This window comes from Delphinapterus leucas, chromosome X (genome assembly GCF_059928025.1).
Source record: "Delphinapterus leucas isolate spDelLeu-1000000601 "Yukka" chromosome X, BTC_Dleu_Yukka2, whole genome shotgun sequence".
Taxonomy (NCBI): domain Eukaryota; kingdom Metazoa; phylum Chordata; class Mammalia; order Artiodactyla; family Monodontidae; genus Delphinapterus; species Delphinapterus leucas.
In genome coordinates this window covers 112,862,738-113,439,453 of record NC_143150.1, presented here as the reverse complement: position 1 = coordinate 113,439,453, position 576,716 = coordinate 112,862,738, and the positions used below count along the sequence as shown (strand labels likewise).

The 576,716-nt window shown below is 41.2% G+C and overlaps 7 protein-coding genes across 15 annotated transcripts; 5 read left to right on the top strand and 2 right to left on the bottom strand.

The window, feature by feature from the left end:
* The first annotated feature begins 1,460 nt into the window (after positions 1 to 1,460).
* Positions 1,461 to 2,582, top strand: LOC111171376 (melanoma-associated antigen B4-like). Its single transcript, XM_022566942.3, has one exon. The coding sequence runs from the start codon at positions 1,461 to 1,463 to the stop codon at positions 2,580 to 2,582; it is 1,122 nt and encodes a 373-aa protein (XP_022422650.3).
* A 108,003-nt stretch (positions 2,583 to 110,585) lies between these two features.
* On the top strand, positions 110,586 to 111,761 carry LOC111171391 (melanoma-associated antigen B4-like). Of its 2 annotated transcripts, XM_089904682.1 has the most exons (2): positions 110,586 to 110,664; positions 110,704 to 111,761. In XM_089904682.1, exons 1-2 carry the CDS (start codon positions 110,586 to 110,588, stop codon positions 111,654 to 111,656), a joined length of 1,032 nt encoding a protein of 343 aa, XP_089760808.1. In that variant the 3' UTR covers positions 111,657 to 111,761. The 2 variants fall into 2 exon arrangements, with proteins under 2 accessions (XP_089760808.1, XP_022422660.2); XM_022566952.3 differs by having other exon boundaries at positions 110,586 to 111,761.
* Positions 111,762 to 220,860: 109,099 nt separating this feature from the next.
* On the top strand, positions 220,861 to 275,784 carry PTCHD1 (patched domain containing 1). The gene is made up of 3 exons (XM_022560442.3): positions 220,861 to 221,284; positions 257,071 to 257,731; positions 268,971 to 275,784. Exons 1-3 carry the CDS (start codon positions 220,934 to 220,936, stop codon positions 270,623 to 270,625), a joined length of 2,667 nt encoding a protein of 888 aa, XP_022416150.2. The 5' UTR covers positions 220,861 to 220,933; the 3' UTR covers positions 270,626 to 275,784.
* Positions 221,057 to 468,270, bottom strand: LOC111167506 (uncharacterized). The gene is made up of 8 exons (XM_089904681.1): positions 468,097 to 468,270; positions 466,415 to 466,478; positions 459,757 to 459,997; positions 446,440 to 446,656; positions 380,129 to 380,210; positions 323,693 to 323,752; positions 316,399 to 316,445; positions 221,057 to 227,735 (listed from the first exon to the last, which is right to left on the bottom strand). The coding sequence occupies exons 1-3, from the start codon at positions 468,253 to 468,255 to the stop codon at positions 459,777 to 459,779; spliced, it is 444 nt and encodes a 147-aa protein (XP_089760807.1). The 5' UTR covers positions 468,256 to 468,270; the 3' UTR covers positions 221,057 to 227,735; positions 316,399 to 316,445; positions 323,693 to 323,752; positions 380,129 to 380,210; positions 446,440 to 446,656; positions 459,757 to 459,776.
* Positions 468,271 to 468,397: 127 nt separating this feature from the next.
* On the top strand, positions 468,398 to 486,391 carry PRDX4 (peroxiredoxin 4). The gene is made up of 7 exons (XM_022560476.2): positions 468,398 to 468,744; positions 472,982 to 473,099; positions 475,899 to 476,015; positions 478,526 to 478,648; positions 481,983 to 482,113; positions 483,131 to 483,165; positions 486,277 to 486,391. The coding sequence occupies exons 1-7, from the start codon at positions 468,501 to 468,503 to the stop codon at positions 486,325 to 486,327; spliced, it is 819 nt and encodes a 272-aa protein (XP_022416184.1). The 5' UTR covers positions 468,398 to 468,500; the 3' UTR covers positions 486,328 to 486,391.
* Positions 486,392 to 490,967: 4,576 nt separating this feature from the next.
* ACOT9 (acyl-CoA thioesterase 9) lies at positions 490,968 to 563,761 on the bottom strand. Of its 8 annotated transcripts, none has more exons than XM_022560466.3 (17): positions 563,506 to 563,761; positions 554,877 to 555,316; positions 543,186 to 543,388; positions 520,826 to 520,923; positions 518,989 to 519,034; positions 516,741 to 516,911; positions 516,445 to 516,482; positions 511,337 to 511,420; positions 510,862 to 510,965; positions 506,054 to 506,127; positions 500,842 to 500,909; positions 500,042 to 500,153; positions 499,789 to 499,879; positions 499,526 to 499,611; positions 499,026 to 499,113; positions 498,726 to 498,876; positions 490,968 to 498,302 (listed from the first exon to the last, which is right to left on the bottom strand). In XM_022560466.3, exons 3-17 carry the CDS (start codon positions 543,257 to 543,259, stop codon positions 498,214 to 498,216), a joined length of 1,374 nt encoding a protein of 457 aa, XP_022416174.1. In that variant the 5' UTR covers positions 543,260 to 543,388; positions 554,877 to 555,316; positions 563,506 to 563,761; the 3' UTR covers positions 490,968 to 498,213. The 8 variants fall into 8 exon arrangements, with proteins under 8 accessions (XP_022416174.1, XP_089760802.1, XP_022416175.1 ...); XM_089904676.1 differs by having other exon boundaries at positions 554,877 to 555,309; XM_022560467.3 differs by lacking the exon at positions 563,506 to 563,761 and adding an exon at positions 562,376 to 563,415.
* Positions 563,762 to 564,115: 354 nt separating this feature from the next.
* SAT1 (spermidine/spermine N1-acetyltransferase 1) lies at positions 564,116 to 567,124 on the top strand. Its single transcript, XM_022560482.2, has 6 exons — positions 564,116 to 564,364; positions 564,591 to 564,642; positions 564,733 to 564,816; positions 566,239 to 566,340; positions 566,435 to 566,475; positions 566,604 to 567,124. Exons 1-6 carry the CDS (start codon positions 564,299 to 564,301, stop codon positions 566,772 to 566,774), a joined length of 516 nt encoding a protein of 171 aa, XP_022416190.1. The 5' UTR covers positions 564,116 to 564,298; the 3' UTR covers positions 566,775 to 567,124.
* Positions 567,125 to 576,716: the final 9,592 nt, after the last annotated feature.

Genomic DNA, 576,716 nt, shown 5'->3' with positions numbered 1-576,716 from the left:
CCTCCGAAAAGAGGCGGCCACACAGGCCCCGCCCACCCCGCCCCTGCTCTCGGCCCAAGAGGCGCGGGCCTGGCTGTTAGGCCCAAAGTCCATCCGCTTCCCCCGCGGGGTCTCGGGCAAGGAAGTCCTCGCTCTGAGGCTGGTGGACCCTGGCTCAGCTCAGTAGAGGGAGCGCCCCAGGCCCTGTGGAGTGAAGGACGGGAGCCTCATGGGGACCGCGGGGCTCCACACCCCAGAATGGCGGCCACACGGACCCCGCCCCTGACGTCGGCCTGGGAGCCTCCGGGCAGGTCTAAAGACTGAGGGGCTCCCTCAGTGCGAACGCGGACGGACGGACAGACGCGGGAGACCCAGGGAGGAGGGGGCCTTGTCCTGAGGGGCTGGCCGCAGGTCAGCAGAGGGAGGATTTCCAGGGCACGGGAGGAGTCAGGGCGAGGACCATCCTCACCGTCGCAAGGGCACCTCAGAAGCCCTCCCCTGTTGTCAGCCGCTTCCTTCTGGCCACACACGTAGGAGGGAGGGCTGCTGTCTGAGAGGGCAGGTGCAGGCCAGCAGAAGGCGCGTCCCTAAGCACTCCCAAGAGTCAGCCCAAGCCCTTGAGTGAGGGCCAGTGGGGCCGCCAGCCACAGGGCCTCGACCTGTCTGCCGCACGCTGCAGGCTTGGTAAAACTCTGCCACGTGCGGCCGCGTGGTCACCCTCACTGCCTCCGAATGAGACTCAAGGAGGTGCCGGCACTGGTGCGAGCAGATGGCCCTCGGGGCAAGAGGAGCTCCAGGCTGCACCGGCCGTCCAGGGAGGACCCCGAGTGAGGACTAAGGGAGTCACCCACCCCGAAGAGAAGGGACAAGAGAGGATATGGCCCGTTCCCCTCCTGTCAACCCTTAGACTCCCAAGAAAGGCCTGTGAGGCTGAGACTGCCCGTAATTTCCCCTGCCAGGTCCGAGGGAGGGTAGAGCTTTGTTCTGAAGGGGCAGCCACCAGGCAGCAGAAGGGAGGGTCCCAGGACCCTTCGGTGGTGGGCTGAACGCTCCCTCCTTTCCTCCTCCTGGGTGTCATGGAAGATGGTGGTGTCAACTTCAGAGCAGCAGAGGGGAGGGGGTGGGGGTGTCTTGCCAACAACTGTCATCCTGACTCTGAATGGGAACCGTGGGGACCTACCTCCCCTGCCAGCCTCCACTGTCACCCCAGTACCGCCCAGGCAGGGCTGGCTGGCTGTGCCCCAAGGCTCACTCTACCGTCCTCCACAGGGGTCTCAGGGGACAGGCTGAGCAGGAGAACAGGAGCCCTGTGGGTCCTCGAGCAGTGCCCTCAAGGACCCTGCAGAGGCGGCCTTGGTTAAAGCCAGGGAGGAATCTCCCCGCTGAAGCTGCTCACAGCATCTCCTTGTCCCTCCCCCAGGTGCCCTCGTTGCCTGCCTTCCTGCGCACACTCCCGCCTGCTGGCGCTGACCTGTGTCATCATGCCTCGGGGCCAGAAGAGCAAGCGCCGTGCCCGCGAGAAACGCCACCAGGCCCAGGGGGAGACTCAGAGTCTCAAGGGTGCCCAAGCCACGGAGACGGCGGAGGCGGCGGAGGCGGCGGCGGAAGAGATACAAGAGTCGCCCTCCTCCCCCGATTCTGTTTCGCGGGATACTTCCCAGAGCTCCCCTGCTGCAGGCACTTGCCAGGAGCCTCAGGGAGCCCCAGCCACTACCTCTCGTGATGAAGGGGTTTCATGCCCAGGATCTGAAGAGGGTGCCCAGAGCCAAGATGAGAAAAGTGCAGGTACCTCCCAGGCAGCACCTTCCATTCGCAGCAGTTGCAGAGATCCTCTGACCAGGAAGGTCAGAATATTCGTGCAGTTCCTGCTAGAGAAGTACAAGACGAAGAAGCCCATCCTGCAGGTAGCACTGCTGAAGACTCTCAACAAGAAGTACAGGAAGCACTTCCCTGAGATCCTCAGGAGAGCCTCTAAGATCATGGAGGCGGTCTTTGGCCTCGAGCTGAAGGAAGTCGACCCCAGCAATCACTCCTACGCCCTCATCAGCAAGATGGCCCTCCCCAGCGACGGAAGTCCGAGTGATGAGTTTGGGCTGCCCAAGTCCGGTCTCCTGATGGTTCTCCTGGGCATGATCTTCACGAAGGGCAACCGTGCCACCGAAGAGGAGCTCTGGGAATTCCTCAATGCATTGGGTTTCTATGCTGGGAGGAGGCACTTGATCTTTGGGGAGCCCACGAGGTTCATCAGCAAAGATTTCGTGCAGCAGAAGTACCTGACCTACTGCCAGGTGCCCAACAGCGATCCTCCGCGCTATGAGTTCCTGTGGGGCCCGAGAGCCCACGCTGAAACCAGCAAGATGAAAGTGCTGGAGTTTGTGGCCAAGATCATTGGTACCGTCCCCAGTGCCTTACCAAATCTCTATGAGGAGGCTCTGAAAGATGAGGAAGAGAGAGCAAGAGTGAGAGTCGCGGCCAGGGCTGCAGCTGTTGCTGCGAGAGGCCCTTTCATAGCCAAGATCCACAGCTGCCCCAAATGTAGGGGGGTAGGCCGCGGGCACTTTGCTTACTTTGTTCTGGCAGACAGCAGTAAGGCTCCTAAATAGTGCAGAGTAGTAGGGGTGGAGGAAACAAAGTATAGATCTTATTTATCTTCCTGTTTTAGACTAGTAACTTCTACATATTATTGATTGATTGATTTAGGTTTTTTCAAATGTTTTTTTCTTCTAATAGTGTGTTTTCTTAAGAATAGGAATTCGTGAATGACATTGCTTGCATATTTACTGCTGTTTAAAGAGTTTTAAAGTTAGTTTTGGTATATGTAAAAGAAATTCACGAACCATCTATATTTTCTGTATGATCCAGAAGTAGAAAACATGGCACTGCAATAGACATTGTCATGGAAATGTGAAAGGCGACCACAGAAAATATTTAGGAACAAAAAATGGAGAAAACAGAGAGTAAAAGCCATTTAACTCGTGGTTTGTCTTATTTCGTTTAAACTTTCTTTAGGTAGAAATAAAAGATACTTTGATTTAGCTCATTTGTGAGTATTTGTTTGTCCTAGTGCACCGCATATTCTCTGCTACCTACTGGATTAAAAATAAACTCTGATGGGAGGGTGGTATTTTGGGGGTTCATAATAATCATATCATAACTGCCATTCATCAAAAACCCAATATTTCTTAATGAGTATGCCACTGCTTTACATGTAGTACATAACATTCCAACATTCACGCAGGATAGGATTTAGCAGACTCCCTTTACAGATGACTAACTTGCAAATTTCTCAAGTTCACAAGACTGATTAAGTGACCTTGCTGGGTCTAGTCCCCTGGTCTGGAATAGTCTACAGCCTACACTCTTCCACTCCTCCCAGCCTAAGCCAGACCTTACGTCTTTTAATTCATTTTTCTTCTCACCACTACAAAATGTATATCATGGGATAAAAGGGGCCCTGTTCCCAAAGCACTGTTTTGGAATACTGTAATAGGAACACTGCATCAGTGAGTGGTATGAATAAAATAATATTTTTCGCTGACAGTGGGGTCTTCTACATATGCAATGTCAGATACCCCGAAAAGATCAGCATCTCCTCGCTTACTCTTCAAGTTTCTCAGGGACATAAAAGCCTTGGTTTAAGAGCTGTGTCCTCAGGTCAGTGGAGGGAGGAGTCCCAGCCTCTGATAGTTACTCAAGGTGAGGACCTTAGAACAGAAGGGGGCCCCACAAAGTCTACCCTGCTTTCTCCCTTGTGTGGCCATGCGCAGAGCTGTCTGTCTGAAGGTACCCCTTCTTTTCCTCCGGGGCAAGGGTGGAGAGGTTCTCAGGGAGGTGAGTTCCTTGGTCTTGTGGCAGCATCTCCAATTCTGCCCAAGCAGGAGATCCTAACAGGCCTTAATTTGCTTCAGGGTGAGGACACTGGGTGCCGATGAGTGGACTCCCCATAACAAAGGGGACCACACAGAGGCCCCCGGCAGGGGTAGCCAGGGAATAGTTCTCTTATCTCCCCTTCTGGTGTCTCAGGAAGGTGAAAGCCTTGGCCTGAGGCTGGCAGACAGACAGTAGGGAGGATGGAGTCCCATATGCTACCTGAAGTCAAGGTAAGAAACCTGAGTTAGGACTGGGGCCACATGACTCCAGAAGAGTGGGGCCTTGTAAAGTCCTGCTCCTCAGAAGACCCCGACAGCTTTGGACAGATCTGGTTCATCCTGACTTCCAATTCAGAATTCCCAAGAAGGTAATGCCTTTGTTCTGAGGAGCACAGCTGCAGGGGAGTGGAGGGTGGAGTCCTGGGTCTGGTCAGGCATCACGATGAGGACCCTGAATGAGGAGCAAGAGGACCACTCACTCCAGAACAGAGGAGAATGCAGAGTCCCGCCCCTGAGGTCAGCCCCAGGAGGCCCAGGACAAAGCTTTCTGGCTGACCTGCCCCCTCTTTCCACTGGGGGTGGTCTCGGGGAGGCGAGGACCTTGGTCTGTGGGGAACAGCCTCACTCAGTAGAGACTGGAAATCTAGTGACTCTAAATGAGGATAAAGGGACTCCACCTAGAGCAGAGCCCTGCCACTGGATACCTCCCCTTGGCAAATCCAGGAATGTTGGCATGATGCACCCCACGCCTTTCCTTTTAGAGCGTCTCAGGTAGATGAGGCACTTGGTCTCAGGGGCCACCCTCAGGGGAGCACACGGAGGAATTCCAGGTCATGCCAAGGAGTCGAGCAGAGGACCATGAGGACTGAGGGAACCACCCAAGTCATAAAAGTGGGGACGCCACAGAATCCCTCCCTTACTGTCGGCCATGAGTAACCACAGGCAGTCATGCCCACGTGAGGCAACCCTCACATCCTCCTAGGTGGTCTCAGGGAATTAAAGGCTGTAGTATGAGAGCACAGGCCTCTCTAGGTCACGGGAAAAGCCAGCGTAAGGACTCTGAGTGAGGACCAAGGGGAACGCCCAACCGAAAAGAGACAGGAACAAACGCATAGCCCCACCACCCTTTCGGCCCGGGGAAGCCCCAGGCAGGGGTAGTTCGATGTGTCACCCACTTGCCTCTGGCTCTGGAGGACTCAGGTCGGTAGAGGGAAGAGTCCCAGATCCTGACAGAGTGAGGACTATTGAGGTCACAAACCCCAGAAGAGCGGAGCCCGGGGAATCTAGCCCTCTGTGTTAGTCCTCAGAAGCCCCTCAGAAATAGCTGTGGCTACACGTGGCCTACTCTGACTTCTACTTCTGGGGACTCAGGGTGGTGAGGACTTTGCTCCGAGGCTGGCTGACTCAGCACAGGGGACATTTCCAGGTTGTGCTAGGAGTTGGGGTGAGGACCTAAGGCTGGAGTGGAGCATGAAAACCATAACAATGGGGGCAGCACATCATCTCTCCCCTGCTGTCAGTCCTGGGAGACGCCTGGAGAGGTGTCAGGCTGAGCAGAGGTAACCCTTAACTCCTCCCAGGGTGACAGAGAAGTGGGGACAGTAATAGGTGAAGAGGGGGAGAAATTATAGGTCTTCCCAGGAGTCAAACTGAGGAAGGGCCTGAGTGAAGACCCGCGCGGCCAAGCATAATAAGGCCTGGATCTGCCGGCCCCAGCTTCCTGCCTTCAGAGACCACAGGTAGACGTGGGACATCAGGCTACCCTCACTTTCTTCTGTTGGCTCTCAGAGAGCGGTGGGCCTTCCTATGAGCACATGTCCTCAGGTAAAGAGACAGGAGCCACAGGCCTTCCCAGGAGTCAAACTGAGAACCCTGAGTGACGACTAAGGGGAACATGCCCCACCCGCTGAGCTGTGGGGACGACAAAGAGTCTAGCCTTGCCCCTGCTTTCAGCACTTGAAGGCTCAGGACAGGGCAGTCGGGCCGAGGCTCCTTTACATCAGCTCTAAGGGAGGTGAGACCCTTAGCCTGAAGGTAAAGCCATCAGAGGGCAGAAGGGTGGGTCCCAGGCCGTACGTGAAGCCAACTGAGAGCACTGAATAGGGACTGAGGACCCAGTGATCCCAGGATAGAAAGGACTCCACACAGCTGTCAGTACTGTGTTCCCCCTGTCAGGCCGGTGAGCTGGGCCATCACTCACTTCCTCCTCATGGGTCCCCGGGACCACTGAGGTGTCAACGGCAGAGCAACAGAGGGGAGGAAGCCCAGGTCCTGGCTGCTGTCCACCTAAAGATCCTGAAGATGAACTGAGCAGACTCCCCGCCCTAGAACACGGAAGGTCCCACTGGCAGCCCCTTCTGTCACCCCAGTACCGCCCAGGCAGGGCTGGCAGCCTGTAGCCCAAGGCTCACTCTACCGTCCTCCACAGGGGTCTCAGGGGACAGGCTGAGCAGGCGAACAGGAGCCCTGTGGGTCCTCGGACAGTGCCCTCAAGGACCCTGCAGAGGCAGCCTTGGTTAAAGCCAGGGAGGAATCTCCCCGCTGAAGGTGCTCACGGCATCTCCTTGTCCTTCCCCAGGAGGTTTTATGACTTCCTCCCCCAAGTTATATAACCTAAAGTTATATAACCTAAACTTCCTCCCCCGCTTCTGTTTCTCGGGGTACTCCCCCGAGCTCCCCTGCTGCTGGCACTCACCAGGAGCCTCAGGGAGCCCCAGCCACGAGCTCTCGTGATGCAGGGGTTTCATGCCCAGGATCTGAAGAGGGTGCCCAGAGCCAAGGTGAGGAGAGCGAGTCACACATGAGCGGGCCTGCCCCATCCTGGACGGTTCGCCTTTCCCTCCCCTACCTGGACACTGGTGGTTGCAGCATGCCCAGAGATCCTGCCTCTCGTGGTCAAGGACCACTGCTAGGTTTCCAGCCATACCAGGACCAAGCAAGACAAAACCGCCAGCACAGGTTGACGCAGGCGCACCAAGACCTACAAGGTGACTCAAGGTAACCCAGGGTTCATTACGCCTCATTTGAAATAACTTAGCATTGCGGCTTTTGCTTCCCCGCCCCACCCCATGGTTTCTGCTGGGTGCTTATGGGTAAGTGCCTGCATACTAGCAGGAAACTTATATAACCTAAAGCTGTCGATCAATTTGTCAGTCAAATAACACAGGACACAGGGAGGGACCACCACTCTACAAAACACAGCCCTACCCCATTGCGGGGCTGCTTCTGGTTTCCAGACAGCCCGCTCTCCTGCTTTCTCGGTAGCGTACCTTTGCTCTGCTTAACTGAACTCTTGCTACTTAAAACTGCTCTACGCCTCTCGACTGAATTCTTCCTCTTTGGGAGGGCAAGAACCCAGGACATCGCCATTCTGCTGGTGACAGTATGGATCGCATATTCATTACTTTTACCAGGTACAAGTTAAAGTTTTGATATTTCATAAAACCAATTTAGAAACCTTCCATTCCTTTTTATGACCTAGAACAAGAAAACACAGCAATGGAAGAGGGATTTCCATGGAACTGTGAATAGACTCGGCAGTAGAATCATGTGGATCAAGTAAAAAAAAAGAAAAGAGTAAACGGTGGTACATTTTTGGTTTGTTTTATACTTTTAGTGCTTCTTTTTGTAAAACTGAAAGATGTTTTCTTAGATTATTCAAGATTGTGAGAGAAATTAAACAATACTAAAATAGACATCCTTATCGTTGCCATTCTTATTCCCAACCATTAGTTGAGCATCTACTCTTTGAAAGGCTCTGTGGCAGAACTGGGGATGGTAAGAAAAAGAAGACTGAGCCACTGTCCGGAGACCTTCAGAGCCTAGGAGCTGCTGCCATATCAAGAAGATGGTGAGACACACTCTGAGACCTAAATAAATGGCAAGTTAAAACAAGGGGTGAGAAAGAGAGGAGGTTCCAGTTGAGAGCAGTCAAGCGTAAATGCTCTGAAGCAAGGAAGTCTGGAGCTTTGGGACACTGCAGTTCCCTTGAGGAGGTGATTTTAAGTTAGGTGGGATGGTGGGCTAAATGAGGCTGAGTGAATTGTGGTGGGGGAGGGTGGGACCCTTAGATGGTGGGCCTCAGAGTTGACAGACTCAAGACTGGAATGGAAGCTTACCCTGAATTTTTACTTTGAGACTGTGGGTAAAACAGAGACAATCTGCACCTGCGGCAGGAATAAAATGGCTTCCGTGTTCCTGTCCCAGTGCAGGTGAACACAGTGCACAAACTAGGTGTTTTAGTCCCATCGCCTCCAGGGAGTTTCTGAGAAACAAGGATGATACTTCCTTGAAGTGAGATGTCAAGAAGCCACTGTGATAGCACTCTTTGCACTGGGGTCAAAGGGCCAGAGGCCACTCCATTAAAGGGATGTTCTACTACTTATCTTAAGTGTAATCTGGGGAACTCCAAATGAAGGCTACATTTTTGGTGGTGGTGAAATTATAATGAAAATAGGGGTGGTTTGAATGAAAAGACACCTTGGAGGGAAGCTGTTGGTCCTTGACGCAAATTCTAGAACCTCTGAGTAGCATCCAGCTGGGAGAGATCCCTCTACACTCAAATGACATATTTACAAATGGGGAAGATTTACATAGTTTTACTGGCTAAGCAGTTTTGTTCGTTCCAAAGGTGCTGTGTATCATATTTTCTGACATCTCATGAGATTAAAGAAAAAAATCCCAAAGAGTTGGTATTACGGTCTGGGGTCATAGTTATCGCAGTAATAGATGCCATTCTTGAAAGACCATCGTTGCAAGTGCTTTACAAACACCACGTATATTACGACAGCTCTACAAGGTAGGGCTTATCAGACTCACTTTGCACATGATGAACTTGCAATTTTCTCAAGTTCACAAGACTTGTGACAGAGCTGGGACTAGACCCTTGGTCTGAACTCGTCCAGAGGCCACACTGTTCCACTCTTCCCGGCCGGAGGCAGACCTAGTATCCTTTAATTCACTTGTCTCCTCACTACTTCAAACTGTATTTCAGGCAATTTAAAAAATAAAAAGCAAGCAAGCAGACAAAAAACCCTGTAGCCAAAGGACTATAAACAGCCCTGATGAAGGAAGGTTAACACAAGAATAAACCGTAATTTGGGGATTGTCTGTGGGCTTCATTTATCTAGAGTCCTCCTGCCCCCCGCGCCAGGGTTCCCTGAAAGCTCACTGCCCTGGTCCCGGCACGTGTGTCCAGCTCCAGCACTTTCCCACGTTAGAGCTCCTTTCTCCTGAGACTTCCCCAGTGTGCCCTCAAGTCCAACTCTGGAATCTGTTAATGGTGTGTTGAGACTGGCCTCTGAATAAATACACCAATGAGTGAGCTTACCTAGGAGGTCAATATCCAAAGCCTCCCTCATAAGTTGGAGATGAGGTCCTGAATAGACATTTCTACAAAGAGGATACACCAGTGGCCAAACAGTACATGAAAAGATGCTCAATATCATTAGTCATTAGGGAAATGTATACAAAAAAGACACAGTGGGATACCATTTCACTAGGTTGGTTATAAAAATGGAAGATAACAAGTGTTTGCGAGGATATGAAGAAATTGGATCCCTCATACATTGCTGGTAAGAATGTCAAATGGTTCAGTCTCTTTGGAAAACAGTTTGGTAGTTCCTCAAATTTAAACAAAGAATTACCGTATGACCCAGCAATTCCATTCCTAGGTATATAACCAAAATAACTTAAAAACTGTATTCAAACAAATCTTTGTACCCAAATATTCAAAGAAGCATTATTCATAAAAGACAAAAAATGCAAACAACGCAAAATTCCCATCAGTGAATGAACGGACAAACAAAATGTGGTATATTCTTATAATGGAATATTATTCAGACGTAAAAAGGAATGAAATACAGATAACTGAGAGACCATGGATGAACCTTGGAGACATTATGATAAATGATAAATGAAAGGAGTCAGAAACAAAAGGTCACATATTGTATGACACCATTTACATGAATTGTCCAGGATAAGCAAATTCATAGAGACAGAATTCACATTGATGGTTGCCCAGGGCTAGGGAGAGGTATGAATGAGAAGTAACTATTTGAAGGGTAAGAGGTTTTGTAAGCAGAGATAAGGGATTGGGAAGATGGCGGAGGAGTAAGACGCGGAGATCACCTTCCTCCCCACAGATACCCCAGAAATACATCTACACGTGGAACAACTCCTACAGAACACCTACTGAACGCTGGCAGAAGACCTCAGACCTCCCAAAAGGCAAGAAAGTCCCCACGTACCTGGGTAGGGCAAAAGAAAAAAAGAATAAACAGAGACAAAAGGATAGGGACGGGACCTGCACCAGTGGGAGGGAGCTGTGGAGGAGGCAAGGTTTCCACACACTAAAACCCCCTTCGCAGGCAGAGACTGCGGGTGTCGGAGGGGGGAAAGCTACCGAGCCGCGGAGGAGAGCACAGCAACAGGGGTGCGGGGGGCAAAGCGGAGAGATTCCCGCACAGAGGATCGGTGCCGACCAGCACTCACCAGCCCGAGAGGCTTGTCTGCTCCCCCGCCGGGGTGGGTGGGGCTGGGAGCTGAGGCTCTGGGGTTGGCGGCGTGAACCCAGCCTGCAGGGGATTAGTGCACCACGGCTAGCAGGGAGGGAGTCAAGGGAAAAGACTGGACCTGCCGAAGAGGCAGGAGACTTTTTCCTCCCTCTTTGTTTCCTGGTGCGCGAGGAGAGGGGATTAAGAGCGCTGCTTAAAGGAGCTCCAGAGACGGGCGCGAGCCACGGCTAAAAGCTCAGACCCCAGAGACAGGCATGAGACGCTAAGGCTGCTGCCGCCGCCACCAAGAAACCTGTGTGCGAGCACAGGTCCTATCCACACCCCCCTTCCGGGGAGCCTGTGCAGCCCGCCACTGCCAGGGTCCCGAGATCCAGGGACAACTCCCCCAGGAAAACGCACGGCGCACCTGAGACTGGTGCAATGTCACAGTGGCCTCTGCCGCCGCAGGCTCGCCCCGCACTCCGTGCCCCTCCCTCCCCCCAGCCTGAGTGAGGCAGAGCCCCCGAATCACCGGCTCCTTTAACCCCGTCCTGTCTGAGCGAAGAACAGAGGCCCTCCTGCGACCTACACGCAGAGGCGGGGCCAAGTCCAAAGCTGAACCCCGGGCGCTGTGCAAACAAAGAAGAGAAAGGGAGATTTTTCCCAACAACCTCAGGAGCAGCGGATTAAATCTCCATAATCAATGTGATGTACCCTGCATATCTGGAATACCTGAATAGACAACAAATCATCCCAAATTGAGGAGGGGGACTTTGGAAGCAACGATATATATACATTTTTTCCCTTTTTCTCTTTTTCTGAGTGCGTCTGTGTATGCTTCTCTGTGTGATTCTGTCTATATAGTTTTGCTTTTACCATGAGTCGTAGGGTTCTGTTTTTTTATTACTTTAAAAAATATTCTTTTCTTCATAATTATTTTTTATTTTAATAAGTTTATTTTATATTACTTTATTTTATTTTATCTTCTTCTTTCTCTCTTTCTTTCTTTTCTCCCTTTTATTCTGAGCCGTGTGGAGGACAGGCTCTTGGTGCTCCAGCCAGGCGTCAGGGCTGTGCCTCTGAGGAGGGAGAGCCAAGTTCAGGACACTGGTCCACAAGAGACCTCCCAGCTCCACATAATATCAAATGGCGAAAATCTCCCAGAAATCTCCATATCAATGCCAAGACCCCGCTCCACTCGACGACCAGCAAGCTACAGTGCTGGACACCCTATGCCAAACAACTAGCAAGACAGGAACACAACCCCGCCCATTAGCACAGAGGCTGCCGAAAATCATAATAAGGCCACAGACACCCCAAAACACACCACCAGACGTGGACCTGCCCACCAGAAAGACAAGATCCAGCCTCATCCACCAGAACACAGTCACTCGTCCCCTCCACCAGGAAGCCTACAGAACCCACTGGACCAACCTTAGTCACTGGGGACAGACAACAAAAACAACGGAAACTACGAACCTGCAGCCTGCGAAAAAGAGACCCCAAACACAGGAAGATAAGCAAAATGAGAAGACAGAGAAACACACAGCAGATGAAGGAGCAAGGCAAAAACCCACCAGACCTAACAAGTGAAGAGGAAACAGGCAGTCTACCTGAAACAGAATTCAGAATAATGATAGTAAAGATGATCCAAAATCTTGGAAATGGAATGGAGAAAATACAAGAAATGTTTAACAAGGACCTAGTGGACCTAAAGAGCAAACAAACAATGATGAACAACACAATGAAGGAAATTAAAAATTCTCTAGAAGGGATCAATAGCAGAATAACTGAGGCAGAAGAACGGATAAATGACCTGGAAGATAAAATAGTGGAAATAACTACTGCAGAGCAGAATAAAGAAAAAAGAATGAAAAGAACTGAGGACAGCCTCAGAGACTTCTGAGACAACATTAAACACACCAACATTCGAATTATAGGGGTCCCAGAAGAAGAGAAAAAGAAAGGGACTGAGTAAATATTGGAAGAGATTACAGTTGAAAACTTCCCTAATATGGGAAAGCAAATAGTTAATCAAGTCCAGGAAGCACAGCGAGTCCCATACAGGATAAATCCAAGGAGAAACATGCCAAGACACATATTAATTAAACTATCAAAAATTAAATACAAAGAACAAATATTAAAAGCAGCAAGGAAAAAAACAACAAGTAACACATAAGGGAATCCCTATAAGGTTAAGAGCTGATCTTTCAGCAGAAACTCTGCAAGCCACAAGGGAGTGGCAGGACATATTTAAAGTGATGAAGGACAAAAACCTACAACCAAGATTACTCTGCCCACCAAGGATCTTATTCAGATTTGATGGAGAAATTAACAGCTTGACAGACAAGCAAAAGCTAAGAGAATTCAGCACCTCCAAACTAGCTTTACAACAAATGCTACAGGAACTTCTCTAGGCAGGACACACAAGAGAAGGAAACGACCTACAATAATAAACTCAAAACAATTAAGAAAATGGTAATAGGAACGTACATATCGATAATTACCTTAAATGTAAATGGATTAAATGCTTGAACCAAAAGACACAGACTGGCTGAATGGGTACAAAAAAAAGACCCGTATATATGCTATCTACAAGAGACCCACTTCAGACCTAGGGACACATACAGACTGAAAGTGAGGGGACGGAAAAAGATATTTCATGCAAATGGAAATCAAAAGAAAGCTGGAGTAGCAATTCACATACAAGACAAAACAGACTTTAAAACAAAGACTATTACAAGAGATAAAGAAGGACACTACATAATGATCAAGGGATCAATCCAAGAAGAACATATAACAATTGTAAATATTTATGCATCCAACATAGGAGCACCTCAATACAATAAGGCAAATACTAACAGCCATAAAAGGGGAAATCGACAGTAACACAATCATAGCAGGAGACTTTAACACCCCACTTTCACCAATGGACAGATCATCCAAAATGAAAATAAATAAGGAAACACAAGCTTTAAATGATACATTAAACAAGATGGACTTAATTGATATTTATAGGACATTCCATCCAAAAGCAACAGAATACACATTCTTCTCAAGTGCTCATGGAACATTCTCCAGGATACATCATATCCTGGGTACAAATCAAGCCTTGGTAAATTTAAGAAAATTGAAATCGTATCAAGTATCTTTTCCGACCACAACGCTATGAGATTAGGCATCAATTACAGGAAAAAAATCTGTAAGAACTACAAACACATGGAGCCTAAACAACACACTACTTAATAACCAAGAGATCACTGAAGAAATCAAAGAGCAAATAAAAAAAATACCTAGAAACAAATTACAGTGAAAACACAATGACCCAAAACCTATGGGATGCAGCAAAAGCTGTTCTACGAGGGAAGTTTATAACAATACAATCCTACCTTAAGAAACAAGAAACAGCTCAAATAAACAACCTAACCTTACACCTAAAGCAATTAGAGAAAGAAGAACAAGAGAACCCCAAAGTTAGCAGAAGGAAATAAATCATAAAGATCAGATCAGAAATAAATGAAAAAGAAATGAAGGAAACGATAGCAAAGATCAATAAAACTAAAAGCTGGTTCTTTGAGAAGATAAACAAAATTGATAGACCATTAGCCAGACTCATCAAGAAAAATAGGGAGAAGACTCAAATCAATACAGTTAGAAATGAAAAAGGAGAAGTAACAAGTGACACTGCAGAAATACAAAGGATCATGAGAGATTACTACAAGCAACTCTATGCCAATAAAATGGACAACCTGGAAGAAATGGACAAATTCTTAGAAATGCACAACCTTGTGAGACTGAACCAGGAAGAAATAGAAAATATGAACAGGCCAATCACAAGCACTGAAAGTGAAACTGTGATTAAAAATCTTCCAACAAACAAAAGCCCAGGACCAGATGGCTTCACAAGCGAATTCTATCAAACATTTAGAGAAGAGCTAACAGCTATCCTTCTCAACCTCTTCCAAAATATAGCAGAGGGTGGAACACTCCCAAACTCATTCTATGAGGCCACCATCACCCTCATACCAAAACCAGAGAAAGATGTCACAAAGAAAGAAAACCACAGGCCAATATTACTGATGAACATAGATGCAAAAATCCTCAACAAAATACTAGCAAACAGAATCCAAGAGCACATTAAAAGGATCATACACCATGATCAAGTGGGGTTTATCCCAGGAATGCAAGGATTCTTCAATATACGCAAATCAGTCAAACAACCTAATCCAAAAATGGGTGGAAGACCTAAATAGACATTTCTCCAAAGAAGATATACAGACTGCCAACAAACACATGAAAGAATGCTCAACATCTTTAATCATTAGAGAAATGCAAATTAAAACTACAATGAGATATCATCTCACACCGGTCAGAATGGCCATCATCAAAAAATCTACAAACAATAAATGCTGGAGAAGGTGTGGAGAAAAGGGAACCCTATTGCACTGTTGGTGGGAATGTAAATTGATACACCACTATGGAGAACAGTATGGAGTTCCTTAAAAAACTAAAAACAGAACTACCATACAACCCAGCAATCCCACTACTGGCCATATACCCTGAGAAAACCATAATTCAAAAACAGTCATGTACCAAAATGTTCATTACAGCTCTATTTACAATACCCAGGACATGGAAGCAACCTAAGTGTCCATCAACAGATGAATGGATAAAGAAGACGTGGCACATATATACAATGGAGTATTACTCAGGCATAAAATGGAACGAAACTGAGTTATTTGTAATGAGGTGGATGGACCTAGAGACTGTCATACAGAGTGCAGTAAGTCAGGGCTTCCCTGGTGACGCAGTGGTTGAGAGTCCGCCTGCCGATGCAGGGGACACGGGTTCGTACCCCGGTCCGGGAGGACCCCACATGCCGCGGAGCGGCTGGGCCCGTGAGCCATGGCCACTGAGCCTGCGCATCTGGAGCCTGTGCTCCGCAACGGGAGAGGCCACAACAGTGAGAGGCCTGCGTAACGCAAAAACAAACAAACAAAAAAACAAAAGAGTGAAGTAAGTCAGAAAGAGAAAAACAAATACCGTATGCTAACACATATATATGGAATCTAAAAAAAATTAAAAGAAAGAAAGAAAAAAATGGTCAGAAGAACCTAGGGACAAGACAGGAATAAAGATGCACACCTACTAGAGTATAGACTTGAGGATACAGGGAGAGGGAAGGGTAAGCTGGGACAAAGTGAGAGAGTGGCATGGACATATATACACTACCAAACGTAAAATAGATAGCTAGTGGGAAGCAGCCGCATAGCACAGGGAGATCAGCTTGGTGCTCTGTGACCACCTAGAGGGGTGGGATGGTGGGGGGAGGGAGGGAGATGCAAGAGGGAACAGATAATGGGACATATGTATATGTATAACTGATTCACTTTGTTATAAAGCAGAAAGTAACACACCATTGTAAAGCAATTACACTCCAATAAAGATGTTAAAAATAAATAAATAAACCCAATTTGGTACTGGCACAAAAACAGACATGAAGATCAATGCAACAGAACAGAGAGCCCAGAAGTAAAGCCATGCACTTATGGGTCAATTAATCTACAACAAAGGTATTCAGAACATACAATGGGGAAAAGAGAGTCTCTTCAATAAGTAGTGCCAGAAAACTAGACAGCTACATGTAGAAGAATTAAATCAGAACATTTTCTCACACCATATACAAAAATAAACTCAAAATTGATTAAAGACCTAAATGTAACACTGGAAGCCATAAAACTCTTAGAAGAGAACACAGGCAAGGGGCTTCCCTGGTGGTCCAGTGGGTAACACTCAGTGTTACCGGGGTTGAATCCCTGGTTGGGGAACTAGATCCTGCATGCGTGCTACAACTAAGAGTCTGCATGCATGCTACAACTAAGAGTCCGCATAGCATAACTAAGACCCGGCGCAGCCTAAATAAATAAATAAATATATTTTTAAAAGTGTTTAAAAGAAACACAGGCAAGCACTCTGACGTTAATAGTTGCAATATGTTTTTGGATCTGTCTCCTAAGACAAAGGAAACAAAAGCAAAAAAAAAACAAATGGGACCTAATTAAACTTAAAAAGATTTTGCACACACCTGAAACTAACACAACATTGTAAATCAACTATACTCCAATAAAATTTTTTTAAAAAATAAAAAGTAAAAATTAGGAGCTTCTCTGGTGGCGCAGTGGTTGAGAGTCCGCCTGCTGATGCAGGGGACACGGGTTCATGCCCTGGTCCGGGAAGATCCCACATGCCGCAGAGCGGCTGGGCCCGTGAGCCATGGCCGCTGAGCCTGCGTGTCCATAGCCTGTGCTCCGCAACGGGAGAGGCCGCAACAGTGAGAGGCCCATGTACAGCAAAAAATAAGTAAATAAATAAAATAAAAATAAAAAAAATTTTTTAAAAGCTTTTGCACACCAGAAAAAAATAATGAAAAATCAGTCCACTGAATGGGAAAAAATATTTGCAAATGGTATGACTGATAAGGTGTTAATACCCAAAATATTAAAACAGATCATACAACTGAAGAGCAAAAAACACAAAAAACAACAAAAACCTGACTAAAAATGGACAGAAGAATGGAATAGACATTTTTCCAAAGAAGACATACAAATGGCCCAAGAGGCACATGAAAAGATACTCTACGTTGCTAATCAGAGGAATGTAAATCAAAATCACAGTGAGATGTCACCTCACATCTGTCAGAGTGCAGAGTGGCTATCATCAAAAAGACCAGAAACAACAAATGTTAGAGAGAATGAGGAAAAAAGGGGAAACCTGGTTCTCTTTTGGTGGGAATGTAAATTGGTACAGCCACAATGAAAAATTGTATGGAGGTTCCTCAAAAAACTGAAAACAGAACTACCACATGATCCAGCAATTCCACTTCTGAGTATGTATCTAACAGAAATAAAACAAACATGAATTCAAAAAGATACATGCACCCCAATGTTCATAGCAGCACTTTCTACAACAGCCAAGATACCGAAGCAACCTAAATGCCCATCGACAGATGAATGGAAAAAGAAGATGTGGTACATATATACCATGGAATATTACTCAGCCATAAAAAAAGAATGAAATTCTGCCATTTGCAACAACAAGGCTGTAACTAGAGGGTATTATGCTTAGTGAAATAAGTCAGACAGAGAAAGACAAATACTGTATGTTATCACTTATATGTGGAATCTAAAAAATAGAACAAAACAGAAACGGACTCACAGATACATATAGAGAACAAACTAGTGGTTACCAGTGGCTAGAAGGAAGCAGGGAGAGGCAAAACAGGGATAGAGGGTTAGGAAGTACAAACTACTCTGTATAAAATAAGCAACAAAGGTGTACTGTACAGCACAGGGAATATAGCCAACATTTTATAATAACTTTAAATGGAGTATAATCTATAAAAATATTAAATCACTATGTTGTACGCCTGAAACTAATATTGTAAATCAACTATACTTCAATACCAACAACAAAATGAAGGATTCTGTTCAATGACAGAGTCAGCAGATAGATGACAGAACAGGAGAAATAATATATAATATCTAAAGTTGACAGGGACTAACATCTAGAACATAAAAGGAACAGCTTCTAAACAAAGACCCAAAAGAAAATGGGCAAATAAAACGAACAGGTAATTAATTCAAGAAAGCAATTAACTCAAGCATAATATGAGATGCTCAAGGTCGCTAGTAATTAGAGAAATTTATCACTTTACATTTATATCAGATTAGCAAAAATTAGAAAACTGGCATTCCTGTTACTATCACTGTATAACAAATTAGCACAAAACTTAGTTGCTCAAAACAACCACCACCATTTTATTATTTTTCATGGTCTTTGTGGGACAGGGATTCAGGAACAATTTGGCTGAGAGGCTCTGGCCCAGGGTCAAAGGTGTCTGGAGCTGGAGAAACCAGGAGATGAGAGACATCTCTCTCTCCTTGTATGGCCTTCTCCTTGTGGTCTATAACATGGGCTACTTTGGTATTCCTCAGAGCATGGCCTCAGGGAAGTCAGATTTTGTACATGGTAAGCTCAAGGATTCATGGCAAGTCTTCTACCAAGCAAGAGAGAAGCTGAACCACCTTTCATAATGTGACCTCAAAAGTCACATAGTATTACTTTTGCCATATTATTTTCGGCCAAAACACTCACAAAAGCCTCCCTACGTTCAAGGGGAGAAGAACTGGACTTGACTTCCTGACAGTAAGTGGCGAGTTTTCTAGAGAAGAATGTGGGATGGGAGACATTGTTGCAGACATCTTTGGAAAATGCAATATGTCACAGCTGGATAGTTCCAAGTGTTAAGGGACATAGGGTAATATAGAGTATAGACAAGCATGAATAGTCTAGAAAGCAATCTGACAGTGCTGAGACAGATTAAGTGTATGTATACCATTTGACTCAGAATCCTCATTCCTGACTATATATCCCTGAGAAATTCTCTTACAGTCTCTAAGAAGACATGTATAAGGATGGTTATCACAGCATTGTTTGGGGCAGCAAGGAGTTGGAGATAATCTACGTTTCATCACCAGGGGACTGAGTAAGTAAAATATGATCAATGCTTACAATGGATTATGCAGCAGTTTGAAGCAACAGAGTAGATGTACACACAGTAACATGAATAGAATATTAAAAATTATGGTGCTGAAAAATAAGAAACAGAATGAGATGCATAGCACAATGTTACTAACATTTTTGTTTATTAAAAATTCACGCACTTAAAACAATGTAAGTTTTCTAGAGCACAGAGAAATGAAGGGTAGACCTTACCAATTAAATGTTTGCCTGTGTCCAGGGGAGGAGACTGGGAGTAGAAATTGGGGAGAAAAAAGGAAAATGAAGCGACAAAACAAGAGAGGGACATTACACTGGCCAATTGTGTGCCTTGAACTGAGGAGTATAAATAACTCTACTCTTTTTTTAAATATGTTTTATTTATTTATTTATTTATTTAGGCTGCCCCAGGTCTTTGTTGTGGCATGTGGGATCTTTAGTTGTGGCATGTGGGCTTCTTAGTTACGGCAGGCATGTGGGATCTAGCTCCCCGACCAGGGATCGAACCCGGGCCCGCTGCATTGAGAGCGTGAAGTCTTAACCACTGCACCACCAGAGAAGTCCCTAACTCTACTCTTTACATCTGATTTAATAACAATCTCCAAGGGCAAAGTGAGAAGGGTTGTACTAGGTAGGACTTTAGTCAATAACCTTCTAAAAACTTAGAGTGACACATAGACCAAGTTACAGATGTTTCTGTAACTCAGTCTATTCATCTTTCAAAATGTGATTTGAAATAAAGTCTATGATTGGAGATCAATGAAAGGTGTATTTTCAGGCAGAAAAGGTTTTTCAGAAATCTTCAACTAACAGATCACATAGATGTCACTTTAATTAAGGCTAGAATTTGAGTATTCGAAAAAAAATTTAACAAGGTTTCTAAATATATGGTGCTAAGGAAAAAAGAAATGAATTAGATTTTTAAATAGCCTTTGAAGTAAATTAAACTGACATACGTAAAACAGCAATACATACTTTGCAATAAAAACACATTAAAATGGCTGCCTATGGGGTAATGAGAAGGGAGTATGGGGGAGAAATAGTTCATTAACTAGTAAGTTGTCATACCTACATTTGGATTTTAGATGAGGCAAATAAATATTTTACCGAAATAATTACAATTCTGAGAAAAATATATTTTAAACATTCCATTATTCCTATTATTAAAATATTTTAAGTTCTATGATGTCTCAAGGGATTGAATCTGATTTAACACAGTTAGGAAACAACCACAGGCCCAAGGGCAGAAAGCTGGGAAACAGTCAAAGACCTTATTTCATTTCCTTGATATAACCTTGACATCTGAGTTCAGTGTCAGTTTGACTGGCCTGTGCCTCTTTTTGCTTGGCATTCTCATTTAATAATGTAGTTACAGCTATAAAACTTGAGATACTGTCACAAGAGACAGAGAGAGCTGAAGCTGAACTAAAAAGCTATGAGAACATTAGCCCTATGGGGTGAAAGAAATATTAAAATGTCAACCAGGGCCCTAGGTTTCCACACCAGAATCCTTTACAGATTTAACAAAAGGCTACTTTAATTTGCAACCCCCAGAAGACACCCTTAATGAGACTGGAAAAGAAAAACTGCCCTGCATCTCTCATTCTCTCCCATTTGAAACCTGAGAAAAACTGAGCAATTTGCACATTTAACCTCTTTCTCAAGGTCACTGACAATAACATTTGTTTACTGGTTTTTATTTTCTAGGATTTTGAAGGGGAGGGAGAGGAGAAAAAAATCATAGATCTGAATTAGCTATACTTATGAAATTCTTTTAAAACTGCCATTGCAGCCCAGAGCTTCTAAGTGCTCTTATCTGAACATTTGTGATGGGCCTCAATTCAACACAAGCAGACAGCAATCCAGGAGATCCAACTTCTATTTCCAATAAAAATTTAACTTTTTTTTAAACTGACCTCACACTTTGAGTTGCCTCCGTTTAAGTGATATTAATATTTAACAATTTCTTCAACATCGCAAAATAATTTGAGTTGATATAATGTATGAAGAAGAAATACATTTTAAAAAATCTCCCCAAATAAAAAAGACATTTTCCACAAATCTCTTTTTTTACAGTATGAATAACCCTACCTTCATTCTTTAGCCTTTACTTGAATTAAAAATATAATATATATATTAGGGTCTCCTCAAGAAAAGATGCATCGAGAGGTAGGCAAAGCGAAATTCAGCAACGTGCACTTTTTTCCTGGCTGGTAGTTGCAACTGGAGGGGGAATTCCAATGATGATAATATGAACAAATAAACATGTATTAACTTTGGTAAGTACTTAACTATGTGCTAGACACTCTTTTAAGTACTGTAATGTATTAACTCATTTAACCCCTACAACAACCAATGTTATCCCCATTTTACAGACGCTTAGGAACTGAAAGATGAAGTAACTTGCTCTAGGTCGCAGTGTTAGTAAGTGGTAGAACAGGGATGCAACTCTAGGCAATAACATTCTTAATTTTTCCTTGTCTTCTATAACCACTGTCTGAATCATGTATCCAGTAAGTTACTTAAAAATCCCAGGCTTTAGTTTTCTTATCTCTAAAATAAAGATATCGCAGATCCACAATCCACAATTCCAAAATCCAAAATGCTCTAGAAACCAAAAGAATTTTTTCATTCGGCTAATTCATCTGACCTGAACGCATTTGACAGTCCCCTCACCTTTCCTCCCTCATCCTCCTGTCCAATCTTATTTTAGGAAGCTTTCTCTGGAGCCTCCTGCTCTTTCCACGTTGAGCCAAGTGGGCCTCCCCTGTGCTCCAATAGCATTTCAGATTAGATTTTGACTAGGTGGGAGTGTGTTTTAGTCAACAGTCTTCTTCACCTACCTACTCTCCTCCTTTCCTCATCCTTTTAGTTAGAAATCATCCACAATGCTCTCCTCAGAGATAAACGATATTCAAATTCAGAGTTTAAGTTATCTAAAGTACAAAAATTGTTAGAGTACAAGTAAGACAAAATGTGGTCTTAGAGAACCCTAATAAAGTATCCCTGGATGCAAGGGCATGTAGGGAAAACATCGCTTCTGTCTCTGAAACTAGCAGTAATTAGTTTCAATGTTTAATATGGTCAGAAGCCAGGGCACAAAATTCATGCAGGCACATTTCTACAACTTATACCAGACTGTTGGGCGCTGATGGAAAAAGAATGACTATAATAGTCAGAAATTATTACAGAAGAAGAATTCCATATTGAATATTCAAGTAAGTCAGGTAGGTGATAACCATTTTATTGAGAAATATTGTTTTCATTTTTTCCTAGAAAACATAAATTACTCATAATTGACATAATTAAAAGGAAGTACAAAAATATCACAGGTTGTTACAGTTTCATCTGTGGACTCTATGATATTAGTTTTTTTTTTTCTTGACGTGCAATGATTTTAAAATGGCAGTTTGTTTTACAACCTGTAGGTTTTGTCATTTAATACATGGTAGTTTTAGTTTGCAGCTCTCAGCATGATCAGCACAAAGAGAATAAACCATCAGCTTTCGAAATTGTGACTTCACTGTAGTTCTCAATGCCTCTTTATTTTTATTTTCTAATTTTGAAATAGACAGACAAGCTGGTTGCTTTTTTTTCAAGTACAACGTTGGCGCATAAGTGATGCCTGTTCATGAACAAATCACATGTAACACTAATAGCATAAGCTGTAAAGTTTGAAAAAGCCTTTTGAGGGGTTGAATGCTGAATTTTTCTGCAAGGTACAAAATGACTCAGGTAATTCGGTTTATCTTAGGGAACAGTTGTTCAAAGTTAGCATCATATGAGATGACAAGTCCATAAGATATGGTGGTATATGAAGTCAATTCCTTTTAATACTGTTTCATTAGTTACAACATGCCATTCAAGGGTTGATTGCAGTTTGAAATTTGGTTTGCTCAGCTATGACAAACAAATGGAAATAAACCAGACAAATCTCCTTAATGAATTCAGTGGTCTTGTCTAATTGAGAGCTTTCCCTCCTTTGTTAATGATAAAATTACTTTCATGCTATGTTTCCCTAAGTAATGTAGCCAGTATCTAACCAATACGGTGGTTCTACTCATTAATAATGGGCTTACCTGTCTTGAATAAGTAACCTTTTGGTCTCTTTTCTCCTTGCTTCTACTCATTTTTCTCTCAGTGAGGAAAAGTCTTTGCAACAGAATGTCAATTTGCAAATGCCTTGTTTATATCTTTATGCACATTTTCCTTTATGTCGTAGTTCTCCCACCACTATTTTCTCATTTCTACCATGGCTTATTCTCTCTTCTCTGGTCACACTTCAATGTGTCATATGGGTGACGCAAAGCTGAAGTGGCTTAGTTTATAGACCATAAAACTTTGATGATGGTTAAGTTAATTTTGCATGAAGATCAAGGAGCCAAAGCTGCAGAACTCATTCACAGAAAACAACTCTGCAAGTGATAGGTTACTGTCTAGTTAAACTGGGCCAGGCTCTTTGCCCAATATTATTTCAAACAGCATTATTCACAGTGTACCTCCTGCTTGTGACAGTGTTTGCCTTTCTAAAACTGTTATGGTTTAAAAAATAACTGTTTCTGTATGACTGATTCATTTATTCAGTCATTGAAAATATAATACCGCTCTCTAAAATAAAGTCTGGATCTAACTTGATAGTTAAGCAGGTGAAAATCTTGGCTTTTCTTCTTACAATTACCAAATTTTATTTTCCAAACACCCATAGGCTCATGACTTTCCCAAAGACTCTGTGTAATTAAGTCTAAGAGAACCCATTAGTAATTCCAGAATAACGGCTCTCAAGATACAATCAAATGACAGAGATTCAGTCATTCACTGATTTGTTTACAAAAAAGGAACACAAATAATGCCCTTGGGGAAGCAGCACCCTAGTGGGGAAAAATTCTTTTATCCGTCACATAAACAAAATATTTTATTAGGCATTTATTGCTGTATTACAAATTACTTTAAAACCCACTGACGTAAAAGTAAACATTTATTATCTCACAATTTCTATAGGTAAGGAATTCAGGAATGGCTTAGCTAGATGGTTTTCACTCAGTCTCTCATGAGGCTGAGGTCAAGCTGTCATCCAGGGCTGTAGTCATGTTAGGTTGACTGGAGATTCCAATTTACCTGAGTCAATCCTGGTTATGCCCCTTTTCCTGGCATAATTATAATTAGCATTCCATTTCATTTTCAAAAGTGTCCTAGATTGTAAAATACATTAATCACTGAACTAATTAAGAAGCTATATCCAGAGTGGACTATTCCTAACATGAAAAAATGTCTGCTCTTTCAATTTCTTATCCTTTCACCCCCTCTGCACCCCAAACACATACATACAAAGTAGCTTTCCTTCCTTTCTGATTTCAAGTTATTTCACCCTTCCATTAATTCTGAGAGCATCCAATATCCATTTAATAAATTTCCATTTGTTTAAATTAACCTAAGTCAAGTTCTGTTGCTTGCAGCTAAAGAATCCTAAACTGATAATGACCATGTTGTGGTTATTCTGTTTTATGCTAATAGCAATGTATATTTATGAGAAGGTTTTAAATCTACTGAGGTGATGGTAAGAATTATATGTACACTTTTAAACAGTTGCTTATTTGCTATAGTGCAGAGAAGAATTAGAAGGATGAGATCAGAAATGGGAAAGCTAGTTAGGAGCTATTGCAGTAATCTGCTTGATACCAGATGATGTTGTAGACTAGGATATGGGTTATGAAGACAGGGAGATGTAATGGCTTTAAGAGATTTAAGCGGTGAAACTGACAGGACTTAATGGTGGAATCAATACAGAAAGAAAAGGACACATAGATACTAAGAATGATTCCTATGTATTTGGCCTGTCTAGGGGATGTGTGATGAGTCTATTAAATGTAACAGAAGACACAGGAAGAGAAACAGATATGTGAGTTTGAGGTTCCTCTGAGATATTCTAGAAGGGAAATTGAGCAGGCAGTTGAACACACATAAGGGTAAGCACTGAGGAGTGGTCTGGGCTACAAAAATATTTGCATGTCATCTTCCTACAGACAGTAAAAAAAAAAAAAAAAAAAAAAAAAAAGCCATGAATAGGGTGAGATCACCTAGATCAGTCCTTAACCCTGGCTGAACATTAGAATCACCTGAGGAGCTTTTTGTTGTTGTTTTGCTTTGTTTTCTTAAGCTCGTGCCTGGGCTCAGAGATTCTGATTTAATTGGTTGTGGTAGGACTACTACGTTTAAACACCTCCACATAAATAAAGATTAGAGTAGAAATAAATGAAATAGAGAACAGGAAAACAATAGAAAAGATTTTAAAAAAAACCAAGAGGTGGGTTCTTTGAAAAGATAAACACAATTGACAAACCTTTAGCTACACAATCCAGGAAAAGAAGAGAAAGGACCCAAGTCAAAATTATAAATGAAAGAGGAGACATTACAACTGATACCACGGAAATACAAAGGATCATAAGACACTATTATGAACAACAGTTGACTCTTAAACAATACGGCTTTGAACTGCATAGGTCCACTTATACGTGTATTTTCAATAAATACATTAGAAAAATTTTTGGAGATTTGTGACAACTTGAAAAAACTTGCAGATGAACCACATAGCCTAGACATATCAAAAAAATTAAGAGAAGTTAGGTATGCCATGAATGTATAAAATGTATGTAGACACTAATCTATCCTTACATAGGCATAAGATGAGTAATGTAATATAAAACTAATAAGGTGTTAGTTTTCTTACTGTTTTATAACTTTGTTTTCAAAGAATTACATTACCTCATAGAACATGTCTCTCATAATTGGAAAAACTGTGTATTAGCCTATGGTCACAGGTAAGTTTATTTTTAATGTAACAATGTTTCCAATACTGTATTATGAATATAACTGTAATACTATGTATCATAAACATTTTATAATGATTCATTCACCAGTGAATAGGCTAAGCTACCATGAAGCAACAGTATTGAGTACACTAGGGTGCTATAAAGCAATCATATTGCTGCTTCTTTCTTGTCAATGCATGAATCATTAGACATGTAAATAAACATGAATTTCTTTTTCACATTATTTTTCCATTTTGAGTGTTAGTGACACATATAACATCTACAGTGTTTTGTATAAGAAAATATCGATGTCGTCATTGATAGATGGTTCATCTTGTAAACAGACAACATAAACTTACAGTATCGGTAAATACAATACAGTACTATAAACGTATCTTCTCTTCCCCATGACTTTAACATTTTCTTTTCCCTAGCTTACTTTATTGTAAGAATACGGTATATAATACATATGACATACAAAATACGTGTCAATGAACTGTGTATGGTATCAGTAAGGCTTTCAGTCAAGAGTAAGCTATTAGTAGTTCAGGTTGGCATGAGTCAAAATTTCTGTGTGGATTTTTTTTTTTTTTTACTTTGTGAGGGAGTCAGTGCCCCTAACCTCCATTTTTTTCAAGGGTCAACTGCACATGTCAACAAATTGAACCTAGAAGAAGTGTATAAACTCCTAGTAACATACAACCTACCAAGACTGGATCATGAAGAAACAGAAAATCTGAACACACCAGTAATGATTAAGGAGATTGAATCAGTAATCCAGAAGCTCCCAAGAAAGAAAAGACCAAGATCAGAATTCTTCTCTGGTAAAATTTTACCAAACATTTAAAGAAGTATTAATGCCAATCTTTAGCAAACTATTCCAAAAAACCAAAGAGGAGGGAACGCACTGTCAATCTCATTTTAGGAGGCCTGCATTTCCCTGGTACCAAAGTCAGATAATGACACCATTAAGAAAAGAAAATTACAGGCCAATATCCCTGATGAATACAGACGCAAAAATTCTCAACAAAACACTAGCAAACCAAATTCAGCAGCACATCAGAAGGACCATATACTATTTTCAGGTGGGATTTATCCATGCATGAATAAACAGGATGGTTCAACATACATAAATCAGTGTGATATATCACATCAACAGAACGAAAGATAAAAACCACAAGATCATCTGATTAGATACAGAAAAAGCATTTGAAAAAATTCAACATTCATTCACAATAAAAACTGTCAACAAATTACGTATATAAAGAATGTACCTTAACATAATAAAGGCCATATGGCATAAGCCCACAGTTAACATCATACTCAACGGTCAAAGGTTGAAAGCATTTCCTCTAACTTCAGGAACAAGAAAGGGTGCCGACACTCACCACCACTATAACATAGTAGTAGAAAAGTCCTAGCGAGAGCCATCAGGCAAGAAAAAGAAATAAAAGGCATCAGAATTGGAAAGGAAGGTATAAAATTATTTGTCTCCAGAGAACATGATTTTATATACAGACAATCCTAAAGACTCCACTCAAAAATTGTTAGATGTGGGCTTCCCTGGTGGCTCAGTGGTTGAGAGTCCGCCTGCCAATGCAGGGGACATGGGTTTGTGCCCCAGTCCGGGAAGATCCCACATGCTGCAGAGCGGCTGGGCCCGTAAGCCATGGCCGCTGAGCCTGTATGTCTGGAGCCTGTGCTCCACAACAGGAGAGGCCACAACAGTGAGAGGCCCGCGTACCGCAAAAAAAAAAAAAAAAAAAAATTGTTACATGTAATCAACAGTAAAATTGCAGGATATAAAATCAACGTGCAAAAATCAATATAATTTCTATACATTAACAATGAATTAACTGAAACAGAAATAAAGAAAAGAATCCCATTTACCACAGCATCAAAAACAATGCTTAAGAATATATTTAACCAAAGAGGTAAAATATCTGTACACTGAAAACTATAAAATATTGATGAAAGGAACTGAAGAAGACAAATTAATGGAAAGATATTCCATGTTCATGGATAAGAATTAATACTGTTAAAATGCCCATGCTACCCAAAGCCATCTATAGATTTAATGCAATCCCTATCAAGAGGTCCAGTGGCATTTTTTTTTTTTTTAAAGAAATAGGAAACACAATCCTAAAATTTGTATGGAGCCTCAAAAGACTCCAAAGAGCCTAAGCAATCTTAAGAAAGAACAAAGCTGGAGGCATCACACTTTGATTTCAAACTATATTACAAAGCTTTAGTAATCAAAACAATATGGTATTGGCATAAAAACAGACACATAGACCAATTGAATAGAATCAAGGGCCCAGAAATAAATGCATTCATATACAGTCAAATAATATTTGACAAGGGAGCCAAGAATACTCAATGGAGAAAAGACAGTCTCTTCAATGAATAATACTGGGAAAACTGGATATTCACATGCAAAAGAATGAAACTAGACCCCTAACTTACACACTCACAAAAATTAACAGGAAATAGATTAAAGACTTAAATATAAGGCCTGAAACCATATAACTAAAAGAAAACATAGGGGAAACGTTTCTTGACATGGGTCTTGGCAATGATTTTTTGGATGTGACGTCTAAAGCACAAATAAAATCAAAAACCAACAAATGGGGGCTTCCCTGGTGGCACAGTGGTTAAGAATCCGCCTGCCAATGCAGGGGAAATGGGTTCGAGCCCTGGTCCAGGAAGATCCCCCATGCCACGGAGCAACTAAGCCCATGCACCACAACTACTGAGCCCATGTGCCGCAACTACTGAAGCCCGTGCTCCTAAAGCCCATGCCCCGCAACAAGAGAAGCCACTGCAACGAAAAGCCCGTGCACCACCATAAAGAGTAGCCCCTGCTCGCCGCAACTAGAGAAAGCCCACACGCAGCAACGAAGACGCAATGCAGCAAAAAATAAATTTTTAAAGAATAATACATATCTGATATTTAAAAAAAAACAGTGGGACTACATCAAACTGAAAAGCCTCTGCACAATGAAAGAAACAATCAACAAAATGAAAAGATGACAAATGGAACAGAAGAAAATACTTGCAAACCACACATCTGATTAGGGTTAATATCCAAATTACATAAAGGCACTCATACGACTCAATAGCAAAACAAACAAATAATCCAAATTAAAAATGAGCAAAGGACCTGAATAGACATTTTTCCAAAGAAAATAATTAAATGGCCAACAGGTACACGAAATGGTGCTCAACATCACTAATTATTAGGGAAAGGCAAACCCAAACCACAGTGGTATCACCTCACACCTGTTACAATGGCTTTCATCAAAAAGACAAGAGATAACAAATGCTGGCAAGGCTGTGGAGAAAAGCAAACCCTTGTGCATTGTTGGTGGGAATGCAAACTGGTACAGCCAGTATGGAAAACAGCACATAAGTTTCTCAAAAAATTAAAAACAGAAGTACCATATGATCCAGGAATTCAACTTCAGGGTATATATACAAAGGAAACAAAAACACTATCTCAGAGAGTTATCTTCACTCCCATGTTCACTGCAGTATTATTTACAATCTCCAAGACAGAAGTGTTCATTGACAGATGAATGGATAAAGAAAATGTGATTACACACACACACACACACACACACACACACACACACAGAGGTACATATATACAGTTCAGCCTTAAAGAAGGAAATCCTGCCAATTGTGCCAACATGGATGGAACTTGAGGGCATTACACTAAGTGAAATAAGTCAAAGACAAAGACAAATACTTTATGATCTCACTTGTATGTGGAATCTAGAGAAACCAAATTCATAGAAACAGAGGTCATATTTGTGGTTGCCAGAGGTGGCAGGTATGGGGTGGGGGATGGGGGATTGGGTGAAGGTGGTCAAAAGATACAAACTTCCAGTTTTAGGATAAGTAAGTTCTGGGGATGTAATGTACAACATGATGACTATAGCTAACAATATTTTTTATATTAAAAAATATTTCCTAAGTACATGAGGTGGTGGGTGTGAACTAAACTTATCGTGGTAATCATTTCACAAATCTCAATCACATATATATCAAATAATCACATTGTGCACCTTAAATTTATACAAGATTATATGTCAATTCTCAATAAAACTGGAAAAAATCTCTATATGATAATCATCCAGGGTTGAGAACTACTACATAGTAAGCATATAGAATGTGAAAAGGGCTAAGACTGAATCTTGAAAAACCTCAACATTTACTGGCCAGTTAAGACAAGCTGGCAAGCGAGACAGAAAGGAAGCAGCCAGAGAGATAGGGGAAAAAACAAATGAACAGGAGGTGTCAAACTGAAACCCTGAAAAGCAAAGCATGGATATTTAAGCACGGAGAAAATGGTCAATTTTTCCAAATGACTGCTGAGGCGTAAGCTCAGATGGTAACTAAGAAATGTCCTTCATAAATAGTGATATTGTTGCCCTTATGGACAAAAATTTTAATTTACTGATAACACTGAAAGCCAGATTGAAGCGGACTGGGAGTACGTTGGTGGTGAAAAATGGAGAATGAGGGTAGGGACAACTCTTACTTGGAGAGAGAGCTGGAGGTAGCTGAGTAGTCAAGTAAGGTGTTTTGCTTGTTACATATGATGGACCTGAATTAGTTTAAAAGTCAATGGAATGCATTCAACTGACGGAAAATAAAGTATGCAAGAAAGGGATAAATACAAGAGAGCATAAAGATCGTGAAAATATGGGATCCCAAGAACAAGTGCAGGGCTTAACCTTAAGTAAGGAGAACATCTTCTCCATGCATCTAGGAGAGAAGAGAAGTGTGTAAGAGCAAATACCAGTGAATATATTTTGCAGTAGAAAGATAAAGTTCCCATCTGATAACGTACTTTTTCTCTAGAGTAGAAGGCCAAGTATGGTTTAAGAATAGGGTGGGAGGGACAATGTGGTGGGCAAAAGTTTGTGGAGAGCAGCAAACTATTCGAATGGTTTTTATGGAGAGTGAGGAATTGAGCTGCTCAGAAAAATGGAGTGGAAGTGCCAAGCAGTGTGGAAGACCCTTTTAAGAAAAGTTATCATTAATTTATAGAGAAGCAAGTACAAGAGAACCAAGTTCATCCAGAGATGGATTTTTTCTAGATAGGAGCGACAAAAAAGAATGGGAAACAAGAGAGTTCCACATGGTAATGGAACAGAGTTATGAAAATGGCATGCAGTGGAAACTAAGTTGGATGAGGAGAGAAAGAAAAAAGACAAGTGATGGACTGGGGGAAAAAATAGAAGCCCTGATAGGGTCTAAGAAGAGACAAGGTCCATATGGTTGTTTTGGGTAACTTTTTAATTATAAACCTCAGCGGTGTTTCATCAAAACTACTGATATTTAATCAACAGAAGAGCTTTCCTGTTTTGTTGTGACTATGACAGTGTGAGGAAGGAACGGGCAAAGAGTCTTCACTACCTTTCATCCAAAATTAGTGGAACTTTAAATCTCTTGATCAAGAAAAGTAACGGAAGGAAGAAAGAAAGTAACAGGGAGAGTGGCACAGTGGTGCCACTTCCCTGGTGGCACAGTGCCTGAGAATCCGCCTGCCAATGCAGGGGACACGGGTTCAAGCCCTGGTCCGGGAAGATCCCACATGCCGAGAAGCAGCTACGCCCCTGCGCCACAACTACTGAGCCCACACACCTGTAGCCCGTGCTCCGCAACAAGAGAAGCCACTGCAATGAGAAGCCCGCGCACCACAACGAAGAGTAGCCCCCACTCGCCACAACTAGAGAAAGCCCGCGTGCAGCAACAAAGACGCAACACAGCCAAAAATAAAGAAAATAAAGAAAATTCTATTTAAAAAAAAAAAGAAACAGGGAGAAAAGAAGAAAACTACAGTCCTATAATTTTAAGTGGACAATTCCAAATTAAACCAAGTGTAGTATAGAAATAGAGTATTGTGTTGCTGTAAGCAGCCAAATTGCTTATCAGTCAGCCATTAAATATGTGTGATGCTCCTATGGAGTGCCTAGTTACAGGCTCTGCTGTACAAGCTAGGTACACAACATCCCATCCTGAAAGAGACATAGTTTCAGGACTGTCCAGGAACCTAGAGATCAGAAGGCACCCCAAGGCCCACTACCACTAAAAAATAACTTGGGGCCTCCCTAATCGGAGCCTGTAAGATCCAGGATAGCTTTGGAGCTTCGTAGCTATTTTTTCTGAATAGTTAGGCATAAGAAATATAAGTGAACCTTGAGAAAGGCAGGTAAATATTAGTTGATAAATACTTTCATAAAATTTTCTATATTCCAGTCTTAATACTAGGTGCTAGCAATACTACAGTTGACAAGACAGAAATGGTTATTTTGTTCATGGAGCCTAAGAAATACACAGGAAGACAAATATTAAATCATTGCAAATATTAAAGTAAATAAGCTGTCCAAAGGGCTACAGTGAAAGAAGATATACATTCAACCGCTATTTAGGAACACTGGGGATTTATTAGTCCTGGAATAAGTGGAGGAGGTAATAGAAAGAATTCAACAAGGATGCCTGGATTTGGGGATCAGGCAACTTGGTGGTGTGGGTGGCATTTACTAACATAATGAATCTAAAAGAAGAGCCACTTAGGGAAAGGAAAGTGCTGAATTCAGTTTTGAACATGTTACATTTGAGATGTTTGTTAAACAACCAAGTGAAGATATATACTAAATAGTTAGATAAAAAGGATCTAGAGCTCAGCACAATGATCTGGGCTGGAAAGATAGATTCTCTCCTCATTGCCACTTTGCTCAAAGGAGCCACAGATCTAACTACTGCTGCCGTCAATGTCCAAATGATGAATGAAGGCAGTGTGGGCAAAGAAGGGAGAGAGCCTCTTTCAGAATTCCTTTTACCACATAACAGTCCAGTTGAATAATCAAAGCTAGTCTTAAGGAAAATTATGACAGAGGCAACAGGTATCTCCTATACATCCTCCAAGCCGTACCATGGTAATCTTTCTAGAACATAAGTTTATGATGTTACTTCCCCTCTGATCCCCAAGATAAAAATGAAGTTTCTAAATGCTCGGTTCAGGATCCTTTCTCACCTGGCTTGTTTCCTTCCTTCCCCCCTAATCTCCAGGACCCATTTCATGTCACACACTTTTCTTCTACAACCACATCAACCTCCGTGCAGTCCATTTAACACTCCACGCTGGCTCAGGCCTTTTTACCTTGTTCATGTTGGTACTTCTCAAGTATCTTTTGCCCCCTTGTTCTGCCTAGAAAACTCCCAGTCTTCACTTAAGTTCCTGTTTCATTTATTTACTCTTTCAAAGAATATTTTTAGCCCTTCCGGTATGTCATACACGCTGTTAGATCTCTGGTATATAGAGCCATACACAAGAAAGCTATTATCCACCCATCCTATGTTGTACACAGCCTACCAGAAAAGGACACACAAAAGGGATGTGCTATATACTTCAGTTTTTCCCCATTGGGAGATGGTAAAAATCCTTATATGATATACTCAGAAACTTACTTTATTGCACTGTTTGCTTATATGTTCTGGATCTGTCTTCTCCTTGCCTTGTCCAAATTCTGGTGATCTTTTTTCATAAGTTTTTGACTCATGCCGGTCTGCCCAGCTTTACCATTTTGTTTTACCGGGTCATTTAATCTTACTATTTGCTTTTTTAATTGCTCAAAGTCCACTCTGACTTCTATGAAAGTTTACTGATTCCAACTTAACAAACAAAATGCCTGCCACTACTTACCTAGGGCTGGCCTTTTTTTTTCCCCTCTGTTTGCAAGACTGCACTGACCAATATGTCTCTCTCAATCTCTTTCCCTGTGTATGTGTGCATCTGTCTCTCTCTTCTAAGTATTCTGAATTATTTCCTCATTGGACAGACACATGGACTATATACATTTTCATATAGCATCAATAGCCCAGGATTTCCAGGGTAACCGTTCAATGTCCTGTCAACTATGTCCTCATGTAGACCACTGCTTTCTTTACCTCCTAGTAACACCAGCCTTATCAGTGTTGACCAATTCAACACACCTTGGCCCCCCCAGCCCCCCACCTCTCAACTCCCTATATTGGCCACAGACATACTATGTGCTCTGCTTCCTGGCATCAACAGTTGGAGTCTGTACCACACTGTAGAGAATCCTACTTCAGCATATCAATCGTGGAAAAAAGCCAAATGTAAAGTGAAAAACTGACTTCATTCTGTTTTTAAAATTACTGTCACATATTAAGAAAGATATATTTGTCTCTTGGTTGCTTGAGAAGCCCTGAATCATCAAATAAATGAGCTATCTAAAATGTAACAAAGACCATGTTACTCATGCACATTAAGGAGCCAAAGGCTGCATGTCATCACATGGGCCTCTGGGAATTTTAATAACATTTATATTTCAATGATCTTCACATTATATCTCTTTGAAGGTGCTTGGAAATAAAACTACTACAGAGCTGAACTTACAGACTTTGCTTATAGATTACAGCTCTTCTTCCCAGTCTAGTTATGTGAGCAACTTAAGAAATGGCAGTGACAGGAAAACTGTAAACATAGGTAATTTGTAGGAGGAGAGAATGACAATCCTGAAGGTCAAAAGGTGGCCCTTCCTAAATAAGTGAGATGTAGAGAAAAGAAGAAAGGACGTATTTAGATAAGGGGTTTGTTTAAAGCCAACACCAAGTCTCTTCATGAAACTCAAAAGTTGATTTCCATAAGTCATCCTTTATTTCAAAAATCTAATGCTGATTCATTAGTTAGAACAGATGCTATTGTGGCTAACGTCATGTAATTAAGCCCCTGAAATGAGGATAAATTTCATTCTGTTTCAGAACTGTACCCCGCACTGAGTCAGTCATCTTGAAATTACATATCTTTGATCATACAAAACTGGACAGGACTGTCTGAATGATCTAAGTCCAAATCACTCTGGCTGAGCTGGGAAAACGGTCAAAAGTACCCACTTCTCGGGCTTCCCTGGTGGCGCAGTGGTTGAGAGTCCGCCTGCCGATGCAGGGGACACGGGTTCATGCCACGGTCCGGGAAGATCCCGCGTGCCGCGGAGCAGCTGGGCCCGTGAGCCATGGCCGCTGAGCCTGCGCGTCCAGAGCCTGTGCTCCGCAACGGGGGAGGCCACAGCAGTGAGAGGCCCGCGTATCGCAAATAAATAAATAAATTAAATAAAATAAAATAAAAATACATTTCTGTTTAAAAAAAAAAAAAAGTACCCACTTCTCAAGGCAGTGTTTTTTAATAAAAGAGAAAAACACATTAAAAACTCGTCTATCTACAGATTAGGTGGTCATTTTATATAAGCAATAAAAATAAGTATATACCCAACACATAAAATGCTTACTCTATCATGCAAAGTAACAGCAACAATAAAAACTGAACATATACTATGATTACAATTATTTTTAAAGTATATATTCAGATAAATACTGAAAGGGCATATATAAATATGAAAATGTAAGTTACAGTATTAAGGAGGGCAAAATTATGGCAAAATATCCTCTATCTTCCAAAATGTTTATAATGCTATTACTTTGTCTATACAGAAATACGTAAAGGCCTGCCAAACTGACAGGGCTTAAGGGGTAATATCTGTATATACCATAGACAGTACTTTATTATTGCCAAGGGAAGCAGTGCTGCCATTCTATTTCCTTCTAAACTTTAATTAAAACGGGAGAATGATCCTGCAACAGTCCAAGACCAAATAAATGTCAGCTCAGCATTTGTGGAAAATGCTAAGACTAGAGGACAACAATGAATTAGCCTAATTCAGAGACTAATAACATTACAGAGTGAACTGTCATCTTGGTGCTTCCATGTAACATGTCTCAGAGAAGCAAATGTGGATGGATGTAGTGGAGGATTTCTACCTCCATTACCAAATGGTTGAGGTGTTGGTGACGGTTTATAATCACAGACCCAGATTTTATTAGCTTTAGCTATCACAAGCATCTAAGGAATAATTAAAGCTCACTAGTAGGAAATACTCTAAATTGATGGATGCAAGACTGACAGCACTGAAAATGAGGATTCTAGGTTTTTATGGAAAGACAACAATGGAAAAATGAGCACAGAATTACAGCTTTTATAGTCTACATACACTTAATGTAATAGAATGCACACATCTATAGCTGTGGTAAGTCAACAGAAATAATTGTATCACTCTCTGCGCTTATTTTTTTCTTGAAAAGCATTTAAAATGCTAGATTAGTGCCCATAAAACTTAATTTTTTTTTTTTACCATTTATAATGGTACTGATAACTACATTTTGTAGAACACTTTATAGTGTTTAAATATATACACTTATTTTATCCCATATGATCATTTCATGAACCCTCTGAGGACACAGGGCAAGCACTGTTATCTACATCTTACACAGAAGAGAAAAAGAATTTAACTGACTGGCTGCCACTCAGCTGGAAAATGGCAGAGTGCAAGGTTAAATCCAAGGCACCTGCCTCCCACAAATAACATTAAAGCAAATTAGAGAAGAAAGCTAATTTCCAGCAAAATTCAAATTTAAGCCACAGCTTTGACGCTCCTCTCAGCTCTCTTCCTACTCAGAATTCCTATATGCTCAGTGAGGCTCCTCCCTCTGTGAGGGAAGAAAACTCATTCACGCAAATATGTTAGGAAGATACTATGTCCCCAAGTTTGCCTTTATACTGGGGATGCTAGGAGAGAGCATTCTTTAACAGAATGAAATGAACTAATGGTGGAATTTCTAGAACTACTAAAGACAGAGGAAAAACACTTTGGGGGTCTTCAAATCATACAACTGCACAATCATTTGTTCTACTTAAGAAGCTGATTCTGTACAGCATTGTCATCAGCTTGGGATGCCAGCTGTGATAAAGTACCAAGAAGAAAATAAAGTTTAGCCCTACCACATACAAGCAGTGTGACCAAGAATAAACAAAATCAAATGACTGCAAGCCTCCATTTACTCATCTGAAAAATGGAAGTTTTTATTTACACTGTTGGAGTGAAGATAAAATGAGATAAAACTTCATCTCAGGACAGTAGTGATCATTGCTCTTAATATTTTCAGCCGGTTGTTTTTAGAGGCTTTTATCCTCTAAAATCAAGTTACTTCCTCTACCAATGTTGTTTTTCTAGAAGCAGCCTCATAAATTTTACAATTTACTGTTAGCATTACAAAGAAAAAGCAACTCATCTAATATAATGAATGTGTTATAAAATCCATTTTTATAACTTTGAGAATTATCTAGGAAGCTTGGGAATTTGCATGACTTCAAAGTATTCAAAACATGTGGGTTTTTGGTTTTTTTTTTGCAGTATTTCCTTATCACAAAGAAGGCACCTAGCTTATTCAGAATAATTTACGGTGCTACTGATTTAAATAGATACATGTAGATATTATTATGTATATGTATCATACACACATTCAACTTCTAAAGTATAAACCCATCAAGTTTATTAACTCCATCTCATTCCCCCACCCCCCGCAGTGACTACCATGCTCCAACAGTCCTTAGAGCACACATCTGGCAATCTGTCTTACAATATTAATGTTCTCCAACTTTGATGGTATGTATTCATCTGCCTGTGTGGTGTAGATTTGAGGATCCCCAGGAGGTATGTCCTATCATATAATTTCTTCTGTCTCCTGGCCAGCATAAGTCTTGTACCTTGGGTTAAACATACATTAAATGTCTAACTACCATCTACATAAAAATACAAATATTCCTTGAAGGTATTATCATTTTTTATCATATCTTATCCTTAACTCACATAGCTTTTTCAGCTCTTAACTAAAAGAGAGGTCCTGTGAAGATGGGACACAGAGAGGTACCTTCGAAATTTGGGAGATTAGTGAGTTAGGTCTAGAATGTAGGACACTTACAAGAGTAGGTACATATGGGTGTTTTAGTAAGAGCGCAGCGAAAGAGACGGTAACATTAGAGGTTGTAATATACAGTGTTTCCTTCCTACTCAGCATCTAGTCCCTGTTCCACCCTCCAAACAGCACCCCAATTTGGTCCCTTCTCCTTACATAGCCCAGTGTGCCTCAAGGGGAGCCAGATCCACCCCCTCCCAGGTCTGGAAATAGGCCGAACTGGACTAAAGGTAATCTAGTCTTCTTCCTTGCAAGTGATTGGTTCAGAAATGGGCACCTGACTCCTTGAAGGCCAGTGAGATTTCCAATGATGGGCCTTTGGTTGCGGGGGGGGGGGGGGGGTGTCTCAAGACAATTATTCTTCATTTTTCTGGGACAGCTTTCATAGGAACTCTTTCTTCTTTTCCTTTTGCAAGCTGTCATGCACAAATATGTCAAATCCAGGAAGAAGCCCACACTTCGAAGGAAGCAGAGTGAAGAGAATCACGGGGAAACGGGACCAAAGACACTGGATGAAGCGTCCCTGAAGCCTGTCTCACCTTTGCATTTCTCTATGCGTGAGCTAGTCTATTTCTTCACTGTACATACCTGGTGGAGTTGGATTTTCTGTGACTTGCTGCCCGTGCGGCCCAAATGATATGGAGCCAAAGACAAAATGTGTTGTGTGGGTCCCACAACTACCATGCTCTGAGGAGGTAGGTTTTTTAAAATTCACAGGCATCTATACCATTTGTCACTTGATAAACGTAAAAGCTAGGGGCTTCCCTGGTGGCGCAGTGGTTGAGAGTCCGCCTGCCGATGCAGGGGACACGGGTTCGTGCCCTGGTCCAGGAAGATCCCACATGCCGCGGAGCGGCTGGGCCCGTTGAGCCATGGCCGTTGAGCCTGCGCGTCCGGAGCCTGTGCTCCGCAACGGGAGAGGCCACAACAGTGAGAGGCCCACATACCGCAAAAAAAAAAAAAAAAAAAACAAGTAAAAGCTAGACAGAGAAAAGTCACGTGACTGTCCAAAGCATTGCTGTGCAACTGACAAAATCTAGGTTGAAATATTCCTCTCTTTCCTATCTTGACACTTTCAGTTCCCTGGATTGCATTGTTTTTTCACCATTAATATCATCTATAAATTGGGGAAATGTTCTACAAAAACGTCACCTTCATTTTGCAATAATTTGAATATACAATTATTCATCCATCTAAGAAAAACAATCCATTTTAGAAAATTAATTATTGAGTGTATAAAGTGCTTTCATTCTTAGAATCCATAATGTGAATTGGCTGGATCATAATTAATGCTTTCTAGCATTATTCTTATAAAGGTGTCTCTCCAGTCAGACCTAACAGCCTACTTGCCCAACTTGGCTCTTATGCCTCGAAGATCTTAATAGAACAGAAATGAACTTGAAAGTTGTTCCAAATAGGAATGTAAAATTAAATATAGCATTCTTACTTGATACCTAATATTTTAATTTATGTGATATTGCTAATGTCATAAGAAGAAGAAATAGAATTATTTTAAGTAGTTTTTGCCTACAGAGCTATACATTAATCCCTTACTAAAGGAACAGTTAGATCCTGAATGGGGGTAACCTTAACACAACTGTATTTTGCAATCTCTATTTTTTACTCTATTATATAAGTATGGCTTTATTTTTATAGTAAAAGAACATTTATAATGGTTGTACCAATTAACATTTTGCAGGAAAAATATATAGTATAATAAATTACTAATAGTATAGTAAGTATATAAAATTCTATCTTGCTCCACATCCAGTGGACTTTATTTATTAAGCTATTGAAATTGATTATAAGACAGGATTTCTGAGTAGCTGATACTCTCTCATCACTGTCAACTATTTGGGAGAAGACAAGCAATATTTCAATATGTATCTATAATTCATAAATTTTTAAAGTTTTTTAACTTTGTATAAATGCTGCTATTAAAATATTACACTTCATTCCCAACACCTCTACACAGGAGCCTACATTTGGAGCCTCTACCTTAAGAGCCTTCCGGAGGCAATTCCATCTGATAATATAGTTTCCACGCTTATAGTAAGCTCTTCGACTAACATTGCTCATGTGAGTTTATGTTAAGGTTCTGGTGATCCAATGCGCTACCTTGTCTAATGAGGATTTCTCTCAGTCTGTTGCTGCAGGTTGTATTTGTCTGATTGCCTGTTTCAGGTAAGGACATTATCGTCCATCAGATTAAGAGACAGATGCTGGTGCTCCCAAAGGTCAACAGAGAAGTGTGAACTCGTATGCACACCACCCAAATAGGTCCTCTATATCTTTAAAACGCAGGGACTCAACCACAAGTAAGAAAATTCATCTGGCCAGGTATCAATGTCATCCTTAGGCCAAGAACAAGGCCATATTGGTCTTAAGCAGTGTTTAACAGTAAAAGAAAGAGAGAAGCAGTAACCCTTCAGGTAAATTTCCCACATTTGCTTGCAGTTTTCATTCCCTGTTTACATTCTTTTGCAGACATGCTCAGATAGACACACTGACTCAGCCTCAGGAGTGAGTTAGTGAATGAGGTTGACTGATAAAGTTGCAAGAGAAAACTTGGGATTTAATGTATTTGCTTTCTGCATCTAAAAGTCCTAAGTAAATAAGTGTCCACAAGCAAGGGCCTCACTCCACATTATTCTGAAGGTTAAGCAAAACAATGATGGAAGAAAACCTCAGTTATTTAAAACTTATCTTTTAAACATATAAAGGTTTATCCTCCAGAGATATAAAACATTAATTGCTACAGTGCAGGTGGTTTCTCTGTTCTCTAACTACTACTATCAAAATGACTTTGACAAAAATACTGCAGTAAGGGAATCTAATTAATCTAAAACCAGAGGGATTGGGAGTTGGGTATAAAAGATGAGCTGCTGACTTATGATTTTAAACACTCAAGATATTTCAGAGGAAGAGCTTTAAGGATAAAGATATAAAATTACCTATCCTCTAAGAGTTGGGTCTACTACTAATCTAAGAAATAATAAATGAAATAGGATTCAAGAAGGATACCGAGACACTGCTTATGAAAACCAACAAACAAAAGGGAAACAACTTGTTATATTTCTATGAAACCTCTAGGGGATGTTACTTGGTATCCAGTGGAACATTATAATCACTGTAAAATAGGATTAGCGGAATTTGCAAAAAAAAAAAAAAAAAAAGGCACCTACCCTTTAAGAAGTGGGGGGCGGGGTGTCAAAAAGATTTAGATAATTTGCTGAACACATAACATTTGCCTTTCTATTAAAATCTCTATCATGACATAATCCATTAGCATGAACGCAGAAACCAAAAAGAAAATATTTTCAGAGTCATGCGTCAAATCAAATTACATTCTTTGGACAAATAAGGTTTAGGAGAAAGAGTCTTGTGAAAAATGCCAGGAATTGTGAAAAGAAACCTTATTATCATGTAAAATACAACCAATAAAAAAACATTTTTAAAGACAAATGCTGGAAATCTGCCACGTTTGCAATACAGATGAATTCCCAAATACCTAATGGTCCAGGTGCTTTAAAGTAATCCAGTGGTACCAAAACCTGTCAAAACATTGGATTCCATACCATATGCCCATTCTCCCAATACTGTAAAGTGGAAGTTCTTTCCACCTGCCTCAAGTCTTACCTGAAACTAGACCATGGAGAAAGAAGCAAGGGAGGGGTTATAAATCACTGCCCTGTCAAGTCCAAATTGAAAGGCAAGCGTGTAAATCGCTGAGGCTAAAAAACGATTCCTCCCTAAGGCAGAAGAAGAATGTTTGCTTACACCTTTATAAATAAAGTTCTGTCAAGCTGCGAGGAAAATATACTCATATCCATAGGGGTAGCCCTGTGAATCTCCAACGCAATCTATTTCCACACAAAGGACACTCTCACCAGCTTCCTCCTGGGACAGTAAATAATCGCTAATCATCCCAGATGGTGTGACTCTACACTTATCAGTGACAGATAATAAATCAGAGCATTCTGATATGTGCCATGCTATTACAGTTCCAATGATTTCACACCAATGGGACATTCAAACTGCTAAGTAGCGTAATTAGTTACACATAATTCCAAGACATCAATCATGCTTGGGATAAATCCTTGGAACAAACATTGAAAATATTCTTTACCATATATACAACTAAATGCCTGAAAGGGACTAATTTGGTACCGGGCTTATAAGCATGCAGGCATTTAAGATGAACAGCACTTTTTTTTTTTTTTTTTTTGTCGGTACGCGGGCCTCTCACCGTTGTGGCCTCTCCCGTTGCGGAGCACGGGCTCCGGACGCGCAGGCTCAGCGGCCATGGCTCACGGGCCCAGCCGCTCCGCGGCACGTGGGATCTTCCCGGACGGGGACACCAACACGGGTCGCCTGCATTGGCAGGTGGACTCTCAACCACTGCGCCACCAGGGAAGCCTGAACAGCACCTTTTAATACCCAGAATTGATATTCCACAATACATTTTATAAAATTAAGTACTCTTCCACAACCACCTTTTTAATTTCTCAAGTTTTGCTCAAACAAGACATTTTATATTCAAGAGAATTTTAATTCTAATTTTATTCACCTCAACTATTTCATTAAAAAAAAAAAAAAGAAAATCAACTGTTCTCTGATGAAGGAATGCAATACCCACCCCGGGAATATTTGTAAAAAATGGGTTTTGTTTTGGCATCTTCTCCTAGTGCCTACTTCAACATTTTAGCTTACTTTTGTGAAACACGTCCTGTAAAGCATACCTGGAGTCCTTCCACCTAGTGCTCCATGCAAACTTGCTTTCTCTGGAATAGACCTCTGATCATTTACTATTCTCAGTCTGCCTTCGAAATTCACTGCTCCTATGCCCCATTCTCTCAGAATCTTGATCTTCACTAGCTACTCTCAGTAACCAAGCCACGGGGTATTAACAACTGAGAACAATTAAAGCGCCCCTTCCAATATTATAGCTGCATTTTAAACTGTTAGGCTTGAAAATGAAGAGAGAGTTTTGGATACTTTATATTGGTCTAGGGGAACCCCACAAATCATGATACTATATGAGCAACTAGCTTATGTCTAGAATTGGTCATGAGGTTATAGGCAAACCCAGGCTATGTGAGTTACCGACGTGAGATGTTGCAAACATTCAAAAGCTCTACATGCTGAGAAAGCCATAGAGCACTTACGTGGGTTTCCTCTAGACGTTCCATAAATTGTCTACCGTCCAAAATCCTAAATCTACTCTTCCAGCTCATGTATCCTTTCATGTAATTTATGGTGATTCCCTAATCCGGAACATTTTAACTTTTATGAAATTAAATCTGTTCATTCTTCTTCTTTAAACTTTGGTGTTTTAGGTAACTGTTGTAAAAGTCTCCCATAAATTAATGGAAATATTCCCTTGAGTCATTTTCTAGTAATTTTACTTTTGTAATTAATATTTAAATCTTCAATCTATCTGGTATTTATTGTGGCTATGACACGAGCCAAGTATATAACTTTATATTTTTCCCAATTTGTAGCATATTGTGTTAACACCTTTAATTTTAAAGAAGTCAACCTTTTGTTCCAAATTCCCATCAACAGAATATAGAGTAAGTTAATTAAAGCTTATCTACATGATGAACTACTATGTAGCTCTTTAAAAAAATGAAGTTGTTCTATATGTAATAATGCCGACAACGCAGAGCTTGAACAGTTACAATGAGAAAAGCGTATATTGAAGAAAAGCATGCATGATATAATCCTATTAAGAGTACATCAGGACCTCCCTGGTGGCGCAGTGGTTAAGAATCTGCCTGCCAATGCAGGGGACACGGGTTTGAGCCCTGGTCCGGGAAGATCCCACATGCCGCGGAGGAGCTAAGCCCGTGCGCCACAACTACTGAAGCCCGCGCGCCTACAGCCTGCACTCCGCAACAAGAGAAGCCACCATGATGAGAAGCCCGTGCACCGCAACGAAGAGTAGCCCCTGCTCACCGCAACTACAGAAAGACCGCATAGCAACCAAGATCCAATGCCCTCCCCCCTCCAAAAAAAAGAATCATCTCTCCAGATAAATAACTATATATACAATTGTCTAAATGTTTTTAAAAATTCTAAAGGCATATAAACTGTTAATAGTTTTATCTGCGGATCAGGATTGGGGATGGAGGAGTCTACCAACTATTTAAACTTATATAATTTAATAAATGCATTTATAGAAGCATATACATCTTTTGCATTTTCATGCAAATTTTGCAAACCAGAAAAATTCGTTGAAGTTAACCAATAGTATAGTCGAAAATGTATACCCTCCACGTCACTAAATGCATAGAAAATTTGATAAGAACCTCCTATCTCTTTCTTCCTCTGCTGGACCGTGACTTGAAGGAGAAATTCACCTTTATTGAGTTTAGCCTCAGAGGTTTTGGAGTTGTTACTTCAGTTAGCCTATGGTGACTACTTAAATACTATGTAGGAAAATAAGATATGCATATGAAAAGTTAAGAGATCAAAGCAGCATATGTATACAACACTCCCGATAGTAAGGACTGTAGGAATGAGATTAGGAAGAAATCCCCAGTAGAGTTTCATAGAAAGGAAGGGATAGAGCTGGTCAAGTTTTGGTGACATGAAAAAGAATTGTGGAGAAAGCGTGTGAGAAAAGTTCAGAATCAGGAAAGTAAACATATTAGATATGTATGTGTATAACTGAATCACCTTGCTGTACGTCTGAAACTAACACAACATTCTAAATCAACTATAGTCCATATATAAAAATAAAATTAAATAAAAATTTTAAAATGGTAAAACAAAAAAACCAAAACTCCATGCCCTCCTTATATATTTCAAATAAAATCCAAATTTCTTAATCAGAAAAAAAAACAGATGAGTCTCATTGGAGTATTCTTATTAAGAAGCAGTGGAGTTAATTCTGAAAATGTAGAACTTAATTACAGAGAACCTCCAATGTCAGCCCAAGGGTGTTGAACTTTGTCATGCAGAACCAGTATGACAAATAGGTATTATTTCCTATGTAAATGCAAATTGCTGCGTGTTGGGGGGGTGGGGTCTACCTTTCAACTAGGTTGAGAAAGATTCTCAAGTTATAACTCAGTAGGAAATATCTTCCTGATCAATTAGCAAGGTCTGATGTGGGCTAGTGAGAGGGGCGCTGCATATTTGCTAAGTCCGCTGGAGGCAAGGAGGTTTCTGAGATGTGGAGAAATGGATGTGACAGTTTTCTTGAAAAATAAAATAAACAGGACTTAACGTTGATGAGACAAGAGAGGTGGTATAATAGGACCTGACGAGGCTTGAGGAGTCAAAGGTGAGCCTAGGGTTTTGAGCTTTGAGTCTTTAGAATGTTAGCAGCATTTTAAAAAATAGATAATTTAGAAAAGAGTTCATTTTCAGGGAGAAGGTAAATGAATTCATGTTTATTGAGCTGGTGGCCTTGTGAAAATGCCTTGCAAGGCGTTTGGTGCAGGATATTGAAAATGCAGAATAAAGAAAAAGAGAAACTTTTTTTTTTCCTTTCCTCTTCAGGAAGGCAGATTGTTGGAAGAGAAAAAAATTCACAACCTACTTACGAATCATCCCAATTTCGAGTTCCAAGGAGGGGATGGTTTAGCAATCCACTGGGTAGAATACAATAAAAGACTGTATTTTTCCCTCTCAGAATTTTTTTAAAGGATCACCGTTTTGCAATGCAATGATAGTTCTTTTTAAATTTTACTACAAAAATTACAAATAAGCTATTTTTATAATTTCCCAAGTTCATATTACTTAAGTTTAGCTTGGCTTCCTTTTAATCAAATTGAAGCTTTATCTCAACTTTAAGTTTACAATTGGAAGAAAAATCCACCTGTAATTAGGCCATATATGTGCATGGTGCATGGTACAATTCAAAGTCCTTCCACAATTGCTTGTGTGACCTTCACAAGTCTCCATGAGGGAATAAGCCTGGAGTTATAACCTCCACTATACAGATGGATTCAAGTGGTACCTCGAAAGGGGATATTGTTCACCTGAAGTCTACAAAATAAGTTAGTGATGGAATCAGGGTAAGAATTGAGGTCTCGTAACTCCAAATCCAGTGTTGTTTATAGAACATCACAGACTTTCTTCCATATTGAAATATTTAGTTTCATATTGGCCTTTTAAAATGTTATATATTCTTATTTTTCATAAATAGTGTGATAGTGGGTTCCTCTTCTAATTTTTCTATTAAATTGTGTTTACTTGCCCCCATAAGAATAGTTATGCCCTTTATGAAAGCTTGAGGCATAGTCTATAATGCTCTCAAGAAAGATTTATGATCTCACACAATATTTAACTGCTATCATTAAAAATAAGTGGTGAGATAAAGCGGTTTCAATTACACAATGAAAGCGTTGCCCTATTTCAAAGGCAGACTGAATTCAAACTGCTTGAAACAATCAAGTTACTGTTTTCTCTTCTGTTCCAAAATATCTAACAGAATCAGAATGAATGATTTTTTTGTTTCTTCTATTGTTTATAGTCAACAAATACTGCATATACTGGAAAAATAGTAATTCACTACCAAAGCGTGTTTTTTTTTTCTTTTTGCCGTTACACCATTGCTCTATGGCTAAATGGTACAGTTAGGAATCTCCAAGGCTGTTTTTCTACAGGTTTTTAAGTGGTCTGTTTTCCTCATATCATAAGGTTTATTTAGAATCTCTTGTACTTTACCTGACAGGATGTGACCCAGGGTGAAGGATAGAAAAGCTGATTGAAAGTTTATACCTCTGAGACCTCCAGAAGACTGACACCTATTTTCAGATTTGTTTACAGTTGACTCTGAGAAATAAAATGCTTCCATTTTTCTCTGGGGTTAAAAATATCATCTACAAGGGCAAAGACCATTACACATGTGCCTTTGAGGATTATTTTTAGTTTCTAATACAGTCCTAAATATATAGTGACCACTCAATAAATGCTTATTTAATTGATTTCGATAATAAAACTTCAAAGCTTTTACACAGGAAAGGAAACCATAAACAAGACCAAAAGACAACCCTCAGAATGGGAGAAAATATTTGCAAATGAAGCAACTGACAAAGGATTAATCTCCAAAATTTATAAGCAGCTCATGCAGCTCAATAACAAAAAAACAAACAACCCAATCCAAAAATGGGCAGAAGACCTAAAGAGACGTTTCTCCAAAGAAGATATACAGACGGCCAAAAACACATGAGAGAATGCTCAACATCATTAATCATTAGAGAAGTGCAAATCAATACTACAATGAGATATCATCTCACACCGGTCAGAATGGCCATCATCAAAAAAACTAGAAACAATAAATGCTGGAGACAGTGTGGAGAAAAGGGAACACTCTTGCACTGCTGGTGGGAATGTGAACTGGTACAGCCACTATGGAGAACAGTATGGAGGTTCCTTAGAAAACTACAAATAGAACTACCATACGACCCAGCAATCCCACTACTGGGCATATACCCTGAGAAAACCATAATTCAAAAAGAGTCACGTACCAAAAGGTTCAGTGCAGCTCTATTTACAATAGCCCGGAGATGGAAACAACCTAAGTGCCCATCATTGGATGAATGGATAAAGAAGATGTGGCACATATATACGATGGAATATTACTCAGCCATAAAAAGAAACGAAATTGAGATATTTGTAATGAGGTGGATAGACCTAGAGTCTGTCCTACAGAGTGAAGTAAGTCAGAAAGAGAAAGACAAATACCATATGCTAACACATATATATGGAATTTAAGAAAAACAAATGTCATGAAGAACCTAGGGGTAAGACAGGAATAAAGACACAGACCTACTAGAGAATGGACTTGAGAATATGGGTAGGGGGAACGGTAAGCTGTGACAAAGCGAGAGAGAGGCATGGACATATATACACTACCAAACTTGGGGAAGGGTAAGCTGTGACAAAGCGAGAGAGAGGCATGGACATATATACACTACCAAACTTAAGGTAGACAGCTAGTGGGAAGCAGCCGCATAGCACAGGGAGATCAGCTCGGTGCTGTGTGACCGCCTGGAAGGGTGGGATAGGGAGGGTGGGAGGGAGGGAGACGCAAGAGGGAAGAGATATGGGAACATATGTGTATGTATAACTGATTCAGTTTGTTATAAAGCAGAAACTAACACACCACTGTAAAGCAATTATACTCCAATAAAGATGTAAAAAAAAACTAAAAAATAAAAATAATATATAAGTAGGTTCAGGGTAGCAGCACACTCTACTGGGTACGGGTGGAGCTGTTCAGGAGTGGTAGATCCATTGTAGAAACAGTCCCAAATCTCTTTTACTCTATTCCCACCCTTTGCAACGTGGTTTGGAAGCTTCTCCAATCCAGAGGTGGTGTCTATTTCCCTATTCTTTGAGTCTGAGTTGCCCCTGTGACTGGATTTGGCAAACAGAATGTGGCAGAAGTGACACTGTGCCAGTTCTGAGCCTGGGCCTTGCTCTCTTGCAAGTAGTTACCACCTGAGCAAGCCTGGGGGCTGAGAGACCTCATGGAGCAGAGACAAGCTGTCCCAGCTGATGTCCTCCCAGACCAGGCAGCAATCACCCAGTTGACCCAACAGCTAACCACAGACACATGAGAAAACTCAGCTGAGACCAGCCCAAACTGCTGACCCACAAAATCATGGTTTTTGTTTTAAGCTGCTAAGTTTGGAGGTGGTTTGTTACACTGCAAAAGCTAATTAACGCATAGGAGAAAGACTGGCATAAGAAGAACCCAATATTCCTGTTCAGAAAAGAGCTTCTGCCAAGAATTTCACACTTTCGCAAAGGCCTTAGGGAGGAAACCACCATCTTTCTCTCTATCCTTTATTCATTCCTTCCCAACAGGCATAGCTAGCCTGAATGGTGAAAAGCTTGACACTGGGCTACATTTTCCGGCAACAGGAATAAGAAAGTTAAAGATGGCTGGTCTGTGCTACTGCTTTCACCAGCTTCCTCTCAAGTGGAACAAGCCCTCCTTCTCTTCTGCTCCCTAATGCTTTACGACACATCCTTCTGTGTTTGTCGGTACGGGCAGGGGTCCACCAGTGTCACTCACTGTCCTGCTGGTTATGGTGTGTGGAGCAGGCCTGTGGTCCTTTCCCAGTGGCCTCTGAAACTGCCCTCCAAATCCAGGTCTCTTCACAGGCAAGTCCAGATTCAGGGTGGAAGCAGGAGTGACCAATAAACGTCAGGTACAAACTACATTTGCTAACACACATCAGCAGCTGGATGCCATTATGTCCATTCTGACCAACAAAACCCTGAGAGGAGAAGGGACTGGACTTAGCACTTCCCTTTTAACATCCAATAGCTATGAATATCAACCTGAAAATTTTAAATGTATAATGAAATGGAATTATTGCTTGGATTTTCTAGGTTACAATTCCACTATTTTTCATTTTAGGTTTTATGGGATTGTTATTATTAGAATATAACCTTAATTCTTTTATATTCAATTTTTCTATAAAATGTCTAGGTAAGAACCACACAAATTTCCAATCACTCTATTTTGGCCCTTTTATATGTAGAGATGAGAAGTTACTTCGATCAAACAAAAGCAGCTCTTCCTTTCCAATTGTCAGATTTCTGCTCTATTTTAAAAACTCAGCACTTGGTAGTGTAATGTGATTTTTTTTTTCCCCAGAAAGAGAATAGCATATAAAATTAGGTAATGGATAGCAACTCAATTTAGCATGTTAAAAATGTTTGTTTCACACAGAAGCACGCACACACACACACGCACATACACACACAGCGTTCTTTTGGAAAGTGTACTAATGAACAATACAAAAATAAACCTTTATGTATTTTTGTTTCACCTTCCAAAAAGTTTAAGGATATGATGTAAGGAAATAGTTGACAGTGTAGAATAGATGACACCAATATCGGGAGAAAAGTAGCCTAGATTCCCACTTCATGTTCAGTTCAAAATTGGACATTTTCTACATCCCAAGAGACGCTACTTTCGGTCTTTTATAACCTCTGTGCATATGGAATTCGAAATAGAGCCATCAGAACTTCCTTTTAAGAAAGCAGTCACATTTGCAAAACCAGCCTAAGCATGTCTACTTCTCTCTACTGTTTACATTTCTTTAATATTGACGAGTCTATTTTTTTCTATTTCTTCCTCAGTTTTGGCAAACTTAAGTTGTTCATTCTAATATTCAAATTTACTGACAAAATTGTTCAAGTATACTTTATCTCAATATTATTAGTAATTATGTCTTCTTTTTCTTTCCTAATATAATGGATTTAGGTTTTTCTCTTGTTCATTATTTTTGTCAATCTTGGTTGAAGTTTATATATCTATTACTCTTTTAAAGGAACTAACTTTGGATTTTTGTTGATCCCTAATGAATTGCTGTTTTCTCTTTCATTAACTTATACAATTATCCATATATTATTTCCTTCATTCTACTTCCTATAAGATTATTCTCTTTTTAAAAAATCTTATGTTGTCTTTAGATGCTTAGTTCATTGATTCTCAGCCTCTTTTTCTAATATAAGCATGTTAGGCTGTACATTTCCTTTTCAGTATCTATTCAGCTGCACCTCACATTTTTGATGTATTCAACTTTTATTACATTTTATTTGTAAGTATTGATAAGTTTGATTCATAATTCTTTTTTAACCCATTAATCATTCAGAAGGATATTTAAATTCTTGAAATATAAAAAGGTTTTCTAAATTATCTTTTTACTTATCCTTAGCTTAATGGCGTTGTGATCAGGCTTGTTTTATGAATTAGCAGACAGTCGTTTTGTTTAAATTGTATTCTGCAGGACTATAGTCTGCAACTGTTGAGTGCAGGATTCTAAATATGTCTATTAGATCAAGACTGTTCACTGTGATGTTAAAAATTCTCTATTGTTAATAATCTGTCTGATCAATTACTGAGGGAGTTGCATTTGTCAATTTGTGGAACTTTCACTGCATTTCTACCCACTTTCGCTGTATTGAGGTCATGTCGTTAACTGCATACATTGAGGCTTATATATTCCAGATGAACTGAACACTTATGTTTATGTAATGATCTTCTTCACGTAAGGCTTTTTGTTTCAAACTGTCAGATGTTAATATATGTACTGTCCAGTTATTTTATTTTATATTTGTCTTATGTCAGGTAGTAATACATGCTCTGGAAATAAAAGTAAGAGTAAGAGGATAGAGAGTTATGGAGGTGTGCTCTGGGAAGCCTCCCTGCTAAGGTGAGTTTTGAGCAAAAAATCTGAAAGAGGTGAGGATAAAAGCCATGTGAATATTTGGGAATAAAAGGCTTCAGGCAGAGGGAACAGCACAGGCAACTGCTAGAACATGCTTGGTGTGTGTGCAAGCCAGCAAGGAGGGTAGTGTGGATGCAGAGGAAGAAACAAGGTAAAGATGACATCAGAAAGGAAAGTGGGCTCGATCAGGTAGGGACTTGCAGGCAACGGGAGGATTTGAGAATTTATTCTAAGAGGCAAAGCTGTTAGAGTGTTCTGAGCAAAGAACGGACATGACCTGACTTACATTTTAATATTATCAACGTTGACTGTCATGTTTAGAAAAGATTATGGGGCTGGGGTAGGGCATGGGTCAAGAGTAGCATCGGATTAACTAGTTGGAAGACTTTTGAAATAATTCAAATGTGAGATAATGATAGTTTAGATCAGTGCAGTAGCAGCAAAGATGATGAAAAACAGTCTAATTTGGGGGGTATATTTTGAAAATTAGAACTGGCTGGACTTGCTGATGGACTGATATGGACTATGAAAGAGAAATCAATCCTATATGCTTGATATGAACAATGAACACCACATGGCACTGACATTTACTAAAATAAGGATGACTATAATAGGAGCTGGTTTGCATAAGGGAAATGAAGACTTTATTTTATAACCTGCTAAGTCTGAGATGCTTATTAGTCATCCAAGTGGGGATGTCTGGTTGGCATTGGAGTTCAGTCTAGAGATGCAGGCTAAAGATACAATTTGGGAGTCATCACATATAGGAACAGTCTTTAAAACTGTGCAATGTATGAAAAGCACCTAGGGAATGAGAGAGGATAGAGAAAAGAAGAGATCTAACCATGGAGCCCTAGGGCACACCAATGCTGAGAAGCAGGAAGATGAAAAGAACACAAAGGCAAGTGAGAGAGAGCCATGTCCTGAAGGCCAAGGGGAGAAAGTGATTTAAGAAAAAGAAACTCCACTACATCTGAAAAGAGATGATAGGTCAACGTAAGATGAGAACTGAGAATGTTTAATTCTCGGGCTGGCAATGTGAAAGTCACTCAGGCAACTTGAACAAAGTCATTTCAGAGGAGTGATTAGGAATGAACGCCACATTGCAATGTGTTCAAGTGAGAAAGAAGAGAGAAAGGAAGGACAGAAAGTAGAGAAAACAAGTTTTTGGTTTTGGTAAAGGGAAACAGAAAAATAGAAGAATCAAGATAGGTATTTTGGGGGCTTCCCTGGTGGCGCAGTGGTTGAGAGTCCGCCTGCCGATGCAGGGGACCTGGGTTCGTGCCCCGGTCCGGGAAGATCCCACGTGCCGCGGAGCGGCTGGGCCCGTGAGCCATGGCCGCTGAGCCTGCGCGTCCGGAGCCTGTGCTCCGCAACGGGAGAGGCCACAACAGTGAGAGGCCCGCGTACCGCAAAAAAAAGATAGGTATTTTTGTTTTATGTTTTAAGACAGAAGAAACTACCGCCTGCTATTGGCAATGATGGGAAAATTGATTATGCGGAAAGAAAAATAATTACAGGAGTGAAGTCCTTCTATTCCTAAGGTCCAACTGTTTTCTGCTAAGGGCCAAATAGTGAATATTTTAGGATTTATGGGCCATACACTTAACTCTGTCACTGCAACCCACAAAAGCAGCCACAGACAGTATGTAAACAAATCAGCATGGCTATGTTCCAATCCCACTTTATTTTCAAAAACAGAAAGCCAGCTCGAATTGTCAGTAGTTTGCCAACCCTTTTCTCGTCAATAAATATTTTCTGGATTGGAATTAAATTCCTTTGAGTAAAATGGAAAGCTATTTACTGTATTAGATGAAACTAAACTCTGTTTTATAATAAGATTCTGGATTAATGAGTTGTCGTCACCCTACAGGGAGGTTCCTAGATCTGGACCACATCACTCTTAGTCCAATTCTGTTTAATTCTCATCAGTACCTATCATAAAGGTAAAGAAAATGCTTAAGATTACATACAGCTGAGAAGAACTTTTTTTGACACTAGAAATATAAAGAAGTCAATTAAGCAGAATACTAGGGCAGAAACTAACATTGTAGAATAAAACTTAAACTAAGAAATAAATCACACAATTTCAGTAGACTTAACATAGAAACCCCTATACAAAATACATGATGGTCTCAGCTAACTGGAATTTAAGCTCCATATTACTCAAAAGAGTGACCTAATTTCCAAAACAGATCATATTCAAAATTTGCCTACACTGACAAGTATCTAGCATCCAGGACAAAAGAGAGAATCATCCCAATGTGGAGATTTACACAGTATTATAGAAAGTACATTTTAAAGGGGGGAATCTGATTTGTTAGAGCTCATTCACAGGTGAATGGGTCAGAATGGTGAGAGGTAATAGGTGCACAATAAATGTTAATATCACTAAGATTGAAAAACAGGCACAACATATATTGTCTACCTCTTAAGGAATTTGCTAATTGATTTGCAGAGGCTCTTTTGATTTTTTAAAAGGGACTCCAGAAAGGTTAAGATTGGATTTAGGCAGCCCCTAGGAAGTAAACAAACCATGGAAAATAAAACACTCAATTTTTTTTTTGTCATTCAAGAGGCTCTTCCATCATGATTTTGTTCTGCCCGTTTTTTAGATCTTTCTGGAAAACTCCACTGGCTGGAGCTCTGCCTGGGCTGTCTACCGTAGAGTTCAGCAACGCAACCACCATGCCATCATTTTTCCAACTCATTAGACCACGTTATTAGAGCCTTTGCCACGATGGCTTTCATACCTTAGGGCATAAATGTCTGAGCCTAAGTTTGGGAACTTAGAGCTTATCCTTTGTTTTCTTCAAGTTTATTTTATGTTATAACACAGGAGGAGGATATTCTCTCAAGGCTTGAAATTATGAGTCTTTTGTCTTAACATGTTTTTGCATAACCAGACTATTTCTAGGAGAGGCAGAAGCAGCATCTTCTTGGTGCTTCTCCATTAAAGAAAAGGGCAGCTCATGTATTGCTGGTAGCCTAAGGTGGCTCTGAAATCATCTGTCAAGCACGCAGAATGCCAGGCTTTGTTTTAACATCACAGAGAAGAGAAGCTCCACTGGGCTCTGTTTGGCACTTTCCTGTTCCAAATGCTTTTCTTACCGTTTTATTTTATGGCTGAATTTTATAACAAGATGCAATTGTAAGGGCTGACTTTCTTCAGGGGACTTGCTTAGATGTTCACGTCTCACCGTTATTTGCTTTGCCCCTGGAATCACCCAGGGTAAAAATCTAATCGCAGTTGTTGACACTCCTCTGACCACTCAGTTTTCAGGTACCCAATTATAAAACTATACTAACAACACAATCGTAACTAACAGTTGCATGGAATTTTATCACTGATAAAGCTCTTTCATGTACATCATCTCATGCGAAATCCCAGAGGTCGGAGCTTATTCGATCAATGTTATCATCAGAAAAGCATTTGTTAGAAGACTGCACAGCAGAAATAGTTGAGGGTATTTTAAGGACAAGCTAGTGAGATGAAATCTGTACTACCTATCACAATAGTTCACAGTAAACAACATATAAAAGGCCAATGTGCCTAGACAGATTCTGAGTCAATGCAAGTGTTTATTTTATGTGTGTCAGCCATATGTCCCAGCTATATTAGTTTCCTAGAGCTGCCGTAACAAAATACCACAAACTAGATGGCTTAAAACAACAGAAATTTGTTCTCTCACCGTTCTGGATTCCAAAAGTCTGAAAACAAGGCCTTGGCAATGTGGATTCCTTCTGGAGGCTCTGAGGGACAGTCTAGCCCATGCCTTCTCTTAGCTTCTGGTGGTTGCCAGCAATCCTTAGCACTCCTTGGCTTACAGATGAACCATTCTCATCTCTGGCATTGTCCTCACATGGCCTTCTCCCCGTGTCTGCCTGTTCTTCTTATAAAGGATACAAGTCCTATTGGACTAGGGCCCACTCTAATGGAGAACCAACTCATCTTAACTTGATTAAATCTGCAAAGACCCTCTTTCTTAATAAGGTCACATTCACAGGAACGTAGTTTGGGACTTCAACGTGTCTTTTGAGGGGACACAATTCAACCCACAACCCCAGCCTTACCAGTGACAACAAAGTTCTCTCTTGTTATACTCCAAGTGTTATAATCCCTTCTTGCCACAGACCTACTTCTTGTGACTGCCCCGAGTCCCTGCCATCTTTGTATTCTGGAACACAGAATACTCTACCAAGAGCCCTCGCTTTACTTCTGCTCTCGTCTTCCCATCCTGTTGCCATTTGGCTACCCAGGGTTCTGATGATCTTTGTGAGAAGACCATTCTGCCCCACACAGCTCCATATGCTGGTGATTGCTACCAAGTCTCATTCTACCTCAGGTTTGGGCATATTGTTGATAGGACTGGAGCTCAGATGCACCTGCTTGAGGCTAGAGGCTCCAAATTTTCTGCCTTGCCAAATCCTTTTGGGCATATTGCTGCTACTGCTACCTTTGCCTTCAGTGACAAATAGAGGTGGAAGGTTGACCAGCCTGAGTCTATCTCCTTATGTTCAAGGTAACTTGACTTACAGCACTGAAATCGCACCTGCCCTCTTTACACCTTAGAGTCTGCGCCAAGTTAAGGCTCCTTGCATACCAGAACAATAACCCACTTCATTTCTTGTCCTAGGATAAACAGCTTTTCAGGGGGACAGACACTGTGAACATCAGTTGCCCTTGGAAGAAGCCACCACTCCCCATCAGGGTGTGATCTTCTCCCATGGTCTCAATCAGAAATGAATCTACTATTCTGTGATTTAGACAGTGAGTTGGCTATGCAATATACATTCTTCCCCTTTGCTTGGTAACAGAACAATTATTTTGTTGGGTATGGAAAGAGGCCCAGCAGTAAAATATGTATCCAAGCTTCCATTGCAGATAAAAGTGGACAATGAGATGTAGACACAAGTCTTTCAGCAGGGCTGTTGGGAAATGTCTTTATAGGGGCCTGACTCAGCTCCTTCTTTTTCTCTCCTGGAACATATGGCTGGAGCTGCAGCAGCCATCTTCCCACTATGAGGTAACCCTGAGGACGAGAATACCACATTAAGGATGGCACAGTGAAAATAAATAAATAAATAAAAGCAAACTGATTGTCAGTGACATTGTGGAGCCACCAAAAGGAGCCCTGAACTTCATTTACATTGTCCCCCAGGGCACATTTAGCAATGTCTGTTAACATTTAACAATGTTTTAATTGCCAAAACTTGAGGGGAGGGGTGGGTGTTATTGGCACCTAGTAGGTAGAGGTCAAGGATGAAGCTAAACATTCTGTAGTATACAGGACAGCCCCCACGGCAAAGAATCATCCAGCCCAAATTGTCAATAATTCTGAGGTTGAGAAGGCCTGCATTTAAAGATTAAAAACCTCTGTTATGTCAAACCTATGTAGTTAGCAGTCAAACGTAATTCCTGGTACGCACTGGAGCAATTCTCAAAATCGAGGTTGTTTCATCTTTCTTGCTGTTATGCTGTCACATACATAAGAACTAGAGTGAATGTTAAACAAAATGTTTGCATTGTGTGACTCAGGCTTCTTTTATTTAAATTTAGTATTTCTACTGCCAGGAGAGAACAATAATTATGAACACTTTAAAGTCCTGCCAGGTAAGGCATCATTAATAAAGTTATTGTATCACTGCTCTCTGAGTTCAAAGCAATAGGCTTGGTGCCTCAACAAGTTAAACATAGCATTACCATACAACACAGCAATTCCACTCCTAGGTTTACATCCCAAAGAATTAAAAACAGGTACTCAGACAAATACCTGTACACGAATGTTCACAGCAGCACTATCCACAATAGCTAAAAGGTAGAAACAACCCAAATGTCCATCAATGGACATTTGATATATACATAGAGTGGGATATTATTCAGCCATGAAAAGGGATGAAGTATTGACCCATGCTACAACATGGATGAATCTCAAAGACATTATGCTAAGCGACAGAGTCGGTCACATATTACACCCTTCCACTTGTATGAAACGTCCAAAATAGCTACATCCATAGAGACAGAGAGCAGATCAGTGTTTGCTAAAGGCTAGAGGGAAGGAGAACACGGAGTGACTGAGTAATAGGTATGGGGTCACCTTTTGGGGTGATGAAAAGGCACTGGTACTAGATAGAGGTGATGGTTGTACAACACTGGAGTGTACTAAAGGCCATTGAATTGTATACTTTAAAGTCGTTAAAACAAGGTCCTACTGTATAGCACAGGGAACTATATTCAATATCCTGTGATTAAACCATAATGGAAAAGAACATTAAAAAAGAATGTATATATAGGTTTAACTAAATCACTTCACTGTACAGCAGAAATTAACGCAACATTGTAAAACTATACTACTTCAATAAAATTTGTAAAAAAAAACAGTTAAGATGCTCATATTTATGTTACATGTACTTTACCACAGTTTTTAAAAAGCAATAGGCTAATACTGGTTGTCTCTGGTTCTCAGAAATAGTTATTCGGGACCCACCAAATTTCCTAAGGGACCAGAGTCTTTGCCTAGAAATTAGATTGACTGAGGGAAAATTCAGAGTAATAGCATTTCAATTTGAAAAAATTAAAAGGTCTATAATAGCAGTAATTTGTAAAGTTTGGGAACTGGTCACCTCTAATTCCCAAACCTTATCACAATAACTGCTTCTTCACTGAAGGGCTGACGGGCAGAAACTGGTGGAGTGGAAATTTTGAAATATTAGCAGCAGAATCTTTGCTGGGAGACTGGGTGAGGGTCCCAAGCACCTCCTTCTACAAGGGTCTTCCAAATTCCAGTAGAGTCACACTGTAACTTGGTGATATTAAGGTCATCTCACTCTAAATAAATCATGCTATTTATCATTCTGGTAAAATTCCTTCATGTTATAAGAGCTCTATTTAAAGGTTCTGTTGAGCACATTTCAGAAATCTATGAATAAGCTAGGTTTGCATGTCAATCTATTTGAAACCAGAATTAAATTCACTTTTCAAAGAGCTTTTTTCCAACTAGGTTGTTGGCGTAACTCTTAATTTGAAGTGAAGTGGGAAAATGCGTAAACCTTCTAACTTCTTTTAGTTATTTATGGATAAGGAATCGTGGGAAGAATGTTCATTTCCTCCAATTCTGCAGAAGAAAAAACACCCCCATGTTGACCTCAGGATTTAATAACTGATTTATGTTTCTCTTCTTTCAAAATGTGACTTCAAACAGGAACACCTTGCATTTTGAGTTTTTTTCTGCCTCCATGCAGTGACTGGTTGTGGCTACATTCATACAGGAACAGTTAAAAAGAGCAACGAAAAAAAAAAAAGAGCAGAGGGGAAGATGGAAGGAGTCTGGGTCCCTGAATGACCGTGTGGAGGAGAGAAGCATGCCTTTCTTAACCCACGTGAACTGTAATGTGATCTTACAAATTAACTGTGCCACTTAGATCTAGAAGTTTCTTAGCATTATTAGCCTACATTGACTAATAAAATCAGAAATAATGAAAAAAATAAAAAGAGCAATGCTCATATGAATATATAAAGGCAAATTCTAGTTTTCAAACTAGCCCACATGAATCACAATTGACCAAGTATTGCTATTACCTATGATTCTTGGAAAGAATTTAAGCATTAATTGGTCATACCAAACACTGTATACATACATGTATTTCTAACCTTAAAACAGTTTTAATTTTACCAAACTACATTATGAGCTGGAGATAAATGAGTCATCAATTAGTTACATTAATGAAGTTTAAAAAAATGAAGAACCAACCAGCACTGAAACTAAATCTGAGATAGTTTTTACCACCCCATCTTTTGAAAATTCCTTTTAAGTAACTCAATTAAATCTGTCAGCACTCAACCACTCAGCCCCAATTATTTTGCACCCATCCTCATTTAAGTAAAGCATGTGAACCCAGATTCAAATTTTTAAGTTTAATTTTTGTCATATAATTGGTCGCTTTCATTTTTAAACCAAGAGTTTTTATGGCTCTAGGTTGTTTAAGGGCAGAATATATATTTGTTTCTTCACCGTTTAACATTTAAGGTTTGGTGCATGAATGGCTGGTAGTTGACAGAGGAAAGCTGTAAAATCAATGGTATGCCAACAACTTGGGAGGTAAAATGCTGTACCAGATGTTGTCAGTGTCCCACCCATAATGGCCACCCTTATCAGTTCCAACTGCCAACATCTACATTTCTTTGCCTGAAGGCTTTTTCTGGCCTCCAAAGCTCACACTTTCCGTGTGCAGAAAACAAGTCAGAAGTGTCAAGGAATTAGCACTTCACCGGGAACAGCCCTCCAATAATGGCTGTCAGGAGTCGGTGTGTAAACACCCCTGCTCTCTTGTCTCTCGGATGTTGTTATGTTGGAGGCATGTTCTGTACTGCTAGTTACACACATACGCAAACATGACTTGCCACAATAGAGTCCACATTTCCCAGTCTCCCTTGTGGATAAGTGCGGCTGTTTCCACAAGCTGTCTTTCCTCCTCCCTGCCAACAGTAACATGGATGTTCCAGAACCCAGCTTCAACCAAGCAGATGAGGACCATGTTTTAGTTGACGGAAGAGGAATGACATCAAAGGTCCCTGAAATGATGACACAGAACAAAAATGTCTTGCAACTGTATTTTGTTCTCTTTGTTAGAGTCACTTTTCTTTTACCCTAATACAGTATTCCAAGAACAGAAGAAATCTTCATCCACAAGATAGCATTTCAGGATATGACATCATTATAGGGTGAACCTCTAAGGAAACGCCACATCTACACAGTGATGCCATCAGCTCTGCGACTCTCATTTCTCACTGTCATCACATCTTGACTCTTCAATAGTCTCCTAAGTGTCATCTCCAGCTCTCAGGAGCTTTGACATGCTGAGGGAAGCATGAGGCCCTTTGCAGGTACTTTAGCCACTCAGTACAGACTTCAGGCTTGCTTACAATCCCCCAGATCCCCCAAGGAGCTAAGCACAAGTAAGAGGACAATATGGAAATGTACTTCAACTTGTTAAACATTTCTCTAATGTGCTCATAATGTCAGTTCAACCGAATTAGCCACATGCTAACACTGACATCATCTGAAATGATGTCATTCTCCCCACTAAAAGCCTGCATCTGAGTGAAAGGCTATACTCATCAAGATAGATGGCTAAGGAGGAGAGAAGAGATATTCATCAACAAAACTGTTTTCTAAACTAGATCAGAGGACTTTTGGTTGCCCAAAAGAGGAGAGTTCCAAAAGGCAATAAGGAAGGATACGTGAAATATGCCGAGCAGGTACAGTACTCTTCTGTAAAGTAAGGATACAGTTCACAACTGTACTATTTATGAGTAATAGCTTTAATATTGATAAATTGTGTACTGATCTCTCTTCCAACAGAAGAAAATAACCAAGCCAGTTTGATGAAGCATAAATACTTAATGAAATTCAACTAAGAAATTTGTTTAAGTTACAGTTCCTCCCAAGATTTAGTGTCACGCTTTACTCTCTTGACCAAACCTACGCCTTTCTACAATTACTCTATATGATTAAGTTACAAAAAAAACAGAACATATTTGCTTACTACAAATACCAAATATTCCAACACTGTATGGACACACAGACCTAGCCCCAGTGCCACTATATCACAGCTCACTAGGTACTAATGACAGAGACTCAAGCTTATACTCCTGAGTGGTTTCAATACTTTGCTCATCCTGGAACCTAGTAATTCAATTATTCAAAAAGCTTTTTGAAAGATTATTTCTACGGCAACAGGTCTCAACCTTGACTGTACATTAGAATCACCTAGAGAAAATTTAAGTCGCTACTGCCCAGGTCACACCTTATTCTAATTAAGGAAAAATTTCTATGAGTGGGTAGTAGCCAGGTATCAGTATTTTTTTTTAAATCCTCCCAAATGTTTCCAACGTACAGCAAAGGCTGAGGATGCCTTGAGTAGGTGAAGTTCTATATTTAGTTGGCTGTAACTCCTGGGCTTCCTAACATTTCTAAACGAGGCCTTTTGACTAGATCTCCAAGCACTGAGAACCAATTCATCAGTCAGTAAATAATCATAAAGTTCCAACTATCCTCGAGGCTCTGTGTTCAGTGCGAGAAATGCAAGAAGGAAAAGACATCTTGGGTGAGATAGAAAGAACAGAGCTTCTCAAACTTTAATGTGTACATGAACTTGGGGAACTTGTTAAAATGTAGGTTCTGATTCAGGAGGTCTAGGGTGGAGCCTGAGACTTTATTTCTAACACGTTCCCAGGTGACATGCCAGTGCTGCCGGTCCATGGACTCCACTTTGAGTAACATGGAGAACTGCAAGGTGAAGCAGTGAATACTATAAAAAGCACAGGGTGCTCTGGCATGCCTAAGAATGAACAAAATCTACAATTCCGTGAATTGCTAGTCTCCTGCAGTTATCACCTTTACCTTACAGAGTTTGCAAATCTTCTTTTAAATTCATTTGTATACTATCCCTGGTCACCTTTAGAGAAGGTTGTAAGGATTTTATGAGTTGCTCAACAATAAGTCCACATACATTTCCACAAGGAATATTTTAGGAAACAGTGTAAAAAGTTAAGATTTGCCAAAGCCAACACGTGTGAAATTCAAAACGGAAAGGCAGGCAGGCAAGATTTGGAAAGAGGAAGTGTGTGGCACAGAAACACAGAGCTGGAGGGGAGCTGGAAAGTCAGCCTGCCCATTTCCTTGTCCTGCTGGTGAGTCCATAACTCATACTTTCCCCTTTGTCTAAAGGAAATGAAAGGTCATTTGCACCTGAAGGCGACACTTAGAAATGTGCCTTCAAAATCCCCAACAGCTAGGTTTTTGCAGTAACTTTAAAGCGATGCAAATTTTTCAAGAGTTCAAACTAACATTTCAATTAGAGTGAGAATGCTTAATAACGATTCACCTTTTTATATTGATTCTTCAGGCAAAGGAATTAAGTGATTGATAGAATTGGATCCTTAGTATCAAAAACTGAAAGCCAGTTTCCAAGGAAAAAGATTCTCGCGGTGTTTGTGGTTGGAGAGTTCTCTTTTGGCACACAGATTTGCAAGTTAATATTACATTCTTGTAACTTGTCATTAATGAAAAGAGATTCCTTCCTGACTTGTACTTAGTATTCACTGGATTGAGTTCTAGCGTCAAGGGCAGTATGACGTGGTAGAAAATGAGTGATCTCTGGTTCTAATTCCAGCTCTGTGTCTTCCTAGATATGTGTGGTTTGCACTTAAGCCAATTAGTTAAATTAATTCCCTGCGCTTCAATTTCCTCCTCCATAAACTGGGGGTAAACATGGCTGGATTGTTGTTAAGAACTAACAACTCTACATTTAAAGTGTCTGACACTTAAAGTTCTTTAAAATTGTTATTACTATCTTCTAATAAAGATCATAAGCTTGTTTGTTTTGTCATTGTAATGCCCTTTGCATCAGGTGAACGTAAGGAATTAATGATGTGGATAACCCAAGCATTTGTCTAAATATGATATCCTCCTATTGTCTCTCCACTCTCACTGACATGAAACATTTAGGCACCGAAGCAGGCAAACAGGAGGCTTGTGGGCCCAGTACAGTAAATAAGCTTTGTTTGATTTGCACAGTGCTCATTACAAATGTTAAGTTAGTCGATGGCATTCGAAAATCAGAAGATTTATTATCAACGTCTAGATTTCTAGCTTCTTTTGAAAAATCAGAAAATCGGGCAACATTTCTCTAGCAATCATGTTTGGCTGCCATCAGTTGGAGCTGAAAAACAACTACTGACCCCTTGAGATAGGACACGGTTTCTCCAATTTGCCCCTGTCTCCACGATTCATTTTATTCAAGTTAGGTAAGTGGCCCCTGTAACAGTCATTTGAGTTTGAGACCCTTAGTCTAGAGAGAAAAAAAATATTCAAAAAGCCTATAAGACAATGTGACAACAAAAGTGCTTCTCTGATATGGCCCAGTTTTAAGGTGAGTTTGGAAACACGGGGGAATTTTGGAGGAGTATGTTTTAAGAGGAGCTAAGGAGTTCCACAACAAGAGAGACTCGAGTATTGTCTGTCAATTCAAATTATCTTCCCTGGCCCTCCATCCCTATACTCACATCCCACATTAGAGTGAAGATTGTTTACAAAGAGAGGGAAATAGTAAAAGAGCTGCAGAGCAGGCTGTCAGCCATTTTGATGCCATTAATCTCAGTAGCAACAGAGGCTAATGCCCTTAGTACAGATGACAGCACCTCAACAGCTATCATGGCCACCCCCTTGAGGTAGATACCTGGCAGAAGCAGAAGGGTGTGACCTCTTTGTGGGCACTAGAAGCTACAGAGCCTTCAGTGAGCCTTGTTAGCAATAGCTTTTGACATTTTCAGCAGTCACCATAAACGAGAGAGGAAGAAGAAAATGGCAGATGGGACAGAGAAGTCAATGGGTTTGTATTTGGTGCATACAGTCGACATCCTGAACCCTTTCAGAATTATTTGGGCTCAATCTGAGAGCTACATGCCATTTGACTGGGGAGGGGACTGGAGCTAGAGAAATGCTGCTCAGTGATTATGATCCAGGCTCTAGGCTCACACACAGGATAGGGTACAAAATTAAGATGCAGTTCAGCAAATTTTATCAGTTGCTTTGCTAACTTGTCACTTGATAATTACCAATCTCCTTTGTTTTTAAGTGTGCTTAATGAGGAGTGACTTAAGTATTAATCAGAAAAATTCTGACTTTCAATGCCTAATGGTCCACCCTAGATCGTCAATACACTGAAGGTTTTCCCTTGTTCTGTACTGGCAAAGGGCTCCACTTGGATTTTGGTCACGTTCAAGAGTAAACACTGTGCCTTTTCTTCCAGTTCTTTCCTTAGCTTGTTGGAAAGAAAAAAGAGGAAAAGGTTTGAGTCCCATTGCTTCGTAGGAAATATCCTTGGTGGAATTCTTGAGAGTTTCCTTCTAAACAAGTCTTTTTGACCCAAGTCTGCCTAATTCATTGTGACCAGCATCTACGGAAATTCTAGGAATAGGAATAACTAAAGGGTAAAAACTACTTCACAAGGTGGGTGAATGGTATAGAGGAACTCACTGTACTATCTTCTTTAAGTTTACAACTCTTCTGTAAATCTAAAACTATTTCAAAATAAAGTTTTTTAAAACTTCAGTTACTTCCTGTTTATGTTGGCAAGGATAAGATTTACAGCAATGGAGAGACTAAAGAAGTTGGTTAGAAATTTCTTCCCAATCAATGTTTAAATGATGTATTTTCATTGTCTAACAACAAAAATGTATCTGCTATTATCACTCGCATTATATTTTAAATTATACTACAAATCAATCTTTGAGACTCCGTCATAAAGCAAACTCCCTGTGGTTGATGAGTTTAACAGTAAATTAACCCTCAACTGGAGGAGGGGAACTGTGGGTGCAGGGGGGCCAATTGTAAATTATACGACAATTTTCGATTATATGGAGCGTTGATGCCTCTAATCCCCACGTTGTTCAAGAGTCAACTGTAATATTTCGAAAAGCCTTACACAGAAACTTTTTTCCTTTTGGACTCTTGGCAGATACCACCATATTTTGAAAAGCAATACTGGAGGGGCTTACATTCATTTAACACTGGAGCAAAGTATGCACATTACTAATCTATCAAGGCACACAGCAAAGACTGAAGGGCCAAGAATTAAGATTCAGAAAAGACCTAAGCTATGGAAGGAAAGTGCTGGATACAACAATTCTATTTTAAAGTAGCTGTTCTAAGGAGAGCTCTAAGGATATTCTGAAATTTCTATTTAGTTCTCCCCTGTCCTGATGAGGGCAGACATATTTGAGACCTTAAGTATTATATTAAGGGACAGACATTGTGCTAATGGTGTCAACTACATTATTTCATTTAGCTCTTGAGACAAACTATGAAGTCGGCAATGTTTATTGTTCCTATTTTATCTAGGGTCAGTAAGATTTTGTTGCATGACATGTGCAAGAATGCCACATTCCTTTATTTTTCTAAATCAAATTAAGTCTGGTTCTGAATGTCCATCTGTATGGTCAATTTGTGGGTCCACTGAGGCTTTAGTGGAGCCAGGAAAGAAAAGGAAGTCCCAGAAACTTCATTCACTGTGCTGCTATCTATGATTGTCACTGCTTCGTCTGCTTCAGTAGGGCTCTGCCAGCTGCTGACTACTGCAGAGACTGCCTTGTTGACCACAGGCTCCTACAGAAATCTTCTCAGCATAGGGTTGGCAGGTTAACCAAAGGAAAATACAGGATGCCTGGTTAAATCTGAATTTCAGATAAATACTTTTTAGCATAGGTATGTCCCATGCAATATTTGGAACGATTACTTGTTTATCTGAAATATAACTGGGCAACTTGGATTTTATGGAACAACCCTGTCAGCAGCCATCAAGGCCAGAACGCTTAGTTTCCAGCCTCTTCTTCATGCACCTCTCAGCCATTTCTCATCGAGGGACAGATGCAGGAAGGGCCATGTGATTCGGAAAACACCCGGGCTGTATCCAGTGCTCTGTCCCCCACTAGCACAGCCATGAGGAGATCAAAGGCCTGATCAATACTGACTAGCCAGCTACGTGCTGAAAAAACAAAGTAGCAATGGAAGGAAAATCCCTCTGTTGAAGCCTGGTGTCAAGGGGTTAACTCTGTGAGTTTGCAGAGGCCACATGGCAGAGAATTCAAGCAAACCTGCCTGAACCAGATTCAGGTCTGATCCCCTAAGGACTCTGCTGGCGGCTCTCAGACTAGGAACATTCTGAGTGTCGCCTCCATCCCCCCACCCTGACAGCTCACCTGGAAGCTCAGCCCTGCAAATGCACTTGCTGAAGACCCCAGCTGGCCATTTAAAGCAATAGCAACTCAAAACAAAACATTTTTCCTACTGCCCGAGTAGTAGATGTGTGGAAGTTTTTAGTATTTGGTTTCCATCATGTTACTCTTTTATCCCTGTGTGTGTTCTTTTAGCATTCCTTTAAAAAGCTTTTGCCTTTCACATTTAAATTGGCCCAGCAGAAAGTACTTATATAAAGGATGCATGAGAGGGATCCTAATCAAGGGACGCTAGAGAAATACTTTCCCTCATATTGCTCTCGGGTGCTGCTCCGGGACCATGACAATTCCATCCCTAGATAAATACATGGACACTAAGACTAACCGACAAGGAAAGGCCAAAAGGATCATCATAAGAATCACCTTCACTTACTAATCTATAGAGGGAAGCCCTAGACTTCAAACTAAATCATGGTAACAATGCTTTAAATAAAATTTGGCTGATTTCTTAAATATACGGACCACATAGCTCTAGCTACAGGACAAATACTGTAGCCAGTCTCTCCTTAAAGACAACCTAGATCATGGTGTAATGACTGTTGATCTAGTGATGGCAATTTGCTTAACCAAACTGGAAGACTTTGCAATCATCTGGTCAACTGTTCATATAAACTACCTTTTAAAAAATTATCCCAACAAACATAATTTATTGTATTCAGGGAATCTGTCTCTAAGTACTTGATTCAATCTCTTTCTTAATCAGATTCTTTAAACATTTTTGGGGAAAAAAATGGCCAATAGTAATGAAATCTTTCCCTTGTAACAGAAAAAATGATCCATCTTCTATTTTGCCTCTTTTCTCTTATCGTTTTTGGCCTTTTCGGTTGGAGAACAATGGCAGATAAGAGGAGGCGATTTGGCAACCTCAGCATGCGATGAATATATTGTGCATTTATAGGCCCCTTTAACGTGTGTGCTCTGGTTTTGAATCAGGTGGTGATGACCATTCATGTAAGAGTGATAGAATACCCGTGCAGGTTTTTGTTTTTTTTTTTTTTTTAACCAGAGTTCGTCATTTCAGGCATTATCCATCCTTGCTATTCTGTTCTAGATTCCAAATGGCAACTTCAAACAAAACGTTGGAAAAAAAAAAAAAAGCATGTTGGAAAATAAATTAGAAGGCAACAGAAGGAAAAGCTGAGAAATTCAGCTGTTAAGAGTTCACCACGTTTTTTTTTTTCCTTAGCCTTTCTTCTCTCTCAGCCATGGTGGGATCTGACTAAAGTCCATTATTTACTGTCAATCACAAAACTTTTGTTAAAATTATCAATTAGGTAAGGAAAAAAGATAGGGGGAAGATGGAAGGAATTAGAAAAACACTTGGACAATTTACATACCATAAATCTTTCCAATTTCATCTCTAAGCAGAAATCCTCTGCAAACTTCCTGAACCAAATTTCTAACTGTTGATCCTCATGCTTCGTGATGATCTAACAAAAGCCAGAAGGGCATCTCAGTTAATCATTTCCATGTACAGTTTTATAATTCATTGATTTGACAATTTTACCGTAATCAGTGATGTCATGATAATTTAGTATAATAGAGAAATCAAAACCTGAACTATTAGTCTCTGTAATTATATTTATTGACTTGAAATCTATTCTAGAAAAAAGTCTGGGCCTTATACTAAACATGTATCACTTGGTAATTAGTCAAGATTATTGTTACTATCTTCAAAACAACTAAAATCAAGCTGATTTGTTTCTTTCAATAATAGCTACATTTCCAGCTAATGGTAGCCTGAGAAAATCAATTTAGCCTCTAATAGTTTGCCAACTTCCTCCAAGAGTTTGCCAAATTCCAAATTCCTGGGGGAAGGGTGGTCCTTTAAAATTTTTTAAAGCCCTGGAACACCTGCTTTAAAAAAATGTACACAGGAGGCCAAAGCATAAAATAAGTAAAGCAGGCCCCTGTGACTGAGATGGGGAAGCGGAGCAGAGCAGATACTAGTAGCGCCCAACCCTACCTGCTCAGCCTCCCTGCAGGTCCCTCAGAAGGTTCCCATATACTCAGTGGCTTCCTGCATCTCTCCACTGGTCAAGATTTTCCACCCTCAGCAACATGTTTGGTCCATGCATGGGGCAGCCTGGAGATGCTGAGTGACTAATACCCCAGGAGCCCCCTCCACCAGTGAGGGATGGGGGGGGTGGGCAAATACCCCACCTTCCTCACTCCTCAGTAGAACAATTCTGAGGTGTGTTCTCTAGAGTTTCTCAGAGACCGCCCAGAGGAATTGAGCCCAAGTTTTCCATAGCAGCATCTTGCTCATTAATGTACCTTTTATTGGCTTCCTCTCTGCCACATCTCACCTCTCCCAGGATCACCTTACAAACAAATGGGGAAGCAGACAGAGCCATACCCATCCTACTATCACACCCCAGATGGCCCCTAGGAGTCCTCCGCACTTTGAAAATCAGAGCTGCTCTAGGTCACGTGCTTCATCTTACAAGTGGAATCAGGCCTGCTACCCCGAGCACTTGCCAGGTTCACAGCACAGGCCCAAGTAGTATGCAACCTTGCTGTCTGTTGGCAGGTACACCCTCCTCAAGTCCCATCACTTCTCTGGAGGTAACGAGTGCCCTACATCCCTCAGCTACCTCCACTGACAGGCTAGAACAGGCCAAGCAATCAAATGAAACAGTTATGACCTTAAAGGAATACAGACATCTACCTCAACATCAGCAATAAATTCCTCAGTTTCCCATTATCTGTTCTAGGACTTTCTCACTATTTTAAATGAGAAAATAAGTCACATGTTACATTTCAACCTAAAAGCCCAAGCAATTTCTTATAGCATACATGAAACACAGTAAAATGCATACACACAAACGATAGGATGTACAATGCTCACACTCTTGCTTTACGATCACCAATTCAAAGAGTTGTTAGCACATATTTTCTTTGCAGTAACACTGATCTCTCTCAGCAGAGGCAACACAAAGCCAGCACATCTCTTTCTTGACATTTTGGTGCATGTTTTCAAACTTTTACATGTGATTCTGACATTCTACCATATTTTTGGCACCCAACTTTGGCTACCTATTAGGATAACCTGGGGACCTCTCAAAAATCCCAATGACCAGGACACATCCCAGAACAACTGACTCAGCATCTCTAGGTGGGGTCCCAGGCATCCATATTAAATGATTCCACCGTGCAGCCAAGGTCAAGCACCACCATGCCGGATGAATTTGGAATGCAACTCAAATCCTGCACATCTTTTGTTAACAATGCCGTATTGGGTTTGGAGGACAAGATGTAAATTTTGCCAAAGGGATCACTGTTAGCAAAATATTGGGTTGAGAGATCCATGCATTCTGTGAAATGCTGTAATAAAAAGCAGGAAGTGTTCTACCATGAAAATAGTAACCAGGACGCCTTCTGTGGGGTATGTCTGTAATTGTTCTATGGAGGCTTTAATTATGTGTAACTGTAGCAAGGGATTTTGATTGTGGTTATTATAAATTACTAGTAAATCTTTTTATTTTATTTTGCTCCAAACTCCTCATGTTTGGCTTATCTCTTCTCTATTTTATTCATAGTCTCCTTTTTAAAATAAGTTTTATCTGAGTGCAATAGTAAACTACTATACTTGAAATCTTACAAATGGGCCATATTCTCTCTCACTTCCAGGCCTTTCCCTTGCTTCACTATCTCCTTCTCCTAGACCACTCCTGCTCATCCTTCAAGCCTCTGCCTACAACGTACCCACAAGGGAAAACTTTCCCCAAAACTGAATGTTAGATTAAGTGCCCCTCTCATGGGTTCCCACGGCAGCCTGCACTCACCTCACTGTATTACGATTGCTTTATCACCTTTAAGCTCCGTGTGGTCAGGGCTTCGGGGGCCTGGCCCACAGGAGGCGTCATGTTTGTTAATAACTGAATCAAGGGCTATTCATCTCCAGCACCACTACCACCAAACCCCAACCTCACCAACATCTCAATCAAATAGTGCCCCTTGAGTCACATGTCCTGGCTACAGTTAAATCACACGTTATAACATTCAAATGCTTAATTACTCATCTAGGTAGTATGATTCTTGCTGGGGATGTGTCAGCAAGCAATGATTTGGAACTATACTTCTACATATCACTAAAGTATTTCTTCCACTCCCCAATTTGTGTTAAGTCCCTTCTGTAAGACTCTCCATGACCAATGTCTTATTGCTATCTTTGGCTCAATTGTCCCAGCCCTGGGTAAGATGGACAGCCTTGGTACTTATTATTCCAGGACATCATTCCTGCCGAAGCTTTCCCAGCACACACTATAGTTAGTACAAACCCCTGACCCTCTGTCAGTTCTTGACTTGCTCAGGTGGGACATAAAACACAAATACTAATTCATTTTGTGCTTGATACCATCAAAGCCCATCTGCCTTTCTTAGGATAAAAGAGCTTTCATCCTTAAATTCTTGATGTCTCTGGTGATTACAGTATTGTAGTCAAAGGCAACATCAGGCCACTAACAGCGCTGAGCTGTACCCAACAATGAAATTCTTAATAATATAATGGTGAAGGAAAAACTGAGGAAAAAGGCAAAAGGAAGACGTGAATGAGCATGGAATAAAGGAACATATTTTCCCAAGTTGAGAATGAGTTGGAACTCTGTAATATTTAAGTTCATGATTCAAATAAAGTATTTAGTGCTCAATCTTATTTCTTGCTGACAAATTCTGCCTCTTCAAACTAAGGATAAAAGCTGGAAAAGCTTTTTCACAAGTTAACTGCCTACGCAAAACATCCTAGCCAGTGGGCCAACTCGGCAACAAAGTCTTCATCAGGAAGAATATCATTTGTACATATACATTTGTTATTTGACTCATGGATTCCTTTTCTCAAAAAACAAAACAAAACAAAACAAAACAGGAGGGGCTTCCCTGGTGGCGCAGTGGTTGCAAGTCCGCCTGCCGATGCAGGGGACACGGGTTCGTGCCCCGGTCCGGGAAGATCCCACATGCTGCGGAGCGGCTAGGCCCGTGAGCCATGGCCGCTGAGAATGTGCGTCCGGAGCCTGTGCTCCACAATGGGAGAGGCCACAACAGTGAGAGGCCCGCATACCGCAAAAAAAAAAAAAAAAAAAAAAGGAAAAGATGGAAGGGAAAGGGGGCTTGGGGACAGGCATTTAGCTCTATCTATCATGTTTTATTTCTTTAAAAAAGAGATTTGAAACAAGAATGGCAAAATAACATCCATCAAATCTGGCTGGTGGGTATGTGTGTGTCTATTTTATTATTTTCTGTATGTTTGAGAATAACAAGTTTTTGATAAAAGCATGCAAACAATATATCATGGTAAATAAGACCATGGGACTTGGTTTCAGTTATCTGGTTCAGCTGTTTACTAGTTCCATGACCTTGGCAATCTCTCTAAGTTTCAGTTTCCAAATCTATAAAATAAGGAAAATATGAACTGATTCCCATCCGAAGGGTCAGTGCTATGTATTATTTGGAGAAAAGACGTGTGTATATGTCTTAGGTTACATTCCCCTTAAAAGAGACTTTCAGACAGATTTGTGTGGGACTTTCACTGGGCAGTGCTCTCAGAAACACCACCAGTGGGAGCGTCAAGGACACCAGAGGAAGAGAGACAAGTTGAGCTGCAATGCTCCTGCAACAGAGGCCTCAGCCGATCCCATGGGGTGACACTGGAGCTGAAATGGCCCTTCAGAATTAGCTAGAATCCAGGTAAGGGGGCCATACCTTTGTACCTCTATGTCAAGCTCCCAACCATTGGATGAAGGCTACCCGTAGGGAAAGGACATAACCTTGGGTGAGGCAGAGCCCGTCAGCCAAGTACAGCGTCTAGAGAGGAAGTAAGATGACAACCATCAGCAACCACCAGCTGGGGAACGAGGGTCTCAACCCTGAAGGCAGGATCTCGGTCAAGCACCGCAACATCCACTACAGTCAGTGACTGGGACTCATCCTCAGTAATGGAAGGAACGTGGTGCAGAAGTGGAAGAACAAAGAGCCAAGGGATGAAAGGGGCAGGCAGTTAGGTCCCCGGGCCCTAGGTGACACGGGACGGCGTCTGAAAGCCTGCGAGAGAAGGTTGGCTATGACAGGATCACAGTCTTGTGTAAGTCACACTCTTCACATTCCTTGTATCTGTGGTATCTCCCTGCTGTCCTCTACTATCAAATTTATGTGCAAATTCCAGCCAATTGTTCCTCTGGCCACAGAGTTGAAGAGAGAAGCACCAGACACACCTACTGTCAGTGTAACAGTGTCAACCAGAAGCCAAAGCAAAGAACCCAAGAGAAAGGTGAAATTCGGGAGACCAAAGCAGGCCACTGAGTTAGCCATCCCTCCTCCTCCCACCACACCCATCTGGGGAGAGACACTTTCCAGAGCTAAGCCTTGGAGTCCTGCCTTCTGTATTTAACAAAGAGGGGGCTCTATTTATAGTACTCCGTTGTCATTGAGAATTTTATCGGTAAACTGGGGCAACCATTTCACATTTCAGGAGGAATGGAGTATTTCTCATTTTTTTAAACCACTTTGAAACATTCATCCTTTTCAGAAAAGAAAAAGATATTTAAAATTTAACGCTAGACTATATTTAGCCAAAAACTCGTCTCGAAAGTCAGGGCTGCTTTCTCAAGCAGACTGTGGAATCAAAGATAGCATGGCTTCTAAGGAAATAATTTGTACATGAAATTCAGAAATTGCATTTAATTCGGTTTTTAAACACCATATTTGAACCTACCAGTTTTATTGTAACTAATGCCTGTCACTTACTTCAGACCAATGTCATGTGCTCATTTGATTGCACATAAATTGATGACTCCATTTGGATTCAGTATGTTTTATTTATTTGTAAGGCCTCTGAGAACTTTGGAATTAAAATAACGAAACATCTGAGAGAAAGGCCATGGAATAAAGAGGAGGTTCTGAACCAGTCGACTAGTGTGCAATGTTTCCAGGGGCTTTTAACTAATTATGCAATCCACTCAGTCTACACTACTGATTGAATAGACTTCAGTTTAGTATTTCATTCCTGATAACACGATCGTTAGCCTGTCACCCAGCTTGGCTGACTTAATTACCTACACAATTCAAAGCCAAATACATTGCATGCCTGTTCCTGTAATTCATTCATACAAATGAGAGAAAACAAATAAGCCACCATAAATTTCACTTTCTCAAGATGACCCATCTACTCCCCCTCCCACCTCCACCACCACCACTGGGAGAAGCTCGACAAATCCACGGTAAAGCTTTTGTCAAAGAGAACTATGCTTTCCAGCTCTGCCGAAGCTAAGCTGCACATGTACACACAAGACTATCTAAGAAGAAACACACTGGAAAATTCTTTCCCCTCCTTTAGCTTTTCAAAAGCTTTGTAAAAGCTATTGTTCTTATCATACTCAATTATGGTTTTCCGCTTTGCTAAGAGAAAGCAAGGATGTGGGTGGCTTGTTCTCACTAATCTTTTCAACATTAAGTGTCTGACCTGACATGCTCATACACAATCAAATACAGTGGCCATAAAATCCGGTTACCACACTGTCCCTTTCCCTAGGAGCTACAGTCTTGTAACACCACTGATAATAGAGAGCTGTCATCAAGTAGTATTCTTCTTGGGATATTTTTTCAACCATTTAGAAATGTAAAAACCATTCTTAATTTGCAGGCTACCCAAAAACAGGTGGGCAATGGGCCAGACTTGGCCCATGAGCCATAATTTGCCAATCCCTGATCTAAACCACTGATTCCCCAAGTCTGCCCACACAATCACCCATGGAACATTTTAAAATTAATACTCAGGTCACATACCAAACAAATTACATTAAGTCCCCTACGTATGAAACTTCAAGTCGAAACGCAGCAGTGATGAAGCTGGTACGCTAAGAAACGCCAGCCGCTGTACTGTACTACTGTACTTTAAGGTACTGAACTGTAAAATTAAAAATGTTTTATTTTTTTTGTTTTTTATGAGCCATTTGTGTGAAAAGTATTATAAACCTATCACAGTACAGTACTGTATAGCCGACTGTGTTAGTTGGGTACCTAGACTGACTTTGTTGGACTTACGAACACACTGGACTTAAGAACTGCGCTCTCTGAATGGAACTCATTCATACGTAGAGGACTTACTGTAAATCACAATCTCTGGGGGATACAAGCAAGCATTGATAATTCTGAAAGCCCCTCAGGTGATGCCAGGGTGCAAACAATTTGGGATGCACTGATCACTAGATGATCCCTTCAGGTGCTAACCATGTAGACAGTTTGCTTTGGCTTCCTTAGTCATTCCTAATATCGCAAACAAAAGACCCTGTGTTACCCCACTTTCACCAATGGACAGATCATCCAAAATGAAAACAAATAACGAAACACAAGATTTAAATGATACATTAAACAAGATGGACTTAACTGATACTTATAGGACATTCTATCCCAAAACAACAGAACACACTTTCTTCTCAAGTGCTCATGGAACATTCTCCAGGATAGATCATAGCGTGGGTCACAAGCCAAGCCTTGGTAAATTTAAGAAAATTGAAATCATATCAACTATCTTTTCTGACCACAACGCTATGAGACTAGATATCAATTACAGGAAAAAATATGTAAAAAATACAAACACATGGAGGCTAAACAATACACTACTTAATAACCAAGAGATCACTGAAGAAATCAAAGAGGAAATCCAAAAATACCTAGAAACAAATGACAATGAAAACACGATGACCCAAAACCAATGGGATGCAGCAAAAGCAGTTCTAAGAGAGAAGTTTATAGCAATACAATCCTACCTTAAGAAACAAGAAACATCTCAAACAACCTAACCTTACACCTAAAGCAATTAGAGAAAGAACAAAAAACCCCCCAAAGTTAGCAGAACGAAAGAAATCATAAAGATAAAAAATAAATGAAAAAGAAATGTATGAAACCATAGCAAAGATCAATAAAACTAAAAGCTGGTTCTTTGAGAAGATAAACAAAATTGATAAACCATTAACCAGACTCATCAAGAAAAAAGGGAGAAGACTCAAATCAATATAATTAGAAAAGAAAAAGGAGAAGTAACAAGTGACACTGCAGAAATAAAAATGATCATGAGAAATTACTACAAGCAACTCTATGCCAATAAAATGGACAACCTGGAAGAAATGGACAAATTCTTAGAAATGCACAACCTTGCGACACTGAACCAGCAAGAAATAGAAAATATGAACAGGCCTATCACAAGCACTGAAATTGAAACTGTGATTAAAAATCTTCCAACAAACAAAAGCCGAGGACCAGATGGCTTCACGGGTAAATTCTATCAAACATTTAGAGAAGAGCTAACACCTAACCTTCTCAAACACTTCCAAAATATAGCAGAGGGAGGAACACTCCCAAACTCATTCTATGAGGCCACCATCACCCTGATACCAAAACCAGACAAAGATGTCACAAAAAAAGAAAACTACAGGCCAATATCACTGATGAACATAGATGCAAAAAGTCCTCTGCAAAATACGGGCAAACAGAATCCAACAGAACATTAAAAGGATCATACACCATGATCAAGTGGGGTTTATCCCATGAATGCAACGATTCTCCAATATATGCAAATCAAGCAATGTGATACACCATATTAACAAATGGAAGGAGAAAAACCATATGATCATTTCAATAGATGCAGAGAAAGCTTTTGACAAAATTCAACACCCATTTATAATAAAAACCCTCCAGAAAGTAGGCACAGAGGGAACTTACCTCATCATAATAAAGGCCATATATGACAAACCCAAGGCCAACATCGCCCTCAGGGGTAAAAAACTGAAACCATTTCCACTAAGATCAGGAACAAGACAATGTTGCCCTTTCTCACCACTATTATTCAACATAGTGTTGGAAGTTTTAGCCACAGCAATCAGAGAAGAAAAAGAAATAAAAGGAATGCAAATCAGAAAAGAAGAAGTAAAGCTGTCACTGTTTGCAGATGACATGATACTATATATAAAGAATCCTAAAGATGCTACCAGAAAACTACTAGAGCTAATCAATGAATTTGGTAAAGTAGCAGGATACAAAATTAATGCACAGAAATCTCTTGCATTCCTATACACTAATGATGAAAAATCTGAAAGTGAAATTAAGAAAATACTCCCATTTACCACTGCAACAAAAAGAATAAAATACCTAGGAATAAACCTACCTATGGAGACAAAAGACCTGTATGTAGAAAATCATAAGACACTGATGAAAGGAATTAAAGATGATACAAATAGATGGAGAGATATACCACGTTCTTGGATTGGAAGAATCAATATTGTGAAAATGACTATACTACCCAAAGCAATCTACAGATTCAGTGCAATCCCTATCAAACTACCAATGGCATCTTTCACAGAACTAGAACAAAAAATTTCACAATTCGTATGAAAGCACAAAATACCCCGAATAGCCAAAGCAATCTTGAGAAAGAAAATTGGAGCTGGAGGAATCAGGCTCCCTGACTTCAGACTATACTACAAAGCTACAGTAATCAAGACAGTATGGTACTGGCACAAAAACAGAAATATACATCAATGGAACAGGATAGAATGCCCAGAGATAAACCCACACACATATGGTCACCTTATTTTTGATAAAGGAGGCAAGAATATACAACAGAGAAAAGACAGCCTCTTCAGTAACTGGTGCTGGGAAAACTGGACAGCTACATGTAAAAGAATGAAATTAGAACACTCCCTAACACCATACACAAAAATAAACTCAAAATGGATTAAAGACCTAAATGTAAGGCCAGACACCATCAAACTCTTAGAGGAAAACATAGGCAGAACACTCTATGACATAAATCACAGCAAGATCCTTTTTGACCCACCTCCTAAAGAAATGGAAATAAAAACAGAAATGAACAATTGGGACCTAATTAAACTCAAAAGCTTTTGCACAGCAAAGGAACCCATAAGTAAGACCAAAAGACAACCCTCATAATGGGAGAAAATATTTGCAAATGAAGCAACTGACAAAGGATTAATCTCCAAAATTTACAAGCAACTCATGCAGCTCAATATCAAAAAAAAAACAACCCAATCCAAAAATGGGCAGAAAACCTAAACAGACTTTTCTCCAAAGAAGATATACAGATTGCCAACAAACACATGAAAGAATGCTCAACATCATTAATCATTAGAGAAGTACAAATCAAAACTACAATGCAATATCATCTCACACTGGTCAGAATGGCCATCATCAAAAAATCTACAAACAATAAATGCTGGAGAGGGTGTGGAGAAAAGGGAACACTCTTGCACTACTGGTGGGAATGTAAATTGATACAGCCACTATGGAGACCAGTATGGAGGTTCCTTCAAAAACTACCAAGAGAACTACCATACGACCCAGCAATCCCACTACTGGGCATATACCATGAGAAAACCATAATTCAAAAACAGTCATGTACCAAAATGTTCACTGCAGCTCTATTTACAATAGCCAGGACATGGAAGCAACCTAAGCGTCCATCAACAGATGAATGGATAAAGAAGATGTGGCACACATATACAACGGAATATTACTCAGCCATAAAAGGAAATGAAATTGAGGTATCTGTTGTGAGGTGGATGGACCTAGAGTCTGTCATACAGATTAAAGTAAGTCAGAAAGAGAAAAACAAATACCGTATACTAACACATATTAATGGAAACTAAAAAATAAATATTAAAAAAAAAAGATGGTCATGAAGTACCTAGAGGCAAGACGGAAATAAAGACGCAGACCTACTAGAAAATGGACTTGAGGACACGGGGAGGGGGAAGCGTAAGCTGGGACAAAGTGAGAGAGTGGTAGTGTATATATAGACATATGTACAGTACCAAATGTAAAATAGATAGCTAGTGGGAAGCAGCCGCATAGCACAGGGAGATCAGCTCGGTGCTTTGTGAGGAGCTAGAAGGGTGGGATAGGGAGGGTGGGAGGGAGGGAGACGCAGGAGGGAACAGATATGGTGATATATGTATATGTATAACTGATTCACTTCGTCATAAAGCAGAAACTAACACACAATTGTAAAGCAATTATACTCCATTAAAAACGTTAAAAGAAAAAAAAAGACCCTGTGTTAGTGGAAGGGTAGGTTACACAATCAAAATGTCATACTAACAAAGTAAATTCAGTCAAGTTTGAAGTATGGTAGGCGGGGAGGTTGGCACGTTTTTTGTCTTAGCCTAGCTGTCCCTCTGCAGTGCCCCTCAGAAAGCAGAATCTGAGACAAGGTAGTTCATTTGGGGGCGTGATTCCAGGCATTAAGAAAGGGGGACTGAGCAGAGTAAAACAGAGAAGGAAAAGAGCCAAAACAAGGACGAGTTATCCAGCTGTTCACTGCAGTGGGCAACTGATCTTAATCCCACTGAGATCCAGTGAGAAGCTGTGTAAAACACATTTCAGAATTTTCTGTCTGGGAAAGGGAAGAGAGGAGCAGTTACCCACTGACTCCTATCCCCTACTCACCAAGGGCTGCCCCAGGGATTAACTCCTTTGTACTTCCTAGTTGTACAGACTGGAGTGCAACGCAGCCAAGCGCCAAGCAGCAACCTCTAGGCAGCCAAGGCCACTTGCTGTAGGGTTACATGTGCCAAAAGCAATGGCTGGAGAGAAGATGGGCTAAGAGGATAAGGGAGGTTCACGAGAGGAGTACAAAATACCACTCAAAAGTCATCAGGAGCCAATGTTTTAGAAAGTTATGACTACTGCGATACAGGACTCAATATAGGCTTAGTACAATGCCATCTTAAATAAATCCTCTTTCTCTGAAGAAAACAATGTCAACAACGATACACCTCCAATTTTAACATGAGAAAATGTGAACGTCAGACACAATTTATCCAAGTTGAATTTAAACTCTTCCCTAAATGCCCCTGTCTATTGTCATTATGCCACTTAACAGTCATATCAAGCTTCAGTCCAAATCAGATCATAAAGTCAAAAGAACATAAAATACACACTCAAAATCCTTGCACATGAAAATAACTACTGTTAACAATTGGCCTTTTTTTCTTCCAGTCTTTGCCCAGATATGTTTACATGGTTGAGATAATTGTGTGTCTGTATACATTCTTGTTGTTGATTTCCATTTTAAAACATAATTAAAGTTCTTAACTTTGGATCTTGGCAGACACATCATTTCCCGCGGCACTTCCTAACTGCCCCCTCCCACATCTCCGAATGCGTTGACCATTCCTTCCTCCATAGGAAATCTACACCCTTTTAGACTCCTACCTCCCTTTCAAGACCCGGATAAGCTATAACTTCCTAATGATCGTTTCTTCCAGCTCCCTCCTCTTTGGTTATTTCTCTCTCCTTTTAATTCCCACCGTCTTTTAAACTTTCTGGTTTTTATAATTCTATTCCAATCACAGAACACACAAGATTGCTGTATATATTACAGTGTCTGTGGACTGTATCCTCTTCCCACGCCCAGTCCCCCATCTGTATCTTAATTGATTGCATTTCTGTGAGGGCAGGACTTGTATTATCCACCTCCTCTTTTCCCCCCACAGTGCTTTAGTGCAGTGTCCTGCCCATAAAAGCACCTCCATAAATCCTTGCTGAATTAATGAATCAATTTTAAAATTGTCTCAGCTGTAAGCAGGCATTGCCAGCCTTGATACTTGTTAGCTATACCCAGGCAAATATTAAAACCCTGAGGGACAGTATCTGTGTGCCACTGTAGATATGAAAAGCCACAGGGTTTCCAAATGCATTTCACTTAAGAGGGTTCCTGTGGTAATATCACAGTATGCCATGGATGCCATTAGGACAAAAGCATTCAGAGCAATACTGCTTGTACCTGTTTTAAATGAACTATTTCCCCAAGCATAAAGCCTAGACGTACAAGGGCACTCTTCACAGGTTTCAAATCAGCAAGCAAGCTAGGCAAGACCACTTTCTTCTCCCACCTTCCAATCTCCTATGGGGGCCTCTCTTTGGCAGAAGCCAGCCAGCAAGGGTCTGGGTGGTACAGTTCAAAGAAGTCCGCCTCCGTGGGGCACACAGCAGGGCAGATAGCAGTATAGAGGCTATTTTTGGACAGAGGGAACGCAAAGAGATTAAGAGCATAGTTGATAGTGGGATTCATGGCTTCCACAGTTGCATATGAGCTGGAGCTTCTCATCTGGATGAGACATCTACTGTGGTTAGAATCTACGGTAAAGTGGTTAACACAGGACCTGTGTGTCTTACGTGCCAATCCTGTCTCTCTCAGGTCAGTATATGGTCATACTGATGCTTTACATCGGGTCATGACTATTGTCATGCAGAACAGATTCCGGTCATGTACCTATTCAGTTTTCAGTTATTACGACTATGTGATCCTAAACCCAGAAACACATCACGACACACTCTATCCTGATTGTTCATGATCCATCAGGTAAGGAAGAACACGTGAACATTCCTGTGAGCCAAAGTCATGGCCGTAGTTTGGAGTGCAGTAACTTGCTGTATTGTAAGTTCAGCATGTCAGCTAGCTCTTCATGGTTTTGACACAGCCCTTGCCCCAACAGAAGTTTCTCCTAATCATTCCTCCCTGGGTTTTCCATTTTCCAGTCATTCTATCAAACCCATTTTAACAGCCAAGATACCTGGATATCATGGTGTTATGATTTCCTCTTAACTGGTTTCTTCACAGGACTGTAACAATTATCTCTGTCCACTAAACTGGTTTCCTTGTCCTCCTATCTGTCCTGGGGCATCAAATTATTGAGCAGTTACAGCCTTCCAATAACATGCACTCTGAAGATGCCTTGTTGCCTCATCGGTAAACCATACTAGCTCTTGCTGTTCCACAGCCAATGTCATTTGGGGGGAGGGGCTTAAGGAGGAGGAGACATGGAAGGCTCCAGTGCTCTTCCATTGATATATTATCTGGCACTTTTCTGGAAGGCACAAACCTCTGTAGGAACAGACTTAGCCAGTTCCTGGGCATACCATTTCTTCTTGGTCATGGAAGGCCTTTAGATCTGGTCAACCTTGAGTGAGAAGGCTCCTGCATTGCCTAACCCAGAATGGAAATATCCAACTGAAAGGTTATGGAATACCATTAGTATTCCTTCCCACAGAGACCCATAACCAACAACATACTCAACAGCTCTCTCAAAATCTGAGTTTCCACGATGTGTCACATTCAGCACTCTAGGGGTCACTGGTTTAGCTCTCCTTACTGGATTTGCCAAAAAGTCAAGTAGGCCTGATTGATATCCACTTAGAGCTGTGAAGTCATGGTGTACATGTATGTACACTCTGCTTTAATTTTTTTTCTAGAGCAGTGACCTGTTCCACTACCCACTCAGATTCATGTCTTCTCAAAAGAGGTCAGTGATGGCGGCCAGGAGTTCCCCAAATGGGGTCATGTGTTCTCCAGAACTCACAATCACACATGTTTTAAGGTGGGTACTATTAAAGCTCTTAATTTATTCCAACTGGTAATAGTTTGCTTTTCCTATCCACTGAATTTCAAAGAATGTAACAAAGCTTGAATTTATTTAATTTTCCATTCTCTGCACTGTATATGGTCCACCACTATGCTAGACTGTGTGACACCGTTATCTCCACCTCTCCATTGATCAGAAGTTCACTGGTGTGGTGAAAGACTTATCTAATGGAGAGTAGTTTGTGTCCTCTAAGTCTCAAAGAATGTTTTCATAACCCTGTGGCATAATGATGAAAGGAATATTGTATACTTTCCCATTTAAAGGCAAAGTGAGGCTGTCTGACCTCTAACATTGAGACAAAGTAAACATTTGCCAAGGCAATTACTTCAGGCTGTGTACCCAGGCCTGGGTGACCTGGTTCTCAACCATGACCATGTTGTCCCTGCAGTTAACAACATTCAAGAGTAGGAGATGAGAACAGCAATACACCCTTTCCAACTTGTCCATCTGTTTGCTCAACAGCCAGTCTCTCTTCCTTAAATTTAGGCTAATGAAATATAAGCCAGTAACTCCTGGGCAGAGAGAAGAATGTTTATTTTCAAAGTTTTCTGTGAATACTGGAATCTTCTTTACATAAACCACATGAAATCGCCGGTTTTCCAAGTTAAAGAAAAGTGTTTGAATATTGGCAATTACATGTAGCTCAACTATGTTCTCATCACAGGAGACTGACTACTTCACCCAACATGCATGGAAGTATCAACATTACAAGAATGGATTTGTTCCTGAGAAAAAGTAACGATTTACGATTAACCTGTTTAATTAACGATTAACCTGTTCCAGGCCCCATGTTTTAAATACGTTACCTGTTTTGTTTTGTTTTCAAATAAGTGTTGGGAAAAGGGGATACTTTTTGAAGAAGGAAGTACGGATAGTCACCGTAAACTAGATATTGATTATAAAAGGGTAGAAAATCGCTAACTGGAAGTTTTTCTTCAACAGTAATTTGGTCTTTGGTTATTCTACTGATAGTTGAGGTTATTACATCTTATCAGATACATATTTGGGAGGACTTCCCTGACAGTCCAGTGGTTAGGGCTCCGTGCTTCCACTGCAAGGGGCACGGGTTCGATCCCTGGTGGGGGAACTAAAATCCCACATGCCATGTGGTGTGGCCAAAAAAAAAAAAAAAAGAATTAAGTGATTTAATGAATGTGCTTGGTACAATGTAAGCCCTCAATAAGTGGTAACTATTATCATTATTAGTGTTTTATTTTGGAAATATGCTCAATCCTTATTATTCATGGATTCCATATTTACACATTTGCCTACCTGCTACAGTGTATCTGTAACCCTAAAATCAATACTTGTGGTATCCACGGTTATTTGCGGATACGTGCATACACAGAGCAGTGAAAAATTTGAGTTACCTGAAGTGCATTCTTCAACAGTAATTTGGTCTTTGGTTACTCTATTGACAGTTGAGGTTATTACATCTTATCAAATACATATTTTGGCCTCACAAAATGGATGAAAATTATGCTACATTACGTCTAAGTGTATTAGCTCAGTGCAGCCCATATACACATTTTCTCCTCACTGGAACGGCAATTTTAGTAATTTTGACTTTGCACACCTTTAGGTGGGGCATCTATTTTCCACTTACCCCTAGTCCTTACCACTCCCTATTGCCTTATATGTAGCCACTTTACATACTTGTTAAATGTATGACCCATGAAAGCATTTGAATTTGAAATCCTGCTATTCATAACGATGTGCACATTATGTAGGAACTATTGACTTGATTAAAGTGCCAATGCCATTCACTAAGCCAAAGAAAATCTGAAGAGCTTTTCTTTAAACAGCAAGCTCCTCCACTGATTTACAAATTGGTTCAACTTGAAAATGACTTGTTTCACACAGAACTTCTTAGAAACACAACTACTGCATGAAGTGAAATACTTGGGAAATTTAATCAAGAGAAAAAATAAATTTGAAAGTCAGAACTGATGTGTTATCAAAAAAAAGACAAAAGCATTTAGAAAATCAAATTTTACTTGCAATAAAATACAAGTCAGACTTCAGAAGGAATAGTTTGAAGGGGTGTGTATGTGTTGTGTGTGTGTGTGTGTTAAAGAGAAAAGATTGCCATTAGTCTGTTCATGGTAGAAAAATAGCAACTTTCTCATGTGATTATCATATCCACAAAGGTTGTACCATTTCTTCAGACATCAGTGTTACTAAAGTCAAGGCTAAAGTTCTAGCCAGATTAGTCCAGTCTTACAGGTAACGTGCAAGATGTCATTCATTGGGGGATCAGAACTAGACAGGGAATCTTATTTTTGGCTTATTGCAGGGAACAAAGTGGTTTTTCCCCATAACTGCTAAGCATGTTGCACATGCTTATTTATAAGAGAATCAGGGCAAAATGTCAGTTTTGACTTCACAATGAAGAGGGCTTTCGAATTAGATAACTGCGAGTTTGGGTCCCAACTCTGCTGCTTACAAGCTGCTAGTATTCAAAAATATCCTTGCTCTCCTCTCCTTCCCAAGCCCCACATCTAGACTGCTTTCCTCAGCCTCCATCATAGTCTACTGAGGCGCTGTGACCAAGTTCTGGAATAGAAGTGATGTGTCCCTTTCCAGGTCTGGCCCATCAAAACCTTCCAAGACCCAGAGGAGGGTGGAGACAAAAGGGAAAGAAGCCTGAAGAGCTGCATGGAACATAACTCCATTTCCCTCAGTCCTCCCATCCCTACTAGCCTGCATGGGACTGGATATGAGCAAGAAATAAACCTTAAGGCCACAGACATACTGGGGTCGTTTGTTACAGCTCTTGGCCTATACTGAAAAATACACTGTGTGATAGCAGTAGAGTTACTGAACTTCTCTAAGCCAAGTATCAGCATCAATAAACTGAGAACAACAGTGTATCTAATTTGGGGGGTGGAGGAGGATTTACTAAGAAATTGTCTAATACCTAGCATAATGCTTGGCACACTGAATAGCCAATAAATACTACCTACTAGAATGGTTCTAGATAGGTGTTAGCTATTACAAAGTTACATGAATTGCAAAAAAAAAAAAAAAAAAAAAAAGGACATCATTTCTTCTGCTTGGTAATCTCCCTCTATACTTGGTCACATACAGAACCCAGTCCTTACATGTAGCCAATTCTAATATACCATATACATACATACATACACACACACAGACACATACATGCTGATTAAGTACTCCTTTGAAGATCTGGAGTCCCACAGGGCTGGGATTAATTTGAACTGGATAAGTCACCATTACAATAGCTGCGTGAACCACCAGAGTGTACGCAGTCACTCTCCAAATTGAAAACTCTGAGAGGTCACTATTAGGCATTATATCCTCAAGCACAAAAGCTCCCATAAGCTTCAGGCCACCATGGAGTCAACAGAATACCAGGCTACCCTGAGACAGCACCAACTAGAAAGATGCTGCCTCTGCTGTCATCAATTACAGTGTATTAAGGTGCCACAGGGTGCAGTACTTAATAAATGGCCTTGCTTAATAGATGTTAACTAATTACACCTAGAAAATCCCCATCCGCCCAAGGCAAGTAATACAATATGCCAGGTGGGGAAGGCTGGATTTCTGATTTGGATCCTTTGAATGCCTCTGTGTGTCCCTGAGGTAGGGAATGGAGGCAAAGGAAGAGTTTTCCTTCTTCGAAGGTTGCCCTAATCTAATCCCTACATCAGGCACCTGCACGCCTTGACACAAACTTCTTTATCACCAGGCTCTAAAATCAGTTTTTAGAGAATGGAAATCAGGTTAAATTCCTAAAAGAGGAGGAAAATAAGTTAGACCCCAACTTGAGGTGGTTCTCAGCTTGATTTCATCTGACTTCTCAGGTAATGGGCTGTTCATGTCCCATTATAATTTTACTTGGGCACAGAGTTCTGATCCTCATAGTGTAGAACATAAGGGAATGATTTTAGCTTCCAGTGGGAAGCAGGATCAGATTTTTTTGAGCACTTGATCAAAGTGAGGAATCTCTCCAGAAAAAAATTAAAGGAGTTTACAGACCCTCCCATTCTCATCTGTAACTGGCAAAAGACGATCTCACGCCTAAGCATGAATATGAATGAAAATATCTGGAGAGCTTCTTACAAGAGAGGGCTGGGAGCCACAGCCACAGCTCACGATTCACTGAGTGGCTGGGTGGGGCCTGATAATTTGCATCTCTAACAAGTTCTCAGTGTTGCTGCTGCTGCTGCCATGGCCCTGGGAACCATCGCTCTAGGACTCTGCAGTCCAGGTTGCAAACAGCTACTCCCAGGAGCCTTCTTGAGAGCATTCCAAATGCTGAGAGCGGGGACCCATCAAAAAGTAAGTCACAGGGCGGAAGATATAAGATGCAAACTCTCAGCAACACTGGGCTCTGATCTGTGACCTCCTGGCGACACACCCTTTAGTCAAAAGTGAAATCTGTGGCTTTGCCTCTGATTCCTCTCCTTCCCCTCTCCCTGTCCTCCACACCTTTCTTTCCCCATTTCTATACCAGGGCTCCTTCTCCTCCCCCATCTGTCCTAGTGTGCGCATGTGTATGTGTATCTAAATGATTGAGTTTGCTTCTGTCCCTGTTACTCTCCCTGATTTCTCTCCCTCTGCACATTATTATAATAGGAAATGAGTTTCAGATTTTACGATTTGTTGTAGCTATTCAATAAAATTTTATGACTCATATTCTTAATTTTGAAGCAAGTAAATGGAATATTTTATATTCCTCTCTAAGGACATAAAATTCTAAAGGCTCTTGACATTTTTCCTAGGCTAACTCACATCTTGCTTAATGGAGAAACATACTCGCATCACTCTCTATACAAGCACTATCCAACAGAACTTTCTGTGATGGCAGAAATGTTTTGATTATGCACTATTTAACCCAGTAGCCACTGGTCACATGTGGCTACCGAGTACTTGAAATACGGCTAGTATGACTGAGAAAGTGAATTTTTAAGTGACGTTAAGTAAGCCACATGTTGCTAATAGCTACCATATGGAAGAACACAACTCTGCTTTATATACCTTAAACATCATAGAGGACCTTCAAGATGGCAGAGGGGTAAGACATGGAAATCAGCTTCCTCCACACAAATATATCTAAAATACATCTATATGTGGAACAACTCATACAGAACATCTACTGAACGCTAGCAGAAGACCTCAGATTTCCCAAAAGGAAAGAAAAGGAAAGAAACTCCCCCACGTACCTGGCTGTGTAGCTGACAGGGACTTGGTGCTCAAGCCTGAGCCTCTGAGGTGGGAGAGCTGAGTTCACGACACGGGACCACCAGAGACTTCCCAGCCCCACGTTACATCAAACAGCAAGAGCTCTCCCAGAGATCTCCATCTCAATGCTAAAACCCAGCTCCATACAACAGCCAGCAAGCTCCAGTGCTGGACAACCCATGCCAAACAACTAGCAAGACAGGAACACAGCTCCACCCATTAGCAGAGAGGCTGCCTAAAATCATAAATTCAAAAACACCCCAAAACACACCACCAGACACAGCCCTGACCACCAGAAAGACAAGATCCAGCCTCATTCGCCAGAACACAGGCACCAGTCCCCCCCACCAGGAAGCCTACAGAACCCACTGAAACAATCTTAGCCACTGGACGCAGACATCAAAAACAACAGGAACAATGAACCTGCAGCCTGCAAAAAGGAGACCCCAAACACAGTAAGATAAGAAAAATGAGAAGACAGAGAAACACAGCAGATGAAGGAGCAAGGCAAAAACCCACCAGAGCTAACAAATGAAGATGAAACAGGCAGTCTACCTGAAAACGAATTCAGAATAATGATAGTAAAGATGATCCAAAATCTTGGAAACAGAATGGAGAAAATACATGAAACGTTTAACAAGGACCTATAAGAACTAAAGAGCAAACAAACAGTGATGAACAACACCAAAAATGAAATTAAAAATTCTCTAGAACGGATCAATAGCAAAATAACTGAGGCAGAAGAACTGATAAGTGACCTGGAAGATAAAAAAGTAGAAATGACTACTGCAGAGCAGAATAAAGAGAAAAGAATGAAAAGAATTGAGTACAGTCTCAGAGACCTCTGGGACAACATTAAACTCACCAACATTTGAATTATAGGGGTCCCAGAAGAAGAAGAAAAAAAGAAAGAGACTGAGAAAATATTTGAGGAGATTAGAGTTGAAAACTTCCCTAATATGGGAAAGGAAATAGTTAATCAAGTCCAGGAAGCACAGAGAGTCCCATACAGGATAAATCCAAGGAGAAACACACCAAGACAGATATTAATCAAAGTATCAAATTAAAAACAAAGAACCAATATTAAAAGTAGCAAGGGAAAAACAACAAATAACACACAAGGGAATCCCCATAAGGTTAACAGCTTATCTTTCAACAGAAACTCTGCAAGCCAGAAGGGAGTGGCAGGACATATTTAAAGTGATGAAGGAGAAAAACCTACAACCAAGATTACTGTACCCAGGAAAGATCTCATTGAGATTTGACGGAGAAATTAAAACCTTTACAGACAAGCAAAAGCTAGGAGAATTCAGCACCACCAAACCAGCTTTACAACAAATGCTAAAGGAACTTCTCTATGCAGGAAACACAACAGAAGGAAAAGACCTACAATAATAAACCCAAAACAATTAAAAAATGGTAAAAGGAACATACATATCAATAATTACCTTAAATGCAAATGGATTAAAAGGTCAATCCAAAAGACAGAGACTGGCTGAATGGATACAAAAACAAGACCCATATATATGCTGTCTGTAAGAGACCCACTTCAGACCTAGGGACACATACAGACTGAAAGTGAGGGGATGGAAAAAGATATTCCATGCAAATGGAAATCAAAAGAAAGCTGGAGGAGCAATTCTCATATCAGAAAAAACAGACTTTAAAGACTACTACAAAAGACAAAGAAGGACACTACATAAGGATCAACGGATCAACCCAAGAAGATATAACAATTGTAAATATTTCTGCACCCAACATAGGAGCACCTCAATACATAAGGCAAATGCTAACAGCCATAAAAGGGGAAATTGACAGTAACACAATTATAGTAAGGGACATTAACACCCCAGTTTCACCAATGGACAGATCATCCAAAATGAAAATAAATAAGGAAACACAAGCTTTAAATGACACATTAAACAAGATGGACTTAACTGATATTTATAGGACATTCCAACCAAAAAAACACTTTCTTCTCAAATGCTGATGGAACATTCTCCAGGATAGATCATATCTTGGGTCACAAATCAACCCTTGGTAAATTTAAAAAAACTGAAATCATAACAAGTATCTTTAGCGAACACACCGCTATAAGACTAGATATCAATTACAGGAAAAAAACTAAAAAATACAAACACATGCAGGCTAAACAATACACTACTAAATAACCAAGAGATCACTGAAGAACTCAAAGAGGAAATCCAAAAATACCTAGAAACAAATGACAATGAAAACACGACAACCCAAAACCTATGGGATGCAGCAAAAGCAGTTCTAACAGGGAAGTTTATAGCAATACAGCCCTTCCTCAAGAAACAAGAAAAATCTCAAACAACCTAACCTTACACCTAAAGAAATTAAAGAACAAAAAAACACCCCAAAGTTAACAGAAAGAAAGAAATCATAAAGATCAGATCAGAAATAAATGAACAAGAAATGAAGGAAACAACAGCAAAGATCAATAAAACTAAAAGCTGGTTCTGTGAGAAGATAAACAAAATTGATAAACCATTAGCCAGACTCATCAAGAAAAAAAGGGAGAGGACTCAAAACAATAGAATTACAAGTGAAAAAGGAGAAGTAACAACTGACACTGCAGAAATACAAAGGATCATGAGAGATTACTACAAGCAACTCTATGCCAATAAAATGGACAACCAGGAAGAAATGGACAAATTCTTAGAAAAGCACAACCTTCCAAGACTGAACCAGGAAGAAACAGAAAATATAAACAAATGAATCAAAAGCACTGAAATTGAAACTGTGATTAAAAATCTTTCAACAAACAAAAGTCCAGGACCAGATGACTTCAAAGGTGAATTCTATCAAATATTCAGAGAAGAGCTAAGACCTATCCTTCTCAAACTCTTCCAAAATATAGCAGAGGGAGGAACACTCCCAAACTCATTCTACGAGGTCACCATCGCCCCGACACCAAAACCAAAGATGTCACAAAAAAAAGAAAACTACAGGCCAATATCACTGATGAACACAGATGCAAAAATCCTCAACAAAATACTAGCAAACAGAACCCAACAGCACATTAAAAGGATCGTACACCATGATCAAGTGGGGTTTATCCCAGGGATGCAAGGATTCTTCAGTATACGCAAATCAATCAATGTGGTACACCAGATTCACAAATTGAAGGATAAAAACCATATGATAATCTCAAAAGATGGAGCAAAAGCTTTTGACAGAATTCAGCACCCATTTATGATTTTAAAAAACTCTCTAGAAAGTGGGCACAGAGGGAACCTACCTCAACATAATAAAGGCCATATATGACAAACGCACAGCCAACATCATTCTCAAGGAATTTTTAGCCACAGCAATCAAAGAAGAAAAAGAAATAACTGGAATCCAAATCAGAAAAGACATAAAACTGTCACTGTTTGCAGATGACATGATACTATACATAGAGAATCCTAAACATGCTACCAGAAAAATACTGGAGCTAATCAATGAATGTGGTAAAGTAGCAGGATGCAAAATAAATGCACAGAAATCTCTCGCATTCCTATACACTAATGATGAAATATCTGAAAGAGAAATTAAGGAACCACTCCCATTTACCATTGCAACAAAAAGAATAAAATACCTAGGAATAAACCTACCTAGGGAGACAAAAGACCTGTATGCAGAAAACTATAAGACACTGATGAAAGAAATTTAAGATGAAACAAACACATGGAGAGATATACCATGTTCCTGGATTGGAAGAACCAACATTGTGAAAATGATGATACTATCCAAAGCAATCTACAGATTCAGTGCAATCCCTATCAAACTACCAATGGCATTTTTCACAGAACTAAAACAAAAAATTTCACAATTTGTATGGAAACACAAAAGACTCTGAATAGCCAAAGCAATCTTGAGAAAGAAAAACGGAGCTGGAGCAAGCAGGCTCCCTGACTTCAGACCATACTACAAAGCTACAGTAATCAAGACAGTGTGGTACTGGCACAAAAACAGAAATATACATCAATGGAACAGAATAGAAAGCCCAGACATAAACCAACACACATATAGTCACCTTCTTTTTGATAAAGGAGGCAAGAATATACAATGGAGACAAGACAGCCTCTTCAATAAGTGGTACTGGGAAAACTGGACTAATGCCTACATGTAAAAGAATGAAATTAGAACACTCCCTAACACCATACACAAAAATAAACTCAGAATGGATTAAAGACCTAAATGTAAGACTAGACACTATCAAACTTTCAGAGGAAAACATACGCAGAACACTATATGATAAAAATCACAGCAAGATCCTTTTTGACCCATCTCCTAGAGAAATGGAAATTAAAAAAAAAAATACGGGCTTCCCTGGTGGCGCAGTAGTTGAGAGTCTGCCTGCCGAGGCAGGGGACACAGGTTCGTACCCCAGTCCGGGAAGATCCCACATGCCGCGGAGTGGCTAGACCCGTGAGCCATGGCCACTGAGCCTGTGCGTCCAGAGCCTGTGCTCCTCAACGGGAGAGGACACAACAGTGAGAGGCTCCCGTACCGCAAAAAAAAATATAAACAACTAAATAAACAAATTGGACCTAATGAAACTTAAAAGCTTTTGCACAGCAAAGGAAACCATAAACAAGACCAAAACACAACCCTCAGAATGGGAGAACATATTTGCAAACGAAGCAACTGACAAAGGATTAATCTCCAAAATTTACAAGCAGCTCATGCAGCTCAATATCAAAAAAACAACCCAATCCAAAAATGGGCAGAAGACCTAAAGAGACATTTCTCTAAAGAAGATATACAGATTGCCAACAAATACATGAAAGAATGCTCAACATCATTAATCATTACAGAAATGCAAATCAAAACTACAATGAGGTATCACCTCACACCAGTCATAATGGCCATGATCAAAAAATCTACAAACAATAAATGACGGAGAGGGTGTGGAGAAAAGGGAACCCTCTTACACTGTTGGTAGTAATATAAATTGATACAGCCACTATGGAGACCAGTATGGAGGTTCCTTAAAAAATTAAAAATAGAACTACCATATGACCCAGCCTTCTCACTACTGGGTATATACCCTGAGAAAACCATAGTTCAGTAAGTGTTATGTACCACAAAGTTCATTGCAGCTCAATTTACAATACCCAGGACGTGGATGCAACCTAACTGTCCATCGACAGATGAATGGATAAAGAAGATGTGGCCATTATACAATGGAATATTACTCAGCCATAAAAGGAAATGAAATTGAGGTATCTGTTGTGAGGTGGATGGACCTAGAGTCTGTCATACAGAGTGAAGTAAGTCAGAAAGAGAAAAACAAATACCATATGCTAACACATATATATGGAATCTAAAAAAAAATCGTTCTGAAGAGCCTAGGGGCAGGACAGGAATAAAGATGCAGATATAGGGAATGGACTTGAGGACACACGGAGGGGAAAGTTAAGCTGCGACGAAGTGAGAGAGTGGCATGGACATATATACACTACCAAACGTAAAACAGATAGCTAGTGGGAAGCTGCTGCGTAGCACAGGGAGATCAGCTCGGTGCTTTGTGACCACCTAGAGGGGTGGGATAGGGAGGGTGCGAGGGAGATGCAAGAGGGAGGGGTATGGGGATATATGTATACATATAGCTGAGTCACTTTGTTATATGGCAGAAACTAACACAACATTGTAAAGCAATTATACTCCAATAAAGATGTTATTAAAAGAAAAAATAACATTGTAATGAATTTTAAACAAAAGTTTCTTAGTTAAATAATATCAAAACACGTACTAATGCCTAATGTTAGTTTGTTTTTAAAGAAATTATCTTTACAATGAAAATAAAAGTATATATATAGGGTACCGATGCCTTTTAAAATGTCTCAAGCTATGCTACATCACCTTGACATCAAAAGAGAAATTGGAAGTGCATCCATTTCTGTAATACTTTCATGAATCTAATTCATAATTGCACGAGGAATTATTTTTTGATTTAACATAAGACTTCTAGTAGTAGTAGTACTAATAATGTAACTGTAAATAAAGCCATTTCACATGATGAAGAGATTTTTGTACCCAACCCATCGGAACTGAAATCCTTTTCTCCAGGGAGTAATATAAGCATATGTGTGCATCAGATGGACCAGCTCTGATTGTTCCACTTGAACAGGGCCTGGGAATTGGCAGCACGAGCAGCCCAGTCATCCATTAGTACACACAGCCAATCACCCTGAAACCTGCTGGTCACTAACCAGCGAGTCTTGTTGTAGTCTCTAAACAAGTGACCTCAATTCCTGTTTTGGTGATGCCTTGGGCTCTCAAGGGATGTCAAAAATTCTAAGAACTCCTCAAAACAAGATTACTCTGAGCTCCCTTTACTTTCAAGGTAAATAAATACATGCCATGCAGCCCCTTTTCAAAGTTAATGTGAGAAATGAGGTGAACTGAAAAGATGTTATAGTTTCAAAAGGATAGTGGAAACACTGTCCAGTCTCACTTAAAAACTCCTCAAAAAGCAACAAAATCAGAAAGAAGTAAAACTATCACTATTTAGAGATGACATGATATTATATATAGAAAAGCCTAAAGATTCCACCAAAAAAAACTGTTAGCAATAAATGGATTCGGTAAAGCTGCAGGATACAAAATCAATATACAAAAATCTGCTGCATTTCTATACACTAAAAATGAACTCTCAGAAAGAGTAATTAAGAAAACAATCCTGTTTACAATGGCAACAAAAGAATAAAATATCTAGGAATAAATTTAACCAAGGGGGTAAAAGACCTGTACATTGAAAACTGTAAGACATTGAGTAAAGAAATAAAGACACAAATAAATGGAATAATATTCCATGCTCATGGACTAGAAGACTTAATATTGTTAAAATGTCCATACTACCCAGAGCCATCTACAGATTCAATGCAATCCCTATCAAAATTCTAAAGGTATTTTTCACAGAATAAACCATCCTAAAATTTTATGTGACCACATAAGACCCCTAATAGCCGAGGCAATCTTGAGGAAGAAAAACAAAGCTGGAGGCATCGCACTCCCTGATTTCAAATATCACAAAGCTACAGTAATCAAAACAACATGGTTTTGGCATAAAAACAGACCCATAGAGAAACTGAACAGAATCAAGAACTGAAATAAACCCACACATACACGGTCATTTAATTTACAACAAAGGAGCAAAGAACATACAATGGGGGAAAAGACAGTCTCTTTAATAAATGGTGTTGGGAAAATTGGACAGCCACACGCAAAAGAATGAAATGGGACCCTTATCTTACACCATCAACAAAAATGAAGTCAAAATGGATTATTAAAGACCTACACGTAAGACCTGAAACCATAAAACTCATAGAAGTAAACATAGGCAGGAAGCTCCTTCACATTGGTCTGGATCAAACTAAAAAGCTCTGCACAGCAAAGGAAACCAACAAAATGAAAAGGCAGCCTTCCAAATGGGAAAAAAAATTTGTAAATCATGTATCTGATAAGGGGTCAATATCCTTTATATATAAAGAACTCACACAACTCAATAGCAAAAGAAAAATCTGATTAAAAAATGGGTAGAAGATCTCAATACTTTTCTAAAGACAACATACAGATGGTCAACAGGCACATGAAAAGATGCTCAATATCACTAATCACCAGGCAAATGCAAATCAAAACCACAGTGATCCCCTCACACCTGTTAGAATAGCTATCGTCAGAAAGACAAGAAATAAATGTTGGTAAGGATAGGAAAAAGGCAATCCTGGTGCATTGTTAGGGAGAATGTAAACTGATGCAGCCACTAAGGAAAACAGTATGGAGGTTTCTTAAAAAAAAAAAAAAGTGAAAACAAAACAACCATATGATCCAGCAATTTTGCTTTTAAGTTTTTTACTCAAAGGAAACAAAACACACTAACTCAAAAACATGTGTGCACCCCTACATTCATTGTGGCGTTATTTACAATACCCAAGACGTGCAAGCAACCTAAGTGCCCATCAATGGACAGATAAAGAAATTGTTTATATATATATATAATGGAATATTAATTAGTCATAAAAAAGAAGGAAGTCTTGGCATTTGCAACAACATGGATGGACCTTGAGAGCATTTTGCTAAATGAAATATATCACACAGAAAAAGACAAACACCAAATGATCTCACTTATGTGAAATTGTAAACAAACAAACAAACAAAAAACCCAAAAAAACTCATAGATACAGAGAACAGATTGGTGGTTGCCTGAGGCAAGGGGTGGGGGGTGGGCAAAACCAGTGAAGGAGGTCAAAAGGTACAAACTTCCAGTTACAAAATAAATCCTAGGGACATGATGTACAGCACAGTGACTATAGTTAATACTGTATTGTGTACTTGAAAGTTGCTAAGTGAATAGATCTTGAAGTCCTCATCACAAGAAAAAACTTGTAACTATGTATATGATGGATGTTGACTTGGCTTCTTCTGGTGATCATTTCGCAATATATAAACATCAAATCACTATGTTGTATAACTGAAACTAATAATGTTGTGTGTCAATTATACCTCAATGAAAAAATTAAAACAATAGAAAACCTCTTAGATGGTGCAGGTTCAGATTCTCAGTCAAGCAACTGCAATTCTTCCTGTCCCTTGAGTTTTGAGCTCGTTTAGAAAATGTAAAAATTAAATCTTGTTAGAGACTACACCTACCTGTGAAGGCCTTGAAATCCATGCCATGAAGATGAAAAACAAATCAGATCTCACTCCCTATCTTTAACTGTTGTCCAAGAGTTCTGCCCACACCAAGGATTCACACCACTGACCAAAGTTATTTGGGGGAAAGCTGAGTTTTCCCAATGCTTACTAGAATATCTCTGTTTATGGTAAGACCTTATGTTTGCATGGCACTTAACTTATTGATCACTGTCATCTCTGCTGACCTTCAAACCTCACCACAATTCTGGGAGGTGGGTATTACAGCCTCACTTACACAAACGAAGAAATTTCGGCCCAAAGGGTCTAACTGATAGGGAAATGATCCAATGACACAGACTGGTAGTTAGAAATGAAATCTAGTTCTAATTTACAGAAAACTAAGCTTGGGTTAGAGGGCTGAGGAATCATATCAAACTCCTCACTGTCTTAAACATAATACGTTTTGAGAAGTGGAATTGCCATTTCACATCAAATTAACCACATGGAACCCAGCCCAGTTTATCCCAAGGCAGATTAATGGAAGCAGAATTTGTTAAAATGCCTTTGAGGCTTCTTGAAGTACATATTATTGTATGTAAAGCTTTTACAGATTTTTTTTTTTTTTTTTTTTTTTTTGTGGTACGCGGGCCTCTCACTGCTGTGGCCTCTCCCGTTGCGGAGCACAGGCTCCGGAAGAGCAGGCTCAGCGGCCATGGCTCACAGGCCCAGCCGCTCCGCGGCATGTGGGATATTCCCAGACTGGGGCACGAACCCGTATCCCCTGCATCGGCAGGTGGACTCTCAACCACTGTGCCACCAGGGAAGCCCAAGCTTTTACAGATTTTTGCTTTTAGTTTTTTTTTTTTCGTAATCAAGGATTGGCACATTGTATGAGCTTTATATAAAGGCAGAGCTCTTTTCCCTGATAAGAGTCAGAAGCCTAGAACTTCATTAAATATTTACCATAATAAATCGCTTTAACATATCTCAGTTTGCTAAGTTGTTATCCATTAGTGTAATGTAAGCCAAGTCTGTGGAAGGAGGTAGCTGAACTCAGTTTAAACCTATTAAGAAAACTTACTTACCCCTGAATTGACCTGTTTTGAACACTGAGCCCTATTTTCGGGAACAGACTAAGAAACAGATTCCAGCCTGAATATAACAGACTCTTTTTCCTTTAAATCTATGTGAGAAGCATAGAACTTTTACAGCTTTTATTTGAAGTTGCAACATGAAGTGATATTCTGTTGAACATTTTTCGGGTAGCTATGGCAACAATAATTATCACCACATACTACCAACCAAAATACCACCTGCATCCACCGTCTATTCTAAACCCTTAATTAAAAAGAAAAGCCCAGTTCAAATTTCCAGTTGGTAAATTTGGGAGAAAACTTCAAAAAAATGTTGGGAAACCTATTTAGGCTTTGCTTCTGTGTTTGGTTCATGGAGGTTTTTTTTTCCTCTCTCCCTTTCAGGACAACTTAAGTCTGACTATCTCTTCCTGCCCACACCAGGCCCACCCACACTGTTAAGTTTCTGGAGAAATAGAGGTTTCAGCATTTCCTTTTCTAAGGAGTTAATCAGTAATGAAAGCTCCAGGCACCAAAAGAAGAAAAGTACTCCTTTCAAACAATTATCTATGTGCATATGAATTTTAGGTATGTTTTTAGTTTCTCTGTAGGAAGGAAGGAGAGAAGGTAGGGGGATGGAAAACAGGAAAAGGAGGTGAAGACTGAAGAGAAAGGAAGCTAGGAAAAGGAAAACAGAGAGAAGGCAATTGGGTGAAGGCAACAAGGAAAAGGAGCCCATGATCAAAAAAGAGAGCAAGCTGTTTAAATCTGTGAGGGCAAGGCAAGGAGGGAAGCATGCATGATCCATGGCAAGTAACAAAAGGCTTCAGACAGGCTGAGAATGGAAGATTCTACAACAGACTGATTGCAGAAACTGGATCTCGTTCTTCACTCCACCCAATTTCTGTGCCCTTTGCTCCGTAAGTTTCCAGTATCCACCTACTCCTACTCACTTTGACTTGCATTCGCCAATAGGATAAGCAAACATGATGCAAGCAGATACTCAACAAGTGCTTGTGCAAGTAGGCTTGCTTGCTCCTGTCCTTTGCCATTGCTTCAAGAACATTCTTGGGCCAGCCTGCTGGAAAATGAAAGACACGTAGAGCAGAGCTGAAGTGCTCCTGTCTTTCCAGCCAAGGCCATCTTAGATCAGCTAATAGCTAGCATACCAAGATACGTCTGAGCAAGCCCAGCCAGTATCAAGAAAGCTGCCTTGGTTAAATGTCACCTGACTAGAGACACAGGAGCAAGCCCTGCCTGGATCAGCTAAATAAATTTATGTTGCTGTATGTCACCAAAAACTTTATTATGCAGCATTACTGTGGCAACAGATAACTGATACAGGTACATACCCTGTTAATCAAGGACTTTCATGCTATCCCCAGTACATTAAACACTTTCTCATGCATAATGTTGTAAATCAGTGTCAGAAGTTCATAGGGGAAAAATAGAAGATAGAATGATCCCAAAATAAGTACAGTAAATGCAAATTTTTGAACATGATAGGTGTTGCTAGCCACCAAAATAAAACCCAGGGCATTCTCCAAAGTAAGGTCATTAAGATTCTAGAACTACATACAACTTGGAAAGGACCCAGCCAATCCTGTTGGAGGTTAAATTGAATTTAAGTAATTAAAAAGATACAAGCAACCTTTACTCGCAGACACTAATGCTGCACCAACTAATGGACTGAAGAGTTCACAAATTCTCAGGTGCCCTCTTAATTGCAGCTGAATAGCTTTAACAATAAAAGCAGTTTTCTCCAACTGTGGGCTTGAGGGTCAACAGGGTAGGTGATCTCTGGTGAATGTGCGCTGCCAACTGCAAGAACAGAGGGTAGCAGCTGTGACCAACGCCACACTCCCAAGCTTACCGTATAAGTAACAAGTGAATTGTCATTGGAGCAAAAACATACCTCGAAAATATATGTGGAAGAGCACCTGCATTCACCTTCTGGAAAGTGTACTGTACAAAGAAAAACATAGCTGAAAATAGATAATATAAGCAAGTAGGATGAAAGTGTTTCTTTTCCTATAAAGCTGGGTTAAATTTTCTTTCAAGTGAGAAGTGCTTCTGGGGGTTGGGGGGGGATTAGAGGGTCATCTGCAAAGGGGAGGTCTGTGTACAAAGTACGTAAGACAATATTCGCTCAATCCCAGACCATGTGCTTAATCAAAGACCCTCTTAGGTATGCAGCTGAATAAACCAAGCACCATCATGTTGCAATAACATAAAATGGATTTTTGATTGACTGCAGTAATCAGGGAACAGTGGCATGAACAATCCCTGCATCATTTTATTATGACCTTGGAATGCACTTTTTTGATTGACAGTAACTTGAAAGAAGGAAAAAATACCTTCGGAGAATCTAAAGCATTTCCAATTTTGTATTCTGAGCCTTGTACAACTCATACGTGGCCCCCATGGCATGGTAGAAATCACTAGTATCTCTCCTCAGCAGCTGGAACCCTACTCTGTCTTACACCTTCCTTGGGTAGGTGGTAGAGGATGGGGAAGCTAACTGTTGGGTTTACAAGGTCTCTTCTAATGTTGTGACGGGTGGTAAGACGGCTGACTCTCACTCCTTGAACCCCTTTCCTTCTTCCATAGTTATTAATGGTTTCCAGATACCAGCAAAATAGTTCAGAGGACATCAGAGGACTCCACTGAAAAGCAATGAAGCTTCAAACCCCTTAAGATTTGTTCATTCTTCCATCCATCCATTCAGCAAACTCAGTTCAAACACTGAACACCTACTGTGTGCCTACCACGTGTAAAGTGCTGTGGAAACACTGATGGACAAAGCTTATGACCTTTTTGGAGGACATTCTAGACAAGTGTGTGTGTGTGCCGCGCTGGGAGAGAGACAGAGAGAGAGAACTAAGTACTTACAATACAGTACTGGGGTACCACAGTGGAGAGTGTATAAGTGGTTATGGAGGCATTAGGGAAGGACTCCCCAAATTCACCTGAGGAGTGGCATTAGGGAGTCTTCAAGGTGGAAAAGAGAAAAGAGGGCAGGCCGCTCTTTAAGAGTAAGCAACAAAATCAGGCAGACAATGAAAAGTTGACATAAATGATACATTAAAGTGGATCTGGTCTCAGAAGTCCAACCAACTGACCAACCCATATTGCCCTTAGACCTCCATTAATAGGCTCTAAAAGCTCAAATTTTATAACTTAGAACTATGGATGTATGTGAATATAGAAAAGTTTTAGCCTGAACAACTGCTACAATTACGTGGGCCTGATTTATTTGTTGGGGATCTGTTAGATTCCAGAAACTGTGCTAGTTATGGTGCCTTATTTGTTTAAAAGAAGGGTGGGTGCTTTGTTTTATTTCCTTCAATTCACATGAATGAGATTTACAATGATAGATTTAGCAGCCTTTTCATAACTATTTGAACAATGAAATACTTTAGATTTAAATTTTGCTTTCTAAAAATAAGATATTGCTTTTATTTTGGGGGAAAAGGGTAGGTTAGTAAAGAAAACTAAATGAGGAATTTTCTTGCCACTGAAAGTATGACTTTAAGGATGTTACAGGGCTAGTCAGGTAGACTTTTAACCCCAAATATTTCTTTTTCTTTTTCCCTGGCGAATAGGTTTTCTTTTTTTGCCCTTAATAAAGGCTAAGGAAACTTGCCACTGGCTAAGGAGAAGGCACACAGACTCAAATACAGTGCCTTTTCTTAAATGAGGTCCTTGGATTTATGGGTTAACTGCATTACAGGGCCAGGTAAGTGCATTTTGTCATTACCATCTGACTTTTCTGCTTCTTCACTTTGTGGAGAGCAAATTCAAAGCTGACTACAAAAAGCCAACTGCGACACTTTCAAGAACATTCCCAAAATACACTATGGACCATAAACAAATTTAAGCCAAGGAAAAGATAAGAGGCCATATTTTACAGAGTAGAGACTATAATTTAGTGTTTATGGGATTTCTCTGAAGTTGAAAATGAAGAGTAGTCAACCTGTGGATGCCATTTAATCCATCCAGTAATCCCATGATGTAGGCATTATCACTATCTTACAAGTGGGAAAACTAAGGCTCAGCCAATTTTAGGCGAAAGCTGTTAAGTAGCCAAGACTGAGCTATAGGACTCATAGGCTTCAAAAACCATTCTTTTTGTAACATTCCCTATAATTAATCCATTTTCTGTTTGATTTGATAATTAACTTACTCGATTCTGGGGATGCTGATGAACTAGTTATAAGACTGCTACATCTGGAGATTGATAAAACAAAACATAGACTGAGGAGCTTCAAGATGGTGGAAGAGTAAGACGCAGAGATCACCTTCCTCCCCACAAATACATCAGAAATACATGTACATGTGGAAAAACTCCTAGAGAACACCTACTGAACACTGGCAGAAGACCTCAGACCTCCCAAACGGCAAGAAAATCCCCACGTACCTGGGTAGGGCAAAAGAAAAAAGAAAAAACAGCGACAAAAGAATAGGGTCAGGACCTGCACCAGTGGGAGGGAGCTGTGAAGGAGGAAAGCTTTCCACACACTAGGAAGCCCCTTCGCGGGCGGAGACTGCGGGTGGCGGAGGGGGAAAGCTTCGGAGCCGCGGAGGAGAGCACAGCAACAGGGGTGCGGGGGGCAGAGAAGAGAGATTCCTGCACAGAGGATCCATGCCGACCAGCACTCACCAGCCTGAGAGGCTTGTCTGCTCACCCGCCGGGGCAGGTGGGAGGTAGGAGCTGAGGCTCGGGCTTCGGAGGTCGGAAGCCAGGGAGAGGACTGGGGTTGGCTGCGTGAACACAGCCTGAAGGGGTTAGTGCGCCACGGCTAGCCAGGACGGAGTCCGGGAAAAAGTATGGAGCTGCCGAAGAGGCAAGAGACTTTCTTCCCTCTTTGTTTCCTGGTGCACGAGAGGGGATTCAGAGCACTGCTTAAAGGAGCTCGAGATGGGCGCGAGCCGCAGCTATCACTGCGGACCCCAGAGACGGGCATGAGACGCTAAGGCTGCTGCTGCAGCAACCAAGAAGCCTGTGTGCAAGCACAGGTCACTATCCACACCTCCCCTCCCGGGAGACTGTGCAGACCGCCACTGCCAGAGTCTCGTGATCCAGGGACAACTTCCCCGGGGAGAATGCAGGGTGCACATCGGGCTCTGCTGCTGCAGGCTCACCCCGCAACCGTATGCCTCCCTCCCCCCGGCCTGAGTGAGCCAGAGCCCCCGAAGCAGCTGCTCCTTTAACCCCTGTCTGCGCGAAGAACACACGGCCTCAGGCGACCTACAGGCAGAGTTGGGGCCAAATCCAAAACTGAACCCTGGGAGCTGTGCGAACAAAGAAGAGAAAGGGAAATTTCTCCCAGCAGCCTCAGGAGCAGCGGATTAAATCTCCACAATCAACTTGATGTACCCTGCATCTGTGGAATAACTGAATAGACAACGAATCATCCCAAATTGAGGAGAGGGACTTTGGGAGCAACGATATCAAGTTTTTTTCCGTTTTTCTATTTTTTTGTGAGTGTGTATGTGTATGCTTCTGTGTGTGATTTTGTCTGTACAGCTGTGCTTTTACCATTTGTCCTAGGGTTCTCTCTATTTTTCTTTTTGTTACTTAAAAAAATTTTTTCTTAATACTTATTTTATTTTATCTTCTTTCTTTCTTTTTTTCCCTCCCTTTTATTCTGAGGCGTGTGCAGGACTGGCTCTTGGTGCTCCAAACAGGCATCAGGGCTATACCACTGAGGTGGGAGAGCCAAGTTCAGGACACTGGTCTACAAGAGACCTCCCAGCTCCACGTCATATAAAATGACAAATATCTCCCAGAGATCTCCATCTCAACGCCAAGACCCAGTTCCACTCAACGACCAGTAAACTACAGTGCTGGACACCTCATGGCAAACAACTAGCAAGACAGGAACACAATCCCATCCATTACCACAGCGGCTGCCTAAAATCATAATAAGGCCACAGACACCCCATAACACACCACCAGACGTGGACCTGCCCACCAGAAAGACAAGATCCAGCCTCATCCACCAGAACACAGGCACTAGTCCCCTCCACCGGGAAGCCTACACAACCCACTGAACCAACCTTAGCCACTGGGGACATACACCAAAAACAACGGGAACTACGAACCTGCAGCCTGCAAAAAGGAGACCCCAAACACAGTAAATTAAGCAAAATGAGAAGACAGAGAAACACACAGCAGATTAAGGAGCAAGGCAAAAACCAATCAAACCTAACAAATGGAGAGGAAATAGGCAGTCTGCCTGAAAAAGAATTCAGAATAATGATAGTAAAGATGATCCAAAATCTTGGAAATAGAATGGAGAAAATACAAGAAACGTTTGACAAGGACCTGGAAGAATTAAAGAGCAAACAAACAGTGATGAACAACACAATAAATGAAATTAAAAACTCTCTAGAAGGGATCAATAACAGAATAACTGAGGCAGAAGAACGGATAAGTGACCTGGAAGATAAAAGACTGAGAATAACTACTGCAGAGCAGAATAAAGAAAGGAGAATGAGGGCTTCCCTGGTGGCGCAGTGGTTCGGAGTCCCCCTGCCGATGCATGGGACACGGGTCCGTGGCCCAGTCCGGGAAGATCCCGCATGCCGCGGAGTGGCTGGGCCCAAGAGCCATGGCCGCTGGGCCTGTGCATCCGGGGCCTGTGCTCCGCAACAGGAGAGGCCACAGCAGAGAGAGGCCCACGTACCGCAAAAAAAAAAAAAAGAAAGAAAGAAAGAAGAATGAAAAGAATTGAAGACAATCTCAGAGACCTCTAGGACACCATTAAACACACAAACATTCGAATTATACTGGTCCCAGAAGAAAAAGAGGAAAAGAAATCGACTGAGAAAATATTTCAACAGATTATAATTGAAAACTTCCATAATATGGGAAAGGAAAGAGTTAATCAAGTCCAGGAAGCACAGAGACCCATACAGGATAAATCCAAGAAGAAATACACCAAAAGAGATATTAATCAAAGGATCAAAAATTAAATAAAGAACAAATATTAAAAGCAGCAAGGGAAAAACAACAAATAACACACAAGGGAATCCCCATAAGGTTAACAGCTTATCTTTCAACAGAAACTCTGCAAGCCAGAAGGGAGTGGCAGGACATATTTAAAGTGATGAAGGAGAAAAACCTACAACCAAGATTACTTCTTACCCAGCAAGAATCTCATTCAGATTTCATGGAGAAATTAAAATCTTTACAAACAAGCAAAAGCTAAGAGAATTCAGCACTACCAAACCAGCTTTACAACAAATGCTAAAGGAACTTCTCTAGGCAGGAAACACAACAGAAGGAAAACACCTACAATAATAAACCCAAAACAATTAAGAAAATGGGAATAGGAACATACATACCGAGAATTACCTTAAATGTAAATGGACTAAATGCTCCAACCAAATACACCAACTGGCTGAATGGATACAAAAACAAGACCCGTTTATATGCTGTCTACAAAAGACCCACTTCAGACCAAGGGACACACAGACTGAAAGTGAGGGGATGGAAAAAGATATTCCATGCAAATGGAAATCAAAAGAAAGCTGGAGTAGCAATCCTCGTATCAGACACAATAGACTTTAAAACAAAGACTATTACAAGAGACAAAGAAGGACACTACATAATGATCAAGGAATCAATCAAAGAAGAAGACTTAACAATTGTACATATTTATGCACCCAACACAGGAGCACCTCAATACATAAGGCAAAAACTAACAGCCATAAAAGGGGAAAATGACAGTAACACAATCATAGTAGGGGACTTTAACACCCCACTTTCACCAATGGACAGATCATCCAAAATGAAAATAAGTAAGGAAACACAAACTTTAAATACCTTAAACAAGATGGATTTAACTGATATTTATAGGACATTCCATCCACAAACAACAGAATACACAGTCTTCTCAAGTGCTCCTGGAACATTCTCCAGGACAGATCACATCTTGGGTCACAAATCAAGCCTTGGTAAATTTAAGAAAATTGAAATCGTATCAAGTATCTTTCCGACCACAACGCTATGAGACTATATATCAATTACAGGAAAAAATCTGTAAGAAATACAAAAACATGGAGGATAAACAACACACTACTTAATCAACAGATCACTGAAGAAATCAAAGAGGAAATCAAAAAATACCTAGACACAAATGACAATGAAACCTGACGACCCAAAACCTATGGGATGCAGCAAAAGCAGTTCTAAGAGGAAAGTTTGCAGCAATAAAATCCTACCTCAAGAAACAAGAGAAATCTCAAATAAACAACGTAACCTTACACGTAAAGCAATTAGAGAAAGAAAACAAAAAAGCCCAAAGTTAGCAGAAGAGAAGAAATCATAAAGATCAGAAGTAAATAAAAAGAAATCAAAGAAATGATAGCAAAGATCAATAAATTTAAAAGCAGCTTCTTTAAGACAAACAAAATTGACAAACCATTAGCCAGACTTATCAAGAAAAAAGTGAGAAGACTCAAATCTATAAAATTAGAAATGAAAAAGGGTAACACCTGACAATGCAGAAATACAAACGATCATGAGAGATGACTACAAGCAACTCTATGCCAATAAGATGGACAACCTGGAAGAAATGGACAAATTCTTAGAAATGCACAACTTTGCGAGACTGAACCAGGAAGAAATCGAAAACATGAACAGGCCTATCACAAGCACTGAAATTTAAACTGCGATTAAAAATCTTCCAACAAACAACATCAAAGGGCCGGATGGCTTCACAGCGAATTCTATCAAACATTTCGAGAAGAGCTAACACCTATCCTTCTCAAACTCTTCCAAAATATGACAGAGGGAGGAACACTCCCAAACTCATTCTACGAGGCCACCATCACTCTGATACCAAAACCAGACAAAGATGTCAAAAAGAAAGAAAACTACAGGCCAATATTACTGATGAATATAGATGCAAAAATTCTCAACAAAATACTAGCAAACAGAATCCAACAGCACATTAAAAGGAACATACACCATGATCCAGTGTGGTTTACCCCAGGAATACAAGGATTCTTCAATATATGCAAATCAATCAACGTGATACACCATATTAACAAACTGAAGGAGAAACACCATATGATCATCTCAATAAACGCAGAGAAAGTTTTCGACAAAGTTCAACACCCATTGATGATAAAAACCCTCCAGAAAATAGGCATAGAGGGAACTTTCCTCAACATAATAAAGGCCATATATAACAAACCCACAGCCAACATCGTCCTCGATGGTGAAAAACTGAAACCATTTCCATTAAGATCAGGAACAAGACAGCATTGCCCACTCGCACCACTCTTATTCAACATACTTTTCGAAGTTTTAACCAGAGCAAACAGAGAAGAAAAAGGAATTCAAACAGGAAAAGAAGAAGTAAAGCTGTCACGGTTTACAGATGACATGATAGTCAACATAGAGAACCTTGAAGATGCTACCAGAAAACTACTAGAGCTAATCAATGAATTTGGTAAAGTAGCAGGATACAAAATTAATGCACATAAATCTCTTACGTTCCTATACACTAATAATGAAAAATCTGAAACTGAAGTTAAGAAAACACTCCCATTCACGATTGCAACAAAAAGAATGAAATATCTAGGAATAAACCTACCTAAGGAGACAAAAGACCTGTAGGCAGAAAATTATAAGACACTGATGAAAGAAATTAAAGATTACACAAATAGATGGAGAGATATACCATGTTCTGGGACCGGAAGAATCAACATTGTGAAAATGACTCTACTAACCAAAGTAATCTACAGATTCAGTGCAATCCCTATCAAACTACCACTGGCATTTTTCACAGAACTAGAACAAAAAATTCCGCAATTTGTATGGAAACACAAAAGACCCCGAAGAGCCAAAGTAATCTTGAGAAAGAAAAACGGAGCTGGAGGAATCAGGCTCCCTGAGGTTAGACTATACAACAAAGCTACAGTGAACAAGACAGTATGGTACTGGCACAGAAACACAAATATTGATCAATGAACCAAAATAGAAAGTCCAGAGATAAACCCACACACATATGGTCACCTTATCTTTGATAAAGGAGGCAAGAATATACAGTGGAGAAAAGACAGCCTCTTCAACAATTGGTGCTGGGAAAACTGGACAGCTACATGTACAAGAATGAAATTAGAACACTCCCTAACACCATACACAAAAATAAACTCAAAATGGATTAAAGACCTAAATGTAAGGCCAGACACCATCAAACTTAGAGGAAAACATAGGCAGAACGCTGTATGACATAAATCACAGCAAAACCCTTTTTGACCCACCTCCTAGAGAAATGGAAATAAAAACAAAAATAAACAAACGGGACCTAATGAAACTTAAAAGCTTTTGCACAGCAAAGGAAACCATAAACAAGATGAAAAGACAGCCCTCAGAATGGGAGAAAATATTTGAAAATTAAGCAACTCACAAAGGATTAATCTCCAAAACATACAAGCAACTCATGCAGCTCAAAATGAAAAAAACAAACAAACCAATCCAAACATGGGCAGAAGACCTAAACAGACATGGCTCCAAAGAAGACATATAGATTGCCAACAGACACATGAAAGAACGCTCAACATCATTAATCATTAGAGAAATGCAAGTGGAAACTACAATGCAATATTATCTCACACTGGTCAGAATGGCCATCATCAAAAAATCTACAAACAGTAAATGCTGGAGAGGGTGTGAAGAAAAGGGAACCCTCTTGTACTGTTGGTGGGAATATAAATTGATACAGCCACTATGGAGAACAAAATGGACGTTCCTTAAAAACCTAAAAATAGAAATATCATATGATAGTTGGGATAGTAGCAATCCCACTACTGGGCATATACCCTGAGAAAACCGTAATTCAAAAAGAGTCACGTACCAAAATATTCACTGCAGCTCTATTTACAATAGCCAGGACATGGAAGCAACCTAAGCGTCCATCAACAGATGAATGGATAAAGAAGATGTGGCACATATATACAATGGAATATTACTCAGTCATAAAAAGGAACGGAACTGAGGTATGTGTAGCAAGCTGGATGGACCTAGAGACTGTCATACACAGTGAAGTAAGTCAGAAAGAGAAATACAAATACCGTATGCTAACACATATATATGGAATCTAAAAAAAAAAACAAAACAATGGTCATGAAGAACCTAGGGGCAAGACGGGAATAAAAATGCAGACCTACTGGAGAATGGACTTGAGGATACGAGGAGTGGGAAGGGTAAACTCGGACAAAGTGCAAGAGTGGCATGGACATATATACAGTACTAAACATAAAATAGATAGCTAGTGAGAAGCAGCCGCAAAGCACAGGGAGATCAGCTCGATGCTTTGTGACCACCTAGAGGGGTGGGATAGGGAGGATGCAAGAGGGAGAAGATATGGGAACATATGTATATGTATAACTGATTCACTTTGTTATGAAGCAGAAACTAACACACCATTGTAAAACAATTATAATCCAATAAAGTTGTTTAAAAAAAACCAAAAAAAAGAAAAAAGATAATACACCATAGACAAAAGCAACAATATAAAAAACATACCTAGAAAGAAACCATACAAAAATGTATATAATCTACATGGAGGCAACAATAAGAATTTCCTGATTGACTTAGGAAAAAGAAGTCTCAACCAGAATAGTATGTTATGTGTATTCGTGAGGCACAGATATTGTAAGAATGTCGATTTTCCTTTATTTATTTACAGATGTAGTACCTCATCCATAGCAGGTGATGACAATCAAACATGGGCTACTCTTTCCTGTACCCAAAATCAACCACGGAAACATTACAGAAGGAACAGAGAAAAAACATTAACAAACACAAAAACACAAAACTAAATAATCCCTGAGGGACAATAAGTCTCCACTGAACTAGAACCTGAGTGTGGGCAGGTAGGGGGATGCCCTGAATTCGAGACAGGTCTGTAGCCTGCAAGAGAGGCAGATGACAGGATTGATTACAGAAAAGCCTATAACGTTGAGCCCTTGATTCTTCCACTGTGCTCTGGGACCATGAATCTGTACTGCTTCACTGAAGGAATCTGAGGCAGCATTTCAGAGCCCGCATGCCAGGAGCGTGGGACACCAAAGATTGGGCTGGATGTGGCAGTATGGTCCACAGACTGTGAAATAACCATCTGAAACTTTCTTAGTGCATGACAACTGGCCTTTTTAAGTGATCATCTTAATAGACTATCGCACACGGACTAAAAGACAAAAGCAAGTAACACAGTAGTTGTACAAAAGGACAGGAATTCATTTCTGAACTTTTGGGCAATGCCCCTGATGTCAACAAACAGAGACCACAGTGAGAAGTGTCAGGCTAAGGCACCCCTTCACTAACTCCTCTGGGATTCTGTGGGGCGTGGTTGGGGACAGGGATGGATTCATACCAGAGAAGGAAGGAATCCCAGGCCCTGCCAGCAGTCAACATGAGGACCTTGAGTGAGACCTGACGGGCTCCAAACCACAGAAGAGTCTCGCCTCCTTTCCCCTCAGCTCATCTTACCTGCAGCAGCCATCTCTGGGAGGCTCCAGGCAGAAGTGTCCAGATGAGACGTGCCTGCACTTCACACCAGCCGTCTCAGGGAGTTGATGTCTTTGATGTGAGGCCCTGGCCTCAGGTCAGCAGACGGGAGGTAGCCCAGCACCTACAGGGAGTCCAGAGAAGACACTGAGAGAGGATTGAGAGCAGCATCCGCCATAGAAGAGGGGGCCCCAAAGAGCCCTCACTGTCAGTCTCGGGGGACCCAGGCATGGCTGTGAGGCTCAGGGCCCCAGATACTTCCGGCTGGGGGCACCGACATAAATGAGAGCCAAGCTGTGACGCCTCCGTACTCAGCTCAGCAGAGGGAAAAGTCCCAGGACCCGCCAAGAGTCAATGAAAGGCCCTCGTGCCAGGCCTACAGGAAGCTCCCCCGGAACCACCCCCCACCCCCCCGTCCCGCCCTGCCCCTCCCCGGCCCCGCCCTGTCCCGCCCCCGCCCCTGCTGTCCGCCTGGAGCCCAGATGCGCATGACCGGATGTCACGTCCTCCTGACCGCACTGTGGGGGCGCGCCATTTTTGAGAGCTGCCAGCCACCGAGGGTGAGCCACGGGAGGAGAGCCACGGGAGGAGAGCCACGTCTCATCAGGTGTCAAGGTGTGAGGTGACCCCAGTTAGAAGTGCGGGGACACGCCCCCCGACACCCCCAATCCCCATTCCCTCCGAAAAGAAGCGGCCACACAGGCCCCGCCCACCCCGCCCCTGCTCTCGGTCCCAGAGGCTCGGGCCTGGCTGTTAGGCCCAAAGTCCATCCGCTTCCCCCGCGGGGTCTCGGGCAAGGAAGTCCTCGCTCTGAGGCTGGTGGACCCTGGCTCAGCTCAGTAGAGGGAGCGCCCCAGGCCCTGTGGAGTGAAGGACGGGAGCCTCGTGGGGACCGCGGGGCTCCACACCCCAGAATGGCGGCCACGCGGACCCCGCCCCTGACGTCGGCCTGGGAGCCTCCGGGCAGGTCTAAAGACTGAGGGGCTCCCTCAGTGCGAACGCGGACGGACGGACAGACGCGGGAGACCCAGGGAGGAGGGGGCCTTGTCCTGAGGGGCTGGCCGCAGGTCAGCAGAGGGAGGATTTCCAGGGCACGGGAGGAGTCAGGGCGAGGACCGTCCTCCCCGTCGCAAGGGCACCTCAGAAGCCCTCCCCTGTTGTCAGCCGCTTCCTTCTGCCCACACACGGAGGAGGGAGGGCTGCTGTCTGAGAGGGGAGGTGCAGGCCAGCAGAAGGCGCGTCCCTAAGCACTCCCAAGAGTCAGCCCAAGCCCTTGAGTGAGGGCCAGTAGGGCCGCCAGCCACAGGGCCTCGACCTGTCTGCCGCACGCTGCAGGCTTGGTAAAACTCTGCCACGTGCGGCCGCGTGGTCACCCTCACTGCCTCCGAATGAGACTCAAGGAGGTGCCGGCACTGGTGCGAGCAGATGGCCCTCGGGGCAAGAGGAGCTCCAGGCTGCACCGGCCGTCCAGGGAGGACCCCGAGTGAGGACTAAGGGAGTCACCCACCCCGAAGAGAAGGGACAAGAGAGAATATGGCCCGTTCCCTCCTGGCAACCCTTAGACTCCCAAGAAAGGCCTGTGAGGCTGAGACTGCCCGTAATTTCCTCTGCCAGGTCCGAGGGAGGTTAGAGCTTTGTTCTGAAGGGGCAGCCACCAGGCAGCAGAAGGGAGGGTCCCAGGACCCTTCGGTGGTGGGCTGAACGCTCCCTCCTTTCCTCCTCCTGGGTGTCATGGAAGATGGTGGTGTCAACTTCAGAGCAGCAGAGGGGACGGGGTGGGGGAGTCTTGCCAACAACTATCATCCAGACTCTGAATGCGAACCATGGGGACCCACCTCCCCTGCCAGCCCCCACTGTCACCCCAGTACCGCCCAGGCAGGGCTGGCTGGCTGTGCCCCAAGGCTCACTCTACCGTCCTCCACAGGGGTCTCAGGGGACAGGCTGAGCAGGAGAACAGGAGCCCTGTGGGTCCTCGAGCAGTGCCCTCAAGGACCCTGCAGAGGCGGCCTTGGTTAAAGCCAGGGAGGAATCTCCCCGCTGAGGGTGCTCACGGCATCTCCTTTTCCCTCCCCCAGGTGCCTTCGTTGCCTGCCTTCCTGCGCACACTCCTGCCTGCTGGCCCTGACCTGTGTCATCATGCCTCGACGCCGGAGGAACAAGCGCCATGCCCGCAAGAGACGCCACCAGGCCCAGAGGGAGACTCAGAGTCTCAAGGGTGCCCAGGCCACTGAGGAGGCGGTGGCGGCGGCGGCAGCGGTGGCGGCGGCAGAAGAGATAGAAGACTCGCCGTCTTCCCCCGCTTCTGTTTCTCGGGATACTTCCCCGAGCTCCCCTGCTGCAGGCACTCACCAGGAGCCTCAGGGAGCCCCAGCCACTACCTCTCGTGATGCAGGGGTTTCATGCCCAGGATCTGAAGAGGGTGCCCAGAGCCAAGATGAGAAAAGTGCAGGTACCTCCCAGGCAGCACCTTCCACTCGCAGGAGTTGCAGAGATCCTCTGAGCAGGAAGTCCACAATGTTCGTGGAGTTCCTGCTGGAGAAGTACATAACGAAGGAGCCCATCCTGCAGGCAGCACTGCTGAAGACTCTCAACAAGAAGTACAAGAAGCACTTCCCTCAGATCCTCAGCAGAGCCTCTGGTATCATGGAGGCGGTCTTTGGCCTCGAGCTGAAGGAAGTCGACCCCAGCAATCACTCCTACGCCCTCATCAGCAAGATGGCCCTCCCCAGCGACGGAAGTCCGAGTGATGAGTTCAAGATGCCCACGTCCGGTCTCCTGATGACTGTCCTGGGCGCGATCTTCACGAAGGGCAACCGTGCCACCGAAGAGGAGCTCTGGAAATTCCTCAATGCGTTGGGTTACCATGCTGGGAAAAGGCACTTGATCTTCGGGGATCCTGGGAAGCTCATCAGCAAAGATTTCGTGCAGCAGAAGTACCTGACGTACCGCCAGGTGCCCGACAGCGATCCTCCGCGCTATGAGTTCCTGTGGGGCCCGAGAGCCCACGCTGAAACCAGCAAGATGAAAGTGCTGGAGTTTTTGGCCAAGATCATCGGTACCGTCCCCAGTGCCTTACCAGATCTCTACGAGGAGGCTCTGAAAGATGAGGAAGAGAGAGCAGCAGTGAGAGCCGCGGCCAGGGCTGCAGCTGTTGCTGAGGGCAGAGCCCCTTCCAGGGCCCAGGCCCGCAGCTCCTCCCACATGTAGGGAGGGAGGCCGCGGGCAGTTTGCTCACTTTGTTTTGGAAGAGAGCAGTCAGGCTCCTAAATAGTGCAGAGTAGTATGGGTGGAGGAAACAAAGTATAGATCTTATTTATCTTCCTGTTTTAGACTAGTAACTTCTATATATTATTGATTGATTTAGCTTTTTTCCAATGTTTTTTTCTTGTAATAGATAGTGTGTTTTCTTAAGAATAGGAATTTGTGAATGAGCACGGCTTGCATACTTATTGCTGTTTAAAAAGTTCTAAAGTTACAGTTTTGGTATATGTAAAAGGAATTCACGAACCATCTATATTTTCTGTATGATCCAGAAGTAGAAAACATGGCACTGCAATAGACATTGTCATGGAAATGTGAAAGGCGACCACAGAAAGTATTTAGGAAGAAAAAATGGAGAAAACAGAGAGTAAAAGCCATTTAACTCGTTGTTTGCCTTATTTTGTTTAAACTTTCTTTACGTAGAAATAAAAGATAGTTTGATTTAGCTCATTTGTGAGTATTTGTTTCTTTTGCCCTAGTGCACTGCATATTCTCTGCTACCTACTGGATTAAAAATAAACTCTGATAGGAGGGTGGTATTTTGGGGGTTCATAATAATATCATAACTGCCATACATCAAAAACCCAATATTTCTTAATGAGTATGCCACTGCTTTACATGTAGTACATAACATTCCAACATTCACGCAGGATAGGATTTAGCAGACTCCCTTTACAGGTGAGTAACTTGCAAATTTCTCAAGTTCACAAGACTGATTAAGTGACCTTGCTGGGTCTAGTCCCCTGGTCTGGAATAGTCTAGAGCCTACACTCTTGCACTCCTCCCAGCCTAAGCCAGACCTTACGTCTTTTAATTCATTTTTCTTCTCACCACTCCAAAATGTATATCATGGGATAAAAGGGGCCCTGTTCCCAAAGCACTGTTTTGGAATACAGTAACAGTAACGCTGAATAAGTGAATGGTATGAATAAAAAGAAAAATTTTCGGTGACAATGGGGTCTTCTACATATGCAATGTCAGATACCCTGAAAAGATCAGCATCTCCTCACTTACTCTTCCAAGTTTCTCAGGGACATAAAAGCCTTGGTTTAAGAGCTGTGTCCTCAGGTCAGTGGAGGGAGGAGTCCCAGCCTCTGATAGTTACTCAAGGTGAGGACCTTAGAACAGAAGGGGGCCCCACAAAGTCTACCCTGCTTTCTCCCTTGTGTGGCCATGCGCAGAGCTGTCTGTCTGAAGGTACCCCTTCTTTTCCTCCGGGGCAAGGGTGGAGAGGTTCTCAGGGAGGTGAGTTCCTTGGTCTTGTGGCAGCATCTCCAATTCTGCCCAAGCAGGAGATCCTAACAGGCCTTAATTTGCTTCAGGGTGAGGACACTGGGTGCCGATGAGTGGACTCCCCATAACAAAGGGGACCACACAGAGGCCCCCGGCAGGGGTAGCCAGGGAATAGTTCTCTTATCTCCCCTTCTGGTGTCTCAGGAAGGTGAAAGCCTTGGCCTGAGGCTGGCAGACAGTAGGGAGGGTGGAGTCCCATATGCTACCTGAAGTCAAGGTAAGAAACCTGAGTTAGGACTGAGGAGCCACTGACTCCAGAAGAGCGGGGCCTTGTAAAGTCCTGCTCCTCAGAAGACCCCAACAGCTTTGGACAGATCTGGTTCATCCTGACTTCCAATTCAGAATTCCCAAGAAGGTAATGCCTTTGTTCTGAGGAGCACAGCTGCAGGGGAGTGGAGGGTGGAGTCCTGGGTCTGGTCAGGCATCACGATGAGGACCCTGAATGAGGAGCAAGAGGACCACTCACTCCAGAACAGAGGAGAATGCAGAGTCCCGCCCCTGAGGTCAGCCCCAGGAGGCCCAGGACAAAGCTTTCTGGCTGACCTCCCCCTCTTTCCACTGGGGGTGGTCTCGGGGAGGCGAGGGCCTTGGTCTGTGGGGAACAGCCTCACTCAGTAGAGACTGGAAATCTCGTGACTCTAAATGAGGATAAAGGGACTCCACCTAGAGCAGAGCCCTGCCACTGGATAACTCCCCTTGGCAAATCCAGATGTTGGCATGATGCGCCCCACGCCTTTCCTTTTAGAGCGTCTCAGGTAGATGAGGCACTTGGTCTCGGGCCAGCCTCAGGGGAGCACACAGAGGAATTCCAGGTCATGCCAAGAGTCGAGCAGAGGACCATGAGGACTGAGGGAACCACCCAAATCATAAAAGCGGGGATGCCACAGAATCCCTCCCTTACTGTCGGCCATGAGTGACCACAGGCAGTCATGCCCACGTGAGGCAACCCTCACATCCTCCTAGGTGGTCTCGGGGAAGTAAAGGCTATAGTATGAGAGCACAGGCCTCTCTAGGTCACATGAAGAGCCAGCGTAAGGACTCTGAGTGAGGACCAAGGGGAACGCCCAACCGAAAAGAGACAGGAACAAACACATAGCCCCACCACCCTTTAGGCCCGGGGAAGCCCCAGGCAGGGGTAGTTCGATGTGTCACCCACTTGCCTCTGGCTCTGGAGGACTCAGGTCGGTAGAGGGAAGAGTCCCAGATCCTGACAGAGTGAGGACTATTGAGGTCACAAACCCCAGAAGAGTGGAGCCCAGGGAATCTTGCCCTCTGTGTTAGTCCTCAGAAGCCCCTCAGAAATAGCTGTGGCTACACGTAGCCTACTCTGACTTCTACTTCTGGGGACTCAGGTGGTGAGGACTTTGCTCCGAGGCTGGCTGACTCAGCACAGGGGACATTTCCAGGTTGTGCTAGGAGTTGGGGTGAGGACCTAAGGCTGGAGTGGAGCATGAAAACCATAACAATGGGGGCAGCACATCATCTCTCCCCTGCTGTCAGTCCTGGGAGACGCCTGGAGAGATGTCAGGCCGAGCAGAGGTAACCCTTAACTCCTCCCAGGGTGACAGAGAAGTGGGGACAGTAATAGGTGAAGAGGGGGAGAAATTATAGGTCTTCCCAGGAGTCAAACTGAGGAAGGGCCTGAGTGAAGACCCGCGCGGCCAAGCATAATAAGGCCTGGATCTGCCGGCCCCAGCTTCCTGCCTTCAGAGACCACAGGTAGATGTGGGACATCAGGCGACCCTCGCTTTCTTCTGTTGGCTCTCAGAGAGCGGTGGGCCTTCCTATGAGCACATGTCCTCAGGTAAAGAGACAGGAGCCACAGGCCTTCCCAGGAGTCAAACTGAGAACCCTGAGTGACGACTAGGGGGAACATGCCCCACCCGCTGAGCTGTGGGGACGACAAAGAGTCTAGACTTGACCCTGCTTTCAGCACTTGAAGGCTCAGGACAGGGCAGTCGGGCCGAGGCTCCTTTACATCAGCTCTAAGGGAGGTGAGACCCTTAGCCTGAAGGTAAAGCCATCAGAGGGCAGAAGGGTGGGTCCCAGGCCCTACGTGAAGCCAGCTGAGAGCACTGAATAGGGACTGAGGACCTAGTGATCCCAGGATAGAAAGGACTCCACAGAGCTGTCAGCACTGTGTTCCCCCTGTCAGGCCGGTGAGCTGGGCCACCCCTCACTTCCTCCTCATGGGTCCCCGGGACCACTCAGGTGTCAACTGCAGAGCAACAGAGGGGAGGAAGCCCAGGCCCTGGCTGCCGTCCACCTAAAGATCCTGAAGATGAACTGAGCAGACTCCCCGCCCTAGAACACGGAAGGTCCCACTGGCAGCCCCTTCTGTCACCCCAGTGATACTCAGGTAGGCTGGCAGCCTGTAGCCCAAGGCTCACTCTACCGTCCTCCACAGGGGTCTCAGGGGACAGGCTGAGCAGGCGAACAGGAGCCCTGTGGGTCCTCGAGCAGTGCCCTCAAGGACCCCGCAGAAGTGGCCTTGGTTAAAGCCAGGGAGGAATCTCCCCGCTGAAGGTGCTCACGGCATCTCCTTGTCCCTCCCCCAGTGCCCTCGTTGCCTGCCTTCCTGCCCACACTCCCGCCTGCTGGCCCTGACCTGTGTCATCATGCCTCGGGGCCGGAAGAGCAAGCGCCATGCCCGCGAGAAACGCCACCAGGCCCGGGGGAAGACTCAGAGTCTCAAGGGTGCCCAGGCCACTGAGGCGGCGGTGGCGGCGGCAAAAGAGATACAAGAGTCGCCCTCCTCCCCCGCTTCTGTTTCTCGGGGTACTCCCCCGAGCTCCCCTGCTGCTGGCACTCACCAGAAGCCTCAGGGAGCCCCAGCCACGAGCTCTCGTGTTGCAGGGGTTTCATGCCCAGGATCTGAAGAGGGTGCCCAGAGCCAAGATGAAGATAGCGAGTCACTCATGAGCGGGCCTGCCCCATCCTGGACGGTTCGCCTTTCCCTCCCCTACCTGGACACTGGTGGTTGCAGCATGCCCAGAGATCCTGCCTCTCGTGGTCAAGGACCACTGCTAGGTTTCCAGCCATACCAGGACCAAGCAAGACAAAACCGCCAGCACAGGTTGACGCAGGTGCACCAAGACCTACAAGGTGACTCAAGGTAACCCAGGGTTCATTACGCCTCATTTGAAATAACTTAGCATTGTGGATTTTGCTTCCCCGCCCCACCCCATGGTTTCTGCTTGGTTGCTTATGGGTAAGTGCCTGCATACTAGCAGGAAAGTTATATAGCCTAATGCTGTCAATCGATTTGTCAGTCAAATAACACAGGACACAGGGAGGGACCACCACTCTACAAAACACAGCCCTACCCCATTGCGGGGCTGCTTCTGGTTTCCAGACAGCCCGCTCTCCTGCTTTCTCGGGAGCGTACCTTTGCTCTGCTTAAATGAACTCTTGCTACTTAAAACTGCTCTACGCCTCTCGACTGAATTCTTCCTCTTTGGGAGGGCAAGAACCCAGGACATCGCCATTCTGCTGGTGACAGTATGGATCGCATATTCATTACTTTTACCAGGTACAAGTTAAAGTTTTGATATTTCATAAAACAAATTTAAAAACCTTCCATTTTTTTTTTATGACCTAGAACAAGAAAACACAGCAATGGAAGAGGGATTTCCATGGAACTGTGAATAGACTCGGCAGTAAAATAATGTGGGTCAAGTAAAAAAAGAAAAGAAAAAGCATACATGGTGGTACATTTTTGGTTTGTTTTATTCTTTTAGTGCTTCTTTTTGTAAAACTGAAAGATGTTTTCTTAGATTATTCAAGATTGTGAGAGAAATTAAACAATAATAAAGTAGACATCCTTATCGTTGCCACTCTTATTCCCAACCATTAGTTGAGCATCTACTCTTTGGAAGGCTCCGTGGCAGAACTGGGGATGGTAAGAAAAAGAAGACTGAGCCACTGTCCATAGACCTTCAGAGCCTAGGAGCTGCTGCCATATCAAGAAGATGGTGAGACACACTCTGAGACCTAAATAAATGGCAAGTTAAAACAAGGGGTGAGAAAGAGAGGAGGTTCCAGATGAGAGCAGTCAAGTGTAAATGCTCTGAAGCAAGGAAGTCTGGAGCTTTGGGACACTGCAGTTCCCTTGAGGAGGTGATTTTAAGTTAGGCGGGATGGTGGGCTAAATGAGGCTGAGTGAATTGTGGTGGGGGAGGGTGGGATCCTTAGATGGTGAGCCTCAGAGTTGACAGACTCAAGACTGGAATGGAAGCTTACCCTGAATTTTTACTTTGGGACTGTGGGTAAAACAGAGAGAATCTCCACCCGGGGCAGGAATAAAATGGCTTCCGTGTTCCTGTCCCAGTGCAGGTGAACACAGTGCACAAACTAGGTGTTTTAGTCCCATCGCCTCCAGGGAGTTTCTGAGAAACAAGGATGATACTTCCTTGAAGTGAGATGTCAAGAAGCCACTGTGATAGCACTCTTTGCACTGGGGTCAAAGGGCCAGAGGCCACTCCCTTAAAGGGATGTTCTACTACTTATCTTAAGTGTAATCTGGGGAACTCCAAATGAAGGCTACATTTTTGGTGGTGGTGAAATTATAATGAAAATAGGGGTGGTTTGGATGAAAAAACACCTGGGAGGGAAGCTGTTGGTCCTTGACGCAAATTCTAGAACCTCTGAGTAGCATCCAGCTGGGAGAGATCCCTCTACACTCAAATGACATATTTACAAATGGGGAAGATTTACATAGTTTTACTGTCTAAGCAGTTTTGTTCGTTCCAAAGGTGCTGCGTATCGTATTTTCTGACATCTCATGAGATTAAAGAAAAAAATCCCAAAGAGTTGGTATTACGGTCTGGGGTCATAGTTATCGCAGTAATAGATGCCATTCTTGAAAGACCATCGTTGCAAGTGCTTTACAAACACCACGTATATTACAACAGCTCTACAAGGTAGGGCTTATCAGACTCACTTTGCACATGATGAACTTGCAATTTTCTCAAGTTCACAAGACTTGTGACAGAGCTGGGACTAGACCCTTGGTCTGAATTCGTCCAGAGGCCACACTGTTCCACTCTTCCCGGCCGGAGGCAGACCTAGTATCCTTTAATTCACTTGTCTCCTCACTACTTCAAACTGTATTTCAGGCAATTTAAAAAATAAAAAGCAAGCAAGCAGACAAAAAACCCTGTAGCCAAAGGACTATAAACAGCCCTGATGAAGGAAGGTTAACACAAGAATAAACCGTAATTTGGGGATTGTCTGTGGGCTTCATTTATCTAGAGTCCTCCTGCCCCTCGCGCCAGGGTTCCCTGAAAGCTCACTGCCCTGGTCCCGGCACGTGTGTCCAGCTCCAGCACTTTCCCACGTTAGAGCTCCTTTCTCCTGAGGCTTCCCCAGTGTGCCCTCAAGTCCAACTCTGGAATCTGTTAATGGTGTGTTGAGACTGGCCTCTGAATAAATACACCAATGAGTGAGCTTACCTAGGAGGTCAATATCCAAAGCCTCCCTCATAAGTTGGAGATGAGGTCCTGAATAGACATTTCTACAAAGAGGATACACCAGTGGCCAAACAGTACATGAAAAGATGCTCAATATCATTAGTCATTAGGGAAATGTATACAAAAAAGACACAGTGGGATACCATTTCACTAGGTTGGTTATAAAAATGGAAGATAACAAGTGTTTGCGAGGATATGAAGAAATTGGATCCCTCATACATTGCTGGTAAGAATGTCAAATGGTTCAGTCTCTTTGGAAAACAGTTTGGTAGTTCCTCAAATTTAAACAAAGAATTACCGTATGACCCAGCAATTCCATTCCTAGGTATATAACCAAAATAACTTAAAAACTGTATTCAAACAAATCTTTGTACCCAACTATTCAAAGAAGCATTATTCATAAAAGCCAAAAAATGCAAACCCAAAGTTCCCATCACTGAATGAACGGACAAACAAAATGTGGTATATTCTTACAATGGAATAGTATTCAGTCATAAAAAGGAATGAAGTACGGATAACTGAGAGACCATGGATGAACCTTGGAGACATTATGATAAATGATAAATGAAAGGAGTCAGAAACAAAAGGTCACATATTATATGACACCATTTATATCAATTGTCCTGGATAAGCAAATTCATAGAGACAGAAATCAGACTGATGGTTGCCTGGGGCTACGGAGAGGTATGAATGAGAAGTAACTGAAGGGTAAGAGGTTTTGTAAGCAGAGATAAGGCATTGGGAAGATGGCGGAGGAGTAAGACGCGGAGATCACCTTCCTCCCCACAGATACACCAGAAATACATCTACACGTGGAACAACTCCTACAGAACACCTACTGAACGCTGGCAGAAGACCTCAGACCTCCCAAAAGGCAAGAAACTCCCCACGTATCTGGGTAGGGCAAAAAAAAAAGAATAAAGAGAGACAAAAGGATAGGGATGGGACCTGCACCAGTGGGAGGGAGCTGTGAAGGAGGCAAGGTTTCCACACACTAGAAGCCCCTTCGCGGGCAGAGACTGCGGGTGGCGGAGGGGGAAGCTTCGGAGCCACGGGGGAGAGCCCAGCAACAGGGGTGCGGAGGGCAAAGCGGAGAGATTCCCGCACAGAGGATCGGTGCTGACCGGCACTCACCAGCCCAAGAAGCTCGTCTGCTCACCCTCCAGGGCGGGCAGGGCTGGGAGCTGAGGCTCGGGCTTCAGTCAGAGCGCAGGGAGAGAACTGGGGCTGGTGGCGTAAACACAGCCTGCAAGGGGTTAATGCGCCACAGCTAGCCGGCAGGGAGTCCGGGAAAAAGTCTGGACCTGCCGAAGAGGCAAGACACTTTTTCTTCCCTCTTTGTTTTCTGGTGCGCGAGGAGAGGGGATTAAGAGCGCTGCTTAAAGGAGCTCCAGAGACGGGCGCGAGCCGCGGCTAAAGCGCGGACCCCAGAGACGGGCATGAGATGCTAAGACTGCTGCTGCCGCCACCAAGTAGCCTGTGTGCGAGCACAGGTCCTATCCACACCCCCCTTCCGGGGAGCCTGTGCAGCCCGCCACTGCCAGGGTCCCGAGATCCATGGACAACTCCCCCGGGAGAATGCACGGTGCGCCACACGCTGGTGCAACATCACGCCGGCCTCTACCGCCGCAGGCTCGCCCCGTACTCCATGCCCCTCCCTCCCCACCCCCCCAACCCCCGGCCTGAGTGAGCCAGAGCCCCCAAAGCAGCTGCTCCTTTAAACCCGTCCTCTCTGAGCGAAGAACAGACGCCCTCTGGCGACCTACATGCAGAGGCGGGGCCAAATCCAAAGCAGAGCCCCGGGAGCTGTGAGAACAAAGAAGAGAGAGGGAGATCTCTCCCAGCAGCCTCAGGAGCAGCGGATTAAATCTCCACAATCAACTTGATGTACCCTGCATCTGTGGAATACCTGAAGAGACAACGAATCAACCCAAATTGAGGAGGTGGACTTTGAGAGCAAGATTTATGATTTTTTTCCCCTTTTCCTCTTTTTGTGAGTGTGTTATGTGTATGCTTCTGTGTGAGATTTTGTCTGCATAGCTTTGCTCCCACCATTTGTCTGAGGGTGCTATCCGTTTTGGTTTTCTGTTGTTTAAAATTTTTTCTTAATATTTTTTATTTTAATAACTTTATTATATTTTACTTTATCCACCAGAGACCTCCCAGCTCTATGTAATATCAAACGGTGAAAATCTCCCAGAGATCTCCATCTCAACACCAAGACCCAGCTTCAGTCAATGACCAGCAAGTTACAGTGCTGGACACCCTATGCCAAACAACTAGCAAGAAAGGAACACAACCCCACCCATGAGCAGGGAGGCTGCCTAAAATCATATAAGTCCATACACACCCCAAATCACACCACCAGACGTGGACCTGCCCACCAGAAAGACAAGATCCAGCCTCATCCACCAGAACACAGGCACTAGTCCCCTCCACCAGGAAGCCTATACAACCCACTGAACCAACCTTAGCCACTGGGGACAGACACCAAAAAACAATGGGAACTACGAACCTGCAGCCTGCAAAAAGGAGACCCCAAACTCAGTAAGATAAGCAAAATGAGAAGACAGAAAAACACACAGCAGATGAAGGAGCAAGATAAAAACCCACCAGACCTAACAAATGAAGAGGAAATAGGCAGTCTACCTGAAAACGAATTCAGAATGATAGTAAAGATGATCCAAAATCTTGGAAATAGAATAGACAAAATGCAAGAAACATTTAACAAGGACCTAGAAGAACTAAAGATAAAACAAACAACGATAAACAACACAATAAATGAAATTTAAAATACTCTAGATGGGATCAATAGCAGAATAACTGAGGCAGAAGAACGGATAAGTGACCTGGAAGATAAAATAGTGGAAATAACAACTGCAGAGCAGAATAAAGAAAAAAGAATGAGAAGAACTGAGGACAGTCTCAGAGACCTCTGGGACAACATTAAACGCACCAACATTCGAATTATAGGGGTTCCAGAAGAAGAAGAGAAAAAGAAAGGGACTGAGAAAATATTTGAAGAGATTATAGTTGAAAACTTCCCTAATATGGGAAAGGAAATAGTCAATCAAGTCCAGGAAGCACAGAGAGTCCCATACAGGATAAATCCAAGGATAAATACGCCAAGACACATATTAATCAAACTGTCAAAAATTAAATACAAAGAAAACATACTAAAAGCAGCAAGGGAAAAACAACAAATAACACACAAGGGAATCCCCATAAGGTTAACAGCTGATCTTTCAGCAGAAACTCTGCAAGCCAGAAGGGACTTGCAGGACATATTTAAAGTGATGAAGGAGAAAAACATGCAACCAAGATTACTCTACCCAGCAAGGATCTCATTCAGATTTGATGGAAAAATTAAAAGCTTTACAGACGAGCAAAAGCTGAGAGAGTTCAGCACCACCAAACCAGCTTTACAACAACTGCTAAAGGAACTTCTCTAGGCAAGAGACACAAGACAAGAAAAATACCTACAATAACAAACCCAAAACAATTAAGAAAATGGTAATAGGAACATACATATCGATAATTACCTGAAAGGGAAAAAATATTTGTCTCTACACTTCTATTCTCAAGGCTGTTGACACCAAATGTATGGGTTTTTTATTTTGTTTTGCTCACACAAACCAATTCTCTACCACCAGCTGAGTATCCTACAATTCAATTCAATTCTGACAATATGTACCTGCAGTTACCATCAGATCCCACAAGGTAAGGGCTCATTCCCACAGGATTGCCCCACACTTAATCCAAACCCAGGTCTCCCATAATTCTGACTGACTGACTGGGGAGCTCCCACAACCCCCTCCCTGGGTTTGGTAATTTTCTAAAATGGCTCAAAGAACTCAAGGAAACAGTGTACTTACTAGATTACTGGATTATTATAAAAGGATGTGACTCCCTAACAGCCAAATGGAAGAGATACTTAGAAGTGAGGTGTGGGGAAGGGGTGTGGAGCCCTCATGCCCTCTCCAGCTGCATCACCCTCGTAGCACCTACGTGCGTTCGCAAACTGGAAGCTCTCCAGACCATTTTGGTTAGGATTTGTATGCAGGCTTCATTACACAGGCATAACTAATTAAATCATTGGCCACTGGTAATTAAGTCAATCTCCAGCCCTTCTTCCCTCAGAGGTCACAGGGCAGGACTGAAAGTTCCTAGCCCCTGATCACATGGTGGGTCCCCCAGGCAGCCCCCCACCCTTAGGGGCTTTCCAAAAGTCACCTCATTAACATCAACTCAGGTGTGGTTGAAAGGGGCTTGTTACCAGCAACATGAAACACTCCTTTCACCTTTCTTGCTCTTTTCACTTAGGAAACCCCAACAGTTTTAGCAGCTCTGGGGACAAAGACCAAATATATATTTCTTAGTATAAATCACAATTTAATTATATGCAGGGGTAAAGAAAGGGCCTTTGATAAAAATTTTCCACCAGTCCATGGTAATAACTTTTCGCAAACTCACAGTAGTAGGGAATTTCTCTTCTGTAAAATCTATACGTATTAAGCATACTTAAACGTGGAATGTTACCAGAATTCCCAGTAAAATAAGAAACAACAGACGGATATATGGTACCATCTCTACTATTTGACAAGAATTTTCCTGCTCTGCCACATGAACATCTTGGAAGTCATCACTCCCATCCTCACAATGACAAAAAGCTGAACAAACTGGAAATCAACAACTCTTCTTAGATCCATCAGAGAATTGAAGTTACAGGGAAAACCAATGCTTCAAAACTGAAGAAGCAGGCAAATACACGGAATCACAACTCACTGGGAGCAGAAAGTCCTGGATCCAGGAAGGAGTAGAAAAATATGCATTGTACTTGATGCAACACTGGAAGCTATGTGTGACAAGCTTCAGAGCCCAAAACTCCTAGGAGCCTAGTCTTAGGGGAGCCCGCACACTTCTGTGAGTTTTACCTTCTGGGGTCCTAACAGGTTCTCACGGTGAAGATCCAAGAAAAATGTCCTCATGCTTCTGGCATGAGGGGGACATAAACCCTTTTGATATACACCTAGGAAAAAGTAACCATTTTGAAACACAGGCCCAGATGTTTCTGTTCTGTGTACTTTCCTACACCAACTACCTTGGATGAAGGGAAGATCCTAACTCCAGCCCCCTCCAGACCTCCTATGTCACATAACAGGGGAGATAAAAGCTGAGTAGCATTTGTAAAGGCAATAGCCCAGGGGCACAGAGCCACTAAAACATGGACAGCTAATCACAGGATTATAGAACACTTCCCAGACAACTTATCACTGCATCAACAAGGTTCCAATATAATACCAGAGGATTACTGCTGAAAACTGCAAGGCTTAGACTACTTATGAAGGTGTTCCTAGGGAAAACCAAAGACAACAAGAACACTCAAGGAAATTGAAATCTCAGGCGCCTAGAGTAAGAGCAAACAGTAAACACGACATAACTCTTATGCAGATAAACACAAACTCTCATGCTAAAGGTCCTTTACATTGGTTCCCATTATCCAATACATTAAGTCCAGCCTTCAACGAAAAATTGTAAGATATGCTAAAAGGCAGCAAAAGCACAGTCTGATTAAACAACGCAAGTAAATTAACCACACTCAGGTATAGGAGATAATCTGGAATATCAGACTAGGATTTTATAATACTTATGATTCATGCGCTAGGCCTCTAATGGAAAAAGTGAACAACGTGCAAGCATAGTAGGTAATGTACATAGAGAGACAGAAACTGTAGGAAAGCATCAAAAGGAAATGTGAGAAATCAAAAACATCGTAACTGACATGCAGAATACCACTGACAGGCTCACCAGTAGACTGCACATGGCCAAGGAAAGACTCAGTGAAATTAAAGATATACGTTGGTAGAAACCCCTCAAACTAAAAAGCAAAGAGAAAACAAAATAATTTTTTTAAAAAGTAAAGAGTAACCAAGGATTGTGGAACAATTACAAGAGATGTAACATATACATAGTGGGAATAATCTGAGAAGAAAGAGAGAAAGCAGCAGAATTTTCAAAGTAATAATGACTGAGAATTTCCCCAAATTAATGACAGACAGTAAACCACAGATCTAGGAAGCTCGGAGAACACCAAGCAGGATAAATAGGAAAAAAAAATCTACACCTAGGCATATCATACTCAAACTGCAGAAAACCAAACAAAAAGAGAATTCTTGAGACGAGCTAGAGAAAAAAAGAACTTACTATAGAGGAACAAGGGTAACAATTACCAAGATTTCTCTTCACAAACGATGCTATCAAGAACAGGCTACAGTTAAATTTAAGCATTGAAATGAAAAAACCCAACAACAACAACAAAAACACTACCACCAACCTAGAATTCTGTGGCCAGGGGGAGAAAATCCTTCAATGGTAATGAGAAATAAAGACTTTCTCTGACAGACAAAAACTGATGGAAATTTGTCACACAGATCCACTTTGCAAGGAATGTTAAAAGAAGTTCTTCTGGGAAAAGGAAAATGATATAGGTCAGAAGCTTTGGCCGACATAAAGAAAGGGAGTAACACAAGGAGTAAATGAAGATAAAATAAAGCCTTTTATTTTTATTATTTTCAACTCATCAAAAACGATAACTATTTCTTCAAAATAATAATATGACAGCAATGCATCCAGTGATTATACATTATGGATAAGAGAAATAAATGGCAGAAATGGTATATTTGCACTGTTACGAGATACTTGCACTAACCGTGAAGCAGGATAGGGTTATTTGAAAGAGGATTGGAATACGTTGGAAATGTATAACGCAAACGCTACAGAAACCACTGGAAATTTTTTAAAAGTATAACTGACATGCTAAAGAGGAGAGAAAATGGAATAACATTAAATCTTGAATTAAAACTAGAGAAGGCAGAAAAAGATCAGGGGATTAAAAAGGAAACAAAGAGTAACCTCAAGGAGTAGAAAACAGCTACAAATATGGTCAATGTTAATCCAACTGTATCAATAATCACTTTTAATGTGAATGGTCTAAATATAACAATTAAAAGGTAGAGATTGATAAAAAGAATGAAAACAAAGAAGACCTAACCCTATGCTGTTTATAAGAAACCCACTTTAAATATAAAGACATGAAATGTTTAAAAGTAGAGAGATGGGTACAATAGCTTGTCATGGAAGCAACCTAAGCACCCATCAACAGATGAATGGATAAACCAGATGTGGTACATATATACAATGGAGTATTAGCCATAAAAAGGAACGAAACTGGGTCATTTGTAGAGACGTGGATGGACCTAGAGTCTATCATGCAGAGTGAAGTAAGTAAGAAAGAGAAAAACAAATATCGTATATTAATGCATACATGTGGAATCTAGAAAAATGGTACAGATGAAACCAGTCTGCAAGGCAAAAATAGAGACACAGATGTAGAGAACAAATGTACGGACACCAAGGGGGGCAAAGTGGGGGTGGCATGAATGGGGAGATTGGGATAGACAGATATACACCAATATGTACAAGAGTTACCTAATAAGAACCTGCTGTATAAAAAAATAAAATAAAATTCAAAAAAAAAGTAAACGGATGGAGAAGACTATCATGCTAATATGAGTGGGGAAAAAAAAACACCTGCTCTAGCTATATTTATTTCAGACAAAGCAGTATTCAGAACGAGAAAGTCAGGAATAAAGATGGGCATTACTTAATGATTAAGTGGCCAATTCTCAAAGAAATCATGGCAACCCTTAATGTGTATGCACCAAAAAATTCTGTTAAGATACACGAGGCAAACACTGATGAGACAAATCTACTCTTATAGAAGGAGATGTCAACACATCTCTTTTCATAATTGACAATTCCACTAGGCAGAAAATCAGTAAGGTGCAGTTGAACTGAAAAGCATCAATTAACTAGATATAAATGACATTCATAGAATATTTAACAGAAGCATAAAGCACATTGTTTTCAAGTCCACATGGAACATACACCAAGATAGATCACATTCTATGCCATAAAACACACATCATCAAATTTAAAAGAATATAAATGATACAAAGAATAATCTCCTTCTGCAATGGAAATAAACTAGAAATTGATAAAAATAGCAAGAAAATCAAGGGTATTTGGAGATTAAACAATATACTTCTAAATAACACACGGGCCAAAGAGAAAATCTAATCAGAAATTTTAAAATATGTTTAAATAAATGAAAAGAAAATTACAACTTATCAAAAGTTGTGCAATATAGCAAAACCAGTACTTAAAGGGACATGTATAGCATTGAATGTCTATACTAGAAAAATCTAAAATCAATAATTTAAGCTTCTACCTTAGTAAACTGGTGAAAGAAGAGAAAAAAAGCAGAGGCAAAAGAAATAATAAATCAAAGTAGATATCAATGACACTGAAGAAAGGGAAAAAAAATAGAGAAGAACAACAAAACCAGAAGCTGTCTGAACATATCCAAAAGAAAAAAAAAACAAGGTAACAGTCTAACCAGGCTACTCAAGGAAGATAAAAAGAGAGAACACACCAATTAAATCGCTAATAGCAGAAATGAAGGAAGGGCCATCACTACTGATTGCACGGACATTAAAAGGATAATAAATAAATGTCATAAACAACTCTATGCGTATAAATTTGAAAAGTGAAATCGACAAATTACTTGAAGATACAATTTCCCCAAACTATACAAGGATAAACAGATAATCAGAATAGGTCTGTATCTATTAAAGAAATTTAATCTATAATTAATAAGCTTCCAATAAAGACAGCACCAGGCCCAGATGAATCCACTGATGAATTCTAACAAAAATTTAAGGAAGACATGAAAACAATTCTCTACAATCTCTTCCAGAAAACAGAAGCAGAGGGGACACTTCCTAATTCATTCTAGGAGGCCAGCATCACTCTAATGTCAAAACCAGAAAAAGAAATTAAAAGAAAGGAGAATTGACCACCAATATCTCTCATGAACATAGATGCAAATTCCCCAACAAAATATAAGCAAAACAAATCTAACAATGTATAAAAGGAATTATATACCACAACTAAGTGGACTTTATTTCAGGTGTGCAACATTTGAAAATCAGTAATGATAACTCATCATATCACTAGGCTAAAGAAAATAATCACATGACCATATCAATAGAAGAAAAAAATTTTGATAAAATCTAATACCCATTCATCATAAAATTTCCCAGCAAACTAGAAGTAGAGAGGCATTGGCTCAGCTTCAGATACTGAATAGAACATCTAAAAATAAAAACAACAACAACAGGTAAAACATCCTACTCCATACTGAGAAGATAGATGCTCTCACACTAAGATCAGGAACAAGGCTAAGATATCCCTTCTCACCATGCCTATTCAACACTGGACTGGAAGTCCTAGCCAATGCAATAAGATAAGAGAAGGAAGCAAAAGATATACAGATTTGAAAGGAAAAAATACAACTGTTTTTGCTCACAGATGACCTAATTGTCTATGTAGGAAATCTCAAATCATCAACCACAAAAAAACTCCTGGTATCAATAAGCAAAGGTTAATATTCAACAGTCAACTGTTTCCCAATAAACAAATGGAACTTGCAATTGAAAAACCTAATGCCATTTACATTACCACCAAAAAAAGATTGATTATAAATAATTCTTAGAAAAATATAAGATTCATATGAGAAATACAAATGTCACTGAAAAAAATTAAAGAAGATCTAAATAAATAGAGAAACACTCCATGTTCATGGATAGGAGGATGCAAGATTGTTGAGATGTCAGTTACTCCCAACTTGATTTATATACTCAGTACAATTCTGCTCAAAACTGCAGCAAGTTATTTTGTAGATAGCAACAAACAATCTGAAGTTTATATTAAAAATGAAAAGATCCATAATAACCAATTCAAATCAATACCGAAGAAGATCAAAGTCAGAGAACTGATATTACTGGATTTCAAAACGGACTTTAAAGCTACAGTAATCAAGACCACATACTATTAGCAAAAGAAGAGACAAATAGACCAAGGCACAGAATAGAAAACCTAGAAACAGACCCCTCATACAGTCAACTGATCTTTAACAAAGGAGCAAAGGCAATTCAATAGAGAAAGGAGTCTTTTAACTCACACTGCTGGGACAACTAGACATCCACATACAACAAAAAAGAATGTTGATACAGACTTTACATGTTGCAAAATCATTAACTCAAAATGGATCACAGACCTAAATGGAAAACTCAAAATTAAAAAAATCTAGGGACTCCCCTCGCAGTCCAGTGGTTAAGACTGCACTTCCACTGCAGGGGGCATGGGTTTGATCCCTGGTCAGGGAACTAAGATCCTGCCTGCCATGCAGAGTGGCGAAAAAACCAGAAGGTAATATAGGAGAAAATCTTGGGTTTGGGAACGAGATTTTAGACACAACTCCAAAAGCACAATCCATGAAAGAAAAATGATAAGCTGAACTTGATTAAAATTAAAAACTTCTACTCTGTAAAAGGTACTATTAAGAGAATGAAAAGACAAGCCGCAGACTGGGAAAAAATAATTGTAAGACACATATCTGCTAATAAACGTGAATCAAAAATATACAATGAACTCTTAAAAAACTCCACAATAAGAAAACATAAAAGTCAATTTAACAGTGGTTAAAAGAGCCTGAACAGACGTCTCACCAAAAATATACACAGACGGCAAACAGCATACGAAAAGATGATCAACATCACATGTCTTCAGGGACTTTGGGATTAAAACAACAATGAGATACCTATTAATATGGCTAAAACAAAAACAAACACCTGACAATACCAAATGCTGGCAAGGATGGGGACGAACAGGAACTCTCATTCAGTGCTAAAGGGAATGCAAAGTGATAGAGACACACTGGAAACTGTCTGGAAGTTTCTTTTAAGCTAAACATAATCTTATCATATGATCTAGCAATTAAACGCCTAGGTATTTACTCAAAAGAGTTGAAAACTTATGTCCACCCAAAAGCCTTCAAACAAATGTTAATAGTACACTAATTCATAGCTGCCAGAAACTGAAATCAACCAAGATGACCTTCAGCAGATGAATGGGTACACAAACTGTGGTAGTCCACATGATGGAATGCTATTCAGCCATGAAAAGAAATGACATTTCAAACCACAAACAGATATAGAGAAACTTAAATGTATACTGATTAGCAAAAGGAGCTAGTTTAAAAAGCCTACATATTGAGTTATTTGTAGTGAGGTGGATGGACCTGGAGTCTGTCATACAGAGTGAAGTAAGTCAGAAAGAGAAAAACAAATACCGTATGCTAACACATATATATATATGGAATCTAAGAAAGAAAAAAAAAGGTCATCAAGAACCTAGGGGCAAGACGGGCATAGACTTACTAGAGAATGGACTTGAGCACGTGGGGAGGGGGAATGGCAAGCTGTGACAAAGTGAGAGTGTGGCATGGACATATATACACTACCAAATGTAAAATAGATAGCTAGTGGGAAGCAGCCACATAGCACAGGGAGATCAGCTCAGTGCTTTGTAACCACCTAGAGGGGTGGAATAGGGAGGGTGGGAGCGAGCAAGACGCAAGAGGGAAGAGATATGGGAGCATATGTATAACTGATTCACTTTGTTATAAAGCAGAAACTAACACACCATTGTAAAGCAATTATACTCCGATAAAGATGTTTAAAAAAATAGATAAAAAATAAAAATAGGGCTTCCCTGGTGGCGCAGTGGTTTATAGTCCGCCTGCCGATGCAGGGGACACGGGGTTGTGCCCCGGTCCGGGAAGATCCCACATGCCGCGGAGCGGCTAGGCCTGTGAGCCATGGCCACTGAGCCTGCACGTCCGGAGCCTGTGCTCCGCCACAGGAGAGGCCACAACAGTGAGAGGCCCCTGTACCACAAAAAAGAAAAATAATAAAAATAAAAAATAAAATAAAATAAAGAACACAGCCATGTCCTCACCACTAATAGTTCCTTCTAATTAACATATTTTTATACTTTTTAAAAATTTTGGTAATTCTACATAGATTAGATATTCATCATTTTTTTCTTTTTTCACTTCAACATATGGCATTTTTCTCTGTTGTTATCAAAGCAACAACATACGTTGCTTTTAATCCTAGGAAACATTCCAGTAAATTTTCTTAACCACATTTCACTTTAAACAATTAGCTTGCCTTTTGTTATGCTAATTATGCCAAGATAAATATCTTTGTGTTTTTTCCAATTCACAGATAATCTCCTTAGCCTAAATTCTAGCAGTGAAATTACTAGTCAAAGTCATACAATCAGTGAATAGCAGGGCCTGGGTAGAGATGTGGTAGAGTTCACAAGTGCTTATTGGTAAACTTTCAGGAATTTCCTAAGCCAGTTGTTACAGACATCATTAAAAATTAAATTTTGTAAATGTATTATTAAATAAATTTTAAATAAAACAAATACTCAAAATTCAAAAAAAGATGTACCATATATATAGACACACACACACACACACACACAATGGAATATTACTCAGCCGTGAGGTAGGAACAAAACTGAGGTATTTGTAGTTAGGTGGATAGACTGTCATACAGAGTAAAGTCAGAAAGAGACAAACAAATAGCATATGCTAACACATATATATGGAATCTAAAAAAGAAAAAAGAAAATGGTCAGAAGAACCTAGGGGCAAGATGGGAATAAAGACGCAGACCTACTAGAGAATGGACTTGAGGATATGGGGAGGAGGAAGGGTAAGCTGGGACAAAGTGAGAGAGTGGCATGGACATATATACGCTACCTAAACGTAAAATAGATAGCTAGTGGGAAGCAGCCGCATAGCACAGGGAGATCAGCTCGGGGCTTTGTGACCACCTGGAGAGGTGGGATAGGGAGGGTGGGAGTCGCAAGAGGGAAGAGATATGGGGATATATGTATAGCTGATTCACTTTGTTATAAAGCAGAAACTAACACACCATTGTAAAGCAATTATACTCCAATAAACATGTTAAAAATAAATAAATAAAGGATTTGGAGTTAATAATTAACTGAGAAAAAGTACTTCATTGCATCTCAGAATATGATTAATACTTTTCTCTAAAACCCATTTTCTGTTTCCCCATTGCTTGATGTTAGATTTAAGAAAGTACTAAACATACAGGAGATACTTAATGTGTCCCTTGAGAATGAGGCCCTAAAAAGGCCTGCATAAGAATTTTATTATTATATTTAGGCAAGCTTGGATGTGCCATCTATATTATTAGGCAAAATTCCTATGGTTCAGAATTGTATAATACCATGATCAAACCTCAATTTCAGGAGCTTACAGTAACAAAAATCTATTTTTCTTGCCTATGGGTTTGTGAGTAGGGTGCATTTCTTGACCAGGCTTGGCTGAGCCAATTTAGACTCCAGGCTTCATATCAAGTTCATGTGTGTAACACGTGTCTTCAACATTCTGGGGCCAGACACTACTTGTGAAATGTTCTTCTCATGTTCTCTCTCCAGCAAAATTGCAAGAGACCAAACCAACCTATCTGAGCACACTGAAACCTTTTGCTCATCTACCAGCTGATATTCCACTGTCCAAAGCAAGACACATGGCCTGACATCAATGCAGTGGGAGATAAACTCTGTTTCCTCTATTGGGAAGTACCACAAAGTAGGCGCATTGATTTATAATTCTATTACAAGAAAGGAGTGATGAGCTGGGAAACTTAATTGTATCTACAAATGGGAAATTTTTATGTCAAAGCTGCAATAACTACAGTTATTAAATAACTGTTTCCTTATTAAGTAACTTCGTTTCCAAAAATACTATTTCAAAATTTGTTGTTCGAGTGTTGTAGTGTAAGGGAAGTACCCAGAAGTGAGGTTAGAAAAGTTAAGTGTCAGATTGTGAAAGATCTTGAGTATCACGCCAAAAAATTGAGCCTTCGCCCCAAGGATAATGGGAAGCCACTGAAGCTACCTGTACTTTGTACTCAGAAATCTCAAAACACACCACCTCCTATATCCCGTAACAATACTGCCCCAGGAATACATCCCAACCACGTTTGTTTCATCCTCCTTGCCCATACCTGGACCTGGTGGGTCTTTCAGTACACTGGGAAGATCGTAGTTACACAGCCAATTTTGCTGGTTTATTTTAATTAGAATTAAAATAATAAAACTGAAGAAAAATTATTTTGTTATTTGTATTTTAATTAATTTATGTGAATGATTTCCTATGATTTATTTTAATTAGAAGTTGAGTGGTAGAACTGAGGGAAAATGATGTTTTGAACGGTGTCTGCCCTATTTCTACTGAGATCTTGCCTCAGAGGATTTTTACTTTGTCTTTTTTTTCCCTCCTTTTATCTGTTCCAACTTTGCCTGTCTTCATTCCCTTTCTCATCTCACTACTGCCTGTTATATAAACAGGCCGATGTACATGACTCAGAAGGTTCTCCAGGGCCCAACTACCAAGCATCCCACTGTTCCTATCTACCTGAATGCTACAGCGATACGTGTGATAGAAAATATAAAGAATTGTATACCAGGCACATATGTCATACTCTCTATGCCAGTAATACTCCCTCTGTCTTCTCCTGATACCCTGACAAATGTAGTCTCTTTGCTTCCCTAAAGTTGTGATAAGGACATGGGTGAAAATCAACTTGCTGAGTTTAACCCTCATAAAACAGAATGCATTTTGATTGGCAGAGCAAAACTGGGAAGGTCTGACCATGTAAGCATCTATTCATTTTATACTTGAAAAGATTAGGAAAGCTTTGACCCTCTAACTACAGATATATTTCTTGAGTCCTTATTCAGTCATTCAACATACTAATTAAATGTCTACAATGTTCCAGGCATGGCAGTCCCAGGCTAAGACCTAAAAATTCTATTATGACCCCAGACAAACAGCTCTGTAGCCGTAGGACCAAACTAATTGGTATAGAAGGGTGGGGGGAAGGACTTCGATACAAAAAGAGCAATGGTCTCTCAAATACTGGCCAAGAGAGCTTAAGGACATCATTTTAGCTCTCTGATATTCTACTTTCTAGTGTATAAAATGGAGATAATGATATTTAGTCTCCCTTCCTACCAGGGAAAACTGTATCAGTTGTCATTTATGTGCGAGCACAGAACAAATGCCTTATATCAATATTATTTTGAATTTTGAACAACAGAACGCCGTAGAGAGATCACTCTAATTTAAGGACTTTGATGTAATATCCATCACCATTTCTGTGTAACAGAAGACCACAAAATCTCAGTGGAACAGAACATGGCCATTCATCTTTATTCTCATAGGACTAGGGTCAGCTAGATTAGCTCTACTTCAAGCTGCAGGTTCACCAGAATGATTTTGTTCCATGTATCTCTTATTGTACTGTGGCCAGTGGGCTACTAGGATGGCATGCTGTTTTCAGGGCAGTGGCAGAAGCATAATAAAGATAAGGTGAAAACATAAGATGCTTCTTAAGGCTTACACTCAGAACCAGTGCACTGTCATTTACACTCACATTCCATTGGTCAAAGACAATCGTGCGGCCAAACCCAACATCAGTGAGATGGAGAAATATATGTCCACGGTGGCAGGGAAAAGGGAATAAATATTTTCTGAATAATCTAAATCATTCCAATTTTTCTTTTCTCTAGTTAAGACTTTTCTGAGAACAAGCTTGAGTAGGATGTATGCTTTCAACATTCCATTTTCCTGGTCAAGAACCACAATTTCTCTGCAGCACGTGTTTATTAACTAACCCAGCAGACATTACTAACTCCTTTCTAGCTTGACATCTCCATTAGAGAAGCTGAAAAGCCCAATACTTCCTTCCACAGCTTCCTTTACCCCCAAGTGTAGGCATGAGGCCCAGTTCTGTCCAGTGAAACAAAACAAAGTCTGACATAGACTTTTGGAAAAGCCTTTGATCCCTTTAAAAAGGGACAGGTATGAGATGAGAGCTGGCTGGCATCACCATTTCCATTTTCCCAACATGAATGTAGAAGTGATGCCTGGACCTACAGCAGCCATCTCATGACTATGACGTAGCAAGCATGAGAAGAGAAAGCCAACATGTTCAGGTCTGGTTCCCTGACAGCATCAATGGGCATGTCATCATGTAAGCAAAGTAAACCTTTATTTGTGAAAGTCACTTTTGTATTACTTTCAAGTGAATTCATCCTACACCGGCTCCCAATTCTCTACTAGATAAAATCCAAACTTCTGCCTGACTTTCTATAGCCTCACTAACTTGGTCCACACCTGCCTACCCACCCTTTGCACATGTGCTCCCTCAACTCAAGCCAGACTGTTCTCCTCATACATCTCACTTCACATTTGCCAATTACAATCCATCCTTCAACACCAATTCCATATTCAACTTCCTCCATGAAGTTCAACTCACAGTGAACTCCTCCCTTTTCTGAAACCCACTATGCACTGATTTTCTAGCAAGAACCCAACTTAGCTTTTGTGTTCTCAATATTACTTAGGTGGCTGTTTCTTAACACATAAGAAGAGTGGGGGACTTCCCTTGTGGCACAGTGGTTTAGACTCCGCACTCCCAAAGCAGGGGGCCCGGGTTAAATCCCTGGTCAGGGAGCTCGATCCCACATGCATGCCACAACTAAGGAGCCTGCCTGCCGCAGCTGGGCAGCCCACGTGCTGCAACTAAAGGAGCCAGCAAGACGCAACCAAGACCCGGTGCAACCAAATAAATTAAATATTAAAAAAAAAAAAAAGAGGGAGCATTTCTTATGGATGGATGCCCATGGTTTCAAATGGTACAGGTCCTATAGCATGGCACAATGTACATTTATTATTACATATAGGACATAGTCTCCAAATTACAAACAGACTGGTGTCCAAGTAGGTTTTGGTTGGTCAGTTGTAAGTTAGGATATATTTTCCATAAAATATCCAATCTACTTACCTAGATATGCAAAGAGCATCTCCTCATCTTTCCTTTGCCCTAGGCCAGCCCTAAGCAATATTCACCTGTTTGTCCATTCATCCACCAATTAAATAATTATCAGGTACCTACATCGTGTAGCAACTTATTTTGATGAGCTATCTTAACGCATCTATCTCCCTCTCTACTGCTTTCTAGAACACCAGCTTTTTACTGCCATCCTAAACTGCAACTCCGACTTCTGTCTTCAATGCTCCTACATTGCCAAAGTGATCTACATCTCCTACCCTACAGAGCCTTTTTTTCCATACAGTGATCTTGGTTACACATTAGGAGAAAAGCACTCTAACTGCTCATTCACACCAGCTATGAACCACTGAGAGCCCCTTATGGGTCCCCTGTGCTCTGGCCTCTCTTGTTCACATAAAATAATCTTTCAATTCTGAAGAATTTCACTCCAGGTGCAAATCAAGGAAGTTCAGACAATGTGGAAGAAGTCATCAGGAAGCAGGTAAAATACCTCTACTCTGAACCCAGGGGCAAGTCAAACATCTATTATCCCTCCACTTCTGAACCTAAGATATCCTTTTAAAAAGGGTTTTCTTAGACTTCCCTGGCGGCACAGTGGTTAAGAATCTGCCTGCCAATGCAGGGGACACGAGTTCGTGTCCTGATCCGGGAAGACTCCACATGCCTCGGAGCAACAAAGCCAGTGCGTCACAACTACTGAGCCTGCGCTCAAGAGCCCACGAGCCACAACTACTGAGCCTGTGTGCCTAGAGCCCGTGCTCCGCAACAAAAGAAGCCACCACAATGAGAAGCCCACACACTACAACGAAGAGTAGCCCCCACTGGCCGCAACTAGAGAAAGCCCGCGCACAGCAACGAAGACCCAATGTAACCAAGAATAAATAAATAAATTTTTTAAAGGGTTTGCGTTAGGTATGGTTGACATACAATAACCTGCCCACATTTAAAGTGTACAAAGATAATGTCTGATGTGTAAATACTCATAAAATCATCAAGACTATGAACATTTCCATCACCTCGAAAAGTGTCCTGTTTCTTATGTAATTAACTGATCTGCTTTCAGCCACTAGAAATTAGTTTCCATTTATGTTTTTACATAATTGGAATCAAATAGTATAGATAGATGGAGATAGATTTTTTTGACTTCTTTCCTTCAGCAGTCATTTTGACATTCATTCACCATGTTCTTAAATGTATCAATAGCTCATTCCTGTATATTGCTGAGTACTATTATATGCTCTTATCCATTCACCTGTTGATGGATGTTTGGGTTTTTACCAGTTTTTAGTAGCAGCAAAGAAAATTGCTATGGATATTCATGTACAAGTCTTTGTGTGGACATATACTTTCATTTTTCTTAAATGTCTGGGAGTGGAATGGCTGAGTTATATGGGAACTTAAAATACCTTTGAAAACTGAAGACTTTCTCAATTTCTAATATATTAGCATCAGAGGACCTGTTAACAGATTCATGGGTGAGAGGCATTTAAACATCATGTGTTTGTAACTAGGGAATTTCTTATGGCTGGGAAACAATTCACGAGGATCTCGCATTCCGGCATGTCCTCTGAGCAAAGGCACTAACAGCTTTTGTTCCACACTATCTTTTCAGGCATGTTTGTCTATCACAGAACCAGGACTCCAGTGAGGCTAACACAGCACCTAGGATTCCAAGTTCAAAGAAACACTCGCTCTCAGGGTTGCGCAAGTGTAGGGTCAGCACTTGAGCGAGTATCTCCTTAATGTTATGCCATAGGCACCTCACTTGCCTCACCCTAGCCCTAGAACTATTTAGCAGACAGCCTTAGAAGGTAAGAGATAGCGACTACCTCCTTGCTCTCTAGGATAATAAAGGTATTATCTCCCTTTGGGGCAAAGGCTGGGCAAGTTTGCTAACAGCTCCCTTTCAAAAAATTGTGCTTTGTTTGTTCAGGGCTCCTAACCTGGGATGCAAACCCACTGTGTGTGCAACGTCTATCCGGGCCCACTTCTGTGTCACTTCTATTGGACTTGGGGGAACTGGTACAAACATGAAGCTCATACTGACAACTGTACCATGAGTAATGAAGTCCTTTGTCTCTGGCCACGGAGCCTGATATTTGCTTTGGCATCCATGAAACTATGGCAGGCTCACTTCTTAGGTTGCAAGCAGGGAAAAATCTTAAACCCTTCAGTTTTTGACACCTATTCCCACAGAGTGACACCAAATCCATTATCTTGATCCTCAGCCAAGGGAGAACTTTTAGGGAGTACAAGCACCGGCTGAACGCTCTTGGGCAAGAAGCTTGACAGAATTTATCCTAACCCCTCTGTATACTCCATTATTTCACGCCATTTATTCTTCCAGCAAGCATTTAGTAAACTCTAAATGTATTCCAAACACTACTGAACAGTGATAGAAAATGAATATAACTTCTACCCTCCTGGATTCACAACCTAGTGGAGATATTTGACAAGCAAACTAAAAATTATAATTTAAGGAGATTACTGCTGTAACCAAAATGCATAGTCAGGGAAGGCTTCAGAGAAGATGAGGTTTGAGTTGAGGCTTCAAAGAACCATAGGCACTCACTGGATGGCAATTGGGTGGAGAGAACAGGCAAAGTCATTCATGTATGAAAAGAGTGTTAAGTTCAGGGAATGATAGGATTACCGTGGCTAAAGAATAGGCTGCATGTTGAGGGGGAGGCCAAAAAGGAGGAGGGGCCGTGGAAAAAAGAGTGGGGTGCTGGGCAAGAAACGGAACAGAGATATGAGAAAGGTCTGAAATGCCAAACTAAGGAATTGGGGCTTTAATTAAAATGGATGCTCCCAAGTTGGCTTTCACTTATTTGTTTTGCTTTGAAGTGAGGAAGTCAGGGGATTTATGTTTAACACATTGAATTATGACCATTTGCATCTATAAGAATTTCCCCTGCTAGGTTTGAGCTTTCTGTGGGACTGAGGGACCCTATATCGTTCACCTTTGCCCTCCAAGTCCACTCCATGAACAGAGCTGCCACTCAAAAAAGCTACTTGAACTCATTAATACATCTTAGCAAATGAGTTACTCAGCAAAAACTAACTTCCCCTCTCAGATAATCCATATGTATTATAGGTCTCAAAATATCCCCTGTAAATAACTAAGACATATCATTTGTTCAAAAACATCTCAATTCTTCACTTATCACCCCAGGTTATATCTTACAATTTCTCTCTCATTTTCCGTGACGTTATTCATGAGACAGCACTTTTTTTTAAATTACTTTGTGCAGGATACTAATACAGTACTTACCTCTACTCAAATGAATTTCATATTCTTTTCATTAAATATACTTCTTTCAAATGTATAAGGTGTCATGTATTACTCATTGACAAGTCTTGGCTTGTGTTACTGATTATATATAACTTTTTCCATGTATCATAAGTGGTCATTTAAATGGAAATAAAAATTATATTTAATTGAACTCATAGCTGGTGAATTATTTTCTCATTCCAAACATTTTCTGGCCACTTGTCTCTGTCAAATATTATAGATGAAAAATCTTTCATTAGGACACTTATAATAAACTCATGTACCAATATTTTTTTTCTCTTAAAATATTTTCTTGAGTCTAAAAATTGCTAGGTTAATAGACTATGGAAAACTCTGGAGTCAAAATATTTCCCTTATTTACAAAAGAAGTGAGATTATATGTAGGTATATGGTCCAATGCAACATTACCAAACTCTAGATTCACTTAATTCTGCCCTTTTTCTTTCAGTTCAAAGTTCTTTGTTCAATGTACAATTATAGAGAACTTCTTCCTAGTCAAAATTGTTTTAAATGCATTATAATTTTAAGGAATTCTTTATTTGATTATACATAGATACATAAATATATATTTTACATCTATGTATAACCAAATCACTTTGATGTACACTGGAAACTAACACATTGTAATAAATCAACTATATTTCAATTTAAAAAAATTTTTTTAAGCTTTTCAGTTTGGTATAGTTCCACTTGTTTATTTTTGCTTTTGTTTCCCTTGCCAGAGGCCACATACCCCCCAAAATATTGCTAAGACCAATGTCAAATAGCATACTGCCTATGTTTTCTTCTAGAAGCTTCATCCTTTCTTTTGAGTTTATTTCTGTCTATCATATGAGAAAGTAGTCCAGTTTGATTCTTTTGCATGTAGCTGTCCAATTTTCTCAACACCATTTACTGAAGAGGCTGTTTTTTCCCCATTGTATATTCTTTCCTTTGTTATACATTAACTTCCCATATAAGTTGGTAATTAATGTTTATTTCTAAAGGGCAGTGTAGAGCTCAAATGACACAATGCAAGGAAAAGCAACTTATAAATTCAATCTAGTTTTCACTTTGCATTTTCTCCTAAGCATATGTATTTTCACCATGCCAAAATTATACTCATACATACCCTCGTTTAAACACACAAATGCAAAATCCTCTTGGCCCTCCAGCCTCAGTCACATCCATTAACTTCCCTTTCACTGAGCAACCATTACCATGAGTTCACTGTGAAGCATGTTTTTTGGGCATCTGACCACATTGACTGTACAGAGAGATCTACTTCTTTACCCTTTAACCGCAGTTTGTTACTCCATTTTGTAAAGACAGTGCATTTTTTTTTTCTCTCCACAGAGATTTATGGAGTTTCCTATTTTATTCGTATAAATGGGCCTGAGATTAACATCCTTCTTTGGTCCCTCCTTGTGCACCGGTTTGAAGGCATAGAGCATACACTTCGAAGTGGAACTTCTACGTCGTTAGGGTACAAGTATTTTATACTTGTAACTCATGCTGGCAAAAACCTTTCCAAGGTAGCTCTACCAATTCACGCTCTCACCAGCAGTGTACCTCAGAGGACCCTTTTCCTCATAGCCTCAGTATTTTTACACTTAATAGTTTGGTCATTCTGATGAAGAAAGGACAGTTGATTAGTTAATAGTGAAGATGAATTTTTTTTTTTACATATTGGATTAAACACTTGAATTTCTCTGAATTCCCTCTGTACAGTGTTGGCTCATGTTTCTGTTACATTTTCTTCCTTTTATTGAGGTATAGTGGTTCTTAATGCATTTTGGATACTAATCCTTTGTTACATAAGTTAAAAAGTATCTTCTCCCCATCTGCTGCCTGTGAATTTTGTGTGTAATAGCGTCCTTCGACTTACAAAAGTTTACGTTGATGTAGTTGAAATTATTCTTCTTCCATGCTTTGTGCTTTTAGTAAATTGTACTATTAAAAGTCTTCCACTCTCTGTGGTCATAAAGATATGATTCTACAATTGCCTGTGAATATTCTAAGGGTTAACTTAAACATTTAATTCATCTGGATTTTTATGAATTTTATGAATTTTTATGAGGCAATCTATTTTTTCATATGAAAGTAATTTTCCCAGTGTGATCTATTGAATGACCCATCACTTCTCCTTTGATTTACCACGTCACCTCCCTCATAGAATTTTCCATTTCTTTCTAGATTCTATGATCTATTTGTCTCCTCCTGCACCAACAGTACGCTATGCTAATTACTACAGCTACACAATATGTCCTAATGTTTATTAAGTTCCTTTCACAAACATCTTTTCTGTTCATTTACTATCCTACAAGGATTTCAGAATGTTTGGTTGAGTTCAATTAAAAAGCTCAGTGGGATTTTGGGTATTACAATGAATTCATAGATTAATCTGTGGAGAACTGACATCTTTAACAACAGTGAGTGTTCCAATTGAGTAATGTTGCTTGTACCTGCATTTATTTACAGTTTTAACTCCTTCAATAAAGTTTATTTTTCCTTAAAGATCTTCTATATATTTTATTGCATTTGTAGTTCTACCAGGTTTGTATTTGTTATACCAAAAAGGATCTTTTTTCTTTCATTGCTTACTGCTGGTATATGAGTACACTATTATTTTTTATACTGTTCTTATCTCAAGAAACTTACCTTAGCTATTATTAGTTTTATAGTATGGGTTTATCCTCTTGGTTTTTTTTCTTTATTAACAGCCTGCAAATACAGAGGGTCCCCGACTTATAATGGTTCAACTGTAGGTTAATCCAAGTGCTCTCCGCATGTTTGAGGTAGGCTAGGCTAACTTTCGATGTTCAGTAGGTTAGGTATATTCACTGCATTTTTGACTTAACAGTATTTTCAACCTAAGATAAACTTATCACAATGTAACCCCACTGTAAACCAAGAAATATCTGTAATCAAAGTTTGGGCTTCTCTTAAGTCCTTATACTTCTTTTTTCCCTGTTTTATTAAATTGTAAGACCTCCAGTACAATATTAAGTAGGAAAAATGGAGCCATTCTCATCATGTCCCAATCCCAGCCTCAATGGGAATACTTCTTAAATGTCAGCATTAATTATGATGTTTGCTCATTTTGTTTCTATTTACGAGATTTTTGTCACTAATGACTTTTCAAATTTGTATCCTTTTTTGCCATTGACTGGGATAAATATATACACCTGTTTTCTTTTAATTTGCTAAGTAGTGAGTTCACTGATAGCTTCTATGTTGAAGATTCTAGCATTCCTGGTATAAATTCCCACTTGATTTTACAGCTTTGCTATTTATCCAATTTTTTTTTTAAGATGTTGGGGGTAGGAGTTTATTTATTTATTTATTTATTTTTGCTGTGTTGGGTCTTCGTTTCTGTGCGAGGGCTTTCTCTAGTTGTGGCAAGCGGGGGCCACTCTTCATCACGGTGCGTGGGCCTCTCACTATCGTGGCCTCTCATTGCGGAGCACAGGCTCCAGACGCGCAGGCTCAGTAGTTGTGGTTCACGGGCCTCGTCGCTCCACGGCATGTGGGATCCTCCCAGACCAGGGCTCGAACCCGTGTCCCCTGCATTAGCAGGCAGATTCTCAACCACTGCGCCACCAGGGAAGCCCCTATTGGAGTTTTTTTTAAATCAGTGTTCCTAAGTGATATTGGCCTATGGTTTCTGGTTGACCCATTGGCTTTAGTTACAATCATATAAAGTGAGTTTTATGTATTTTCCTTTAAATATATTCTACAGCAAATCCTGAAGAAACGAGTTGTCTGTTCTCTTAAATTTTGGTAAAACTTCACTCTTAACTCTCTAGTCTTTGAGTTTTCAGGGAGTTAAGTATTTCAAATCTGTTTTAATGACTTGTTATCGAAGCTTGCTACTTTTGAGTCAAGATTGTGTACGTGTGTACATGTATGTACATACACAGGGTATATATGCTTATTTCTAGAAAATCTCTAATTGTCCAGGTTTAAGTTCATTGACCAATTTCTCTAAGTAATTTACATTTCTGTTGTTGCTATGAGTTATGCCACGGTTTTTCATTCCAAGTATTTTTTTTCTAATTTTCTAGATCACTCTTGCCTGAGATTTGCCTGTATCATTTTTTCTGAAGATTTAGCTTTTGGTTGTATACATCTAAAATGATTTTTTAAATTCCATTCTTTTCCTGTATTTACTTCCTCACTTTGGCTTTACTGTTTTTGTTTTACCAGTTTTCTAGAGTTGTATCTTAAAACTTATTTGTTTTAAGAGAAGACCATGAACTGAGACTTCCCTGATGGTCCAACGGTTAAGAATCCACCTTCCAATGCAGGGGATGGTGGTTCCATCCCTGGTCAGGGAACTAAGATCCCACATGCCGCGAGGCAACTAAGCCTGCATGCCACAACTGCTGAGCCCACGTGCTGCAACTAAGACCCGATGCAGACAAAAATAAAATTTATAAAAAATAAAAGGTTATATAAAAAAATAAAGACCCTGAACTTCCCTCTTAAAATTTCTTTGGCTGTATTCTTTAAGTTATGAAATACAGGGCTTTTACTACCCTTCTAAATACTTGCGTTTAGAGGAGTAATGTTTATTGGAGTTAAAACCATCCTCACTTCTAACTGTTTTCAGATGTGTGAAGTTAAACTGCTATTTTATTTATTTTGAGCTGAAAAATGGCCTATTGGATGTTAGTTTTAGGAATTTGTTCAGACTTAAGATTTTAGCCTTGTCTATGGTCTGTTTCTTAAAGCATCCTATGTACACTGTGAAGAATGCATATTGTTAGGTACAAAATTCTGTCATGTTTTGAGGCTCTGTTGTAAAGTCTACTTACGTTTGTGACTGCTGCATTTCATGAATTAGTCCTATCATTTCTAAATGTCCTCCTTTGTGCCTTTCAATGGTTTTGTTCCTGTAATCGTATTTTCTGATTAATCTAAGACAGTTTTCTTCGGGTTAATATTTTCCTGGTTTATCTTTTGTGTGTGTGTGTGTGTGTGTGGTACGCGGGCCTCTCACTGCTGTGGCCTCTCCCGTTGCGGAGCACAGGCTCCGGATGCGCAGGCTCAGCAGCCATAGTTCACGGGCCCAGCCGCTCCGCGGCATGTGGATCCTCCCGGACCGGGGCACGAACCCGCGTCCCCTGCATCGGCAGGCGGACTCTCAACCACTGCGCCACCAGGGAAGCCCTTCTTGGTTTATCTTAACCCCAAAGCTTACCCTTATTTTTACATCTTCTCTTGTAAGCTGCGTATAATTGGCTTTTATATTCTAGCCTGAGACTCTTAACTGAGGATCTTAGTCCACCTGCATTTTTGTGATTACTACATTTGAACTCAATTCTACCACATTTTAATTTACTGTGCTTTCCCTTTATTTCTATTTTCCTGCCTTCACTTTAACTGACACCATTTTTTCTTCATGTTTTTCTCCCTGTTACTAGCTAATAGCCATAGTCTCTTTAAGTGGTGACAAAGTTTTAAAAGGTACATACTTGAATTGGTTTTTCTACTGAATATTAAGTTAAACATTACCTATCTCTGTACCACAAGGCAAGAAATCTGACCATACTTTTCCTCCAAATTCCACTGGAATACAAAGATTTACTGTTGTTTGTTGTCAATTATCTCTTTGTAGATAATGTCTTTCCCCCCCTCTGGTAGCTTTTGTGCTTTTCTCATCTGAGACGTTTTGAAGTTTTATTCCAGTGGGTGTGGATATTTTTTAAAGTCCTGCTCAAAACTTGGAGGGACCTTCAGTTATTTCTTCAACTATTAGTCCCTATACCAGTTCTGCTTTGAAAAGCCTGTGATAGGTTAGAACCTATTTTCCATCTCTTTGTAACTATGCTGTATTTGATCTATGATTACCTCCACACTGGTTACACAAGTCACACGAGATAGTTCTTACAGTGGCCTCCTCTGCGTGACTCAGTTTGGGGCTTATATTTGGCCTAATTCCAGGTTTTTTGGCCCATACATAAAATTAGTTTCAGAATTGCAAAAACATTTTGTCAAATACTTGAGGATTTTCATGGTTAAAGAAGGCATGTTTTATTCAACTAGCAAAAACTAAGGAACAATCTTAGATGCAGGCAGAGAACAGGAAATTGTCATTTATCAAAACTTATAAAATCTCTCCACCTGTCTGCGTCATAGAAAAAAGTTCACCTATAAATGCTTCAAATTATAAAGGCAGTCATTACATGAATACAAATTATTTTATGAAAAATGCATTTTGCTAATCCTCATCCATTCCTTTGGGGCCAATATCCTTCCAATCTGTCATCATGCATGTCCTTATCTTAAAGGCAATCTCCTTGAACATGAGAATTAACACTTGCCAAATGTCAATGAAATCATGTCCTGAAAACACCCATCTCATAAAATAGTTGTAAGTGCTTTGTGTGTGATGTGTTTGTCACACTTTAAGAGAGCGAGACTTAACACAATCACAGTCACTTGAATACAGCAAAAGCCTTGAAACCAAGTTGACTTGCTTTCTTGAGCCAAGCAAAATGGAGTCTTAGAGGGATTAACTTTACAACATCAGAGTTCTAATGGTTACAACAGCTCATGTTTTTCTTCAAATTTAGTTCTTTTAATAAAAAAAGAAGGTTCTAACCACAGTTGGATGAGGTTAACTCACTCTTGGCCATATTAAGATGGGTCAGGGCTTCCCTGGTGGTACAGTGGTTGAGAGTCCACCTGCTGATGCAGGGAACACGGGTTCGTGCCCCGGTCCGGGAAGATCCCACATGCCGTGGACCGGCTGGGCCCATGAACCATGGCCGCTGAGCCTGCGCGTCCCGAGCCTGTGCTCCGCAACCGGAGAGGCCACAACAGTGAGAGGCCCGCGTACCGCAAAGAAAAAAAAAAGATGGCTCAGTCTTGTAAAAGTTTATAGTTTGCAGTGTGCTTTCATATATATTAAAGCATGTAGCCTCCCCAAAAAGCCTGTATTGCTTTGCTGAGACTAAGTGAGGTTAAGTGACCTGTGCAGCCACACAACCAGTCAGTGGCTGTACCAAGACTCCCATTTATGCCACTCAGCCCTAGGTTTTTGCCACCTAAGTCCAGCTCCCTAAGTCACCTCGGTGAGAAAAAAAATCACTGTAGCAAACAAGACCTGTAAGATTCACTTCATGACTCCTTAGTTTACAGTTTACTACAAGATTTCACTACCACAAAAAATCTAGATTTTATTACAAGCATATCTAACCTGTATTTAAACAGACAAACTTTGGAGCAAGATTTAAGAGATATTCCACCCCAATGAGATAACTTCGTTGAGGTATCAGCAACAATCACAACTCAGTTCTAGAAGATTTCCATCCTTTCAATAAAATCTCTTGGCCATTTACATTTATTCCCTTCACTTCCCTCACCTCCTTGCCTAAGCAACTACTAGTCTACTTTCTGTCTATAGATTTACCTCTTCTGGACATTTCATATAAATAGAATTATATAATATGTTGCCTCTTGTGTCTAGCTTCGTTCACTTAGAATAATGTTTGAGGTTTATCCATGTTTCAGCACGCATCAGTAGCGTGTTCCAGTTCATTGCTGAATAGTATGCCATTGTCTCAATTTACCTCATTTAACTAATCACCAGTGGGTCAACACTTGCGTTGCTTCCACTATTTCACAACCCATTTTTACTGCAGTTTGGTAGCATATGGTTCACATTCTATGTCGTCTCTAAAACTCCAACTTCCTAAACAGCTGAGTATGCCTGTAGGACGTCAGATCTGATGCCTCAGCTCCCTCTGCTATCTGTGACCCTCCTCACCCCCCAGTCCAATGGGGTATAACAAAGCCAGATTTTAAGGACCAGAAAGGCCATAATATGACTATCACCTTGGTTTTTCATAATCAACTATGAACAGGGTCATTTAAGGCATTTCTCTAACCTCTAAATCTGTGGTTATGATCACGCAACTCAATTTTACCAAAAGGCATTGAATTGTGCACTTAAAATGGGTAAATTTTATGGTATATAAATGACCTCGATGAATTTAAAAATCAAGGTTAGGGACAGCAAATGACAAACCTAGGGTACAGAAACCTAAATAAGGTTCAAGATGTCAACCTGAACAGACACCCCCCTCCAAGGCCCACAGACAATCCTGAATGAGTCCGTTAGGAGTTAATTAGTTGAAGGGTAATCTTGCTGGCATAAACCCAGTATCTGCTGAGCTCCGGACACTCACATGCCAAGCTTCAGCCTCTCCCACATTGGCCAAATCCACACAACTGGAGTAAAAGGGCAACAGCATACAAGGTGAAGAGAAGAAGCTTTGAACTATCAGAACTACTTTCAAGTTTTGCATTTGCTACTTTTTAAGCAAAATAAGTTACCCAAAGTTTAGGGCAGATTTACCTAGTGAATAAGTTACATTTGAATTTCAGATAAATAATTTGTATATATCTGTCACACGCAGTATTTGAGGCATACTTATACTGGCACACACTTGATACATTCTTACCGAAAATTTATTGAAGTTGTTTGTTGTTTATCTGAAATGTAAATATAACCAGGTATCCTGTATTTTATCTAGCAACACTGAAAGTTACATATCCCCTTAGTAATACGAGATTATTAATAAAGCAAATTATAGGAATGTGAGGTTAAATACATTAGCAAGTGACCTCCAAGAATGAGCTTGTCATATAATGGTGCTTCTGCTTCACTACCTCTTTAGATGTTCAATCATCCTCTGAGTGTGGAGGCTCATCCTGAACAACAGCTGGCTTTGATGGGGTGTCAACCAATCATTCAAGTCTTGGTAACCTCATCTCCTAATACATGAAGTCCTGTAGCCCCACCACAAACCACCAGTATACAACAGCTAGTCATTCATGATAGACTAAGTCCTAGGCATTTCACAACAGGTAGTTCCTGTCCAGACAGAGGATCTAGTCTGGTATGGGGGCGGAAAAGTACTTAGAAACATGGAACATGAATTAAGCAGGTAAACACAAGGATCACAGCATAGAGAAATGAAGGAAGCAGTCTTTAGGTACTGAGTACAGCTCTAAAACCAGAACACTCCCGCTGGAGTCTTCGATGCCACCTCCCATTTATACTGCCACTGTTCTGTAATCACTTCCCTTCATGGTGACATCAGGCCAAGTCAAGCCCACATGTGCCAGGTTTTAGACGCTATAATTGAACCATCGCTCCCAGGCTGTGGAGTAGCAACAATGCAAGGCTATATTCATTCACCTGCCCTGACAGTAACAGCTTCACTCAAGGCATCAGATCATTCAATACATTTTTTAACTTTCTGATTCTAAGAGCAACAAAAAGTGTAGTCAACATAGATGACAAGACAGAGGACCCCAAGCCTATTACCCAATAACAACCTATGAGAAAAAGAAAAAAAATGCTCCATGTGTTTTTGTTTTTTTTTTTTCTTTTGCGGTACGCGGGCCTCTCACTGTTGTGGCCTCTCCCGTTGCGGAGCACAAGCTCCGGACGCGCAGGCTCAGCGGCCATGGCTCACGAGCCCAGCCGCTCTGCGGCATGGGGGATCTTCCCGGACCGGGGCATGAACCCGTGTCCCCTGCATCGGCAGGCGGACTCTCAACCACTGCGCCACCAGGGAAGCCCACCCATGTGTTTTTATAAAGCTAGGATCATACTCTACTTTTCTATCTTCCTTTTTTGCAATAACATTATTTTCCCCAAATATTTTCAAAATATGATTCTTAATGAGTACCCAGTATTCCATAGAATACTAGAGTAACTGTTCTATTTGTTCGTTGCTCATTTCTTATTATCTATAATAAAATTAGTTATGTACTACTTTTATTGGCATTAACATAATTTTCCTTATGACAAGCTCCTGGAAAGGGAGTAGATAGGATAACTGCCAGATTTCTTTCTAGGTAAGTTTTACTAAGTTATATTCCCATTAGTACTCAGGATACATAGGAGGCCTACTTTTCCACGTCCTCCATGTCCCAGCCATAAGACTTCTTCAAATTTTAAGGGGAAAATCGTTTATGGTTATTTTGAAACCATAAGATAATGGATTTCTCTTTACACCCGGCCCCAGAATAGTCTTGGTCTTCACAGACGAGCTGAGAGGAGGAACCACAGGAGGGACCACTATGACTTTAATAAAAGTATGAGGCAAATGTCTGCTCTCCATCATCTGGTGGCCTATAGAGCTCTGTGAACAAACAAAACTTACGTAACACTTATTACTGGACTTACTCTATGGAGTCGAAAGTAGACATATAGTCAGGAGTCTGAGAGTAAGGCCAAGTATGTGCTCAGATACTGGAGCTCCAAGAATCTATCACCAGATGGCCCATTCACACTGGGCTCTGTCCACTGGAGGATGGGCTACGGTAAACAAGAAGCATGGAGCTCAGAGAGGTTAAAGCCTAAGAGGTTTAGTAAATGAAAGGAGTCAAAATCCATAGTTTGGTCGGAGAAGAAACTAGCTTGGGGTGGAGCATTTTGGGGGTTTTGTCTGAGGAGCCAAGCAGCAGGCGTATTTCAGTCTCTAACTAATTCACTGTATATGACCAGCCAGCTACAGACAGACGTAGATTTGTTTGAAGGGCAAGATAAAGAACTTTCTAGAATGACAAGGAACAGGTGATTTTAGTTAGTGAAGACTTGTTTAAAAAGTCCTTAGAACCAAAATAATTTTAAGACATGAATCGTAGGTCCTAACAGAGGAGGACTTGGAACAGGATAAAGTAAACCTTCTTTAGAAAGTAGTATCAACTACTTAGATGATGTCTGAGCTTTTGGAATAAGTGGACTTCAATACCAAAACACAGGGATACAGTAGCTCAGAAGTCTAAGGAAGACAGTAAATGCTGCAAAATGCCGTATGGTTGATTCAGGATGCCTTTGGGAAGGGTATAGCTATCCCATGTAGTTACCTAGTATTCTCTAGCAAGGCTGGCTCAAGGCGACGGAAGTCTTTCAAGATCAGATAGGCAATCCTGTAGATCCCCCAGCACCCAGTTACGTGGCATCAAGACAGTCAGAACATACAGATCCTGGTGGCCTTAGCCAGCTAGTGGTTCTGCCTGGCACAGAAGAGTTTTAAGTACATACTTTTCTAAACTTAGAGTCCTGGCCTCTCCCAGTCTCAAGTATTCAGTCTTTTTTTTTTTTATGGGGATTTTATTTTTAAAGCTTCTCTACACTTTGTAAATTGAGTTATACCCACAAAAAAAGAAAAAAAATACAGACCATAAGAACATATTCTGATCATTAAAAACATTTAGAGTTGTAAAAAGTATTATCGCTTGGCCACTGATTTAATAAATGTATAATATGACCCACTTATGCTGACATTTGTGGGTTTTGGGTGTTAGAGTCCTTAAGGATAAGTAAGGAAGTATTCAAATCTTGAGCTAGTAACTTGTGAAGAGTTACTGGGCTTTAACGTGTCTCTGCTGCGTACTCTGGAGATTTCCATATTATTTAACAGCCTTTACACACAAATGTGAAAATATTTAATCTTCTTCCCTTTTCAGGCTACAGGGCCCCAGAGCAGCACAGACAATGCAACAGGAGTAAAGAGAGCAACTTTTGCTTTTTAATGTATCTTTCATCCAGTTGAAGTTTGTATTTTGTTTTCTCTTTACCCCTTACCTCCCTTTTAAGTGTTTTGGAAGAATGAGTCAACATGATCTCTGGAGAAAAGTAGCAGCTGGCTAGAATTTAGACTCACAGCAATTCACTAGATTTACTCATTGTTGTTCAACCGCTGGTGTTCACTCTTCACTTTCCTATGCTTAAATTAGTGTCATAGATTTGTATTAATACCATATGCCATCAGTATCCATGGGTTAAACAATTTCATTTTAATATAACTGTTCGCAGAAAAAGCGGAGTGAAAGAGTACCCAATACAGAATATACATATCTAGATCCATTTCTGCACAAAGCTTGGAGCAGAACCCTCAGTTCTATTTTAACGTTCATTAAAATATCTGTTGTTGAATCACTATCTGTTGCTTAAAACGTAAGTAAAGCCAAGCTGGGGAATGGGATCAAAAGCCTCTGAAACAATCGAAATCCATACTGATAAATGGTTATCAATAGCCAATAAACTCAATTGTTCCTTCCTTGCTCAATTTGCCATAGTCTGGAAGTCAAAATAGGGCCTTTACAGGCCAAATTCAACCTAAAGAGGTATTTAAGACATTTGACAACTTTTCAAAATACTTATGTCACACTAGGGCATGGGGGAGGAATCTCCCTGTTTGGGCTTCTGAAAATCTGGCAGCTCCAGGCTACACTCTTACAGGCCACCAGTCTCCTGGGGCTCCTGACTGCTGTCCTGTCTAGACATAGCACATGCTCTCCCAATGACCAGAGTCATCGCTCCTTCCCCACTTCCCTTATTTATGTATCACTTGCTCACCACTGTAGGTATTTGAACTAGCTCCCCACTGTCCTAGGCAGACTGGGCCTCAGGCTTCCTGCTTCTTCCATACAAAGGGCCCCTTAGCCCTTAACAGCCCCTAACCAAGACAGTGGGGCTAAACAAGACCTTAAGCCTGAGATTTACAAACCACCAGCAAACAGATCACCCTGCACCCCATCTCCTACCCGTCTGGCTGAGACAAGAAGTCTAACTCCCAGGCTTAGGATTAGACCCAGTATGTACGGAGAAAAAAAAGAGGCCAGAAAGGTGAGGAAACCAGTCCAAGGTCACACAGCTATTCAAAAAGCTGTGTTTGTCGAGGACCCAGGTTTTTTGCTTTGGGACTCTACTCGGGACCAAGAGGCAGTGAGGAATCTTCCCGAAGGATATTAGAACAGCTGCTATGAGGATTCATGGCTTAGATTTAGGGAGAATACTTGCCCCACCATGGAATATTCTGTAGCCTTTAAACCCATCTCACCAGTGACATGTCACTGGTGTACAGCAGGCTCTACAAGGTGAAGAAGCCAGCTGGGAGGGGAAAAAAAGGTCTACGAGACTCAAGCTTAACATTTGTCACTTCCATTTTTGTTTTCTACTCTGGTTTCCAACAAAGGGATTCAAGACTTGAGCAACAAATCAAGCAAGTATCTGGTGGCTGGGTTGTCTAGCTTTCACCCAGCCCCCAGGATGTTAAAAGGAGAGACTCCTAAGCTTGGGCATAAAGAAGCCTCTTTATTTTCCAAAACTGCCTTAGCCAGAAAGGCATCCAAGCCATGAGGCCTTTGGAGTAAGGGATAAATCCACTCTAGGCTGACAGGAGGGTCACCTTGGCCATTTCTTCCTTTACATTAGGGAAGATAGGTTAAGGGAAAAGGAAAGGTGATCAATTTTGACTGACAGAGTGTCACTAAATGTGGGAGGATAATCACACTACAGAAAATGATGTAATGGAAGCAGCCTACTGCTGTGTTACTCAAACTGGGTCCACAGTACTGAAACTGCATCCACAGACCAACACAGTATCACCTGGGAGCTTGCTGGAAACGCCAATTTTCAGACTCTGCTCCAGATCCACACAATCTGAGGATGGGGTCTTGGAGTTAAGTTCAACAAGCCCTTCAGATGATACTTATGCACAACTTGAATGAGAAGCACTAACCAAACATCTCAATAGCAGCCACAGTGAAACACATAGGACTCCAGGAGACCTGAAAGACCCCCATCTGGTCCCTGGGTGACATCTGGTCTTCTTCCATTGGCACAGGGTTCTGGTACTCACATAAGCAAGGCAAGTTCACTAGCAAAACAGATAGCATACAGAAAGAGCCTACTCATGAAAAAGGATGTTATACATCTAAGAATTATTTTTAAAAAAAACACACACAACACTTCAGTCTGCTTTCAGACTGAAACCTTCACCTGTAGGATCTTGGTTCAGAAAGGGATTAACAGTCCCTTTCAGTCCAGATGCTACTGAAATCTTGAGATTCTGTACCAGGTCCTTCCAAGGTTTAAGAGCAGGGATAAGACTCAACTTTGACTTTTAGCCTTAGTCCATCTCCCTCATCACCATGGCTCAAGCTCACTGATTGCCTAAAGTTTATATGGTAGGTTTATATGGTAGGCTGCACTTGAATTTATGCAAGTCTATAAGTAGCCATACTTACATAGGCTACATACAATCATGAAAATCATACTCATTAATCGAACACAGGGAATTCCCATTAAAGTCCCTACTGTTCTAGAAACACCTGAAGAATTTCAATTGCCATTATCTGCAGGGGTATCTACTTCAATTCTTCCTATTTACAGAAGAGACTGAGGCCCACAGTAACATGCCTACTTACCAAAAGACACAGAACTCAACAGCAGCCTAAGTGTAGAATCTAGCCTTCCTGACTACCAGTGCCCCACACTTCTCAGTGACGTTTTTTAGTGCAGCCAATTCCCTTGAACTGCTACAATCACCTTCTCCAATAAATCTAACTATGAGCAGCTGTGCTTTGAGCACACAGGCTCCATTCTGCCCAGATCCTGGCCAACCAAGCAGTCCACTAGATATCCAATCCCCCAACCAATCAGGTCAGAATTAGCCTTGTTGCTCTAACCTTGGGAATTCAAAGAACCTGAACAGCCCTGAGGTCTATGTGCCTCTATTATAAAAAACATATTAGCAACTACCATTTAATTAAGCATCTACTATTTGAATCCCTCTATAAGACCCTTTACATGCAGTCTCATTTGACTAGGAGGACCATCTGAGGTTAGTTAAGTTAATTAAGGTCACACAACTAGGAATAGGCAGGCCTGTGATCCCGACTCAGGTTAGATTCTAGAACCCACTGTTCTTTCTACTGCCCTGCTTATGAAGAAGGGCCTTTCCACCTGGGTCTCCAAGTTGATGTTGAAGTTTCTTCCCTTTGGGGCTGGAGCCCTCACCTTGAACTTAGGCAACCTTGACTGAGGCCCTGACATCATACGTGTCTTAACAGCCCTCTCCCTGCAAAGGCTGGACCTAACTTCTGGTCTTTGAGTCACTGGCTGGAGTCCTGCTCCTAGAGGGATGGGCATCTGGCAATAAGGCCGGTCACTTGTCACTGTCCAGACCACAGCTGCTGGCTCCATCTACTACACAAACCCTGGGGGAGAGTTAGTTCACCCAGCCTGATCCACTTTCAACACTTTGCCCATGGTTACCTACTATGGGCAAGCATTAACCTTAAGCACCTGAAATACAGTGCTGTGGTACTCATTCACCCTGGACTTAGCCTGCCTCTCATCCACGACCACATAAGATCCTGACAAAAAGCACGCTGAAAAGAGATCAGATTTGGTATTACCAGAGGCGGGGGTTTGGGGGAAGGGAGATTGAATGAGGGTGGCCAAAAGGTACCAACTTCCAGTTATAAGGTAAAGAAGTACTAGGGATGCAATGGACAATATCATAAATATAATTAACACTGCTGTATGATATATATAAAAGTTTTTGAGAGCAAATCCTAAGAGTTCTCATCACAAGGAAAAAAATTTATATATTCTATTTAAGTTTTTATCTATACGCGACAATGGATGAACGTTCATTCAACTTACTGTGGTAAGCATTTCATGATGTATATGTAAGTCAAATAATTACGCTGTACACCTTAAACTTATACAGTGCTGTATGTCAATCGTATCTCAATGAAACTGGAAAAAGCCTACTCAATAAGTTATTTCTTTGGTAGGGGGACATAGTTGGAAAGGCCTTGCCAAAGAGATAGCTCAAGAAACAACAAATCTCAAACATATACAGCGAGTTTCTGGGTGCCTGCAGGATCATGGGTTGTTCATCATAGTTCATACTGTCAGAAGGAAACAACCAACACAGGTCTGTAGTAATTACATCAGTAGCTATAAGAAGTTGAAAAACTAATGACATAGCTAAGAGAGTGAGGCACGTTGAGTCAGGTGGTAGCAGTTCATCCTATAGGAGCTATACCACAGATCAGTTCTTTCCTATGTGCATAGGAATCACCTGCGGCTCGTTAAAAATGTGGATTCTATCCCACTCCTGAGCATATATCCAGAAAAGATGAAAACTAATTCCAAAAGACACATGCACCCCAATGTTCACAGCAGAACCATTTTAATAGCCAAGGCATGGAAGCAACCTAAATGCCCATCAACAGACAACTGGTTTAAAAAAGAAGCATTACTCAGCCATAAAAAAAGAATGAAATATTGCCGTTTGCACCAACATGGATGGACGTAAAGATTATCATACTAAGTGAAGGCAGAACAGAGAAATACTATATATCATTTGTATGTGCAACCTAAAAAATACAAATTAATCTATAAACAAAATAGAAACAGACTCACAGACACAGAGAACAAACTTACGGTTACCAAACGGGTAAGGGAGGAGAGGGAGGGAATAGCTAAGAATATGGGATTAACGGATACAAACTACTATACGTAAGATAGATTAGCAACAAGGATTTACAGCATAGCACAGAGAACTATCTTCAATATCTTGTAATAACGTATAATGGAAAAGAACCTGAAAAATAAATACATATGTATAATTGAATCACTTTGCTGTACACCTGAAACGAACACAATATTGTAAACCAACCATATTTCAATGAAGTAAATGTGGATTCTAATTCAGTAGGTCTGAGGTAGTGCCTGACGCTCTGCATTTCTACCAAGTTCCTCTAACGTGCTAACACAGCTGATCCTCAGACTGCGCTTTAAGTAGCGAGCCCATAAACCTCATTGACCCAAGTTTAAAACAGAGAAAAAATATTTTACTTCCTTTGATTTAAGTTATGTAAGTAGATGGCACTAGAACCTTACAGCCAAGTTGCATGACCTTACCATAAAAGTAATCATTTACATAAGAAAAAAAGACAAGCCAGCATTGAGTCTCAGGGTGTGAGGGGGAAGGAGGTTGAGGGGTTTGGAAACACATATGGAAATCAAAAGGGGGAAAAAATAAGCAACAATCATATAAAGAGCAACAAAGTCGTTCACTTGAATAAATATTCAATGTTTATAAAAGCAGAGAATAAGGTACCTGCTAAAGTCAGGCCCAGCTCACACTAAGGAATGCCAGATAAGAACTAACCAGGCCTGGGACACCAGCTCACTGGCACAGAGCAAGCAAATCCCAAAGTCTTAACAACGGGAAGAAATCAGTGCGGGCAAACCAACGCCAAGGTAAGCATAGGATCACAAATACAGATCTAGGCAAACCGATAGATGCCCGCAAGTGGGAAAGAAACTGAGCTTCTGACCTTCAGCTTCCAAAAGGAGCCAAGACAGGGAAATCCAAGTACCTTAGTCCCACGGGAAATAGTGCGTCCAGCAAGGAATCCAGGAAGGGATAAAGCCTGGGAGCTAGAACACCGAGCAAAGGCCCAAGTGTACGTCGCACCCCGAATCAGCCGTGAAGATACGTGGTTCTGAGCCAACGAAAGGCCTTTTATGCCTTCCCGAGGGCGGGGGCGGAATCAACGTGTGAGTTAAGTGGATACAGCTGTGAAAACTGTCAACTACTGCCAGGCCTGTTAGCAGAGCAGTGAGTCTCAAAGTGTGAGTCCCCTATCAGTATTATCAGCATCACCTGGGAGCCTGTTAAGACACGTACATTCTCAGCCCCACTCCAAACCTACCGAATAAGAAGCTCTGTGGGTGGAGCCCAGCAGTCTGTGTTTTAGCAAGTCCTCTAGGTGATTATGATGCACGCTTAAGTTTGGGAAGCATTATAGTAAAGTCTATGGAAAGCATAAGTGGAAAGACAGGGCCAGGTGTGACAAAGGAAAGTCATTATAAGCAGCCCTAATAATGGTGCTTTTATGAAGTTGAAGGCTAAAGCCAGTTTACAGGGGGGAGAAAACCCAGTAGAGAGAATGTGAAAGAATAATTAATAAAACCTGCTCAGAGGTCAACAAAGTTGGGCAATGAAATTCAGTGGTAGAGTTTTATCAATGTTGAAGAATCATCCAACCATGTGTATAATACTCATATTTAACTCTGATTAACGACAGACATTGTGTCAAGAGGGGTCAACTCATAATGTGTTGGAAAATTTGCCCTTGCTGTATTTTCAAGAGACTCACCTAAAAGAAGTGCTATCTGGTGCCAATGCTTGTGAAGGTATCTTCTGAGGGGGGTGAAAACAGAGTTGAGAAAAACCAACACGGTGGTAATGTGACCTATTTGACAAAAATATTGAGAAAGAATTTTGTTTTAAATATGGACACAGGTGTCAGACACAAAACCAAAAACGCGGAGGTTTTTAATTATACTGATTGATTCACAAAACATGTGTTGAACATCTACTCTATTCAGACACTAAGGATGCAAGACTGAATAAAATATCTCTCTCAAAATATTGCAGTAGGGGGATCTCCCTGGCACTCCAGTGGTTAGTACTCCTCACTTCCACTGCAGGGGGCGCGGGTTCGATCCCTGGTCAGGGAACTAAGATCCCCCATGCCGTGCAGCACGGAAAAGAAAAACAAATCACAAAATACTTGCAGTATGGTGATAAGGGCGGGGTGGAGGAGACAACAATAAATTAACCGTTGACAGAGCTGCAGTAGAGGTTCACCCAAGGAGCTGTGGGGGCATAGAGCTTCTCCAGAAAGCATCAAAGAACTCTTTTCAAAAGAGAGCATCGCTTAGTTTGGCTCGGAAGAACAACAAACTGAAAGACCATCCTAGCAGAGGGAATGGTGTGTGGGAATATGTGGAGGCTTGCACTGGGTGGGGGAGAGGACGCGAAGCTAGAGAACTGACCCTGGGTGCCATCCGGGTAATACTGGCAAGCCAGGGAGGACCAAGAAGGGACGTGCCCTTCAGAAACACCACTCTCTCGCGGTCATACGGTGAGTGGATTCAAGAGAGGGCCAGAAAGGAGGCTGGCAAGATCAGTAAGGAAAAGACAGTCACAATTCAAGTGATGGACTAGGACATTAGAGCTCAGAAATGCAGAAATTATGCAGTTCAAAGGGATGATAAGGCCAAAGATATGACAAAGCTGAGACACACTGACGTGCCAGGATCAATTGGGGGATGGGCCCTAGTAATTTGTAACCGATATTAGCAACAAGTTGGCGATCAATTTCATTATTTTTATAAACTAGAGATGATTCAAGGCTATCCCTGCAATAATGTTGGTTTAACATTTCAGTCTGCTCTCTGGAGTGGGAGAAGAAGGGCTCAAGGGAGCCCACAATAACTGCTGAACATCTTCTCTGAGCAACACATTTGAGCACACAGCAGTAACAGGATGGGAATGGGTGCCCTCCATCCTGGAGCTCACCAGATGCTGCTGAGGGGGCGCAGGTTATATACCTCACAGGCCAGGAATGGAGTTCGCATCACCGGCAGGCCATCTTACCTATGTTCCAGCACATCGCTGAGGGGAAGGAAAGGCAAGCAGGCCACAGCCGTCTTCTCTTCCCTCTGATCTCAAGGGGGAGAACTCTGGCAGACATCAAGGAAGGTTATCTTTAGGATCCAATAGACCAGTGTTCTGGCCATAGAGGCTTCCGTGAAAGGAACGACACAGGTAACCCTTTTCTTTCTCCTGGCGCTGAATCCCTTCCCCTTGGTGGAATTAGTATCGAGAGATGGAAACTATGGGTGACTTCAGCTTAGGAAGGGAGTACCCTTACCTTGGAAGGCCAAGCAGGGCCAAGCAGGGGTTCTCAGGAAGGGATGTCAGCTTGGGGCTGGCCCTGCCCCAAGTCTCAGGGAAAAGTAAAGGTAGGGGGAGGATACAAAGAGATTTTTTGAGATTTCTGCAAATTCTGGACCAGCCCATCAGATAGGAAAGAAGATGGGCATTTGCTCAACACAGAAGTCTGGACCAGGGAATTCCCTGGTGGCCCAGTAGTTAGGACTCCATACTTTCTCTGCCGAGGGCCCAGGTTCAATCACTGGTGGAGGAACTAAGGTCCCACAAGCTGTGTGGCGTGGTCAAAAAAAAAAAAGTCTGAACCATAACAATGGAGGGAGCATATGGCTCAGGTTCCTTTGGTCATATCTCAGACCCTCCAGCACAGGACACAGACACTCCAATTCTGCTCCCACGGATATAACTAACACCAAGGAAGGTCTAGAGGACGGGCCGTTTAATATTGAGGAATAAAAAGTTCAAGTGTTCAAAAGGCCCTGGAGGGATTTACAATAAAATATTAAACAGCAGTTTTTCCTGTATGTCAGGATTTCAGGTGATTTTTCAATTTTCTTCTCTTCGATCATCGGAAACTTCTATAATGAGTATGATTTCCATTAGTAATAAAATTATTTAAAATATTATTATCATGCTGGACAAAGAACCCAATGTTAAAAAATTGATACCATCCCACAAATATAGGATAGGTATATGAGTACATAAAAAAAAAAGCAGATGTAAAGTGACGAATCTATGATAGGAAGTAAAGATTTTAGAATAACTGGTCATAATTGAAAATACTGTCCATTCTGTGGTTCAAAGATATGTAAAACCTACCCAAATGATACTAAAAAGATTACTATCCATAGCTGAGAATGTGTAAATATGTAAATGTAAATTCTCATATGTAAATTCTGATATGCTAGAATTCTGTTTCAACACACTGAATTATGTTGGCGTCCTTAGGTGTAGGAGCTATAATAGAAAATCAGCACCTCAAAGACTAACAAAGGTGAGGTAAAAATGGGAGAGAATGAAATAATAATGGTTAAATAAACTCTGGTCCATCCATACAATGGAATATTACTCCACAATAAAAAAAGGTACAGATTATCCACATATGCAATACCCTAAATGGATTTAAAGGGCATGATGCTTAATGGAAAAAAATCACTCTCAAAAGGTTACATACTGTATGCTTTCATTTACATGATATTCTCAACAAGATAAAACTATAGAGATACAGAGCAGATTGGCAGTTGTCAGGCATGCAAATATAAAGGAGTAGCACAAGGGAGGTGCTCTGTGATGATGGAACAGATCTGCATCTTGATTGTGATGGTGGTTACATGGACCTACACATGGAATAATGCTGAATACAATTACGCGTGCGTGCACACACACACACACACAAATGAATGTGTGTAAAAACGGTGCAAACTGAAGATCTGTAGTCTATTTAACAGTGTTGTACTGATGTCAATTTCCTGGTTTCTCATTATACTCCAGCTGTGTAATATGTCACCAATGGGGAAAGCTGAAGGAAGGATGCACGGGATTCTATACTACTTTTGCAACTTTCTGTGAGTCTATAATTATTTCAAGATGAAAAATTTTTAAAACATGTCTCAATTGGCAGACATGGACACACTTTCTCTCTCTTCTTTAGCAAATGGGAAATTTCTCATAAAATATTTAATATATTAAAGTAATAACGTATAAGGGTGACCACCATACTAAATTTAGTACTATAGCTTAAGAAATGCTCCTTTAAGAATTGGTATATGATAGCACAGGGAGATCAGCTCAGTGCTTTGCGACCACCTAGAGGGGTGGGATAGGGAGGGTGGGAGGGAGACGCAAGAAGGAGGAGATGTAGGGATATATGTATATGTATAGCTGATTCACTTTGTTATACAGCAGAAACTAACACACCATTGTAAAGCAATTATACTCCAATGAAGATGTTAAAAAATATATTAATTAATTAATTAATTTAAAAAAAAAGAATTGGTATGTGAGAACAAAGATGAAAAATAGGAACCTGATACAAAATGCACCCACTGAAGAAACGACCAAACACAAATGAAACGAAGTTAACTATATTTTTTAAAAATTATATAGTATACCAATCCTTCCTATCTCCCACATTGTCCATGCATCAAATCCTTATAGCTGTGGTCTTATTTCTGTTTATAGAAACAAAGTATATATATCACTCTTCCTAGGAGAGGGTGGGTAACAATGAATACACATTTTTTAAAGAGGAAACTTGAGGTTGTAAAGAGAACAACGAATTCAAGTGGACGTAATGTTTTTAAGTGCTTCATACTGAAAAAGAGACAGAAGCCCAAACTGACTAAAAAAGTCAGGTAAGGTAACACCCAGGCAAAAGGAGACCTGTGAAAAGATGTTCACTTCAACAGTGTTCACAACAGTGAAAACCTGGAAACAACATAAAGGTTCATTGATAGGAGGATAGATAACATACACTATGGTGTATGGTCCATAATGGCCCAGTACAGAGAAATTAAAAGTTTATATAAATCTTCATGAGCGTATGTCAAAACAAAGATAGTAAAATTGAAAAAAAAGCAATTTCCTTAAACTAGATGTACAGAATAATGTTAATACTTACCTTTTGCTATATGTGGTAAATTAAAAACCATACTCAGTAAAAAAAAATAAAAATAAAAAAATAAAGTGGATGGCAGAGCAGGAGTGGAGGGCTTCATTGTGAAACTGAGGACACATAAGCTGAAGGGATGCAGACCTGGACCCCCTGGCAGCATCTGGGAAAGAGGGAGCAGAGACGTGCTTAGAGGCCTGCCCGAGAACAAATGCTCAGGGCGGTTTCTGTGGGACCACAATGGGACCCTGAAGGAATCAGACAGGCAACAAGCCTTTGGATAGAGAATTTGCATATTAGCCTGCAACAAAGCAAAATGGAAATACCGACATCTTATTGAAATTCAAGTTCTACCTCAGAAGCAGCCCCCTAACCCCAACGCTATACACAGTCTCCAGGTGTTTCTCACCTCGGCCCTTCTGCCAAGTTCTGGGAAGGGGAGGAGGGGTGGGTTGTTGGTCTCCTCTGGGGAAGTTCTGGAGAATCAGTATACATGGGTCTGGTCCACCATTCTGATGCAGTTTCACATTGCCCTTGGTTGACAATAGGTTCTGTTCCTAAACTTTAACCCCCAGTTTCTAAACATTATATGTCTATAAGAAGTATTGGCAGTAATTTTGAGGCTAGTTTAATTCCATATTAGTCCTTTATGAGGCCCTGATTCTTTCTTAATCTTGACAGAATCCATTGGTCTTTAGCCTGAACATAATCCAAAAGGCAACAACAGATGCATGAAGAGGAATGAGATACTTAAAAGGTATGATGGGAAAAAATAATAGCAGGAGCATTTATTTAGCACTTACTAGATTTCCAGTTCTAAGTGTTTTCACGTGTTAACTTAGTTAAGCATCATGACAACCCTGTGACGGAAGCACTATTATGATCACCATCCCCATTTTACAGATGAGGAAAGTGGAAACACAGAAAGGTTAAGCAACTTCCCCTAAATCACATAATCATGAATGGAAAGCTTTCATTTAAACCCTGTCTCAATGGAAATGAAAAAGCAACAAAGAACTAGGAAATGGGGATTGTCTCCCAAAGGGATATTGTCTTCAATCAAGTATTTGTCTGTGTCCTAGCGCTCGTATTTCCTACTTAATCCCACATTTTGAATTCACAGGAGCACTTTTCAACAAAATGTTTTCTGCTCAGAAAACAACTTCAAAGAAAATGAGTGCAATAGGCCAAAAATATAGGTCAGGGGCAAGGTAACCAACATAAAAGGAGATATAAAATTGTATTTTCCCACTTTGAGTCATTCAGCTTCAAACAAGCCAGTGTCTTGAAATCAGATATCCTGTAACAGGTCCTATTCCACACCCCAGAAAGAAAACACAGAACATGATTGAACCGCCACACATATCGTACATACAGTTGGGCCTCTGCATCCACGGGTTCCACGTGTAGATTCGGAGGGCTCTATGCTCCGCCATTTGATAGAAGGGACTTGAACATCTGCGGATTTTGGTATCTTCAGGACAAGGCGGACGATCGTACTTATCCAGTGAGACGGTGTACTGTTGGTCCACAGCAGTGATTCTCAAATAAAGATTTGTATCAGGATCGCATAGAGAGCTGATGAAGGACACAGAGGCCCATTCTTGTTAAAGTGAGGCAGGGCCTGGGTCTTGGTATTTGACTAAGTTCCCGGTTGATTCTTACATCCACCAACGTTTGAGAACCACTGGTCTATAGGACTCTGGGTTCTGGTAACTGGTAGAAAAGAGTCTGGGACAGTAAAAGTGCTCTTTTAGCAGACATAAGCTTCATGCATCATAGCTCCATGCCACCCCTTCAGTGTGTGCGTTCACCACGGCTCTCATCAGCCCCACGTAACTGCAGTTTACTTGTCTTCACCTCCCAATGTAAGCTCTATCTTGCCGAGGGCTGTGTCTCCAGAATGGAGCCCAATGTCTACACATAATAATTACAAAACAAATTTTGTTGAAAGAATCAATTGACGCAAATCTACCATCATTAAAATTATAGAATGGGAATATTGAAGATAGTATTGAATTGTCTGTAAACCTAACTGCAAAGAGCACAGAATTCAAGTATTTGAACAGTTTTGTAATGTACGCAGCCACTCCAGGGGTTATTTCCTTTCAGTCCCTAGGAACTGGTCGGATAACTAGTTAGTGATGCTGAATTCTAAGCCTGCATTATCTCTTTCAGTGGGGAACCTAGGTACATATTAACCTCCTAGGGTTTCCTTAACCCCTCCCTAAAACATAGACTACTCTATTACTCACCCACCACATAAGGAGTATTTGAACTAATCAATTAATGACCTGGCCATTTTTTAAAATACCAAGTGCTTTCCAAATGTTTATTATATGGTCCTGGGTCTAATAAAAATGCTGCTCTGAGAATTTCTTTCATTGAATTAAATGTTGTTTAAATATAAAAGAGTGACCTTTTAATCATGAAACAAACGAACTGCCATCAATTGAACAAGAGTGATTTTTTTCACGACTTGAAATAATCCAGCCTAAAAAATCAAATACAAAGAATGCATGCAAAAATGGTCCCACACTCACGCTGAAAATGGTTTCTACTGAACAACAGAGAAGATCCCAGCTCTCATGCCACCCTGGCATTGCTGTCCACCAATGGTGAGGCTGTGTAGGAGTGGTTTAAGGACGTGGGATTAGAAACAGTGAGATCGAGCTTGCTTCAAGCTTGGAAAGTCACTGAACTAAATGCAGCTTCGATTTCTTCATCTCTAAAATGGGGGAAGTAATTGTATCTTCTTTAACGGGTTATCAGAGGAGATCATGCATGCAAAGTGTTGAGCTTAATGCCTTGCACAAAATAAGTGTTCAATAAATGTTGCACTGTTGTCACCGTCGTTCTTTCCATGTTGATTGATCGGTGTCTAGGGCTTGGATGATAATCAGTCTATCCCTATGCCTGTTAGTTCCTTCCTATCCTGTCACAACTCTATCTAAGTCAGTTCTATCCTACTGGCCTAGACACTTAGGGAAAGGTTTCTGTAAATGATAACACTTGAACTAGACCTTAAGAGATGAGCAAGATAGACCAAAGGGCCCCAGCTTTCACGCTCATCTATGGTCTAGTCAGCTGTGGCCAAGGAGAACTGGGGACACATGGAGCAGAACATGGCCACCTAGGTGAGTTTCCTTTGAGTGGGGACAGTGTCCCTCAAGGGATGTCTTAGAATGTTCTGACCTGTCCAGAACGCCCTGCTGAGGCAGCCTGACATTCTTACCCATCTTCAAGCTTAGTGAGCTTTCCACACGTCCTTGGCACATTTGTGTGCTTGTGTGTGTAATGAACTAATAGAAAATTCTGGTAGCCAATCCCTTTATGTTTTACACAGACTTAAAGGCTTTCCTTGGATCTGTAGCAGAGGAAACATTTCCATTTTCAGCACGGGCTGCCATCTGTCCAAAGACTAGCTTCTACAGCGCCACCTTCTCTCCATTGCTCTTTCTTTCCTACCACACGGGTATAATCTCAACAGAGTCTCCCACAGCACCATAGGCAATAATGACTGCTACTTGCTGGGTGCCTACTGGACGCCTGGCACTTTACATGTGATCCCTTGAGGTTTGGATAATTATCCCATTTTACAGATGAAGAAATCAAGGGCTCTGAGAGGTTAGGAAATTTTCAAGATCATAGGGCCTGGTAAAGCTGAGCTGGGGTTTGAACTGAGATCTGTTTGACACAGTAGCAAGGGCCTTTTCTCTCCCCAGTGCTTGTGGGTGGGGTAGGGAAAGGACGTTTTGCTTTGAGATACGTTTAAAGCATTTTTTCAGCCGGCTGTGTGGTGCTCATGTCACTTTGTTTCACCACAGCCACATAAGCAGAAATTGCTCTGGAACCTTCTGTCCCCGGGCTGGGCTTATATCCAGCTCCGAGCTACACTGGGAGAAGCAGTGCTTCTATTAAATTAATGTGCTCTAACACGAGTGCATCATTCCGGTCACCTGAGAATAGGAAGAGCCTTATCAAGAACTTGCTATTCATTTTAAGCCACTTTAATGCCCTCCAGTTTGATGCAAATTCATTTCATTAATAATTAACCGTACTTGGCAACGCTTTCTCTCAGTCTCAGTTCTCGGGTCGGCATTCCACTTTGCTGAACCTGAGAGAAATCAGGGTCGAACCAAGGGAGAAAAGAAAATGAGAGCACCAGCATCTAGCATTAACCCACCCACCCTGACCCCCTATGGAAACAGCAAGGTAACTACTGAAGCAACAGATATTATTATTATTATTATCTGTGAGGCGGTCTGGATGATCCCTGTAGTTCATCTTCTTAATATTACATGTTTAATGAGCTCATCCATGCTTTGATAGTGTGGCTTTAAACCCTCCTTTTGGGTAGATATTATAGATCCGTGGTTTCCAGCCTTGGCTAGGAATCAGAATCACCTCTAGAGCTTAAAAAATGCACATACAATCTACTAAAGCTGAACATCCGCATACTTTATGACCCAGCTATTCCACTCTTAGGCATATGCCCAACAAAAATACACACGTATGTGCGCTAAAATATGTATTAGGATGCTCATAGCTGCACACGGTAGCCCCAAACTGGAAGTCACCCAAATGCCCATCAACAATAGACGGGAAAATACCATCTCAGACGAAAAAATAATGTACAGCCTGTGAATGAATGAGATATTGGGCTGGCCAGAAAGTTCGTTCGGGTCTTTCCATAACATCTTATGGAACAACTACACACAACAACATAGAGGAATCCCACATACCTAATATTGAGGATAAAAGCCAGATACAAGGAGTATGTACTGTATGACTTTATCTGAATAAACAACAAAAACATGCAAAACTGATCTACAGTGTTAGAAGTCAAGATGGTGATTTGAGTTGGGGGATTAGTGACTGGAAAGGGTTTCTGGGCTTGTGGTTATGTTCTATTTCTTGTTCTGGGTGTTGTTGGTTACTTGGGTGTGTTCACTCTTGAAACTTCAACCTGTACACTTATGTGTATGTGCCTTTCTGTGTATATATTACCCTCCAGTACAAAGTTTAAAATACATACACATATACCTACTGCTCCCAGCCCAGTAGCTTCCACACCCCCGAAACACACATACACACCCACTCACGTGCCCTGTGGAAACTAATTCAGCAGCCTGGGGGCTTTTACACCCTTTCCTTAAAGCTTCCCAGATAATCTGATACCATCAATGTCATCTCAGTATCCGCAGTTTACAGCATTTGCAGTAAATTTTGGTGGGAAAACAATATAATTCCATTACCATCTGCATGATATTAAAATGTGGGAGCTGAAAAAAATCAAATCAATTTATTGAAGAAGAGTATAAACTGAGAACACTGTAAAGCTCATTTTCAGCTTAGAAAGGAGCCATGGAGGAACTCGAATGGTTTTGCTCTATGGGCCTAATGAACATGACATAGCCTTTCCTTTTTCCTAACAACAGTCACGTAATAATAACAGTTAACACTTACACAAGGCATCGCTGTAAATGATTTACATAAATTTACTTATTTACAACTCATAGCATTATTTGAGGCAGGAATCATTATCTCAGTTTTACAAATCAGGAAACAGGCACAGAGAGGTTAAATAACTTGCACATTGCCACGCAGCTAATAAGCCCCAGAATCGTAATTTTAATCCTAATAGTTTCATTTCAGAATCCATGCTCTTGACCACTTCACTACATTTCTGTGTATTTTATGTTGTTTAGTGTTTTGTTTCCATTTTAAATGGACTATATTTATAATAAGTGGCAAACTATGTCCACTTGGATATTGGCATTGCTGCTAAAAATTACTGATACATGTGAGGTGACTGAAATCAATAATACAGGTTTTACATCAATTCCTTTTTTGCAGTTTTATGGAGATGTTATTTACATATAACATATGTAGTTGAAGGTGTACTGTGTGATGATTTGATACACATATATAATGTGAAATGTTTACCACAGTAAGGTTAGTCAGCACCTCCATCAATCTCACATAATTACCATTTTATTGTGGTGATAACATTTAAGATCTACTCTTTTAATAACTTTCAAGAATACAAATAATACAGTATTATTAATTATAATCACCATATGCTGTACATTAGAGCCCCAAAACTTATTCAACTTACAGTTGCAGTTTGTACCCTCTGACCGATATTTCCCCAACCCCCAAGTCCCTGGTAATCACCATTCTACTCTCAGTTTTTATGAATTCAGCTTTTTCAGATTCCATATATAGGTGAGAACACAGTGTTTGTCTTTCTCTGTCTGACTTATTTCATTTAGCACAATGCCCTTAAGGTCCATCCATAGTGTCCCAAAAGGCAGGATTTCCTTCCTTTTCATGGCCGAATAATATTCCATTGCAAATATATACCACATTTTCTATATCCATTCATCCACTGATGGACAGTTAGGTTGTTTCCATGTCTTGACTACTGTGGCTAATGCTGCAATGAATATGGGGGTGCAGATAAATCTTCAAAATAGTGATTTCATTTCCTTCGAATATATACCCAGAAGGGGGATTGACGGATCATATGGTAGTTCTATTTTTAATTTTTTGAGGAGCCTCCATACTGTTTTCATAGCGGCTATACCAACTTATAGTCCCACCAACAGTGCACAAGGGTTTGCTTTTCTCCACATCCTTGCCAACACTTGTTGTCTCTTGACTTTTTGATAATAGCCATCCTAACATGTGAAGTGATATCTCATTGTGCTTTTGATTGGCATTTCCCTGATGATCAATGATGTTGAGCATCTTTTCATGTACCTGTTGGCTATTTGTATGTCTTCTTTGGAAAAATGTCTAGTCAAATCCTTTGCCCATTTTTTTTTTAACATCTTTATTGGGGTATAATTGCTTTACAATGGTGTGTTAGTTTCTGCTTTATAACAAAGTGAATCAGTTATACATATACATATGTTCCCATATCTCTTCCCTCTTGCGTCTCCCTCCCTCCCACTCTCCCTATCCCACCCCTCCAGGCGGTCACAAAGCACCGAGCCGATATCCCTGTGCCATGCGGCTGCTTCCCACTAGCTATCTACCTTACGTTTGTTAGTGTGTATATGTCCATGACTCTCTCTCGCCCTGTCACAGCTCACCCTTCCCCCTCCCCATATCCTCAAGTCCGTTCTCCAGTAGGTCTGTGTCTTTATTCCTGTCTTACCCCTAGGTTCTTCATGACATTTTTTTTCCTTAAATTCCATATATATGTGTTAGCATACGGTATTTGTCTTTTTCTTTCTGACTTACTTCACTCTGTATGGCAGACTCTAGGTCTATCCACCTCATTACAAATAGCTCAATTTCGTTTCTTTTTATGGCTGAGTAATATTCCATTGTATATATGTGCCACATCTTCTTTATCCATTCATCCAATGATGGGCACTTAGGTTGTTTCCATCTCTGTTTGCCCATTTTTTAATCAGATTGTTTGGGTTTTTTCACTATTGAGTTGTATGAGTTCCTTATATAATTTGGATATTAACCCCTTATCAGATAGATGGTTTGCAAATATTTTCTCCCATTCTATAGACTGATTTTCATTTTGCTGACTGTTTCTTTTACTGTGCAGAAGCTTTTTAGTTTTACGTAGTTCCACTTTACTTTTGCATTTATTGCTTGCGCTTCTGGTATCATTTCCAAAACAATCATTGCCAAGACCAACGTCAAAGAGCTTTTCCCCTATGTTTTCTTCTAGTAGTCTTACATTAAGTCTTTAACGCACTTCTAGTTGATTTTTGTGAGTAGCATAAAAATAAGGATCTATTCTACTCCACTGGTCTATGTGCCTGGGTTTAGATAGTTTTATCATAATGTGTCTTGGAGAAGATCATTTTGGATTGAAAGTTCGGGGTCACCTGTTAGCTTCATGAAACTGAATGTCCAAATCTCTCCCCATATTTGCAAAGTTCTTAGCCATTATTTTTTAAATAAGCTTTCTGCCACTTTATCCCTCTCTTCTGCTTCTGGGACTCCAATAATGCATAGATGCTTTCTTTTAATAGTGTCCCTTAATTCACATAGGCTACTACCTTCACTCTTTTTCATTCTTTTTTGCTTATCTGCTTAATGATTTCATATGATGTGTCTTCAAATTCACTAATTCTTTTCTCTGCTTGGTCGAGTCTGCTCATGAATCTCTCCATTGAATTCTACAGTTCAGCTGCTATTTTCTCCAACACTAGAATTTCGGTTTGGTCATCTTTAATGGTTTCTACTTCTTTGTTCAACTTCTCATTTTGTTCATGCGTTGTTTTCCTAAAATCATTCGGTTATCTATCTGTGTCTTCTTGCAGTTCACTGAATTTCTTTAGGAGAATAATTCTGAATTCTTTGTCAGACAGTTCATAGATCTCCATTTCTTAATTTCCTTAAAATAAAGAACTTCCTTTGGTGGGGTCATGGCTCCTTGATTTTTCATGATCCTTGTGGTCTTACACTGGTGTCTACAGCTTTGAGGAAGTAAACGACTCTTCCAATGTCTACAGACTGGATTGGCAGGCAAAGCCCTTCCCCCATCAGCCTGTCTAGAGATTCTGGGTGGGCCATCTGGTGGTTCTGGTGGGCATTCTTGCTGCTGAAGGCCTTGGGCAGGCAAGTCTGGTGCCTGAGTCAGTAGGTGGACAGGCCTGGTACATGGGTATACAGGGACCAGCCTGATGACTGGGTCCATGGAACAGGCTTGGTGCTAGGCCTGCCCAGGAGCCTGGGTTCACAGGGGTGATTGGGGACCTGGGGAACTGCCCAGGGCCACAGGAGCTGGCTAGTGCTGGGATATTCCAGGAGCCTGGTGGCGTGAGAGTTGCCCGGGGCCATGGCAACCAGCCAGTGCCAGAACCCAGCTGAGAGCCTGGCTTCGCAGGAATCCACCGGAAGCCTGGTAACACAGGGGTTATGTGGGAGCCTGCATTTTCAAGAGTCCTGTAACCACCGGGAGCCTGGTGCCAAGGATGCTACCTGGGGCCACAGGAGCCACCTGGGGCTGCCGGAGGCTGCCAGAGCCAACATGCACCAAGGTGAGAAGGGGCCTGGTTTCCCAGGAGCCTGCTGGAAGCTTATATCAATCCTTCAGCTGTTGGGAGAGACAGGCAGGTCAACCATGAAGTGAAAATTCCCTGACCTCAAGGACACTCATGTAAGTGTAGTTATTCATTCATGAGCAAACACTGAGTCAGCGCCTCCTCTGTGGCAGGCACTGTGCTAGTGCAGTGGACCCAGTGGTGAGCACAGTCAAGGGCAAGACTCAAGCCTCCCAACAACCTCCCCATCCAGCAGGTGGACTGTTCAAATAGCAGAGGAGTTAGTGTAAGTGATCACAGTGCCACAAAAGCATATAAAATAGGGAAGCGTCCTAGTTCGAGAGGTCAGGGAAGCCTTCCCTGAAGAAGTGATGATAACATGAAATCTGAAGGATGAGTAGGAGCTGAAAGGGAAGGCGAGTGGGGCTGTAGAAAGAGTTTAATGTGCATGTGTAAATAACTGTAACGCAAATTAGAATGAACAAGTACTGTAACAGACATACAAAAAAGCACAATAGAACCTTAGGGTCTTTTTCCTTTTTTATTAAATAAATCACCTGAAATTATCGTATTTCAAGCACGAACCTAGAAACGCTTGTATTAGATTTGGAGTTGCTCTCAAAAGCCTGGAACACAATGAGACAAAATCCCTGCAGGACAGGAATTTGAAATAGTACTTTCAAATCAGCCTATGCTGAAGGATTCAAGACATCAAAGTGAAAAAAGAAAATAATGGTGTTTATCTTTTCTGGGAGAAAACTAGCAACAAAGAAGGAAAAAGAAAAGACCCTAAGATGCTGAAGTCATCAGTCACAGGAAGTATTACTGCAACACCGTAGGCCAGAACCCCCTCAGTCCCCCACCCACCACTGCTGTGCTTAGCTCTATCAGAAAAGTAAGGGCATCCCATTAGGCCAAAAGGCTTCGCGCGATATACGAGAAGTATGGTTAAGTGCAAGTTCTGAGACCGCCCAATAGCCTCAGAATAAATCCAGGTGCAAAAACTAAAGATAAAGCGGCTCCACACCACCTCCTGATATGACCACCTTTCAAACTGTTCTCTAGTCACCACAATCAAGCAGTGTGATCTTTTGAAATATAATTCTGTCATGGGTTGTAAAGCCCACCAAGAACCCTTCAATGACATCCATTGCTCACAGGGTGAAAAGACACTCCTTAAATTAGCCTACAGGTGCTGCCTGCTCTAGCTTCTGCCAACCTCTCCAACCTATCTTGCACCCAGCTCGCTTTCTCTCTGTGTGTGTTTCCCCAGCGACAGCCTTCTTTCAGTCCCTCCTTCTCACCATATGCTCCACATTAACGCACGGGCCTTGCTCCTTCTAACTGGAATGCTCTCTTCATCCTCCTGTCTTTCACCTAGTCAGTTCCTACTCATCCTCCAGCTCTTGGCCCCTATTCAAGACAAACCATCCCTGGTCTCCCTGACAGCGTCAACCCTCCCTATTACAAGCACGGGTAACCCCTCCTCCCTGGCGCCTGCTGTAGATGAAATTGTACATTCACTGTCTTGACCATTTGATTATTATCAGTCGGCTCCTTAAACGTAAGTGCTGAAATCTTATCTGGTTTTGCTGACTTTGTATACACGGTCCAAAGCATACTTATTGACTCATATTAAGGGCTTCACCAATATCCATGGTATGAATAAAGAGGCTTCATGGAGCTTGTCAGTTCCTATGAATCTTTGGTTAGCATACCCCTATGCTTCCAGGTCACTCTCATAAGAACCATGTATAAAGCAATATATTTTTAAAATAACAGTATATCATATCCCTGCAAGAGGAATGAAGGAAGGCAAACAAAAGTTGACGGTTTGCTACTCTAGTCAAATAGCATATTCTAATTATCTTGGTTACTCAGAAGTACAGTCCAAAGTCTTACAGCGGGAATGAGAAGGAAATAAATATTTAGTTGTTTTAACCTAATGTTAATCAAACAATATTCTATCTATAACTGGATGTGGCGGTTTCGTCATTTAATCCTAACATGTTTGAGGAATCCTTTTCCTGACATGAGAAAACACTAACTTCTTGCTCTAAAGGACAAAGAAAGCAAAAGAAGGCAACACTGGTATTCCAGAAGGGCCTTTGCTGCTAATACTTTACATTTTAGACTAGTGTTTGTTTTCCTCTTTTATAAAATTGAACATAATTATCTGTACTCCTCACCTGTCCCATTGGGAGGTTGGTGGAATTAATGACATGAGGTTTGTGGAGCGCTCGGAGCCCCTTAGATACACTATTATTAGAACTGTTAAGTAAAACATTGCTTCTGGTAACCCATGGGGTGACTTCCAGACGAGCAAGGCTGACACCAGAAAAAAAAAAGGAAAGTGAAACACTGAAGACAAAAATTGCTGTTTGGACAGCACTACTAATCCAGTAGCCACTAGCCACATATGGCCATTTAATTTGAACCAAGGAACTATATTTTAAATTCAATTAAACTTTCATTTATTAAAATGCAAATAGCCACATTGCAGCAGCTTCCTCACTGGATAGTGAGCATTTAGAACATTTCCATCATCAAAGAAAATTCTGTGGGACAGAGAGCCATGAATCTAGGAGGGTCTTCTCCTTTCAGCTCTTTGCATGTCACTCCTGTTATTTGACACTTTTTAAAACCCTCACCCAGAGCAGTGATTTGGAACTTTATCAGCTAGAAGAGAGATTACTCATAGAGCTGAAGAGAGATTGTTCTTGAAAGACAAAGGGTTCCCTTTCAAACTCATTTGTTTTGCCTTTTTGTGCTGCCTTCGCCTGGTTAGCACTGAAACTAAAAGCAAAGCGGAATGGGTTAAACGTTTCTCATTTTCCCCTGTCTCATATTTCTCAGTGTCCAGATAGGACATATAAGTGCTGAAGTCTGGGCAGAGAGTAAATAATCTGAGTGGCCATGATAACAGAGTTTCATAGCTAGAAACTACGATGTCTGGTTATCCATAAGATAAAACATAGATCACTAACATATTCTCATAGGGAACAAATCCCATCTTGCATGAAATGCTGCTGCATCTCATTTTTCTCTGTATACTATTTTAATCTTGCTGGATTGGGGGGAGGGGTGGGGAACAGAAAGGAGCCCAATGCATTCTAACTTTGTGTGGGTGTCTCTCTGGCTTGGTTACCAAAGAAACCATTATGTTCCACACTATTCAAATAATGGCTCTACTAGCGCTCTAAATACTTTCTTCTTTTCTAACCTGACTGCACTGCAGATTTAGAGTCACCATCTGTTGGCCAGCAAAAGAGAAGGGTTTCTGAAAATGCTACGGTCCTTTCCACACTGTTTTAAGCCTTGGTCTCAAGATTCCAGACTGAGAAGTCTGCTTCCAAGGCCAATATTTCCCAAGCTAACCCAGGATGCCATCTCCATGCACCACTGCACTGCCAAACTGCCTAAGTGAATGGTATTTGCAGACATCCCGTGAGGCTGCCAAGACTCCTGCCACCCATGCTGTGACGCTCCTCTCCTGCTGCAGTTTCGAGGGCAATGCTGCTCCAGCCCTGAAGTGCGGTAGGGGACCTGGTTCGCCCGTTACTCTGGGCTCTGGAGTCAATCATGTCACCCACCCACGGAGCTGATTTCCACAGCAATGAATACAGCAGCTGAGACCACCTCTTTCCATAGCTGCCAGGTTGGGCTGTGTCCTCCAGAGCCTCCCACTCCACAGAAGACCCCAGGAAGGAGCCCAGGATGCTAATGCCCCCATGAGGGATTTTCCGGAAAAGTATTTGGTTTTCACCCCCTATTGACATTTGCCATTCCCCACCCACATTTTTCCCCAAGTTGTTTATTGAGATATAATTGACATGCAACATTGTATAAGTTTAAGGCGTGGTGTAGTGTGATGATTTGATACATGTACATAATGTGAAATGATTACCAGAGAAAGGTTAGTTAACACTTCCATCACCTCACATAGCTAACCTCTTTTTGGCGGGGGGGCGGCATGAGAACATGTAAGATCTACCCTCTTAGCAACTTTCAAGTATATAATACAGTATTGTTAACTATAATCACCATGCTATACATTAGGTCCCTGGAACTTATTCATCTCATGGCTGCAAATCTGTATCCTTGGATCAACTCTTTATGTGTATAGAGGCACAATGCACTTGGAAAATTCCCTATGAATCCGAGGCAACAAGGAACTAAGGAAATGAGGTCTCTTGCAAACCTCCAGGTCTTTGCAACAAAGGGTTCTGAGCTACTCTCCCAAGCAGCACAGCCACTCATTTAGAGGTTTTACATAGATATTAAAGGGCTTCCAAATTTCTCTCCTTTGGGCATCCAAGTACAAATCTGGTGAAATTTTTCAGTTTGTCCAACCACAAGAGTGTTACTGATGGCAATTTAAACACAGGCGAGTTTTCTTAAGGCTAGTAGTTGCTTCCACTTAGAAAGACCCACATTACCACCACCTCTTTCTAAAACTGTACTTTAAGCCAGGGGTCTCCAAACTATTTGGATCAAGCGTCCTCCAAACTACTTGGATCAAGCATACAAGAATTTTTTTGCACACTCCCAAGTATATGTACCCTTATTTATAAAGTACTTACACTAATATATTATCCCATTACAAAACATGCTCCCCAAATTGAAACCTTAAAAACATTAAAAATGAAAATGCAATGTTATTTTTAAATTATGCTTAATGTTGTTTCATTTATTAAAAGTACAAAAGTCCCTTTTGCTGTTACTGGGAAAATATGAAAATTTGGGGAGCAATATGATCAAGCATGCTTTTTAAAATGTTTTTAAATTTAGCTTCCTTCAAAAGTCTTGTGCTAAGTTCAGTTTATTTTGATACTTGGATTTTAAAGCTATGACAGCTAAAAAAGAAGAGAGAAAGAGACAGATCCCACAAAGATACACAGATTCAAATGGAAGAAGTAAGGGTAATTGTAAAACTTGATAATACATGCTGTAAAAGAAATCTAATATCTTTATAACTAAATATCTAATTTATAGTTATCTTTATAACTAAATATCTAATAATATGTTTAGAAAACAGATGATATCTATAAGCCCCTTAACAAGGTACACATAAATGTCAGTAAGTGGCAATTTCCTGAAAACGCATACATGAGTCATGGTACCACTGTCAACTCCTCTTTCACTTCAGGATATATGATAGGTGACCAAGTAACATATAGGCAGAGTGTGGGCATCTATGTCCATCTGGATATTAAATACTCGTACAGTTGCCATATTTTGAAAATAAAATTATCAGATGCCTAGTAAAATGTGAATTTCAGATAAACAACACAACTATTCTAGTATAAGTATACCCCATTGGAACATACTAAAGAATTATTGTTTATCTGAAATTCAAATTGAACTGAGCATCCTGTATTTTATCTGGCAACCCTAAATACTAGAAAAGCTTAATTTGTTTCTTCTTTTTTTTCCTTCATTTTTTACCAAAAGTAAATACAAATAGGAGTTCTAATATTTTTTTCCTGCATGCTTAGCAATGGAGACCACTTCTAAGAAGCTATATCACCGGAGTCCCTGGACAAACTAGTATTCTCGTCAAATAGCTAATACAGCCAATTGCTAATAAGAAAAACACACTCTCCTTTCATTTAAGTTTCTGAAACTACTCCCTTCCCAATCCCCTCACTATATTTTAATAAAATCCCAGGTCAGTGCTATGACTTACTGATACAGAATCTTCCTCATTTTTCCAGCCAGTAAGTCTACTCAAAGGGAGAGAGAAAATTACAGGTACAGCAGAAAGAAGTTTGAGCCACAAGTGCGGGTATGTGTGTCAAGTCCCCCTTCCCTGTTCTACCTCTGGTTTACAGGGGTAGCAGCAGGTACACTTTGCCCTCTCCAACCCCAACACTGACACCCAAGATGTTATCAACATTGAAAGAGATGGCTCTAGGAATGCAGTGATTATGGCCTAAGGAGTTCAAGAGAACACATGGCTGGACAATGTGTCCTTTTGCCTTTATACTATAAGATTCTGAAAGGTAAATTTAACATGAGCAGAAAGTGACTTATCATTCACACTTTCCTGCATACTTTGAATAAGTCTGTTCAGCATCAACAAAGCATGGTAAACAACATCTGAGAGAGTCACTGGAAGCCAGTATTTATGGCAGCATGATGGCTGAGGCAGTGTCATGGGTAAGGAAATAGCCAGCATTAAGTAAAGCGTTTTAGGGAACTGCAGGGCAATAAGATCTACGTTGTTCCAGTATAACCAGGTTCCAAAGAGCCCTGGCACTCTGAGTGTGTCTTTCTCATGAAGGGAAGAGGCGGGTGGGGAGGTGATATTATCCAGGAATGGTGCATGTGACAATAAAAAACACTAATAGATGGGACCTAAACCTGAGCAAGTAGAGATTATAGCTGGACACGAGGAAGAATCTTCAGGTGTATTGATTTGACAATAAACAAATATGTAGGGCTTCCCTGGTGGTGCAGTGGTTAAGAATCCACCTACCAATTCAGGGGACACGGGTTTGAGCCCTGGTCCGGGAAGATCCCACATGCCGCGGAGCAACTAAGCCCGTGCGCCACAACTACTGAGCCTGCGCTCTAGAGCCCACGAGTCACAGCTACTGAAGCCCACACACCCAGAGCCCGTGCTCCACAACAAGAGAAGCCACCGCAATGGGAAGCCCGCGCACCGCAACGAAGAGTAGCCCCCGCTCGCCGCAACTAGAGAAAGCCCGCGCTGCAACAAAGACCCAACGCAGCCAAAAATAAAAATAAATAAAATTTTTAAAAATACCAAATATGTATCTACTGCATCTCTACCCATTATCCTCAGCCTTCATCAATACACTGCTATACCTCACATGGGTCCGTGAATTTTTATAGTATGTTTTACACTGAATCACTTACACAGATAGAGGTCCCACACGAAATATTCGTCAGTGCCCCACACACTTTAGGGGTGGCCCTAGTGCCAAGCAGTCCCAAAGTTCTCCTGTGCTGCTTGACTATGTAATTTGGAAATGGCACACAGCCTCAGGACATTCTCCTGGGCAAGGTCATCCTCCACGTTATAAGGGGTAACACTTACTGAGTGCCAACTCTGTGCCTGGCTCTGGGCTCAGGGCTATGCATATATGAACTCATTTTGCACTCACATTAAATCATGGGAAAGAATAAGTTGCTTTGTTTTAAGCCACTGCATCTCAGAGTGGTGTTAAGCAAGCAACGTATCACCGAAATAGGTCAGAGTTTTTTGTTTGATTCATCCCCCCGAACTGCTGTGGAACAGGCAGATCTCGGACCTTTTCGTCTCCCTTTTACAACTGCACAAATTGAGTCCTAAGAAGGCACAGGAGGGAGACTGGCAAGGGTAGGCCAATGGCTTTCCCCTGAGGAGGCGTAAAGACTGCGGAACCAGAACGAAGGCCTCAGCCTCCCAGACTAGACCCAGGCCCTGCCTCCCAACCATCTTGCCTCACTAACAAACAGGGGCAGTTCTGAAGTGACCTGACTGCATAGGGCTCTGCACCCCCTCGAACACACTATGCCCAGACCAGGAAAGCATCTCTTCCTTTCCCCGGAGCTGGAGATGTAGTGCCCTGGCTGGGGTCATCTGTGATCTCTGTAATGCCCCTTGTCTTATCGAGCAAACCTTCATTCTTGTTAACTCACACCCTTCAGAGGCAAGAGAGCAACAGAGAGCGAGTGTGAGCACTGAAAACACATGAAGACCAGCTAACGTGGGGTTGGGGGCAGGCAGCACGAACAACAAGATCCTTGCGAGTTTCTCCAATCATTTCAGCCCCAAATCTCAGCATCACTTGTTGCCAGCTCCCTTCAGAGAGAGAACACCAGACAGAGCCTATCTCCCCTCATCATTTGACCTCTACCAAGACGATCCACCAGGTCATCATTAGCGCCTAGTGCAGGGACATGGGGACCATTTCCCAACAAGTTCACATCACATGAGAAGCTCCAGCACAAGAGACAGGGGGATATCTGGAACTTTGTCCTTTCTCCTCCTTGCCAATTAGTTTTTTAACTTGATTACTAACATGCATTTTAATCCAGTAAGACATGGTCCAAACAGAACAGAAGCCAACCTATAACAATGTACACATGCAGCATGTGTGTGTTTGTGCGTATGTGTGTGACAGTGAGAGAGAGAGAGAGAGAGAGAGAGAGAATAGCGGCTAAAAGAGGAGTAGAAGCGTCACTGTCACTGTCGCTCTGCCTGTTTATTTCTCTACAAACTGAACAGTTTGGGAGGAATCAGAAGATCAGAGGATACGGCAGTGAATGGAACAGACAAAAATTCTCATAGAGCTTACTTTCAATTTGTGGGGAGAGGTGCAAGAGATAGGCAATAAATAAAAAACAGAAATCATATGACGTGTAAGATAATGATAAGGCACATGGAGGAAGATGAAGCAGGAACTGAGGATGAGGAGTGCACTTTGAGGGGGTGCATTTTTCAGTAGGGTGGGTAAGGCAGTCCTGAGGGGGGATATATAATAAAACGCAACATTTACCAAACTCACTGGCCCAAGGAAACTGTCATCGAGCAGCTCAAAGAAGTTAGAAGAGGTTTTGGTTTTTTTTTTAAAAACATCTTTATTGGAGTATACTTGCTTTACAATGGTGTATTAGTTTCTGCTCTATAACAAAGTGAATCAGCTATACGTATACAGATATCCCCATATCTCCGAAGAGGTTGTTTTAAAAGGTAGTTTCAGCTAGGGAGGAGGAGTGTATCAATAAGCAGTTGTATTTGGCCACTAGTAATTAAAATATAAGTGGTCCAGGGCTTCCCTGGTGGCGCAGTGGTTGGGAGTCCGCCTGCCGATGCAGGGGACACGGGTTCGTGTCCCGGTCCGGGAGGATCCCACGTGCCGCGGAGCGGCTGGGCCCGCGAGCCACGGCCGCTGAGCCTGCGCGTCCGGAGCCTGTGCTCCGCAACGGGAGAGGCCACAACAGTGAGAGGCCCGCGCACCGCAAAAAAAAATAAAAATAAAAATAAATAAAATAAAATATAAGTGGTCTGAAACATAGTGGCCTAAACATTTCTTTTTCATTTGCATAAAAGAAGCATGGGGATAGGCCATTCAGAAACATATGCTGCCTCCATGCTGTCATCGGAAACTTGGGCTCCTTTCACCTTTCTGCTCTACTCTCCCGAGTCCCTGAATTCCTGGTTTCCATCTTCAAGCTCGCTTCAGGCCAAGACAGTTGCTTAATCTCCAAGCATCACTCCTGTGTTCCAAGCAGAACTGTCCCTCTTACAGTCTTCTCATAGGTCCTGCTTTTTTAACCAAGGACAAAGAATGGCAATTAGCCCATACGGCTCAGGAAAGAAGGAGGGTAAGATGGAAGAAGCGATCCAGTCTACAAAATGACCACTTTCTATTTTAATGCAGTGGGTAGTGCAGCCTCCCACGGATCAGTACCGCAGCAGCCGAGCCCATGGTACCTATGGGAGCCCGTGGTTAAAGCTTTATAGGACAGAGCCTCCAGGAGCCAGGTCACCATCTCCCTATCACTAGGATCAATGCCCCACCCAGCTCTTGTTTTGTCTTTCATCATATCACTGGCCCCTAAGTTTTAAGGAACCCTAAAGTTCCCCACCCAACACTTGAATCCTCCCTCAACATTCCAAAAATATTTCCAGCCGGTAGTTCAAGCTAAAAACCTAACCTCCAAAAAAGATCCATCAACTGCTTCTGCCTTCTTATTGCTACCAGTTTCTACAAGCTCCATCATCCTTCACCTAGTGGTTAGCAGCCCATAGCTGCTCTCTCTGGTTCCACTCTTGCATCCCTTCATTCCACTCATCACACGGCAGCCAGAATGCCATTTCAATAATGTAAGCCCAGCCGTGTCACTTTCCTACTGAAATCTCTCTGGTGGCTTCTCATCACACAGAGTAAAATCCAAACACCATCATCTGGCCGCTCCCCATCCCTTTCACTGCTTCTTTGCCGCCCCTCCCCTTTTCTCAGCAGCTCAGGGGCTCACATCCATTATCAAGTTATAATACTTGGTAATCCTCTAAATAATCCATTTCTTTCTATATTCCATGTGTAGCATCTGTAAAATTATCATTTCCCAACTTCCTAATGTTCACACTGGCCTTTTTGTCACTTGAACACACCAAAGTCCTTTTCACCTTACGGCTTTTATCTGGAATGCTCTTCCCCACGTGGCTGGATCCTTCTAATCATTCAGATCTCCACTAGAATATCCCACCTCCTCAGAAAGACGTTCCCTGACTTAGCCAGTCTAATGAAGTCCTATCCTTACTAGATACTCCCTAGCACATCACTCTATTTTTTTCAGATATGAAAAAATTTAACATGCTCATACATTTATTTCCTCTTTCATTATTACTATTATTAAGTTCCATGAAGGGAGAAACACTGCTTGTGTTGTTCTCCCCATATGTCCAGCACCACAGTGAATGGGACGTGATAAGCCTTCGATACTGTTGAGTGAGCGATGTGATGTGAAATGCCCTCACTCTCCTAGCCACTCTTCTCTGAACGTCCCTCAGTTGGCTATAAGCCCTCTTAAACAGGCTCCAAAAAATACAACTCAATTCTTAGAATAGTATCATTAGCAAAGAATAGCATGGCACTCTTGGGCATTATATAATGTCCTCTAACATGGTTCAGGGGCTAATTTACAAAATGAGTTTTGCATATGGGTTCACGGATCCATTTTCAGAATTTTCACGGGTGTGGGAACCCAGGTCACAAATCACTGACCCCTATCATGCCGTGTGATGATGTATGATCATGAGTAAAGGGCCCCCCACAGCGCAGTCTCCCTAAAAGCAACTTGGGATGCACAGATGTATACTGGCGGCACCTCAAAGCCAAAATGTTAACCACATAACCATTCTTCTGATTTTAATGGTAATTTCCTATTTTAAGAAAAAATCTAGAAGAGTTTAGACTTTTCATTGCATACTATTTCAATTTTTAGAGGTGACACAGAGACGTCTATGCATTCACAAAATATCATTTCTTTTCCTCCCGGGCATATAGCTGGGTCACAGTTAGGAGGGACCGTATTACTGAGTTCCCACTGGTGAAATATGAGTGGAAGTGATCTATACCACAGCAAAGAAAGGGACTAGGTCCCTGAATGACTGAGTGGAGCAGAGTCACCTACACCCCCTACCTGAGTTGGAATGTGACACGAGCGAGAAATAAAATCTTGCTGTAGTAAGCCACTGAGATTTTTTGAATGGTTTGTTATGACACTTACTCTACCCTGATTTATACAGAGAATAAAATAAACACCCTGTGGTAATAATAATGCTAAATGTTCAAAGACAGACAATTCAACTTTCTGCAATCTCAGCCACTTTGGGCTGTTACAAATTATGTAGTTTTAACATCAGTGGGTGACAAGCAAAAAGCTAGTGGCTTCTTAGATGACATAAACATACTGTATTTGCTTTTCAAGTGCTGGAAATGTTTCTAACTAAAATATGAAAGAAATATCTTAACAGGCTGACTTGGAGGAAATGCTCAACATGAAGAGACCAAAATGTTTTCCAAAAAGGGAAACAACTAAATATGGTCCCAAAGGCCTGCCCGGCCTTTAATAGAGGGACATCCAAAGTAAAGTAAAATTGCTGAAATTTAAGGGAAATTTTCTCATGAGGGTAGGATGCTATTAATTATCATTTAACTTAATGTTTATTTTTCTAAAGTGATTTTTTAAATTAAGGGAACTCTCCAAAGTCTCTATCCTGTCCTTCTGGGGATTCATAGGATGAAACTGAATCACTCTTTTACATGACCACCCTTCAGATATTTCTTGCTAACACCGTATATTCAAGCCCTTAGATCTTCCTAAGAATCAGGAGACATTTTTCGGTGTGATTTCAGTTTTTCCTACCTTGACTCCTTCTTTCTATATTCCAAGTGTAGCATTTGTAAAATTGTAATTTCCCAACTTGCTAATGTTCCCTGGACTACCACAGCCCTACTCACTAATTATATACTACTGTATATATATGTTAGATGCGTTATAATGTATTTTATTTGTAAAATATGGATGTATCTTACCAGAAGAGCAAAAGTATCAATTATCTCTAACAAAATTTAACTTGCAATATTTTTAAAATACACTCATCACACTTCTACAGATTCATTTCTTTAAATTTTTGTTTCTCTTAGCATTTTCATTATGCCCCATTCTCTCATCCAGTAGTATCAAGTTTCCAGGTTTCCAGCTTCTGGTTTGAAATCCATGGCCTGTAAATGTTTTAACTAAAGCAGAACTATAGAAAAATATACTAAATGAATACAGATGAGAAGGTTGTCTTTGGGTGGTGTGATTGCTTTCTGATTTGTGTTCATTTGGGTTTTCCAAGTTTTTTGCATGGACCATATAGTTCATTTTGTAATTAGAGAAAAAGTAAAAAATCAAGAATTAAACATAAAGGACTTCTTTTAGCCACTTAGCTTTTGGTATGCAATTACATATAAAAATTGGTTTTGCTTCATATTGGTCTTAGGAGTCTCTTGTCCTCAATTTCATACTGAAAAGGAGTGATACAGCAAAATGCACTGCACTGAGCAGAATTCTTCTTCCTCCAAAGAAGACTGTTTAGAAACGAGCATCTTTTGGAAGCACCTGTTTCTTTTCAATGGGGACAACAGATAAAGTTTGACTGAGAGAAATGCCAGTCGTGTCATGAGGCAGATGGATTAACTTTCTAATGTTTCTTTCCTGACAGGAAATCTCAAGTTTTACTCCTAGGCTTGGCAAAATATTTTTAGAAATATCATTTGTTCAATAGAGATGATGCATTTTACTACTTCTTAGAGCAAATCATTGATCCCTATCACCGTGGCATTAGGTAGGCATCGCAAATCATCCAGGCATCTGCCCTCAGCCTCAAATAAATCACTGACAGAGCAGTAAAGAAAAGGGAAATGCCAATCGGAAGTAGGGAGTCAAGAGGAAAAGATTTTGTGGTATCTCTATTTATGTCATTGCCTTTCTCTTAAAGGCTTTGGTTATTCTAATTTCTTTTGCACTTTCCTCTTGAGGACTTCTCTCATGAAATATATTTGAGCCTAGTACGGATTTTCCCAGCAGGTATTTTTGAGTTCTTCAAAAATTCTATGTAGACTCATGTTAAATACCATCCGAGGTGCATTTTAAATTAATAGGTCGAGCAGTGATAAAGTGTATGAACTTTACGTATATATACACCTATGCACACATCAGTATTTATTGATTCAATTTTAAAGTTCCTATTTTAAAAAACTATCAATTCTCCAACCTAAAAATTCTCATCTAGTTTGTTTACATTCATTTTATTATCAGGGAGGGAAGTTCCAGCTGAAGTTGGCCTCTTTCTCACCCCTCCCTGGTAACTTCCCCATGGTGACTTGCTGTTGCGACTTCCTCGCTAAGCTGGCAGCCCTGCTGGAGGATACCAACAGGAGAGTTTACATTCTAGCCATCTCCCATGGCACCCACTCAGACACAGGGAAGTCACACATTCTTGTCACACCAAAGGGTGGGAATGTTGGCTGCACCTGGCACTGCACCTCTCAGTTCTGACATTTCACCCTTACCATTACCCTGTGCCCCAGAAACATCAGCCCAGAGCAATGAAGCACCCTTCTGGCTTGGTGGCTCAGCAATCTTGGTCCAGGAGATAATCTTACTGTCAGATTTGGGGTGAGGAGGTTGTGTGGCTCAATCTGGTGGAAGGAGTAGGTAAGTTACATGTCCCCCAGGAAGAGGAGGGGGAGGGGATGGTCGCCACTCCATGAATCTCTATCCCCCCACCACACACACCAAAGATGGCTTCCCACCCTACAGCCATATTTTACCTGATGGAGGAGGAAGCAAGCAAATAGGGAAGGAATGTTGGTGCGTGTTCTGCTGAAACGGGGCCTCTCAGCAGGCAGACTCCGGAGGGAGGTGACTGTTCCTACAGACTGGCAATTCCTGAACTCAAAACGCAGGGGACTTGGTGCCTTTTGTTCTCAGATGTGAGTTCTAGTCAAAATTTCATGGAAAGCCTACTTTGCACTTCACACCATGACTCTAAAATGATTTCTTTCTCAACTGAAGCTTTGACATTTTGGAGCATTTAACTTGATTTCTGGCTGCCTATTCTGTGGGGTATCTCCGAGGGAAAAATAGCAGTCCCTTATCAAAAAGCCTAACTATTCCTTACAGATAATTTCTACCATCCCATCCAGGAAAATTACTAACCTTTGGACATACAGCCCTGCAAAAAGCAGATTTAGAGCATTTTTACTCTTGATGTTTTATCTAGGATAAACGTAGAAATGGCTATGTGTATTCCATGTAGCACGTGCTTAGAAACTGTCATTGAACCGAGCTAAATTATTTAGAAGAAATGAGGCTTTTAATTGCTGTATATAATTTTACTATGAACCTTCCCTCCAGTCCTTTGGGAAGATACTTGCTTAAAAAATGTGTCAATACTTTTCTCCAAAATCATGTCTGGGAATCCCCAAATGAGGTCCAAAGTCTGAGGTTCTAATAAGAGTTTCTTTGGGAAATGCCCATTTTATAGAGTAACATGGAGTGGGACAGGCAAACACACCCCTCCCACATACACATACACGCACAATATACCTAAGTCTATATATTAACAATAGTTCTGTAAGTGGTAGAATTCTGTTATTTTTAAGTTTTCTTTATGCTGTTGCATATCTTACAAATTCCTACAATTAATATATATTAATAATGAGATGAACGATGCTACCATTTATTAAATTCTTATATCTGCCCGTCACTGTGATACACTTTCTTACTTTCTTAAACCTTGTTTAAACCTCAAAACAGGACAAAAAGTAGGAACTATGATTAACCTCATTTTACTGATGGAAAAACTACAACTTAGAGGTTTTTCATGGCACACCTGGAAAGATGGAACGGCTAACAGGTGGCAAAGTCAATATATGAGTCCATGTCTATCTGAATCTACGTTTGTATTCTTTCCACTACACCATGTGATATAACTGATGCGAGATAACCTTCATTGGACCACACATTAGAAGTGCCTCACCATGATCAACGTGTCCACATTTATCGCCATGAGGTGGGATGTAAAATATTGCCCTCCATCTGAAGGCAGAATAGGAGATAGGAAGAAGGGACGCAAAGTAGGCATCTGAAAAGTTGGCTTTGTTTCCCCTACAAAGCATATAAAGCAATGTGGAGTGAAGGGAGATAGATGAATTGAGTACACGCTCAAGACTATACTAACGCACAGCTGTGGATGGGAGGCCAACAGTTCAAGAAAACCTCGCCTACTCAGAGGTCCGACTTGCAGCAGCCTCAGGCAGTTGTAACCCAGGGGACCTCAAAATTAGTTTAAAGGACATTTGGGCACCACAGATGCCCCAAAGAGCTTTGAAATTAATAATATTAGAAATATGTACAGATACCACTGGTCTCCTCCAGATAACCATATGTGTGAAAAACAGCGACGGATTAGATACAGAACTCATTGAGAGCTAAAGAAAGTCTACCAGTGGCAAGGAACAAGAGATCAGCAGAGCAGGCAGAAGAAGTCGAAGTGTCCAAGCAGAGCGGTACGGTGAGGGTGGACATTCAGTGAATGGACCATCTGAGTCCTCCATGCTTCAACAGCCCCTAAATATATTACAATATTAGAACAAGAAAGGACACTGGAGGTTATTGGAAGTCACCTTAGACCCTTCCCTATTTTACAATGGAGTTGATGAAGTGACAAAACTATTGCTGCTAAAAATTATAATCCCAGGTCATTAGGAAGAAGTAATGATCATGTCAAAATACTATGTTTAAGAAGGCTACGAAAAGTAAAAATAAATGTAATGGCATTTACACATGTAAACTTATATTTTCCGAAAAATGTTCTTTTGTGAAATATCTCATTCTCTGATGAGGTCAGATATATTGGTCATTATGATAAAACCTAGTAACAACAGTAGTAGAGGACATTCAGGTTTTCAAAGTCTACCATCTCTTTTCATCTTCATACCCTCCCTATGAAATTGCCAGGTATTTGGTACAATTATCCTCACTTTATAGATTTGTCTCAGTGAAGCCACTCATAGTTGGCAGAGCCACTATTAAAACCTGGACCTCCTAATTCACAGTTCTGGGCACTTTCTTCCACGTTTCATTGCCTGAAAGCTTCTTCTGAGGAGTGATGCTAGATAAAAGTAAGTACCTAAGAAAAGGTGGCCATGCAATATCACTTATACATTTATTCTTTCAACAAATCAGTTAGCCATTGCCACAAAAAGACTACAGAAAACACCCCAAACTAAGTGGCTTCAAACAATAGTCATTATACTCTCACAAATTTATGTGTTGGTTGAGGGGTAGATAATTCAGGATGGGTTCCGCTGGTCAATTCTGCTGGTCTCAGCTATGGACTGGCTGGCCTGGCTGGGACTTGGCTGTGGTGGTACAGCTCTTCTCCACGTCTCTCATCCTCCTCCTCCTGGGGCCGGACAGTGAGCCCAGGCATGTACCTCTCGTGGCAATAGTAGAGGTACAGGAAGATAAGCCTCATTTTCAAGTATTTTCCAAGCTTTTGGTTGGCCCTCCAAGCCTCTGACCCACGAATATTCCATCGGCCAAAGCGAGTCACATAACCAAACTCAAAGCCAAGAGGCAGGAAAATAGATTCCTCCTCTTTAATGGGACAAACTGCCAAGTCAGATGGCAAAGGATATGGATATGGGAGGAGTGAAGAATTGAGCCCATGAACGCAGTCTACGACAGTACCTACCATATTCCAGGCACTGTGCTAGGCACTAAGGAAACAGTGCTGATCATGATAGAAGCTGGCCTGCTAGAGCTTACAGTCAAAAACTGATCATTAAACATCTACCCACACAGACTCCACTGCAGTCTGCTACGACTATAATCAAAATTTAACAATAAAGGTAAATCTGTTACCCTTATCTTATCCTGCATTTCTAGGAGGAATAAGTGCTTTGAGGGATTCTCCATTATTTTGAAATCCTTTCACCATTGCTCCCCTTCTGTTGTCATGCATATGTCATATGGTCTCATATAGATATATTCGTTCAAGTAAATCATTGAATTTATTTACAGAACCAATGGAATAGCCTTTCTCAGCTCTTCTGGCTATGGGTCTATGTGAGAATCTGTGGGTAGGATGGAAAATTTCTCACTTTAAGAAGCTGAAGACTTGCATCCCAGGGCTCCACCCCTTTCGAGTACCCTGTCTGTATCACAAAGTTGTTACTTAATTCCAAAACATTTACTTAGAGCCATCTACGTACCAGGCTCAGTGATCAGGGTTTTTCCATCTAATGATTCATCTAATCCTCATGACAATGTTGTGAGTAAAACTAGGAGAAAATGTTCCCCGTATTCAACACATGGTTATTAAAGCACTAATTATATGCCAGGCACCGGGCCTGCCACATGAGAAATACATATATTTCTGGCCTTCAGAGAGACAGACCTGTAAACAATACAATTAAAATATAATGAGTTAAGAGCCCTTATAGGAGACAATGCACTTTAAAACGTTATGCAAATATAAGGTATTATAATTAAGCATAGCTGTAGGTCTCGAAGACTGCATCCTGTTTTCAGAAGCGCCTAATTTATATACAAGGAAGTCTGTGGTACTGAGACAATCTGAAGTGAATGGAGGAATACCCTGACCCCAAACCATGTGCCACCATTGTTTCCATCATTCTGAGAAAATCCAATTAAAATAGAAAAAAAAAAAGCATGATGCTTGCCAGACCAGCAGAAAAGTGACAGTCTTTGCAGATTCAAGAGAATACTGAAGAAATATATGTGCCCAGGACAGGGGATAAGGAAAGATGAGTAAACACTCCAAAAATCACATCGATTGAGGGAACTCAGGGCATAAACCTAAAAAATTAGAGCGTGGAGTGATCTTATTTAGGCATTGGTTCCAATTTCCTTGATATGAAATCAATGCCCATGAGTTCCAGACACACAAAAAAAGAGTCTATCAGCTCCAGCACTTCACAAAATAATTGTTTAAACATATAATCAACCTAAATACTTATCCTTCTCCCCATAAACTTTTTCTCTACTTCTTTCCTTCCTTCCCCAAATATTTCCTAAAGTAAAGCATGCTAATTGCTGGAAGGTACCTTATGACATCAGCCACTGAGTCAGCTTATCTTATCAAAAACTTTCACTGACAAATAGAAAATGTTTTTAATAAAGCACATACCCTCAGACATAAAAGGAGTTATTTATCACAAATTTCAAACCCCCATAAAGCCCAACCACTGATGACTAGAGATGTTACTTAGAATATCAGTGCCACAATCTCAGCACTGCTTTCACTAAATGACTTTGCCAAAGTTATGAAACCTTCATAATTCCATGAAAAATGGGTGTCTCTAACACTACCATGTATAATTAAGCATACACTGCTGTGCAGTTGGAAAATTCCATTGTCACCTGCATCAGCCTCAAAGATCAATTTGCATACACGGATCAAAGGGAACCTTACAGCCTGCTGGTTCATTTAAAAGTGAACCAGGACAATTTTAAGACCTTATTAAATCTCTCAAATTCCTCAGAATAAGAATGTTTTGACTTGTAAACAGCAAAGTACTTTATAAGGGATTATGAGGGAGATGCATTCATCGGTTGCTTGAGTTGAACTTTTCTGATGTGTTTGTTTTCATTCCTGGTCTCTCTCAAGCCTCAATATTCTAGAATCTTGTTCAAATTAATGGTATATTTTAAAACCAAATCGAATTGATATTATTGCATTCAATTAAACATCCAAAGCTTCGCCAGCTCCTCCGGAAGTGCAGGAGTGGAGAAAATATTGCTGACATGAAATAGAAACCAAAGCCCCTCGCACCTTCATGTTGTGCAACATCCTTCCAGGGGAACCAAGCAAGGGACAAGCCAGGCTGGGGAGTTATTCATGGCCAGGATAGAGGGAGGGAATGGAAAGCAGAGACCAGGGTCAAGGACAAAGGCCCACTTGTACTGGTGATAGAGGGTCACTGTGACTGTCCTTTACCTATTACCTCTCAGCTCTAAGATCCCCTTTCTGTGAGCCTGGAGCTGGAACTCTGCAAGACACAATTTTCCAGCACCCTTGCTAGCTGGCTTCCTGTCCAGTTTTCCCAGTGGGAGACTGAACGTGGAGGAGCTCCTAGAGAAAACTGGAACGTGGGAGGAGGGGAAAGGGGACTTCCTACTTCTTTCCCAGTCTCTGTCACCATCACTCCAACAGCAGCCTCACCCCGCACCCTGAGAGGTGCCAGGAGCGGCTGGAGGATCAGTCATCTGTGCTCCCTCACTCCCTGGGCCATGCTACCTAGGCCATCAGAGCACCCACTGGATTACCCCCTTATTGGCCCCAGTACCAGCAGCAGGGCATCTGCTCCACGGAGGTCCAGGCACCAGTCACAACCTGCTCCTTTTCCAAGCCCCTGGGCTCTAAGACACCCCTTGTCCCTCTTGTCCTCTCAGCCCAGGGTGGGAACAGCTCCTACAGCTGTTCATCTAGGGCCTCCCTAGGCTTCTCCTTTTGTTCGCTAGCCTTCCAACACCCGTGTAACCAATTCCTGTATTAAATCCCTTCCATTTAAATTCCTAGTGTAGTTTCTTTTTTTCTTGACTAGATCCTAATTGATATTCTCACCAAGGCAGCGACTGTCAATGAAGAAAGAAAGGGGAGTTTTCCATTGCTGGTGAGGGACTGGGGAAAGGATCAATACGTTATTTTTGGAAGCTGTAGAGGTGATTCTGATAATATTGCCATTCCCCACCATTATTCCTTCTGCCATTCTTCCTCCTTTAACTGTAATGTGGTTTCTGGGCCGTCTTACAAGGGCATACTGTGTGCATCTAAAGGTAGCTGCAATGGAAGAGATCTATGGGAGTCTTCAAGGAGTTCCTTTACCCATTAACCCCATTGGTCAATCCACCTACCACACAGGTGTCAATAGTGGTGATCTGTAATGATGCTAGACCATATACGACCATACTTCTGTCACTATTCATTTCAAAGGCTGCCCTCCCCAGCCAGTCATGGGAAGGGCACACGAGCTACCAACCCTCACAAGAATTAGAGGCCACACATGTAATTGTGCCTATACTCTGGCATGAGGATGCAGTCAGCCCACACAGGAGCCAAGTAAACAGAACCTTAGCCCAGGGCTTAGGAAAAGGTTCCCAACCCAAGACATTGAACAACCCCACCAGCAAATGTACTTTCAAAACCGGACTAAACATCTTCCAGCCCAGCAGAGATCATAGCCCAGAAACAAATTCAAGCTAAAAACTCATTTAGAAAACTGGAAACTCTTTAGTATTGGTTTTTACACATGAATGCCATAATAACGTTGTTATATCTGTAGGGTATCTTTATTTCTCTAGTGTTTTGGTTGTATTGTATTTTGATTAAATATTAACCAACAAATATTTCAAGAAATGTAGGAGGATGATTCCCTGAATAAATAACTTTGGTTTTAAAAAAGATCACTTCTAGAAATTATTAATGCAATGAATCGAGATGAATACTTTAAAACCGAACTCTGGCAGATGTTCACTGCAGCATTTAGCTTCCCTTTCTGAGCATCACTGAGCCCCTCATGCCCAGAGCTAATACGACCTCAAGAAAATAAAACCAGTCTTGGCTCAGTGATTTAGAGGCAGTGGGGGGAGCTGGGAAAAAATGCTAATGGTTTTCAGTCAAACCCAAAGCAAAATACAAGGCAGCCAAAGCAAATATGTATTTTTTTTCTTACACTTCCAGCTGACATTTGTGTGGCAGGATAAGGTCTTAACCCTGATAAATAATTTTTTGAGTTAACAGCCCCTGATTCGGTTTATCTTTCGGCTGGACGGAGGGGGGGGGTGGGAAGGTGGGAAACACATGAAATCACAGGAAGGAAACAGAGGATAAGACAAATGTTTCACAATAGTTCTATTGTATTTACCAATCTCTTAGGCTAGCTGCTGGCTCATCTTCAATTCTAGTCTTTACGCCCACCTAGCCTCCACCACACACGACCCACATCTTCACACATCTAGAGCTCTGCACATCAATATTTTCTCCATTATTTACCAGTATTCTTCTCAGCTCTTCTACATTATATGCCTTTCAAGTAGGGCTAACCCCTAATTTATAGGACAACTTACATTCAGTGTGACAGCTCTTAAACTTGTAGCAAACAGGAAGAAAAAATATTTTTTGATAAATGTATCCGTTTAAATCCACTCATACTTTCCCTGTTCATTGCTGGAAAGTTGTATGTAAAGTACGTAAATGTAAGGATGCACATTTTTCTGGCAATCGTCTTGTGATGTCTCTGATATTCCTTAAATCTGCCCCCAACCCAAATCCTGCAAGTTTGTCTATAGAAGGGAAGGGAGCTAGTGCTGACTCAATTTGCATTCAGGGTACATTCCTTCTTAATTTATCTACTTGTTTGTATTTGCTGAAGATAGGCATATGTCCTGAACATTTACTCTATATGATATGTTCTATGTATCTGCCTGAATGATCATGAGTTTAAACCCATGAGCCTCCAGAAAAATATTTAACTTTTATTTTTGCCACTCCTCGCAACATGACACACAGAGAGATCCTCAGTATAGCAGATATGAGAGGCTGTTGGCACCCTGCCCACGTCCTCTTGTCATCCATTATTCTCTTACATGCCTTTGGCTTTCAAGGCAAGTCCCTGTGGCCCCCTGCCTGAAAGGCCACTCTAGCCATGGAAGCATGCTCTGTCCACGCATGGGGAAGGCCTGAAGGGCTAGGAGTTAATGCTGCCCCCAGTGGCTGTCAACAATGAAGGATGGGAGTGGGTGGATACACACCCCAGCTTCCTTACCCCTGGGGTGGAACAACTCTGAGGCATGTTGTACACTATCTTGCAGAAGCCCATGACAGAACTGACGGTCAGTCACCCACAACAGTAAGGCTCTCGTGAGCTTGTCTCTGTATTGGCTTCCTTCCCTTCCATGTCTCACTCTGCCCCTTTCCTACCAGTGCTTTCTGGGATGGCTCCCAAATAAACTACTTGCATCCATATCTTGTCTCGAGGTCTCCTTATGGGGGACCCTCTGCTAAAATCACTCAGCAAATGTTTTCAGTGATATGTATGGGTCTTTCTGCCCCACAGACTTGAACAATGAAAGGTCTCATACTTGGGAATGGGGGAATAAAAATGACTTTAGAGCTTTGTTTTCTAAATACACCACACACTCCCCCATAGGAGGTATGGGCAGGCACCAAAGCCATATTATATATTGCTATCAGTATAACCTCTCTTTTGACCAATAGGCCAGTAAAGCCTTCGATAATGAAACACCTTGACTAAATCAGGGCCTGGACCGGCAGAGTTGAGTCAGGCACCCTAGCAAAGACACTGGTGATACTGCTGGACAAATGGTCCCCACTCCTCAGCCCATGGATCAATTCACAGCTAGGAATTAACATAGAAGCACAGGAGTCTCTTGGAAAGAACAGCTTAAGATTCCAACCATTTCTGTGTGAGGTTCAACATGATTGAAGCCACTTCATGGCCCTGACCACGGCCAGATAACAGAAAAGTGCGTTGAGGTCATAAGGAAGGGTGGCCGGGAGTGACCACTTGACTGGATTTAGCAGCAAGGACTCATGTTGGAAGAGGACCGTCACTTGCAGTCCTCTGGGAGGCTGGCGCTGGAATCCGTCCGCACCCATAGTCCACTCCTGATTGAGTCTAACACTTAGGGAAGACACAGTCACCATTGCACTTACTCAACAAATACTCTCGTGCTGGGCGAGGTACTGGGGATTCAATGGCCTGCAAAAGAGAGGTGTCCCTGCCTTTGCAGACCTTACAGTAGAGTGTGGAAGACACATATTAGACAAGCAGGAAAACAGGCAGCTACCTACAAAAGGTGTATCTAAACAATATCAGAAGTCAGAATTTCAAGGCAAAGGGGATGTAAAGGAAGCAGGCTGGAGAAAATAGCATGTGTGAAGGTCCTGAGGGGGCAGGGAAGATGGGATTTTTAATGAAGAGAAAGAAACCCAATGCAGTTAAGGTGAGGAGAGAAAGAGAGAGCGAGAGAGCGAGAGAGAGAGAGAGAGAGAAAGAGAACAACCTTACTAAAGTTTTGCTCTTCAACCTAAGTCCTACAGGAAGCCACTGAAGAGGTCTTAAATGGGAGCTCCACATAGAGGAATTCAAGGTCTAGGAAGGGGTCCTCGCCAATGTCAGCCACAGAGCCATAGTAGTGAAACAGGTAGATGACAGAGAGGGAAAGAGAGAGAGAGAGACAGAGAGAGACAGAGAGAGAGACAGAGAGAGAGAGAAAGGAAGGGAGGGAGAGAGAGGGAGAGAAAGGGAATTTAGAACACTGTCTGACACATAGTAAGTACGCAGTAAATATTAGCTATTGAAGGACTCTTTTCTTTAAATAGAAAGGCCCTCAGCTCTTCAAGTAACTCCATCTTGGGGTAAATTTTTACAACCCCCAATATTTTTCTAGAAACGCTAGTGCCTACTTGATGGTCATTAATTAAATTAAAATTGTCTACCAATTTAACAGGGGATCTCAAACCTAGCTGCTCATTATAACTACCTGGGGAGCTTTTAAAAATAATGACTCTTGAAGATGGCAGAGTAGAAGGACGTGCACTCACTCCCTCTTGTGAGAGCACCAGAATCACAACTAACTGCCGAACAATCATCAACGGGAACATACCGAACTCACCAAAAAAGACACCCCACATCCAAAGACAAAGGAGAAGCCACAATGAGATGGTAAGAGGGGCGCAATCACAATAAAATCAAATCCCATAACTGCTGGGTGGGTGACTCACAAACTGGAGAACACTTATACCACAGAAGTCCACCCACTGGAGTGAAGGTTCTGAGCCCCACGTCAGGCTTCCCAACCTGGGGACCTGGCAACAGGCGGAGGAATTCCTACAGAATCAGACTTTGAAGGCTAGTGGGATTTGATTGCAGGACTTCGACAGGACTGGGGGAAACAGAGACTCCACTCTTGCAGGGCACACACAAAGCAGTGTGCGCATTGAGTGCCAGGGGAAGGAGCAGTGACCCCAGGGGAGACTGAACCAGACCTACCTGCTAGTGTTGGCGGGTCTCCTGCAGAGGCGGGGGGGTGGCTGTGGCTCACCGTGGGGACAAGGACACTGGCAGCAGAAGTTCTGGGAAGTACTCCTTGGCGTGAGCCCTCCCAGAGTCAGTCATTAGCCCCACCAAAGCGCCAGGTAGGTTCCAGTGTTGGGTCGCCTCAGGCCAAACAACCAACAGGGAGGGAACCCAGCCCCACCAATCAGCAGACAAGTGGATTAAAGATTTACTGAGCTTTTCCCACCAGAGCAACACCCAGCTCTACCCACCACCAGTCCCACTTGCACAAGCCTCTTAGACAGCCTCATCCACCAGAGGGCAGACAGCAGAAGCAAGAAAAACTACATTTTTTTTGTAGTTTTGTAGAATTTTGTAGAAACATTTTGTAGAATGTGGAACAAAAACCACATTCACAGAAAGACAGACAAGATGAAAAGGCAGAGGGCTATGTATCAGATGAAGGAACAAGATAAAACCCCAGAAAAACAACTAAATGAAGTGGAGATAGGCAACCTTCCAGAAAAAGAATTCAGAATAATGATAGTGAAGATGATCCAGGACCTCAGAAAAAGAATGGAGGCAAAGATCGAAAAGATGCAAGAAATGTTTAACAAAGACCTAGAAGAATTAAAGAACAAACAAACAGAGATGAACAATACAATAACTGAAATGAAAACTACACTAAAAGGAATCAATAGCAGAATAACTGAGGCAGAAGAACGGATAAGTGACCTGGAAGACAGAATGGTGGAATTCACTGCTGCAGAACAGAATAAAGAAAAAAGAATGAAAAGAAATGAAGACAGCCTAAGAGACCTCTGGAACAACATTAAACGCAACAACATTCACATTATAGGGGTCCCAGAAGGAGAAGAGAGAGAGAAAGGACCCGAGAAAATACTTGAAGACATTATGGTCAAAAACTACCATAATATGGGAAAGGAAATAGCCACCCAAGTCCAGGAAGTGCAGCAAGTCCCATATAGGATAAACCCAAGGAGAAACACGCCGAGACACATAGTAATCAAACTGGCAAAAATTAAAGACTAAGAAAAATTATTGAAAGCAGCAAGGGAAAAATGACAAATAACATACAAGGGAACTCCCATAAGGTTAACAGCTGATTTCTCAGCAGAAACACTACAAGCCAGAAGGGAGTGTCATAATATACTTAAAGTGATGAAAGGGAAGAACCTACAACCAAGATTACTCTACCCAGCAAGGATTTCATTCAGATTCGATGGAGAAATCAAAAGCTTTACAGACAAGCAAAAGCTAAGAGAATTCAGCACCACCAAACCAGCTCTACAACAAATGCTAAAGGAACTTCTCTAAGTGGGAAACACAAGAGAAGAAAAGGATCTACAAAAACAAACCCAAAACAATTAAGAAAATGGTCATAGGAACATACATATTGATAATTACCTTAAACGTGAATGGATTAAATGCTCCAACCAAAAGACACAGGCTCGCTGAATGGATACAGAAACAAGACCCATATATATGCTGTCTACAAGAGACCCACGTCAGACCTAGGGATACATACAGACTGAAAGTGAGGAGATGGAAAAAGCTATTCCATGCAAATGGAGATCAAAAGAAAGCTGGAGGAGCAATACTCATATTAGATAAAATAGACTTTAAAATAAAGAATGTTACAAGAGACAAGGAAGGACACTACATAATGATCAAGGGATCAATCCAAGAAGAAGATATAACAATTATAAATATATATGCACCCAACATAGGAGCACCTCAATACATAAGGCAACTGCTAACAGCTATAAAAGAGGAAATCAACAGTAACACAATAATAGTGGGGGACTTTAACACCTCACTTACACCAATGGACAGATCATCCAAAATGAAAATAAACAAGGAAACACAAGCTTTAAAATGACACAATAGACCAGATAGATTTAATTGATATTTATAGGCCATTCCATCCAAAACCAGCAGATTACACTTTCTTCTCAAGTGCGCACAGAACATTCTCCAGGATAGATCACATCTTGGGTCACAAATCAAGCCTCAGTAAATTTAAGAAAATTTAAATCATATCAAGCATCTTTTCTGACCACAACGCTATGAGATTAGAAATGAATTACAGGGAAAAAAACGTAAGAAACACAAACACATGGAGGCTAAACAACACATTACTAAATAACCAAGAGATCACTGAAGAAATCAAAGAGGAAATCAAAAAATACCTAGAGACAGGGCTTCCCTGGTGGCGCAGTGGTTGAGAATCTGCCTGCCAATGCAGGGGACACGGGTTCGAGCCCTGGTCTGGGAAGATCCCACATGTCGCGAAGCAACTAGGCCCGTGAGCCACAACTACTCAGTCTGCGCGTCTGGAGCTTCTGCTCTGCAACGAGAGGCCACGACAGTGAGAGGGCCACGCACCACGATGAAGAGTGGCCCCCGCTCGCCACAACTAGAGAAAGCCCTCGCACAGAAACAAAGACCCAACACAGCCAAAAATAAATAAATAAATAAAAATTTAAAGAAAAAATACCTAGAGACAAATGACAATGAAAACAAGATAATTCAAAACCTATGGGATGCAGCAAAAGCAGTTCTAACAGGGAAGTTTATAGCAATACAGCCCTTCCTCAAGAAACAAGAAAAATCTCAAATAAACAATCCAACCTTACACCTAAAGGAACTAGAGAAAGAAGAACAAACAAAACCCAAAGTTAGTAGAAGGAAAGAAATCATAAAGATCAGAGCAGAAATAAATGAAATAGAAACAAAGAAAACAATAGCAAAGATCAATAAAACTAAAAGCTGGTTCTTTGAGAAGATAAAGAAAACTGATAAACCATTAGCCAGACTCATCAAGAAAAAGAGGGAGAGGACTCAAATCAATAAAATTAGAAATGAAAAAGGAGAGGTTACAACAGACACTGCAGAAATACAAAGCATCCTAAGAGACTACTACAAGCAACTCTATGCCAATAACATGGACAACGTGGAAGAAATGGACAAATTCTTACAAAGGTATAACCTTCCAAGACTGAACCAGGAAGAAATAGAAAATATGAACAGACCAATCACAAATAATGAAATTGAAGCTGTGATTAAAAATCTTCCAACAGGTCTTCCCTGCTGGCTCAGTGGTTGAGAATCCGCCTGTCAATGCAGGGGACACGGGTTCGAGCCCTGGTCCGGAAAGATCCCACATGCCACGGAGCAACTAAGCCCATGTGCCACAACTACTGAGCCTGCATGTGGGCCTAGAGCCAGTGCTCTGCGACAAAAGAAGTCACCACAATGAGAAGGAGCCCGCACACCACAGCGAAGAGTAGCCCGTGCTCGCCACAACTAGAGAAAGCCCACGTGTAGCGACGAAGACCCAACACGGCCAAAAATACATAAATAAATAAATTTATTTTAAAAATCTTCCTACAAACAAAAGTCCAGGACCAGATGGCTTCACAGGTGAATTCTATCAAACATTTAGAGAAGAGTTAACACCCATCCTTCTCAAACTCTTCCAAAAAATTGTAGAGGAAGGAACACTCCCAAACTCATTCTATGAGGCCACCATTACCCTGATACCAAACCAGACAAAGATACTACAAAAATGAAAATTACAGACCAATATCACTGATGAATATAGATGCAAAAATCCTCAACAAAATACTAGCAAACAGAATCCAACAACACATTAAAAGGATCATACACCATGATCAAGTGGGATTTATCCCAGGGATGCAAGGATTCTTCAATATACACAAATCAATCAGTGTGATACACCATATTAACAAACTGAAGAATAAAAACCATATGATCATGTCAATAGATGCAGAAAAAGCTTCTGACAAAATTCAACACCCATTTATGATAAAAACTCTCCAGAAAGTGGGCATTGAGGAAACCTACCTCAACACAATAAAGGCCATATTCAACAAACCCACAGCAAACATCATTCTCAATGTGAAAAACTGAAAGCATTTCCTCTAAGATCAGGAACAAGACAAGGATGTCCACTCTCGCCACAATTATTAAACATAGTTTTGGAAGTCCTAGCCATGGCAGGCAGAGAAGAAAAAGAAATAAAAGGAATACAAATTGAAAAAGAAGAAGTAAAACTGCCACTGTTTACAGATGACATGATACTATACATAGAGAAGCCTAAAGATGCCACCAGAAAACTACTAGAGCTAATCAATGAATTTGGTAAAGTAGCAGGATACAAAATTAATGCCCAGAAATCTCTTGCATTCCTATACACTAATGATGAAAAAGCTGAAAGAGAAATTAAGGGAACACTCCCATTTACCACTGCAACAAAAAGAATAAAATACCTAGGAATAAACCTACCTAGGGAGACAAAAGACCTGTATGCAGAAAACTATAAGACACTGATGAAAGAAATTAAAGATGATACCAACAGATGGAGAGATATACCATGTTCTTGGATTGGAAGAATCAATATTGTGAAAATGACTATACTACCCAAAGCAAGCTACAGATTCAATGAAAACCCTATCAAATTACCAATGGCATTTTTTATAGAACTAGAACAAAAAATCTTAAAATTTGTATGGAGACACAAAAGGCCGCAAAGAGCCAAAGCCGTCTTGAGGGAAAAAACGGAGCTGGAGGAGTCCGACTCCCTGACTTCAGACTATCCTACAAAGCTACAGTAATCAAGACAGTATGGTACTGGCACAAAAACAGAAAGATAGATCAATGGAACAGGATAGAAAGCCCAGAGATAAACCCACGCACATATGCTCAACTAATCTATGACAAAGGAGGCAAGGATATACAATGGAGAAGAGACAGTCTCTTCAGTAAGTGGTGCTGGGAAAACTGGACTAATGCCTACATGTAAAAGAATGAAATTAGAACACTCCCAAACACCACACACAAAAATAAACTCATAATGGATTAGAGACCTAAATGTAAGACCAGACACTACAAAACTCTTAGAGGAAAACATAGGAAGAACACGCTTTGACATAAATCACAGCAAGATCTTTTTTGATCTACCTCCTAGGGTAATGGAAATAAAAACAAAAAGAAACAAATGGGACCTAATGAAACTTAAAAGCTTTTGCACAGCAAAGGAAACTACAAACAAGACGAAGAGACAACCCTCAGAATGGGAGAAAATATTTGCAAATGAAGCAGCTGACAAAGGATTAATCCCCAAAATTTACAAGCAGCTCATGCAGCTCAGTATCAGAAAAACAAACAACCCAATCCAAAAATGGGCAGAAGACCTAAATAGACATTTCTCCAAAGAAGACATACAGATGGCCAAGAAGCACATGAAAAGCTGCTCAACATCACTAATCATTAGAGAAATGCAAATCAAAACTACAATGAGGTATCACCTCACACCAGTTAGAATGGGCATCATCAGAAAATCTATAAATAACAAATTCTGGAGAGGGTGTGGAGAAAAGGGAACCCTCTTGCACTGTTGGTGGGAATGTACATTGATACAGCCACTATGGAGAACAGTACAGAGGTTCCTTAAAAAACTAAAAATAGAATTACCACATGATCCATCAATCCCACTACTGAGCATATACCCAGAGAAAACCATAATTCAAAAAGACACATGCACCCCAATGTTCATTGCAGCACTATTTACAGTAGCCAGGACATGGAAGCAACCTAAATGTCCATCAACAGACGAACGGATAAAGAAGATGTGGTACATATATACAATGGAATATTACTCAGCCATAAAAAGAGACGAAATTGAGTCATTTGTAGAGACATGGATGGATCTAGAGACTGTCATATAGAGTGAAGTAAGTCAGAAAGAGAAAAACAAATATCGTATATTAACACATATATGTGGAACCTAGAAAAATGGTACAGATGAACCGGTTTGCAGGGCAGAAGTTGAGACACAGATGTAGAGAACAAAAGTATGGACACCAAGGAGGGAAAGCCGCGGGGGGGGGTGATGAATTGCGAGATTGGGATTGACATGTATACTGTCATGTATACTGATGTGTATAAAATTGATGACTAGTAAGAACCTGCTGTATAAAAAAAAAATAAAATTCAAAAAAAAATAATTATGACTCTTTGACATCCTCCAACAAATCAAATCAAAGCCCCTAGGAGGTAGGGTGTGAGCCTGAGTATTTTGGAGAGCTCCCCAGTTTCTTTTATATGTGTCCAGCTTTGAGAATCAGGACATCTTAACATGATTTAGTGTATTACTAAACAGCTAGCCAGTCTGTTCCCAGCCCAAATGGGTTACAAGAGAGGTAGATTGAAGTTGGGATGAATTTGCTGACAGCGTGCTTTGGGCTGGGCATTTTTCATCCACTGTGTTATTCAGTATCAAATAAAAATGAAGGGAATTCCCTGGCGGTGCAGTGGTTAGGACTCTGCGCTTTCACTGCTGAGGGTGCAGGTTCAATCCCTGGTCAGGGAATTAAGATCCTGCAAGCTTCGCCTCACGGCCAAAAAAAATTTTTTTTTTTAATTTGATGAGACAATCCTTTTCATCCCATTTCACAGATGAAAAACAACTGATACTCAGAGAAGCAAGTTGCCCAGGTCACACAACAAGTAAATGGGGGGAGAGATGCAGGATTCAAGCTCTAGTCCCTTTGTGTTCCAAATCCTACCATCTGTCTACTACTCCCATACTGCTTTCTAAGACAGAGGTGGATGGTTGAGACCCTTGAGAAGCCAAAAAGAAAATTAGAGTCTGAGAAGGTGGTGGCATTGAGAAGGGTCATGGAGGGAAGTATCAGAGGACACAAGACACACTTTCCATAAGTCACTTTTTCCCACGGACAGTGCTGCCAGCTCTGGCAGACCTCTAGGCAGCCTCCCCTCACTCAGAACCCTCTCCCCGGGTTAGTGAGGCGTCATCCATGATATTCGCTCTTTCTCTCACACCCCTCATCTAATTCTTCAGTTTTAACTCTTTTTTTTTTTTTAAATCTTTGGCTGCAGCGTGCGGCATGAGGGATCTTAGTTCCCCGACCAGGGATCAAACTCTCGCCCCTGCAGTGGAAGCATGGGGTCTTAACCACTGGACCACCAGGGAAGTCCCTAATTCATCAGTTAAGTCCTATCATCTACGCTTTTCAAGTATCTCCAGGATCTAGCAACTTCTCACTCTCCACGCAGCTACAACCCTAGACCGAGTCGGCCCGACTCCCTCCCAGGAGACCGTGTGAGCTATGGTGGGAAAGAGAAATCGAAATCGGAGCGGGCTGATCAAGCAGGCAGCTCCCTTTCAAACCCTCCAGGGCCTTCCCATTTCATCCAGACCACAATCTCGACCCCTCACCGTGACCTCCGGGCCCTCCAAGCTTCTGGGCCCACCGATTTCTCCAGCTCCATCTGCTGCAGTGCTCGCTCTCCCTCTGCCTGGCCTTCCACCTGTCCTGCGATGCTTGCTGCCCTCTCAGGGTGTCCCTGCATGTCGTTTCTTCCCTCTGCTTCTCCTCACTTAGCTCTCAACTCCACTGTCACCTCTTCAGAGAGGCCTCACCTGGCCACCGGAGCTAAAGAGGCCCTCATCCCCACCTTGCTGGTCAAGTGCCCGGCGTTCAATCACCACTTGCTTACTGGTGGCCATGCTTTTAAAAGTGTAACTGTGTCCGTGGCCAGAAGGATTGTGATTCTTTGGTTGGAAATTCTACTCATCATACTCCGACCTGCTCTTCAGCGTTGAACTCATCGCCAGGCCTCATTCTCTGCTTGCAAAATGAGAAAAATGATTAACGTGAGTCTTCAGGCGACCTTCTGACTGAGGACTCAATGTCTGTCAGCGATTAGGCTCCCAGTGCCACGTTCAGAAAGAGGGACCACCCAAAGCCAAATCTTTATCTTGCACCTTTCCTTTGCGTTTGATGTTGGCTTTTCGTTTGCATTTAGCACATTCGGGAAGGAGGCAAATAAACGTTACACTGGCTGACACTGTGTGAACATGCATCAGATTCAGTCAGGGCAGGAAGGCTGGGAGCAAACTGTCCCCAGAAATCCCCACAGGCTTGGACCAGACTCTAAATCCATTAATCTCCTGCAAGATAACCATGTCTACTGCCAATAAAACATTAACAGCACCATTTCCTGGACTTGGCATTATCTAAGAGTCCAAACAGACCCAGAAAATGGAGCACAGCTTCTACTCCAGGCCGTTCACGAAAGCGTGGATGGTGCATGGGACAAACGACAAAGCTGCCCTTGTGGTTAGTGTCTGGGCTTCTGTCTGCCCTCCTTAATGGCAACATTAACCTGCTTTTCTCCTCTTTGTGGTCAGAAGTTCTAAACCTGTGGACCACCATGAGGTCTATGGGTAGATTTCAGGGGGTCCATGACTGTTTAAAATATTTATTTATTTATGTATTTATTTTGGCTGGGCCAGGTCTTATTTACAGCTCGCGGGATCTTAGTGGAGGTATGTGGGATCTAGTTCCCTGACCAGGAATCGAACCCGGGCCCCCTGCATTGGGAGCGTGGCGTCCTAGCCACTGGACCACCAGGGAAGTCCCAGGGGGTCCATGACTTGAATGGGGAAATTTTTACCTTTTTGTTTTCATTCTCTAACTGAAATTTGGCATTTCCTTCAACTCAACATAAGCAGGAAACCTCAGCAGTACTAGCACTGCCTGTGACTTTGTCACCAATAAAATTCAAGGTCGTTGTCATATCACATTTTGGTTGTTGCAGAGCTCAAAACACAGTGAACACCCATCACTACTTCAAAATTACAACGGTTATTAGACCTATCGCTAGACCTCATTATTTCCCACGTTGATAAAGCAGGACACATATTACTCTAGCACAAATCTGGGGGGGGGGTTTTAGTATTTTGACAGCAGTATTTCTTTTTTTTTTTTTTCTGGCCACACCGCACTGCTTGTGGGATCTTAGTTTCCCAACCAGGGATTGAACCCAGGCCCTTGGCAGTGAGAGCACGGAGTCCTAACCACTGGTCCACAAGGGAATTCCCATACAGCAGTATTTCAATATAATTGATTTCCTTTGTTATATGTATTTTATTTTATGTATTTTAAAACATTTTCTGAGAGGAATGCCACAAGCTTTGCCAGACTTCCAAAGCCTAGCTCCCCCCTCAGATCCTATATTAAAGTGGCCAAATCCTCCCACTGATACTTCAGAGAAGTTTTTGCCTTAGGCAACTTTGCAATGCAGATAAGTTTATCTTATTTGTCTCCACACCACACCCCACTCTGTCCTGTGTCACTGTCCCTAGCAGTGTTTGTTAGCTTTTGTGGGCCATGCCACCTTTTAATAAACATTCATGACCACCTTTAATGATGGTCTCTGAAATGCAAATGAAATGCTCTCTGAAATGCAAAACAAATTAAACACTGTGATTAAAAACCACTCAGTGGGGCAAAGTGCTGCTTTGTTTTAAACCGTCACATTTCAACTTTGCCAGAGCTTCTGATTCCCCAATCTCACCAACAACCTTCTAAATGAATGCCCTTGTGAGAGGATACACACCTAGAAATCACCCTGTCCTTGGCTACCCTCTCCAAGGTATTTACCTCACTAAGCACCCTAGGCCGACCAGAATTGCAGGCTAGGACAGGCTGGCTTCTCCCATTCCTGGCCCAGGATGTAAGGGAGAGGGGCTCATTGGTGTGATGTGGGCAACTCCTCTTTTGCTTTAGTTCTGAGATGACAAAGGTAGGGTTTCTGGAAAAGTTTGCGAAGACACTAAAGAGAAAGGTAGAAACCATGTAGAAAATGCAAACGTACAGAATCACTTGTCTTCACGGAACGGATTTCTTATCCCAGGGTGAGTGCAGTCTGGCTTCACACTGACTGGCCTGGCCTGGATCATTGGACACTCAAGCCCCTGATAGTTTACTTCCCTCTGTCTGGCTGGGATGTGAGACTTGGCAACTCTGAACCCTACCCAGAGGGAGCTTATGGTTGGCACAGCTTCTAGGTCTGGCAGGAGTCAGGCCCTGCCAGTGTCAGCTTCCTGACTCCCCTCCAGGTGTGGGAAGAGTGAGAAAAGAAGGGGGCCAATGACAGAATCGAAAAGAAAGCCAACATTTGAGGGGCAGGCCGAGGATATGGACTCAAGGGAGCAGTACAGAAGCAACAATGGTGGAGACGAGCCACCCGAGGGTCAAGAAACGAGCACTGTGCGGGGGCCCAGCCGAGTGTCCTTCTCTTTGGTTCCCCCTTTAGGCCACTACTGGTACTGCACCTAGTCGTGCACCCCAGCCGGGGTACAGGTAGCCCTGCCCAGGCCTGCAGACACACACACGTACACCCTAGTTCCTGCTTAGTCCTCCCAACACACATTTCCCACCTCCTTCTCCCTTTTCTGACAGGCGTAAAACCCTAATCTCTTTCCCAACCTCTCTTGGTTTTAGGAGTAGCCACGTGCTACAGGTCTGGCCGTGCAGACATAAGGGGAAGTCTGCTGGGGTGCTTCTGGAGAAAATATCCCTTTCCTTATTAAAGGAACAGGCGTAACTTTGCCCCCTTTTCCTGCCTGAAATGAAATTGCGATAGTCATATTTCAACCATAAGGCAACAAACACGAAGGGAAGGCCAGGAGAAGGGCACAGTTGCCATCTCTAATGCTCTTGAGCCACTGAACCAAAGCCCAGCGGCCACCTCTAGATTTTGGATTATGCCGGAAAAAATCAGTCCCTTTTTGCTGAAGCCGCTCTTAGCTGCATCTTGTAACTTGTGGACAAAAGCATTCCTAACTCATACACCACAATAGTCTTGTCCTTCCAACATCTATCCATCAACTCAAGGTAACAACTCTGCTCCATTCCCAAACCCATCTGCTGTGAGGCCGACCCCTCCCTAGCAACCGCTGAGACTACCCAAATACTGATGCCACAGGTGACAACCCTTGGATAGCGCTACTAACTGGGTTCACATTCAATGTCAAATCCTTCTCTTCTGGTTAATTATATCTAGCTCCAACCTATCCTAGATCTTGGGTTTGTCTTATCACCCAACGCCCTACAAAGAGGTTCCACAGCACACAGTTGCAGAAAGACCAAGTACGTGAAGTTCTTGACATCGATTTTCACTCAAACCTCACTCCTTCATGAAGTCCTCCCTCATCAACCCAACATGAAGTGACTTCCTCATCTTTGAATGCCACTACCATTGCACCACTCATTTAGTGCTGAACACTTACGGCACTCTTATGCGTTAGTCTTAATTATCTTCCACATCCAGCAAGCCTCCCCAACCCTCTCAGTCTGAGTTAGTCACCCCTAATACCAACTCTTGCAATGCCTTACGCATTCTTCTATTAAAGTCCTCACCAGGTTTTTGTCACCTTCTCTACATCCTCCAGTAAAAGTATGACCTTCTTTAGATAGGGATGCTATCTTACTCACAACATTTATCAGTTCTCAAGTTGGACACGGTACATATTAGGTGCTTAATAAATTTATGTTGAATGAATGAAGAATCTCATCTCCCTACCAACATATCAAGCTCATTGAGAACAGGAATCTAGATTTTTGCCTCCTTCCACCCACCCCTAGTGATACACACGGCGGGCTTATAATAGATATTTGGTCACTGATTTGTACAGACAACCATGTTTTACTTCAATAACTTCTACTTGACAGCTAAGGAACATGATTTTGCTTGTATATGCACATATATAAACATGTAACCGTGAAATATGTATGTACAAATATATACAACACTTAGTCAAGAGGTGCCAAATGAAAGCTTGGCTTGGGGAAACTTTTTTCCCACCAAACTGCCTGGTGGTTTGACTCAACCCTCCAACTGTTCTTCCTGCATGCATACGTAGCCTCTATTATTTTCTCACTAAAAGCTTTGCAACAAAAATCATCAACAATTAAAAGGAGCCACTTCTGAAGAAGTTCTCAAATGAAGCTGATCAAGATAAGAGGGTTTATCGCCCGTAAGAGCAAGGTGCCTTCTAAGGCCAGTTTAACACTGATACAAATACCCTGTGACATTACTCAGGAAAAGTCTACCAGGGCTTTGCTAGTGATGTCCTCGGGAAAGAGATAACCTTGCAAAGCATAATCCATCACTCACATCAAGGGCTGACCACTGAGACACGATGGTTCTAACCGAGACGTTTAAGATATTTAAAAGGATGACCTCCATCCCCTTTCTTCCAGGTGGGAAATGGTAGTCAAGTGATTCTCCCGAATCCAAATAGAAAGGCACACAAGGGTGAGGATGGGGTAGAGATGGCCATGGCGTTGCCTGAGGAAGTGGACGTTGGCAGGTAAACTGTTTTCAAACAAAGTAGAAGGGAAGACTCTGAAAGCATAATTGTTAGATTAAAATTATGAAAATTCATGGGGGGGAATAGCTCTTATGGGAGAGAGTAATTTTATAAAAAGTAAAAAAAGAAAATACCCAGGAGTCATCTGAGACAAAACTTCAAATTGGACTGGAAAACATACAGAACATACAAAGTAGGAATTTTCTTGCATTATAATCTTCAAGCCAAGGGGAGACCTAAAGCACTCTCAAAAAACATGGGAGTCACCGATGTTCAACTTTCTCTTGGACCCCAAATCTTAAGGTAACTGTTAGTCCCAGTCCTCTCAAATATGGAGAGGAGGCATCAAGAGGGCATTAAGTGAAAAATTAGTATTTTATGTTGTTAGTGTCTAGTTGACAGCAGATTTCTACTTTGCCCTTATCTTTACCCCAAAACATCCAAAGATGACTCCTCAGGGCTTCCCTGGTGATGCAGTGGTTGAGAGTCCGCCTGCCGATGCAGGGGACACAGGTTCGTGCCCCGGCCCGGGAAGATCCCACATGCCGCGGAGCGGCTGGGCCCATGAGCCATGGCCGCTGAGCCTGCACATCCGGAGCCTGTGCTCTGCAACGGGAGAGGCCACAACTGTGAGAGGCCCGCGTACCGCAAAAAAAAAAAGATGACTCCTCATATATGCATTAATATATAATTGTTTTCTCTTTCTGACTGACTTCACTCTGTATGACATCCACTAGGTCCATCAACATCTCTGCAAATGGCACAATTTCGTTCCTTTTTATGGCTGAGTAATATTCCATTGTATATATGCGCCACATCTTCTTTATCCATTCCTCTGTCAATGGACATTTAGGTTGCTTCCATGTCCTGGCTATCGTAAATAGTGCTGCAATGAACACTGGGGTGCACGTATCCTTTGGAATTATGGTTTCCTCTGGGTATATGCCCAGGAGTGGGATTGCTGGGTCATAAGGTAGTTCTATTTTTAGTTTAGTTTTTTTGTTGTTGTTGTTGTTGTTTTTGCAGTACGCGGGCCTCTCACTGTTGCGGCCTCTCCCGTTGTGGAGCACAGGCTCCGGACGCACAGGCTCAGCGACCATGGCTCACGGGCCCAGCCGCTCCGCGGCATGTGGGATCTTCCCGGACCGGGGCACGAACCCGTGTCCCCTGCATCGGCAGGCGGACTCTCAACCACTGCACCACCAGGGAAGCCCTATTTTTAGTTTTTTAAGGAACCTCCATATTGTTCTCCATAGTGGCTGTATAAAATAGGTAACTAATGAGAATCTACTGTATGGCACAGGGAGCTCTACTCAATGCTCTGTGGTGACCTAAATGGGAAAGAAATCGAAAAAGGAGGGGATATACGTATACATATAGCTGATTCACTTTGCTGTACAGCAGAAACTTACACAACACTGTAAAGCAACTATACTCAATATAAACTAAAAAAAAAAAAAAAAAGATGACTCTCGCCAGAGCTCATGGAGAATTCTGGTCCTCTGTGGTGGTGGTATTAACCTCTATACTGGAACAGTAATCTATACCAGATGTGATAGGCTGAATTGTCCCCCTCCTTCCCCAAATTCATACATTAAAGTCCTAACCCCTAGTACCTTATTTGGAAGTAGGATCATTGCAGATGTAATTAGTTAAGGTAAGGTCATACAGAGTAGAACAGGCCCCTAATTCAATATAACTGATGTCCTTATAAAAAGGAGGAATTTAGAGACACACACACCCAGGAAGAACACCCTGTGAGCATGATGAGACTACACGGAGGGATGCCAGAGGTTGCCAGCACACTGCCAGAAGGTAGGAAAGGAGCATGGAACAGATTCTCCCACACAGCTCTCAGAAGGAACCAACCCTGCCAACACCTTGATCTCAGACTTCCAGCCTCCAGAACGGTAAGACAGTAAATTTCTGTTGTTTAAGCCACACAGTTTTGGGTATTTTGTTATGGCAACCCCAGGAATCTAACACACCAGACTAATCATTGAAGCTTCCAATATTTGAGTTCCCAAGCGCCAGCTCCTCCGTACATTATCTTACGACCGCTAGAGAACTACCACTGCCACCATTTTCAGAGTTATCTTTAAGTTGCCTTCTGCCTCTGGCCCCTTCTTATGTATTTACTTCTTTCCACAGTTAGAAAAATCTGTGTTTACTAATTTCTAAGATGGGCTTGATGCAAAGCCGTCTGTTAAATGAGAAAAATCCCTGTATATATGAGATAATCAACAAATATGGTTCCAATCAATGATTTTTAAATTACCGTTTAAATATTTACTTGGATTGTGCCCATATGATGTCAAAATAACCGATTTGCATGTGAATATTTCCGTCAAACAATTAGCTGTTTTGTCTATATAATGCCAAATCATGTGGTTGGTTGTTGTTCTATTACCATATTGACTGGACTGACCGGTGGGTTTTGGCATCATAAAGCATAGCCTGGATTCCTTTATGAGTACCAGGAGACTAAGCCAGAGACATAAAAAGGTATTTCTTTTCTTTAAATTCCCAAGGACTATTAATAATGAAATATTACAGTGGAGGGAATCTTCACTAAGAAAGTATCACTTAATAACATTAGTTAGTCCTTCCTGTGGGATTCTGTCACCACTTAATTTCACCTTTATTGTTCTATAGGGGAGTTCATTACCATGACTTAGGTGATACTACTGCTTATGGAGACCAAAGTGTTATCACTTCAGGTGAGGCAAGTTAAACAGAATGCCTACCGGACTGATAATAAATAGGGAGGTGCAGAAGTGGGGGAAGGGTCATGAATACATATGTTCTTATTGTTCTCTTTTTCCCATTCCTTAATTTTCCTCACCAGCCACTGGCCAGATTGACGGGGACCGGATGGATAAATGTAGGGTGGAACTGGAAGGAGTAAATTGGGGTGAGTAGTTTCAACTAGAGAAAGGGGATAAAGTGAATTTGACAAGCTTCCAAGTGGGTCCAAACCAGACCCACTATTGTACCTCAGGCACTACCCCCCTCGGGCTACCCTCAGAGCTATAAACGACAGTTGGCACATTATGTCTTTGTGGCCTTCCCACAGCTCCCTCTGAGTCTTTCATCTCCTTTTGGCCTCGCCCTCCTTTCTTTCCCATTCTGAGTGTAAACTGAGAGAGCATCCTAGTGGCCCCAACTGCCATCTTTGCTGTTCCATGGCTTAAAGAAATCCCCCCAAATTGGAGATTCTGTGGAAGGTTTGGGCATCCCTGGTAAGATGTGGACATCACAATCTGAAATTCAAAATCCCCAAACAATGAGCTTCCACATGTATCTAAGTAATACACTAGTCCAATCAAGTATATTTTCCAGACAATCTCATCATCCGAATTTTTATTAGGATATTACAGGGATTTTCAAGTAACATTTTGAGATGTAAAAAAAAATGTCTTTCATCACAAAGGGAGAATTTAAAAGACAGACAAATCCGGGGGGTGGGGGGGGGTGGGATGAACTGGGAGACTGGGATTGATGTATATACACCACTCGGTATAAAATAGATAACTGATGAGGACCTGCTATATAGCACTGGGAACTCTACTCGGTGCTCTGTGGTGACCGAAATGGGAAGGAAATCCAAAAAGGAGGGGACATGTGTATACTTACGGCTGGTTCACTTCGCTGTGCAGCAGGCGCTAGCACAACACTGTAAAGCAACTACACCCCAACAAAAACTAAATAAATAAAAGATAGGCAAATCCAGAAAGAGACTGCAGAAAGGTTTCGTGAACTACCATCTAATAATAAGCAGAGAAAAAATTAGCATAAATATGATGGAAACAAACAAGCAAACAATCAAAAAACATTGCCCGTGCGAATGTAAAACGGTTCAGGCCCTTTGGAAAACCGTTCAGTAGTTCCTCAAAATGTTAAGCATAAAGTTACCACATGACTCAGCTATTCCATTTCTAGGTATATAGCCAAGAGAAATAAAAACACATATCCATACAAAAAACTTGTACACAAATGTTAATAGCAGCATAACTCATAATGGGACTAAAAATATTTCATTAAAATGGTCTAATATTTACAGTGCTCCCATATAGGTGACAGTGAAAGAATGAGTGTCTAACACTATAAAATGCTGGTGCCTGTTTTCTTCAATGTGATTGCTAATTGTGTAAATTAAAGCACCCACACATGGCATATGGGTGTGTGTGTTTCCTAACAAAAACATAAGTTTCTGCCAAGGAATGGGGGCCTTATGTATAGGGTCTGGTTTTTGGTCACCTTCGGAGATGGGTTCTAGAGGGTCATCAGAGGGGAAATTCGCAGGGGTGCATTATAAAGATGAAGAGAATTGAGATAAACCAAAGAGGGAGGTTTCTGGGAAATCTCACCCATGAAGGCCATATATTTCATTTTCCTCCCACTGCCCCTGTCCCCACCACCTCCTCCTCATTTATCTCCTTTTCCTTCTCCCCCCAGTGAAGTTGTCTCATTTAAGCAACTGGCCTTAAGATATAACTCAGCTCCCTAGGGAGCAAGGACATTCATCAATCCACATGAATCACCATATTACAGACTTGACCTAATTGACTTTAGCCTCCACATTGTGGACTCCTCCAGGCTACTGACCTCTCTTGTCCAACTCTCATGTCCAAACCATTACATTCAATCCCCATTTGCTGTAGCTTAGAGCTTAACGCAGTCCATCTTTCCTCTTCCTCACCCTGACAAGGAGCTCTGTTCTCCAGTAGAATTGGTAACAATAAACTAATATCTCTAAGGTTGGATATGGTTTAGCATAGCTCTTTGCAATGAAACTGTGTCTTCAGAAACCATGATGCAGTGCCTTAGCTCCATTCTGCAATCACCTCAGTCCTGTCAATTCTATCCCCCCCAAAAATGTATCAATCCTTCCCTTTCTCTCCATCCCACTGGCCTCCACCTTGCTTCAGGCCCTAATCTCTTCTTGTTCTAATTGTTATCATGACCTCCTAACTGGCTTCTTTGCCTCTAGTCTTGCCCTCTCTTTATCCACCCTCCACACAGCCACTAGAGTAACTTTATAAAACATAAACCTGGCCATAAACTCCCCTGTTTAAAGCCTTGAAATGGCTCCCCGTCACCTTCAAAATAAACACCCAGCTCTCTATCTAGGCTTATAAGTCCCTTTTTAACACGGCCCCTGTCTACTTTTCCAAGTTATTGTCTATCCATCTTGAACTGTCTGTAGCTACCAAAACAAGCTAAGCTCTTCTCTATGGCCATCTTTATAATTTCAAACGTTATTCTCTCTGCCTGGAATATTCTCTCCCTCCATGATGGGTTGGCCAACTCCTTTTTTTTTTTTTTAGACAAATTTACTGAGGTATAATTTATATACCACTAAATTCACTAGGCTTGACTAACTGCTAACCTTTGAGATGCCATTTGGATGTCATCTCCTGTTTTCAGATGGGCTCCCCCAAAGACAGATACTGAAACAAAGATGTGGGCACAGACAGTTTATTTGGGAGGGGATTTCCAGAAAGCAGAGTGAGGGAGTGGAGAAGGGAGAGAGAGAAGAGAGAAAAGCCAATAAAAGGTGTGTTCACAAATGGGCAACCATGGGGTCAGCTCTGCTGTGGTGTCTTTGAGAGCCTGCGTGAAACACCTCTCTGAGTTGTCCTACAGAGAGGCAAAGAAATTTGGGTATTTCTTTCTTTTTCCTATCCCTCACTAACTGAGGGCCACTCCTAAGGTTGTTAGCTCTCTGGCACTTCCAGCCTGCCCCCCGTGGCCAGAGAATATCTCAGACAGAGAGAAGCAGGAAGCCATCAGCATATATAGGAACTACCTCGAGTGAACTTCTAGAGCAGGCCAAGAGGCTAAGGTTGGAGCACCAGACAGCACCTCTACACATACCCTTCATAGCCTTTCCAAACCCTACCTCTGCTTTTCAGATTGGATTAGAGGAACCTTCTCACTGGTCGCATAGCACCAACGTCCTTGCCACACTACACAATTTTGTTGTTGCACTTGGTGGCCCCAGTCCACTGCACTGTGGACACTTCAAAAGCAAGGTCTTCACACGTCTTCTTTCTCCACATTTAGCAAGATGCCTCGGACTTATCAAGCCCAATAATGAGTATGGTCATTTCAAAGCCCTTTACATTCATTATCATGTTTTCTACCTGAAGATCTCCTTACCTGGGAGATAGCATCATCATCTTTATCATTCTGATTTTTATGAAGAGAAATCTGAAATACGGTGATGAGACAGAGCTAGATGGAAGACCATATTTGCTGATGGCTAGGCCAGTAGCCAAGCTACTTCAGTTTTTGCTGCTAGGCGGACCACAGGAGGTAATGGCATTCACCTGAGGCTAAACCTTTCGACTCATGGAAGAAAAGGCTTTTCCACAACTAGAATAATCCCCTTTACAATATTCAGAAGATGCCTGAAGGTGGAAGCAAAGCAGCCCCAGAAATGCCAAGTCTTGTGCTTTTTCTGAAAAAGGATTCTTTGATTTTTTTTTTCTTCTCTCACTTAGACCCTCCTAGGAGCTGCCTCCGATGTAACTTTTCTAGAATTCTAATATTTGTGAACATGTAAATCAGATTTTACTATTAATTAATTCACCAACATAATGCCATTCACTAGAAGGAAGTTATCAGCCATGGGGAACAGAATGCCTTGTAGCTCTGTCATTTTTAAAAGTCAAAGCAAGAAGTACACAGTTCTAATAACAGAAGAGATGAAGCGCTTTGTTCTTAGGTTATGCTCTGGAGTACAATTTTTAAGGGGATTAAATATATAAACATCAAAGAAAGACTGCCCCGAAGCTAAGAATTGTATCAGGAAACCCCCTGCTTTCTTATGTCCCCTATGCTCATACATAAGACAATGGATCTGGTGATTATAATGGTCTCTGTTCACTTTACACAGTAAGTAAAGGAAGAGAATTAAAGAATCTTTCCTTTGCAGTATAATGACTACTGGTGAACCACTAAAAAATGGAAGAATTTCAACAGGCATAAGGTCAGAGTCTATTTGGTTGCTTTTTCTGCTATGTATTTTGGAACCACTTGACAGTTTTCCATTTTAACATTTTGAGGGATTTTTCTTGGTAGAATCCAGACAAGGACTGCAGAAATTTTGCCATCTGCAAAAAGAGTGGGTTGGATTAGATCAGCAAACACTTTGGGTTCCATAACAATATTTTTGTTGGTCCACAGAGCTCCTCTAAGGAATACCAACATCAGAAATGAATACAAACACTGAAAAACTGATTGATGGATAGGCCATTGATATTGACACTTTACAACACTATTAAATGAATAGTAAATACAGAAATAGCATGAAATTGTTTATAATATTCATAGCACATTATATTAGCTGATAGTGATGTTTTTTACACTTCATGATATTCAGTCAAGGCATTTTAGAAAAGGAATCAGGTAATTTTCTGCTTAAAAGAATGATTGAACAGGAAAACATGGATTTAGGTATCAGATAGGCCTGGATTCTATTTATACTTCCATTACAGTGTAACCCTGAACAAGACAGGTAATCTCTTTAATCCTCAATTTCCTCTCTTTAAAATGGGTTTGACAATACTTACAGCCCACAGAGTGATTTTGCAAATTACATGGACTAAGATAGGGAAAGTGCCTAAGGCTAAACTTAGCACATAAAACACAGGAGAATATTCTTTTCCTCATTTTCTATCATTCCTGTGAGTTTTCAGCACAATCACTCCTAAAATTCAAGAGACTGTAGTTTAGAATTTGTTCTAACATTTTCCTTTAAATGTCCCCCCTCAATACAAACACACCACAAATGCATCAAATTATTGGGCACAATTTTAAATATGATCATATTGGATTTAATGGTCTACCAGTTTAAACTTATTTCCATTTTAAGTGACCTGGCTTAGAAAAAAATGATCAACTCCCTGATTATATTAGTTTAAAGAAACTCTTTAGCTCTAAAATTTCCCTAAAACCAATTTAGAAGTGATAGAGGCTGGAAAGGGGAGGAGTCACTAGGTTTTAATGGATCTGTCCCTGGTGCTGAAAGTGAATAAAGTACCTAAACTCTCCTCATTTAGATGCAGTGGAAGGAAAGCCAGCTTCACTTAATGAAAAACCTGAGTTGCACTTAGATTTCAAGAAAGTGGCATTACTCAGGAATTCCCAGAATGAGGAGCGGTCATCTTTGACCAAGCGCAAAACTTTAGGACCATCCCAAGGGAAGAGAGAAGGGGGCCTCTATCAGCCCAGCCCAGTGGTCAAAAGCCTATCAAAAACTGATACATAATATTTACATCTCATTAACGTGTAGGTATCTATAACATTAGATAACAAAGAAGCTCAAAACAGCAAGGTGCTAGCTCAAGGCTAAAGGTATTCTAAGGCTGGAAACCAACCAGATATCATCTATGCCTTTTTTGTTGCCTCTCCTCTAACCCTTAACTCTGGTTCCTATTTTAATTCTCAGTATATTTATCCAACCCTATTAGACTAAAAATTTCTTGAGAGCAGGGAATCCCTCACTCAATTTCTCCTAGTTGTTGACCTCAGTAGAAACTTGCTCACCGAAATAATTCAAATAAAATTGTTCAATCAAGTTAAATTAATCAATGTTGTTTTGGCAGTCAGAGAAAGCTTATTAGATATATGAGCTAGGATTTTAAGAGAACCTTGAAGGACGGAAGGATTTTGAAAGATGGAGAAAGGGCAAGGCCACGTTTTCTGTTTCTGAGGAGAAAAAAAAGCAAGCAAAGATTTGGACCCGGCCATCTCAACCTACTGGTGGCATGGTGAGCCCAGACACCCAAACAGCGTCTTTCAAAATGTTTCTCCCTGAATCGATGCATGAAATACCCCTCTCTTAGCCCTGGAGTCCTATGTTTGTTTGTTCAAGAAAATTACTTTGCATGACTTTTTCCCCTATGTCACGATTGATCATTTTTCTACAAGACTCATGATGATATTGAGAGCCTACTGAGTTGGCAGAATATCCTGGAAGACTCAGATATCCAATCAGCACACTTTTCAGAGGGGATCATCTACACACAGCAGCGTGCCTCTTTATCTTAAGCAACCTATTAGGACTGGCCACACACATGTGTCCTCTCTTCAACTGCAAGTTTAAACTATCTTTAAAAGTCTCCCTTTGTGTAAACTTTCTGTGAATACAGTGTTGCTCTGCATAAAACGGTTTTTTGGTCAAAATAGGGCTGAGTCCCAGGAGATATTTTACGGAGGCATCCCCGCAAAAAACACTGATGTTTGCCAGGGGACCCTCCCCACTCTGAAAGGAAAATGCTTGGTACACTTTTTCCTTCCCTGCATCTGTTTCCATTCTCCAAGAAATCTTACCTAGATGGCATCTTTTAGGATGGCAGAAGCACCCACCACTTAGAAATCTATCAGGCTTATTGAGATCAGGATAGTATAAAGTGACGATAAACACACCATGCTACGTACTGCCCTAAACTGCAGCCACCCAACTTTCCTATGCATGACCCTGCTGTACATGAGATCATGTACAATGATTTCATGGTTGACATAGAGCAGTTTAGATTTAAGATATACGCATGAAAATAGTTTGTTGTTTCTGAGGCAGAAAATGGTGGTGTGATTATTGAAAGCTAATGTTTGACATACTTGCGAGACCAGAGAATACCCTTGTTTCTAACCTTTTCAAACCAAATAAGCTTTTCCTTTGGGTCCACACTCCTTCCACACCATGATCGATCCCTCTGGCATCTCTGAGCAATACTGAGCCAAGAGACTGACTCCAAATGTAACAGATGATAGAAATCCCCTGCCCCCAAGCAGGAATACTTCATTTATTTGACCAAGAAATGTAATCCCTGTGAAGGAATGCCCTTGTCCCTTCCAATTGAACAATAATCAGAAAGACATTGGTTAGGTAGGAGCTGTCCACTTAAAATGTAGTGATGGATATTTGACCCTAAGAAAATAGAGATGCAGTCAGACATTCACCTACAGGCTGTTCATCTCACTGCTATTTACAAAAGTAAAAATTTTAAAAACCTAAATGTCCAGCAATATGGTACAAGTTGAAGTTTCAGCCATATGATAGAATTCTACGCAGCCATTAAAATGTCTTATAGCAATATTAATTGACTATGAGAAAATGCTCACAATCTATTCAATGGGAAAAATGTTTATCAAAGAGAATGTTTATTATAACCCTCTATTTTAGAAAAAGGCAGTGTGTAAACATTGTATATGCACTGCCAAAGCCCTCCTGCCAAAGACCACCAGGAACGTGCCAATAATCGAACACGTTGGCTTTATTTTTCATTGCAGCCACGGAGAACACGCACCATGGAGAGCTGAGGGGCGTCTCAATAAGAAGGTGTTAGAGAAGACTTCTCATAGGATTTGGGCTCGTGTTAATGATTTGGGTAAGGTTTAAAGCAGTGGGGCTTGCTCTGGTTTGGATGCTCTCGGGAAGCAGGCATAGTTTTATAATTGTGTCTTACTAAATCTTCACCTGGAGGGAGAGAAGACTAGAGCAAGGCTAAAGCTGTCATTTGCTTTTCAACACACCACAACAGTCACTCATATTAGCCAGGGTAGGAACATGTTTGGTCATTTTTGTGGTTTGGACAAGGTTCCTGTTTTGTCTGTGTTCAGACATGATTATGGAGTGTCCCTAATTTTGTCTGGATCCATCACAGTTACAGAGTGACCTTATCTGCCATTAGTGTTTTGGGAATGGTTTTTGCTCAACAGGAGAACACCAAAGCTTAGTTGTGAGCAGGTCCTAGCAACCCCAAGTCCCAGCAGATTATACCAGGCCAGCTTCTGCATGGCAGGGGCTGACTTTCTTTTTCACACACGCACACACACACACACACACACACACACACACATATTCAGTCAGAGAAAACTAGAATTGTAACAAATATCATTTACTGTTTGTGATATTCCAGGCACCATTTTAAGTGCCCTACATTTTTAACCCATTTAACCTTCACGGCAACTCTATGTAGTAAGTACAATCAATATTCCCATTTTCCAGAAGAGAAAAGTATGGCATAAAGAGGTTAAGTTACTTACCCAACAAAAGTAGTAGAGCAAGGATTTAACTTAGTGGCCATGGACCAATAGCCTTAACCTCTACATTATGTTGTCTATGTGTACAATAAATTATTAATAGAGGTTACCTTTGAAAGGTGATGAAAGTACAGGAATACAGGTGTCTTTCTCTTTTTCTTGTTCTTATTTTCTAAATTTTCTACAAGTAATATGTATTAATTTTTAACCAGAAAAAGGAATAATTTACAAATGTACTTATGGAAGCTCTGTACCCAAGCCAAGGTCATCGTCCTAATGCAAACCCAAGTCTTTGGTGGCGGCAATGCTCCCCTGAATGTCTGAATCAAAAGAGAAGACAAATCAAATCGGGAGGAGGCAACGCCCTCCCTGAGCGCGCGCGCTCTTTCTCTTAACTCCAACTCAATTTAGACAATTTCCGCATTAAAAAGTGGCAGGAAGACCCACTCTCAGGCCGGTCCGTGTGTCTGAATTAAAGCCGGTAGGGTATGTTCCCCCCAGTATACCGAAGAACAATTAGGAACCGAGTTGGGAGGACTAGAAGCAAATGTCTCGGTCTCCAAGGTAAGGCCCTTTCCTCGTGGGAGAAAACACCCCCAACCGGCCCGGTGAGCACCGCTGCGTTTGTCCCGCTCTAGGACTCAGCCCAGGCACTGAGAGCGGGGATGCCAGCTCTTCAGACCGCGTGAAGGCTTATAGTAAAAGGCCGAAAATTCTAGGGACGGGAGGGAACCATTTGGAGGGACAAAGACTTCAGAATGCAAAGAGCTTTGCCGAAATGTTAAAGGCTCCCCAGCAGACCTGTCGGCTGGTTTCCCTTCTCTTACTTCTGGCGCTGCGCTGGCACCAGAGCAACAGGCAACATCTTTGTTTGCTCCCCGCGCAGAGACCGACTTTAGGCCTCCTGAGACGTGCCCACCCACCAGCTGCCGCCGGCTCGGCCGCAGAGAACGGTGCTCGCAGTAATTCCCACTGCCACCGTACCCCCCTCCCTCCGCCGGCCCTTTCCTTCTTTCCGAGTGCCCCGGCCGAGAGCCAGGCGAGGCATCCACCCTGCCATTTAGCACCTCGGCTGCGCAGTGGTGGGTGGTTTCCCAAAGCGTGTGCCCTCGCAGCCGCTCGCGCTCGAGTCGCCGCTAGCAGGGGCACAAGTCAATGAGGCTTTTCCCTCCGCGATCATCGTGAATCAGCAAAGCGCTGCAGAGCAGCCGCGTCTCCGCGAGCAGAAATTAAGATGACGGGGGAAGGGCACAAGTGGAGTGTTGCAGGGGAATTTCGAGCCCCTCCCGGGAACGGCAGTTCTGAGGGGGTGGGGGGGAGCGCTGTCGGCTGGAAGCTGCTGGTGAACCAGAGGGAGCCTTTGGAAACAGAGAGCGGTGTGGGGAACAGCGAGGTGGAGCTGAGAAAGTGGACGAGAGTACGGCTGGGCAGAAGGACCTAGGGAGCGCAGGCAGAGCTGAGCGGGTGCGCCTCCGGGGTGGGCAGCGCAGCAGTTGCAGGTGTTGCTGAGGGAATATAGGACGGAGGGTCTGGTGTGGGGAAAGGGAGAAGAGGAACCAAGAAAGGAGGATTTCCTGGCCCACGACTTCCTGTTTCTGACGTGCAAGTTCCCAAGTTCAGTTTGAGAAGTGGAGGGCCGCTTGGCATTGGGGAATCTGGGCTGGGAACGTTAGGGAAATACCCCCCCTAGTCGCGGTCTCCCATCCATCTCCCTCTCCCTCTCCCTCTCCTCCTCCTCTCTTCCTCTCCCTATCCCGTCTTCCTTCAGCTTTGATTAATATGCATGCCCATGCTCAGTAGGGCGGGCCACACTCCAGGGACCGCGCCTCCAGTCACCGCCGCCTCTCACTTGACCCTTGGCACTAAAAAGCTAAGCAGGAGCGACCGGAGGCGTGGGGTGGGAAGGCCGAGCGCTCAAAGCGCGAAGCCTGGGGACCCCTCTCCGCGCCCCGGTCCCCACCCCCCTGGCCGGACCTAGCGCCCCAGCGGCCCAGACTCCGAGATCCCGCTTCGGTCTGCGTTGCAACGGATGGACCCCGGGGATTGGAGCGCACAACGAACCGCGCTAAATTGTACCTGTGCGTGGCCGTTCCCGCCGCCGCCGCAGGTCTATCCCGGGCCCGAAGCCGGCGCCCGCCTTCTCGGGGAATTCTTTGGAGGGGGTGTGCGAGGGGAGCCACAGTGGCTGCCTTCTAGCTCACGGCTGGCGCGCACAAGCACACGCCCAACTTTGCCGAGCCGTCGGCGCCCCCCGGGTTCCCCCGCGCCCCCTGCGGCTCGGCACTCTCGGAGACCACATCTCTCCAGGTCTGAGATAAGGTGTCCCCCGCTCCTACACTCGCCCATTTGAGGAGGAGAGGGCGGGGTGGAGGAGAGAAGGAGAGTAACGCTACAGACTCACTAACCAGCTGTTCACAAACACTCTATGCCCGCAGGGGCGCCCGCTCCAGCCCCGCCGCACCAGGTCCCCCAGACCCGCCAGTGACGACAGAGAGAGGAGGAGGAGGAGGAGGAGGAGGAGGAGGAGGAGGAGGAAGAGGAGGAGGAGGCGGCGGCGGCGGCGGCGGCAGTGCGGAGAGGCGGGAGTCCGGTAGCAACAGAGCCCTGGCGACCGGCGGCTCCACCGACTGACCATCATTATCAGCACTTTTATTACCGGGGGACGGTGTGGGGAGGTTGAGGGGCGCGCAGCAGAACTGTCCAACCCACTCTGGAGTGCCCCTAATTGAGAGCGAGAAGAATCTCCAGAGGCGCCTTTGGAGCGGACGTGCCCCAGACGCACAACCGGACTCTGTGGTCCCGCGGAAGCTGCAATGTTGGGGATATTTTAAATGGCTCTTACTTGAGAGGAGGCGTGATTTCCACGTTCGAGCGTCTTCGCTCCCCACCCCCTCTCCGCACCAGCCAGTGCGCGCCACCACCTGAGCCTGGCGAGAGAGCCTGGGCGCACGCAGTCTTCAGCCTCTTCCTTTCCGCCTCTGGGGGGATTCGGCTCTGAGCGGGTCCGCCCGACGCCCCCCGGGAAAACTCTTTACTTTTTGTTTGGAAAATCGGGGCCATTTCTTTATTCATCTCTGGGTCTCCCCGGAGGAGGACAGGGGAGGGGAGGGCGTGCGCGGCGGGCCGGGCCGGGGGAGGGGAGTGCGGGGAGGGGAGGGACTGGGTGTAGCCTGGAATTCTCCGTCCTCGTGCTCCTAGGCTGGCGCGCAGAAGCTCCCCGCGATAGCGCCGCCGCCACTCCCCGCGCCACCCCGTCGTTGGCCTCGGGGGTCGGGTGAGTGGGGTCATGACGCGCCGCGGGGGCTGCCCCGGGCACCTCCGGCGCTGAGCCGGGACGCTGCCCCGCCGCTCCGAGCCCCTCTGGCGGGGAGTCGGCGGGGGGTGGGGAGGGCGCACGGGGTAGGGCGGGGTGGGGGCGGCGCGGAGGCCGCCAAGCTGGGGGGCTCTCAGGGCCGGCGCGGCCGCGGGCAGGAGGGCGTGTCTCCGGCCCGAGGGGACCCTCCCGAAGCGCGGCGCGGGACTCCCCGATGGTGGTGCCGCGGCTCCGGGAGAGCACCGGGTCTCGCCTCCGCCGCCGCCGCCGCCGTCGCCGCCGCCGCGGGCGCCACCACCGCCGCCGCCGCCGCCGCCGCCGCCCGAGCCCGCGCCGAGCGTGCGCCTCGCCCTCCTCCCGCGCCCGCTCTGCTCTAGGATGCTGCGGCAGGTTCTGCACAGGGGCTTGAGGACGTGTTTCTCCCGGCTCGGCCACTTCATTGCCAGTCACCCTGTCTTCTTCGCCTCGGCGCCGGTGCTCATCTCCATCCTGCTCGGCGCCAGCTTCAGCCGCTACCAGGTCGAGGAGAGCGTGGAGCACCTGCTGGCGCCCCAGCACAGCCTCGCCAAGATCGAGCGCAACCTCGTCAACAGCCTCTTCCCGGTCAACCGCTCCAAGCACCGGCTCTACTCGGACCTGCAGACCCCTGGGCGCTACGGCCGGGTCATCGTCACCTCCTTCCAGAAAGCCAACATGCTGGACCAGCATCACACCGACCTGATCTTAAAGGTGAGAGGGGGGCGGGCACGGGCAGCCTCTGCAGGCGCCGCTGCCGCGGTTGGGCTGGCTGAGCGCGGGGGTCCGGGCTGAGAGCGCCTCCTCTCCCATCCCAGGCGACTGCCGCAGGGGCTCTGCTGCACCGCGCGCCCCTCGAAGGCCGCCCGGAGCCTCCCAGTCTCCCGGGCGGGGAGCGTCCGGGTCCGGGCCCGGCCCTGCCCTGGCCGCCGTCGCCGCCACGCCGGCAGCCGCTGCAACAGTTGGGGCGGCGGCGGCTACGGTGCTGTGGTCGGTGCGCTTGTTTTGGTTGCAGTGGTCTTGGGGGCGGGGAGGCTTTGGGGTAACTGGGCCAGAAGGAACCGAACTAGAGAAGACATTCTAGAAAGTCCTGCTACTTGAAAACAAAATACCATCTTGGGGGGATTCAGAGACCCCTCTCCCGTGTCCTCATTTCTTCTCCCTTCCTCTGACCCCGGAGTGTTTTGGAAAAGGCTGCTCGGAGGGGCTGTGAGCGGGATGGTAAAGAAAATGCCTCCCATCCACCAGAAAGAAGTGTGGTCCTGGAGAGAGGACAGGGGCTGCCCTGCTGCCCTCTTCCGCGGGCGAGGTAGCCATCTCTGACTTCTAGGGTGAGAGAGAACGTTTGTAATTCGCAGTTGTTTCATCTTTCACAGTAGCTCCTCTCCTTTGAAATGCAAAAAGTTCTTTGGGAAATGAGGGATTCGACTGATGCACTTTCATTTGGGTGTGTTTGGGCGTGAGGGTGAGGGGCAGAGCCAGAAGGGTGAGGACAGAAGCCAGGCTGTGTGGCCCTGAGAAGAGCACAGGAAACCGAGCAGCTGGTTACAGGGTGACACTCAAAGAAACAGGGTGTGCTGTCAGCCTGAGGTGGGAATTTGATGTAAAAAGTGAGGTTAATGGTGATAACTTTCAGGAAGTTCCTAAGAAAAGCAGAGGAGTGAGGACTAGAGTTGGAAAAGTGGAGACCTTGGGAGAGAAAAGCAGAAATAGGTGAGAATGTTCCATCCAAGCCCTGGTGGGGATTCTGGGTCTTGTTTACTTAAGATACTCCTCTCGGGAGGGCAGACAGGAGCCAGTCCCAGCTGGAGCCCTGGGGCGGAGGGATGGAAGGTGCTGGTTTTGTGTGGGTCCCTGGTCCAGATCCAGGATTGGAGGCTGGTTAGATTTCTAGTCTACTTATCCCACCGGGAGTCAGCCAGTGAACCTGGGGGACTCTTTCCTTCTCTTTTACTCTACAGGTAACCCCCTAGAGACAAGCGAATTTTCCCCCCTGTATTTGTTGACATGTTATCAATCAGCAATTAGTAATGAGGGGAATCTGACTAGAGACTCAGTGGAATTAGGACCTTCCCACATTGGGTGGCTCGTGGTATTTTTAATGGCACACACATCATCACACATACTCACCACAGAACCTTAGTAACATTAATCCCGAGTTGTTTCTTTCTTCATGATTATGCTTCCAACATCGAAGTGGGTTTTTATTCCCCCGATACTTTAGTTACCGTATTTTGACACACAGATAAATACTGCTCCAAATGCTTTCCCAAGAAAACATGTAGTAGTTTCATCATAGGCTTAAGGAAACTATAATTTAGCCAGTCCTGACATTTAGAAAGCTGCCCCATCTTTTGACAGATGATCTACTAAGTGATGTTTCTCTTTTTTTGTTTTTTGTTTTTTGAGGTGATGTTTCCACTGGCTGGTTTTTTGGGGGTTCTTTTCCCTGCTAACCGTCACGCCACTCTGACGGGCAGTCACCAGTTCTGTTCACTCTCAAGGTTAATGAGACATCAACAGGCACATCAGATGTCTTTTCAACTGGACTGTTTCTCTCCTATTTGATTTTGATCTGTTCAGGACAGAAAACCGTATTAGAAGAGAAAGTTGGGACTGGCGAGCCAGGGAGGCTGGCTTTGCCTTCATATCTAAAGGGCAACTTTAAAGGACGGCGATCTTGTGAGTGAATTGTTTTAAGAAATGGGATGTTTTTTCGTGTTCTAGGTTTCTGGGGAAGATCAAAACCAAGTGGCATAGTGGTCAGAACTCACTTGTAGCTGATGGGTCTCTGGTGAAAATGAATTCACAGAGCTTATGAAAACCCAGACTCATGAAACTGAGGGAACTGCCTTCAATTTTATATATCCATCTTTTTCTTCTTATATCCAACGCCTATATTTGGTAGGTATGGAGCTGGGGGACAGAAAAATGGACCCTCGGTAGCCATGGTACTGTAAAGTGTGGGAACAAGCACTTACTTTTTTCCTCTTTTTTTCTATTAGAGACATGAAAGATTTGTCCTTTACACAAGATGTTAGGAGTGAAAGAGTCACTGTTTCTGCCCTTACTGGTGTTATTCTGATACTTTGTTGTTGGCATCAAGGGTAGCACTGACAGTTAACATTGTACACAACACCAGCCAGCCCCTGCCTGTTTTATAACAGCGCACTGGAAGTAAAGTGGACAAAGCATAACCAGGGTTTGAGGCTTTCTCGTGCCCCACGACAAAAGTGAAGGAAGTTAACTTGCAGGGCTGTGTCACTCACTCCTGGTGCCCTGGGGTTGTACCTACTCAATGAAGGCGATCCTTCTTGCAATATTAGTCCAGCTACTTTCTGATCAAAAATAGACTGGGAAGGGATGATGACAAAAGATGAAAATCCAGGTTGTTTTTTTCAAAAACATAATTGAGAGTATCACAGAAAAAAATAATCCACCTTTGACAACCCCAGCTGATCTGCTTTGGAGGAGCTTTCTCAAATTCATGCAAGCGACATGACTGCCATACTCTGACCTCTGCAGCGTTAGAATCTGACCACAAACTATGAGACAGGTGACTCTCCCTAGCAATGGTTTCCTCTGAAGCCTACAGGGCAAAGATGTAATTTTGGGTGAAAGTAGGTGGGACCTGATGGTACTGGCAAAGGATCAACCATTAATTTCTGAACCCCTTTAAATACATGTTGATCTTCAAAAGTCTTCATTTCACTAGAATATTAAATTTAACTCATTACTATATTTTAACAAAAATCCATGATGTTCATCTCAGAGCGAATTTCAGAGTAGTGCCTCCTGAGCTTTTATGGATATGTTTCTTCCTGATCACCTAAAGTGAAGTGTAAGCAGGTCTTAGTTGATAACTGATCTGGCTGTGACCGAGTCAATACTTGATTTGTTCCATCTGTGTAAAGAACCAATTTAGCCCATTCCTTATAATAATGATATCACCTTTATAACAGCTTATAAGTTATAAGCACATAGTATGTTTAAATACATCAAACACCTAAGGGTAGGCAGGAGAAATGGTGTGATTCCATTTTACCGATGAGAAAACTGCGCCTTAGAAATTAACCGAATTATCTATGGAAAAAAAGACAAGGACAGAGCCAGGACTGTGACCCAGGGCTTTGACTCCCCGCCCAGTGCTCTTTTCACTATCATTTACTGCCTCCCATATGATAAACTACTTGAATGATTTTAAATGTACATTTTTGGTATCCAAATGAGGTATATTCAACCAAAGTCTCATCCCCACCGTATACCGTTGTTCTAACAGTGGCAGTTGGATCATAAGGACATTCTCTCGACTGATGCTGCCTAATGTCAATGGAAATCCACTTACACAAACTCTACATGCCCAAAGTAAAGCATAAGATACTTGTAATTAGCAATATACAAAGACAGAAGGATAGACTATTTTACCGGAAAAAAACCTCTGGATGATTGAATGCAGCGATTTCCTGTCTCAGTGCTGTTCACTGGCCAGGTCCAGGTGAATTCAACTCCAGTGCCTCACTCACACAGTCCCTGGCACATAGTAGGCCTTCAGTAAATATCTGTCCAAGGGACGTGCCCTAGTTTGCTCAGACATTTACGTGATGGGCAAAGAAAATTCCACAGAAACTACTCTGAAATGTATTTTCAAAATGACATTTTTATGTGTACAACTTTATAGGCAGATTCTAAGGCTTCTCTTTATCCAAGATACCGTTCTCCCTTTCTCTTTTTCCAAGATCACCTCTGTAGTCATATCAAAACACTTTTCAGTTTTGCAATTGCATAGGGGCGTCTCCTTTGCATAACGTCCTCTTTTTCGGGGGGACCTCATAGGCTGTTTTATTCCAAACCAAGGGAAGGACACATACTCACTATGCAGACATTCTTCCTTTTACTGGGGGATCTCATTTTGTTCAAATATTCAGTTTCTACTTTATTTAAACTTTTCATGTTTAATTATATTAAGGAGAATTTAGTTGCAAAATGAGATTGATAGAATTTAACTTGGAATTATTTAATTCAAGCTTTCCACGAAGGGCAGCACAACAGCTAGCTCCGGGTCACAAAGACCTGATAGTTGGATCAAGATCCCATTTTTCCCAAATACCGTCTCAGCACTTTCAGTCATTATGGGAATCGCCATTACGTCCTTCTCTGCAGTCTAAGGATCGGCAAATTCCAGCCTATTTTTGAGCGTAGGAGTTTTTACAGTTTTTAAAGATTGTAACAAAACAAAACAAAAACAAGGAAGAATATGAGACAGAGATGGTCTGAGACTCTCAAAGCCTAAAATATTTACTCTTTGGTCCTTTACATAAAGAAGTTCCTATATTATATTCCAAAACCCCCTTACCGGAGCAATTTCAGGAAGTTTATGCTGTTAAGTAATCTCTAAGGCAGTGGTTCTCAATCAGGGGCGACTGTGCCCTGCAGGGGACATTCAGCAATGGTTGGAGACATTTTAGCTCATCACAACCAGGGGTGAGTTGCTACTGGCATCTAGTGGGTGGAGGTCATGGATGCTCTTAAACATCCTCTGTGTGCAGGACAGCCCCATCCAGCAAAGAATTATCTGGGCCCAAATACTGCCTGAAAGGGTTCATGTGTGTATTTCCTTTTGTTCTGCTAGGATTTTTTCATCTGCATTGATTATGTAAAATGAAAAAATGCCAAAGAGAAGTTCACATCCAAAAATCTTATAGAAGTTTGACTGGGGACAAATACTACAACCTGTGAGGAGATGCTCGCTTGGGCAATTGGCCAAAGACCAGATTTTCCAATGTAACCTTCCCCAAGATGCACTTATCTTGCTCTCCCAGAGCTCTGTCCTTTATGGTCTAAATCCCAATGTAGAGGAACCCAGGAAACTGAATACGGTCTAACTGCTTGAATGATAAAGCTGCTGAATTGCTGCTGGCCTTGGGACTTGTCAGAGTGCCCACTGCTGGCAGGCCTGACCCTCAGTCTGTAGCAGCCACCCACCAGGCCGGGCTTCTCCTGACAGTATGTAAGACCCCACTGTGAACAGTGACCTGCCGAGGAGACAGGAGGCCGTGCTCTGTTGCCTAGTCCAGCTGCTTTGCCTTTCTGAACATAAAATGACAAACGAAGAGCTTGCATCCAAAGGACAGGGGATCAAAGACCCTTGGGTTTGGAAGGCACCTTAAAGGTCATCTCCGCAGACACCGGAATGTGCTCTTCGCATCTCAGGGTGCTTTGTCTGGTGACAGGTGCTATGATGCCTTGGGCAGTCCTGTCACTTCGATGAGTTATCCAGGTGGCATGTACTCTTAGAAAAGATTGAGGCCAGGCCTGAAAGGGCAGCATTCGTGCATCTGCTGGACCAGCCAGTTGCCTTTTGCACTTTATTTTTACACTAGGAGCAAAGTAAGGAGAGGGTGAGATCTCGTTTCATTCTCCTTGCATTTCATGGGAGGTGCATCCGAATAATCCAAGTTCAATATCATTCTAGGGTTGTCTGACTTCTAAGCACATGTCATTTGTGTGACTAGTATCCTCCAATGCCCACTCTGTTTGTCTCATTTAGATTTGGGGAGCAATCTTTGACTTTCCCATGTAGATAAGCATTGGGAAAAAACTTTGGGTAAACTTCTAATTTAAACTGAAATTTAAATATAAAGCTGTAGTGTGAGAGGAAGCCCACCTTTTTAATGACTCAGAGTATCTTGACAGATGCCGTATTAGAGTTAGAGATGGATGATTTTTTTTTTTTTTTTAACGAACACAAAGACTGAACCTCTCAGGATTCACCAGACTTACAAACCTCATCCAACAGCTGAGCATTTAACCGGTGACTTCTTGTAATAACTAAGAGAAGGAGAAGTAAGCTAAAAGAAGTTACCTGTTTCCTACCTGAGAGGTTGCAGCATCCCTTGGCGCAGGAGCTAGGGGATCTGATCAGCTCTGACTTTGTGGTATATGCCATCTGGTACCTGACTTTGGGGCTCAGTATGAGCCCCAAGTGATACCTGAGATAGGCTTGAAGCAGACCTTTGAAGTCACCTGCTTGGTAGCACATCACAGCAAGCAGGCCTGTCTGCCGCACTGCCTGTACTGCTGCCGCATGCCCGGAAGGCCACAGAACTTCCGAGGTATTCTGCCAGACTGATTTAATGACCAGCAGGGGAGGTGAGTAATCTCTAACCTTTAAAAGACAAAAACAAAAAGGAAAATCAACACCAGTTGTTATTTCATGTGGGAAGCCCTGAATAATATGTCGCGCCTTCAACTTCCGAAGTCATATTTTGAACGAAAGAAGGCAGTGAGGGGACAGGGAAGTTATATTTATCTTCTTGCTCTCCAGGAAATCCTCTTGAGAATATTGTTTCTGGTGTTTTGAAAGACCCCCATTGTTAGGTCTTCTACTTTAGGTTTCACTTGTGGGCTTCAAGTCCAGAGTCGAGATGAGGACTTGAGTGCAGGCAGTTACCTTGGGGCGTGATATCCAAAAACATCGGTAAGGAAGTGAGGACAGGAAATAGGGAGTGGCAGGAAGCCAGCCAAGGCAGTGTTCTCAAGCCAGTGTCCACTGTGGGCACCCAGGGCTCAGTCTCACTGGGGAACTCTGGGAGACACTGGATAACCTCCATCCAAGTTATCCCAACTGTGGGTGAAGGACCTGGATAATCTTCTCCCAAGCCTCCAGCCATCATTAGTTGATCCGGCTGCAGCCCGGCACAGTAAATAAATCTCTAGCAATTCCAGATGCTGTATGTGTTCCCATAATCAGAATTGTTTTTGTTGTTTTGTTGTTGTTGTTGTTGTTTTCCGGTACGCGGGCCTCTCACCGTTGTGGCCTCTCCCGTTGCGGAGCACAGGCTCCGGACGCGCAGGCTCAGCGGCCATGGCTCACGGGCCCAGCCGCTCCGCGGCATGTGGGATCCTCCCGGACCGGGGCACGAACCCGCGTCCCCTGCATCGGCAGGCGGACTCTCAACCACTGCGCCACCAGGGAAGCCCCAGAATTGTTTTCTGTTGTTGTTTTATAAAAGCCACAGGCAAAGAGCTGCAGGTGCTCACGGTGAGCGGCCTTGACATGTAGAGGTGAGTGTGAGTGGAGAGAATACAGGTGGAACCCTGAGAGCATCTGCACTAAGGGTCTCACACCCATCTAGAGACATACCTCTAGGAGTTTAGGGCCCACATTGCTAAGGGATGTTCATCCCTTCACTCAGCAAGATGGCCATGACCCAGGCAAGAATGACCCAGCATAGCTGTTCAATTATTCTTGAATTTGATAAGTAACTGCCATTTTCATTTTGGCCACTGGATGGTGGTAAAGATGATTCCAAGCTGGACCTGGACGCCACCCGGATTTGTGGTTTTATATCAAGCCCTCACATTTGAGTGGCCTGTGTCCAGCCCCTCTTCCCTTCAGGAATACAAGAGGAGTCTGCAGGCCCCCCTTTCACAGCCCCCATCTTCACACATCTACCTGTGTTGCTCTCCCCCGCTAGAAATGCACTCGCTGCTTACTATGAGATCAAACTCACATGTGTCCTACTTTGTGAGGCCTTCCCAAATTCATGGCTCCCTCCCTCCCTTAAATCTATCTGGCTTGCAGTTGTACCCACATTCTTTAATGCTTAACTAGATACTATTCTATAATTTGCTGTATTGTCATGTGATGCTTTCTCTTAAGATCATAAAGCTCTTCAAGGGCAAGACCAATGTCTTATACTCCCACATCTCTCCTAGAAACTAGTATAATGTGGAATGTACAGCAGGTGCTTAATAAATTGTTGCTGGTTGATGGCTTGTAGGATGGAAAACACGCTCTGCCTTCCCTGTTCATTTATCTTGCTTGAATATAATTTTGCCGGGGAGCATGACCATGTGATTTCTTTAGATGTGTCTTCACCTCTCATCCTTGATGAATTTTGGTTTCAAACTTGATAAGCAATAAGCATCCATTCTGCCTTAGGATCTGTTGATACTTACTTTATATGGGGAGAAACTCATAAAGAAAAACCAAAACCAAACGCCTGACCACCTCTTTTGGTTCAAGTAGTTTGGAAAGGTGTAAATTGACCTCAATCTCCAGTGGTCCATTCCCATTTGGGAGGGCAGAGCCCTCTGCAGTTCCCAGCAAGTACCGTCAAAGTCACCTCTCCACTACACGTGTCCTTATGTACATGAAGTAAAGTCTCAAAACATTGGCCCAACCCATACTCAAATGTAAACATGAAACACATTTTTTTTAAATCAAGGACGAGTGGTTTTCCCAGTTGTAGCATCAGTGTTCAAGAGATCACCATTCTGATGTCATTCAGCTTTGAATTTCTCAAGAGGGAGCCCAGGGTAACAAAGACTTGTTCTAAGAGGCGAACTTAAAAAACGATGCTGGTACAAAATCAGTGTATCTCTGGTGAGTTTAACGGAAACACCAGAACTGTTCATTTCTCAGCATTAAAGGGGAGATTCCTTTGCTCATTCTTCCATGGGCTCCACGAATTTGTCAAATACCATGGCTTTGTCAATTCCTTCCAATTGTCTCAGTAAAAACCGTATCTCTGCTATACAACTAGCACAAGTGCTCAAAAAAAAAAATCTTCGTAATACTCAGGACCTTAATTTTTTGAGTTTTGCACTGCTGTCTCGTTTTTATTCTGGTTTTGGTATAGCATGTAGGCAAGTGGTCATACTGAATAAACTGACTGCTCTTAGACTCTTTATGCCCACACATCACCTGGGCATCTCAGGAAAATACAGATTCTGATTCAGCCTGGGGTGGGACCTGCAATTCTGAATTACTGACAAGCTCTCAGATGATGGTGATGTTGCTGGTCAGTGGAGCACACTTTGAGTAGCAAGGCTCAGAACCTCATCTTCCTGCTTGACAGGGCTTTGCACACAAAGGAAGCGTTCACTTCTTGTACAGAAGTATCTCTGGAATGAAAAGCTCTGGGAGTCTGTGGGCTCCAGTTTCAAGGTTCTCTCACAGCCCAGCGTGCCAGAAAGGGATTCTCCAGCAGTTTAGGTGAGCGAGTTGATAACTCTCCTCTGTCACTTAATTTACATGACTACAGTGTTTCCCTGGGAAACCTTCCCCACATAAGTAGATCCACAAGCCCTTCAAAGGGAAGAGTGTGTCAGAATTGGCAGAGATCAGGAGAACCAGGCCAAGTGATAATAAGGCCCCTTGAAACTCTGAAATGTAAAATTTTGCTGACTGGGGATTTTAGTCATTTAGGTCAGTGCATTTCTTCACCTTCCCTTGTCTAAAATTTCTTTTCATAGGGTTATAAAAGAAACCTACAATTATTTAGGATCGAAGAAAATTTCTCTACCTTCCTGGTTCTCTATGCCTAAACTCTTCAAACAAAACTAACCTCAGTTTAAGTGAAGATTAGCAATTTTTCTCAAATCTGAATATGTTTTGGAATTCCCTGGGAATTTTATTAATGTTCATATTCTGATTCAATAGGTCTGAGACAGGAGGCCTGAGCTTCCGCATTTCTAACAAGCTCCCAGGGCTACTGCTGCTACTGCTGGTCTGAGAACCACACTGACTAGATCAGTGGATTGGTGGACCCAAAGAACCTTTGCATAATATATCCTGACTAATTAATGCCATTTAACTGCCTCCATACTCTAAAGCAGTGGTTCTCCACCTTGAGTAGGTATCCCCTGGAGGGCCTGTCTAAACACAGATTTCAGATCTCACCCCCAGAATTTCCAATTCTGTAGGTCTGGGGTGGGGCCTGAGAATCTGCATTTCAAACAGGTTCCCAAGGTGATGCTGTTCCTGCTGGTCTAGGGACCAAACTTTGAGAACCACTGCTATAAAGCATCCTAGTAATTAGCTGCCAGGACTAATTCTAAAAGTGCAGTTTCTCTCTCTCTGTAGAAACCTGGACAACAGATACAGCAGGGTGAAAAAGTTATTTGTTCAGCCGTTAATTTTGAATGATGCTGTCATTCAAAGGAGACTACATAAGCCTAAACCTTTAAGTTTGCGCTTTAAGGCAAGCATATTGGACAGAGGGCCCTGCCCCTGCCGCCTGTCTCCAGGAGCTGGAGTTTAGGAGAAGGGGGCTGAGTAGAAGAAAGGATGCTCAGAGATGAGGGGGGGAGAGAGATAACCCCCCACTCCACACACATGCAGTGTGGATGTTGTTACTACCATCAATGTGATTACCAAAGCTTCCTTCCTTCCAAAGACTTCCCACACAGGGTCACCTGCCATTTGCCTTTGCAGAAACATAATTTACATCAGACCAGAAGGCACACCAGGTACAAACAGGAGCGACATGTTGTGTTTCTGAGACAAGAACCCAGCTCTGTGGTTGCCAGAGGTGAAGTGTCAATGGGGAGGACCCTGGTAGCTAATGTTCAGTTTCAACTACTGACCGATGTCAGTTCTGTTAGAGAGAGGTAAAGTAGAACTGGAGTGAAGTTCAGTAAGTACTGATTTTGGCATAGTAGGATTAGCAGGATTCCCAGGGGAGAAGACTAACCACCTTAGTCACTCAGTTGACACATTCCAAATCACCGTCTCCTTTTATAAAAAGTATCTGTACAGTCTGTGACTACCTTTTACTAACCAGAAGCTTTGTTGACATGGCCTCGTGCTCCCAGATGATGTAATATTGCATCAGTCTATATTTTTAGTTTGAATTACTCAAGGAGGATTTTAAAATAGCATATCTGATCACCCATCGTCTCCACTTCTAAAGCCTTAGACCTACACTGTCCAATTCAAAAGCCACTAGCCACATGTGGCTATCTGATTTAAGTTTAAATTAATTAAAATAAGAAATTCATTTCCTCACTTGCACTAGCCACTTTTCAAGTGCGCGGTAGCCCACATGTTCCTGTAATGGACAGGACAGATAACATTTTCATCATCAGAAAAGTTCTATCCGACAACACTGCTTTTCACGAAGAAATCACTGATGCATCATACAGCTTAACTAATAAGCAGAGGAATCAAGATGGAAACACACATCTGGCTTCTAAAGCATCAGTAAAAAATTAACTCCACCACATTGCCCCCAAGAAATACAGAAATAGATGAGCAAGGCGTGGCCCCTGGTGCCAGATGGCCTTGAAGTAGTATTTCAATCAGTAACAGAGTAAGGAGGAGCTTTCGGTTTCAGCTTCGACATGAAAAGAGCTTGGAAGTTGTCATCCCCATCCTTACAACAGGAAAAACCTAGACGAACTGAAAATCAATGATTTTTCTCAAGCACATCAGAGAACTGAGGTCACGGGGCAAAGTGCCATCCCCAAATCCATAAAGGCATGGAAACAATCTGCTGACCTGGAGCACATGTCTCTGGTAGAAACACTTAAATGGTAATCCTGACGTACTGCCGGCAGGGAGTGGAAGAAAAGTAATCCTCCTGAAATTCACCTAGTCTTCTCCATAAGGAAGGGTACTCTCCAGGGAAAAAGACTTTTGCCAGAGCACAATTCTGAAACTTTATCCTAGGTTCCTCCTTCCCACTGGAGCCCCCTTTAGCTTTTGTCTGACGTAAGTTGGGGATGCAGAGTCCACAGGTGTCAGGGCTTCGAGGAAACAGATTAGGAGTGCAGCAGCCAGGAAAGGGACTAGGAGGCAGGGGAAGAAAACTATACCACTGGAGAAATATCTGTGAAGGTCATAGCCCCAAGGCACAGGCCCACTTAAAGACTGAGATTTCTTCAAAAGATTATATACCATTTACCCTCCCATCACCTTACCACCACACCAACAGGGCTCCAATATAATAATAGTGGATTATAGCTGAAGAGCTGTAAGACACAGACTCTCTCTGAGGAGGAGTACTTAGGAAAGACAAAGTTAAGAGGAGAGACAAAAAGAATGACAATAGAGAAATTTGAAGCTTCTGGTACCTATAGCCACAACAAACATTAAATACATCCAAAGTCCTAGATTAACATAAGTCCTTACTATAAAATTCTATTTACCTCAGTTCCTACTAACTGATACAACATGTCCAGCTTTGGGGGAAAATTTACAAGGCATGCAAAAAAGAAAAAAATATATAGTCTGAAGAGACAAAAGAAGCATGAGAACCATACTCAGATATGACACAGATGTCAGCATTATCACACAAGAAATCTAAAGTAACTATGATTAATATGTTGTTGACTTTAATGGAAAAAGTAGGCAACATCAAGAACAGATAGATAATGTTAGCAGAGAGATGGAAACTCTCCAGATAAATCAAAAGGAAACGCTAGAAATCAAAACTTGTAGCAGAAATGAAGAATGGTTTTGATGGACCGTCATCAGTACACTCAACACAGCCCAGGAAAGAATCAGTGAGCTTAAATACCGGATGAAAGAAACTTCACATATTGAAACACAAAGAGACAAAAGAGTGAAAACACCCCAGAACATCCACGAGTTGTGGGACAATATCAAAATAACATATACGTAATTAAAATGTCAGAAGGAGAAGAGAGAATGCAACAGAAGAAATGTTTGAAATAATAATGGCCAAGAATTTTCTAAAATTAATGATAGACACCAAACTACAGATCCAGGTATCTCAGAGAACACCAAAGAGGACGAGTACCCATAAAAGCACACTTAGGCATATCATATTCAAACTACAGAAAACCAGAGACAGAGGAAATCTTGAAAGAAGACAGGGGATTGGGGTGGGGGAACACCTTACATATAGAAACAAAGATAACAACTACATTAGACTTCTTATCAAAAACCACACAAGCAGGAATAGTGGAATGAAATGTTTAATGAGTTGAAAGGAAAAAAACTCAGCAACCTGAAATTCTATAATTCCACAAACTTATGCTTCAAAGTGAAGGAGATACAGATACTTTCTCAGACCAAAAGCAAAAAAAAAAAAAAAAACTGACGGAATTCATTGCCTGCAGACCTGTTCTGCAAGAAATTCTCTTCAGCAGAAGGAAAATTACATAGATCAGAAACTCCGATCTATATAAAGAACAGTGTTAGAGAAGGAATAAATGAAGGTAAAGTAAAATCTTTTTAGCTTTCTTATTCTTAATTGATCAAAAGATAACTTTAAAGCAATAATAGTAACAATATATTGATTGACTATAACATATGGATAAGTAGAATGAATGTCAGCCATGTCACTAGGGACAGGAGGGAGGAATTGGAACTACTGTGTTACAACTGTACTACATATGAAGCATTACAGTATTATCTGAAGGTGAACTTAGATTAGGTATTGATATATATTGTAGGTGCTAGGGCAACCACTAAAATTTTTTTAGAAAAAGAACAAATGCAACAAATAGAGAATACTTACAACTATGGTAGATATTAATCCAACCATATCAATAGTTACTTAAAACATGAATGGTATAATGGTATATTCCAATTAAAAGGCAGTGACTATCAGAGTGGATCAAGAGAAAACAAGACCCAACTCTGTGTTGCCTACAAGGAACCCACTTTAAATATAAAGACTCAGATAGGTTAAAAATGAAGGGATAGAGAAAGATGTACCATGCTAACACTAAGAAAAGAAAGCTATTATTAATTTAAGATATGGCTGACTTCAGAACAAGGAAAATTATCAGGAATAAAGAGGGACATTACAAAATGATAAAAGGATTATTCTCCAAGAAGACATAACAATCCTAAACATGTATACACCTAACAAACAGAGCATTAAAATACATGAGGCAAGAACTGATAGAACTGAAAGGAGAAACAGACAAACCCACTATTATAGCGAGAGACTTCAACATTCCTCTGTTAGTAATTGATAGAGCAAGCAGGCAGAAAATCAGTAAGGATTTGGATGACATGGACAGAAGTAAGGGGCAGGATGTCTAATACTCTGGGGAGAGTCATGACCCAAATTTTATAACGACAGTTCTTAGAGAAGTATAGAGGTTAAGTTGGAGAGGCAAGATACTGGAGAAGGGGAGATCCCCTCCTCCACCCAGGAGACTTATTTAAGTTTGTAAGCAAGAGGCTTTGAGAAGAAAAGCTGCAGAAAGAGAAAAGATGGGGGCTAAATTAGACCACTATTTTCCAAAATGTGCTTTAGTAAAAATTTCCTGTGATGCGGCAAAGAAAATTGGCTTCTGTGACCAAATAACTTTGGGAAACGATGCATGTAGTAGCCCCATATTGAATGCACATTAGCATATCAAAGGCTTTTAAAAGCTCCTCTGTAAAGAAATCTATTTAACTCTATCCAGTTCAGCATTTCTGAAATTTGATCATGAATACTTTTTACTTTTTTGATGACCCTTATTAACAACCCAAGGAACTAACGTGCTTCAGAATACAGACTGAAAATACTATCCCCAAAACAGGGAGATGGTATCAATAGGATTTGAGGTTCCCTGGATCTGTGAGTAAACAAAGGGAAAAGGGTCAAGTTGGCTTAAAAGTTTCCACCTGGGTAAGCAGAAGGAGGAGAAGGATGTTAACCATAACAGGAAACAGGTGGAAAAACAAATTTGGAAGAAAAGATTCAGCTGTTGGATATATGCCAGTTGAAATATTGCCATAATATGTATTTGCAAATCATCAGGAGGCAGATGGAAATTCAGATATGGAGTTTGGAAGAGAGGTGAGGCATTGATGTGAACTGGGGATTGGTCAGCATAAAAATGACAAGCCAAACCATGGAGATGGAACTCATTGCCCAAGAAGAGCTTATGAATGTGACAAGATCAGAAGTGCCAGAGATAGAATCTTGAGTAGTATCAAATTTACAAGGTAGGTAAAGGTAGAGAAGTCGGTTAGATAGACACTGGAAAACCAGGTAGAGAGGTAGGAGGAGAGGAGAAAATTGTCTCATGGAATTCATCATGGGAGAGAGGGAGGGTTTTGGTCAAACCACACATAGTGAGCACCTTTGTTTGCCAGGCACATAATCAAGGATGCAGCAGTGAAGAAACCATGCCCATGCCTTAATGGAACCTATTGGATTCCCACGAAAATCTCAAAAATGCCTAACCATCTTAGATATGTTTAAAGTACTATTTTGACTTAACTGTGTGTATCTGCCGAGGGTTCAAAAAAATGAGGACTGAAAAGTAGTCACTGGATTTACCTGCTTAGAAGTCATTGTGGACTTTTGGTTGAGTGCTGGGATACAGTCCAGAATGGAGTGGTTTGAGAAGTGAGTGGGAGGTGAGGAAATGAAGTTAGCAGGCGTGAATCACTCTTTCAAGTGTAGTTGGAGACAGCATATGTAAAGAGCTTCTTAAAGAAGGGGAGCTATGGCAGAAGTTGGGAGGGAAGCGGGGTCAATGAGGCCTTTTTTAATATGGGAAAGACATAAGCCTATTTCAAAGCTCATGGGAAGGAACTAGTAGAAAAAGTTTGAGGCCGTGGGAGAAGAGGGGATAAACAATACTAAGAAGAAGGAAAGGAAAGCCAGAACCCAATGGAAGCAATTGATCTTAGAGAGAGGAAGGGTCATGGCCTTGATCTTCACAGGAGGGGGAGGATAGAAACGAATGGATGTGGGTATTTTTAGAGATATGGTGGCAGCAAGTTGAGGGTAATTTCCGTCTGATGGCTTGGGGTTTTCTCTGCAAGACAGAAAACAAGTTCAGTAGCTGAAAGTCTTGTCAAGTGCTGAAGAAAGTGAGCGTTTGTCATTATAATATCTATGGGCTTGGAGGCTAACTGACAATGGAATGAAGAGACTAGGTGGTAAACTGGAAACAATCTCTCTGGAATTTGGGTATGAAAGTGAAGAGACAGTCTCTTCCTCCCTTTTGTCTCAAGATGGGCAAAAGTATAGAGAAGAAATTAAAGTGGAAGTGAGAGGCAAGCTGAGAGAGCTCACACTGGCTACATTTACATTTTAGAAGAATATGGATTACACAGAAGCAAGGATTTCTTAACTCCAAGAGTTGTTTGGCCTCTGAATGGCTCATCAGAGGAGACTGAAATGACCTAGAATGGTTCAAAGAGAGGTTGGGATGGTGTGATCTCCAAGGGTAACATGGCCTTAGAATTCCATCACGTATCTCAGTGGTCCTCAACCCTGGCTACATGGTAGAATCCCTGGAGGAATTCAAACATACCATGCCTAGGTCTCACACCCATAGATTCTCATTCCACTGGTCTGCCAACAGGGTGGCCCACTCTAAATGTGGTCCTCACACTGGCAGCAGCAGCAACAGCAGCATCCCCTGGGACCTTATTAGGACAGCAGGCTCCACCCAGGCTCCATCCAGACTCCACCCAGACCTACAAGATCTGAATCTGTATTGTTACAAGATCCCCAGTTGATCTGTGTACATATTAGAGTCTGAGAAATGCCGGGCTAAAGCATGGCCTAGAGCAGGGCCAGTCATGGGTACTTTTTAAAACTCCCCCAGGAAATTCTAATGTGCAACCGGACTTGAGAACCACTGCTACATAGAAAAAGAGATCCTTTTGAAACCGTATTAATTAAGCTCATGTGATAAAATGTCACAGTATTACACACACACAAAGAGTGCACGTAGAAACCGGTGAATCCAAACAAGGCCTGTAGTTAAGTTAATAGGATTGTACCAAGTCAGTTTCATGCTTTTTATCATGTACTATGGTTATGTATGATATTATCATTAGGGGGAAGGTGAGTGATAAGACACATGGGAACTCTGAACTGTATGTACAACTTCTTGTGAGTCTTAAATTACTTTAAAATAAAAAGTTAAGAAGAAAACATTTTAAGCGAAGAGAACGCCTGCCTAGGATAAGGAGCAGCTGTTGTCCATCATCATCTAAGAAATAAACGGGCTCCATCATTCATTCGGAGCGGAGCCATTGGAGGATTTAAAGCAGAGGGATGACAGGTTTGGATCTGTGCTCTAGAAAAATAAATCTGGTGGCAGTTTGGAGGATTGACTAAAAGCAGAAAAGATGAGTTAGGAACCTGTTTCTGTCATCCAGATGGATTATAAGGGCTAGAACCAAATCAGGAGCAATGGAAATGGAGCACGAGAGGATGGATTTGAGAGATTTTGGAGGCAGAATCCACAGGATGTGATGAATGATGCAAGGATTCGTCAACCTTGGCTGTGTGTGTAGGCCCCTGGGAAGCTTTTTCAAATACAGATACCTGAGCCCTTGCCAAGGGATTCTGATTTAAAGGTGTGAGGGGGAGCCCAGGCATCTGAGTTTGTAGAGTTCCACAGGTGGTTCCCATGGGCAGGGTTGAGAGCAGCTGGCTCCGACTGAGGAGGCGGGAAGTGCAGGGGAAACCTCACAGGTTTTCAGTCCAGTCGTGCTGGAACCACAGAGGATGACGAGGAGGCAGCAGAGAGGCAGCCAGGATAAATTAGGGAGGTAGCCCTTCCTCTTCCATTTGTTTTATGTTGAGTAAAACTGTAAGACTCTGAGTTAAAACGTGTAAAGCCATTATCCTTGCAACCTAGCTGTCTTCCCATGGCTTGTCTGAACATATATTTTTTAAATGAAAATAAAACCTTAGTTCGTTTGTGCCATCCAGACACAACTTCAGCTTATTTAAAAACAACGACAGGGACTTCCCTGGTGGCACAGTGGTTGAGGGTCCGCCTGCCGATGCAGGGGACACGGGTTCGAGCCCTGGTCCGGGAAGATCCCACATGCCGCGGAGCAACTAAGCCCGTGCGCCACAACTACTGAGCCTGCGCTCCAGAGCCCGCGCGCCACAGCTACTGAGCCCACGAGCTACAACTACTGAAGCCCACGCACCTGGAGCCCGTGCTCCACAACAAGAGAAGCCACCCCAATGAGAAGCCCGCGCACCGCAATGAAGAGTAGCCCCCGCTCACCACAACTAGAGAAAGCCCGCGCGCAGCAACAGAGACCCAACGCAGCCACAAATATATAAATAAATAAATGTATTAAAAACTAAAAACGATGACGGCAGAAATTAACACAACACTGTAAATCAACTATACTTCAATTTAAAAAAATACCAACGACAACAGCAACTTTCTGTTAACCCCAAATTTTGAAGGATTTATACAAACAAGTCTTCAGGAGGCTAGGCTAAATGCTTTGAGAACAAGGTGAAATTTCTTGTTTTTACTGCCGTTGGCCCCTCTGCATATTCTGGAAGCCCCTCCCAACCTTTCTCCCAAATCCACGCAGATGCTGTTCCCGTTTTCCTGTGAACAAGTCTTTCCTTTGGGGTTGCTGAGGCTGCTTTCTGGAATCCATCCAAAAGCTTGCTCCTGCCCGCCCCCTGCCCTCACCACCGCCACCACCACATCTCCTGGGTCACCAGGCCAGCAGGCGCAACGGAACCTCCGCAGTCGGTGCTCACTGCTAATAAGCCCCCGGATTCCACAGAAGGGCTTCTGGGGCCGTGCACCATGCCCTCAGAGCTTCAAGTCAGAAGTAGCCGATGGCTAGTGGTTTATCTTTTTCAGGGTGACCCGCCAATGCCACCAGTCTCCAGCTCGTAAAAACAATCTGGGGTTTCCCCACTGAGAGCTGCTTGCTGCCTACTGGGATCTCTCTTCATAAAGCTGTGTGCAAAGCACCATGAAGAAGTTTCCGTCTCAAAATGGTCTGTTCTTTAGCATTTCTGTTTTCCCCATTAAAGACATTTTTGACCCTTTTTTAACTTAAAAAGAGAAGTTACAAAGCTCACCGATATCCATTATAATAGTGCAGAAGCACCTCATAACATATAATAAGCACATTACAGAGTGTAACAATGATTTAAGTGGTTAATGTGAGATGGAAAACACTAAGGTGACATTTACAGGGATACTTCTGTGTTTATGTCGCAGCTTTCTACTAGCTATGTTATTTACAAGGTAACAGAGTAATGCCTAGGCTCATCCATTTCTTAAATAAACCCGAACTAACTTTGAGATCTGCAGGCTGGTTTATATTGATTCTGATAAAGCTACTTCAGCATGGCAAAGGGGAGAGGAAATAATAGACTCAGAATTTTTAAATCTCCTTATTCCAAATTCCAATGTCCTGTTCTTTCTAGAGCTGCCTATATTAATAACTGCCTGTGTGTTCCCTTGAGAGCTGGGCTGGAAAAGCATTACAGGGCTGTTTTGTGTTTAAACTGTCACAGCATCTTTACTTTTAGACATAAAAGTACATATACTCATTGTAGCAATCATCATTCCCCACGTGTTCTGGTACCTCTTGCTTGTCTGTTGGCCTTTTTGTTTGTTTTGCTTTCCCCCCCACCCCACCCCCCGAGTATTTGAGAACTACCTAGTTCTTTTGCTTGATCACTTCTCAATACTTAACTAGGCTTTAGGCCATGCAAGTGGAAGCTGTTTAAAGCATGCTGGTGCTGCCAAGGCGATTTGGGCAAGAGTGTGTTGGCTTGTCCAGAACGTTTCTGCCTTAAGTACTGTGTGCCTGCACTGTGCTGGGAGTGGGGATATAACAAAGAATAAGACTCAGAGAGCTGAAAGAAGATGTCCTTATAATATGGCAGGTGATGAGACAGATGTGTCCACACGCAGGGGACCAGAGAGCACCTTGTCTGCATTTCCAGGGCAGGCTTCCTGGAGGGGGTGATGCCTGAGCTGAGTCCATCGCTCCTCACAAGTCCAAAGTCCCAGAAGGGAGGGCTGGGGACCACAACTAGGCTGCTCACTCGGCAGCCCTTTCCAAAGCAGCCTCACTTTCTTATTAGTCCTGCTCTGCAGCAGCTTCTCCCCCTAAACAGAGAACATGGCTCTAAAAAGTGCCCTGCAGATCCTTCCTGCCTCACATCAAATAAGGCACTGCAAAATATCATGCTTAGGAAACCTTGCCATCGTGCCTCCCACAAAAAGAGAAATGCTACTTCTCACAAAGAATAAAGCCCTCACATCATGAGACAGGCGGTAGCATTATGACAAGACACCACTAGACAGCCAGGGAGAATATGGGATTTCTAGGCATGAAAACCATCATGTGCCTCGTGACTAGAAGCTCACAGGTGATTCTGACTGAGATGGGGCGAGGCTCCAACATTTACTAAGAACCTGTGATGTGTTCCTCTGCCAGGCACTCCATCTACATTGTCCCATTCAGAAACCAACAGCACTCTAGACAGTAAGCCCATTTTGATGATGTGGAAACTGAAGCTCAAGAAGGGCATATGCGCAACGTTACCAGGTAGTCACCAGCTTGGCTGGATGTGATCACAAGTCTGTGTGGCCCCAACGGCAGGCTCTTTTCAGCATGCCAGGCTGCCTCTGGAGCTCTTCTTTTTGGCTTTCTTTACAAGCCAGCCCCACTTGTCTTGAACTTACATATTCTCTTAAAAATCAATAAAGAAAAGACCCAACAACCCAATAACCAAAGGGACAAACAGCTTGGACAGGCACTTTGGAAAAGAGGATAGCCAGATGGCTAATGAGCATATGCAAAGGCGCTAAGCTTCAGGCATCATGGAAGTGCACATTAAACCAAAATGACGTACCAGTACACACCCACCAGAATGGTAAAAAATTTAAAGACTGATAATACCAAGTGTTGCCGAGGATAGGGGGCAACTGGAACCCTCATACATTGATGGCGGGAATGTAAAATTGTACAATCACTTTGGAAAACTTAAACCAAATATATGCCTACTCTCTGATTCTGAAATTCCACTCCTGGTCTCTGTACCCAGTGGTATGCTGAGACTGGCTCCCACTGGCTCCTGAAAGCTGATGGGGCACATCTCTTCCTAACCCACATCCCCTTGGTAGCTTGAAACTGGTCATGGTGGCGGTATTTACAAATCGTACAAGTCAGAGCTATTTTTGTTAGAGAACTTACTGTTACACATTTACCAACACACCACTGCATATACCTGAGAGAAATGAGTACAGATGTCCACAAAAGGACTTGTACAAGAATGCCCATCGCGGTTTTATTGATAACAACCCAAAACGTCCACCGATAAGAGAATGAAAAAATACACTGTGGTATGTTCATGCAATGAAATACTATGCAGCAAGAATTAAAATACAAGCTATAGATAAACACAACTGGGATGAATCCCAGAGGCCACGGGCCGAGTAAAAGAAGGCAGACACAAAAGAGTACAGCTGACCTTTGAACAACACAGGAGTTAGGGATGCCGACCCTCTGCACGATTGAAAATCCATATATAACTTTACAGTTTGGCCCCCCACATTCGTGGTTCTACATCCACAGATTCAACCAACCACAGATCATGTAGTACTGTAGAATATACTTACTGAAAAAAACCCCGAATGTAAGTGGACCCACACAGTTCCAATCTGTGTTGTTCAAGGGTCAGCTATACATACTGCATGATTCCATTTATTGCAAACTCAAGAATAAGCAAAGCTAATCAATGTTGATAGAAGTCAGAATAACCTTCCCCTGGGGGTTGTAGGGGTATTGACCAGAAAGGACACAAGGGGGCCTTCCGGGTGCAGTAGATGTTCTGTGTCTTGATCCAGGCAATGTTTATATAGGTACGTACATATAAAATTCATTGAGCTGTACACTTAAGATGTGTGCACTTTCCTATATACGTGTTATACCTCAATAATGAACACTGTACACACATACACATTCTATTCAGTGACCCTGTTAATAAGGCGGAAGCGTTAGACCACCATCCCAGCAGAGCATCCAACAGTGGTGAGGACCGACATGCAGAAAAGCAGTCTGAATCTTGGCAGGCAAATCGGCTCAGTTTTACTGACATCTGACACACCACCATCATGGAGACTTTCAACACCTGTACTGGCAGCACATACTCCCTGGGCACATCACTGCCTGGGAAGGAATCCAGTGAACACATCAGCTGTCTCTCCCACACACCTACCACCATAACAGCAGAAATCCAGAAATGTAAAGATAGGGACTCTCATCCAACATGAGTGACATTCCAGCACTTGCTGTCAACAGAGAACACTGAAGCCTGAGACCTTACCTGCTGAGATGTTCCAGAAGCATGCAAAGAGGCTGCTAACTGTGTCTCTGAGTGGTTTTTTTTTTTTTCCAAATAAAGGAAAGCCAAAGAAATGCCTGCTTCCTTTACCATCAGCAAGAAAGATGAGAGATCATGTCATCTCATAGTTCATTCCTGGCAGGATGTAGGCCTAATCCTTTCTTGAGGGGTTACCGTGCATTCTTGTCACCAATATACCCTGGACCCAACATGTGATTAGCTATAAACCTTAATGAAGGGAATGAACTCTGCCCCAAATGAGGGAGAAGTGCTGTTGGTAGCATCCGGACATTTACATTCATGAACATATCAGAGCCACTTGAGAAATATTTGCTGCATACCTACTGCATGCAAGTTGGCAACATCAAAGAAATGTGTCCACCATCAAGAGAAGAGAAGCTCAAAAGATCATAAATTTACTCCCTAAGGGTTGAGTTTTGACATAACCATTACTTGAATACACAAGAAACTGGAGGGTTGGTTTTAGAATGCTTTAGTATTTTGAGGAGACTTGGAAACTCTAATTCCAGAGGCTTTGAGTGTTATTAGATATCTTAGTTTGGGTTTCCCCAGAAGCAGACCTTAAAATAAGAAATCAAGTAAAGGTAGTTTATTTGGGAGTCGAAGGGCAACCAGAAGGGATGCAGGGCAGTGAGACAAAGGGGAAGGAGCCTCAAAGGTATGTGATCAAGCAGACGAAGGCTGTGGGCAACTAGAGCACAACCCACTGGGGAAGCTCTGGGAGCCAGTTTAAAACACACTCACCCATAAGTAATCCCACCCATGGGGAGGGAGCTGGGTATTTCTATGCCAACTCCCATCTGTCATTGCTTGAGGTCTGCTCCCAGGGGATGTTAATTCCCCAGAACTTTTGGCCTGCCAAGCAGATGGCAAAGTGGGCTCTCTGACAAAGAGGGGTGGGTACTGGGATTCAAGGTTAGGTAGGTATGTTCTCAAGAGCTAAGGGCTGGAGGATATGAACAAGGTGCCAACCACATCTGCTACAGAGGAACTTGAAGCAACTGGCCAAGAACTTCCGCACTTGTATGGTCTATGACTGCACTTTACAATCATACACACAGAAAAGTGAAAGGCCACACATCGGCTAGACCTGCACGTCTATAAACATGCAGTTGATAGACGACACATTAAGACCCAAACCTAGGAAATGCAGTTCAAGTGTTTAATCAGTACTGCAGATTTAAAAGTTGTCATCGGCTTCTACTACCTGACTTACTCCCTGGGCTAAGCTGTCCAAATCTGTAAAAAGGTGGAGACATCAACCTTCTGCCTCCTTCAAGCCAGTATGACTACTCACTACGGTTCAGATCTTCATTTCACCAATGAACTAGTTACTGCATTAATATTTTAGTCCAGTTCCCCACCTCCACTCTCCAGTTTTCCCATTCCAGCTACCATGTTGCAGACAGAGTGATCTTCCTAAGACACAGTTCTGATCACCTCATTCTGTTTGAAACCCTTCACTGGCTCCCAAGTGCCGACAGGACAAAGCCTGTCTTCCAGGTTCAGCAGACAAGGCTTCGTGTGGTTTGGACCTTTCCTCTCAGTTCCCGGACCAGCCTGAATCACTTCTTTTTCCCCGACATCCGTTTTGTGCCTCAAGATTGCCCATGCTGTAGCCTCCACCTGATATACTCTCCCCACCAGTTCCAGAACCCATGCCAAGCCTCTGCCTGTGGTTAATTTCTTCTCATTCTTCAAGTGCTAATTTAGAAGTCACTTCCTCAAGAAGACTTCCCTGGTGCCAGCAAGGTTGGTGTAGGTGCCCTTCCCTTAATATCCAGTATTTCTCCCATCTTAGGACTCCATGCAGATTTTGTAATTGCCTCTTTGCTTGTCTGTATCTCCCATAGTTTGAATGCTCCGTGAGGGCAGAGCCATACCTATCTTGTTCACATGGCTTGATGTAAGATTTACTAATAGTTACTAATACATATTTGTTGAATGTGAAAATTCTCCCTCATCTAGCCCGTCTCCTCTCCAACTTTGTATTTCATTGTACCCCCCATTGCTACACACACACACACACACACACACACACACACACCAACATACTAGACTCCGTGTACTCCCCCTTTACTCCTATTATAGAACTGTAGCACTTTACTTCACTCTATGGTTCGCCTGTGCTAACCAATTCTGACAATCTGCCTAAAGCCCCTCTACAATACTCTAAGTTTATTGAGGGTAAAACCATGTCAATATTCTTTATCTCCCCAGGGCTTATATTCATGCCCAGCATAGTGTAGACACCTAGTACATGTTGAGTAGACGGTTCACTGCTTTAACTGGTGATGAAATGCCTAAGACTTTTTCTGTGTGACCTCTAACTCCCAACGAAGCAAAAATGCTCTGGCCTCCCACCTGCCTGCGACCCATCACAGTCTTCACATCTGCGAGCCTTGAAAAATTTCATCAGCCAAGTCTGAGCGCCACTGTCGGCCTTAAAGCAAGATAGAATCACCCAGAGTGACACCTTTGGACGTGGAAAGCAACCTCGGCTCCTGGCTGGACGAAGCCACATGTCAGTAAGACAACCAAGGGGAAGCTATCTGTCAATTCCAGCAAGGCCAGTGTGCTCAGGGCAGGAAGATGGAATGTTCTAAGGGTACTATGGATGCACTCCACCTCCGCAGGAGTGAACAGAACTAGGCTATGTGAGAGCTGAATCTTGCAAAACATCAGAGCCTTGACATGGAAAGAAGCTGCAACGGTGCGAAGGTAGGTGTGGTTGGAAGTAGATAGAGACGCAAGGAGTTTCTCCAGATTCCTTTCCCAGAGGCCTGTCTGATGACAGGAGAGCATCACCTGCAACGGTCTAGGTTCCATCAGCAGTGATGGGTCTGCAAACCAAAGGACTGCCATCTCATGCCCATGGTGAGGCATGAATGGATGAAGTCACATCAGTGCTTACCCCCTCTGAGACCCCCATACATAGGGAGAACATCCTGCTTTGCTTATGATGGTCCCACTCTATGCCTGGCATCCCTGTGAAACTACCAGTGCCCTCTTGCACTCTCAAAAGCGTTCCAGTTTGCATGATAAATGATACGGTCACCTGCACGGACAGCATTAACACCAGGGCCAGAAGCTTCAAACAGACATGACACTGGATATAGGTGCATGGGAGTTTTTATGTTAGTCTCTAAACTTTTCTGCATTTAAAAAAAACCTTTTCCCCTCCAACAAACAAAAACACTAGAAAAAATTCAAAGTACTCTATAATTAAGCATAACACATAATTATTTTTAACACATAATTACCCAATTATTTTTTAACACATAATTACCCAGTCTCCTACCTAAATTGTTTCTCTGCTCTTACATTTTTTACATTGTATTCTAACCATATCCGTCTGTCTAATGAGGTCAGCCATTTGTCTGCAGTGTGTAAGTGACAGGACTAAATTCAATGTCATCTGTTTATTTAAGATGGAAATGATATGCAGGTAGAACAGTAGCCTTTGGGTACAAATGAAGTATCATTCAATGTCACCAGAGAAAATATAAATCAGCAAGAAGGAACAAACACTGAAGGTTCAGTCAGCACGGCTTTGTCGGGCTTCCTCTATGTACCATACAGTATGGAGTGAAACAGAGTCCCTGCCCTCATGGAGCATTTATATTCTAATGTTAAACTGCCTTTGTGGCGGAGTGATAGCCAAATCCTGTACACCCCCAACTTAAATCTCATGTTTTGCAATAAACCCCCAAATTGCCGGCCCTTTTCACAAACATGTTCTATAACGTATTTTTTTCTTTTTCCTTCTGCGTGTGTGTATGGGGGGTGGGGGGGAGAGTCACATAGAAAACACACAAGATGCAAAGGATGCTATCTGGACCGATGAAAGGCTTGTCCTCATACATCTGTTTTCGGCATCTCCAGCTAGTGGCATGTGCTTGTCACTAGTAATGAGATTGTAGCTTCTCTCTGAGGTCTCTATCATAGATAGCTGGCATTTGCTGGGTCTCACTGTTCAGTACAGGTCAGAGTCTTGCTGCTTCCCCTAGGCTGCTTTGTCACGTTTGACCCCTTGATTTTGCTACGTCATCACCACTTTTAACTCATAACTGCCCCTAACCATGTCATTCTGTGGCTTGACCATGCTTAAGCCTAACACCCCAAAACAAGTTTATCAATATCCAAATGGCCAAAGCACAGAGGTGAAGGGGTAAGGTCTTTACTGTGCCAAAAAAAAACCCACTGGGAGACAATCTTATGAGCCCAAGATTTAAATCTGGGCTGATCCACTTACTAAATTTGTGACTGTGGGCAAGTTAAGTTCCTTGAGGCTCAGTTTCCTCACCTGTAAATGCAATGTAACACTGACCTCTCTGAACTGCTGTGAGGATTGAATGAGATGATAGATGCAGCGTTCTCTGCACAAAGCCCAACCCTTCATAGGCAGCTAACACCTTTTAGTTTCCTTCTTTCGCCCACACCATAGTCCCCTTCCTAGTCGGATGTGCACGGTAATCTAACTGGGAAGCTAACCTGAAAAAGGTGGAATGGTTTCAGGCTGGGAGCTTATCCTGGAATTAGGGAGTGCAACTTGTAAACACATACAGTCCAGCTCTTCTCTTCAATTATGTGTACTGATGCATGCTATTAACCCCATTTACCCTTTGGTCTCTAGTAAAGATGGGAGCAAAAATCTGTCACCTTTACATCTCATTGAAGATACTTTTCAAGAAACACTGAGGAAGTTCTATGGGTAAAAGAAAAAAATTAAGGGGGACAAGGCAAAACAGAGGATAGAAAGGGGGTTTTTTGTTTTTTCATTTTGGTTTTTCTGCTAACAAACCTTTAGTGGGTAGCACTTGTGTGTCAGAGACTATATCGAGCAGTTTCCATTCAATTTCTCACTTATCCTCCAACAATCCTAAGGAGATAGGTACTATGATTGACCCCATTTTACTGATGAGGAAGCTGAGGCACAGAAAGAGCTATTAAGTAACAGCTTAGTGTTCAGGATCACATATCTACTAAGAGCCACAGCCGGCAACTGAGTCCAGGCAGTCTGTCTTCTCCACGCCACACGAGGCCACCGACATTGGCACCTCCCAGAAAGGTCAAGGCCCTAGCAAACTGAATCACAGAAACTATCGTGGCCTTGACCATTTGCTCTGTAAGACTTCTTTTCAGATCTGGAACAGGAGGGCAGCAGCTGAGACACTCCTGTGATTTGTAAGGTCAGCAGCTTTGTAAGGTCAGCAGTTTGGGAAACAGAAAAAAAAAAACCATTTCCAGGAAAAACATGCACTATCAGGTAACACACTCTTTTATGAATTAAAACAAGTACTTGCTCTTATAAAGCTCATGGTCCACCACTCAGGAGTGCCGCCGCCATGTCATTAGGCGGAACTTTTCCCTTGCTCCGTGCCCATTACAAACTTAGTGAATCCTTTGAAGGAAAAAAAATTGCCAGAGATCTCGTCTGATGAAGACGCTTGTTCATAATTTTGTAGATTTAATATTGTTATCAATTATTTGCAGTTCCAAATAGTTCAGGGATGTGGGTTATATAGCATTTTCTTCCCTTAAGCTGAAAACTGCTAAAAGTGTGCATTCCAGTTGCATGCAGGGACTCATGGCCACAGTATCTGCAAGTCTCAGTTTTGCTCGTGGAAAAGGGAAGGAGTGGATATTCTAGCCCCAAACTGTTGTCTTTTTCCTAAAAGCCTGTCCTGGTACCACCAAACTGGTCCTTGGAAACCAAATAAAATTGTCTGTGACCCCCTCCCCCCAGGGGAGTTCTGGCAGGACTCTTGGAAAGGAGGAGGGGCTAAAAGGGGAAAGAACAGACCCTCGCTGAAGGTTAGGTGATCCACATAAAATTGCCAATACTGAACCACTCTTTTACCTATAGAAGTGGAAATTTCATACGGTTTAACCCAATATTAAATGCCAGACCACACTCCTTTTTTATGTTATCACACTTGATCTTCATAATGACCCTATGAGGTCAGGTTTATCCCCATTTTACAGGTAATGAAACTGAATTAAATGCCTGAAGTAACTGTCTTAGTTTGGTTTCCCCCTAAAGTTGACGCAGAGTCAAGGAACTGATGCAAGCAGTATATGCCGAAGACAACCCCAGGAAGCACTGATAAGATAATGGCAACAGGAGACGGGGAAGGGAAGAAGTAAGTTATGGGGACATTGTCAAGCCGGTTACTCTGTGGGCAACTGGAGCCTAATCCCACTGGGCAACTCCAGGAGCCAAGGAGGAACACATGTTGCAGAGTCAGCCCACCTTGGGGACAAGGGAGCTGGGCTATTTATACACAAACTGTTTTGAGTCATCGATCCAGGCTGCTTGGGATTGACATGGTACGTTAATGCTTCATTATTTCCACATCAGGCTGGAAACAGGGCTGGTGTGTACTGAAGTGGTAAGGAGATGGGGGCAGCTATCTATGCCCTGAAAGCTAGCACTGAGCAGCAGGATTTGAACTGGTGGCATTCTGACCTCATAACCCGTGTCCCTCCCACTACAGCGCAAGATGTTGCCAAATCGTGGGAAAGATCACGGGCTCCAGGAGAATCAGGAATCAGTTGTAGGGTTGTGTCTGGACAGCTGGAAGATACTAACCACTCCATGCTTCCCTGCTGAATAAGAACTACATTTGTGTAGCCCTCTAGAGTTTACAATATGCATGCACATCTATCACCTCATTGGCCCTCATCATGCCCATGAGACAGACTAAAATCCATTCACTCACAAGATTATTATAGTCATGTGTTTACTCCATAACTATATGGAGTATATGTTTCAGGAACTACATAATGGAGATGTAGAAGTAGACCAAAGAGACAAACACTCCAGCATGGTAAAACATATTCTAGTGGGGACAGCAGAATAAAGAAACAAATACGTATATATTACATATAATGTAATGCCATATCATAGTTGGTGCCGTGAAAAACTTAAACCAAGCAAAGATGATGGTGATGACGAGGGATGCTATTTTTTAACTTGGGGGTGGAGTCAGGGACGATGACTACATTTGAGCAGGGAAGTGAAGGAAGTAAGGCTATCTGAAGGAAAGACATTCCAGGCAGACGCATGGCAAAGACAGGCAGTGTGACTAGGGCACGGTGAGATATGAATCCGTAGAAAGTGCCAGGGGCAGTGGATCATCTTGTTGGCTACAGTCAGGACTTGGGTTTTTGCTCTCAGCACGATGAGGAGCCACTGGAGACTTTAGGGCAGGGAAGTGGCATGGTATGTGTTTTCCAAAGTTCATTCTTTATTTATCTCTAACTCATGTGGCCAGCAAGACCCAGAACAAGGACTCAAACTGAAGTCTTCTGACTCCTGATCCAGTGCTTTTCCCACTTAGGTTCACAGTTGTTCTCCAGACCTAGACGTCCTCGGTATCCTTTTTTTAATTTTTTCTGTCCCCTTGCATAGTTATTTGTGGTCTCCTGACCAAATCTTAAAACGGTTGTTGGCAGTTCCCCAGGCATTCGGCTCCTTGGGACTTCTCTTTGCCTCTTAGCCAGTCAGCTTTAATATTCTTCCATTTCTGAGAGCATCCTGTTCTCTTAGTTACCTAGCAAAACTCATGACCCACAAACTTGCTCAAGCAGAGATGAAGCTTGACCATGAAAGTCAAGTGAGGACAGCAGGATTCAAAAATAACCACTTTAATCAGAAAGTTTAACTTTACAGATTTCCAGGAGTCCTCATATCAAGGAATTTTTTTTGGTAATCAAGAGCAAGCCAAATTTTCTCCCAGACTACGGGCAAAAAGAGAGTATTGAACCTGTGGTTCATTGCATTCTGTCTCATCCAGACCAACGTGGAATCAGGCAAAAGTTGCAATGAGATATTGCAATTGCCTTTTCCTTCGTCATTACTATATTTTGTTTGGAAAATCGCAGATTTATTTGCTTCAGATCCAAAGCTGCAATGTCTTTTCAGTCAAGGCTGCAAAGACAAACAACCTGTTTGGGGAATTATAATGTGGGGCTTTTAGTGTCAGCACCCGCAAAACAGTGTTTACCCCCTGGTAAAGCAAGGAGAGAAACAGAAACATTCCACTCTCCCAGACCTGCACTGGCACTGCAGTACTGACAAAGGTAACCATTTGGGTTTTTTGTCACTGGAGCAGGTCAGCATGACACCAGGCACCTGTGTGTAAAGGAAGCGTGTGGATAGTCACTTGTTTAGCTATATCCACAGCTTAAATTTGGTGTCCTCCGAACACGTTATGTTTCAAAGGCAGAATGATATTTCTGTCCACTTATTAAGGCATGACTAACTTGCTTTTGGCTGCACTACAAATGAATCACAGTAACAATCCCCAACTTGCGACTGATGTTCTGATGTAATACACTTCTATTAAAAGAAGAGGAAAGAGAGTGGGTGAGAGTGAGATCATGCAGAGACAGAACATAACACCGAGGGAGCTAGCGTAATTGATGAACTGCAGAGACCAGATCCATCCACTTCAAGGTGCTTTCTTGTGTCCTGGGTGAGGATACCTTGCCAGTCCGTTCCTACCCACTTACAGTGGCAGCATATAGACCCTGATCAAGGCCTGGAATTTGGAGGGGACTCAGTGAAGAAAACACTTCGTTCGGGCATGAAAACCAGATATTCCTTGAAAGCATTTTAAAGCAATTTTGATTTAGCATCACTTTGAAGGTAATATTTGGGGGCAAATGATATAGGTTAGAAAGGCAAACCAATAAGCTCCCCTTTTAAACTGTTCCCATGTGTGCAGCTTATTTGGGAGTGGCAGAAGGAGGGGGCGGGAAGGTCAGATAAGGAAAGGAAGGCAGCTGATAAAGGTGGTGCCATCAGACTGATCCCCCCTGGGGACCCCCCACCTCCTCTGAGCCTCCCGGCACAGCTGAGCTTGCTGGGGGACAGCTTGAGGTGTTAATTGCCCTGCCTTAATGGCCTTCCTGCCTTCTCTCTCCCCTTTTTCAACGAGAAACAAATACAAAAAGAGCTGGAAGGTATGGAAAAGCTCTTCTGAACCCACAGGTATTTTTCCTATGTCAATTACCACTCAGGAGCAGACACTTCCTTCCTCCCAGTTCCCTTCTGTACTCTCCTCTACAAGGTGCCCCTGCTGTCTTCTGAGGAAGATCTGAGTGTGCCAAGGAGAGGCAGAGAGGAAATTAGACTCTGGCCTGTCGTGACCAGCAGCCCACACTGGCTTTGTCCCAGGCTCTGGCAGAAGGGGATTATAAGAGCCAGTGCCTCCCCAGCACGGGAAATCACTCAGAGAAGGGAATCTTTTTTTTTTTTTTCCAGTAAACCTATTTTCCCTATCCTGTGGTTTTCTTTCTGGGTTTCATCTACTATCAGATCTGTCACTGACCTAAAAAGAACTTCAATGTGTTGGAAAAGCATACTTCAAGCAGCTGTAATAAATCTCAAGTTGATATTTATGAAGTTAACTTTCTCTCACTGAGGATCTGATTGTATACTTCGTGGGTGTCACTCATCTTCGAATCATGTCATGTTAGAACCAAATTGTCCGTGGAGATTAGCTAGACCAACCTCCTTTTTTTACTGAAAAATCTGAGACATAAAGGAGCAGAGTGACATTCCTAGGGTCTCCGACACTCCTACCTAAGCAGCAAAAGCCAGACTTGAAGTCAAAACTTCCTATTACTGGATTCCATTATGCCCCCCGGTCTTTTTTCTTGGTAAGGCGGTTTTAGAAGTTTCATTTGGCAACTAAGGAGGCTGGATGGAGAATAAGAAAATTCAGTAAGTTCAAAACCCATCCCCTTCATTGCCTGTTAACATTGCCATGTTCCGTTGCTGCCTAAAGATGAAGTTTGGCTGTTTGGATTATTTCTGGTCTCTCTTAATGGACCCCAGATCCCCAAATGTGGCCATCCCACAGTTCAGTCACATCAAGGCCGGTCATTTGAACCAGGTGGGCTGACAATTCTTCATTCTTCCCCAAAAGTTCTAAAGCTGCCCTGGTCTAGACTCTTTCGGCCTCAATTGCTCCAGCTATAAAACGGGAATAACGATGTAACCATGTCCATAGAGTCTCGTATTGAATAAATTTTGAAAACTATATAGAGAGTGCTTAGCAGACTAGTTACTATTACTGTCATCATTCTTAGCCTGAAGGGTGATGAGAGGAAAGAATCTAACAGTTTAAACAGTATGTCCAGAGCCCTAGAACGAATCTCAATTTAACATTCACTTTGGCCTCTTTGGCGGCAAATACAATAACAGTAAACATATTGTGATCAAGACTGACATTGGATTAGGCTTTACTAGAGCGCTCGGCATTGTTAGAATAGTCCCTTTGTTTTGGACGTCAGATCTCTTATGTGATTTTCCATGTGTAAGTGTGAGCACCCTAAATTCAGGGAAATTATCCTATTTTGACAACACAGTAGATTTGATGAGTGCTTACTGAGTGTGTGTTGAGTGAATAATCCAAAATCTATACATAGTTATAGAAACGTGGATTATATGCTGATTCACATGACAGATTCAGACTATATTAAGGGTCAGGACTATGACTTTATGTCATTTCCCTCTCCTTTTCTTTTCTGAGGGTCTCTAATAATAAGCTTACAGGGATTGAGATTGTCCATTTCATGGACTGAGGTGTCTTGGTCGCCATCTCACTATCATGCTATGATGTCTTCCTATCTTTCTTTCCCCCTTCTGCCCCTAAGAGCAAAGATTAATTTAAAGGCAAAGATGAAGTCACTGTAAACTAACTTGTCATCGTTTTCACGTTGCTTTTCTTTTTCAGTGCAGAAATTTAAAGTGAGTATAAACCAAAAAAAAAAAAAAAACATAGCTTTGATCTCTGGCTTCCATTTTCCCCTGTGAATATAATCTAAGGTCACCTACTAATGCCTCTGCTGTCCTGAGTGGGGCTCCTTTAGGAAAGTAAATCAAGGCATTCTAAAACCCTGTACAGGTAGATGTCCAAGTAGCACGTGTAGTGTGTCTGCCCGTGGCTCTGTGGACAGCCAAGAGTAGAATGTGTGTGTACCTGACGTGTAGGCATAAGAACCACCAAGATCAGAACTGAGTAACCCCAAAAGTCCCAGGAGGGAGTCTCCATTCTCCTTTCCCATACCTCTCATTATCCTCTCACCTCTTATCCCATAGTAGAATCCCAGTAGACTCCCCCTGCCAGGTGGGTGGCCTCAGCCAACACCCCTTCTCTGGCTGCTTTTTCACCCAGCATCTCCCTGCCACTGAGGAGCAAGAGTGACACATGTTCTACCCACCTTCCCTTCGGAAATTCAAAGCAGGTGAATCTCACAGCAGTTCTGGTACTGAGAGTTAAGAAACCTTCCCTCTCAAACTTCAGTAAGGTTCCCATTTTCCAAGCCTCCCTCCTATGAGCTGGTGGTACAGGGGTTAACAGCATGTCTGCTTTCTTTGGTCTGTGGTCCCAGGGGGTCCCAGCAGTAGATCGGCAGAGTTGGCAGATCACTAAATAGTTTACAACTCCCCACCCAGTGTGGCATGGTCGCCTTAAAGAATGGATGGAAAATATCCCCTTGCTATAATTGGGTTCAGCCCTGTGACTTAGCACCATCTTATTTGGCAATCTTTTTCTCTTGACATATTTAGTAATCACTCTAAGGGAGATTTATTAGACTGTTCATGGGAACAAACAATGCACTAAATATTACACATATGCATGCTTTCAATACCACTCCTTTTCTAGCCTATTCTGAAGCTTGCCCCCAAAGTCTTTCTTTTAACTCCCTCTTGTCTTTAAATTCCTCTTGGTTCTTCTCTCCTCCAAAGTAACTTTTCATATTTTGGGATTTTTTTTGTAGTTAGGAGTTCTTTTAATCAAAATTCACTGGGCCAAGCTTAGAGAAGAATGGATGAAAACACACTCCCAGTGTTTAGAACCATTCAAGACATTTTGCTCTTCATCAATCCCAAAGCATCAAAACAAAAAATTAGCATATGGTTAGAGTTCTGTGAAAACAGTCTCCTAGGTATCCCTGGGACATCAACTCGTGTGTGTGTGTGTGTGTGTGTGTGTGTGTGTGTATGAAGGAAAGGACTCAAAATATTTCAGCCAAATGTGATACAATGAAGTGTCTCCTGAACCTCAGGGTTGGGGCCCGTGAGGAGATGTGAGGAAGGAGGACTTTGACAGCTGGTGCCCCTCAGACATTTTCAAAAAACATAGTATCCCACTCACCCTGGCACATGCATGCACAGGAAAATGTCTCAGCAAATAATCCACCTACAGCAGATTTAAGAGCAAATCTATCAGGGTCATGGAGACGCTCAGAAGGTTGAGTTATAATGGCGCAGCAACAGTATGGCAACTCTGGATACGAGGCTTTTATTCCCTTTAAGTGTGAAATGTTCTTCGTTCGTCAGGTATGTAATAACGGCTAGCTCTGCTCTTGGGGGAGCCCTCTCAGTGCCAGGCATGGACCTAGATGTGCTCATTTGTTTAACACTCAGCTACATGTCCACTAATGGCCTCATTTCACAGAGAGAAGGCCTTATTTTCTCACCTTAGACTGTAGATTACACACGCTCCTACATATCTGAACTTGAGCCCTTGTAATTTTTTAGAGGTGGGGCGGTGAAAGCACAAAACCAGGATTTAGTTGCTAGCAAGAACCTTCATCTAGCTTCTGGTATTGCCAACCTAGAGGCGTATAGTGAGGGGCTAGGCGCACAGGTTCTGGAACCAGGCTGCCTGGTAGAGCCCAGCTCTGTGTGGCCTTGGGCAAGTGACTTGGCTTCTCCGTGTCTCAGCTTCCTCGTCTGTAAAATGAGGCTAGTATTTGTACCTGTTTTAGAGTTTCTTGTAAGGATTAAATGACTTAATCCATATAAAGGGCCTAGAACTGTGACTTGCACGTAGTAGGGGCTGTTAAATGAGTGTCTGTATTCCCACGTGCACTTGGATCACAGGCATACAGAACTCGGGCACAGCAAATGTGATTTAGGGCGAGGTGTGCGGAATAAATCCTACTGTGTTCCCTTAGCATGACTGCCGTGTATCCCAGCCAAGCTCTGCAGTTACAGCTCCCTTCCCACAGAAGCAGAGAATACAAGGGCCCTGAAGGTGAACCGCTTGTCTTTTATGTCACAGAGTGATTACGTTGAATGGGGAAATCATTTAGCTGCCCTACAAATCGGCAGCAAGGGATGGGCCTACAGGCGACCTGTGCACTTGGAATTGCACCTTAGTTCACTTTTGACATTTTCGACGGGAGACCTTATACTGGGGTGGACCAGTATAAGATTTTCAGATATTTATAGACCAACTGAATCACACATAAAGAACACACAACATGTAGAAATAATGGTGGTGCTCCTCAAACTTTAGCTATATCAGAATCCCCCGGAGGGCTTGTGAAAACCCAGATTCACCCCAGAGACTGTGACTTACCAGGTCTGAGAATTTTCATTTCTGACAAGTTCAAATCTGTGTTTTACATCCTTACTACCCACTTCTGATGTAAGGTTATAACATTTAATTTGAACTCTTTAGCTTAGAGATGGCATGAGTGACTCCCTTTCCCCTCCCCCACAAAAAATAGAGACGTTTGAATCCACAGAGCTAATGTCACTTAGTACTGTCTTATTTTTGGTAATCAACACTGACTCTCATTTTTTCCCCATAGTTGCATGCTGCTGTGACCAGGATCCAGGTTCCAAGGCCTGGATTTAATTACACATTTGCTCACATATGTATCCTGAATAACGATAAGACTTGCATCGTGGACGACATAGTGCATGTCCTGGAGGAGCTAAAGAATGCTCGGGCCACCAACCGGACCAATTTTGCTATCACGTACCCGATCACTCACTTAAAGGACGGGAGGGCAGTTTACAACGGGCACCAGCTCGGAGGCGTCACCGTGCACAGCAAGGACCGAGTGAAATCCGCAGAGGCCGTCCAGCTCACCTACTACCTGCAGTCAATCAACAGTCTCAACGACATGGTGGCAGAGAGGTGGGAGTCCAGCTTCTGCGACACCGTCCGACTGTTCCAGAAATCTAACGGCAAAGTCAAAATGTACCCTTACACGTCCTCCTCACTGAGGGAAGATTTCCAGAAGACCAGCCGCGTATCAGAACGCTACCTGGTCACCAGCTTGATCCTGGTGGCCACCATGGCCATCCTCTGCTGCTCCATGCAGGACTGCGTCCGCAGCAAACCCTGGCTGGGCCTGCTCGGGCTGGTGACCATAAGCCTGGCCACTCTCACTGCGGCCGGGATCATCAATCTTACTGGCGGCAAATACAATTCCACCTTCCTGGGAGTCCCTTTCGTCATGCTAGGTAATTACTACCCTTTGTTTTTCTGTCTCCTCCTTCTGGTGGTGGTGACTGGGTTCCTAAAAGGCAAGGAGAAGCCGTCTAACAGGTTTGTTTCATTTATGGCTTCCTCCTCTTGCCCAGAAGCCCTGGGGCCAGTACTATAAGGTGGTGTTGGGTCACAAGAGGCAGCTTTATCTGGTAAATGTGCCGGAAGTCCAAAGTCCTGGGTTCCAGGCCTGGTTCTCCATTAAGTAGCTGCATGGTGCTGAGCAGATATTAATCTCTGTGCTCCAGTGCCTTAGGCTGGGCTTCCCCAGAAGCAGACCCTGAGACAAGGATTTAGATACAAGTACTTTGAGACCCCAGCATGGGAGTGAGGACATGAAACAGGGAAGGAAGATGATTCGGGGTAAGCTAATCAGCATAAGCTGGGGGCACCTGTGGCTTAGTCCCACCGGGGACCTTTGAGAGGCCTCAGAGGTCTCCTTGAGGGGTGAGGAGGCTGAAGGCTGCGCAGTGCACCCAGAAACCCTATGTATGATTCATTGAGGGTTCTCCCCCGAGTCATTAACTCCCCAGCACTTCCCAGGGAAGACCGAGCACATTCCTGCAGCTGGAGAAATCCCTCAGGTTACCAGTATTTGGAGTAAGAAGACTTCCGTGAGCTCAAGAATGGGGAACGGGAGGGCACAGAGGTCGGGCACGAACAGTGTCCACTGGCCTCGGTTCCCCTACCCGATGGACTGAGTGGATGCGAACATCACACAGAACGATATGGTAAACGTACGAGAACTTTGAAGCCAACAAGTGAGACATAAATAAGAAGGTAACTCTTTCCTGTCTTTGCTATGAACTCAGGAGAACGTTTTAAAATGATAGTGTGAGAATCCCACTATGTTCTCTCTTGGAGGCTGCAGGAACTTCCTGATAGAGATAATTGTCAGCGTAAAGCCGTAGTGGTCATAACATAATGTCAGTTGCTCTGTCCATCTGATTTTGAAGGTGCCATGCCCAGCAAACCTGATGGCAGAGTTCTTGTGGGCCAAGGATTCAGTTAGCTTCCCCCTCTTCTTTGGCAACTTCTCATCAATCCCTTTAGCAAAATTAAAATGTCATTTGGAATCAGATACTGACATGACAAATGAAGTGACATTTCTCATTGGCTGAGGAAAAACTATGGTGGAGTTCATTAGTATGCCTTGTGTCCTGTTTGGGGATAGTAGAAAAGAAAGGAATTTACTCGGGAAGTCTCAGCTGCATGATGGTTAAATGATAACGTGCGGGGCTGGCGGAGCCACAGAATTACGTGCGGCCTTCCATGCTCTGCGGCCTGTGGGAATTGAAACCCAGGCAATAAACACAGACTAGCAGCCTTTGTGGAAAAGTGGGGCACTGTGCGGAGACTGAGCGTGCTGCGAATTTCCCAGATCGGTTTACTCATCACTGCCGAACTCGGCACAGGAGGAGGCTGCCATACTTCCTCCTGAACTCAGTCTGTTAAGATGGCAGCATCACTTGCCTCTTTAAGATAACCCCAAGACAATGTGGGTCAACTGTGGAATACAGGGCGGCTCCTTGAGGCGTGAGTAAGGGCTGGTTAGGAGGAGCTTCCACGGAGGCCTGAGTCAAGATGTCAATTAAAATGTTCTGCTCATAATTAGTCAGATGCTTGGGGGGTTGTTTTGTTTGTTTGTTTGTTAGCTTTTCATTTTAAAAATAGTGTATTTTTTGCTGTGATTGTTTTTGTGGGAGGAAGATAAACGGGGATAAGGGTTTATGGGAAACTGAAGGGAGACAGGTTCTTAGGGGGAGGAAAAAAGGATGTCAGGGATAGAAAAAGGACTATCATTCCTGGTTTTATGACACTCTTAAGTAGTTACCAGTGAGCTCAAAGAATGATACAATATTTAAAACTTCCTGAAAATGAACTGCATTCATAAAACAAAATTTCAATATTTAGAGGTCCTTAAAATTAATTTTTAAGTAAAACTAAGCAGTAATATTCAAAACTTCTTCAAATTAATTTCACTAAAAATCAATTTCACTATAAGTAAAATGAAATTAAATATTCAAAACTTCTTGAATTTTATTAAGTGAAGTAAATTACAGTATTTAAAATTTCTTAAAACTGATTTTTGTACTTTTTTAAGTTTTAAATATTGTAAGTAGAAGTCAACACAAAAAGGAATACAGCAGGTAGTGCTGGTGTGGGGAGGGATGTAAGAGATGGAAAGATGCTGTTAGCAAGGGAGACCCAGTATCGGTGAACTTCACATGAATTCAATTCAGAAAAATCTGGCATTTGTCGTGAAAGAGATCAAGCGCCACAGTGCCCCGTACACCCTTGCTCGTAATTTGTGAGGAATGTTACATGCATTGATTTGATGGCAGTTTTCCCTGCTGACAGTCAGTAGGCAACCTTTCTGTACATTTTCAGCTCAAAGAGATCTCAAATTACTTAGTCACAACATGAAAGGAAGCTACGCATTTTAGTAGCTAAGGCCCATTTGCAATAAATACTTTGCATCACGTAATGGATGCTTAACATGCTCGTAAAGCCAACAGCGTCCGGATTTAGGATAGTTGCCCTTCTGTATTTCTCAGATAAACTCTTCGTTCTCAGATTTGATTGTAAAATGGAATATAAGCCAGAGCATGTTCATAAATGCTGCTGCATTCAGGACCAATGTTTAATTCTGGTTTTTTGATGACCAGTCCTAAAATGCCAATAAATATTTCAAATGACCAAGAAGAAATGCAGTGCAAAGCGTTTTGCACTATGAGTCAATAAACTTGTCCAGTTTATAAACTAAGCAGATTTAAGCAAAACTTCCTGATTTTCTGTGATATTAATATACGATCAAATAAAACTTTTAGAAATATATGGCCTCCTTTAGAAGGAAAAGTATCTTAGAAAAAGTCTCTTTTTCCTTTCCAGACATTTCCTTGGCCGACAATAGGTCTATAATGTGATAAACAATTATAGGTTTAAAATTCAACAAACTAAACAGTCTCAGTGTGATGCCAGTCACATAAGGCCAGACCCAGCCAAATGCCAAAATGGCAGTAGATTTAGAATGGAAAATTTTAAGACCATGTGTGTCAAGCAGTATTAACCTGACAAAATTCCAGAATAGGAAAGAATTTGGATAAACTCTGAGAGTTCACCATAATGGGATGTGACTGTGTGTTTCTAGCCAAGACGGTACGTGACATCTCTGGCAATAAGAATATATCCTACACAGATGAATCATTTTGGCAATGATGTAAGCATAGATACATCAGGATTTAGAATGTTTTTAATCAGTGTCATGCATATTAGACAACCCCACTTCTGCCAAAACCCCTGTCCATATGAGTCAGATCAGTTTATTTAGAGCTGAAATTCTTAAAGGTCTACAGTATCATAAATGCTCATTGACATTTTTTAGTTGTTATAATTTGGAGAGGAGTTTATTTCATCCATACCCCTTATGCGTAACGTAATATCCTTTCTTTCCAAACTATGTTAACACCAGGTACTGAGGTACCTGAACTGCCATTTGTAAACATCTCACACTCATCACGTTAATCCGTTATGGAATTTCCTTTAAAGGATGAGGATTTACAACGTTGCCCTGCAGTTGGGTATGATTTAAGAAATTGGCACAGGTTTTGCACATGCAAGCTCTCCTTACAGGCTTAATATTTCCACAGCTTTGCTGATCAGACACAAATCAGGAAAGGAATGGAATGCTGGAGAATATAGGAGGCAACAGAAGGAAGGTTTTCTTCCTTCTTCATCTGGCAGGTTTGGTGCTTCATGTACATTCTGTACAGCTAAAAGGGGAGAAGTGAAGTTGCGGTGAAAGATACTTTGGATATTACTTTCTATGTGGTAATCTAATTTATAAGGGTTGCTTTGCATTTATTAAGATACAAGAGACTCAGAGCCCAGATGTGACGAAAACTTTTCTTCAAGAAAAATATTCTTCAAGCCCTTTCACATGTTTGGGATTTTGAGACAGTCTAATGTCAGATCCAGGGTTCCCTCTTCCTTCTACATTATCCAGCCAGGCCACTCAAATTCAAGGACAGGAAAGGAAGAAAGGATGTGATTAAGTGTTAGGAGGAGACTAATAGCAAGGATGTTTGGCTTTGTTCAGGTTTCTAAGATTATCTATATTTAGCAGAAACCAGAAGATCAGGCTCAGTTCTATGAGAACTGGTTCTTATTTGCTGCCACCTAGAATCTGACGCAGTATACGGAGCTCAGGCTTATAAAGAGGTAAAAGTTCCTGTGCAAGAAATTTCGTTCTAACGGAGAAATCGGAACTCTTAATTATCTTGGCTCTAAACTTAAGCAAACCTGCAAAGTTTTGCTTTCCTGGTGAGTATTCTGGTATATTTCTAAAGTCATGAGAAATGTGGGAGGGAAAAATCAGCCAGATAATAATAAAATACAAAATTGTCAATATTCAACCATTTTTCACCTACAGAATTGGTACCAATATCTGACCATTTTTGAACGACAAAAGTGGTCATTTCTTATGGCTCAACCTACTACGTTATCGTAGAAGTCCATTATTTGCAACAACAGGACAATCTACATGATGGAGTAGAAGTATGCTAGAATGCTGTGGAAATACTCTGCTTAGATATAAATCACTAAAAGGTTCAGTAGTTTCTAGAAAAATAATTGATTTATAGGGGGTTTGTTGTTCCCACTGTTGTTTACATCTGATTTGAAATAAGAGAGTAATTTTTCAAAGTTTTTTCCTGAATAGCTTTTTTCTAATGACCTGTGCTCATTGTGGGACTAATTTACAAGGCTACTGTGTAATCAAGTTTTGTGGCTAGTTATCGGCTTTTTATTCTTGTGCTCCACCACTCCTTACAGTAAGGGGTGGGTGGGGAAAAATAGGTTTGAGGGGATGGATCAAACACGTTTTATTGTTCTATCCTTAACCATAAAGGAAGACAAGAACGGGACTAGGGGCACAGTCCGGGAGGGCAGAGCCCAGTTAGGCAGAGGAATGCAAGGGTGCTTCATCTCTGACCCAGGTCTCTTGGGTATCCTCTGGGTGGTCTAGCCAACTAGTCTAGGGAATAGGAGAGTGGCCAATTCCATGAGGGTCTGGCAGCTGGAAGCAACAGCTGGAAGGACATTGAGCTGGTTAAAAAAAAAAAAGACCATGAGGAGAGACACCTAGTTTGTTGTTGCATTTGGATTAGCATCTCAGAAAGTCACTGCTGGGGCCCGGCAGTGTTGACCACATGGGTCTACAGTAGCTCACAACGCAAGCAGATTCATAGTCATTGTCAAGGATACCCTGCATCTCACCTAGGCTACTTCACCAGCCAAGAACCAAAGTGTAGATGGAACTTAAGGGAGGGATTCTAGCCCCTTCTCTGCACTGACTGGTGTAGCAGCACTAACACTTCTCTTCCTCACCAGTAAAATAAATTTCATATCAACTTACTAGTCATCTTGTGTGTATGTGTATGCATGTGTGTGTGTATGTGGGTACATGTGTGTGTGTCTCTCTGTGTAATCTGGGTGCACAATACATATTATATATCACATTACCTATATTATATATCATATGTAATATGATATGTTATGCAGTAAGTTCATGTTTATATACATTTTTATGTGTTTATAACCTTACATATATTGTTTAAATGTCTGAATAGAAATACTATATATTTCTCTCTATATTACATAGTATATATTCACACATTTTATATGTAAATATATAAAATGTGTTTGAATAAGATATGCCACATATACATATATTTATATATTACATATGTCTTCTATATGAAGAGATATTACACAATGACCATATCATATATTATGGGCCACAGTTGTACACACTGATTTTATATAGTGCATGCGCGCGTGTATACACACACACAGAGTATGTAAATACTTTATCTTTAAACAAGGAAGAGCTATTAGCCAATTCATTTCTTGGACTCTTATTTGCACCTCTCGAATGAAGGAAAATCATTTCTCAGATTAAAACCCAATGCTGTGATTAGAATTACCAAAATGTGACAAGCCTCTGGTAGAAAGAGTAAGATGTGTATATTCGCCCTGATGTGAGCATCTGTCTTAACTTAAACAGAGTACACCTTTACTCTCACTCTTAACTGTCAGACAAAACAGGCTGTGATAAACCAAACAATTCAGCTTAGAAAGTAAATGTTCGTAACAGGCGAAGTGTAAATGTAACCCAATTAATGAACTTCTCCCTTAAAACAGATGTTACTCAGGCCAGACATATATACACTTTAAATTTCTTCTCAGAAAAACAAAAATCATGAATTTATGTGGATGTCATGGAAGGAAAAGCTTTCTATAAACATGAGCTACTTAGTGAAACTTGTCTAAGAATAAAATATGTTTTAAGCAGATTTTTCTCATGCATTCATTATACTCCATGGATTTTCTAGAAGAATGTAGTGATTTTATTTCCATATATGAAATCTGGCACTGGCCAGGCATGCTATAAACGGCTTCAGTGTCTCCTGATATTAAACGTTTTCCCATTGAAACTGGAAGCCATCTCATTTTACCTCCTCCATCTTCTTAGTTATTCCTTACTTTTAGGAACTCAGGATGAGGAAATCCGGCTCGGATTAAAGGATTAAAATGTGAGGAGCACCCAGAGGCATCAGCCTCCGCGCTGTGGTTCTGTGTGCTGGGGAAGGCAGGAGAATCTGGGCCTGAAGAAAAATCTGCCTTACAAAGTCCAAATGTACAAAGTAGATCGATTTGCCTGTGATATTCATTGGCCAAAAAAAATAAATAAATAAACAAATCACCCAGACTGCCTCTGATAGCAAAACCATTAAATACGTTTAAAATATAAGTGACTTCATGAACAACTTTCCGGAAGTGTATCTACTGGGTAAAGTTAGGTTAACTCTCAACTATTCACTTGTCGATTCCTGCGTCGGTGGATTGTAAACAATCCCAAAGGCTTTGGTCAGGTCCCAGAAAAGAGTCTGGGTGAGAGTGAGATTTAATCTGTGAGTATTCCTGAGACTCACCCTAACTGACTGGAGGATTTTCCACCATTAGTGTTATTTATCATCTGTGCTGCCTTGTCTCTTCATTGCCTCCAAAGCCTGCAAGCTAACTGCACATAAAGATAGAAAATTCTTTGGAAAAGAAGAAAAATGATTAGCCTAAATCCTTCGGTATTTGACTTTACTAGATGAAAATCCCAAAGACTACTGCTAATAAAATTTAAATTGCACTCCTGGTATAAACTGTATCTGAACACTGGTGAAGAGCTCTACTGTCCTTATCCCAGGGCCTGGCTAAAAGCCTGCACTGCCACAGAGCATCCACTCATGAATAATCAGAACTTGGACCTGTGTGTGTGTCTTGACACACTGATAGGCATGTGTTCATAGGCACGTAACTATACAGACATGCGACGAACCAAAACAAACATCTTGAATGTGCTTTTCAAAGACTAAGTGAATACTTTAAAAGCTTCTTTATCTTCAGAATTTGATAGAATCAGTATGTATTGTTTAGCAGTTCCCTCTGGCAATTCATCAGCCCTAACCACTCTGGCTGTAAGAGAGGGAGCGCGCTAGGATGCTGGGCAGTTCCTGGCAGGCTCACTACCACGCAGCAGTCTTTGACTTCCAGGTCTCAGGCTGCCCCAGGTCTTGGACCTGCCCCTTGGATGATGAGCCCAGGCTCCCATTACGTGCAGGGCTTCTGGTCACCAAGGGCTAAATCTATTTGTTGACACTAAAGAAAGGAGGTAGCTGCTGAGAGAGGAAAGTGAGGAGGAACAGAATGTACCAAAATCTTTCTTCCCGGCCTTTCCTTGGTTTTCATTGGCCCAGTTTCTGAAATGGATGTAAAAACAAAGACCTGGGCTGGCTGGAGGAAAAACTGGGAAGGAGTTAGTCTCTGTGAGATCCTCCCTACCTATGATTTCCTCTGCACTCCCTCCCCATCTCGGTTCTCTGTCCCATTCCCCAGCTCAAAGGGAAGCTGCTTCAGTAGACACACTATTCCAGAGGGGGCTGCATTTAAAAGAATACCCTTGAAGGCCAAACCACAGGGAATTCAGTTGTGATGATGGGCAGAGCAGACATTCTTGGGGGGCAGAGCATTCCTCATGTCCTACGGCTCTTGGAACATGCCTCCCCTTGAGTCCAGGCCAGAAAACAGGGGCTCCACAGTTCCGCTTTCCATTAGGGTAATAGACCAACCTCTTCAACATAAATACCCAGCTGTGAATCAGGTCTGGTGCCAGCTAGGCAGTCCAGGCTATTCATCCCTGGGAGGCACCCGCAGCTATGCTGGCACTCATCTCTCCCTTGATTGACTGAGCTTCAGTAAGGAGGCCCAGGTATGGTGTTAGCAGTTGTCCCTGAAATCCAAAGAGCTCTTTGAAGACACTGCACAACTGCCATTTGGAGTCTAGGGTGTAGGCATCTGCTAGAGGGGTGTGGCTTGAGAATCAAGAATCTAGCCTATCAGGAATGAAGGTGGGGGCCTTTGCAGGCCAGGCCAACAATGACTAGCAACAAACGCTGAGTGATCGGGTAAAACAGATTCTCTCTCAGGGCTTCCTCTTCTGGCCTCTGCATCTGTATGCACACCCCTGTAGCGAGAGGAATGAAGGAGAAGCATAAGCCCCTATGAATAAAATCAGAATCCTCTGGGACTGCCCCCAGAACCAAGAACATGTGATGTGCAAAAAGAGTCAGGACTCAATAAAAATGATCAAACTACAGAAGGATAAGGCATTTAAAATGCAGCAACAGATCTCAAGAGACAGGCGAACAGCTTACTTCCACCTCTCCTTGAGTTTGATTATTTTCATTCTGGACCCTCAAATGCCTTATTCTTTTCACCTAATAGCTCTGTTAACTCAAAGTCCTTTCCTCGATTAGCTTCTAAGATCATCCAACAGCAAGGTAAGAAAAGGATTCTTACTGTATTTTCCAACAAGAGTCAGGGTCAGATAATATCATTAGAAAACATCACACCAATTGTAAAAAAGGACTGCAAAACAGATTTAATTCAAATCCTACTATATGAGTAATTCTAATCCTGCTCTATGCATCTTTATTTTCTTACCATATTTAATGACTCAGTACCAAAGCCCTGTTTTAAAACTTTTTTTTTCTTTCTAGCAAGAAAACACATAAAATTCCATTTGCCATTTTCAGTGAAACTCTAAAGTGTGTTTTGCCCACCAGAACTTATTCTACATGGCCCCAGATGAAATGGTCAGTATTGTTTCCCCAGGATGCAGATGCCTCGGAAGTACTTTTTTTACCCTCATTTCAAGGGATCAGTTATTTTTTTATTTTATTTTATTTTTGCGGTACGCGGGACTCTCACTGTTGTGGCCTCTCCCGTTGCGGAGCACAGGCTCCGGACGCGCAGGCTCAGCGGCCATGGCTCACGGGCCCAGCCGCTCCGCGGCATGTGGGATCCTCCCGGACCGGGGCACGAACCCGTGTCCCCTGCATCGGCAGGCGGACTCTCAACCACTGCGCCACCAGGAAAGCCCGGGATCAGTTATTTTAATCAAAGATCAGCTGGTCCTTCCTGAGAACACAGTGGCAACAAACTTAATAAATAGTTTGCCCTGGTAAGACTAGACATTAACTATCTAAAACATAGTTAACAACAGTATGCCAGTCAACGAGTGCACTTTTTACTTCACGTCTGGGGAGTTTAGGTGCCTCCAATTGAATAGGGGCCACGGTGCTAGTTATCAAATTGACAGTCTTGACCTGACCTCTAAAAGTGGCTGTAAAGCAGCGCCTAGTAAATTAAGATAAATGCCAAATCTCTCTGAGGAAACAGGCCTATATCGTGACTATGAAATGGGCATTCGGGTTTGAGGCCAAGACTTCACAATGCATATATAAATACCAGCCTGGGCACGAGGGAAGACAAGCGCTCAATGACTGAACACAAGGTAACAGTGACTCACTTTACTCAGTATTACGATTGGCTGGAGATTTTAAATTCATTTTTAAAAACCAGACTATTGTACCACAGGGTAAAGATTTTATTATCCTCAGTAATGGGATTGTAGTTATGCCAAGGTGTAGAAGCAGAAAATGAGATCTGCCGATCTCAGTGCCAAGACAGGGGTGATAGAAAGCCACAACAGGTCACTTTGTGGGTCTTTTCAATGTTGCAGCGGCCTGGAAACCTGGGGAGGCCCGTCCAGGAAATGTCTGGCTCCAACTAGGAAAGATGGGAGAAGTTCAACTAGATCTGGTTTTAGGCAGTAGAATAAAGTCAAAACGGGCACTTACTGTACCTGTGCTGTTCCAAGGTTACTGGAATACTAACCAAGGAGCCAAAGGCACTAAGTAGTTCAGGAGAGAGGTTACTGATCTGGCCCGGTCCCTCAGAGGCCACTGCCAAAGAGTGCAGAGAAGCCAGCAGGGTCACCGCCTGCTTGAGACGCCATCCATAAACAACCAAAACGGGTCAAACATCCCCGAAGACAAGAGACACGCCACAAACTTTCAACCTGAATTTTCATTTTTATCCACTGAGTTCATATGAATCTTGTTCCTTCTTCCATCCTTCCTGTTCACTGAAACTTGTCCCTACTTATTTTGCTTCCCTCTGTTTCGCAGATTTATTGCTTCCTGCATTGATATTTGGGGAAGAAGAAAAAAGAGGCTGTGATTTAGGTTCCTGTGAAGGCTCAGATTAAATACAGTGCTTCTTTCTCCCTAAAGCCTTCTACTTGGCCAAACTTAAATGAGGTGATGAGCCGTTAACTCAGAACCCTCTGCCCACCGCCTTAGTCTGTGCTGACCTCCAGCCAGACTTGTGGGGATGACAAGCAAAATGATGGGTGGCCAGGCATCTTCTCTGGAGTGTTCCACCAACCAAGGCAAACAAATACTCTGCAAACTGCACCAACAACCCTAAACTATCAATGTGCATAATCCCCAAAAGACATAGGCACACGTCTACTCAGATTTTTATAGGCAAAAGTCCACCCAGCTTTCTTGAGCCAGAAGGAAGCCATGAAGATCTCAGCTCCTCTATCTTCCCTCTATCCCTTAACATTTATGATTCACTAAAACACGAGTTTCTCTCTCCACAGGAGAAATCAGTGACATTTACTGTCACCTGTCACCCCTAGGACGGGTTATATTTCCTTTGACCCAGTAGGTCCCCAGGACCAAGGTGTTTCCCCTCTTTAGAGAGATTAGCCTTTAAAATTTTTGATCTGGTCTTTTTCTGCCCCCTCAGGTCATGGATTATATGGGACTTTTGAAATGTTATCCTCCTGGAGGAAAACTAGAGAAGACCAACACGTTAAAGAGAGAACTGCAGCAGTCTATGCAGACTCCATGCTCTCCTTTTCTCTCACCACTGCCATGTACCTGGTCACCTTTGGCATAGGGGCCAGCCCTTTCACGAACATTGAGGCAGCCAGGATTTTCTGCTGCAATTCCTGTATCGCAATCTTCTTCAACTACCTCTATGTACTCTCGTTTTATGGTTCCAGCCTGGTATTCACTGGCTACATAGAAAACAATTACCAGCATAGTATCTTCTGTAGGAAAGTCCCAAAGCCCGAGGCATTGCAGGAGAAGCCCGCATGGTACAGGTTTCTCCTGACGGCCAGGTTCAGCGAGGACACAGCTGACGGCGAGGAAGCGAACACTTACGAGAGTCACCTATTGGTATGTTTCCTCAAACGCTATTACTGTGACTGGATAACCAACACCTATGTCAAGCCTTTTGTAGTTCTCTTTTACCTTATTTATATTTCCTTTGCCTTAATGGGCTATCTGCAGGTCAGTGAAGGGTCAGACCTTAGTAACATCGTAGCAACGGCGACACAAACCATTGAGTACACTACTGCCCAGCAAAAGTACTTTAGCAACTACAGTCCGGTGATTGGGTTTTACATATACGAGTCTATAGAATACTGGAACACTAGTGTCCAAGAAGACGTGCTAGAATACACCAAGGGGTTTGTGCGAATATCCTGGTTTGAGAGCTATTTAAATTACCTTCGGAAACTCAACGTGACCACTGGCTTGCCTAAGAAAAATTTCACAGACATGTTGAGAAATTCTTTCCTGAAAGCCCCCCAATTTTCACATTTTCAAGAGGACATCATCTTCTCTAAAAAGTACAATGATGAGGTTGATGTAGTGGCCTCCAGAATGTTTTTGGTGGCCAAGACCATGGAAACGAACAGAGAAGAACTCTATGATCTCCTGGAGACCCTGAGGAGACTTTCTGTCACCTCCAAGGTGAAGTTCATCGTCTTCAATCCGTCCTTCGTGTACATGGATCGATACGCCTCCTCTCTGGGAGCCCCCCTGCACAACTCCTGCATCAGTGCTTTGTTCCTGCTCTTCTTCTCGGCATTCCTGGTGGCAGATTCTCTGATTAATGTCTGGCTCACTCTAACGGTTGTGTCCGTGGAGTTTGGAGTTATAGGTTTCATGACATTATGGAAAGTAGAACTGGACTGCATCTCTGTGCTATGCTTAATTTACGGAATTAACTACACAATTGACAACTGTGCTCCACTATTATCCACCTTTGTTCTGGGCAAGGATTTCACAAGAACGAAGTGGGTAAAAAATGCCCTGGAAGTGCATGGGGTAGCTATTTTACAGAGTTACCTCTGCTATCTTGTTGGTCTGATTCCTCTTGCAGCTGTGCCTTCAAATCTGACCTGTACACTGTTCAGGTGCTTGTTTTTAATAGCATTTGTCACCTTCTTTCACTGCTTTGCCATTTTACCTGTGATACTGACTTTCCTGCCACCCTCTAAGAAAAAAAGGAAAGAGAAGAAAAATCCTGAAAATCGGGAGGAAATTGAGTGTGTAGAAATGGTGGATATCGATAGTACCAGAGTGGTTGACCAAATTACAACAGTGTGATAGCATCTGCTTGTTATATTTTCACCCTAGGTCTTATCAAGAGCAAAGGGATGATGTTAATGGAAACAAACTGAAAGTTTTTCTTTGGTTTTTAAGAATAAGAAATAGGCATTGCCAAAAAAAAGTAAAGGACAAGGTGGGGAAATGGGCATTGCATATTTTCAATCTTTAAAACAAAAGGCTGTCATCAGAGGAAATTTACACACACACACACACACACACACACACACACACACACACACCCCCTAGGAGACTCATAGTCTCTTAAACTAAGATCAAATAAGCAAAAGCTTATTAGCAAGCAGAATCCTCTTTTATTCACACTGCAGATGTTGCTGGTATTGTGACAAAAACCTCCTGATTGAAAGGTCAGCTGCCAAGGCAGAAATAGCTTTGAGCATTGCTCAAACAATAAAGCTTCCAGAACTTCTGCAGAGCGGTAGCTCCAAGCAGGGTCTGTGGTTTAAGGTCTAAGGTCTTTGCCATCTCATCTATCCCCCCAACACCCCAAGGAGATGTTTGTGAAAGTTCTGGCCACCAAAAGCAAGCCAGAACCTCAGAAACAGACACATGGCGGAATGGCCATCACCCATGGACTGAAACTGAGTCACCTCTAAACTCACCCAGGTGAGGCAGTTTTGTTGTCCAGAATGAATTTATCATACGCCCCACCCACCCACCATCAATATACTTTTAACATTGGTATGGTTTGGCTAATATACCTTTAAACCAATGACAGCTCCAGCAATGCAGAGTTAAGGCAATTCTATTTTGGTATATCTTGTTGCTTGTCACCAAATGGATCTGCTTCATTAGTTACAACTCTTGGCAAGAGGCTCTGAGTACCCAAAACCACAGAGCCAAACCCAAATACCTGGCATGATGAAGGAAAAGCAGGTGTCTACTTGAACCCACAGATAGTATTTCCATTTTGACAAAAAAAAAAAAAAGGCCAGCTGGTACAGCTGTTTGCGGTTTGGCCCTACATGCATTTTTTTTTTTTTTTGCATGGATGCCCAGAAATAACATCTGCCCACACATAGCTGAGGAAGGAGAAATGAACACTGACATGGTTATCTGCCACAGCTTCCCACTTGTAGTGCCAGTCTGCCTTCGCTCAGGAGACATGCTTGCTCAGAGATACAGAGAAGAAAAGTCCTGAAACTTTATAAGTCCTGAAACTGAGAACTTCAGGCAGACATAAAGGGCTGAAAGTGAGATAAATGGAAATGACTGGAAGATGTAATCACCACCATAAATCTATCAACGATGACAGTCAAGCTTTCCTGCTAACCTGGCTGCACTTTCATCTTCCTGGTCCCCACACCCCCCCACCTTCGTTGGTACCCCTCTACTTCCTTGCACGGCCCTTCTGTACATTATCGAGCCTAGATGTTTATACTGTTGACTTGCAGTATCTACAGGATCTAAACAGAAATGGTTTGATCTGAAGAGGCTGTGTATGTTGCCCCCGACCCCTGCATTTCTTTAAGTCTATAAAAATGAAGCTAAAACCTGGTCACACTTGAGGTAAATGTCTACAGTATTCTTCCCTTTTAGAGACGTAGCTTATTTAGACATCTGTAGTGGTAAGCATTTCCCCAAAGCACCTTACCTTTCTGGACCTTAGCGGATGTACTGTGCAACTTCCCCATCCCCTGCAGAGGAGGAAACTGAGACCTAGGAGAATAAAGTGACTCACCCAGGGTCACACCACTGGAGGGTTTCCATCATTTTAGCATGCCTAAGACAGGGCAGGCCAATTTTAGATCTTCTCATAAGAGGGCTACTACTCCCTTCAAAGTACATTTCCAAGGAAGAAACATAGGACTTATTGGCCATAAGGCAGACTTTTTTTTAATGTCTGGGTAATGTTTGGGATTTAGGTTTACCATTGTCTTTCCAGACAGCAAAAATTCCCAAATGATTCAGATGTAACTACACCAAGTGCAAACCTGTGCTTTCTATTTCATGTACTGTTGTTCACACAGTTCTAAATATATGTGCAGGGGATCATAGCTAGTGCATTACACACTTGTTCAATCTCTCCTGCAAACACACTAAGTGATCATACCAATGTGTTATGCACTCAACTAGAAGATAATGAGCTTTAATCTAAGGACAAATGCAATCCTCGAAAAAGGGCAAGTTCGCATAATAGATCTGCGATCAATTCTCTCTCCAAGGGGCCTGCAACTAGGCTATCATTGATAAAACACAGCTGAAGAGGGGATTGGTTTTATTCTTAAATCATATGTTGCTAAATCATTTTCTGAAGAGCGTGTTCTAAATCAGCCATTGATTTAGTGCCAGCCACGTGGAGCACCTTGGGTTACAGTGACTCCACAAAACTGATACAACACATACCAATTAAGCAGATTTTGTTGAGAATTTAACCATTCAGTTTGGTCAACCAGAATGACTTACTGTGGAACTTTATTTTATGACAGATAGTAGTTTTCCCTCTTGATTGGGTCTCTGCACACCTTGGGATATTGTATTTTTAAATGAAGGGCATTTTCAGACTTGTCAACTTCTCTTTTCAGCACTTGAAATCAAAGCTTATGGAATTCTGACTGTGGAATGAATGAATTATTTTGGGGGGAGTCTGCATGCCAAGATTGACTACTTATTATTTATTGTTAGATCATTATTACTTATTTGTTAATATTCATTGTTAATAATTGCTCTGATAGCATTGGTTTAGCCCCACCATGGAGAAGACATTTTGAAAATAGGTCAGAATCACATCCCCCCAAAATTTAAGTCTTTACTTCATGAAGTTTTACTTTTTCAATTGCTATAAAGAGGGAAGAACGATCCTAGCAAACACTTGCAAAAGTTTTATTTTTCAATTAATTCCAACCAAGACATTAATGTCCACTTTACCAAAGAAACTTATTTGGTTGGTTTTGAGTTGGTATTTATTGTTTGTTTACCAAAGAAAATATTCCATTCATCAAAAATAGTTCCCCTGCTCAACTAAAAAAAAAAAAAAAAAACTGTGATACTTGGGCTTTCTTGGCCATTCATAAAGAAAAAAAGAAAAGTCAGGGTAAGGGTGATATTCTCTCATTGAGTTAAACTCAGCAGAAGATGTAAATTCACAAGAAGCTTGGGGTTTGCAAGAAATAAAATGACACTTGAAATAGGGCATTATTGTTAAGTCCTATAGCAATGGCCCAATGAATAGCATGAGGGCTCCTCGGGCTAAAAGGAGCATATTTGTTGCACAGAAAAAATAAGATAATCGCCGATGAAACTCCTTCGCCATTGTTCCAGCTCATAAGTTTAGTTTGGGGTTTGGGGGGGTTTTAGGTTTTGGGGTTTTGCTTTGCTTTGGTTTGTGACATTTGTTTGTGTTTGCTTGTTTTGCTCCTACCTTTTCTACCATTTCTACCCCCTCAATTTTCAGGCAGAAGTGAGCTAATCAGATGCCATCCTCCATGGCTACAGTTATTTGTGCAAAATGCTGCTCTGAACAAGGCCCTTGATAACCCTTTTATTTTAACTAACCACCACCCAATTGTTCTAAGTGGCATTCTGGGACCATGACATCACTTTCCTCCAGCCCCAGCAATGGAGCGTGGCTGTGTCTATCTCAAGAACGAGTGGGCTGGGCAGCCGCCCTGGGGGTGTGGCATGAGTCAGAGCCTCTTGGACACAAATGATATGCTCCTTATAATGGCTTTTTATTCCTTCGGATCCTATTAAAGTAGCCCTGCAGCTTACAGTAGTGTTTGATCTCTGTGAATCTCTGTTTTCTCATCTGTAAAATGGCGATAATAACAGTTACTATCTTTCAATTCAGCAAATACTTACTGAGTGCCTAATATCACCCAGATACTGTTCTAGAGACTGGGGACAGCAGTAAACAAATCACATAAAAAAAAAATCTGCCCTCGAGAGCCTACATTTGAGTGATATTGTGGGTTTACTGTAAGGATTAACATGAGAAGATGTTCAGAGAGCACTCGTGGCAAGGCCTGGCATAGAGAAGGAACTCAAGACATTATTATTTGTAATCTGTCCATCCCACACAGTAGCACTAGAGCTCAGGATGGAAAGCTACAGAGAAGCAGATTTGTGCAGATCAGAGCCCAGGATTAGGGCTATGTAAAAACGCAGAGTTGTCCTGGTCATTTTAAGACATTCAAAATTTGGCTGGATCATCACTTAGTGGAGTGAGTGTGAAGGTGGCACAAGCCCTAGATGGTGGAGTTGGATTGTAATCCTTGAAAGAAAGGGATACAGGCAGTTGGGAATGGAGTGGGGAGGGGAGGGCGCTTATTTCATTACTATGCCCGGCTTGTCTGAAGACATTTGAACATTCCTTTGGGGTAATTTGCTTTTAAGTCTGTGCTACATAAAAAGCACCAGGTATTTAAAGACAAAGTTCCTATTTTTTTAAAGCATGGTAAATCTGCAACACGAAGGAAAATATTAAATTAGTACTACCAGATTCTCTGGCAAAGAACTGAGAATGGCTTCAGCCAACACATTGCAGAGTACCTCCCCGTGGTGGTTACAACTGTTTATTTCTGTTTCATGCCAGTCCAGGAGAAAGCAAAGAGGAAAGTGAATGAGCTAAAATCCATTCACCTGAATAGGCAGCGTCAGGCTGTCCTCCCCAGCCCGCCTCTCACCTGCCCCCCTTCTGCCCAGGTGATGTGTTTGAAGTCCTCTGATATCTGTGAGGGCACCATGCAAGGAAGAGGAAGTGAGGTGAGCAGACAGCTATGGCCTGTGTGTCAATTTTCAGGTTAGATTAAAATGAGCACGGCAAGGGTTTGGAGGAGCCGACCCGGGGAAAGAAGGTTTCTTTTCAAAGTACAAAGAAAGCAACGTCTACCAAGGAGGCGACCCGCAGAGGGCCCTTGGTGGAAGGAATGCTGTTCCTGTGGGACACGCCAGCCTCTTCCCCCTCCAGAATGTTGACACCAGATGAACCGTTGGACAGAATTAAGCTTACCCTCCTGTTTTTCACTTAGGAAAATGGAAACCTGCAGAAGTGAAATTACACACACAGAGCCAGTTAGAAGCCAGTTAGAAGCAGATACAGGACTGTGATTGAAGTCTCCCAGCTCCTAGCCTCAGTCCTTTCTCCATTCTGCCACTTTACTGCCAAATTCTATGTGTCTAAATTACGGGCTCTTAACCTGGGGGCCATGAATGAGTTGGTGGGAGGGCGGGACTCTGAACTCCTTAAAATTGAATTATACGCAAAAATGTGTATATATGTTCCATATGTGCATTTTCCTAAAGAGAGTTCATAGTTGTCATCAGGTTTCAAAAGAGGTCTGCGACCCCAAAAGGGTGAAGAACAACTGTCCTCAATTAATAAAGACCTCATTGGGAGTGTGATCCTGGTGTCCTCATTTTGGCTAATGGGCAATCAAGAATTTCTCAACCATCTTTTCTCCAAGGAGCCAAAACTGCTTCTAGGTATTGGTCTCTTCATGCCCAGCCAAGTGCCTACTACTCTTCCTTTATTCCTCATTCATTCATTTATTTAATCTGCAAACATGTTTTCATTGTCCAATCTATGTTCTAGCACCAGTTAAACACACTCTCCAGGGTGAGACTGGGGAAAGGACCCCTCTGCATCATGCTTTTATTGGCAGAAAGAATACTAGGCCGCTACCACATTCTTACTGTTGCACCAAAGGAATATATAGCCTCAGAATTACAGTAACCACTCCGCACACATAGACACACACAGAGGGGGCAGCCAGCAAAGGTGACATGTGGATGTGGGCCCTGTTAAAGAAGAAGAAGCAGAGCAGCCTATTTCCAAGCTTTACAGGTCTATGCCTGTGGCAGCAGCATGCCATCCTTGAAGGGGTGCTCCCAAGTGATCCCTATTCAAGAGAGGGAGAGAATGTGTCTCATTCATCTCGGTAATACTTGTAGTGAACACATAGGAAATCACGGCCATGGACATATGGTTACATTTAAGGACAGATGTGTCTTGGACACAGATATACAAATTGAAGCCCAGTTCTCTTGACTCCCAACCATCAGCTAGATATCGTAGACATGGATGGAGGAAGCTAGAGAATAAACGACTCTACGTGTACCTGTTAGTTGTGCTTCCTCTGGCATAACTTTAGGCACAAGGAATGTACCTGGGCTGTCCTAACGGCAAGGCTGCGGAAGCACTGCTTAGCCCTCCCTGAAGCACAAAGGAGGCACGGGTGACTGAACAGTGCCATTTACAGAACCCTCTGCCCAGCCGTGAAAAGGGAAGCCTTCTGTTGAGGTGGAGGGATATCAGCCCCACTTTGTAGCATGTGATATGAAGTTTGAAGACTTTGCTCACTGAGATCTATAAAGTGCTTCGTTTAATTCCCACAAAATGGCAAAGACTCGGCCCATTCCTGTTACCCACCCATTCCAGGCTCATCCTGGGGAAAACCCATATGATTCTCTTTGGCAAAACAATGTACTTAATTTCCAGGGTGAAACTTCAGCCTGTTTGGCTCAGACTTTCACATCTTTATTCTTTAAATTAACGTTCTGCCAGAATTGCTTTTGCCCCCTTCCAGAATCACCAAGGCAAATTCCATGATGCCTCCCAGGACCATAGGTGACTGGCCAAAATTGGTAATGACCCATTAGCGCTGCTTCACACACACACACACACACACACACACACACACACACACACACACACACCAGGCACACATAATGTACGTACACTCACACCTATAACACATGTACACACATAAGTACATACATGCACAGGCACATTGCCTTTTACAACATACCTGACACATTTGAGGCACATTAAAATGCTTTAGTAGGCCCAGCCCTGTGGTTCGGTGGGATTTGGCAAGCCAAAGGCTTCAGCTATCTGTAGGGAACCATAAAAAATATTATCTTCCCCTTTTATATGTTTCCTGTGCGTGAGCATGTCTGAGACCAGCCATATAATACACTTTAAGAAAAAGAAACCTGAGGAAGTGAATGTTTCTTGGAATCTACAAAGTGCTAACAGCTTTATAGTGGAAAACTGCATTTGATGGAATTTTTCTAAGTCATAGGTGAGAACAGCAGTGACCCCAAACCACAGAGATCTCTCCCAAAGTCTGGAATTGTGGAAATTTACCTAGAATTTTTGCTTTGCAATCCAGACAAGGAGAAAAGGAGTGGAGAGGAAGGAAGAAGTACATATGGGGTGGTCACTTCGTTTTGCCAACTCCCAGTCTTAAGAAGGAGTGGGCATTTGCCGTTTATCTGCAGCATTAGTTTGATGGGAAAGCCAGTACCTTTCATCCACGTCAAGGAAAGGAGGTGCCACCCAGGGAAGCCTAGTGATAAGAAACATCAGTTTGGGAGAAAAGTCACACAAGTAACAGAAAGAACTATCCAACACCAGAAACTTACAGCCACCCCACAACACACACACACACACACACACACACACACACACACACACACACAAACACAGGGAGGAGACATTAAGAGAACTTGGGGGAGGGGCTTCCCTGGTGGCGCAGTGGTTAAGAGTCCGCCTGCCGATGCAGGGGACATGGGTTCGTGCCCCGGTCCGGGAGGATCCCACATGCCACGGAGCGGCTGGGCCCATGAGCCATGGCCGCTGAGCCTGTGCGTCCGGAGCCTGTGCTCCGCAACGGGAGAGGCCACAACAGTGAGAGGCCCGCGTATCGCAAAAAAAAAAAAAAAAAAAAGTCGGGGAGAGGAGCACTAGTGCAGTTCCTAAGATTTAGAGTGTGGCAGGAAAAAAGGTAATTATTGGGAAGGTGAAATGAATCAAATTTGTGTGCAATGAGTAGAAACATGAGCTGAGAATAATGGAGTTGTTCAGGAATCTCCATAAGATAAAAGATATGGAGCCTGAATCTATACTTTTTAAATAAAAGGACCCCACATTTTCTGTTGAATTCTCGATCCATAATTCCTCCTTAGTAACTTTATGAGAACACACTCAGGTTCTATTTTTATTGTCTATGATCCCATAATTCACCCGCCCACAGTTACGTATTCACACTCCAGCTTAGATTCTGTGAGGAGAGTTGTTGAATGCTAGGCCCAAACAAGGACAGTTTCAACTTGGGTTTAATAATTCCTTGGCCAAATTTCTCTCATTCCTCTAAATGTGCAGATGTTTCAAAGCTATAAAAAGGATGTCTAGATAGCCAATGCATTTTTTTAACATCAAAGGTAACTCCTGCCAACAATGATTAACAATGAAATAGTCATAACAGCTAAACGTTCCTTTAGCAGTCCAACTTCAGTGGGTGACAAAAGGGAAGAGAATCTGTATCAAACATTTAGTGATGCTGGGAAAGATCCTCACCCTAGACATAAAATAGTTTAGATAGCAAAATGTGGTCCCTCTCTTATTGTCACAGCTAATGAAAGAAGTTCCTGAAATTGCATATTATTCTGTAAAGTTTGGGGCTAAATCACAATGAATTTTAAAGTTGTATCCATGGCAATTGACCTGAAGATTACATCTTGTCAGTCAGATTAATCACTAAATTCAGCCTTCAGAAGTCTTATCTATTTCTTCAACAGAGACCCCAGTGTTACCCTGTGTTCCCCACTATTTTAGTTGGGTTTCTTCACAACACGAAAGCAGGTGATTCTGAAAGTAATAAATTACTTTTAAACTAAAAAGGAATATTCAAATCCTAGAGCACATTATTAGTTCAGCTTGGTCAGATTTGAGACAGGTAAGCATCAAACCCTACTGGGAAAAATACCACAGTTGCAACCCGCGCCTGACAAAGTGTGAGTCACACCACTTTGATCCATGGCAGGCAACACCTGCTCAGGTAGAATTAATTGAACACTTGCCCAGAAAAATTTCCCACGAAGAGTTAAAACACTTGTCTATCAAGGAGAATTAACCAACTATATATTTTACCTAAAGTCAAGGCATGTTAAAGATGTTTAAAGAAAATCAGGAATAAAAAATGACCAACTCCTTCAGGAAACAAAAAATGATGTCCTATATTCTGTAGCACTTGAGTTCCTCTGACACCTAAAATATGTATTTACGTCATCTCACACCTACACAAAAACAAAATCAGCAGGGAAAACCATCCCACTGATGATTGGCAATCCCACAGTTCCTCTCCATCTGACCAGCTTTCACCAGAGGGCAATACTTTAGGCTTACACAAGGAACTTATAGGCTGTAGCAGCCGCCGAGCCACTTAGCACACTAAACCTGGGAAATGCCTCATGCCAAATACATTGAGGCCTTAGCTGACTATCCTTTCATATTAAAACCCCATCTTCCAATAAAGCATCCTGTTTTCAATCTTGAGAGCAAATTCCAAGGGTAAAGAAGATTTCAAACTTACTGCTTTCACTTTTTCATACAGGTTTCTAATCTTCTGATAGACACCACCAAAGAGAGAAATATGGCAGTGGGCCAGGGAAATACCTTCAGTTTTACTTTTTTTCCCTTTCCTTTCTTTTTTACATTCAGATATTTCAGTGCTTTTTAAAAGCAGTTAGTATGTGTTCTTTTTCGTTGTTTTTTTTTCCAAATGAGCAATCAAAGAAGTTTATATGACTTAATGTCTTACAGATAGAGGTTTGGGTTTTTTGTTTGTCTAGCAGCAGATGTCGTTTAATAAAAACCCTGTATATGGTGCCTTCTTTGGCTTTAATGGTCACAGTGTTACATCTCTGTCTCTGGAGAAAGAAAAGAAAAACGCATTTCCTGGCCTCAGTTTAATATATGATCACAAACAGTTGAATAAAACTGTAGCAGGAAGAATCCTATGTACCTACATGCCTGGGCTCAAAGGAAGTCAACAGAGGCCAAAGAAAAATATAAATTTGGTCTCTCTTTTCCATAGAATTCTGATCTCCCACAGGCATTTAGAGTTGAGAAGGAAATGCTCGGTGTAGGTCAACACCTACATGGAGAGGGAGCAGAAAAGCCTGCGAGGGGAGTGACAAAGCAGTATATATGCGTGCAGTGTCAAATCAGTGGTTGGGGGGTGTGGTGGGGGTTCATTTGAGTTTATTTCACAGGGCTAACTGAATGGATGCTAACTGAATGGATTTCACCATCACAAAGAAAGTTTGAATCCAAAATTATATGTCACAGGTACCAAATTACAATATTGATCTTGTAAAAATGTAAAGGATTGGAATGATTTCAAATTTTCTCTCAATAGTTCTGAGCTGGGAATAGCAAAGAAGTTGCACTCATACTCCTGTCTGTTAAAGTCCTTATTTAGCCCATTTCCATGGAAACTGAAATCAGATCTCTCTCTCTCCCTCTCTCTGCCCCCACCCCCTTTGTTTCTCTCTCTCTCTCTGTCTCTCTCTGTCTCTGTCTCTCACACCCCCCACATACACACACACACACACACACACACACGCACGGGAAGGGTGCCTGTGTGTGCGTGTGTGTAAACATCCACAGGCCAGTTTCTGTGTGGACACTCTCTCATCAGTGGTAACTCTCCAACAAATGGAATAAAGGCCAGAACGGCTTCCTTTTTCAGAAGCCAACCTGTAATGCAGATAAAAAAACTTAGGTCAGAAAACCAGGCCTTGACTAGCAAATCCTTGAAGAATTCCACTTCACAACTGCATGTTCCATTAATTTAGTTAACTAACTTGGAAATATTTTATGGCAGGAAGACATACATAAGAACTAAATTTAATCCCTTGGATTTTTGCCACTTTGCTCTACTCTCAAGCGTCAACATTTCCCTAAATAGCCCAGAAAATAAGGACCAAGGGGAAAGCGAACATGAATGAGCTCATTTTCATATTTCAGCATATACTTAGCTAAGTTTCAATCCTAATGGCAAAACACGCCCACATTTCAGACTTACGGATATTTAGTAAATGATTCCACCTTAGTCCAAATCTCCCTTAAAAACAGACCAACGCTCAAGCTGCTGCCTATAAAAGGGCACTGCTACAACTTTCAGTAAGGTTGGAAGAAGAACGAACACTACCCCTCTCCATACTCCTGCGATGATGCCATCAGGCAACCTGGATGCCTTCAATACATGGACAATTTCTGATAGGGGAAATATTTTACTTTCCATTTCTGTCTTTGTTCCATAGGAAAAGATAAAAACGGGATTTCTTTTTAAAGAATTTCACTTAAAAATGAATTGTAGATGATAATTTTGGAGCTCAAAGTAGATTCTTTTACCACACCCCTCGGTAAAGGTGGTGAGTTCTGTAACTCATGAAGTATTCTAGCTTTTGCTGGAATCCAAAGCAGGATGGAAAGCTGTATGTTTTAGCAAAGATCAACATGAGACTTCTGTTTTCAACCTCACTGAACCACATTCTCATTTGCGTTTATACTTGAATGGGTGGTCTTACACAGGCATGAGGGGGCTGACAGTCTGTAATCAAAACCTGGGGGGAGGGGGAGGCAAAGATTTTAAAATGGAAAAGTCATTTCTTAGGATTAAAAAAAAAAATCAAGAGTGAGGGTTGGAAAAACTAAAAATTCTCATCACCGAGGCATGACTCAAGATGCCAGGCCCCTCCCTCTTGGGAGCAAGTGTCATCTTCCCCAGGGTATTATGTTGAGATGACATTTCATCATCTATATGAAAATCTTCATTTCTGCAGAAGGCATCACTGATTCACAAGAATATTAAAAAATTCCCTTGAGTCATAGCACTTAACTCACCAAACTCAAGAGGATCCACTGAGAGGGAGCCCTAAAAGAATGTGCAATAAATACTTATCACAACAGCTTGAACAGGAACACGGATGTGGAATCTGTAAGAATGTTGAGTCCCATGAACTGGAGGTCATTAAATAAAAGATCCCAGGCTGTTATATCTGTCTGCATTTATATGAATTAAGAAATGTGAGGTTGTTGGCAAAGGGTCCCACTTAATCCTTCGCTTTTGTTGACCTTGTATTGTAGAAAAATGACAAAAAAAAAAAGAAAAAGAAAAAACCCTGGAAGTAGTACTAATGTTGTTAACAGGCCTTGCCAATTGACCTCCCGTGGTTAAAACGCAAATTTTAGAAAGAATCAGTACTACTGAATAATTTTTATAAATATACATACTGAATCCAATGCTTAAACTTGAAATAACTATAGTGTGGTAGTCTGAGATTTGTACCCCTGCATGCCTCTCATGAACGCAAAAAGAATATCCTCTCCATCCCTTACTCTTTTACTGTTTTAGATGTTCCAGAAATATCCCTAGACTTGAGCCATTGTGGCTCAAATACTCCCCAAACAAACTTTTGCAAGTGTAAGCACTCAGGGGTTCCACTAAAGCTTCCAGACGAATTGTACCCTAAAAGTTATAGAATTATGCATCAACAGCTAAAGGACACAATTATAAGCTGAAATATTGTGACACACTGTGTAATGCCACACAATCAATGCAATGTTCAGTAAACGTATATCTTTTTGTCATTTTGTATTTATTTATACAGAATTAAAAATAAAGCACAGGACTAAAACCAAATATGTGTGTGTCCCTTTTACTTCACTTTGATGCTGACAAAGGGAAAGCAACAAGCACCACTGCAAAAATGTTTGGCCATCACACAGCATTAAAAATAAGGAGATGCCAACTTGAACATTTATTAATATGTGATCTGCCAATCAAGAATCTTCTTTGTCTTGGTATTATAACTCAAGAATTTTTCAGAATGTAGTTCATAAGTGCCTTCCATTCTGCTGTTGGCATAAAAATGAGGGGGATGAGTGTCTTAGGCTGGTTCTTCCCCAGAATTAGACCCAGAGACAAGGATGTGGGTACAAGTCATTTATTTAGGAGGTGATTCCAGGAGCACCAGCAAGGGAGAGGGAAAGTGATATAGGGAAGGAAGATAAGAGGGGATATGTAAATAAACCGTTACCTCTCTGGGCAACTGGGACTCAATCCCACTGGAGACTTCTGGGAGATAGTTGTGGAAAATGTGCCAGAATTGTTCCACCTGAGAAATGAGGAAGCTGAGGGATTTACCTTACAACTGCCATCAGACACTGGAGTGCAGGTGTTCTCTGTAGATGCTGTTGGCATACACTAAAATAGTGAATGTCAAAGGATATGGACAGAGCACCAGTAATGTCTGCTACAAGGAGGAGCATTCTTCAAGATACACACAGATAATGAACAGAATCTTATTTGATTCTCTGAGACATCATGGGTGTTGAAGCTGTAGTGCCATAAGCCAGGACTCAAGGCAGGCAAACTGAGGCCTAGTTAAGGTCTCCAGCAGAGTTAACACCACCAAGGGAAAACTAAAAACTGGTCAAGGATATGGAAGAACTAAGGCTATAGGCACGGTCAACGCAGATAAAGATCATGGCCCATCAGGTGCCATGGCAGCTAGGTCATCGTGAAGTATGAACAAAATAAAGAAACCGGATGACTCCAGAAAAAACAGGTCTTCAGTGTTTGGACCAAGAAGAGTTCCAATTCTAGGTTTACCTTTGTATACACAAGAAGCTTCATATCCAGTGGTGTGCTGAAAAACTTTAACAACTGGCTTTCTGGGGAAGTGGGTGGGGTGGGGGGGGCGGGCATAGCCAATTTCAAGCTATTCACAGTTTAGTAACTAGCTCAAAAATTCCTAAAAGTTTAATAATTATCTCACAAGCTAGCATGAGCCGGCTCCAGCACACCACTGCCTATTGCTCTCCACCCAACATCCAGCCACCGTTTGAGGCTTGAAGGGCTAAGGGCTAACCACTAGAACATATCCAGATCCTAATATGAGAGGTTATCCTGTAACTACCTCAGTACCTTTGTGGGTAGAAGACACTACTGATTTGGGTTTTGGGGTTACTCAGTGGAGACTGCCCTCTTGGTACTCTCTGATTCCCCTTCATTGTTATCTTCCTTAGAGCCTTTGAAGCCCTTTGTGTCTGAAATTAAGATGCTGGCAGAAGTGCCTCTGGGTCAGACCGTGGCAGTCCTTTATTCCCACCTGCACATGGGCATCTATAATGTATTTATTTCATTCCATGTCTGTTCCAATAGCTTGTTCCCTAACATCTGCACCATGTATTTATGAGAAAATCAAACTATAGTCATATCCAAAAGCAGAAGAACCTGGGACTGGCATGAGTACTTAACTTAACGAACTCTTACTGCCACACCCCTGTGCACAGCCCTCTTCTGGATATTGTAGTTGATGCAGATTGTATCTGCCCCAAACCATGAACAAAATGTTGCACATGTAATTCAACTGAGAGACATGTTCAGTTCACACAACATCTAGCTTCTACCTCACAGAGAGGACAGGGATTCCTGTCTCTCCCCCATCAGAGTCACTGTCAACTTAAAAGCTTTTGCACAGCAAAGGAAACCATAAACAAAACAAAAAGACAGCCCACAGACTGGGAGAAAATATCTGCAAACAATGGTACCAACAAGGGATTAATTTCCAAAATATACAAACAGCTTATACAGCTTAATATCAAAAAAAACAAGCAACCCAATCAAAAAATGGGCAAGGCTTCCCTGGTGGCACAGTGGTTGGGAGTCCGCCTGCCGATGCAGGGGACACGGTTCGTGCCCCGGTCCGGGAAGATCCCACATGCCGTGGAGCGGCTGGGCCCGTGAGCCATGGCCGCTGAGCCTGCGCGTCCAGAGCCTGTGCTCCGCAACAGGAGAGGCCACAACGGTGAGAGACCCGCGTACCGCAAAAAAAAAAAAAAGAAAAAAAATGGGCAGAAGACCTAAATAGACATTTCTCCAAAGAAGACATACAAGTGGGCAACAGGCACATGAAAAGATGCTCAATATCGCTAATTATTAGAGAAATGCAAATCAAAACTACAATGAGATACCACCTCACACTGGTTAGAATGGCCATCATTAAAAAGTCAACAAATAACAAATGCTGGAGAGGGTGTGGAGAAAAGGGAACCCTCTTGCACTGTTGGTGGGAATGTAAATTGGTGCAGCCACTATGGAGAACAGTATAGAGGTTCCTTAAAAAACTAAAAATGGAGTTACCATATGATCCTGCAATCCTACTCTTGGGCATATATCCAGAAAAAACTCTAATTTGAGAAGATACATGCACCCCAGGCCTTCCCTGGTGGTGCAGTGGTTAAGAATCTGCCTGCCAATGCAGGGGACACAGGTTCGAGCCCTGCTCAGGGAAGATTCCACATGCCAGGGAGCAACTAAGCCTGTGTGCCACAACTACTGAGCCTGCGCGCTAGAGCCCACATGCCACAACTACTGAAGCCCGCGTGCCTAGAGCCCATGCTCCGCAACAATAGAAGCCACCGCAATGAGAAGACCGCACACCCCAGTGAAGAGTAGCCCCTGCTCGCCACAACTAGAGAAAGCCCACGTGCTGCAACGAAGACCCAATGCAGCTAAAAATGAATAAATAAATAATTTTTTTAAAAAAGAAAAGATACATGCACTCCAGTGTTCTTAGCGGCACTATTTACAATAGCCAAGACATGGAAGCAACCTAAATGCCCATCGACAGATGAATCAATAAATAAGATACGGTGTGTATGCGTGTGTGTGTGTGTCTGTCTATATATATATATATATATATATATATATATATATATATATATATAAAAGGAATATTACCCAGCCATAAAAAAGAATGAAATAATGCCATTTGCAACAACATGGATGGACCTAGGGATTATCATATTAAGTGAAGTCAGACAAAGACAAGTATCATATGATATCACTTATAAGTGGAATCTAAAAAATGACACAAATGAACTTAGTTACAAAACAGAAATAGACTCACAGACATAGAAAACAAACTTATGGTTACCAAAAGGGAAAGGGGGAGAGGGAAGGATAAATTAGGAGTATGAGATTAACAGATACACGCTACTATATATAAAACAGATAAACATCAAGGACCTACTGTACAGCACAGGAAACAATTTTCAATGTCTTATAATAACCTATAATGGAAAAGAATCTGAAAAAGAATATATATATGAATCACTTTGCTGTACACCTGAAGCTAACAGAATATTGTAAATTAACTACACTTCAATTTTAAAAACGGTTTAAAAAAAAAGCAACCACTTTTCAAGCAATGGCTCAAACGCTGCATGCCACTAACTGGCATTCATCACAGCGTTCACATTTTAAAATAATTATTGCCTTCCAAGTGATTTATATCACCAAAAACCTGTTTCTTTAACTATTAAGTTCTACATTTTTATAAACTCCCTGAGAGCCACACCAGTTCTGTTCCGGATTCATGCTGAATTGTGTTCCAATTTCTTGGTTGTTTCTCCTCCATTCAGAAAGCAGGATAGATCTAGTTTCAAAGTAAAAGATTCCCTTTTCTCTTTCTCTGGTCTTCCATAAGTTTAAAGTTACTAAGACACCTCTCATATACTCTTCAGATTTCTTTGCACCTCAGTAAATTCTCCTCACACCTCTCCCCTGCTAAGGTGGCAAACTGGAGTTGAATTCTTGCGTTCCCATGTTTTATGACAAAGGACTTTTAAATTATGTCTATTGGAGTACTACACAATAAAAGACTACAAAGTTCCAATTCTTTGTATATTGCTGCTTTGCAATTTCTAGCGTTCAGAAGGCATCTCAAGGAAGGCCTGGAAAGGAAGGAACCATCCAGTTCACAATTCTTTACCTTTCTAGGGCTTCCCTTCATGGTAGCTGCCCCTTGATCATAGCCTCTAATCAACGCTATGATTTTAAACTTCTTTGTATAATTTTCTGCTCTCATCTGAAACCTAGTAGCAGCAAATAGCAATGTCATTCACAACAAGTTTTCAATTAAGTTCCAACATTTCCTCAAGATGCATTCAAAGAGAAGTATTTCTTTACTATTCCCTGGCAGATTTTCCTTTGGAGAAACTGTGACCTATACAATATTTCATTTTCTATTACATCTCTCCCATCCTTCTGTCCACAGCAGCCCGATAGTACTTATTAGTTGAAGAAATAATCAGACAAGAACAACTGGCCTTTGAACAATGAGAAATACTGCCTGATATATTTTTCCCTATTACTCACTCTTGGTTCCAGGTAGCAAGAATGTGTCAGCTTTAACATTTCCCAGCATCTTAAGTCCCAAGGCAACATTTCTAAACCCCTAGCTTCATCTCAAAACTGAACTAAACTTGAGGGACAGTGATAGGATGCAAGATAGCAGGCTGTCACTTAGGAATCACCACAGGATTAGAGTATCTGGATAGGCAAGAAGGAGATGAGACAGGGGGGTGGGGGTGGGAAGAGGAAGAGTGGAGCGCCTAATCTGTATTTAAATAAACTTCATTATTTCCTTAACACAGTATTTTTTACAGTATTCTTTTCTCATCAGGTGTTTGGCTGTTTGGAGCTGTCATCTCTATCCTAGAACTTGTCAATGGTGGAAGAATACCTTTTTAAAAAATATATAATATTGTTAAAAGATACCTAATTTTTTTAGGTGAAGGGAATTAAGTGGCACAAACTACTAGGTATAAAATAAATCAGTTACAAGGATATAATGTACAGCACAGGGAATACAGTCAATATTTTATAGTAACTTTGTATGAATATAATCTATAAAAATACTGAATACTATGTTGTACACCTGGAACTAATATAATAAGTCAACTATACATCAATAAAAAAGATACCTAAATGGATTTTTTTCCTGTTGAAACCCAAATGATTTATGTTATCATCCCAGAAGGTTTTTTCTTAATTTCAAATTAATTTTCAATTAAGTTCCTCTTGGGTTTAAACTGTTCTGCTCACCAGTCTTTTGACTAATGATTGCCAGACAAATTCCTTAATGAACTAGGGAGGCTGCTATTTCAAAGAATCCCTTGGTTAAATGGAATCACAACATGTATCACTATAAAAGAGAGGTGCTATGGAGTAAGGTTATTTCCCCCAACTGACAGGAAGATTTAAAAAAACACTTCGTTGATCTGATTTCAAGCTTTACATCTTAATTGGCCCATGTGAAAAACAGCGTGTCTGGCAAAGTGGTCCTCTGTAAGGAGTGAACTTGATTATTAGCTATTGCACACAAATCATAATTTTCTGCCACTATTAATTAACAATTCCTCTTAAACTCCTTGCATCCACGCACCCATGAAACATTCCAAGCTCCTACATAAAAGTCACCTAAGTTTTCCTCAAATCACTCACCAAAGAAAACACAAAGGATACTCAGAATCTACGAGACTTGTGGGAAAATGCAGTGGGAAATTAAGTGGGGTTTAAATATTTCTCCTGCCCATACCAGCTTCTAATTTACCACTAATATAATAAGTTGCTTCAGATGATGAAAAGTGAGAAACAATTCTCTGAAATCAAAGAAGTTTTCATATCTCATGGAAAAGGATGCTTGTAAATATTTGCCACTGCTGGAAAACTCCAAATTTAGCTCATTTAATCACAGCAATGTTAGCTTTCATTTCTGCCATCATTTCTGATACATCTGTATACAGCTATGAATATAAGTCAAAATAAATGTTATAACAAATGAATCATTAACAATTTTATTTAAATCTTGTGTAAAAGCTTTCTCTGTTATATTTTATAAATTGTTTATCTTATATAGAAGTAAATGTATGAAAAATTCAAACCAAACGGGGATTTTTTGGATACTTTATATATTAAAAGTCTTAAAATTGTTTCTTGCCTCTAACCTGGTAATTCCATAAAATAGATTACATTCATTGCAGCATTAACTTGGAGGCCTACTGTACCATTTGTTTCGAAAACAGATACTAAGTAGATTATTTTTAAAGGCAAGTCTACTCGGATCAACTGTTGGCCCTATGTTGTGGTGGGCATGAACTGTGATGGGACCCATGGTGAGGACAAGAGGGTGTGAAGCGTAACATGGGACCCCCTCACCCAAGAGAAACACACCTCAGTCATTTTACTGGAAGCAAGTATGTACTATCAGCATCTTACAGGAGTGAACACTGTGTTATTTGTTCTTGACTGGTTTTACACAAAGTGGAAGTTCCTTGATACACACTCATTCAGGAATAATGAGTATATAGTACAAGTGACACTGAAAGATGCGGGGGTCAATATAGCTCAGAAAAGAATTAAAGAGGGCAAGGGAGTGACAAAACATTTTGAAGGCAACTGCAACAAGAATGAAGGCTTAATTTGTGCTGCCTGCCCTTCCTCTGCTCTGTGGCACTATCTGTTTTCAGTGTCCTACAAAGGGTCATCACCCATAATCCCAAAGATCTACTCTTCAGTAAAAAGCCCAAATGACTCAGAATCCGATGGACTGTGGAAATATGACCTTTTTGTGACACTACTAAATAAACCAAGAAGTGAATGGAGGAGGTGCGCATGCTTTCTCAGTAGCATAGCTTTGGTTTCATGTAATTGTATGTGATAGTCATTGAGTATCTGCTCAATAATAGGTAGCTATGGGAGAAATTCAGCCTACAGGGGAACCTATACCTAGACAGAAAAAGAGGATACGCACATCAATAATAGCATCCAAGAGCCTCACTCATGTCTGCAATGTCTTCTACTAGCCCCTTCCCCTCCTTGAAATCTTCCACTCCCAAGACGTCTCCTCTGTTAATTTGGAAGCATAGTGGAAATTTGTCTTAATTAAACATACCCCTCAAATCCCACTTCCACCCATTGTATTATCAGGATGAATTAGGTTGCAAGTAACCAAAGAGCCAACTCAAAATAGGTTAAACAATAAAAGGCTTGTGTAATTTGAAAGTTCAGTGTTAGGGCCTGCAGGTTTCAGGGCAGGTTTGGCTCAGCAGTTCAACAGCGAAACTGAAGTCCTAGGTTCTTTCCTCCATGTGTCAATTTTATATTCAGGCTGTTTCCCCTTTCTGGTCTCAAGGTAACTCTAGTGACTCCCAGAGCTACGTCCCCTTCAAGATATGGAGAGAGTCAACCCAGCTCTAAAGGGCCTGGAAGCTGCTTACCCAGGAATGCCTATTACTGTGTCACAATTCCACCCGTGAACCAATATCTATGACCAAGGAATGGGATTACTCTGAGGAGCTCAGGCCTAAGTGGCAGATCTCACCCCTAGTGCCAGGGGTAGGGTCAGTTTCCCCAAAACTCTCACAGGTGAGCAAAAGCTATGCAGAAATACACTTGTGCTTACTAGGCTGAAGAAGGAAGCCCGCAGAGGAGCACTCTTCTCCTACGAGGAGAAGCCACCAGCCACACTCGTCCTTCCTCATTGCTTTCCTCATACCTAAGCATCAGGAGAGCTCAGATTGGGTGTTTTGTGTTTTGAAAGATAAGAAATGGGTGAGGGCATGGCAATGTACAGGGCTGAGTTCAGAAATATTCCTTTCCTGTTTAACAAAATGAGCCACTTTTAAAAGCTGGATGATTTTAGTCAATAGTGGGTCACAGGCTAGACAGCGTCAGCAGGGGCTGTGGCTACTACAGGACTATGACTGACACACACAACACACCAAGCAATTCTACACACCAGTGATTTGGGGACCATGAGCACACAGAAAGGAGCTGCCCAGCAGAACGGCTGTCAAAGGACTCAAGAACGTAGGAGAGTTCTGTACCATAGCAAAGGGTGGAGGCAGGCACCATCGAAGAGTAATTCCCAAAGCGCTCTGCTTGTCTGGGAGCCCGCCACTTTCATCTGTGGCCATCATCTCTTCTCCACTTCCCTGCCATCCTCACCACTTCCTGCTCCGAAGGCTTCACCTCTCAGCAGCAAAGAGGACAAGAGCACCCATGTCAATAGAGGGGGCATCACCTTACTGCTCTTCTGCTCTCTCATCAGGCATGGCCTCACTTTAGATATTTTAATCCTTGTACTTATTTTTCAAGCAAAAACTGGAGGACCTACAGGTGTCCCACTTCATCAACAGATGAAGTTACCGAGGAGCAAGAAGCTATAACACCAGTCATAGGAATATCTCACTGGCAAGAAGGGGGAAGCCAGCCCCTCTTGTGTTTTCTGCTCTGGATGGACATTTCTCTAGGGCCCACAAGGCACATCAGGCCTTGCTTCCAAAATACTTTCCTCTGAAAGGAGTTAAGCCAGCTGGTAGTGAATGTCCAAGCCATAATTTATGCCTGTAACTCTATGCCCTAGCACTGGAAAAACTACTCACATGACCTATCCTAGGGCAGTGACAGGATCACCAACAGTATCTCCTTATACGGAGGCCAACGTGTTACAAGGCCATAAAAAGAATTACTTCCTTCAGGGGGATTTTCTCTATGTTCTCTTGTCTGTGCCACTCCAGATCCTTGTTTGTCTTTCAAGCTTGATAAATGGAGGGGCTCATGGTCAGAACAGTTATTTTCTATCAGCAAAATTTAATAGCACTCAGTTAATTTGTAGGAAACAACAGGCTTCATTAAATGCTGAAGTCTACCTGAATCATTCACCTCTGCAACAGAGGTGTGCTTGGCAGCTGATGGGTTGTTTTTGTTTTGGCTGCATTACAGCAGGTGGCCCTGATATTATGTATTGCTCCAAAGGAGTGAAAGCTAATTCAAGAGGGATCTGCACCGTGGAAGTCCAGCATGCTGTGTATTTATGTGGTCCCATTCAGACTTATTTATCATGTCTGGTTTGTGAGGAAACGTTTTTATATTAAGAACTATAATTCTAATTATACCCCAATAAAGATGTTTAAAAAACAAAAAAAGAACTATAATTCTACAGATTACAATTGAGCATGGGTTTACAGTGAAAACAACAGTACAAGTCATGTTTACATGTATAAATAGTGATATAATCATAAAATATTCCTGGCCAACACTGAGGACAGTGATTCTAAAACCTACAAAGTTATGCCATCCTTCTGTTTGTTTCTTTTCCAATGGCTCCATAATCTGCCCAGAGTGGATTATTTTATTATATTAAAATTAATTTTGTTTTGAGGTTTAATTTTTTTAGAATTCCATGACAACCTTCAAGGACACTGAAAGCTCCAGGACTGTCATAAAATCTAAAGTGAAGGATCAGTGATTCGGATTTAAACTAGGCCAGCGTTCCTTAGGTTTTCATGGCCAAAGTTTGACTCTTTCTTTAAAGCATTTTGTTACAAGTCACCCGAATTTGGCAAGATTCTGGATTATCGTCTTTCTCAAACTCTGGCACAAGAATCACCTGGAGAGATGCAAAACACAGATGGGTGTCCCTCACCCCCAAAGACTCTTCAGTAGGTCTGGGTGCAGCGCAAGAATTTGCATATCTAAAAACTCCCAGTTGATGCCGATGCTGCCAGCCCATGCATCAGAGACTCTAAAGGATTCCTCACAAAACTAGGGTCTACATTATGTGTTAAGATGAAGCCCCAAACTCCTTACCTTTTTTCATGGGGTATAATAAGGACAAAGGAAAAAGCAAATGCAGTATTTGCTCTCATTGTCACTGTCATGAGAGCTATAGGGGATGCATCTAGAGACAATGACCATATCCACTGAGGATGTGGAAACAATGGCAACACTAAAATCAGGTTCCAGAATCAGCTATTTAGGTTAATACTATAGGCCCAAGGAAAGGGTTGACCATTTGGTTCAGGTCAATTTTGACTACCTACTTTCCTGCCTCCATTTCACAAATCCCTATTCTTTCATTTAGGGCAGGAAATTCTGTGGACACAAGAATATTACCTGGAAATGTGAATGTTCCCTAGGAAGAGGTAAACAAACCTACACAATAATGCCAGCAATGTGAGTCCAGCCAGATGCAGAGTGAAAAATTCAAGCAGCTGTGTGTTCACTCTCTGGGACGCTGAATATACAGGTTGATTAATTTTTTCTTCATTAAAGCGCCACTAAATTACCTGATCAGCAGGAGTGGGGAGGTGATGAGGAAATAACATTTGGGCTTCATTAAAATGAGCAATTGTTGTGTTGTTATTGTTGTTGCTGAGGAAGTACACAGGCATTTGCTAGCACCTCTAAGTACCAGCCCTGCGTTCATTCCATGAGCAGGTGTGTTTATTATTTTCCCCATTTACCGCAAGGAAATTAAGGCTCAGAGAGCTTCTATAACATGCCCAAGGTCAGTATGCTACTAAATTGCAGATCTGGGTTTCAACAATATCACACTTTTTCCTCTACACATACGAGCCCTGCTGATGCAGCTTCTCTTACTATTAATAACTAATATTTACTGAGGGCTTCCTGAGCATTTGTACATATTATCCTCCAATACTCACAACAACCCTGTAAGAGAGGCACTAATATTATTCTCATTTTACACATGAGAAAACGGAGATGCTGAGAAGTTAAGTAACTTGCCCAAAGTCACACAGGTAACGAACGAGTGGTGGCGCTGCAATTTAGGATCTAGGCCCATGGTCTCAACTACTACTATATTACTACATTGGACAATAGAAAGGGCACAGCTTGGAAATGATTAAAAACAACCAGTTATTAATAATACACCATCAACTAAAGACTTGAGACTTAAGACTCTAAGTTGGTAGTGATGGAAGAGAGAGGGAGTTCATCTTAGAAGACTCTGAAGGGTTAAGTTTTGGGCCAGATTTTGAGAGAACTGAAGGACAGGGTGGGTTGGGGCAAGGCCCAAAGGCAGAGGAGAGAGGTGGAACCATGGTTATAGAGGGAAGACAATCCTGGGAAACATCCTGGCTTCATCAGAAGGTTATGAAGTGAACTAGAATACATCATTGCAGCATCTGAGAAGGAAATATTTTAAGACTACCAACTCTTCTGAGAAACAAAGCAATGTGTCTCCATTCCACTGAGGTATAGCCAGTTTCTACACTGCAAAGCTACTTTTCAATACATACAAGAGCTTATTGGGAAAGACACCACTCAACTTGTCTTTCTAGAGACTCCTTCTTTTCCTAAGAGGCCACTTAGATGAGTCTGCATATGTTAAGAACATGCTATGCTCTGTGCCATGATTCCAAAAGAGCAGACTCACACTAAATGTTCAAAGCTGCAAAGCAATTTGCCAGAAAGAACATTAAGTGTCACTGTCTATCTTTGGGACCTGTGCTTTGACTGTTGAGAGCACTGATTTCTAATTTCTCTAAGTCATTTTATTCCATTGTTTGCCATCACTTCCCAATTTATACCTCAGGAATATGGTCTCTAATTTCATTTGAGTCCTCATGGGGCAATTATCTGTTCCCCTTCACCTGCAATATTTGCATCCCCTCACCTGGAATGTCCAGCTTTGGAAAGCTGGAGACTTGATTAACAGAAAATCAATACTCAATATGGCAGAAGAAAGCATGAAAACATTACGTAATACATACACATGGAATAAAGATAGGATGGGGATGGAAGGTCAAACATCTAGGGGAGATAGCTTGTTTAATGATAAACCATTAACACCGGAATTAGGCCTCACCTCCAGCCTCACTCACAGTTCTTCCTCCATGCCAATTAACTCACCTTGTTTTCTCCTAATTTGGCTTGCTCTGAAACAAGCCTATGCCCTTAAGAAAGCACATATAGATTTTTGGCTGGGGCAAAATGTGCCTTTGTTCCAGGATCTCCTTACCATAGTCTGATCAGCTGTTTTCACATCTTGCCTCCACCTCTGGATTCTGTCCATTCCCCATGCCCTGACTGCTATCCTAAGTCATTTAAAAATTTTTCTTACTCTTTTGTAAGAACCCTTTAAAGTCCTGTGATTCAATTATTTTGCCTTCTTAGTCATAAGATTTTTATTCTCTTTTCAAACACCTCTTACGTGATTATTGGTCTATTAATAATTATCCTCTCTTTAACTTTTTATGCTATTTTTCTAACCCAATTTTGATATTACACAAGCAATTGTGAATTTGACTTTTGTCACTCAGAATTACAAAACAACCATTTTGCCATCATGGTGGTTTTAAAATGCGTCCACAAATTCTTTCACACTCTTCCATTCAAAGAGTAGAGCCTGACCATCCCCTCTCTCTAGAGTGTAGGCTGTATTTAGTGACTTGCTTCCAAAGAACAGAATATGGCAACAAAAGGTGTAGACTAGGTCAATAAAAGGCACTGTGGCTTCCTCTTTGCTCACTCTTTCACATCAGTCTTTCTGGAGGAAGTCAGCTGCCATGTCATGAGGACACTCAGGCAGCCCAATGGAGAAGTCTCCTGACAAAACCAGTACTAACCTGCCATGCATGCAAGTGAGCTACCTTGGAAGTTCATCCTCCATCCAACTCCTTTCAAGGCTTCAGATGACCGTAGCCCAGATCAACATCTTGACTTCAAGCTCAAGAGGGACCCTAAGTCAGAACCACACAACTAAGCTGTTGCCAGATTTCTGACCCACAGAAACTGAGTCCAATAATGAGCACTGTTTTAAGCCACTAAGTTTTAGGGCCACATGTGATGCAACAGTAGATAATGAACACGGCTATGTTATAAATTTTTCACAAATATTAAATTAATAACTGTGCTTTATATATGTTTTATATGTGCATGTAAGTATACATACCTATTTTGACAGAAAGTTATCTATTTTGACAGGTGTAATGTTAACAACATGAAAAATCAAAAGAAAGTCTCAGTTTTTTCCCAATACTTTTTGTTTCTTCTCCAAATCTCAACACTGAAAGAGTACTTCCCTAGCTATTATAAAATGCTGGCTTAGATCTTCAAAAGTCTCTTTCTTCCCATGCTACACTTAAAAATGCAAAGAAAACTGTAGTCTTCATATCTGCAAGGAAGAAAAAATTAAAACAAAATGAAAAATAATTTCTCTCTTAAAATATTTCTTTTATGTTATGATCAGAGAAATGATATATTCTTTCTACTCTCTTTCAAGAGCTGAAGACATATATGGCTTTTTTGATAATTACATTGTGATTCTGACTCATTCAACTTATCCTAAAAAAATAAAAGTATGAACTGTGAAAATACATCAGTTCTGGAATTGCTGTAGAAACATATCTGCCACACTAACCACTGGGAAAAAACATTATTCATTCACACAGTATTATCTTTGAACAGTTATTTATATGACAAGCATGGGGGTACAGTTATGAACATGGCAGACATGTTGCTGCCATCACAAAGCTTACACCCCAGCATGATATGCAAATAAGTAAACAGGTTATTAAACTACAGAGTGTTGAGTATTCTAATGTACATGGAGTAGGATGCTATGAGAGCACACAGCGGATGCACCTTATCCACGCACTGCAATAAGGTAAGGCTTTCTAGGTGAAATGACCTTTAAACCAAGGTAAATGCAGTGATGTCTTGGTAAAATGGCTTCCCAGGAAAAAAAGCAAAAGCCGTGATTTCTAGTGTTTGCCAATTTCCATAGTGTAAATACTCCCACCGTGTAAATACTCCCACCATGGCCAATTGTAAGCTACTAATGTGAAGTCACAGATCACGGAGTTGGGGAAAGAGGTACAGAATCAGCTACCACAAACTAGTACAAACCAGCTCCAGCAAACCACTGAAAATGTCTCATGAATTATTTTATCCTCTCTTCCTTTATCCCTCCACTATGGCCTGTGTTTAGGCCTGTATCATACCTCATCTAGATTATTGCAATAAACCCTAACTGACCAACCACGGCCTACTCCTGGTTCTCCTCTTAACCTCCTCCCAGCTGCACTCCCATCATGCCTCTTCTGTGCATAAAACTTTGAGTGACTTGCTATCTTAGTCTGTTGAACCTGCTGTAACAGAATACCAGAGACTGAGTGGCTTACAAACAACAGAAATTCATTTCTCACAGTCCTGGAAGCTGGGAGTCCGAAATCAGAGTGCCAGCATGTTGGGTTCTGGTGAAGGCCCTGTTACAGTTTGCAGACTGCTGACTTCTCACTGTGTCCTCAAGTGGTGGAAAGGGGCAAGGGATCTCTATGGGATCTCTTTTATAAAGAAACTAATCTCACCTCCCATAGTCTCCACCTCCTAATACCACCACCTTGGGTATTAGGTTTTCAACATATGAATTTTGGAGGGACAAACATTCAGATCATAGTACTGACGACTGTATATAAAATCAAAACTTCTTAACATAGCATATAAGACTCTTCATGGTCTCATCTTCAATGCCTCTTCAACCTCTACTCCCACCACCTCTTCCCATGCCTGCTATGTACTAGCCGTGCTGAGTAGTTATCACTGACCTGTTAGTCCTAGAACACACCATCAGTTCTCCCAGCTCCCTCAAGGATAATAACATAAGCTAATATTCATTGAGCATTCACTAAGTGCAGGGGAGGCACTAAACACTAGAAACACAATTAAAAATAAGACACAATCTCTGAACTCAGCCATAGTGGGATGGGCAGACAGACATGTAAATTCCTTATTACAGCGGTTTGAGATGAACACAGTACCTACAGGGATAGATGCAACACATAATCAGGAACAGTAAACATGAAATGATCCCTATAATAGAGCATGAAATGTAGTAGGTGCTAAATAAGTATGTTAATTACATGAATTAGTGACATAATGTTGGATTAGGGTACCATTTGAGTAATGTAGTACATACGAGAAGTATTATAAGCACTCAGAGAAGGGAGAGCTCACTGCTAACTGGAGAGAATACCAAGAGCCAATTTTTATATGATTTATAAAGAAGTGAGTCCTGAGACATCTCTAACGGCATAATGAGCCTCCAGGTCTTCAAAGCTTTGCAGATGTATGCAATAAGCTATGGTTTCCAAGGTTTCCCAGTGCTGGCTGACCATGAGAATCACCTAAGGAATGTTTAAAGTGAAAAAGATTCCAGCAATCCAGCCAAATCTCTTAGAGGTACTTCCCAGGCATTTTTATTTCTAAAAATCTTCCCTAAGTTCTGATATGCATCCCTAATTTAGAACCACTGCATAGATCTTACACCTCCAAGCAAAAAGCAGCATTCTGATTATTTACTGAGAGGAGAAGTGAAGGGAGACAGAGGGACTCGGCAAGGCCAAGCTTTTGGTGACCTCCTTTCCCTAATGGCAGCTATTCACAGATGTTCCCTGCGGCAAAGGCTAAACTGCTGAAGGCCTCAGCTCACCAATATTTTAGGTGAGGCTTGTAGTCATTATAGTTGCCTTAAACTGAACTTGGAATGGGTTAGTTATTCATTTTGATTCTCTGAATATGCAAAACAAGGTGTTGTCCAGAGGTCCCTGAGAAGAAGGTCTCAAGTATCTGTTCTTGTTATAATGCTACTGTTTAACAGGGCACAAAAAAGAGAAGTGGAAAAACAGGGAAGTGGGAAGGAGTAGGGAAGAAAATATTCAGCCACACCCCCTCCCAAAAAGTGTCACTGTCAAGGTGTGTGTACACCACTCCAATCTGATATGGACAAAGCTGAGTGTCCTTCAAAAGGGGTTAAACTCAGACAATTTTTGGTCCTTCCCCATTTTTCTTTCTGCAAAGACTCTTCAGGCCAGGGATTTCTTGTCTACCTTAGTTATTTACAGTGATTAAAACAAGGCCCAAGGGATCCAAGATAACTATATTAAATGTGGGTACTTTATGGAAAAGTTACTCTTAATTTTCAATTTTACTCAAAATGCAAACCTTCAGTGTCTTTTCATAGTTCAAAGTAATATGAGTTCACTGTAAACAAAAAAATTAAGCAACACAAAAAAGAAAAGAAATGAAAGCAAAGCCCCATCCACTGCCAAGAGAAACTTCTCTGCTATCTGTTAGTCTTCCTAACTTTTATATGCATGTAAACTAAATGTGCTCATTCCATACACACTATTCTGTAGCCTTTTGAAAATGTACAAATGTTCACTGCAGCTCTATTTACAATAGCCAGGACATGGAAGCAACCTAAGTGTCCATCGACAGATGAATGGATACAGAAGATGTGGCACATATATACAATGGAATATTACTCAGCCATAAAAAGAAACGAAATTGAGTTATTTGTAGTGAGGTGGATAGACCTACAGACTGTCATACAGAGTGACGTAAGTCAGAAAGAGAAAAACAAATACCATATGCTAACACATATATATGGAATGTAAAAAAAGAATGGCTCTGAAGAACCTAGGGGCAGGACAGGAATAAAGACGCAGATGTAGAGAATGAACTTGAGGACACAGGGAGGGGGAAGGGTAAGCTGGGACGAAGTGAGAGAGTGGCATGGACATACAAAGACTACCAAATATAAAATAGATAGCTAGTGGGTAGCAGCCACATAGCACAGGGAGATCAGCTCGGTGCTTTGTCACCACCTAGAGGGGTGGTATAGGGAGGGTGGGAGGGAGATGCAAGAGGGAGGGGATATGGGGATATATGTATACATATAGCTGATTCACTCTGTTATAAAGCAGAAACTAACACACCATTGTAAAGCAATTATACTCCAATAAAGATGTTAAAAATAAATAAAAATTTAAAAGTATGAAGTAGCTTGTGGTATTACTCCCATGTCAATGCCTATAAATATAGCGTGGTTTATTTGTTTAAAATAAACACCTACTTTTCTGTTGTATGGATGGACCCTTGGGTTCATGCCAAACTTGCTATTCTATACAACACTGAAATAAAACACCTTTGGGATACTTATATGATTACCTCTTTAGACTAATTACCTAGAAGTGAATTCTTCAGTGAAAAATGGTAAATAAATTTTAATGCAAGTTTGCCTTCCAGAAAGGTTAGTCAACTTAGACTCTGCCTCCACAGGGCAGGAGATTGCCTGTTTCCCGGCACCTTCATCCACTCTGGCTATGATCAATCTTTTTTCATCTTTGACAGTATGGTACCTGAACAAAGTACCACAATATTGCCATTTTAATTTGTACTTCTCTAATTACTGTGAAATTAAGTATCTTCTCTTGTTTATTGGCCTCTACATGAATTTCTTCTTTTGAAAATTGCCTATTTAAATCTTTTGCCCATTTTTCTATTTAAGAGTTCATCTGTTTTATTAATTTCTAAAATATCTTTATATAATAAGAATATGTTCTTAACCCTGTGACATCTTTGTTTGTTATGGGTTTTCAAAATTTGTTTTAGTGTTGTCACGTCAATGATTTTAATACTACTACTACTATTATTATTACTATGGTTACTACTACATGGTCAAAGTGATACAATTTTTCTTTAATATAGTAAAACCTTGGGGCCAAACTGAGAAAATCCTTCACCCCCTCCAAAAACTGAAAATGATTTCCTAATTTTTCCTCTAATAATTATATGATGTTATTTTTCACATTTAAATATTTAATCCTTCTGGAGCTTACTATTGTTAATGGTACGAGGAAGAAACCAACTTTTTCTTTCCAATGGACAGTGAAATGTCCCAACACTATTTTATGAGCTATCCTCCTTTTATTTTCAGATAGGTTCATATGTTTAGCTACATTCATCTTGTAGGTAAGGATTCAACATCAGTAAATTTAGTCTCAGATATTGCTTTTTCTTCTAGTTTTAAGTTTACTTCCTTTGGGTTATGGGAGGCCAGGAGTAAGTTCAGTAGATCTATGTATCACACACTGAATTCCACAAAAGTAAATGGTCTTATTATATAATCCATTCATACCAGGTAATGCTCAGTAGAAAGAACACTTACATAGTCTACTCAATTGCTTTCCAAACTGCTCTGAAAATACACCAGGCACATAATACCGAGTAATGTGAAAGAAATTACATTGATACTAGATGCGACTACAACACTGAACTAGCTTAAAATCAGACACTCTACCTTTAAGGAAAAAACCTAATATTTTCCTTAACTTACTTTTCTAGATAAGGCTTCCCATTCTCCAGTATGAGACATTTTAAAGCAACATTTGATCAAAACAAGTGTCAAAGGTCAAATGATATTATGAGAATTTATTAGTACCTATAGTATGTTCAGTGGTAAACTAGAGTATTCAGAAAATAATTCCTGGAAATATATAAAGATGAAAATAATCACAGTGCTCATTTCTGAACATCATGAAATATACGTATATGTGATATATAAATATATATGTATATACATATATATTTTTAGCCATTGCCTAGATACCAATCGTTTTTCAGTCAATGTATGAACTTAGGCCTATGGAGAAAAATCTTTCAATGATAAATCATCAGTGGGCTTCAAAGGGCTGGTTCCACTAGCTCCCAAATCATATCCAACTTTTTTACATCTATTAAGACAAGTAGAATTAGTTTGACCTCTAAGACTAATGGGCCATAGATCTTTGGGGTTCTGAGGAACAGGTATGAAGTTTTAAAATCTGAACACTTTCACATGTCTCATACACAGATATTTTTCAGATATATGTAGCTACTGCTTGTTTAATAAAACACATATTCATTTTAAAGCAATTGTGAAATTGTAGTAGCTTTGGGGATCAAGTATTTTTTAATTAACAGATTAAGGTGCTTTTTAATGTTAAAATAGTTAATAAATTTCACTTTAAAATAGAGTTTCACCCTTTGTAAGTCTGGGACATGCTATTTCAATCCACTATTTTAGTTATCTATTGCTGTGCAACAAATTATCCCAAAATTTAGCAGTCTAAAACATGAGACCATAAAACTCCTAGAAGAAAACATAGGGAAAAAGCTCCTTGACATTGGTCTTGACAATGATTTCTTGGATAAGACGTCAAAGCCACATCAACAAAAGCTAAAATAAACAAGTGGGAGTACATCAAACTAAAAAACTTCTGCACAGAAAAGGAAACAATCTATAAACTGAAAAGACAACCTATCAAATGGAAGAAAATATTTGCAAACCTTATATCTGATAAAAGGCTAATATCCAAAATACATAAAGAAATCACACAACTCAATAGCAAAATAGCAAATAATCCAATTTTTAAATGGGTGAAGGACCCAAATAGATATTTTTTTCAAAGAAGACATACAAATGGCTAAAAGGTACATGAAAATGTGCTCACATCACTAATCATCTGGGAAATGCAGATCAAAACCACAATGAAATATTATCTCACACCTGTTAGAATCGTTATTACCCAAAAGATAAGAAATAACCAATGTTGGCAAAATGTGGAGAAAGGAGAACCATTATACCCTGTTGTGGGAATGTAAATAGGCACAGTGATTATGATAAACAGTACAGAGGGTCTTCAAAAAATTAAAACTTGAACTGCTATATGACTTAGCAATCTCACTCCCGAGTATATATACAAAGGAAATGAAATCAGTACCTCAGAGAGGTATCTGCACTCCCATGTTCACTGTAGCATTATTCACAAGAGCCAAGATACAGAAACAACCTAAAATGTCCTTCAATAGATGAATGGATAAAGAAAATGTGGTACATAATGATACAATGGAATATTATTCAGCCATACAAAAGAAGAAAATCCTGCCATTTGTCACAACATGGATGCACCTGGCGGACATCGGGCTAAGTGAAACAGGCCAGGCAGAGAAAGGCAAATACTGTTTGGTATCACTTATATGTAGAATCAGTTTTTATAGTAAATTTCATAGGTTGTGGCCAAGATGGCAGAGTAGGAAAACCCTGAGCTCACCTCCTCCCACAGGCACACCAAAATTAAACTATTCACAGAGCAACTATTGACGAGAAAGACCTGAAGTCTAGCAGCAAAAGTCTTCTACAACTAAAGATATAAAGAAGGAACCACAATGAAATGGGTAGGAGAAGCAGAAATGGGGTGTGGTCAAGACCCATAACCCCAGGTGGGCAACCCACAAATGGGAGGATAATTACAATTGCAGAGGTTCTCCTTAAGGAGTGAGTGGTCCAAGCCCAACATCAGGTTTCCCAGCCCAGGGGACCCGTGCTGGGAAGACGTGCCCCCAGAACATTTGGCTTTGAAGGCCACAGGGGCTTATTTTGGGGAGAGCCAGTGGGTTGTGGGAAATAGAGACTTCACTCTTAAAGGGCACACACAAAATCTCGCACGCTCCAAGGCCCAGGGAAGAAGCAATAACTTGAAAGGACCCTGGATCAGACCTACCTACTGATCTTGGAGAGGCAGAAGGCAACTAGAGCTCACCTTGGGGATACAGAGGCTGGCAGCAACCATTTTGGGGAGGACAATGGTGCTGGAATCCATTTTGGAATCCTCCCTCTAATTTATTACCACCAGACCCAGCCACATCCACCAGCCTGTTTGCACCAATACCAGGATGCCTCATGCCAAGCAGTTAGCCAGGCACAGACAATGCCCCACCCACCAGAAGACCAGCTGCCTTAGGACTCCCTGAGCCCCCAGCTGCCCCCTGCAGGACCTGGCCTCACTGAAAAGCAGACCAACACGAATGCCGGAATGCACAGGGCCCTATAACTAGAGACCCCAAGACCTGGTTCCACCCACCAGAGGCTGGCACTAGACCCAGGAACCCCTAGGCCCAGGCTGTGACCACCACTGGGCTGATACTAGCTCCAGGATACCCAGGCCCTGCAGCCAGAGATCCCAGGACCTGGCCCCACCTACCAGTGGGCCAACACTTAGCCCCAGGACCCGGCCTCACCCACCAGTGGGTGGACACCAGCTCCAAGACCACTGCAGCCCACAGCCTGCCATGTCAGTACCCAACCCACTGACCAGCAGCCTAACACCAGCCCTGGAGCCCCCAGGGACCTGGCCTCACCCACCAGTGTACCTACACCAGCTCGGGACACCTTGGGACCCTCAACCAACCACGCTGGGTTGCAGCCCCAGCCACCAGTGGACCAAAACCAGCTGTGGGATATCGCAGACTCCACAGTGAGCAGTATTAGAAACAAGCCTTACCCACCAGCCAGCCAACACAAGCTCTGGGACACCCAGGGCCCTGAAGACAGAGGCCCTGCAGACAAGGCTCCACCTACCAGTGGGTGGGCACCAGCCCCAGGATCCACTGGGCTCCAGCCACACCTGCCAGCAGGCCAACACCACCTCCAAGACACCTTGTGAACCTCAGCCACCCAATCCCAGGATCAGGCCCAACACACCAGCAGGCTGGCTCCAGCTTTGGGCCACCACAGACCCTGCAGCCAGCCATGTCAGGAACTGGCCCCACCCACCAGCAGGCCAACACCAGATGAGGAACAAATGGCCCTGAAACCACACATTGCAAAACACAGCTCTACCCACCAGTGAGCCAGCACTAGCCCCAGGACCCATGCTGGGGTCCAGCTGCCTTATGACCCAGCCTCTAGCATTAGCGAACGGCAACCTCCACACAAGGCAAAGCTTAGCAACCAACTGGACCAGGGGCCAGCCATGGCTTCCAGAAAACCCACAGAAGTCAGGCCAGTACACCAGAAGAGTACATGCAACCCATATACAGGGCACTCCTAGAGCATATAGGTCTGGTGACCAAAAGGGAGTGAGCTGCTGGGACGCATAGGACATCACCTAAAAAAGTCTACTTCCACAAGATCAGGAAACATAACTGACCAAATACACAGAAAGAAAAACAGCAAATTAGGGAAAATGAAATGATAGAGAAATATGTTCCAAATAAAGAAACAAGACTCAAGAAAACAAACAAAGTGAAGTGGAGATTTAAAAATCTACCTGATAAAGAGTTCAACGTAATGATCATAAAGATGCTCAGAGAACTTGGAAAAAGAATGCATGAACAGAGTGAAAAGTTTTGAACAAAGAGACAGAAAATATATTTTTAAAAAGAGTTGAAGAATATAATAACTAAAACAAAAATACACTAGAAGGAATCAATAGTAGATTAGATGATACAGAGGAACAGATCAGCAAACTGGAAGAGAGAGAGTTAAGCCAAACAGAAAAAAGAAAATATTTTTTTTAAATGAGGATAGTTTAAGAGAACTCAAGGATAACATGAAGTATACTAACATTTGAATTATAAAGGTCTCAGAAGGAGAAGAGAGAAAGGGGCAGAGAACATTATTTGAAGACATAATAACTGAAAACTTCCTGGGAAAGGAAACAGACATCCAGGCCCAGGAAGCACAGAGAGTCCCAAACAGGATCAACCCCAAAAGAACCACATCAAGACACACAGTAAGGCACTTCCCTGGTGGTGCAGTGGTTAAGAATCCACCTGCCAATGCAGGGGACACGGGTTTGAACCCTGGCCCAGGAAGATCCCACGTGCCACGGAGCAACTAAGCCTGTGCACCACAACTACTGAGCCTGCACTTTAGAGCCCACAAGCCACAACTACTGAGCCCACGTGCCACAACTACTGAAGCCTGTGTGTCTAGAGCCCATGCTCCGCAACAAGAGAAGCCACTGCAATGAGAAGCCCACACACTGCAACGAAGAGTAGCCCCCACTCGCTGCAACTACAGAAAGCCCCCATGCAGCAACAAAGACCCAACGCAGCCAAAAATAAATAAATAAATGTTTTTTAAAAAGACACACAGTAATTAAAATGGCAAAAATTAGAGATAAATAGAGAATATTAAAAGCAGCAAGGGAAAAGCAACAAGTTACATACAAGAGAACTCCCATCAGTTGACTTTTCAGCAGAAACTCTGCAGGCCAGAAAGGAGTGGAATGATATATTTAAAGTGATGAACGGGTAAAATCTACAACCAAGAATACTCTACACAGAAAGGCTTTCATTCAAATTTGAAGGAGAGATCAAAAGTTTTACAGAGAAGCAAAAACTAAAGGGGTTCAGCACCACCAAACCAGCTTTACAAGAAATGTTAAAGGGACTTTTCTAAGTGAAAAAGAAAAGGCCACAAGAAACATGAAAAGTACGAAAGGAAAAATCCCATTGGTAAAGGCAAATATAGAGTAAAGCTAGTAAATCAACATGTATAAAGGTAACAGAAAGGTTAAAAGACAAAAGCAGCAAAGTCATCTATATCCACAATAAGTAGATAAGGGATACACAAAACAAAAAGATGTAAAATATGATGTCAAGAGCAGTAAATGGGGGACAAGGGGAGTAAAAATTCAGAGTTGTTAAAATGCATTCAAACTTAAGAGATCAGCAACTTAAAATAATCATGTATATGCACAGATGCCCATATATAAACCTCAGGGTAACCAAAACCCAAAAACCTATAATAGATATAGACAAAAAAAAGAGAAAGGAATCCAAACATAACAATAAAGATAGTCATCAAATCACAAGGGAAGAGAGCAAAAGAAGAACAAAGAACTACAAAAACAACACCAAACATTTAACTAAATGGCAATAAAGCACATACCTATCAATAATTACTTTAAATGTTAATGGACTAAATGCTCCAACCAAAAGACACAGAGTGACTGAATGGATGCAAAAACAAGAGTCATATATATACTCTGATAAAAGACTCACTTCAGATCCAAAGACACACACAGATTGAAAGTGAGGAGATAGAAAAAGGTATTTCATGAAAATGGAAATGAAAAAGAAAGCCAGAATATCAAAACTTGTACCAAACAAAATGGACTTTAAAACAAAGACTGTAACAAAAGACAAAGGAGGACATTATATAATGATTAAGGGATCGATCCAAGAAGAAGATATAACAATTGTAAACATATATGCACCCAACATAGGAGTGCCTAAATACATAAAGCAAATATTAACAGACAAAAAGGGAGAAACTGACAGTAGCACGATAACAGCAGGGGACTTTAACACCCCACTTACATAAATAGACAGAACACCCAGACAAAAAATCAATAAGGTAACGCTGGCTTTAATAACATATTAGATCACATGGACTTAAGAGATATATATAGAACATTCCATCCAAAAGCAGGAGAATACACATTCTTTTCAAGTGCACATGGAACATTCTCCAGGATAAATCACATGCTAGGCCACAAACCAAGTCTCAGTCAATTTAAGAAGACTGAGATCATATCAGGCATCTTTTCTGAACACAACACTATGAGACTAGAAATCAATGACGTGAAAAAATGCAAAAAACACAAACCATGGAGGCTAAACAATATGTTACTAACCAACCAATGAGTGTGAAGAAATCAAAGAAGAAATAAAAAACACCTGGAGACCAATACAAATGAAAACACAATGATCCAAAATCTATGTGACACAGTAGAAACTCTTCTAAGTGGGAAGTTTCTAGTGATACAAGTCTACCTCAGGAAACAAGAAAAATCTCAAATAAATAATCTAACCTTACACCTAAGGGAACTAGAAGAAGAACAAACAAAACCCAAAGTTAGTGAAAGAAATAATAAATATCAGAGGAGAAATAAAGGAAATAGAGACTAAAAATCAATAGAAAACATCAATGAAACTAAGAGCTGGTTCTTTGAAAAGATAAACAAAATTGATAAACCTTTAGAAGGACTCATCAAGAAAAAGAGAGCGAGAGCCCAAATCAATAAAATCAGAAATGAAAATGGAGAAATTACAACTGACGACAATAAGAAAACCCAGAGAGATTATACACCAATAAAATGGACAGCCTAAAAGAAATGGACAAATCCCTAGAAATGTACAATCTCCCAAGACTGAACCAAGAAGAAATAGAAAATATGACCAGACAAATTACCAGTAATAAAATTGAATCAGTAATTTAAAAAAACTCCAAAAATCAGAAGTCCAGGATCAGATGGCTTCACAGGTGAACTGTACCAAACATTTACAGAAGAGTTAATACACATCCTTCTCAAACTATTCCAAAAAAGTTGCAGAGAAAGGAATGCTTCTGAAACTCATTCTACAAGACCAGGATCACCCTGATCCCCAAACCTGACCAGGACACCACAAAAAAAGAAAATTACAGGCCAATGTCACTGATGAACATAGATACAAAAATCCTCAACAAAATATTAGCAAACTGAATTTAATATATTAAAAAAGATCATACACCATGATCAAGTGTGATTTATCCCGGGGATGCAAGTATGGTTCAATATCTGCAAATCAATCAATGTGATCCACCATAATAACAAGCTGAACAATAAAAACCATATGATCATCTCAACAGATGCAGCAAAAGCTTCAGACAAAATTCAACACCCATTTATGTTAAAAACTCTCCATAAAGTGGATATAAAGGGAACATACCTCAACATAATAAAGGCCAGACAGATACTTGCAGTGAGTTAGATTCATCTGATAAAGGGTTAATATCCAAAATATACAAAGAACTTATACAACTCTCTATAAAAAAAAAAAAACCAACCCAATTAAATACAATACTGTAAATCAACTATATTTACTTTAAAAAATAAGCAGAGGATCTGAATAGACATTTTTCCAAAGAAGACATACAGATGGCAAGCAGGCACATGAAAAGATGATGAACATCACTTATAATCAGAAAAATGCAGATCAAAACCACAATGAGCTAACACCATGCACTTGTCAGAATGGCTATTATCAAAAAGACAACAAATAACAAAAGTTGGAAAGGATGTGGAGAAAAGGGGATCTTTGTGCACTATTGGTAGGAATGTAAATTAGTATACCCACTATAGAAAACATTTTGAGGATTCCTCAAAAGATTAAAAACAGAACTACCATACAATCCATCAATTCCATCCCTGGGTATTTATCCAAAGAAAACAAAAACACTAATTAGGAAAGATATATGCACTCCTATGTTCATTGCAACGTTATTTACGATAGCCAAGAAAAGATAAGCAACTTAAGTGTCCATCGATAGATGAATGGATAAAGATGTGGTACATGTATACAATGGAATATCACTCAGCCATAAAAATGAATGAAATCTTTCCATTTGCAACAACATGGATGATCTAGAGTGTATTATGCTAAGTGAAATAAGTCAGACAGAGAAAGACAAATACTATATGATTTCACTTATATGTGGATTCTAAAAACAAAACAAAGGAATAAAGAATACAAAACAGAAAGAGAGCTATAGATAGAGAGAACAAAACGGTGTTTGCCAGAGGGGAGGGGGGAAGGGAGAGAAATAGGTAAGGGAGATTAAGAGGCACAAACTTCCAACTGCAGAATAAACGAGTCATGTAGACTTACTGTGGTGATCATTTTGAAATGTGTAGAAATACTGAGTCACTATATTGAGCAACAGGAAGTAACATAGCGTTGTAGGTCAACTATACATCAAAACCAAACAAAGTCATGGGAAAAGAGACCAGATTTGTGGTTATCAGAAGTGGGGAGGTAAGCGAAGGGGGAAATTGGATGAAGGCAGTCAAAAGGTACAAACTTCCAGTTATAAATAATTACTAGGCATATAATGTACAACATGACAAATATAATTATCACTGCAGTATGTTATATATGAAAGTTGTTAAGAGAGTAAATCCCAAGAGTCATCATCAGGAGAAAATATTTTTTCTATTTCGTTAATTTTGTATATTGTGAAATGATGAATGTTCACTAAACTTATTGTAGTAACCACTTCATGATGTATGTAAGTCAAATCATTATGCTGTACACCTTAAACTTATACAGTGCCATATGTCAATTAAATCTCAATAGAACTGGTGGGGGGAGATTTCTAAAAAGTCAATTTTATAGAAACAGAGAATAGAACAGTGGTTTCCAGGGGCTGAGCAGAGGAAGAAATGGGGAGATGTAAGTCAAAGGGTACAAACTTTCAGTTATAAGAATAAGTTCTGAGAATCTAAAGTACACCATGGTGACTTAATAAATAATACAGTACTGTATACTCAAAAGTTGCTCAGAATAGATCTTAAGTGTTCTCACACAAAAAAGGAAAAAAAAAAAGGAGTAACTATGTGAGGTGATGGATGTGTTAATTATCTTGACCTTGGTAATCATTCCACAATGTATATCAAATAATCACGTTGTACACTTTAAATAAGTACAAATATGTTTCTCAATTTTCCTTCAATAAGTTGGAAAAAATTATGGTAGCAATATGTAGTTATTTTTATATAAATAAGTACAAAAATATGAACCATAAATAGCATAGTTGGGATAATCCCATTAAAATTTATATACATAGATAGGTAGAAAGATAAAGCATACACAAATGAGGAAAAAGAGAGAAAGAGGGTAAGTGGGCTTTCTCTTGCTAGTGCATAGTATACCTCCACCAACTCTTTTCACAAGCTCTTTTCACACACATAAGCAACACTCAAGTTCTCTCTTCTTTAAAAAAATAAAATCCTCATTCAAATTCATGATCATCCCCAAACAAGTGATTATTTTGTCTCTCTCCTTTTCCTCAAAAACCATAACATTCTAAAGAGAGTAATATACAATCCCTTTCAGCACCTCATAACCTCTCATTCACTTTTTGGTGATATAGTTTCCACACCTACCACCCCAGAGAAACAGCTCTTGTTTCAATCCACCCTTCTCAGCCTTTGACACTGGTGATTCTGCTTATCTGGCTATGATCTTCCCTGGTTTTCCTTCCTTCCTCTTTAGCTGCACCATTTTACTTGCCTTTCAGAGTATGCTCTTTACATGCCTCTATCCTGAATATTTGTTTTTTCCCAGGGCACTAACCTTGACCACTGAGGGGACAGTTGTCATTCTTTATGGCTGATCTTTCTCCCCGATCATCTGAATATAGCCTGACTCCCAGTATGCATTCTGAAAATGTCAGTGGCTTGCTTCCCCAAGTTCCCTAGAAACCAAGCCATGATTAAATAATCCAGGCTCTGTCAATCACAATTTGAACTGGAAGCTATGTTGGATATTCCCATTTACCCCTCTGGATCCACTTTCCACCCTGCTCTGTGCTCAAGAAGTGGACCTCTAGACACCACATCCCCTTGGCTCCCCTTGCCAGCATCCTTCCCACTATGCTTGGCCAATGAAACACACTAGCAAGAGATAAGAGGGCCAAAGAACCTGCTGTATAAAAAAATAAATAAAATTAAATAATAATAAAAAAAAAGACGTAAGAGGGCCAGAGGAGAGTGAGGCTGAGGTATCTATTCCCTCTGCTTCTTCCTCACTGAGATGCAATTTGGCAATGGCTGTATTCCTCTGGGTAAGGCCACAGCCTCACTCCTATGGTACTAGATCTTGCTGGGTTTTTGTAACTGCTCCCTCCTATCCCCCTTCAGTCCTAGGGGTGGTAGAGTCTTCTTTCTGTTGCTAGCTCGAGTGCTTCACCATCCCTTCTTGTTCCTTTGAAAATATCTAGTCCCTTCTTCAAATTCTCTTTTGTGACCCTTTTGAGCATGCCATCTATTTCCTGTCAGAACCCTGCCTGATATAAAAACTAAAAACAGAATAAAGCAGGAACCTTGTTAAATCCATCCTGGTAAAAAGTGGCTCAGAGTTGGTGAAATCTATGATACTAGCAGCAGTGGGATCTGCAGCCTAACAGTCATCTGGCATGATTTGGAGCACTTATCCTGGTTATGAAACCTCCATGCTTGGTCCTCCTGCCTTCCCGGCAATTCTAGTTAAATCAACTAGGGCTCAATCTCAATTCCTATTACTTGGAACCTAAAACCCTGACTGATACAGGACTCTTGTTTTCTCTTCTCAGATCATAGTTTTATTTCTCTCTCCCTTCCTCCCTTCTTTACTCCCTCTCAATCTTTCTCTCATTTTCTCTCCCTCTCTCCATTGAATTTAATTGAAATCTATGCACTGGTAGTTGTCAACTCCCTCTTACTGAACTCTAAACCTATTAACTCAGTTACCTACTAGACATCAACATATCACCATTTAAGTGTCATAGAAGCTCCTTAAATCCACTATTTTAAAACCTGTTATTTCACCTCTCACCCTAATCTCTCTTACTCTTCAGCCCCTTAACCTGGTACTCAGTTTCATCTGGGTAGAAGATACTACTATCTATTTACCCAAATGAGAAACCTGTTAGCTTTCCTAGACTCTTCTATTTCCCTCCTTCCCTTCGGCCCCACCACCACATGCAAGCAGTCAGATTCTACTATTTCTACTTCCTCCTATCACAATGACTTCTAAGTGCCAATTGCTAAGGTTATAGTTCATATCATTTCTCACCACCAGAAATGCCCTCTCTCCACTTATACTCATTGCTGTATTCTTCCACCTGAAATTAACATGCTAAAACTCAAATCTAAAGACCCAGTGCCTCCATTAATGTCTTAAACAAGACTCTCCATGACCTGGCATCATTTTCTAGAATTGCCATGCTAGGCTCCAGCCAGCTCACAAAACGTTCAAATGATCTTCCTCACCCCCATGCTATATATTATATGGATATACCCGGTATTTCCTCAGTCTCAAATATCTACTGCTGAGTTACACAACACCCGTTCATCCTTCAAGATTCATGTCATCTCCTGACCACCTCCACCTTATAGATGGCCCATGTCTGTGCACTCCAGGAATGCCTCTATCATAGCGTTTATCACACCACACTTTAATTCTTGGTTTAACTGTCTATCATCCCCTCTAGACTGTGAACTTACTAAGAGAAGGCACAGTGCCTAACACCCAGTATACAATGCATAGATTTTTGTCACATAAATTACATTTCTCAACCCAAATTAAATTATAAAACTGTAAGGTGCCTGTGTTAGGGAGTGGGAAAAAAGAGCCAAGCTATAACTGCTGCCTCTATGGCGGGGGCGGGGGGGCGGGGGGGCGGTGTTGCGTAGGACGCAAAGAAAGGAGCAAAAACAAGGCGGAACGACTGAACAATGAATCGAGCATGGTAAATCTGGGGCCCTGAAACACTATAGGAATGATCATTTGGAAGCAGAAAGAGTTTCTTGGAGTCACCTGAAGCAACATCATTTACACAGCAACTTGTAAGAAGCTAGCCCTGTCCTATGGACAAATTTGATTCAGTATTCGAAGGCTCATTTGTATAAGACTGCTCCTTATCCAAACAGGAGAAGGGGAGATCATCAACTGTGTCATCTCAGAACAGAAAGGACAATGATGTATTCTTACTGCTGGGTGTTTCACTAACTTAGAGCCTTTGTGAGAAATGTGGCACGCCTGTGGGACTTCCCTGGTGGTCCATTGGTTAAGACTTCACCTTCCAGTGCAGGGGGTGCAGGTTCGATCCCTGGTCCCCTGGTCGGCGAGCTAAGATCCCACATGTCTCGGGGCCAAAAAAGCAAAACATAAAACAGAAGCAATACTATAACAAACTCAATTAAGACTTAAAAAAAAAGGTGTCATGCCTGTATTTTTCCTGGTGTCAAATGGATGATTTCCAGTGACTAATGATGATGCCAACTGGCTCCCAAAGATTTCATATTTTGTGAAAATAATTCAGAGGCAGAAGGTCCAAAAGACACCATAAGGATATTTCACCAAAAATATATTTTCCCAAGACACTGAGCAATTTTAAATAGAGTAGGTTTTTTTTTCAAATGTCCCAACAGGATTCAAGCCAAAAATTATTTATTCATTTATGTATCCAGCTAGTCAACAAACAATTAAGCAGTTCTTATGTGCCTTGACGGTACAGTGTAAACTATAGAAATAAACAAATAAATAAAATGCATTCCCTGCTCTTAATGAATTCATAGTTCAGAGGGACAAGATAAATAAACGATAACACTATACAACAAATACAACTGTGTTATGGGGAATTGTTGAGTTGATTATATTAATATTCAAAATACCAGCTGCTCATTTCAGGTCGAAGATGGCAGCATAGGAAGATCTTGAACTTAACCTCCTCCTGTGCACATACTGAATCTACAGCTACATATGGAACAATTCACCCAGAAAAAGACCTGAAAGCTAAATGAACAGCTCCTTCACAATGAATGATAAAGGGTCCACGTCAAGACGAGTAGGTGAGGCAGAGGCGCAGTCTCGCCAAGAGCCCCACCCCCAGCATGGTGACCCACAATAGGGAGGGATCTCACAAGTCTGAAGCATCTCTCTGAGGAGTGAGGGGTTTGTGCCCCTCATCAAGTACCCCAACCCTTGGGACCTGCACTGGAGAGACAAGCCCCCGAAGTGTCTGGCTTTGACAACCAATGGGGCTTACATCTAGGAAGTCCAAAGGGCTATAAGGAACTGCGATACTACTCTTAAAAGGTCCACATGCAGACTCACTTGCTTCAAGGCCCAGTGCAGAACCAGCAGTTTGAAGGCTGCCTAGACTATTTGTGAAGGTTTGTTTGCTAATCTTGGAGCATCTGCCAAAGGGGTAGGGGCCCTTTGGGAATCTCTCTGAGGATGGAGGCACTGGTAGGTGCCATTTTTGCACTCTCCCTCTACCTTGCTAGTGCCAGCAGGTGTGCACAGTCCTTGAACATTCCCACTGCCCCAATAAAGCCAGCAGGTGCAGCCTACTCCAACCCTGTACTCTACTACTGCCTCACTAAAAACAACGGGTGTGCCACGGCCCTGCACGCTCCCACTGCCTCACTAAAACCAGCAGGTGGCCACCAGGCCTATGCTCCCCCTCTGCCATGCTAGAGCTAGCAGGCACTTGCAGTGCACACAGGGGACACTCCTTGATTGCCTGGCTCCGGTGGCCAGGGGGCCTTCCATTCCTGGGTCCCACAGGACTATGACAATCAGAGACAGTTCTAGGAAGGCTACCATCCTCAGGGCACTGCACAGACAGCAAACTGAAACACACCCCCAGTCTCTGTGAAAAAGGTCTATTTACTTGTCCTGGAGCTTCAGCCTGAGGGACATGCTTCAAGTTTGTCACAAATCTAAAAGGTACAGTGGTGCTATCAGAGAATGTAGGCCAAGGGATGCCACCTCCACACTCTCCCTCAGCTTTGCTACGGCTCACCAGTACCTCACAGAAAGGAGCTTATATCCTCATCAGGAGCCTCAATTTTTCCAACTGTCACCCAAGAGACACCTCCAGATCTCCTGGTCTGGAGGCCAACAGGGTTTACAACTGTGGTCCCAGAGGACTGTATATATTTGCATACTTTGAAAGCTGTTGCATGAGGATCTGGCTTCCAATCAGCCTGAAACTAGGTGCTGAATGAGATCCCTTCCTTTGGAACACTGACAGATATATACAGAACATTGCATCGAAAAGCAATAGAATACATATTCTTACAAATGCATTCTTCAGGATAGGTCATACATTAGGCCACAAAACAAGTCTCAATAAATTTAAGAAGACTGAAATCACATAAAGCATCTTTTCTGACCACAATGGTATGAAACTAGAAATCAATTACAGTAAGATGGGAAAAATCATGATTAATGTGGAAATTAAACAACATTCTACTGAACAATGAGTGGATCAATGAAGACATCAGAGAAGAAATTTTAAAATACCATAAGACAATTGAAAATGGAAACACAACATACCAAAATCTATGGGATGCAGCAAAAGCAGTTCTAAAAGGGAAGTTCATAGCAATACAGGCCTACCTCAAGAAACAAGAAAAATTTCAAATACATAATATAACTTTATGCCTAAAGGAATTAGAAAAAGAAATATGAATGAAGCCCAAAGTTAGTGGAAGGAAGGAAATAACAAAGATCAGAGTGGAATAAGTGAAATAAAGATGAAAAAGACAATAGAAAAGATCAGTGAAATTAAGAGTTAGTTCTTTGAAAAGACAAACAAAATTGATAAAACTTTAGCTATAGACTCACCAAGAAAAAAGGAGGGTTCAAATAAATAAAGTCAGAAATGGAAGAGAACTTACAACTGATACAAAAGAAATACAAAGGATCATTAGAGACTATTACGAAAAATTATATGCCAACAAATTGGACAACCAAGAAGAAATGGATAAATTTTTAGAAACATACAATATTTCAAGAATAAATCATAAAGAAACAGAAAATCTGAATACACTGATTACTAGTAAGATTAAATCAATAATCAAAAACCTCCCAACAAATAAAAGTTCAGGACCAGATGGCTTCACTCGTGAATTCCACCAAACATTCAAAGAAGATTTGATACCTATCCTTCTCACACTCTTCCAAAATATTGAGAAAGAGGAAATACTCCCATACTCATTTTATGAGGCCAGCGCTACCCTGATACCAAAATCAGACAAGAACACAACAAAAAAAGAAAATTACAGTTCAATATCCCTAATGAACATAGAGGCAAAAATCCTCAACAAAATATTAGTAAACCAAATTCAACAATACGGTAAAAGGATCACATACCATGATCTAGTGGGATTTATTCCAGGGATGCTAGGATGGTTCAATATCTGTAAATCAATGAACATGATATACCACATTAAAAAAATGCAAAATAAAAATCATAATCATCTCAATACAGGCAGAAAAAACATTTGACAAAATTCAACATCAATTTATGATAAAAACACTCAACAAAGTGGGTATAGAGGGAACATACCTCAAGATAATACAAGTTATATATGACAAGCCCACCGCTAACATCATACTCAATGGTGAAAAGCTGAAAGCTTTTCCTCCAACATCAGGAACAAGACAAGGAGGCCCACTCTAACCACTTTCATTCAACATAGTACTGGAAGTCCTAGCCACATCAATTAGGCAAGAAAAGCAAATAAAAGGTATCCAAATTGGAAAAGAAGAAGCAAAACTATCACTACCTGCAGAACATGATTTTATATATAGAAAACCTGAAAGACTCTGCCAAAAAACCGTTAGAGCTAATAAACAAATTCAGTAAAGTTGCAGGGTACAAAATCAATTTACGAAAATCTGTTGTATCTCTATATACTAACAATGAACTATTAGAAAGAGAAATTAAGAAACCAATCCCATTTACAATTGCATCAAAAAGAATAAAATACCTAGGAATAAATTTAATCAAGGATATTAAAAACCCATACACTGAAAACTATAAGACATTGATGAAAGAAACTGAAGAAGACACAAATAAATGGAAAGATATCTTGTGCTCATGGGCTGGAAGAACAATTATTGTTAAAACGTCCATATTACCCAAAGCAATCTACAGATTCCATGCAATTCCTATCTAAATTCCAATGCATTTTTCACAGAAATAGAATGATCCTGAAATTTGTATCGAGCCACAAGAGATCCTGAATAGCCAAAGTAACTTTGAGAAAGAAAAATAAAGCTGGAGGCATCACGGTCCTGATTTCAAACTATATTACAAAGCTATAGTAATCAAAACAATATGGTATTGGCATAAAAGCAGACACATAGATCAAGGGAACAGAATAGAGAGTCCAGGAATAGACCCATGCATATATGGGCATATCTCAGAGATACTATGGATTAGGTTCCCAGACTACCACAAGAAAGCGAATATCGCAATAGAGTCACACAAATTTTATGGTTTCTCAGTGCATATAAAAGTTATATATATATTATACCATAGTCTATTAACTGTGTGATACCACTATGTTTAAAAACACAATGTACATATCTTAATTAAAAAATACTTTATTGCTAAAAATTGCTAACCATCATCTAAGCCTTCAGCAAATCATAGTAGTAACATCAAAGATCACTAATCACATATCACCATAGCAAATATAATAATAATAATAAAGCTTGAAATACTGCAAGAATTAACAAAATATGACACAGAAACACAGTGAGCAAATACTGTTGGAAAAATGGTGCCAACAGACTTGATTGATGCAGGGTTGCCACAAACCTTCAATTTGTAAAAAAAAAATCAATGTCCGAAAAAAATTTTTTAAATCAATCACAATAAAATGAGGTATACCTGTATGATCAATTAATTTATGACAAAGGAGGCAAGACTATACAGTGGGGAAGGACAGTCTCTTCAATAAATGGTGCTGGGAAAACTGGACGGCCACATGCAAAAGAATGAAACTAGACTACTATCACACACCATACACAAAAATTAACTCAAAATGGATTAAAGACTTGAATGTAAGACCTGAAACTGTAGAACTCCTAGAAAAAAACATAGGTGTTTTCACCAGTCTTGGTGATGATTTTTTGGATCTGACTCCAAAAGCAAGGGCAATGAAAGCAAAAATGAACAGGTGGGAGTACATAAAACTAAAAAACTTCTGTACAGCAAAGGAAACCATCAACAAAATGAAAAGGCAACCTATGGAATGGGAGAAAATATTTGCAAATCATGCATCCAATAAGGCGTTAATATCCAAATACATAAAGAACTCATACAACTCAAGAGCAAAACAACAATCTGACTGAAAAAATGGGCAGTGAATTCTGAATAGACATTTTTCCAAAGAACACATGCAGATGGCAGACAGGCATATGAAAAGATGCTCAATATTACTAATCATCAGGAAAATACAAATCAAAACCACAATGAGATACCACATCAAACCTGTTAGAATGGCTATCATCAAAATGACAAGAAATAACAAGTATTAGCGAAGAAGTGGAGAAAAGAGAACCTTTGTGCACTGTTGGTGGGCATGTAAAATTGGTGCAGTCACTATGGAAAACAGTATGGAGGTTCCTCAAAAAATTAAAAGTGGGGCTTCCCTGGTGGCACAGTGGTTGAGAGTCCGTCTGCTGATGCAGGGGACACGGGTTCGTGCCCCGGTCCGGGAGGATCCCACATGCTGCGGAGCGGCTGGGCCCGTGAGCCATGGCTGCTGAGCCTGCGCGTCCAGAGCCTGTGCTCCGCAACGGGAGAGGCCACAACAGTGAGAGGCCCGCGTACCGCAAAAAAAAAAAAAAAAAAAAAATTACAAGTGAAGCAACCATACGATCCAGCAATTCCACTTCTGGGCACTTATCCAAAGAAAACAAAAACACTAATTAGATATAATTAGATATATGCACCGCTATGTTCTGCACTATTATAATGGCCAAGATATGGAAAAAACCTAAGTGGCATGTGTATGTATATATACCTCTATTGTTGTTGACTACAGGTACAGCAGATCCCTAGAGCTAATTCATTTTGCCTTAACGAAACTTTATGCCCTTTGACTATATATATAATGGAATATTGCTCAGCCATAAAAAAGAATGAAATCTTGCCATTTGCAAAAACATGAATGGACCTTGAGGGTATCATACTAAGTGACATAAGTCACACAGAGAAAGACAAATACTGAATGATTTCACTTACATGTGGCATCTAAAAACAAAACAAGTAAACAAACATAACATAACAAAACTTACAGAGAAAAGAATGGTGACTGCCAGAGGGGAGGGGCATTGGGGGTGGGCAAAATGCGTAAAAGGGGTCATGAGGTACAACCTTCCAGTTACAAAATAAGTAATGTATAGCGTGGTGACGATTGCCAATAATATTGCTGTGCATATTTGAAAGTTGCCAAGAGAGTAAATCTTAAAAGTTCTCACCACAAGAAAAAACGTTCATAACTTCATATGGTGATAGATGGTAACTAGACACTGTGGTGATCATTTCACAGTGCATACAAATATTGAATCATTATGCTGTGCACCGGAAACTAGTATAATGTTATGCGTCAATTATTCCTCAATTTAAAAATATATCATCTGCTCCCTTCTGGGTGTATATTATACTTCCGCATTACAATGACTAATGACATAGGATTTCTCGTGGCCAAGGAAATATGAACTGAATGGACACTCTCCACTTCTGAGCTAAGAGCCGTTGCTTTTCCCTATGCCAACTGACAACAATATCGCAGATAAAGGCTGCTCTGCCAGCCTGGGCCCCAGAGTGAACATGGTTCAGAGGAGAGACACAGCTGATTTGAGATAGACATGTAACAAAAAGGAGAACTAAACTTAAATCACTGCGATTTGGAAGCCATTTGTTACTACAGTAAAAACCTGGCCTATCTTCACTGAAACCACCATTAAGAAAAAATTAATTTGGGAGTGGGGTATAAGTCAAATGTACAGAGAAAGTGACATATTTAGTTGGACCTTGAAGGCTGTAGAAGTAGGTGAGGGAAAGGGTCTTCAGGGCAGAGTTTCTGGGGTGAGCAAAGACCTGGTGGTGTGGAAGTATATATCCTGTGTAGGCAAGTTACCCACCACACTGGATTGTAAAAAGTGCGCTGGAGTCACGTATTAAAGATCCATTGGGCATGCCAAGGAGTACAGATTTTACCCTGTTGCTGTTTAGAAGCCATATAAAGCTTTTAAAGATTCTAAGCATAAAGCCTCGGTTATCTTTTGATGCTTTGATCTGCAATGCTCTAGGCAAGCGCTAGCATGGACGAGATAACTGTGGGGTCCCAGGACTAAAGGTGGGACAAGAGGGAAAGCAAAAGAGTAGGCCAACGCTGATGATGCTTGAATGATATAGTTTGTGGCCAAAATCAAGCTGAAATCAACTGAAAGTTTACAAAGAAAACATCTGAAGGGGTTTTTTTTTTGTTCCCTCAAGGTTAGAACCCCTTAAACTGAAAACGAGGCTAAACGATATACCCACAGAGCAATAGAGGTAGAAATGGAGCCCAAACCAACTTGTAGGACACTTGACTCAGCTCAAAAGAAAACAACAGTGGAGCAAAACAGTATTAAGTGGCCAATTCTATACCATTTCCAGAGAAAAGAGCTTCAGGGCACATAGTGAGCTTTCAAAACACTCCAGACTTGGTTCTGAATGCAGAGCAGGGGAAGAAAATAAAAACAGAGCAAAGGGGGTAGAGAGCAAAGTGGCTGACAGGCACAATTAAAAGGAGCTTGTGCTGCATTCCAGCCCTTAGCCTTGGTAACAGTTCTTTCTTCCCTTGTTCTAGTTTATTTCTTAATAAAAACTCAATATAAGAGTCCTTAAAATTGTCTGTTGCTCACCACGTTTTGCCCACTGAACTGAGACAGCTTGTTGGCTTTTCTTGGCATATTAGACAGTGATTATATATGAAAAGCTGAGATCTTTCTTTTAAATGTCTATCCATTCTATTTCGGACCCAACATCTCAGGGAGACAAAGACACTACAAGCCATCTTAGAAGGCACATTATTTTGGTTTCCCATGTAACAGCACGACAGGAATTCAACATCAGTGCCCAGAGTCAACCTAGACTATGATGAAGTTCAGCCACAGGCTAGTTACCATTTTGCCTAGAGAAGTGTTTCCTCTTTGCAGCCAGTCTCTTCACATTCTTTTATGTGTCACTGGCTGCATCTTGGCCTACCCAAAACAATTACGTGTCCTCCTGTGAGTTTCCAACACTACCAACTGACACTGAAGAGAGGGTTTTACAAGGATCTTAATAAAGTTTTGGAGGCTTAACACTGGGATGTGGAGATTGTGTACATAGAGTCTTCAGACTCAGGGCATTCTCTGAAAAATCACAGGAGCCTAAAAGACTAAAAACACTACCCCATCTCCTCTTCCTATCTAATTCCTACTAATTTTTCAAGGCCTAGAACAACTCTAACCCACCTTGAGAAGCCTTTTCTGGCATAAACAACTTACCGTTATCATTTCCTTCCAATAGTAGTTGTTTATGCCTTTTTTCTGGCACTTACATCATCTTCCCTTGATTCAAAGTAGAATCATAACTCTGTAATGGTACCTAACTTAGATGTGAAAGTCTTGTTTCACAAATGTATTAACAACAACTATTTTGTGCTCTTTTATAACTCTCAGGAGAGGTGTGATATATATGTGATACAGCTCTCTATCTCTCTATATAGAGAAGCACAAGAGACAAACATGAAGACTACAGAATGTTTAAAGCATTCAAGAAACCTGATTAACTTGATAACTTGATAAATTGACTTGCAAGTTCAACTTGGTAACTTGGTTATCTTGTTTAGTGATTTTAAAAGGATCAGTCTTTAGTGTGAAAATGAAGTATTCCTTTGTCTCTTTACATTGATTTAGTTTAAATCACATTTTAATTTACTTAGAAATTTGAAATAACAATAATGGAGGGCATGAGATTTTTATGCTTGTTAAAAAAAAGAAATGAGTTGGGAAAAAATGATTAAGAAACACTACTCCATGTCATTTACCTAAACTGTATTTCTGATAATAAAATGAGGAAAAATGCCCCTTGTGTCCCTTCAGCTTGATTCAAACGTGGGCCCCTAAGGTGCATGTCGATGGACTCAAAAGGCATCTATCCCAGTGTGAAAATACCACCTGCCGCTTTTCAATCAGCAGTACTTCCATGAGAATCATTTGAGTACTCAAATCTCCCCAAGGGATCTTCCATTTTTTTGACTCAGCATGTAAGCAGGCAAACTGGTTCTGGTGTCTCACCCATTGTAGAAGCTTCTTATAACAGCAACAGCAGGGGCATTTTTGTAGGCAGTATAATTACTCACCCTCAGTATTACACAGCTGTTCTGAGCACATTTCCCTCTTCTACTCAAAAAACAAACACAGAACAATTGTCTAACTTAGTGCCTATTTTGCCTTCTGTCTCCACTACCCTATTAGAAAGAAGTTGTCTCCTTTCTTATGTGCTTCTCCATACCAATCCTTTGAGTAAATACAGTTGTAACTCTTCTTGAAGAAGCTTGCCTGAGGTGTATCTACCATCTTTTCATACACAGCCTTTCCACTATGGTACTCCATTGCAGGGAAAAAGAAATTTACATGGTCCGAAGAGAAATTCAAATTTCTACTACGCTTTGAATTTGGCCAAACATAAAAACACGGAGGGCAACTGCTTATTTTTTAAGGATGAATGAATCCAGCCATATCTGGTGTTGTGAACTATTTTTCACATGAGTTGCTTTCATTGGAGACATTTGCTCTGATGTTTTCCTTTTCATCATTTATGTTGGTGGCCTTGTAAGAGAAATATAAGCCATGCTAGGGAGGTGACTCACACATATTTCATAAAAGTCTGAGTAGTTATGGAAGCCTTTGAGGACGGTGCCAGGTTCCAACTGAGCTCTACAGGTTGTGAAAAACAGGAAATCATACAAGGAACTTCGACAATTGGAGTTTGTTTAAGGATACACAGGCACTGGAACCGGAAAGACATTGGGAGCCAAGGGAAATCTGGGCATTGGCTGTTACCTCTTCTCTCACCAGCCACGTCATCTCTTAGTTATGGCTTCTCTGCAGCTCTCAATACCTGTTTCCTCAAAATCTGCCGATTCTAAACCATGAGACCTCCCGGCACACACACTTTTAGCCTCAGTTCCTTATACTATTTGCTTCATTTTCTCAGTTCAGATTTCCAAGAAAGGTAATCTGTTTTACTAACAAAATATTTTCAAGCCAAGCTACGTACCACGTACACATTCCATGGTCCCAAAAACTATGGTCAAGGGGGTAGAGTCACCTGACCTGTGTAACAATAGCCCTTCTTTAGGGGCAATGAGTGGGAAGTTTCCCTTAAAAGGAACTTCATGATACAAACTTAGAGAAAAAAATGGCAGAGTAGGCAGCTCCAAGCTCTCATTCCCCCACAGAAACATCAAAAAAACAAGCAGAAACTATGAAAAACAACTGTCTCAGAACTTTGGAGAACAGTCAAAGGTTTACAGCAATCAAGCAGGCAATGAATGAGGAAAAAGGCAACTTCAAAACAGTGGGAAAGCTTTGTGGAATTGTTACTTGTCCTTACCTCAAGCCTTCTCTGGCATGGCAGGAGTTGTAGCCCATGGTCAGTGTGGGATTCTGGTTCCTGGTCCAAGAGAAAACAAAGCAGAGCCTATTTACAAATTATTGTGTATGTCTGTTCTAACCTGTCTGGGGGGTTATCTGAAGTACTGATGCAAGGTATTTATCTCCCTTTCACCGAACTCAAACTAAGGCCAGAAAAGCAAGGGGCATTATTCAAAAACACTGGAAGCCCAACTAACAGCCCATTGACACCTGGGGCCAAAGATTAATGTTGAAATATACAATAAACTGCCTAAGTCCCAAGAGCAAAAGTTGGGGAGAATTTCTTTGGCAAATTAGGACATTCAATAGCACCTGTGTATATGTGGGAATTTACAAGGCTGTGCACATGCCCAGGGCAAGGTACATGCTCAGAAAAGAACTGAGAAGACTCCAATCTTTCACCTTGGGCCAATCCCTAGGCTCAGTGCAAGCCAGGTTAAGTGTGGAAGGAGAATCCCAGAACAAAGCCAAGGTACAAAGATTGGGAGAGACATTTTTCATTTATATTGTTTGGTTTTGGTTTTTCTTATTTTCTTGTTGTTTTTTAGCTCCTGGCATTCAAGAGATATCTGTCAACACACTAGCTGAACTTAAGCTAAGGAGCAGAGATTTCAGAGAACATACACATCAAGGAAAACAGTCTTTGCAAGAATAATTTGGAAAGTCACTAAACAAATGGACTGTTACAGCCTGCAACAATAAAAAAAAAAAGCAAAGGCAAACCCTGAGGAAAGAGAAGAATCTGGTTTGCAGAGCTGCAACATTCAAATGTCTGTTTTGCACACACAAAAAAATCACAAGGCATACAAAGAAACAGCAAAGTATGGCCCATTCAAAGGGACAAAACAAATCTCCAGAAATCATCCCTGAAGAAACGCAAGCATCAAACTTACTAGACAGCTGTCTTAAATATGCTCAAAGAGATCAAGGAAAACATGGAAAAAGAACTAAAGCAATCAAGAAAACTACATATGAACAAAGCGAGAAAATCACTTTAAAAATAGGTTATAAAAAGAATCAAATTTTAGAGCTGGAAAGTACAATAAATGAAATGAAAAAGTCACTAAAGGGGTTCAACAGCAAATAATACAGTCTAAGCCTTTAAATTGTAGAATTTAATCCATTTATATTGGAAGTAATTAATGATAAAGAAGGAATTACTTCTGCCTTTTTGTTAGTTTCCTGTATTTCTTATGCTTTTATTCAGCAAAATAGAAACAGATTCACAGAAACAGAAAACAAAGTAGTGGTCAAAAAAGGGAAGAAAGAAGGGGGGAGGGGCAAGTTAGGGGTATGGGAATAAGAGATTCAAACTACTATGTATAAAACAGATAAGCAAAAAGGATATATTATATAGCTCAGGGAATTACCATTGCCATTACCTTGTAATAACTTTTAATGGAGTATAATCTTTAAAAATACTGAATCACTATTCTATACATCTGAAACTAATATAATATTGCAAATCAACTATACTTCGGTAAAAAAAAGAAAAGCATAAATTGGCAGAAGAGATTTTTAAATATGATTATACGCTGTATTCAAGAGACAAACTTCAGATCCAAAAACTCAAATAGATTGAAAGTGAAAGAATGGGAAAAGATAGTTCATACAAATAGTAACCCAAAGAGAGCTGAGGTGTTTATACTAATATCAGACAAAATAGTCTAAGTAAAAAACCATAACAAGAGACAAAGGACATTATATATTGTTAAAAGGATCAATCCATCAAGAAGATATACAAATTATAAACATATATACACCAAACAACAGAGCCCCAAAATATAAAAAGCAACATTGATAGATATGAAGGGAGAAATACATAGTTCTACAATAATAGTTGCAGTATTCAATACCCCACTTTCAATAATGGACAGAATAAATAGACAGATCTATAAGGAAATAGTGAAACAACACTATAAACCAACTAGACCTAACAAAAAAAACACGTCCTTCTCAAGTGGACATGGAACATTCTCCAGCACAGAACATGTGTTGCGCCACAAAACAAGACTCAAATTTTAAAAAATTCAAATCACACAAAGTATTTTCTCTGACCACAATCAGTAACAGAAGAAAAATGGAAAATTCACACACACATAGAACCTTAAACAGCCAATGGGTCAAAGAAGAAATCACAATGGAACCTACAAACTATTTAGAAATGAATGAAATGAAAACACAATATACCAAAATTTATGGGATACAGTGAAGGCAGGGCTCTGAGGGTAATTTATAGCTATAAATGCATACATTCAAAAAGAAGATCTCAAATCCAAGCCTAACTTTACATCTAGAGGAACTAGAAAAAGAAGAACAAAATAAACACAAAGCTAGCATAAGGAAGAAAATGATAAATATTACAGCAGCGACAAATAAAATAGAGAATTGTTAAAAATACTAGTTCAATGAAACCAAAAGTTTGTTCTTTTAACAGAGCAACAGAAATGACAAACCATTAGTTAGACTGACAAAGAAAAAGAAAGAAGACACAAATAACAAAAATAAAAAATGAAAGTGGAGATATTACTACTGACCTTATAAAATTAAAAGGATTATAAGAGAATAGTATGAGCAATCATTTGACAAAAAGCTAGGTAACTTAGATGAAACAAATTCCTAGACATACAAAATCTATCAAACCTGAATAACAAAGAAACAGAAAATCTGAATAAACCTATAAATGTACGGAGATTGAATCAGTAATCAAAAATCTCCCAACAAAGAGCTCAACCTAATGGCTTCATGGTGAATTATACCAACCCTTTAAAGAACACCAATCCTTCTCCAACTCTTCAAAAAAACGGAAGACAAGGAAACATTTCCTAACTGATTCTATCAGGCCAGCAGTGTCCTGATATTAAGCCAAAGACACTAAAAGAAAGTAGAACTACAGAGCAATAGCCCTTATGAACATTAATGCAAAAATCCTCAAGAAAATATTAGCAAACTGAATTTAGCAGCATATTAAAAAGATTATACACCATGACTGAATGAGATTTATTCCTGGAAGGCAAAGATGATTCAACATACAAAAATCGATCAATGTAATACACCACATTAACAGAAATAAAGAAAAAAGAATACATGATCATCTCAACTGATGCAGAAAAAGCTGAGCCCAGTCAAAACCACTGACCCACAGAAGGAACATTTGAAAATAAACCTAAAAATATATGATATTAAGTGAAAAAGACATATTGCCAAAGAATAGGTACAGCATTCAAGTATGGTTCAAAGCATGCAAACACCATACATTTATTGTTTACATTATATATTACCTACATGTAATAACATTATTTAAAATATTCTCAGAAATAAAACAAACCAAATACAAACAACAGAAGAGGTACACAATAATGTTTTAGCTCTTTAAAAACTACATCTGTCTGATGGTTGAAGATGGGTGATAGAATACTGGTTACATTATACCATCCTTTCCACTTTGGGTTATGTTTGAAAATTTTGATGATTAAAAAGTTGCTATACTGGGACTTCCCTGGTGGCACAGAGGTTAAGAATCCGCCTGCCAATGCAGGGGACGCGGGTTCAAGCCCTGGTCCGGGAAGATCCCACATGCTGCGGAGCAACTAAACCCGTGTGCCACAACTACTGACCCTGTGCTCTAGAGCCCACAACCCACAACTACTGAGCCCGTGTGCCACAACTACTGAAGCTTGTGCTCCTAGAGCCCATGCTCTGCAACAAAAGAAGCCACCACGATGAGAAGCCCGCGCACCGCAACGAAGAGTAGCCCCCGCTCACCACAACTAGAGAAAGCCTGCATGCAGCAACAAAAAACCCAACACAGCCAAAAAAGAAAGAAAGAAATCTATATATAAAAAAAAAAGTTACTACACCAAACAACAGTTTAAAAACAACTTTGAGAGAATTGGGGAAATCTGATTATGGGCTGGGTATTAGACAATATTAAGAAATTTCCACTATTTCTGTTAGGTATAATGACGACATGGTGGTCATGTAAAATAAACAAACAAACAGGGCTTCCCTGGTGGCGCAGTGGTTGAGAGTCCACCTGCCGATGCAGGGGACATGGGTTCGTGCCCCGGTCCGGGAAGATCCCACATGCCGCGGAGGGGCTGGGTCCGTGAGCCATGGCCACTGAGCCTGCGCGTCCGGAGCCTGTGCTCCGCAACGGGAGAGGCCACAACAGCGAGAGGCCCGCGTACCGCAAAAACAAACAAACAAACAAACAAACCTCACTGACGCATACCAAAATATCTGCAACTGAAACTACTTGATGTCTAGGATTTTTAAAAAAAGGATTCTAGAAATATAAGAAAAGGAGGTGGAGGATAGATGAAAAACAGTTGGGAAAATATTGGTAAGTGTTAAAGTTGGATAAAAGGCTACATGAGTAGTCAGCATACTATATATTTACTTTAGTGTATTTTTGAAATTTTTCTAGTAAAAAGTTTTTATATACCGAATTATATTATATTGTGATGTACTATAATTACGGTATATTATTAAGATTTGTAAAAGCTAGAGGCAGGTACACAGTTATTCATTATATTTTCTGCTACTCTTTTCTATATGTTTGAAATATTGTTTCATTTTAGAAAGAAAATTCTACATCTTCCCCATGTAAACTTTACCAGTCTCACAAATATCTCTGTAATACCACTCTTTAGAAGCTTATCAGAAGCCTACAAGTCCTTCAAAGTAGAGTTGAAAGACTTCTATCTTAGAAATGGTTCATATGTTCCAGAAAAACCCCAAGAACTCAGAATTCATTTCCAAAGCAAAATGTACAAGATTCAGGAGGCTCCTAAAAGTGTTTTCTTTTTGTATTTCCAAAGAGCTGTCATGCCCTTTTAATACAATGCCTCCTGTATCACCCAAAGAATTCCTGTTGCTTAACATCTCTGTGGGCCCCCTACAGTGCTATGAAGTAGGGTAAGTGAAGTATGCTTCCCTTGGAGGAAAAGTGCTTGTCATAAGAAGTAATTTACCTCGTGGAGCCAAAACACACCATTTCACTGCCAGAAGAAGACATTTTGTCAAGTCAAAAGGTAGGATTGTGAATGAGGATGGAGGGGGAGAGGGAGATAGAATTTGCCAAGGTAATGAAGCAGGAAGAGTGGTACATTAGAAAAAGCACAGGCCTAGAGCCAGCACCACCACATATAATTGCATAGACTTGGGGAATCTGTTTTAACATCTCTACGTTTCAGAAAAGTTGGTTTATATTGATGCAACACTGGCTGCACATCTGAATTCCTGGAGAATGCCCAGACCCCTCCCCAGTCAAATATCTCTGGGATAGATCTTGGCCAAGGACCATTCTTAACACTCCTGAGGTGATTCTAATGTGCAGCCAGGTTTGTGACCCACTGGTTTAGATCTCTTAAGGTCTCTTCCACTTTTCACTCTACCTGGATATATCTGTAGGAAACTATGATAGCTGTAGTTTTTGCCTTTCTAGAATGCCTACTTGACACCTCCCTCCAGTAACAGCCACCTTCTGTTAGAGAACATGTTCCAAGTGGCTCTGTTTGGCTAATGCCTTGCTCATCTTATACTGAGCATTTTCTCGTTATTGTTATATTAAATTCGATTTATGTCATTAAAGAGAATCAAGCAATGGTTATAGCTGAGCCCAATAAAAACCCCAAAGTCTGAAGGGCCCACAGAATAAAGGACCCAAATAAAACATCCTGAAATCATGTTTTTTGTTTCACTTTGTTAGAATTCAGCAAGAGATATATTCAGTAATCAAATCCCTATGATTCTATAAAGCTCTATTAATGACAATGGCCCACTCCACTAAACCCCTAAACTTTCTTCTGTTAAAGATCATTTATAGAGTGAGTTTCTAAGCCCAGAAAATGTGAATCCATAGCCTACAACTCTTAACCACAAACCAGTATCATCCCAGAATAAATAGCAGGGCATGCTCTTTATTCGTCTTGTGATTAATAGATGGGCAGGGTGGTAGGGTAATAACCCTTTCAGAATCATCACTGGTGATACAAAAAATGTTAGCTATTCTCCTGAATTTAACGTATTATATTTCAAATTATTGTTTTAAAAAAAACCTTGTTGCCATTTGGATACTCCTTTTTTTTTCCATCTTTATTGGCGTATAATTGCTTTACAATGTGAAGTAAGTCAGAAAAAGAAAAATAAATACCGTATGCTAACACATATATATGGAATTTTTTTAAAAATCGTCTGAAGAACCTAGGGGCAGGACAGAAATAAAGATACGCATGTAGAGAATGGACTTGAGGACACGGGAAAGGGGAAGGGTAAGCTGGGACGAAGTGAGAGAGTGGCATGGACATATATACACTACCAAATGTAAAATAGATAGCTAGTGGGAAGCAGCCACATAGCACAGGGAGATCATCTCGGTGCTTTGTGTCCACCTAGAGGGGTGGGATAGGGAGGGTGGGAGGGAGACGCAAGAGGGAAGAGATATGGGGATATACTAACACACCACTGTAAAGGAATTAAACTTGAATAAAGATGTTTTTATATATATATATATATATATATATATATGAAACTTACATTAAAATATACACATTTATATAACACTAAAATCCAAATACCTTCAGGATAATCTAACAGTCCATCCTAAATACCAAGGAATCCTGCAGGAATATGTAGGAATCCGAATCAAACAGGATGTAACTAAGAAAATATCTCAGGGTAAGTAAGCTTTGAGGCAGGTTTTGAAGGAAGAGGTTACAAACTGGAGCCAAGTTAGGACGGTGAGTTTAGGGCTGTTAAAAAGATGCTTTCAAATGAGACAAACAATGTACCTATAGAAGGGCTAGTCATGACATGGCCTGCGTTATGATCCTTAAATCCCTTTTGGAAATGCATGTTCATAAACTACAAAACAAATCTGGAGTTCTGACTTCCTGCTCTTATCCTGAAGAATAATATAGTTATAGTGTAATACTGTGTCACAGACCAATTTTGCAAGGGCTAGTACCAAGCCTTACTGGTGTTCATATTCCTAGCAGGTGAAATAATGACTACTGCATGGTAACCCCTCAAAAAACGCTTAGAGTTGTTTGTTAACTAATAATGAAGTAACTAACTGATTACCTAATCAAACAGGTATCTAGATGCTGTCCTGAACTTTATATATGTCCTCTGTATTGCTTAAATTAAAACCATATATTTGAGGATATCAGGGAACTTCTGAAGCAGACAACAGTCCTCAGCTGCAGCCCAGTAGGCCAGGAACACCCAGAATTTCTCCTTCTGATCATCAGTGAGCACAACGCCGGGTGAGTCAGGGACCACTGGAGCAGATGACGACACATTCAAATCACAGCCCAGCTCTAAGCAAGCAGCAGTTGCTAAGAGTTCCTGGCTGACCTGAGCAAGTCCACCCAGCCCATGAAGCCAAGGGCAGCCCTGTTCAAAACCTGCCAGACATTTGTCCCATATGTCTGCCTCATGCTACTTGGAGCACTCCACTCACCCCACTGGGAAGTGTACTTAGACCCTTACTTCCAGGCGCAGGGAACAATCCTGCTCAGATGCCTTCTATCTTGGCTCCTTAGGGCTAGGCTCTTGGTGGCTGCTCACATGATCATTAACTGGCCTCTTACATTAATCCATGCTATTGGAGTAGTAAGAAAAAGTTTTAACGGACACCTACTATTTTTTTCATCTATCCACTTTCCCTAACATGTACATTTAAACAGTTCTCTCTGCTCTAGGTACTGCAAAGAAAAGAAGTGTCAGAGACAAGAAGAGCTACCGAAATATTCAGCCTCTTTGGACATAGTAATCCTGCTCCTGAGAATTTATAAAAGGGAAATATTCCAACAGGGGAAAAAAAGCTATCAGTAGATTTTCATTGAAGTATTATACATAATAGTAAAGATTTATAAATAATCTAAAAGTTACACAATATGAAAACAATTTTGTAATTTATGATACATCAGCTCAGTATAGTACTCTCAGTTACAATAATTATGAAGATTGCCTAAAAAATGGAAACATACATAGAAGAGTGATAATTCAAAAGCAGAATTCAAAACTGTAAGTATGCTCTGATTGCCATCTGTTACAGTAATATAACTATAGATAAAGATTGGAAAAGAACATGAGATAAAATGACATTTGATGCTTTAGCAATGTAGGACTATGAGTATTTTTTAATTCAGAGGATCACCTAATATTACTAAAACTGAAGAGTCAACAATGTGTCATCCCTAAATGTAAGGCCAGAAACTATCAAACTTTTAGAGGAAAACATAGGCAGAACACTCTATGACATACATCACAGCAAGATCCTTTTTGACCCACCTCCTAGAGAAATGGAAATAAAAACAAAAATAAACACATGGGACCTAATGAAACCTCAAAGCTTTTGCACAGCAAAGGAAACCATAAACAAGACCAAATGACAACCCTCAGAATGGGAGAAAATATTCGCAAATGAAGCAACTGACAAAGGATTAATCTCCAAAATTTACAAGCAGCTCATGCAGCTCGATATCAAAAAAACAAACAACCCAATCCAAAAATGGGCAGAAGACCTAAATAGACATTTCTCCAAAGAAGATATACAGATGGCCAACAAACGCATGAAAGAATGCTCAACATCATTAATCATTAGAGAAAGGCAACTCAAAACTACAATGAGATATCATCTCACACCAGTCAGAATGGCCATCATCAAAAAATCTAGAAACAATAAATGCTGGAGAAGGTGTGGAGAAAAGGGAACCCTCTTGCACTGCTGGTGGGAATGTGAATTGGTACAGCCACTATGGAGAACAGTATGGAGGTTCCTTAAAAAACTACAAATAGAACTACCATATGACCCAGGAATCCCACTACTGGGCATATACCCTGAGAAAATCATAATTCAAAAAGAGTCATGTACCAAAATATTCATTGCAGCTCTATTTACAATAGCCCGGAGATGGAAACAACCTAAGTGTCCATCATCGGATGAATGGATAAAGAAGATGTGGCACATACATACAATGGAATATTACTCAGCCATAAAAAGAGACGAAATTGAGTTATTTGTAGGGAGGTGGATGGACCTAGAGTCTGTCATACAGAGTGAAGTAAGTCAGAAAGAGAAAGACAAATACCGTATGCTAACACATATATATGGAATCTAAGAAAAAAAAATGTCATGAAGAACCTAGGAGTAAGACGGGAATAAAGACACAGACCTACTGGAGAACGGACTTGGGGATATGGGGAGGGGAAGGGGTGAGCTGTGATGGGGTGAGAGAGTGGCATGGACATGTATACACTACCAAACGTAAAATAGCTAGTGGGAAGCAGCCGCATAGCACAGGGAGATCAGCTCGGTGCTTTGTGACCACCTAGAGGGGTGGGATGGGGAGGGTGGGAGGGAGGGAGACGCAAGAGGGAAGAGATATGGGGACATATGTATATGTATAACTGATTCACTTTGTTATAAAGCAGAAACTAGCACACCACTGTAAAGCAATTATACTCCAATAAAGATGTAAAAAAAGAAACACAATGTGTCATCTCTGAATCTCAGTGTTACCATAAGAGCATTTCCTTTGTTTCTGTTAGTACACCAATTAAAAACCAATAGAAAGGAACTGTAAAGAAATCTTGAGACTGCCATTTTGAAATTCATTTTCATATCACAATTCCTAGAGGTCAAGAACTATTTTTTAATCATTTAACTCATTCAATTTTTAATCCTCTGTATAATCCAACACAGTGTCTCATACACATTAAATGCTCCATAAATATTGTTGAAACAAGAGAAGGAATAGTTCCCCACCCCACTCCACAAAAGAATTTGCAACAAAGCTGTGGAAAACAACCACATAAAATGAATGAATCTAAAGGCTTTGTCTGGGTTAGATTCTTCCAGAAGTAGACCCTGAGACAAGGATTCACATACAAGTAGTTTACTCTGGAGATGATCCCAGGAAGCTCTGGTAAGGGTGACAGGAAGTAAGCCAGGGAAGGGAAAGAAGCCAGAAAAGGGTTCATTACAGAGCAGGTTACTGCTGTGGGCAACTGAGACTCAATCCTGCTGGGGACCTCTGAGATACTGTAGAACACATCTCAGAGTTATCCTCAGCAAAGGGTGAGGAAGCAGCAGAATTTATTCACCAACTTCTCATCTATCATTCGCTGACGACTGCTTCTGGGGCATTCACTTGCCCTAAACATGGGCTGAGAATAATCTCAGCAGAAAAACCCCATAGGGAGGAAGTTAACAAGTAGCAAATGTTCCTAGTGAGAAGCCAATATTTGTGTTTACATGAATCAGCGGCGTCTGTTGAGGGGCTATATGACAGAGGTGCTGACAGTGTCTGCCAAAGGGGCTATATGATAAATGCCAAAAGGCAGCTCAGAGAGATCTTCCAGTTGCAGAGGAAGTAGAACTAATCCTTAAAGGAGCAGCAGGATGTGAATGGAAATCACAGTCCCCATGAAAGAAGGCTCCTGAGATAAGTGAATTTATCAGCATCACACCTAGCCCTTGATGAGTGCTCAGAAAATGTTAGTTTTTATCTTTCCCCCAGCCAAGAATATGGAGAGTCTTAAATTGCTATTCTATGGGTGTCCTAATGCTCTAAACGGCAGAATGGAGAAGGCGTGGCATGAGTCAAGTCCTAGGGCTGGGTATGTACAAGGGGTGCTCAATGGATGAGAAGAAAACAAGGTTAGTTGGAGCAAGTCTCTTCATGGCACCATTATTATCAATTCCAGTGAAACAGAGGAGAGGAAGAAACTATGGCAAGCAGGAGGAATGGAGATTTGGGGGCTAACTGCGACCTCAAATCAAACACCGTCAGAAACATTTAGAGAGATTTGTATTAAACTATCTTGGGTGAATTGTGGTCCACTTACAGGTGAAGAAAAAATGACCCTTGCCCACCAAGGACAAAGAATAAAGAGGAGACATGGGTAGTAGTGGTAAGAGGTGACAACATGATACTTAGTCTTTCCTGCTGAGAAGCTTGTAAAGTGTCCCTGCCCTCACCCACTCACATTTGAACCAATAGTCAGAAGGGGCTTGGCAGCCAGTACCAGGACCATCTTCTCTAAAGCTTTGACAACCCAGCAACCAATGTGAGGATTGGCTCTGCAAGGAGACCCAAATCATGGTCACTTCACAGTCATCAGATCCTTGTTGCCTTCACAGCATTCCCAGGGTTTGTGTTGGGCAGGGAGAGAGGGGATGCAGGGTGCAGTGAGTCAGAATTCTAGGGAAAAATACTGAGTGAGGAACCTGTGACGGCCTTCTTAATAACTAGCTTCCGGAGCTGGAACTGGAAATCAGAGCCCTCTGGTTACAGACGCAGGATTTCACATACCCCTAAAAACAGCTGTTCCATGCACTTTTTTCTGAGTGTGTCTGTTTGTGTGTATATGTGCGCATGCTCAAAGATCAATGCAAAAAAAAATACCCATACATTAAAAAAAAAAGATCAATGCAAAGGTTTCAGGGACTCAGAAGAGTATATTATTTTCTCCCTAATTCTAATTCTTCATGACTCCTGATAATTTTCACTTGAGATATAGTGAAAAGAGCCTTGGACATATCATCAGGCTGTGCTCAAACCCTGTTTCAGCTGTGCTAGCTGTACCACTCCAGGCAAGTTCATCAGTTCTTCACCTGTCAAATAGTGTTATCACAAGGCTTAATGATAAGTATTAACCTGGTCCCCACCATGTGGCAGGCATTGCTCTAGTTGCTCATTCCAGATTCACCACAACCCTGTTGGGTAGGTGCTAATATTACTACCCTTTATACATATGAAGAAATGAGGCACAGAGACAGCACGCAACTTGCTCAGGGTCACACAGCTAAAAAGTAGCAGGTGTAAGGCTTGAGCCCAGGCAACCTGGCTCCAGGGCCTGCCCTTTTAACCACCATGCTCTATCACTTCTCAGGAGGTGAAAATGCATGCCTGGTGAAAATGGAGCTGGGACTCAATACTTTACATTCACATTTTACACTTTGAAAGGTTACAGGGTACAGTAAGAGAACTTGGGCTTTGGAGTCAGACTAATCTGAATGCCATTTAATTGCTGTGTGATCTTGGGAAAACACATCATCTCTTTGAGCCTCAGTTTCCCAAAAGTGAAGCTGAAACCATAATCCCTATGTCAGAGGGCTGCTGGGATATGTGAATTTACCTGCACCACCCCTGGCATTTGACGGGTGCTCAGATAAACGTTGGTTTTAATCCTCTCCCTAATCAGGTACATGTAGAGCCTTGAAATTGTTCCTCTACGAGTGTACTAACACTCTAAGCCTTTCTCCCCTCTAACAACCCAAAGGGACAAGCAAACAGGACAAATAAAAGTCATCAGGCATAGTACCTCTGGTTCTCTCTGAAAATTTCCTGGAATTTTTCCTGATGGGAGGAAAATGAGAAATAGGAAAGATGTTTAGGGAGGCCCCTATCCCCAAATGTAATAAATGACACCAAATAAGACAGACTGGGCAGCCAGAGCAATAGGCATCTTGTTAATATAATCAGCTGGTATTCTGCCAAACTCCCCTTTCTCTGACGAAACCTACTGCACAGTATATTTAACCTCTGAAAGACTATGAAATGCTGTATTATGATAGAGAATTTTTAAAAATTTTATCTCAAATCCCAAATGCTCTAAGACAAATCCACTTCCTTCTTTCATCTTAGGGTTAATAAAATCGTTATTCAAACTCTGGAAAGACACGTTTCCTCTCCTTGCCCCCTGCCTCTACCAAGACAATCTTACCAACTAACATATACTGTAAAGAGTGAGCCTGTTGTAGCACTGCATCCAGAAAAGCTTTTCATTAAACTATTTTCTTGAGAGCACAGCATCTTGCCATAAAGGAAATAACTCCCAAGATCTTTCAAAACCTTTATTAGAATGTAAATCATAAGACCAAATTTGCACTGACACAAACATCCTACAGGTTAAGTTGCTTACACCTTGCTACAAATTGTTATAAAACCCAGATCAAATTTGTCAGTTTAAGATTCTACAACTTAAGAGAAATTAATGGGCAATATTTTCATTGTCTCCCTGGAACTCCCAAAGCTATATCTGATGCAACTATAAAAATCCATGAAATTAATTTCACCCTCAAAAATCAAAGCAGCTGCATTAGTAATTGACTTAATAAATTTCAAAACCATCTCAATCGTGCCTACAAATCCAGCACAGATTGAGATCAAACCTGAGACACAATTCAGTTTTCCAAACTATGTACCAAATGTTGATGGAGAGTGAAACTGCTGACCCGCATATAGCTACCAGATTAAGTATCATCATCATCACGCTGTCCTCTGTATCAGAAGTTGACACCTACTGACCCACTTTTAGTAGGCTGTGATCTTGAGATGTTTTGTTTGTTACAGTAGTGAACTTGTTCTAGACAGCTCCACTCAATTCCAATTCTGATCAACATTTTCAAGGACATTACCTAGGGTTAAGTGACAGTCTAAGGCCAAGAAATAACCAACTGTTTCACCAGGGAATCAAACCCATGACCATGACCCCATAAGTATCTAAGCAGTCATAGCGAATCATGCAGAAATCAGCAGCACAACTACTATAGAGCTCCTCAAGTATAACCTAAGGATGCTGAAGAAAGCTGGGTGAAAGATGTACTACTTTATCATTATCTTTTCATAGCTGTGATGGGAACCATGTACTTAACTACAGGCTATGCAAAAATTACAGGACAATAGATGATCTCTGAATTTATTGAGGGATTTAAATTTATGGCCCGATAGAATGAAAATCACACGCTTGCCTTAGGAAATAGAGTGCTTGTCCACCTCAAGTAAAGAAGAGCATATATTATCCAACTCTGATGAGAACAGGTTTCAGTACAAGCTCATTATGCTATGGTGGGTGTATCAGTTTCCTAGCGCTGCTGTAACAAATTACCACTAACTTGGTGGCTTAAAACAACAGAAATTTATTCTCTAATAGTTCTAAAGGCCAGGAGCCTGAAATCAGGGTGTCAGAGCAGCCATGCTTCCTATGAAGGCTCTAGAGAAGAATTCTTCCTTGCCTCTTCCTAGCTTCTGGTGGCTCTTGGCAATGCTTGGAGTTCCTTGGGTTGCAGCTATATCACTCCAACCTGTGCCTCCATTTTCACATGGCCTTCTTCCCTTTGTGTGTGTGTGTGTGACCACTCCTCATCTTATAAGGACACCAGTCATTGGATTTAAGGCCCACCTGAATTCAATATGGCCCCATCTTAACTAGTCACACCTGCAAAAGGCCTATTTCCAAATAAGGTCACATTCTGAAGTTATAACTTAGGCATGAATTTTTGGAGGACACTATCCAACCCACTATAGTGGGCATTCTCAATTTGCCAAAGAGTCACCGCTCTTACCAGATTGATTTCCTATATGGCTGCTTGGTTCTATTTATGGATAGGAGACTATAAACCGTTTTCCTTCCAGGTCGCCAAACTCCAGTATAATTTGAGAGTCTACAAACAATGCCCAGTTCAAAATAATGTATTAAACATGCATGTAGTTTTTACCTTTTTATTTTCCAAGACATCTAGCTCTAGATAAGAGTTAAAACTGACATAGCAATCAGCGAAAATGAAAGCAGCACTTTAAAACTATGATTCTTTTTAAAACTTCTGGCCAAACATTAAGTACTGATATTTCACAATAGCCAAAGAGGAAGATAATTCTAATGTTCAGCCAAATTGATAAAAACTCTAGAGCAGTGGTTTTCCAAGTGTGATCCCCAGATCATCAGCATCGGCACCAGCTGGGAGCTCCTTAGAAATGCAGAAGTTCAGGGCCCAGCCCAGACCCACTGAATCAGAATTCTCATTGTAACATTTTTCTTCAGACGATGCATATGCTCTGTTCTAAAATTCTGATGCCAAAAGTAAAAAGAAGCCTAACCCTCCCATAGAATTCCATACTTTCTGGCAGGAATGGGTATTTGTTTTGCTGAGGGTTGATAGGGACCGTTACACACACACACACACACACACACACACACACACACACACACACACACACACACACACACACACACACACACACACACACACACACACACACACACACACACACACACACACTGGTCCTCTGCCTTCCCACAGGGTGTCAGCAGCTTTCCAAATGAACAAGCTGTTTCCATGACATCAAACCCTTAATTCGAAGCAGATATACCAACCGTCCAGGAGTGTGATAGCACAATGCACCATTTCATATGTATTTCATTTGTGTTCTTGGTCTCAAACACCTCTTCCTTGAAAAAGAAATCCTTGTGAAAAAAAACCCTAATATTTAGAGCAACACTTTAATTGACAAATGTGTCACCCTTTTTTCTCCTGTAAGTAGGGCACTCTGAAGGATTCTGTGTTAAATCTCTTGTCATAGTTAATCAATCTGGGATAATAATGTGAATGACTAGTAAATTAATTATACTACTCTAGATATATGTTCTCCCCCTCTAGTGAATGTTTTCCTTTTCCCCACTGCAGTCCAGGCCATTTTATTCTTGATATAGTCTTAAAGTCAATTTCTTCTTTGCTGTGAACATGCTTTTTTCTCTTACTTCTCTGAACAAATGATGGAAAAATCCTCCCTTTTGCAGCATCTGTACTTAACAATATCCTGACTTGAGAGAGACAAACCCGAGAATGTGACTACAAGAAATTCATTTCCATTAACAGCAGCCTGAAAAGATAGTGAATCAAATCCTAGCCTCTCCCTAAAAATCCTCCCTTAAATGTTTATCTCCACAGTTTTTCTAAATTAATTTACCCAGTCAACAAATTTAAAGGAGAAATCACATCACGTTCAATGCCAACCAGTTTAAAAATAGTCAAGTCTGTTCGGCAGAGAACAGACCAAATTCAAAAGTGCAGAAAGGAACCAAGTGTAAAGAGGGCGATTAAATAAGCACATACTCAATAAAGCTCGAAGCCCCAGAACTGTAGGCTCAGATGCAAATCAGCTTCACTGTGGAAGGTTCAGGCAGGAGCTGTTAGGAATTCTTCACAGCATTTTCTAGCCCATGACACCTACCAGGCTTACGCCCACCTGCTCACACAACAAGTAAAATGCAAGAAGAAGAAAGCGTTTCTGGAATGCATAATTCCCAAATGCTTAAGGCAAGTAGATGTCTGAATTTGAGGGGTTCAGACCATTCCTTGCTCCTTTGCTCCCGGGATTCAGTCATTCAATCCCACGGCTGCAGGGTATGAATCACTGCTGTAAATCACCTTCGATTTCCAAATATGTAAGGAGAGTTTAGGGGAAAAAAACAAGGTGACGTTCTCTTCACAACCTTCAAGAACTGGCTGTGTGACAAGAGCCAGCGCCAGGGGAACCTAGCCATCGGAAGGAAGAGACAGCCCAGAAAATCCCTTTGAGACAGACGGAGGGATAACAGGAAACAAGAGAAAGAAGCCGGGAGTGAAGCAGGGACTGACAAAACAGAGCTGAGCTTACAGCTTAACCAGCTGCATCTCTAGCATTTAAATTTCTCAAGGAGGCAAATGGGCTGCACTTTCTACATAGGTGTTGCAGCTGCCCTCCCATCCTACCTCTCCGGGGGGATGTGGCCTGCGTCCATTTTGATCACTTGCTAGCACTGAGCACAATGACAGACACATAGTAGGAGCTCCATGTATATTTGTTGCTATATTTGTTGATTAAATAGCTGATTAATTAATGAGACAAAAAGGTTCTCAACAAAGTTTATCAAATACTATTTTTGGAGAATTACCATTATAAAATGGTACCTGTGTTCTTCTGGGGAGTGTGGGGAAGGATTTGTTTCCCTAGACAAAATAAAATCCTATTGAAATATAAGAAAAAGTTTAAATCTCATGAAGGGAAATGAAACATATGCAAGGTATTGTCAGGATTGTTTTTGAGTTTGTCTAATGATTTATCCTGCACTGATAGCCTAGCTGAGCAGAAAAGCTAGGCCAGAGTTCCTGAATTTTTATCTAACTCCCTGCCCAGCAATTTGCTCTGTATTCCACAGTAACTTGCAGTTTTTCCTGGTTCCTCAGATTCAAGCACACCGATAGTGGTGATGAGTGCATTTCCCTGGATGGATACACCAAGCGGGTTTATGAACCAACATGTAGCAGCAATTACCAAGCATATGAGAAAGATACTAGAATATACGCAAGAGTCTGGGAAAGAGGCATGTTTTTAGCATAACCACACACAGGAGAAATTTCAGAGGGAGTAAATCTTGGCAATGGGAAAGGTCTGATTGTCTTGCAGATGCTCTACTGTGTGAGAGATCTTAACAGCTATTACACCATCCCTACTCCCAGCTCCAGCCCCAGGCCCCCCCAGCATCCAGTGACAGAACAGACGGAACTAAACAACGCACAGCCCACACAGTGGATGGAGAAGGAGAAGCAGGACCCTGTACGGGGGAGGTGGATGCCCAAGGCTCCTTCCAGCGCTAAAATTCTATTGGCACCTGGATTGCCCAGGCCACGACAGCCTTTAGACACAAAAGTGGACCGTAATAAAGTGTCGTGGCTCTCCAATCCCTCTTTAAAGCCTTCCCAAAGTCGGAATTTTCTAAGGGGCACCCGACGTGGGCTCTGCATTTCTCTTTTCTGCTACTGTCCCTAGGGGAACTCAGTCATGGGTGCCACCAGAGCTCATGTCTTAGGCCCTTCTGCCCACTGCAATTCGGACAAAGAGGTCACCTCCTCCCCTTGCCACAGGGACGACTGTCATTACTGCTGCCCCGGCCACAGCAGGTGTAGGAGAGAGCAGCCAGGGCCCTGACTCACCATTCCTCCCTCTGCCAGCACCGACAGTTCTCCACCTGAGGGCCTCCTCTCAGCCTATGAGACGGGCAGGTGGGAATACCAAGCAAATACCCGGGGAGTAATTCCCAGCTGGTAATGATTGAACCGGAAGCTAAAACCCCAAGCTTCCTCGCCCCTTGGATGGGATAACTCTGAGGCATGTTTTATATCATCTCTCAAAGGCCCCAGTAAGACAGAGCTTCATTTAGCCACACTGGTGACCTTTACTGGAATGTTACCAAATACGCTTTTGGCATTTTGTAACACAGGCTGCATTTTCAAGCAAGGAAACAACTGCTTTTGTTTCCATGCAGACAAGTACTGTGACAGTACAATGTCCTCTGAAAGGGCGAGTGTGGCAGATATGTCAGAGCCCGCCTCTAGCACCTCAGGCCTTACCCTTGTCGTGAACTCCTGGACCGCTGCTGACTGCCGCACCTGCAGTTCTCTGCCTAAAGAACTGTCCTGGCTGTCAGAGCCCAGCAGCGAATCGGTGCCCCCAGGAGCAGCCCTCAACCAGCGACCGAATGAGAGAGCTCTGAAGCGCTTCTTCTATACTGGCTCCCAGTGTTCCCAGTAGACTTATACTCCAGTTATCCATGGTACTAACTTGCTTGATAACACACCCTTCCCGTCCTTAACTCATTTCTCCACTCTCCTGCCAGCGCTTCCTGGGATCATCTTCCAAATTAACTACTTGTACTGGAATCTTCGCCTCAGAATCTACTTCTAGGAGAAGATAGCCTAAGATAGGGAAGAGACACAAATCTAAATGTCTGGAATCCCAAATAACAAATAAGCAAAGGACATGAACCCTTAAGTCCCTGAATTCTGTCTCCTAAAAAGTTTGATATGAAGGCAAAATGAAGCCCTTGGGATTCAAAGGCCTCTCAGGCTTACTGACCAAAAATTGAAATCTAAAGGAACATTTCTGAATCCAGTACTAGATTGCCAAAGATCCTCATCTACCCTGGTCCTTCAGCATTTTCTCTTCTGTCTGTTCCACAGAATTTGATGGGCTTCCTAAAGGAACATTGCCTCATCTATCTGATAAAAGCTTCAAGTAGTACTTAACACACACTTACAAAATATTAAATCATTGCAGCCATTTGTTCTTCACCTTTCAAAGTGCACTTTAATAAAATCTCCATAATACCTGTTATTCTTATTTTAAAAGTAATAGAGGGTCATTGTAGATAATTTGAAAAAAATGCACAACAAAAAGGGAAAAGTAAAAGTTCCATCACCAAAGAAAGCCACTATTAAATTTTGGTGTATTTTCTTCTACTCATATATAGTGTGTGTGTATGTGTGTGTGTGTGTGTGTGTACAGTTCTCTTTTCTGCAAAATTAGGATCATTCTATATAATAATATTTTTAAATAGATGTAGTTACAGCTGTCAAGTTGCCATGATTAGAGCTGAAGACTCATGAATAATACCAAATCAACAAGTACACCAAGAAACATCATTTTAGTTTTCTTTTTTAACCTCATCCCTCTCCTTTACTTTTATGAAACCATTTTATATGAACTAATTTTTTTAACCTAAGTAGACTGATTAAAATGTAACAACATTTTTCTTCTCTGCCCATCTTTCTAAAAACTGTTAATGAACAGTGAACTGGTCAATCAGCAGGTGAGAGCAGAGAAAAATCACAGGGGCCAAGCTGATGGAGATGATAACTAGCTTCAGATAATCAAGGCTGATTGTGCATTCACTTTCCCATGAATGTCTAAAGCTGTGAAGGGCAATTACCAAGTGCATTAAGTGGAGGGAGTTCTGTGTTGCTTCCTTTATCCTCTCTGATCATCTGTTGAGCTGTTAGAGACCACTTTCTGGGACTCATTTGTAATCAGTACATAGAAAGCAGAAGGCCCCCAACAGGTGTGCCCCTGAATTTGGTGAAAGGTTGGAAAATAGCCCCTCTGAAATTACAGTTAATAAGAGCTAGCATATAAAAGATAGATGCCTCCCCAATAGATAACTCATCTAAAAGATAACTTCTAAAGACATTGGTTGCTGATAATAGAAAATGATTTGCTGAATCTCATAAAGAGGCTTGGGTTCTTCCCTAAAATGAAATCTAAAATATAACTACTACTGGTAGATAAACTATACTCTTGGAAACCAACTTCTCTGAAACAAGAAAGAAAGGCAGAAAACTGTGATAATCAAAAAACGAGGGAGAAATAGGACTGTGGTAAAAACTAACTCCTATTGAATACCATGCGTGCATTTGGGCTAGGTGCTTTATATCAGTTAAGCTTCAAACTACTCTGTGAAATGCATTTTACTCTTTCTACTTTTTAGATGCAGAAACTGAGGCCTTAGAGAGATTAGGAAATAAATAGCTAGTAGGTAGAAGAGCTGGCATTCCAATCCATGACTGCCTTATTCCAAGGTGTTGGAATTCCAAGTAAAATGTCAGTATTTAACAGAAATATTTCCAGCAAGAGAATGCTCTGATTCTGTTAATGCTGTCATAGTTTTATAGACCAAAATACTTTTTTTTTCTCAGCCATGCTGTCTGGCTTGCAGGATCTTAGTTCCCTGAGCAGGGATTGAACCCGGGCCCTCGGCAGTCAAAGTCCTAACCACTGGACCCCCAGGGAATTCCCTATACCAAAATACTTTTATAACCAGCTACAAAACTTGATGACAGTACTCCCTAAGTCCATTCAATTTCTATTTCTTATGAAGAAAATGTGTGATGTCTCCTCCTAAATGGGCATCCCCAGTATAAATTACTGTGAGCCATTATCCTGCCAGAGATAGTTCTCCTTGTAAATTAATAAACTGGCAAAAACCTACCGGATGGAGAGAGGAACCAAGATGGCGGAGTAGAAGGACGTGCTCTCACTCCCTCTTGCGAGAACACCAGAATCACAACTAGCTGCTGGACAGTCATCGACAGGAAGACACTGGAACTCACCAAAAAAGGTACCCCACGTCCAAAGACAAAGGAGGGGCCACAGTGAGACAGTAGGAGGGGTGCTATCACAATAAAATCAAATCCCATAACAGCTCGGTGGGTGATTCACAGACTGGAGAACACTTATACCACAGAAGTCCACCCACTGGAGTGAAGGTTCTGAGACCCACGTCAGGTTTCCCAACCTGGGGGTCTGGCAGCAGGTGGAGGAATTCCTAGAGAATCAGACTTTGAAGGCTAGTGGGATTTGATTGCAGGACTTCGACAGGACTGGGGGAAACAGAGACTCCACTCTTGCAGGGCACACACAAAGTACTGTGCACTTCGGGACCCAGGAGAAGGAGCAGTGAACCCAGAGGAGACTGAACCAGACCTACCTGCTAGTGTTGGAGGGCCTCCTGCAGAGGCGGGGAGTGGCTGTGGCTCACCGTGGGGACAAGAACACTGGCAGCAGAACTTCTGGGAAGTACTCCTTGGTGTGAGCCCTCCCAGAGTCCACCATTAGCCCAACCAAAAAGCAGGATACAAAACGAATGCACAGAAATCTCTTGCATTCCTATACACTAATGATGAAAAATCTGAAAGAGAAATTAAGGAAACACTCCCATTTACCATTGCAACAAAAAGAATAAAATACCTAGGAATAAACCTACCTAAGGAGACAAAAGACCTATATGTAGAAAATTATAAGAAACTGATGAAAGAAATTAAAGATAATACAAATAGATGGAGAGATATACCATGTTCTTGGACTGGAAGAATAAACATTGTGAAAATGACTATACTACCCAAAGCAATCTACAGATTCAATGCAATCGCTATCAAACTACCAATGGCATTTTTCACAGAACTAGAACAAAAAATTTCACAATTTGTATGGAAAAGCTCCCTGACTTCAGACTATACTACAAAGCTACAGTAATCAAGACAGTATAGTACTGGCACAAAAACAGATAGATCAATGGAACAGGATAGAAAGCCCAGAGATAAACCCACGCACATATGGTCACCTTATCTTTGATAAAGGAGGCAGGAATGTACAGTGGAGAAAGGACAGCCTCTTCAATAAGTGGTGCTGGGAAAACTGGACAGGTACATGTAAAAGTATGAGATTAGAACACTCCCTAACACCATACACAAAAATAAACTCAAAATGGATTAAAGACCTAAATGTAAGGCCAGAAACTATCAAACTCTTAGAGGAATACATAGGCAGAACACTCTATGACATAAATCACAGCAAGATACTTTTTGACCCACCTCCTAGAGAAATGGAAATAAAAACAAAAATAAACACATGGGACCTAATGAAACTTCAAAGCTTTTGCACAGCAAAGGAAACCATAAACAAGACCAAAAGACAACCCTCAGAATGGGAGAAAATATTTGCAAATGAAGCAACTGACAAAGGATTAATCTCCAAAATTTACAAGCAGCTCATGCAGCTCAGTAACAAAAAAACAAAAAACTCAATCCAAAAATGGGCAGAAGACCTAAAGAGACATTTCTCCAAAGAAGATATACAGACTGCCAACAAACACATGAAAGAATGCTCAACATCATTAATCATTAGAGAAATGCAAATCAAAACTACAATGAGATATCATCTCACACCAGTCAGAATGGCCATCATCAAAAAATCTACAAACAATCCCACTACTGGGCATACACCCTGAGAAAACCATAATTCCAAAAGCATCATGTACCAAAATGTTCATTGCAGCTCTATTTACAATAGCCAGGAGATGGAAACAACCTAAGTGTCTATCATCGGATGAATGGATAAAGAAGATGTGGCACATATATACAATGGAATATTACTCAGCCATAAAAAGAAACGAAATTGAGTTATTTGTAGTGAGGTGGATGGACCTAGAGTCTGTCATACAGAGTGAAGTAAGTTAGAAGGAGAAAGACAAATACCGTATGCTAACACATATATATGGAATCTGAGAAAAAATAATGTCATGAAGAACCTAGGGGTAAAACAGGAATAAAGACACAGACCTACTAGAGAATGGACTTGAGGATTTGGGGAGGGGGAAGGGTAAGCTGTGGCGAAGTGAGAGAGTGGCATGGACATATATACACTACCAAACGTAAGGTAGATAGCTAGTGGCAAGCAGCCACATAGCACAGAGAGATCAGCTCGGTGCTTTGTGACCACCTAGAGGGGTGGGATAGGGAGGGTGGGAGGGAGGGAGACAGGAAGGGGAAGGGATATGGGAACATTTGTGTGTGTGTGACTGATTCACTTTGTTAGGAAGCAGAAACTAGCACACCATTGTAAAGCAATTATACTCCAATAAAGATGTAAAAAAAAAAAAGTCAAAACAAACAAACTCAATTGTCACCATTACACCAAAACTTCACTTTGAAAATTGGTAATTAAAAGTTGAGTCAACCATTTATCTTACCCTTCTAGTCCTTAAGGGTATCCTAACAAATAGTCCTAGTTGATTCTCTTTTTTTATAAGAATTTCAGCTAATAAATATCATTCTGTAAAACACTAATGAAATAATTGAGTCAGGCAACTATCTTCAGTGGAAGCCAGAGCCATTGGGTCAAAAAAGGTTAATGGGGACCTGGATAGTTACATTAAGTGCCAAAGTACCATATCCCAAATTATTTACTAGATGCAAGGAAAATGTTACCATACGATGTTATTTCACAATGAAGAGAGGAGGCTGAAATCCCCTTATTTTACCACCACTAAGAATGGGACAGTCAGAGATATTACTTGACTCTTAACATGATGCAATAAGTACACAACATCACCTATGAAGTATTCCTTCTTAAAATGTTTAATCTGAACCTATATAAATAACTCTTTAAATCCAACATCAAGTCTACAGGAAATTGGAGGACAGAAAAACACCTCAAAGAAACAACCAAGCGAAGTGAATCTGAGTCATTCTACAGGACAACAGACTGGGCCTTTCGACATTTCAATTTTATGCAGAAAACAGGAAGGAGGTAATGTTCTAGAATCACTATTAAAAGAGATTTAAGAAATATAACAATAATATGTAATGAATGATCCTTGATTGGATTTTTGTTTGAACCAGCCATAAAAGACATTTTGGGGAAAACTGTGAAATATGAATATGGCCTGGAATATTAGATGCTATTAAGGAATAGTTATTAAATTTTAGGTATGAAAATAATATGATTAGTTAAGGAAATATCCTTTTTACAGGGATGCATTCTAAAGAAATTTCATGATGTCAGTAATTTAAAATTATTCATCAGAAAAGAGATGAAGCAAATATGTCAGAATGTTAATAATTATATCTATGTGATAGGTATGGGATTATATCTATGTGATAGATATGGCTAATTTTTATATTATGCTCTCTACTTTTATGAGCAATTAAACTTTAACCAGTCCCCCCCAAAAGTGATGATGAGTCTCTCTTCTACTGGATATTATTGGTTCTGCACATGATCCCAAAAATTGAGGCACCCGTCTTGATGCCATCAGGAGAGCAAGGCTGAAGGGAAAAGTTGGCATGCTGACGGTGGAAGAGCAGGAGGACAGAAAACCTGCTTCCCTGATGACATTGCTGAACCACTGAATTACCCAACCCTGAGCACCTACTGAGCTTCTTCAAATGTGAGCTAATACAATTTTCTTATTATTTATGCCATTTTGAATTGTATTCAGTTACACAGAGCCAAAAATATCCCAACTAATACCATTTTTGAAAATCAATGTCCAAGTGCCCTCTGCCCACTCCCTTGAATGCTCTTCCTGCAGATACTCGCATGGCTTGCTCCCTCACTCCCTTCACGTCTCTGCTCAAACGCCACTTCCTCGGAGAACCCTAGCTGGACCACTCTGTATAAAATAACAATCTCCCTTTGTTCAGGGTAAACTGATAAACTGAAGATCCTCAGCAAGTTGAAGACTAGTCCTAGGATCCATGTTGACCCCACCAATGTGCAAACACCTTACAACATCCAGAAAAAAATAGTATCGCCCTTTAAATTTTCATAACTTTTCATTTACCCATTTCTTTCCATACTTATTCTATTTTATCATGTATTATGGGTATTTGTGGACACACCTTATCCATCCCACTAAATTCCTGTAGCTGTGTGCTGAAGCCAGTTTGTACCAGCTCTTGAGCACCAAGTATGCATCTCTTTCTAACTCCACTTTCACTGATGTCATATTGGTAGCTTGAAATGGGTCACAGTGGGTGTATTTACACCACGGAAATCAGCAAATGCCACACATCAGGGCTCCCACACACACAAAGAGACAGTCGTTAAACATTTAGCAGCACACCATGCTTCTGTATCGTATATACTTTTATGTTCCTCAGATTACAAGAGGACAGTGTTTTTCATTTATTAATTCAGCAAGTATTTATTAACAGCAAACTATGTGCAAATGGTCCCAGCTCTAGGGAGTGCAACAATGAGTAAAACAGACAAAGTCTTTTCCCTTTAGAGCTTACATTCTAAGGTGGGAAACAGACAACAACAAATATGCAAATAAACATATATAATGTATAAAAAGCAGGGTATAAAAGCAGGGTAAGAGAATAGAGGCAAATCAGGGTTAGGTGAAGGGGAAATGTATTTCCAACACTGGGTGGTCAAGCTAGGCTTCTCTGAGACTGTGGCATTTGAACAGACCTGAAGGAAATGAGAGAGTGAGCCATGTGAGTATCTGCAGAAAGAGCATTCGAAGAAGAGGGAACAGCAACTGCAAAGAACCTGAGCTGGAAGCGTCCCTGATGTGTTTGAGTAGCTGCAAGCAAGTCAAAGCACCTAGAACAAAGCGAAAAAGGGAAAAAGTAGAAAATGAGGTCACAGAGGTAGCTCGACCAGATCACGTAAGCCTTGGAAGGAACTTTAGATTTCATTCCAAGTGTGACAGAAAGCTAATGAAGAGTTTGGACTGGGAATGTGGCATAATGTTTTGTGTTTTAAAGGGATGATTCTGGATGCCAGGCTGTAGGGGATTAAGAGAAGCAGCAAGGCCACTAGTTAAGAGCTACTGAAGCAATCTAGATGATATTTGGACAAACAGGATAAGCACATTCAGTTGTTAGTTTGAACAAGACACAATCGGGTCATTTACATGAAGGTGCTATTCACAAATAGACCTAGAGTAACTCCTGTGAGAGCTGTAGGCAAATGTACAGGTATAGAGATTCCAGGTCTCCTGGCTGAGTCCTGGAGCAATGGAGGACAGAGCCTCCTCTTACACAGACCCACCCAAGCATGCAGCCTTACCCCCACTTGGGAAAGGATACATGCACATACTTACAGGCACACAACAAGTAGAGTCCCCATGCTCCTCTCTCCCTCCCCACCTTCACTCCTGAGCCATGTCCTGGGTTGCCTATGGCATCCAGAGGGATCAGCCACCCACAATCCCTGGACCAACCACTTCAGATTGAGCAGTAATGTGCTAATATAAAATTTTCCTTTGAAATTTGCTAGGAGAGTAGATCTTAAAATGTATATATATGTATAACTGAGTCACTTTGCTGTACAGCAATAATTAATACAACATTGTAAATCAACTATACTTCAATAAAAAAGGAAAGTTCTCATCACAAGAAAAAGAAAATTTGTAACTATGTGTAGCGATGGATGTTAACTAGACTAATTATGGTTATCATTTCACAATATATAACTATCAAATCATTATACTATATATCTGAAACTAACATAATGTTATATGTCAATTACATCTCAATAAAAGAAAATTTCCACTTGAAAGTAGTCCTTTATCTAAATGTCACAAAATCCTGAAGGCTAGCAACCCCTAGTAGACAAAGTTGGTATATGTGGAGATGGTTAAGAAGTAGTCTGCTTTGAAAGGTAGAATAGACCAAACTTGCTAATGAGTTGGATGGGGTTGTGTTAATAGGAAAAGAATCTAGGAATTAGACTAAGCAAGTGGATGAATATTAATGCCCTTTACTGAGATGGGAAAGACTGGGTGAATACTGTTTGGATAGGTAAATCAAGAGTTCTCTTTGGGACATGTTAATTAGAGAATTTTATTATACAATCAAATGCCAATATGGAATAGGCGACTGAATATATGGGTCTGGATTTCAGAGGGTAGGTCACACCTAGAGAGATATTTGGAAATCAACTAAGTATAGTAAAGCCATGGATTGAAGAGAATAGGTACTCAATAAACACGTTTTGAGTGAAAAAAAGACTGTTCTAATAGGATTTGTGTATATATAACCCTAAGGAGATTTTGGCTCAAGATAATCAATGATATTCACAGTTTTCGGTAACTTCAGTATTAATTCTACAGGAGGAGTCCTAAATAAACAAAAACAATGTGCTTACCTTCAAGGTGCTTATGACAGAATTGAGAAAACAGAAGGAACATCTACACCAATTTTACAGAATTTTAAAAAATCAATAAAGGAGGGCTTCGCTGGTGGCGCAGTGGTTGAGAGTCCGCCTACCGATGCAGGGGACACGGGTTCGTGCCCCGGTCTGGGAAGATCCCATAAACCGCGGAGCGGCTGGGCCTGTGAGCCATGGCCGCTGAGCCTGCCCGTCCGGAGCCTGTGCTCCGCAACGGGAGAGGCCGCAACAGTGAAAGGCCCGCGTACCACAAAAAAAAAAATAAATAAATAAAATAAAAAATAAAGGGGGCTTCCCTGGTGGCACAGTGGTTGAGAGTCCGCCTGCCGATGCAGGGGACATGGGTTCGTGCCCCGGTCCAGGAGGATCCCACATGCCATGGAGCAGCTGGGCCCGTGAGCCATGGCCGCTGAGCCTGCGCGTCCAGAGCCTGTGCTCCGCAACGGGAGAGGCCACAACAGTGAGAGGCCCGCGTACCGCAAAAAAAAAAAAAATCAATAAAGGCATTGTGTAGTGAAAAACACAGCTATAAACTGAACCATAATCAACTTTAAGTACTCTATTTTAGAATTTCAGAATTTCAAAACCCTTGTATAGAGAAATTCTGCATGACATTTCAGCTTTTCAATTTCCTTTCACCCAGTATTTCTCTAGCTTGCCTGCATATTGGAATCACCTGGGGAACTTTTAAAATGACTTATATCCCATCCCAGAGATTCTGATTTAATTGGTCCTGGCTGTGGTCTCCGCATCAGGGCTGTAAAAACCTTCCAGGTGATTCTGATGTGCAGCCAGCGTTGAAAAACACTACTGAAATATAAAAGGCTTGTGGCAGAAGATGCCGGGTATGGTAACAAGAATTTCTTGATATACGTATATGTGAGGAAGCAACCCAAACATCTTTGACCAAATGCATCAATAGGGCTCTCATTAAATAGAGAGGAAAAATATAAAAATTCAAACTATAAAGGGTTAAATCAGCCATATATGTAATCAATCTTTAAACATATAAAATAAAGACTAATAGAATTGTTTGGTATCTCAAAAATGACTGAGACTCAATTTATCCAAGACTGTACTGTTATTTCAATAGCTGTAAAAAAATACTGTAACTAACAAAAATAGAAACATAAAGAAATCAAAAGGTAATGGGGGGCTTCCCTGGTGGCGCAGTGGTTGAGAGTCCTCCTGCCGATGCAGGGGACACGGGTTCATGCCCTGGTCCAGGAAGATCCCACATGCCGCGGAGCGGCTGGGTCCGTGAGCCATGGCCACTGAGCCTGCGCGTCCGGAGCCTGTGCTCCGCAATGGGAGAGGCCACAACAGTGAGAGGCCCGCAAACCACAAAAAAAAAAAAAAAAGGTAATGGGGAGAGCCCACTAATTCTAAGTAATGAGATGAAAGCTGGCCTAAATTTTAGAATATGTTTAAAGATATCCAATTGTAGGTCTTTCTCAAAATACAATAGATAGAATTAGACTAATAAATTGTTGCTTAATGAAGACACCAGGAAACTTGCTTTTAATAAATAGGTGAGAATTATATTTAATTAGTATATAGTTTGTTGACTTCAAAAGTGCCAGAAAGTATTTAGAAAGTTTATTCTTGAAAACGGTTTGCTTGGTAAAGCAGTTTACATATTAGTTCACTATAGATATTTAGTTAGTGATAAAAGTGGCATTTCAAATCAGTGGGAGAAAGTTTCTTTTTAACAAATTGCACTAGGATAGCTAACCAAACATAAGGCAAAATAGATAAAGTTGAATTCCTAGCTAACACCCTACACCAAAATAAATTATGAAACAAAAGTATAAATAGAGAAAATAAAACAATGAAAGATCTAGAAGGAATTTATCTGTTTAACTCGAGTGAATTTACTTTTCATCTTGGTGTGGGGAAGACCTTTCTAAAAAAGATGCAAAATCCGGAAGTCATAAAGTAAAATACTGATTAAATTGACAAGAAAAAATTATAAAATATCCACACGGTAACAAAATATTATAACCAAAAAAAAAATCAGCAAGCAAGGGAAAATATTTTTTAACTATAGGAAATGGCTTCTTTTTATAACTTACATAATAAAAAAGGTGAACAATCTTATAAGAAATAGGCAGAGAATATGAATAGAAAGTTAAAGAAAAAGGGAATATAATCAATTCCATAGTAAAAGATGCTTTATCTCAGTATAAATATATTTATAAACATAAATAAAACATCAATGCAATTTAATCCCTAGCAGATTTGAAAAACTAAAAGCTACTTTGTTATAAAGCAGAAACTAAACTTTACACTATTGTAAAGCAATTATACTCCAATAAAGATGTTTTAAAAAATAAAAAGCTATATAACATCCAACATTGTTTTTCTGGTCCAGGATAAGATAGAGTAGATGTACTTTTCCCAGTTCTTCCCACTAAGTACAGCTAAACACTCTGGACATTACATATAAAAGAAACCTAAGACTGTGAAATGTGGTGAAAAGAAAGCAGACTAGCTAGAGACCTCAGGAATCATGAAAACAACCTAGCAGTAAGTTCTCTGGGTTCTCCTTCTAGTTAATATATCCTATACTGAGTGCTGGAGAAGCCAGTAACCCAGAAATGCCAGTGGGCAGAGACAAAAACAACTGCAAAAATAGCTTGTACTCTCTAGCCAAAGGACCAGGAAAAGGGCAGCCTGGCAAGACAGAAACTTTTAGACAATAACCACACAAATCCAGCCTAGCACCACAAAAAACTGCAGCCCCATCACCCACCACCCCCATCAACAAAGGCTTAATAGGAAGCCTAGATTTTGATGCTTGCCCAGCAGTAACAAAGTGCTCCTTTTCCCCAACTGGGGTGGTGGTAGAAAAGTCTGAGTGGGGAGCTAAGGACTTTCATCCCTGCTGGATAATAATAAACCTCACTCCACTCCCTGTGGTGTCAGTGGGGGCCCACACAGGGAGCAATAACAAGTTATCATGCTCCCTCCCAGCACGGGGTGGGTGTCAGTGGAAGCCTAATGGGAAGCATGAACTTCCACCCCTGCCCAGAAATAATAAAGTGCCCCTCACCCACAGGATGTCAAAAGAGGCCAAGTGAGGAACTTGGACTTCTACCCCCACTTGACAATAATGAGGTGGCATGCTTGTTTACTTTGCCTGCTTCGGGTCAGAGGAGGCCTGCTAAAACACAAAATTTAAATAAGAACCAAAGTCATAAATAACACCCAAAATGTCCATGGTACAATTGAAAAGCACTTGTCATACCAGCAAGAAATATCTCAAGTTGAATGACAATAAGACAACTAGCAGACATCAGCACTGAATGACAGAGATGCTAGAATTACATAATAAGGATTTAAAGTAGACATCATTAGGACTTCCCTGGTGGTCCAGTGGTTAAGACTCCACACTTCCACTGCAGGGGGCACGGGTTTGATCCCTGGTTGGGGAACTAAGATCCCGCACGCTGCCTCAGTGTGGCCACAAAATAAATAAAAAATAAAGTAGCCATCATAAAAGTACAACTATGAAAGTGCTTGAAACAAATCATAAAAAAGGAAGTCTCAGCAAAGAAACAAAAGGTATATGCAGAGAGCCAAACAGAACTTTTAGACCTAAAAGAAAAAAAATACAATAATCTATAAGGAAAAACTCACTGGATGAGTTTAAAAGCAGAATGGGAATGACAGAAAAAGAATTAGTGAACTTGAAAATAGAACAATAGAAATTATCCCATTAGAACGATAGAGGGAAAATAGACTGAAAAAAAAAATGAACAGACCCTCAGGGACTTCTGGGACTGTAAAAGAAAGATCTAATATCTTGATCAATGGTGTCTCAGAAGGAGTGGTAAAGAAGGTGGGTCACAAATATTATTCAAAGAAAGAGTGGCAGAAATTTTCCCAAATTTAGGAAAATACATAAACCTACAGATTTAAATTTCTGAGTGAATCCTAAACAGGATAAGCCCAAACAAACCCATGCTTAGACATATCATAATCAAACTTCTCAAAACTAAAGGCAAAGAAAAAAATCTGAAAGCAGCAAGAGGGAAGCAATACCCATAGACAAAAACAATTTAAATGACAACAGATTTCTCATCAGAAACCATGGAGGGGAGAGGAGGTGTGGGTGTGACTACAATGGGGTAGAACGAGAGATCTTTGTAGTGATGGAATAGTTCTATATCCTGATTGTGGAGGTGGTTACACAAATCTACACATGTGCTAAAAGGCATAGAACTATATACATGCATTGTATCAATATCCATTTCCTGGTTTTGATATTTTACTATGGTTATGAAGAGGTAAATGATGGGAGAAATCGTGAGGGATACACAGATCCTGACTTATTATTCTCATTTATGATTCTTATATACTCCTTACGGGTTGACCCTCTTAACATAAAATGTCTTTCTTTGTCTCTAGTAAGAATTTCTGGCATAAAGTCCATTTTGTCTGGTATTCGTATGGCCACTATACTAATATCAACATTAGTATGACAAAACTATGAGTTTTTAACAGCAAAAATATTAAAGTATTTTGTGAAGTTTCTAACATATGTAGAAGTGAAGTATATGACAACAACAGCATAAACGATGGAATGGCTCTAGGTGGAATTACATTGTAAGTTTCTTATATTATATATGAAGTGGTATAATATTAACTCAAGGTAGACTGCAGTAAGTTAAGGTTGCATATTGAAATCCATAGAGAACCCACTTAAAAAATAGTAAAGAGGTATGGTTTTAAAAAGCCGATTGAGAGTAAAATGGAATACTAAAAAATAAAAGTTTAAAAAACTTTAACTTAGAGGAGATAGGAAAAGAGAAACGAATGAAGAATGGAGGAGATAAACAGACAAACATCAAGAAGATAAATTTAAATCCAACAATATTAAAAATTACATTAGATAAAAATGAACTAAAGACTCCAATTAGACAGAGGTCATCAGACTAGATTTGTTTAAAAAGCAAGATTCAACTATATGGTATTTGTAAGAGACAATTTTAAGTACAAAGACACAAATAGCATAAAAGTAAAGAAATAGGAAAAGATATATCACACAAACACTAAGCTTTATTAAACTCAGAGTAAATTTCAAGACAAGGAGTTTTGCTGAAGGTAAAGAGGTTCATTTTGCAATGATAAAACATACATTCGTCAAGGAGACAAAAAATTTTCTTAACATCTTTATTAGAGTATAATTGCTTTGCAATGTTGTCTTAGTTTCTGCTGTGTAACAAAGTGAGTCAGCTATACGTATACATATATCCCCATATCCGCTCCCTCTTGCGTCTCCCTCCCACCCTCCCTATCCCACCCCTCTAGGTGGTCACAGAGCACCGAGCTGATCTCCCTGTGCTATGCAGCTGCTTCCCACCAGCTATCTATTTTACATTTGGTAGTGTATATACGTCCATGCCACTCTCTCACTTCGTCCCAGCTTACCCTTCCCCCTCCCCGTGTCCTCAAGTCCATTCTCTACATCTGCGTCTTCAGAACCTAAGTTCTTCAGAACCATTTTATTTTTTAGATTCCATATATGAGTGTTAGCATACGGTATTTGTTTTATTCTTTCTGACTTACTTCACTCTGTATGACAGTCTCTAGGCCCACCCACCTCACTACAAATAACACAATTTTGTTTCTTTTTATGGTTGAGTAATATTCCACTGTATATATGTGCCACATCTTCTTTTTCCATTCATCTGTCAATGGACACTTAGGTTGCTTCCATGTCCTGGCTATTGTAAATAGTGATGCAATGAACACTGTGGTACATGACTCCTTTTGAATTATGGTTTTCTCAGGGTATATGCCCAGTAGTGGGACTGCTGGGTTGTATGGTAGTTCTATTTTTAGTTTTTTAAGGAACCTCCATACTGCTCTCCATAGTGGCTGTATCAATTTACATTCCCACCAACAGGGCAAGAGGGTTCCCTTTTCTCCACAACCTCTCCAGCATTTATTGTTTGTAGATTTTTTGATGATGCCCATTCTGACTGGTGTGAGGTGATATCTCATGTAGTTTTGATTTACATTTCTCTAATGATTACTGATGTTGAGCATCCTTTCGTGTGATTGTTGGCAAACTGTATATCTTCTTTGGAGAAATGTCTCTTTAGGTCTTCTGCCCGTTTTTGGATTGGGTTGTTTGTTTCTTTGATATTGAGCTGCATGAGCTGCCTGTATATTTTGGAGATTAATCCTATGTCAGTTGCTTCGTTTGCAAATATTTTCTCCCATTCTGAGGGTTGTCTTTTCGTCTTGTTTATGGTTTCCTTTGCTGTGCAAAAGCTTTTAAGTTTCATTAGGTCCTATTTGTTTATTTCTGTTTTTATTTCCATTTCTCTAGGAGGTGGGTCAAAAAAGTATCTTGCTGTGATGTATGTCATAGAGTGTTCTGCCTGTGTTTTCCTCTAAGAGTTTTATAGTATCTGGCCTTAAATTTAGGTCTTTAATCCATTTTGAGTTTATTTTTGTGTATGGTGTTAGGGAGTGTTCTAATTTCATTCTTTTACATGTAGCTGTCCAGTTTTCCCAGCACCACTTATTGAAGAGGCTGTCTTTTCTCCATTGCATACTCTTGCCTCCTTTATCAAAGATAAGGTGACCATATGTGCAAGGGTTTATCTCTGGGCTTTCTATCCTGTTCCATTGATCTATATTTCTGTTTCTGTGCCAGTACCATACTGTCTTGATTGCTGTAGCTTTGTAGTATAGTCTGAAGTCCGGGAGCCTGATTCCTCCAGCTCCATTTTTCTTTCTCATTATTGCTTTGGCTATTCAGGGTCTTTTGTGTCTCCATACAAATTGTGAAATTTTTTGTTCTAGTTCTGTGAAAAATGCCATTGGTAGTTTCATAGGGATTGCACTGAATCTGTAGATTGCTTTGGGTAGTACAGTCATTTTCACAATATTGATTCTTCCAATCCAAGAACATGGTATATCTCTCCATCTGTTGGTATCATCTTTAATTTCTTACATCAGTGTCTTATAGTTTTCTGCATACAGGTCTTTTGTCTCCTTAGGTAGGTTTATTCCTAGGTATTTTATTCTTTTTTGTTGCAGTGGTAAATGGGAGTGTTTCCTTAATTTCTCTTTCAGATTTTTCATCATTAGTGTATAGGAATGCAAGAGATTTCTGTGCACTAATTTTGTATCCTGCTACTTTACCAAATTCATTGATTAGCTCTAGCAGTTTTCTGGTAGCATCTTTAGGATTCTCTATGTATAGTATCATGTCATCTGCAAACAATGACTGTTTTACTTCTTCTTTTCTGATTTGGATTCCTTTCATTCTTTTCTGATTGCTGTGGCTAAAACTTCCAAAACTATGTTGAATAATACTGGTGAGAGTGGTCAACCTTGTCTTGTTCCTGATCTTAGAGGAAATGGTTTCAGTTTTTCACCATTGAGAATGATGTTGGCTGTGGGTCTGTCACATATGGCCTTTATTATGTTGAAGTAACTTCTCTCTATGCCTACTTTCTGGAGGGATTTTATCATAAATGGGTGTTGAATTTTGTCGAAAGCTTTTTCTGCATCTATTGAGATGATCATATGGTTTTTATTCTTCGATTTGTTAATATGGTGTATCACATTGATTGATTTGCGTATATTGAAGAATCCTTGCATTCCTGGGATAAACCCCACTTGATCATGGTGTATGATCCTTTTAATATGTCATTGGATTCGGTTTGCTAGTATTTTGTTGAGGATTTTTGCATCTATTCTCATCAGTGATATTGGCCTATACTTTTCTTTTTTTGTGACATCTTTGTCTGCAAAGGAGACACAATTTTAAATCGCTATTCACCTAATAATAGAACTTCAAAATGTATGAAGCAAAATTGACCAAACTAAGAGGAGAAATAGACAACTAATCATAGTTGCAATTTTAACACCTCTCTTTCTCTTATGACCTTCTCTGTCTCTCTCTCTCCCTGTCTCTCTCAGTAATAGACAGAATGTAGGAAAAAATAAGTAATGGCATAAAAGACTTCAATAATACTATCAACCAACTAGACCTAATTAACATGTATAGAACACTGCACTCAACAAATGCAGATAAACAATTCTTTTCAAGTGTAGAGGTAATATTCACAAAGATATGCTGTTACAAAGCAAGTCTCAATACGTTTTTAAAAGATAGAATCAAACATAATTTATTTTCTGAATTAATTTTAAAATCAATAACAAAGAGATACTAGAGAATCTGCAAATATTTGGAAATTAAGCCATATCTTTGAAAGAAGCCATGGGTGAAAAATAATCACACAAAATTAGAAAATATTTTGAACTATATAATAATGAAAACACAATATATCAAAATTTGTAGGATTTATCTAAAGCAGTATTTAGAAGGAAACCTATAGCTTTAAAATGCTTGTATTAGGAGAAAAGAAAATTTCTACCTTAGGAAGCCAGACTTAAAAAGGAGCAAACAAAACCCAAAGTAAGTTTAAGATAGAAAGTAAGAAAAAAAATAAAAGGGAAATAAATAAAATAGAAAACAAGAGCTAAAAATTGGCTATCTAAATGGTTAATAAAATTGATAAACCTCTAGCTTGGCTGATGAAGAAAAAATCGGAGAAAATATCAATTACCAGTGTCAGGGATGAAAGTGAGGACATTACTACAGATACTACTACAGGTATTAAAAGGTAATAAGGTAATATTTGAACCACTTTATACCAATGAATTTGACAACATAAATGAACAAAATTCCTTGAAAAACAAAATAACAAAATTTATAATTTATAAAATCTAACAAAAGAAATCAAAAATCTGAATAGCCTTATATCTTTTAAAGAAATTATGAACTTTCCTAAAAAGAAAACTGAAGGCAAGTTTGGCTTCACCTGTGAATCCTATCAAACATTTAAGGAAGAATTGCAGCAAATTTACACAGAATCTTTCAGAAAACCCGGTGTTACTGAACCAAACTCAGGTCTGCTCACCCAACACACAGCAATGCCAATCTACTGACAACCGGGTTATGGTGAAGGAAAGTATAGTATTTATTGCAGGGTGTCAAGCAAGGAGAATGGGCAGCTCAGCCAGAACACCTGGATGGCTTTCAGGCAAAGGTTTTAAAGACAGTGTTAGGGGAGAGGGTCGTAGGATGCCTGATTAGCTTGTGGACCTTCTTTCTTACTGGTTGGTGGTGAGGTCATAGGATGATGTTTTGGGAATCTCAGTCAGCAATCTTCTGGTTCCAACCAGTCTGAGGTCTACGTGCTTGTGATCAGCATGGAGTCACCATCCTCCACTGGGTGAGGGGTCTTAGTTTCTGCAGAACAACTCAGAGATATGCATCCCATTGTTATCTATATCCCTTCAGGAGGAACTAGGAGTCCCATGACTCTGTTATTCTAATCATTAACTGCTTGAGTCTGCTCTTTGGAACTCAGGAAAGGCCTAGGAGACTAAAGTCTTTTTTCTACAAACAAGAGACAGGGGGCACAGAGGACCTTTGTACCCAAGAAGGCCCTATAGAGTCCTGCTTGGTTTCAATCCCTTTTCTTTGACACTCCTCAATCCTGAGGGGAACATGGGCGGGGCAAGAAAGGGAATAAAGTTTTGGATACAGAGATTAATCATAAATTCTGCAGGGGAACTCAGTTTTAGGGGGAATTGGTTTCACTAGGAGGAAGAGACTTTCAATTTGATTTATAAGACTAGAATAACCCTGATACCAAAATCTGTGTATAGGATGTACTTGATTGAATTTGCTTCAGGCCATTGCTTGTCTATAAATTTTAAACCAACATGTATAAAGCCAATGCATACTCAATGAAGCCAACGTAATTTTTTTCAACCCCAGCCAGCAATCCTTTAAAAGTAATCATAAAGCTGTTGGTCATGACATTTGACTCTACCAGAAAACAATGTCATTGGGAGTAACAGTAATACCACTTTACAACTTTCCCATAATTCAGTCATCAGATTTTAAATAAATCATTTCTCCCAAAGAACAGAATCACCAGAAAGCTTTATCCATGCCAAAGACCCAGAAATTAGTATAAAAGTTAGTGAGTTTTTCTTACACTTTCATAGAAATTACACTCAAGTAACCAAACTAGCTTATCCAAAATGACTGTTACAGGCAAACCAAGCCAAAAGGTCAGCTTGGCACCAGAAATAGTTACAGGCATTTCCTAAGTATTTCTCTTAAGTTGTATAGGAGGAATTTCAATAGCAACAATCCCTTCCAAATAAACGACAAAGCTTGGCCATTAGCAGTGACTGCACTTCAACCAAGAGTAGCTACCATGAGTATCAGAAGCACCTTATAAGTAGACACTCACAACACTATGACACAAATTGCATTTTGACAACATAACAAAAAAAGATTTCACAAAGGCCTTCTCTCTTTGCACTGACAAGAGGTTGATACTATAGGAACAAACTGTGCATAATCCATTGAACTGTTTGTGTGTGACTGGTTTCTTTTTTTTGGTAATATAATGAAATGTGGTTTCAACTACTTTTCCTTGCATCAGTTTTAAGCACAACCATATAAGAGGCATACAGGAAGCCAGCTAGAAGGTGTTTGTCAAAGAAGCAAAAAGGTATCTGTGTATTTGTATGTGTGTTTATTTCAGCGGAGCCATTTCCCTTTTAGGTTCTGAATTTTTTTTTTTAATTCAAAGACAAAGAATGACACTACCTAGAATTCTAGCTTTGGAACAGGAAGTTGTCTGGAATTTCTTTGGCAAAATGCTTTTACAAGAAGTATCTTATAAAAGATTACATTACAGAGTGAAGTAAGCCAGAAAGAGAAAAACAAATATCGTATATTAACGCATATATGTGGAACCTAGAAAAATGGTACAGATGAACCGGTTGGTAAGGCAGAAATGGAGACACAGACGTAGAGAACAAACGTATGGACACCAAGGGGGGGAAAGGAGGGTGGGAGGAACGGGGAGATTGGGATTGACATATATACACTAACTAGTATGTATAAAATAGATAACTAATGAGAACCTGCTGTATAGCACAGGGAACTCCACTTCGCTGTACAACAGAAACTAACACAACACTGTAAAACAACTATACTCCAATAAAAAAATAAAAATAAACAAAAATAAAATTAAAGATTACATTAAATGTAATGGAACTGATCCCGAATTCCATACCTAGAAATTTGTTGCAAGGAACTTTTTGGATATGCACACAAGGATGTATATACAAGAACATTTACAAATCAACTATACCCCAATATAAAATAAAAATTAAATTTAAAAAATCACAATGCTGGAACCAAAAAAAAAAAAAAGAATGTTTACTGCACTGTTGGTTATAATAGAAACTCATTAATAGTAGCCTAGATGGCAAAAATTAGAAAAATAACTTATAGTTAACCATATGATTAAAAAACATGCAGCCACTAAAAAGCATTCTTCAGACGGATATATATATATATATATATATATATGTATACACATACATATTCTTTTTATTGACTGCATATATATACTATGTTGCATAGTATCCCCCCCAAACTTCATGTCTACCCAGAACCTGTGAATGTGACCTTCCGTCGTTCGTTCCTTGAATTATATCTACTAACAGGTACTCTTTGAGTAAGTTTCCATTTCTGAAGCAAGTTCAAGTTGCTTTACAAGTTCTGAAGTTCTTTTCCTCATACCCCAAAGTATCTTAACACTCACAGGAAAAAGAATATTGAATGTGTGACAAAAATCTCACGAGATGATAATTTAAATATTTTATTTACCTTGGTGTTTAACAACTACTACAAGGATAGTATCAAAGATTTTTAAAAACCCTGTTGAGAGCAAAGTTACTTATTTCTCCAAGTTCAAATTTAATAAAGGCCTCATCCTTGGTATAAAATTTCTAGCCTTCCTCTAGGTACAAGGCAAGCTAAACTGATATAAAAAGCAGGACTGTGAGGGAGAAGGAAATGTGCCTTTTAAGAAGAATATTGAATTTATAAAGAGAAGCTAGCCTTCACTTCACCTTAAAGAAGGGGAGACTTGCCATATTCCTGTCCTTAAAACTAAAGTGAGAAGGGGGAGAAAAAATAATTATTTTTTAAGTTGGTGGATTCTGAAAGAAGGGAGGTCTAAAGTGTTCAGAAATAGTGTCATAGTATGACCAGGTATAAAGTGGGCAAAGACTGCTCTCCCTTGAAGTTCTCAGGTCTCAAAAGATTTACAAAGGGACTTCCTTGGTGGTCCAGTGGTTTAGACTCCGCGCTTCCAATGCAGGAGGCGCAGGTTCAACCCCTGGTTGGGGAACTAAGATCCCACATGCCACGTGGTGTGGCCAAAAAATTTTTTTAATAAAATAAAATAGAAACACAGAGCTTTAAAAAAATTTTTAAAAACAAAAATTGGAATATACCAGTGTTACCAGAGTTGGAGAAATGAATGAGAGAAGAGAGATAGGGTCTATCCACTTTCTGTGAACCAATGCAACATGGGACAAAGAAGAAGATCTGAGAAAAGAGGCATGAGGTCACCAGTCAGAAGAGGTAGGTGAAATTCCCAAAGGACCACCAAGGCCTAGGAGACTAGGAGAGGTTCTTAGGATTGAGCTCCCCTCCAGCAGGCCTGTTAGGGACACAATCAGTTCATGATAAGTCTACAAATGAGACAGATCTACTTGGGTGACACACAGAAAGGACTACCACTCTTCCAACTACCAAAAGTATTGCTGCTCCTGTATGGGAAAAGCAGTTGTGACCAAAATAAAGAAGAGAGTCAACTTGTCATGAACAATCATATAAGAAAGCATCTGGTTTTTTTCCTGTCCCGCCTCCCAAGTCCTGCATCAGGGGAACAAACACAGAAAAGATGGCAGAAGTGTACATATCTGTATTCATTACATACTAGAGAAATAAATATTATTTTAAGAAAAGAATGAAGCCACATCCAAATACTCAAAATCTTTAACTCCTTTCATACTATTCACCTCTCCATTCCCATTAAGGAAACTGTGGGCTTGGGAGAGTGTTCATCAGAATAAACCAAAGGACCTAGCTCCTTATGTTTTATATGGTTCTTGAATGACTCAAATCCTTTGGCATCAAGAATTACACATTATAAAGAATAAACTAGATACAGAGTGGGAAGCATAAAACAATGTTAAAGCAGAGAATGAATAAATGTGTAGAGTCATCTCAACAGACATAGAAAAATTATTTGACAAAATTCAACATCTATTCATGGTTTAGGGGAAAAACTCATCAAACTACGAATAAAAGGAATCATCCTCAATCTGATAAAGGGCACCTACAAAACAACCCTGCAACTAACATCATACTTAATGGTGAATGGCAGGAGCTCAGCTGAGTTAAGAGAGCTGAGCTGCCAGGTGTCTAGAGTAGACAATTAAAAAAATAAGCCAAGAAGGAAAGTAACAAACAATAAAGCTTTTAAACATTTATTGTAATAGTATAAGCAAAACGGCTAAAGCTAGAGAAAGTACTGACTTTCCCTACCCTTCCACACCCACTTCGATTTTCCCCAGCAGTTGAGGGTCAGGTAAATCAGCACAGATGTGGGTGAGGGTCCTCTCACTGTGGACGTATCCCAAACAAAAGGCTCCTGTATGGACTCAGGCCAGTGAGAGGGAGAGGCGGGAGGGCTAGGCATGGAAAAATAACTGAGTACTGACTCAGAACGGGGACAAGTGTCTTCAAGTTTTCTCCTTAACCCCCAAAAGGAACCCTTCACAGAGGCTCCTGAGGAAAGCCTTGCCCAAAGAGTACCTGGGCTAAGAATGAAAATATGTGTAAGAACATGGCTGTCCAGAGAGATCTGAGTCTCTGACTGCAACTCCCTTCAGAGACTGCAGTGCAGTCTGGTGGGAAGGGCATTTCCCCTGTGAGGTCTGCCAGGTAAAGCCTTTGGAATTGCCTATGATCAGGCCTGATAAATCACATATAGGTATTTTATATAGGAGCCAGACTCCTCAGTTAAAGACTGAATGCTTCCCCCTAAGATCAGGAATCAGGCAAGGCTGTACACTCTTACTACTTCTATTCAACAAACTGGAATTGCTAGCCAGTGCAGTCAAGCAAGAAAAAGGAAATAAAAGGCATATAGTTTGCAGAAGACATGAGTGTCTATGTAGAAAATCCCAAAGAATCTACAAACAAGTTACTAGAACAAACAAGTGACTTTAGCAAGGTTGCAGTATACAAGATCAATGTACAAAAATCAATTGTATTTCTATAGTCTAGCAATGAAAAATTGGAAAATAAAATTTTTAAAAGACTATTTAAATAGCATCAAATAAATCATAAAATACTTTGGTATGAGTCTTAGCAAAAGAAGTGATGAAATATATGATAAAATCTATAAAACACTGATTGAAGAAATCAGAGCAGCTATAAAAATCATGCAGGGATATACAGTTTTAGTGGATTAGAAGACTCAATATTCTTAAGTTAGCAATTCTCCCCAAATTCATCTACAGATGAATGTAATATTTTAAAAATCCCAGCAGGATTTTTATAGAAATCAGCAAGCTGATTCTAAAACGTTTGTGGAAAGGCAAAGGAACCAGAATAGTCAAAGTAGTCTTCAAAAAGAACCAAGTTGAAAGACTCACACTACCTGATTAACTGACTTACTATATATAATCAACACACTGTGCTATTGGCCAAAGGACAGGCACATAAATCAATGGAACAAAAGAGAGTCCAGAAACAGACCCACATACACATGGTCAATTGATTTTCAATGAAAGTTCAAATGAAATTCAAAAGAGAAAGAACAGCCTAGGGCTTCCCTGGTGGCACAGTGGTTGGGAATCTGCCTGCCAATGCAGGGGACATGGGTTTGAGCCCTGGTCCGGGAGGATCCCACATGCCATGGAGCAACTGAGCCCATGCGCCACAACTGCTGAGCCTGCACTCTAGAGACCACGAGCCACAACTACTGAAGCCCACGGGCCTGGAGCCCGTGCTCCGCAACAAGAGAAGCCACCACAGTGAGAGGCCTGGGGGCCACAACGAAGAGCAGGCCCCACTCACCACAACTAGAGAAAGTGTGTGCGAAGCAACAAAGACCCGATGCAACCAAAAATTTTTTTAAATAAAATAAAAAATACATTAAAAAAAAAGAACAGTGTATTCAACAAATGGTGCTGGGACGTTTGGACATCCACATGTAAGCAGAAAAGAAAGGAAGGAAGGAAAGGAAAGGGGAAAAAAAGGAAAAGAAAGGAAAGAAAAAATAATTTTAGTCCATTTGTCACATCAAATACAAAAATTAGCTCATAATGGATCATAAACCTAAATGTAAAACCTAAAACTATAAGTATCCTAGAAGAAAATATAGGAAAAAATCTTTGTGACCTCGAGTTAGGCAAAGAATTCTTGTATACAATACCAAAATCAGGATATGTAAAAGAAAAAAATAATAAACTGCACTTCATCAAAATTAAAAACTTCTCTATCAAAAGACACTAAAGTAATGTACCAACAGGCCACAGAATGGGAGAAAATATTTGCAAAATATGTGTCTGATAAAGGACTTGTCTCCAGAATACATTAAGAGCTCTCAAAACTCATCAGTATAAAAACAAACAACTTAATAAAAACTGGGCAAATGATATGAAAAACACTTTACCAAAAAAGATACATGGATATTGAATAGACATATGAAAAAATGTTCAACATCATTAGGAAAATGCAAATCAAAAGCACAATGAGATAACATTACAAATCTATTACAATGGTTAAAATTAAGAAAACTAACTCTACCAAGTGCTGGCAAGGTTGTAGAGTAACTGGAACTCTCATACATTGCCGGTGGGAATGCAAAACGGTACAGCCATTGTGGATCATACAGCATGCTGCCTTTTGAGGCCCTTTGAGGCTGCCTTCTTTTACTTATCTTTCACTTATAATGCATGTGAGATTCATTCACGTTGTTACTTGTATCTATAGTTACTTGCTTTTTATTGCCAAGTAGTATTCCATTTTATGGATAAACCAGTTGTTTTTATCCAGTTTGGGGCAATTATGAGTAAGGCTGCCTATAAACTTTCACATACAGGTTGTTTTTTTGTTTTGTTTTGTTTTTTTGAGGTACGCAGGCCTCTCACTGCCGTGGCCTCTCCCGTTGCAGAGCACAGGCTCCAGACGCGCAGGCCCAGCGGCCATGGCTCACGGGCCCAGCCGCTCCGCGGCACGTGGGATCTTCCCGGACCGGGGCACAAACCCGTGTCCCCTGCATTGGCAGGCAGACTCTCAACCACTGCGCCACCAGGGAAGCCCTCACATACAGGTTTTAATGTTAACATAAATTTAGATTTCTTGAGGGTAAGTACTTAGGAGTGCATTTGCTGAGTCACATAGTAAATGTATATTTAACTTTAGAAGAAACTGCCGAACTATTTTCCATACCAGCTGTGCCAAAATGGCTCAACTACAGGGACAAAAACAGACCAGTGGTTGCCAGAGGCTGGGGTGGAGGGAAGGGCTGGCTACAAATGGCCACAACGGAACAATGTGAGTGATATAACTATTTTATAGCTTGAAGGTGCTGTCTGTTACAGAACTGTATGTGTTCGTCAATACTTTTATAACCGTACACTAAAATGACTGAGTTTTATGTATGTAAATCATATCTCAATAAACCTGAATGAAAACCATTTATGTAGAAGGAATGCATAGAAATCCTAGGACATCCTATGCCATATTTAAACCAAAGATCTGAGATAACAGATGGCTTCCCATTGCCTTCAGGATAAAAAAAAAAAAAAAATCTAACTCCCTTAGTTGGATGTATGTGGCTTTTAACCATCTGGCCACTGCCTGCTTCTAGGAGGTCAGCATTAGTTCCATTTGGGTCTCATCTCAACAATGACTATCCACATTTGGGCATTTCCATTGTTATTTGAGCTTGTTTTCAGCCCTTCCCAGCCATTCCATTGACTTCTGAAGTCATAATCTTCCTGCTTTAATACTTTAATACCTAGACCCCACCAAGCCTTCTCACCCAGCCTTGCCATGCAGCTAGCTCACTGACAGACCTCTTGGCAGGGTCCCAGATTCTCCCTACATACAAGCGGCCAAGAGAAGGCGCGTCACCTTCCCAGCCTCACTTCAGAAGACTGAACGAGACATAAACATAGGTATATATGTGCAAGCACATGTTTCCTGTAACACTTCTGTGACGCTCTTTACAGATAAACAACTCCTTTTATTCTCTCTGTTGATTCAAGTATAGCACAGCTTGACATCCCTATTGCTACAGAATGCAATAAGTCTGATCAACAGTCACAAACTAGGAGCAGTGGGGAGCCTGGATGTAGCACTCTCAGGCTCTCATGCAGCAGTTTTTGCAAAGTGGATTCACCAAAGGTTACTCACAGCATAGACAGAAGGAACTTTACTGTCATGTCCCTGTTTGGACCCTGAATTCTAATAATCGCTCTCAGCAGTTTGAATGTATCATTCTGTTTCTAGAAAAGCAGGCTTTGCACCCCTGATTTTACCAGAGGAAATTTTTTCAGAATAGAAAAAACAATGATTAGGCAAATTCTGAAGAAAATAATTTTAAATATGTGTTCAAAGTACTTCTTGCTGGTATTAAAAATAGCAAAGATGGCTCAAAGTGAAGTGAAGATAAGCCTATCAAGGACATATGGTTTTAGCAAAGCAGTCCATGACAACCATTTCAAATGCTTCGGGGTCCTTCTCAATTATTTCTGACTTCAGAGTCATCCATGTTCCATGCTAAAATGAGACCTCTGCTTAAGAATGACTATCACTGCACATGTTTAAAAAAATTTTAATGTTCTCTCTCTTTTTTTTTAATCTAAACCAACCTATCCCATTAAACAATTGAGTTTTGCTTTCTTAAAACTCTTTCTTTCCTTGGACTCTCGGACTTTACCTTCTCCTCATTCTTTTCCTACATTTACAGGCCACTTCGCAGTCCATCTTCTTAACTGAACTCAGGGCATGTCCCTCCCACTCCGCATCCTGGTGGAAATCCTCCTGTAATTAGCGACATTAGAGTGTTGCACATAGGAAAAGCTGAAGACAAAAAAGCAGTTTGGAGGGCTCTGCTCTGCACTCAACCTCTCAAACATCCCATCTACTCCTCTGGTTTTTAACAACTTCCTGATTTCCAAACATGTGGCTCTACTCCAGACTTATTTTCTGAGCTCCAGAGTTATCTAGTAGTCTGTCTGTCTCGTTAGGGGTGCCACAATCTCAAAGAATCCAAAAGTAAACTCATCCTTTCTCCCTATCCATTTTCCCAACATATTCTTATGTATACTCCATATCTTAGCAATAATTTCTCATACATTGTCTTGCCAATTCTACCTCCTAATTATCTCTTGAATCTGCCTCTTTCTGTTCATTCTCACTACTATAACCTTAGTCCAGAATGTCTTTAGCTCTTATGTGGGCTCTTTCTGTAGCAACTAGTTACTTTTCTTCATACACACACAATTTCACCCCTCCCTTCCAGGGCATCCCTTACATCCGCACCAAAAAAGGTCTGTCTTTCCAAAATGCAAACTTGACCATATTTCTTCCCTAGGTAAAATTCTCTAGAGGTTTTCATTGTCTACAGGATAAAACCCAACTTTAGACTTTTTATAAATTGGCTCCTACCTATTTGCCATCTCTTTATCTCCGAATCAACCTTCAAAACCATACTCAGATGTCAACTCTTCTATGAAGCTCTCCTAACTAACCCCTCTCCCCACAGACCACTTAGGCCCTCCTTCCTCTATGTCATGTACCTAGTATCCTTATCGTTGCTAAAATAAATTATAATTAATTTGTGTACAGGTGCTACTCATCTAAAAAGATAACCTCTATGAGGAAAGATTATTTACTGTTCCTATCTACATACTTAGCACTTGTTCTCAATCACCAGGTGGTGAATGGATGAATGATTAAAGTGAAGAAGAAATCAATTAGTAAACCATCAACGATTGTTTATTTTTCTAAACATTCCGACTAGATTTCCTAATTGTCTTGAATGAAAAAGTTCCTGCTGCCACGATCATTTGAGCAATTGAAACTGCTATGTTGGCATCGATTGTGACAATATATAAAAGAAAAATAAAACCTTGTTACATATCTGGTGGTCTGAGTAATAACCTTGAAAACAGGCCATGAAATTTCCCCATTAAAAAAAAAAATCCCAATGATGAGGTCTCTGCCATAGTAATAAAATTCTGGTAAACACCGTGACCATTTATTTAGGAGAAGAATGAATTTGCAGCCTCAAGTGCTAGAGTCTCGTGGAGAAGGAGTCAATACAGCCAAAAAGAAAATCCTTGTCGCAAAGAGGACTAGAAACTTTATCACCCTGGAATATTCCAGGTCAAATTCAAGATGGATCATTCTTTGACATTTTAATAGTTGCAAATTAAATATGGTAATAGGTACATTTCACACAAAGCAATATCTCCTTCAATCAGACCACTATAAAGGTCTTTTTTTGTAAGTAAATACTTGGATTGAGTATCTTTATATTCCCATACATATGCACAGATACCATCAGATGAGAGAATAGCAAAATTAATCTGTTCAGATAAAAAGGGTGAGTCAAAGAGAGACAATGATTACCATTGTTTTGCAGAGTAAGTTAAATGTACATTTCTGTTGTTTGTCATAATCCATTGTAATGAGAATAAAGACCAGCAGTCTGGGAAATCTCTAACAAGCCAGAAGCCCCTGCTCAGCTACATCTAACTTAGACTATGACTCACACTGACGGAAGAAATAGAAGAATTTGTATGAATCTTTCAACTACCACAGAGATAATGGAAAACCTAAGTCAAATTTTAGTCATTGCCCCACAGAGTTGATAAACTCATACAATACTGACATGTCCCTGAAATTGTAAAGCAATTAAATATTTGTCAAAATCAAGCCTTTTCGATTTGGCTCAAATTCTGTTATTTTATGTCTTCCTACAGCTCCATCAAATTTTACCTATTTATATTTCCAATATCAATGGCAACCAAGTGTTTCAGTCGGGGTCCAAATGGGTTGGCACTCTCAAATTAGGTTAATTTGAGGAGGATTTATTTTAAAAGGACCTCTTTTAAAAAGGTGTGGGCAAGATGCAGGGGAACCACAAGTAGCCCAGGGTTAATAATACAGGGACAATTACAACCCCTAGGCTGAAAGGGAGCGGGGGAAGGGAACAGTTTCCAGAAAGCAAAAGGAGAGACTTGTGTGAAGGGCACTGACCTTCAGGAGTTCTCAGCCAGCCCAAGGTAATTTTGGAGGGAGGGAGCCAAGAGATAAATACCTGATCTCACTCCCTCTCTGAACTTCTGCTGGGGCTACCATGGGCTGAACCTACCTGGAAGCCAGAGGACATAAAACACCTTGATGAGATCCACACAGGTCAGCATCCCAGGGCAAACACAAAAGGAGACTGGCTCTGGAAGGACAAATGGAATCTATCCAACACTCCATGTTTTAGGGCAAAACAGTTTTTCTTTTCCCAAGCATCATCTTCATATAGTACGTGTCTACTATATGCAATGTACACAATTATAAAAACATGGTGGGGCTGGGGTAAAGGAAGTTGAAGATGGAAGGAGAGTCACAAAGGAAGAAAGTACTCTTCCTACAGGAAATTAAAATTAAAACATGTTTCTAACTGGGGCAAAACTCATTCAACCACCATATTTCCCAGTGAAAATCCACTCAGAGTGCAGCCTATGGAGCAGCAGTATCAATATCATCTGGGAGATCATTAGAAATGCAAAATCTCAGGCTGTACCCCAGACCACTGACTCGGAATCTTTTTAACCGGATCCCCAGGTACCTGTTATGCACATGAAAGTTTAGGAAGCACTGCTTTAAGGACTCCCTAGAGTTACTAAGGGAAAGAAGAGAAGTTTGGAGTAATTAAAGCTAGTGGGATTTCACAGGTAAAGCTTCATGGAGAAGACATATTTGAGAAGGATATTAAAACATTATTTTACAGAAAACATGGCTTTTTATTTCGTTATAAAGTCAGAAAGCAAATATAGTTAATCAGTAACTGAATATATAACATTCAATCAAAAATATAGTCAAACACTGATGCTAAATATCGTTGCATTAATACAAAGTTCTTTCACAAAAAAAAATAAAATTCTTATGCTACATAAATTCTCTACAGGTTCTCTGAAGAAAGGGGAAATCCAGGCTTATTTAAATTGGAAGGCTCCTGCTTAGGTTTGGGGCTTTGCTGCCTTTCTCTTCTTAATGCTATTTTCCTTTCTATTTCAGGCCCAACTCTGGCGCTTAATGGGTATTCAGTAAATACTTTCTGATTGATTGAAGCCCAAATGATTTAAAATTGTGTGCTAAGCTGTAGTAATAGACCAGCATCAGAATGCTAGTTGTAGATTTCTACTTAGAGAACAGCACCATCTAGTGTCTCCACAAGAAGGTACCACCTCCAATCCGGTGTATGTTTTACCTAGCAGTAAGAGAAAATTATACTGCTAAAGTGACGGAGAAAAGATAGTCTCTTCAATAAGTGGTGCTGGGAAAACTGGACAGCTACATGTAAAAGAATGAAATTAGAACACTCCTTAACACCATACACAAAAATAAACTCCAAATGGATTAAAGACCTAACTGTAAGGCCAGACACTATAAAACTCTTAGAGGAAAAAATAGGCAGAAAACTCTTTGACATAAATCGCAGTAAGATCTTTTTTGATCCATCTCCTAAAGTAATGAAAATAAAAACAAAAATAAACAAATGGGACCTAATGAAACTTTAAAAGCTTCCTCACAGCAAAGGAAGCCATAAACAAAACAAAAAGACAACCCTCAGAATGGGAGAAAATATTTGCAAATGAAGCAACCGACAAGGGTTTAATCTCCAAAATATACAAACAGCTCATGCAGCTCAATATCAAAAAAACAAACAACCCAATCCAAAAATGGGTGGAAGACCTAAATAGACATCTCTCCAAAGAAGACATACAGATGTCCAACAAACACCTGAAAAGATGCTCAACATCACTAATTATTAGAGAAATGCAAATCAAAACCACAATGAGGTATCACCTCCCACCGGTCAGAATGGCCATCATCAAAAAATCTACAAACAATAAATCCTGGAGAGGGTGTGGAGAAAAGGGAACCGTCTTACATTGTTGGTGGGAATGTAAATTGATACAGGCACTATGGAGAACAGTATGGAGGTTACTTAAGAAACTACAAATAGAACTACCATATGACCCAGCAATCCCACTCCTGGGCATATACTTGAAGAAAACCATAATTCCAAAAGATACATGCACCCCAATGTTCATCACAGCACTATTTACAATAGCCAGGATATGGAAGCAACCTAAATGTCCATCAACAGAGGAATGGATAAAGAAGATGTGGTACATATATATAGTGGAATATTACTCAGCCATAAAAAAGAACAAAATAATGCCATTTGCAGCAACATGGATGAACCTAGAGACTGTCAAACTGAGTGAAGTCAGACACAGAAAGACAAATATCATACGATATTGCTTATATGTGGAATCTTAAAAAAGGGTACAAATTAACTGATTTACAAAACAGAAATAGAATTACAGATGTAGAAAACAAACTGACGGTTTCCAGGGGATAAGGGAGGGGGAGGGATAAATCGGGAGATTGAGATTGACATATACACACTACTATATATAAAATAGGTAACTAATAAGAACCTGCTGTATAGCACAGGGAACTCTACCCAATACTCTGCAATGGCCTATATGGGAAAAGAATCTTAAAAAGAGTGGATACATGTATATGTATAACTGATTCACTTTGCTGTACACCTGAAACTAACACAACATTGTAAATCAACTATACTCCAACAAAAAAAGGTAGCCCATTGTGACACACCTATCTTACTACACCACTAACGAAGTCTTAGAAGAATTATTTCAGTTTGCTTTGCCCATGCATCAGTTCCATCTGTGAAACAGGAGGAGTGCTTTCATTTACTGTGGAAAACCAGCTCTCCCTCAACATCTGTGCAGCCCAGCCCACATCCTCTTACCTCAGTCCTTACAAACTCACTGCATGCTGTGCTGTTCTCCAGCTTCCAGAACCTGTGTGCCTGTGCCACAGGGCTTTCTTAGGATACCAAAGCCCACCTTGCTGCTCACACAGAAAGCCAGACTTAGCATCAACCTTGCTCCCAAAAGGCCTCAATGGATGACTAATGGGAGTTGGCATATAAACATCCCTGCTCCCTTGCCCCGCAGGAGGGAGGCTCTGTTTCCTAGACTTTTCTCATGACATTAAGCAACAATCACTCACATTGGTGGGGTTTTTTTGGCCACCTTCTCTTTCCTGTCTCACTTCCCCACTCCCATACCAATGTTTCCTCACCTCCAGATGAACTACTTGTACTTGAGTCTTTGCCTTGAGGTCTGCTTCTGGGGAAATGCAAACTAAGACATTCTCTAAAAAAACACTTCACTGAGGTATGACTGACATGTAAAATCGGTACATATTTCATGCATACAACCTGATGAGTTTGGGGATAAGTATACACCACCATCAAGACATCCATAGACCTCCATTACCTCCCAAAGTTTACTCTCATCACTTTCATTATTTTTTTTGTTGTAAGAACACTTAACATAAGATCTGCCTTAGGGCTTCCCTGGTGGCGCAGTGGTTGAGACTCCGCCTGCCGATGCAGGGGACACGGGTTTCTGCCCCGGTCCAGGTAGTTCCCACATGCCGCGGAGTGGCTGGGCCCGTGAGCCATGGCCGCTGAGCCGGCGCGTCCAGAGCCTGTGCTCTGCAACAGGAGAGGCCACAACAGTGAGAGGCCCGCATACGCAAAAAAAAAAAAACTGCCCTATTAGAAAAATGTGAGTATATGATACAGTATTGTTAGCTATAGGCACAGAACTTATTTATCTTGCATGAAATGTTAATTTGGTAAAACATGAACCTTGGAAATAACAATCTTTATACTTGTATACTCACAAATGCTCAGATCTGAAATGTACTTTTATTCCAGTGACATGTATTGTGACTGGTTTAGCAGATCAGATGCAGACCTGTAAATCTGAGTTTTGCCAAAAAAGTTTTCATAATGGAAATGGGAATTAGAAGAAGTTAATATTTGCATATATAACCTTGGTTATGAAAAGGTGACTTTGTTCTTTCAAGGCTCAGAGCTATATTTATGTCCAGCAACATCAACTTGTAGTCAGCAAATATTTATTGAGCACTTGCTGCTTGTAGGCACTGTTCTAGCTGTTGGCAATACAGCAATGAACAAAACAAAGCTTCTGCTCTTATGTAACATTCACGTGATGAGTTTACAGCATTAGGTCGAGAGGGGTTAGCAAATGATGAGCCAGGCATGGCACATTTCTTTGCTGCCTGTCTTTGCCAATGGTTTTGGATGGGATATGCTACAATAAGAATTTCTTTCTGTGTCTGGCTTATTTCACTGTCAGAATGTCCTCCAAGTCCATCTATGTTGTCACAAATGGCAAAATATCCTTCTTTTTTAAAAAGGCTGAATGTGAAAGGGAAAAACCTACAACCAAGATTACTCTACCCAGCAAGGACCTCATTCAGATTCAACGGACAAGCAAAAGCTAAGAGTATTCAGCACCACCAAACCAGCTTTACAATAAATGCTAAAGGAACTTCTCTAGGCAGGAAGCACAAGAGAAGGAAAAGACCTACAATAACAAACCGAAAGAATTAAGAAAATGGTAATAGGACCATACATATCAATAACTCCCCTAAATGTAAACAGATTAAATGCTCCAACCAAAAGACATAGACTGGCTGAATGGATACAAAAGCAATACCCATATATATGCTGTCTACAAGAGACCCACTTCAGACCTAGGGACACATACAGACTGAAAGTTGAGGGGATGGAAAAAGATATTCCAAGCAAATGGAAATCAAAAGAAAGCTGGAGTAGCAATTCTCATATCAGACAAAATAGACTTTAAAATAAAGACTATTGTAAGAGACAAAGAAGGACAATACATAATGATCAAGGGATCAATCCAAGAAGAAGACATAAAAATTGTAGATATTTCCGCACCCAACATAGGAGCACCTCAAAACATAAGGCAAATACTAACAGCCATAAAAGGGGAAATCGAGAGTAACACAACCACAGTAGGGGACTTTAACACTCCACTATCACCAAAGGACAGATCAACCAAAATGAAAATAAATAAGGAAACACAAGCTTTAAATGATCCATTAAACAAGATGGACTTAACTGATACTTATAGGACATTCCATCCTAAAGCAACAGACAACACTTTCTTCTCAAGTGCTCATGGAACACCCTCCAGGATAGACCATATCTTGGGGCACAAATCAAGCCTCAGTTAATTTAAGAAAAGTGAAATTGTATCAAGTATCTTTTCCAACCACAACACTATGAGACTAGATATCAATTACAGGAAAAAAGTCTGTAAAAAACACAAACACATGGAGGCTAAACAATACACTACTAAATAACCAAGAGATCACTGAGGAAATCAAAAAATACCTAGAAGCAAATGACAATGAAAACAAGACGACCCAAAACCTTTGGGATGCAGCAAAAGCAGTTCTGAGAGGGAAGTTTACAGCAATACAATCCTACCACAAGAAACAAGAAACATCTCAAATAAACAACCTAACCTCACACCTAAAGCAATTAGAGAAAAAAGAACCAAAAAACCCCAAAGTTAGCAGAAAAGCTGGTTCTTTGAGAAGATAAATGAAATTGACAAACCATTAGTCACACTCATCAAGAAAACAAGGGAGAAGACTCAAATCAATACAATTAGAAATGAAAAAGGAGAAGTAACAATTGACACTGCAGAAATGCAAAGGATCATGAGAGATTACTACAAGCAGCTCTATGCCAATAAAATGGACAACCTGGAAGAAATGGACAAATTCTTAAAAAAGCACAACCTCCCAAGACTGAACCAGGAAGAAACAGAAAATATAAACAGACCAATCACAGGCACTGAAATTGAGACTGTGATTAAAAATCTTTCAACAAACAAAAGCCCAGGACCAGATGGCTTCACAGGCGAATTCTATCAAACATTTAGAGAAGAGCTAACACCCAGCCTTCTCAAACTCTTCCAAAATAGAGAAAAGGGAGGAACACTCCCAACCTCATTCTACGAGGCCACCATCACCCTGATACCAAAACCACACAAGGATGTCGCAAAGAAAGAAAACTACAGGCCAGTATCACTGATGAACACAGATGCAAAAATCCTCAACAAAATACTAGCAAACACAATCCAACAGCACATTAAAAGGATCATACACGATGACTAAGTGGGGTTTATCCCAGGAATGCAAGGATTCTTCAATATATGGAAATCAATCTATGTGATACACCATATTAACAAACTGAAGGATAAAAACCATATGATCATCTCAATAGATGCAGAAAAAGCTTTCCACAAAATTCAACACCCATTTATGATAAAAAAAAAACCTCCAGAAAGCAGGCATAGTGGGAACTTACCTCAACATAATACAGGCCATATATGATAAACCCACAACCAACATTGTTCTCTATGGTGAAAAACTGAACCCATTTCCACTAAGATCAGGAACATGACAAGGTTCCCCACTCTCACCACTATTATTCAACATAGTTTTGGAAGTTTTAGCCACAGCAGTCACAGAAGAAACACAAATAAAGGGAATCCAAATCAGAAAAGAAGAAGTAAAGCTGTCGCTGTTAGCAGGTGACATGACACTATACACAGAGAATCCAAAAGACTCTACCAGAAAACTACTAGGGCGAAGCAATGAATTTGGTAAAGTTGCAGGATACAAAATTAATGCACAGACATCTCTTGCATTCCTATACACTAATGATGAAAAATCTGAAAGAGAAATTAAGGAAACACTCCCATTTACCACTGCAACAAAAAGAAAAAAATACCTAGGAATAAACCTACGTAAGGAGACAAAAAACCTGTATGCAGAAAACTATAAGACACTGATGAAAGAAATTAAGGATGGTACAAACAGATGGAGAGATATACCATGTTCTTGGATTGGAAGAATCAGTATTGTGAAAATAACTATACTACCCAAAGCAATCTACACATTCATTGCAATCCCTATCAAATTACCAATGGCATTTTTCACAGAGCTAGAACAAAAAATTTCACAATTTGTATGGAAGACCCCGAATAGCCAAAGCAATCTTTAGAAAGAAAAATGGAGCTGGAAGAATAAGGCTCCCTGACTTCAGACTATACTACAAAGCTACAGTAATCAAGACAGTATGGTACTGGAACAGAAACAGAAATATTGATCAATGGAACAGGATAGAAAGCCCAGAGGTAAACCCATGCACATATGGTCACCTTATTTTTGATAAAGGAGGCAAGAATATACAATGGAGAAAAGACAGCCTCTTCAATAAGTGGTGCTGGGAAAACTGGACAGCTACATGTAAAAGAATGAAATTAGAACACTCCCTAACACCATACACAAAAATAAACTCAAAATGGATTAAACACCTAACTGTAAGGCCAGACAGCATAAAAATCTTAGAGGAAAACATAGGCAGAACTCTCTATGACATAAATCACAGCAAGATCCTTTTTGACCCACCTCCTAGAGAAATGGAAATAAAAACAAAAATAAACAAATGGGGGCGTCCCTGGTGGCGCAGTGGTTAAGAGTCCGCCTACTGATGCAGGGAACACGGGTTTGTGCCCCGGTCCGGGAAGATCCCACATGCCGCAGAGCGGCTAGGCCCGTGAGCCATGGCCGCTGAGCCTGTGCGTCCGGAGCCTCTGCTCCGCAACAGGAGAGGCCACAACAGTGAGAGGCCCACGTACCGCAAAATAAATAAATAAATAAATAAACAAATGGCACCTAATGAAATTTAAAAGCTTTTGCACAGCAAAGGAAACCATAAACAAGACGAAAAGACAACCCTCAGAATGGGAGACATTATTTGCAAATGAATCAACGGACATAGGGTTAATCTGCAAAATATATAAACAGCTCATGCAGCTCAATATCAAAGAAAGAAACAACCCAATCCAAAAATGGGCAGAAGACCTAAATAGACATTTCTCCAAAGAAGATATACAGATTGCCAACAAACACACGAAAGGATGCTCAACATCACTAATCATTAGAGAAATGCAAATCAAAACTACAATGATTATCACCTCACACCAGTCAGAATGGCCATCATCAAAAAAATCTACAAACAATAAATGCTGGAGAGGGTGTGGAGAAAAGGGAACCCTCTTGCACTGTTGGCGGGAATGTAAACTGATACAGCCATTATGTAGAACAGTATGGAGGTTCCTTTAAAAACTAAAAATAGAACTACCATATGACCCAGCAATCCCACTACTGGGCATATACCCTGAGAAAACCATAATTCAATAAGAGTCATGTACCACAATGTTCATTGCAGCACTATTTACAATAGCCAGGACATGGAAGCAACCTAAGTGCCCAACGACAGATGAATGGATAAAGAAGATGGATGTGGCACATATATACAATGGAATATTACTCAGCCATAAAAAGAAACGAAATTAAGTTATTTGTAGTGAGGTGGATGGACCTAGAGTCTGTCATACAGAGTAAAGTAAGTCAGAAGAGAAAAAAAACAAATACCATATGCTAACACATATATATGGAATCTAAAAAAGAAAAAATTGGTTCTGAAGAACCCAGGGGCAGGACAGGAATAAAGGCACTGACATAGAGAATGAACTTGAGGACCCGGGGAGGGGGAAGGGTAAGCTAGGACAAAGTGAGAGAGTGGCATGGACTTATATACACTACCAAATATAAAACCGATAGCTAGTGGGAAGCAGCCGCATAGCACAGGGAGATCAGCTCACGGCTCTGTGACCACCTAGAGGGGTGGGATAGGGAGGGTGGGAGGGAGACCCAAGAGGGAGGAGATATAGGGATATATGTATATGTATAGCTGATGCACTTTGTTATAAAGCAGAAACTAACACACCATTGTAAAGCAATTATACTCCAATAAAGATGTTAAAAAAAAAAAAAAGAAACATAGGAGAAGAAAAAAAAAGCCATTGGGGTCTACAGGGAATTAGGAAATTGGTAGAGCTGTGAAATTGTCTTTCAACAGGTAGACTCACCCAGACATATCCTAAAAAGTCCCATATTTCTCTAAAATGAGTATTCAGGAAAAGGGTTGGATATGAGGGTGGGGTATGAGTTTAATGGTCATTATGTAGATCTGGCTTGTTAAATTCCTTGAGTATAAAGAACCTTCAGAATATGCTGAGTTTCAGAACTGTGCTCCAGAACACAGAAGCATCTGTTATTCATATCTACTCACGGATCTGAACTTGATGTATATGACACCTTCCAAGTTGCTAGGTTTGCCTGAATTGAGTACACATCAAAGACTCATGCTGCACCTGTAAAACATGCATTAATATTAATGTTCATTAGCTTGGATCCTTTATTTCCAGGATCATATCAACCATGACTAAAGACTGTTCAAGGGCTATTCCTCTCTGTTTCATATGACGATATAACCACGTTCAAGGCCAGCCCTAGGCTAAAACGTGAAGGAAGCAGATGCTATGTAACTGGGAGATCACATGACTGAATACTTAGGAAAATAAAGCAGAAAAAATGCCAGTGATGCCAGCTTCTTAACAATAAGAGTAGTCATCCCACCTTTCCACAATCCACACCCCACCCCAACCAAGAAAGTTTCAGCTAGAATTTTTCAAGTTAAAATGTATTGCTGACTCGCTTATTTTCCTTTGGGTAAAAAGGGGGGATATATTAAAGGCACATTTTGAAGTGGCAGTGATAAAATTGTTTCTTTTTACATTTTCTTAATATGTATACCCTTTATTCTCTAAGTGCCAATAACTAACACATGATAATTTCCATTTAGTTCAGCTTAGCATTGCTCCTGTGTAAACAGTATAGAAAAATGGTAAGGCTAACCATTTAGGTTTATTCACATTAAGGCCAGGACCCCAGCACAAATTAAATTCTCATTAAAATTCAAACCATGAACAAAAGAGCAATTTAAATATTGAACAATGTGGGTCTCAAACCATGTATCCCATATTCAGTTCAGTCCACTAATGTGGTTAATGATCTAGACACAGGACCACTGGGAATGCATATTGACCAGTTTGGGACGCAGGGGAAGGACAGTAGATACTGCAGTGATCAGTGGTCCAGAGGGTTGAGATTGTTAAGGCAGTTTTATCAAGTACCCAGAAACAATACACTCATGAGAAACATTATGACAGGCATTTCCAGCTGTCCCCCTTCTCTCTCACAATAAGAGAACCCCTGATTTTAAGCTAGACTCTTAGCCTCCCCAGTTTAAAACATTTTCCATGCTACTCTGTAACTGGTGTGGTTCTGTGTGTCTATGTTCTGGTCAAAGGAAGATGAGCAAAAGTAAAGTTTACACCTTTTGGGTCATGTCCTTAATGGCAAGAATGTGGCCCTCTACTCCCATTTTATACCCTTCTTGCTGCCTGGAATTCAGATGCTAGGAGAGTCATCTTGGATCATGTGGATGAAGTCAACATTCTAAGAATGACAGAGCAAAAAGATGGAGGGTGCCTGGGCTCTAGATGACATCTCAGTACAGCAGCATCATAACTGCTGAGATTTTACTTTGATAAATAAATTAACCTCTATCTTGTTTAAGGCATTGTTCATTTTCATCTCTGCTAGAGCAGAGATTTTATACTATTACAGATACACGGCAAGTAATTTCTTACTAATAAAATTTTAAGGATGGATGATTGTGAGTTATTTATTTTGTTTTAAATTAGAGTAGTTGTCCTATTATAATACTACTCACACTAACTTCTATTCCAAAATGTTTTATAGAGCAGGAGAAAAGAAGTATAATTGTATGGAGCACGTCACAAATTGTGAGAAGTCCACAGAGTGTACCCATATGATGTGTCCAACATGTGAATGCCATCTGTTATGTGTACTACGGGTTGAAAACTGCTAGACTGGAACAAGAAGCTAAGAAAACCATGGCTGTAGGTTTAATACCCATGTGGATTACTTGTCTTATACTCAGATTGTACTCCTTACCTCACTGATTGATTTGACTAATTCATATCATAAGGCAAAACCAGCAAGAAAGCTGGATGCAAAATAACCTCCACTCATGGAGGAATCATATAGGGCACAAGCCCTACTACTGGGAGGGCAGCTTAATGACAGCCAAAGGGGCACAACTGAGGTAATAACGAGCTAAACAATAAAAAGCATGTTTTGCTTATAAAAATGTCAAGAAATAAGAATAAATATATAAGACTTATATCGACCAGAACATGAATAAACAAGCACTCTCCTACACTATTAGTAGAGTGTATATGTTTAATCCAAAGGAAAAATCAGACAAGTGCACAAAGATGTAATGTACTAAGTTGTTCATCATAATGCTATTTATAACAGTGAAAAATTGGCTACAACTTACAAGTTCAACAACAGAGAACTGGCTAAGTAAATTTAGTGCATGCCTGTGATGGAATAATTTGCAGCCATTAGAATTGAATTATAGATTATTTAATTACATTAAATTAACAGTGCAGGTTTAAAAATACATGCAGTATGATATGGATTTTGTAAAACACACACACACACACACACACACACACACACACTATATAGATATAATTTACATGTGTGTTTAAAACATTTAAAATGTTAAAATTCAGGACTTCCCTGGCGGTCAGGTGGTTAAGACTTCACCTTCCAATGCAGGGGGTGCGGGTTCGATCCCTGGTCAGGGAGCTAAGATCCCACATGACTCGTGGCCAAAAAACCAAAATATAAAACAGGAGCAATATTGTATCAAATTCAATAAAGACTTTAAAAATGGTCCACATCAAAAAAAAAGTCCAAAAAAAGAGTAATAAAATAAAATGTTAAAATTCTAATGCTGGACTTCCCTGGTGGCACAGTGGTTAAGAATCCACCTGCCAATGCAGGGGACATGGGTTCGAGCCCTGGCCCTGGAAGATCCCACATGCCGTGGAGCAACTAAGCCCGTGCACCACAACTACTGAGCCCACATGCCACAACTACGGAAGCCCGCGCACCTAGAGTTCATGCTCCACAACAAGAGAAGCCACTGCAATGAGAAGCCCGTGCATCAAGACAAAGAGTAGCCCCCACTCGCCGCAACTAGAGAAAGCCCGCACATAGCAACGAAGACCCAACACAGCCATTAATTAATAAATTAATTAATTTAATTAAAATTCTAATGTTATCTCAGGGAAGGAGGTTATGAGTAATTTTTATTTTCTTCATTGTGCTTTTGTTTTTTCAGAGTCTTCAGTGAAAATATATGTTAATTTTACAATCATATAAATAAATGTAATTTTAAAAGGCAGGATGAGAAGAAAGGAGGGAGGGAGCAAGGGAGAGGAAGAGTGAATGCAGACTCTTGTATACAACAGATCTGAATCCGCATCCAGACTCCACCTCATAGCTCTTTGACACTGAACAAACTAACAACTTCTTTAAACCTAAGTTCCCTCATCTGTAAAAACAGGACCAATAATTACGTGAAAAGGCAATTATGAAGGTTTAATATCATCATATATGAGTATTTTCCAAATTTCTGAAGAACATTAATCATTTTAAATGCTCAAATAAAATATTTCCTTGAGAAATTCAAAATGTATATTTGGATATTAAAGATTCTACCAAGCCTCCCTTAAATAAAACAGCTTAACTTCATTTAATCTAGCCCTCCCTGAACTTGCCTGACCATGGAAATATATTTTACAGAATATCTATGAACCTACTTAATTTTGCCCAACACATCTTGGGAAATGCTGACAGGTTAATGGACACGCTCCAGTACCCAGCACTCAATGGCTGCTTGGGTAGTTTTTGTCCTTTTTTCACCTATAAAGGACTGAGAATGGATTCTTATGATTACAGAAATAGTGAACTACACTGAGTAGAAGACAGCTCATAATTAAGAACCTAAAAGAATAATGAACTTAAAAAGGAGAAGTTGGACTGGAAATAACACTGACAAATGCCGCAACGTGCTATTTCCCAACACAGGAATGAGGTATTTAATGCTGAAAGGAAAAAAGGAAGATGATGTCATTCCCTGTTAACATAAAATCATGATTTCTGTTGCTCATACTAAATGTAACGTGTTATCAAAAAATGAAGTATACATGGGAGTAATATATTGATTAATCCTAATACATGCCAAGATCCTTACAGATAAAAGCAAGCCAATTTCAATTTATGATTTCATAATGCATTAACATTGTCTAGGGGTCTTTCCAACAGGAGATAGCAAGGTCCACCTTCAATAAAATTAATCGTTTTACTTACAAGTTGAATAATCAGACTCTACAGATATTCTTTAGGGGTCAGCATGAAAACTTCCCAGAAGAAAATAAATAATACATGATAAAACCAACATGTTTCATGGACAACACCACAAAATTCAAAAAGCATTTTACGTTTTCACCATCGTTACCTTTAACTTAGTACAGCTAATGTAATGAATGAATAATTGGATAAGGTAAAAAATGCTTTGTGTATGATTCATAAATGGTGGAGGTAGATGAATTAAATACTCTCTCAAAATCTCTTATAATCCTGTCCCTGTATTCCTCATCTTCAATATATTGTTGACATTAGAAAAAAGTTACCATATGCCAACTGGTATTGAGCAAGTGGTGGATGAAGGGGAAATCTCTTAGAATTTGTAAAGACAGTAGCTTCCAGCAGATTCGCATCCCAAAGTCAAATCACCTGGGTGGGCCAAAAACAACTTCAAGCAGGGTTGTTATTGTTTTTTAACATCTTTATTGGAGTATAATTGCTTTACAACAGTGTGTTAGTTTCTGCTTTATAACAAAGTGAATCAGCTATACATATACATATATCCCCATATCTCTTCCCTCTTGCATCTCCCTCCCTCCCACCCTCCCTATCCCACCCCTCTAGGTGGTCACAAAGCACCAAGCTGATCTCCCTGTGCTATGCGGCTGCTTCCCACTAGCTATCTATTTTACATTTGGTAGTGTATATAAGTAAGTCAGAAAGGGTTGTTATTTTTTATCTGCAGTTCTGAGCCGTGGATGCTCATTGAAATCACCTGAGTAGCTTTAAAAACTGATGCCTGGATTCGACTTCTGCAGATTCTGATTTAAATGGTCTATATAGTTCAGCCTGGACATCAGGATTTTTTAAAGTTCATCAGACAATTCTATATATAGCCAAGTTGAAGAACCACTGTTAGTGATCCTAAAGCATATGTAAATGCAAATACTATTTGGAGGAAGGCACATCATTCCTAGGTTGCAAAGAAGTCCCACACCGTTTTCAAGAACAATGACCATTACACAGACAAAAATAAGAAAGCCCCAAAAAAACGAGATACCATAATTAAGATTAAGAAAAAATAAGAGACTGTAGAAACAGACCCTCGAAGAGTTTGAATATAGGAATGAATTGTTAAGACACAGACCTAAAACAACTATTCCTACTAAGCTTAATGAAATAAAACACAAGCCTGAAAGTAACTTTACTGGAAACCACAAAAAGTTTCCAGGGAGATTTGAAAATGTAGCCAAAGAACTTATAGAAATGGACATATATACACTACCAAATGTAAAACAGCTAGCTAGTGGGAAGCAGCCGCATAGCACAGGGAGATCAGCTCGGTGCTTTGTGACCACCTAGAGGGGTGGGATAGGGAGGGTGGGAGGGAGATGCAAGAGGGAAGAGATATGGGGACATATGTATATGTATAACTGATTCACTTTGTTATAAAGCAGAAACTAACACACCATTGTAAAGCAATTATACTCCAATAAAGATGTTAAAAAAAAACAAAATCTAAAATTTAAAACTCAATGGATTAGTTTAACAGCAGATTACATATAGCAAAAGGGAGAGTTGGTAAAATGAAATACAGGTCAGAAGAATCCAAAATGCAGCACAGGAATATAAAAGTATAGAAAATTAATAAAAAGCATTTAAGAGACTCTATGTAGAGTGTAGAGTGAAAAGGTTTAACACATTTTTAGAGTTCCAAGAAAGAAAAGAAAGGGTAAGAATTTGAAAAGTTAATGACTGAGAATTAATGAAAAACACAGATCTGCAGACGTAAGAAATCCAGTGAGTCCCAACCGGATATATAAAAGGACTTTTACCTTAGACACATAATAGTAAAACTGCAGAACACCTAAGACAAAGAGAAGATCTCAAAAGCAATGAGTGAAAAAAAAAAGAACAGACTGCATTCAGATGAATGACAGACTGAAAGCTGACTTCTTAACAAGAGCAATGGAAACCAGAGGAAGGTAAAATGATATATTCAGTATTCTAAAAGGAAATAACCACCAATTCTATGTTGAAAATTCTCAAGAGTGATTGTAAATTGAAGACGTTTTAAGACAAACAAAAATGGAGAGAATTTGCCTCCAGCAGAATCTCACTAAAGAAAATTCTAGAGAATGCATTTCAGGCAGAAAAATTCCAGAAGGAAGAATTATGATGGAACAAAGAATATAGAGGCAAGGAAGAAGTGGAGCTGTCGGAAAATCTTTTAAAAATTACTTTAAAATATCAATAATAATAATGTTTTTGAGATTAAAATATAATTTTTACAAAACAAGAATAATTTATAACTGAAGAGAGAAATAATGAAATTAAGTGTTCTAAGACCCTTACAGTATCCAAGAGAAAAATAAAGGTACCTATGAATTTTAGACTTGACAAATTAAGTAAGCATTTTGTAATCTAAGGGCACCACTAAAAGAAAAAAATGTTTAATTTTTGAAACTGGCAGAAAAAATTAGAACGATTTAAAAAGTACTCAATCTGAAATAATGCAATAAAAGAGAGAAATACAAAGCACAAAATAGAATGATTAATTAAGACCAAAACCTATTATTAATTCCTTCAAATGTAAATCAATCCAATACTCCAGTTAAAAGACAAAGGTTCTTAGAAAAGATATATTTTAACTTAAAAAAACTACATTTTAATTAAAAAACTACATTTTGATCAAAAGTGACAATATCAAAAAACTAAGGCTAGAAAAATGTTAAAGTATAAGGACAGAAAAAAATATACCATGCAAACACTAATCAAAAGAAAGCTAGGATAGATAGCTATAGTACTGTCAGAAAATATGTAAGTCAAAAAGTATTACCAGAGGTAAAGATAATCACTTTATATACATCAAAGGTAAAGTTTACCAGGAAGATAAAACCATTTAAAACTTGTACCTAATAATATAGCATCAAAATAATTAAAGCAAAAATTGAAAGAAAAAGGAGAAATACACAAAGTCATAAACATAGAGATTTTAGCACACGTCTCAGTAATTAATAAATAAATAGAATAAAAAATCAGAATGGAGATGGAAAATTTGAACAACATGATTAACACACAAGTTCTAATGGATATTTATAAAATACAACAATAAAATATACTCAATGTAGAATTATTTTCAGAATATTCAATACTTATAAACAAAATGCTTGACCATGAAGCTGGCCTCAACAAATTTCAAAAGACCAAATCATACAGAGCATATTTTCTGACAACAATGCAACTAACACAGAAAAAAATTACAAAAAGAAAACTAGAAATATTCACATGTTTGGAAATTAAGAAACACAGTTCTAAATAACTCATTGGGCAAGAAGGAAATCATGATAAAAATTATAAAATATTTTGAACTGGAGAATAAAGAAATACCACATATTAACTGCAACTAAAGTGGAACTTAGAGAATATAGTCTCAAATGTATAAATTAGAAAAGAAGACAAACTAAAAATTAAAGAGCTAAAGCAGCCATCTCAAGAAATTAGAAAAAAGTGCAGCAAAATAATCCCCAACAAAGTAGAAGGAAGTACAAAAGATGAGAGAAGAAATTAATAAAATAAAAAAGAAACAGATGAATCTTCCACTTCCAGTAACAGTGGGCTAGGTAATTTAGATCAATGCTTCCACTGAGGACAACTAAAAAAGACGGATAAAATATTATTTTAATTCTTCTTAAAAGTATCAGTGAACTAACAATTAAGTGGGATGGTAGAAATAAGATAATTTCAGACATGTAATTTCTAAAAACTATCTACTTTCTATGTATCCCTTCTCTGGAAGCCAATGGAAAACGTGCTCTATTCACAGCTGTGCTCCATCAAATGAGGAGTAAACCAATGTGAAGAACATTTTACACAGGGATTATCACATAAATACTGAATAGTGATATAACTAAAATTATAATATTGGAATGGTGGATAAAAGGACTTGTCCTTCTGTGTGTGCACAAACATGTAGGTGTAGTGGGGATGGGATGGTAGTAAAAGAAACTAAATCCTCTTCTTCTCTAGTCAGAAACCAATGGTTCTGGCCAAAGCTAAAAATTCACAAAGTAGCAACGTAAGCATGTCATTTATTTATTTACTTGTTTATTTATTTATCATTTTCTTTTTTTCATTGAATTAAAGATTCTTTGTCCATCAACAGAGCAATGGATAAAGAAGATGTGATTGTATGTGTGTGTGTGTATACACACACACACACACACACACACACACACACACACAATGGAATATTAGTCAGCCGTAACAAATAAAATAAAATAAATAATGCCATTTGCAGCAACATGGACGGACCTAGAGATTGTCATAGAGAGTGAAGTAAGTCATACACAAAAAGACAAATATCATATCATATTGCTTATATGTGGAATCTTAAAAAAGGGTACAAATGGGGCTTCCCTGGTGGCTCAGTGGTTGAGAATCTGCCTGCTAATGCAGGGGACACGGGTTCGAGCCCTGGTCTGGGAGGATCCCACATGCCGCGGAGCAACTAGGCCTGTGAGCCACAACTACTGAGCCTGTGCGTCTGGAGCCTGTGCTCCACAACAAGAGAGTCCGCGATAGTGAGAGGCCCGCGCACCATGATGAAGAGTGGCCCCTGCTTGCGACAACTAGAGAAAGCCCTCGTACAGAAATGAAGATGCAACACAGCAAAAATAAATTAATTAATTAATAAACTCCTACCCCCAACATCTTCTTTAAAAAAAAACCGCATACGCCCTTTAAAAAAAAAGGGTACAAATGAACTTATCTAGGAAACAGAAATAGAGCTACAGATGTAGAAAATAAACTTAGGTTACCAGTGGGTAAGGAGGGGGCGAATAAATTGGAAGATTGGGATTGACATATACACACTACTATAAATAAAACAGATAACAAATAAGGACCTACTGTATAGTACGGGGAACTCTACTCAATACTCTGTAATGACCTATAAGGGAAAAGAATCTAAAAAAAAGAGTGGATATATGTATATGTATAACTGATTCACTGTTGTACACCTGAAACTAACACAACATTGTAAATCAACTATACTCCAATAAAAATTTAAAATTAAAATAAATTTTAAAAATTAAAAATAAAAATTCAACAGAAAAAAGTAAATTCTATAGTGCTTCTCAATTTTCAAAAGTTTCACACACATGATTTCATATAATCTCATAATAACCCTTTTTTTAACCCCTACCCCTCTATTGCCCCTCCCTCCTTCCCTCTCCCTACTGGTAACCACCAGCTTGTTCTATCTGTGAGTCTGCTTCTTTTCTGTTGTATTCACTAGTCTGTTGTGGTTTTTAGGTTCCACATACAAGTGATATCATACAGCATCTATCTTTCTCTGTCTGACTTATTTTACTTAGCATGATGCCCTCCAAGTCCATCCATGTTGCTGCAAATGCCAAAAATTCATTCTTGTTATGGCTGAGTAGTATTCCATCGTGTATATATATATATATATATATATATATATATATACACACCACCTCTTCTTTATCCATTCATCTGTCAGTTGACACTTAGGTTGTGTAAGCATGTTATTTAGATAACATGTAGGAAAGGGTGGGGAGGAATGAATAGGAAGAACGCGAAGGATTTTGTTTTTTTTGGCCGTGCCTCTCGGCTTGTAGGATCTTAGTTCCCTGACCAGGGATGGAACTTGTCCCCCCTGCAGTGGAAGCTCAGAGTCCTAACCATTGGACCACCAGGGAATTCCCCACAAAGGATTTTTAGAGCAGTAAAAATACTTTGTATGATACCATAATGACTCATGTCATTATATATTTGTCCTAACCCATATAGTGTACAAAACGAAGAGTGAACCCTAAAGTAAACTATGGACTTTGATTGATAATGATCTGTCAATGTAGGTTCATCAATTATAACAAATGTACCACTCTGGTGGAAAATGTTGATAATGGGGGATAATGATACATAACAGTGTAAGCATGTTATTTAGATATGGACATAAATACCAGTAGAATGAACTAAAAGAGTTAAGTGTTTGCTTCTAGGAAGTGAGAAATGGTGCTGGCTAGGTGGAACAAGCTATTTTTCAGAGCAAGCCTTGTAGAATTATTTGAATTATTAACAATGGATATGTATACATTTGACAAAAATAAAAACCAAATTAAACTTTGAAAAAGTAAATGAGAAGTAAAGAAGTGAGACAGTATCTGTAGACTACTTTAGAGCACTTCACGGTAAAGTAAAACAAAGGAATAATTTAGTACCTGAAGAAAGATGCAGAGCCAATATTGGGTTTTCTTTTTTGAGGGGCAGAGTGGTTCTTAAGATGGCTAGACCACAGCATATATGCTGGGCGAATGATCCAAATAAGACAAACAGAAATATGTATTGCAGGAAAGAAAAAGCATAACTGAAGGAGCAAGGGCTTAAGAAGATAAGGGTGATAGGATCCAGAGTATCACTGGCAGAATTGCTTTTTTGTGTTTTGTTGTTGTTATTGTTTTGTTTTGTTTTATGGGTTTTTTTTTAAGGTTCAGGTAATTTCCAGTTTATTAGTATTATCCTGGCAGAGTGGGAAAGTTTGCAACAGTTTGGCATAGCAAAACTGGTTGGTATTGAATCAGCCATTTAAAATATAATCATATTTATATTCCCACCAACAGTGCAAGAGGGTTCCCTTCTCTCCACACCCTCTCCAGCATTTATTGTTTGTAGATTTTTTGATGATGGCCATTCTGACCGGTGTGAGGTGATACCTCATTGTAGTTTTGAATTGCATTTCTCTAACGATTAGTGATGCTGAGCATCCTTTCATGTGTTTGTTGGTGACCTGTATATCTTTGGAGAAATGTCTATTTAGGTCTTCTGCCCATTTTTGGATTGGGTGGTTTGTTTTTTTGATATTGAGCTGCTTGATAATGGAGGCAAGGATATACAATGGAGAAAAGACAGTCTCTTCAATAAGTGGTGCTGGGAAACTGGACAGCTACATGTAAAAGAATGAAATTAGAACACTCCCTAACACCATACACAAAAATAAACTCAAAATGGATTACACATGTATCTTTTGACCTTAATTTTACCAACTGCTAATTTTCATGCTCCTGTATCAGTTGCCATGTATAAAGCAGTGACAAGCTTTAATTCTCTTTATTTCATAGCTGAGTGGCCTCCATTCTTCCCTTAAAAATAGATAAAAATATTTTGAGTGTGTGAACTTTACAAGTACATCTAAATTTTGCCAAGTTCCAAATAATGGCAGTGCAACTGTAAGTACACTCTCTTTTTAGCTCTTCATTTTATAATGAAGAGTTTTCTCTAAATCAGTGATTTTTTTGACCTGCAGATTAAGACTCATTGGTGAACTGTAAAATTGATTGAGCATATCAAAAGCAGCATTTTAAAAGAAATAAACCAGAACAGAAAACTAGAAAATATTAGAGTACACTTAAGAGTAAGAATTGTTTAAAATCTATTTCCATGTATATAGCTATTTACATATATAATGTATATTTATTTCCATATATACCATGTCTACATACACATACATGAACATATATGTTTGAATGTAGTAAATTATAATGTAAAATTATTTTTTTAATTGTAGGTTGTCATCAAGAAGTTTCAAAGCCACCAGTGTAAATAATCTCAGGTCCCTTAAAGTTTTGAAGCCACATAGCAAAATATACATATAATATTTCTTTTTTTTTTTACATCTTTATTGGCGTATAATTGCTTTACAATGGTGTGTTCGTTTCTGCTTTATAACAAAGTGAATCAGTTATACATATACATATGTTCCCATATCTCTTCCCTCTTTACATATAATATTTCTACTTCCGACCCTAAAATATCCCAAGGACCCTTCATACCTTGAGAGAGCAAGTGTATTAATGTCAGCTCTGCTGTAAAACAGGCAGTCTCAAATATCTCAAGATTACAACAACAAGCATTTATTCCTTGCTCATATCATGTTGCACTTGCAGGTGTGCTGCTGCAATTCCATATGTGATTTCATTCTGGGGTCCAGACTCCAGGAGACGCCCCTACTTGGGACATACCCATTTTAATGGCAAAGAGAACAAGCAAGAGAGATGATGGAAGTGCGTGATGCTCAGATGTGGCACACATCACGTCTACTCACATTCCATTGGCTAAATTACATCACATGTCCAAGCCTACAGTCAATGTAGCAGTATTATAAACTCTGCCTTCAAGATGGCACAGCAGGGTTTCCCTGGTGGCGCAGTGCTTGAGAGTCCGCCTGCCGATGCAGGGGACACAGGTTCGTGCCCCGGTCCGGGAAGATCCCACATGCCGCGGAGCGGCTAGGCCCATGAGCCATGGCCGCTGAGCCTGCACGTCCGGAGCCTGTGCCCCACAACGGAAGAGGTCACAACAGTGAGAGGCCCGCGTATCGCAAAAAAAAAAAAGAAAAAAAGATGGCACAGCAACGCAAATGCCAACAAGCAAAGACATAAAAACTTCTCATCAGTAAGGGAGCTAGTATTTGGGAACAATAATACAATCTATCAGAGCAATTCACTTCTCTCCTTTCCCTTTCTAATCCCTTTGTATGATAAAGGAAAAGAGAATATTTCTTGTCCCCAAGGTAGGAAAGAAGCCAAGGTCATGGCTTATGTGAGCTGTGGCATGGTTAGTTTCCTCTGGGTTGTGGTCAAATACTTCCCACTTAATTTGGGCTATTACCCTGTAAATGGACTAGCATTTTGAAGTATAACTAGAACAGGGCAATTCCATCCACGTACGGGGAAAAATCACCTAGAGAACATAGCAGGAAGACAACAATGATTACCTAGAAATAAAGAAAATTTCAAAAATGAAAATAGTTACCCAAAAAGGGGTAACACTGATCTTCTTCTGAAGGGCACCAATGAATTTTTATAAACCACTTGCAAATAGCACTAATAAAAGTATGAGAAACTGGATTTTTTATGGTGTATGTTAAAGTACTCATTTTCTGTTCTCTTTTTTTAAAATAAATTTATTTATTTTATTTATTTATTTTTGGCTGCATTGGGTCTCTGTTGCTGTGCATGGGCTTTCTCTAGCTGTGGCGAGGGGGGGCTACTCTTCGTTGCGGTGCACGGGCTTCTCATTGCCATGGCTTCTCTTGTTGCAGAGCACAGGTTCTAGGCACGTGAGCTTCAGTAGTTGTGGCTTGTGGGCTCAGTAGTTGTGGCTCACGGGCTCTAGAGCGCAGGCTCAGTAGCTGTGGCGCACGGGCTTAGTTGCTCCGCGACATGTGGGATCTTCCCGGACCAGGGCTCGAACCCGTGTCCCCTGCATTGGCAGGCATATTCTTAACCACTGTGCCACCAGGGAAGCCCTCATTTTCTGTTCTCTTGTGGAAGTTTACCTAAGTAAATGTTATTATCATTTTCTCAAGATCAAACTATTGGAGATTATGCATTCTACTGTTTCTTCCTTAATTCAAAAATAGTTTAGAATCCCAGTCATAAATAGAACAGCTAATAATAAATCTCATGAATGCTTATGACTCTCTGGGAACGCTTAAAAAAGTGACAAATTAGGTATTCATAAGTGAACATTATTTAAAAATTTCCAACTAGTATGAATCATCCCAAACCAAATTATAGTAGAAATGCCCTATCCATATTAAATCCTAAACTATGCACTTAAATGGCCAATAATTTATTCTTTGAGAGAACACAAACAAGACTCCAATCAACTTACATGAGACACTCCAAGCAAATATGAAACTGCTGCCAAGTTCCAACTGTTCGATCCTAGATTTTTTTTTTTTTTTTTTGCGGTACGCGGGCCTCTCGCTGTTGTGGCCTCTCCCGTTGTGGAGCACAGGCTCCAGACGCGCAGGTTCAGCGGCCATGGCTCATGGGCCCAGCCGCTCCGCGGCATGTGGGATCCTCCCGGACCGGGGCACGAACCCGTGTCCCCTGCATCGGCAGGCAGACTCTCAACCACTGCGCCATCGGGGAAGCCCGATCCTAGTAATTTTATTAAAAAAAAAATTGAGTGGAAAATGAGACGGCTGTTTTTATAACTTAACTATAAATAAAATGAAGTGTGTGCGTGTGTATGTGAACTCTAGGCCACATGGTATCCTCCTCTTAAACACCTTCATGCAATACACAAGAACACACCTCTATGTGCCCTGCAGAAAAACTATTCTTACAGTCTTGGGTGACCTCTATGTTATTCATCAAAGAGAAGCATAATCATTCAGTACATACTTGATCCTCAAGTAAACCCTCACCTCACTAGTCACAACCTAAAAGGAAAGCCTGAGAAGGGACAAAGTGGCACTTTACCTTGCTGTGGCCCAAGGAAGACTTTCATTGATTATAAGACAGGTCGCTCTCATTTCATTGAGATATCAAGGGAGGTTGAGTGTGAAGGAAATCCCCCCAAACATCTCAAAGGAGGCTACACCAACAGTCACCAAAACTCTGGGTAGAACCCAAAACATAATGTCACTATTTCCACATAAGATGACTGAATTGGCTCTTGATGGTGACTCCTGGTGCAAAGGGGTTGCTTTAAGAAGCATCCAACTACTACGCTCATGAGGTAAAGAAGAAAAGGGGCTTCCCAAAGTACAGCTGAGGCTTGGAATGTTAAAATTGAAGGAACAATAAGAGTTATTTAATTTGACCCTTCTGTTTGACATATAATGAAGCAGATCCAAAGCATTTTAACGACTCTTTCAAGGTCACCCTAGCTAATTTTTTATGACAATTGGACTTAAACCTATGTCTCACTATTCATAGTTCATTGCTCTTTCCACTACAACTCTGAAACCCCAGTTTCAGCACTGATTTCTCAACAAGGAAGCACTGGACAATTATAGCTAGGATATTAGTGAATAATATTTAATGATGGGAAAAAGGAACTTTCTTGCGTGACAGAAACATTCCAAATCTGATTGGGATGCCACACATGTATATATTTGACTGTATGCTCACTGAACGTAAGATGTGTACATTTCTCCATAAATTATTTTATTAAAATAAAAATACATAAAAATAATTTATGAGATGCCAAAAATGATTTAAGAAAATATGCACAATATATAGTTAAGCTTGTGCCACCTTATCCCAGGTCATGAAGAAATCAGAACCTGAGACAAGGATTAAGACATTAAACTTTATTTGGGAGGTGCAAACTTGGGCAGTAAGAGTGAGGAAAAAAGGGATGAGGTAAGGAGCAAGATAAGGAAAAATGCAAAACATGCAATTACTTAGCATGATGACTGCTTCACAAGGAACCACGAAGAGACACAGTAACACACTCAGCAGACGCATTCGCTCAGCACATAGGACTTCGCTAGAAGCTTTGCTAGGACTCGTAGGTACTTCAGAGCACTCCAGAGGAGAAAGGAAGGAGGAAAATTCTATCTGACAAGCTCCTTATCACTCATTTCCTGCTCCCATTTCGCACATTCCCCAGTAATACCAAATGACCCCTGGGCAGCTGATCAAGAAACCAGATCCTACAACCCACTGTAATATTTCTTCTCAGTCTGAATGTGGAGGATAACTCAGTGCAGATGGAGCATTAATCAAAAGGGCAGAAAAAAGGAAACGGTTAAAGAAACCTGAGATGGCACACAAGGTTTGTAACCCAGTACAGATTAATGAGGAGGCTACAGAATAATATGCAAATTATTATCTTATGTTTATTAAATTAATAAATAAAGCTAGGAGAATATATTCCAAAATATTAAAAGTAATCATCTCTGGGGTGGTGAAGTTAACGCTGATTGCTTTTCTACCTTATTCTTCTCTGTATTTGCTAAATTTTCTACCCTCCAAAATCGAATACTCATGTCTCCATTTCCCTTTTCTCCACCTTACTACCTTCGACCCTTCATGCCATGATGATGTTTTTAAGCCTACAGAGGAGAGTTACTTGGGATTTAGTCACTAAATTCAACATGCAAAGCAAATATTGCATATAGTAAAAATCATTTTTGAAAATCCCTTAAATTACTCATAATAATTAGTTTACTGCCTGTAACAAATGGTATGCTGTGTACTACACACAAACTGATTCTGAGGCCCCCTAAAATTTGAGAACTTCTGAGCTTTGCTGAAGGAAAAATAAAAAAATCAAAAGTGTATGTGCGGGCTTCCCTGGTGGCGCAGTGGTTGAAAGTCCACCTGCCAATGCAGGGGACACAGGTTCGTGCCCCGGTCCAGGAAGATCCCTTCCTGGACCGGGAAAAATGGAATATTACTATATCTATTTATAGATATAGATGTAAGATAGACATAGATGATATAGATAGATATCTATAGATGTGTATCTAGATAGACAGATAGATCTTACAGGTTCTGTTTCTCTGAAGAACCATAATACAACACCCTAGGCACATCACAGAAAACTTGTTAAAGCCATAGACAAAAAGGAAAATCCTACTACAGATAGATATAAGAAATAGGTTCATTTCACAGAAGCAGCAATAAGACTGACAACCAACTTCTCAACAAAACAATGGCAGCCATAAGTCAACGTAATTAAAATTTTAAAGTGCTGACCCTAACCTGAAATTTTATCCCACTTTCAAAAATTAAGGTAAAATAAAAACATTTTTAGACATACACTAGAAGAATCAATTTATCACTAACAGATCTTCACTATCATGATATTCAATCACAAGTAAAATATTCTTAGGTGGAAGAAGCTATAAAAAAGAATGAAAATTAAACACATGAATAAATATGTAGGTACACATAAAAGAATATGACTATATAAAACAACTATCAAAGTTTATTATTTTAATAATTTAATATTGTTTAATTCTATATAGAATTAATTTAATGTATTATTTAAATTTAATTAAAATTTAAGAAGGGGCTTCCCTGGTGGTGCAGTGGTTGAGAGTCTGCCTGCCGATGCAGGGGACGCGGGTTCGTGCCCCGGTCCAGGAAGATCCCACATGCCGCGGAGCAGCTGGGCCCGTGAGCCATGGCCGCTGAGCCTGTGCGTCTGGAGCCTGTGCTCCGCAACGGGAAAGGCCACAACAGTGAGAGGCCCGCATACCGCAAAAAAAAAAAAAAAAAAATTTAAGAAGCTGATCATATACCAATGTATGTTCTCTGATCACAATAGAATTAAGCTAGAAATAAATAACAAAGATAACTAGAAAATCTTTCATATATTTGGAAATTAAGTAGCAATTAATTAAATGACCCATGATTCAAAGAAGCAATAATGACAAAAATCAGAAAGTATTTTCAACTGAACGATAATTTCAAAAAACAAACAAACAAGCAATGTATCAAAACTTATGGATGCAACTAAAGCTATGCTTAAGGGGTAACATAAACTTAAAGGCATCTATTAGAAAGCCTGAAAAACAATGATCTAAGCATTACCTCAAGAAGTTAGAAAAAGAAGAGCAAATTACAACAAAAAAGTAGAGTTAGCGAAAAAATAAGGGCATAAACTAGTATATAGAAATCAAACAACCAACACACTCTTGAAAAATAATGTGGGAGAACTCAGTCTATTGGACATCAACTTACTCTGTAACTACCGAAATTAAGACATCATGGTATTGGCACAAAGACAGAAAAATAGAACAATGGAACAGAGTTGAGAGTCCAGAAACAAACTCTCACACATATAAAGACCCTTGATTTATGACAAAGGTGGTACTGCAGATCAGAGGAGAAAGGGTGGCATTTTCAATAAATGCTTCTTAGTCAAATTAATATCTACATGGAAAATATAACAAACTTGACTCCATTCTCACACAATATACAAAAATAAATTCAGAAATCTAAAAAAACAATAAGTCTTCTAGAAGGTAGGAAATTAACTTCATGATCCAGGCATGAGGTAGTAACATTTTTTTTGAATTTTATTCTATTTTTTTATACAGCAGGTTCTTATTAGTCATCCATTTTATACACATCAGTGTATACATGTCAATCCCAATCTCCCAATTCATACCACCACCACCACCACCCCCCGCCGCTTTCCCCCCTTGGTGTCCATACGTTTGAGGCAATAACATTTTTAAACTAAACATAAAAAAATAATAACCATTAATAAGTTGTATTGCATTAAAATTCAGAACACCTTTTCATCAAAAGACATCAGCAAAAGAGTGAAAAGGCAAGCCTCAGACTGGGAAAAGATACTTGTAATACATATAAAAAACAAAGGGCTTATGTCAAGACTATAGAAAGGATTCCTATGAATCAATAAGTGAAAGACAGATGTGTTAGTCCAGGTCCTCTCAAGAACAGATGCCAAAATGGGATTAAATGTGCAAAGACTTTAAGGGAAGTGCCTGTGAAAGAAATTTAATTTAATGCACAAGCCACTGTTTTAACACTTTCAGCCCCATGAAGGACACAGAAAATTTTTAAACTATTCATTTATGGATATTTTCGCAGAGAAGCAACATACATCTAAAGATAAAATAAATTATATTAAGATGAAACTCCGTAATAGAAGTAGAATGGAATTAGGAGCTCATGGAGAAAACTGAATGATGGAAAACTCACAGTTTTAACTTGAAAAAGACACAGAAAAACAGAAACTAGAAGGGACTGAGTTTACCTAGAACTGACTAAATTACATTTTCTGCTATCAACTGAGTTCAAGATAGAGACTAATTTCAGTCCCCACTCCACCTTCAAGTTCTGGCCATTGAAAATTTATATTCTACATGTGTAATTGAGCATATTTATACTTAAACAATAATCAAAATGGAAAAAATCAGTGTATTGTACTATATATTCAAGCATATGTTTTGCCTTTTAGAATTAAAGGCCCACAGTTTTTATTTTAAAAATTGAAGCTATTATAAATATGATAATATAGTATAAATGAATATAATATATATTTTAAATATTTTTAGGTTCCTAATTTATATCCAGGCAGGAGCTCGTGCACCCCACAGGATCTACTTCATTCTCTGTAGTAATTGATGCTACACAAAGGAAACTAAGAAGAGAAACTCAGTATGAGCCCATTTAGGGCTAAGCATGAATATGAAATGGAAGTATAAGAGGATAAGTAAACAGGTTGTAGGCACAGAATGAAGGGACTCTTCCTTAAGTGAAAATGTAATCATCTCAAGTACTTACAGTGCACTGCACAGATGTTTATTTATATAAGAACATGTAAATACATACATCTGTCTAATTAAAAGCAGATTACAAATCCAGTGCTTTGAAATTGAAATGTATTAAGTACTATTCTAGCTAAGTCTCTTAACCACACAAAATGCACAATATGACATGATTTGGGGAGTTTTGATCTTGCTTTGTTTTGTTTTGCAGAAACATAAAAGTTATTTGGAAACATCTTAGCATATGTGGAATCATGCTATACCCTTTAACATTAATCCAGAATATTTGAGGGAATATTAGAGAAATATATAATTTGATATTACAGAAAAAAGCAAGGGTTTTGGATTCAAAAAGAACTGAGTTCAAATCATAGCTCTCCAACTTTACGTGTGACCTTGGACAAGCCACTTTACTTCCGCGACGATCTGTTTTTCCTTCTGTAAAACTGGAGATGCTAATGTCTAACATCATAGGATGTTGGAATGGGACTCTCCTTGCTTGAGGTATCGAAATGTAAATGTCAGAACACAGACATGAAACCAGACTCCTTCACCCACCCACTCCTACAGAGTTACTAAGGAAATAGTCCACGACTCTTATTGGTTAGATTTTGCTGCATAACAAACCGTTTCACCACTTAGTGTTTAAAACTACTAACATGTATTATTATACTTCTGTGAATTGTCTTGGTATTTCTTCTGGTCTGGGCCAGCCTGGCTGGGTTAGGTGATCTAGACTGGCCTCATTCACATGTCTGGCTGTTGACTTGACGTCAGACGGGATAATAAGAAGAGCTTGGCCACATAACTCTCATCATCCAGCAGGCTAGCCTAAGCTTATTCACACAGTGATAATCACAAAGTTCCCAACAGCAGCAAGAGAGGTCAAACCCCATTGTGCAAGTACTTTTTAAGTGTCCACTTGTATCACATTTACTACGTCCCATTGTCCAAAGCATGTCACATGGCCAAGCTACCACAACTCTAATCCCTCAGAAAGATAAGAGATATAAAAAGGGATTTGAAAACAAAGTACCTAACTGCTAGTCAGAGCTCAAAAAATATATGTTGAATGGATGAATAAATGAAAGAAAGAAAAACTGAGAGGATGGTGGCACCATTAACCAAAATAGGAGGTTTAGGAAGAGAAACAGATTTGGGATTAATGGGAAAGAGTGAATTCCATTTCAAACACACAGCACCTTGAGGTATTCATGAGACATTTGTGTAAAGATATCCGATAGACAAATGGATATCCATTTCTGCAAAGTTGTGAAAGGATTTCCTGAAGCTCTTTAGAAATTAAAAATAAACTTTTTATTTGGGTCTATCCATTATTATTATCCTTTATTTACAATTGTACTTTATGTGGTAGTGGGCTTGAAATATTAAATTTCCTCAAATCTAAGATGTATTTTCCACATTCTAACAGTTCAGTTGAGATGTGTGTTACATCCATGTACAGATTTAATATGATAGCATTCCTTTCTTTATGAAAAGCTGATGTTAAATCAATTCAGTGCCTTAAGACTTATGGCATCTTAAAATCAAGGCACTATGATTAACCATAAACCCTTGACCTGCTGTGTCTACGAGTAGATTTTAACCCATTAGATAACGCTATTTTCAGTCCAGACCCAATCACAAACTTTCTCTTCATCTTTCTGCAAAACCTATTCCACTTTCACTCTTACCCATGCAGGAAAAAGCCACCACCATCCAGCCCATTGACAAACTTAGAAACCTGACAGACATTATTGATTCTTTCTTCTTCCTCATCTACAATATTCAGCCCATTGCCATATCCCGCTAAACCTACCCCCAAAATATGATTCAAACACATCTCTACCACTACCACGCTAGATCAAGCAACCATCATCATGCTCCTGGACTATTCTGATAGACTCTGAGCTGGTCTCTGTGCTCCCACTCTGGCCTTCCTGCTCTCCACTTTCCGAAAGGCAGCCAAAGGAATTTTTAATGTAAGCTACATCATGTTATTCTCCTAAAGTTCTTCAAATTTCCACTGCACTTAGAATAAAATTCAAAATGACATCCATAGCTTTCCATGAATTCCAAGCTTGTGCCAACCTCTTTAACCTCATCTTGCACCACTCTCCACGTTGTTCCATTAAAACTCACCTATTTTCACTTTTCCCAATTTTTATTAAGCTCTTTCCCTCCTCAGAACATTAATCCATGCTATTCTCTCTGCCTAGCCTACTCTTCTCCCCTCTCTTCCCCCAGTTCATCCCTTCTTATCTTTTAGGTCTCAGCTTAAGTGTCACGTCTTCAGGGAACCCTTTCCTGACCTTCCCACCCAAACTAAATTATATTTATCTCCATTATTTACTCTGACTCCATCCTTTCTTTTTACTTAAGGCAATTAGCAACATTTCTAAGATATATGTGTATATATTCATGTATATATGTACATATACATGTGTGGTTTGTGTATATATGTATACATATGTATATTACATAATGTTTATTTTTTCCTCCCCCACTGTACCATAAATTTCATGAGGACAAAAACTGTGCCTGTCCTGTTCACTACCCAATAATTAATATTCTGCCCAGGGCATAGTAGACACAATAAATATTCCTGAAGGAATAAACAAAGAAATAACCAAAACATCCTCATACAAAGGAGCAAAACTGCTGGTCAAACAGAAAAACAGTAAGTAGCATTCGACTAGAGAAACGAGAAAATAGGGTGGTCAGGTGAATGTAACAGACAAAAGCTGCAGGTCCTACAGACAGAACGAGAAACAATTTCCAGTTAAAAAGGTACAGCAGCAGGCACAATATATTGGCAAGAAGCAAAACTTTTAAATTTCCTTAGCAATACAAAGATTCCAACATTTAAAATCTAAACTGGGGGATTGGGATTGACATATGCACACTAATATGTATTAAATAGATAACTAATGAGAACCCGCTGTATAGCACAGGGAACTCCACTTCGCTGTACAGTAGAAACTAACACAACATTGTAAAACAGCTATACCCCAATTAAAAATTAATTAACTAATTAATTAATTAAATGAAATACAATGCCAAAAAAAATATCTAAATGTGGGTCAAATACTGAGCATTTCCCACAAATACCAAGAGCCCTGATACAAGCAGGTGACTTTCCAAGCGTGATGGCTATGTGGCAATGACAGCAAAAGATCCAGAGGAAGATCACAGGAACCCAAGTATGGGAGGGGCTGCTGGCTGCCCCCCAACATCTGCTCTCCTTTTCTTTTATGTAATACAGTTTTTTGGTAGTGGCCATGACTGATATAGGCAAAGCTCCAGAAGCACAGGGGAAAAAGCTATGTGTCATGGCATGAGAAAAGGTTGCAGGGAGGTGCCTTGTCTGTGGTGCTGCCAGTGCATAATGGAGAATCTTGTGCCTTGAGTGGTTGCTCAACATTATACATGTAAGTGAAAGAGGAAGGTCTCTTTTCTGGAAAGAGGGGGATGGGGACAGTAAGGAATGAAATCAAGAGACCTAGCACCCAGGCTCTGGATAGCTTCTTACTATCTGTGGAACCTCAGCATGACAGCAGCCTCATTGTGCCTCATGTTCTCCATGTGAAAATGGTGTCCATGAGGACGCCATGGAAATACATAGAAACTTGCTCAAGACTCCCAGAGAGATAATGAGCTGTGTCAGGCCTTGAAGATTGGGGATGATCTTGTCAGATAGAGATTCTGCTCAACTGTGGAGTCATGGTTATCTTTCATGCCCCCAAAAAGGGATCCCTCAGTCAAGAGTCGTTCTGGTTATACTGTAATTGGTTGTGTGATGTCAGGCAAGTCATTCACCCTCTCTGGGCCTCACTCTTCCCAAATGCAAAATGAATGAATTAAATTAGATTACCTCTGAGGTCACCCTGCCTTAATCTATGGGCTTTTCCCCCCCAGTATCTTTTTTTTTAATAGGCCTTGTTTTATAGAGCAGTTCCAGGTTTACAACAAAACTGTGGGGAAGGTACAAAGATTTCCCATATATTCTCTGCCCCCACATGCACATTATCCCCATTATCAACATGCCCCATCTGAGTGTACGTTTGTTACAACTGAAGAAGCTACACATCATTATCACCCAAAGTTCATAGTTTAAATTACAGTTTACTCTTGGTGTTCTACATTTTATAGGTCCCTACAAATGTATAATGACATATATCCACCATTATAGTATCATACAAAGTATTTTTACTGCCCTAAAAATCCTCTCTGCTCTGTCTATTCTGCCAACCCTCCTCGTTAACCCCTGGCAACCACTGATCCTTTTACTGTCATAGTTTTACCTTGTCCAGAATGTCATATAGTTGGAAATAATACAGTATGTAGCCTTTTCAGATTGGTTTATTTCAGTAAATAATATGCATTTAAGTTTCCCCCACATCTTTCATGGCTTGATAGCTCATTTCATTTTAGCACTGAATAGTATTTCATTGTTTGAAAGTACCACAGTTTATTTATCCACTCACCTACTGAAGGACATCTTGGTTGCTTCCCACATTTCGGCAATTATGGATTAAGCTGCTACTAACATCTGTGAGCAGGTTTTTGTGTGGACATACAATTTTCAACTCATTTGAATAAATACCAAGGAATGCAATTGCTGAATTGTATAAGAGTGTGTTTACTTTTATAAGAAACCACCAAACTGTCATACAAAGTGTGCCATTTTGCATTCCAACCAGCAATTAATGGGAGTTCCTGTTGCTCCACAGCCTCACCAGTTTTTGACACTGCCAGTGTTCTAGACTTGGGCTATTCTAATCGGTGTGTAGTAGTATCTCGTTGTATTAATTTGCATTTCCCTGATGGCATATGATGTGGATCATCTTTTCACATGCTTACTTGCCATCTATATGTCTTCTTTGGTGAGGTGTCTGTAAGGACTTTGGCCCATTTCTAAATCTGGCTATTTCTTTTCTTATTGTTGAGTTTTAAGAGTTCTTTGCATATTTTGGATAACAGTCCTTTACCATATTTTTTTATAATGTAAGTAAAATACATATTTTTTCCAGTCTGTGGCTTCCCTTTTTTTCTCTTGATAAGTGTCTTCTACAGAGCAGAAATTTTTAATTTTAATGAAGACCAGCTTATAAATTCTTTCTTTCATGGATTGTGTCTTTGGTGTTTTATCTAAAAAGTCATTGCCAAACCCTAGGTTACCCAGAATTTCTCCTATGTTATATTCTAGGAGGCTTATAGTTTTGCATTTTACATTTGTATCTGTGATGCATTTTTGATGTAATCAAACGTTTATGCTGGGCTTCCCTGGTGGCGCAGTGATTAAGAATCCAACTGCCAATGCAGGGGACACGGGTCCAAACCCTGGTCTGGAAAGATCTCACATGCCGTGGAGCAACTAAGCCCGTGCGCCACAACTACTAAGCTTGCGCTCTACAGCCCACAAGCCACAGCTACTGAAGCCCGTGCACCTAGAGCCCGTGCTCCGCAACAAGAGAAGCCACCACGGTGAGAAGCCCGCGCACCGCAACGAAGAGTAGTGCCCACTCGCCACAACTGAAGCCCACGTGCAGCAACAAAGACCCAATGCAACCAAAAATAAATAAATGTTTAAAAAATGTTTATGCTGATTATGGCTGCCCAACTAAAAGCTGAATTTCTGAGCCTCTTTTGCTGCTATGTATAGCCATGTGATAAAGTTCTGGCCATTAAGGTGTGAAGAGAAGTTACATGTGCAAACTTTAGTTCTCACCCTTAAAAGGAGAAGCATATTTTAGTTCCCTCCCTCCTATGGCTTCTTCTATTCTACTGTCTGGAACATGAATATTATGGCAAGCCATCTGGAACTGCATAAACAAACACAGAGGAGAGACAGAAGAGCAAGAAGATTGAAGGGAACTGGATCCCTGTACAGTCATGTAGACCAGTGTTGCCAGGGACTATTACCTAAAAGAAAAATAAATTTCTATCTTGTTTAAGCCATTCTTAATTTCCATTTCTGTTACAGGCAGCAGAAGGTACATCCTAACTAGTAGAGTGGGTCATGAAAGAGAGAAATCCAGTCTTAGCAGACCAGGGACCATTCTTTTGTTTTGTTTGGGGTTTTTTTTTTCTTTGCTGTTTGTTTTTAATTTATTTTTTTATACAGCAGGTTTTTATCAGTCATCCCTTTTATACACATCAGTGTATACATGTCAATCCCAATCACCCAATTCATCACACCACCACCACCACTCCCCCGCCGCTTTCTCCCCTTGGTGTCCATACGTTTGTTCTCTATATCTGTGTCTCAATTTCTGTCCTGCAAACCAGTTCATTTGTACCATTTTTCTAGGTTCCACATATATGCATTAATATATGATATTTGTTTTTCTCCTTCTGACTTACTTCACTCTGTATGACAGTCTCTAGATACATCCACGTCTCAACAAATGACCCAATTTCGTTCCTTTTTATGGCTGAGCAATATTCCACTATATATATATGTACCACATCTTCTTTATCCATTCATCTGTTGATGGACACTTAGGTTGCTTCCATGACCTGGCTATAGTAAATAGTGCTGCACTGAACATTGGGGTGCATGTGTCTTTTTTTTTTTTTTTTTTTTGCGGTATGCGGGCCTCTCACTGTTGTGGCCTCTCCCGTTGCGGAGCACAGCCTCCGGACGCGCAGGCTCAGCGGCCATGGCTCACAGGCCCAGCCGCTCCACGGCATGTGGGATCTTCCCAGACCGGAGCATGAACCCGCGTCCCCAGCATCGGCAGGTGGACTCTCAACCACTGCACCACCAGGGAAGCCTGCATGTGTCTTTTTGAATTATGGTTTTCTCTGGGTATATGCCCAGTAGTGGGATTACTGGATCATATGGTAATTCTGTTTTTAGTTTTTTAAGGAACCTCCATACTGTTCTCCATAGTGGCTGTATCAATTTATATTCCCAAAAACACTGCACGAAGGCTCCCTTTTCTCCACACCCTCTCCAGCATTTGTTGTTTGTAGATTTTCTGATGATGCCCATTCTGACTGGTGTGAGGTGATACCTCATTGTAGTTTTGATTTGCATTTCTCTAATAATTAGTGATGTTGAGCAGTTTTTCATGTGCTTCTTGGCCATCTGTATGTCTTCTTTGGAGAAATGTCTATTTAGGTCTTCTGCCCATTTTTGGGTTGGGTTGTTTGTTTTGTTAACATTGAGCTGCATGAGCTGTTTATATATTTTGGAGATTAATCCTTTGCCCATTGATTCGTCTGCAAATGTTTTCTCCCATTCTGAGGGTTGTCTTTTTGTCTTGTTTATGGTTTCCTTTGCTGTGCAAAAGCTTTGAAGTTTCAGTAGGTCCCATTTGTTTATTTTTGGTTTTATTTCCATTACTCTAGGAGGTGGATTAAAAAAGATCTTGCTGTGATTTATGTCAAAGAGTGTTCTTCCTATGTTTTCCTCTAAGAGTTTTAGTGTCCAGTCTTACATTTAGGTCTCTAATCCATTTTGATTTTATTTTTGTGTATGGTGTTAGGGAGTGTTCTAATTTCATTCTTTTACATGTAGCTGTCCAGTTTTCCCAGCACCATTTATTGAAGAGACTGTCTTTTCTCCATTGTATATCCTTGACTCCTTTGTCATAGATTAGTTGACCATAGGTGTGTGGGTTTATCTCTGGGCTTTCTATCTTGTTCCATTGATCTATGTTTCTGTTTTTGTGCCAGTACCATGCTGTCTTGATTACTGTAGCTTTATAGTATAGTCTGAAGTCAGGGAGTCTGATTCCTCCAGCTCTGATTTTTTCCCTCAAGACTGCTTTGGCTGTTCAGGGTCTTTTGTGTCTCCATACAAATTTTGAGACTTTTTGTTCTAGTTCTGTAAAAAATGCCATTGGTAATTTGATAGGAATTGCATTGAATATGTAGATTGCTTTGGATAGTATAGTCATTTTCACAATATTGATTCTTCCAATCCAGGAACATGGTCTATCTCTCCGTCTGTTGGTATCATGTTTAATTTCTTTCATCAGTGTCTTACAGTTTTCTGCATACAGGTCTTTTTTCTCCCTAGGTAGGTGTATTCCTAGATATTTTATTCTTTTGGTTGCAACGGTAAATCAGAGGGTTTCCTTAATTTCTCTTTCAGATATTTCATCATTAGTGTATAGGAATGCTAGAGATTTCTGTGCATTAATTTTGTATCCTGCAACTTTACCAAATTCACTGATTAGCTCTAGTAGTTTTCTGGTAGCATCTTTAGGTTTTTCTAGGTATAGTATCATGTCATCTGCAAACAGTGACAGTTTCACTTCTTCTTTTCCAATTTTCATTCCTTTTATTTCTTTTTCTTCTCTGATTGACATGGCTAGGACTTCCAAAACTATGTTGAATAATAGTGGTGAGAGTGGACATCCTTGTCTTGTTCCTGATCTTAGAGGAAATGCCTTCAGTTTTTCACCATTGAGAATGATGTTGGCTGTGGGTTTGTCATATATGGCCTTTATTATGTTGAGGTAGGTTCCCTCTATGCCCACTTTCTGGAGAGTTTTTATCATAAATGGGTGTTGAATTTTGTCAGAAGCTTTTTCTGCATCTATTGTGATGATCATATGGTTTTTATTCTTCAATTTGTTAATATGGTGTATCACACTGATTGATTTGCGTATATTGAAGAATCCTTGAATCCCTGGGATAAATCCCACTTGATCATGGTGTATGATACTTTTAATGTGTTGTTTAATGTGTTGTTGTATGATGCTTTTAATCTGTCCATTGGTGTAAGTGAGGTGTTAAAGTCCCCCACTGTTATTGTGTTGCTGTCGATTTCCTCTTTTATAGCTGTTAGCAGTTGCCTTATGTATTGAGGTGCTCCTATGTTGGGTGCATATATATTTATAATTGTTATATCTTCTTGGTTTGATTCCCTTGATCATTATGTAGTGTCCTTCCCTGTCTCTTGTAACATTCTTTATTTTAAAGTCTATTTTATCTGATACGAGTATTGCTACTCCAGTTTTCTTTTGATTTCCATTTGCATGGAATATCTTTTTCCATCCCCTCACTTTCAGTCTGTATGTGTCCCTACATCTGATGTGGGTCTCTTATAGACAGCATATATATGGGTCTTGTTTTTGTATCCATTCAGCAAGCCTGTGCCTTTTGGTTGGAGTATTTAACCCATTCACGTTTAAGGTAATTACCGATATGTATCTTACTATGACCATTTTCTTAATTGTTTTGGGTTTGTTTTTGTAGGTCCTTTTCTTCTCTTGTGTTTCCCACTTAGAGAAGTTCCTTTAGCATTTGTTGTAGAGCTGGTTTGGGGGTGCTGAATTCTCTTAGCTTTTGCTTGTCTGTAAAGCTTTTGATTTCTCCATCGAATCTGAATGAGATCCTTGCTGGGTAGAGTAATCTTGGTTGTAGGTTCTTCCCTTTCATCACTTTAAGTATATCATGCCACTCCCTTCTGGCTTGTAGCGTTTCTGCTGAGAAATCAGCTGTTCACCTCATGGGAGTTCCCTTGTATGTTATTTGTCATTTTTCCCTTGCTGCTTTCAATAATTTTTCTTTGTCTTTAACTTTGCCAATTTGATTACTATGTGTCTCGGCATGTTTCTCCTTGGGTTTATCCTGTATGGGACTCTCTGCGCTTCCTGAACTTGGGTGGCTATATCCTTTCCCATGTTAGAGAAGTTTTCCACCATAATCTCTTCAAATATTTTCTCGAGTCCTTTCTCTCTCTCTTCTCCTTCTGGGACCCCTGTAATGCGAATGTTGTTGCGTTTCATGTTGTCCCAGAAGTCTCTTAGGCTGTCTTCATTTCTTTTCATTCTTTTTTCTTTATTCTGTTCCGCAGCAGTGAATTCCACCATTCTGTCTTCCAGGTCACTTATCCGTTCTTCTGCCTCAGTTATTCTGCTATTGATTCCTTCTAGTGTAGTTTTCATTTCAGGTATTGTATTGTTCATCTCTGTTTGTTTGTTCTTTAATTCTTCTAGGTCTTTGTTAAACATTTCTTGCATCTTCTCAGCCTTTGCCTCCATTCTTTATCCGAGGTCCTGGATCATCTTCACTATCATTATTCTGAATTCTTTTTCTGGAAGGTTGCCTATCTCCACTTCATTTAGTTGTTTTTCTGGGGTTTTATCTTGTTCCTTCATCTGCTACATAGCCCTCTGCCTTTTCATCTTGTCTATCTTTCTGTGAATGTGGTTTTTGTTCCACAGGCTGCAGGATTGTAGTTCTTCTTGCTGCTTCTGTCTGCCCTCTGGTGGATGAGGCTATCTAAGACGCTTGAGCAAGTTTCCTTAGGGACCATTCTTTTAGTCACTCCTAAGAAAGAGTTTTCATCTGTCCCTTGAGTTAGTAACTGGAAAGTAATATCAGAACCCACTTCATTTAATTTATAGTGGTTGCATATAATTATGTAATATTCATTATATATTAAATTGCTTATAGTTCCCATTAAATCAAATGTATTCAGCATTCTCTTGTACTCTTCCTAAAGATAAAAGTTACAGAGACCCTCTAGATATGTTATAAATGAGTTTCCAGATTGGACCCTACTTGGCAATGGCAGTAAATATTTTGGGGCTGAGAATGGGCAAAACCAATTAAGGAGTTTTCTCATATCTATACCCAAGTGATAACCGCTCTCCCAACTCTGATTCATACACTCCTTACAAAATATTGCTCTAACCAGTTCATGGTATGTGCTATACCATGACAGAGCTATATTAAAGGTATTTTAAATGGGTATGCTGAATATTCTCTGCTTCCCTCTCCATTTAATTGTTCCCTTCCCTGTGCCCTGTACTAATCTTCATGGAATGCACCAGCTGGGTCTCTTATGTTCTGGCTTCTGGCTGGGCTTGGCCCATCAGAGGCATGAGCAGGGGATGTAAGGGTAGGACAAAACAGAAGTCCCCCAGCTTCTTCCCTGCCTGGCCACAGTTGGCAGTGGCTGTTTTTCTCAACTCAAGGCCAAGAGGGGAGCAGAGAATGTCCCTTTTGTACATTTGGACAATTTCTCAGAGTGGAGGCTAGGTGCACTTGTGAGCTGTTGACAGATCGAAAGCCACCACCATCCTCAGGCCATGTCCATTAGGAATTGAGCCCAGTGTGAAATACTGTTGGGACAGAAGTACAGTGGCATGGTAGCCTCTGCTGCTTCCCAGTATAAAACTCCTTTGCTGTGATATAGCCAGTAAACCTTGCTCTAAACTGCTTTCAGAGAGACAGAGTACTAAGAACTAGAAACAAAATGTGCTTCCAAACCAGAAGGAGGGGCATCACCTGGGAGAGTTTGTTAGAAATACAGAACCTTGGGCCTCACCCCAGACCTAGTGAATCAGAATCTACATTTTTTATCAAAATTAACAGATGATTCATATGCACACTTAAGTTTGAGAAGCATCACCTTAAGAAAACATCTGCTCATATGGATCTCTTAATTTAATTACTTATTTTTTCCCATTTTCCCTAGAAAAATCCCAAATCTTCAACCACTTCGCATAAATGTTTTTTAACATTTGAATTACACATGTTGTACCCTCATCAGAGTGTGCAGTGAATCCTGAAGAATAAAAACTCTAATTAACACTCGGAGTGATTTACAGAAGACAAATACTCAAGCTATACATAAAATTAATCTGTTTTTGGACCTCCCTGGTGGCAGAGTGGTAAAGAATCCACCTGCCAGTGCAGGAGACATACGTTCGAGCTCTGGTCCGGGAAGATCCCACATGCCACGGAGCAACCGAGCCCGTGGGCCACAACTACTGAGCCTGTGCTCTAAAGCCAGTGCGCCCACAACTACTGAAGCCCACACGCCTAGAGCCCATGCTCCGCAACAAGAGAAGCCACTGCAATGAGAACCCTGCACACCACAACGAATAGTAGCCCCCACTCATCGCAACTAGAGAAAAGCCTGTGCACAGGAACGAAGACCCAATGCAGCCATAAATAAATAAATAAATAAATTTTAAAAGTAAAAAATAAGTTAAATTAATTTATTTTTGAATAAATTCTTCCTAAGTCTGACTCAGGTTTTTAATTCCTGCCCTCTTTTATGAGGTAAAGTTCGTAAAATTTAGGACAGTTACAATGAACAGAATGTTTCTCCATAGTTTCTCAAAACCAGTGAAATATATTTATAAATTTTATAAACATATTTATCTATGCCCAATAATAGCTATACTCTCACTATACTCAATATCCAATTGATAAAATCAATTACCTCATTTAATCATAAAATTCAAGAAGCATTTGCTTAAGACCAACGAAAACAGGGACTTCCCTGGTGGCGCAGTGGTTAAGAATCCGCCTGCCAATGCAGGGTACACGGGTTTGAGCCCTGGTCTGGGAAGATCCCACATGCCACGGAGCAACTAAACCCGTGCCCCACAACTACTGAGCCTGCGCTCTAAAGCCCATGAGCCACAACTACTGAGCCCGCGTGCCACAACTACTGAAGCCTGTGCGCCTAGAGCCTGTGCTCAGCAACAAGAGAAGACACGGCAATGAGAAGCCCGTGCACCGCAACGAAGAGTAGCCCCCGCTCACTGCAACTACAGAAATCCAAAGCACAGCAACAAAGACCCAACGCAGCCAAAAATTAATTAATTGATTTTTTAAAAAAGACCAACGAAATCAAATTCTGCAACTCTTGAAAATTAAAATGATTACAAGAATATATATAACTGAAACTTGTGTTGATACAAATTGCTAACTATAACAACATAAGAGAAGCAATTTCTGAAATGCAAATATACTTATATTGTTAATTGAAACATAAGTAAAATGAAATCTCTTAGCTAATGCTATCATTAACTGACTTAAAATATTTGTGTTTTGCTCTGTAATTTTCTATGTTAATTTGATATGCAGCACTTGATTAAATTTACCTTACACTTAAGTATAGACATTTAATTCAGCTCCTACTTTATATTATGCTTACGAAGAAATGCAACATGCAATAAAATGTATAAATATTTTGGAATTAATTTCAATTATTTTATTTTTGCCTCTATGCATTAATATATTTTTATAAACATTCACTGTTCAGGCTCAAAGATTTCTCAATTAACTGCATAAACTATATTTTTTAAGTGGCCTTGATGTAATCCCCAAACTAAAGAATTTTGTACTGTATGATGATGTGCATCAATAAAAATTTGCGGGAATCGGGAAGATGGCGGAAGAGTAAGACGCGGAGATCACCTTCCTCCCCACAGATACACCAGAAATACATCTACACTTGGAACAACTCCTACAGAACACCTACTGAATGCTGGCAGAAGACCTCAGACCTCCCAAAAGGCAAGAAACTCCCCACGTACCTGGGTAGGGCAAAAGAAAAAAGAATAAACAGAGACAAAAAATAGTGATGGGACCTGCACCAGTGGGAGGGCTGTGAAGGAGGAAAGGTTCCCACACACTAGGAAGCCCCTTCGCGGGCGGAGACTGCGGGTGGCGGAGAGGGAAGCTTCGGAGCTGCGGAGGAGAGCACAGCAACAGGGGTGCGGGGGGCAAAGCAGAGAGATTCTCGCACAGAGGATCGGTGCCGACCGGCACTCAGCAGCCCGAGAGGCTCGTCTGCTCACCCGCCGGGGCAGGCGGGGCTGGGAGTTGAGGCTCAGGCTTCGGTTGGAGCTCCGGGAGAGGACTGGGGTTGGCGGCCTGAACACAGCCTGCAGGGGGTTAGTGAACCACGGCTAGCCGGGAGGGAGTACGGGGAAAAGTCTGGACCTGCCGAAGAGGTAAGAGACTTTTTCTTCCCTCTTTGTTTCCTGGTGCTCGAGGAGAGGGGAATAAGAGCGCTGCTTGAAGGAGCTCCAGAGACGGGCAGGAGCCGCGGCTAAAAGCGCGGAACCCAGAGATGGGCATGAGACGCTAAGGTTGCTGCTGCCGCCACCAAGAAGCCTGTGTGTGAACACAGGTCACTATCCACACCTCCCTTCCGGGGAGCCTGTACAGCCCGCCACTGCCAGGGTCCCAGAATCCAGGGACAAATTCCCCGGGAGAACGCACGGCGCGCCTCAGGCTGGTGCAACGTCATGTCAGCCTCTGCCGCCGCAGGCTCGCCCCGCATCTGCAGCCCTCCCTCCCCCCGGCCTGAGTGAGCCAGAGTCCCCGAAGCACCTGCTTCTTTAACCTCGTCCTGTCTGAGCGAAGAACACATGCCCTCCGGCGACCTACACGCAGAGGTGGGGCCAAATCCAAAGCTGAGCCCCTGGGAGCTGTGAGAACAAAGAAGAGAAAGGGAAATCTCTCCCAGCAGCCTCAGAAGCAGCGGATTAAAGCTCCACAATCAACTTGATGTACCCTGCATCTGTGGAATACCTGAATAGACAACGAATCATCTGAAATTGAGGAGGTGGACTTTGAGAGCACGATTTATTATTTTTTCCCCTTTTCCTCTTTTTGTGAGTGTGTATGTGTAGATTTTGTCTGTATAGCTTTGCTTTCACCATTTGTCGTAGGGTTCTATCCGTCCCTTTTTTCTTTAAAAAAATTTTTTTTCTTAATAATTATTTTTTATTTTAATGACTTTATTTATCTTACTTTATTTTTTCCTCTTCTCTCTCTCTCTCTCTCTCTCTCTCTCTCTCTCTTTCTACTTTTTCTCCCTTTTATTCTGAGCCAAGTGGACGAAAGGCTCTTGGTGCTGTGCCAGGAGTCAGTGCTGTGCCTCTGAGGTGGGAGAGCCAACTTCAGGACACTGGTCCACAAGAGACCTCCCAGCTCCACATAATATCAAATGGCAAAAATCTCCCAGAGATCTCCATCTCAACACCAGCACCCAGCTTCACTCAACGACCAGCAAGCTACAGTGCTGGACACCCTATGCCAAACAACTAGCAAGACAGGAACACAACCCCACCCATTAGCACAGAGGCTGCCGAAACTCATAATAAGGCCACAGACATCCCAAAACACACCACCAGACGTGGACCTGCCCACCAGAAAGACAAGATCCAGCCTCATCCACCAGAACACAGGCACTAGTCCCCTCCACCAGGAAGCCTACACAACCCACTGAACCAACCTTAGCCACTGGGGACAGACACCAAAAACAATGGGAACTACGAACCTGCAGCCTGCAAACAGGAGACCCCAAACACAGTAAGATAAGCAAAATGAGAAGACAGAAAAACACACAGCAGATGAAGGAGCAAGATAAAAACCCTCCAGAACTAACAAATGAAGAGGAAATAGGCAGTCTACCTGAAAAAGAACTCAGAATAACGATAGTAAAGATGATCCAAAATCTTGGAAGTAGAATAGAGAAAAGGCAAGAAACATTTAACAAGGACCTAGAAGAACTAAAGATGAAACAAGCAATGATGAACAACACAATAAATGAAATTAAAAATACTCTAGATGGTATCAATAGCAGAATAACTGAGGCAGAACAGATAAGTGACCTGGAAGACAGAATAGTGGAAATAACTACTGCAGAGGAGAAGAAAGAAAAAAGAATGAAAAGAACTGAGGACAGTCTCAGAGACCTCTGGGACAACATTAAACACACCAACATTCGAATTATAGAGGTTCCAGAAGAAGAAGAGCAAAAGAAAGGGACTGAGAAAATATTTGAAGAGATTATAGTTGAAAACTTCCCTAATATGGGAAAGGAAATAGTTAATCAAGTCCAGGAAACACACAGAGTCCCATACAGGATAAATCCAAGGAGAAAAACACCAAGACACATATTAATCAAACTGTCAAAAATTAAATACAAAGAAAACATATTAAAAGCAGCAAGGGAAAAACAACAAATAACACACAAGGGAATTCCCCATAAGGTTAACAGCTGATCTTTCAGCAGAAACTCTGCAAGCCAGAAGGGACTGGCAGGACATATTTAAAGTGATGAAGGAGAAAAACCTACAACCAAGATTACTCTACCCAGCAAGGACCTCATTCAGATTTGATGGAGAAATTAAAACCTTTACAGACAAGCAAAAGCTGAGACAGTTCAGCACCACCAAACCAGCTTTACAAAAAATGCTTAAGTACCTTCTCTAGGCAAGAAACACAAGAGAAGGAAAAGACCTACAATAACAAACCCAAAACAATTAAGAAAATGGTAATAGGAACATACGTATCGATAATTACCTTAAATGTAAATGGATTAAATGCTCCCACCAAAAGACACAGACTGGCTGAATGGATGCAAAAACAAGACCCATATATATGCTGAATACAAGAGACCCACTTTAGACCTAGAGACACATACAGACTGAAAGTGAGGGGATGGAAAAAATATTCCATGCACATGGAAACCAAAAGAAAGCTGGAGTAGCAATTCTCATATCAGACAAAATAGACTTTAAAATAAAGACTATTACCGGAGACAAAGAAGGACACTACATAATGATGAAGGGATCCATCCAAGAAGAAGATATAACAATTGTAAATATTTATGCACCCAACATAGGAGCACCTCAGTACATAAGGCAAATACTAACAGCCATAAAAGGGGAAATCGACGGGAACACATTTATCGTAGGGGACTTTAACACCCCACTTTCACCAATGGACAGATCATCCAAAATGAAAATAAATAAGGAAACACGAGCTTTAAATGATACATTAAACAAGATGGACTTAAATGATATTTATAGGACATTCCATCCAAAAACAACAGAATACACATTTTTCTGAACTGCTCATGGAACATTCTCCAGGATAGATCATATCTTGGGTCACAAATCAAGCCTTGGTAAATTTAAGAAAATTGAAATTGTATCAAGTATCTTTTCCGACCACAATGCTATGAGACTAGATATCAATTACAGGAAAAGACCGGTAAAAAATACAAACACATGGAGGCTAACTAATACACTATATAATAACGAAGTGATCACTGAAGAAATCAGAGAGGAAATCAAAAAATATCTAGAAACAAATTACAGTGAAAACACAATGACCCAAAACCTATGGGATGCAGCAAAAGCTGTTCTACGAAGGAAGTTTGTAACAATACAATCCTACCTTAAGAAACAAGAAATAGCTCAAATAAACAACCTAACCTTACACCTAAAGCAATTAGAGAAAGAAGAACAAGAAAACCCCAAAGTTAGCAGAAGGAAAGAAATCAAAAAGATCAGATCAGAAATAAATGAAAAAGAAATGAAGGAAATGATAGCAAAGATCAATAACACTAAAAGCTGCTTATTTGAGAAGATAAACAAAATTGATAAACCATTAGCCAGACTCATCAAGAAAACAAGGGAGAAGACTCAAATCAATACAATTAGAAATGAAAAAGGAGAAGTAACAACTGACACTGCAGAAATACAAAAGATCATGAGAGATTACTACAAGCAACTCTATGCCAATAAAATGGACAACCTGGAAGAAATGGACAAATTCTTAGAAATGCACAACCTTCCAAGACTGAACCAGGAAGAAATAGAAAATATGAACAGACCAATCACAAGCACTGAAATTAAAACTTGATTAAAAATCTTCAAACAAACAAAAGCCCAGGACCAGATGGCTTCACAGGCGAATTCTATCAAACATTTAGAGAAGAGCTAACACCTGTCCTTCTCAAACTCTTCCAAAATACAGCAGAGGGAGGAACACTCCCAAACTCATTCTACAAGGCCACCATCACCCTGATACCAAAACCAGACAAAGATGTCACAAAGAAAGAAAACTACAGACCAATATCACTGATGAACACAGATGCAAAAATTCTCAACAAAATACTAGCAAAGAGAATCCAACAGCACATTTAAAGGATCATACACCATGATCAAGTGGGGTTTATCCCAGGAATGCAAGGATTCTTCAATATACACAAATCAATCAATGTGATACACCATAATAACAAATTGAAGGAGAAAAACCATACGATCATCTCAATCGAGGCAGAGAAAGCTTTTGACAAAATTCAACACCAATTTATGATAAAAGCCCTGCAGAAAGTAGGCATAGAGGGAACTTTCCTCAACATAATAAAGGCCATATATGACAAACCCACAGCCAACATCGTCCTCAATGGTGAAAAACTGAAACCATTTCCACTAAGATCAGGAACAAGACAAGGTTGCCCACTCTCACCACTCTTATTCAACATAGTTTTGGAAGTTTTAGCCACAGCAATCAGAGAAGAAAAAGAAATAAAAGGAATCCAAAACGTAAAAGAGGAAATAAAGCTGTCACTGTTTGCAGATGACATGGTACTATACATAGAGAATCCTAAAGATGCTACCAGAAAACTACTAGAGCTAATCAATGAATTTGGTAAAGTAGCAGGATACAAAATTAATGCACAGAAATCTCTAGCATTCCTATACATTAATGATGAAAAATCTGAAACTGAAATTAAGAAAACACTCCCCCCCAAAAAAGAAGAATACACTCCCATTTACCATTGCAACAAAATGAATAAAATATCTAGGAATAAACCTACCTAAGGAGACAAAAGACCTGTAGGCAGAGCATTATAAGACACTGATGAAAGAAATTAAAGATGATACAAATAGATGGAGAGATATACCATGTTCTTGGATTGGAAGAATCAACATTGTGAAAATGACTCTACTACCTAAAGCAATCTACAGATTCAATGCAATCCCTATCAAACTCCCACTGGCATTTTTCACAGAACTAGAACAAAAAATTTCACAATTTGTATGGAGACGCAAAAGACCTTGAATAGCCAAAGCAATCTTGAGAAAGAAAAACGGAGCTGGAGGAATCAGGCTCCCTGACTTCAGACTATACTACAAAGCTTCAGTAATCGAGACAGTATGGTACTGGCACAAAAATAGAAATATAGATCAATGGAACAGGATAGAAAGCCCAGAGATAAACCCACACACATATGGTGACCTTATGTTTGATAAAGGAGGCAAGAATATACAGTGGAGAAAAGACAGCCTCTTCAGTAAGTGGTGCTGCGAAAACTGGACAGGTACATGTAAAAGTATGAAATTAGAACACTCCCTAACACCATACACAAAAATAAACTCAAAATGGATTAAAGACCTAAATGTAAGGCCACAAACTATCAAACTCTTAGAGGAAAACATAGGCAGAACACTCTATGACATAAATCACAGCAAGATTCTTTCTGACCCACCTCCTAGAGAAATGGAAATAATAACAAAAATAAACAAATGGGACCTAATGAAACTTTAAAAGTTTTTGCACAGCAAAGGAAACCATAAACAAGACCAAAGGACATCCCTCAGAATGGGAGAAAATATTTGCACATGAAGCAACTGACAAAGGATTAATCTCCAAAATTTACAAGCAGCTCACGCAGCTCAATATCAAAAAAACAAACAACCCAATCCAAAAATGGGCAGAAGGTGGCTTCCCTGGTGGCACAGTGATTGAGAGTCCGCCTGCCGATGCAGGGGACACGGGTTAGTGCCCCGGTCCGGGAAGATCCCACATGCCGTGGAGCGGCTAGGCCCGTGAGCCATGGCCGCTGAGCCTGCGCGTCCGGAGCCTGTGCTCCGCAATGGGAGAGGCCACAACAGTGAGAGGCCCGCAAACCGCAAAAAAAAAAAAAATGGGCATATGACCTAAATAGACATTTCTCCAGAGAAGATATACAGATTGCCAACAAACACATGAAAGAATGCTCAGTACCATTAATCATTAGAAAATGAAAATCAAAACTACAATGAGTTATCATCCCACACCCGTCAGACTAGCCATCATCAAAATATCTACAAACAATAAATGCTGGAGAGGGTGTGGAGAAAAGGGAACCCTCTTGCACTGTTGGTGGGAATGTAAGTTGATACAGCCACTATGGAGAACACTATGGAGGTTCCTTATAAAACTAAAAATAGAACTACCATATGACCCAGCAATCCCACTGCTGGGCATATACCCTGAGAAAACCATAATTCAAAAAGAGTCATGTACCACAATGTTCATTGCAGCTCTATTTACAATAGCCAGGACATGGAGGCAACCTAAGTGCCCATTGACAGATGAATGCATAAAGATGTGGTACATATATACAATGGAATATTACTCAGCCATAAAAAGAAACAAAATTGAGTTATTTGTAGTGAGATGGATGGACCTAGAGTCTGTCATACAGAGTGAAGTAAGTCAGAAAGAGAAAAACAAATACCATGTGCTAACACGTATATATGGAATCTAAGAAAAAAACAACCAAAGGTCATGAAGAACCTGGGGCAAGACGGGAATAAAGACACAGACCTACTAGAGAATGGACTTGAGGACACGGGGAGGGGGAAGGGTAAGCTGTGATAAAGTGAAAGAGTGGCATGGACACATATACGCTACCAAACGTAAAATAGATAGCTAGTGGGAAGCAGCCGCATAGCACAGGGAGATCATCTCGGTGCTTTGTGACCACCTAGAGGGGTGGGATAGGGAGGGTGGGAGGGAGGGAGATGCAAGAGGGAAGAGATATGGGAACATATGTATATGCATAACTGATTCACTTTGTTATAAAGCAGAAACTAACACACCATTGTAAAGCAATTATACCCCAATAAAGATGTTTAAAAAAAATGCAGTAATTACCCTTGAAAAATATATTACATTAAGATTAAGCAAGAACAAGAGGCCATAAAAATTACAAAATGAAAAATCACTATTTTAAAAAATATATATATCACTACATACCTACAATAATGGCTAAAATATAAAATAATGACAACCATATGCTGAGAAGCATGTGGAGAAACTGGATCACTCACACGTTGCTGGTGGAAGTATAAAATGGTACTGCCAGTCTGGAAAAATTTGATGGATTATTTTAAAACTAAACATGTAACTACCGTATGACTCAGTAATTGCAATCCTGGGTATTTATCCCAGAGGAATGGAATTTATGCTCATGCAAAAACCTGTACATTAATGTTCAGAGCAGCTTTCTTTGTTAGAGCCAAAAACTGAAAAGAGCCCAAATGTCTCTCAATGGGCAAATGATTAAACGAACTGTTGTGCGTACATATTATGGAATACCAGTCATTTACTTACTTCAATTGTATCCCTCCTTTGAAGTGTCTATTTTCAATTAGGTTACCCTTAGTTAAATCATGAACCACCATAACAGTCTACCGGTAGGAGATTCTGCTTGGCAAAACTAATGAAGAGTCTGTAGGAAATAGGTCAAAAGCAGATAAAATCTTGTTTTTAAATGTTTATTTATACTTTCATTCCATTGTCAAATTTACCTCCTCTAAGTGTTCTCTGTAATTGCAAATTTTATTCAACACAAACAACTTCATGGCCCACCATGGAAATCCAGAGAAGTCATTTCTAAGCATACACATTGTATAACATTAGGAGAAACAGTCATAAAGGAGTCACATTTTTCTGCAAAATTTTATCCACTGTGAGTCCAAAGTCACCAAGAACCATGCCTGGAACTGGCGTTTTCTGCCATTTGAACAGAGACTACTTTATTAGGAAACAGAAGTTTTATCAGAACTTTCTTTTATAGATTTGAACTCAACTGTGCTCTACCCTCTCCAAAGGAAGCAGTATTTCAGATAGAATTTTCCTTTTTGAGAATTGTCTTTCTAATTTTAGAAAACTGAGCATTGTATAAATAACACAATCACTGTAAAGGTATAAAATGTAACTGTTTGCTACCATCTAGTGGAACTACTAAGTTTTGCACAGAAACATTTTTCACTTTAACAGTCATTCTACTTCATTACTTTTCTCTGATTCTTGGTTACATGAATTTGTGGTTGTAAAAGTAAAACTTCTTGCTATTTGATCCAAAATTCTTAACATACAAGGAACAAGTGTAAGGGACAATATATCAATAGAAAGAGAGGAAAAGTCTTCTGAAAACACATTATTGCACTTTTTCCCATTTAAAATAAAATTAAAACTGTTTTGATAATCATTCACAAACTGATCAGAGGGAAGGGTCAAGAATCATACTCCACCTAAGTTTATGCTCAGACTTGGTTCTCATGCAAATCGGTATTGTATCCTCAGTCCCAGCTTGCTCCTATTCTACATAACATGTAATTTTATTGCCAGACTTTTCCTTTAGGGTGCTTATGTCATGTAGAGCACATCAAATATGCCTGGTCATGCTAATTACATTCTTCTTGAACACGGCAAAGAAGTCCTGGAGGAATACAAGAACTGAAAAACCAAATTATGAATGTGCCGTATCATCACTGATGGGAGGACAAATGTGTAGCAAACACCATGTTCCACAGCACTGATCATGTTGCTTTCGCTATTCTAGAGTATAGAAGGGCTTTATCAGTGTCCCTTCCTATGCCCGCAGTAGTCACAGTCATACAGCTGAGCCTAAAGCACATATGATTCTCTGCCTGAGAACTTTCTCAGCTAAGGTTTCTTTCCTTTCCAAGTTTGCATTCTAAAAGAAGAACATTATATTAGAGGAGTGTATGTATTGTGAAATGAGCATTTAGTCATATTTCTGGCATCAGGATTTATTTTCCCAGTCCTCATGGCCCCCTTGAATCTGGCTACAGAATACTGCATGGCATTTACTACATCACAGGAGTCAGGCAAAGGTTTGTACTGACCAGACAGACTCCCGGACAAGGGTATTTTCACAAGGATTATTTACACTCCAACACTACAAGTATCTTCATTTGGATCCTCCTCCATGTCAAAGCTCCCATCCCCAGGAAACATACTGAAAAAAATTGCAAGAGATGTCCTCGGTGCCACCTTGACCAGAGCCCTATCCACTGTGGTGCTATGCAATGGACACCACCTCTGAATAGCTTTGAACTGAACTAACAATCTCCCAAGTAGCATAAAGTTTAAATGTCCATTAAAATAACTGGGATGTTTAAAGTTATTAGTCAAGGACAACAGGAAGAAGAAAAGGAACCACAAGTAAGACACTATTGTAATGAGATGACCCTTCAGATTTATCTGTCCTGAGGACATGACAACAGTTGATAGAGAAGGAGCAGCTCTAATAATTCTCTAATCTACTCCAAATTTGGTTAGAATACTATTGTGTAAATAACCATTGCATGATCCATTGCCCCCCACCTCAAGATTGCCCAATAAGTGCCCTGGCCCTAAAGCATTCCCCTAAATAGAAGCTGGGGTGCTAAGCTGCCATGTGGCCCCAGATTCTTTCCAGGAAGAAACTTTTCCCCTGAATGATTCTCCCCTGTTCTGGGAAAACCATAAACTTCCTTGTATTGCTTAGGCATGTGCATCATGTGGCACCTCGCCTGCCCCACCAGTACATTTGCTCCCCAACCCTCACACCTCCACCCGCCCTCAGGAAGAGAACGGGGTCTTCACCTGCAGCACAAGAGGGGTGCATGCAGTCCATCATCCTGTGTCAGTTATCCTGAGGGACTTGATGGCCACAACAGACTGGCACACACTACAGATGCTGATCTTGCTGTGTCTCTTCTCCTTTCTGTGAGAAGAACATTGTTCCAACCAGTGCTTTGTGTGTTGAGTCTTCCTTCATGACTCAGAACCCACAGAAGATGCAGTAGGCCAATGTCTGTGGGCTCCTTCTTCTGCTGGTTATCAATATTCACACTTACTTTCATTTATATAATTAGAAGTTTTACCTGAGCAAATGTCTAGGGCCCCTGCAACAAACCTTAGCCCCTTCCCTTTCTCGCCCCTCCTACAGGCTGGACGTGGTGGTGAGCAATCCCTGACCATGTGAAGGAAGATGGCAGAGTCACAAGACAGCAGCCCAACAACCAACTCTAGAGTTCCCATCTAGAATTTCACATAAGAGAAAAATGAACAAGTGGAGATGTTAGAGCAGGGAGCTGGAAGCAAATGTGAGATATCGAGAGATGAAATATGGATGGAGACACCATCTTCACACTGGCAAGACTTGGCAAAGGAGGGACCAGAGACAAGGAGTATAAAGACAGATCCTTGGGGGCTTCCCTGGTGGCAGAGTGGTTAAGAATCCACCTGCCAACACAGGGAACACAGGTTCGATCCCTGGTCCGGGAATATCCCACATGCTGCACAGCAACTAAGCCTGTGCGCCACAACTAATGAGACTGCGCTCTAGAGCTCGCGAGCCACAACTACTGAAGTCTGCGCATCTAGAACCCATGCTCCACAACAAGAGGAGCCACCGCAATGAGAAGCCCGCTCACCACAATGAAGAGCAGCCCCCGCTCGCCGCAACTAGCGAAAGCGCACACACAGCAATGAAGACCCAATGCAGCCATACATTAATTAATTAATTAATTGATTGATTATTTTTTTAAAAAAGACAGATCCTTGGAAGACACCAAATCTTAGAGGGTGGGAAGAGAAAGACAAGTCAGAGAAGAAAGAGTCAGAGAAATAAGATGAAAAACAGGGGAGCATAAAAATCATAGGGTAGGCTCAACAACAACCACCAATTAAAAATTGGACAAAGGAGGGCTTCCCTGGTGGCGCAGTGGTTGAGGGTCCGCGATGCAGGAGATGCAGGTTCGTGCCCTGGTCCGGGAAGATCCCACATGCCGCGGAGCAGCTGGGCCCATGAGCCATGGCTGCTGAGCCTGCGCGTCCAGAGCCTGTGCTCCACAGCAGGAGAGGCCACAGCAGTGAGAGGCCCGTGTACCACAAAAAAAATGGACAAAGGACTTGAATAAGCAATTCTCCAAAGAAGGTATACAAATGACTAATAAGCACATGAAAGATGCTTAACATCACTAATCATTAGGGAAACACAAATGAAAAATACAATGAGATGCCACCACATACCCATTAAGATGGCTACTCAAAAAAAAAATGACAGAAAATAACAAGTGTTGGCCAGGATGTGGAGACATTGGACCCCTAGTGAACTGTTGGTGGGAATGTAAAATGGGACAGTCACTTCAGAAAACAGTATGGCATTTCCTCAAAGAATTAAAAACAGAACTGGCATAAGATCCAGCAATTCCACTCCTGGGTATATATACCCAAAAGAATTGAAAGCAGAGTCTCAAAGAGATATCTGTAAATCCATGTTCGTAGCAATATTATTCACAGTAGCTACAATGTGAAAGCAACCCAAGTGGGTTGCAGTGAGTAAGCAAAATGTGGTATATACATAAAATGGAATATTACTTAGTCTTTAAAAGAAGGAAATTCTGACTTATGCTACAACATGAATGAACCTTGAGGACATTACGCTAAGTGACATAATCCAGTCACAAAAATACAAATATTGTCTGATTCCATTTATATGAGGTACTTAGAGTAGTCAAAATCATAGAAACAGCAAGTAGAATGGTGGTTTCCAGGGGCTTGGGGGAGGGGACTACGGGGAGATGCTGTTTAATGGGTAAAGAGTTTCAGTTTTATAAGATAAAAAGTGTTCTGGAGATGGATAGTGGCGTTGGCAGCACAACAATGTGAATGTACTTAACACCACCGAATACTACAGTTAAAGATGATTAGGACGGTAAATTTTACGTTACGTATTATACCACATTAAAAAAAAACTGGACCCTGAATAGCCAAAACAATCTTGAGAAAGAAGAGGAGAGCTGGAGGAAAATCACTCTCCCTGACTTGAGACTATACTACAAAGCTAAAGTAATCAAAACAGTATGGTAATGGCACAAAAACAGACACATAAATAAATTGAACAGAATATAGAGCCCAGAAATAAACCCACACACTTATGGTCAATTAATCTACAACAAAGGAGGAAAGAATATACAATGGGGAAAAGACAGTCTCTTCAGTAAGTGGTGCTGGGAAAACTGGGCAGCTATATGTAAAAGAATGAAATCAGAACATTCTCTAACACCATATACAAAAACAAACTCTAAATGGATTAAGGACCTAAACGTAAGACTTGAAACTGTAAAACTCCTGAAGAAAACACAGGTGGAACACTCTTTGATATATTGTAAATCATAGCAATATATTTCTTTGATCTGTCTCCCAAAATAAAAGAAATAAAAGTAAAAATAAACAAATGGGACCTAATTAAACTTAAAAGCTTTTGCACAGCAAAGGAAACCATCAACAAAACGAAAAGACAACTTACTGAATGGGAGAAAACATTTGCAAATGATATGACCAATAAGCGGTTAATGTCCAACATATAGAAATAGCTCATACAACTCAACATCAAAAAATCAAACATTAAAAAGTGGGCAGAAGCCCTGAATAGACTTTTTTTTAAAGGAGACATAAAGATGGCAAATAGGCACATAAAGTTGCTCAAAATCACTAATCATAAGAGAAATGCAAATTAAAACCACAACGAGATACCACCTCACACTTGTCAGAATGGCTATCATCAAAAAGAAAACAGGGCTTCCCTGGTGGCGCAGTGGTTGAGAGTCCGCCTGCCTATGCAAGGGACACGGGTTCGTGTCCCGGTCTGGGAGGATCCCACATGCCGCGGAGCGGCTGGGCCCGTGAGCCATGGCTGCGGAGCCTGCACGTCCGGAGGCTGTGCTCCGCAACGAGAGAGGCCACAACAGTGAGAGGCCTGCGTACCGCAAAAAACAAAACAAAAAAAAACAAATGTTGACAAGGATATGGAGAAAAGGAAACCCTTGTACACTGTTGGTGGGAATGTAAATTGGTGCAGCCACTGCGAAAAAGAGTATGGAGGTTTCTCAAAAAACTAAAAATAGAACTACCACATAACCCAACAGTTCCATTCCTGAGTGTATATCTGGAAAAAAAAAACAAAAACCCTAATTCAAAAACATACGTGCGGGCTTCCCTGGTGGCGCAGTGGTTGAGAGTCCGCCTGCCGATGCAGGGAACACGGGTTCGTGCCCCGGTCTGGGAAGATCCCACATGCCGCGGAGCGACTGGGCCCATGAGCCATGGCCACTGAGCCTGCGCATCCAGAGCCTGCGCGTCCGGAGCCTGTGCTCCGCAGCGGGAGAGGCCACAGCAGTGAGAGGCCTGCGTACCGAAAAAAAAAAAAAAATAAGTGCACCGCAATGCTCATAGCAGCATTATTTACAATTGCCAAGATATGGAAGCAACCTAAGTGACCATCAACAGATAAAAGAATAAAGAAGATATGGTATATATATACAATAGAATACTACTCAGCCATAAAAACGAATGAAATTTTGCCATTTGCAGCAACATGGATGGACTTGGAGGGCATTATGCTAAGTGAAATAAGTCAGACAGAGAAAGACCAATACTGTATGGTATCACTTATATTTGGAATCTAAAAAATACAACAAACTAGTGAATATAACAAAAAGGAGGCAGACTCACAGATATAGGGAGCAAACTAGTGGTTAACAGTAGGGAGAGGGAAGGGGAGAGGGGCAACATAGAGGCAGGGGAATAAGAGGTACAAACTATTAGGTATAAAATAAGCTATAAGGATATATTGTACAACATGGGGAATATAGCCAATATTTTATAATTATAAATGGAGTCTAACTTTTAAAAATTATGAATCACTATGTTGTATTACAACTGAAACTTATATAATATTGTACATCACCTATACCAGTTCTGGCACTTCTGACTTTGGGAAGCAGAGATAACCCCCCCACACACACACTCTACTAGGCAGCTGACACTCTGCACACATTTCCAGGCTCCCTGGCCTGATATGCTGGAGTCAGTGAGTCTTGGTTTTGGACCAGGTCCCAAGTTGTAGATGGATAACTATGCCTCGATGCATAGTCTATCCAGGTGACCATGGTCCTAACCTGGGCAGTGCAGGTACTGATGCTATGCGCTTGTTGATTTCACTGAGTTTTCATCCACAAATGACCCTTATCCCTGGCTATGCACAAGGGACACATAAAGGAGGTGTCTTTCACAATGTGTTGATAAAGTTTGTCTCCAGAGGGGCTGAGACTTGATCATCTAGTCATTGCCCTGCTAGGAGTCAGTCCATACTCTCAACCCAAGGGCCCCTGGCTAGGAGTCAATCAAATGTAACCAAGTGCATTTTGGGGGTTATTTTTCCAGAATAAAAAGCACAGCCCGTATCTCCACCTATTGAGCAGAATGCCCTTTTCCATTCACAGATGTAGTTTTTACCAGGGTTGTAAGCTACTGCAGACAACTGCAAGACATCTGCCTTTAACTTAACTAAACCAGACCCAGGCATCCTCATAAACTTGGTTGTAATAGAGCTGCCAGAGATGCTGGCAGAGCCCCTGCACATCAGACAGCCAAATCTAGACGGTAACACTACACAATTTCCTGTTCCTCTGAAACACCATTAATGCCTGGTTCATTTCTTCACTGGATACACCACTTCCACTTAGAAGTGGATGTTTCTTGGAGAATACCCACTCTGTTCATGTTTTCATTTGGGATATATCCCATGAAGGGAAGTCGTAACTACAACATCTGCTCTTGCTTTGTTATTCTCTTGATGTCCACTAACACGACTAATAAGCCTGAAACAGTCTTTCAAACGGGGTAGATCAGGTGGTAGTTTCAGGCAAGAATCGAAACAAATCTCAAAAGGTGCCAATGCCTAGTGGATACATCATTTTGACACTGGTTCCAGTTTGCAAAAATGTCAGGCAGCGACAATTTCACTCCAAACGTGCTTCATGGGTGATTTACCCAAGTGGAAATGTGGTCTGAACAGCTTGTTGGAATGTTTCTAGGTCATGTTCTTGGTCAATGCGGATGCCTTTCAAGTAGTCTTATGTAATGGGATAAGCTGGATTCACGTGTTATATATAAGTGCATCCAAGCTGAACAAGCTCACCATGTGCTTTGCAAAATGTGGTTTTCTAGAAGTTCTTAAGCCAATCACTTCTAGAAGTGTAGGTTCACAGAAAAACTAAGTGGAAAGTACAGAGAATTCCCATCTACCCCCTGTGCCCCCATGCACAACCTCTGCCACTATCAACATTTTCCACCAGAGTGGTACCTGTGTTACAATCAACGAACCTACATTGACATATCATTATCACTCAAAGACTGTATTTTACATCAGGACTCACTCTTGGTACTATACATACTATGAGTGTCAACAAATGTATAATGACATTTGTATGCCATAATAGTATCAAACAAAATAGTGTCACTACCCCCCAAATCCCGTGTACTCTGCCTATTCATATCTTCCTCTCCACTAAATCCTGGCAACCACTGATTCGTTTACTGTCTCCATAGTTTTGCCTTTTCCAGAACGTCATAGAGTTGGAATAATACAGTATGTGGCCTTTTCAGATTGGCTTCTTTCACCTAGTAATATATATTTAACTTTCCTCCATGTCTTTTCATGGCATGATAGCTCATTTCTGTTAAGCACCGAATAATAATCCATTGTCTGAATATACCACAGTTTTCCCATTCACCTACTGAAGGACATCTTGATTTCTTCCCAATTTGACAATTATGAAAAAAACTGCTATAAATACCATGTGCATGTCTTTGTGTGAACATAAGTTTTCAACAGCTTTGGGTAAATACCAAGGAGCGCAACTGCTAGACTGTATGATGAGTATATTTAGTTTTGTAAGAAACTACCAACCTGTCCAAAGTGGCTGTACCATTTTACACTCCCACCATCAGTGAATGAGAGTTCCTATTGCTCCATATCCTCGTCAGCATTTGGTGTTGTTAGTGTTCCAGATTTTGGCCATTCTAATATATGTGCAGTGTTATCTCACCGCTGTTTTAATTTGCAGCTCCCTAATGGTATGTGATACTGAACATCTTTTCAAATGCTCACTTGCTATCTGTAAATCTTCCCTGGTGAAGTATCTTTTCAGATCTTTTACCAAGTTTTTAATAGGGCTGTTCATTTTCTTATGATTGAGTTTTAAGAACTTTTGTATATTTTGGATAGTAGTCTTTTATCCAATGTGTCTTTCACAAATATTTTCTCCCATTCTGTGACTTATATCCTCATTCTCTTGACAATGTCTTTCACAGAGCAGGAGTTTCTAATTTTAATGAAGTCCAGCTTACCCATTATTTCTTTCAGGGATCATGCCTTCGGTGTTATACCTAAAAAGTCACCATCATACCCAAGGTCATTTAGGTTTTCTTCTGTTTTATTCTAGGAGTTTTACATTTAGGCCTGTGATCCATTTTGAGTTAATTTTTCTGAGGTATATAAGGTCTGTATCTAGATTCATTTTTTGCATGTGAATGCCCAGTTTTTCCAGCACCATTTATTGAAAAGACCATCTTTGCTCCATTATACTGCCTTTGCCCCTTTGTCAAAGAACAGTTCACTATATTTATGTGAGTCTAATTCTGAGTTCTCTTGTTACATTCCAGTGATCTATCTGCCTATTCTTTGGCCCATACCACATTACTTTTATTATTGTATCTTTATAGTAAGTGTTGAAGTCAGGTTGTATCAGCCTTTTTTTTTTCTTTTTTTTTGCGGTACGCGGGCCTCTCACTGCTGTGGCCTCTCCCGTTGCAGAGCACAGGCTCCGGACGCGCAGGCCCAGCAGCCATGGCTCGCGGGCCCAGCCGCTCCGCGGCATGTGGGATCTTCTCGGTCCGGGGCACGAACCCGTGTCCCCTGCATTGGCAGGCGGACTCTCAACCACTGCGCCACCAGGGAAGCTCTGTATCAGACTTTTGACATTGCTATAATCTTGCTATAAACTCTTATTAGTTCCAGGAGCTTTTTTGTCAATTATTTTGGATTTTCTTCATAGAAGAAAATCCAGTCAAATGGGAACAGAAGCTGGGGATAGAGCTGTCCTGCAGAAGCATCAACTGTGTTTTCCAAGATTAACACAAGCTTGACTGGAGATACAGGAAGTAATGTCCAACTCATGCAAGTGAAGTCAAGAATCTAAGGTTGAAAATGCCAGGCCAAAATATACAACAAGAGAGTTGACGGAAAGTGAACTTCACTTCCACCACATACAGAAAAAAGGTCTGTATTTTTCATGGTTGACATGAGAACCCCATGAAAGTGAGTGTACTCAGACTCCCTTTAAAAGAAAGCAGTGAGTAGGGGCACGCAGAGAGGCAGATGACTCCAACAGGCAATCTGAGGTCGCTTTAAGAAACTCTAACGTGCCCATAAGTGCATTAGCTGAGGATTTCCTCCACATCACAGAGCCCTAAAGCCTCATTACAACGTGACATACCATGTGAGGATATGTTGTTCTCCATGTTCACTTCTCTTTCTGGGGATCCCATCAAGAGTACTTACCAGGGGCTTCCCTGGTGGCGCAGTGGTTGGGAGTCCGCCTGCTGATGCAGGGGACACGGGTTCGTGCCCCAGTCCAGGAAGATCCCACATGCCTCGGAGCGGCTGGGCCCGTGAGCCATGGCCACTGAGCCTGCGTGTCCGGAGCCTGTGCTCCGCAACGGGAGAGGCCACAACAGTGAGAGGCCCGTGTACCGCAAAAAAAAAAAAAAAGAAAAAAAAACAAGACTATTTACCAGGAGGATATGTAGATGAAGACAGAAAAGGCAAAAGAAGTAAACTGTCAATCCTGTATATATACATCATCTACTAGATTACAAAACTCAAGCAGATACCAGCTTGAAGGAGGCAGAAATTTCCCAGTATTCAGGAACGCAAGGTTTTAATTATTATACTACACTTGGCTTCGAAGACTTTGGAAGTGACCACAGCATGTTTGCTTACTGAAGAGTAACCACACAGTTATAGTTACTCTCTAGGGATTTCCTGCCAGACACGGTAAGGGCAGATCTCCAAGACAGTTTTCAATGTAAGGAGAAGGAGAAGAAAGTAACTTTCTCTTTACTCTTATCAAAGGAAGCTGCACAAAGTGGTGGTTGTGACCTGTTTTGAAAAGAAGTCCTCTCTTTGGATATTATAGAAAGTGTCTAGCTTCCATTTACCTCTAAATGTTGTGGAATGACAATATCAAAAAAAAAGTCATAAAAAGACAGCTTTCTTGGAATGGGCTGTGTAAACATGGACAAATAACTTATGAGGTCACCTTACCTGTGATACAGGAGATGATAATGCTGAATTCAGAGTTCTGATGCTCAAATGAGAGCTGAGAACAATAACCCCCCCAAAAAATTATCTGGTACAACCAAACAGAAAAATCGGATAATATCCATAAAACAAATGTTATGAGAAGACACCGAAGATGGTGGACTAGGAGGCACTGTGAATAGGTCCACCCACCAAAACAACTACTGAGTTGGCAACTATTTTAAAGCTTTGAAGTCTACTTGAGCACTTGCAGCATCCAGGGGAATGCTTAATAATGAAAGGGGCAGGAAAATGTTGGTGAATTTCAGCCCCTGGAATTTGAGGTCCCCCCAAATAAGGACAAAGGTACTAGTGTCTGACTCATTTAGGAAGAGAAGTCAGGTCTCGGTCTGCCCCTGTAGAATGTCCAAAGGTACTCACTTGGGAGTGAACTGCAATTCTACCACCCACAGGAAAAAAGAGCTCATTCTCCATGGTGGACATGTAGACTCATAAAACAGGAGTGTGGGGGGAATTTGTCCCAGCTTCATGAGGGAGGGACAAAAATTACTTGACTCTTGCTTCAGAGCAAATGACTAAGACCTTCAGAAGACTACAGTAATATTCACTGGAGCTCCAAAGATACAAGACCTAGTGTCTGAATCATGCAGCAAGAGAATGTGGGGCTCTTTCTACCCCTCTAGAAGGTTCAGGATGCAGCATTAGCATCCCACCTCCTGCAGAAATGGCCTTATGACAGCCTTTCAAAGAAGAAACAAGGTAAGTGGGACATGGTCTCAGAGGAAGGAATCACAGGCCTCTCATCCTCTAGCATTCTGGGAGGACCACAGGACATTCAATCACAGTCAGATGAGCTATGCTTCAAGCTTTTCCCAGCCTGGCCTACATGGAAACATCCAAGGTGACCAGGGGTAGAATGCAGTGCCAATCCTCTACACATGCATAATACGAGGACAATCATTTGTGATTCTCACCTTGATGAGCTAAAAGCTCACTGTCCTTGCTTTGAATTCCTACATTTTTGACTAAATCTAACATTTGATTTCTATTATTAATAAGAAGACCTAGGGCTTCCCTGGTGACGCAGTGGTTGAGAGTCCACCTGCCGATGCAGGGGACACGGGTTCGTGCCCCGGTCCGGGAAGATCCCACATGCCGCGGAGCGGCTGGGCCCATGAGCCATGGCTGCTGAGCCCGGGCGTCCAGAGCCTGTACTCTGCAACGGGAGAGGCCACAACAGTGAGGGGCTTGCGTACTGCAAAATAAATAAATAAATAAATAAAAATAAGAAGACCTACAATCCTAGATATCAAGACATAAAGTTTTATACCTGTCATCTCATTTCAGCTATAATACATAGGGAGTGTCATAAAATATCTCCCATTTAAAGAAGAAGAATCTGAGGCTCAGAGAGATTAAATGTCTCTCCCAAGGCCACACAGTCAATAATTGGTAGAGCTCAGAAGTAAACCAGAAATAAAGAATCAAAACCTGTGTGTTTAGACAAGAGGGAGAGGAAGTTATCACACCAGATGAAGGTGTCACCCCATACCCTCCTGGGGAGGTTATCTTCTTCTTTCAGAGTAACCCTGAGACCATAGCAGTACACTTACCAGAACCATGAAGCTGTATACAAGGATAGATGAATGTTTGAAATATGTAAAGTGCATTAGAAATTACCAGCAGTGGGACTTCCCTGGTGGTCCAGTGGTTGAGAATCCGTCTTGCAATGCAGGTGATGCCAGTTCGATCCCTGGTTGGGGAACTAAGATCCCACATGCCACGGAGCAACTAAGCCCACATGCCGCAACTAGAGAGCCTGTGTGCCGCAATTACAGAGCCCACGTGCTCTGGAGCTCCTGTGCCACAACTAGAGAGAAGCCCATGCACCATAACGAAGAGCTCACACGCTGCAATGAAAGATCCTGCATGCCGCAACAAAGACCTGACGCTGCCAAAAAATAAATATATAAATATTTTTTTAAAAAGAAAATTGCCAGCAGTGCCTACAATTAATGATGTAACGACTGAAGATGCAGTGATTTAGACGCAGCTCTAAAATTCTACATTGAACAGGATGTTGAAAGCGACACATCCCCTCATCTGTAAGAGATATGGCAAAAATCCAAAGGGCAAATCATTAAATACCCAGTACAACCATATTGTAAGTTGAGGAGCTAGGCCATCTTGTAAAGAAATAGACCATAACTGCTTCTGCTAGCATTATCCCATGCTCCAGCCCAAAGATACAAAAGGGTTTAGCTGGAAGGAATATAGAATTTTTTAGTGTCAGTGGTCAATATGGTAGGCATATTCTCCACCAGCAAGAGTCTGCCCTTCTCAATCCCAAAACACATAATTAAATGATCTTTTTAAATGACAGGTAGCCTTCAGGGGAATTGCAACATTAAAAACCAAAACTGACTTTCTTAAATCATGTGTTTCACTTGGAGCTGAGCATCGGTAATGTATTCATCTCCTCCAGAATATTCCTTAAGAATTCAAACCATACTTCAATGGTAACTCCTACTTTGCTATTATATAGAGAACAAATGATCCAGCAAACATCTTTGGTAGCTACCCAAGCTGTGTATTTCATCCTGTAAACCAAGCACCATTGTTGGAGCAACCAAACATGAAGCAAAGTCTTAGAATCCTCATATAGAATTCCCACTTGGGAGTGAACTGCACCTCCAGCACTTGCAGAAGAAAAGGTTATGATCAGCAATGTCCACATGTAGGAACCACGATGGGGAGCGGTCTGAGATCATATCCAAGTTAAACCACTCAAGAGGAGACCTTAGATATGGAGAAAAGGAAATCCTCATAAACTGTTGATGGGAATGTAAATTGGTGCAGCCACTATTGAAGAGAGTATGGAAAGTCCTCAAAAAATTAAGAACATAATTACCATAAGATCCTGTTCTCCCCTTCTGGGTATTTATCCAAAGAATACAAAAACACTAATCTGAAAAGATTATACACCCCTATGTTCATCACAGCATTATTAACAAGAGACAAGATACAAAAAGTGCTCATTAACAGATGAATGGATAAAGAAGATGTGGTATACCAAGTGTTAGTAAGGATGTGGAGCGGCAGCATTCTCACCTGCTGGCGGCAGTGTAAACTGATAAAAACTGCTTTGAAAGACAGTTTGACATTATTTACTAAAGTTAAAGACACATATCCAAGGACTTAACATTTTTTTCCCTGAAGACCCAGCAGAAATGCTGCACAAATGTGCACTGAAAGACATGAACTAACATATTCAGAGAAAATTATTTCAAACTGAAAATAACATAACAATAGAGAAATCAATGGTGCTATATTAACTCCATGGAATGGTACATAGCAATGAAAAAGAATAAATTACAGTTACACACAATAACTTGAAAGAATCTCACAAAATCTTGAGTGAAAGAAGCCAGGCACAAAATAATACCTATCATATTACTCCATTTCTATAAAGTACAAAACTAGGCAAAACTGATCTATGCTGTTAAAGTCAGTTTAGGGGTATCCTTGGGGGAGGTAATGACTGGAAGGGGGGCAGGAGGAAAGGCATCAGGGTTGCTGCTACAGTGCTGTATCTTGATCGGGGTGCTGGTTACATGGGGTGCTCATTTTGTAAACATTTGGCATGCTACATTACAATTATGGTATGTGAACTTTTCTGTATGGATATTTTTTCTTCAACAAAAAGTTTTTTAAAAAATTTAAAAGTAACATATATCCACAGAAAACTATAATTCGAAAAAGACACATGCACCCCAATGTTCAATGCAGCACTATTTACAATAGCCAGGACATGGAAGCAACCTAAGTGTCCATCAACAGATGAGTGGATAAAGGAGACATGGTACATATATACAATGGAATATTACCCAGCCATAAAAAAGAATGAAATAATGCCATTTGCACAACATGGATGGACCTAGAGATTGTCAAACTGAGTGAAATAAGTCAGACACAGAAAGACAAATATCATATGATACCGCTTATATGTGGAATCTAAAAAAGGGGGGCACAAATGAACTTATTTACAAAACAGAAGTAGAGTCACGGATATAGAAAACAAACTTATGGTTGCCAGGGGGGAAGGGTGGGGGAGGGATAGTTAGGGAGTTTGGGATCGACATGTATACACTGCTATATTTAATATGGATAACCAAAAAGGACCCAATTATAGCACAGGGAACTATACTCAATATTTTGTAATAACCTATAAGGAAAAAGAATCTGGAAAAGAATATATATATTCTTTTATATATCACTGTGCTGTATGCTGTACAGCTGAAACTAATCTGACATTGTAAATCAACTATACTTCAATTAAAAAAACAGACATGGTATGTGTATGTGCATATATATATATATATATATATATATACACACACACAATGGAATACTACTCAGCCATAAAAAAAGATGAAATCTTGCTATTTACAACAACATGGATGGGCCTTCAAGGTATTATGCTAAGTGAAATAAGTCAGACAGAGAAAGACACAAACTGTATGATTTCACTTATATTTGGAATCTAAAAAATACAACAAACTAGTGAATATAACAAAAAGGAGGCAGACTCACAGATATAGAGAACAAACTAGTGGTTACCAGTAGGGAGAGGGAAGGGGGGAGGGGCAACATAGAGGCAGGGGAATAAGAGGTACAAACTATTAGGTATAAAATAAACTACAAGGATATACTGTACAACATGCGGAGTATAGCCAATATTTTACAAAAACTATAAATGGAGTATAACCTTTAAAACTGTGAATCACTATACTGTACACCTGTAATTTATATAATATTGTACAAGCAACTACACTTCAATTTTAAAAAGGGAAAGAAAAAGACAAATACTGTATGATTTCACTCATATGTGGAATATAAAAAACTAATAAACAAGCAAACAAACAAACAAAAAATGAACAAATCAAACCAAACAAAACCAAACACATAGATGGGAATTCCCTGGCAGTCCAGTGGTTAGGACTTGCGCTTTCACTGCCAAGGAACCAGTTTCGATCCCTGGTCAGGGAACTAAGATCCCACAAGCTGCAAGGTTACACTGCAACCAAACAAAAAAACCACAAAAGACAAAAAAAACAAATACATAGATACAGAGAACAGAGTAGTGGTTACCAAAGGGGGAGGGGTGGAGGGAGGGCAAAATGAGCAAAGGGGATCAACTATTCAGTGATGGATGGAAACTGAATTTTTGGTGGTGAACACATTGTAGAGTACACAGAAGTAGAAATATAATGTTGTGCACATGAAACATATATAATGTTATAAATCAATATTACCTCAATAAAATAATTAAAAATTATCTTTGTTTATGTGCCCCCAAAATAAATAAATTTTGAAAGAGGAGCCCTTAGAAAGAAAAGGGGACACACAACAATGGGGTGGGTCACAAAATCCTAAGGGCCAGGGTCCATCTATCAGTCAGTCACTGTAAAAGCACATTTCTGAAAGCCTGCGTTGAATAGGATGTTGAACACAAGATCTCTCAGGTAAGAGAGCTGGCAAAAGGTCTGTTATGGGTTTAACTGCACCCCCCCCACACCAAAAAAAAATCCGTATGTTGAAGTCCCAGCACCTAGAAGGACAGAATGTATCCTTATTTTGAAAAAAGGTTTTACAGAGGTAATAAAGTTAAAATGAGGTCATTACGAGAGACTCTAAACTAATAGGACTGTTCTCCTTATAAGAAGAGGAAATGTGGACACAGATACATATACATGGTATACATATACATATACAATATACGGTATTGACCACGTAGCTGGCTATCTACAAGCCAAGGAGAGAGGCCTAGATCATGAGACAACAAATTTTTGTCGTTTAAGCCACCCAATTTTGGTTACTTTCTTACACTGGTCCTAGTAAATTAACATATCTCCAAAGGCCAAGACAACTGGTGTCAAATACACCCATATTCTAAAGTGGCAAACAAATGGTACCAAACGCGTCTGCCAGCATTATTCCATTAAACTACCACAGAGACGTAAAAGAATTGACATAGAAGAAAGAAAAAAAAGAATTTTTCAAGAATTCTGCCAGTGGGCTGGGCATTTTCTAAACACTCATAAGGGAGGGATAAGATTGTTTCCCCCTTGCTGCAATCCGTTGAGCTGGAGAGAAAATGACTGAGGCCGATGAAGGTTGAAGGACACAGGAACTACTTTGTGACTCACACATGTAAGATCAAGAGGTTGAGGCTTGAGGTGCCCCTGGAGAAAGGACAGTTAGTGCATCTCGTGAGCGAACAGCAATTCCGAAGAAAGATATTAATTTCTTGGGTCAACATGTTGTCCTGGGAAAAAGAAAAGCCTGACAATTACTTCATGGGGAGGCCACCCAAGAGGACTATCTGGTAAAGAAGACAACAGAAGAGAAGGTCACAACAGGCCTAGGGATTGAGGGAGAATCTAAGAGACAAGTCAGAGGAAAGGCACCGCATGTGACAGGGGCATGAAGTCTGAGGTCCCTGAAAGAGAAGGAAAACGTTTCCCGAGTGCATCACATCATGGTGTCCTCCATATCGCAGAGCCTGTCTCCACACTACAACTTAGCCAACCATGTCATGGTGTGCTCTTTTCTCTGAGCCTTTCTCTCTCTGAGGAACACATCAGGGGGAGAAGAATGAGCAAGTGGTCAACTGGAGAGCAGACTGAGAACAGAAAGGCACACTCACATATACACATCACTTGCAGGATTCCAGTCTTCAGAAAGGACCCAGCTGAGAATGGAAGATATTTTCCAAGATTCGGGAATTGAGGTTTGGATTAATAAAACAGGACAGTCTTCTTACCAAATGGAAGTGGTGACAGAACATTTTGCTATGTAAGAACAACCAGAAAAAGGATGGGAACCTCCTGGGCTTTCCTACAAAACATGGGAAGAACTCCCCAAATCATTTTCCATAGGGGAAAAGAACACAGATAAAGTTACTTTCTTTTTGACCCCACTGACATCAACTCAACAGGAGCTCAAAAGAAGAAATAGTGGGCTTCCCTGGTGGCGCAGTGGTTGAGAGTCCGCCTGCCAATGCAGGGGACATGGGCTCGTGCCCCGGTCCGGGAAGATCCCACATGCCGCGGAGCGGCTGGGCCCGTGAGCCACGGCCGCTGAGCCTGCATGTCCGGAGCCTGTGCTCTGCAACGGGAGAGGCCACAGCAGTGAGAGGCCCGCGTACCGCAAAAAAAAAAAAAAAAAGAAGAAGAAATAGTGACCAAATTCGAATCTGACTATGCTCTAAAGTTTTATAACAACACAGAAGTCATAGTGAGGACTGCAGGAAAGCCATGCATGTTTGCACTATTTGATAACACAAGGTAGGAGATTAAGACACATTGTGTCTTAATCTTCTTCCCCAAAACATATACTTCTATTATTTTTAAGGGACCTTTGAAATCACAAAAGAAAAGACACTCTCTGAAAAAACTCCCTGGTTTAAAGACCCCTGCATGGAGGTTGGGATACAGATAAGCAATGAAATGATGCACTTTTAAAATTATACTCATGAACCTCCAGAAAACTCACCTCCTGGAAGGGCCCATCCATAAACATGTCAGTCCTCATTCCAACATGAGAATTATCTCCACATGCAGTCCAAAGAAAATCTTAACCATGCAGACGGGAACTTATGAGGCACGGTGGTTAGTGCCCCATTTTCCGTACAGCTGAAAGCTTTGGCAACCTTGGATGCCTTCAAACCTTGACCACTGCATAAACCTCCGGATTATATCAGAGGCAGGATATTGAGTGCTACCCTAAACACCTCTGTTCTTCAAACCCAGCACAACTAGCAGGGCTCCCTCAACTGCCAGACAAAAAGGAAGTTGAGGTTTTGTATTTTTAAATTTGTCTTTTAAAATATGAAAAAAGTAGTCCCTTGAGAAAACCCACTTGTATAAAGTCCCCTGTTTGAAGGATGGGGTTAAGTTTGGACGAGAAATGATCCTCCACAAAAACAAGGAGGCTACTAACCCAGAGACCTAAAGGCAGTTATATATATGATGAGGTCTGCACGTACTCTGACAAGTCACAGAACACCAGGATAAAGGGACACTGGGTTACATCCACATTGCTGGTTACGCCCACAGACGGGTTCCTAGATTACTCCCAAATCATCACCATTTTATCACTTTCTCCTTTCCTTATTCTCTACTGTTCCCCACGTCTCTTGTGTTCTCATTCATTTTGCTGAGTGATATATACCCAAAAAAGCAGTGATTCTCTGACTGAAGACAGGACCCCAATCATTAAAAGAAACTTTCACAGGGTTATCTGGGAAAGAAGAAGACTAGTAGAATCCATTTCCACATACTCTTTTCCCATACATATGGTTTCCTACATCAGATGGGCCCAAGAATGACTATGGAGCACATCCAGTGTCTCTTCCCTCCCTTTCACTGGCAACTTGTCCTATTTTGACCTTCAGGTTCTCACCTATATTCTTTTAAAAGGGCAGTGTAACCTTATCAGTCTCCAGATAAAGGGGATTAAAAGTCACATGGAGTAAATCTGTCAAAGGAAACTGAGTCGCTAATAGCTCATGCCATATGGGTAAAACAAGGAGATGGGGCTCCCTGAGGTACCACCACCAGCACTCACAAAAGTTCGGATCACTCTTTCTACTTTGGTGTTTGGAGACCTAATATCACAATCCAAGTGGCAGAAGGAGTACAAAGGCAGGGAATTCATATTTCCTAAATTGAAAAGCTACACGTATTGGTCACCAGGATTGAATTAATACCTGAAGCTGGAATCAAATCAATAGCCAACAAATAACCAAGTCTTTTCAGGGCCCTTTGCAAATACAAAAGAGGCTCCCAGAGAATACCAGGAGAATCTAAATACCCCCACATGACAGCTGGGGGATAAGTTTGGACGGGAGATAATCCCTATGAAATTCTCTTCGAGAGTGATGCGGAGGCATTTATTCCAGAATGAACTGAAATACTCACATATGTGGCAGAGTCTTCATGCACCCTGACCATAAAAGAATGAGGGGATGAAGCGATACTGGCTTTCCCCCACTTTTGAGGTAAGCAAACTGGATGAGGAAGTGCACTCAAGTGCCTACAATTAAGGGTGTAGTGGGTGAAGGTACTGTGCTTCTGACATGTCTCTGAAAGCCTGCCTTCATAGGATGATCTAAGTGACACATCCTCAAACGTAAAAGTTTTGCTAGAGACTCCAAAGGCCAAAACAATAAACACAAAGTACCTGATATTCCACAGCAAGGTTCTGAGGTATCTTACCAAAAATTAAACCAAAAATGGTTCAGCTGGCATTAGCCCACTGCACAGGCTTCTAGGATATAAAAAGTTGAGTTGGAAGGAGGAAAGGCATTTTGGAGGGAGTTGTCAGTTTAGCAGACATTTTCTTACCAATCCTGCCTCTGGGCCTCCCTCCCCTTTGCCTAACCTTGCAATTAAACATTCTATTTAAATAGGAGGTACCAGCTGGGGAAATGCCACGTTTAGAGCCCAAATTTATTTTCTAAATTGTGTGCTCCACTGGGTCCAAAATACTGGTTTTCTATCTATCTTACTCAGTCTAATCTCAGAGAATCTATGCAATCTGGAACGATATGGGGCCTGAAAAATCCAGTGAAATTCCCATGAAGCTGCCGACTACTGGGTTTGTTTTCCTCTGAAGGTGACACCATTGTCTGCTTGGATGTGATAGGGGAATAAAAATATAAAATACAGTCCTAATAAGAGTCCTTGCGGGCTTCCCTGGTGGCGCAGTGGTTGAGAGTCCGCCTGCCGATGCAGGGGACACGGGTTTGTGCCCCGGTCCGGGAAGATCCCACACGCCGCGGAGCGGCTGGGCCCGTGAGCCATGGCCGCTGAGCCTGCGCGTCCGGATCCTGTGCTCCGCAATGGGAGAGACCACAACAGTGAGAGGCCCGCGTACCGCAAAAAAAAAAAAAAAAAAAGAGTCCTTGCATATTGCTCCATTTGTAATGCAGGCGGGGATGTCAGTGCCATTCTTTGTAAAAGCATCTATTACATCTGTGGCCAGAGGGACCCTGGAAAGGAGATTAGGGTGTCACATCTAGTTCTCCTGGCTATAAGATATGGAGATCTCTTTTGTACTTGTGTGTGGCTGTCACTTGGGGCACATTTAGCAGGCTACCTTGGTCTCATGTGCTGGAGTTACTACGTCTTATTTTGGGGCCAGATTCTGAATTGAAGATGGACTACCATGCCCTGTGTGGTGGTCTATTCAGGTGACCATGATCCTAACTTTGGCAGTTCAGGTCTGATGAGCTTGATGATCTCACTGATTTTCACCTTGGAAGGGTCCTTATCCATGTACCTCCACGGAGAACACAAAAATAGGTGTGCGTCTTGGGTAATGTGCAGACGATTTTTGTTTCCGGGGAGCTGAGATACGGTGATCCAGTCGGCACACTGTCAGACACCAGACCAAACTGTAAACTCACAGATGACTGCCCATGAGTGATTGAAAACGTAAAAAGGTGCATTTGGGGGGATATTTTTCCAGGGCAAGCACCATAGCCCGCATCTCCACTTTTCTTTGGGTTAGACAGCTTCCGCAGCCCACTACAACCCATCTGCCTTAAACTTGCCTGATGAGCCCATTCATTAGACGCAGCACCCGCAGGAGCCTAGGTGTATGGAAGCCACCAGAGGCTGACGTGCTGCCACGGTATCTGTATCTGAGACAGCTACCTCTGGAGAGTGACCGGCTATCTTTCCCTGCACCTCTGAGACACCATTAGAGCTCAGTTTGCTTCTTCCCTAAATATACCACTTTCACATAAAATGGACATTTCCTGTACAATGCCCATTTCGTTGATATTCTCATCTGGGACCAATGCCATGAAATGGGAGCCAGTGTGTAACGATCCTTGCTCTTGCTTTGTTACTCTCTAGAGGTCCACTAGCACCCACTAACAAGCCAACAATAGTCTCTCAAATGGGGTACATCATGTGGCAGATTCAGGCAAGGACCATGAACAAACCCTTAAGAGTGCCATTGCCTAGTAGACCATATTTTTGCCACAAGTTCCATTCTGCATAAATGTCAGCCACTGACAATTTCCCTAAAAATATGCTGCATAGATGACTGGCCCGAGGGGAAGGGTGGTCTGTACAGCCTGATGGGTAGTTTCTAATGCAGGATGTTGGTCAACTCCAGTGCTTGTCAGGTAATCATATGTATCGGGCTGAGCTGGATCCTCATGTAAACCATGACGTGCACCCAATACTGAATGAGGTTATCATATGCTCTTGCCCCCTTGTACAATCCCCCTTGTCTTCCTGGATATCTCAAAATTCATTCTCTTTACTCCTTTCTTTCCCCTTTTCTGTTTCTGTCTAGTTTTCTCCAGGTATCCCCTGTTCTCACTCATTATGCTGAGTGATATCTCTAAATAACGCAGAGACTAAGTAGAGCTGGGCAAGGAGAATCCTAGTCCCATTTCCACATATTCATCTTCCATATGTCTGGTTTCTGAAATTAGATCTGCCTATGAATGGCCATGGAGAACTTCCAGACTCTCTTCCCTCCCTTTCTGCAAGAGACTTGACCTATACTGATATACAGGGTCTCACCAGTATTTTTCCAAAAGGGCATTGTCAACTTAGCAGCCTCTAGGTGAGGTGGCTAAAAATACCATAGAGTAAATTTTTCCAAGAGGGACTTCCCTGGTGGCACAGTGGTTAAGACTCCACGTACCCAACGCAGGGGGCCCAGGTTCGATCCCTGGTCAGGGAACTAGATCCCACATGCATGCCGCAGCTAAGAGTTCACCTGCCACAACTAAGACCCAGCACAACCAAATAAATAAATTAACTAAAAAAAATTTTTTCCAAGAAGTTGGGGCCCAGATGGCCAACATCATAGGGAGCGCAACCTGGGTCAACATGGAGATAGGATCCCTGAGGTGCTACCACTTCACATGCAACCTTAGGATCATGCTTCCAAGCATGAACTGTATTAAGATTTTGTGTTTCTCAGTTATTTCCACTTCAATACATAGAGAAGGTATTAAACTATCTCCGATATAAAGGTGAAGCAATTGAGGCACAGAGAGATTTAATGTCTCTCCCAAGGCCACCAGGACAATAAGCAGAACCTAAATCACCTGGCCCCAAAAGCAAGAGGAAGAGAAGGTTTCACATCAGATGCAGGTGCCATCCCATGTCCTGAGCAGATAAAACTCCCCTTTCACAGTTATTCTGAGAATACAGCAATACACAGGCACTACCACTTTACCTAAAATAAGTAAAGTACAAAAGGAAATGCACTCATTGTGCCTACAATGAATGGTGTAGCAAGTTAAGGAGGTGCAAGTCAGACATGTCCCCAAGTCTGTATTGAACAGGATGTAGAAAGCAACATGTCCTCTACTGTAAGAGATATGGCACAGACTCCAAAGGACAAAACATTAAATGCCCAATATAACCATATTCTAAAGTGAAGTGCTGGGCATCTTGCCAAAAAACTGATCAAAACTGGTTCTGCTGGCATTAACCCATGACCAAACGCAAAGACACAAAATAGTTTAGTTGGAAGAAATATAAAATTTTCAATGAGAGTTGTCGATGTGGTAGGCATATTTTGCACCATCATGACTCTGGGCCTCCTTACTCTGCTTCTAAAAGACATAATTGTATGTCAATCCCAGTCTCCCAATTCCTCCCACCTCCCCCTTCCCCCCTTGGTATCCAGACATTTGTTCTCTACGTCTGTGTCTCTATTTCTGCTTTGCAAATAAGATCATCTATACCATTTTTCTAGATTCCACATATATGCATTAATATATGATATTTGTTTTTCTCTTTCTGACTTACTTCACTCTGTATGACACTCTCTAGGTCCATTCGCATCTCTACAAATGACCCAGTTTCGTTCCTTTTTATGGCTGAGTAATATTCCATTATATACATGTACCACATCTTCTTTATCCATTCACCTGTTGATGGACATTTAGGTTACGTCCATGACCTGGCTATTGTAAATAGTGTTGCAATAAATATTGGGGTGCATATGTCTTTTTGAATTATGGTTTTCTCGGTATATGCTCAGTAATGGGATTGCTGGGTCATATGGTAGTTCTATTTTTAGTTTCTTAAGTAACCTCCATACTGTTCTCCATAGTGGCTGTATCAATTTACATTCCCACCAACAGTGCAAGAGGGTTCCCTTTTCTCCACACCCTCTCCAGCATTTGTTGTTTGTAGATTTTCTGATGACGCCCATTCTGACCGGTGTGAGGTGATAGCTCACTGTGGTTTTGATTTGCATTTCTCTAATAATTAGTGATGTTGAGCAGCTTTTTATGTGCTTCTTGGCCATCTGTATATCTTCTTTGGAGAAATGTCTATTTAGGTCTTCTGCCCATTTTTGGATTGGGTTGTTTGCTTTTTTGATATTGAGCTGCATGAGCAGTTTGTATATACTATTGATACTATGTATAAAATAGATAACTAATGAGAACATACTGTATAGCACAGGGAACTCTACTTAATGCACTGTGGTAACCTAAATGGGAAGGAAATCCAAAAAAGAGGGGATATATGTATATGTGTAGCTGATTCATCTTGCTGTACAGTAGAAACTAACACAACATTGTAAAGCAACTATACTCTGATAAAGATTAATGAAAAAAAGAAAATCGGATAGGAAGGCTTTGAGGTGTTTTACCCTAGAATTACAAGTGCAGTGCTTATAGACAGAAAACCAGTAAACTAGAACAGAAAGTCAATAGATAGTACATATGAAACTAAAAACAGGAAAAATCTGACATCTCAAACCATTCAGGGAAAGAGAAACTGCATAAAAATAATCTGCAAATGTATCAGATACATAAATGTAAAAAAAAAACTGAAATCACACAATTACTAGGATAAAGTATGGATGATTTCCCCAACAACCTGTTGAGAAACTCTCTAACTATGACTGAAAATCTAAGTGCAATAAAATAATCGATAATAAATAAATAAAAGACATAATTAAACATTCTTTGTAAATGGGAGGCTCCCTCCTGGGGAACTGCCACATTTAGAACTCAAACTAGGTTTCTTAAGCAAGTGTTCCACTGAAAACTGAGCAGCAGTCATCCCTTTCTCTCTTTCAGTTTCTTCTATGAGAATCCAAGCCATCCTGCAGTGGTACCTGCTACCTGGCTATTCAACAGAGCATCACCGATCCAGCAAACATCCCAAGTAGCTCAAAATACTGAGTATTTCTTCCTACAATCAGGCATCATTGTCTGATTGGATGCAGCCAACGAATCCCAAAATGAAGCAAAGTCTAAGTCTATTACAGAAATTCCCCAATCTGCCCTGAGAATGGGTTTGGCAATACCATACTCAGAAAAGGTATCTACTGCTGCCTATGATCAATGGTATACTTGAAAAGAGAGAATACCAGCTCTAGCACGTTTGTCTCTGGGACCTAGAGATCCCCTCTACTCAACTGTACAGTTGGCACTCTGCACATTTCCAGGATTCCATGGCCTCATGTGATGAAATCTCTAGGTCTTGTTTTGGGCCAGGTCCCAAACTGCAGATGAATTACCACTGCAGTTGGCACTGGTCCTAACCTGGGCAGGACATGTCTGATGAGCTTGTTGATTCCACTGAATTTCCCTCAGAGGATCTTTATCCACGGGTATTCATAAAACACATGAACAGACGGTATGCACCTTTAGCATTCTGCTGATAAGGTTCACTCCAACAAAGGCTAAAACTTGATCATCCAGTCTTTCAGCTGCTAGCCACCAGCCCACACTACCAAGACATTAACTTCTACCAGGAGTCGGTAAAAATGTAGCACGATGCATTTGGGGGCTTATTCTCCAGGACAAGCACCACACCCCAAACTCTACCAATTGAGCAGAATTCCCATTGCAGGTACAGGTGTAAATGCTTTTCTTTGGTACTGTGCAGCTACATTGGCTCACATTCACCACTAGACTTTAATTTAGTGGATAAGTCCATAAACTAGACCCAACCACCCACAAGAAACTTGGTATACCAAAGCCACCAAGTAGCCTGAGTTGATGACTCAAATCCGTACATCTAAGAGAGCCATACCTGGAGAGTCACTGGATACATTTTCCTATAGCTACGAGACACCACTAATGCCCAGTTAACTTCCTTCCTTGGTGTGCCACTTCCACATAAACATGAAGGCTCATTGGGTTCTAACAACTTTATGCGTTTCTCATGTTACCAATCCCTTGATAGGGATACGAGGGTTTAAAAACCCCTGCTATTGCTTTGTTGCTCTCTCGATGTCCATCATTACCCACTAACAAGCCAGCAACAGTCTTTCAAATGGAGTGTGCTCAGTTGCGGTGTCAGACTAGCACCAAAAACAAAAGCACAAATGGCAACATTACCTTGACATCCTCAAAGAGACTGAGCTGCTGAGCTTCCCCGGTGGCGCAGTGGTTGAGAGTCCGCGTGCCGATGCAGGGGACACGGGTTCGTGCCCCGGTCCAGGAGGATCCCACATGCTGCGGAGCGGCTGGGCCCGTGAGCCATGGCCGCTGAGCCTGCGCGTCCGGAGCCTGTGCTCCACAACGGGAGAGGCCACGGCAGTGAGAGGCCCGCGTACTGCAAGAAAAAAAAAAAAAAAAGAGACTGAGCTGCCAATGTTAGACATTATATTAATGACAATTTCAGAAACATTTTTGAGTGCCTTTAGTGGCATTAATAGACTATAAGCCATTATTTCACTGATGTATGACTGTGAACAATGACATATTAGAAAGGAAAAACAAAACCCCAAAGTGCATCATTTCCTTATTTGGGTGGCTATTTCTTAATATGTGACTGGTTAATCTAGTGCCAATTACTAAGAAGTTGGACCAACTCTCTAAAGCAGACCATCTGCTGCTCTTGTCCCTTCCAATCTAAATAATGTCATCCATGTAATGGTACTGGGACACCTGTGATGAGGTTTCAGCCTTCTGTGCTTTCTGACCTATCTGCTGGTGGAAAACTGCGGGTCTCATCGCATTGCCACATTAACGTATAACATACTCTGACCCATGAAGGCAGACTCTAATCACAGAGGTTCCGTGGGAGTTGAAAAAAGCATTAGCATGTCCATCACTGCACACAAGACCCTTCAGTATGCACAATGGAGTCCGAGAATGTTATGATATCGGAACTATAAAGGCCAGGAGGACTGCTGCCACACAGAGCTTCATCTACAATGAGGCATCAAGTACCCTTCATTTTTAATCTGGCTGCCTAGGGATACTGTAGGTGGTACAGCTTCTTTAAGCACATCCACCTCCATTAGTCCCTTGGTCAATGTAGAGATCTTCTTTTATACATCCTTCCAATCAGAACTCTGCCCTGCTTTACTGATACCTCATGGCTGGGTTGGGGCAGCCTGGTGGGCTCCCAGTTGTCCACTTGTCCCACTACCACTGTTCTATCGTGGCACTTCCCCACTGGGAACACCCCTACAATCAAGAAAAGAATTACATAGACTTAACACAACTCTTCCCACACTCAAGCAGTACTGGTTACAACAACGTGTGTGCGTCTTGATCAGCTGTGTGTTTAGATCTGGCTGGGGAGTGACGTGCCTCTCCACCTCCCACAGAAGTTAAGTTTTGTGTTCTCCATGTGGACACACAGACCCTGAGAAAGGGAATGTGGTAAGCCTTTCACTCCGAAGAAGGAGGAACAGGGATTATTTCCCCCTTACTTCAAGCAAAGGACAAAGAGCTTCAGAAAGTCTGTCTTATGTCCTGTGGAGTCTGCAAAACAACCACAAGACAATATGTGGCTCATGCAATGAAGTCAAGTACCGGGGGCTAGAGCTGCACCTGCCGGAAGATACGGTAAGAACGCTGGCCTGGGAGTGCACTGCGCTTCCACCACATGCACAAGAAAGGACTGTGCTTTTCCTGTCCGCGTGTGAGCTCTGCAATGGTGAATGACCTGAGCCTGCATTAAAATGAAAGCACTAAAGAGGATCCCTTGGGGAAAAAAGCGAAGCAAAACAGAGTGGTGAGTCACAACATTCACTGGTCTAGAATGAGCCTAGTGCCCCGTCAGAGAACAGGTACATTCCTGAAAGCCTGCATTGAACGGGAGTCTGAACACATGCCCGCTCAGGTAAGACATCTGACAGAGGCTCACTTATGTGTTAAACTGTGTTCTGCCCAAAACTCACATGTTGAAGCCCTAACCCTCCAGTGCCTCAACATAAGACCTGATTTGGAGATAGGGTCATTAGTGAGATAACCAAGTTAAAATGAGGCCATTAGGCTGGCCCTCATCCAATGTGTCCTTCTAAGAAGAAGAAATGTGGACACAGGCACATACCCAGGGAGAACACCATGTGAACATGAAGATAGCCATCTACAAGCCAAGGACTCAGTCCTGGAAAACCCCTTTCCCTCACATCTCTCAGAAGGAATGAACTTTGCCAACACCTTGGTCTTGACTTCCAGCCTTCAAATGATACAATAAATTTCCATTGTTTAAGCCACCCAATTTGTAGCACTTTATTATGGCAGCCCTACAAACTATTACAGACTCCAAAGACCAAGACAATAAATGTCAAATACTTTCATATTCTAAAGTGAGGTGCTGGCCAGCTTACAAAATAATGCACTCAAATGGGTTCTGTCAGCACTAGCCCATTACCCAACACAGAGATATAAAAGAGTTGAGGTGGAAGAAGGAGAAAAGAAATGTTACAGAGAGTTGTCGACAGGGTGAGCATTTTCTCCACACTTATGAGGGAGGGACAAATATTGTTTTCCCCTAGCTGCAAACTGGTGATAAAAGCTACAGAAAAGCTAACTGATGCCCATGGGGGTTGAGAAACACAGGAACTAGTGTCTGACTCACCCAAGTAAAACCAAGAGGGTGGGTCTGGATGTCCCCTGGAGAAAGGACAGGAAGCATGCACCTGGGAGTGAGCAGCAATTCCACCATTTACAGATCTCTGATTTGCTCTTCTCCCTAAGCCCTTCTCTATCTGGGGATTGCATTGGTGGGGGACGGGGACAGTGAGAATGAGCAATTTGTCAACTGGGGAATAGATGGAAGATAAAAAGGCAGAAGTGGGTTGAAAATATGAGAGAAAAAGAGGCCCCCTGAGAAAACTTACTAACGCAAAAAACCCTGCTTGAAGGGCGATAGAGAAATTCACAGAGGAGATGCTTCTCCAAGAATAACAAGAAGGTTACTAAAGAAGACATAGCTGAAGTAGTCACATAAGTGGCAGGGTCTGCATGCACCCTGACAATCCAGAGAAGGATGAAAGGAAACTGGGTTACATGCATATTGTACCCCACATTGTACTCAATTTCTCCCGTCACCCCCCTTTTCTCACTTCCTTCCCCTTTTCCTGCTTTCTCTCCTTCTCCCCAAGTCTCCCATGTTCTCATTCATTATGCTGAGTAATAGCTACAAAGAATGCAGTGATTCTCTAACTGAAGACAAGCCCCCAATAATTCAAGGAGACTTTCCTAGGGGTAGCTGGGCAAGGAGAATTCCACTAGAATCCATGTCCACACACTTATTCTATATGAATGGTTTCCTAAGTTAGATCTGTCCACCAATGAACATACAGTACATCCAGAATCTTCTTTTCAAAATCAACCTGTCCCTTTTTTTTGCTTTACGCGGGCCTCTCACTGTTGTGGCCTCTCCCATTGCGGAGCACAGGCTCCGGACGCACAGGCCCAGCCGCTCCGCGGCATGTGGGATCTTCCCAGACCGGGACATGAACACGTGTCCCCTGCATCGGCAGGCAGACTCTCAACCACTGCGCCAGCAGGGAAACCCGACCTGTCCCATTTTGACCTACAGGATGTCATCTATATTTTTCCAATATGCCACTGTGATGTCATCAGGATCCAGAAAAGGGAGTCGAAAATCCCAAAAAGTAAAATGTCAAAAGCATCTGGGATACTAACCACTCAGTCCATATGGGAGCTCGGGTTAAAATCAACATGGAGATGAGGCCCTTTGATGTACTGCTACCACCCCACATGCAAAGTCGGGATCAAACTTCCTACCTTGGGGTCCTGGAGGCCAAACATGCCACAAACCAAATGACTGAAGGAGTACATATACGGGGAGCTACTTTTCGCTAAAATGAAGGACTACACACACTGGTTGTTGGGATTGAATCAATACCTGAAGCTGTAGTAAAGTCAACAGCCAACAAATGCCAAATCTTAATACAAAAGAGGCTTTCCAAGAACGCTACCTAGTATAAATATCCCTCTTGAAAGGTGGAGGAGAAGTCTGCAGGAAGATAACTCAAACTGAAATTCTCTCTAAAAACAAAAAGGAGGCATTGCCTGCAGAGAGAGCCAAAGGCAGTCACATATGTGGCAGGGCCCTCCTGCACCCCACCTATAAAACGATGGGATGAAAGAATACTGACTTCCCTCCACGTTTGAGGATAGGTAAAGTGGATAAGTTAATGTCCCTGTATTATAAGAGCTTTGCCAGATGCTCCAAAAAGCCAAAACCATAAATGCCAAGTAACCCACATTCTTAAAGTGTGAACTCAGCTACCTTGCCAGAACCTTGAACAAAGCTGTTTATGGAGATATCAGCCCATTGCCCATCTCTGGGATATAAAAAGTTGAGGCGGAAGGAGAAGGAAAGGAATTTTGAAGGGAGTCACCAGCATGATAAGCATTTTCTTCCCCGTTCTGTGGGCCTCCTCCACCACCTTCTCAACCTCATAATTAAACCTTCTATTTAAATGGGCTGTACCAGCTGGGGAAATGCCACATTTAAAGAACAAACTTGCTTTCTTAAGTGTGTGCTGCACTGGGAACCAAGCACCGGTTGTCCACTTATCTTACACTGTCTCTTCTCTAAGAATCCATGTAATCTTTCAATGGCACCTGCTGACAATGAATGACATGGGGCATGAATAGTCCAGTGAAAGCCCATGAAGCTGGCCACCACTGGGTACGTTTCCCTCTGAAGGTGGCACCACTGTCTGATTGAAGTTGGCAAATACAAATATAGAAGTCCAAATAAGAGTCCTTGAGTACTGTCCATACTTGCTATGTGGACAGGCACATCAATGCTGTTCCCTGAAAAGCTGTCTACTCCATCGACGGCCAGGGGTACCCTCGAGAGGAGGTTAGGGCACCAAGACTGGTACTGCTGGCTATGGGACCCAGACATCCCCTCTCTACTTAACTATGCAGCTGGCACTCCGCACTTATTTCCAGGATTCCTTGCCCTTAGGTGCTAGAATCACTAGATCTTGTTTAGTGGTCCAGGTGAAGATGGATTACCATGCGCTGTGCGATGGCCTATCCAAGTGACCATGGTCTTAACACGGGCGTCACAGGTGATGAGCTCCTTGATTCTACTGACTTTCATTCTTGAAGGGTCGTTATCCATGGGTATGCACAAGGGCCAGAAATAGGAGGTGAGCATCTTGGGCAATATGATAATAATTTTTGTCCCCACAGGGGCTGAGACTTGATCATCCAGTGATTATGCTGCCTAACACCAGCCAACACTGTCAATCCATGGGTTCTTGCCCAAGAGTTAGTCAAAATATATCCAGGTGAACTTGGGGCGGTGTTGCCCAGGGCTAGCACTGCACCCCATCACTCCATCCATTGTGTAGAATCGCCTTTCCCATGCACAGATGCAAGCAGTCTTTTGTTAGGTTGTAAATCTTCCACAGCCCACTACGACCCATCTGCCTTTAACTTTGCTGATGTTTTCATGAACCATATCCAGGCATCCTCAGAAACCAGGGTGTACTGAAGCTACCAGAAGGCCGAAGTGCTGACATACTGTCACATACACAGTCCAACTAAGAGTCGTTGCATAGATTTCCTCCACTGCCACCAGAAGGTGAGATGTTAGCAAAGTCTCTGCATCTGACACAGCCATATCTAGACAGTGACTTCTTCTTGTACCTGTGTGACACCATTAATGCCTCGTTTACTTCTTTGTTAAATCTACCACCTTCACATAAGGTGGATATTTCCTAGGCAACACCCACTTGGTTGGTGTTCTCATTTGGGAGCCACCCCATGGTATGGGAAAAGTCAGGGGGTAACAACACCTGCTCTTACTTTTTTTTTTTTTTTTTTTTTTTTTTTTTGCGGTACACGGGCCTCTCACTGTTGTGGCCTCTCCCGTCGCGGAGCACAGGCTCCGGCCGCGCAGGCTCAGCGGCCATGGCTCACGGGCCCAGCCACTCCGCGGCATGTGGGATCCTCCCGGACCGGGGCACGGACCCGTGTCCCCTGCATCGGCAGGCAGACTCTCAACCACTGCGCCATCAGGGAAGCTCTGCTCTTACATTTTTACTCTCTCAATACCCAGAGGCATCCACAGCAGGTGAGCAGCAGTCTTTCAAATGGGGGATATTGTAGCAGTTTCAGCAAGGGCCACAAACAAATCCCAAAAGGTGCCCTTGTCTAGTGGCCACATCTTTTTGCCACAGGCTCTACTTGGCATAAATGTCAGTCACAGACACTTTCCCTCAGAAGTACTGCACAGTACTTGCCTGAATGGAATCATGCTCTGTACAGCTTGTTGGAGAGTCCTGAGACAGGTTGCTGGTCAAATTAGATGCACTTTAAGATGTATAATGTCATGGGCTGAGCAGGATCCTTATGTGAGGTATAAAGCACATCCAGTACTGAGCAAGCTTATCATAAGCTGTGCAAAATGTGGTCTTCTACAAATTTTTAGGACATTTGCTTTTACTGAATAGACTCATCGATTGTTTGTAGACATCAGACCACATGGTTTCCAAGAACTATGCTTGGGAGGTTGGCTGCTGATACTTTTTTTTTTTAATTTATTTATTTTTTTATTTATTTATTTTTGGTTGCGTTGAGTCTTCGTTGCTGCGCGCAGGCTTTCTCCAGTTGCGGCGAGTGGGGGTTACTCTTCGTTGCGGTGCGCGGCCTTATCATTGCGGTGGCTTCTCTTGTTGCAGAGCGTGGGCTCTAGGCACGCGGGCTTCAGTAGTTGTGGTACATGGGCTCAGCAGTTGTGGCTCGCGGGCTCTAGAGCACAGGCTCAGTAGTTGTGGCACAGGGGCTTAGTTGCTCCGTGGCATGTGGGATCTTCCCGGACCAGGGATCGAACCCACGTCCCCTGCATTGGCAGGCGGATTCTTAACCACTGTGTCACCAGGGCAGTCCCTGGCTGCTGATTCTTATAGGGTTAATCTTCAAGCTCTGGTTACTCAGATATTGGACTGCCTACTTAAGACAAACGGTATGTTGTCCTTAGCCTTTTGATTCAGAATATTGTCACCCATGTAAAGTTACCAAGACAACCTGGCTGAGGTTTCAATCTTTTCTATGTCCCAGCCTGGAGAAAAATCAGTTTTAGGTCTTTGTGAGGCAGCACATCGAACATATATTGTGACCTGAGAACCAGTGAAGGTAAATAGGCCCTGATCCCATGGATGCACTGGGACTTGAAGAAAGCATTAGCATGCCCACTATTACAAGCCAGGCTCCTCAGTCTGCACACAGAACCTGTGATCATTACAAAACCCGGAAGTTTAGGTGCAAGGAGGACTGCTCCTCGCTGAGGCTGCTGTATGGTACAGTGAGGCATCTAGTACCTTCTTGGCTTTTTTCATGGATAATTCAGGGCTATTTTAGGGTGGTATAGTATCTTTAAGCACCTCTGCCTCCATGAGTTCCATGATCAGTATAAGGACATCCTTTCAGCCAACTCCACCTTCACAACCTAGCGTCATACACTGCTTTACTGATATATCATGGCTGTGCTGAGAAAGCCTGCTGGGCTCCCGGTTATCTACTTGTCCCAGCACCACTGTTCTATCGTGGCACTTCGCCATTGGGAACATCCCTTATAATCAAGAGAAAAATTGTACATACTTAACCCAATTCTTCCCACAATACACTCACCCATACCAGTTACAACACCCGGCATGTGTACTGGCCAGAAAGGACACACCTATAAACTCAGATAAGCTCATTCTTCGGTCTGAGAATTATTTCCAAATCCAGTAAGTGCAAACCTTGACCATGACATCAGGGGCTTCTACACAGCATAGTTCCCAGTGTTCAAAATTGCCAGAATGATCTGGCAACCAAGGTACAGTCAATTCCCCAACACACTTTAACCAGTGCATAAAGCTGCCAATCGCTCTTACAGACGGAGAGCCCTTGAACTCTACCCTGGACCTCTTTTTGTTGAAAGAAGTAAGGTATGGGTAGAAAGGTGATGTTGAAAGCACTGGATAAACATCCTACTGAATAGCATCAGTCTCAGCAAGGTTTTCTAGTTGACCTTCCACCTGTCGTTAGCAAGGATGTCATGGCCGGACTGACTTTGAACGTGGGGTCAGTCATTAGATGACCAGGTAATCTCCACTCCCTGTCCTCCAGCATGACTGGCGGGGCACCATCATCTGTTAGCCAAGGGCCCAAACACATATAGTCAGTCTCACTGGGCATTTGTACAAATCTATCCCTAATATGACTTCTTTCCTACTTTTTACTTATATACCTCAGTACATTTCTGCATGACTGACTGCCCCTTTTCACAAGACAACTTATCAGTGAGATCTGCTACTGCCCCCCAAGTCCTGTCCCATACTTAGCTAGTCAACCTGTGGGATCTCATCTGTATTTTTCCAAGAGGGCACTGTGACCTTATCAGCCTCCAGGAAAAGAGAGTTTAAAATCCCATGGAGTCGGACTTCCCTGGCGGTCCAGTGGTTAAGACTCCACACTGCCAACACGGGGGGCACGAGTTCAATCCCTGGTCGGGGAACTAAGATCCCACATACTGCACGGCACAGCCAAAATATAAAAAATAATAATAATAATAAAATAAAAATAAAATCCCATAGAGTCAATCTGTGAAAAGCAAGTGGGAAAGCCCCAGGTATTCTTGCCTCTTCATGATTATAAGACAAACAGGCCACTACTGCAGCAGTTTTGTAGGAGCAACAAGTGTTCTCTCAGAAACACAGAATTCTTTAGTTTGTGAAAGACAACAGTGGTTCTTTGCATGCAAGATTCAGTGTGTGAGCCCATTTACATATTTCAAGTACTGTAGTTGACAGACAGGCCCTGACTTTTATTGGGGATCGTAAGACTCCCTTGCTGGTGGGTATGCAAGGCAATAGAAAATGACACCTTTAACTCACCAATCAACATCATTATACAGTGAAAACTTTGGATATCAGACAAATTTTTCTGATACCATATGAACATTCAAAATTCAAACATGTAACACATTTCAATACCAATGACATATTGTTACATAGTATAGACAACGAACTGACTCACAGGCCTCTCAATGACAAAATCACTTTTAAGTTTTTATCTTTTTACTGCAAGCTCTCTCAGATGCATTCAACCTGTTTCTCAGAAACAGAAACCACAGGTGTTTTACACGGACACCACAACACCAGCTTCCGGGAAACCATCTAACTCTCCTTGGCTGGGAGCCCAGGAAATAAGGGGTAAGGGGGGCAGGAAGTGCAACTGGCACTAGTAAGCACAGGTTTGGACACACGTTTGGCCATTCTGTGGGCCTCAACAAACATACTTTTATCAATAACTAGACACCAAACAGACAGGTAATGCCAATCCTACCTAACCCTCCAAACTTTTTTCAACAGGTAGCAGACACTATCTAATCCTAGAGAACCTACCTTACCCTAAACTGGCCCACACACCTCGAAAGAGGATGGACAGAGGGAGAACCCTTATGTCCCCCTCCTCACTGACCATGGAGATAAGGGTGCACTACCAGATCCCAGGGAGCTATACCTCTCATAACCTGGCCTGCACTGCTCTACCAGATCTGGGGAGCCTTGATTTCTCCTAACCTCCTCTCGCTGTACACCCAGATTAGAGAGTCTTATCTCATCCACTAACCCAGCCATAGGATCCTAAGGACCACAGATCCTAGATGCATCATCTCTCCTAACATGGAACAGGCAATCCGTTAGTGGGGAGACCCTATCCTCCTCTCACCCACTGACAGGTGAGAGTATGTGCTACCAGATGCAGTGGAATCTATCTTAGGCAGCAACCTGTCCAGGGTGGCCTCTTGCCTAGGAAAAGGGCATCATAACTTTTCTCAGCCACACATCAGTGCCAAGTCTGGCATCTCATGCACAGAGACATGCAAGGCCAAGGCCAAGGCTCAAATTATTGTCCCACCAAAAATACAAAAGGTCACTTTTACATTTTGACATTTTAATACTTACAAAGACATCAAAAAAAAAAAAGAAATGAGGCAAAACTGTCAGCTCCCCATGACCCTTGTCCTCCACACCAAGCTGATGACAGGGCAACAAAAGGGAGCAAATGACCTCGACGCAAGTTGTAGGATATCCCATCATGGAGGAGGCACCGCTAGACTGCAGCTAAGTGGTTTTCAATTCTGCAGCTCTGCACTCAAGCGTTAGAAGGGCAGAAATGCCCATGTCTCGACAGACCCTGAGTGAGTGAGAAAACTGCCTCGTGGAGATGCGGTTGCAATGGCTGACCCAAAGGCAAGAGCTTCCGAAACCTTCACTTCTGCTCCCTGGAGCTAGAACAACACAGAGCCTCGTGTCTGGCTCATGTAGAAAAAGTAGCTGGGGCTGGAGCGGCCCCTGCCCAGAAAGACAGAAGGAGGCTGACATGGGACAGAACTGCACTTCCACCAGCTGCAGCAGAAAGGAAGGTTCTCCAAGGTCGACACGTGGACCCTGAGGAAGCGAAACTGGTGGGCATTTTCTCCACTCTCACGAAGGAGGAATGAAGATTACTTCCCCCCGCCTCGAGCAAATGACAAACAGCTTCAGAAAGCTTGACGTAGGTCCCCTGGAGTTAGAGGAACAGTGGGACTAGAGTGTGACTCATGCAAACGAAGTTGAGAACCTGGGGCAGAAACTGCCCAAATCAGAAGGTATAATATAAAGGCTGGCACAGAACACAGTGGCTTTTTTACCACCTGCACAAGAAAGGACTGTGTTTTCCATGGTCGACATGTGAACCCTGCTAAAATGAGTGGACTAAGTTTGTCTTAAAACAGAAGCACCAAGACCAGTGCCTAAAGAGAAAGAAAACCTCAACAGAAGAGAGAGCCACAAAAGCCTATATATTTAGGGGAAGTCTAATGCCCAGACAGAAGCTGCACCCATGGACCCTTCAGGTAAATGGAGACAGATACTAGTATGCGTATCTCACAGGAAGAGAAGCTAGAGATGCAGCTGCCCTGTAGAAGGACTGTCTTCCAAGGTGGACATGTGGACCCTGAGAAAGGGACAGTGGTGGGCATTTTCTCCACTGTCATGAGAATAAAGATAGCTTCCCTCTGACCTTAATCAAGTGAAAAGGAGCTTAGAAACACTTGACTCATGTCTTCTGCAGTTAGCAAGACACAAGAACTAATGTCTGATTCATGCAAATGAAGCCAAGTATCTACAGCTGAAAATGTCCAGCCAAAAGATGCAATAAGAGGAATGGCATAAAAGTATACTGCACTTAATGCCACATGCAGAAGAAAAGTCTGTATTTACCATGGTTGACAACAGAACCTGGGGAAAGTGAGTGTACTCAGGTTGTTTTAAAAGGAAAGCACCAAGATGGAGCACCTAAAGAGGAAGATGACCGCAACAAAAGTGTGGGTCACAAGAGAACAGGGTCTGACAGGGAGTTTACTGGCCAATCAGAGGAAAGGCACTGGATGTGACAGGAGTCTGCAGGTGAGTCCCTTTAGGAAGCTCAAAATGTACCCATGAGAGTGTGAGCTCAGAATTTCCTCTGTATCACAAAGCCCCAAAGCCTCATTACAACTTTGCCAACCATAGGTATATGTTACTCTCACACAAGCACCTCTCTTCCTGGGGATCACATCTGGAGTGGTGGGGCAGATGGATAGATACATCCATCCTATATAAACATATATACAAATCACTGGCAGGATGGCAAAACTCATGACACAGACAGTTGCATATGTGGGGGGTCTCCGTGCACCCTCCATGACGACTCCTACAAGGATGGGATAAAGAGACAATGGCTTACCTCACTTTACCTGAGCACAACTTCCCAGTATTCTCCTGTGCCCCCTCTTTTCTCTCCTTCTCTGCCGTGTTCCCCTTTTTCATTACTTTTCCCCACTTCTCTCCTATTCTCACTCATTATGCCAAGAGATATACCTAAGAATGCAGCACTTCTCTGGCTCAGGTCAGAGCCTCAATCCTACAAGGAGCCTTTCATAAGGGTACCTGAAAGAGTCCTAATAAAACCAGTTTCACATTTTCATTTTCTATATGTATGTTCTCCTAAAGTATATCTACCTAAAAAGAATCCTGGCCCTCAATCACATCCACCTTCCCCCCTTTTCATAATCAACTTCTTATATTTACAAACTGTAAATCACTTAGAAAAAAAAGTATTTGTAAATCTTTGTGAGCTTGTGTTACACAACAGTTTCTTAAGTATGACACCAGCAGCACAAGCAACCAAAGAAAAAGTAGTTTAATTGGAAATCACCAAAATTAAACAAATTTTGTGTCAAGGGACAGTATCAAGAAAGAGAAAAGACAATCTATAAAATGGGAAAAAATATTTGCACATCATATATTTGAAAAGAATTTAGTATTCAGAATATACAAAGAACTCAAAACTACAGTCAAAAGACAAACAACCCAGGACTTCCCTGGTGGTCCAGTGGTTAAGACTCCACGCTTCCACTGCAGGGGGCGTGGGTTCAATCCTTGATTGGGGAACCAAGATCGCACATGCCACGCAGTGTAGCCAAAAAAAAAAAAAAGACAAACAACCTAATTAAAACTTATGCAAGCATATGAATAAACATTTCTCCCAAGAGATTATACAAATGGCCAAAATGTGCATGGATATCAATGCTCATTAAGGAAATGCAAGTCAAAACCACAATGAGATACCACTCCACATCCACTAGGATGGCTATAATCAAAAACACAGACAATAACAAGTGTTAGCAAGGATTTGGAAAAACTGGAATTCTCTTCCATTGCTGGCCTGCAGTGATGCAACCGTGGTGGGAAACACTTCGGCAGGTCCTTAAAAATTCAAACACAGAGTTCCCATAAGACCCAAGAATTCTAGTCCTTGGTATATACCCAAGAGAACTGAAAACATATGTTCACACAAAAATTTACCCTCAAATGTTCACAGTACCATAATTCATAATAGCCAAAAAGTAGAAACAACCTAAATGTCCATCAGTTGATCAATCCATAAACAAAATGGTTATACAGTGGAATATTATTCATCCATGAAAAGGAATGAAGGATTGATACATGCTGCAACATGCATGAACCTTGAAAACATGATGCTACATGAAAGAAGCCATTCACAAAGTAACAGATATTATATGATTCCATGTATATGAAATGTCCACTATAGGCAAATCCATAAAGTCATAAAGTAGATTAGTGCTTTTCAGGTGAAGGGAGAATGGGGAACTGAAAGTGACTGATAAGAGGTACTGGGTATCATTTCTGAAGTGATGGAAATGCTCTGGAATGAGCTAGTGGCAATGTTTGCACAACACTGCACATATACTAAAAACCAATGAACTATAGTTGTTAATAATACTGTATTGCATACTGGATTGTACACTTTAAAATGTTGAAATCTTACGTATTGAATTATATCTCAATAAAAACTGTAAAATAAAATAACAATAAACATTATGAAACTCACAGGTTGTGTGGGTCTCAAATTCAGGAAGGGCTGTCCCAGGGCATCCCATGAGACTGCGGCCAAGATGTCACCAGGGCTGCAGTCATCAGAAGTGACTGGAGCTGGAAGATCCGCTTCCAAGGTGGTGCAGTCCCAGGCTGGCAAGGTGGTGCTGGTAGCTCATGGAAGGCCTCAGTCGCTTGCCACGTGGGCCTCTCCAGAGGCTGCCTGAGTGTCCTCATGACTCTGTGGATGACTTCTCCTAGAATGAGAGAGGGACAAATGTTGCTACCTCAAGCAAATGACAAAAAGTTTCAGAAAGCTTGTGTCTCCTGTAGGTTGAGTATCACAGGAACTAGCGTCTGACTCACTCAAGTGAACTCTAGAGGCTGGGGCTGGAACTGACCCTGGCAGAAGGGACAATAAAATGGCAGCCTGAGATTAAACTGAACTGCCCACAAATGCAGAAAAATTTGTGTTTCCAGGGAACACATGTGGACCCCACAAAAGACAGTGGTCTGAAACTGTCATAAAAGGAAAAGCAGCCAGGTGGGCCACCCAGGGGAGCAGAAGGATCCCAACACAGGGGTGGGTCACAAAAGCCTAGGAACTGAGGGAGAGTCTAAGTGGCTATTCAGAGGAAAGACAAGGGATGTGGCAGAGCCTGCACTCAGGTCCATCATGGAACCTGTGAATGTTCCCATGACAGTGTCAGACAGGGATTTCCTTCATACCACAGAGCCCCAGGCCAGGCTGCAACTTTGTCAACCATGTGAGGGTGCACCCTTCCCCCACAAGCCTCACATTCTCTGGACCCCATTCTAGATCAGAAACAGTATGTGGTCAAATCTACATTTAGACATTTATGTCACCATGGACTAATGTCTGTGAGTGCCATTGGAATTTTAGCTCAATAATAGTAGGACATGTCTGTTTTGTTACTGCTGCACCCCAATGACAGTGTCTGGCACACAGCAGGTGCTCAAAAAGTATTCCTGATCCGTACCTCACACCATAGACAAAAATTAACTCAAAAAGCCTCAAATACCTAAATGTAAAAGCTATAACTATAAAACTCGTAGAAAGAAACGTATTATATCTTTATGACCTTCGATTAGGCAATAGCTTCTTAAATATGACACCAAAGCACAAGCAAGCAAAAAATATAAATTAGACTTCATCAAAATTAAAAACCTTCATCAAAATTAAAAGGACACTATCAAGTAAGTAAGAAAAAAACCCCAGAGAATGGGAGAAAGTATTTGTAAATCATATATCTGATAAGGGTTTAGTATCCTAAATATATAAAGAACTCTTACAACTCAACAACAGAAAGAAAAACAACCCAATTATAAAATGGACAAAAGAGTTAAATAAGCAGTTCTCCAAAGATGATATACATGAAAAGATGCTGAACATCATTAGTCATTTGGTAAATGCTAATTAAAATGATATCACTTCACATCCTTCCCATGACTATGACCAAAAAAACAGACAATAACAAGTGTTGAAGAAGATGTGGAGAAACTGGACCCCTCACACACTGCTGGTGTAAATGTAAAATAGGATAGCTGCTGTGGAAAACACTTGGGCAGGTCCTCAAAAAGTTAAACATAGAGTTATCATATAGCCCAGCAATTCCAGTCTTAGATAGATACCCAAGAGAATTGAAAACATAAGTCCACATAAAAACTTGTAAATGAATGTTCACAGCATCATTATTCATATTAGTCTAAAAGTATAAACAACCTGAATTTCCATCAATTTATGAATGGGCAAACAAAATTGGTATATCCATACAATGGAATATTATTCAGCCATAAAAAGGAATAGAGTACCAGTACATGCTAAAACATGGATGAACCTTGAAACCATTAAACTTAAGTGAAAGAACCCAGATACAAAAGGACAAATATTGTATCATTCTACTTATATGAGGTATCTATAGTAGTCACATTCACCTGTGGCTAATAACCTGCCTGCCAATTCAGGGGACACAGGTCCGAGCCCTGGTCTAGGAAGATCCCACATGCTGCGGAGCAACTAAGCCCGTGCGCCACAACTACTGAGCCTGTGCTCTAGAGCCCACAAGCCACAACTACTGAGCTCGTGTGCCACAACTACTGAAGCCCACGCACCTAGAGCCTGTGCTCCACAATGAGAGAAGCCACCGCAATGAGAAGGACGCACACCACAACCAAGAGTAGCGCCCACTCGCCACAACTAGAGAAAGCCCGCACGCAGCAATGAAGACCCAATGCAGCCAAAAAACAAAAAGACAGTATGGTACTGGCACAAAAACAGAAATATATATCCATGGTACAGGACAGAATGCCCAGAGATAAACCCACGCACATATGGTCACCTAATTTATGACAAAGGAGGCAAGAATATACAATGGAGAAAAGACAGCCTCTTCAATAAGTGGTGCTGGGAAAAATGGACAGCTACATGTAAAAGAATGAAATTAGAACACTCACTAACACTATACACAAAAATAAACTGAAAATGGATTAAAGACCCAAATGTAAGGCCAGACACTATAAAACTCTTAGAGGAAAACATAGGCAGAACACTCCATGACATAAATCACAGCAAGATCCTTTCTGACCCACCTCCTAGAGAAAGGGAAATAAAAACAAGAATAAACAAATGGGACCTAATGAAACTTCAAAGCTTTTGCACAGCAAAGGAAACCATAAACAAGATCAAAAGACAACCCTCAGAATGGGAGACAATATTTGCAAATGACACAGCAGTCAAAGGATTAATCTCCAAAATATACAGGCAGCTCATGCAGCTCAATATCAGAAAAACAAACAATCCAGTTAAAAAATGGGTGGAAGACCTAAATAGACATTTCACCAAGGAAGACATACAGGTGGCCAAGAGGCACATGAAAACCTGCTCAACATCACTAATTATTAGAGAAATGCAAATCAAAACTACAAAGAGGTATCACCTCACGCCAGTCAGAATGGCCATCATCAAAAAGCCTACAAACAATAAATGCTGGAAAGGGTGTGGTGAAAAGGGAACACTCTTGCACTGTTGGTGGGATACAACCACTATGGAAAACGGTACGGAGGTTCCTTAAAAAACTAATAATAGAACTACCATATGACCCAGCAATCCCACTACTGGGCACATACCCTGAGAAAACCATAATTCAAAAGCAGTCATGTACCACAATGTTCATTGCAGCACTGTTTACAATAGCCAGGACATGGAAGCAACCTAAATGTCCATCGACAGATGAATGGATAAGGAAGATGTGACACATATATACAATGGAATATCAGCCATAAAAAGAAACAAAATTGAGTTATTTGTAGTGAGGTGGATGGACCTAGAGTCTGTCATACAGAGTGAAGTAAGTCAGAAAGAGAAAAACAAATACCATATGCTAACACATATATATGGAATCTAAATTTAAAAAATGGTTCTGAAGAACCTAGGGGCAGGATAGGAATAAAGATGCAGACGTAGAGAATGGACTTGAGGATATGGGAAGGGGGAAGGGTAAGCTGGGACAAGTTGAGAGAGTGGCATGGGCATATATACACTACCAAATGTAAAATATATAGCTAGTGGGAAGCAGCCATATGGAACAGGGAGAGCAGCTCAGTGCTTTGTTACCACCTAAAGGGGTAGGATAAGGAGTGTGGGAGGGAGACGCAAGAGGGAGGAGATATGGGGATATCTGTATATGTATAGCTGATTCACTTTGTTATACAGCAGAAACTAACACAGTACTGTAAAGCAATTATACTCCAATAAAGATGTTTTAAAAAAATTGTTATTTTTAGTGAGGTGGATGGACCTAGAGAGTCTGTCATACAGAGTGAAGTCAGCAAGAGAAAAACAAATACCGTATGCTAACACATATATATGGAATCTAAAAAAGAAAAAAAAGTACTGATGAACCTAGTTGCACGGCAGCAATAAAGATGTAGACATAGAGAATGGACTTGAGGACACGGGGTGGGAGGGGGAAGCTGGGGTGAAGTGAGAGTAGCATCGATATATAGGCACTACCGAATGTAAAATAGCTACTGGGAAGCAGCCGCACAGCACAGGGAGATCGGCTCAATGCTTTGCAATGACCTAGAGGGGTGGGATAGGGAGGGTGGGAGGGAGGCTCAAGAGGGAGGGGATATGGGGACATATGTATGCATATGGCTGATTCACTTTGGTGTACAACAGAAACTAACACAGTATTGTGAAGCAATTATACTCCAATAAAGATCCATTTAAAAAATTTTTTAAATTAAAAAAAAATTTTAATTAAATAAATACGTGCTACAGTACCACATGGTGTGGAACCGTGGCTACAGGGCCCACTATAGGACTTGAGTATTCCTGAATTTTGGCATTTGGGGGCGGGTCCTGGAACCAACCCCCCACAGATACTGAGGGACGATTGTATTTGTTTTGAAATTTTGCAGGTTAACTTTTTTTTTTTTTTTTTTCACGGTACGCGGGCCTCTCACTGCTGCGGCCTCTCCCGCTGCGGAGCACAGGCTCCGGACGCGCAGGCTCAGGGGCCATGGCTCACGGGCACAGCCGCTCCACGGCATGTGGGATCTTCCCGGACCGGGGCACTAACCCGTGTCCCCTGCATCGGCAGGCGGACTCTCAACCACTGCGCCACCAGGGAAGCCCCAGGTTAACTCCTAATTTGACGTGCATTTAAAGAGATGCTTTCAGACTTCTCTGGCGGTCCAGTGGTTAAGACTCTGCACTCCCAGTGCAAGGGGCACGAGTTCGTTCCCTGGTCGGGGAAATAAGATCCCGCATGCCGCAGCCAAAAAAAATAAATAAATGAAAATAAATAAAGAGATTTAAAAAATGGTTAAAATAGTAAGTATGAAGTTATGTATATTTTATCACAAGAAAAAAAAGGAATGAAGTACCAATACATGCTACAAGAGAGATGAACCCTGAAAACATTATACTTAAGTAAAAGAAGCCAGACATGAAAGGACATATGTTATATGATTCTATTTATATGAAATGTCCAAAATAGGCAAATCTATACGACAAAAAATAGATTAGTCATAGCCAGGGGCTGGGGGAAAGGAGGAATTAACCGCTAACAGAAATGAGGTTTCTTTTTTGGGGTGATGGAAATGTTCTGGAATTAGATAGTGGTAAGCACAAAGCACAACACTGTGACAATACTAACAACCACTGAATTTATTATATATTTTTAAATGATAAATTACATGTTTTGTGAATTTTATCTCAAAAAAACTTTTTGGACAATAAGTCTTCCAGCAGAACGAGTAATGTAAATAAAGACAGATACTATCTTTTTTCTGACCTTGAGTCAGAAGTCACAAAGCATTCCTCCCGTCATATGCATTAGAAGTGAGTCCCTAAGTCTGGCCCACACTCCAAGTTAGCTTTCACACTTATATCATGAAACTCATATCATTTCAGTCTCACAACATGGGGAAGGTATTAATGACTCCCATCTGCAGATGAAACTAAGGCTCAGAGAAGTTAAATTAACTTCCCCAGGCCATAAGGCCAATAGGTGGCAGAGCTCAGATTGGAACCTAGAAACAGCTCAGTCCACAACGTACTCTTAACCTCTATCAGCGGTGGTTCTTAACCAGACACATCATTTGTGAAACCACAGACGCTTGAGACCGCCTCCACCTGCCCCGCAAACATCACTTAAATCATCATTTCTGGGGCTCGGTCCATACACTCGAATGTTTTTAAGCTCCTCACGTGTTTCTATATACACAGAACCACCTCCCTGTGTCTGATGGTTTTGTGTTATTAATATGGGCAGCTGACTCCAGCTGGATGGTGAGTGTCTTGGGGGAAGGGCCCGGCCCCGAGCCTCCCTGTGACTGCCACTGTGAAAGCACAATGTCTACCCGCGGGAGGCAGGCACACAGGGAATATCACTGGACATAAGGATTCAGAGCAACTGCCACCCAGAATGTCAGCTGCCAAGGGATTCCAGTGAGGAGTGCAGTTTGTGCCTGGGAGGTTCACTGGGGCCCATTTGCTGGGCAGCCCTTGCTGCCAACTGGGGCACCTCAGCTCAGCCCAGGGCAGAGGTGTCAGGAAATAACACTCTCCCCGAGTTTCCTCTCCCAGTTCCTAAACTAAGAGACCCAGCTCAGGGCCTAGAATTCACTGAGGCTTTGTGGCTGCTTGTCCAATGATCAACATGGATCACCGAAGACGGCCTCGGGGTACAGGCCTCAGCCGAATCCCTGGGACTGAGTCCTGAATCCCCTGGGCCCCATTCCCCTTCCACTTAGAACTGGAGGCCAGAGAAGGAGAAGAAGGGGAGGTGCGAGGGCCACCTCACCCGAGGACTCCTAGCTACAGAACCATGGAAAGTGAAGAATTGACAGACAATGCTATGGGTAAGGACGTGCTTCCCCCACCCCCTGCCTACCCCCCTCAGCAAAAGAGAGGTGGCTTCCTCCTTTGCCCACAGGAAACAGGTCAGGAAACAAAAAGCAGAGCATGTAATGGGCAGGACTGGGCTGAGGGATGAGTTTGTAAAGGGCAGGTTTCCTATCTGCCTCAAAGGGTTGCCACAAAGAATAAGGATATAATATGTGAAAACAACCTGAAACTATGACAGGCTATCAGGAACATTAGGTGTTATTTACAAAATCAAGTGTTTACAATAGCAAATGCTCACCTTGTGCCAGGTGCTTTGGGAAACAAAGATGAATTCGACATCGATTTTGACCCCAAGGAGCAGACTGTGTAATAGAGGAAAGAAACTGTTAGGATGGCTTCTGTGGGATTCAGAAAGATGACAAGAGCTCACAGGAAAATAGAAGGGACCCTGGGGGCATAAAGGCTGCCGATGGCTTCTGTCTTTCTGGTGTGTGTTGTTTCTCCCCTCAGTTCTCATCTGCCATCTTAGCAAATGGGTGAGTGATGGGGTAATTGTCAGAAGATGGAACAATATCATGCCTGGGAGAAAGGGTTTTGTGGGAACTTATCAAGTCTTGATTTAAAAAAAATAATACACATCTTGAGACAGCCTGAAGTCACCAAACTGTGACTTTCCTGCCTGAGCTTCTTTCCCTTTGGAAGACAATAAATGGTCTCAAGATATTGCTTTTCAGGTTAGACTTTTCTTCTCTAAGTCTTCCCAGTACTTAAAAGGACTACAACTAGTCATGGCACCGTTCGCCAAGCTCACTGCAGGAAAAGGAGAATAAGTATCTGTTAAAGGTATAAAATGCAAGCCATTCAGAGGCAGAAGGGTTACTTTCAGGTTTTCGGGGAGGGGGTGGTTTGGGGGGGATGGTGTGCGGTAGTGAGGCTCTGTAGGAGAAGGGGGCGCGGAAGGATGAGAGGGTCTAAAACAGTACTGCGACTGCACGACCAGTCACTGGCAATGGCGGGAAGACTATCACAGCAATGGCGGGAGACCAGTCTCTGGCCAAGTTATGTGGAAGAGATGAGCCTGAAAGAATGAGGAGGCCCTAAAACATTGCTGAGGGCGAAGGCGAAGAGGGGCGGGAGCACGAGACCTGTCGCCATCAACGTCACAAAATGCTATACAGAGTTAGGCGTCGCTGGGCATCCTGGGCCTGCCCCCAGGGCACAGACGCAAACGCCTGTGGGGTGGAGAGTCTCGGGAGAGACGGAGGCAGGAGCCAAGGGCCTTCGGGCCACAAGCCCATCAAACTCTTCCGGGTCCTATAATGGGCAGAACTAGGGTGAGGGATGAGTTTGGAAAGGGTTGTCACAAGGAGTAAGGATAAAACATGTGAAAGCAACTTGAAACTATGACTGGCTGTCGGGAACATTAGGTGTTATTTACAAAATCAAGGGCTTACAAGGGCAGGCGCTAACCTTGCGCTAGGTGACTTGGGAAACAAAGATGAATTCCACATTGATTTTGACCCCAGGGAGCTGACGGTCTAGAGAAAACACAAACTGTTGGATGGCTTTCGTGGGATTCAGAAAGATGACAAGAGCTCACAGGAAGACAGAAGGGACCCTGGGGGCATAAAGGCTGCTGAAGACCCCTGTAAAGTGATGGGGTAATTATCTGAAGATGGAACTATACTGTGCTGGAACAAAGTTTGGTTTTCTGGGAACTTTTCAAGTGTTTAAAAAAAAAAAGACACCTTTAAGACAGGCTTAAGTCACAAAACTGCCTGTTTGCCTTGCCTGCTGAAGGAGAGTAAATGGTTAGGCCTTTCTTCTCCAAATTCTCCCAAGACTTGGGCTGCAACTAAGGGCGGGGATGGGGGGGGCGGGGAGTCATGGCGCTGTTCACACAGACCACTTCAAGGAAGAAACAAGTACTGTTAGAAGTATAAAGTGAAAGCTGTTCAGAGGCAGAAAAGTTCGTCTCACTTTTTTGCGGGGATGGTGTGCGGTGGCGAGGCTTTGTGGAAGAGATGACGTGAAAGGACGTCTAGCCCAGAGCACGGGCGGGAGCACAGGAGTCACGGGCGATGCCACACTCTGCAGAGTTAGGCTAAGCTCCCAGCCTTGGCCCGCCCCAGGGCGCATGCGCAAACGCCTGCAGAAGCGGAGCAGGCGGGGCTGACGCCCACGTGGCGGGGCGGGGTGGGGGGGGGGAGCCCGGGAAGCGAGGGACACGGGGAGCGGGGAGGGGCCGGGGGAGTGAGGAGGCGGGGCAGCTTTCTCTAGGCCGCGCTTCGGCTCTCGCGGGCGTCCGGCGCGGGATTGTAACTACCTGGCGGCGGGAGAAGTAGCTCTCGAGCCAAGGGACGTGCGACTACCCTCGGGTGGTCATGGAGGCGCGGCGGCCGCCGCTACCCGCGACGACTTCGGCCCCTGGCCGGAGCCGAAAGCTGCTGCTGCTGCCGCTGCTGCTGTTCCTGCTGCCGGCCAAAGCTCTACGGGGCTTGGACGCGGAGGAGAGGCCCCGAACCCGCGAAGAGGAGTGCCACTTCTACGCGGGTGGACAAGTGTACCCGGGGGAGGCGTCCCGGGTTTCGGTCGCCGACCACTCCCTGCACCTCAGCAAAGCCAAGAGTAGGTGGTGCCCTGCCAAGGCGGGGTGACCGGTGGCAGAGGGAGGCGGGAGGTGGGGAGGGCCAGGAGACACGTGTACCCTGGTTACGGTGGCTACCCGGGGGCCTGGCTTGGGCGGCACCCCCTGGGCTGCCTTCGGTCCCAGGGAGAGCCTGGCTCTCTCCTTGGGGGGTGGGGGGGATGGAAGGGGGTGCGAGGTGGGAAGAAAGGGATGGGTTCCACTAATCAGATTTTGGAAGAAGTAGTGGTTACCCCCGAAGCCACAGATGAGGGAAAGAGGATGGCACTGGTCCGGGGCTTGCAGGCGACGAGGATGTTGTGCAAACTGAAACACTTCCTCAAACATCGCAAAGAGCCTGCAGCACGTCGCGTCTGTTCTGCGATTTCGGGGAAGAATGCATTGATAAGCTGAATAATGATTCACAGACAGTTTGATTAAACAGAAAAGTGGCTAAACAAAATGCTCAGGAGGGCAAACGCTTCATTTTTCTTTTTTCTTTGATTGTTGTTGCATCTTATAAAGAAGACTATTAAAAGCCACCTTCCCAAAGACCTGTGTAGTTAATGGGTATCCTTTGTGTTTCTCAGAAATGAGGAACTTGTTACAGGGTATACTTTGGAGGCTCTTTGTACGGAAATGGGAAAAGGGAGGTTAGAAGTAATGCATTTGGGTTGATGATAAACCTCGTGGCAAATTTGTGTCCTGCCAGTTTGGCTTTTGATTATTTGCATTTCTGTCCAGTGTACACAACTAATGGCCACTTTCAGGAAGGACACATCAGACTAAGTAGATACTGAGAAAGTTGTGGCCTGCTGCATCTGAATGTTAAGATTAGCCCCAAAAAAGTGGCTAGGGGCTAAAGGATAAAGACTGTCCCTTACTCGCTTTTTTTTTTTTTTTTTTTGCGGTACGCGGGCCTCTCCCCGTTGTGGCCTCTCCCGCTCCGGAGCACAGGCTCCGGACGCGGCTCACGGGCCCAGCTGCTCCGCGGCACGTGGGATCCTCCGGGACCGGGGCACAAACCCGCGTCCCCTGCATCGGCAGGCGGACTCCCAACCACCGCGCCACCAGGGAAGCCCCCTTACTCGCTTTTAAGGAACTTGCTTTTCCTACTGACCATTTGGCATTCTGAAGATGTGTATTTGGCTTTTGTGGTACAGTTACAGAATGCTCCTTGCCCAGGTTCAGTGAAAAAAAGTAGTGCTTCACAATTATGAATCCCCAGTGTTAAATTGCATGTTGTTATGCCTTAGGATGGAGTGGGAGTGATAAATGAGAAAAACTGTTTCGCCTCCTTAAACATCTGCAGTTCTTTCCTCCTGAAAGTTATCTTTAGATTTTTGTTTTTAAAAAAGCTAGTGTTGCACTTCTAAAATCGTATTTCCAAGTCCCATTAGTTTTACTTGCCTGGGAAGATATTTTGAAATATGTCAGCCAGTTAAGTGTTTACTGGCATTACATATATTTTTCATAAGAAATCCCATCCAAGTCTGCACACGGAAGCAAAAAATAGTAGTAATAATAGATTTCCCTCTACCAGCAGACCTTTTCAAGTTTTAGGTATTTGCTATATTTCTCTCATGTGTAGGCTCATCTAGAATTAAAATTACAAGGACTTTTCACTCATAAAATGGAATGTTATGGCATTATTAAGTTCAGACTTTCAAATAATTTTTAGTAACATGAAAAACGTCATGATCTACTGCTCCCTTTTTTAAAAAGTGGGGCACAGGGCTTCCCTGGTGGTGCAGTGATTGAGAGTCCACCTGCTGAGGCAGGGGACACGGGTTCGTGCCCCGGTCCGGGAAGATCCCACATGCCACGGAGCGACTGGGTCCGTGAGCCATGGCCGCTGAGCCTGCGCGTCCGGAGCGTGTGCTCCGCAACGGGAGAGGCCACAACAGTGAGAGGCCCGCGTACCGGAAAAAAAAAAAAAGTGGGGCACAACGTGATCCAAATTTATGTGTTTAAAAAAGACTGGAAGGAAAGACATCAAAATGTTAACAGTAGTTAAATTATGGGGGTTATGGGGAGATGGGATTTAAATATTCTTCTTTATACTGCTGCATTTGCTTTATTAATTATATGATTTATATTCGGGACAATTTTTGTTTGTTTTTTTAATACATGCAAGGGTTTGCTTTGGGAATTCCATTTATAGATCTTAGCATACTGCATTCTTTTTGCTCTATAAACTGATGACAGTTTTTTTTGAACTAACACTGCAGTTCTTAAATCAAGAACCCAAAATTTCCCAAGGAAAAAAAAAAAAAAAAAGCAAGCAAGCAAGCCATATCCAGGATATGAGGGCCTGCCTTTCCACCACCTTGCCAACATTGTGTTATCATTTAACAAATCTTTCCTAATTTGCTAAGCCAAATAATAACAATAAAGTATTCTATCAGTGTTTAAAAAAGAAAAAAGAACCCAAAATTTCCAAAATCAAGATTTTCAGAACAGAATTTTTCAGTTTTATTGGTTTTCCCAATATGCTAAAATCATTAAGGACTATCATTGTAACATATTATTTTTTTAATTATAGTTAATTTATTATAGAAGATTTATTTTATTTGATTTTATTTATTTGGCCACGCCACACCACAGGGCGTGTGGGATCTTAGTTCCCCGACTAGGGAGTCTTAACCACTGGACCACCGGGGAAGTCCCTGTAACACATTGTTACAATTATAAACTCACACTTGAGTAGCATTTTAAGTAATGTATATAAAGCATATATAGTTCTGTATCCTTCTGCTATCTAATTCTCCCTCCTAGCCTTTACCAAATCATATCAAGATATTTCTGGCTCAAGATAAGGAATCACGTATTACATATTTTTTTGGGGGGGTTGTTTTTTACTCCATTTTACTAAAAATATGTTTTCAACTACAGTAAAATGAAAGCAAGCAATCCTCTGGTATTTCCTGAAATACATCCTTAGGAAAATAACCACTTTGGATCTAGAAACTTGGCCTCTTTATAAATTACCTTGCAAAATAGAAAATATTTCTCAATGATGAAATAAAAGATTATTCTTATAAATCTAAAAACAAAAAATAAAAAACAAAAAAAAAGTCAGCTGAGCTCTACAGTGTGCTTAGTGACATAGTCTATTTACATTGTGATGCAACTCCTTATCTGGGCAGGGACTGCTAGCCAACAGATCATGCCCCACCAGGCGTCTGCAGGCTACTCTTTGAGTAGCACTGTACATATGGGGTAGGAGTAAACACCTAACACTTCAGTTTAAGCAGGGTTCAAGCTAGACTCAGAGAACATGAACGTTTGTGTGAAATGTTCAGGGTATTTTTAATCCCTTCTTGCAATCAATCAAAAAACTAGTTTCTATTCTGCATACACAACAAATAAGGCACATAGTAGAAGGTGGGGGTGATTTTAAAACTCAGGATCCTTGTCCACTATAGGAAGTTTGCCACCTGAATAGAGAGAAAAACTAATGCCAAAAAAACCTACTTATACTTAGGCATTAATGATAAAGGCCCAATAAATGATCTGTGTAGACCACAAGAGCTCATACATGCAGCTGGGGGAAAAAGCTCTGAGGCGATCTGCCAAAGCTACAAGGTAGAGGGAAAATGTAAGCAGGTCTTTTTTTTTTTTTTTAACATCTTTATTGGAGTATAATTGCTTTACAATGGTGTGCTAGTTTCCGCTTTACAACAAAGTGACTCAGTTATACACATGTTCCCGTATCTCTTCCGTCTTGCGTCTCCCTCCCTCCCACCCTCCCTATCCCACCCCTCCAGGCGGTCACAAAGCACCCAGCTGATCTCCCTGTGCTACGTGGCTGCTTCCCACTAGCTAATCTATTTTACGTTTGGTAGTGTATATATGTCCATTCCACTCTCTCACTTTGTCCCAGCTTACCCTTCCTCCTCCCCATATCCTCAAGTCCATTCTCTAGTAGGTCTGTGTCTTTATTCCTGTCTTACCCCTAGGTTCTTCATGACATTTTTTTTCTTAAATTCCATATATATGTGTTAGCATACGGTATTTGTCTTTCTCTTTCTGACTTACTTCACTCTGTAGGACAGACTCTAGGTCTATCCACCTCATTACAAATAGCTCAATTTCGTTTCTTTTTATGGCTGAGTAATATTCCATTGTATATATGTGCCACATCTTTATCCATTCATCCAATGATGGGCACTTAGGTTGTTTCCATCTCCGGGCTATTGTAAATAGAAAAGAACATCATATATTTTTCTTTCTTAGTTTCCAAGCCAGCACCTTATTGGGAAGGAACAGCTGTGATAAATGGAGAATTTAAGGAGCTGAAGTTAACTGATTATCGTGGGAAATACCTGGTTTTTTTCTTCTACCCACTTGATTTGTAAGTAATACATGTACATAGCAGCTAGTAAAACCTCAGTCATTATCAGTCATTATTCAACAACATCAAATAGTTAGAAATTATTTTATTTAGCACTTGTTCTTAAAGGGAAAACTGAGATGAGTTTTTTCAAGAAGGTAACATCTTGAATATATTTCAGAATCATAAACCATTGATCCCAGTACTTATATCTACATGATTGTGTTATCAAAATGTAATCATTAGAGGAAAGCCACATTTATATTCATTAAGCTATACTTACTAAGGCAAGAAAATGGACTGAGAATATTTTAGAAAGCATTTAATTGCAAGACTTATGCCACAAATCTGTTTCTCTGTTAACTTGAATGTTTATATGCCTTTTTCTCTGGTGATGCCATTTAACTATGGTTTTACTATTTTTATTCTTTGCTACATCTGTTGCTTTTCTGTGATTTGAACATTTTCCTGAAAATACTGGATATGCTTAAGGAATAATACCTATTAATATAAATTATGGTTATGGGGGTAGTTCTCTTACTTTAACTCTGGCAGTGAGCACTTTTGTAGATAGAAAGTTGACTCAAAGTAAATACTCTTGGAACTTTAGTCACATTGAGGATTTAACTTTGAGTGTTTTTCAAATTCCATGAAAGTGAAAAGATACCAAAGAGAGTTATCCCAACTTTTATCTTTTATGTTTGAATATATTTTTTGGTTACAAAAGTAAATAGAAGATTCTTCTGTCTTTGCCACTGTATATTAAGGTCGTTTTTACATTAGGAGTAATCTAGAACTAAGTAAATATATTTTAAACTTGCAGGGAGGATATACTTAAGCTCATATCTTTAGGTTGTCTCTAGGCCAGAGGTCAGCAAAGTTTTTCTGTACAGGGCCAGATAGTAAATATTTTAGTCTCGAAGTGATCTTCATTGCAACTACTCAATTTTGCCTTTGAAGCACAAAAGTCATAGACAATAATGAATGAGTGTTGTTGTGCTCCGTTGAAAGTTTATTTACAAAAAATAAGATAGGCCAGATTTGGACTGTGAACTGAAGTTTGCTGACCCCTACTCTAAATCCAAATCGAATTCTCATAAAAATTTGTACATTGAGGCTAAAACAAATCATGAATCTGCATAATATGTAATATTTTAAATTAGTAAGAACTTGCTTCTTTCTAATCAACTTGTACTATGGCTTGACTAGCTAAAATGTATTATATAACTTAACTTCAAATAGAAACCAGAAGTAGAAATTTTAATATATATAAAATGATAGGCCTTCTAAATTCATGCTGTAAAACTGAAAAGCAACACATATATTAAATATATTTGATGCTAAACCTGAATTTTGAAATTAGTGTAACATAGACAAATATGCTGTTTCTCCAGTGTTATTTAAAACTCCATAATGAATAAGATATATCTAATTAGAGCATGATGTTAGCAGTGGTCTTCTGGGGCAAGGAGCTGAGAGAGCTTCTTTCTGTTGTTTCTGTGTAATGCCTGCCGGACTGGGCCTGGTTAGAGAAGGAAGAATCCTGGGACATTTGCCACAGTCTGCAAGGAAGAAAGTCAGAATTCTTCCGAGATTCTGCAGAATTTCAGTTTTCTGCCTAAACTTTAAGTTGGGCCAGTGTGTCTCTAGGTAGCATTTCTTGGAATAATAGGAAGGAGGGCAGGGGCCGATCATTCCTACCTTTTGGAAAATATTAAAAATACATTCATAGGCCAGGTTTCCAGGGACATAACCTGGATTAGAATTGTCTGCTTGCATATGGCAGTCCTCCACTCGAACAACTGAAACATTTGAAAAGCCTGTATTGGGCTGTGGTAGGAACTTGTTGTCCTGTAAGTCTGTTTTTCAAACTTTCTTGACGATGACACATGGTAGGAAATACATTTTTCATTGCCGCCCAATACACTTATACATACAAGGTAATATTTAGTCCGTATGCACCGGTATAGTCATGCTCCTTAAAATACTGAACAACTTCCATACCAACGCCCTCCCCAAGTTGCCCCTCCCACCTAGTCCCTTTCAGAAACCTCCAGAGAGAGCTAAAGCCAACCTTGAGTTAAGGTGGTTAAATATTTTTAATATCACTCCTGAATACACACATATATATGCACTTATATATAAATATATATGCGTTATAACTTACCCTTACTGTGTGTGATATATGTGTGATCATACTTTCTATTTCACTTTTTTAAAATGTTGGTTGGAACTCAATAAATTGGCTTAAGGAGTCCCTATCACTGCTTGAAAAATACTACCCTAAGGTAATATTCTCTAAATGTGCCCTTCTGACAACAGGACTGGGAGACGAGGTAGTAAGTAGAAGAGGACCTTATCAAGAAAGGGAGAGGGGTGGGAGAGTATTTCCTCATCTCCAAAATAGAGATAGATGCATCTAGCTCATAGGGTTGGCATAGGAAGGTTAAAAAAAAATAGTGAAACAATGTAAAATTTGTATTGATCCTTTGAAAGCTATAAAGCACTATATAAAGTATTATTGAATAAAAGCTAATAAAATGGGGGATGCTGCCATAAGGGAGAAGAGAACATTGGTTGACCACTGATCCATTAAGTTATAAAAGTAAAGTTTATCAAGATGTAATTGGGAACTCTGTACTTTTTAAATTAGATTTGATCAAATAACCATTTTTTTAGACTACTCCCATCTTGAGAAGCTTCATATATAAAATTGTTCTTAATGTGTGTTTTTATATACTAAAGGTGTTTATAAAAACAAAATCATTTGAAACTAAGTATATGTGTATTTTGAGAATAATTTTTTTTTTTAACTTTCAGCACTTTTGTGTGTCCAACTGAAATCATCGCCTTTGGTGATAGAATTGAGGAATTCAGATCGATAAATACTGAAGTGGTAGCATGCTCTGTTGATTCACAGTTTACCCATTTGGCCTGGTCAGTATCTTAAACTTAATATTTGTAGGGAAAAAATGGACATACTCTTAAATTATGGGCAGACAACTCTTAACATGACAGGAATATAGAGGAGCTCCAGTGGCACAATCAGTTAGTGCATGGTACTTCTATGACAGGAATATAGTTATTTATCAGACAGTTCAGGAATAAATTTATCTGAGAGCTGCTAGTTCAATGAAGGTACAGTAAAAATGCTTAAGGATTTTATAGGACATTTCAAATTTTGGGGAAAAAAAGTTAAATTCAAAAGATGTAATATCCATAGCAAAAACCACTGAATTGTATGATTACTTTATTATCATAAATTGGGTAACCTTAACCTGGAGAAATAAAATCTAAAATACTATGTCTCTCTGTTACCCAGTTGTCTAGTATTAAGTCAAACTCAAAATAGCTTTTATCATTACTTTTTAAGAAGCAATGATTTTTTAAATTAATGCTTTAAATAATTTTTAAAAATTCATTAAACATGAAAAGATGCTCTGCCTAATTAATTGCAGAGAATTTACAATAAAATGACAAGAGATGCCATTTTTTTCCTCTGTCTGGCCAAGAGTTCAAATATTTAAGAATTTCATCCAATGTTGATAAAGGTGTGAAGAAATGGTACTTACACAAACACAGTTGATTCAGCATTTCTGGAGAGCAGTTAGGCAACATGTTTCAAACATTGAAATGTTCATGTTGATGTGAGTTTTGTTTTATAAATTTATTTATTTATTTACTTTTGGCTGTGTTGGGTCTTCGTTGCTGAGCACGGGCTTTCTCTGCTTGCAGCGAGCGGGGGCTACTCTTCGTTGTGGTACGCAGGCTTCTCACTGCGGTAGCATCTCTTGTTGCGGAGCATGGGCTGTAGGCTCGCGGGCTTCAGCACGCAGGCTCAGTAGCTGTGGCTCATGGGCTCTAGAGCTCAGGCTCAGTAGTTGTGGAGCACGGGCTTAGTTGCTCTGTGGCATGTGGGATCTTCCCGGACCAGGGCTCGAACCCATGACCCCTGCATTAGCAGGCGGATTCTTAGCCACTGCGCCACCAGGGAAGTCCCTAATGTGAGTTTTTAATAGCATCCATAATTTTGTTCACAAAATTTTTGCACAATAAAGATTGTGCAGAATTATTTTGCTTTTAAAATTTAACATTCAATTCATTAAAGTAACAAAGTCAAAACAGGTTTTTCTCCATTTACAATTATGTATATAAATATATATACATGAATGTATTTGTATATATAACTGTAAATGTATATAAATTATAATTGTAAATTATACATACACACATATATGTATGTGTGTATATGTAAGTAAAAGTTTAATTGGTTCAGGAGCTACAATTTAAATTTAATTTACATTTCCTTAAGTAATTGATTCTCAAGTATTTTAAGATGCAGTTATATATTTAATATATTTAAGCATCTCAGTCTTCAGACACACTTTCCCAAGAACTTAATTCTTGCAAATCTAATAAATAAATAGGTGTGTCTTAAGTCCTTTTAAAATGTTTCTTTACTAGTTATAAACTAAAATTTCAGATTACACATTTCGAATTGGAATCATAAAGTGAATCTGTTATTTTAACATGCCAAATCTCTTAAACATTATAATTTAGTATACAAATATATACTGATTATTTCTTAATATAAAAATACTAAAACTATGGTTTGAATTTGCTTCATCATTTCTATAGTAATTCTAAATCTTTGCAGGATTAAAACACAAATCCACTAAGGAGAAAGTTATGTCATCCCAAATAATTTGGGATTGCTTTCCCAAGGAATTTTGGGGGATACATTCTCAGCTGGATAGGTTTCATATCAACCAGAGATTTCTACTTGGATGTCAGAACTGCGGCTGCAAACATCTGGAGCCACAGTTCCCTGTTTCCTAACGGCTACGTCAGTGTCCTACCATGAGGGCCCCAACCCACATCCTCCAGTTTCAAGTTGCAGAATACTTAAATCTGAAGACTGATGAGTCTGAGATTACAGCTAACTTCCTTGCTGCTTCAAGTGGACTTGGCATTTCTTGTCTCTCAGAATATTAAAATGCCATCCAGTTGTATCGTGCTTATCTCACAAGGCTTTGTCTTGCAATCACAATTCTAAGGTTATGCTTATGACAGTGCATATCCTTTGATCCATAATTCCACTTCTAGGAATTAATCAGACAAGTATACAAAGTTGAGAATTATCAGGATTTTCCAGCAGTGTTTATAAAAGCAAAAAAAAATGCAATCAGTTTAAATGACTGTCAGTAGAGATTAGTAACATATATTATGTCTGTACATTAAAAATGTGATGTATATCTCCATATTTAGTGTTTAAAGGATATGAATATATTGTTAAGGGGAGGGAGAGGCAAGAAAAATAGAATGTATATTAGCCTGTCTTTGTTAGAGAATGTGTGTGTTGTGTGTTTGTGTGCATATGCAAAGAAAGAGTGCTGTTTTAATATATGCCATTTACTTAACCCTGAAAGGTAAATTTTCTGTTACAGGATTAATACCCCTCGAAGACAAGGAGGACTTGGGCCGATAAGCATTCCACTTCTTTCAGATTTGAACCATCAGATCTCAAAGGACTATGGCGTATATCTGGAAGACTCGGGCCACACTCTTAGGTACCTTTCAGTGGTTTTACATTATGACAAATATGAATATATTTGTAATCCTCGTTGAAATGGAGTTAGAAGATACAAGGTTTGATCAAGAAATATTTGCTCTGTTTGCAAAAATGTTGTAGATACCGTTAAAAATAATTGGTAAGTGCCCAACTTAAGCTATGTGAGTGTCACAGACTGTTAGAGCCAGAAGATTATTTAGAGGTCTTTGACCAACCCTGTCATTTTACATAAAAAACAGATTCAGAGTTCCATGGACTTAGCCAAAGTTACTACAGTTAATTGCAGAGCCCAGACATGAACCCAGGTCCCCAAATGGTTTGTCCATTTCTTTCTCCTCTTTTCCAAACTGACTCTAGTAATGGTTTTTCTAAATACAAGTATCATAGTATTTATTTAACAAACCTGTGTCTTTGGAGTAGGAAAAATTAAGGAGATATTTTACCCAACAACCCTCATTGAGTTACTTGAGTTAATAAATACTGATAGAATTCTTTGGAAAAAAGGGCAACTTCAGCTTGAAACAGTTTTAATTTTCTTATATATTGTTGATTTGCTTTGCAGTGCTGAGTTTTTTTAATGTTTTATGTGAAGGTGTCAGTATTTTATAATCCTGTGGGTTTCATACAACAGCTTTATTGAGATACAATTCACATACCATACAACTCACCCATTTAAAGCATACAATTCAGTGGTTTTTAGCATATTCACAGGTGATGCAACCATCACCACAATCAATTTCAGAACATTTTCATTGCTCCAAAAAGAAATCCCATCCCCATTAGCAGTCACTGCCCGTTTCACCCAGTCCCCCTCCCCTAGCCCTACACAACCACTAATCTACTTTATGTCTTTCGAGTTGCCTATTCTGGACATTTCATAGAAATGGAATCCTACAGTATCTGCTCTTTTATGACTAGCCTCTTTCACTTAGCATAATGTTTTCAAAAAAGGTTCATCCATATTGTATCATGTGTCACTACCAAGTTCCTTTCTCTTTTTTTTTTTTTTTTTTGTACTTGCCAAGTCTGTAATGGTTTCTGCCTAGAGTTTATTACTGAGTTAACTCCCGAAGAGTAAATATGCCACTAAAAAGATTGAGGCACTTTTAAAATTTAGAATTATTTGAACATTAGCCAAGTAAAATTATCTAATATTAGCTATTTTATGTGATTTGAACCAATAGTTTGTTTTTTTAATTTTTTATTTTCATCAAAGTAATATATGCACATAGTTTTTAAAAGTCACATTTTCTTAAACAGCCCTCTCCTTACTCTTAGCCCTGCTTCATGGAGGAAGCTACTTTCAGCCCTTTAGCTACTGCTTGCATTATTTGACTCCATATTTCTAAATAGTATCTTATATAATACATCTCCTGGATATATCAATTTTGGTATTATTTTTCATGGTAAATAGGACTTTATCTTTCTTACATCATCCCCAAATTAATTTTCCCAGTATAATGTGTCACAGTTTTGGATTAAGTCAATATTCAGTGTTTATATAAATATTATTCACTGCTAAGCTTTTAAGTGTAGTGTGCTGAAGATTACCTTCCCCCGTGGCAAATTTTTTTATTTTCTTGTAGCTAATAAACTACTTCATTTCTTTCATTCCCTTAGTTTTCTATATATCCATCACTAATTATTCCTAAATTCCACACCTGGATTGTAACCCCTCTAAGTACTGCATTTTTCCTCTGTAAGTTTTTTTCCTCCATCCTCCTGCTTCCAGTCAGACTGATGGCTCGCTAGGCCTGCTACATAGCTGTTGTCCTAGCACTTTCTGCACCAGCATCCTGGGACGTTCCTTCACCTCTTCTCTATTAGATACCCAATTTTCTGGCTCCCATGCCTGCCTGCCTTCTTTATGTAATTCTTTGTTATGGTGAAGCACATCCTCATAGCTTCCTAATACAAGGTCATTGGAAGGTAAAATGCTTGAGGGCCTTCTGTGTCTGAAAATGTTTTTATTCTGCTCTCATGCTTGATTAATAATGTGGCTGGGTGTAGAATTCTAGATTGAGAGGCATTTTCCTGTGGACATTTGAAAGCATTGCCCTGATACCTTTAGCTTCTGGGGCTGTTATTGAGATGTCTGCTGCCATTTTAATTTCATACTTTTTGTAAGAATGACCTGTCTCTGTTCTGTGGAAGAGACATATATACATATTACACCAAGTATGGCAAATGCCTTAGTCTCATAGTCTACCAAAGAAGCAGTTCACACAATCAGAACAGAAAACAGAAGCTACAATTTGCTACCAAAGAAAAGGCAGATTTGTTTTTGTGTGGTGTGTGTTGGTATGATGTGCCTTACAGAGGCAAGGTCAAAATTTCCCATCAGGGTCACTTACTTCAGAACAGACTTGATCACCTTTGATGAGAATTTTCAACTGTAAAAGTAGTACATGAAAGGATACCCATATGAGTAGTAATTAACAATTTTGCCTGAGTTTGGCCAAGTTGATCTGGTCTAAGGAGATTGAGCCCTAGTTAGTTCAGATGTTGAGTTGCTCATTCAAAAAAGGTGTTGTAGAATGAGGAGGAACACTTCAGTAATGTTTAACATGATTATGGAATAAGATTTCATGTAATAGATATGTAATGCCATGTATTTCTACTAAATATATATATCTCATCATTATTTTAATACTTGTACACAAGCAATTAGCCCTAGTACCCGAGATCCTTTTCTAATCCAAAGTAAGTATTGGGTTGAAATCCATATTGACTGAAATAAATAGATAGTAAAATCCTTTGACAATTTTTATCTCTAGTATACTTTAACTCTTAAAGTGCCACCCTGATCTCAATAGCAGGTCTTTTAGGTCGAACTATCTCATTATTCCCCAGGCCTTAGTAGTGAATCACATATAGAAAGATTCAGAAGGAAAGGCAACTTCATATTGGTGACTTTGTCTTTTTCCACCACTGAAAAAGGAAATACAAAGACATTCTAAACAGCCAGTGATAAGAAACATGGATCACTCCTTCACCCAAAGGAAAGCTTTGCTAGGTAGTTTAATCATTTCATTTACAGTACAATCCCAAACCTAGTACACGTCAAGATTCAACTGATAATACTACAGTACATTTCATAGACAAAAACAAATTATTAAAGCTACCGTTTAACAGTGATAATCCCAAAATATACAGTAGATAAGTGTGGGTATGGGGGTGTGTGCATGTGCATACCAGTCAAGTAGGTAAGTAGAGAGTTTTTGGTTCTGTATAACATCCTTCTGTGTGAGCGGTACAGGGATTCATGTTAACTAATATTTTTCTTGACTGAGAACAGATGTCCTCACCTTTACCATTCTTATGTTTTACAGAGGTCTCTTCATTATTGATGACAAAGGAATCCTAAGACAGATTACTCTGAATGACCTTCCTGTGGGTAGATCTGTGGATGAGACACTGCGTTTGGTTCAAGCATTCCAGTACACCGACAAACATGGAGAAGGTGCCCTTCCCTTCTAACCATCATAGCCTCTTGATTTTTTAGTTTGAGAGATACTAGCATAATTAGTTTGGTTTCTTATCTTACAAGTAATTTTCATGGTTCCAAGTCTTCTGATTGTTTTCAGATTATTAGGTCTTTTAAGCAGATCAAATTATAATTTAAAGTGCTTTTAACAAAATATCACTAATATTTTCTACTTACTGAATACGATGGACAAAATATTATTTTCATAGTCCTTTTGGTTAAGCTCAGAGAAGTTTCTGCTACTGTAATTTTTCAAATTATGTTTCTATAAACTTAAAATGCACCAGCCAATCTGGCAGTATCTAGTAACGTAGGTTTTATTTGCATGTTTACATTATTTGATTTAGCTTTTTTTCCTCAAAGTAATTCAGAAATCCTTAAGGTTATTCAGTATCACACTGGTAACCTGTCATTTCATCCTTTCACTTCAAGTTTTTGTAGTAGCCAAATGGAAAAGGTCAGATCTTCTTAAAATAGAACACATGTTACATATTCCTTTCAAACGTGTAACTCAGTGCCTGAGTCAGGGTGCACTCTAAATCAAGGGGAAATCCTACCTTCCAAATAATGTTAAAGTCTTTTTTGACAAACAGTGAACCATGGCATCAGTACAAAATACTGCAGGACATAGCAGATAAGCTTAAGGGAATGTACATTCAAGGAATTTTTGCTGTACCAAGACCTTTCAGTTTACCAGATTCCCAAACTTTCCAACTGTATTACAGGAACACTCAATTTGGTTTCTTCTATTGTAAATGTAACTAAACATAATTGACAAAAGTGAAAATAGATTAGCTGCCTGCTGATAAGCTCCATGACTAAAATTTCTGGCTGCAAGCCAGTAAGCTAACAGAAGTCAACTGTCCTGTAGCAATGTTCTCATTAATATAGGCTCTATTTTCAGTTTCATTTGGAAAAAGAAAACACAAGAGCTGCTAAAGAGAACTGAGCTCTGTTTTTAAACTGTCTTTTGCCAATTTTTGTTTCTTTCAGTCTGCCCTGCAGGATGGAAACCTGGTAGTGAAACAGTAAGTCAAATTGATTTTTCTGTTAAGAGGATGGCTGGGGCAAAAAAAAAAACCAAAAAGCCAACCCTAGGATAATCTTTCCTTGTAAAAGAACTCCCTTGATTTTGTAAATGAAGTAAACATTGCTAGGCAGAACTCATAAGACTAGACATTCTTTGGACTGTACGGAGAGTAGCTGCAACTGGGAAAGCAGAATATGGGCCCTGACGCTGTGAATTTTAAAGCCAAGTATACAGAGAAAGATACCATTAAAAAAGGGGAGGGCGACAGTGGAGACGTGGTAGAATCAATTCAGGGCAAAGAAGACAGTCACAAGCAAAACCCTCAGTGTATATTAAAAGCTTTTAAGAAAATCTGGCTTACTGGGGGCAGACACCAAAAACAATGGGAACTACGAACCTGCAGCCTGTGAAAAGGAGACCCCAAACACAGTAAGTTAAGCAAAATGAGAAGACAGAGGAACACACAGCAGATGAAGGAGCAAGGTAAAAACCCACCAGACCTAACAAATGAAGAGGAAATAGGCAGTCTACCTGAGAAAGAATTCAGAGTAATGATAGTAAAGATGATCCAAAATCTTGGAAACAGAATGGAGAAAATACAAGAAACGTTTAACAAGGACCTAGAAGAACTAAAGAGCAAACAAACAATGATGAGCAGCACAATAAATGAAATTAAAAATTCTCTAGAAGGAATCAATAGCAGAATAACTGAGGCAGGAGAACAGATAAGTGACCTGGAAGATAAAAGCGTGGAAATAACTACTGCAGAGCAGAAGAAAGAAGAAAGAATGAAAAGAATTGAGGACAGTCTCAGAGACTTCTGGGAGAACATTAAACACACCAACATTTGAATTATAGGGGTCCCAGAAGAAGAAGAGCAAAAGAAAGGGTCTGAGAAAATATTTAAAGAGATGATAGTTGAAAACAATCAGATTAATTAACAAATCCATCATCTCACAGTTAGCCTTTTTTGTGTGGGGTGAGAAGGCTTAAGATCTACTCTTCTAGCAAATTTCAGGTATACCAACAGTATTAACTATAGTCAACCGTGCTGTGCATCAGCTCCCCAGAACTTATTCATCCTAAAACTGAAGGCTTACACCCTTTGACCAGCGTCTCCCCATTTCCCCCAGCCCCAGCCCCTGGCAACCACCATTCTACTCTGTTTTTATGGGCATTCATTCAACAGACATTCCTTGAGCACCTGCTATATGGCAACTGTTCGAACTTGGATGATAGCCAGATGATACTTACTAGTGAACACCATAGCCAATGTTCCAGCCCTCAGAGTTACGTTCTAATTTCAGTTGTGGCCAATGCTTTTAGAAACAGGTTGATGGCAGTTGGTGAGACAGTGCCTGGGATGGGGATAAAGTGGTCAGGAAAGACTTTTCAGATGATATTTGAGCTGAAACGTGAGTGAAGAAAGGGAGCCAGTCGTGCATGGAGCCATGCAGAAAGAGCATCAGGGGCAGAGGCCCTGAGGCCGGTAGCGGCTCAGCGTGGCGGGGGAGCAGAAAGGGTTGGCGCGGGCAGAACGCTGAGCTGTGGGAATGGGAGAGGACGCCAGTGTCCCAGTGCACGGAGGGTTGGAGTTCCATGAGTTGACTGAGCAATGTGGAGTCCCTCGTGACCACAGGGAGGGCAGCAGGTGGTTTGAGGATAGGGCAAGAAGGAAAGAAGGAAAGAAAACAGCTGGAGGGGGGGTGTAGGATCAGAAAAGGTTTGGTGGTGGCGTTTCTTTGAAGACAGATGAATTTTTCATCTCCATTGCACAGGCCTCCTGATTTGTCTCCCCGACCTCAGTTTCTCTCCTCTCCAACACATGTCATTCTGCAGACCAGAACCTCTTAGTGGCTCTGCAGTACAAAGTCCTCATGCTCGGGCACAGCCTTCAAGCTTCTGCATTCTCTCTTTCCACTGCCTCTCCCTGGTCATCATCCCATGATTCACACACGCACACATGCTATGCTCCCACCAAATCACGTGACTCATCTTTCCCCAAACTAAGCCCTACTCTGTCACGCTTTTGTGCCTTTGCTCAGGTCTTTCTTTCTGTAGCCTGGAGTACCTCTCTCCCCTTCCCTAAATTCCCCAAATTCTTCTTTCAATACCAACTTAAATGCTACTTCCACTCTGAGGCCTTCCCTGATGCCATCTCAGCCTCTGTTGAGTCACAGAGCCTGTGTCCTAGTTTTGTGTGTTGCATCAAAAGCAGTTATGTACACGTACATCTTCCCCACGTGCTTGTACGAGCCTCCAAGGCGGGGACTTCGGTGGTTACCACTGGATCCCCCACCGTGCAGCATACTGTGGCACCCAGTTGTTATGCCATAAATACTCTTGAATTGAAGTGGAATGCAGAGAGATTATACATTGGCAAAGACAAAATACTGGAGTGATGCCTGAAATTAGGTAACATTTATTTTATGCTGAAGAAAATGCATATAGAACTATCATAAGCTGATTACAATAAAGTACAAGGTTATTTTTTTATATAGGGATAAATGTACTTTACCTGTAACTAGCAAGTAACAGTTAATGTGAGAAGTTAGAAACCTAGGAGGTTTCTAAGGCTGTAACGCTCTAGGAGGGAACACTTTTTCTTTCAGAGTATTTGTCCATTCACTAAATAGGTACTCACGTTGTTTTTAGAGTACTTCTTTTACTTTGCGGTTTGAGATTAAAAGGTTACAGTTCTGGACCTCCAAGCAATCCATTTGAACCCACTGCCCCCTTTTCAGGTTGTAGCATACCATCACTTCATCAGCAGATAATTTTAAAAATACATTAACATCTGTAGCCATGCTCTCTCAACATGTTTGATTTTACACCATACCTGAAGATGCCATGAAAGCCTGGTGGCAAAGAGAAGAGCTGTAAGTAAATTTGAGGTGCTTGAGTACAGATGTTAATTTACTAGCAAATTATCTGCCTTCTGGGAGAGCTGAGATTAGCAGGACAAATCCAGTTTTTCCTAAATATATATGATATAATTTGGTACACAAAATAATCTTTATCTTTAGTCAAGAGATAAGCAACTAATGTCAGACTACTGTTGATATACTTTGGCTTTTAAAATGAATAATTTGCTTTTTTTCTTTAACAGATAATCCCAGATCCAGCCGGAAAGTTGAAGTATTTTGATAAACTGAACTGAAAAATACTTCCTCGGGTCATGATGTTTGAAACTTCTCAGTAAAGTTCATTGTTTTATTACCACATTGTGTTGCAGTAGTAATTTCTTGAATAATATGAAAATCCATGTCAGGGTCCAAAGATATTTAGTGTTTGGTAGACACTGATGCCAAAAGGTAGGCAGTTATTCTCTATCTTTCCAAAATACAAAAATGTCAGACTGACTCAAACTCGTAACAAGAGTAATAACTAACATTTATGGAGTACATGCCATCTACCAGGCATTGTGTTAGGAGGTTAGGTGTATTATTTCACTTAATTCTCACAGGAACTCTTTGAATTCTTTATTTTACAGATAAGGAAACAGCTAGCTAGCAAAGGTAGACTCAGTCTTTGAACCCAGACAGACTAATTTCTAGTTCCGGGGCTGTTACCACTCCACTGTGGCTCACCTCTCTGTACCTTTGAGGGTGGCAGGAAAGAATAGGTTGTGAGCACAGTCACCTTCTATAGAGTCTGGTAGGGATGGTGAACCCCAGACTCTCTGTATACAACATAAAGCCCCTTGGTTACTCCTTTTTTCTAAATTTACATTTACAGCTTGTACTAAATTTATAAGTAACAACTTACATGTTTATATTAACAATGGGAGTTCCTTGGTGGCCTGGTGTTTAGGATTCCGGGCTTTCACTGCCATGGCCCGGGTTCAGTCCCTGGTCGGGGAGCTAAGATCCTGCAAGCCACGTGGTGCAGCCAAAAAAAAAAAAAAAATGGTATTTAGTTTAACAGAAGTTGAATCCCTAAGTATATGTAGCCAGCTATTCACAAATGACCACATATAAAGCTGAACTCCAGTGGTACTTCGTCACCCCAGTATGGCAATGGCTTTACTATAGTTATATACATGCCATGTAGTTTAAGGGAACTGGGACCCGAGAGCATCTGCCTCGTCCTGTCTTCCACGCTAATCCCCTCTCAACGCTCGCAAAAAGCCCCTCGCCCCAGGGGAGGCCGTCCTAGAGTTGGGGATGTCCCTGGCCTCCTGGCTGACGCTCTGAGTTCTGTCATAAACGGCAGGGGATTAGTGACAGGCATTCAGACGTGGACACAGGAATTCAACTGCCATTTATCACCCTTTGCCATAGCAAAGTATGTTCTAAGTGCTACCTTACAGTCAACATTTTAGAAGCCAACTATTAGTAAAGTTGAAGACTGCTACTACTTTGGTGTTCAGACAGGTTTGTGATAATCCTGTCATAATCAATACTTGCAATACAATTGGAATCTTATTCTCAGGTTTCCTCTTTCCAATCTTAAAAGTACAAATTTTTTTACTCACGGAATAAGCTTGTATCTTCTTGATTAATAGTTTCCATTCTTTGGAGCTTTTCTAGCCTCATGTGCATTTTAGGTATGTTTACAAGGAAGACAGCTATTTTTGGATCCTTTCAAAAAAGCCAGTCATTAATGTTTTCATTCAACTTTCAGGAACTATTGATCACCTACTCTAAACACCTGGCATATATCAGTGACCGAAGACAAATTTCTGCCCTCAAAGAGCTTAGTATTTGATTACAAGCAGGTCCTAATAGTATAATTTCCAGGTACCTACAAATAAGTGACAATACATCCTGACTCACCACTTTTCATATTAACTGGGTAATGTTAATAGCCTATAAATGCACTCCTCAGTGCCTTTTATCCCTTCAAACAGCTGACTTCTGAAAGTCCACAGGCCCAAAAGTATACCCTAAAGATGATCTCATGTGGCCATTTACAGAAGGCTAGAAAGAGTGTTCCAAAAGCACAGTCCCCTGCTCTGCTGGAGAGGATGGGCCCAGGCCTGACCAGGATGAGCTACAAGAGACAACTCCCAAACATGCTGACCTACCGTAATCTACAGCAGTGGTTCTCAACTGGGCACAATTTTCCCAAGGGACATAGTAATGTCTGGAGATGTTTTTGGTTGTCAACTATGGGAATGCTACTGGCATCTAGTGGGTACATGTCAAGGATGCTGCTAGACATCCTACAATGCACAGAACATCCAACACAATTATCTGGTCCAAGTTGTCAATAGTAGTGAGGTTGAGAAACCCTTCTCTAGGGACAGTTGCCAACAGATTATGGAAAGGAGACCAGTATAGTTTAGTAGCTACCTGTGCAAGAGGAGGACAGACCATGACGTGACAGTAGAAGCTTATCCAAAATAATAGGTCAAGAGGTGGCCCAAAGTCTCTATGAAACACACTAGGCAATGTCTTTTCAGTGCACTTACATATATATGAATAACATCTGTGATTCCCTGCTTCTCCCTCAAATTTCTGACCTTCTGTTGAATATTTCCCAATTAAGCCTAGCCAGTGTTCTGACCTTTACAATGATCAGAGTGGACTGCTCTTTCGGGGATTTCTTAGTCCCCAGAATCTCATGCAAGGAATCATTCCCCACCCCCATCATTTCTTCTATATCCAAGGGCACATCTAATCCTACACCCTAAACTTTCTATGTCAGTAGACTTCCAGGTTTTATATTTTGTTCTTAAATACATTAACCACTATTTTATTAATGATATTTTTATACCCTAACCCCCCCATATGATACCATGGAATGCATCCTTGTATTTTGTTACCCATGAATTCTGATGTTATGTCACTGAAATATCTTTGAGTAGAATTCTTAACATATGAATGTGAAGAAATGTGTATTTCAGGTAAATATGTCCATAAAGGTCTCCATGCTAGTGTGTGTATAAATATTAATGTTTGTGTATACATGCATATACATACACATACACACGTCTATAAAATCATTAAATTTTTTACTTAGCTTTTAAAAGGAAATAAAATATCATAGCTACTGTGTATTTAGTCTTAGACAGCAAAGCAACTTTTAGCAATTCCATTATTAACGTAATAACACAATTTGGGCATAATGCTGTACACAAGTAAAATCCTAAAAAAAAATTTTTAAAGATCCACCTTCCTGAGCCTTAAGCTTAAATTTTTTAAATTAACAAAAAAGTCAAACACCCAAATTCACCTGAATCATACATTCATTCATATGGAAGTTATTAACGACCTGCACACATGCAATGTACTTTGCTACGCAATACAGATAAAAAGATACGACACAATCCGTTCCCTCAAGAAGCCCCCAGTTTCCCAAAATCAGCATGTAAAAAGAGCAATACAGTGAATAAATGCTAAAAATGCTGACATCTGTGTTGGCTCCAAGGCCAGCATGAGCAACAACAAAGAAATATAGGGATGATGGGATGTGTCACAGGAGGGGAGGAATAAGCCCATTTGCTATTCGTCCACTGAAGGCTGTTATCTCCTGCCAGTGTACTGTCCTTATACAAAAAGGCAGTGCTTGGGGCTTCCCTGGTGCCACAGTGGTTAAGAATCCGCCTGCCAATGCAGGGGACGTGGGTTCGAGCCCTGGTCCGGGAAGATCCCACATGCTGTGGAGCAACTAAGCCTATGCGCCACAACTACTGAGCCTGTGCTCTAGAGCCCGTGAGCCACAACTACTGAGCCCACGTGCCACAACTACTGAGCCCGTGCTCCACAACAAGAGAAGCCACTGCAGTGAGAAGCCCATGCACGGTAACAAAAAGTAGCCCCCCCCGCTCTCCGCAACTAGAGAAAGCCCGCACACAGCAATGAAGACCCAATGCAGCCAAAACTAAAATAAATTTAAAATAAAAATAAAAAGGCAGTGCTTGTGACCCAGCCTCAAGAGACAAAGCGTTGACTGGTCTTCCTCTCTCGTGATCATCTACTGGGAGATGGCACATACTACAGAGTTGATTGGCTAGATTCAGGGGTCCAGTGTGCGGCCAAGGATAGAAGGTAAGAATTGAATCTGCAGGCCTGGGTTTGTTAACTTCAAGTTCTGGCCATTTGTGCAGCTCAGCCAGGACATCAGAAAAAGGATTTGCAAGTTTTCTATCAAAGGGAGTTATGTTGCACTGTAACGCAAAGCCCATGAGATGGCTCCCAGCACACCGAAATCCCCTTGTCCTGAGGCACCCTGTCAGGATAAACTAAAAGAGCATCAACTAACTCAAACGATTTTTGTTTTTAAACCAATCTAATTTAGAGAAAAAAATGGAAAAAAAACTTTTAAATTCAGACCAATCAAAACTAAGTACAACTCAAAGAAGCATGTTAATGTGTACTGAGAGAACCCCTTCCATTAATGACCATGACCCATTTAGATGTGTATTTTACACTGTGACCTAGCACACCCATAAATGTGCATGTGCACCATGCATAACAAGTTACACAATACTATGGGTGATGCATTCTTTTATTTTTGTCATGTTGGCCACAACCCACTAAATTTCATGACCTACTAATGGGTCACTTTTTTTTAACAAATACATACATATAAAATATAAATTTAAATTTATATATGTGTGTGTGTGTATAAATAAAATCAGGATACAGTAAATGCCTGGCATATCAATACCCTGTCATGTAATTTTCCTTCCATTATGGTACAGTTCATTTGTTTTAGCCATACTATTCCCTCTATTAAAGGTACACAATTTCTGTGACAAAAAAAACCCAAAAATATCCTACCCTTTCTTTTGTTACTACAATCCCTCCTCTGAGGTATTACTTTTATCAATGCCTCTGGCTTACTGAATGGTTTTGACAAGGTCCTGTTTTATTCTGAAGATCCTTTTTTTCTTAGCATACACATCTTAACTGGAACTTGATTTTTTAAATTATGTGCAATATAGTCATTAAAATGTTTCTCTAACCAAACAGCAAATCAAGTGAAGGGAAGTAGGTCTAAATCAGGAAACTCTGGAATGAGAAAGCTGCCTCTCCTTTTATGGAGAAGGAAACAGAACCCAAAGAGATGAATCCTCTACCCTATGCCCTGAACTAGCTGGCTGCAGACATAGTTGAGACCTCAGAGGTGCCTAAGAGCCAGCATTCGAGCCAGCAGCACTCCTCCCACGTCACACTGCCTGCCCGAAACCCACCTGCTGGACCAAAGGACCCCAAATCCACCTCAGATTGATCCCCTTACATCAAAATAATCCCACGATACAACAGTTTTACTAGCAGCAACGTGACTGGTCAGGGGTCCTTAAATCCGTTTTTTGGGGGTTTTTTTTGTTTTTTTGCGGTACGCGGGCCTCTCACTGTTGTGGCCTCTCCCGTTGTGGAGCACAGGCTCCGGACGCGCAGGCTCAGCGGCCATGGCTCATGGGCCCAGCCGCTCCGTGGCATGTGGGATCTTCCCGGGCCAGGGCACGAACCCGTGTCCCCTGCATCAGCAGGCGGACCCTCAACCACTGCGCCACCAGGGAAGCCCTTAAATCCGTTTTTGAACTTGCCGAATCCCTATTTTTAATTCCTCTTTCTTGTTATCTATTTTAAAGTAGTTCATTATTTGTTGCCCAGGGAGGGACAGAAAACATTCACAAGTCAATTTAGAGAGTCAATCACAACTGCAGCAAAAGTTTTTCTCTAAGAGCAAATTAAAACAAGTGCCCAAAATATTTCAGCCATCCTTGTCTCTTATGGTTGAGACCAGATTGTATTCTCATGTATGTGTCTGTGTATGTGTGTGCGTGTGTGTGTGTGTTTATCTCACAAGTTAACCCTTTATCACACTAGTTGAGAAAATATATATGAAATGTGACAAAGGGCCAAGATTCTAGACCTAGTCTAGGCCTACCCCACCTAACCCCACCCATATACAGTTACAAGGTGGGCTGTGGGAAGTTACTTTCCCTCTCTAAGTCTCACTTTCCTCATCTGAAAAAGTGGGTACTAATGGTATTGACCTCAAAGGCTGATTCTAAGGATTAAATTAGAAAATACATTTTGATGTCATTAGCAGCACAGTGCTAAGCATCCAATATGTGTTAGCCATATATAAAATTTCTTATTTTATGATTACATACTGTGACTGATTTTTTCCTACACTGCACTAACATACAAGTTGCCATGGGGTTCTATATTACCAAATAAAGAATCCGTAATTACTTCCAAATGTTTTCATATTAAAGCATAAAGCACTGAATTTGAGCTTGAGGCTCTTATACAGAAACAGAATAACACAAACTTATATTCTCCGTATCAAAATGGAGGCAAATATCTTATGAACTAACCTTCACCATCTTCCTGATGCACTTCCTTTCGCCTCCCTCTTCTAATCTATAAAGGAGCATAATGCTAAAAAATTACTATTCAGAATTTGTTGTAAAGTTAAACGCATTGTTACAAGTTAACGTTTTATAAAACATCAGCAGTGACAGCAAGAAATTATGCTCCTGTTGAAAAGCAAGACTGCCAACCCTGGAAAGCAGGAAAGTCAGTGAGATCTAAAATGCTGCCCTAAATTTGTTTTTAAGAAACATAATACTAATACTTGATTCTTCATAGCAAAAGAGGGCATAACGATTTACCCCTTAGACAATAGAATACAGAGTATAATCCCGGCTCTGTAAAAGTTATTAAAACTCCTAGTGTGTTCCATTTATTCATAGGTATTAACAACAACAACAAAGTCCATGATCAAATAAGTTTCACAAAAGCTGACATAAAAACTTAAACAGGTGTTCTAATGGCCCTACTTTTCAGTCTTTTGTAAGCTAATACGCATTATAAAATACCAGAGGAGAGGTATCCGATGCAGTATCTCCTAATGTTACTTGTCAATAAAATGTTTAAGACATTTTATAAAATCATATATTGTATTAAGTTGTTTATAATATAAACATATAAAATGTTTATGAAAGAGCATCTCACCAGTGTCCAAGGACTTCACCCAGGAAAGAGAGTTGGATGCTTGGAATTACTCAGCCCCTTGCCATCCAGCCCTAGATACCACTGCTTTTTGAAACTGTTTTTTCTTACCAGCGGCCTTTCAATCATCCAACCAGTCGCCTCTCCCCAGTGATCATCTTTGTGAACTTCCATGACACCATTGATCACTCTGCACAAAAATGGCTTTGAGAAGCAGGAGGATAACGTGGTTAGGAGCTGGGAATCTGGCTGTTTGCTCATGGAGCCCCCGCGCCACCATTTAAGAAGTCCAACTAGCCTCTTAAGAGAGGCCTGGCTGGCCCCCATCCGTTCCAGCCTCCCCAGCTGATGTGCCAGATGGTCTAGCCCCTGATGAGCTCCCAGGTGAGCACAGTTGCCTGAGTGACCCCAGCCAATGCCACACAGAGCAGAAGAACCTCCCAGATGAGCCCAGCCACCCCACAGAATCAAATGTGTCTTTTGAAAGATGAAAGGCCTTTTTCTCTGCCCAAGTTCATTGAAAAGAAAAATAAAATGTTGAACTCCCTGGGGCGGGGGTGGAGGGCAAACTTCAGTTTTTCAGGACTCAAGCTACTGGCTCTATTCACAGAGAGGAGAAAGAGCAGACGGTATAGAGAATGCCAGTAGCAAAGGGAACATGTAGACATGCAGAATACTCGGGCTACCACGAGAAGTGGAGCCACAGCACCACGTGGGCACACGGAAGGAACACAGTGCAGAGCATACTAGCGTGAAGTGAACTCTTCTAAAGAAACCAAAAATAAAGACACCATCCTCGAAGACTGCCCAATGAAGAACTACCTAAGCAAAAACTAAGAACTTGGTAATAAATGCCTGATGTAAAATGGGGTATCTCAGCATGGACTATTCAATACAAAACTATGTCCAACCCACATTAGGAAGTTCTGTGCTAGACAAGTAGCAGTGCTGGTACTGGTTAAAAGCCCACTACTCCTTAAAGAAGAGGAACAAAACACTAAACATCGACAACCTACTGTATATCCCTTGGACTTTCCTTCATCTCATCTTCTTAAAGTCCTGTATTAAAAATAAAAATCTCTAGCTCTTACAAAAACTTTTACTGGTAGAAAACATACTTTGATTTAAAAATCTGATATTCAAAATTAATTGAACAAGTAATTTAACTAAAAAGACAATAAGCAATTTTTTAAGAGTTCAGTCTCAATAGAATTCAAAGAAAGGCAATTAATGAATGTCATTTTTCACCTACCGAAATGGCAAAGATGTTTTAAAAAGTAAAGGATAAGGGCTTCCTTGGTGGTGCAGTGGTTAAGAATCCACCTGCCAATGCAGGCGACACAGGTCCAAGCCCTGGTCCAGGAAGATCCCACATGACGCAGAGCAACCAAGCCCGTGTGCCACAACTACTGAGCCTGCGCTCTAGAGCCCACGAGCCACAACTACCGAGCCCGCGTGCCAAAACTACTGAAGCCCACGTGCCTAGAGCCCGGCTGTGCTCTGCAACAAGAGAAGCCACTGCGATGAGAAGCCCGCGCAGTGCAACGAAGATTAGCCCCCGCTCACCGCAACCAGAAAAAGCCTGCGCACAGCAACGAACACCCAACACAGCCAAAAATAAATAAAATAAATTTTTTAAAAAAAGTAAAGGATAAAATTCAGCCAAGTTCAGGGAAATTGCTAATGAATTAAGTGCATGTGTACAACTGCTCTGGAGGGATACGTGAACTATTCAAAGCCTTGAATGTGTGCATACGATTTTGACCTACAGATCACTTATCAACAATTTTCCAAAGGAAATAGTTCAATGATTAAATATTTTAGTTTTAGGATATTTACTGCAACATTTCTTACAACAGCGAGAAAAGTTCTTGCAAAAGCTTCCGTGTACAGCACTAAGTGGTTAAATGCATAACGTACAATCTATACACCAGCATGCAGTAGGTCTCTTAACTGAACTCCGCTTAACACGTTCACACAACTCCCCAGGGCCGTCCCTTCCTGCGAGGCAGCTCAGGGACCTCACCGGGTTACAGGCAGATCTGCAAAATGCTGTACTGAAGGGCCAGGTGAAGCTTAGGATGGTAGTAAGTACAGCGAGGGGGGCGAGGACTGATGCTAGCAAGCTTACGGTGCAGCACACGCTGGGTGCCATGAGTCCAACTGCACGCCTCCAGAGTAGTTGTTTGTTCCCATGACTATTTATGCCAGAAGTGCTCATTCATATTAACTGTGATTTCAATAAACATTAAATTAATACAAATTTTTTTAAAAGCACTCCAGCCGATTCTGACGCAGAGCCAAGTTTGTGACCGCTTTGTGTTTAGAACCCACACTCAAGACTGTTTCTTTCCTGGGAGGACCTTTTCAGAGATGAATTCTTTCCCTCTGTGCAGCCTGGTTTCTCTTTCTTCTGAACTTGATCAACTTCCCATCCCATCAAAGGAGAAACTGGGTCTTAGCTGCAGACTCGTCGGAATACATCCCTTTGGGTTCCTAGGTGGCACTGTGACATTGGGTACGGCCTCCCTTACTATCAATACATTCCCAGCTTTACTGTTTACTTCGGAACCAGGTAGTGTGAATCCCAGCACCACCATCTACTAGCTGGGGGAGTCTGAGCAAATTATCAACCTCTCTATGCTTCAGATTCCTGAGTGGCCAAACCCTACAAGCGGGTTACAGAACCTACCTCATAGTGTCGGTGGAAGAAGTAAACACATCAAGTGCTTAAGAGAGTGCCTATCTAGCAAGTGGCAAGTGCTCTGTGAGCATAAGCATGTGTAATTATTATTACTGTTCATGTTTTTTAATCAGATATATGCTGCCCAGCCCCTAGCAGAGTGTGCTGAACAGCTGTCAGGTGAATGGAGGAATGAACACTTGGTCCTGGGTCTCCTGTGTTCACCATCTGTGAACACCTCCTCTTGGCATGGTTCCTTTTTTTTTTTTTTGATACATCTTTATTGGAGTATAATTGCTTCACAGTGCTGTTACTCTCTGTTGTACAGCAAAGTGAATCAGCCACATGCATACATATATCCCCATATCCCCTCCCTCTTGAGCCTCCCTCTCACCCTCCCTATCCCACCCCTCTAGGTGGTCACAAAGCACCAAGCTGGTCTCCCTGTGCTATGCGGCTGCTTCCCACTAGCTATCTATTTAGTGTATATGTGTCAATGCTACTCTCACTACACCCCAGCTTCCCCTTCCCCCCACCTGCCAGTGTCCTCAAGTCCATTCTCTATAAAGCATCTTTATTCCTGTCCTGCCACTAGGTTCATCAGTACCATTTTTTAGATTCCATATATATGCGTTAGCATATGGTATTTGTTTTTCTCTTTCTGACTTACTTCACTCTGTATGACAATCTCTAGGTCCATCCAACTCACTACAAATAACTCAATTTTGTTTCTTTTTATGGCTGAGTAATATTCCATTGTATGTATGTGCCACATCTTCTTTATCCATTCATCTGATGATGGACACTTAGGTTGCTTCCATGTCCTGGCTATTGTAAATAGAGCTGCAGTGAACATTTTGGCACATGACTCTTTTTGAATTATGGTTTTCTCAGGGTATATGCCCAGTAGTGGGATTGCTTGGGTCGTATGGTAGTTCTATTTTTAGTTTTTTAAGGAACCTCCATACTGTTCTCCATAGTGACTGTATCAATTTACATTCCCACCAACACTGCAGGAGGGTTCCCTTTTCACCACACTCTCTCCAGCATTTACTGTTTCTAGATTTTTTGATAATGGGCATTCTGACCAGTGTGAGGTGATACCTCATTGTAGTTTTGATTTGCATTTCTTAATAATTAGCGATGTGGAGCATCTTTTCATGTGCCGCTTCGCCATCTGTATGTCTTCTTTGCTGAAATGTCTATTTAGGTCTTCCACCCATTTTTTAATTGTGTTGTTTTTTTGATATTGAGCTCCACGAGCTGTTTGTATATTTCGGAGATTAATCCTTTGTCCATTGTTTCATTTGCAAATATTTTCTCCTATTCTGAGGGTTGTCTTTTTGTCTTGTTTATGGTTTCCTTTGCTGTGCAAAAGCTTTTAAGTTTCATTAGGTCCCATTTGTTTATTTTTGTTTTTATTTTCATTACTCTAGGAGGTGGGTCAAAAAAGAACTTGCTGTTGTTTATGTCAGAGTGTTTTTCCTATGTTTTCCTCTAAGAGTTTTATAGTGTCTAGCCTTACATTTAGGTCTTTAACCCATTTTGAGTTTATTTTTGAGTATGGTGTTAGGGAGTGCTCTAATTTCATTCTTTTACATGTAGCTGTCCAGTTTTCCCAGCACCACTCATTGAAGAGGCTGTCTTTTCTCCATTGTATATTCTTGCCTCCTTTGTCATAAATTAGGTGACCATATGTGCATGGGTTTATCTCTGGGCTTTCTATCCTGTTCCATTGATCTACATTTCTGTTTTTGTGCCAGTACCATACCATCTTGATCACTGTAGCTTTGTAGTATAGTTTGAAGTCGGGGAGCCTGATTCCTCCAGCTCCATTTTTCTTTCTCAAGATTGCTTTGGCTATTTGGGGTCTTCTGTGTTTCCTTGGTATGTTTCAGATCTAAAGCTTCCCACAAATCCTTACAAATGCTGTGTCTTTTGTTGAATCCCTTTACTACAACTTTTCATCTACCCTCTGCTAACAACAAAAGCTGGGAAATAGAAGGAGGCAAAAATACAAAGGAATCACATAGGGTTGATGGGATTTAAATAATACAGGGGAATTGCAGTAAAGGTCAGGTTTAAAGAATGCCCTCCAAATGCCCTGGCAGGAAACCATGTAGATTGATGGTTGCAATATGTGTAAGAAAAGAATGTGTCCAGTCACATAAAAAGGCATTCAGCCCTCATTTCCTGAGTAGACAGGAGGAAACGTGGTAGGTTCACAATTTAAATTGTCTTGAAAGTATTTATTATTCAATAATTCTTTCCCCCTCTGCCCCACCCAGGCATTCTCTCATTCTACTTTTCTGATCAACCTAAAAGCTGAATACATCCTTCTTCTCTATGGAGGATGAGAATAAACACTAAGAGCAATATACTTGCTCAGGCCTTCATCAGGCACCGTGTCACTGTGGGGCACTGGCCTTCAACAAACGCAGTCTTCCTAGGGCTCGATGAGGTGGTCCTTTTTCAAGGTCACTGGTGCACTCATGGAGCTGAAATGCCTCTGCCCATCTAAATACAACATGGACTCTGGAACATAAGAGAGAGAGCTCTGGAGACACGTGCAGCACCTAAGAAAATCACTATACGAACACAAAACTACTTGGGAACACTGGGACAACAATGAAAATTCAAAACCGGCACGAGGCATGTGCTGCTGGGCCAGAGAGTGCCTCGACTCTGGCCCTTTGGCTGGACCGGTCCTGACCACCAGTGGCTGCCTGCAGCTGACACTGGCCCTTTAGACAACAGCCAGGCAGGCAGACCAGCAATGGCCACTTGAACGCCATGAGGCATCCTCCCCTTCAGGGCTGCAGAATCTCAAAAGCACAATCCCCTAAAGACATGCTCTAGGGCTGATGGGCATCAGAGTACTTCCTACAACAATTTAAAAGGAGAGAAATGTCTTTAAAAGTTCCCCTCGTTAGGGACAAGCAGTCATTTGCCACTTACCTCCATATGTTCTGGGGAAAACCAAGGGCACTTCTTTTTCCGACAAGAACGTGAAATGAAAGACATTGGTGGTCATATGCTCTTTATCCTGTAGAGAGGCCACCTCACTGTGTACTCTGACTTGAATGTAATTTCCCTGAGTAAAGCAAACCTAAGCGATTATGGACATGATAGTTAGTTAACTGCATTAGGAAGGGGGAAGAAAGCAGTCATAAGAGAAACGGTGGCTTTAGAATATAAAAACCTCTCTTCTAGGCCCAAATAATAAAAATTGTATTTCATCTCTCATCACACACCTACCTGCGAAGAAAGAAACAGCAATGATCCAACCTCAACAGGTTTCTGAAACATGATATCATCCACGGTGACTATAAATGGTCGGGAACCACTGTTGGGAAAACACAGTACTTGGGGTCAACTGCAAAATTCAGATGATCTCTAGTTTTTTCCTGACAATCAGCTGAAGCAAACTTTAAATGGTCAAAGAATAAACCTAGAGAAGGAGGGAATAACCATACCAGATGGTAAGAGATGACACTGTGACCAGATCAGTACCTAAATCATCTTTTCCCTTCTGCGTATCATCACCCCTTTTTCTCAGCAGGCATTTAATGTACTAAGTGACAACATCAGAGCGAGAGCCTTCTAAAATGAAGGTCAAACCCACCTGGTACAAGTGTAGCATTTATTTAAAAACACAATATATTCCCAAACACATCCAGACGGGTCCAAAATGTTTCACTGAGTGAGGCAGTATAAACGGCTTCTCAGGAGTTAAGACTACCTGAAATCCAACTCACCCGAAGTTACAAGCAGTAGCCCATCCAAGTTCATATGCTCTCCTCATAAGGAAACCACCAAAGATTCGATTGAAAATGTTCCGCTCCTACAGGACATAAAATAAATATTAATAAATACAAGCCCTGTGATGATCCGAATCTGTAGAACAAAGGAATTCACAATGCCATAGAACAGAGGTCAGTTTGAAGGCGTGTCAACTCTTAGATGAGTGTCATGAGTCCAAGTTATCCTGTTTAGAAGATTTTTCACTAAATTCCAATACCTGAGGGTGGCAAATATCCAAGCTCTTCAGTTTTGAATTCTCCATCCACACTGCATTAGGAGGCAAAACTCGACTTCGAAAACTTATAGTCCTGTACAAATGGAGATCGAGTAAACCCTGTCAATGCCACGGTTTTGCTGCTGAAAAGTAAAATATTTGCAAACAATGCCCAATATGTTCAAGCAAGTGTAGCTCGTGATAAGGCCAAGGTTTAGATGCTTTCCCAACCAGGAATCTCACCGTCCTAACTTACTTTGGATCCAGCGTGTTAAGAAACATCTCATGTATGGTTGTCATCTCCTCAGCAGTGGGAGCCATTTTCAGTAATGACATGGAGCTGAAGGCGACCCTTGTCCCCTGGTTCACTGGAACAGGAGACAGTAAGGAGCTATGATCAGGAGGGCCACACTACAGCACTGGGTTGCCGACCGGGGCTGCCTCGGACCCTATAAACGCAGTATTTCCAGATTTCGAAACCCACTGGAAATTGCACATCTATGCCAGAGAAGGCTGCTGAGGCTACATAACACTTTCAGTGATTTTTTGCTTTCAGATGGAAATCATGTCTGCTCAGTGTGACACCACTTATAATCACCTTGACCTACAGCCCCAACCAGCAGTTATCTCATTAAGATACATCTCCCATTTCATTAAATGTGAGAAAACAAATTACTTCACTTAATATTGTATCATCAATAAAAACCGTTCAGGGCTTCCCTGGTGGCACAGTGGTTGAGAGTCCGCCTGCCGATGCAGGGGACGTGGGTTCGTGACCCGGTCTGGGAAGATCCCACATGCCGCGGAGCGGCTGGGCCCGTGAGCCATGGCCGCTGAGCCTGCGCATCCGGAGCCTGTGCTCCGCAGCGGGAGAGGCCACAGCAGTGAGAGGCCCACGTACCGCAAAAAAAAAAAAAAAAAAAAAACCGTTCAAAGTATGGACTCTGTGGATACTTTACTGGTATGAGGAGTCCATACATACTCTTAAATAATCTCCTCTGCAGTACAGTTAATGTGCTTTTTAAATTGTATCTTATTATGAACAAATTAATATACATTCTCCTTGTCTAAAGATCTCTTCTTCCTCTGGGCTTTCAAGGGTGAGTGGATTTACAAATGCCGGCCTAAAGAGAAGAAAAGAAAAGAAAAATTTTAAGACATGCCATTACCTAATAAAAACTGAAGGTGTTCATTTTGGGTAACACTTACTGACTACTTTACATAAGAACTCTGAACAATTAGGGGACTCTTCTGGTTACAGACTTATCTACACACTAGAAAGTTCACGTTGTAAAAGGATATGGCCACTTGCCAAAATGTTTCACCTGATTCTAATTATGAGGAAACAGTAAAATATAGGTTGTAGAACATTCTGTAAGACAACTGGCCTGGACTCTTCAAAAATGTCAATGCCTTCCCAAGGCAATCTACAAATTCAATTCAATCCCTATCAAACTACCAATGGCATTTTTCACAAAACTGGAACAAAAAGTTCTTAAACTTGTATGGAAACACAAAAGATCCCAAATAGCCAAAGCAATCTAGCAATTTGGCTAGAAAGAAAAACAGAGCTGGAGGAATCAGGCTCCCTGACTTCAGACTATACTACAAAACTAGTCATCAAAACAGTATGGTACTGGTACAAAAACAGAAATATAGATCAATGGAACAGGATAAAAGACCCAAAAATAAACCCATGCACTTATGGTCAATTAACCTATCACAAAGGAGGCAAAGAATATACATGGAGAAAAGACAGTCTCTTCAATAAGTGGTGCTGGGAAAACTGGACAGCTACATGTAAAAAAATGAAATTAGAACATTCTCTAACACCATACACAAAAATAAACTCAAAGTGGATTAAAGACCTAAACGTAAGACCAAATACTATAAAACTCCTAGAGGAAAACATAGGCAGGATACTCTTTGACATAAATCGCAGCAATATCTTTTTAGATCTGTCTCCTAGAGTAATGGAAATAAACACAAAAATAAACAAATGGGACCTAATTAAACTTAGAAGCTTTTGTACAGCAAGGGAAACCATAAACAAAATGAAAAGATAACCCTCAGAATGTGAGAAAATATTTGCAAACGGTGCAACTAACAAGGCATTAATCTCCAAAATATACAAACAGCTCATACAGCTCAATATCAAAAAAACAAACAACCCGATAAAAAATGGGCAGAAGATCTAAATAGACATTTCTCCAAAGAAGACATACAGATGGCCAAAAGGCACATGAAAAGATGCTCCACATCACTAATTATTAAAGAAATGCAAATCAAAACTACAATGAGATATCACCTCACACCAGTCAGAATGGCCATCATCAAAAAGTCTACAAATAATAAATGCTGGAGGGACTTCCCTAGTGGCCAGTGGGTAAGACTCCGAGCTCCCAATGCAGGGGGCCCAGGTTCGATCCCTGATCGGGGAACTAGAGCCCACATGCATGCCGCAACTAAGAAGTCTGCATGCCACAACTAAAGATCACGTATGCCGCAACTAAGACCTGGTGCAGCCAAGATAAGTAAATAATAAATAAATATTTTAAAATAATAATAATAATAAATACTGGAGAGGGTGTGGAGAAAAGGGAACCCTCCTATACTGTTGGTGGGAATGTAAATTGGTACAGCCACTATGGAAAACAGTATGGGAGTTCCTTAAAAAACTAAAAATAGAGCTACCATATTATCCAGCAATCCCACTACTCGGCATATATCTGGAGAAACCCATAATTTGAAAAGATACATGCACCCCAATGTTCACTGCAGCGCTATTTACAATAACCAAGACATGGAAGCAACCTAAGAGTCCATTGACAGATGAATGGATAACGAAGATGTGGTATATATACAAAATGGAATATTATTCGGCCATAAAAAGAATGAAATAATGCCATTTGCGGCAACATAGATGCAACTAGAGATTATCATACTAAGTAAAGTAAGCCAGACAGAGAAGGACAAATATCATATGATATCGCTTATATGTGGAATCTAAAAAAAATGATACAAATGAACTTATTTATAAAACAGAAATAGACTCACAGACATAGAATACAAACTTCTGGTTACCACAGGGGAAACTGGGGGGGGATAAATTGGGAGTTTGGGATTAAAATATACACTCTGCTATATATAAAATAAATAACCAACGAGGACCTACTGTATAACACAAGGAACTATACTCGATATTTTGTAATAACCTATATGGGAAAAGAATCTGAAAAAGAATATAGATAGAGATAGAGATATAGATATATAACTATCACTTTGCTGTACACCTGAAACTAACACAACATTGTAAATCAACTATACTTCAATAAAAAATTGTAAGAAGTCAATGTCTTAAAAGACAGAAAGCAGCAGGGGGATTATTTTAAGGGGAATTATTTAAAGAAACATGATTACTGCATATAATATATGGTCCTTAATCAGACCCTGACTCGGGGGAAAAGAATATTTTAGGGACAATTGGCAATTCATATATGATATGAATCATATATTAGATAATATAATTGTATCACCGTTAAATTTCTTGGATATAATAAAGGCACTGAGGTTATGTAGGAGAATGGCCTTATTCTTAGGAGATACATGCTGAATTAGGGTAAAGTAGTCTCAAACTTACTTTGAAACGATTCCAGGGGAAAAAGTATATATGTTTGTATTTATCGAGAAAGGACAAGAGTAAGGCAAATGTGGTAAAATGTTAATTCGAGAATTTAGGTGAAGGGCATATGGGTGCTCATTGCATTATTCTTTCTACATTTCTGTAGATGTGAAATTTTCCAAAATAAAACACTGAGAAAGGGATAGTACTTCACTGTGGTAGAATCCAAAGGTTGGATGAAAGAAAAACGGAAACAAAAGTACAGAAATGGGGGCTTCCCTGATGGCACAGTGGTTGAGAGTCCGCCTGCCGATGCAGGGGACAAGGGTTCGTGCCCCGGTACAGGAAGATCCCACATGTCGCGGAGCGGCTGGGCCCGTGGGCCATGGCCGCTGAGCCTGCGCGTCCGGAGCCTGTGCTCCACAACGGGAGAGGCCACAACAGTGAGAGGCCCGCGTACTGCAAAAAAACAAAAAACAACACAAAAGTACAGAAATGGCAGCTTGGAAAATTAGAATGCACCAGCTGGAAGAGAAGCTTTAAGTAACGCCCTCAGTGCTGGAAAAGGAGCCCCAGGGCAGCCCCTAGGAGCAGCAGGTCAGCTGGAGCTGGTGAGAGGAGCTAGAGAAGATGGGTGGATTCTTTGCTCAGATCAGAGTCACCAAGGGGTTTTTTGATCTTAAGTCGGGTTTCCAAGTCAGCTTTCCATGCAGCAGAAGAGATTTCTCATTGCAGACTCCTAACTCAAGTTTCTAAAACAAATTAGACTTCCCATAGGCCTCTAGACTCCGTCTGTACAAACAGCGATCCTGAAACGTTCCCCCCCTACCCCACTCCCACACACATAATTAAACAGTTTTTCCCAGTCTGAATGCCTTGTGTAACTGGCATTAGGGAACCAAGAATCCAGTGTAAGAGAAAAATGATAAAGTGTTAAAGTCTGTACAGTTAAACTGGACTTGGAAATGACAGTACAAATTTATGAGGTTTTTTGTTTGCTTTTTAACATACATCCAAGCCCTGTCTACTGAAAAGGCCTAGAAACATGACAAACTAGTAACAACGTATAGTTCTAGTACCCAGATTTTGGTGTCTAAATACCAGTTTCCCACTAAAAGGAACCTGAGGACTCCTTGGAAAACTGGCTGATTCCAGCCCTGGGGCAGGAAATGTACAGAATGAGTCCAAGACATCTCATTGTACCAGAGAGCAGGAAGTTATCAAACACTAACTAGGAAATGTCAAAATAGCTTATCACAGCAGCCAGCTTAAAGGAGTTCCCACTGACCAAAGATGTTCACTCTGAGAAACAGGAAGAACAATGGCTGCAATGTATTAAAACATATTTACTATATTAAAATCCATGAACACACAATGATACTTTTTTAAAAAGCAAAATAGCAGAAAAACTATGTCATCACTAGCTAGTAAATGTGTAAATAAAAGCAAGAATGAAACACTGATCCTAACTTTCCTTTACAAACCAAATTGCCCTAGTTGATAAGGGAAAACTCTTCTTTACAGATCTCCAGCTAATAAATATAGAAAGAAATGACAGAATTTGAGAATCATTTTACATCCCCTAATGAAAATAATAAAAGCAATGATCAGCAAAGGACATTAAAAGCACTGGAGGAAGACTGACGGGAAACTAGCTATTCATAAGATTGGATACATTGGATACGCCTTGTACTGTACTACACCTGTAGATTATTGCTGATCACAAGAGGATAAACTGAACTACACAAGGCAAAAATTAAAGTGTGTCGCTACTTGAACCCACACACTAATCTCAGCATTACTATGAGTGGGACAATCTATACCTCCTGACATGATACAATATGAGATACAGAGACATCATCACCTAGGAAGCGCTCTCACCAAATACGCTGAACTCAAATCTAATCAAGGTTTAGACCTAACTTCAATTTACAGAAAATACTAGGGAGAGTGAAACAAGTTAAAAAAAAAAATACCACGAGGAAGCAATGAGACAAATCCAGAAAGTGGGACACTGTAAAGAACAATCAATCTGGGCTTTCAACCAGTTAATGATATGAAAGGATAAGGGGACAGTGGGGACACACAACCATTCCAGATTAAAACAGACTGATGAGACTGCACAATTCTATGAATATACTAAAAGCCATTAAATTGTACACTTTCAATGGGTGAACTGTATGGTATGTGAATTATATCTCAATAAAGCTGTTAACAAAAAAAAACAGACTTAAGAGATATACAAATCAAATGTAATATGTGGACCTTGTTTGGATCCTGATTTGAATAAGTTGTTAAAGATATGTGGGAAAAAGTGAATATGAACTATTAGAATATATTAAGGACTTACTATTATTTTTGTTAGGTGTGCGAATGGTAATGTAGTTATTTAAGGAAATAGCCTCATTTTTAAAGCAGTGCCCTACACTGAAGTATTTAGAGGTGAAATGTCATTATGTCTGGGATTTGCTTTAAAATATTATAAAGAAAATAATATACTTTAAAAAAAACAGAAGAAGCAAATATGGCAAAATTTTAAAACTCTTTAGGTGATGGTATCCTAGAAATTTATTAAAGTCTTCTCTTCAATTTTACGTATCTTTGATATTTTTCAAAATAAAGAATTAGGAAAAAAACTGCAATTACCCTTTGTTTTCAGAATCACGAGCCACCATTACAAATGTCGCATCCAAAACAGGGGAAAATTCATTGTCGTGTAACTAGAGAACAAAGGAAAGAAAATGCAGATGTAAAAAATGCATTTACTGGGAAGACCTACTACAATCCTAACTGATATCACAGCCTTTGGGAAAGGCTGAAATTAGCAAAAGAGGACGAGTGCTTTCACTAACCACCATCTGCTGAGATGCCAGGCACACAACTGGGCTCTAGGGGGGAAAAGGCAGCAAGAGTAAAGAGTCTGTGGTCTAGCGGAGGAGAGAGATACCCAAAAACCCAAACCGTGCACAGTGTGAGAAGTGCTGGGATGGGCACAAACTATGGGCCTTGGAGCTGTGAGTGACTGGGACCCAAGGGCAAGGGTCACGGGGGGACCTTGTGCATCACCATCATTTAAGTGTCCCGCATCTTGCAGAACGCTGGCTTTCTCCAGGCCTACCTGTCCTCCCAAAGGCACACACAGCCAGGCGGACCTCCCATCGCTCTCCCAGACATTTGTATTTTCAGGGAACTTGAGTGTGCCAACTACCAGGATGTGTTTGTTTCCTTAGCCTGGCACAGGGGCTTCCAAGAAAGGGTAAGATCAATGAGAATTCTGTGGATTAAGCTCAATATTTACAATGCAGAGGCCATTGAGATTTTAAGGTATTTTCTTTTCCCTAGAAGTCTGTACTTCCAGGAGAGTCATATCATCAAGTCATATCGTAACCTGAGGGTACAGGTGGTTCCATCCTCAACAAACCGACCACTAGTCCTCATCACCACTACCTGTTCAGGCCGTTATGAGCCTTCCCCCTCGACTTTCAGAAGAGTCTCACCAATCTTACTATGACCCTGTCCTATTCAAACCTTGCAAGAGGTCTTCCTTTATCCCAGCATCTGGTCTACACCTGCTGGCATTCTATGTAAAGCCTCCACCACGGAGCCCAGATTCCACTCTAGTTGTTCACCAAACACTCCCGGCATGCCTGCACTCCTTTCTCCAGCCACAGCTAACAACTTGGAGGTCCTGAAATGTCCCATTTTGTCACCTGACCGCCTCCCCTCCAGGCCTCTGCCAGATGCCTTCCTCAGGGCCAGATTCCTCAAGACACTCCTCCCCTCCCCGGCCCCAGCCCTACTCCCCAGGCAGAGTTCATCACTCCCTCCTTTGTTTGCCACCTAAGTGGAAACAAAGTCCTCTCCTGACAGCGGTTCTCAACATAAGTGAGGAAGATGTCATCCCCCGGAGGGCATCTGGAAATGTGCAGTGCTAGTGATGGCTGTCCCATGAGCTGGGGGACACTACTAGCGCAGCGAGGGGTAACCAAAGAGCTAAACAGCTCACAAGGCAGGGAACGGTCCTGCAGAGCAAAGAATTTTCCCACATACAATGCCAATACTGTCCCTGTTCAGAAATAGTGCGTAATAATTTACTGTATCATAATCATTTATTTATGTGTCTGTCTCCCTACTGCACCAAGAGCTCCTTGAGGACAACGACCATTTTTATTCTCATTTGTTTCCCAGCAATTGACACAAAGGCTGGCAGACAGCAGATACCGGATCAATGGCTGCCAACTGCCGACGAATGAACTGAGGCAGCTAACTACTGAGCACTACTAGAGTGTGAACTCCAAGAGAATGGAACTTCCTGTTTTGCTCACTGTTGTACACCAAGCACAGACGGGGCACTCCATAAATCACTGCTAAGTCAACGTTAAATGAATGCCGTCAGGAAGTGGGTGAGGTGACTCACACCCGGATCCTGTTGTTGAGGCGCACATAGTCGAGTGGAAGAGAAAAGACGTTCATACACAGCTCTGCAAGGCAGAGGACAGCAGGTACCAGGAGAGAAGGTCAGAGGGACGAGGCGTGGGGAAGGAACAGGTACTATGAGCTGAAAAGATCAGGGAAGGTTTCGAGCATGAAGTGACCCAGAAGCACAGGTGGAATATGGATATGCAGAGCCAGAGCCCAAGGAATCCCGGCAAAAGGAAAAGTGTGCGCGAGGATGCTCATCCGCTCACCTACTGTTTACGTTCCAGTGTATTACAATGAACACTAGTGCTGAGCATCGGGGATGCAAGGTGAACAACTCTCTACTCTTAGGATGCTCAAGGTCTCCAGCTGTGCGCTCCAAGAAGGTGTGTGAACGGTAAGTTGGAGGGAATATAGCTGCAAAGGTAGGTTGGTGCTAGTTTATGGAGCACCTTAGATCCTAACTAGTCAAAGCAATTTAGACTTTGATCCACAGATAATGGTCACGGAAGGGTTTTGAGAAGGGAAGAGATGTGATTGAAGATCGGCTTCGGAAGACCTATCTGGAAGAGATGTGTAAAATTAACACAGAGAGAACAGACAAGAGGCAGGCAGAGTAATTAAAAGATAGCTAAAGTACTCACACAAGAAGCAGTGAGGGCTTGAATGAAACACAGAGGCCAAAGGGAAGGGAAAGAAAGGACTCTGGTGAGTAGCTGTGGGTGATGAATTCGCAAGACTTGGCAAAAGGCTGCACAGGAAAGGGAAAAAAAATTAAAGCTTTCACAAAGGTTTGGAGCTGGGAGAAATCGGAGGGTGGCAAAGGGGAAACCGGAGGAGGGTCAGGATCGGAAAGGAAGCTGATGCACTCAGTTTGGAACACACTGGACTTGAGGTAGCAAGAGCACACTCGGAAGAGAGATCTAACAGGAACCCCAAAAGGCAGGTCTGACGGTCAAGCGGGACCACCTCCATAGTAATGACGATAAAGTAATGTAATGGCCAACATTTGATTAGTGGTTACTGTGATAACAAAACAGCATCTCAGAGAAGGCAAGAAATTTGCCCACAGTCACATGGCTAATAAGCAGCAGAGCTGGGATTTGAACTTACATTTCAGCCAAACCAGAGGCAGGGTACCTATTGCCAAGCTGCCTCTCTGGAATAAAGGATCACTCAAGCCGTGAGTTATTAATCAAAATGGCCAATGAGAAATGCAAATTTAAAACAAAAGTCTGTACTTCCCTGGCACTGATTTTCACTGGCTCTCTCCTCCCAATAATTCCTGTATCTCTTTTTCAACCTATTTGTCCAAGATTCCTTAGAAAGCAGGTCTTATGCCAGGAATTCACCGTGCATCAACCATGAAGATTAAAAAAGGGTGCGAACAAATCAGAGGAGCATCCCCAACAACTTTACGATATTTGCTTTAAAAGCAGTATTACCGTCAGTTACAGCAACATGGAAGTTAAAAAATTCAACTGTTTACATACAGCATCAAATAAAAAACTACTTACCTATTTTGACAAATAACTTTAATTACTGCAGAGCAACCTTCAGACTTTTTCCAAAACGTGAAATGCTTCATAATTTCACGTATCTGAATGACAGATCCACTGAATACCCTGACATAACTGAATAAGTCACTCTTAAGTAAGTTTTCACAATGAAATCTTCAACATACTCTGAATTATTTGATTTCTGTACTATTACCCTCTTTGAGGTACTTTTTCTTGACAAATTTCTTCATTTCTTTATAATAGCTATTCTGAGTTATGCTCATTAGAGAGGCTGTTCCTAACTGCTGTAGTAATCTCAGTGACTGTTATGGGTTGAACTGTGTCCCCCAACAAGATATGTTGATGTCCTAACCCTCAGTACCTGTGCACGTGACTTTATTTGGACATAGGGTTGCTGCAGATGTAATCAGGTAAGATGAGGTCACACCGGAGTAGGTGGGCCCTTAATCCAGTATCACTGATGTCCTTATAGGAAGAGAAGAGGACTCACCTGGTGGCACAGTGGTTAAGAATCTGCCTGCCAATGCAAGGGACAGTTTCGATTCCTGGTCCGGGAAAATCCCACATGCTGCAGAGCAACTAAGCCCGTGTGCCACAACTACTGAGCCTGTGCTCTAGAGCCCACAAGCCACAGCTACTGAGCCCATGTGCTGCAACTACTGAGCCCACGCTCCGTAACTACTGAAGCCCGTGCACTCTAGGGGCCCGCATGCCACATCTACTGAGCCCACATGCTGCAACTACTGAAGCCCACACGCCTACAGCCCATGCTCTGCAACAAGAGAAGCCACCACAATGAGAAGCCCACGCACTGCAGCGAAGAATAGCCCCCCGCTCGCCCCAACTAGAGAAAGCCCACATGCAGCAACAAAGACCCAACACAGCCAATAAATAAATAAAAGAAGAGAAGAGAAGAGACACAGACACACAAGAGAAAAATGCTATGTGATGAAGAAGGAAGAAATTGAAGTGTTACAACTGCAAGCCAAGGTATGCCAAAGGGCCAGCAAACCATTAGAAGCTAGGAAGAGAGCACGGAAGGCTTCTCCCCTACGGGTTTTAGATAGAGCATGGTCCTACTGAGACCTTGATTTTGGATTTCTAGCCTCTCAATTGTTAAGACAATTAATTTATGTTGTTTTAAGCCACATGGTTTATGGTACTTTGCTACAGCAGCCCTAGGAAACTAACAGTCACCAATCCGATTCATGCTTAACAGAACTCAGGCTGTAGGGAAATTCTCTGGGGCAAAACTAGAAACAAGTACCTTAACATGGAGCTGTATATGATTTCAAAGTAATAAACAGTAAGCATAAACACCAAATTACGTGTCAGTCTATGTCCAGGAGGAGGATATTAATAACACACCATCTGTATGACATGAACTTGAATTGTTTTTCTATAAATGGGTGAACTATATATCTGTCTATGGATAGACAGGTGAATAAGCTTTTCTTTCACTGAGACTAGCTGGTTGTATTGGAACAAGGGGGCAGTCTTCGGGCACAGACACACCTGGAACATATGCATCTTCACTTCCATGGACGTCTTCCCAACCCAACTAACATGGCCACTGAACTTGATGTCCTGTTCTGGGCTTAAGCTCTTCTTACACATATCTACAAAACAGAAAAATCAACCTGAGCCCAAACCATACTCCAAATGTTCTATACTGTAAATGGACAATTTCATTTGAAATTTTGGCAAATTTTACTATATTTCCTTTTTGTCTTCAAAACTAATTTTTCAAAAATAATTTTTGAAAAATTAGACAATGCAAAGAATATAAAAAATAAAACTGGAATCATGCAAAACTCTTCTACCCAAAGATAATTATAATAAATATCTTGGTATATTGCAATCTAGACATTTTCATATGCACATATATACATAAAAATTCCCCCATAAAAGGAAAACATTTCCTCTAATCTCAATAATATTTTATAATTACTAAAAATTCTAAGTATGTCTAGAAAATAATATCACTTACCAATCCTGTCCACCAGGGCTGTAACTATTGATAAAGGAGACATCTTAGCTGAATGAATTTTGTTGTGCATGTAGCAAATAAGAACTGTAGGAAAACAGAAGAGAACCAAATAAAGGAAAAGCAAAATTATTTTTTAACATTCGCAATTTACTCCCTGAAATCAGACGGGGACCTGCTGGGGAATGGACTTGGGGATATGGGGAGGGGGAAGGGTAAGCTGTGACAGGGCGGGAGGGTGGCATGGACATATATACACTACGAAGCGTGGAATGGATAGCTAGTGGGAAGCAGCCGCATAGCACAGGGAGATCAGCTCGGTGCTTTGTGACCACCTAGAGGGGTGGGATAGGGAGGGTGGGAGGGAGGGAGACGCAAGAGGGAAGAGATATGGGAACATATGTATATGTATAACTGATTCACTTTGTTATACAGCAGAAACTAACACACCATTGTAAAGCAATTATACTCCAATAAAGATGTTTAAATTAATTAATTAATTAATTTTTAAAAAAAGAATTGGTATGTGAGAACAAAGATGAAAAACAGGAACCTGATACAAAATCCTGATGTCCAAGCTGAACTATATAGACCATCTAAATCAGAATCTGCAGAAGTAGAATCCAGGCATCAGTTTTTAAAGCTACTCAGGTGATTTCAATGAGCATCCACGGCTCAGAACTGCAGATATAAAATAACAACCCTTTCTGGCTTACTTATATACACTACCAAATGTAAAACAGATAGCTAGTGGGAAGCAGCCGCATAGCACAGGGAGATCAGCTCTGTGCTTTGTGACCACCTAGAGGGGTGGGATGAGGGGGTGGGGGGGAGGGAGACGCAAGAGGGAAGAGATATGGGAACATATGTATATGTAGAGCTGATTCACTTTGTTGTGAAGCGGAAACTGGCACACATTGTAAAGCAATTATACTCCAATAAAGATGTAAAAAATAAAATAAAATAAAAAATAAAGTCTTATCTGGTTTTGAAGACCCAATCCTCCATATTCCACTAGTGGTCTTTTCCTAGAACCAAAGACTTTTTTATACATTGAAGAGATCTGGGAATCCTCTACTCTGACTGTTCAATTTTAGATTTGGTGAGGAAACTGAAGCCCAAAGCCCAGGCCCGCCAGGTGGCTTATTACCACTCAACAGACACACAGTGCCTAAATCAGAAAAAGACCCCAGCACATGAGTCTGACAGCATCAGACATCTTCAAAAAAGAGAAACAAATCACAAGGGCTCAGCTACCTGTTTTCCTCTTGACTCCTTCCTAATCATGAAGCTATTATTTGCCTCAGAGTTCTCCCTCCTTCCCTAAATCACCCTCAGCTCCTACACCACCCTGTGGTTATCTGTGTACTTTCCATATTTTAACAAACATTTAAAGGTGCAAAGCATGTTTCTATGTACCTCACAAATATCAACTCATTTAAAACTGTACTGTACTTCTTTATAGTGGTCTCCCTGCTTGCCCTATGATCCATTCAAATTTGTATCATCGGGACTTCCCTGGTAGCATAGTGGTTAAGCATCCTCCTGCCAAAGCAGGGGACACGGGTTCGAGCCCTGGTCTGGGAAGATCCCACATGCCACAGAGCAACTAAGCCTGTGCGCCACAACTACTGAGCCTGTGCTCTAGAGCCTATGAGCCACAACTACTGAGCCTGCGTGCCACAACTACTGAAGTCCACACGTCTAGAGCCCATGCTCCTCAACAAAGACAAGCCACCCCAATGGGAAGCCCGCACACCTCAACAAAGAGTAGCCCCTGCTCGCCACAACTAGAGGAAGCCCGTGCGCAGCAACGAAGACCCAACGCAGCCAAAAATAAAAGAATAAATAAATTTATTAAAAACAAATTGTTTATCACCAACCCTCAGGACAGGGTCTGTGCTCAATAAATACTCGTTGAGTAACAATAAACCCTTTCATCCATGCACCTGCTAAAGAATGCAGTGGGGGGATGAGGGGCGAAAGGCAAGAAACTCCATTCAAAAAACTTGTGGTACCCAGAGAAGAAATCCTAAGTGTTTGACCTTCCACAGCATTCGTGGAAGTGAAAGCAAGAGAAAAGGTCCAAGAGCTAAGAAGAAGGCAGGCTTGACAAGACCTGAACTAACTCAGGTTTCTAACTTACATGAGTGAAGATGGGTACCATTCACTGAGAAACAGAATACAGCACAGGAAGAGCAGAATGGACTGTTTTCAACATGCTGAATTTGAGAAGTCCACGGCACATCCAAATGAAGATGGCCAGTAGGCAGGAGGACAAACTGGTCTGCAACTCACAAAGCACGTCAGGAAATGTAGCTTCTGAAGTATTCCACATACTGAGAGCAACTGAAGCACCGGGATTGAAGATTATTTATAGAGAAAGTGCAGATACCAACAACAAAAAGGGCAGCAGACAAAACCCTGAAGATAAGCGACATTTAAAGGATCAACAGAGAAAGAGGAATCTACAAAGGAGACTGGGAAGTAGCAGCCTGAGAGGCAGGAGGAAATGTCACCAAGGCCCAAGGGTGAATTCGACATCATTAGGAGCTTCAAAGAGTTTGGCACAATCAGCTCAATGGCATGGAGGAGCAGAAGCCAGAACACAAAGGTAGCTCTAAAGTGAGAGAGAAAGAAAACTGGAGAGTGTTATAAGGGAAGGAGACTTTACCTATTTTTCATTGCAAGATGCAAGAGCCTTGAATATGTTTAGAAGTTAAGGGAAAAGTGAGGTTCAGAAAAGGCTTGAGATACGAGAGAGATATCTTCAGGGTACGTGATAAGGCAAGTCCCTTGAAGAAACGGAAGGAATAGAATCAAGTGAACAGGTGAAAGGGACTGGTCATCAACAGGAGGTGATGAAGAAAAACAGGGTAGTGGCAGGGGAGTTTGTATATTTAGGGACACCTAAGTAAACCGAAGTCAAGTGAGTGAGTGAGTGAGTGTGAGTGAGTGAGTGTGTGTGATTATTTTTTAAAAGGCCAATAAGAATTTTAAAGCAGGTTTATTTAATCTGAAGAAAAATGTAGCTAGCCGTAAGCCTAACAATGGATTTGTGTCTCTATTTTAAAGATTATTACAGCCTTTTTTTAAACCTTTTCCCAACATTTCAGTCCAAAAGCCATTACGTAGGAGCAAGCAAGACAGACAGCCCAGAGTCGGGTGCTGAAGCCCAAGAGGGGTCAGGAAGATATGCAGGGAGGCAATGAGAGTGATGGCCCAGCATGCCGCAGCCCGAGCACAACGAGGAGGGGGACCTGGGATGGAGCAGAATCCCACTGAGGTGAGGAGAGCGTTCATGAGGGTTTCGGGATGGCAGCAATATGAAATTGGCTACATACGGGGGAACTGATCAAATAAGTAAATGTACTACAGATAATGGAGCCAGCTGGAGAAGGGAATTACAAATATGAAAAGGGAGGAATTAAGAATGAACCTGTGGTTGAATTAGAACTGGAACTATCAGTATGAACCCAGGGTTCCGATAGATAGATAGACAGACAGACAGACAGGTAGACAGATAGGTAAGGAGGGAGAGACAAGGAGGGAGGAAGGAAGGGAGGGAGGGAGAGAGGAAGGAAGGAAGGAATACACATACAGGCAGGTATAGATGTAAATGTACATGTACGTGCATATATTCCCCAGCTCATCCACTGAAAGCACAGAGGAATAGTGATACCCCAGCAACAATGACAACTCCCAACACCCAGATCTTGGTTTCTAAATATCTTTCTCTATTAAAAAGAATCAGGGCTCCTCAGAGATTTGGCTGATTCCAGGACTGGGGCAGGGAAAGTACAAATGAGCCTAGAAATGTTGCACCACAAAGTGAGGAAGTGCTCAAAGAATGATGGGGACACAGCCAAAAAAAATCCACAGAAGCCAGCGTGAAGAATGAAGGGCAGTCCTGGGACAAGCTGAGCATCAAAACAGATGATAGAAATATATTATAATCCATTCAGTAAAATAGGAATCCCTGAGTCCATACTGATTTTAACGTAATTGATAAAAGTCTAATGAAGAATGGGATATTTACAACGTCTCAAAGTACCTCCCTACAAGGTACTTATTAATTACAAAGGGGAAAAGAGTAACTACAGCAAAGAACCCTGGCAGACACCACCTTCATCAAGGAATCAAAGTCAACATCACAGTAATGGGACAAATTAGAATTATGCACTACCTGCTAAGATGCAATAAAAACACAGCATCCCTTCTGTGGACACTCCTGCCAAAGATGCACAACCCAAATCTAACTTTGGGGAAGCATCAAACATACCCGAATCGAGAGAAATTCCACAAAAGAACTGGCCCATAACCTTCAAAAGTATCAAGGTCATTAAAGTCAGGGAAAGAGTGAGGAACTATCCCTGACACAACAACTAATTGCAACATGTGATTCAGAACTGGATCCAGAACTGGATCCTTCTGCTATAAAGGACCTCTGGCCAAAGCTGAATGGGGTCTGAGGATTAGACTGTCTAAATATCAGTGTTAATTTATTGATTTTGAGGGTTATATTGTGGTTATGAAGGAGAATGTCCTTGTTTGTAGGAAATACACATGAAAATATTTGGGGGTGATGTGCATCGTGTCAGCAACATACTCTCACATGATTCAGGGGAGAACAACTCTTTGTACTCTGCAGCTTTTCGGTAAATTTAATTAAATAATTATGACAATTCAGAAGTAGCAGATGCCCTTCTTTTTCTGCTCGTTTAGAATACCTTCATCTGTGCAAGTTAACGAATAAAAAGACCCTTTCCAGGGAAACTGGGATGAAGTGAGAGAGTGGCACGGACATACACTACCAAATGTAAAATAGCTAGTGAGAAGCAGCCGCATAGCACAGGGAGATCAGCTCGGTGCTTTGTGTCCACCTAAAGGGGTGGGATAGGGAGGGTGGGAGGGAGATGCAAGAGGGAGGGGATATGGGGATATCTGTATACGTATAGCTGATTCACTTTGTTATAAAGCAGAAACTAACACACCATTGTAAAGCAATTATACGCCAATAAAGATGTAAAAAAAAAAAAAAGACCCTTTCCAGCCAGAGGATTCAATGTATTACTGTAAGTACCAGTTTAAAAATACTAAAATATCAGTACCTCCTAAGCTGTCAAGATCCTCAAGAATCCTGCCAAACCTGTGAAATAAAGAAAACTGTGATGAAATGAAAATCATAACGATCACCCTTTAAAAAAAAGAACACTATGGGGTGATAAATATCTACCAAAATTGATTACGGTGATGGTAGCACAACTCTCTAAATATACGAAAAACCAGAGAATCACACACTTTAAATAAGTGAACAGTATGATGTGTGAATTATATCTCAAAGTTGTAATAAAGAAAGGAAATAAAATAAAAACAAACGACACAAACAGAAATAGTGCCATGTTACCTTACAGTGTTTTGAACAGTCAAATATTTCTCTCTTAATTCAGGCTGACTGCCCAAAGGTAAGAGAACTTCAATGTAACTGTCTTTCATTCTCCTAGGTGGCAGACCTTTCTGTGACGCAGCCAAAAAACTATGAAGTAATTTTCTTTCCTCCATTGCTTTCACATGGTCTCTGAGAAGAAAGGACACAAGCTTCATAAAACATAGGACAGTGCTATCCCCCAACTCCAGTGACATACAGGTCAGTCAGACACCATCAAAAGAGGAAACAGCAGGTCCGGACCTACCTCATCTCCTTTTCCTTCCCTCCCTTCCTACCTGCCACTTGGTGAAATCAAAAATTTCTGTTAAAATTTCTCAGGCTAGTAGATAAGAAAAATACACTTATAAGTGATATAGATATATCCAAATGAACTATATATTCACCCTCATCAAAAAGTGTATTCAGGGCTTCCCTGGTGGCGCAGTGGTTGAGAGTCCGCCTGCCGATGCAGGGCACACGGGTTCGTGCCCCGGTCTGGGAAGATCCCACGTGCCGCGGAACGGCTGGGCCCGTGAGCCATGGCCGCTGAGCCTGCGCGTCCGGAGCCTGTGCTCCGCAACCGGAGAGGCCGCAACAGTGAGAGGCCCGCGTACCGCAAAAAAAAAAAAAAAAAAAAGTGTATTCAAAGAATAGAATCTTTGAAATGAAATTTAAAATACAGAAATGGACATAATAGAGTGTAAATATATGTACGTATATATATATCTGCGCTAAAGAACAACATAGCCACTGAACTCCATATTCCCATTTCTCACCTTGACAAGTCTCGTAACCTCTGTGCCCCAGCTCTCTCTCTCTCTGCCTTCAATTTCAGGAAAGAGAGACAGAGGAGGAAAAATGGAGTATATCCAAAAGAAGTTTGGAAGGCAGAGCAAAAGGTAAAGAGGAAGAGAACGTGAAAAGGAGACAGAAAGGGAAGAAAAAGAAGAGACGATTAAGGTGGAAGAAAAGAGAGAGACAAGGGGACAGGGAACTAAAATGTTGACAATATCACTCTTTCTAAGCTTTACTTATGAAGTATTATTGCCAGAAAAGTGTAGCCTACAAAAATATAGGGAGGGAACTGACGAACAAGTTAAATGGCACCAGGTAAATCCAGAACGTGGAACATTCAACAAGACACATGGCTTGGCCTCTTTAAAATCAAGCTCATAGGGGAAAAAAAAAAAGAGGGAGGGATAACTATTATTCTAGATTAGGGGAGACTAAAGAGTCATAAACACGAAATGCAATACGCAGTTGTTTACCGGATCTTGATTTTTTTAAAAAAAAGCTATAAAAGATATGTGGGGAATAATTGAGGAATTCTGAATATGGGTAAATAATATGCTATTAGGGAATTACTGTCAATTTCATTATGTAAGAGAATATCTTATTTGTTGGAGATGCACGACTGCTGATTTTGTTACATAGGAAAATATATTTATTTATTAGAGAGGTATTGGAATATAACTGGAGCTGAAGCATCACGATACCTTTATAGTTTAGCCAGTATATGTATATTGGCAAATCTGGAAAAACGTTCATAAGTATCCAATTCAGATAGTGGGAACAAAGGTTTTCATTTCTTCTACTTTTCAGAAAATTGAAATTTTTCATATAAAGAGATAAAAAGAAGTCATTAGATAATTTTTATACCAAATAGATTATTATTGTTATTGTGCTTTTTCTTTTTATCTCATTTTAGCCTCAAAATTCTATGCACCAAGAGGGATATTATCCTATTTTAAAGCAGGGAAATACTTAGAGAAAAGAGAAAGATTGTATGGGAGGCCTGGTTAATTGTGACCTGACAAGAAGCAGTAGTCAGGGTGCATGAAATAGAAAAACCAGGAACGTGAGTTCAAGTCCCAAACCTGGTACTCAATCACTCAATGTCTGAGTTTCAATCTCATCATGTGCAAAAAAGGAAGAGGAACATATGTCATAAGCACGTCACAAGTTTCACCGAGAATCAGTGAGGTAATACTCCTGAATGCACTTTGAAAAATGCAGAGTACGTGTAAATTACATGATTTTATGACAACAAAGCATCAACTGATGAGTATGTTGGAATGTTGATCTTCTCCCCCAAGTAAAAAAACCTCTCAACCCATTTCTGAACAAAGGGTTCCCCCCATTCCTACAGTGGGACCATCAACTGAGCCTAAACACAGACTAGCACACCACTTAGGGATAGAAGAACGAATAAACACAGAGCACATACCTCCAGTTTGTGGATGCTCCTACTATCTCCCGCAACTTATCTCGAACTGAAACAAAAATAAAGAGGTCATTCCATGAAACAAAGAAAGTAAGAAATGGATTATGGCAACCAGCTCAAAAACTACGAAAAGCGATTCATGCACTCAAAAGCTTCAAAGATCCATGAATTTCCATTTAATGCCACAAAACAAACAGCTCAGGGAAGGGATCAGGCCTCTGCTTCCCAAAAACTTGAAACAATTATTGTCTCCTTAGTGCAGAAAAGAATATCCTTGTGTCAATCACTGGGATTTATACAAATAAGCAAAAAAGGATAACTCCAATTATTCATCTGCTGGGGCTGTATCAGTGTTGGTAGGAGTCCCTTTACGATGGAGATATTATGAACAGAATCCCTGCCTATCTTCTTATAGGCAGTGAGACTAAGACTAATATCAAAATTTGAGTCTCACTCTAATTGATTTCTCATATATGTATACTACCCTAAATGTTAGAAAAGTTGAGGCAAGAAAAATGAAGCAAGAAAGGAAAGGCACAAAAAAGCAATTTAAGTTTAGTTAATGCCCATTGCCCAAAAGTGCAAGAATGAATTAGTGCGAAAAAAAATTTAAGCACTTATAAAAAAATTGATACTGATTACCACACACACCGTGATTCACATGTATTGGTGAACATGCTACATGGATAAAGGGGAAATAAATTGGATAAGCAGTAGTAAGTCAACACTAAAAAATAAATCTATAGGATTTTAAATAATGTTTTGAGTTCATGTGTTTTTTTCTATCATTTTAAAATACATATTCTGGTTACAGAAAATTAACTATAGCAATCCTTGGTCCTTCAACAACTAAATATCTGATCAAAACCAAATATGGTTAGATGAACATACATCTTAATTTTCATGAAAAAGTGGTTGATTTTTCTATCAATTGTTAATTTTTCTATCAATTGTTATAGGGAATTCCCTGGTGGTCCAGTGGTTAGGACTTGGCACTTTCACTGCCAGGGCCAGGGTTCAATCCCTGGTCAAGGAGCTAAGATCCTGCAAGCCACGGCCAAAGGAAAAAAAAAAAAACACCCACAATTGTTATATACCATAAATTAGGTGCAAACTCTAATTACAATGAAATCATAGAGTAGTACTGAACCAAAAATATCCATTAGTAAATTAGTCTTATTTCTGATTTTTTTTCCTCCTGAGTTCCTTGAATAAAAGAATGGACAGAAAGTATCCCAAGTAGTACACAGACTACTGATGCTCAGTGACATAAAATGATTATTACTAGTTTATATTCAGTGTAAGAAGAAAGGCAGGTGTTGAGGGCCAAGAAACAAAGCAGAATTTTAAATTATATATATGCATATATATTCATTGGGATCCTTTAAACAAGTCCCAGTTTTCATTATAATGAATATTCCTACATTGACAAAGACATCCATAGTTTGCATATGGATTAGTTACTGAAATTAACTTCAATTAACAGGGTCCCTCTAACAAAACTATAGACTAGGAGCATTTAGTTGGTACAACTGAAAGGCCTGTCTCTTGCTTATGCATTAGATCTCTTTTTTCCATGGCTTCCACTTCAGTACCTACACAAAGGAAACAGAAATCATTTAACTAAAAGAGCTCAGTCCCCAAGGCTCCCAGGAACCAAAGCTCAAGTACTGTATGTGATTTCTACCCCAAGCTATCCTGGTCATTTTCTAAGTGAGAAGTTTATGAAAGATCTACCTTTAGTATGCCTCATTTGCCCTAAACTGTCTATCTACATGCTTCGTAAATAAAGCAGGGTTTTCCCCCCACATAGGTCTAAAAGGTAAACACCCATGCTTGCCTTCATGAATGTGGAAGACTCTCTGTTTCTCGGGATTCTGAGATCCTTGAGTCAGTCCTCTGCTGGGAGCAAGCAGCCCTTTGCTCAGGGTACAGAGCCTACAAAACAAGATGAAACACGCTTCGAGAAGGTTCCATGACTTCTTCCCTGGCAACCCCAAAGACCTGTGCCTCCTCCAGAGCACTCAGCCACCCCACACCCTTAGTAAATACTGTCTTACAGGGTCTGTACATGTTTCTCAAGTGTATGTATATTTGCATATGAGGCTACTCCGTAAATCATCTCTCCAATTGAGAGCAGAGACCAATTAGGTAATGATCTACAAAATAAATAAAAGCTATCAACCAGGTTTAATGGATTTATTCTTATTAGCTTCAGAAGCCCAAAATCAAGTTGGTAAACAGCTGAGTAAACTAATTATGAACATTTATTTTGTTATTGTCATACCATACTTCCTCAATAAATAAGCTAAACCCAATTATAAGTCAATCAACTTTGAAAACAGAATTAACCCTTTCCAGGATTACTCAAAGAGAGTATTTATTGGACCTAGGCAGAAATTTCCTACTCCCCAATGGAATAAAGTCAAAGCTATTTACCCCAATATGCCGAAACTGTTCTCCCAAAATAAGTTGTTTAACTTCATTTTGGCTCACTATTGCTTAACTGTCGACTCCTAACCACACACTATCCTATCAGGGATAACACACGTATAGTATCAGGGACTGACAAACTGATCTGTTGAGAGCACAGTGGAAGAAGGCAAGGCATTGAAAAGGTAGAGAACCCCAGATACTCTTACTCATTCTAGCTCAAGTGACTAGTAAATTCTTACTACCTAATGCCAGGTCCAATGATGACTAACCTGTTTTTAAAAAGCATATTTGAAATTTTCTTTAGAGCCCAAATTTATTATAGATTTCTCTTCTGAATTACAGCATAAAGGAAGAGCCTCTGAGTAAAAATATTTGGTAAAATCTACATGGAGTTTTGATACTTGTCCTACTAGAACAAATCCTGGTCCTTTCACCAAGTCAACTACTCTAACCGCAGAGAACACAAAAATAGCAGCACATGCTCACTGGCTAATTCAACTCCTTAGCCAGCCACTCATCACACTGGCCCTGATACAATCCCTGCTGGTTCACTAAGCCTGGAATGCTTCCTAAAGCGTTTGGGGGTTTGGTTTTGTGTTTATTCTCCAATCACACAGCTAACAAGCCTCTATCTTACATAGTTGTGGTTTATTTTTTCACAATGAATTTTCAATTTATGTACTTTTATATGTGAATTAATATTTCAGTCTTCTTGTTCTTGACCTTCTAATTTGCATTTTCTCAGAACGTGAGTTAAACGTTTTTCTTTTTCACTATTTCATTTTATGTATTTTCCGTAGGTTCAAATCCCTCACTGAAGGAAACAAGAGCATGTGGTCCTTCCTTCTGCCATCTCAGAAACTATCGTTCTGCAACTGAATATATCAGGTTTTAAAAAGCACACTGGAAAAAGCTAAAATCTTCCATTGCTACTATTAGCTGAAAGAGCAAAAAAAATCATGCCCTCGATACATTAATTAGCAATAATAATAGTTGCTGTAGATGATCTCAATATAAGAAATGAGATCTGACTCCGAATGGCTAAATACTGTGAATACTCATCACAAACTAACAGGAGCTGTAAAACCGATCTCACATATTTGGGTAAATACACATATATACAAGCATTTCTGTTTTGTTCCTTAAGAAGCAGCATTTTCTGAAAAGTGATGAAAACCATCCCATCCTGCCTGAGTGAAAAGCAGTGGAGTATACAGAGGTTCAGAGCCTGACCATGGGGACTCCCCTGGTGGCACACTGGTTAAGAATCTGCCTGCCAATGCAGGTGACACGGGTTTGAGCCCTGGTCCGGGAAGATCCCACCACAGAGTAGCCCCCTCTCACAGCAACTAAAGAAAGCCTGTGTGCAGCAATGAAGACCCAACGCAGCCAAAAAAAAAATACTTAAAAAACTCTATTCCAGAAAGGCATGCTTCTCCAAAGTCTCCCCTAAAAGTCAAAAATGACCAGAAATTTGGAAATAAGCCAGGCACTATAATGGACCATCTCTGAATGGAGACTCAAACGGAGAGAGTAAAGAGGGGGCTGATGAATACAGAGAAACACTTGGGCCAAATTATTTGGAAAACTGTGGTCCTGCAGCCCTGTTGGTTGCATACTGCCATAATAAATTTGAAAACATATCCCTGTAACACAGCAAAGGCCTAATGTGAGTGCTTTTTTAAAAATCATTGATTAGGGCTTCCCTGGTGGTACAGTGGTTGGGAATCCGCCTGCCAATGCAGGGGACACGGGTTCGAGCCCTGGTCCGGGAAGATCCCACATGCCACGGAGCAGCTAAGCCCGTGTGCCACAACTACTGAGCCTGTGCTCTAGAGCCTGCATGCCACAACTACTGAAGCCCGTGAGCCGCAACTACTGGGCCCGCGAGCCACAACCACTGAAGCCCACGCGCCTAAAGCCGGTGCTCCGCAACAATAGAAGCCACCACAATGAGAAGCCCACGCACCGCAACGAAGAGTATCCCCTGCTTGCCGCAACTAGAGGAAACCCGCGCACAGCAACGAAGACCCAACGCAGCCAAAAATAAATACATAAATTTATTTAAAAAATATATATATTAAAAAAATAAAATCGTTGATTATACTAATCATATACTGGTATAATACATTTCTATTCTCTTGTGAACATTCAGCTTATTGTAACTTTTCACTACAATCTGATATAATCCCTACTGATAATCAGATGAAACCTGTGGACCCTCGTGCCTAGTAGTTGTTGGGGGGGAATACATTTTTATTGATACACAAAATAGTATATACTATTTCAGATGGTTGACAGACCACTCCCTTTTGACACCCCCATGGGCCCCTAGATTTTAAAAATTGTGATTCAGACCAACCTCCTGAAAAAACTTGAGGCCCGAAGGAATTAGATGACTTTTTCCCTGCTAGTCAACTGGCACACTGGATAGAGCCCAGCTCTTCTAATCCCTCCCCACCTCATACACACCATACATGTAAGGAAACTGCTCTTCTCACAATCTCAGGCTACTTCCCTTTATGTATGCAACACTGAGGTGGAGGGAGCAGGGGAATGGTTCAATCACTGCTTTCACTGCTTAACACCTCAGTACCTCAGGGTTAATGGCTTATTCCCTGAGAAGCCCTCAGGAGTTTTACCTACAGCAAATCCCTAGGCCTTTAGAAGAAACTGTCAAGAGGCCTCTACAGTCAGGCCCTAGGACTCCATGATTCAACCTTTCCAATAAAAGGAGACCAAGTAGCCCAACCTCTCCATGGCTAGCCAAGGGAGTCACAAAAGTCGCATGAAGGTGTGAACGTAAGTGTCTTAGCTGTTCTGGGTTCCAAGCTTAGGGTGGGTGTCCAGGAAGAGTTTTCAGTACAAAAACAGGCAATGCCACTCATATGCCCTCCACTCTGGGGAAATGCCTCACTTTAGAGACTAAACAAATTCAGATGGCTCTTTTGTGAGTTGGGGGAAAAAAGAAGTACAAAGATTGCCCACCAGTCAAATATCCTAATCATGTCAGACAGTCTGTATTCATTTATGTACTCTTTCTCTCTCTAGACACTAATGGAGTACCTGCTTAAGGTTCAACAGGACTCAAAGGAAACGAGCCACAGGTTTATAAGGAGTTCAGGGCAAAGACAGAGGACTTCCAAACTGGGGGGGAGGAGAGACCAAGTAAGGTTTCCTGGGAGAAGACACATGAACCAAACCCTGGAGCTTGTAAGAAGGCCTGTCACATCATGTCCAATGCAAGCTAAAGCCAACTGTGGCTCTTCTTGTAATGACCTTCAACCCATCTTCAAACGGTATAACAAAGTAGATAAGAGAATGAGAGAGACAGAGAGACACAGAGAACCTTTTTCAACTGAGAGCAAGGTCCACAGGGACAGTGAGAGAGATCCAGGGCCCCCAAGAGAACTGCTGGGGATAACTGTCACTCGGAACCACTGTGGGCCACACCAGGGGGGCTGGCATACCTATAGCGGGATGAATTCAGAAGCTGCAACAGGGGTGAGCCCCCTGGGACCCAACCAGGCAGAAAGAACTTGCAACAGCCGGAGTGCTTCCGGTGAAGGGGGTTGGGGGAGAGCCAGACATGTCCTGGAGTCTAAAGCCCTACACCTTAACTGGACAAGCTGGGATGATGACTTAGGCAAAAAGGCATCCTCCTTGTCAAAGGGGCCCAATCAAAGCCACTCCCCCACCTAGCCTTACCGGCCTTGCTGCTCAGTAAAAGTAAAGTGCAATCAGCACCAGGGGCCCTGGTCACACAGTCCTGAGGTCCTGAAAGCCCAAAAGATGCCCTGCAATCTCTACCCACATTACAACACACTTAAGTCGAGTCCAAGTCAGTCAAGCACTCAACCTTTAAAACGCTCTGCAAAGGAGGGCAGAGGGCCGGAAACGCAACATGCAGCCCTAAGTACTAGCTTTCTGACAAGGGGCTGACTCCAAACCACCCCCCTGATGAGCAAAGAGATAGGAATTTCAGGGAACGCCCAACTTCCTCCCTTAAAGTGCCTCTTCGCTTTTAACATCAAACTCCGGGCCGGAACACGCGAAGGTGGGGGGTGGGGGGTGGGGGGTGGGGGGCGCGGGGCCCCACCCTAGGCCGGCAGGGTCGCGGTAGGCGACCGCCCTTCCCCACCCGGCCCTATTTTCTGCCCAAACGCCCCAGCACTAGTTCCGCCCTTCGCAGCCCGCTCCTTCCGCCCGGTCCAGCAAGCGGCGCGGAGGGCGGGCGTGGGCGCCCTCCGGTCCGCGCCCCGCCAAGCCCCTGGCTACCTACCGCAGCGCCGCCCGCCTCATGGCGCTTGCCCGCCGCCGTGCACGAGACCACAGACCCGAGCCCCGCGCGCCGGTTGGCGGAGGGAAGCTGAGGCAATGGAAGGCGGGAGAGGGAGAGCGTTCGCGGGCGCCTGACTGGAAGCTGCTCTCCAGGATCACACCCTTGCAGCGCGGCCGCGGGCGGGGGCGGGGCCTCGTTGCCCGGGGGCGGGGCCACGCTGCGCTTGAAGGCCCACTCTTTGGCGAGAAGCTGGAGTTAGTCTCTCTCCTCCATTGTTGATTAAATGCATCAGGCGGCACCGCTGGGGTGTGCCTAGAGGCTAGGTGCAGCCACGTTCTTGGAGCTTGTCTCCGTTATCCCGCTTCGCTGAAGGCTGCGCGACCTTCACCCCCAAGCCGCGGCTCCCGGTTGGCCTTTAGCTGCACGTTGGAATCTTCTGGGCAGCTTTCCAAAATACCGATGCCTGGGCCTCACCCTATGGAGATTCTGAATTAGGGGTGCAGCCTGGTCTTCAGGATGTCTAAAGGCGCCCCAGATGATGCTAACGTAAGCAAAGGTTGAAAACCTTTACTCAAAGGGGAAAAAAATTGTTCCTCTCCTAATCTCGGTCTGCCCCCTAGTGTTTGACAGTTGGAGATCTTGGCCCGCCCAGAGAGATTCAAGGCCAAAAAGTTAAGATGATTTTTACCCTAGGATCTGATTCTCCATTTCATTCAACGAATTCTTATTCAGCTGTTTGCAGTGCGCAAGACGCTGTAGATTCTGGAGATGCAACAAAACAGACAAAACTCCCTGCCCTTAGGGGGCTTACCTTATAGGGAAGGAAAACAAGTCAGCAAGCAAGTTGGCAAATTATATCGTTTCAAACGTGATAAAGTGGTCTAAGGAGGAAATAAAATAAGGTAATGAGGGGGGATCTTTCCAGAATACATGCCCGTCTTGCTTTGTCCTTGAAGATGGTAATTTCCTAAAAGGCAGGGTTGATACCGTATGTTTTTTGATACTCCATGCTTACTAAAAGTTTGTCAATTTTAATTAAGCTGGCTTTTTTAAAAAATCACTTTATGAATTACAAATGGAGCACGGTCTTTGGCTTCCTCTTTCCTCTCCACCTAACTTTCCCTGCTTTTATCAGTCCCACATCCAGAAGACTATCCTTTTGGCCTGCAGGGATCTCGCCTTCAATTCATGTTGTCCATACCTTATCAGGGACGGTTTTGTTTTGTTTTGTGGCGGCTATACGGAAACCGAGCAGTACCCCACAGGGCCTTCCCAGGTACAGATTCCCCCCTCCCCCACCATATCTCCTGCCTCTCGTTTATAGAAAAGCTTTAGCCTCCTAGGCCTTCCCCAAGCTCTATGAAGCAAATTTACTCAGAGAAGTGAGAAGATACAGAAACAAAGGAAAAACAGTCAAGCAAGACAAAATAATAATAATTTAGCCATAAAGCAAAGTCAAGGACCTTTAGCTCCTCCTCAAGAGCTATAGACAATATCCTGAGCCACGTCCTTGATTTGTTTGGCAGACACTGAAACTCACACCAAGTGGAAGAAGTTTACTGCATGCTGCCCATAAGCACATAGACCCCAGACCAGCTGGAACCAGAAGGTTGATGACGTTTAACTCCCAAAATACCACCCTGTTACCTCACCGCCAACCAATCAGAAGATTGTCCACAAGATGATCAGGCCCCCTACAATCCTCACCTATAATGTGGCCTTTAAAAGCCCTTCCCTGAAAGCCATCAGGGAGTTCGGGCCTTTTGAGCATGAGCTGCCCTATCTCGTTGCTTGACCCCACTTTGGGTGCCTTGCAATAAACACTATACTTTCCTTCACCACAACCCGGTGTCAGTAGATTGGCTTTACCATGAGTCAGGTGAGCAGACCCAGGTTTGGTTTGGTAATAATACTTCCTTATACTCTACCACACCTAACACAGTGCAATAAATATTTTATCAAATTACACTTTTTGGTTGGTTTTTACTTGAACTTTCGGTTGAGGCAATAGTAGGTTCAGGGAAAAAAATTAAGTTCAAGAGAATTTTTTAGGTTACATAGCTGGTGTAATGATACGTAGGGGTAGCTTGTAATTTTGTGCAGTCAAGTCACCTTCCAGCCAGACACATTCTCATCAGTGTATAATCAGGGTATAAACAGTGTCAATGTTGGCTGGAACAGCTAGAACCAGGGACTCAATGCCATGAAGATGCCTCTTCTCCATCATTTATCTTTGCTATACTTTGCATACTGGCTTCATTCTTTTTTTTCTGAATGATGGCTTCCTCCACATGGCCAAAGCATCTCCTGAACTTCACATTTTACAATCGCAGACACATCCACATGCTTGGAGACTGACCCAAAAATCTGTATCCCAAATACAAAAAGTCCTGAAAAGAGATTCATTGGCCCAGGTGGGATCAGGTACACACCCCTGGACTGGTCAACTGTGGCAGCAGGGCAAGGTGATGTGATTGGCCCATTGGACTTACCAGGAACCTCCTTACCCAGGCCCATGGACAGGTCACCATCTACCAGTATGGCTATTTCCATAAGTAGCCTCTCAGAGGGGAATATGCAGCACTCCTTAGAAAAGGAGTACAGAGCAACCAACCCCACAGATGTCCCACTGCAGACGTTATTTATTTATTTTATATTTTCTTTTTGGCTGTGTTGGGTCTTCGTTGCTGCGCACCAGATTTCTCTAGTTGCGGCGAGCAGGGGCTACTCTTCGTCATTGCGGTGCGCGGACTTCTCATTGCGGTGGCTTCTCTTGTTGCGGAGCACGGGCTCTAGGTGCATGGGCTTCAGTAGTTGTGGCTCGCGGGCTGTAGAGCGCAGGTTCAGTAGTTGTGACGCACGGGCTTAGTTGCTCTGCAGCACGTGGGATCTTCCCAGACCAGGGCTTGAACCCGTGTCCCCTGCATTGGCAGGCTATTCTTAACCACTGCACCACCAGGGAAGTCCCAGATGTTATTTAAAGAGAAAAAAAATGATCTCATCACTTAGCCCACTTACCTTAGTTCTAACCTCAGGGAACCCCTGCTAAAACCCAGCCAGCCCAGCATTCAACCACATGTCTACAATTATCTCAGTTGGCAGCACGAGTAGAATTCTTAAAACAGCTTAGCAACCCTGATTTCTATGTGTGTGGTGGTAGTGGGGTTGTAAGTGTGGTATATGCTATACCAAATTTTGGACAGGAGGGATAGAAAGGAAAGTGGTCACAAAATCAGGCCAGGAAACATGCAACAGTTGTATGGTGGTGAGAATCACTGTCCTGAATAATAGATTGTCCACCCCACCTGTTCGTTGTTATTCTCCGTTAGTTCTATTCTGAAATGGTCTCAGGGTAACAGAAATGGTATCAAATGTATCATTAAAATCGAAGACACCTCATCATACACTGACAGATACATAAGACATTATCAATGTCATTATTATTACAAGTAGAAGAATCATAACAAATAACAAAACCTAACAATACGTTATCAGTTCAACCTAGCATTAAGAGTGAAAAGTATCTAGGAAGCATCCTTGGGCTGCTAAACCATAGATATTTTTGGATATCTAATTCAGGTAGAAAATGTTGTTGGAAAACTGTCATCAACTTTCAAACAAATTGATTCATGCTATTATTTCATTAGGATAGAGAAACCACTTTTTAAAAAATAGCTTATTTCCCAGACTAGAGATTATACAAAATAAAGTTGTGAGGGGGAGGAGGAAACAATGGAAAGGTGATTTTCCCCCTAAACCTGAAAGACTAGTGAGCTGTTACATGAAAATGCTTAGTATTATATCCACTTGTTCCAACAGAAGTAAAACCCAGGCTAGGAAATTTCAAAACAGTGGTAATTTTTTATCACTTTCCTTACCTTTCCTCAGCTCCACCTTTATGACTGCTCATCAAATCCAAGTTTTGAAAGGTTTTATATCTTTAGCAATGTTCTTTTTCCTCTAACAATTTCCTCTTGCTTAAAAATGGCAAACATGTAAAACATGTCATACTATTAGTGACATGGGATCAGAGGGTTTCTTTAGGATAGGACATCTTCATCTCAGGGTGTCCTCTTCAATAAAGATGTCTCTTTCAATAAAATAGGACTTAAAAGGTAAAATTTCAGTGGGCAGCTCTCCTACCCACGCCTAATCTTCTGATCATTCTTCACCTTGTCATGGCCACCCTCCTTCCCACTTCATCCACTTTCTCCAACAAATTCAGTTCTCTTCCATTCGTTCCTCCCTCTGCATCCTATTTCTCTCCATTCTCTTGCCCACCCACTTTCCATCATTTTTTTCACACCACCCCAACTGCTACCATCCTAGCTGGGAAATAGAGCCTCCTTTCAGACCCCAAGGCAGCCCATTCAGCTGGGCCAGCGTAGGAGCCAACCCTGCCATTCCTCAGCCCAAGGAAAATCAACAAGCACCTCTGATACAATTACAGCTGCACCAGGATGCATAGCCATTGAGGGAACAAAGCTATAAACATACTTCACTATCCCTGCAGAAGCACATGCTTCAGAGTGCCCGCAAGCTTTCGAAACTGACTTTACGATGAGGATTTGTATATTTTATAGACATTAAAATCATGCTGGTTGTTTGAATTTACATAACACGTTTTTGGGTATAAATTTGTATCTTGTGCTATTTGGAGATGGGGCCACACAAAGACAGGATGGTGCCATTAGTATTAGTTGACTTTATCTTCAGAAACAGTGGCATTATTCTAGCTGGTTTATCGTTATATGTGATCTTTATGGGATTGCTAGACTGCTTTGTTCTGTTTATATAGGTAACTCATTAGCACACTGCACAGGACATCACATATGGCTTCTGTCTGGCCTCGTCTGTGGAGATGAAAAAACCAAGCCTGGAGAGAAGAAAGATCCTTGTTTTACTCCGAAAAAGGCTCTTCAAAGTGGCCATTTTTTCCTTGACTCCAGTTCCTACTATAACCCACAGTTATTCCCCATGTATTGCTCAGGCTCTTGCATCTCCCTCACCCTGGCCCTAGCAGTTACTGTAAAAATTCCCTGAGGAGATATATATATCTCCCTGAGGAGGTATAGGTATAGATAAAGACATAGATATAGATATATAGATACCGTCAAAAATAGCACAACTAAAACCACCAAATCAATAAATAGTATTTAGCTCTCAAACTGGGAGCTTCCAAATTCAAAGATTGATATGAAGCTCATGGGCATGAAATTAAAGGATAGTTTATAAAGTGAAAATGAGAAAGTTATTAACATTTACAATGACTCATTATTACAATGGGGGTTCCAGATGGCAGGAGATTGGTTAAAAGTGATTCTCTTATACCATTTTTAGGAAGATGACTTAAGTTTTATTAAGACTGTCAGAGGCATTTATAAGAAATAACCTAAGGGGGCTTCCCTGGTGGTGCAGTGGTTGAGAGTCCACCTGCCGATGCAGGGGACACGGGTTCGTGCCCCGGTCCGGGAAGATCCCACATGCTGCGGAGCGGCTGGGCCCATGAGCCATGGCCGCTGAGCCTGCGCGTCCGGAGCCTGTGCTCCGCAGCAGGAGAAGCCACAACAGTGAGAGGCCCGCGTACCGCAAAAAAAAAAAAAGAAAGAACCTAAGTTTTGCTTATGTTCATGAAATAATCTAAACTTAGTTTTGCTTCCATGGCTTGCATGGTTTTGTCTGCCCAGGGAAGCCTCAGGTTTGGTCTCCCTTTTGTTATGTTTAGCAATTCCCCCCTTTCTGGCCATTATCTCAGCAAGCTAAGGGTGTGGCCAACTAGTTTAGCATTACTCTTGGTAACCACTGTTGATACAGCCAGGCTAAAGAATCACACGTTCATTGTTTCCAATAGTTGAGTCAACAGGATGGAGGGTCATGTAGTTGCTGTTACCAACAGCTGCATCATCATCATAGACATGGGAAGCTAGATCACTGAGTTCTTCAGGTTGTCTAATCCTGATGGATATCATTTGGTGTATGAGAGGCTAGCAAAAGGCATTTAAAACCCTTGGGAGGATACAATGCACTAGAAAGGTTAACACGATGACTATAATCAGAATAGTAGCCAAGAATTTTAAAAATTCTCAAGGGCAGAGAATCCCAGAAGCTAAGATCTAACCAACTAGATAACTCGAATGGGCTGTAATCAAATTCAGGCTTTACCTATATATACACATATTATATATATATATATAATATTTTTTTAACATACGCACAACATGATGTATTAGCAATCATATATCCTCATGATTACGTAGGACAGGATGAACACGAGGATATTTTAGTTCAGGAGGTGGTACTGCAGGTGTGCCTCCACCTAAGTTAGGCCTCTATATGATGTGAGCAATAAGGTAATTTAATAAGACGCATTTCTATGGAAATAAAAGAAAAACAAGGGTTAACAGTTCGAGCAAATTATAAATTCAGTTTCTGAGTTTGGAGAGCAGCCAATTGAGAACATTTCTAGATTTGAATTCGAAGCATCTTTAGGGAGTGGAATAAGGATGGCAGTTTCAATCTGTGGATTTTCCTGGTTTGCAGCTTAACTGTCTTTGATGTCATCAGGTATTCTACTGAACTTTCTTGAGCAGCCTTTACAGCAACAAGCATGAAGGTTGTCCATACATGATCTATTGTGGTGATTTCTCTGAAGTTTACAAGTAGATAACGAAACCTCAAAGACAATTAACAGGACTAGAATTTGATAATGAATACACCATACTTTTCTATACTTACCTGGTAGGAGAGATACCATGATAACCATAGTTTTCTAGTGAAACAATTTTTTCCATAGTCATCCCACTTTTATCAAAATACTTATAGTGAAACTAATTTGTTTATAAGTCATCTTATTAAACTTGGATAGATTATTTACATAAATGTAGTAAGAATAGTAATTCTATGCAGATTCTCAAATATGACATTTTGGTCAAAGCCTTGGTAATATCCAAGGGGCTTTACTGGCTCCATAAAGTCAACTTTAGTTCTTTAAAATTGCCTGGTAATAAAGAATTTCAGATTAGACCTTTAAAGTCTCTTTAGGCTAAGAAGCCAAGCTAAGGACTTGTTTACTTGTGTCCTGCTACAAGAAGAACAAATTCTTATTGAGTTTATATAAATACATATATTGTCATGAAAAGAAGAGTATTTAATAAGAGTTTCTGAATTCTGGAGGGATTAGGTAGGGAGAAAAAGATAAATGTTTCAACTTTTGTTTACAAAAGTATACTTTCTCAAATTGCTGTCAAGTTATAAATATTAATAGCTTAAAAGAGAGGAGCAAAAGGAGTCCTTTAAATCTGGAAAACAAAACGTTAAACAACCAGCAATATTTAAAATGAAGTCATAAAGGTTATAATCATCTTCATCAGTTCATTCAGTCTCCTGTAATTAATTTTTGTTTTGCTTCATCTTGAGTTAGTAGCTTTATGAATCAATCACTTTTCCAGTAGAGTCTTAGAAATTCTTACCCAGTTCAGTGTCATGATCTTAAAGTTATCAGAAACTTGTATTCTAGAGTAATTGTTAATATCTTTTCCATAAATCTCTTTGAAGATGAAGCATTTTGCCTGTAGATGATTACAAGTGCTTTCAGAGAGGAATCAAGAGTAAAACAATAACTGTGACAAAAGACTTAAAAACATCCATGGTTAAAGATCTAGTGAGAATTCACCAAAAAATGATGCCCAAATTATTATTTTGTGACACACAATATTATAAAATAATCACTGGAATTTTGACTGATAACATTATACAAGGACATATCAGGTTTTTAGGAATTTCATATAATTTCTAGAACATATATTAATAATATATACTATGTAAATATAATCTAAGAAGGTCAAACATTACTTTTTATTTGACAATGTTTGCCATGCAATTTAATATCAAATAAGCCTAAATAAACTGAGATTTCTCTTTTATAAGGAGAAAGAGCAAATTTTTTCAGAACTTCGAGGGGCCCTCTGGAAAATTCCAAAGTTAGTTTGAGGTCAAAAAGACTTCATTCAGAATTTGATTTGGGGAAGTTTGTTAAAAATGTCAAAAGATTTGAAACCCTTGATCAATTAGGAGTGTAAGTCACTATGACATAACACTTAGTTATCTGTTCACCAAAGTGATAACTGAAAGATTTCAAAGGCAAATATAGGAAGTTATATAGTTGTAAAAAACCTTAGCTCTTAAAATTGAAAAAACTCAATTTTCCTAATTAAAGATCTGATAAAGACAATGTGGAACACAGGAAATATTTCCCATGACACGGAATCCTTGTTTCCTAGGCAGATTACATTAAAGGTAAAGAAAAACCTTTTATAATATTTTATTAAGAACAGACCAATAATCTAAGAAATTTTGTGATTTTAACAGAGAGAAAATTAAACTCTAGCTTTGTATCAGTACATTACTGGGCTCATTTTAAAAATCCTTGTAACTAAATCTATTCCATTTTAGCCAGCTGTGACCTCACAACATAAAATTTCTCTTCCACAAACCTTTTGCACCTTTCTATATTCATTAAGGTTTTGCCGCCTTCTTTTTCATCTTCTGAAAAAAAAGTCATTTTATTTTACACATTACTCTCTTTCTCCTTAACAGAAACACATCCTATATTCCTTGCATACTCCTCATATGAAAATACATTTTATTGTAAATCAACTACAATTTTTTAAAATTACAAGTTCAAACCTCATAATAAGGATCACTTTGATGTTCCATATCCCTAGAATCAGCAATATTTTCACTATTATATTGATTTCTTCCAATCAATGTGAGGGAGAGCAATGTCAGTTTTCATTTCTTTGAATCAAAGTACAAAACTGCAGGGCAGAATAGTCTAACAAATAATGTTCATGTGCTGTTGGTTGTCAAAGAGAAGAGTTAGAGGGAAAGAGAAAACCAGACATCAGCTCCTCTCCCTAAAATACACTAAACAACCAGCTCAGGTGGTTTTGTGTCCTATTCACTTGTGCAGTAACTATTGCTCGTATCCATGCCATGTAAACTCAGTCTATTATTTTCAGGATGTAGAACACACCTCTACATCCTTAGCAAGGAAACGGAAGAGCCAGTCTCATAATGAGTGCTTTGGCACTTGTCAGGGGTTTGTATCCTCAGGTTTAGACCAATGAGTTTATTAATTTCCTAATGCTAGATATTCAGGGGCTTTATGGAGAATGAATAGAAGTTCTGTTGACAGAATTAAAGGCTATGTAGCTGTGACAACATTAAGAATGTCTCAGTTCTACTCTGTTTTTGGAATCTGAAGGGAGAAGAAAGTATGTAGAAAAAATATGCAAACACTTACTGAAAACTGTTCGTTCCTTTTTTATTCAAATATTTTATGGAGTTGTTTTTTATGAAGAAATGAAATAAATCTGTACTGATATTTTTTTAAATCCAATTTTCTTCCCTTTCTTTGTATACAAAGTTGTTTTCCTTCACTCTTTATTGTTTCTAGTAGCTCTATTTTTACATATGAAAATTACAAAGCAGGCAGTAGTGAACTATCTATCATATATTAGCACCCTATAGTAAATTAGCAAATTTATAAATACATAATTATAAAAACTTATATTTTTTAGAAACACGTTTTTCATAGTACAATATTTAATGTGGTTTTAATGTGGCAAAAGACATATTTATTAATACACCCAAATAGCTTTGTCTCTGTAAAAATTAAGAAAAATAAATAAATTTAAATTTATGTTTAGTGATCAATGTCTCAGTAAATTATCTTATTTGGAAATGATCTAGATAATAAATGTTAATTATTTAGTTTAGCTTAGTATAAACTTTTATTTTATTTACATTTATTTAAATTACTTGTTTTTAACAATTATGCTTAGATTAGCCATCAAACTGCTAGCCATCATCTTAAGTTATTGTTTTTTGTTTTTTGTTTGTTTGTTTGTTTTTGTTTTGCGGTACGCGGGTCTCTCACTGTTGTGGCCTCTCCCGTTGCAGAGCACAGGCTCCGTATGCGCAGGCTCAGCAGCCATGGCTCACGGGCCCAGCCGCTCTGGCATGTGGGATCTTCCCCGACCAGGGCACGAACCCGTGTCCCCTGCATTGGCAGGCGGACTCTCAACCACTGCGCCACCAGGGAAGTCCTTAAGTTATTTTGTAACATAGAGATAGCATGAGCCTATTTGACAAATAAACCAAGGTAGAAAAAGTTATATGTTTGCATTACATTTAATATTGACAATTCCAAAGACAAGGCTGTTTTTATTAAACCAACAAACTTAACTAACTTTTATTTAACAAAGATTATCCTGATCATGTGAACTTGAAAACAGTTGGATTAGAGTTTCCATTTCTGAGAGTTTTAGGAATATTTAATTTATACATGCACTTATTTCTCTTTAAGCCAACTAAGTAGAATTCTTTTTAAAATATCAGGGGCAGAGTCAAGATGGCAGTGTGGGAAGATGTAGAGTTAGCGTCTCCCCACAACTAGGGCGCCTGCCGGCCGCTGGTGGGGAGACCCGCAAGGAGACAGGAGGAACCCCAAAGTGAACCAGTAGGACGTAGGGGTACTGAGCAGGGAGGAGAAGTGGAAGCCAGACAGAATCAGTGCCCCTGAGGCCAGGGAGATCAGGAGAAGCAGGCGGTAGGGGCCCTCCCAGACCGGAGAAGCAGGACAGGAGGGCGTTTACCCCACCCACTCGAGCCCAGGAAGCCTGCTGGGCTCCTAGGTGAGGTCCCCTGCCCTCTGAGACCAGGGGTTGGGGGGACACACCTGGGCCCCTTCTGTTCCTTGATCCTAAGCCCCAATCCCCACAGCCCCCAAGGCCTTTTCCAGCCCTGTGGGTCCTGAGCATTGGCCCTGCCCACCACCCAAACCTCACCCTTGCTTAGGCCCTGCCCTCCACAGCCAAGGCCTTCCCCCACCTTTTTTTTCCCCTCCTCCTCTTTTTTACTATTGTGGTACTGTAGTTCTTTCCGGTTGTTGATTCATCTATATTTTTATTTTTATTTTCTTCATAACATATCTGTTAGTTTCCTAGTCTAATTTTATATTTCACTTTGTTATTGGGGTTTGTTTTGTTTTTTGCTTGTTCTGCCGCTCCAGGTGGCTTGCAGGATCTTGGTTCATGAGCCCAGAATTGGGCCTAAGCTCCTGCGGTGGGAGCTCTGAGTCCAAACCACTGGACTAACAGAGAACCTCAGACCCCAGGGAATATTCTTTGGAGTGAGGTCTCACAGAGTTCCTCATCTCAGCACCAAGACCCATCTCTACCCAATAGCCTACAAACCCCAGAGTTGGAAACCTCAGGCCAAACAACCAGTAAGACAGGAACACAATCCCACTCATAAAAAAAAAAAAGAGAGAGAGACATGGCAAAAAAAAAATATCACAGATGAAGGAGCAAGGTAAAAACCTACAAGACCAAATAAATGAAGAGGAAATTGGCAATCTACCTGAAAAAGAATTCAGAGTAATGATAGTAAAGATAATCCAGAATCTCAGAAATAGAATGGAGGCGCAGATTGAGAAAATACAAGAAATGTTTAACACAGATCTAGAAGAACTAAAGAACAAACAAACAGAGATGAACAACATAATGACTGAAATGAAAAATACACTAGAAGGAATCAATAACAGAAAAACTGAGGCAGAAGAACAAATAAGTGAGCTGGAAGGCAAAATGGTGGAAATAACTGCTAAGGAGCAGACTAAAGAAAAAAGAATGAAAAGAATTGAAGACAATTTCAGAGACCTCTGGGACAACAATAAATGTACCAACATTCGAATTATAGGGGTCCCAAAAGAAGAGGAGAAAAAGAAAGGGCCTGAGAAAATATTTGAAGAGATTATAGCTGAAAACTTCCCTAACATGGGAGAGAAAATAGTCATTCAGGTCCAGGAAGCACAGAGAGTCCCATATAGGATAAACCCTAGGAAAAACACACCAAGACACATATTAATCAAACTAATAAAAATTAAACTCAAAGAAAAAATATTAAAAGCAGCAAGGGAAAAACAAAACATAATATACAAAGGAATCCCCATAAGTTATCAGTGGGCTTTTCAGTGGAAACTCTATAGGCCAGAAGGGAGTGGCAGGATATACTTAAAGTGATGAAAGAGAAAAACCTACAACCAAGATTACTCTAGCCAGCAAGGATCTCATTCAGATTTGACGGAGAAGTCAAAAGCTTTTCAGACAAGCAAAACCTAAGAGAACTGAGCACCACCAAACCAGCTTTACCGCAAATGCTAAAGAAACTTCTCAAAGAGGGAAACACAAGAGAAGAGAAAGACCCACAAAAACCAACCCAAAACAACTAAGAAAATGGTAATAGGAACATACGTATCAATAATAACCTTGAATGTAAATGGATTAAATGCCCCAATGAAAAGACACAGATTGGCTGAATGGATACAAAAACAAGACCCATATATATGCTGTCTCCAAGAGACCCACTTCAGACCTAGGGACACATACAAACTGAACATGAAGGGATGGAAAAAGATATTCCATGCAAATGGAAATCAAAAGAAACCTGGAGTAGCAATACTCATATCAGATAAAATAGACTTTAAAATAAAGTCTGCTACAAGAGACAAGGAGGGACACTACATAATGATCAAAGGATCAATCCAAGAAGAAGATATAACAATTATAAATGTTTATGCACCCAACATAGGAGCACCTCAATACATAAGGCAAATGCTAACAACCAGGAAAGGAGAAATCAACAGTAACACAGTAATAGTAGGGTACCTTAACACCCCACTTACACCAATGGACAGATCATCCAAACGGAAAATAAATAAGGAAGCACAAGCTTTAAATGATACAATAGACCAGATAGATCTAACTGATATTTATAGAACATTCCACCCAAAAGTGGCAGAATACACTTTCTTCTCAAGTGCACATGGAACATTCTTCAGGATAGATTACATTTTGGGTCACAAATCAAATCTTGGAAAATTTAAGAATACTGAAATCATATCAAGCATCTTTTCTGACCACAACGCTATTAGATTGGAAATCAATTACATGAAAAAAACTGTAAAAAACACAAATACACGGAGGCTAAACAGTGCACTACTAAATAACCAAGAGATCACTGAAGAAATCAAAGAAGAAATTTAAAAATACATAGAAACAAATGACAATGAAAACACAACAACCCAAAACCTATGTGACGCAGCAAAAGCAGTCCTAAGAGGGAAGTTTATAGCAATACAATCTCATCTCAAGAAAAAAGAAAAATCTCAAATAAACAATCTAACCCTACACTTAAAACAACTAGAGAAAGAAGAACAAAGAAAACCCAAAGTCAGTAGAAGGAAAGAAATCATAAAGATCAGAGCAGAAATAAATGAAATAGAAACAAACAAAACAATAGCAAAGATCAATAAAACTAAAAGCTGGTTCTTTGATCAGATAAAAAAAATTGATAAACCCTTAGCCAGACTCATCAAGAAAAAAAGGGAGAGGACGCAAATCAATAAAATTAGAAATGAAAAAGGAGAAATCACAACTGACACTGCAGAAATACAAAGGATTATAAGATACTACTACAAGCAACTATATGCCAATAAAGTGGACAACCACGAAGAAATGGACAAATTCTTGGAAAGGTACAATTTTCCAAGACTGAACCAGGAAGAATTAGAAAATATAAACAGGCCTATCACAAGTAATGAAATTGAAACCGTAATTAAAAATCTTCCAACAAACAAAAGTCTAGGACGAGATGGCTTCACAGGCAAATTCTATCAAACATTTAGAGAAGAGCTAACACCAATCATTCTCAAAATCTTCCAAAAAATTGCAGAGGGAGCAATTCATTCCATGAAGCCACCATCACGCTGATACCAAAACCAGTAAATGATATCGCAAAACAAGAAAATTATAGACCAATATCACTGATGAACATAGATGCAAAAATCCTCAACAAAATACTAGCAAACAGAATCCAACAGCACATTAAAAGGATCACACACCATGATCAAGTGGGATTTATCCCAGGGATGCAAGCATTCTTCAATATACGCAAATCAATGTGATACACCACATTAACAAATTAAGGAATAAAAACCATATGATCATCTCAATAGATGCAGAAAAGGCTTTTGACAAAATTCAACACCCATTTATGAAAAAAACTCTCCAGAAAATGGGTATAGAGGGAACCTACCTCAACATAATAAAGGAAATATATGACAAACCCACAGCAAACGTCATTCTCAATGGTGAAAAACTGAAAGCATTTCCACTAAGATCAGGAACAAGACAAGGATGTCCACACTCACCACTCTTATTCAACATAGTTTTGGAAGTCCTAGCCACAGCAATCAGAGAAGAAAAAGAAATAAAAGGAGTGCAAATTGGAAAAGAAGAAGTAAAACTGTCACTGTTTGCCAATGACATGATATTATACAAAGAAAATCCTAAAGATGCCACCAGAAAACTACTAGAACTAGTCAGTGAATTTGGTAAGGTTGCAGGATACAAAATTAATGCACAGAAATCTCAGGCACTCCTATACACCAACAACGAAAAATCAGAAAGAGAAATTAAGGAAACACTCCCATTAACCATTACAACAAAAAGAATAAAATACCTAGGAATAAACCTGCTTAAGGAGGCAAAAGACTTGTACTAAGAAAACTATAAAACACTGATGAAAGAAGTCAAAGATGACATAAACAGATGGAGAAATATACCATGTTCTTGGATTGGAAGAATCAATATTGTGAAAATGACTATACTACCCAAAGAAATCTACAGATTCAACACAATCCACACCAAACTACCAATGGCATTCTTCACAGAATTAGAATTAAAAATTTTACAATTTGTATGAAAACACAAAAGACCCCGAATAGCCAAAGCAATCTTGAGAAAGAAAAACGGAGTTGGAGGAATCAGGCTCCCTGACTTCAAACTATACCACAAAGCTACAGTAATCAAGACAGTATGGTACAGGCACAAAAACAGAAATATAGATCAATGGTACAAATAGAATGCCCAGAGATAAACCCACGCACCTATGGTCACCTAATTTATGACAAAGGAGGCAAGAACATACAATGGAGGAAAGACAGCCTCTTCAATAAGTGGTGCTGGGAAAACTGGACAGCTACATGTAAAAGAATGAAATTAGAACACTACCTAACATCATACACAAAAATAAGCTCCAAATGGATTAAAGACTTAAATGTAAGACCAGACACTATAAAACTCTTAGAGGAAAACATAGGAAAAACACTCTTTGACATAAACCACAGCAAGATCCTTTCTGACCCACCTCCTAGAGTAATGGAAATAAAAACAAAAACAAACAAATGGGACTTAATTAACCTTAAAAACTTTTGCATAGCAAAGGAAACCATAGACAAGACAAAAACACAACCCTCACAATGGGAGAAAATATTTGCAAATTAAACAACAGACAAAGGATTAATCTCCAAAATATACAAACAGCTCATGGAGCTAGCTCAATATCAAAAAAACAAACAATTCAGTTAAAAAATGGGCAGAAGACCTAAATAGACATCTCACCAAGGATGACATACAGATGGCCAAGAGGCACATGAAAAGATGCTCCACATCACTAATTACTAGAGATATGCAAATCAAAACTACAATGATGCATCAACTCACGCCAGTCAGAATGACCATTATCAAAATATCTAGAAACAATAAATGCTGGAAAGGGTGTGGTGTAAAGGGAATCCTCCTGCACTGTTGGTAGGATACGACCACTATGGAAAACAGTATGGAGGTTCCTTAAAAAACTAAAAATAGAACTACCATATGACCCAGCAATCCCACTACTGGGCACATACCCTGAGAAAACCATAATTCAAAAAGAGACATGTACCACAATGTTCATTGTAGCACTATTTACAATAGCCAGGACATGGAGCCAACCTAAATGTCCATCAACAGATGAATGGATAAAGATATGGCACATATATACAATGGAATATTACTCAGCCATAAAAAGAAACGAAATTGAGTTATTTGTAGTGAGGGGATGGACCTGGAGTCTGTCACACAGAGCGAAGTAAGTCAGAAAGAGAAAAACAAATACCATATGCTAACACATATATATGGAATCTAAAAACAAAAATGGTACTGATGAACCTAGTTGCAGGGCAGGAATAAAGTGACAGACATAGAAAATGGACTTGACGACATGGGGTGGGAGGGCGAAGCTGGGGCGAAGTGAGAGTAGCATCGACGTATACATACTACTGAATGTAAAATAGTTGGCTGGTGGGAAGCAGCTGCATAGCACAGGGAGATCGGTTCGGTGCTTCGCCATGACCTAGAGGGGTGGGATAGGGACGATGGGAGGGAGGCTCAAGAGGGAGGGGATATGGGGACATGTGTATGCATATGGCTGATTTGCTTTGTTGTGCAACAGAAACTAACACAGTATTGTGAAGTAATTATACCCCAATAAAGATCTATTAAAAAAAATCATATAGGGCTTCCCTGGTGGCACAGTGGTTGAGAGTCTGCCTGCCGATGCAGAGGACACGGGTTCGTGCACCAGTCTGGGAAGATCCCACATACCGCGGAGCGGCTGGGCCCGTGAGCCATGGCCACTGAGCCTGCGCGTCGGGAGCCTGTGCTCCACAACAGGAGAGGCCACAACAGTGAGAGGCCCGTGTACCACAAAAAAAAAAAATATCATATATACATGGGAATTCCCTGGCGGTCCAGTGGTTACGACTCGGGGCTTTTACTGCCAAGGGCCCGGGTCCAACCCCTGGTTGGGGAACTAAGATCCCACAGGCTGCACAGGGCGGCCAAAAAAAATATCATATATGTATATATATAATATACATACATATATGGATATACATAAACATGTAGACAGAGACAAAGGTCTTATAGTTTTTAATTTTAGCCATATCTCAGGTAGAATAATACAAAACTCAAAAGAATCCGGATCCAAATTGTGTTTCTGGCCGACAGACTAATTTAAGGTTACCTGCTCAGATGGCCAAAGTTTTTTAATGAAGATTTTGTGCGTGTGTGTGTGTGTGTGTGTGTGTGTGCGCACACGCACACGCGCACTGTAAGGATTCTTTTAGAAAAGCTATTTTTAGAGTCATTTTTTCTCTTAGAAACTTCTGCATACCAATCAAAGAGTATCTTCCATCGTCTCTGAGAGGTTTGCAATCCTCTTTTCAAGGGCACCCCGTAAAGTGGACTATCTTATCTAAGTTAAAATTTCCCCGAAGTGGCCACTACAATTCCAAATTATCCTTTGTAAAGTTCCTCCATTTTGCCAGAAAGGCACAAGATCCTGGTCCATAGTAAGTATACATACAAGAAGCAAGAGTTTTTAAGGGAGGAGGAGAATGAGATTTAGATGAGGTGGAACCTATCTCTTCCTCTAGATTCCCTGAAACAATCTGTGAGGAGCTCAGTAATCCTACCATTGCCTAAATCCCAGGGAATCACAAGTTTCTCCCCTTTCAGACAGAAGGGTGACTTACCAAGAAGCTTCGACAAACAGAATACAGGTATGCACAATAAATTCCGAGAGCTCAACATGCAAAGAGAGCAACATTCAGGCTGACTGCAAGGTTGGCAAGAAAGTGGTGAGCTCAATGGGCCCAGTGGGTACCAGCACGTGGTTGCTCACTGGCCTCAGAGTTGTTGAGGGTCTTCTTTGGATACCACTTCTGATGTCAGAAAACTGTCAAAAATCCAGAAATAACATAATCAAAACCACCAAATCAATAAATAGTATTTAGTAAGAGTTTGTTGTGTATATAAAAACAGGAACTGGGAGCTTCCAGAGTCAAAGATGGATATGAAGGTCACAGGCATTAAATTACAGCAAGGCTTATAAAGTGAAAATGAGAGGAAAAAAAAGTGAAAATGAGAAAGTTATTAACGTTTACAATGACTGGTTATTACAATGGGGGGTTCCAGATGGCAGGGGATTGGTTAAAAGTGATTACCTCATACCATTTTAAAGACCATGACTTAAGGGTTTTTTTTTATGATTGTCAGAGGTATTTACAAGAAATAACCTAGGTTAAGTTTCATTTATGTTCATGAAATAAGCTAGATTTAGTTGAGCTTACTGGCTTAAATGGTTTTGTCTGCTCAGGGAATTCTCAAGTCCAGTCTCCATTTTGTATTTAATTTTAACCCCCCCCCCCCACACACACACACAATGAGAGCAATCTGCTTTAATGTACTAGAAAAAATGTCTCAGGCCAAGCCTGCCAGAGTTTGGTTTTGCTATTAAAGGACACATTCAGGGCCCCTCAACGTACTGAAATCTAGTGTTGGGAAACTACAGAAACAGTATCACTCGCAGGAAGCCCAAATTGAATAATTTAGTGATTGGAGCTGCTCCAATTCTAACTGAAGTCTGTGCCTTCCTGTATGGGACTATAAGCGTTGAGAAACACTCTGGGTGAGGGAGTGGGTGGGACGGAATCAGAGAGGGGTTCACTACTGAGGAGGCGTATGCGGGAGACTCAGAAGTCTGTTCAATCATTCCCGGACCGAGAGCCCCATGGAAATCAAGCTGCTTTGAGCACTTCCTCGTCATGCCCGCAGTGAACCTGCAGATTCTCTGCCTTCCAGCCCCGCCAGCCCACACCACTGAGAACTATCGTCAGCCCATCTGGTCCCCGCCAGTTCTCGCAATTTCCCTCCCTTATGCTGACGCCACCATCAACAGGTCTCCGCCCCATGTGCCTCCCCACTTCATCCTTTGTCACTATAGAAACACACAGAGATTCAATGACGTTTGAGGGACTAAGAATACAGATATGAAAAAAAGCACAGTCTTGCACCAGGAGAGGCACACAGCCTACGAGAGCGAGAACACGGAAATAAATCAATATAATATGACATTAACTGAGGAATATGCAAAATACTCCTGATACAGCAAGAGTGAATTATTCCTGAACAATGTGATTTGGACAGTATTTTCCTCACCCACTATATTAGCTTCCTATTGCTGCTGTAACAAACTACCACAAACTTAGTGGGTTAAAACAACACAGATTGATTATCTTACAGTTCTGGATGTCAGATGTCTAACACACGACTCAGTGGGTTACAATCAAGGTGTGTTGGCAGGGCTGTTTTCTTTCCTGGAGGCTCTTGGAGAGAAATCATTTTAGAATCCCCGGAAAACCAGTTCTGGGGATAGCTTTTACTTGGCCAAGAGGCTCTTACAGTCTCAGATAAAGTCAAGATAATGAATAGGAGGAATTTTTCTGATGAATTCTATCTTAAATTCTTAAAAAATAATCAATAGAGGGCTTCCCTGGTGGCGCAGTGGTTAAGAATCCGCCTGCCAATGCAGGAGACACGGGTTTGAGCCCTGGTCCAGGAAGATCCCACATGCCGCGAAGCAACTAAGCCCGTGCGCCACAACTACTGAGCCCGCGTGCCACAACTACTGAAGCCCACGCGCGTAGAGCCTGTGCTCTGCAGCAAGAGGCCACCGCAATGAGAAGCCCACGCACCACAACGAAGTGTAGCCCCCACTCACCGCAACTAGAGAAAGCCTGCGCGCAGCAACGAAGACCCAACACAGCCAAAAATAAATATAATAAATAAATAAATTTATTTTAAAAATCAATAGAACCAATATATTAGTTTAATCCATTTATTAAGCACCTACTATATGCCAGGTGCTTTGCTGGGTGCTAAGGCTACAAAGATCAAACAGAGAGAGTTCCTGACCTCCAGGAATCCACCACCCAGAGAGGAAAAAACAGAAATGTGGTCAAATGCACTGTGATAACTGCTCCAGTGAATAATGTGCCATAAGATCTCAGAGGAAGCAATATAAATAATGCATTCTACTGGTATGCAGTGTTGGAGGAGTCTTGGTGAGGAGACAGGATAGTGGCCTGTAGAGCCACAAGAGAAGGTGACATTTGAGAGTTCTTCCCTTAGAGAAAAAGAGACTAAATAACCTAAATTGAATTTTCCAGTTTCATAAATACACTTTTTATAAATAGGCTAAGAACGCTTCCCAAATAATTAAATGGAAACGTGTTTGTTCATTCTTCTGTCTCACATTATCACACATACATGGCTAATTAAAATATGTCATTTTAGGGACTTCCTGGTGGTGCAGTGGTAAAGAATCCGCCTTCCAATGCAGGGGACGTGGACCCGATCCCTGGTCAGGGAACTAAGATCTCACATGCCACGGGGCAACGAAGCCCACGCGCCACAACTACTGAGCTCGCGCACCTCAACGAGAGAGCCCGTGTGCCACAAACTACAGAGCCCACTCGCCCTGGAGCCCATGCACCACAACTAGAGAGAGAAAACCTGCATGCCGCAACTAGAGAGAAGGCCACGCGCCACAACGAAGAGCCCACACGCCACAACTAAGACCCAACGCAGCCAAAAATAAAATCAAATAATAAAATAATACTAATAAATAAATCGTTAAAAAAAATAAAATGTCATTTTAATTAAAGGCATCCATGGAAGGTGGCCAGGTATCAATGTACCGATGGCCCAGCTGCTCATTTCCTGGCAAGCAATTTCCCTGAGTAACCTACCAATGTCACCATCATCCCCAACCCAGGTGAAACTTATGCTGGAGGCAACCAGGGCTATGTGTCCTCAGAGGAAATGAGTTGCATAAGCAAGACATCCTTTCACTGTATTCTCAGAGGACTTAGTTCCACGCCCAGGGAGAAGTAATGTGACTCTCTCAGGATGGTTCAGAGCCAAGCCCCAGATTCCTGAGGGAGATTCATTGCTTGCTAACATGAACTTTGGCCCTGGGTAGACAAATCTCCAAACCATCCCCTTCATATGTCATGTTTGTTCAAGTCAAGACACACGTATCAAATGCCTACTCTATGAGAGAAACTCTGCTTTGATGCTGGAGCCACGAAACTGAAAACGACAGTCTCTGCCACACAGGGGCTCATGTCTGGCTTCCTGACTCATTTCCCAGATGAGGAAGCTAAGGCTCTGAACTTTCTGGTTTCTTTCTCTGGTCTGTTCATGTCGTACTCTCTTCATGGAGTACTTGCCTCCCTTCCTGGATTCGCAGAGCCCAACTGAAGTCCAACTTCTTCTAAGAGGATTTCCTGACTCCTGTAATCATTAACTTTTACTTTCTCTACATTTCTATTTCACTAAGTCTGTATCTGACAACTTATCACTTAATTATACTTTGCTTTGTATTATTTCTTTAATTATTTAAAGTGTCCATCACGGAACTCCAATGATATTGTAAGCTTCTTGAAGGCAGGAGTCATCATTTAAATTTCGAGTCTAAGCACAGTTAATTCTCAATATTTAGTTAAGATTTAACTGATTGGATGATGGAAACCAGCTCTCAAGCAGTAATGGAAGGACAGGAATGGTAAGCAATGCTCCCACCTTCAAAGGCTGGTTTAGTCCTAACCCAGGCTTCAAAAACCAGCTGCATTGCATTTAAAGAACCTTCCACAAGAGCATAACATAAAAACAAAAGGGTCCACATTACAGATCATATTCACGATCCATCCAATTAAAGATTGAGTCCATCAGAGTAAAAACAAAAAAGGATGATTTATTATATGGGAGAACCATGTAAATGTCAACCTCAAAAGCTAGCCTCCCAGCATCCTAAATTTAATTTAACCAATCTATTATCCATGCATTAATCTAAACCCTTTGAGATGTTTTTAAATTAAAAATAACTTTTTTTCTTATTGCCATAAAGGATTGTTTTTTCCCTCCCTCTCTCATCCCTATTCTTGGGGTCTGGCACCTTCTAGGAAAGCTTGATTAACAGAAGTAGGCATTTAGTAGGGAAAGAGACAGCAACTCTTTGTAACGTTACAACGCCTGAAAGCACATGAATGTTGGCAGTGGGAAAGGTCTGATTTTTTGTAACCATGGTAAGGGCCTCTTTCTTTTCTCCCCTCTTCTACTTACTTGCAGGATTCAAGCCCAAGGAAATCCTCAATCCTTTTCTAACCCCTGGCCTGTCTCATCCAGAAGGAACTGGATGACTGACACCCAGCTGAAGGCTATGGAGTGGAAGAAGTCTGAAGGGCTGCGTTTCCCCTGTGGGCTGTAAAAAGGCAAGTCCACTACTTTCTTCTGGTCTGTGTTGCTCTGTGTCTATATTCTTTTCTCCTGTTACAGTAGAGTTTTTCCCCTGGTACTTCGGCAGAACTTATTCCCTAGTACACTAGGTTCTGGGAAAGGAAAGGGAAAGGGATAGGGATGGGGATAGGAAAAGGAAAGGAAAGGAGAAGCAAAAGCAAAAGCCCCATCAGGAGCAGGTTATCTGCCACTTGCCTATGTGGAGCAAAGGCTTTTCACATCCTTTATACCCCTTTTCCATCCTATAGTCAGCCAGAACCTGGCACATTGTAGGAAGGCATCTGACAGTGACCTCTTTCACTGCAGAGAAAATATCATTGAAGAATTCCAAAGAACTCATAAGGGAGAAGAGGATTCCCATTGGTAGAACCAGAAAAGCTTATCCAGAGTCTTGAAGGTTCTGTCTTTACTTACTGGCTCCTAAACTTGGCACAGTGCCTGATACCCTGTAATTATATAATAATATGGATTGATGAAGTGGCTAAATAGCAGTATGATAGCTACCATGTATTGAGTACTTACCTCAGTGCCTAACACGTTGAAAATCTATAATAAATATTTGTTGAACAAAGAGGGAATAGCAGTAAGGATAATATTATTTGTTGAGAACTTATTGCTCAATTATCTTGTTTAATCCTCACAACAACCATAGGAGATCGGTATTCCCATTATTCCCATTTTACAGATAAGGAAAAATCAGGGTTTACAGGCATTAAGTAACTTTCCCAAAAATCAAAATTGCTAGCAAGAACTTCCCAAATAGCTATTACCAGACGCGCAGTGAATGGTGTCCTTCGCCAGAGGACATAGTCTTATACCCCAGACTTGCCCTGAAAAATTGATGATGCGGGTAGATCTGGGGAAGTAGACTCATGATCCCAGCCATGTATAACAGCAGTCGCTGTTGGAATCAGGGGATTCTGCACAGTCAGAGGAACCAAACTGGGAAATGAGAAGGCATCTCGAAAACTAGATGATCACAAGGCCTCAAATCATAATCCTCAAGTTCCCCTCTCATGTACATATTCAGCATTTTCTAAGCCTTCAGCCAATATTTCTCCCTTTCTGGTTTGTTTCCCCATGTGGACAAATGTATTCTACATCTAATTTTTACTTTACTAAATTATAAAGTAATGACACATGGTTCTAACTTAATGGATGTGTTATCATCAAATGGCTCCCCAACATACTGTAAACAAAATGTTTTGAAATTTGTCATTTCAGAATCCTATATCTGAATGTTAATTTTCCTAATCTAGGACTCTTTTCTATCTCAAGCCAGTAAATAAGGAAACTCTATTTCTACTTCTTTCCTTTCCACTGTGTTTTGGCAAAAATAGATTCAGAACTTATTACTATTTAATTTGATCCTTTCAGGTGGATCTGAGTCTGTCTCATTTATTGGCTAGATCCTTACATACATATCATTCTTATCCACCCCTTGGTCCTGTCCACCATGGAAACAGTAAGTGATAAGGGGACAGAAACAAGCATGAAATTCAAAACAGATGCAACCTGGTACCGGGGCTACAGGGCCCTTATTTTCTGTAACTGGGGTGGACCATTCCTACTTGCCTGTTCTCGGTATAATACAGTAACGTTAAAGTCAAGATTGGGAGAAAAGACATATCAGGTAAATACTTACCAAAAAAAGCTGTATTAGCTGTATTTATTTCATAAAAAATGTACTTTAAATAAAAAACCACTATAAAAATAAAGAGGCACAAACGTGAGAATAGAAAAAATTCACCATGAAAATATAAAAATTCTGAACTTGCTTGAATTGGCAATTCAATAGAAGAAAAAATATATGGCCAATAAACATATGGAAAGATCAATATCACATTAATAAAATTCAAACCACAATAAGATACCATTTTATACCCATCAGATAAGCAAAAGCCATGAAGTGAAATTACCAACTGTTGGTGAGGATGGAGAGCACTAAGAACTCTCATTCACTGCTGGTAGAAGTTGTGAATGGCAGAATCACTTTGGAGAACAATTTGGCTCTATTTCATAAAGTTGAATCCAAATATTATATGCTTTGACCCAGCATTCCAGTCCTTGGCAAGTACCCTATAAATTACTGCTCCTGTACTCAAGGACATATACAAGAATGTTCATAATAGCATTGTTTGAAATGGCAGGGAGGGAAAAAAGGAAACAATCTAAATGTCCATGAATAGGAAATTTTTTTAACCTTGAATCCTCTGAGGATGTTTTTTTTTTTTTTTTTTGTCTGTGTTGGGTCTTCGTAGCTGCACATGGGCTTCTCACTGCAGTGGCTTCTCTTGTTACAGAGCATGGGCTTTAAGCGCACAGGCTTCAGTGGTTATGGCACGTGGGCTCAGTAGTTGTGGCTCGTGAGCTCTAGAACACAGGCTCCGTAGTTGTGGCGCACAGGCTTAGTTGCTCCGTGGCATGTGGGATCTTCCCGGACCAGGGCTTGAACCGGTATCCCCTGCATTGGCAGGCGGATTCTCAACCACTACGCCACTAGGGAGGGAAGCCCCTGAGGATGAATCTGAATCCAATTCATTCATAATACATTGCACAAATCACGGTTTCAAGGTCAGGACTTTTTTTTTTTCTGATAGATTTCAATGTTTATAATTTAATATTTCCTTCTTGTACCCCTTTCACACATATGAATAAGCCTAAACATTCCAAATAGGGAAAACATGCACTATTGGCTTATTAACTGGAGAAAGCTGTGTAGCTCTCTGTCTTCCACAATGGCTCACAGGGTTGAAATGCCTTGTTGAGTTTACCATGGTTCAGGTACTAGCCCTGAGATGTGCAAGTCAGAACTTGAGTTGTCACTTCACTAAAGGTGAATCTATGTCCTTAGGAAGACTCACATCAACCAAGAGACTGATACATGAAATAAGAATATCAATTTCTTAATTCATAATTAGATGTGAGACTGCTTGGGGGGCATGAGAAACCCAGTCGTAATCAGAAAATTTACTGATAAGCAAGGAATCAGTTGCATTCAGCTAAGACACATTCACTAGAATGTAAGCGCCATGAGGACATTTTTGTCTGATTTTTCCACTGCTAAAATTCCAGCATCTATAACAACACCTGATTCAATAAAAATCTATTAAGTGAATGAATAAGGAGAAACTTAAGTATCCATCTCCACAATATGCAAAGACTGATCTCAAGATTCAGCTACTGGAGTTCTTGCATCAGGGTATTCTGGTTCCACTACAGTGCCAGAGCAGGAGGCGCCAATTTTGGCATCTGAGATTCTTTTCCTATGCTTCCAGGACTGATCCTAGTAGATACATTTAGTTGCCCAGACTACAGCTATTCCCTTCTAATACCTTGCTAACAGCATCCCAATTTTGTTCAGGGCAGCAACGTGCTCCACCTCAAAGAACGAATCACAATTCATCTTGGCCAAACATAGCATCTCTGTTCCCCTGTGCCAAATGCTCACTGTCCCAGCCTCCCTTGCAGCCATGGGTAGCCGTATTACCCAGTACTGTCTGATAAGACATAAAGGGAAGACTTCTGGAGTATTCTAATAAAGATGTTGCTTTCCAGATAAAAAGACAGAGCCTCAGCCAGAGAAAGATTTTAGCTCCTGACCTTTCCTCCCTGTTTAGGATGCAGATGTGAGGAAATGATGCTTGGAGCTACTGCAGCCCTTTTATGTTCAAGCGATGAGTTGAGAATAATTGGCAGAGTGGAAGAGTTTTAAAAGCCCAGTTCCTCTGTAACATGGTTAATTGCTGAACTAGCCCGGAAACTGGCTACCTCCAGTCTTCTAATTGAGTTTTTTAAGTTTTCATGGCTTAAGCTACTGTAAGTAGGTTATTCTGTTAGCTGTAGTCAAAAGCATTCCTAACTGATACAATGATTAAGGTTGTTATAAGATATACCTTTTCTCTTTAGGTATGTTAATACAGTCAGTCAGTTTATAGTCAAATATTAACTGGCCTAGGATACAATTTGAATATCTCTGCTCAATTTTAAATTTCACTTTCAGAGGCTATCCTAATCTCACTTGATTTCTAATGCCACTACCCAATGTGACAGCACTGAGCACCTCAGGTCTCCTTTTCCCAACACTCCTTTGCCTGATCTGTTCCTTCTTTCAAATGTATCCAAGTTGTGCCAGGTTGCTGGCACTTCTGAACCAAAATAATCTCTTTTATCATGATAAACAGAAACTGATTTCAGTGCTGAATGAATCAGAATATAGTTGATGTTATCAACAAAAGCTACTGAATTCCATTTGTGGGAATCTGGATATCATGCTTACTTATTCTTTATTTCATTCCTTTTTTTTTTTTTTTTTTTTTTTGCGGTACACGGGCCTCTCACTGCTGTGGCCTCTCCTGTTACGGAGCACAGGCTCCAGACGCACAGGCTCAGTGGCCATGGCTCACGGGCCCAGCCACTCTGCGGCATGCAGGATCCTCCCAGACCGGGGCACAAACCCGTGTCCCCTGCATTGGCAGGCAGACTCTCAACCACTGCGCCACCAGGGAAGCCCTCATTCCATTTTTGAGAGGTAAATATAAAATGTTTTAGGTGTTTCCTTTGGTGATTTCTTTTTTTTTTTCATTTCTTAGTTAAGTGGTTTATTAATATTCTTTCCCATTTTCATTTTCACTCTCCTTCAACTTAACAAATATACTCCTTGTCCTTAAAAGCAAGCGAAGACCTATCGTTCATATTTTTAAAGGATTCCAAATTTAAGTTACCTTTAGGAGAAAAAAACAGTCCTTAGTGTTCAAATATACAATTTGAATAAATTGCTTTATTTCCCCTCCCTACTCCTTTTGTGATTTCTTACCTGATAGGTATAAGATATCAGAAACAACAGCAGTCCCACACTTCCTGTTTGTCCCATCTGTTCTTTATTCCTTTTTTCCTCTTTTTCTGTCTTCCCTTGGATTATTTTTTATGAACTCATTTTATCTCCTCTATTGAATTATTAGTTATACCTTTTTAAGAAATTTAGTCGTTGCTCTGAGCTTTACAATATACAACTTTAACTTATCACAGTTTACTTTAAAGGTTATAGCATTTAACATATAATGTAAGAATCATATAACAATATACGTCCATCCCATCTCCCCCATTCTTTGTGCTCTTGTGCTCATACATTCTACTTCTACAAATGTTATAACTCCCATAATATACTGTTGTTACTCTTACTTTAAGTAGTTAAGTATCTTTTAAAGACATTAAAAGATGATACAAATAGATGGAGAGATATACCATGTTCTTGGATTGGAAGAATCAACATTGTGAAAATGACTCTACTACACAAAGCAATCTACAGATTCAATGCAATCCCTATCAAACTACCACTGGCATTTTTCACAGAACTAGAACAAAAAATTTCACAATCTGTATGGAAACACAAAAGACCCCGAATAGCCAAAGTAATCTTGAGAACGAAAAACAGAGCTGGAGGAATCAGGCTCCCTGACTTCAGACTATACTACAAAGCTACAGTAATCAAGACAGTATGGTACTGGCACAAAAACAGAAAAATAGATCAATGGAACAGGATAGAAAGCCCAGAGATAAACCCACGCACATATGGTCACCTTATCTTTGATAAAGGAGGCAAGATTATACAGTGGAGAAAAGACAGCCTCTTCAATAAGTGGTGCTGGGAAAACTGGACAGCTACATGTAAAAGTATGAGATTAGATCACTCCCTAACACCATACACAAAAATAAGCTCAAAATGGATTAAAGACTTAAATGTAAGGCCAGACACTATCAAACTCTTAGAGGAAAACATAGGCAGAACACTCTATGACATACATCACAGCAAGATCCTTTCTGACCCACCTCCTAGAGAGATGGAAATAAAAACAAAAATAAACACATGGGACCTAATGAAACTTAAAAGTTTTGCACAGCAAAGGAAACTATAAACAAGACCAAAAGACAACCCTCAGAATGGGAGAAAATATTTGCAAATGAAGCAACTGACAAAGGATTAATCTCCAAAATTTACAAGCAGCTCATGCAGCTCAATATCAAAAACACAAACAACCCAATCCAAAAATGGGCAGAAGACCTAAACAGACACTTCTCCAAAGAAGATATACAGATTGACAACAAACACATGAAAGAATGCTCAACATCATTAATCATTAGAGAAATGCAAATCAAAACTACAATGAGGTATCATATCACACCTGGCAGAATGGCCATCATCAAAATATCTACAAACAATAAATGCTGGAGAGGGTGTGGAGAAAAGGGAACCCTCTTGCACTGTTGGTGGGAATGTAAATTGATACAGCCACTATGGAAAACAGTATGGAGGTTCCTTAAAAAACTAAAAATAGAACTACCATACAACCCAGCAATCCCACTACCGGGCATATACCCTGAGAAAACCATAATTCAAAAAGAGTCATGTACAAAATGTTCATTGCAGCTCTATTTACAATAGCCAGGACATGGAAGCAACCTAATTGTCCATCGACAGATGAATGGATAAAGAAGATGTGGCACATATATACAATGGAATATTAACTCAGCCATAAAAAGAAACGAAATTGAGTTATTTGTAGTGAGGTGGATGGACCTAGAGTCTGTCATACAGAGTGAAGTAAGTCAGAAAGCGAAAAACAAATACCGTACCCTAAGACATATATACGGAATCTAAAACAAAAAGGTCCTGAAGAACCTAGGGGCAAGGCAGGAACAAAGACACAGACCTACTAGAGAATGGACTTGAGGATATGGGGAGGAAGGGTAAGCTGTGACAAAATGAGAGAGTGGCATGGACATATATACACTACCAAACGTAAAATAGCTAGCTAGTGAGAAGCAGCCGCATAGCACAGGGAAATCAGCTCGGTGGTTTGTGACCACCTAGAGGGGTGGGATAGGGAGGGTAGGAGGGAGGGAGACACAAGAGGGAAGAGATATGGGAACATATGTATATGTATAACTGATTCACTTTGTTATAAAGCAGAAACTAACACACCATTGTAAAGCAACTATACTCCAATAAAGATGTTTAAAAAATAAAAATAAAATAAAGACATTAAGAACAAGAAAAATGTCTTTTATATGACGCACACATTTACCATTTCTGGTACTCTTCATTCCTTTGCATAGATTCTTGTGTCCATCTGGTATCATTTTCCTTTAACCTGAAGAACTTCTTTTAGCATTCTTTGTGGTACAAGTTCACTAGTGATGAATGCGCTTGGCTTTAGCTTATCTGAAATGTCTTCATTTTGCCTTCATCTTTGAAGGACATTTTCACTGGATATAAAATTCTGGGTTGAAAGCATTCTTCCCATGCTTTAGAGATGTTGTTCCACCATCTTCTGGTTTGCATAGTTTTTGATGAGAAACCAGTGATTAGTCTTAACTTAAGATTTTCTCTGCATCACTAGTTTTGAGAAATTTGATTCCGCAGTGCCTTGATGTGGTTTTCTTTGTGTTTATGCTGCTTGGCATTCACTGGGATTCTTGGATATGTTTGTTTGTAGTTTTCAACAAATGTGGAACATTCTGGAAGCTGAGTAAGAGAATTATAAAATTGTAAACTGAGCTTCATTGTTATAGAATGCTGAAGGTAAATGAAGAGTACTTAACCACTATTCACAGCTCTTTAACAGCTTTTTGTTTTTGACCATGGATTCAGAGGCTAGATACTGAAAGAAAGTTTGGGACATTGTTCTATCTGCTGTCTTGCCCAGATTCTAAGCACTGTAACTGCATAACTTCCCTCTATTTGGTATCACCTTAAAATATCTGTAAAAAGGAGAAGGGAAAAAAAAGTTGTGTGAATCAATACGTTCTGCCTAATGTTTTTCAATATTTTCTCCTGTTTTCACTAAGCCTACCCCTTTAAAAAAGATCTCCACATGTGGTTTAGAGTTGGAGTGTTAATTAGGTCACAGATGAGGTCCACTTTTAGAGACAGGATTGTAAATAATTTATCCTGCATGTGTTCTGGATTTGACCTTGTCCACATGATGTCTGGCTAGGCAGATGAAAAACTCCAGGCAGAGTACAATAGGGATTACAATACTGATTACCCATCCTCTGTGATCATTCCTGATTCTATGATCATTAGAGCAATGTTCCCTCATTGGTTGGCAAATGTTAACAGAATCATTGCACATTTATTATTCATGAGGAAGGTGAAGCTTCATGACAAAGGTCAATGAATAAGAGAATGATCCCTGTGTAAAGGCAGGAAGAAAACTGATTTAAGGATAAATCCTTCTCTCTCTGCATTGGACCATTCACAATTATTCTTCCTAATCCAAAAATTGTTACAGTCTTTATTTTACCAAGTAGACAGAAAGGAATAAACATTTAGAGGGTAAGTGCTGTATTCTAAGTACTTTACAAAGGGCTTTACAGCAGCATTTAATATTCACAACCTTAGGAGGAGGAAATTATTCTTATTAACTGCATTTGAAAGGTAAGCACACTGAGATGCAAGAACCTTGTCCAAAATCACACAGCTGGAGCCTACCCCGCTCTTTGGTGGGGCTAATGGCAGACTCTGGGAAGGCTCACGCCAAGCAGCACTTCCCAGAACTTCTGCTGCCAGTGACCTTGTCCCCACGGTGAGCCACAGCCACCCCCTGCCTACACAGGAGACCCCCCAACACTAGCAGCCGTGTGGCTGACAGGGTCTTGGTGCTCCGGCCGGGTGCCAGGCCTGTGCCTCTGAGGTGGGAGAGCTGAGCTCAGGACATTGGCCCACCAGAGACCTCCCAGCTCCACGTAATATCAAGCAGCGAGAGCTCTCCCAGAGATCTCTGTCTCATTGCTAAGACCCAGATCCACTCAACGGCCATCAAGCTACAGTGCTGGATACCCCATGCCAAACAATGAGCAAGACAGGAACACAAGCCCACCCATTAGCAGAGAGGCTGCCTAACATCATAATAAGGCCACAGACACACCAAAACACACCACCAGACGTGGACCTGCCCACCAGAAAGTCAAGATCCAGCCTCATCCACCAGAACACAGGCACTAGTCCCCTCCACCAGGAAGCCTACACAACCCACTGAACCAAATTTAGCCACTGGGGACAGACACCAAAAACAACGGGAACTACGTGCCTGCAGCCTGCAAAAAGGAGACCACAAACACAGTAAATTAAGCAAAATGAGAACACAGAAAAACACACAGCAGATGAAGGAGCAAGATAAAAACCCACCAGACCTAACAAATGAAGAGGAAATAGACAGTCTACCTGAAAAAGAATTCAGAATACTGATAGTAAAGATGATCCAAAATCTTGGAAGTTGAAAGGAGGAAGTATAAGAAACGTTTAACAAGGACCTAGAAGAACTAAAGAGCAAACAAGCAATGATGAACAACACAATAAATGAAATTAAAAATTCTCTAGAAGGAATCAATAGCAGAATAACTGAGGCAGAAGAACGGATAAGTGACCTGGAAGATAAAATAGTGGAAATAACTAATGCAGAGCAGTATAAAGAAAAAAGAATGAAAAGAATTGAGGACAGTCTCAGAGACCTCTGGGACAACATTAAACGCACCAACATTCGAATTATAGGGGTCCCAGAAGAAGAAGAGAAAAAGAAAGAGATTGAGAAAACATTTGAAGAGATTATAGTTGAAAACTACCCAATATGGGAAAGGAAATAGTTAAGCAAGTCCAGGAAGCAGAGAGAGTCCCATACAGGATAAATCCAAGGAGAAACATGCCAAGACACATATTAATCAAATATCAAAAATTAAATACAAAGAAAAAATCTTAAAAGCAGCAAGGGAAAAGCAACAATTAAGATACAAGGGAATCCCCATAAGGTAAACAGCTGATCTTTCAGCAGAAACTCTGCAAGCCACAATGGAGTGGCAGGACATATTTAAAGTGATAAAAGGGAAAAACCTACAACCAAGATTACTCTACCCAGCAAGGATCTCATTCAGATTCGATGGAGAAATTAAAACCTTCACAGACAAGCAAAAGCTAAGAGAATTCAGCATCACCAAAGCAGCTTTACAACAAATGCTAAAGGAACTTCTCTAGGCAGGAAATACAAGAGAAGGAAAAGACCTACAATAACAAACCCAAAACAATTAAGAAAATGGGAATAGGAACATACATATCGATAATTACCTTGAATGTAAATGGATTAAATGCCCCATCCAAAAGACACAGACTGGCTGAATGGATACAAAAACAAGACCTGTATATATGCTGTCTACAAGAGACCCAGGGACACATACAGACTGAAAGTGAGGGGATAGAAAAAGATATTCCATGCAAATGGAAATCAAAAGAAAGCTGGAGTAGCAATTCTCATATCAGACAAAATAGACCTTAAAATAAAGACTATGGAGACCTTCAAGATGGTGGAAGAGTAAGATGTGGCAATCACTTGCAAACAAGAGGCCTGATTAACACCTCACTTATTGCTGACCCGGCTCTTTTAATTGCGGCCTAAAGTCATATAATACTTTACATTTATAAATAGAAGTCTTACACTTTTGATGGTCTACCCCAAAGATGAAACAGCTTTCCACGTCCTAAATTATAATTTCTCAAAAAGAAATGTAAGGTAAGGTAAGGTAAAGTAAGGTAAGGTAAGGAGAAAAAAAGAAAAGAAAAGAAAAGAATATCTTGGCCCATAATTCAACTATACTTCAATAAAAAATAAATTTTTAAAAAAAGGAAATCTTGGCCCAAAACAAGGTGTTTTCTTGGAGGTGGTTGTATTTATTTATTGATCATTCTCACAGGTTATCACCCATCTGTGATATGTAGCAAGAAAACCACTCTCTGAGAAAGACTCAACTTCTATTACAACTGTGGAACCCAGATGTTATCAAACTTTAGATAATTCAAGCTAGAGCAAGCACATCTAGAGAGTCATCTCAAATTACACTTTCATGTAGTGAGGACCTGAAGTTTTAGAGTGTTTCTCTAGCTCCAGATCAACAAAATTACATCTCTCCTCACCTAGTAATTTCACTTCTAGGAATCTACCTAAGGAAACAATCAGAAACCTGGGCTAAAATTTGGGTAAAAAGATGTTTGTCAAAGTATTAGGGACTTCCCTGGTGGTGCAGTGGTTAAGAATCCACCTGCCAACGCAGGGGACACGGGTTCAATCCCTGGACCGGGAAGATCCCACATGCTGTGGAGCAACTAAGTCCATGCGCCACAACTACTGAGCCCACGAGCCATAACTACCAAAGCCCGCGTGCCTAGAGCCTGTGCTCCACAATAACAGAAGCTACCGCAATGAGAAGCCCATGCACCACAACAAAGAGTAGCCCCCGCTTGCCACAAGTAGAGAAAGCCCGCACGCAGCAACGAAGACCCAACACAGCCATAAATAAATAAATAAATAAATTTATTAACAAAACAAAGTATTATTTATCATTGGGAAAAAGCCCTGCATCTTCAACAACAGAACAGTAAAATAAATTTCACAATGGAACTCTAAGGAGCCATTATATATATTTTTTAATTTAAATATACCCAGTGACACGGGGAAATACTCCATACTATTAATAGTAATAATGCTAACAATTATGCCAGGTGCTATGCTGGGTATTTTTTTTTTTTTTTTTGCCACACTGTGAGGCTTGTGGGATCTTAGTTCCCCAACCAGGGATTGAACCCAGGCCCTCAGCAGTGAGAGCGCAGAGTCCTAACCACTGGACCACTAGGGAATTCCCACTGGGTACTTTATACGTATTACTTCATTTAATACTCACAACAATTAACCATATGAAGGGTACTATTATTATTTACTAATTACAGATGAAGAAATGGTGACTTAACAAGGTTAAGTATTGACACAATCACACAGATGGGGAGTATCTAAGTCCAAAGCTGTAGTAGATAAGAAACCACTACGCTATGCTACAGGATACACGTTATAGATACATGATACCAATTTTTTGTTATTACATACGCACAACGCACTCAGGTGATTTTTAAATTTTTTTTTTTTTCGGTACGCGGGCCTCTCACTGTCGTGGCCTCTCCCGTCGCGGAGCACAGGCTCCGGACGCGCAGGCTCAGCGGCCATGGCTCATGGGCCCAGCCGCTCCGCGGCATGTGGGATCTTCCCGGACCGGGGCACGAACCCGTGTCCCCTGCATCGGCAGGTGGACTCCCAACCACCGCGCCACCAGGGAAGCCCCTAAAGTATTTTTAAATGAGTATTGCAAAGCACAGACCAGTCGGAATGGACACTACAACCAATCAGAATGGAAGCCAGGTGTAAACAACCTAAGTGGCCGTCTGATTTCGGTTAGCCTTTGTTGTGTAACAAAGAACCCTAAATTTTAGTGGCTTAAAACAACAATTCTATTCACTCATGATGCTGTGGGTTGATAACATGGACTGGGATCAGTGAGGGGGTTCTTCTGCTGGTCTTGCCTAAGGTCACTTGTGTGGCTGCAATCATTTGACAGCTCAATTGGGACTGAATGGTCCAAGGTGGCATCGCTTACGCATCTGGCCTCACTTACGCATCTCCTCATGAGGTCTTTCATCCTCAAGGAAGCTAGCTCAAGCTTCTTCATATGGCAGCAGCAATGTTCCAAGAGGGTGTGAACAGAAGCTTTAAGATCTCTTGAGGTCTTGCTTAGGAGTTGTACACCACCACTTTTACTGTATTCTATTGGTCAAGGCAAGTCACAAGGCCAGTCCAAATTCAAGGAGTGGGGAAATAGATTCTACCTCTTATTTATTTGTTTGTTTGTTTATTCATTTATTCATTTATTTATTTATTTATTCATTTATCTATTTGTTTTTTGGCTGCGTTGGGTCTTCCTTGCTGCGTGCGGGCTTACTCTAGTTGCGGCAAGTGGGGCCTACTCTTCATTGCAATGCGCGGGCTTCTCATTGTGGTGGCTTCTCTTGTTGCCGAGCATGGGCTCCAGGTGCCTGGGCTTCAGTAGTTGTGGCACACGGGCTCAGTAGTTGTGGCTCAAGGGCTCTAGAGCGCAGGCTCAGTAGTTGTGGCGCACAGGCTTAGTTGCTCCATGGCATGTGGGATCTTCCCGGACCAGGGCTCGAACCCGTGTCCCCTGCACTGGCAGGCAGATTCTTAACCACTGCACCACCAGCGAATTCCTAGATTCTACCTCTTGATGGGAGGAGCTGCAATGAATTTGTGGTTATTTTAATCCACTACACTGTATATACCAACTGAGTATCAGCCCTTTATGTATATGTACATAGAAAAAAAGGCTGGAAGGAAATCAACCTACTAATAGGGATTATTTTTATTAACTTTTTGTATTTCTTCTTTTATATAAATTTATCTATTTATTTATTTTTGGCTGTGTTGGGTCTTCGTTGCTGTACATGGGCTTTCTGTAGTTGCAGTGAGTGGGGGCCGCTCTTCATTGTGGTGCGCGGGCTTCTCACTGTCGTGGCTTCTCTTGCTGCGGAGCACGGGCTCCAGGCATGCAGGCTTCAGTAGTTGTGGCGCGTGGGCTCAGTAGTTGTGGCTCGCGAGCTCTAGAGCTCAGGCTCAGTAGTTGTGGCACACGGGCTTAGTTGCTCCGCGGCATGTGGGATCTTCCCGGGCCAGGGCTCGAACCCGTGTCCCCTGCATTGGCAGGCAGATTCTTAACCACTGCACCACCAGGGAAGCCCCCTTTTTGTATTTCTGCACTTATATTTTCTTAATCAATATGCATTATTTTTATAAACAGAAAAAAAAAACTATGACACCTTCCATAATAGTTTAAGAGGGCAAGCTGGACAGTTTCACTTTGGCAGGGAAATCAACAGAATTCCTTCTTTCCTAGCTCTACCACTTCCTGGCTGTTGCAATTTTGTAGCCCTCTGAGCCTCTGGTTTTCTCTGTTGCAAACATTGAGCTAACATTAGCTATTTCACAAGACAGTTGATATTAAACAAGTCAATGAATGTAAAACACCCACGATGTCCCTTGTCTGTTTCCTTACCTCCTACTCTCCCCCTACTCAGACCTCTTCAGTTATAGGAATTATATTTCTCACAAAGATTAAATTCTGTTGTAGTAAACTACAAACATATCTGCAAAGTAAACTGTATGCCCTGAGGGCTGGTTTCAAAACTTAGTCCTCCTTTATAACTCCCAAGTACCTAGCATAAGAGTCAATAAATAGTTATTGATTTGTTGACTCATTAGCCAAATAAAAGTTTTCCAAATGCTAGCGAGTTAACCCCTTTTTATGCAGTTTTAAATTCAAATTCCAGTATCAACAGGGGGTAATGTTGGTCCTCCATGGCATCTATCTATTCCTGACAATATAAAACCTAACTTGATTCATAAAGAAAATTCACATTTCTTAGGGTTCTAAGCTTTTACATGTGCAAAAAACGCAATCACAATGAGCTTTTTTTAGCTGCCTGTTTTTCAGAATGGGCTCTCCTTGTCATAATGACAAAGTGAAGCATAAGAGCATGAAACTTAAACTGGAAAAACAGAATAAATAGAAAAAAATTATAGTGTGTTTTAATGAAACAATCATTATTCTAAAAACCTAAGCAGCCCACATTGAAAACGACCTTGTTTTTGCTTCAAGAAGGCAGCTATTATTAGTGCTTAGTCACCTAGTTCTTACTTACTGTTAGCAGTAACTCGGTAACAAGCTCTCCTGAGTCCTCCCACAAAACAGAACAAAGCAGAGGCAGGAAGGGCCTATGTCTGGTCATCCGTGTGCAATGGTGTCAGGAAAGACACTACCTGAAGTGGCTTTAGGCAGACAAGAATCAATGCTATTTTTAAAGATCTTTGAGAAACACATTTCATAAATTCTCCCAATGACTCACTGCGTATGATATCCCCAGAGGGTGGGAAGGGTAACAGAGGAGCTACTTTTGCTTTCTTTTCTACATACAGGATATTGCGAGCAAAGCAGAGAATTACTTGTTGAATGTTGGGGGAGTCATTTGGTGATAATCCACCCTATAGACTGAAAACACGGCAGGCTCCTTTTATGCTTTCTCTTTGACTCATTCCAGAACCCAGGCGGGGCAGCCAAAGCAGGGCCCTCAGAGGACCTGTCTGGGAAGGTGGTTTGTAAAAAGCCAAAAACAAAAAAACAAACAGAAAAACCCTCTATCTGCAAGAGGCTTGAGTACTTGTCCCATTGGGTATAATCCAGGAAGAGCTATACTCTAATCCAACTGTTCTCAAATATTTTACTCTCAGGACATTTAAAAATAATTGAAAAATCCAAAAAGCTTGCCTTCAAAAATTCTAGAAAACATGAGAACACACAAGCACACATTCCTTTAGTCACCAGAGCAATGATGTCATCACACATCTGTAAACTTGTAATTGGTTCGAAATAAAAAGTTTTAAAGGGGAGAGGAGAGAAGCACAGGGAATGAGCAAGGAGGGAATATAACAATTTTCAACAGCAATGCAAGCCAGAAGATAGATATCATCAATATGCTGAACGAAAAAGAACTTCCAACCTCAAACTCGCTAACAGTGAAATAAATCCTTCAAGAACTTTAAGATGAATTTAAAGACATATTTAGACAAGCAAAACAAAAATTTTACAAGAGCATACCTTCACTAAATGGAAGTATGAAGGAGTGTACCTCAGGCAGAAGGAAAGTGTTTCCACAAGGAAGGTCAGAAATTTAAGAAAAAATAAGGGGAAAAGTAAGAAAGAAAATATTCTGTTAACTCTAAAAATTACCAGCAGAGGGGGGAAAAAAATCATTGAGGAATCGAAGTAGCTTACCTTAGGAAATTCTAGAAAACACAATACAAGCACACATTCCTTTAGTCATGAGAGCGATGATGTCATCACACATCAGTTCTCTGGAAAATTTCAGCGAGAGTTAAGAAAGAGAAACGAAATCCTACCATTACTATGAAACTAGCTTTGAAAGGATCTTCGGACCCACAGGGCCCCTCAGACCACCCTATGAGAGCCACTGCTCTAATCCCCTTATCCCCCCATCGCCCAAAGCCAGGTCTCTCCAAGGAAGAAACAGCAAAGTCACTGGGCCAGGGCCAAAAGGGGAACCCCTCTCTTCCTTTTTGCGAAGGTTACTAGGGGACGCTTAGGCTCCGAGGTCGGGCTTTCGGGAAGGCTCCGCCAGGCGCCGCTAGAGGGCGCCGCTAGAGAGCCGCACCTGGCGCCTCACCGCCCGCGCCCCCGCCCGCGCGGGCCGGGTTCACACGGGCGGCCGGAAGAGAGGGAGGTGCCCGGAAGAGGGGGGGCGGTCGCGGCCTCATTGGACGAGGCGCCGCGGCCTCATTGGACGAGGCGCCTCATTGGACAAGGTGCCTCCGCCTCACGGCCCGGGGCGGGGCTTCTTCGCGCTAAAAAGCGGAGCCGGGCGGCCGAAGCGAGTGGTTGCTCCCTCAGTTAGCTGGTGTTCGTGTTTCGTTCGCCGAGGTTTCGTCGGGTCATGGTGCCATCCTGACTGGGAAGAGGACGCTCCCGGGAGACGAATGAGGAACCACCTCCTCTTGCTGTTCAAGTACAGGGGCTTGGTCCGCAAAGGGAAGAAAAGCAAAAGAAGAAAATGGCTAAATTCGTGATCCGCCCGGCCACCGCCGCCGACTGCAGTGACATTCTGCGGCTGATCAAGGTAGCGGGAGGCATGGGCTCTTCCTGTGACGGGCGGTGGGGTCCTTGTCCCCAGTAGGTCCCCCTCTCTCCGCCTGCCTCCCCCAGCCCCGGCCCGGCCGCGCCGCTCCGGGCGAGACTCAGGGTATGAATCCCCGCCCAGCCCACCCCATTCCCCCGAGCTGGCCGGGCCGGGGTCTCACTTAATTTTCTGCTTCTCTTCTTTTGTCTTGTGTACATCAACCCAGGAATTGGCTAAATACGAATACATGGAAGAGCAAGTAATATTAACTGAAAAAGGTAACGCATCAGTGGCGGGGCGGGGGACGAGCGTCCGGTGCCTGCCACCTTCATCGAGGCCAACACTGTCCCTGCTGCCTCTTCTTGCAGATCTGCTAGAGGATGGTTTTGGAGAGCACCCCTTCTACCACTGCCTGGTCGCAGAAGTGCCCAAGGAGCACATGACTCCAGAAGGTAATCGCCCTCTCCTTCCAGAAGCCGGAGAGACCGAGTGTTGTGGAAGACGTAGTGGCTGCTCTGTAGAAGCACTGACAACACAGGCTGAAGTTACTTACTGAGAAGTTGGCCAGAAATACTAGCCAGCCAGTGTTCAAACTACTGAGAAAAAAAAATAGATTGCTGCACTTAATAATAGGGCGGGTTAGAAGAGCTGTTTAAGTATCAGTGCTGTGGAGACCCGGAAAAGTTAGGTATAAAGTCGTTTGTTGTAATTCAGTTTCATAAATGGTTCTTGTTTGACCCTAACGTAACCGTTTTTGTATTTGTGTTAAATTACATTTTTTTCTTTAATTTGTCCCAATCTTCAGGTTACAGTCTCTAGCTTCGCCATGTACATGGCCCTTCCGTGTACATGGATGGGCGGGGAGGTAACTAAAAGATCCTTTACACAATAAAGTAGATGATCATGATAAATGAGGTAAGGCCCTATTATCACACACTTAAAACACGGTAGATCAGAAGCTCCATTGTACTCACTTCCTGTTTGCAAAGGACTATAAAATGGCTAGAAAGTTTAATTTGAAACCTTTGCCTCCGATTGGAATTACAGACACCCATAAAGAAGGAGTCAGATGCTTTTTTCCTTTTTTTCTTTGTTTTTTCTTTGTCGTTGTTTTTTCCTTTCTGGTTCTTGTTGAATGGGCAGAAGACGGAGCTAAAGAGGGAAGTTGTTGGGCAGGGGCGGTGGGGGGTGCTTAAGGGTTTTTCTGAGGTCATTTCCTCATACTAGAAAAAATGAGCAGAAAACATAAGGGATGAGGTACTTTCCAGAGGTATGTGGATGTTACATCACACCTGGGTACCTCTCCTTCTTCCAGCTTAAACATTGGGGAGAGCAAATGGAAAATGTTGAATTGGAAGGCAAGTTCTGAAATTAAACGTTGCTCTTTTGGCCTGATGTCCTGACCTTAAGGAAGCAGAGTTTCTAAACTACAAATACTTAACTATTCTGAACTGCCGTGTAAACCTGACTTATTCCCAAGTCAAGATACCAATATATCAATAGGATGTGAATAATGTGTGTGTTTAGTTTTAAGACCATAGCACTTTCGTTCTGGCAAGTAATGAAAGCATTCTCACTTCCTGAGTGTGAGATCCAGCAGATTGCAGAGTGGCCAGTCCACAGTTTTAGCCTGGTTTCAGCTAGCTCTAATGTGTGCTTTTTGCAAATACATGTTCTAAGAACAGTGAGATCATCCAACAGTGGCCTGGATTGCACTAGCATAAAAGTCAAGAGACAGTCTGGCCCACTGGCTACTTATTTCTGTAATACATGCATGTATGTTTTTTAAAAACTTATGATAGACTTCTGATTTTGCAGCTACAACTTTGACGGATTGTTTTTCATCCATAACTCATGTGATACTCTTATTACAGGACACAGCATTGTTGGTTTTGCCATGTACTATTTTACCTATGACCCATGGATTGGCAAACTGTTGTATCTTGAGGACTTCTTCGTGATGAGTGATTATAGAGGTATGATTGAGTTCAGGGGGGCTGCTCTAAAGAGAAATCAGGGCTTGAAGTCCTTAAAATGACCTTTTAAATGGTACTTCTCTTTCTTTTTTAGGCTTTGGCATAGGATCAGAAATTCTGAAGAATCTAAGCCAGGTATGTCTTGATGTTTGGTTTCCAAATTTGTAAGGGTTACTGGATTATTTTAACACCTGAATCAGAATTGGGTCTTGGAAAGCAGGTGAAATGTCACTGAGTTTGTGTTTTCCTCTCCTGCATAACAGGTTGCGATGAAGTGTCGCTGCAGCAGCATGCACTTCTTGGTAGCAGAGTGGAATGAACCATCTATCAACTTCTACAAAAGAAGAGGTGCTTCTGATCTGTCCAGCGAAGAGGGATGGAGACTCTTCAAGATCGACAAGGAGTACTTGCTAAAAATGGCAGCAGAGGAGTGAGGAGTGCTGGTGTAGACAATGACAGCTTCCATTCTATTTTAGAATAAATTCTCAACTTACCTTGCTTTCTATCTTATTTGTAGTGAAATGATAGAATGAGCACCCATTCCAAAGCTTTATTACCAGTGGCGTTGTTGCATGTTTGAAGTAAGGTCTGTTTAAGATGGCAATCCTTGTATGCACGTTGGAGTCAGACTTCTATTGAACATCTTTAATGAACAGCAAGGTGGTATGATAATGTCTATGAAAAAAACTCCACTCTTGTGAGTCATTTCAATGTGTACAATGTACACACTGGTACTTAGAGTTTCTGTTTTGATTCTTTTTTAATAAACTACCCTTTGATTTAATTGTTTGGTGTAAGCATTTTTACTGATCCTTTATTTCTTAGACATTTTTCTTGCTGTTGAGTGCAAAGTAAAAATGCCCAAGAAACATGATAACTTGACAGTTTTTTAAAAAGTTTTTTTCTTGTTTTTTGTTTTTGCGGTACACGGGCCTCTCACTGCTGCGGCCTCTCCCGTTGCAGAGCACTCCGGACGCGCAGGCTCAGCAGCCATGGCTCACGGGCCCAGCCGCTCTGCGGCATGTGGGTCTTCCCGGACCGGGGCACGAACCCGTGTCCCCTGCATCGGCAGGCGGACTCTCAACCACTGCGCCACCAGGGAAGCCCCTAAAAAGAGTTTTTAAACCCAGTTTAAAGTGTCTTATGGTCAGAAGCTGTGTTGTGCTGGTATCCCAATGTCTAGAAAGAAGCCAGTTGAATCCCAAGGTTTTATATGTAGCAACATATAAAAATATGACTTTATATTGATGACACTACACTTAATCCAACAGAAGTTTCAAGAGCTTAGAAACTAAGGCCCACAATGAAAAAGCCTATTTGTTACACCAGTAAAAGAGGTGGAAATGGGTTCTGAAATACTGGAAATTGGGGGAAAAAACATCTTGCCCACAACAACCTCATCCCACACACAAATACTATTCTGAAGGGAAAGTAGATCACTTTGCTAGTTAGGCAGGAACAAAAATTCCACATTTTTAAAGGAATTTTGTAAACTAAAAGGCTGGAGTTGGACACAGGTACCAGTCAGGGTAAATTAGCATCCTATTTGGAGGGCAAGTTTCTGATAACTGTGTTAACACATGGGTTTCTAAGCGGAGAAACAATAGGGCTTAAAACTGCTGGGGGTTGGGGGAGAAGTAAATAGAAGCTTTCTCCAGGACTGAAAATGAAACTCACAGAGGGCTGAGGAGGAGACAGTTTTAGATAGGTGAACTCCTTTTATTACTCGTGACGCTGACCTAAATTCCTAAACCCACTAATTCCCACAGTAATGAAAGTGGTAGTTAATAACCACTGTACTGATTTCCAAGATTAATGTTTTCCAAAAGAAATCGTCAGATAACTGAGAAGCAGTACTCTGTGTCTTCTTACTGTGTTCTCCAGGAAAGAAACACTGGACTCCTCACTCAAAGGGCGATTTGTCCTGCATCCCTTGGTTTCAGTGTCTTTCGTGGCTTCCTAAATTAGAAGGCAGCCATATAAACAAGCAGGATCCTGTACTGTGTTTAACAGGAGCGCTTTGGGATTTATTGGTAGCTCAGAGAGCATGTCATGAAAATAGACTTAGAGTCCGTTCTCAACCAGGGTCCTGCTAGACTGGCGAGTAACTATAGGAGAGAAACGCTGGCAAGCATAAAAAGGGTTAACTAAACACAAGGAGCTTTGTGGGGAAAGAAGACATTTTGAAAATTGTGTTTTGGAAAGTGGGCCTCCTTGAGGAAAACAACTACATGCTGACTGTGGTTAAATATGTGAATAAATTAGATTAACCAAGTGAGTTACAATGTAACTCTTTGTTTTCTCATACTTAGAGCTTAGCCCTAAAGGCCCAGTGTTGTCACCATGAAAGCTTTTAGGAAGTTTTTGTATCCACTTTAAAAAAGTCCCTTGAGTTTAAAATTTAGAAGCTGAAACACCACAGCATCAGCCTACTGAATGTACAACGCTGTTACAAAGACACCTCTTTAAAAACTGAACTATAAAAACAAATCCATAAAGCTTGAAATCACCAGGCAAGTAAGAAAACACAATCCGGGGAAATTATATGAAAGGAAATAATAAACAATGATAAACCTGGAAAAGGGGGGCAGGGGGAGTCCAGGTAAGCAACACCTCTGTAAAGATAACTTTGAAATTACTATTTAACTAAAATATTATGCCTGACATAATCATTTGGGAAGAACAGTATTTCAGGCCTAAGAACTTGCCAATTATTACATAAGAATATTTTGGGGTTTTCTCTGTGTAGTTAAAAAAAATAACTTATTTGCTAAGTTTATTAGCTCCCTTAAAGAATAAAATCAAAAATTTTGATAGTATTAAAACAAGAAGTAGCTGGGTTTATCCACACATAGGCTTACAAGACATCCTGCCACCAATCTGATTACAGGGTCAACAGTAGAGGCACCTTCTGTCACGCTCCAAACCAGAGCCCAAGGTCATCAACTGCTTAGATCCCACTGGGCAGCCTTTCTAAGGAAAGAAAGTAGAGTCTTTTCCACAGAAATGCACAAGCAACAATTCAGAAGAAATCTAATGATTTATTAATGTCTTAACACCCACTCTACCCAGTCCCGCTCTACCCAGCAGGGCCTAGAATGATGGCACTTATCTGTGCTCCTTGAGGCAAGTGGCTGCTCAGAGTCTGCAGGTGGCCACGTCCGCTCCCAGGATTCTGTTTGCGAGACCGGCCTCATCTTCGTCTCCTTGCTTCATCATCTCTTCATGTGGATTGTCATCTCAGGGTGACTCTGTGCTTTATTCTCATCCCTTTTCTTTGTGCTGCCGGTCTGGGCTTCAAGCTAGTCAGCTGTCACCCACAGCCCAGACTGACAGGCCCACACCCTTATTGAGTCCATCCCACCCCCACCCCTACCATCATTGCCTTTTATGCCTCATCAATCAAAGGCCGCCAAATACCCTTCCTTGCAAAGTTCTCCCAGCACCCTCTTCCCCCAACACCTTTCTTTCTTGTGGCTTGCATCTGCCCAGCAAATGTTTTAGTAGCTTCCAGGTGGTTGTCAACATAATAGTTAATGAGAGCTAACGTTTAGTAAGTACTCACCAGGAACCAGGCATTGTGTTTAGCACTTTGTATAGTTATTATGTCATCTAATTCTTACAAACATCGTGTGAGGTAGATGCTACTATTTGTTTCTTTTTATAATGAGAAACTAACCCTCAGAGCGGTTAAGTTGCCCAAGGCCACACAACTAGGCTTGGGAATCAAACTCCAAACAAAATTTCTCAGACCCCTGGGGGTTCACTGCCATCTTCTCAGAGGACCTCATATTCTCCATAAGAATGACTGAATTTGGTGTTTCTTTTGGATTATACTCTAAAGAAGAATAAGTACAGTTGTCCCTCAGTATCCGAGGGGGATTCTGGAATTTTTTTTTTCCGAATATTTTCCATCCACTGTTACTTGAATCCGCGGATATGGAACTCACAGATCAGGCAGGGCCAACTGTATAAGCATTTTCTAGATCATTGAAATCAGTAGTTCTTAGTACGGGCTGCACATTAGAATCACCTAGAAAGATTTTAAGAAATACTAACGTCCCACCCGGAGAGAATCTTTAATTATATCTTAATGTCCATTCCAAAGTGAAGGCTGGATTGATCGCCACTGATGTAGACAGTCACCTTTTAACCGAATCCTAGTCACAACCGTGAGGACAACCATTTCAGTCTGTGTTTACGCTGCTCACCTTGGCACCACATCATTAACAAGCAAAGAACAAGTGAAATCACATCACGCTGCATGAGGGAGAACCTCCTGGAGAGTTTTTAGAGAAGAATGGTGGGAGAATTGTGTCAACCAACTGTATACAATGCTGAAACCGTAAACAGCCATCAGTACCACGCTCCTTTGCAAGGAGCAACTTCATTTCAGCAAAACATCTTCCCTCACATTAAATCAGTGTTGCCCATTTGAATTTTATTCATTTGGTAGTTTTGTCTGTATTTGACTTGTAAATGTATATGGTTTCACAGTCGTATAGGAGCTATGAACATCAAACGTTCACATCTAGTTGTATGTCTACAGTAAGTAAATATAATAAGAATAATTTCAATCACCACTATGAGAAGTCTTTCCTTTAAAAGGAGTCTGTGTCACTAGAGTTTGAGAAACACTGCTGTGACCATAATGCAATACTGCCTGCTTCTGATTGGTTAGAAAAAGGCCAACGGCATCAGAGGTAAGACTTTACCAATTAAGCCCCAATTTGGACAGATTTAGTCTTGATATTTCAGCGAGAATATTTCATAGATATGTTTTTTTTCCACCAAGAGGCATATAATGTTTGTTTGTCTCTTTTTGTGATGCAGCCGATGATGTCAATACCTAGGTGCACTGATTCATTAGGAGTTTCAAACTGTGATACTCTATCATTCCTTCTTCATTTCTTAGCTAAAATACTTCTACAAAGAGAACCTTCTCCTATATTGTGTTTCGTTACCATGAAGTACAGTTCACCCAGCAAAGGCAGGATACATGCTTGATTCTTTTAATTTACTAGGTTTCAAAAGAATGAACTGGTTTCCCCAGCATCTTCCAATTCGGTTTCCCCCCCCCCCCAAGTATCTTTATTAACTCGTGGACTTTAAATATTTCCTGTGTCTTAATTCCTTGCCGTCATTTTTCTGATTGAAGCTTGGATTGCTCTAATTGTCCAGTGAGAGCTTCTTCAAGTTGGCTTCAGAATCCTTTGGACACGACTGCAGAAGCCTTTCTTTGTTAGCTTCCTCGCTTTTAAGATGTCCCAGGTTCATCTTGTACATTTCCTACCCCAGACCTGACATCAATGGCTAGGTAACTCCGAGCTTCTGAGATTTCCAGGGAAGCAACATTTACTGGGTTCAAGCAGTGTTCACGGCTCTGTTTTGACAATAACATGGGCACAGCCTACTGGTGCCATTTACCTCCAGCTTAGCTCAGGGAGCCTTCCACCAGCTGCGGCCCAGGGCTGTCTTCTTCCACCTCGGGGCTTATGCCGCTTTCTTTCATTCAGTGAATCAATAACAAAAACAACAAAAGTGGTTACAAAACAGCTAAATCCACAATGACAGTGATCCTTGTTTGCAGAGCAGCACGGTCTGTCCAGGGGCAGTTTGGGTCTGGTGGAAAGAACGCTCCACTTGGAGTCAAAGAAAACTGAATTGGATCTTGGCACTTCTTCATTTACAGGACTAAAATTAAACTACCTCAGAGTTGCAAGTGAGATTATGAATATGGAAGTGCAGGATGTACATGATTAATATATTCTATATGATATACTTAGAGTAACCCTACGTTGAGCATCTACTATGTGCTAGATACCATGATTTTATTTCATTAATCTTCATAACAACAGTGGCAGAATATGCCACCCCAAAATATGCCACTTTGGCATTAAGGATTATTTTGAGCTAAAGGCACTCGAAAAACAGCAGATGCAAGAAGAGCATTCTAATCTCCCCTTTTCCTTCTGAAAACAGGAGATAACACTCCCATCTATTTGTTACTTTTCCACAATCGCCCCTTTGTCCAATCTGTTAGAAGAGCATTTACGTTTGCCACCTCTTCGAGTGTTCATTTCCTTATGAGGGCTCCCATGTCACTGTAAAACATATTTGATCAATTTGTGTGCTTTTCTCCTGTTGATCTGTTTTATATTAATTAAATTCTCAGGTCCAGCCAAAAACCGCAAGAGGGTAAAGGTCAAGTTTCCCCCCCCCCCCACATGTTCCTGTGGTGTGCCAGTGAACCAGCTGGGGTTAGGGAGGAGCCTTGATTTGTAGAATTTGCTGATTAACAGCGTGTAAATACTTCCACCAAGGCTGATTTCAAGCTACCAAAGGCTGCAACAACTAGCTTGCAAAATTCCCGAATATTTAACAGTAGGCTCTCCCAAGCCAGTAGGAGCAGGCTTCAGCACACCACTGAATCAGGCCCATTTCAAAGATGAGGAAATGGAGGCTTAGGGAGGTCGAGCGACTTGGATTCACGGCAGGGGGTGTGGGTCCAGGCTGTCAACCCGGTCTGTGCCTCCACAAACGTGTGCTTTCTCTACCACATAGCTGGCCCTGCTCGAAGCAGCTGATCCACACTCTTTGACCTCCTTGACTGTCAACATCCCAGGAGCAGGGACATGTCCCATAATCTTTATATCCTCAGGGCCTCATTCCACGCATGGCACGCAGTAGGCATTCAACAAACATTCATTAAATAAATGGAATCAACCAGCCCCAGTTTTGGGGGGAAACAGAAAGAGAGAATCAACTTTAATTTCATGCTTTACCTGTAACAGGCATCCACTTTGAGAGTCAGAATTTAATTGGGGAAAAAAAAAAGCATATAATTATTGGGCACTTTCTACATTCCACATGTTATACATGGATTATGTCATTTAATCCTTAAAACAAATCCATCCTTTTGTGTATGAGGCAGGTAGGGTGTAGGGGGTGAAACAACTTGTTCTGTGTTATACAACCGGAAGGCAATGGGGTTGAGCTTTGAACTGGACAGCTGGGCCCCAGACACACCTCACAAAGCACAACTCACTGTCTAATTTAACTGTACACAGTGGCCTTGAGTCATTAATACTGGTGGTGCTTTGGGACTCAGACTTTCTTTGTCACCTGGAAAAGGTCTTGCCTGTGCTTACGTTAGGTGTGGAGGAGCCAGGGGGAAGGTGGGATTGAGACCAACTGCTTCCTGCGGCAACGCTTCCCAGCCAGCTCTGCAAGAAAATGCGACTTTTCCGCAGAGGACCAGCTTCAAGGCAAGGCAAGTGGTTCAGGAACCACCCCACTTCACTTTCTCTTCCTCAAATTATATACAAGTTCTGTTACAAGAAACAAAAATTTGCTCTCCTAAATTTTCCACACGGGCCTCCAAGGAACTGAAAAACAAAAATCATTTTCCAGTTTCTCTGGCTTCAAGCCTGATTCCAGGACATGATCCAACACTAATCACCATCCAAATGCCTGTCAGTGAGATGGTGGCGATGTACTCTGGCATATAGTACTGAGGCAGCCTTGTGCAATGTTGTTACAGCATTATGTTATAATTACACCCCAGCCTTGTTTCCTGCACATCTCGCAGATGCTCATCCACCAACGGGGTGATAGCTGACAATCACTCTAAACAAGCCTGGACAGAAGAAATAATAGCGGTAACCCTGAGGAACTTTTGAAAGAATATACAGCTAATATTCTAGAACGTTTGGCCAGTTCAGTAGTCTCTTACAGGCAGGTCAAACGTCAGGCAGCATTTCTACCTTTTCCTGTTCTGCTTTGAGCTCTCTCTGTGCTCTCTTGTCTTGTCCAGAATAACATCACTTAACTCCTCTGTATCTTGAAACATGTTGACTTAAAACATGAAACACCGGAGGAAATTCTTACAATCCCTCAGTCCCCACCCCCACCTCCCAGAGGAGCTAAAAGCTTAAGGAGTGGTGTAGCAGGCTGTTTGTTATAACTGCTAAGGGGGCGGGGGAGCTGCCTACCCAACCTCCTACCGCTCCTCCCCTGGGATGGGACAAACAGAATCCTATTGGTCATGGACACTGGGTCCGACCAGATGGAACTCTCTGGAAATGTTCCCACCGAAATCCAGGGAAGTGGGGAGGAGGAAGTTCCAGAGGGAAGAATCTAGGTGGTGGTGTGTGTAGTTTGCATTCCTGTCTGTGTTTTAAGAGGTTTCCAGGCAGGTTTTAATTAACCTCCAGCTGAAACTTGCTAAACAAGTTTTGCAACCCAGGTTGTTGTGTTAGTATTTTTCTGGGTGTATTGTCCTAGGTTTGAATTTCATGAAGTTTATTATTCTTTCTAATTAAAACTCAATGGGAAAAAGCAAAGTGTATGTTTTAAAACCTAGGTATTTCCTGGTAATGGCTTGTAGGAAAGAATGAGATTTGGATTGAGAAACGAAATGAGAATTTATTTACAAGTGATAAGACAAAACTAAAAATATTATTTTTTCCAATGAAAACTACACCATCTTTTGGGTCAAATGCTAATTGTTTAAGGCTTCGTTTTTAAAACAAACCCTTAGGTTTCATATGCTCCAACACCTAGGGGTGAAACAGAATACTTTCTTTCTAGTTTCCTTCATCAAGGCCTGCATTTCAGAAACTAAAGCACAGCATGATCTTTCTGCAACAATAACCACTGAATAATAATCACTCTGTCCTCAAAGGAGCCACTGAGAAGAGTGGGCTTTGAGGATACTCGACAAGATGCAGGCTGCTGCCGCAGGGGCCTCTGTCCCCAAACCCTAAGAATAATCTTTTGACATGATCTCTGATAAATCACTCTCTACAGTCATTTATATAACCCTCTGCCCCTAGCACAGAGGAGTCTGCTAGTTCAAGTCCTTCAAACTGGGAAATATTTGCCATTTGAAGTATATGAGAACTTTCCAGGTGACTGAGATTTAGGAACTTGCTTTCCAAACCTCAAATTCCATATGTAGGGCTTCCCTGGTGGCGCAGTGGTTGGGGGTCCGCCTGTCGGTGCGGGGGGCGCAGGTTCGTGCCCCGGTCCGGGAGGGTCCCGCGTGCCGCGGGGCGGCTGGGCCTGTGGGCCGTGGCCGCTGGGCCTGCGCGTCCGGGGCCTGTGCTCCGCGGCGGAGGGGCCGCGGCGGTGGGAGGCCGGCGTAACGCAAAAAAAAAATAAAATAAATAAAAATTCCATATGTACTCTTTATGGCAATAATCCGCCTGACAGTGCCCCTGAGGTAACAAGGTCACGCTTGGTTCCTCTTGACCATCTCCCCTTCCATAATAGTCCTTGCACTTGAATACAAAAAGATGTATCCCTCATCTACCCTGAATCTTAGCAGAGTGTGTTACCTCAAAGTGTAAAACCTCTGGGCACCAAACCAAGGAATAATTCAGCAATGTATAGCTCCTGAGGAAAGTTCCCTGAGAGTTAAGCCAGAGTCAGGGAGAAAAAATAATTTTTTCTCTACCCTTCTAGGTTCTTGGCTGAGATCTCCCTATAATGAAAGACAGATTAACAGGAGATAAACAAACAGAAGTTTAACAACATGTATGCCTCCTGTATACCCAGGAAAACTAATTCTCCAAAATGGCCCAAGGCACCACCTTCAATACCATCTCTAGCTAAAGACAAAAGAAAGATGTTAGGGGAGAGGAGAGCCAGTTACGGATGGTTACCAGAAAAAGCACAGTAAACAGTAAAGGGTATGGCAGATTTAAGTTGTTGTCTTCTCCACTGATAAGAGGTTCTAGAGACTTAGACATTTTCTTTGTCCTAGTACACAGAGGGAGACACCCTTACAAACGGATATTTCTCTTATAAGTGTAAACGTCTCTTATAAAAGTGTAATTTCTACTCGATTTTCAGAGCTTCTCCTGTGTCTGCTAGTTCTTAAAAATAATCAGCCTAAAATAATCGTCATGCCAAAGAGGCATGTTTGGGGGGAGGGATATTCTGCTCCCCTTCACCAGCTTCTCAGATTGCTTAGGAGCACAAACCAAGGTTTATATTTCAAACTCCACAACGAAAGAGGCTCCTGAGCAAGCCAATTCAAACTGTCTCTCTTAGTAGAAATCTAAGTGGTACAATAAAGGAACTACTGGTTAAAGAGTGTCAGCAGTCAGTTGGCTCCGGGCAGGGGCGGGGGCGGGGGCGGGGGTGGGGGTGGGGGTGGGAAAAACGACATGACCATACATTTCCACGAGATTGCTGGCTCAAGCATTTTATCATGATTGTTTATTACGTCCCAGAAGAGACTGTAAATTCCATTAGACATTTGGGACAGTTTTCTCTCTCAAGATCTGAGAAAGAGATCATTTGGTTAAAAAACAAATTGAGAGGAACGGTAACTTATTTTACCCAGCTGACAAACTGCTTTATCTAAG

Excerpts from the sequence above, each read along its gene's own strand:
- LOC111171376 (XM_022566942.3), top strand. The coding sequence starts at position 1,461 with ATGCCTCGGGGCCAGAAGAGCAAGCGCCGTGCCCGCGAGAAACGCCAC.
- LOC111171391 (XM_022566952.3), top strand. The coding sequence starts at position 110,586 with ATGCCTCGACGCCGGAGGAACAAGCGCCATGCCCGCAAGAGACGCCAC.
- PTCHD1 (XM_022560442.3), top strand. The coding sequence starts at position 220,934 with ATGCTGCGGCAGGTTCTGCACAGGGGCTTGAGGACGTGTTTCTCCCGG. Across the intron at positions 221,285-257,070 it reads ACACCGACCTGATCTTAAAG|TTGCATGCTGCTGTGACCAG; the intron begins GTGAGAGGGGGG and ends TTTTCCCCATAG. Across the intron at positions 257,732-268,970 it reads AGTCCCTTTCGTCATGCTAG|GTCATGGATTATATGGGACT; the intron begins GTAATTACTACC and ends CTGCCCCCTCAG.
- LOC111167506 (XM_089904681.1), bottom strand. The coding sequence starts at position 468,255 with ATGCGCCCTGGGGCGGGCCAAGGCTGGGAGCTTAGCCTAACTCTGCAG. Across the intron at positions 466,479-468,096 it reads CACACCATCCCCGCAAAAAA|TCTGCTCCTTGGGGTCAAAA; the intron begins GTGAGACGAACT and ends TCTATTACACAG. Across the intron at positions 459,998-466,414 it reads CCCAAAGCACCTGGCACAAG|GAGAAGTCATCCACAGAGTC; the intron begins GTGAGCATTTGC and ends CTCTCATTCTAG.
- PRDX4 (XM_022560476.2), top strand. The coding sequence starts at position 468,501 with ATGGAGGCGCGGCGGCCGCCGCTACCCGCGACGACTTCGGCCCCTGGC. Across the intron at positions 482,114-483,130 it reads CACCGACAAACATGGAGAAG|TCTGCCCTGCAGGATGGAAA; the intron begins GTGCCCTTCCCT and ends TGTTTCTTTCAG. Across the intron at positions 483,166-486,276 it reads GGAAACCTGGTAGTGAAACA|ATAATCCCAGATCCAGCCGG; the intron begins GTAAGTCAAATT and ends TTTCTTTAACAG.
- ACOT9 (XM_022560466.3), bottom strand. The coding sequence starts at position 543,259 with ATGTTGCTCTCTTTGCATGTTGAGCTCTCGGAATTTATTGTGCATACC. Across the intron at positions 520,924-543,185 it reads CTGTTTGTCGAAGCTTCTTG|GCTCTGTACCCTGAGCAAAG; the intron begins GTAAGTCACCCT and ends CTTGTTTTGTAG. Across the intron at positions 511,421-516,444 it reads GGATCTTGACAGCTTAGGAG|TTCTTATTTGCTACATGCAC; the intron begins GTACTGATATTT and ends GTTTTCCTACAG.
- SAT1 (XM_022560482.2), top strand. The coding sequence starts at position 564,299 with ATGGCTAAATTCGTGATCCGCCCGGCCACCGCCGCCGACTGCAGTGAC. Across the intron at positions 564,643-564,732 it reads AGTAATATTAACTGAAAAAG|ATCTGCTAGAGGATGGTTTT; the intron begins GTAACGCATCAG and ends CTCTTCTTGCAG. Across the intron at positions 564,817-566,238 it reads GGAGCACATGACTCCAGAAG|GACACAGCATTGTTGGTTTT; the intron begins GTAATCGCCCTC and ends CTCTTATTACAG.